The sequence below is a fragment of the Homo sapiens genome, chromosome 10, assembly GCF_000001405.40.
Source record: "Homo sapiens chromosome 10, GRCh38.p14 Primary Assembly".
NCBI classification, from domain to species: Eukaryota; Metazoa; Chordata; class Mammalia; order Primates; family Hominidae; genus Homo; species Homo sapiens.
The window spans coordinates 32,417,405-32,973,672 of record NC_000010.11 but is presented as its reverse complement, the minus strand read 5'-3'; the positions used below and the strand labels follow the sequence as shown (position 1 = coordinate 32,973,672).

At 37.5% G+C, this 556,268-nt stretch overlaps 2 protein-coding genes, 2 long non-coding RNA genes, 1 other non-coding gene and 2 pseudogenes across 56 annotated transcripts, besides 12 other annotated features; 5 read left to right on the top strand and 2 right to left on the bottom strand.

The window, feature by feature from the left end:
- Positions 9,157 to 9,967: an enhancer, noted in NCBI's record as "H3K27ac hESC enhancer chr10:33252634-33253444 (GRCh37/hg19 assembly coordinates)". NCBI's record gives its function as "activates a minimal SCP1, AML or CMV promoter by ChIP-STARR-seq in naive H9 embryonic stem cells {active_cell/tissue: H9 hESC(naive)}" and the evidence as "EXISTENCE:reporter gene assay evidence [ECO:0000049][PMID:30033119]".
- Positions 14,871 to 14,920: an enhancer, noted in NCBI's record as "active region_3250". NCBI's record gives its function as "activates an Ori minimal core promoter by ATAC-STARR-seq in GM12878 lymphoblastoid cells {active_cell/tissue: GM12878}" and the evidence as "EXISTENCE:reporter gene assay evidence [ECO:0000049][PMID:35858748]".
- Positions 15,091 to 15,670: a silencer, noted in NCBI's record as "silent region_2291". NCBI's record gives its function as "represses an Ori minimal core promoter by ATAC-STARR-seq in GM12878 lymphoblastoid cells {active_cell/tissue: GM12878}" and the evidence as "EXISTENCE:reporter gene assay evidence [ECO:0000049][PMID:35858748]".
- On the top strand, positions 15,443 to 73,355 carry ITGB1 (integrin subunit beta 1). 3 transcript variants are annotated; one of them, NM_002211.4, is made up of 16 exons: positions 15,443 to 15,528; positions 38,115 to 38,181; positions 41,073 to 41,158; positions 43,629 to 43,851; positions 45,409 to 45,579; positions 47,564 to 47,802; positions 49,933 to 50,088; positions 50,938 to 51,033; positions 51,327 to 51,416; positions 53,288 to 53,428; positions 53,589 to 53,788; positions 61,549 to 61,787; positions 62,003 to 62,225; positions 63,218 to 63,450; positions 65,139 to 65,305; positions 72,038 to 73,355. In NM_002211.4, exons 2-16 carry the CDS (start codon positions 38,115 to 38,117, stop codon positions 72,101 to 72,103), a joined length of 2,397 nt encoding a protein of 798 aa, NP_002202.2. In that variant the 5' UTR covers positions 15,443 to 15,528; the 3' UTR covers positions 72,104 to 73,355. The 3 variants fall into 3 exon arrangements, with proteins under 3 accessions (NP_002202.2, NP_596867.1, NP_391988.1); NM_133376.3 differs by lacking the exon at positions 15,443 to 15,528 and adding an exon at positions 15,712 to 15,914; NM_033668.2 differs by lacking the exon at positions 15,443 to 15,528 and adding an exon at positions 66,530 to 66,610.
- Positions 15,741 to 16,190: a silencer, noted in NCBI's record as "silent region_2290". NCBI's record gives its function as "represses an Ori minimal core promoter by ATAC-STARR-seq in GM12878 lymphoblastoid cells {active_cell/tissue: GM12878}" and the evidence as "EXISTENCE:reporter gene assay evidence [ECO:0000049][PMID:35858748]".
- Positions 16,584 to 16,745: a silencer, noted in NCBI's record as "fragment chr10:33245856-33246017 (GRCh37/hg19 assembly coordinates)". NCBI's record gives its function as "represses an EF-1alpha promoter that drives an FKBP-Casp9 reporter gene in an ReSE screen in HepG2 liver carcinoma cells {active_cell/tissue: HepG2}" and the evidence as "EXISTENCE:reporter gene assay evidence [ECO:0000049][PMID:32094911]".
- AK3P5 (AK3 pseudogene 5) lies at positions 28,472 to 29,391 on the bottom strand (annotated as a pseudogene).
- Positions 35,023 to 35,112: an enhancer, noted in NCBI's record as "active region_3249". NCBI's record gives its function as "activates an Ori minimal core promoter by ATAC-STARR-seq in GM12878 lymphoblastoid cells {active_cell/tissue: GM12878}" and the evidence as "EXISTENCE:reporter gene assay evidence [ECO:0000049][PMID:35858748]".
- Positions 72,201 to 72,339, top strand: SNORA86 (small nucleolar RNA, H/ACA box 86). Its single transcript, NR_132768.1, has one exon. It is a non-coding gene; the product is annotated as a small nucleolar RNA, H/ACA box 86 (small nucleolar RNA).
- Positions 85,461 to 85,960: an enhancer, noted in NCBI's record as "H3K4me1 hESC enhancer chr10:33176641-33177140 (GRCh37/hg19 assembly coordinates)". NCBI's record gives its function as "activates a minimal SCP1, AML or CMV promoter by ChIP-STARR-seq in primed H9 embryonic stem cells {active_cell/tissue: H9 hESC(primed)}" and the evidence as "EXISTENCE:reporter gene assay evidence [ECO:0000049][PMID:30033119]".
- Positions 85,961 to 86,462: an enhancer, noted in NCBI's record as "H3K4me1 hESC enhancer chr10:33176139-33176640 (GRCh37/hg19 assembly coordinates)". NCBI's record gives its function as "activates a minimal SCP1, AML or CMV promoter by ChIP-STARR-seq in primed H9 embryonic stem cells {active_cell/tissue: H9 hESC(primed)}" and the evidence as "EXISTENCE:reporter gene assay evidence [ECO:0000049][PMID:30033119]".
- On the bottom strand, positions 90,809 to 530,349 carry CCDC7 (coiled-coil domain containing 7). 50 transcript variants are annotated; one of them, XM_047425743.1, is made up of 44 exons: positions 530,231 to 530,349; positions 521,752 to 522,081; positions 520,237 to 520,329; positions 517,339 to 517,422; positions 510,970 to 510,990; positions 510,624 to 510,656; positions 502,443 to 502,609; positions 501,131 to 501,192; positions 499,650 to 499,706; positions 481,676 to 481,751; positions 455,698 to 455,728; positions 455,168 to 455,257; positions 430,288 to 430,373; positions 429,372 to 429,426; positions 408,053 to 408,115; positions 405,782 to 406,003; positions 401,780 to 401,814; positions 390,366 to 390,639; positions 389,369 to 389,441; positions 339,309 to 339,419; positions 338,515 to 338,616; positions 309,512 to 309,619; positions 287,593 to 287,703; positions 284,510 to 284,620; positions 278,681 to 278,794; positions 261,943 to 262,053; positions 246,841 to 246,939; positions 244,676 to 244,786; positions 244,216 to 244,341; positions 194,589 to 194,696; positions 168,575 to 168,658; positions 159,220 to 159,303; positions 149,069 to 149,155; positions 138,775 to 138,858; positions 128,347 to 128,430; positions 128,047 to 128,130; positions 127,714 to 127,797; positions 127,214 to 127,297; positions 125,757 to 125,840; positions 124,955 to 125,077; positions 121,741 to 121,866; positions 119,184 to 119,273; positions 97,093 to 97,326; positions 90,809 to 90,980 (listed from the first exon to the last, which is right to left on the bottom strand). In XM_047425743.1, the coding sequence occupies exons 2-43, from the start codon at positions 522,028 to 522,030 to the stop codon at positions 97,280 to 97,282; spliced, it is 4,158 nt and encodes a 1,385-aa protein (XP_047281699.1). In that variant the 5' UTR covers positions 522,031 to 522,081; positions 530,231 to 530,349; the 3' UTR covers positions 90,809 to 90,980; positions 97,093 to 97,279. The 50 variants fall into 50 exon arrangements, 48 of the variants coding, with proteins under 48 accessions (XP_047281699.1, XP_047281698.1, NP_001308044.1 ...); XM_047425742.1 differs by lacking the exon at positions 530,231 to 530,349 and adding an exon at positions 526,506 to 527,533; NM_001321115.2 differs by lacking the exon at positions 530,231 to 530,349 and adding an exon at positions 527,042 to 527,533.
- LOC124902406 (uncharacterized) lies at positions 211,656 to 223,363 on the top strand. Its single transcript, XR_007062106.1, has 2 exons — positions 211,656 to 211,843; positions 222,935 to 223,363. It is a non-coding gene; the product is annotated as an uncharacterized LOC124902406 (long non-coding RNA).
- Positions 457,006 to 457,241: a silencer, noted in NCBI's record as "fragment chr10:32805360-32805595 (GRCh37/hg19 assembly coordinates)". NCBI's record gives its function as "represses an EF-1alpha promoter that drives an FKBP-Casp9 reporter gene in an ReSE screen in HepG2 liver carcinoma cells {active_cell/tissue: HepG2}" and the evidence as "EXISTENCE:reporter gene assay evidence [ECO:0000049][PMID:32094911]".
- Positions 461,877 to 463,045, top strand: C1DP1 (C1D nuclear receptor corepressor pseudogene 1; annotated as a pseudogene).
- Positions 471,439 to 471,630: a silencer, noted in NCBI's record as "fragment chr10:32790971-32791162 (GRCh37/hg19 assembly coordinates)". NCBI's record gives its function as "represses an EF-1alpha promoter that drives an FKBP-Casp9 reporter gene in an ReSE screen in HepG2 liver carcinoma cells {active_cell/tissue: HepG2}" and the evidence as "EXISTENCE:reporter gene assay evidence [ECO:0000049][PMID:32094911]".
- Positions 527,363 to 527,592: a silencer, noted in NCBI's record as "silent region_2289". NCBI's record gives its function as "represses an Ori minimal core promoter by ATAC-STARR-seq in GM12878 lymphoblastoid cells {active_cell/tissue: GM12878}" and the evidence as "EXISTENCE:reporter gene assay evidence [ECO:0000049][PMID:35858748]".
- LOC101929431 (uncharacterized) lies at positions 527,617 to 539,319 on the top strand. The gene is made up of 3 exons (NR_120660.1): positions 527,617 to 528,060; positions 531,556 to 534,241; positions 537,585 to 539,319. It is a non-coding gene; the product is annotated as an uncharacterized LOC101929431 (long non-coding RNA).
- Positions 527,663 to 527,982: an enhancer, noted in NCBI's record as "active region_3248". NCBI's record gives its function as "activates an Ori minimal core promoter by ATAC-STARR-seq in GM12878 lymphoblastoid cells {active_cell/tissue: GM12878}" and the evidence as "EXISTENCE:reporter gene assay evidence [ECO:0000049][PMID:35858748]".
- Positions 539,320 to 556,268: the final 16,949 nt, after the last annotated feature.

Sequence of the window (556,268 nt, the reverse complement as noted above, 5' to 3'; positions counted from 1 at the left end):
GGGTCTCCCTCTGTCACCCAGGTTGGAGTGCAGTGGCGCCATCATAGCTCACTGCAGTCCAGAGCTCCTGGGCTCAAAGGATCACCTCAGTCTCCCGAGTAGCTGGGATTGATGGCATGCAGCACCACACCCAGCTAATACTTAAATTTTTTTGCAGAGACGAGGTCTCACTATGTTGCCCCAAGTGGTCTGAACTCCTAGGCTCAAGTGATCCTCCCAACTCAGCCTCCCGAAGTGTTGGGATTACAGGTGTGAGCCACTGCTCCTGGCCAATATTTTCTTATTATATAAATGACAGTAAGATTTAGATATGCAGAAAAAAAGGAAAAATAAATGTATTTTCAATGAGTTATAGTAAGTTCAAAATTTTAAAATGAAGGGCAAGTATTCAACCTGACACTGATAACATTAGAATCTAATCAAAATGGGATAACAGCAAAAGTTATTTCCTTCCCACCTATTTTTGCATATATCCTGATTGACCACCTGCAAGACTTTTACTATGCTTGAGGTGCTGCTACTAATTTACATTGTAGGCCTGTTTTAGATGAGTCATCCTGTGAAAAAAGCTGTGGCCTCAACTATATGTAATCTTTTATGCCAAGTAATATTATTAAATGTTTCTTGGAACATCTGACAAAAGGTACATTCTGCTCTGCCAGCCTAGTGCTAGCAAAAATATTTCTCCTTAATAACCCAAGGTAAAGAGCATATATATTTCTGAAAATCAAAAAGTCCTGGGCAGGATGAGAAATCATTTTACATGTTCCTCAGGCTTAAAGTTTGAATTAACTATTGAGTGGCAAATAAGACTCTAGCCTGTTTGTAAAGATCTCCAGAGATGATTATTCCAAAACTTCAGAGACTCATTGCTATTCAACAATTCTTTGTTTTCTTCAAACAGAATTCAAGGGTTGGGTTTATCCTCATTTCCTCCACTGTGAAGCGGAAGAACTGAACACTGGCCTCACCCTCGCTGCAGATACTTGACATTGACAAAGTGGTCTAAATGCATTTCATTTTCCTCAAGTGTCTGGTGTTTTCTGTACAGAGACATACAATCACCACCTGATGAACCATCCCTAAAGCTTTATCTCTCACTTGAATGATTTCACTCTCTGTTCCTTGCTTCCCTGCAGAACTACCTCTCTCCCTCGCACACACACTAACAATTTTACCTTTCGATATTTAATTTGTTGTAAACTTCCATTTTCTGTATCAGAACTATCATTTTTAAATTATTCTCATCACAGGCACCAAAATTCAACTTTTTTTCCTCTAGATGTGGGGGATTTTTCACAAAAATAATGCTTTTTGCCTTTTTTTCAAGTTGCTGTTTTCAGTGATTAAAGGAAAACATTCAGGCTGTTTTTAGATGTCTGCTTACTAACTCGATCCTGAGCACCCATCTGCAGAACTCCTGATCATGCCTCAGCAAAGATACCAATTACTCCAGTTTCTACTGCAGTTGCTTAAGACTAGTGAAAATTGTAGCTGCTAAACTGTGAATGTCAACCAGTGATTTCTAATTCCTCTGAAAATCAAATTTCCCTCACAACTTAGGCTGGTTTCAAACAGCAACAACTACTGTTAGACTCCTAATTTAATGTTTTCCTGTCTTCTATATTGCTCCTCTATCCTATTTTTAGCTTCTTGATGAAATTCAAGTGTAGTCTCTTTAAAGACCTGCTCCTCCCATGCCAATTTTAATCAGCAGGGTGTGGGTCCCCAGGTGCACCTTGGCAGATTGAATATTTTTCAGTGCCAAAGTGAAAACGGTTGAGTGGCTTTACTTTACATAGTAATAGCCCAGTAGAATGTGAAGGCTCTTATCAGCAACCAGCTCTCAACCGTCCTGGCTCAGTCAGTCCACTGGCTTTAGTTTTTTCTCTTAGCTTTTACTCTTTTGCCCTTTGATCTCTGTGGTTCTTCTCTGAACTCTCATCACCAAGTTAAACAGGTCTAACTGTTTTATAGGGGTTAGTGCTATAGAGAGCATTCTTAGAAGGCTCCAACCAGCCCGTCAGTAATGACACAACAGAGAAAATAACAACGTCTTGAGTGTTAAGGTTACTGACCAAGGCCCCGGGGTAATTGTCACTGCCCAATCAGGCCAGCGAGACTGACCCAAGGTGCTCAAGTTGGTGGTATCCCAAGGTATTTTAAAGGAAAGGAGTTAAAATATGTACTAGCACCATCATTTTATAACATCTAGTATTTCAGTTAATTTTTGCATTACAGATATTGTCTCATTTAATTTACTATCCATAAGAACCCTGAGAAAGAGGTTCTCACTATCTCCATTTAACAGATGAAAAAGCTAAGGCCCCGAGAGGAGGTGTTAAAAATCAGAAAGAGATTCCAGGCTTGCCTGACTTCAGAGTGCAAGCTTTTACACCAAATCATGCTGTTCTGCAAAATACGGTGGGTTGGGAAAGGGTTCTCAGCCCACCAGGGTGCTTTGGGGTCCTATTCAAATAGTCAAAATAGTAAATGAAAAAAGAAATGGTATATAGCTTGTGGCACAGACTATGAGGTGTGTTCACACTTACTAGAAAATTGTCCTCTATAAACATCGAAGTTTCTTCTTCAATGAGTGGTTCTGAGTCAACCAGAGAGATGTAAATGTTTTACAAATGTTTTACAATGGCATATGAGGCCTCATAACTTTGCAGAAACCAGCAGCTTCTATTTCACTTTCCTTACCCCAGTTTAATACTGCTTGGAAGGGTGGGAAAAGGTGACTAGGAATATAAGAAAAAATAGAGAGGAAATTGATATGGTACCAAAGATATAACATAGAAATATTTTTCTAAAATAGACTTTGGGATGCACAAACAGGATTTCTAGGAGGCTAGATCCAAGTTAGTGGTAAGTTGTCCATGCAGTTTTTGGGTCCGGGAATATTCTTGATTACTATAGAAAGCTTTGGCTGCAATTTCTATATTAATGGGGTCTACAAGCATGCCATTTTCAGACTAACATTTGTCAATGGCTCTATACTGTCAGCGTTCACTTGTCTCTATCAAATCTGTGGACAGATGGTCCCTATTTTGAGTTTATGTAAATTATTTTAGATTAATGTTATAGTTTATCATTTCTGGGTTTTCCATTCTGCCTTTTTTCCCCCCGATCCCCTTTCCAACATACCAAAATGATTTTGATACTAATTCTGTTTTCCACAATTAACTATCCATGCAGATTATCTGTAAATGAGTACGTCTCTCAGTACCACCTAGGACTTATTCCTGTAAAACACTTACACCTCTCTGGTTGACTCAGAGCCACTCATTCAGGAGGAAAATTCAACGTTTATAGAGGACAATTTTCTAGTGTGAACACACCTCATAGTCTATGCCACATACCGTATCATTTCTTTTTTCAAAAAAGTAGATTTTATAAAGATATAATTATAATCACCAAGTATTATTTAATGTCCATAAAAGTACTATTGATACTGTGTTATATTTGTTTCATACTAAAAGTCAGAGTTCTTGGTAAAATAAATCTTTTCCTCTGAAACTCAGAAATTGCCATATAGGATAATAATACATTGCATATAAACTTCTAATGATAAGCATAAGAATTTGCCTCCTCAAAAAGGGGAGTTATTTTGAGGTAGGTACATTTTTCAAATATAGCCCCTAATTCACTTTCTGCTACTAGAAGTTTATGTTTGGCAGGTGGAGAGATGAAGTGATGAATTTTTATTTTCTTTAATGTGTAATTTTGACAACTAAAGTGAGAGCATGTAAATTGCCCTTCATATTATTTTTATTAATGTTTGTATACTCCAATAATTGTTCAATTATAATTAAACTATGCAGTGTTTCCATCAATTTAAAGAAAAACAACAGAAAAGATTAAGTGGAGTGGGCAAATTTATTCAAAGCATAAAGTTAGAGTAAGATTAGAAGGAAATTCAGGAATATGAAGGGAATTTTATTTGTTGAAATGTTGACATTATGTAGTATGTGTTAATTTCTGTACATTTATTTTTATTCTTGAGACGGGGTCTGGCTCTGTCACCCAGGCTGGAGTGCAGTGTGACTCAATCTCGGCTCATTGCAACCTCCATCTCCCAGGTTCAAGCAATTCTCCTGCCTCAGCCTCCTGAGTAGCTGGGACTACAGGCGCCCACCACCACACCCGACTAATTTTTGTATTTTTAGTAGAGATGGGGTTTTGCTGTGTTGGCCAGGCTAGTCTCAAACTACCGACCTAAGGTGATCCGCCCCCCTTGGCCTCCCAAAGTGCTGGGATTACAGGTTTGAACCACTGCGCCCAGCCTAATTTCTGTTCATTTAAAATGCAGCATGTGTAATATATAATTTTAACTCCATATTATGAAAATGTATAAACACACACACAAGTAGAGTCACATGTAATGAACCATGATATGTCTATCACCCGAGATCAGCAATTATTAATGTTTTATCATGGTTACTTCATTCAACTATTTCTTCTTATCTCTCTGAGATTTCTGGTTATTTTATCATTTTTCATGTCATTTTATCCTTATTTCTCTAAAAAACTGTGACATTTTCTTACTCATAATACCAGCAAAAAAGTAATGATTTCTTAATATAATGTAAAACCCAGTCCATATTCAAAATTCCCCCAATTATCTCATAAATGTCTTTTTATACTTGGTTTGTTCAAATCAGGATCTAAATAAGTTCCACTTATTGCATTTAATAGTTATGTCTCTTAAATCCTTTTTTCTCTTCATATTTTCATTTATTCATTCTTTTTTTTTTTTTTGAGACAGAGTCTTGCTTTGTTGCCCAGGTTGGAGGGCAGTGGCGTGATCGCAGCTCACTACAACCTCCACCTCCTGGGGTCAGTGATTCTCCTGCCTCAGCCTCCCAAGTAGCTGGGATTACAGACATGTGCCACCATGCCCAGATAATTTTTGTATTTTTTCTAGAGATGGGGTTTTACCATGTTGGCCAGGCTGGTCTTGAATTCCTGGCCTCAAGTGATCCACCTACCTCAGCCTCTCAAAGTGTTGGGATTACAGGTGTGAGCCACCACACCTGGCCTGTTCACTGGTTTAATTTAAAAAATCTTTTCTATGTGTTTTTACTTTTTAAAAATAATGAACTCATGAGTTTTTATAAATTTAATGTGTTTGAATAAATTGCAGTCATTTTTCCTCTTAGATGTTCCATTTCTCATCTTGGACAGTGGAAGAGTCTTTTCAAGCTGGCCCCATGTTCTTCTAATATAACCAAACTAATCTTAAAGAGTCTCCTTGTTTACTGGTGTGTGTGTGTGCGCGCGCGCGCGCGCACACACACACACTCCATCTTATTCATTTCCTATTTCAAGTTTCAAATCCATGATATTCGAAGCACCTGGTTGGTATCTCCAATGGGCCACAATTTTGATACTAGATGTGCTCATTGCTTCTGAGTTATTAATGTTTTTAAGTCTTCTCAGTGTACCAAAGTAGGAAATAGGTATTTTTTTAAATTGTGGCAAAATACACATAACAAATTTATCAACTTAACCAGTTTTAAGTATACAATTCAGTAGTGTTAAGTACAGTCATGTTGTACAACCAATCTCCAGGATGCTTTGCATATTTCAAAGCTCTGTACCCATCAAATAACATTCTCTCAGTCCCTCAGTCCATGGCACTTCCAAGTGTGAGGAAGTCCCTCACACTTCCATTTTCTGCCTCTATGAATACTCTACTCTAGGTACCTCATGAGTGGAATCATAAAGTATTCGTCTTTTTTTGTGACTGGCTTATTTCACTTAGCATAATGTCCTCAGGTTCATCTATGTTGTAGCATGCGTCAGAATTCCATTCCTTTTTAAGACTGAATGATATTCCATTGAATGTGTGTGCCACATTTTGTTTATGGACAAACAAAATGGACACTTGGGTTGCTTCCACCCTTTGGCTGTTGTGTATAATGCTGCTATGAACATGGGTGAACAAATACCTCTTAGAGATCCAGCTTTCAATTTATTTATGTATATATGAGAAGTGGAATTGCTGGATCATATGGTAATTCTAGTTTCAATTATTCAAGGGACCACCATACTGTTTTCCATAGCAGCTGAGCCATTTTACACTCCCACCAACAGAGCACAAGGGTTCCAATTTCTCCACATCCTCACCAGTGCTGGTTATTTTCTGGGTTTTTGTTTTGTTTTATTTTGTTTTAATAACAGCCATCTTTATGGGTGTGAGGTGGTATCTCACTGTGGTTTCAATCTGCATTTCTCTAATGATTAGTGATATTGAGCATTTTTCATCTGTTTCTTGGCCATTTGTTTATCTTCTTTGGAGAAATGTTTATTCAAGTCCTTTGCCCATTTTTAAATTGAGTTGTTAATTTTTTTGTTGTTGAGTTCTATATCTTTGTATATTCTGAACATCATACCCTTATCAATGATATGATTTGCAAGTATTTTCTCCTATTCTGCATGTTGCACTTTCACTCTGATGATTGTCTTTTCAATGTACAGAATTTTCAAATTTTTATGAAGTCTAGGCCAGGTGTGGTGGCTCACGCCTGTAATCCCAGCACTTTGGGAGGCTGAGGCAGGAGGATCTCCTGAGGTCAGGAGTTCAAGACTAGCCTGGCCAACGTGGTAAAAACCCATCTCTACTAAAAATACAAAAATTAGCCAGGCCTGGTGGCAGGTACCTGTAATCCCAGCTACTTGGGAGGCTGAGGCAGGAGAATCACTTAAACCCAGGAGGTGGAGATTGCAGTGATCCGAGATTGTGCCATTTCACTCCAGCCTGGGTGACAAAAGCGAGACTCCATCGCAAAAAAAAAAAAGGATAAAATCTAATTTGTGTATTTTTCTTTTGGTGCCTGGTTTTTGTTTTTGTTTTTGGTGTCATATCTAGGAAATCCTTGCCAAATCCAATGCCATGAAGCTTTCTCCCTATGTTGTTTTCTAAGAGTTTCATAGTTTTTTAAGTTTAGGTCTTTGATCTGTTTTGAGTTGATGTTTATACATGACGTAAGGTAAGGATTCAATATCATTCTTTTGCATGTGAATATCCAATGTTCCCAGCACCATTTGTTGAGGGGACTAAAATGTCTTGGCACCCTTGTTGAAAACCATTTGACCACACCATATATATGAGGGTTTATTTTTTGGTTTGCTATTTTGTTCTATTGGTCTATATATCTATCTCTATTCCACTATCACACTGTTTTGATTACTATAGCTTTGTAACAAGTTTTGCAATCAGGAAGTGTTTCTTCTTTTTCAAGATTGTTTTGGCTATTCAGGGTCCCTTGAGATTCAATATGAATTGTAGAATAAATTTTTATATTTCTGCAAAAATGCCACTGGAATTTTGGTAAGGATTGCATTGAATCTGTAGATTAGTGTCAGATATATTGACATCTTAAGTCTTTCCATCCGTCAGGATATCTTTTCCTTACCTCTTCTTTAGTTTCTTTCAGTGATGTTTTATAGTTTTCCCTGTACAAGTTTTTCACCTCTTTGGCCTAAATATTTTATTCTTTTTGATGCTATTGCAAATGGAATTGATTTCTGAATTTCCTTTTGGGATTGTTTATTATTAGTGTATAAAAACACAACTGATTTTTGTGTGTGTTGTTTTTGTATCTTGCAACTTTGCTGAACTGATTTGTTAGTTCTGACAGCTTGTACAGGTGTATATGTGTAATGTTTAGGGTGTCCTACGCGTAAGTCATGTTGTCTTCCAGCAGACATAATTTTACTTTTTCCTTTCCAGTTTGCATACCTTTTATTTCTTCTTGCCTAATTGCTTTGCTTAGGAATTCTAGTACTATGTTGAATAAAATTGGTGAGAGTGGGCATCCCTGTCTTGTTCTTGATCTTAGAAAAAAAGCTTTTAGTCTTTTACCATTGAGTATGAGGTTAACTGTGGGTTTTTCATACATGGATTAAGTAACAGGAGTTCTACAGAGGTAATAGTCAAGTTGAGATCTGACTGACAAGAAGTAGTCATGTAAAGTGCATTTAAGACAGGGGAAATGGCAAGGACAGAAACTCCAACATAGGAATAAATTTAATGAGGTTATGGAATAGAAAGAAGGTCAGTGTGATTAAAATATAGTAGGCAAGGAGGAGATGTTTTTAGATGAGGTCAAAGAAGAAGAGGGGTGGTGATTTTATTTTAAGTGCAAAGAAGAACAACATAATTGTATACACAAAGCACTGTGTTAGGCATACAAACACGTAAGATATGGCCATTGCCCTTAGGAAAGATAGAATTTTTAAGGTCTCTGACAAAAAATAGGTAGTTGACAAATTTTGGAATGACAATTGAAAAATCTTAGCCATGCCTGTTTGTAATGACATATAACTCTGAAAATGTCATATCATCCTTTCCACGTATGTACATATAGTTGTTGAGCGATCAAGGGGGCCTAATAGCACTCCCACACCACCCAGTTCTGTGTCAATTAAGAGACAGACAAGGAGTAACACAGAGATGAAAACACTTTATTACTATTGAAAATATTGATATTGGAGATCATGGCTCACATATGCAGACAGATTGACTTCTCATTCTTTAAAAACAACTTTTTGGCCAGGCACGGTGGCTTATTCCCGTAATCCCAGCACTTTCGGAGGCCAAGGTGGGCAGATCACTTGAGGTCAGGAGTTCGAGACCAGCCTGGCCAACATGATGAAACCTCATTTCTACTAAAAATACAAAAATTAGCTGGGCATGGTGGTGGGCGCTTGTAGTCCCAGCTACTCGGGCGGCTGAGGTGAGAGAATCGCTTGAACCCGGGAGGTGGAGGTTGCAGTGAGCTGAGATCATGCCACTGCACTCCAGCCTGGGTGACAGAGCAAGACTCTATCTCAAAAAAATAAAAAATAATAAAAACAATCTTTCTCTTTAGAGATAGGATCTTATTCTGTCACCCAGACTGAAGTGCAGGGATGCATCACAGCCTTGAACTCCTGGGCTAAAGTGATCCCCCCATCTCGGCCTCCCTAGTAGCTGGGATTACAGGCACAAGCCACTGTGCCTGGTTTGACTTCTTATTCTTGAAACACCAGAATTACAGACTTGCTTGCCTAGTCACAATGGAGCTAGAACAGGGCAGACACTGTCTCTGCAAAATTATACAAGAGATCAGAGACAGTAAAGTGGAGAGAATAAATTCCAGACTCTGGAGCCAGACTGACAGGGTTCCAATCTTGGTTCTGTAACTTAACAGTTATGCAATTTAACATCTGTTGTCTCAGTTGCCTTGCTTATAAAATGTGGGTAACTTTTTTTTTTTTTTTTTTGAGACGGAGTCTCACTGTGTCACTCAGGCTGGAGTGCAGTGGCACAATGTTGTCTCACTGCAACCTCCGCCTCCCAGGTTCAAGCGATTCTTGTGCCTCACCCTCCTAAGTAGCTGGGACTACTGGCACGAGTCACCACGGCCAACTAATTTTTTGTATTTTTAGTAGAGACAGGGTTTCACCATGTTGACCAGGCTGGTCTCAAACTCCTGACCTCAGGTGATCCATCCGCCTCAGCCTCCCAAAGTGCTGGAATTACAAGCGTGAGCCACTGCGCCCGGTCAAATGTGGATACTATCAAAATTACTTTGTTGACCAGCCTGGCCAACATGGCAAAAACCCATCTCTACTAAAAATACGAAAAAAAGCCAGGCATGGTGGTGGGCGCCTGTAATCCCAGCTGTTCGGGAGGCCGAGGCAGGAGAATCGTTTGAATCTGGGAGGCAGAGTGAGCCAAGATCGCGCCATTACACTCCAGCCTGGATGACAAGAGCAAGAATTCGTCTTTAAAAAAAAAAAAAAAAAAACTTCACAAAAAGGATTATGTACTGCAACGCATTGGGCATCTTGTTAAACTTGTCTAACTAATTTTTATTTAAAACTGATAATTATTCTATTCCTTAGATGTATTTGAATTTATTTAATCAGAGGATAATTGTTTAAATGTAAGAATGCAGTTCCATCTATTCTGTAAGCTAGAGATCACACATCAACAACATTTACTGGTGAAATTTCGAATGAAGTGCTTCATTTCCACAAGCCAGTGTTCTGACTATAAGAGAAAAATTGTGTAGTTGACGTTTTTGGCATGTGGAAGCCACTGGAAAATTATAGATAATGAAGGATGTTATTTTTATCATAAAAGGAGAAGGGTAATTAAGGACTTCAGTGTAAACTTAGCTAAATGAAGAAAATAGTCAGGAATACAAAAATATTAAAGAGTTTAACCATCAAAACTTTTCAGATTAAGATTATTTCATTCTAGTACAATAACACAAAATGCAAAATTCTTTCAACTTGAAACGTTACCCAACGGGCACCCATATGCAGTTCTAAATAGGGAATTCTTGTGATCATAGAGGAACAGTCTATGACATCAGCCAACAACAATGCAGAAATCTTAAAGTAGAAGCGTCACAGGACTTGTTCTTCCAAATGCTGCATGGCAAATATTATTAGGAAATATACTTAACATTTATTTATTTTTATTCTCAATGTAAGTAAAAATTTACAATGGTTTGGTTATGGTGATTTTTAGATATGATTTGAAGTCATTTAAGTCCTAATATGTAAATTGGAATTTGAAATTAAAAGTTCATTTCTCTTTGAAGTTTATCTTACCTTGAAAAGTAGACATAAACAGCACACTCTTTAGTTGTGCGGTTTGATCACGAAAGATTCTGCTTTTTCTGTTCTACCTCTTGCAGGTTAAATAACATGCAGTGAAAATCATGTCATAAGAAAATATTTGGAAGCACTATCTGATGTTTTAAATATTGTTTTTGATTAAACTAATCAATATACGACTCACAGTTCCAAGGCAACCACAATGACATTTGTTTAGGCAGGTAGTCTATAAAAGAACTAATCGTGTAAGTGCTTAAAATAGTTATTCTTAATGTTTTGTGGTTAAGATCTCATTCAAACCACAACAATGCAGATATATATGTGTAAGTAAAATTCTGTCTAGAATTTTAGGGGTTTCATGACATCCCATTCATAGGCATGAGGCAAGAACTCTGCCTAAGATAATATGTTGTGGGGATTAATTTGAGTGTTGTGCGGGAGGGCGGGAGGGAGTTGCAGGGGAGGTGTTCTTACTTAGCCCAAATGCCTTTTTTTAAGTGAAAGGTATCCTTCCTACTCCCTAATGAATCTGGCCTGAAATTGAGAAGTTCCTAACTTAAAATTGCAACTGCTAACTTTCCTCGAGATGCAGTTAAATGAGAAAATAAATAATATTTTTTAAAGTCACTAGCTTTAACGCATTGGCAACACGATCATTTCCTGTAGTGAGTGACCCTGGTTCCTAAAAATAACTCCAGTGCTATTCAATTGCTTATATTGGGCATTTTTTTTAATTCTTATTTGGGAAGGACATTCTCTTCCACAGCTGAAGAAACTCAGTGTTTGAAAAGAGCTGCCTAAAACACTGTTTCCCGTAGGCTGTTAAAAATGTTCAGCATCTGAATGCTGGTAAGGAATGCTCACACCCATTGGAGGCAATGCTGTGTGGACTTGAAAAGGAAAAAATGGGGCCCCTATATATGGAAAACAGGAAGCAGAACCAGTTGAGGAAGGCTTACTCATCTGTGACCCATATTCAAAGCCATAGTCCAGCCACTGTTAGTTACCTAGAAAAGGAAAAGACTGAATGGCTAGCCTAAGCTCTAAGGGACACATTGCAAATCAGGTCAGGCTGTTGTGCCATTTTCCACCTTATTTTCAAATAAGCAAAGAAATGAAGCCTCAGTACCGCCTGGTGGATACACTGATACATGCCATACCTAGTCAATTGCTGGTTGCCTGATAGCAAACTTAATTTTTTACAGTTCCTCTGGCAATACTCTGCTGTGAGTACTGAGGAGTGCTCACTAAATGGAAGCCCTCAAGCAAAAAAAAAAAAAAAAAAAAAAAAAAAAAAAGTTGCAAATTCAATACACTTCCAGTTTCTCTGCGTTATATGACTATTTGCATGTTATTTATACATATGGAGACTGAAAAAGGAGGAACTGGCAGGACTGTCTCACCCCTTCTTGTTTTTCAAAATGTCAATAATTCCCAGGGTTGCTTTACACCAATACACACAGATTCACATTTTTAGAGATGGGTCTCACTGTGTTGCCCAGGCTGGACTATGGTGGCATGATCATAGCTCCTGGGCTCAAGTGATCCTCCTGCCTCAGCCTCCTGAGCAGCTGGGACTACACACATGCACCACCACACCTGGCTAATTTTAGTCCTTATTTTTTAGTTGGGGCTGGGGGTCGGGGGCGGGGGTGGTCTCACTACGTTGTTCAGTCTGGTCTCGAACTCCTGGTCTCCAGCACTTCTCCCGCCTCAGCCTCCTGAGTAGCAGATTCACATTTTAAAACAGTGATTTTAGTTTCTCAGGGAAAGGAATGGAGTTATTTATGATTCAGAAGCACTTCTATGTTAGTATTATAGGATGTTATCAGAGACCTCTATTCCTTCCATCCCTATCCCTTCATCTTTTTCTTTTTTAATGTTTACAGAAGGAGTTACATTCAAAGTAACTGGAAGTGACGGATGAGAAAAATATATCTAGGTTAGTCTATAGAAACAGTCCTTAGAAAAGTGGCTGAAGTCTTACCTAGCCATTGTCAATCAATTTGCTCCAAAGCCATCACATACATTTATTATCCAATGGTATTTAAAATCCAAGTCCCATTTATCAGCCAGGGTACTGTTATTAAGAAAAAAAATAAGATTTTTTTCTTAATAAAATCTCCTAGTAGGGCATTTTCATCACATAGCAACTGCCTAATTCTTCATACTCACCCCCACGCTGCAACTCATTTTCCCCTTATTATCACCAATGTTGAAATTAGTCTTCACCTATAAACCTGGAACCTGATTTGCAATATATCCTTATGAATCCCCTTTGAATTTCTAAAATTATTCTTCTTATTCCTTATTATCTGGACACTCTTATTTATAGAGTGATCATATAAATTATCATCTATACTAGGACATACTTTTGAGAGTTAAAAGGGGTGCTAATTAATAATAATATAAGTCAAACTAATACAAACCTGGGCATCCAATAATGTCTTTCTTGCTGAACAACTTTGAAACTTTACTTTGCAAAATGTTAGATGAATAAAGATACATTTTGAAGAGCAAGTAGTAGTATCACCAGTGACAAAACTAAAGGAAACACCGACTTTAATTATTTGACATAATAATGACTTAAGAGATGGCAGAAGACAATTGATAATAATTGGGAGACAGTGTAGGTAAGGTATGGATTTATCTTGAACTCAAGATACTTATGATGTTCTATTAGGTTGGTGCACACAGCCATCTGGTCGACCTTAGACACGGGAAGGCAAGCACCCCCTGGTTGACCTTAGACATGGAAAGGTGAGAGCTATCTGGTTGACCTTACACATGGGAAGGCAAGACACATCTGGTAGACCTTGCACCAACCTAATATGATAAAAGTTGCAGTGTGGCTTGCACTATTCCTACTTATCAGGATTTCCTGTTTAGCACGTATGCTGACCAACCTTTGCTTAGAGTATTCATAAATTTCATAGCTCACTGTCCACCCATTATTTGTATGAAATCACAAGTAGACTCGTATTCTTGACCAATGACTGCAGTTTTTAGAGAACATGTTTCTTTAATTTCTTTTTCCTCAAAACTCATGACTTCTGTACACAAATTGCTACCTCACACATCAGTTTAGTCAAGTGCTCTAGCCCAGTCCTGGGAGAGCAAAAGGACCCATTTATTCATTTATCAGATATTATCTGAGCCCCTATTATCTGTCCTTGCAACAGTGCTTGACGGTGGTGTTAAAAAGCTCAGTAAATTGTCCTGGAGGAACTAATTTAGTTTAGAGTTGTGCATATGTAAATCTCATAATGTTCTTGTAGCAAAGACTAGCTAGTGCCTCCACCAGTCACGTACAGGGAAAAAAATTCTGGAAATTGTAGTGCAAATCAGGCACGGACCAATTATGCTTTTGAACTATACAGTTTTCTGTGCTGAGACTGGGCCAATTCTGATGAATTCTGAACAATGGTAAAACCGATACCTTTAAAATTCAAGAATGTTGAGTTCTAATGGCAGTTTGACCATTGAGATATTAATATAGGAACATCATTTAGCCTCTTAAGCTTGAACATCCATTAAGTGGGAAAAATAGTGCTCATTTCCTAGAGGTCTTCAGATTGGCTAATCAAGTTTTGATTTTGCTGGTAAGTAATGAGCAAATTTTCTTAGATGTGATCGCTTCATTTTCTCTTATATTGATTGGCAGCAGCCAAATGGGCATTCCAGTCCCTAATCTCCTGCAAGAGAAACACTTCTATTTCATAAATCTGGTAATTTTTGAGCTCTTTTCCCAACAGGGTGCTGCAGCTCACCAAGCGGAACCCACAGCATTTTCTGCTACCAGGATAGCAGCTTGCCAGTAGCATATACTAAATTACTGGGTTTCAGTATGATTTTGGCTGGTACAGACTTCAATCATCGAATCGACATGCGTTCAGCCATTCTCATAATGAATGTTTCCTTCTCTTTCAAACGTTGTTTCCAGCCCCAATCTCCAAATTTTTTTTTTTTAAGAGGTGAAACAGAAACTGTACTCCTTAGGAAGAAACTTTTCCTTCTCATCCCTGTTCCCCATAAAGGTACCTCCAGATAAATCTATCAAAAGCAGGACGCAACTCACCAGGTTTTCTAAAACGTTCCCCAGTCTCACCACCCTTCGTGACACCCATGGGTTTCCCAATTCTTCACCTTTCTCTTAGACACAGGCAAGCACATTATCACTCCAGAAAAGCAGTCCTGGCTTAGCCAGTTCCCTTCCAGAAGGACCACGTGGTTTTTGGCCCCATGGAGCCCTGCAGGGTAGGGGGGCTCACGGTCCCGATTTGCCTCGGGACTCAGGGGGCTTCCGAGATGCAGGATCTCCCGGGCTCGAAACGGGACATCAGTGGACAAACGGGAGCGAGGGTCGAACGCGCGGCTCCGAGGAAGAGGAACTTAAAGAACACGGGCCCAGCAGGCTACACCAGGAACGCGCGGGGCTCTAGGGCGCGTCCGACTCCTCCCGCCCTTCGCAGAGGAGGAAACTGAGGCACGGCGACTGTCTCAACGCAGTCCCGGCCCTGCCCCCCGCGGCCTCCCTCAGGCGCGCTCCCGCGCAGCCGGTTCCTTTGTCCCGGTCGCACTTCCTGCCCCATCCTCCGCCTCCTCCTAGCCCCGGGCCGGGCTGACGCGGCGGGAGAGGAATGCGTTTCCGGAGGGAGAGGGCGGCGGCGGCCTCGGGAGCGGGATCAGACGCGCAGAGGAGGCGGGGCCGCGGCTGGTTTCCTGCCGGGGGGCGGCTCTGGGCCGCCGAGTCCCCTCCTCCCGCCCCTGAGGAGGAGGAGCCGCCGCCACCCGCCGCGCCCGACACCCGGGAGGCCCCGCCAGCCCGCGGGAGAGGCCCAGCGGGAGTCGCGGAACAGCAGGCCCGAGCCCACCGCGCCGGGCCCCGGACGCCGCGCGGAAAAGGTAGGGGCCGGCGGGCCTCGGGTGTGGGAGCGCGGGCCGCGGCCTCCGGTCTCCTGTGCGCGGCAGCACTTAAAGCCGCCGGCCGGGCCGCGCCGGGACCTTTGTGCCGGGCGTGGGGGTGGGGGCGGGGGCGGGGGCGGGGGCGGCCGCCAGCGGTTGGGGGCTGGGGCAGGATTCCAGGCTAGTCCAGGAGGAAGTCCGCACGCCGCCACCCGCCTCGGGTCCCCGGCGCTGGCAGCCCCCGGGCGCAGAGCCAGCCCAGCCGCGTTCCGAACGTGAGGGTCGCCGGCCTGGGCGCTGTCACGTCGGGGCTGCCGGAGCTGCGGGGGACCGGGCCCGAACGGCCCCTGACACCTGCGGTCTCCCGCCGGGCTGGGCAAGCGCAGGTGGGAGCCAGCGAGGCCACCCGGGGCTCGGCGTTTGGGACTCGGCGCTCCCCTGGACGGGTCCGGTGCCTTTGTCTCTCGCTCCCTCGCGAGCTGCTGTCCTTGGAGCAGCGTCGAGCCAGCCGTCGGCGCCCGCGACGGGGACTGGTCTCCTCCGGCTGCCAGGAGGCGGCCCTGGGGCCAGCGCCGCGGGCGGGGGCGGCGGGAGCCGGGTAGAAGTTGGCTTAGTGGAGCCGCTGGGGACCGGGGGTGCGGTGGCGGCAGTGCAGTCCACTTCCCCGTGTTTATAAACGTCAAGAGTCGCCGGTCCCTGCCGGGCACCCCGGGACCAGGACGCATGGCCATGGCCAGCTTGTGCTCAGACCCGGTCCGCGAGCCTGAGAGCCCGGCCTGTGTCTAGTATCATTTTACCGCGTGTCATTTCTTAGGCTTCATAAATTGGATTTATGAGACTCCTACTCTCTAAGTAACTTTTATTTAATCAAATTCGTGCTTTTGAGTCCAAAACTTTGCACTCATTGGTATGATCATTAGTAAGTTGCATTCTCTAAGCTTCCGTTTCCTCATCTGTGAAATAGGAACAGTAATATCTACATTAATAATTCATTTTTATAATAATGACAGTGAGGGCCAAGTTTAGCTCTAGGCATTTTACATGTATTATTTAATTCTGGAACCGCTCTAATGAGATTGGTACTGTTTCGATTCCCATTTTCCGAGTGAAGAAACTGAGGCACAGGGAGCAAAAGTAAGTTGCCTGTGGTCATCAGGAGCTCCTGGAGAAGGCATGGGGTCTAGTTCCAGAGTCCGCGTTTAAACCACAAGTAACCTTCCTAACTATAGTTCTGAAAATCAAATGCAAAATGTAAAAAACTTAGCTTGAGAGTAGATGCTCAATGAGTATTGACTCCTTTTCAGCCCTTCTTTTATAGTAAAAAGATGTTAAAAATATCTCGGAAGATAATTGGTAACATCATTGGTAAGGTTTCTTTGGGCCAACATGCCACATGGTTAACTTAGGTGGGTAGAATTACTAGGTTATTTCGTTTTGTTTTGAGACAGGGTCTCTGTTGCCCAGGCTGGAGTGCAGAAGAGCCATCACAGCTCACTGCAGCCTCAACCTCCGAGGCTTAAGTTACTTTTCCACCTCAGCCTCTTGAGTAGCTGGGACTACAGGCGCCTGCCACCGTGCCCGGCTAATTTTTTTATTTTTTGTAGAGACAGGATTTCACTATGCTGCCCAGGCTGGCCTCAAACTCCTGGGCTCAAGCTGTCCTCTCTCACCGAGCTCCCAAAGTGCTGGGATTACAGGCGTGAGCCCCTGAACCTGGCCCTTAGGTTTTTTTATTTTTTTTTTTTTAATTGTAGTTTTAATGCTACAAAAATAACATGCTAGAGGAATTTAGATTAGACACCTTTCTTAAACCACATACGTCCTTTACGATAGGTTATACAGTAGACCAATTTTAGAAATGATTAAGGAACTTCAGTTGGCAGTTACCTGTTCATTTGTGGACATCAAGGCCCAGAGGGGTTAGGACTTAGAGTCTCACTATAATTCTCATATTTTTAAATAATGTTGACTCATTGATCAATATTATATAAGTGACTGAAGATGGTGAAGTGTTAAATAAAAAACATTGGTATTTTCATTACAGGCATTTGGGGAGAAAGTCATTTTACTTATCCCAAAATTGAGTATGAAGGTGGAAGATGTTATTAGAATGCTAGTTAAAAGGACAAAGAATGTGGTTAATACTTTAATTCTGTAAACAGGAAGCAAATAGATTGTTTAACTCGTCTGTGTTGACTTCAGACCTAAACCTACAATTTTAAGTGTTTGTGATTTTCTTAATGTAAAGTTCTATATTAAAGTTATTTTTTAATACCCTCAACATTCTGCACATGAGAAGCATGGAATCAGCAATTCTGAAAGTCACTGGATTTAGTAATTTTAACAATTAGGCAGCTTTCTGGTCAGTATAATTTAATTTAAATCAGCCCCGAATTACCATCACGAATGAAAATGTAGCTCTACATTGGTGTTCTTCCTAACTCTGGGAGTGACACTGGGGACATCTGGTCATATTATAATAATGAAAAGTGGTCAAACAACTTAACATGGTGCCAGTTTTCCTAAGCGTGCTTGCCACTGATTGTAATGCTTTTATTGTTTGGCTTCTTGATAAGTAAGTTATGGCTTACAGCGGTGAGTAGTATAGTGTTCTGTCTGAAAACATATTCATTAATATTCTGTAGCTGCTCTGGTTTGCCCTTAACTATGCTGCTAGTGTGATAAGCTGAAACATCTTGTAACTGGTAAAAGTTTCAGAGAACTTAACTTTCTGAATATGTAACAAGCTGCATGTATCTGAAAGGGTTCATTTAGACTTCTGTTAGATATTAGCAGATTTTCTCACTCTGCCAGAGAGTTAGGATCTGTTAGGTTGTGGGTGGAATCCTGGAGATTATGCCGGGTAAATATGTAAGTACCTGTATTGTATTAGCAGTGTTTACTCTGACTTGGTTTTAGGTTCTGAGAGTTTGGCTGGTTATTTTTTCAGAGGTGGGAGGTATGGAGTAGAGACGTTAAGATACAGAAAGGTACATTCGTCTTCTGAATCCTGAAGTGTTATGCTAGAGGTATCTATAGCTGTGGAAAACTGAAAAGATATTATGGTATGTACCCAGCTTAAAGGGGGTACAGTCCGTAAAAGTCAGAATATTAGCAGCCTTCCAATATGTCTGTCGGTAGGTGAAAAAAAAAGTTTCTCTCTTTCAGGAGCTGTGTACAAAAGGATCCAAACTATACTTTGTACATTTGTTATTGTTTTAAAAGTGGCTGTGAGTTTTTAGAGGTCAGCTAACTTTAAACTTGCCGTTTGGTTTGTGACTTTAGAAGGTAGAGTTAACTATATTTAGCAATATGCTTAAGCGTGTGCATATCACCTCATGAAACGTGTGTGTGCATGAGAAAAGCTGCCTCCAGTACACATACATATGTATATACACACATACACACAAGCACATATATGTATGTATTTCTTATAGGACCAATCTCATTGTACATAATTTCAAAGCACAGGTTCCTATCTCCAGGGATGCATAAAAAGACTCACTGAAGTATAGGGAGAAAATTTTAGGTCTACTATTATGTTTGTTGATCTCATCACTTTAAAATTTAAAATTTTGATTATGATTGATAATCTTACTATATTGCTGTAGAAGTACATGTATCTGAATTTATAAATTGCATTTATTTTGGGTACAGGTATGCCTAGAATTTTTTTGCTGATAAAGGTGAGTGGTCAGAAAGCTTTGCAGATCCCTATATGGAGGATGATTTGAGTGGGGTTCAAGAACTACTGTATTTGGGAGGGAGAACTGATAAGACTTGATAAGAGAAATAAAAGAAACCCAGTGTGACACTGGTTTCTGGCTAGGAGGTGCTGTTCACTGAGGTGAGAGGGTGACCACAAGCTGGGGGTGCTGGTTGGCTGGAGCAGAGGGGAAATGATGACCTTATGAGGCCAAGTTTTTTTTTTTAAGGTGACCATGGGACATAGGTGGAGATGTCTAAATTGCAGTTGAATACACAGATTGAGAGCTTAAAAAAAGAAAAAACTCTGAGAGATTTCAATTTGACAATTCTTAGTCTATTGCTGGTTGAAGCTATAGGCTGTGCATGCAAACACCAAAGGAGGGTGTGGAGTGAAAAACGGGCTGAAGGAGGACCTGGGAACACTTTTAATAGTCAAGGGGGGGTGGAGGAAGAGGAATCTAGAAAAGCATTTACCTTCCCCAGTTTCTTCTCTGAACTTCTAATTCCTTTGAGTGGCATTTTTGTGAGTGACATAGGTATTTCTGGGTTTTTCCAGTGATTGGCATGTTTGAGTTAAAGACAGAAAGACTTCATTGGTCACATTTCTTTGTGGTAATTTATTTTCAGATACCTGATCAGAGAAGCAGTTTGATGTACTAAAGGCTTCTCGATTGGGAGACAGGAAACCTGGGTGTCAGTGCCGGGTCTGCCACTGAATTTCTGTGTGACCTTTGTCAGAGTACTGTACTTCCAGAGCGTTGGTTTCCACATCTACCCTATAAAGCAGCCTGCATGTTTCTCTCATTCTCTCGTTCGAGGAGTTGGAGGATAGCTGCTGCCTGATGTAAGTAGAGTGCAGTTCTCTCTCCATGAGCAACTTTTTTTTTTTTTGTATCACCAGAGAGTGTAGGCACTGTGCCACTTACTCTGTTAAGGATACCTGCCAGCGCTGACCAGCAACATCTGTCCCTGTCAGCTCTGCATCAGGATGTAGCTTGGCTGTACATTACATTTTATTCTATCAGTACATTGAGTACCAGTTACCTGAAAAATGCTTTACTCAGTGGACATGAATCAAGAAGTTGGCATGCTCTTTGATGTTGAGTCTGTTGTCTAATTGGAACAAGTTGTGTTCAGTTCAGGAAAACATAAATACCAAAGAGTGTTTTATACAATGTACTGTACCATAAAATACTGTACCATGTAATATTCCCTAACAATGTTAGAAAAATCTCAGCATTGGCTTGTGTGGTTTTGGAACACGTTGTGTAGGAGATGAGGCCTGAGCTTGGAATGGTATGAGCGAAGGTTGGATGACAGATGGTTGTCACATTCAAGGACAGCATGGGAAGAATCCAATCTAATTTCACAGATAGTACCTGGCCACTTTGTTACCTATTAGGAGTTATGTATAATATCATATATATCAGAAGGATATGTGAAGGCTATATAAAATGAAGGCCTGGGTTCTTGCCCTCCAATACTAGCCTGATGAGAGACACAGACATGAATACAATTAGTTACAATAGAAGTTTGAATAGAAATAACACTATATTATTAAGCATCACTGAAGATTTGTCATTCACTCTGCTGGGCACTATCAAAGCTGTTTTGGAACCACAGAGAAGGAGTAGTTAATTAAGTTGATTGTGGTTGGTGAGGAGATGAAGAGGCAATAAAGACAGAAAGGAAGAAGAAAAATCAGCATTCTATTTTGTGTAGGGAGTATAGTTTCAGTGGAGTGATGAGGAAAATATTTACATACGAAATTAGGTATGTACCATTTGGAGTATGGAAGTCACATTTTTCTGTATAAATGTTTATTGAATGAATATGTAAATAACTTAAGCTTTCGTAATCTATGAAATTAGCAATAGATTATTCTTCTCCATGTACAATATTTTATGGTTTATGTATGATTTTCTTCATATTATGATTTCAGTGCTTCTTTTAAAGGGGTGGTACAGGGTCATGTTTATTGGAGGAGGAAATTGGAGTTTGAAAAAGCACATTTGGTAGTATAATGTTATGTTAGAAAAATGTTACAAAAAAGTACAATAGGGAGTAAGATTTATGCTTATTAAAGAAGCATGGATTAAAAAGATTGAGAAACATTTATTAAAGAGTCACTGAGGTTCTTGTTTTAGAAGGCCATGATTAATGAGTTGGAGAACAAGAAGCAAATTTGGTAATCATGTAAATTATGAGCTGCTGACCACCTAGAAATATATTTGCTGATAAGAGCTTTCATATAATGATCATATTTTATCTTTCCAACAATTAGATACTGTTTACAGCTTACTGATGTGTAAAATGAGAAACTTTTTTTCCTATGTTTATCATGGTTTTAAAACATTTATCATGTATTTAAAATACTGTATGCACTCCACCACAGACAGGATGGAGAGGAAGATGTGACAAAAGATGTGGTCAAAATTAGTTTTAATCAAGGAAGCATTTTGGAATGATCTGCTTAAAAAGTGGATATAATTACGCAGTTTGAGAAGATAATTCTCCTTAATTGAAATTACGGGGAATAAGTCTTGCTCTCAGGTGCTTATTGATACCGTTGATCATGCTGGTTCTTTTGCTGGCTCCACTCACAATTATCTTTGACAACTTGCCCCAAAGTAAACTTTCTCAACCAAAACCGTTCCCAACTTCTTTCCTCCTCACAGGGAAAGGCAAAAAAGTCCGCAGGCATAGAGAGTGGAAAGAAGGAACAGCATACTAGGCTGGTTTGAAAAACAATCAATTGCTAGGTAATAATGTCTTACCTTTTGAGTGGAAGGAGGAGCTGGGAAGAATTAAGTTCGGGCAGGTTTTTTGCTCATTTTGGATCAGCCCTTCATATTATGGCTTAATAGCTTTGTTTATAGTGTATTTTTCTGCTTTTACGTTCATCCTCTGAAGTCTTGAGTTAATTTTGTGCCCCTTTACCCCCATTTGAATTAAATGCTTCATTTTTTTCCCGTTTCTCACATAAAGCTATTTTTTTTTCAGGACAGGGAGGGGCTGGTGGTGGTGGTGGTGCTGTACCAGTTGTCTGTTTATGAGATCACCATTAGACAACGTTTCTCATTGGCTTGAATTATTTGAATTTTGTGTGATTTTCCTGTTATGTTGATTCTGTTCTTGGTGTCTATGAGTTCTGTAGAGGATTCCAGCCTAAATTTTCTTCCTTAGTTCTGTTTACTTTTCCTCGACTTTTGTGGTTTTGCTCTTTGATCACTGTCAAGATCTATTTGAGATTTTCTGACTTTCTTGAAGAGCAGAATGAGATCTAGATTTTCTCTTATTTTTAAAGAAGATTCTTCACTGACTTCCTTTCACTTTTTGTTCTGTGGAAGTCTTTCCTAGGTGTTAAGTTTCCAGGCTTTACCTCCCCCTACCCCCAACGTATTATCTTTAGGCATTTTGTTTGCCAATGCGTACTATATCCATTATTTATCTTTCCCTTGCACTTGTAGATTGGGTGGTGATAAAAATCTTCCATATTTCATTTTCCTGGAGAAGGCGGGTAGAGTCACTAGTGATGAATTTTATCTTCAATCTGTTGTATAATTTTCTTAAAGTATCTCGCCGTGTTGTGAGCTGTTCTCAGATTTCAAATTGTTTTGTGAACCTATAGCTTTGGAGCAGCCAAACCTTTGTTGTTAGAGCTTCTTAGCCCAGGCTATCATTATCATTGTGTGAGAAGGGGTTAGTGCTCTTTAAAAAGCCATTTTTCTTCTGGGTGGGAGTGGTGAATTTTAGATGGTTTTCTAATTCAGACTACTTTTCTGTTTGTCAAGGAGAGGAGAAGAGGACTTCAAATGTGGTGTTACATCTTTGGGATCCCTTAGCCTCTTCTCTTTCATGTCTCCTTTTTTTTCTTCTCTATTCTTTCTGCGAAGTTTTGTTAATCATTAATGCTAGCTTATTAATATTTGGGCCATAAACACCTCTGTAGTGACCAACACACCTCTTCCTGCCAGATGGAAGGAAAAAAAGTGTTGAGTTTTAATTGTTCTTCCTGTAAGGGGAAAGGTTCCCTTTCCATGGGAGGAACTCATCTCCACATGTCACCCTCTCAGATGGTACAGAATTCAGAAAGATTTCTCAGTTTCTTCCATTCATGTTTTTCTCGTTTTTATTACTCTCTATGTGGGATAAGTGGGAGGAACCTCATGTCTTTCAATTTGGCTCTGTGTTCTTCTTCTGGAATATATTGATTTTTAAATACTAAAATCTGTTATTGGCCTATTTCTTCCCCTTTTAAAAGCAGATACAGAAAATAATGATGGTAGAACAGACTTGGGATGAATCCAAGTTTATTATAATTTTTAGGAGACATTTATGATATACCTCTATAGGTATCAGAATCTTTTCTACTATTAAGGTGAAAAGATTTGAGATTTTGTGAAATCTTTTGTGTATTCTTTTTATTTGAGTTGGCTTTTAGGTGGCTTATTTTTCAACTCTGAAATGAACATAACATGTTACATATGTTACATATGTTACAATTTTTTTCTAAAGTGTAGTTGTTTAATTTCTACAAAGATAGTCCATATAAAGTTTCTAAAGATTGTAAATTTAAAAGGAAATGCCAAATGAATTATTTGTAAAATTGTTTAAAAAAATTAATAAATAATGAGTGTGTATTTAAAAGTTTGAACATGATATAAAACCATACTTTTATGGATAAAGATTAGTTTACAGTGAAGATTAAAACAATTATGCACTATTTTTGACAGTGGAAACAATTGCACATATTTGGGTTAACCACTAAAATGAGATTATTTGTGGGTGGTGTTTAAGATTGTTTATTGTTCAGGGAATGAATTATGACCCCTTAGATAAAATTTCATATGGTAAAAAATGACCTTAAGGTGAAATGCTTTTATAGGAACAAGACACAAAACCTTTGTCTGTACTTATGAAATATGGCAATTAAAATAACTTTTCTTGGCCTCTATTAAGTTCAAATGCCCAAGAAATAAACTCATAGAACATTATAAGCCCTTTCCATTTCTGTGCCCTGAGTCAGTTCTAACACTAGAAGGATGTTCTTTGTTTTAAAATAGTGATTAAGTAGGCTTTGAAAAAATTACAGTTTAATGAAGTCAGGTCATAGCTTCTGGATACAGATGGTCAGGTTTCAATTCCACCTGTGCAACTTTTGATTCCACCATTGCAAGTTGTTTAGTCTCTCTGGTTTTGTTTCCTCATCTGTAAAACAAAGACACTATTATTCTTCACCTCATTGAGTTACCTGGAGGAGATAGATGCTATTATTTTATCATTATTATTATCATATCCATTTGAAGGTGCTGAAATAAAATTCTAATTTTTTAAAGTTCTAAATGAAATAACTTTTTGTTACAAATTACTTTAAATCATCAAAACTTAGTGTATTATACTCTTCTTCTTGCCTGTGCCTAGTCTGGCCCTCTCAATTGAGAAGTCAGTCTTTTTTTTTTTTTCAGTAATCCACAGTGAGCAGCAGTCCCTGAACGAAATCATATTGCTAGTTGGGTTTGATTAATAAAACACAGAATTGGTATTCTAGTCCTTTCAGGGGGGTTTGCTTCCTTGTGATGTAAGAACCTTGTCTTAGTCTTTGTGCTGCTATAACAGAATGCCACAGACTGGGTAATTTATGTCAGGGTTCTGGGGGCTGGGAAGTCCATTATCAAGGGGTTGGCATCTAATGTCTTTCTGTTGCATCATCCCATGGTAGAAGGTGGAAGGGCAAGAGAGTGAGAGAAGAGAAGGAGGCCAAACTCCGTCTTTTATCTGGAACCCATTCTCCACTCCTGTGGTAATAGCATTAATCCATTCATGTGGGCAGAGCCCTCATGACCTTATCACCTCTTAAAAGTCCCACCTCTCATCACTGTTGCTTTGGGGATTAAGTTTCCAACACGTGAACCTTGGGGACACGTTCAAAGCATAGCAAACCTCAAAGCTTCCTCCTTATTTCTGTTTGTATTAGGTATGTTATTCCCTCCCCTCAATCTTTTTTTAAGGGTTTCTGTGATATCAGTGTTCAGAGCATTTGTATTTTGTCTACTATGTTTTTATGATATTAGTGTTCAGAGCATTTGTATTTTGTCTAACATTTACTACCTTAAATATTTTGTCAGTATAAAATATTTAAGGTTTTGCTGCTTTTATTACTTTATGAACACATTTGTCAGGAATCTGATTGTTAGAAAGCACATTAAATAGAATTCTACTTGGATGTGGAATCTATAAAGAGTATAATAAGGTTTTGATATTGAGGATGTCAGTGTATGAACAGCTATAACAATCCACATTAATCTATTTTCTGTAGTTGTGTTACTTCTAACTTTCAGACTTTATCCTTTCTTTCATATCTTGTGTCTTCCCTAAAGTGGATCCAGTCAGTTTTCTGGTTATAATTACAATTGAAAAAAAAAAAAAATTCAACCATAGTTACTTCTTTATTCAATTACGTTGTTATTGAGCGCTTCCTGTAACATTTGGTAATGATCATAACAAGTAACACCCAGGTACTTACAATTGGCCAGACATTGTTTTAAATGTTTTATGTGTATCAACTTATTTAAACTTCACAAAACCCCTACAAGGTAAATACTGCTGTCCCCATTTTAAAGATGAGGAAACTGAGACAGATTAATTTGCCAGTGTAACTCTGCACTACACAATGTTGTACAACGGTAGATGCCACAAATATCTGCTGTCATGAAGCTCAGTGTTTTATTTTTTGATACCTCAGAGTATCTCCAGTTGTTTTTATCGTTAGTTTCTTCATTTATTCAATATAAAGACATTGCGCTAGATACAGAAAACATGGAGAAACTTCTAGAAGATGACAATTTATAAGGCAAGTCAACCATGTACATCATTAGTAGATGTATAAGAGCTACATATGCCCCAAACAGGAAACCTTTTAAATGAAGATTATTATATATGTTTTAACATACTGTGTGTATGTACGTACACACACACACACACACACACACACACACACACACGGCTATATGTGAATCACCTGGCTTTAGTCTTTCTTTCCTCCCCAGTTCTTGCCATAATTCGAGGGCTTCAAGAGTTCATGCAGATGATACTTCTCACACCTTGGTCTAGCAGTTTTCTTTCTTTCTTTTTTTTTTATTTAATGAAATTTCAGTTTATTCAGATAAAGACTAATGTATGCCTCATAACCTAGTGATAATCTATAAGTTTGGGAGTTCACAACATTTTTACAAAGCACATAATATTAACATTCAAGTGAGGCATTATAGAAAGTTTTATAAAGAATGAAGTAGGCCAGGTATGGTGCCTCATGACTGTAATCCCACCACTTTGGGAGGCAGAGGTGGGTGGATTGCTGGAGGTCAGGAGTTTGAGACCAGCCTGGCCAACATAGCAAAACCCTGTCTCTACTAAAATACAAAAATTAGCCAGCCGTGGTGGCACATGCCTGTAATCCCAGCTACTCAGAGGCTGAGGCAGGAGAATTGCTTGAACCCAGGAGGCGGAGGTTGCAGTGAGCCAAGATCATGCCACTGCACTCCAGCCTGGGTGATCAAGTGAAACTGTCTAAAAAAAAAAAAGAAGTCTTTACTATAATTCTTTTAAAAAACCTTGGTTCATCTTGAAAGACTGATGAATTTTTGAAATACCTGCAGAAAAGGAAAATAATCCCCCCCCCCCCCCCAGAAATACATACAAACCACTTATTGGCACTTGTGTTTTAAGTACCTGGAGAAAAACAGGACAGATTTTTAAAGGCAATTAATAACAGCTTATACAAGGCCTTGTTTCATTTGCTTTAGCACCAAGTAAAGTAAGAGTAAATATGCTGTGGAAGATGGTCAGGTTTTTCCTCCTTCTCTCATATGCCCCACTTCTCCTACCAGGTCACAGTACATCAGCAGCCATCCTTGTTGCCCCACTGAGGAATCACTTTAGATTCCAGTATTTAAATGGCTGCTCAGATGAAACCAGTAGAATTCTTTCCCCTTAAGATAAGGTGGCAGTGAATGCTAGCAGGTATCAATTTCTTTGATCAGGAACAAAGAACTCCTTCAGAAAACTCACTTTTTTGGTCTTTGTTAACCTATCCTGTGAATTCTTTTTATTGGCACACCTTGTTTACGAATCATGATTGATTGCTATTTATGCCAAGGGAACATTCCGCAGGCATGCCTGATCTATTTACTAATGACAAAGTATGCTTACTTTACATAATTCCATAGGTTTTCTCTTTTATTTTTGGGAGGAGGGGTATAATAACTTGTTATTTATCAGGGCAGATCATATATTTGGATCAAAAAGAGAAACTGGCAAGTAGATCCTAAAACACATTTCTTAACCCGAGTAACATCTGAAAACATAGATTTCAATTATATTTTGTTGAAAATTCATTCAACTTTGGTGCTTATCCAAGAACTTATAATGTCAATTTCTGACAAAAATTATAACCCTCAATACATATGTATTTTCAAAAGAAGAGTCATCTTAAAGTAATATTTTTCTGTATGTTAATTGATACATTTTTATAGCAAATTGAAAATTCTGAGTAAATTGAAAGTATGTTTAACAACAAAATAAATACAGCATATATGGTTAGCTTATATATTTATTAGTGTAAAGGCAGCAGTGAATTTGTATCTTACAACAAATCTGTGAATCCAGTTGCTTTTTTTTCTGGAATTTTATGTAGTATCACCATGCTCCACAATGCTAGAAATGTGGCATTAATCTGCAAAAATTTCTGATGAGATACTTTCCCCAAATGACATGTAACTTTTTAAAACTTTTCCAAAAAATATGGACATTTTATCAATCACTTAATCTTTTTTTTTTGAGACAGAGTCTCGGTCTGTCGCCCAGGCTGGAGTGCAGTGGCGTGATCTCAGCTCACTGCAAGCTCCACCTCCCAGGTTCACGCCATTCTCCTGCCTCAGCCTCCCGAGTAGCTGGGACTACAGGCGCCTGCCACCACGCCCGGCTAATTTTTTTGTGTTTTTAGTAGAGACGGGGTTTCACCATGTTAGCCAGGATGGTCTCGATCTCCTGACCTCGTGATGCACCATCTCGGCCTCCCAAAGTGCTGGGATTACAGGCATGAGCCACTGCACCCAGCCTATCAACCACTTAATGAACAAAAAGTTAGATTACTACCAATTGTTCATTTAATTTTGCTCTAACGTGTTTTAAAAGTTAAGACATCTCTGATGGTTTTGCAGGTGACTGGATAAAACACACTAGATGATTTCAAAAGATTAATCTTAGTATCTGACTCGTTTGGCACATCCTCAGTATCCAGAATAAAATCAGTAGAAATAAAAGTAATATAACTTTCAAAGAATTCATACATGCTGGAGGTCTTAGGAAAAGCAGTTTTTAAATTCAAGGAATAGGAGGTTTGCTCATCTTACTAGTTACACACATTTCTCCTCATGGAGTAATGGCAGCTTTCTGGCTTCTTTGTGGAACTTTAGTTTGTAGAAAAGCTTGGTAATATTCCAGGACTGGCTTTGTTTGGGCTTCATAAGCCTTTAGTCTTTTGATAACCGTCTCTGGTTTATCATCCTCATGCTGAATGAGAGGATCCCCAGTCAGATCATCAGTGCCCACAGTTTTGGGAGGGTTGAATTCAATGTTGTAGACTCAGCCACTGGCAGGATGAATCTAGCGAGCAGTAAGGCATTGTTTAATGACCTCAAAGGGCACATTCGGGCTAATCACTTTGTCTGTCTAAGAAGCTTAGTCTAGGGCTTCTGCCTGTGGAAGTGTCCATGGAAAACCACCCAACAGCTAGCTATACTAAGTGAGATTTTTCAGCTCATATAGGGCCAGCTGAGTCATGACATCATCTCGGATGAGTTTCCTTTGGTCAATGAAAGCGTTAGCTAACACATTAATTTCTGTGCCCCGCAGCATGTTGATCCTGGAGCAGGTCTCCGCTAGAGAGGTGCTTCACAGTGTTTGGTGACGCGCGACAACTAGTGCTGTTGCCTAGCCCAGGGCCCCCATGATCACGGCTGCTGCCGCGTAGACGCCCCTTTACAGACCAAGGCCCACGCCGCACCCGAACAAGGGCTTTGGCCCAGCCTGTGAACTTACCTTCTCTGCCGCCCAGGCCCAGCCAGCTGGCAGCGCTGCTAGTGGGCGGGGACTGTGGCTCCCAGGCCTTCCCTGAACTCTGGTCTAGCAGTTTTCTTGTCTCTCAACTTTAGTGGCCATTGGTCACTGTACTGGAAACCTCGTGTGTCTTTCTCACATCCTCTTGGCCTCTGATTCCAGCTGGTGCTGCTGGGAACAGTCGGTGGCTCACTCCTGGCTGACTGCATGCTGCCTCAGGTGCCTCTCTTTTGCTTTTTCCCCTGCGGCTCCTCTAACCAACTTTCTTGTCTGTTCCCTCTTGTCTGTCCCTGGGCACGTGCACTGTAGTTCTTAGAAGTGTTAGTGGAGTTAATGCCCTTTGAGGCGACTTTTTACCTATGCAACTGGAGTTGATCCATTTCCCCGTTGACTTTCACTGGACAGACTTTCTACGTACTTCTCAAAAGTTTTCCACAAGATCAAGCCCCCAGGTACTCAGTATGGTAAAGATAGTATCTTTGTATTGGCTTTTTCTCTTTTTCTTGGTTCACTGTCTTCAAAGTGTCTCTCTCTTTTCCTGGGGTCACCTTCCAATAAACTGCCTGCACACCAGTTCTGTTCCCAGGCTCTGCTTTGGACAGAACCCTAGCTAAAACAATGACCTGGTACTGTATTTTTAATACAGGCCTTTTCCCCCAAGACTGCCTGTCTCTGAAATTGTAAATTCTTAACTGTCGTAGGTTCCAGCTCTTTTCACTTCCTTGTTTCCGTGGTCCCCTCTCCTCTCACCTCCCTGTTGTGATGTCTGGTCTTTTGACTTTTTCCTCTTGTTAACTTTTTGGTAGCACTGCACCTTCTTTGCCCCCCACCCCCACCTTTCCTCTTGCACCTGCCCTGCACACCAGGGAATAGATTTAGTGATTCCAAATTGGAGTCTGAGGGACCATGGGAGGTATTCTCAGAGATTTGGGCATTTCTACAAAATTTAAAAAAAAATCATGCTTTCATGTTAATAATAAACATTTAGTTTATCTGGTTGACCATCTTATAACCCAGTAATATAACTTCAGAATCTATGTTTGTACTTGGAAGTTAATTTTGGTTTCATAATGTTTAAGAGCTATGAGCATGAGACATTTTATATCTATCTATAAGTTGGCTTATATACTTAAAGTAATTGAAAATTTAAGTTGTCACTTGGATGTCTATAGTAACACTTTTCTGTTTAGAGAAGTTCTGCACATTAAGTAATTCTGAGACATTCTTCTGAGTAATGTCAGAGAAAAATGTCATACAATTCAATATGGTTCAGTGAAAATATTTTTAATTTTTTAACTTTTTGAGGCAGGGTCTCACTCCATTGCCCAGCCTGGAATGCAGTGGTGTGATCATAGCTTACTGCAGCTTCCAACTCCTGGACTCATGGCCCCTTCCCCTGGCCCCCACTTCCACCAAGTTTTGCTATGTTGCCCAGGCTAATTTATTTTCTTGTAGAGCCAGGATCTCTAGGTGGGCATGATGGCTCATACCTGTAGTCCCAGTTACTTGGGAGGCTGAGATGGGAGGATTGCCTGAGCCCAGGAGGTTGAGGCTGCAGTGAGATGTGATCACACCACTGCATTCCAGCCTAGGCGACAGAGCAAGACCCTGTCTCCCCCCAAAAAAAAAAAAAAGAGAGAGAGAGAGACAGGGTCGAGGCTAGTCTTGAACTCTTTGCCTCAGGCAGTCCTCTTACCTCAGCCCCTCAAAGTGCTAAGATTGCAGGCATGAGCCTAACAGCAAAGAGTTTTGAGCATGGACTTTGTGCCAAGTATTTCTAGGTGCAATAGCTATAAATAAGATACACCCAGGCCCTATTTTCTTGGAGCCTAGAATCCATCAGGGAAGACATGTTAACAAATAGTTAGAAGTGAAATGAGTGTTACAAATATGCCTGTATAAATTAGGGTGTCCAATACCTGGTGGGCTCTCACCATTGCAGGCTCTCACTGTAATCCCATTGCATCTTCCTAATTTTCTGCAACCCCTAAGCCGTACCTCTTTTCCTAGGAGTTCTTCCTATTTCAGAAAAAAACAGTCATGCATGAATGAACTCTCTTTGCTTTCTCACCTCCTGCTCTGCCTTAGAAGAAAGGCACCATGTCTCTGTTTAGGGTGATCCACCCCCTTGGGCTGCACATGCCATCCCTCTTTGCTCCAAGGAGGCCTGGCTTCATCACTTTCCTTTTCTCTTTTCCTGTGTCTTCACCTCTTCAAGTTTGCCCCCAGTTCTCCTTTCTTCCTAAGTATTCTTTTCATCCCAATCACATCCATTTTCATAAGTTCGGTTAGCACCTAGATTATGACAACTCTCATGTCTGTGTCTCTAACTCTTGACTTATCTCCTGAGATCCATACTCATGTCCTAGCTTCCCAATAGGCATCTTCCCTAGATTTTGCAATAAAACAAACCTCATTTTTTCCCCTAACCCCATTCTCCCTCGTACATCTTCTTTATTTTAAAGTGATGATTATTCTAAATTCCTTTCTTTCTCCCATCCTTCCTTCTCCAAGTAAGCAGCAGATCCCTCATAGCTACCTTCTAATCATTGTTTGTTCGTCTTCTTGTTTGTTGCTGTTATCTGAATTTAGACATTTGTCACCTCTCACTTGAACCTTTGCAGTAAATTCTGTATTTGTCTTCCAGCTCCTGTCTTGCCCCCTGTCCTTTTCTCCACTGAGTTTCTGCCATGTATATGTAGAGGTATTACTAGCCTGCCCAAATTTTTTCAGTTCCCTTCCTATTTATAGAATGGAATCCAAACTCTTTTAGCATGGATGGTATTTGGCTCTCTGTAACGTAGCTCTTCCTGCTTGCTTGGTCTTCGTTCCTGTTATTTCCAACTCATAATTTAAGTCTCAGAAATACTTCAAGATTCCTTTTGGCCTTTCTGATATTTTAAGATTTTAAGATAATATAACTTATACTTACAATAGAAAATTATAAGGATAAAATAATCACTCATTCCACCAACAAGATATAGTTACAAAAACATACATTTTTCTAGTCTTTTTTTCTATAAAGAGAGAAAAAGTGAGACAGTTCCAATTTTGGGTTGCAGGGAGCTGCCCAAATGCATATGCTTAGAAATAAGATTAGGAAGGAGTTATTATAATTCGCCTCGGGACTTCATGGCTTTGTATATGCAGGCCTTTTGCTTGGAATATCTTCTCTCCACTTTTCTCCACACCCATCTCCTATGTGCCTTCAGGTCTAACTGAAACACTGCCATGTGCCTGATGCCTCTGAACTTGTCCAGGCAGATTTCAGTGTCCTCAGTGCACTGTGTCCTTGTTTATTACTGAAACCATCATATCATAATAATTTGTATTTTTGTCCTTGAACTGAAAGTTCCCTGAAGCAGTGACCCTTGTATTTCCTGATATGGCTCAAAACCTGACAGAGTTGTCTGAAGAGGAACCTCCAGAAAGGCAGGGGGAAACCAGTAGAGTTCAAGGGAGTAGAGTGTGTTAAAGAATGGTGAATAGTCTTACATGTTGCTTTGTGTAAATTCTTTGGTAGTAAACCGATGTACTTCTTCAAGTGCATATTGTAGTGAGTCAAAAAATTTGTGAATGAATGAGTGATGAACGAATGAATGCAGAGAGTAAGGTAAGGCCTAGAAAGGGTTCTTTTGCAAGAGTAATTTCACATATATGGTTGGGCATGGACATCAGTTACACAGTTATGTGCCACATAATGACTTTTCGGTCAGTGATGGACCACATACACGACAGTGGTCCCATAAGATTATAACGGAGCTGAAAAACACCTGTTGCCTAGTAATGTAGTGTCATAGTGCAACACATTACTCACATGTTTGTGGTGATGCTGGTGTAAACAAATCGACCATGCTGCCAGTCTTATAAACGCATAGCATCTAAATTACAGTGCATAATACTTGATAATAAACAACTATGTTACTGCTTTATATATTTACTGCACTATATTGTTAATTTTTTTTTTTTTTTTTGAGATGGAGTCTAGCTCTGTCGCCAGGCTGGAGTGCAGTGGCGCAATTTTGGCGCACTGTAACCTCCATCTCCTGGGTTCAAGTGATTCTCCTGCCTCAGCCTCCAGAGTAGCTGGGACTACAGATGCGCACCACCACGCCAAGCTAATTTTTGTATTTTTTTGTAGAGACGGGGTTTCACCATGTTGGCCAGGATGGTCTCCATTACTTGACCTTGTGATCTGCCCATCTTGGCCTCCCAAAGCGCTGGGATTACAGGCGTGAGCCACCGCCCCCAGCCTGTTGTTATTTGAGAGAGTATCTCTCCTTACAGAAAAAGTAAAACAGCCTCAGGCAGGTCCAGGTCCTTCAGGAAGTGGTCCCGAAGAAGGAGATCTTTTAGGAGATGACAGCTCCATGTGTCATTGGAGACAGGATATGCAGGCGCAAGACAGTGACATTGATGATCCTGACCCAGGGCAGCTGTGCAGGCTTTAGGCTAATGTAGTGTGTATTTGTGTCCACAGTACTGTGTATAGTAATGTCAGTAATGTCCTGTTCAGTGTGTGTTCTGTGCAGTGTACTCACTTGCCCCTCTCACTCACTCACTCACTCACTCACTCACTCACTCACTCACTCACTTACCCACCCAGCCATCCAGAGCAGCTTCCAGTCCTGCAAGCTATATTCATGGTAATAGAGGTGCATCAATTTTAAAATCTTTTGTACCATACTTTTACTGTGTAGTTTTTCTGTGTCTAACTGTGCGTAGATACACACATGCTTACTGCAGCATTCCAGTTGCCTGCAGTATTCAGGACAGTCTTGTGCTGGACAGGTGTGTAGCCTAGGGGCAATAGGCTGTACCGTAGAGCCTGGATGTGTAGGAGGCCACACCATCTCGGTTTGTGTAAGTGCACTGTGATGGTTGCACAAAGATGAGATTGCCTTCGCATTTCTCAGAGCTCTTTCTTTGTTAAATGACACATGAAGGTACTGGGTTGAGGAGAGGGAAGGTAGGTAGGAAATGGAGACCAGTGTAGACAACTGTTTCTAGGTCTTTGACCGTGAAGAGGAGACAAGCGTTAGAATTAGGACAGCAACTGAAAGGCATCTTTCCCTGTTATCCCCTCATACTCTGTTTTATATGGAATGCCATTGGGAGGAAACCCCTTCAGGTCCTTTTCTCAGCATAAGAATCACCTGGAGTCCAGGCCCCATGCTCAGGGATTGTGGATTTTAAGCCTAGGGCATCCAGGTAAACCCAATGCAGTTGTTCTCTAGGCCCACTTAGAGAAGTGCTGTCCTGGGAGCTTTGTGGCGTAGGACTTGGGCACCTGTTCCTTCCCCTTCCATGCGCATGTGCAGGGGGCACCCAGTACCGGTAGAAGGGAAGGCCAGCAGCATTGAAAGCGAGGCTCCCTGGCCCTCTGCCTCTCCTTTCCTGTCCGGGTCTCTGTGGCTTGCTTCCCTCAGGCCACTTCTAACTGTGGTCTCCTCTCCGCCCCCTGGTCCTGTAGCTCTTCTGTGTTCTTAATTGGAGTCATCCTCTAGCCTTTCCCTTTCCCTGAGAGAAAGCCTCGCCTTTTACAGATATCACTAGCCAATGGCAGTGCCTCTCTGTTTCTTGCCAGTGCCCCGCCAGTCGCCAGTCGCAGGATCGTTGACATCTGTCATTAAACTGTTTCCAGCTGCTGGCCTTGTTCTCTCAGCTGTTCTTCAACACTGAAGCCTTGTTTCGCCTGCTTCCGGGTTTGGAGCTCTTCCGGAGGCACAAGGGTTTCAGAAGGTTGACTTTTTGCCTTGTCAAGGTTTATAGAAGGAAAGGACAGTGACATTTAAAGTAGTGTGGCTCCGAATGTTAGGAATCATTTTCTGTTACCTAATAACTTCATCTTAGTGGTGATTGTCTAAATTGTATGATATGTTGACAGATTTCTCAAAGCAGTCTCTAGTGATCATTAAACAGCCTGAGTTGTATCCTGAAGAAACATGTATCTGTCCATATATGGAACAAATATTTGTTCCATTCCCTTTGTGTGGAAACTGCCTGCATGCTTCATTCATCACAGTAATGCATTTCCTCAGGAACTTTTAATGTTTCAGGTGTCTGTTGTCATAGCTTTGGAATCGTGATAACATTATTTGACTTGCTTAGAATTATAGTCTAATGGATTTACTACACACTAAACCTTTTAGACAGGCCTTGAAAGGTGAATTTGGTAGGCATTTCACACTTCTGTGACACTCAGATTTTGCTGGTCTCTTGGATACAGTCACAAGTGATATGTAAGCAAAACTGCAAGCTCAGGCATAACAGCCTGCTGGGCTGAGCACGATTGCAGAAGTGAATGACTTTTCACGTTACGCTTAACTCTTTTCTCTCGGGTGCTCAGAGCACAACTTAAAGCATTCTCTCTGAGCCAGGGGAATAGCATCCTGGAATGTAAGCCCTTGAAGATGGAGGTCTGTAAAAGAAATATTCAGTGTTAACTTGGAATTCAGTGAACTTTTTTCATATTAAAGGAAATTTGTCAAGAAAAATAATTGCACAGTTAAATTGTGCTACAGTTGTTTTCATTAAGAAAGTAGAAAGAAGACCCTAACAGTTTAAAAAACAAATGGCCCTCATTGTCTTTATATTGTGCATATAACTCTTTGTTATCTTCAGATTATATGAAACTATTAGTATTATTTTTATATTCTTCTCATCTTTTTTTCTTTTGCCTTGAGAAAGTCACGTTCTTCTCATTGTGTACTTTACATCCAAAATTATTTTGTAACTCTTTTTTTTTTTTTTTTTTTTTTTTGAGACGGAGTCTCGCTCTTTCGCCAGGCTAGAGTACAGTGGCGCGATCTTGGCTCACTGCAACCTCCGCCTCCCGGGTTCAAGCGATTCTCCTGCCTCAGCCTCCTGAGAAGCTGGGATTACAGGAGTATGCCACCACACCCAGCTAATTTTTGCATTTTTAGTAGAGACGGGGTTTCACTATGTTGTCCAGGATGGTCTCGATCTCCTGACCTCGTGATCCACCCGCCTTGGTCTCCCAAAGTGCTGGATTACAGGCGTGAGCCACTGCACTTGGCCCTCTATAACTCTAAATGTTGCTGCATTTTATTATTGCAATGACTAATAAGTCCCTAAACTTGATGCAGTTAGATTTCCCTGTTATTGGATATAGGATATTTACATTTTTGCTCTTGTGAATATACTAGAGTACTATACTGAATGTGTGTGTATATGTGTGTCACCTTTTATATATTTAAGTATTTCCTTAGGGTAAATTCCCAGTAGCTGGATTATTAGAGGGTAGAAATTTTTTTATGGTTTTTGATATAAATTGTCAAATTATTTCCCAAAAAGTTGTATCAGTTCACAGAGCTACCAGTTGGTTTCTCGCAGCCATCTGCTATAGTTTTGTTGGGTTAAAAAACTTTCTATTTTTGCTAGTTCATCTTATGTTGCTTTAATTTACATTTTCCAATAACGATTAAACCTAAACTTTTTTTGTATAAATTTGCTTTTTTGAGTATTTCTTCTTGTGGAGGGACAGATACTTATATATAATTATTAGATTGGCTGCTAGTCCAAGAGCAGTAAGTAGTTAAGGGATCAAGTCAGCAACCAGTGGCCGTAGCCATCTTTGACCAATCAAAGATATAGATTCATATCATCGTGAAAGCTTTGATTCAGAGAAAATAGTTATATATGTACCTAATGGTAGGAAATTGGGGTAGTTGTATTTAGTATATAGAATATTACCTAATTTTTTGGTTAGAGGTTCTAGAAGACAAGACTTTTTCAGTTTGTCTTATGCCCTCTTTTTTTTTGTTGGGGGAGAGGTGGGGGGTCTGGACACTCTAGGAAATTAAAACTGAGTATTTTACTTATTGCATGCATAGAAGTTGATTTTCTTTTCTTTTCTTTCTTTTTTTTTGAGATGGAGTCCTGCTCTGTTGCCCAGGCTGGAGTGCAGTGGCATAATCTTGGCTCAGTGAAACCTTTGCCTCCCAGGTTCAAGCAGTTCTCCTGCCTCAGCCTCCGGAGTAGCTGGGACTACAGGCACCCACGACGATGCCTGGCTAATTTTTAGTAGAGCTGGGGTTTCTCCATGTTGGCTGGGTTGGTCTCAAACTCCTGACCTCAGGTGATCTGCCTGCCTCAGCCTCCCAAAGTGCTGAGATTCCAGGCGTGAGCCAGCGCTCCTGGCAGAAGTTGATTTTCTTAAAAAAGAGAGATAATAGGAAAACAAGCTCAAAAATCTATTTGGGGCCTTATGCAGGATGTTGGCCTTAGCCTGAAGAAATAAAAACTGATGAAGCGCATTGTTAGCAGAGGGATGACTTGATCAGGTTTTTGAAAACGAATGTTCAGCATTGAGGTAACTGAGGCATCTGGATATGCTGGTCTGGGCCCCTGGGAGCCGCAGGAGATAATGGAGATAGAGATTCTATGGGCTGAGACCATTGGTAGGTTTTATGGTGTTGAGGAATACTTAACACTGATTTTTTTTTTGAGCGCTGTTAATTAAATGTTAAAATATAATCGGTTTGCTTTAGAGAAAGGCACGAATGGATTCTGGGGCTCTGGTATGGAAGTTATTTTCGCAGTGTAGGTGCAAGGTGAGGGAACCAGATAGGGAGGGGAGATGGGCGAGGGTCTGTGGAGAGGGGCTGGAGTGAAATGGTTTGAGAGCCATCATGTTTATAAAAGCAATAGAAGGTACGGTGGGGTAATACTTTCTATTTAATGCATTTTTCATTTTATTTCTTTATAACTAATATAAGGCACATTTTACATTTCAGATGAATTTACAACCAATTTTCTGGATTGGACTGATCAGTTCAGTTTGCTGTGTGTTTGCTCAAACAGGTAAAAACAAAAAATTTTCTTAGTTGTCTTTTCATTTCCGTATCTTGTATTGCGCTTTGACCAGTTAGGTTCATATGAGAACCTAAGTCATAATCATGCTGCTCCTTCTGGAAGCCCTGCAATTGTTCCTCTTACTCAGAGAAAGGTCAAGTTCCTTCATGGTCAGGCTCCCCTCACCCCTGCCACCTGGGATGATGGGAGGCAAGTTGGCTGGTGAAGTACTAAAATGCTAGGGATTGAACACACTGCAAGAAGATCTTTTGAGAACATGAGAGTGTGTAAGTGAACAGAAGGCAAAAGCAAGTATATTTAGAAGCAAATGAAATAAATGTGTAGAATGGAGGATTATGAACTGTCCATTATTATCTGCAAAGACTTTCTAGAAGACATTCTCACTCTTTGATAAAAAAGTCTCACAAAATGTTGGCATCATCTAGGAAAGCAGTGAAAATAAAGCTGAAAATGTATTTAACCCTTCTATAAAGATGTGGCTCCACATCTGGAATAATGGATACGCAGTTCTGTCCTCTGAATCTTGAAAAACTACACTGCATAGAGCAGTTCGATATCAGGATTGGAAGGACTTACTACAAGTAGTAAAAATGAAGCAGGAGACCGTAAAAGAAAGTATTGATAAGTTAGTTACATAAAATCAGTAATAACAAAAACATTCTGTGTCAGAACACCGTAAACAAGATGAGAAACTAAACAAAGGTTCCACTTCATTAATGTGTATAGAAATCCAATAAAAACTGAGGAACATAACAAAAAAATTTGCAAAAGACATAACAAAATTATAAAAGAAATGGTTAGTAAAAATATGAAACAATGTAAAACCTGAAATTGATAGGCTTCACCAATGAATTGATATTCTAATTTACACTTATGAAATGAGCAACAGTTTTTTAACATTAAAGCACTTCGGTTGGAAATGTGGTAAAATGGTATTTGTACACTGCCGTTTTGTGGGAGCTTATATTAGTAGTGTTGCCCTATGGTATCCATGGGGAATTGGTTCCAGGACCTCCTTCAGATACCAAAATCCACAAATACTCAAGTCCCTGATATAAAATGGCATGATATTTGCATATAACCTACACATATCCTCCTGTATACTTTAAATCTTCTCTAGATTACCTGTAATACTTAATACAATGTAAATGCTAGGTAAATAGCTTTTACACTGTATTGTTTAGGGAATAATGACAGGAAGAAAAGTATGTACATGTTCAGTACAGACACTTTTTTCCCCCATTTTTGATCCGTGGTTGCTTGAATCCACTGATTTGGAAACCACAGACACAGAGGGTCAACTGTATATTACTTTTGGATAGAAATTAGTGTGTATAGAGAATTTTAGAAATGTTAATATGCTCTTCAACTTAGTAGTTAATTATTCTTTTAGGTTTTATTATAAGGAAATAATCAGATGTGTACTAAGGTTTATATATAAGATCATCAGCATGTGTATGTGCATGTAGTACAGTATGTGTATATGTGTACTTGGGGTGTTTATATGTGCATGTGAGCAAGCATGTGTGAACTGTGCACACATACATTTGGAAACAATCTAAATTTGTCCAGCATTAAATAGAGTACACTTATATTGAAATACATAATCATTAAAAGCTTTTTAATTCTTTTTAAAAAGAATTTGTGATGATAAGAATAAAACACTTAGGATAAGGTATAAAAAACAGTATACAAAACTGTACAACTGTATATATAAAGTGCATCCTCAGTTTCATGTAAATAATACATGTATTAATATATATATGCTTGCTTCCCCTTGCTATTTATCTGCATAGGAAAAAGACTGGAAAGAAATAGGCAAAAATGTTAGCAACAGTCCTCTCTCAGTTAACAGATTCAGTGAGTTGGTTCTTTATGCTCTTGTGTGTTTTCCAGATTTTCTATAAGAAGCATATGCTGGTTTTATAATCTCAGAAAAGATACGTTGGAGACAGTCTGTATTAGCGCTTACCATGTAGAAGGCATACTCTTCCTTAGGTAGATGCAAAGAAACCTAAAACATACTTTGAACATAGAGCCTGAGAAATTCTGGGATTATGGATTAGATGAATATGGACTTTTCAGTTATTTAACATACTGAAAGCAAAGGGAAAGCCTTGAAGATTCTTGTGAGTATGGTAGGAGTTAAATGACAAGAAATAATACTTTGCCCAGTTTTAAGAGAACTCATGACATTTATGACAGTCAAGAATGATAAATTCTGAATTATGTCTTGTCTTTGATACAGAAGACAAGGAAGATAACTTATGTCTCTCTGTGGCTTTCAGTGTCAAGGTGATCCAAAATCACGGTCCCAAATTTTGCATTGTTCTCACCGGTTTGTGGGAGCTAAAAATTAAAACAATTGAACTCATGAAGATAGTAGAAGGATGGTTACCAGAGGCTGGGAAGGGTAGTGAGAAGGTGGGGAGGAAGTCGGGAGTGTTAATGGGTACAAAAAAATAGAAAGAATAAGTATGACCTAGTATTTGGTAGCACAACAGGGTGACTGTAGTCAATAATAATATAGTTGCATATTTTAAAATAACTAAAAGAGTATAATTGGATTCTTTGTAACACAAAGGATAAAGGCCTGAGGGGATGAATACCCCATTTACCATTATATGACTGTTATGCATTGTATGCCTGTATCAAAATATCTCATGTACCCCATACATGTATACACCTATTTACCCACAAAAATTAAAAATTAAATTAAAAAATCCTGCTCTCTTTGGGGAAGGTCTAGTTTAGATGGTAACTAGGTCATAGTATTAATATTTAACATATGTATTGCATTGTCATTGTGATTCTGATTTTTCATTATTTTCTCTCTGACACTTCACATAAAATGTTCTGTTCTTTCTTCTTTCTGACAGATGAAAATAGATGTTTAAAAGCAAATGCCAAATCATGTGGAGAATGTATACAAGCAGGGCCAAATTGTGGGTGGTGCACAAATTCAGTAAGTAAGGTTGCTCAAGTCCTTTCCATTTGTTCTCTGGTCATTTAGTGTGGCTCAGTGCTGTATCCTTCAGAAGCACATATTAATTTTTATGTAAATCATAAAATGAATAACCTAATGGTTTGGAGCTATGTGGTTCAACACAGTAGCCACTAGGCAGATGTGGCTATTGAGCACTTTTGTACAAATTAGAATTGCTCTAAGTTTCAAAGATATACAAGATTTCAAAGACTTAGTATTAAATAAATAATAATGGTGAAATGATAATTTTTGTATATTTAAAAATAATGTTATAACAGTGTTAAAATTTTCTCTTTTTCTTTTTTTAGTGTGGCTACTAAACAATTTTAAAATACATATATTTGTAGCTCATCTTTGTGGCACATATTAGATTTTTATGGGAGAACCTTCAAAAAAATCCTAGTCATTTAGTTTGACTGTTTCAGATTTCCCCTTTTTTGATGGGGAGGTATAAATTAACCTTCTTAATTATATTTGAGTTAAACTACTGGAATTGATTTGCATCCCAATATAAGCTTATTGAGGTTAATTAGGGTTTGGATTTTATTCACTTTTGTCATCTCTATACTTTTGCTAATATGGTACCTTCCACAAAGCCTACTAAATGTTCAGTGAGTCAATGAATGAATGAATGAATATATCAAAAGAGAAGGTAAGGAGAAGTCATTTTGAGGTTGTATAGTTTATTCACAGAATGAATAACTAATATCAGAAGATCAAGGGGTTACTGATTTTGTTTTCATGCAGGCATTTGGGCCCAAGTTTCAAGTGCCTATTTTTGTATGCCTAAGTGGTCAAGTGTCAGATATGTCGTATGGTTTGACCACATGAAAGAAAAAATGAGAGGTTTTGTTGTTTTTCAAAAATTTTCTAATGGTGTTTTCTAAAAGTGGTGTGTTGGGATTACATTGGCAACAGTGGAGGAAATATGGAGTGTTGTGAGTTTGTCTCAGGCAAGGCTTATGTAACTGAAGCTCTTGGTTTTCATATCTGAAAATGAGGATGATAATATCCGCTTTATCTATTGTTACAATAATTAGAATTGATGAACTTAAAGCAGTTTCACTTAAAAACTTCTAAATAAGTGGTAGCTGCTATTATTGTTAACATATCCATTTTATGGGGACTACAGTTTATCTGTAGTTAAGGATTATCTTAGCCTTTGAGCTTTGGAGCATAATCCTTAAAATTTTAAAGGCTTTCTGAATATATTCAGTGAAATTGTATTTGGGTGTCATGATTGTAAATTTCGTGGATTGATTAGTATTTAGAAATGTGTAATTCACTAGGATCTTGTGCTTTGGTAGGTAGTAGTTTAGGTTTAATAAATAGTGCAGCTTTGAATTATCTGATTCTTGGTATTCCCTTCCAGTTGTTGATTACATAAATACTCTCATTAGTATGATGTTTCTCTTAAAAAATCTTATGTAAAAACTATTGTGTATTCTTTAAATTTAAATATCTTCACTTACTGTTACTTTATACAGCACCGTTAAATTGATATTTGATAAATAAATACCATATATAATGTCACTGTTTCCCCCACATTTTCACATTTCTTGAAACACCTTTATTCACAGTCTTTATATAGATCTTTAACAGCAGTGTTTTTGAATTCACTAAGGCACTTTTCAGTTATATGATTAAATTTTTATTTCTAAGTTGTTTGATGTATACCACATTTAAAATCTCTGTCATTACTAGAAATTTTACTACTGCAAATATCCATTCACCTGCCATTAAGAACTTTTTTTCCTTTTTTGAAATTTACCTGCCATTAGGACCTTTTACCCTTGTCATATACTTACTCCTTTTACCCTTGTCATATACTTACTATTTTGCTTTTTAAAAGTTTTTTAAAAACTTATTTACAATAATAGCTAATACTTAAAGTTTTTTCAAACCTGTGGGAATACTTATTTAATCGGTGCTAAATTTCGTGTTGTCCTTTTAAAAAATGCAATAATTAATTGAGATGTTTTTAAGCTCGTCTGTTTTCCCTAAACATCGGGTTGTTCAGCATATTGCGATGGGGAGAGTGCCACATAATATGAGACGCTTTGTAAGGACTTTTCAAAGGGAAATTTTGGAGAAATGATCTGATATTTGGGTGTATGTATACATTATTAGTAGCCATTAACCATGCTCAATTAGTGATTTCACTAAAGAAATTGCTTTTGATTAGATACTCTGAATTACAAGATAGAGCATTTACTGTGTACACTTGGGTCAGTTCTGGGAAAGGTATTACTTTCTTGGAAATGATTGTTTTTTAACAAGAACACTTACCACAGTTTGGATGAAGGGAGCATTTTGTTTAAAAGCCAGAATTGGGGTACATTAGATGTGATTTGATGTTTTGCAATTTAATTGCTTATTTGCAATTATTATGTAAAAAGGTTTGACCATTACAATTTTCATTTATACCTATATTTTATATGTCATTTAGACATTTTTACAGGAAGGAATGCCTACTTCTGCACGATGTGATGATTTAGAAGCCTTAAAAAAGAAGGGTTGCCCTCCAGATGACATAGAAAATCCCAGAGGCTCCAAAGATATAAAGAAAAATAAAAATGTAACCAACCGTAGCAAAGGAACAGCAGAGAAGCTCAAGCCAGAGGATATTACTCAGATCCAACCACAGCAGTTGGTTTTGCGATTAAGATCAGGTATGGAAGCCCAACTCTGTGAATACCTGCGTGTTTACTTGAGGCATTCGACACCAGCTTTATGCAAACTCTGACCAGTTTCTGTTGAAGGCTCGTTTTTACATGTGGACTGGCACTCAAAAATGTGGAATTGTTTAAATTTTAGAAAATTTTTGCAGATATAACAATTGTAAGACATATTTACTTGGAATAATATTAAATGTTGCCTAATATTCAAAGTAAATTTTGTTAAAGATTCAGAAAGTATTAATTAGCTTTAGTGAGTTTTAAAAATGAAAGTGTTCATCCTCTGGTCTAATTACATAATATATTATAAAAGCAACATTTTAACCTGTTCTTTTCCTTTGTATTTGTTTAGTATTATTAAACTGTTAAGGTTTTTGTAATTATGTCTGTTAGTCCCACATCTAAACATGAAGGAAAAAACAAGCCCTCATCCTCGCTTTTCTGGTTTCCGACCTTTCTTGTCAGGAGAATGGTAGAGTGGCCCTGTCCCCTGACTTCCCTCCCGGCCCCTCCTCAACCAGGTCAGCCCTCTCCTCCTCATCCTGCTCTAGCAAAGCTCCACCATCGCCTTCAGCCCGCAGACCCAGGGGACCCTTGTCAGGATTTTTTTTAACTCTTCTGTACCAAGTAACACTTTGTACTTTTTGAAATGCTCTGTCCTTGATCAATGATACCACTCCTCGGTTTTTCTTTGTGTCTCTTACCATTGCCTTCCAGGCCTCTTTTTGTGTCTTTTTTCTTCCTCCCTTTTTGCAGTCCACCTAAATGTCAGTTTTCCTCTCGTGGCTTTAAAACCCAATTGTATGCTGCAGCAACACAGACTTTTCTTGAGCTCCAAACCCATTTCTCCAATTGCCTATTAGAAATCTATATAGAGAAAACTACAAGTTAAAATTTTAATTACATTTTCATCCAAACCTCTCTCCTGTATTTCCTAAGTAAATTACATTAACGTCTCTTGTATCTCTCTCTTCTCCTCCTTCATCATCTCTCTCTGGGTTTCTTTTGTAGATTAGCTAGTCTCTTTGCCTCATAATGATAATAAAAATAAAATAATAAATAATAAATAATAATAAATAAATAATTATTTTTAAAGCTGTCTGCCAGGCTTTCTAAAGTAAAGATCGGATCATGTTATTCACTTGCAGGGAGTGGCATCCCACTACACACAGAACAGAGTTCACAACTTCAGTGTCTAAAAAGTCAGTTGTACCCTATCACGTGTTCTGCCTTGCCCTCTCCAGACTAATTTATGGTGTTCTATTTGTTTTCTTCTCTTATAAACTGACTTTTTGTCTGTTTTGTCCACTGTGGATTGGGAATATCTTTTTTATCTTTGCATCCTGAAGGCCTGGTGTTTAAAGTATTTGTTGAATGAAACTGAATACATACCCATTGAGTTACTTATGGAATTCCCAGGTTTTTGTAAAAATTATGACAACATGTTTTATTTTATTGTGTTTACCGTGTAAACCACATTTATTTGGTTTTTCTCGTTTGCGTTTGATTGCCAACAGGCAAGTTTCATTTTCTAATCTCTTGTCTAATTAGGGGAGCCACAGACATTTACATTAAAATTCAAGAGAGCTGAAGACTATCCCATTGACCTCTACTACCTTATGGACCTGTCTTACTCAATGAAAGACGATTTGGAGAATGTAAAAAGTCTTGGAACAGATCTGATGAATGAAATGAGGAGGATTACTTCGGACTTCAGAATTGGTAGGAATGTTGGGAACATTGACCATTTTCATTATAAAGTCTTGGCAATTCTCAAATGTTGTTTTATATTTTATTCCTTTGTTACTCACAACATACTTGTGAGATAAACAAGCCAGTTTTTTAGCCTTTTCTGAGTGGAAGTTGATATTCCAGTCACACGTTTAATAATCTTTTCTGCCACCTTGTTCCTCTGTCACTGGATGCTACTGTTTGACACAGATTGTACCTCATAGATAATGACTTGCATGCTTATTTTCATACTAACTTGATCATTTATCTTATGACTTACTTTATTTTATTTTTAAGAGTTTCACTCTTGTCGCCCAGACTGGAGTGCAGTGGTGTGATCTCGGCTCACTGCAACCTCCGCTTCCCGGGTTCAAGTGATTTTCCTGCCACAGCCTCCCGAGTAGCTGGGATTACAGGCATCTGCCACCACCCCCAACTAATTTTTTGTATTTTTAGTAGAGATGGGGGTTTCACCATGTTGGCCAGGCTGGTCTCGAACTCCTGACCTCAGGTAATCCAGCTGCCTTGGCCTCCCAGAGTATTGGGACTACAGGCGTGAGCCACCATGCCTGGCCCTTATGACTTATTTTATAAACATGTGTTGAATACCCAGATTTTATCTAATTGCTAATTAGTATGTCTGCACCTGCCCGTACAGCCTGATCTCATCTTAGACCTGGATTTTTCATATGATGATGATCTGCTTTCCAAACCTTATTTTTCCCATTTCATGCATCCCCAGCTTAACCTCTTTTTTGCCTGCTTCTCTCCACTCCTGTTGCTCTAGAGGTTTAGCAACAGAATATTAGAAAGATTTGACAGTTATGAGGCCTAAGAGCTGCCTTTCAAAAATTAGCCCTATTTTAGTGGAAACATTTAAAAATAGCACTTGCTTAAAATGTTCTTTTATTCTGTAAGCATAATTCAAGGACCATGGCATTAGGGAGCTCCTATCAAATTAGTGTTTTTTAAAATGGCCAGAATTCTAGAATATTTGTTTATTCATTTGTTCAGCATGTCATTATTGAGAGCTGGTGTGCCAAGAAAATGAATGTGAGTTATTTTTAAAGTAGGGAGGCAAAATAAAAAGATTGTCTTAGGTCTTAGTCCATTTGTGCTGCTTTAAGAAAATACTATAAACTGGGTGGCTTATGAACAACAGAAATTTATTTCTCACAGCTCTGGAGGTGAGAAGTCCAAGATCCAGGCAGATTGAGCATCTGGTGAGGTCCCTCTTCTGGGTTCATAGATGATACCTTCTTGCGATGTACTCACATAGCAGCAGGGAGACAGCAGCTCTCTGGGGCTTCTTTGATGAGGTCACTGTAGGAGTCTATTCTTACGTTGCTATAAAGACATATCTGACACTGGGTAATTTATGAAGAAAAGAGGTTTAATTGGTTTACGGTCCTGCAAGCTCTACAGGAAGCATGGCGCTAGCATCAGCAAGGCCTCTGGGGAGGCCTCAGGAAGCTTCCAATCGTGGCAGAAGGCAAAGTGGGGAGCAGGCTTCTCACATGGTGGGAGCAGGAGCAAGAGTTGGGGAGAGATGCCACACAATTTTAAATAACAGATCTCATGAGAACTCACTCACTGTGGTCAGAATAGCACCAAGCCATGAGGGATTGATCTGCCCCCATGATCGAAATACCTTCCACCAGGCCGTACCTTCAACATTGGGGATCACATTTTAACATGAGACTTGGGCGGGGACAGATACCCAAACTGTATCAGTTACTAATCCCATTCATGAGGGCTCTGCCCTCATGATCTAATCACCTTCCAAAGGAACCACTTCCTAATACCATCATGTTGGGAATTAGGTTTTCAATGTAGGAATTTTGGGGTAACACAGACATTCAGTCCATAGTAACCTACATTTGGTAACATAGATGAATTTTTTAAACAATGCAAATCTCTGTCTTTCCATCTATCCATCCATTCATTCATTTATGTACCATTTTTTTCTTGGCAGGATTTGGCTCATTTGTGGAAAAGACTGTGATGCCTTACATTAGCACAACACCAGCTAAGCTCAGGAACCCTTGCACAAGTGAACAGAACTGCACCAGCCCATTTAGCTACAAAAATGTGCTCAGTCTTACTAATAAAGGAGAAGTATTTAATGAACTTGTTGGAAAACAGCGCATATCTGGAAATTTGGATTCTCCAGAAGGTGGTTTCGATGCCATCATGCAAGTTGCAGTTTGTGGAGTAAGCGCATTCATTTCCTATCAGGGGATATTGTTTCTATTATGTGTGTGAATTTTAAGTGTGATTTTACTATGATAATAGAAAAATTGACCTTAATTTTCATAGATTTGATTATCTTAGAGAAGTAATTTTAAGTAAACCCTTAAATTGCCTGTATACATAAAGTGCCTTTATAAAAGCATATTTAATCTTTATGCAAACCACACAGTTAGTTTATTCATGCGGGCTTTTAAAAGACAGAATGCTAACCATTTGAAACAGCGGGGCAACCTCTCTGTACTGTAGCTGGTGGTCTGGATTTTAGAAAAGCCCATGTGTCCTAACTTTCTGGCTTTGTACTAGAGATAGAATTGATGTTATTATCTGAGGCATCACCAGGAACCTTGAAATTGCTCAAAGGGAGAGTGTCTTGTATCATTTTCCTTTGGTCAGTTTTCTTCTCACTGTCTTTGAAAGACACATCTTTCTCCTGTGTCTTAGTAATTCAAAAAGAGAGAACTTTTTAAGCTCTAGTTTTTAACCTATATGAATAGATGTATTTTGAGAAGTGATACAATATTTGTAATTTTAATTGTAAGATTTTCAGTAGCAAGCCCATCCCTATTGGTTCAATAATTTGTATTTTATGATCCATGTAGCAGCTATGTATTTTGAGATGACACTTTAATGATGTGGCTGAGGCTGAAACTAGAAGACATTGTCATGTCAAGTTTGTCCTGCGTACCTACTCTTGTCTCATTTTTGTTCCCTCCAGTGCCCCCATTCTCTAGATGACCTTCTTTGATTTTAGAGGCCTCTTAGTGGTTATTTTTCAGTCAATTTTTGCTAAGGTGCTAATTGATGCCCAAAATAATAAGTGAAGGAATATGGATAGTAATTAAGAATTTTTCTATCACCACTGATGCTGGGCAATTTACTCAGCCTCTCCAGGGCTGTTTTCTTCTCTTTAAGAAGGGATCATGATAGTATCTACCTCATAGGGCTCTTGTGAAGTTAAAATGCATCAATCTCTATAAAGTACCAATGAGCATTCAGCAAATACTAATTCCTATATTGTTATTACTTTCGACTTTTCACTAGAGTGTTTGCAATTTAAGGTTAGTCCCTGCTGTTATAGCCGAAGCAAGTAGCATTCCAGGTAGTACCTAGCCTTACACCTCTTTTCTTACTAGCCATTGATGTGTGAGCCTGTTAGCAGCTCGTTGTGGGGAGGGCATTCTCTGGGCTGCCTCTAACTAGGCCTTAACCTGTGGTATTAAACAAGCCATAACACCCTTGATTGTGGCTGTTTTTCTGTGTTGGTCATGCTGATCCACTCCTCTAGATGCAAAAGAATCAGACATTCCACTTTTGAAAGATTGCCAGTATTAATAAATGTGATTCCCACCTTAAAGTATTTTACTGTCTTATGAAGATCTAAACAGACGTATTAAATAAATTAACGAAAGCAGGTAAATTCCTATAGTCCTATGATTTTATAATTATAAATTACCATAGTGACAAGAAGATTTTACAGTTACTTTAGATTCTTTATTGGAAAGGGCAAGGATAAAGTAAATGAGTGCATAAACAGTACTGATTGAGGAGTTAGAATGGGTGAAATTATCCTTAAACAAGATACTTATTTCTGTTATAAAAAAAGGAAGCCTCATATGGTGGGCTGATAAAGAAGGTGCATGGCATAGAACATAGAGCAGAGATGGGTGGATGGGGACAAGACAGCAGCAGTGGGGTAAAGTAAGGATAGGCTCAGACACTTTCATTTATTCAGCAAATGCTCATCAAGGGCTTACTGCTTGCCAAGCAGTGTGCTGGCTTGCTAGCTGCTGGAGATATGATGATAAGCAGAACTAAACCAAACCAAACAAAACAAAAAAACAGTTTTTAAAAAGAACTGAGAGATTGAGAGATACGGATGGTCAGGCAAGATATCGTTGTACATGGGATGGAAGAGCTTCATTCAGTGGGCTTTGTGTGTTTCTCAGCAAGATAATTACCATTGTATAAAGAGAAGACACAGAAAATACAGAATTAGGTTAAAAATACAATGGTGGCCTATATGAAAATTAAAGGATTTTTGTTGAATTACTGTGAATAGTGTTTTAAAATTGAAATCCTTTTCTTTTCAAGTCACTGATTGGCTGGAGGAATGTTACACGGCTGCTGGTGTTTTCCACAGATGCCGGGTTTCACTTTGCTGGAGATGGGAAACTTGGTGGCATTGTTTTACCAAATGATGGACAATGTCACCTGGAAAATAATATGTACACAATGAGCCATTATTATGTAAGTGCCTGGTTCCTTACATAGTGAATGTGTTTATGTTGGATTTTAATGTTTAATACTAAGAGCTTGTGGGTGACTGGCTTGGGGTTTCTCAGGGTTTGAGGTTTTGCTGTTTTGGTAAGTAGGGGTCCTGATTGAAAGTGCAGGAAAGCTAGTGTTGCTGTTTGTGAAGATGCAGCTTTGTATTTGCTTCCTTCTGCTCAGACAAGGGCCTCACTGGGGTGGGAAAGGGATGCCCAGATGCCACTTTCACTCTTTGCCTCAACTCCCCGCCCACAGCATTTGGTAGCACAGTCAGTACTCTTTCTAAATAAATAATTTATCTAGTCTCATACTCTTTGTTTTATACGATTTTTAAAAGCAGTCACTCTGCCTTTATTGAAAATAAATATTGGCAAAGCATTCAAGTTCTAGAAGAAATCCAAATGGTAAATCTTGGTCTTTTTCTTAAGTTGTAGATAATAGAATATTTAATTACTGACTATTCTTTAATTTCATTGTCCTTATATTTAATATACATAGATAAACTTACTATTTAAAACCTTTTGAATATGGAATTTTTTATTCATACATGAAAGTAAAGAGAAGAGGATTAGCAATTCATGTATACACACGACTCACTTCAGCAGTTTATATTTGATACTGTTATTTGAAAGCAGTCTTGTAATCTAGTTATATGTATGCAACTAGATGTAATCTAGCTATATATGGATTATATATGTAATCTAGTTATCTAAAGCAGTCTTGTAATCGAGTTATGTGTAATCTTGCATGTATAACTAGATTGAAAAATTAGAAGAGATTATAAGGGTGTATTTAAATACTAAATTATATTACTTGATTTCTTAGGATTATCCTTCTATTGCTCACCTTGTCCAGAAACTGAGTGAAAATAATATTCAGACAATTTTTGCAGTTACTGAAGAATTTCAGCCTGTTTACAAGGTAAATGTGTGAGATAAAAAGAACAAGATTCTAAACATTTTTGATTGTTAGAGGCAAATCATGTCTGAATTGAAATGTGGGAAAATGCCACCAGATAGGCAAACCGAATTTTACAAAAGTGGTTTATATTAATTTTTAATCACATATTATAAAACTGGTTTCTAGGTTTGACTCCTAAAGTTAGTTAGGAGGAAACATGGGAACTGGCATTTAAAGATAAAAGTTGCTCAGTGGATCCTAATTGGTTGAATGAATAGCAGTTGTATTTTACGTGTTTTATCTTTTAATTGCAGGAGCTGAAAAACTTGATCCCTAAGTCAGCAGTAGGAACATTATCTGCAAATTCTAGCAATGTAATTCAGTTGATCATTGATGCATACAATGTGAGTACATCTTAAATAAGATCAGTTTTGGACAATACCCTGTTGAGAATACTTTGTACAAAGAAAGTAAAACTTCCTTCATACACACTTTAGCGAGCCCAAAGTACTACAGAAAAACTTAAATTCTGTATGTATCTAGAGGAAAAACTTTATACATATTGTCTTACAAAAGCAAGATTCATGGCCTAAACAAAGTGAAAATGTGATAAAGGCATGTGGGGAGTATTTCCAAATAACTGTTTGTTTATCATTAAGGAATAGATCTCCTTGTTAGAAAGCAATTGTAAAACATAACTTACATTTAAACTTACAGGATTTCTCCAATCTTTTTCCTCCCCAAAATATCCTTTATAGAGTCATCTATTCTGATGAATTGTGCTAGAAAAGTTTTTTTTTTTGCCAATTCTTCTCTTCCCATATATTCAGAGGATATGGGTTTCTATTTCAGGAGGTACACACTCATATATACGTATACCATAAAATATATAAAAATGTAAATATACATGTGATTTGCCTATTTCAAAAAGATTTATAGTGTTGTTTTCCCCTCACAGATGGGAGGAAGTTGAATTGAAATTAAAGAGGAATTGGCTTATCCTTTTTGAGCATAATTCAGTGTACTTTAATCACACCGAGTTAGCCTTCATTAATAATCATTTAAATAATCTGAAGGCGGTTGTAATTTGGTAGGTAACCCTTGTGTGTCTCGTGCACCACTTTCAGCCCCCATCCCCCTAACCCTTTGGCAGCTTGAATTTTAGACATTTTTACTTCATGTCATGGGGGTACCATAACGCTTTGGAAAGGCCAGCCTACCATATGAGGCTTCCCTTTTTTATGGGGTACCATAATGGTTTGGAAAGGCCTGACTTGGAGGGGTTTTTATAAAGGTTTTTAATATTTTACTTGTTCCACAGCTTTTCCCATTCTCCCCTGTCTTAGATAATTTTCCTAACTCTTGTTCTTTCAGGGGTGTGAACAAGAGATAGCTTGCCATTGTACCCTTCTCCATTTGTCCTGAATAGTCTCATATGTTAAACAAGCCCTGGCTTGAATCCTTCCTTCTTGGGGGATTTTGTTTTTTTTTTTTTTTGGCTGGGCTACAATGGTTCCTTAAGCAAATTTGTTCCTAGACTGCATAGTTGATTGTTTACCCTAGTCCATAGTTAGCTGGAGAGGTAGGACTACAGAAATGCCATTTTGCCGATGGGGAAGACAGCATTTATTTCGTTTTTTTTTGGGGGGTTTCTGTTTTTGTTTTTGTTTTTGTTTTTTAGATGGAGTCGCACTCTGTTGCTCAGGCTGGAGTGCAGTGGTGTGATCTTGGCTCACTGCAACCCCTGCCTCCCGGGTTCAGGCGATTCTTCTGTCTCAGCCTCCCGAGTAGCTGGGATTACAGGTGCACACTGCCATGCTTGGATAAATTTTTTTTTTTTTTTGTATTTTAGCGGAGATGGGGTTTCACTGTGTTGGCCAGGCTGGTCTCCAACTCCTGAGCTCAGGCAGTCCACCTACCTTGGCCTCCCAAAGTGCTGGGATTACAGGTGTGAGCTACCACACCCGGCCTATTCCACATTTTTAAGACTCCTCCTAATTAGTAACAGCCCTCTGCACTGTGTGATCCTGAGTATTTTAACTCAGTGATTAAAACAGGAATACTCTTTTCAATTGTGTATTTTATTTTAAAGATTTGATCCTTATTAATTAAAACCTGTTTCTCTGGCCTCTGTGTTTTCTAGTTACTCAATTGGATTTGGCTTGTAGATACTTTATTGAAATATATTTTTTTCTGAGCAGTTTATCCATTGGTTTTATGCATTCAAGTAGCATTTTGTTTGACTTTTCCTGTGTATAATTAGGCATTCTTTTAGTCCCTTTCCTCAGAAGTCATTTTGGAAAACGGCAAATTGTCAGAAGGCGTAACAATAAGTTACAAATCTTACTGCAAGAACGGGGTGAATGGAACAGGGGAAAATGGAAGAAAATGTTCCAATATTTCCATTGGAGATGAGGTATGTTGTATAAAGCATTTTCTGTAGAAAACATTGGTTATTTATAAGCAAATTTAGTTTATAGTTTGAGAAACATTAAAATAAGTGAGCAACTTTTTGAAATATTTTTTAGTAGATTTAAATTGTTTAGTTGGTTGTTAATCTTTTTTTTCCCTTCAAGGTTCAATTTGAAATTAGCATAACTTCAAATAAGTGTCCAAAAAAGGATTCTGACAGCTTTAAAATTAGGCCTCTGGGCTTTACGGAGGAAGTAGAGGTTATTCTTCAGTACATCTGTGAATGTGAATGCCAAAGCGAAGGCATCCCTGAAAGTCCCAAGTGTCATGAAGGAAATGGGACATTTGAGTGTGGCGCGTGCAGGTAAGCTGGGTGTTGTCAGACAGTGACAGAGCTACATTGGTTTAGAGAGTATAGGCAGGTCATATTTTGGGACATCCAGAGAATATCTCTCTATTTGGAGCAAATTATTTTTTCCAACCACGGTTGCTCACCACAAGATCAGTTTGATGATCTTGTGTGTGATATTTATAGAAAGTTCCTTCCTGCCTTTTTTTCTTAAAGTGATTACTCTTTAAAATAAAAGATTTTATAGCCATGAAAGAAGTATATTCAACAAATTGTTAAGGTAGCGTTTCTCTCATGTGAGAGCAATCAATTTTCTAGAACAAAATAAGCTTGTGTAAAATAACGTTTATAGGAAAATGTTTTGGAAAAACATCAAACCGATGATGGCGATTTCGTCTGGGAAATGGAATTATGAAGCAGTAGAAGATGTTTGTCTTGTACTACATGTACTTCTGCATTGTTGGAATAATTTTTAAAAAATAAATATGTGTTGTAAAATACAAAAGAGAAAATGGTATTTTCAGTATGTAGAATCTAGTACTAAGAAAACTAACAAAATTACTTCAGATTTTATTTTCACACTGTGGTTACTTTTTGTAATTGAAAATGAAAAACTGAGTATACATTGAATACCGCTTTCTCTGTAAAAGAATAGGAAGAGGGAAGAGTGTTTAATCCAGTGTCAGCCCCAAAAGACTAGGCTTAGAAGGCTATTGACTATGAAAGAAATATATGGCTTTAGCTCACTATCAATTTTTAATTGTCTGTGCTAAGTAACAATTTAAATGTTAGAGTTTCTTTATCTTCCATGTTGTACATATCCTGTTTTAATCATGCAGGTCCATTTTTAGTAAAATGTCATTTAACCAAAAAGATTATCTTGAAAATACTTTGCCTTTCTTTCCTTTATATTTTTACCAGATACAGAATCAGTGCAGTCAGTGTCCATGAGCATTATGTGTTCTAAAAATACACAGGGAACCTGAAAAGTCTGCACATGTAGGATATATTTATTTTTAAATAGTATACTAGTTATATTTTAAGTGGTATACACAGTATGTTTTTTTTCAACTTCCATACACTTTTTTGCATGTGTTTATTGTATTTTTTTAGGTTAACAGACCATTGCTTTAAATTTAGACAGTTCACCTGGAATAGTAAATGTAATAGCATACCATTTGAAAATGTAACTAACGTGCTCTTTAAAATTAAGTTTATTCTGCCTTTCCACATGTGTCATTCACTATTCATTGCTAGATTACATTTTTGTCTTGACCAAAATGGTTACTTTCCTGAAGAAATTTTTTTCCTAGACTCTTGCATATATTCCATATGAACTTGAGTGGCTGGAATGTACATGTGCGCCTGTGTATGTTTGTCCCTGCTTGCACATGTGTGTACACTTTACTACACGACTGTGACTTGTGGCATGGACACTCCCACCTAACAGATTAGGAGCTTGAAGAGATTTTTTATAGTTTTATTTTCTTTCCCAGTTTTTCCCTTTTAAATTATTATTATTATTATTCCCTCCAAGATGATTCTTCTTCTTTTTTATTATACTTTAATTTCTAGGGTACATGTGCAAAACGTGCAGGTTTGTTCCATATGTATACATGTGACATGTTGGTGTGCTGCACCCATTAACTCGTCATTTACATTAGGTATATCTCCTAATGCTATCCCTGCCCCCTACCCCCACCTTATGACAGGCCCCAGTGTGTGATGTTCCCCACCCTGTGTCCAAGTGTTCTCATTGTTCAGTTCCCACCTATGAGTGAGAAGGTGCAGTGTTTGGTTTTCTGTCCTTGCGATAGTTTTCTCAGAATGATGGTTTCCAGCTTCATCCATGTCCCTACAAAGGACGTGAACTCATCATTTTTTATGGCTGCATAGTATTCCATGTTGTATATGTGCCACATTTTCTTAATCCAGTCTATCATTGATGGACATTTGGGTTGGTTCCAAGTCTTTGCTATTGTGAATAGTGCCGCAGTAAACATACGTGTGCACGTGTCTTTATAGCAGCATGATTTATAATTCTTTGGGTATATACCCAGTAATGGGATGGCTGGGTCAAATGGTATTTCTAGTCCTAGATCCTTGAGGAATCGCTACACTGTCTTCCACAATGGTTGAACTAGTTTACAGTCCCACCAGCAGTGTAAAAGTGTACCTATTTCTCCACATCCTCTCCAGCACCTGTTGTTTTCCTGACTTTTTAATGATCGCCATTCTAACTGGTGTGAGATGGTATCTCATTGTGGTTTTGATTTGCATTTCTCTGATGGCCAGTGATGATGAGCATTTTTTCATGTGTCTGTTGGCTGCATAAATGTCTCCTTTTGAGAAGTGTCTGTTCATATCCTTCTCCCACTTTTTGGTGGGGTTGTTTGATTTTTTCTTGTAAATTTGTTGGAGTTCTTTGTAGATTCTGGATATTAGCCCTTTGTCAGATGGGTAGATTGTAAAAATTGTGTCCCATTCTGTAGGTTGCCTGTTCACTCTGATGGCAGTTTCTTTTGCTGTGCAGAAGCTCTTTAGTTTAATTAGATCCCATTTGTCAATTTTGGCTTTTGTTGCCATTGCTTTTGGTGTTTTAGTCATGAAGTCCTTGCCTATGCCTATGTCCTGAATGGTATTGCCTAGATTTTCTTCTGAGGTTTTTATGGTTTTAGGTCTGACATCTAAGTCTTTAATCCATCTTGAATTAATTTTTGTATAAGGTGTAAGGAAGGGATCCAGTTTCAGCTTTCTCCATATGGCTAGCCAGTTTTCCCAGCACCATTTATTAAATAGGGAATCCTTTCCCCATTTCTTGTTTTTGTCAGGTTTGTCAAAGATCAGATGGTTGTAGATGTGTGGTATTATTTCTGAGGGCTCTGTTCTGTTCCATAGGTCTATATCTCTGTTTTGGTACCAGTACCATGCTGTTTTGGTTACTGTAGCCTTGTAGTATAGTTTGAAGTCAGGTAGCGTGATGCCTCCAGCTTTGTTCTTTTGGCTTAGGATTGTCTTGGCAATGCAGGCTCTTTTTTGGTTCCATATGAACTTTAAAGTAGTTTTTTCCAATTCTATGAAGAAAGTCATTGGTAGCTTGATGGGGATGGCATTGAATCTCTAAATTACCTTGGGCAGTATGGCCATTTTCACGATATTGATTCTTCCTATCCATGAGCATGGAATGTTCTTCCATTTGTTTGAGTCCTCTTTTATTTCGTTGAGCAGTGGTTTGTAGTTCTTCTTGAAGAGGTCCTTCACATCCCTTGTAGGTTGTATTCCTAGGTATTTTATTCTCTTTGAAGCAGTTATGAATGGGAGTTCACCCATAATTTGGCTCTCTGTTTGTCTGTTATTGGTGTACAGGAATGCCTGTGATTTTTGCACATTGATTTTTGTATCCTGAGACTTTGCTGAAGTTGCTTATCAGCTTAAGGAGATTTTGGGCTGAGACGATGGGGTTTTCTAAATATACAATCATGTCATCTGCAAACAGGGACAATTTGATTTCCTCTTTTCCTAATTAACTGATGGGCTTCCCTTTGTGGGAATATTGTTATGTGTTATTTCTTTCTCCTGCCTGATTGCCCTGGCCAGAACTTCCAACACTGTGTTGAATAGGAGTGGTGAGAGAGGGCATCCCTGTCTTGTGCCAGTTTTCAAAGGGAATGCTTCCAGTTTTTGCCCATTCAGTATGATATTGGCTGTGGGTTGATCATAAATAGCTCTTATTATTTTGAGACACATCCCATCAATACCTAGTTTATTGAGAGTTTTTAGCATGAAGGGCTGTTGAATTTTGTCGAACACCTTTTCTGCATTTATTGAGATAATCATGTGTTTTTTGTCTTAGGTTCTGTTTATATGATGGATTACGTTTATTGATTGCCTGTGTTGAACCAGTCTTGCCCAGGGATGAAGCCAACTTGATTGTGGTGGATAAGCTTTTTGATGTGCTGCTGGATTTGGTTTGCCAGTATTTTACTGAGGATTTTTGCATCGATGTTCATCAGGGATATTGGTCTAAAATTCTCTTTCTTTGTTGTGTCTCTGCCAGGCTTTGGTATCAGGATGATGCTGGCCTCATAACGTGAGTTAGGGAGGATTCCCTCTTTTTCTATTGATTGGAATAGTTTCAGAAGGAATGGTACCAGCTTCTGTTTGTACCTCTGGTAGAATTCGGCTGTGAATCCGTCTGGTCTTGGACTTTTTTTGGTTGGTAGGCTATTAATTATTGCCTCCATTTGAGAGCCTGTTATTGGTCTATTCAGTGATTCAACTTCTTCCTGGTTTAGTCTTGGGAGGGTGTATTTGTCCAGGAATTTATCCATTTCTTCTAGATTTTCCAGTTAATTTGCATAGTGGTGTTTATAGTATTCTCTGATGGTAGTTTGTATTTCTGTTGGATCGGTGGTGATATCCCCTTTATCATTTTTTATTGCATCTATTTGATTCTTCTCTTTTCTTCTTTATTAGTCTTGCTAGCGGTCTGTCAATTTTGTTGATCATTTCAAAAAACCAGCTCCTGGATTCATTGATTTTTTGAAGGGCTTTTTATGTCTCTATCTCCTTCAGTTCTGCTCTGATCTTAGTTATTTCTTGCCTTCTGCTAGCTTTTGAATGTGTTTGCTCTTGCTTCTCTAGTTCTTTTAATTGTGATGTTAGGGTGTCCATTTTAGATCTTTCCTGCTTTCTCTTGTGGGCATTTAGTGCTATAAATTTCCCTCTACACACTGCTTTAAATGTGTCCCAGAGATTCTGGTATGTTGTGTCTTTGTTCTCACTGGTTTCAAAGAACATCTTTATTTCTGCCTTCATTTTGTTATGTATCCAGTAGTCATTCAGGAGCAGGTCATTTAGTTTCCATGCAGTTGAGCAGTTTTGAGTGAGTTTCTTAATCTTGAGTTCTAGCTTGATTGCACTGTGGTCTGAGAGACAGTTTGTTATAATTTCTGTTATTTTACATTTGCTGAGGAGTGCTTTGCTTCCAATTATGTAGTCAGTTTTGCAATAAGTGCGGTGTGGGGCTGAGAAGAATGTATATTCTGTTGTTTTGGGATGGAGAGTTCTGTAGATGTCTATTAGGTCCACTTGGTGCAGAGCTGAGTTCAGTTCCTGGATATCCTTGTTAACTTTCTGTCTCGTTGGTCTGTCTAATGTTGACAATGTGGTGTTAAAGTCTCCCATTATTATTGTGTGGGAGTCTAAGTCTCTTTCTAGGTCTCTCAGGACCTGCTTTATGAATCTGGGTGCTCCTGCATTGGGTGCATATATATTTAGGATAGTCAGCTCTTCCTGTTGAATTGATCCCTTTACCATTATGTAATGGCGTTCTTTGTCCCTTTTGATCTTTGTTGGTTTAAAGTCTGTTTTTTCAGAGACTAGGTTTGCAACCACTGCCTTTTTTTGTTTTCCATTTGCTTGGTAGATCTTCCTTCATCCCTTTATTTTGAGCCTGTGTTTGTCTCTGCACGTGAGATGGGTCTCCTGAATACAGCACACTGATGGGTCTTGACTCTTTATCCAATTTGCCAGTCTGTGTCTTTTAATTGGAGCATTTTGCCCATTTACATTTAAGGTTAATATTGTTATGTGTGAATTTGATCCTGTCATTATGATGTTAGCTGGTTATTTTGCTCATTAGCTGATGCAGTTTCTTCCTAGCATCGATGGTCTTTACAATTTGGCATGTTTTTGCAGTGGCTGGTACCAGTTGTTCCTTTCCATGTTTAGTGCTTCCTTCAGGAGCTCTTGTAAGGCAGGCCTGGTGGTGACACAATCTCTCAGCATTTGCTTGTCTGTAAAGGATTTTATTTCTCTTTCACTTAAAGCTTAGTTTGGCTTAATATGAAATTCTGGGTTGAAAATTCTTTTCTTTAAGAATGTTAAATATTGGCCCCCACTCTCTTCTGGCTTGTAGAGTTTCTGCCGAGAGATCTGCTGCTAGTCTGATGGGCTTCCCTTTGTGGGTAACCCAACCTTTCTCTCTGGCTGCCCTTAACATTTTTTCCTTCATTTCAACTTTGGTGAATCTGACAATCATGTGTCTTGGAGTTGCTCTTCTCAAGGAGTATCTTTGTGGCTTTCTCTGTATTTCCTGAATTTGAATGTTGGCCTGCCTTGCTAGGTTGGGGAAGTTCTCCTGGATAATATCCTGAAAAATGTTTTCCAACTTGGTTCCATTCTCCCTGTCACTTTCTGGTACACCAATCAGACATCGATTTGGTCTTTTCACATAGTCCCATATTTCTTGGAGGCTTTGTTCGTTTCTTTTTACTCTTTTTTTTCTCTAAACTTCTCACTTCATTTCATTCATTTGATCTTCAATCACTGATATCCTTTCTTCCACTGGATCGAATCGGCTACTGAAGCTTGTGCATGCATCACATGGTTCTCATGCCATGGTTTTCCGCTCCATCAGGTCATTTAAGGTCTTCTCTACGCTCTTTATTCTAATTAGCCATTCGTCTAGTCTTTTTTCAAGGTTTTTAGCTTCTTTGCGATGGGTTTGAATATCCTCCTTTAGCTCGGACAAGTTTGTTATTACCGATTATCTGAAGCCTTCTTCTCTCAACTTGTCAAAGTCATTCTCCGTCCGGCTTTGTTCCGTTGCTGGTGAGGAGGTGCATTTCTTTGGAGGAGAAGAGGTGCTCAAATTTTAGAATTTTCAGCTTTTCTGCTCTGGTTTCTCCCCATCTTTGTGGTTTTATCTACCTTTGGTCTTCCATGATGGTGATGTACAGATGGGGTTTTGGTGTGGATGTCCTTTCTGTTTGTTAGTTTTCCTTCTAACAGTCAGGACCCTCAGCTGCAGGTCTGTTGGGAGTTTGCTGGAGGTCCACTCCAGACCCTGTTTGCCTGAGTATCACCAGCGGAGGCTGCAGAACAGCAAATATTGCAGAATGGCAAATGTTGCTGCCTGATCCTTCCTCTGGAAGCTTCGTCTCAGAGGGGCACCGGGCTGTATGAGGTGTCAGTCAGCCCCTACTAGGAGGTGTCTCCCAGTTAGGCTACTCGGGCTCAGGGACCCACTTGAGGAGGCAGTCTGTCCATTCTCAGATGTCAGACTCCGTGCTGGGAGAACCACTACTCTCTTCAAAGCTGTCAGACACGGATGTTTAAGTCTGCAGAAGTTTCTGCTGGATTTTGTTCAGCTATGCCCTGCCCCCAGAGGTGTTGTCTACAGAGGCAGGCAGGCCTCCTTGAGCTGCAATGGGCTTCACCCAGTTTTAGCTTTTTTTTGCTTTGTTTACCTACTCAAGCCTCAGCAATGGGGGATACCCCTCCCTCGGCCTCCCTGCTGCCTTGCAGTTCAATCTCAGACTGCTGTGCTAGCAGTGAGCGAGGCTCCATGGGTGTGGGACCCTCTGAGCTGGGCATGGGACCCTCTGAGCCAGGCGCGGGATATAATCTTCTGGTGTTCCGTTTTCTAAGAGCATTGGAAAAGCGCAGTATTAGTGTGGGAGTGTCCTGATTTTCCAGGTACCGTCTGTCACAGCTTCCCTTGGCTAGGAAAGGGAATTCCTTGACCCCTTGTGCTTCCCGGGTGAGGCGATGCCCCGCCCTGCTTCGGCTCACACTCCATGGGCTGCACCTACTGTCCAGCAAGCCCCAGTGAGATGAACCCAGTACCTCAGTTGGAAATGCAGAAACCACCTGTCTTCTGTGTCGCTCACGCTGGGAGCTGTAGACTAGAGCTGTTCCTGTTTGGCCATCTTGGAACCTCTTAAATTATTTTTGTTTTGTGTGATTGCAATTTTGGCATGTTTCTTCAGGTGCAATGAAGGGCGTGTTGGTAGACATTGTGAATGCAGCACAGATGAAGTTAACAGTGAAGACATGGATGCTTACTGCAGGAAAGAAAACAGTTCAGAAATCTGCAGTAACAATGGAGAGTGCGTCTGCGGACAGTGTGTTTGTAGGAAGAGGGATAATACAAATGAAATTTATTCTGGCAAATTCTGCGAGTGTGATAATTTCAACTGTGATAGATCCAATGGCTTAATTTGTGGAGGTAAGTAAAGGGCCTGAAGTGGTTGTAAGATGTGATCCCATCTAATGCCACGAAAAATCTTGAGTTTAGTTGGTGCATAAGTAGAAAAGGGGTAGCTTGAGGGTCAGTCTCGCCCCTAGGTATACTTTCTCACATGTTGTTGCTTATTTTACTTTTCAGTCAATACTGTGATTGTATATTTTTACCATTTTGAGAAATGATATGCTTAATTGCAGGAAATGGTGTTTGCAAGTGTCGTGTGTGTGAGTGCAACCCCAACTACACTGGCAGTGCATGTGACTGTTCTTTGGATACTAGTACTTGTGAAGCCAGCAACGGACAGATCTGCAATGGCCGGGGCATCTGCGAGTGTGGTGTCTGTAAGTGTACAGATCCGAAGTTTCAAGGGCAAACGTGTGAGATGTGTCAGACCTGCCTTGGTGTCTGTGCTGAGCATAAGTAAGTATTTCCTAATTGCTTGAAATAGTTGATACTTCCTCTTGGCTCTCCTAAGCCTGTATTGTTTCTAGAACCAGAACAGTGCCAATATTAAAATATACTGTAAATAAAATGCCTGCCATGTGGAAGCCTACTCTTTAATTCTTAAAAGTTCTTTCTCAACAGCTAGTATATATTACATGGTATGAAGTGTGTCATGTGAGAGTTGTACTATTATTTTGATCTGAATGTGCTAGATAATTGAATTTACATGGTAACCTTTATTTTGGCAATTAAGATTTAATTTAATTTAATTTGTCATTACCAATTTCTTAATTACTGTCTTTTGACAAAACTAAGCCAAATTAAAGATTTTTCCTCTTGAAGGATTATTATACTAGTAACATATTATTTAAATTATTATGATTTTGGCCGAGCACAGTGGCTCACACCTGTAATCCCAGCACTTTGGAAGGCCGAGACAGGTGGATCACTTAAGGTCAGGAGTTTGAGACCAGTCTGGCCAATGTGGTGAAACCCCATCTCTACTAAAAATACAAAAATTAGCCAGATATGGTGGTGTGTGCCTGTAATCTCAACTACTTGGGAGGTTGAGGCTTGCTTGAACCCGAGAGGCAGAGGTTACAGTGAGCCAAGGTCACACCACTGCACTGCCTGGATGACAGAACAAGACTCCATCGCAAAAAAAAAATTATTATGATTTTATGTTACATATTTAATATGTGATAGGGCTAATTTATTTTACTATCTTTTATTTCTTAATAGGGTTTTAATTTGAACTGTAATAAATCTTTAATTTTATTATGGAAATTAGCATCTTTTTACATAATTTTTCTATCCACAAATGTAATGTTCCTCTTCATTTATTGAAATCTTCCTTCATAGCTGTTTGTTCAATTTGGTCACAAGAGTTTAGCATGGGAAATATGTTTAAGCAAATATTTACTGAAATAATAAAATGTAAATATCATAATTTGTGTTTTTTGTAACAGAGAATGTGTTCAGTGCAGAGCCTTCAATAAAGGAGAAAAGAAAGACACATGCACACAGGAATGTTCCTATTTTAACATTACCAAGGTAGAAAGTCGGGACAAATTACCCCAGCCGGTCCAACCTGATCCTGTGTCCCATTGTAAGGAGAAGGATGTTGACGACTGTTGGTTCTATTTTACGTATTCAGTGAATGGGAACAACGAGGTCATGGTTCATGTTGTGGAGAATCCAGGTAGAAATGCGATGATTGCAGACATTCTTTTCATATCTTGTATGTCTTGTTTCTGCTTATTTAGGCCTAACATCCAGAAACAGCCTCCAGCTGGAATATTTTAGGTCAAGTTGGGAAATTTTTCATCTCTCAAAGCTTAAAATATTATCTAATTAACTGTATAAGAAATAAGGAAAAGAGAGTTCCACTTTTAAGTTTTCTGAGTGGAGAGTTTGAAGATTAAATACAGTGATTTATATAAGACGCTTAGTGATTTATATAAGACACTTAGAACGATGCCTGACACCAAGTGCATATTAAGAGTTTTTTGATGATTGATGATTTTAAAATTAGAGCTTGATTTAAGCTTGAATACTGGGAAAGATAATTTGTTAAAGGATATTAATATAAAGTGTTGAATTTGTTCAACTTCTCCGGAGGTGAAACTTTTTTTTTTTAATCTTAGTTTTCCTAGTAGCCTTTTTGTAGATTCTTTGGAATTTTCTACCATAGTGTACATGTTTTTGTGTGAACATAAGCTTTCATTTCTCTTGGGTAAATACTAAAAATGGCATTTTGGAGCATATGGTAAGCATATGTTTAACTTTGTTAAGAAGCTGCCAGACTCTTAGACTCCCATACTGTTTTGAATTATCAGCTAGGTGTTTTGCAAATATTGTCTCCCAGCCTGTGTCTCCTTATCATTTCATTTTTTTAAGTGTCTTCTGAACACCACAGGTTTTAATTTTGATTAAGTACAGTTTACCAAGTTTTTCTTCTGTGGCTCTTGCTTTTACATTGTCTTTAAGAACTCTGCCTAACCCAAGATTATAAGGATTTTTCTCCTCTGTTTTTTGGTAGAAGTTTTATAGTTTCTGGGGTTTCACATTTAGATCTGTAACTCATTTTGAGTTAGTGTGTGACAAAAGGCTCAGTTTTTTTCATGTCAGTGTCCACTTGTTCTAGGGGCATTTGTTGAAAAAAGACTGTCTTTTCTCCACCTTTGTTGAACATCAGGTGACCTTACATGTGTAGGCCTGTTTCTGACTCTGTATTCTGTTCCATGTATCTGAGTGTTAGCTATACCACATGGTCTTGTAGCTTTCTTTATAGCTAGGCCTGAAAGCAGGGTCTTCCAACTTTATTCTTTTACAAAAGTGTTTTTGAGACACTTCCTTAGTTCCCTGCCTTCCATGTAAATTTTAGAAGTGGCTTACTGATTGCTACAGAAGTTCTGCCAGGAGTTTGAGTGGGATACCATTGAGTTTATAGATCAAATTGGGAAGAATTGACGTCTTAACGGTATTAGGTTTTGTAACTCCTGCACATGGAATATCTCTCCATTTATTCAGTCTGAAAGATTTCTTTTTATCAGTATTTAGTAATTCTTAACATGCAAATCTTGCATATATTTTGTTAGACTTATATGTAAGTTTTTCATGCTTTTTCATTCTGTAGTAAATATTACTGTTTAAAAACTTATATTTTCAATATGTAGAAATAAATTATATATATAGAAAAATACATGATTTTTGTTCATTGATCATGTATCCTGCAACCTTGTAAACTCACTTGTTAGTTCTAAGAGCTATTTTATAGATTCTTTGGGATAGTGTGCGTTCACTCTCTTGGGTGTTTATTCCTGTATGTTTTTTATAAGACACTGCACAGCTCTTTGTGGTGCTCATTATTACCTTCTTATTTTCCAGAGTGTCCCACTGGTCCAGACATCATTCCAATTGTAGCTGGTGTGGTTGCTGGAATTGTTCTTATTGGCCTTGCATTACTGCTGATATGGAAGCTTTTAATGATAATTCATGACAGAAGGGAGTTTGCTAAATTTGAAAAGGAGAAAATGAATGCCAAATGGGACACGGTAAGTTACAAAACATCCAAAAAGCAAAGTGGCTTATAAAGTAAATGTAATACTCCTAAGACTTATGTATTAGCTGTCAGGCTGATTATTAAAGTCCTTTCTAAGTATTTTATTCCCCCAAAAGTTTCTTACTCAAGGAATTTGCATTTAGTGAAAAACAGAAAGCATCCTAAATATATCCCATTGAAACAAAACATTGATTATAAGCATGTATATTCTGGTTACTGTGGCCAGTATTTTTATTTCTTTAATAGTTTTGATCCTAAATCTGCCTTTTCATCTAATGTGAAGTAGAATCCTAAATAATGTTATCTGTGTAGCAAGCTATTCAATGGAAAGCTGCTTCTTTCTTTAAAACAAACAAACAAAAAAAACCTTCAGTGAAAGCCAGATTCAAAAGGTTATATACCAAGCTTGTCCAACTCGCAGCTCGTCGGCCAGGACATGCAGCCCAGAATAGCTTTGAATGTGGCCCCAACACAAATTTGTAAACTTTCTTAGAAATTGTAATTATTATTATTATTTTTTTTTGGTAACTTTTTTTTAAAGCTCATCAGCTATCGTTAGTGTATTTTATGTGTGGCCCAAGACAATTCTTCTTCTTCCAGTGTGGCCCAGGGAAGCCAAAAGATTGGACACCCCTGCTATATACTATATGATTCCATTTAGAGGACATTCTGGAAAAGCAAAACTGTAGGGGCAAAAATCAGTGGTTGCTAGGGGCTGGAATGGGGGAAAGTGTTGACCACAGAGGGGCGTAAGGGATCTTCCTTGGGATGATCTTGATTGTGGGTGGATTTATGTATTTGAAAACTCACAGAACTATGTACTTTAAAAAGATGTATGTTCCTCTATGAAAATTATATCTCAGTAAACTTTGGCTTATAAAAATCTTAAAAGCCCTAAGTGACCGAAAGGTTATGTTAGCATTGAGTGCTTTGAAATATGGAGTCAGAGGGTGGGGTAACCAAATGTTGGCCTTTGTGTATTCATCTTTTGATACAAGAAAGCAATGCCAATCTTCAGTATTTTTAAATTGTAAATGAATTTTGTAGTTAGTTGCACTTTACTACAATTTGCTTGGGTTTTTAAAAATTATCAATTTTTTAAATTACAAATTTCAGAAGGGTAGAAATAAAAAAAAAGACATTTATAGTGTTCAAACACTATAAAGGGATTTTTTTTTTCTGATGAAATCATTAGAAACTATTTCTTTTACTTTAGCAAGAAAATCCGATTTACAAGAGTCCTATTAATAATTTCAAGAATCCAAACTACGGACGTAAAGCTGGTCTCTAAATTGCCGTTCGTATTTTGTTTCACTTTCTGCCTTTGCATGTGAACTTCTATCTTTTTTACTGCACTGTGTGTCCTTTATCACTATTGCTGTTCTTTTTTTAAGTCTGGCTTTAAATATCGCTATTGTGGCTTTTCTTTTTGTATGTTAACTTCGCGTTTAGAAAGACCGTAAAATAAGTAATGTGATATAGAAACAGCAGCCATGTTGTAGTGAAAAGAGAATGTGCTTTGCAATCAGTTAGACCTCAGGTCAAATCCCACCTCTTCCACTTAGTAAGTAGAACAGCATTGAGTCACTTCACTTCTCTCAACTGTCACAGGGAGTCAGTACTCTGTTTTGTATGGGGTGGTTGTATTTGGCAAATGCACTCCAGTATATGAAATCAGCCTGTCAGCTCTAATCCTCATAACAGTCCTGTGCCTAGAATGATATTATCCTATTATCTTTTGTTCTTTTTCTGTTTATTTATTTATTTATTTTGAGACAGTCTCTCTCTGTCGCCCAGCCTGGAGTGCAGTGGTGTGATATCAGCTCACTGCAACCTCTGACTTCCAGATTCCAGCAATTCTCCTGCCTCAGCCTCCCGAGTACCTGGGATTACAGGTGCCTGCCACCATGCTAGGCTAATTTTTTTGTTTTTAGTAGAGATGGGGTTTCACCACATTGGCTGGGCTGGCCTTGAACTCCTGACCTCCAGTGCTCTGCCCACCTCGGTCTCCCAAAGTGCTGGGATTACAGGCGTGAGCCACTGTGCCCCACCAGTATTATCCTTAAATAACAAATTTGTTATGAGTAAATTTTAGGGTTGGATAGTGAAAATTGATCACGAAATCCAAATTGCAAAATAGAAAAATATAACCTACTATGATATTTGTATGGTATGCAACTACAATATCATTATTGGTTCTCAAAAGATTTGAGATCAATTTCTTGAATATAACTTGAAATTTCATTAAAAGCCAGAAGACCATATATATGTATGTATATTATATATATATGTGTGTGTGTCTGTGTGTGTATGTGAGAATGATTCTAATTTTCAAATGTAAGTTTGTAACTGTTCATATCTGAATTTTCATGAAATGCTTCCAGCATATTCTAATAAAATCATGCAAGCCCCTAAAACTCTGATAACAAAGGTTAATTGTGATTAGAACTAAATTCTCCTGACTGGTGGTTGAGAACTCTTCTTCTCTTTCCCAACTGACTGACTGTAATAGGGCCTGGAAGATTTCTGCTTTTCTCACTGCCTACCTTATTGTGCAGATAAAGATGGTATTGGGAACACTTACATAAAAATCACTGTGTCTCAGGCATGATTCTGACCACTTAATCTGTGTTTAATCTTCATAGTGAAAGTTGTAGGAATGTTTTACATATGAGAAAACTGAGACACATAAGGGTTATGTAACTTGACCGAGTTCCCACGGCTGGTTAGTCAGAGAGCTGAGATTTGAACCCAGGCAGTTGGGCTCCAGAGTCCATGTTCTTGTCTATGACATTGTACTTGGTAGCAGTTATGTATCTTCAGAAGTCCCGTTACCTGGTTAGGAAGAGGTAGATCACTCTTTATAGAGATTTACAGCCCTTTTACAATTTGTTGTTACTCTGTCAGAGTTAACACTGCTGCTGTTGGCAAACATCATGTTAGGGAAATCACTTTAATACATGGAACCCAGTGCTGTTGTTGTGTTTTTTGACTATTGAGAGTGTGCTTACAAACTGATCATGAATAAGAGCCTACAGTACAGGAATGTTTAATAGTTACAAGTGATATAGGAAGTGCTGATAACATTAGAAATCATTAACTTGTCAGATTTTTATTTCTAAGTAGACCGTAAGATTTTTAAAGTTAAATTTGATGGCAGAAAATTATATTCAAATTCACATATGGGCAGGTTGGTACATATTTGTATTAGTCTGAGACAATATATTTTTCTCGTTCTCACTTAGTACTTTACAGAAAGTCATTTTTAGAGGAAAACTGATTAGCCAATGACATTGCCAGGCTTTTTTTTTTTTTTAATACATATTTTTTTCTTTAGTTGTAGGTCAAAAATAGTCAAATGTTGACAATTTCATGTGGTTATTTCTCACAAGAGAAAAAATTTCTGTCCTACTGAGGTGAAATTTTCACCCTTGCTGTACCTTTCATTGTATTTTGAAGGAAATTATCAGTAAATGTTATTTAAACTTAATGTTTATAATGTATATATGGCTAAAATGTTGCTAAAATAAGCATTTTATGTAATTCAGGAAGCAGAAGTTTGGTAAAAATTTCTCTATGCATTATTGAAGTCCAGGCAATTTGATGGCTACAGATTATTTTAAGAGATGTTTTTCTCAAGAAAAAGTAGAAATTAACAATTGAAATAAATGAATGAGCATCAAGAAATTACATCATGGATTGTAAGAAACTTTTCTGATATGGACCAAGGTTTGCCAGTCAATTATGTCATTGAAATTTTTGAAATAATGGGCAGGCGCTAATTACTTTGGCAGAAGACTACCATGTAGGAACATTAAGAAGAACATGTCACATTATCAGCTTCTAACTGTTGGAGTGGGTTAAAAAAATGGTCTGTCCTCATCTGCTGCTATGCGGGTTTAAATGTGGCTCCCAAATCTCCCACACTTCTGCATTATGTATTTAATACATTGTAGAGATGGTTCTGCAGCTACCACTGTCAGCCATTCCAGAGTGAGCACAAAGATGACATTTTACTGAGCTTGAGGGCTTCCTTTCATAATATAACCCTGTTCTCTTGCTGCGGGTTTTTTTGGGGTGGGGTGGTGTTGCACTCTGAATGATGGAAACTAATTTGAATTATTTTAGTTTACCTTCATTTAAAATGATGCCTAATACAGATAGTGAGCTTAATTTTACCTCTAACCTTGCATGTTAAACTTTTGTTTGAGTGGACTTTGAAATAATAAATACAAATGTTTGTGTATACGACAAGACAGATTTTTCTCCAAAGGTAAGTTCTTCCATATAAATTACACTTTGGACTCATCTATATAGGGCTTTTTTTCTTTATTTTTTGTTTTCTTTTTTTTTTTTGTCCTTCCCTTATAATTCTTGAGTATTAAATACTAGATTTAGCAAATATATTGTATTAAAGAAATTTAATTAGATGCTAATTTATTTTCCCAACATATTTGAAGGAATGTGTAGCACTTAGCCTCAAATCAGATAGGATATAAATGTGGAGTGTAATTTATTTGCACTCTGGCTTTTTAAGATAGTAGTTGCCAAAATCCAGTTTCCTGACCCCCATTTTGAAATGTCTGCTCTCACAGCTGTATAATGTATTAGCTTCAGTTGGGACTAGAGCTGAGAGTTTGATGTACACAGTTTTGTCATCCACATTATATGCTGTTTGTCTCTGAGGGATCCTGAGTTTGTCCATGTTTCTGAAACAACCAGTCAAGGTGTATTTTGAGGAGAGGGGAGTGAGGGCTGAGGTATGTTGTCTGGTTCTGATTGGTATCACATGAGCTGCTGAGCTGAAATCACAGTGGTTTATTTGGTGTCTTGCAGGACCCAGCCTTTATATGTTAATGTTTTTCCCTCATTGGTATGGGATACCTACAGGATGAAGTTTCAGACTTCATAGCAAGGCCTCTAGGACTGTTCTTCCTTTGTCTCCTCACCTCCAATCATATGCCCCCTTAATTCTTTTTTTTCCTCTTTTTTTTTTTTTTTTTTTTTTGAGATGGAGTCTTGCTCTTTCGCCCAGTCTGGAGTGCAGTGGTGCGATCTCAGCTCACTACAATCTCCGCTTCCCGGGTTCAAGTGATTCCCCTATCCCAGCTTCATGAGTAGCTGGGATTACAGGCACCCGCCACCACACCCAGCTAATTTTTGTATTTTTAGTAGAGACGGGGTTTTACCGTGTTGGCCAGGCTGATCTCAAACTCCTCACCAAAAGTGATCCACCCACCTCGGCCTCTCAAAGTTCTGGGATTACAGGCATGAGCCACCGCGCCTGCCCTCCCCTAACTCTAGAAACTTCTGAACTGTATGTATTTCTACTTAAATGTCCCATTCTTTTCCCTACACCTTGACTTTGCATAGATTGCTATTTACCAACCAATAATTTTTCTAGTCAATTTCACAATGAAAATCTCCTTAATCTTCTTAAAGTTAATAACTTTTTTCTTATACTATTCCCAGATTATGTTCATAACTCTATTGTAAACTTCATCAGAGTGCCTTATTTTCATGTCTCTCACCCACCAAACTATACCTTCCTTGAGGGCAGAAATTGTGCCACCAAAAGGCAGATCCAAATACAGTCTGCAATGAAGTGTGAATAAAATTTAAAAACAAAAATTACTTTTAGATCAAAAAATGTTTTAGATGCTTTCTATAAATATTTTTTTAAAAATCACCTGCAGTTGGTTCTATAGTGAGATATAAAACTGAACAACATTCCAAAATCTTAATTTTTTCTTAAAAAAAATTTCCCTGGTAGTTAACAAGTATTTTTTATTTGTACTCACTGTAATTTTCTCTGATTAAGTGTTATTTGGTCACACTTCTCACTTGGCTTTCAAGCCTGCTTTCAATTTATAAGAACAGGAGAAAAAAGAATGCTATAGCAAGTATTTAAATGTAGCAGTTATAGTATAAGAGAATTTTTAAGGAAAAGGGTGATACAGTGATATGTTTTTTTCTGCTTAAAACATCACTGTCAGTATATTTTTGGATCTTGAAAGATCTCTTGTGTTTATGGCTTGGGGCCTGCTTGCTAGGCTTGACTTCAGTACTGTTTACTAAATTATAGCACTGCAATAAGACATTTCACCAATATGATATTGAAGCATAACAAGTTATTTCATAAGGAATGGTAATTATCTAACATTCTAAGCAAATTTGGCAGTGTGACTTGGTGGGGCGCAGTGCTGTCCCTGACACAATGACAGCCTTACTCTCTAAATTAGTAACTTCCGTAGGAGACCCCAGAAGCACACCTCCCTCCCAGCAGTGAAAGCCGAGGATTCCCGTTTTGATTAGCAGGCGCCTTCTGTTCACGATAAAGGGATAAGAATCAGGCAGTGATGGCAGCGGAGTTCATGCTTCATTAAGGCAGGCATTGCAAACTAGTTCAGAGGAGAGAATCCACGATGACAGCACATTCTGTGCCATGGAGAACATTCTTAAATCAAGCCTCCAGTGGAGGAAGGACTCAAGAATGAAATAGCACCAGATAACGGGGCATCATTAGACTTGTAAAGCAAAGCTTCCATTTTCTATTTTTATATAAACCATTATTAATGCCTTTAAAACAACTGTGATATCTGGACAAATAAAATAGAAATGACTTCTTAAGATGATTGCAACTTTTAGTCTTGATTTATAAAAATTATTCTACATAATTTTAGTAGGGTAACTGATAATTTTTCTCACTTTTTTTTTGTTGTAGGGTGAAAATCCTATTTATAAGAGTGCCGTAACAACTGTGGTCAATCCGAAGTATGAGGGAAAATGAGTACTGCCCGTGCAAATCCCACAACACTGAATGCAAAGTAGCAATTTCCATAGTCACAGTTAGGTAGCTTTAGGGCAATATTGCCATGGTTTTACTCATGTGCAGGTTTTGAAAATGTACAATATGTATAATTTTTAAAATGTTTTATTATTTTGAAAATAATGTTGTAATTCATGCCAGGGACTGACAAAAGACTTGAGACAGGATGGTTACTCTTGTCAGCTAAGGTCACATTGTGCCTTTTTGACCTTTTCTTCCTGGACTATTGAAATCAAGCTTATTGGATTAAGTGATATTTCTATAGCGATTGAAAGGGCAATAGTTAAAGTAATGAGCATGATGAGAGTTTCTGTTAATCATGTATTAAAACTGATTTTTAGCTTTACAAATATGTCAGTTTGCAGTTATGCAGAATCCAAAGTAAATGTCCTGCTAGCTAGTTAAGGATTGTTTTAAATCTGTTATTTTGCTATTTGCCTGTTAGACATGACTGATGACATATCTGAAAGACAAGTATGTTGAGAGTTGCTGGTGTAAAATACGTTTGAAATAGTTGATCTACAAAGGCCATGGGAAAAATTCAGAGAGTTAGGAAGGAAAAACCAATAGCTTTAAAACCTGTGTGCCATTTTAAGAGTTACTTAATGTTTGGTAACTTTTATGCCTTCACTTTACAAATTCAAGCCTTAGATAAAAGAACCGAGCAATTTTCTGCTAAAAAGTCCTTGATTTAGCACTATTTACATACAGGCCATACTTTACAAAGTATTTGCTGAATGGGGACCTTTTGAGTTGAATTTATTTTATTATTTTTATTTTGTTTAATGTCTGGTGCTTTCTGTCACCTCTTCTAATCTTTTAATGTATTTGTTTGCAATTTTGGGGTAAGACTTTTTTTATGAGTACTTTTTCTTTGAAGTTTTAGCGGTCAATTTGCCTTTTTAATGAACATGTGAAGTTATACTGTGGCTATGCAACAGCTCTCACCTACGCGAGTCTTACTTTGAGTTAGTGCCATAACAGACCACTGTATGTTTACTTCTCACCATTTGAGTTGCCCATCTTGTTTCACACTAGTCACATTCTTGTTTTAAGTGCCTTTAGTTTTAACAGTTCACTTTTTACAGTGCTATTTACTGAAGTTATTTATTAAATATGCCTAAAATACTTAAATCGGATGTCTTGACTCTGATGTATTTTATCAGGTTGTGTGCATGAAATTTTTATAGATTAAAGAAGTTGAGGAAAAGCATTTCTGGTTGGTGGGTAGTTCACTTATGAAGCTAAAACATAATTCTTTAAAAAAATGTACTAGGGACATAAGGAGAGTGGTATGGTGAAATACAGACTTGAAGACTGTCCTTGGGCTCTCTGAATCATGGTGGATAGATCCTTACTTATCCTGCTACGCTGGGAGAGAGGTTTCATCCCAATATTAAGCAGAATTAACTTTATGAACATCTTAGAGCCATTAGTAGGTGCTGGAAATTGTATCATTTTATTTAAGATATAGATAGGGGATTGTTAACTTTTCTGATAAGAAAAATTAGGAAAAATTTTACTTTTATTTGGCTTTGGTTTCTGTTTGAAAGGATATATCCATAAGTACTACTTGTGTAAAGCTTATTAGAAGAAATATATGCTGCTTTCTTAAGCATACAACAAATGTCAGAAATATTTGGAGGAGAAAAAGTTTCAGCCTTACTAGCCTTTCACATTTATACAATCCCTTCACATCCTGTTAATCTTCTTTTACTTACTCCATTTAAATGTGTTTCATAGCTTAGACTAAAGCATATTTGAGGTGAGAATTACACATTTTTAGTAGTTTGTAAGATCCATGAAAAAAATTATCTGTATTTATTACTCTCTGTCACCCTGTTTCATCTTGTTTTCCACCATCCATAATTCCACTTAGCTTAATTCATTTCCCTGTGCCTTAGGCATAATCAATAGTTGAATTGCATATTTCTGCTCCAGAACTCTGCTCTTATAATGATATTTTAAAAATATATTAGAACAAAGTAACAAAGTCTATCTTCTATATGTACATAATTTTTTTTTCCAAACACGTGTTTGAGGCTGGAATGTGGTGAATTTTTAGATTTTATATTACAATTTATAGCAGACAAAAAGATTTTCTATAGGAATCCCTTTGTTGGAAGTTGGAGGAATTGTATACAAGTTTATTTCTCATGCTGATTATAAGAGCCTAAAATACTTAAATCGGAAGACTCAATTTGACATTTGAGTAATTCTAGGCTTGAAACTGGCAATTTCAAAATATAGTCTGAGAAATTGATAATAGTATATCTATCTCTATGTAGATACACACACCACACATTGAGATGCTTTGACTGAAGCCACATAGAACTTGGTCACTAAAATACTTATTCTCCCAGCAGGAGTACATTTTGATCTCCAGTGAGACACTTTCCAAAAAGCAAGAGTCCAGGAAGCAAAACAACAATTAGAACTTTTTTTTCCATTTAAACTATACTATAGAAATTTACAAAATATTAAGTATCATGAGTACATTGTTTGGCTAATGCCAAATAGTGGCATATTTTACAGTGATTCCATGACATTTTAAAAGTTTTCTTACTCTTTTCCAGTCTTACTTTATGAATTTCCTTAAAACAGGCACCCAGGTAAGACCTTGAGCCACAAGAACAGTTCATAATACCACTTAAAAAGTCACCTGTGATCAGCTTTTTGTTTGAACCTGGAATTTTTCCTTTCTGTTTTTCACTACAGTTTGAGAGATAACCTTGAGTAGAGGCCATTTGTCTTTAGTTTATTCCTTGGAGGCTTAATGTTTACATTTTTAAATGTTCATTTTTGTAGATTCCAGGGGTACATGTGCAGGTGTGTTACATGGACATGTTGCATAATGGCTTCTAGTGTACCCATCACCTTAGTAGTGGCCATTATAGTCAATAGGTAATTTTCCACCTTTCACCCTCCTACTACCCTCTCCCTTTTGGAGTCCCGGGAGTCTGTTCTTTCCCTTTGTATGTCCATGTTTACCCACTGTTTAGCTTTCACTTATGAGTGAACATGTGATATTTGATTTTCTGTTTCTGAATTGTTTCACTTAGGGTGATCCATCCATGTCACTGCGAAAGACATGACTTCATTAAGGCCTAGATATTTCTGATCTGATATGCTCAAAGAAGTTCAGAAACAGAATGAGTATCTCCCCAGGACTCCTTTTGAGCCTATAAAGATCCTTCACTGGCTCTTTAGAATTTCTCTCATGACTCAGGATTCTTCTGAGAATTTAGGGATAGGTGGAAGTGGCTTCTGAGTGATGAGTGGGAGCAGATTTTCAAGGTGGATTAGGTCTAGATTAAGTAGCCCATCAAGTCTCCACTGCTCTGAGGGTGGTATGTCATCTAAGTGTGAACCTTTAGGGTACAAAAATGGTAGGAGAACCATGAGACAAATACTAAGTTCACTGATACGGCAATTCTTACCTTCATTTGCTTCTACAATTAAGTCTTCACTGTACTTTTAATTAAGATTTTAAATTTTTGAGGGTATAGAGTTTCCATAAAAAGTCATCAGTGATAATAAATTTTATTTGACTTTCTACTTATTCCGGATTCTAAAATAGACTGACATATAAACACGTTACTTATGGATCACTTTGAGAGAGGAAACACTATTCAGAAGATTTAAATCCCAGAATTTAATCCATTGCTTTATTGCAAGTTTACAGAAGACTTGTCTTCAGTTTTATCTGCAGTAGTTGATCTATTGACTTTAAATGTTGAAAACTTATACTAATGTTGCTTACTGTCCAAAATTATTCCTGGGAGATAAACATTCAGATTTTCTACAATAACCACTGACTGGCCCCTTAGCAGCCATTTTAAATGTAAATTTGATGATATTGCCCAAACATCCCCAGTCCAGTTCAACTTTCAGATCCTCAAGCCTACCATAGTCCTTTGTGTTTGATATTTCTTTCTTATCCTTAAATGTGGTAGCTCCATGAGCACAGGGACCTGTGTTTTGATTCACTGTCTGCATACTTCACTTTGCAGAACATTTTTAAGGTCCATGCATGTTGTAGCATGTATCAGAACTAGACTCCTTTTATGGCTAAATATTCCATTGCCTGCGTATAGCATATTTATCCATTCAGTTTTCAATGGACACTTGGGGTGTTTCCACCTTTTGGCTCTTACGAATAATGCTGCAATAAATATTGTCATATAAGTATCTGTTCAAGTTCATACCTTCAGTTCTTTTCATTATATGCCTAAAAGAAGAATTGCTGGATCATATAGTAATTGTGTTTTGCTCTTTGAGGAACTGCCAAACTGTTTTCCACAGTGGCTGCACCATTTTACATTCCCACCAGCAATGTATGAGGGTTCACCAGAGAACCCTCAGAACAGAACGGAACAGATACTTCATCAGAGAAGATGAATGGCAAAAAAGAAAAAAATGGAAATGCAAATTAAAATCACAATGAGATACCATTAGATACCCACTAGAATGGCTAAAGTTTAAATGGCTGAAAATACCAATTGTATCCTTAGAACAACATCTGGCACAAAGTAAGGTGTAGGTGACCAGTAAGTATTTGTTGAGTAGATGGATTCATTTCTGTAATTTGCTACCATGCCCACCTACCTGTTAGCATCTGCAGTGACATACTGGCCTTCCTGCCAGTTCTTATAGATAAACTCTCCAAGGGCAGACCTTCCACTTGTATTCGTCTTCCAAACTCCATCACCTCTTGCCTGCTAAGACAAGCAGTTCTCTCCTCTCCTGCATCATCAAGTTTTCCCCTCTTCTGGGTCATTCCCCTCAGTAACAAACATACCATAGTTACCATCTCTGTTTCTCTCTTTCCTTTTACAACTCAGGAGTTGTCTAAGCCATACACCTGTGACCAATTGATGTGTGACAAGGTTTCCAAGTTTGTTCAATGGGGAAAGAAAAATCTTTTCAACAGATGATGCTGGAATAACTGGATTTCCACAAGCAAAAGAGTGAAGCTGGACCCCTAACTCTCACCATATACAAAAATTTACTCAAAATGGATCAGTGACATATCTAAACATAAGAACTCAAACCATCAGACTTTTAGAAGAAACATAGGAGTGTACTTCATGACCTTTAATTTGGCAAAGGGTTCTTAGACAAGACACCAAAAGCATAAATAACAAAAGATAAAACATAAATTGGACTTCATCAAAATTAAAAATATTTGTGCATCAAAGGACATTATCAAAAAAGTAAGGCAACCTACAGAATGGGAGAAAATACTTGTAAATTATATATCTGATAAGGGATTAATATCCAGAATATATAAATAACTACAATTTAACAAAAAGTCGAATTAAAAATGGGCAGAGCAGTTACTAATTTCTCCAAAGAAGATACACGAGTGGCTAACATTTTGAAAAGAGGCTCAAAATCATTAGCCATCAGGGCAATGCAAATTAAAACCATGATGAGGTAACACTTCACACTTACTAGGATGGCTCTAATTTTTAAAAAGTGGAAAATAAGTGTTGGCAAGGATAGAAATCAGAAACCAGAATGCACTGCTGGTGGGAATGTAAAATGGTGCAGCCACTGTGGAAAACAGTTCAGCACCCCCTCAAAGAGCTAAACATAAAATTACCATATGACCCCTCAATTCTACTTTTAGATTTATAGTCAAAAGATTTGAAAGTAGGGACTTAAACAGATATTTACATGCTCATATTAATTGCAGCATTATTCACAGTAGCCAAAACTTGGAAACAACCCAAGAGTCCATTGACAAGTGAATGGATGAAGAAAATGCGTCATATATGGGACAGTGGCCATATATTGCCATAAAAGGAATGGAGTTTTGATACAACATGGTGAGACTTGCAGATGTTATGCTAAGTGAAATAAATAGACACAAAAGGACAAATATACAAATATATGTTCCACTTACATGAAATACTCAGGTAAGTTCCCTACAGAAAGAATAGCAGTTACTAGGTGCTGGGGGTGGTGGAAGTGGGAAGTTATTGCTAATGGCTATAGAGTTCTGTTTGGGATGGTGAAAAATTTTGGAAATAGTGGAGATGTGAAGGGGTGGCCTGCCCCTCCACACTTGTGGGTATTTCTAGTCGGGTGGGATGAGAGACGGAGAAAAGAAATAAGACACAGAGACAAAGTATAAAGAAACAACAGTGGGTCCAGGGGACCGGCACTCAGCACACCAAGGACTTGCACCGGCACCGGCCTCTGAGTTCCCTCAGTTTTTATTGATTATTATTTTCATTATTTCAGCAAAAAGGAATGTAGTAGGAGAGCAGGGTGATAATAAGGAGAAGGTCAACAAAAAACGTGAGCAAAAGAATCTATGTCATAATTAAGTTCAAGGGAAGGTACTATGCCTGGACGTGCACATAGGCCAGATATATGTTTCTCTCCACCCAAACATCTCAGCAGAGTAAAGAACAACAAGGCAGCATTACTGCAAACATGTCTCGCCTCCCGCCACAGGGCAGCTTTTCTGCTGTCTCAGAGTTGAACAAATGTACAATCGGGTTTTACACTGAGACATTCAGTTCCTAGGGGCAAGCAGGAGACAGTGGCCTTCCTCTATCTCAACTGCAAGAGGCTTTCCTCTTTTACTAATCCACCTCAGCACAGACCCTTTACGGGTGTCAGGCTGGGGGACAGTCAGGTCTTTCTCATCCCACGAGGCCATATTTCAGACTATCACATGGGGAGAAACCTTGAACAATACCCTGCTTTCAAGGGCAGAGGTCCCTGCAGCTTTCCGCAGTGCATTGTGCCCCTGGTTTATTGAGACTAGAGAATGGCAATGACTTTTACCAAGTATACTGCTTGTAAACATCTTGTTAACAAGGCACATCCTGCACAGCCCTAGATCCCTTAAACCTTGATTTCATACAACACATGTTTTTGTGAGCTCCAGGTTGGGTCAAAGTGGCTGGGGCAAAGTGGCTGGGGCAAAGCTACAAATTAACAACATCTCAGCAAAGCAACTGTTTAAAGTACAGGTCTTTTTCAAAATGGAGTCTCTTATGTCTTCCCTTTCTACATAGACACAGTGACAGTCTGATCTCTCTTTCTTTTCCCTACAGAGATGGTCACATAACATTGTGAATGTAATTAATGCCACTGAAACAAAGTGGCTTTAATTGCAAAAAAGAAAATGAAAAGGCAAGACATAGTGGGGAAAATATTAGCAAAGCGTATTGTCTGATAAAGGACTTTTATCTAGAACACATAAAGATCACTTAGAGTCTCAAGAATAAGAAGACCCCCCTAGAAGATTTAAACTGGACAAAATATTTGAACAGATGTTCCACCAGAGAAGATGAATGGCAAAAAAAACAAGCAAATGGAAAGACAAAATCATGAGATGCCATTAGACACCCACTAGAATGGCTGTAATTTAAATGGTTTCCAAGGATGTGGAACAACTGGCACTGTGATTTAGTGTTAGTGAGAATGTGAACTAGTGCAACCACTTTGGAAAACAAGTTGGCAGTTCTTAAAAAGTTAAAACATACGACTTAACATTTGAGTCAGCCATTCTACTTTTGAGCATTTACCCAAGTGAAGTGAAAACAAGTGTCCATACAAAGAATTGTTACACAAATGATCCTAGCAAGTCTGTTTATAATAGCCAATAATTGGAAACAACCCAATGTCCATCGACAAGTGAATGCACAAATTGTTGTATATTCAAACAATTTAATACGACTCAACACCAAAAACCAATAAACTGGATATATGCAACAGGCTCCAGGGGAGTCAAGATTTCCCCTTAGTTATGGTTGGAGAGGGTGTTACTGGGCTTCACTGTAGGGGTGACTTGGGAGCAGTGAAAGGATCAAATTGCCCAGCCCTGACTCCACATGTGAATCCTCATGGTGCCCTGGAGGAGGCAGTGCTGCTGAGGTAGGCACTTCCCTCGCTGCCACATTCCTTCTGCTCCTCTTCTCTCTGACCCTCAGAGGTCAAGTGGGACACCCTGGAAAGGGAAGCAGCTGCCCACAAGGCCAGTACCCTCCCCAGTTTTTTTAGGTAACAATCTGAAAGGACAAAGCCACAGGGCACTACTTGGTCCAGCAGGGGCTTGTCAGGTAAAACGTCCAAAGAGAGGAAAGGGAACAAAAGTTTTTTTCTTTAGTTACCTAGAATTACAATTTATTCTAAAGATTTTACTTAAAAGGAAAAAAAGGGACTGATTATCTTGGGGCGGAGCAGCCATACTAGAGAGTGCCCGCTTCCCGCCTCCCTCTGTTGCTCTTATCAACCAGAGACTAAGAAAACTTCAGCTTCAGGGGGCTGAAAACCTAAAACAAATGAAAGAAAAATAGGAAAAAAAATAGGAAAGAAAAAAAGACTGTCGCATTAGGCAGCTAGCTACAAGTCAAAAGTGGGAAAAAAAGAGGAACTTCAAGGACTAAGCTAATGCCAGTGTAGCAAACATAATGCTAGCCTCAGATCACCTATTGACTTATGAACAAACCTCTGGATACAGGAGAAAGTAAAAGATAAATAATATGTTTATAGATAATATTTTGATGTAAATATATAATTAAATATTAGGTATTTTCCATAATCAAATCCAGTTAGAAATTAAAACTTCATATATTTATATACTGAAGAATTTATGTAACAAAGGCTTTTATGCTTCTACAACATAGGTTCTAACTTTAACATTGGTTAATATGCACTAATTGAAAAAAATTCATGAACTTAATAAGCTGGCGCTCAAATTACAAGCCTGGGGATTCCACTAAATTCCACTGCTCCCATAAGCTTGAGAAGATAACTACATATGAAATTTTTTAAAATGAGTATGCCTCACTTTAACTGTAGCCTTGCCCAAGTTTCTCATAGTCATGTATCTGTTGCTGTAAAATATACTATATTGGGCCTAGATGGAAGCTCTGACACAATAAACAATTAAAGTAAGTCTTTGGCACTTAAAAACTTGGTAAAATGCAACCCCGTGAACCTCCAGTTAAGATAATTTATGTGATCCAATATAAGTTGAAACAAGACATTCAATGATTAAAACTAATTTTATAAAATAAATAAAGAGGTGATTATCCTCACTGCTGCTTTCAACAGCCCAATTTTTCTGTGTTTCCAAATCTGAAAAAAAAAAAATTTATAAATACATACACACACACACACACACACACACACACACACACACACACACACACACATATAGAAAGGGCACCTCATGATGATGGATTACTACAACCTTAATGCTGTGGTCCCATCCATTAGGGCTGACATAGTCAATACCTAATTCATTTAAATTGCTAATTTTATTCAGTTACCTGGTAAATCGTTTGCTCTTAAGGGTTTGGCTGAGGGTTCTGTTTAGTGCCTATTTCCATTGCCTCTCAGCTTCAGTTTACCTCCCCTTCTGCAGGGACCCAGTGCAGCCTTCCAGACAGCCTAGGAGGTCTCCCTGGCTCTGTTATTGCACATGACCTTTGCGGACAAGATCTTAGCAACATCCCCCTTCTCCAGGAGCGGGGGGAGGATGTCCTCCTCCAGGAGATTCATGTAATACTTTAAAGTACTTTAGTACTTTTGAGTACTGGTGGAAATGTATTCCTCATTTACAAATTTTACTTTAAAGTCATTAGACACTCCTGTGAATGGCGTCAAAAAACTCCCCTGGAGAAGCTTTGGCAGCCTTTTGCAATGCCTCCTGGAGGCTTTGGACCATTTAGGATGGCCATTAGTTGCCCAGAGCTGCTGATATAAGATATTACCCCCTTGGTCTCCTGGTATCCACCATTAAAACAACAAAGGATCGCTGCCTACTGGGCTGTCTTGGAAATGGGAGACTTTGAGAGTCCTTGAGCCTGTTACCCTCCAGACCCAGCTGCCCCTTATGCTTTGCGTCATGGAAACTGCAGCTTACAAGGTTGGCACAGCTACCTAGGCCTCCTTAAGGCAGGATGGATTAAAACCTGGGCCCCTGATACTTCCACCTGTCGGAGTGGGCAGCTTTCTCTGGCCCAAGTCCCTTGCCAAATGCCAGGAGCTCATTCGTCCCCCACACTCCCTGACTGCCTGGGAATCCCCTTGGGGTTAATGGAGTGAACAGTAATGGGAGTCGTAGACCATGCAAACGTCACTGCTAATCATCCCTGGTGAAGCTTACGGAAAGCTGTTGCTTTCCATCCCTTAGCCAGGATATCCCTAAAAAAGGACAGGACCCCAAAACCACCGCTGGCCAAAACTTAAGGCAGTCAGCACGGGATGTCCTGGTCAACAACTGGCTTCATCTTCATATTTATTGTAAATCTGAAAACTGTCCCCTTCACATCAAACAAACCCTCTAGGAATCTCTTGCATCACAGACACCCAAAGTATTAAAATCACTTATCTCCACACAGACTAAGGTCAAAATGTAGCGCCTTGCTAGGACATTCCTTGTTCCCTTCAGAGTTAACAGATTTTACTAATAACACCCAAGGCATGTGTTTTACTTCTTAGAATACACCACCCTTGGCTCTTGAAAAAGACATTGAATAGAACTTTCATGTCCCTGATAGGTCCCAAGTAACTAGTTTAATTGAAAGATGTAATGATGTCCTCAACTCCTTGAAATTCCAGTACCACAGATAAACTCCTGAAGTTTTCTAGTTTGTCCCGGGCTTTATCTATTATTGTGCTTTTTTTTTTCTTAAATCTTGTCCCCATCCGGTGAGGGCTGGAAGCCAGGTTGAGGAGGTGTCCTGTCCTGGGGCTCGTTAACCACAGATTGTCCTGCAGGCCAGGCAGCTGCTCATTGGATATGGAACACATTTTGGGTGATGGCAGAGCCCTCAGGAATGGGATTAATGCCCTTATTAAAGAGGACTGAGGGAGCTTGTTTGTCCCTTCCACCATCTGAGGACACAGCAAGGAAACAGAGGGTCACAGCGTCTGTGAACCTGGAAATGGGTCCTCGGCAGGCACCCAATGTGCCAGTGCCTTGATCTTGGACTTCTCAGCCTCCAGGACTGTGAGAAATACATTTCTGTTGTTTACAGGCCACCCACTTCATGGCATTTTGTTATAGCAGCCTGAATGGCCTAAGACAGGTGTTCAGGTCAAGGTTTGGTTTTTTAGCTTTTGTTTATTTTGCCTATGGATGTCCAGTTGCCCAATCACCATTTGATGGAGAGGCTGGCTTTCCTCTCATGAATTGCTTTTGCACGTTTTCAAAAATCAGTTGAGCATATTTGTTTGAGACTGTTCTGTCCCATTGATTAATAAGTCTATCCCTTTGCCAATACCATATGGAATTTATTAGGTATGCAGTAAGTGTTAGAGTTGGCATTCTTGTTTTTCAAAATTGCATTAGCTGTCCTAGTTCCCTTGCTGTCCATATACATTTTTATTACAAGATAAACATGCACTTCTTATTATTTCAAAGTACAGTAGTAAGAAAACCTCAGAGTAGCTTCATCACAAATACTGAGCTACAGTTACTGGGAAATCCAAACAGTCCTGCATCAGAACCTGTTTTCCTGATTAACCCAATAATAAAATAGAGCAAAGCCTTTCTTGCTAAACAGGTTTCACTTTCTTTTTATCATCCTAGTCTCTGTGGCTTGGTAACAAGAAAACTTAATGTGTTCACATTTATCTCTTCATAGCAAGTGTCTATGACATAGTTTGGTGGGGAAGAAATGAAAACCCAAGCACAGAAATAAGGGCTTGGTGAGGTTCAAAAACTCCAAAATTTTCATTCTAACTAAATGAGTTGGGTATATATTTCCATTGTCAATGAGAGGGGAAGGGATATTTTAAATGAATCATATATGGAGAAAGAATGAATGGACGCAAATGCACTTATGCTTGCCTAGTTCTTGGAAATAATATTTTTATATACAAAGAATCAGGATCATCAAATCACCATCTTCATCACTTCAATTTTCTTAAGCATGATGACAGCCTCGTCACTGTCCTTTAATTTGAAATTTGTTAACTGTCTTCTAATTTGAAATTTGTTAAGCATGAGCATATGCTTAAGTGCTGATATCTTTCATTTGAAATTTGTAAAATTATAACTGGGACGAGGAGGTCTTTAGAAAATACTGTAAGAATGTTAGATATTTTGTAGGAATGTGAGATTAAATTCTCTAACACAAGTTTTGAGTTAAAAAAAATCCTCATTTCTTACTGAAGAATTTAAAACTGGTTATGTATTTACATATATATTTTAAAATTACCTACACTATGAAAAGTTACCTTTAGTATTTATGCATTGTTTTATGAACATAAAACAAGCGAAACTGAGTATGTTGAATGAAAATTTAGAATTGAAACATCCCATTCCTGATGAATATGAATTACTAAAGTTTTAGTCTAAAATGACTAGATGATATAATGATATATAGCTTGAGAACTGATAATAGCAAGTAAATGAAAGTCAATTTATTCAGAGAATTGAATGGGAAACTAAAACCATTTAAGCCTTTTCTATAAAAAACCATCAGCTTTATGAATCACCAAATTAAAGAATAAATATACTAAGATAAAAGTTTCCCCATTATATTACAGAGAAAACCATGTTCTGAGCTATGGACTTTTATACCTGGATGTCTAATCTGAGGCCATCAAAAGAACTCACTCATAGATCAGTTTGCCTCATTTCATGGTCTGCCTTGGATTCCCCCACACCCACTGATCCAAAGTCTGTGGAATAGGGAGGCACCTTCCAGCAAAGAAGGCAGACATGAAAGTGTACATTGTGATCTCTCTGTTACGAAGTTGAAGAACTGGCCAAACTGATGTATGTTAATAGGAATCAAAACAGGGGCTGCGTGTGGAGGGGTGGACGATGTTATTTGAAAAGTTACAGGACAGATTTTCTGTGTTAATGGACATGAGCCATACATTGAGAGGGCTGCTGGCTACTGAAAGAAATATAAAATTTTAAAATTTCTGAAATCATGCAGTTAACATCTGCACACTTCACTATATTTTAAGTTTTTGTTAATATAAAAGAATAAGAAAACAGAAAAGTATTACTGTTAAACAATAATAGAGAAATGTATACTTTATTTACAAATTTCTCCCTCTAGCTGATCATACAGTTGACCAGTTCAGGGTGCCCGCTGCTGGTTGGATGCCAGGCGGAATGTCAGGGTGTTCTCTGGTGTCTGTTGTGGCTGTGGGATCCACGGTTACTGGGCGGAGCCCTGTGGTGGCTGTGGTGCCATGGAGGGGCTGCGATCTTCTGTGGAGCTGGACCCTGAGCTGACTCCAGGGAAGCTGGATGAGGAGATGGTGGGGCTGCCACCCCATGACGCGAGTCCTCAAGTCACTTTCCACAGCCTCGATGGGAAGACAGTGGTGTGTCCACACTTCATGGGCTTACTGCTGGGTCTCTTACTTTTATTGACTTTGTCTGTTAGGAACCAACTCTGTGTAAGAGGTGAAAGGCAGCTTGCAGAAACACTGCATTCACAGGTGAAGGAGAAATCCCAGCTCATTGGCAAGAAAACAGATTGTAGAGACTGAGGCATCTTTAAAAGATGTCAGGGTACAGAAAAAGTCTTTCAACACCCCCGGCTTTGTAGATGCCTACAAGAAGGTGAATAGCACCAACGAGATGCTGATGGAGAAATTTACCACCCTCGTTCAAGAACTGAAAGAAGAGACATCCTCCAGACTCTCCAGGCAACAAGAGGAGCTGGTAGAGATGCTAACAACGCTGGAGGCCCTGGGAGAGGCCATGAGAGCCACCCCGTCACAAGGAGCTTTTCCACACCTGCCATGCAGCTGAGAGCCAAGCCCTGCTGCTCTCTCCCCCACGAGGGGGCTGGGTCTTAGAGCAGCACTGTTCTTTTCCCCTCCACCCAGGCCTCCCGAGCTGCCAGGCTCTGTGCTCCCACACTGACTCCATCTGAGGGGTCCTTGAGGCCAGTGGATCTGGAGTACCCCGCCCCTGGCCTGGAGTTCCTCCTCCTTCTCACGCTGACACTGCAGCCAGCTCCTCAATGGGCGGTGCCTCCAAATCTAAAGAATATGGAGGTCCTGGAGCACACCAAGAAATGAGGGACTTTTTCTTTGCAGAAAGTTTGAATTCTGTCTTAATGAGACAGAATGCCATACTTGAGCACCTCATCTTTTGCTCAAATTGAAATGTCATCGAACTGTATTTCTCAAGTCAATGGTCTGTAAATATGATTTATGTATTAATCTCCTAAGTGAACAATTTATATTTTATCCTCTACATAATTATCGTATTATGCTTTAAATATATATTTAGTTTATCAATAAAGACATTCAGTACTCAATAGCAACTTTTTTCTGGAGTTTTATTCCCAACAGTTCTAAGTCGTAAGTTAAAGTGCCAGTTTTTGGCCTGAGTATTTGTTGAAAAATGTTATGCAAAGGGAGATTTATTGGGGGGATAAAGTGAAAGGAATGTTTAGAGAGAAGATTTTTTTTTTTTTTTTTTTTTTTTTGGAGATGGAGTCTCGCTCTGTTGCCTAGGCTGGAGTGCAGTGGCGTGATCTCGGCTCACTGCAACTTCTGCCTCCCGGGTTCAAGCAATTCTCCTGCCTCAACGTCCCAAGTAGCTGGGATTACAGGCACATGCCGCCACAGCCAGCTAATTTTTTGTATTTTAGTAGAGACGGGGTTTCACCATGTTGGCCAGGCTGGCCTCGAACTCCTGAGCTTAGGCAATCCACCTGTCTTGGCTTCCCAAAGTGCTAGGATTACAGCCGTGAGCCACCGCGCCCAGTGAAGAGATTTTTTTTTTAATGTTTATTTTAGGTTTGGGGGTACAGGTGAAGTTTTGTGACATAGGTAAACAGGTAACATGTGGGTTTGTTTCATCACCCAGGTATTAATCTTAGTACCCGATAGTTATTTTTTCTGCCCCTCTCCCTCCTCCCACCCTCCCCCCTCAAGTAGACCCCTAGAAATTGAAAGCCTTCTAATCGACTCCAAAGTTAAAAACAGTAACATCAGATACTTTCTTCCAGTACAATTGCTGTGTAGGTGGAGAGATGGATTTCTGGTATTTCCTACTTCTCCATCTTCACAGAATCTTTATTTCATTCTTTTAAATAATTTCTGTCTCATTGATGATGCATTTTGTTCATATGTCATTTTCCCAATTTTTGTCAGTTCTTTGTGTTTTACTTTAGGTCTTTGAGCATATTTCAGATAGTTCCTCTAATGTCTTCATCTAGTGAGCCAAATGCTGAAAGCCAGTAGGGATTTACTTCATTCCTTTGAAGGGATCATAGTTTTTTTGTTTGTTTGTTTTTGTTTTGTTTTGTGTTTTTAATCCTTTGTGGTATTCATTTGAAAACTGGGCATGTGAGAAAACAAACACCTCTCTCAGTCTTTGCAGATCGGTGTAAAAGATCTTCACTAATCAGCAGGCCCTTGAGTTTTAGGATCAGCTTGTCTTCATGGGTATTTTCTGGGAATGTGTCCTTCCAGGGCCTTAGTGTGCCTTTTCCTCCCCAATTTCTCTCATATAGACGGCTGCTTAGATGTCTTAATTTTCCAAAGAGTCTCACCCCAGCTGCTTTTTGGGCCTCACATGTTCTATTATATCCTTCTGCCCATAATTTCTGTGCCTAGACATACATATATCTGCTTTCCCCCTGCAGTTTCCATGTGGCATGGTGCCTACCACTGCCTTCCACTGTTTCTACAGCTTAAGATCCACACTGAGCCTTGAGTCTGGCAAGACAGAAACCAGTCCCTCTGGGTGCCCACAAATAGCTTTGAATGTGGCAAATATTCTCTATTCTGCTTCTTCTGGTTTGAGGGAGAAAACTGGGAATTGGGCTGCTTACTCCTAACTGCCTCATGCCTCACTGGTGGGGCAAGAGCAAGTGAAAATGCCATAAAATTTCCTATGTATATATTTAACGTTTCCATTAGGAACAAGGGCTGAAGCTTCCTAGTCGTCCATCTTTTTTATGTCATTCCTCAAAACTAATGTAAATCTTGTAACTGTGTATGAAGTGTTTATTATCAAATACTACCAGTTTTCCCTTAAATCTTATCAATGGAAGGTACCTCTATAAATTCCTTAGCTTTATTTCTTGCTTCTAAGTAAGACTGTACATGATAATGACACCTGTTAAGTTAAAATCTTGGAAATCTTTGAGCAAGGGTATACAAGCATGACCCTAGGCTCTCTGAAAATTTTCTCTCTTCTTTCCAGACCTATTTGAAACCTTGTTTCTCCATACTAGTGATGCTAACTCTAAAGGTAACCAGATACAAATAAGAGTTTACAACCCAGCTCATAATCCACATCCATTAATCAGGACCGTGCCCTATTTGGTGTTTTTCTCTATATATCTTTTAACCCCTTTAATTTCTGCTTTGAACAACTTTCTGAACTTACATCTGTGTGGTGCATTCTTCCTTTGCCAGTAAGCAGTAAATTCAGTTTTGTTTTAAAACTGCTGTTTGGCCACCCTTTTTATGTTGCTTCTTACATGCCTCATATCTTCATGGCACTTTTACAATTACTCTCCAATTGATCTTCTAACTGGTGGTTATAATAATGCTTTTTCCAAGACCTTTAAGCTTAATTTTCCTTCCCCGAGGAGACAAATACAGTATGTTCTACCCACTTTGGAAATAGAAAACCTAACCTGGCAGTACAATGGTTAAATTATAAAATCCAACATATAGCCTCAAAACAGAAGCTGTTCTTCTGTCCACATCTAAAATTTAGGGCTTCTTATTCATCTTCTCATTTTGCTCTGCAAATGCTCTGTGGTCGATTAGTTTAAATTTACAGACAAGTTGCTAAAATAGTTCAAAGACTTTCCATATGCCTATTACTTTGGGGCTCAATCCAGGCTTTCCATCTTGCTTATCTATACCTATTTCACACTCCAAACATGTAAAACCCAGCTCCCACTCTTCATCATACCTTTACTTATTAATTCAGCCTCAGTATATACATAAAGTGTTTTCAGAATTGTTAACCTGTACTCCTACAAGAAACAAATTTAATTACTAGAATTCAGTGTTTACATAGAGGGTTTTTGTCTTGAATATTAGTTTCTCATGTGATTTCAGTTTTGCAGTCAATATTATGTTGTTAAAACATTTGAGGATTATTCTTAATTAAGCAGAGTATTGATATAATATTAGGAATATATTCTATAATGGAATAAGATATAATGTATCCCTATTCTGTCTTTGAGTCTGAGTAGAACTTTCCTTAATGATCCCACTCAGCAACACCACTTTCAAATATACTATTTAATCTTCACAGCCATAGAGATCATTCTCATAAAGCATTTTCAATGGATCTGTTGAAAATAAACAGATAATGTTTTTGGTGCCAGGCTACACTTTTATTATCTCATTTAATCTCCTTTAAAATATTTTTAAAGTTTCATTCTAGCTTCATCAATGGGTATAACTTATACGATGGCAGAATTAACCCCAATGTTATGAACCATTTCTAACAGTGAGAGACTTCCTACAATTGAGAGAGTAAGATCTCTGTAACCAGATATATAATTAAGTAGAGGCTGAATGATCATCTTTCAAATATTAAGTTGTGACAAGAATCCTACAGGAAGTAGAAAATTACACATCATATATGATTTGTTATAATGTAAACTCTGAGCTCTAGAGTTGCTTAAAGAAATATACAGAACAGAGGTGGGTGAAATGGGATAAACTGTTATCCTTTACTTAAGTCTCAAATTAAAGCCTGTCATTTTTCAAGACTAACTTACTATCCTGATGGAGAATATATCTGTTTTTCTTTAAAATGTGTCTGTGTACTACTGAGAGGCACCACGGATATGACAAAGAACCCAATTCGAATCTATCTGTGGGATCCACAACTACTGTCTGAGCTCCTCTAATATACTGAGCTCCTCTAATAACATGTGAAACAGTTAAACTATTAAACACAAAAACTGAAATACTTACTGATTTTTTTTTCACTGAAGCAGTAGCCTACCAATATAAGCAGGCTTTGAAATGGTGTGATAATTTTTGGATTCTGAATAAGATCTAATATAAATATATAATACTATTCTTTCATTTTGTCGTATTCATTTGGGTTATCAAGTAAATAAGAAACCAAAATGTTAATGCTATTCAGAAATATTAGAAGCTGATACAAATTCCAAAAAGTAAGACAAATTGTCACATAAAAAGAGGCATATGATTAGAGATGATGGTGACTATAATGAAAATTCATCAGTCTCAGGGCCAAAAGAGAAAATAAGACAATATGAAGATACTGGATTCCTAACATTTAATATTTACAAGAAATTTTTCACATAATACTTTTCAATGTTCCTCTTAACTAGTGTCAGTGAAGTAATTATCATTTTAACTAGTATCAATTAAACTTAATTTTCAGGAAAACATTCCCACACAGCATAAGTTCTTTGAGTTTATAAACAATATCTTTCATAGTTCACCTAAATCTGGTAAATCGCTTTGTAGCCTCACTAGGTTTAATAAATGTTATATAAATAAATACTTTGTTCTGATCTCTTCCACACATTTCTAGTTTTAATATGAAAAAAGGTAAAGCAAGATACTCTCTTTTTTAAATTAAATTCCTTTAACTGGAAGTGTAAGAAATGTATGGAGGTGACTTTTCTCTATTAGAGGATCATACAGAATAGACTTGCAAATAATACGACACTTAAAGAACCATACATTTTCAAAACATGCAGAGCACAAGTTTTGTTTAATTGATTTTACATCACACCAGAAAGCATTACAGGGACACTGGCGAATAGAAGTAAGCTGGAACCTCATCACAGAGCTCCTTTCTTACCCTCAGCAACAAAAAGGCTTGATCTTAGAAGTTCAAAATTGTTCCATATGGTAAAGACACATTCTGAAAATAAATCAACAAGTAATTATAATTTTTTTATTTAATTCAACTTCTAATATACACACATACAAACCTTTCTGAAATGTTCAGTCTTGTGCATGTGTTGATGTTGAGGCGTATCTTCCACTAATTGAAAGGCATTTTTCAAAATATTATCTAGAGCTCTTTTCAAAAATCAATGATCTTTCAATCCTAAAATATTCTTTTTAGCTGAACATTGACAATGACTCCCTCCGTGTTCAAACTTTAGCTAGGCTTCTCTACGCCCTCTTCTCAACTAGGCCTCATCCTTGGCCTGCCTTAAGCAAAAATCCTACTAAGTCAGTTTAGCGAGAATCTCTCATGCTTGATATCTAACCAAGTTTCTCACCCCTCGCCGTTAATGTCTAAGTCCTTAATCTGCCTCTAAGAAGAATCTTGTTAGGCCGGTTAAGCAAGAATCCCTCTACACTTGATATCTCCTCTTAACAATTTTCCATCTGCTGACCCCTTCACTCTGCTCTTTGTCTATAAATTCTTAGCTTTCCTTGCTGTACTTGGAGTTGAATCTCCCTCTTCTATTGCAATGGTCTTTAATAAAGTCTTCCTTACCATGTTTATCAAGTGTCAAAAATTTTTCTTTAGCATTATGAGACTGGCTCTTATGGACTTTGTCCTTGTGATGGAGTATATGCTAGAGGTTAAACTCATTGTCTGTAGAGTCCAATCATCTAGTTACCCACCCTTTATCTGTTGCTTATGAGCTTTATGTCCTTAAGCAAGTTAGATGAACTTGTGTCGTGATCCTCGATGATGAATGTGTGCTCTGAACTGATAGACTTAACTATGAGAAGATGAGATCTCACAGGCGAGATTGTATCCACACATACATTTTACCACTGTGACCTCTGCCCAAACTGAAGGGTTTGAGAATTCTGTGCTCTTTGCAAGCAAAGTATGCCTGTAATTGTGGGGTGTGGGGGGCGGGTAAAGAAATGTTGACCATGAGCACCCAGCCTGTAAGCTTACCATCTGCAATTTGGGTACATGACTGGCTGGCTAGGAAGGTGATAAAAGGGTTAGGAAAAGACAGCAATCAAAAGGCCTTTTCTGAGTTTGAATCTGTGAATTCAGAGACTTCAGTCTTTGTCTCAGTGAAACTCTGAGTGGGAGTTCCTGCCTTTAGATTTAAACAATGATAAATGAAAGTTTCAGGCTTCATGCACCAAGATCTCACTCAGTTAAAAGTTATGAGTTCCCTGAATTTTAGTGATCAACACCACTTATTCCTTGGCCCAATGGCTCAATAATTTTGTTGAAAATTCATATCCTATATCCTTTAAGTTATAATTAATGCCCACAACCTATTAAAATTTAATTTTATTTGCCACCCCAGTGCTCATTGACATAGATAAGAACACAACACACTGAGAACCATTTTTAAAATCAGAAGTAGGCAGTTGCCCCTGCATCATAACAATAACTCTATAATCAACTGGTACCTAGGAACTCCCCAGTGAACATACCTTTTGTCTCTGCACCTGGAATCATGGCCCCTGTGCAAAATGTTAGCCACCAACTTATGAAGGGAGAAAAGAAGTTCCTCAAACCCTCCCCAAAAGTAATCACATGTTCTTCTTGAAAAAGAAAATGGGATTTTTGCCTCTAAAAAAGTACTGTGGCATCAAATGGTAACACTATCTTACTAGTCACTTCTGTTGATATCTGATCTCCTGAATGTTTAGGACACTAACAATTTGATTTAAATTACAGATAGTGTAGCCTTAACCAAAACAGTTGGTATTGGTACAAAAACAGACACATAGACCAATGGAACAGAATAGAGAGCTCAGAACTAAGACCACACATCTACAGCCATCTGATCTTCAACAAACCTGACAAAAACAAGCAATAGGGAAAGGATGCCCTGTCTAATAAATGGTGCTGTGATAACTGGCTAGCCATATGCAGAAGCTGGACTCCTTCCTTGCACCTTATACAAAAATTAACTCAAGATGGATTAAAGACTTAGATGTAAAACCCAAAACTATACAAATCCTAGAAGAAAATCTAGGTAATACCATTCAGGATATAGGCATGGGCAAAGATTTCATGATGAAAATGTCAAAAGCAATTGCAACAAAAGAAAAATTGACAAATGGGATCTAATTAAACTAAGGAGCTTCTGCACAGCAAAAGAAACTATTATCAGAGTGAACGGACAACCTACAGAATGGGAGAAAATTTTTGCCATCTATCCATCTGACAAAGGTCTAACATAAAGAATCTACAAGGAACTTAAACAAATTTAAAGAAAAAACCCCATTAAAAAGCAGGCAAAAGACATGAACAGACACTTCTCGAAAGAAGACATTTATGTGGCCAAGAAACACATGAAGAAAAGCTCCACATCACTAATCATTAGAGAAATGCAAATCAAAGCCACAATGAGATACCATCTCACACCAGTCAGAATGGCGATTATTAAAAAGTCAAGAAACAACAGATGCTGGCGATGCTATGGAGAAATAGGAACACTTTTACACTGCTGGTGGGAGTGTAAACTAGTTCAACCATTGTGGAAGACAGTGTGGCCATTCCTCAAAGATCTAGAACCAGAAATACCATTTGACCCAGCAATCCCATTACTGGGTATATACCCAAAGGAATGTAAATCATTCTATTATAAATATATATGCAAATGTATGTTCATTTCAGCATTATTTATAATAGCAAAGACATGGAATCAACCCAAATGCCCATCAGTGGTAGACTGGATAAAGAAAATGTACATATACACCATGGAATACTATGTAGCCATAAAAAGGAATGAGATCATGTCGTTTGCAGGGACATGGTTGGAGCTGGAAGTCATTATACTCAGCAAACTAATGCAGGAACAGAAAACCAATCACCACAGGTTCTCACTTATAAGTGAGAGCTGAACAATGAGAATGCATGGACACAGGGAGGGGAACAACACACAGTGGGGCCTATTGTGGGTTGGGGGAGGGAGAGCATCAGGAAAAATAGCTAATGCATGCGAGGCTTAATACCTAGGTATTAAGGTATTTTCCTCATTCCAAAATCTGTTAATGTACCTTCTACAGCAGTCCTTGCTGAGCCTCCATTCGGTCAAGAGGAACTCAAAGGAGACAATTGTTTGATGTTTGTGTGTTTGGTTGGTTGATTCATTGTTTGGGGTTTGGAAGTGTCTGCACTGGGGCCATGCACTGAGCCACCCCCAAGCCCTTCCTTAAGGCTGTAGGTCTAAGAACATGCACATCGCCCCGAGCAACGACCTCCAGCAGAAGAAAGCAAATGCTGTTTTACTTCAAATCATGGATGCTGCTATCATATAATCTTTGCTAAGCTGCGAAACATGTTTATTTAGCAGATACTGTATGGAATTTTCTGAACACCTCTTTAACGTATGAGGAAACTTGTCCTGCTATGGATGCAATTCAGTTCTTCCTTTTTTATTACTCTTTCAAACATATATATTTATATTAAACTTAGATGATAATCAAAATTTTTTTAAAAAAGGATAAGGATGAAGATAAGGTTGATGGGTGCAGCAAACCACGATGGCACACGTTTAACTATGTAACAAACCTGTACATCCTACACATGTATCTCAGAACTTAAATAAAAAAAAAATTAGAGATAGTGACAAGTAAAGAATGGTGTACTAGAAGGCCCCTTGCCAATTTGAATGGCCTGAACAGCATGAATGGCCCCATACATTTTATGAATAAAATATTATTCTTCCACTGCTTTCTTTCTGGACAGCATTTGTTGATGAATATCCTAATTTATATACCAAAACAGACTTCCCATTTATATTTGGCTTCAGCAGTTCAGATTTGTCTTTAGCAGCACCATCATTAGATCAATCAAAAGAAAAACACATTCAAAAGACTAGAGAAATACTCCCTGTTGTCATTCAGTTTATTTAAAGCATTCATATGATCTCCAGCAAGTTGTCAGCTATTGAGTTTCTCACAATAGAACCAAAGGAATTTTTGAATTTCCAGGGTTCACTGAGTATTCATTCTTAGATCTGACTACCTCATAATCTGGGAGTAGCCTTACCTTTGATGGCAGCCAAAGTCTTTCAAAGACCCTAGACCCTATTCACATTTGCCCTGATTCTGGCCTAATTTGAGCTAATTAGAGTCATTGGTTAAAACTGGCATCCCCTGCTCAATATTAAGGGTTATCCTGCTATCCTGAAAAAGTATTACATTTTACCCCAAAGCTCAGTTGAAAGACTATTCCTGGTCCTACTTCTCCAAGGAGCTATTTTTAGTTGAACCAGTCTAATGACTGGTTCATATTCAAGCAGAAATATTTTCTGTATATCCCTCTGAATAGCTCACTGCCTTCCCAGGTCCTGGTGGCTATTGGATCATTGGTAATTCTGGAGTTGCACAGTTCAATATGGGAGCCACAAGCCACATAGGATTATTCATGTTTAAACTAATCAAATGTATGTAAAATTAAAAATCTAGATTCCCAGTCACACTACCCACATATAAAGAGCCCAAGAGCCACATATGAGTCATACCTCCCATACTGTAGGGCACAGGTGTGGAATATTTTTATATCACAAAACATTCTACTGAAAAGTGCTGAGGAGTCATAATTGCCATGAAAAAGATGGTCTAGGAGGAGGACCATTTAAATGAAGCCAAGATAGCTTGAATCTATTAACTGGGTCTCCTCTGCCAGTAGCTACAGGACCTGGATTAAAAAAAAAAAAATCAACTGCAACCATTTGCATATGGGCTTGGGCATTAGTTTATTTCCCTTGTATCCTCTTCAAACAATAAGCTCCATGGTTCTCAACTCTGGCTGCGTATTAGAATCACACAGAGAATCTGGTTTAATTGGTCTGGGGATGCAAGGCAGAAAACTGGTAGGCTTTAAAAGCCCCAGGTGAGTTCTATTTTGTATTTAGGCTTGAAAAGTACTGATTTAGAAAATGCATTACCTCATTTAATCAAATAAGTATTCTATAAAGGCAGAGCTTCAGTGAAAATAAAACTTCCTCCATGTTTTATAGAAAAGCCTGCTGAATCCCAGACTTAACTAATGGGAATTAAGATAGAGCTGGCATTGTTATCCAGGTAGTTCATAGGGGCAAACTGAGAAGCTGGATTGGATCTAGTTTAGATAACCCTAACAATCACCACCCATTGCAGGTAGTCTTCCATACTACACTAAAACTATAAAAATAATTATAGAAAGAAACATAAAATCCACTTTATTCACAACCCAATTATCGGCAACTTGCAATAACAATTCTGCTATTCATTTCTGCATATATTCTCTCCAAAACCCTCACCAGAGTTATTAATATAGTTCACATTTATGTTACCTTTGGGATCTTTCACAGTTTTAGAGAATAATTGATCACTAGGGAATAATTTCTCCATTTATTTTCTCTTGACAGTTTCATTATGCTGAATTCATGAGTTTTTCTAACCATATAAATTGTTCATTTTTCATTACTATATAAAATGTAAATAATATCTTTACAATGGGAGATTATAAAGGATGGAAACTATTTCAGTCATTTTATTTCACTTTATTTTGTTTGAGTAGAAATCCAATTTTCTTTATTATTTTTTGGCAGAAACATAACTCCAGAATATTTAGATTAATATTACTGCTCATTCCTCTGATTCTTGCTGGGGAAAAATAGGAAAATTTAAGGCATAAAAGAATATTCTGCAAGTCTAAATATTTATGTCAGTGATAACCCAGATTGGGTTTAGGACAATTTTATAGCCAATAATATTTATGCTCTTCAGGGGACAGTAAAAACGCAGTTACAAATACTATTTCAGTGTTATAAAACATTTGATTGGTAAGAATCACATCTTTAAAATTATTAGCAGTTGTATTTTGTGCCATTACAAATTCTACAGAGTATGCTTAACACATATCAGGTTATTGTCATATATTTTTTACATCTTTTCCTTTTTCTAAGTTGGTTATGCATTGTTCAAAAAATTAATATTTTGAATAGGGTGAATATTTTTATTATTTGTGATTTAAAAGATAATTGCATAACTTCTTTAAAATTGAAAAGAAAAGTAATAAAGTAATTTGAAACTTTCAAACTCACCACTGCCTGGTCAGGCCTTCTGTGATCTGGGCCTACCCTGTTGATCCACTGTATTTCCAGCTGTTTTTCAATAAGCACCATCCACACGAGTCAGTATTATTTTCAAAAGGCTTCTATACTTGCAATTTCCTTTCCTGCATTTCTGAATTTGTCATGTTGCTTATCTTGCTCAGAATTTCCTTCATTCTCAAAAGTATGGGTGTGGTACAGATTTTCGGGCAGCAGCATGTAACACTTTAAAGAAAAGTTATGTGTTAATTGAAAAAAAGTTTAATTTTACTCCAGTTGATATAATTTTTATTGTATATGATATCATGGAAAACAGAATGTATGAATAATATAAACAATGAAAATGGAAAATAGTATATAAATCTACCTACCTATTGTTTTTATAGAATGATGCTGTGACATTCTCAACTTAGAGGAGTATAAATATAGATAATGGTTCTCCAACTTTAGCTAGCAACAGAATCGCTCAGACAACTTACTAAAACAGATTTCTGGACCTGAACCCAGAGCTTCTGATTCAGTAGTTCTGGGGTTGCGGCCTAAGAAACTGCATTTCTTAGAAGTTCCCAGGCGATGCCCATGCTGCTAGCCCAGAGACCACACTTTAAGAAGTCTTAATGGAGACATTCAAAAAGTTCCAGTTCACTGGAATTTTGTATTTTGGCATACAAAAAAAATGTATATACTTAATATGCCTATGGTTCTTCAAAAAATCAGTCAGTTTTAAATGAGAGGCCAATTTGTAAACCACAACAAAATTAACTTAGTATCATGGAGGAAATAACAGCAAGTCCATTTTAGGCAGAAGACTCATCTTTAAGCTAATGGAAACTAAGATGGAGTCATAAAATATCTCTTGATTTCAATAATCTTTGTTGCAACATTGTTTGTTACATAGAAAAAACGGGAAACAACCAAAGGGCCTATTTAACAGAGGCTCATAAGCTATGATAGATCTAAATATAAAGGACTTAAAAATAATTTGATTGATTTGGATGTGCTGATACGGAAAGACTTTCAAGATATGATACAAGGCTACAGTAACCAAAACAGCATGGTACTGGTACAAAAACAGACACACCGACCAATGAAACAGAACAGAGGGCCCAGAAATAAGGCTGCACATCTACAACCATCTGATCTTTGACAAACCTGACAAAAACAAGCAATAGGGAAAAGACTCCCTGTTCAATAAATGGTGCTGGGATAACTGGCTAGCCATATGCAGAAGATTGAAACTGGACCCCTTCCTTAAACCTTATACAAAAATTAACTCAAGATGGATTAAAGACTTAAATGTAAAATCCCAAAGTATAAAAACCCTGGAAGACAACCTAGGCAATGCCATTCTGGACATAGGATCAGGCAAAGATTTCATGACGAAGATGCCAAAAGCATGGTACTGGTATAAAAGTAAATACATAGACTAATGGAACAGAATAGAGAACCCAAAAATAAAGCCAAATACTTCAGCCAAATGATCTTTGATGAAACATACAAAAACATAAATTGGGAAAATGACATCCAATTCATTAAATGATGCTGGGAAAATTTGATAGCCACATGTAGAGAATGAAACTGGATCCCTATCTCTCACAATGTACAAAAATTGACTCAAGATGAATTAAAGACTTAAATCTAAGACCTGAAACCATAAAAATTCTAGAAGAAAACCTACATAAAATTCTTCTGGGCATTGGCCTAGGCAAAGAATTTATGACTAAGACCCCAAAAGCAATGATGAGTGGATAAAGAAAATGTGGTGAGTATATATATGTGTGTATATATGTGTGTGTGTGTGTGTGTGTGTGTGTGTGTAGATATGTTGGTGTGTGTGTATATATATAAAAGTTTTATTTATATATGCACATACATATGTGTGTATGTGTGTGTGTGTATGTATATATATATATACATACACACATGCATGGAATACTACTCAGCCATAAAAAGTAATGAAATAATGTCTTTTGCAGCAACTTGGATGGAACTGGAGGCCATTATTCTAAGTGAAGTAATTCGAATCGGAAACCAAATACCACATGTTCTCACTTATAAGTGGCAGCTAAGCTATGTGCACACAAAGGCATACAGAGTGGTATAATGGACACTGGAGGCTCAGAAGGGGAGAGGATGACAGGTGGGTGAGGGATGAAAAACTACCTATTGGGTATAATGCACACAACTCAGGTGATGGGTGCACTAAAATCCTAGATTTCACCACCATACAATTCAGCCAGGGGACAAAAGACCACTTGTACCCCCACAAAGCTATTGAAGTAAAAAAAGAGTTTAGTTGCAGAAAAGATGTGTGATTTCTTTTAATAAATAATAATAAATATACATTTTATATTAAATTATATACACATTTATGTTAATATATTTATATATCTTTATAATTGAATATAATTATATATGTACATATAAAAATATATATATATGACTTTCAGCATAGGATGCATATTACTCTAAACAGGTTTTCTCTTTATGTTATACAAAATGCTTGAGACTAGTTACTTTTTGAGACAGGATTTGGTGAAGGAAAAGTGATTTTAATTATTAATTGTATACTTTTCTATATCATTTGCATTTTAACCATATATATATGCATTATTTCTCATTTTAAAATATCAATAATTCATACCTGCTACAATGACTATCATAAGACAGACAGACAATAACAAATGATGGCAAGGACATAGATAAATGAGAACATTCACACAGTGCTGGTGGGATGGTAAAATGGTACAGCCACTTTAAAAAGTAGTGTGGCAGCTTCCTAAAAATTAAACATAAATTTCCTACACAACCCGGCAATTCCACTAATAGGTATATATCCAAGATAAATGAAAATATATATCCACAAAAAGAATGTCACATGAATGTTCATAGCAGCATCATTCAAAATAGTCTAAAAGTGAAAACAATCCAAATGTCCACCAACTGGTGAGCGGATAAACAAAATGTGGTACAGACTATTCCATTAAAAGAAAAGAATAAGGAATGGAACAAAGCTGGACAGAGAATGACTTTGACGAGTTGAGAGAAGAAGGCTTCAGACGATCAAACTACTGCAAGCTAAAGGAGGAAGTTCGAACCCACGGCAAAGAAGTTAAAAACCTTGAAAAAAAATTAGATGAATGGCTAACTAGAATAACCAATGCAGAGAAGTCCTTAAAGGACCTGATGGAGCTGAAAACCATGGCACGAGAACTATGTGATGAATGCACAAGCCTCAGTAGCCAATTCGATCAACTGGAAGAAAGGGTATCAATGATGGAAGATCAAATGAATAAAAAGAAGCGAGAAGAGTTTAGAGAAAAAAGAATAAAAAGAAATGAACAAAGACTCCAAGAAATATGGGACTATGTGAAAAGACCAAATCTATGTCTGATTGGTGTACCTGAAAGTGACAGGGAGAATGGAACCAAGTTGGAAAACACTCAGCAGGATATTATCCAGGAGAACTTCCCTAATCTAGCAAGGCAGGCCAACATTCAAATTCAGGAAATACAGAGAAAGCCAAAAAGATACTCCTCGAGAAGAGCAAATCCAAGACACATAATTGTCAGATTCACCAAAGTTGAAATGAAGGAAAAAATGTTAAGGGCAGCCAGAGAGAAACACCGGTTACCCACAAAGGGAAGCCCATCAGACTAACAGCCGATCTCTCAGCAGAAACTCTATAAGCCAGAAGAGAGTGGGGGCCAATATTCAACATTCTTAAAGAGAAGAATTTTCAACTCAGAATTTCATATCCAGCCAAACTAAGCTTCATAAGTGAAGGAGAAATAAAATCCTTTACAGACAAGCAAATGCTGAGAGATTTTGTCACCACCAGGCCTGCCCTAAAAGAGCTCCTGAAGGAAGCACTAAACATGGAAAGGAACAACCGGTACCAGCCACTGCAAAAACATGCCAAATTGTAAAGACCATCGATGCTAGGAAGAAACTGCATCAACTAACGAGCAAAATAACCAGCTAACATCATAATGACAGGATCAAATTCACACATAACAATATTAACCTTAAATGTAAATAGGCAAAATGCTCCAATTAAAAGACACAGACTGGCAAATTGGATAAAGAGTCAAGACCCATCAGTGTGCTGTATTCAGGAAACCCATCTCACGTGCAGAGACACACATAGGCTCAAAATAAAGGGATGGAGGAAGATCTACGAAGCAAATGGAAAACAAAAAAAGGCAGGGGTTGCAATCCTAGTCTCTGATAAACCAACAAAGATCAAAAGAGACAAAGAAGGCCATTACATAATGGTAAAGGGATCAATTCAACAGGAAGCAAGTCCTTAGAGACCTAAAAAGAGACTTAGACTCCCACACAATAACAATGGGAGACTTTAACACCCCACTGTCAACATTAGACAGATCAACGAGACAGAAAGTTAACAAGGATATCCAGGTCTTCAACTCAGCTCTGCACCAAGCGGAACTAATAGACATCTACAGAACTCTCCACCCCAAATCAACAGAATATACAATCTTTCCAGCACCACACCACACCACACCTATTCCAAAATTGACCACATATTTGGAAGTAAAGCACTCCTCAGCTAATGTAAAAGCACAGAAATTATAACAAACTGTCTCTCAGACCACAGTGCAATCAAACTAGAACTCAGGATTAAGGAACTCACTCAAAACCGCTCAAGGACATGGAAACTGAACAACCTGCTCCTGAATGACTACTGGGTACATAATGAAATGAAGGCAGAAATAAAGATGTTCTTTGAAACCAATGAGAACAAAGACACAACATACCAGAATCTCTGGGACATATTCAAAGCAGTGTGTAGAGGGAAATTTATAGCACTAAATGCCCACAAGAGAAAGCAGGAAAGATCTAAAATGGACACCCTAACATCACAATTAAAAGAACGAGAGAAGCAAGAGCAAACACATTCAAAAGCTAGCAGAAGGCAAGAAACAACTAAGATCAGAGCAGAATTGAAGGAAATAGAGACACAAAAAACCCTTCAAAAAATCAATGAATCCAGGAGCTGGTTTTTTGAAATGATCAACAAAATTGACAGACCGCTAGCAAGACTAATAAAGAAGAAAAAAGAGAAGAATCAAATAGACGCAATAAAAAATGATAAAGGGGATATCACCACTGATCCCACAGAAATACAAACTACCATCAGAGAATACTATAAACACCTCTACGCAAATAAACTAGAAAATCTAGAAGAAATGGATAAATTCCTCAACACATACATCCTCCCAAGACTAAACCAGGAAGAAGTTGAATCTCTGAATAGACCAATAACAGGCTCTGAAATTGAGGCAATAATTAATAGCTTACCAACCAAAAAAAGTCCAGGACCCGATGGATTCACAGCCGAATTCTACCAGAGGTACAAGGAGGAACTGGTACCATTCCTTCTGAAACTACTCCAATCAATAGAAAAAGAGAGAATCCTCCGTAACTCATTTTATGAGGCCAGCATCATCCTGATACCAAAGCCTGGCAGAGACACAACAAAACAAAAAAAGAGAATTTTAGACCAATATCCCTGATGAACATTCATGCAAAAATCCTCAATAAAATACTGGCAAACCGAATCCAGCAGCACATCAAAAAGCTTATCCACCATGATCAAGTGGGCTTCATCCCTGGGATGCAAGGCTGGTTCAACATACGCAAATCAGTAAATGTAATCCAGCATATAAACAGAACAAAAGACAAAAACCATATGATAATCTCAATAGATGCGGAAAAAGCCTTTGACAAAATTCAACAACTCGTCATGCTAAAAACTCAATAAATTAGGTATTGATGGGATGTATCTCAAAATAATCAGAGCTATCTATGACAAACCCACAGCCAATATCATACTGAATGGGCAAAAACTGGAAGCATTCCCTTTGAAAACTGGCACAAGACAGGGATGCCCTCTCTCATCACTCCTATTCAACATAGTGTTGGAAGTTCTGGCCAGGGCAATCAGGCAGGAGAAGGAAATAAAGGGTATTCAATTAGGAAAAGAGGAAGTCAAATTGTCCGTGTTTGGAGATGACATGATTGTATATCTAGAAAACCCCATCATCTCAGCCCAAAATCTCCTTAAGCTGATAGGCAACTTCAGTAAAGTCTCAGGATACAAAATCAATGTGCAAAAATCATAAGCATTCTTATACACCAATAACAGACAAACAGAGCCAAATCATGAGTGAACTCCCATTCACAATTGCTTCAAAGAGAATAAAATACCTAGGAATCCAACTTATAAGGGATGTGAAGGACCTCTTCAAGGAGAACTACAAACCACTGCTCAGTGAAATAAAAGAGGACACAAACAAATGGAAGAACATTCCATGCTCATGGGTAGGAAGAATCAATAGAATCGTGAAAATGGCCATACTGCCCAAGGTAATTTACAGATTCAATGCCATCCCCATTAAGCTACCAATGACTTTCTTCACAGAATTGGAAAAAACTACTTTAAAGTTCATATGGCACCAAAAAAGAGCCCGCATTGCCAAGTCAATCCTAAGCCAAAAGAACAAAGCTGGAGGCATCACGCTACCTGACTTCCAACTATACTACAAGGCTACAGTAAGCAAAGAGCATGGTACTGGTACCAAAACAGAGATATAGACCAATGGAACAGAACAGAGCCCTCAGAAATAATGCTACATATCTACAACCATCTGATCTTTGACAAACCTGACAAAAACAAGAAATGGGGAAAGGATTCCCTATTTAATAAATGGTGCTGGGAAATGGGGAAACGATTCCCTATTTAATAAATGGTGCTGGCTAGCTATATGTAGAAAGCTGAAACTGGATCCCTTCCTTACACCTTATACAAAAATTAATTCAAGATGGATTAAAGACCTAAATGTTAGACCTAAACCCATAAAAACCCTAGAAGGAAACCTAGGCAATACCATTCAGGACATAGACATGGGCAAGGACTTCATGTCTAAAACACCAAAAGCAATGGCAACAAAAGCCAAAATTGACAAATAGGATCCGATTAAACGAAAGAGCTTCTGCACAGAAAAGAAACTACCATCAGAGTGAACAGGCAACCTACAAAATGGGAGAAAATTTTTGCAATCTACTCATGTGACAAAGGGCTAATATCCAGAATCTACAATGAACTCAAACAAATTTACAAGAAAAAAACAACCCCATCAAAAAGTGGGTGAAGGATATGAACAGACACTTCTCAAAAGAAGACATTTATGCAGCCAACAGACACATGAAAAAATGCTCATTATCACTGGCCATCAGAGAAATGCAAGTCAAAACCACAATGAGATACCATCTCACACCAGTTAGAATGGCGATCATTGAAAAGTCAGGAAACAACAGGTGCTGGAGAGGATGTGGAGAAATAAGAACACTTTTACACTGCTGGTGGGAGTGTAAACTAGTTCAACCATTGTGGAAGTCAGTGTGGCAATTCCTCAGGGATCTAGAACTAGAAATACCATTTGACCCAGCAATCCCATTACTGGGTATATACCCAAAGGATTATAAATCATGCTGCTATAAAGACACATGCACGCGTATGTTTATTGTGGCACTATTCACAATAGCAAAGACTTTGAACCAACCCAAATGTCCAACAATGATAGACTGGATTAAGAAAATGTGGCACATATACACCATGGAATACTATGCAGCCATAAAAAAGAATGAATTCATGTCCTTTGTAGGGACATGGATGAAGCTGGAAACCATCATTCTCAGCAAAGTATCGGAAGGACAAAAAACCAAACACCACATGTTCTCACTCATAGGTGGGAATTGAACAGTGAGAACACGTGGACACAGGAAGGGGAACATCACACGCCAGGGCCTTTTGTGGGGTGGGGGGAGGGGGGATGGATAGCATTAGGAGATATACCTAATGTTAAATGATGAGTTAATGGGTGCAGCACACCAACATGGCACATGGATACATATGTAACTAACCTGCACGTTGTGCACATGTACCTTAGAACTTAAAGTATTAAAAAAAAAGAATAATGTGCTGATAAATGCTAAAACATAGATGAATCTTGAAAACACTACACTACAACTTCTTGTCTGGCACATAAAGAGCTTGGAAGTCATCTCTTCCATTCACATAGTAAGAAAAAAGCTGACCAAACTTAGATCCATATGAGAATTGAGGTCACAGAGCAAACCAGTGCCCCTAAAACTAAAGAAACAGATGAGTAGATACAGAGGAAAATGGCACAGCCTCTGTGGTAAACAGTATGGTGAGTTCTCAAAAAATTAACAATAGAATTACCACATGATCCAGTAATTCCACTTTCATTTATATACCCAAAAGAGTAGAACAGGAACAAATATTTGTACACCCGTTTTTATAGCAGCATTTGTCAAAATAGCCAAAAGGTAGAGGAAGCCCAAGTGTCAGCTGATGGATGAATAATTAAGCAAAATGTGGTATATACATACAATGTAATATGATTCAGTTAAATAAAGGAAGGAAATTCCAACACATACTACAACATGGATGAATCTTGAAGACATTATGCTAAGTGAAATAAGCCAGCCACAAAGAAATAAATAGGTATGATTACACCCACATAAGGTACTTATAGTAGCTAAATTTATAGAGACAAAAAGTAGAATGATGGTTGCCAGGAACTGGGGGTAGGAGATAAGGAATTAATGTTTAATGGGGAGAGTTTCAGTTTTGCAAGATAAAAAACGTTCTGGAGGTAGATGGTAGTGATAGTTGCATAGCAGTGTGAATGTATTTAATGCGACTAAACTGTACACTTAAAAATGGTTAAAATGGCAAACTTTATGTAATGTATGTTTACTAAAATTTTTAAAATAATTTTAAAAATAAACAATATAAACAGTTTTATCTTTAATGAGAATTATTTCTATTTAGTAACAATAGACTTACTATTATTTCTATTTTAATTTCTTCTGTGAATTGCCTACTTATATTCTTTGCCCATTTTCCCGTTAGTTGCCTTTTTTGTTTCATAGAAGCTTTTTGTATAATAGGGTTTTAAAAATCTTTTGATTTTTCTATCAATTCAAGTTTACAGAGAAACTGAAAGAATTCTAGAAGGGATTCCAATCCCTTCTAGAATTTATTCAGTTTTATTCTGTCCTTTTTGCTTTATAATGTTCTCTATGTTCATATGTAGATGTATGTGTTATAAACATTATGTACATATATTTATAAACATGATAAATATTTAATACATAAACTATTATTTTTTCTGAACTATAGAGGGGTAACTTGGAAACATAATGTCTCTTTACCCGTAAAACTTTAGTATTTCTTAAGAAATGATAATATATCATCACAACACAATTACCAAAAATAGGAAATTTAACATTGACTCAACTTACCATCTAATTCATAACCCATATTCAAGTTGCATTTGTCATAATAATGTCCTTTATAGATTTTTTTGGACTAAGATTGAATCTAGGACCATGCACTAAATTTGTGGGTTTTTTTAGTCTCTCTTAATCTGGAATAGTTAATTTATATTTCTTTTTGTGTCTTGACCTACATATTTTTAACACCAGTCTGTAGAATATTTTTCAATTTGGTTTTATCTGAAGTTTTCTCATGGTTACTTTCAGGTTATACATCTTCGGGAGGAGTATCCCAGATGTAATGTTGTGTCCTTCTCAATGGGTTATATTTTTTCAAAATATTGTGATGGCAATTTTGATCATTAGATTGTAATGGTGTCTATTATGTTTCTCTACTGTAAAGTACTTTTTTTACTTTTATAAGTAATAGGTAATTTGGGGCAGATACTTAGTTCCCATAAACTCACCCATTAATTTTTTTAAAAATCTATTGCAATTTTCTAACATGATCATTCTTTTTACCTTTATCAGCTGCCATTCTATTGAAAGAAATAGCTTTTCCTTTTTCCTCCCTCTGCTTCCTTCTCCCTTTTTCTCTCCTTTCCTCACCACCACCTCCTTTTCTTCCTTCTTTTAATTTCATATGAGCAGAGCTCATAGATTTTATTTTGTTCAACTATTTATAATCCATTGGTACTATTAATTACTTCGATGGCTAATCTCTTTAATCTCCTTTTATCTACATTTTCACAGCCTGTTTTGTCTTTTTTAATAAATTGTTCACATTAAAAAAACAGAGTACCCTCAACTATTTTTAAATTGATTTGTTCATTTTCTCAAATAATTAAGTTTTAAGAACACTTTGTATATATTGAATAACAGTTCTTTATCAGATATGTCTTTTGTAAAGATCTTCTCTGTGGCTTATTCTCTTTTAATGTTTTTACAGAGCAGACATTTTTCATTTTAATGAAGTCTAGCTTATCATTTATTTCTTTCATGATTGTGCCTTTGGTGTCATATCTAAACAGTCATTGACACACCCAAGGACACCTAGATTTGTCATCTAGAAGTTGTATGATTTTGCATTTTCTATTTATGTCAGCCATTGAATAATTCTCTTTTTAAAGAATCCCTGATTCATTTTAATGGAGAATAATATTTAGAAATGTAGATTTGGGTGCTAGGTGTGCTCATTCCTATCGATGTGTCATTGCTTTTAGGTTCTCTGAGCAGGAACAGCTAAAGGATGTGTGTGTTTGTATAAACCTGTGGGTTCATGCAGATATTTTCAACTCTAATTCAATATACTACAGGGTTAATCTACTCATTCCTCTCTCCATATTTAAACTTACCTTTTCCAATAATGGGAAAACATGGTGGCTGTTACCCTTAATGTGTTTGCTTGTTTGCTTGAACTTAAAATGCACAAAAAGGATCACCAAGCCATACAGTGATGAAAACCAAACATATGACTAGAGCTCAATATTTATTTGTAGTTCTCATTCTGGGAGTTGAATTTACATGGAGGAATGAATCTTAGTTATTATAACAGGTGAGTTTTGACAATGCCTACAGCTGTGTAACCCACAATTTGATTATGTAACAGAACATTGCCATCACTCTAAGAACGTTTCCTCATACTCCTTTCTAATCAAGTTCTATTAGTACACACTCCTTATAGTAAAAAACTGCTAAACAATTTTTCAAAGTAGTTGTACCATTTTACACCCTTACCAGCAATAAGAGTTACTGCACATTCTCATCAACATTTGGTATTGTCACTTTATAACTTTAGCCATTCTCGTGTGTGTGTGTGTGTGTGTGTGTGTGTGTATAATAGGAGTACCTCACTGTGGCTTTAACTTGCTATTCACTGATGACTAATGGTGAATACTGTTTACATGCATTTTCATCATTTGTGTGTCCTTTGTATACCTTCTTTTTGTGTATCTGCTTTTAGAAAAAATATACTCAATTTTTGAGTGTCATTTTAATATTAACATAAAAGTTCTTTACATATTCTGCAGAGAAGTCTATTATAAGCTATATGTATTATAAACACTTTTTCTCCATTCATAGCGTGCTTGTTTGCTTAATGCTGTCTTTTTATGTGTGAAGTTTTTAATTTTGATCAAGTCTAATTATCGAGCTTACTTTAATGGTTACTAATTTATTTCCCATCAGTAAGGTCGCAAACTTATTCTCCTATGTGTGCTTTAAGGTGCTTTATACTTTGGGATTTAAGATTTAGGTACATGATTCATCTTGATTTCTGTGCATGATTTGAGATAGAATTCAAGGTTTATTTGGTGGTTACACACAAAGCTGTGGAAGTCGTGCTGTATGTGAACTACTCTGCCGTTACTGCAAGTGCATTCCCTTCTTTACTTCTCTTTTGATATCATTTTTTACCTCTTTTCCCATTGACATCTATAAGAATGAGTAGTCTGACATGTTTTTCTTTTAAGTTTTAAGCTTCAGGATTTCCTATGTTTCTTTCTATCATTACGGTTAAACATATTTTCCTAATTATTCTTCTAATTTAAATTGTATTTTTTGGCCTTAACTCTTTAATCCAGAGTTTTGTATATATTGTACAACAGGAGTTCAGTTTCTTTTCATTTTAGTTCTTGAACACTTCATCTTTAATCTTTAGAATTTATTTATTAAATATAAATGTATTTAGCTATGAAAATTTCTGATTTTAATTGCATTATGTAATATATATGTGTGTGTATATATATATAAATATACTTTGGAATTTGATATTTTAATATAGTAAATGATATTGCTGTGTCTCAATACTTTTTTCAGGTCTTGTTATAAGTAGCCGACAATTATAATTACAATTTTTTTTGAAAAAGGCATTGTCCCTTCTTGTTATATTTCTTTCTAAATATTTTATAATTTTTACGGTTTTGAAAAAGGATTTGAATTTCTCCACATCCTTACCAACAGTTGTTATTCTCTTTCTTTCTCTCCTCTCCCCAACCCTCTCCTTTTTTCTTCTAATAATGGCCATCCTAATGACTATGAAGTGGTATCTCATTGTAGTTTTGATTTGCATTTCCCTAAGGATTACTGATGCCATTTTTGTGTCTTCTTCAGAGAAACGTCTGTTTAGATTTTTTGCCCATTTTAAAATCAAGTTATTTGTTTTTGTGCTGTTGAGTTGTAAGTATTCCTTATAAAATTAGGATATTAGCCCCTTATCAGTTATACGGTTTGCAAATTTTTTTTTTTTTTTTACCAGTCAGTAGGTTGCCTTTTCATTTTGTTAATTGTTTTCTTTGCAGTGTGGGAGGTTTTTTCTTGACACAGCCTTATTTATTTATTTATTTATTTATTTTGTTTTTTAGCCTGAGCTTTTGGTATAATATACAAAAAAATCCCTGCCAAAGTCAGCATCAAAGATCTTTTCTCCTATGTTCTCTTCTAGGAGTTTTATAGTTTCAGGTCTTACATGTAGGTCTCCTATCCATTTTGAGTTGATTTTTGTGTATGGTGTAAGATAAAAGTTCAATTATATTTTTTGCATATAGAAATCCAGTTTTCCCAGCACCATTTATTGAAGAGACTATTCTTTCCCCATTGCATACACCTGGAGTCCTGGAGTCCTTGTCAAAAATTAATTGATCATTGGGCCTGGTGTGGTGGGAGTTCAAGACCAGCCTTGGCAATGTAGCAAGATCCTGTCTCTACAAAAAATTAAAAAAATAGCTGAATGTGGTGGTGTGCACCTGTAGTCTTAGCAATTTGAAAGGCTGGGGCAGGAGGATTGTTTGAACCCAGGAGTTAAAGGTGACAGTGAGCTATGATCATGCCACTGCATTCTAGCCCAAGTGACAAAGTAGGTCTCTGTCTCAACAACAAAAAAATAGTCTACCATAAACATTTGGATTTCTGGTTTCTCTGTTCCATTGGTCTGTGTTTCTGTTTTTGTGCCATTACCATATGAGTTTGATTACTATAGCTTTGAAATATAATTTTAAATCAGGACATGTGATGCCTCCAATTGTTTTTACCTTTTATCTGTAACTGCTTTGTCTATTCATGGTTTTTTTTGTGGTTTCATACAAATTTTAGGATTGTTTTCTATTTATGTGAATAATACCATTGGAATTTTGATTGGTATTTTGTTAAGTCTGTATTATTGCTTTGAGTACTATGAACATAACAATGTTAATTATTCCCATCCATGAACACTGAATATTTTGCCATTTATTTGTGACTTCTTCAATTTCTTCCATCAATGTTTTCTAGTTGTCAGTGTGCAAATCTTTCACCTCCTTGGTTAAATTAATGCTTAGCTTTTTTATGCTATCATAAATGAAATTATTTCTTTTAAAGTTTCTTTTTCAGTTAGGTCATTATTTGTTTATAGAAATGTATCTGATTTTTGTATGTTGATTTTGTATCCTGCAAAGTTAGCACTTAAGTAATGTAGTCTTTAGGGTTTCCTATATATAAGATCATGTTGTCTTCAAACAGAGTATTTTTCTTTCTGATTTGGTTGCAATCCAAATTTGTTTGATTGTCCTTGATAGTACTTCTAGTACTGTGTTGAACAAATAGAACTGGTGAGAGTGGACATCCCTGCCTTGTAGCTGATCTTAGTGGAGAAGTTTTAAGGTGTTCTCTGTTGATTATGATGTTAGCTGTGGGTTTTTTTTTTATTATTATACCTTAAGTTCTGGGGTACATGTGCAGAACGTGCAGGTTTGTTACATAGGTATACATGTGGTTTGCTGCACCCATCAACCCATCATCTACATTAGGTATTTGTCCTAATGCTATCCCTCCCCTAGCCCCCCAACCCCCGACAAGCCCCAGTGTGTGATGTTCCCCTCCCTGTGTCCATGTGTTCTCACTGTTCAACTCCCACTTATAAGTGAGAACATGCAGTGTTTGGTTTTCTGTTCTTGTGTTAGTTTGCTGTGAATGATGGTTTCCAGCATCATCCATGTCCCTGCAAAGGACGTGAACTCATTCTTTTTTATGGCTGCATAGTATGCCATGGTGTATATGTGCCACATTTTCTTCATCCAGTCTATCACTGATGGGCATTTGGGTTGGTTCCAAGTCTTTGCTATTGTAAATAGTGCTGCAATAAACATACATGTGCATGTGTCTTTATAGCAGAATGATTTATAATCCTTGGGGTATATATCCAGTAGTGGGATTGCTGGGTCAAATGGTATTTATAGTTCTAGATTCTTGAGGAATCACCACAGTGTCTTCCACAATGTTTGAACTAATTTACAGTCCCACCAGCAGTGTAAAAGTGTTCCTGTTTCTCCACATCCCCTCCAGCATCTGTTGTTTCCTGACTTTTTAATGATCGCCATTCTAACTGGCATGAGATGTTATCTCATTGTGGTTTTGATTTGCATTTCTCTAATGACCAGTGATGATGATCTTTTTTTCATATGTTTGTTGGCTGCATAAACATCTTATTTTGAGAAGTGTCTGTTCATCTCCTTTGCCTACTTTTTGATGGGATTTTTTTTTCTTGTAAATTTGTTTAAGTTCTTGGTAGATTCTGGATGTTAGCCCTTTGTCAGATGGATAGATTGCAAAAATTTTCTCCCATTCTGTAGGTTGCCTGTTCACTATGATGATAGTTTCTTTTGCTGTGCAGAAGCTCTAGTTTAATTAGATCTCATTTGTCAATTTTGGCTTTTATTGCAATTGCTTTTGGTGTTTTAGTCATGAAGTCTTTACCCATGCCTATGTCCTGAATGGTATTGCCTAGGTTTTCTTCTAGGGTTTTTATGGTTTTAGGTCTTACGTTTAAGTCTTTAATCCATCTTTAGTTAATTTTTATATAAGGTGTAAGGGAGGGGTCCAGTTTCAGTTTTCTGCATATGACTAGCCAGTTTTCCCAACACCATTTATTAAATAGGGAATCCTTTCCCCATTGCTTGTTTTTGTCAGGTTCGTCAAAAATCAGATGGTTCTACATGTGTGGCATTATTTCTGAGGCCTTTGTTCTGTTCCATTGGTCTATATATCTGTTTTGGTACCAGTACCATGCTGTTTTGGTTACTGTGGCCTTGTAGTATAGTTTGAAGTCAGGTAGCATGATGCCTTCAGCTTTCTTTTTTTTTTTTTTTTTTTGCTTATGATTGTCTTGGCTATGCAGGCTCTTTTTTGGTTCCAAATGAAATTTAAAGTAGTTTTTTACAATTCTGTGAAGAAAGTCAATGGTAGCTTGATTGGGACAGCATTGAACCTATAAATTACTTTGGGCAGTATGGCCATTTTCACGATATTGATTCTTCCTATCCATGACCATGGAATGTTTTTCCATTTATTTATGTTCTCTCTTATTTCCTTGAGCAGTGGTTTGTAGTTCTCCTTGAAGAGGTCCTTCACATCCCTTGTAAGTTGGATTCCTAGGTATTTGATTCTCTTTGTAGCAATTGTGAATGGGAGTTCACTCATGATTTGGCTCTCTGTTTGTTATTGGTGTATAGGAATGCTTGTGATTTTTGCACATTGCTTTTTTATCCTGAGACTTTGCTGAAGTTGCTTATCAGCTTAAGGAGATTTGGGGCCTAGATGATGGGGTTTTCTAAATATACAATCATGTCATCTGCAAACAGAGACAATTTGACTTCCTCTTTTCCTAAGTGAATACGCTTTATTTCTTTCTCTTGCCTGATTGCCCTGGCCAGAACTTCCAACACTATGTTGAATAGGAGTGGTGAGAGAGGGCATCCTTGTCTTGTGCCGGTTTTAAAAGGGAATGCTTCCAGTTTTTGCCCATTCAGTGTGATACTGGCTGTAGCTTTGTCATAAATAGCTCTTATTATTTTGACATACATTCCATCAATGCCTAGTTTATTAAGAGTTTTTAGCATGAAGGGCTGTTAAATTTTGTCAAAGGCCTTTTCGGCATCTATTGAAATAATCATGTGGCTTTTGTCATTGGTTCTGTTTGTGTGATGGATTATGTTTATTCATTTGTGTATGCTGAACCAGCCTTGCATCCCAGGGATGAAGCCGGCTTAATCGTGGTGGATAAGCTTTTTGATGCGCTGCTGGATTCGGTTTGCCAGTATTTTATCGAGGATTTTTACATCGATGTTCATCAGTGATATTGGCCTGAAATTTTCTTTTTTTCTATTGTCTCTGCCAGGTTTTGGTATCAGGATGATGCTGGCCTCATAAAATAAGTTAGGGAGGATTCTCTCTTTTTCTATTGTTTGGAATAGTTTCAGAAGGAATGGTACCAGCTCCTCTTCGTACCTCTGGTAGAATTTGGCTGTGAATCCGTCTGGTCCTGGACTTTTTTTGGTTAATAGGCTATTAATTGCTGCCTCAATTTCAGAACTTGTTATTGGCCTATTCAGGGATTCGACCTCTTCCTGGTTTAGTCTTGGGAGGGTGTATGTGTACAGGAATTTATCCATTTCTTCTAGATTTTCTAGTTAATTTGCGTAGAGGCGTTTATAGTATTCTCTGATGGTAGTTTGTATTTCTGTGGGATCGGTGGTGATATTCCCTTTATCATTTTTTATTGCATCTATTTGATTCTTCTCTTTTCTTTTTTATTAGTCTGGCTAGTGGCCTATTTATTTTGTTGATCTTTTCAAGAAAACCAACTCTGGATTCACTGATTTTTTGAAGGGTTTTTTGTGTCTCTCCTTCAGTTCTGCTCTGATCTTAGTTATTTCTTGTCTTCTGCTAGCTTTTGGATTTGTTCGCTCTTGCTTCTCTAGTTCTTTTAATTGTGATGTTAGTGTGTCGATTTTAGATCTTCTCTGCCTTCTCTTGTGGGCATTTAGTGCTATAAATTTCCTTCTACACACTGCTTTAAATGTGTCCCAGAGGTTCTGATATGCTCTGTCTTTGTTCTCATTGGTTTCAAAGAACATCTTTATCTCTGCCTTCATTTCGTTATTTACCCAGTAGTCATTCAGGAGCAGGTTGTTCAGTTTCCATGTAGTTGTGTGGTTTTGAGTGAGTTTCTTAATCCTGAGTTCTAATTTGATTGCACTGTGGTCTGAGAGACTATTTGTTATGATTTCCCTTATTCTGCATTTGCTAAGGAGTGCTTTACTTCCAATTAAGTGGTCAGTTTTAGAATAAGTGCATTGTGGTGCTGAGAAAAGTGTATGTTTTGTTGATTTGGGGTGGAGAGTTCTGTAGATGTCTATTAGGTCTGCTTGGTCCAGAGCTGAGTTCAAGTCCTGGATATCCTTGTCAATTTTCTGTCTTATTGATCTGTCTAATATTGACACGGGGTTGTTAAAGTCTCCCACTATTATTGTGTGGGAGTCTAAGTCTCTTTGTAGGTCTCTAAGAACTTTTTTTATGAAACTGGGTGCTCCTGTATTGGATGCACATATATTTAGGATAGTTAGCTCTTTTTGTTGCTTTGATCCTTTTACCATTATGTAATGCCCTTGTCTCTTTTGATCTTTGTTGGTTTAAAGTCTGTTTTATCAGAGACTAAGATTGCAATCCCTGGTTTTTTTTTGCTTTCCATTTGCTTGGAAAATATTCCTCCATCAGCTGTAGATTTTTCATAAATGGCCTCTGTTATGTTGAGGAACTTTCCTTCTATACCTATACTATTAAAACTTTCAATAAAGAAAGAATGCTGAACTTTGTCAAACGCTTTTTCTTTGTCAACTGAGACCATCATGGGGGATCATCTGAGATTATGCTGTGAATATGAAGTATCACATTGACTAATTTACCCATGATCAACCAGCCCTACATGTCAGCAATAGATCCCACTTGCTCATGATGTTCAATTTTGTTGTTGTTTTCAATTAAGTTTGATAATGTTTAATTGTTGTTGTTGAATTCAGTTTGATAATGTTTAATTGAGCATTTTTGCATCAATGTTCATCAGAGATATTGCTCTGTAGTTTTCTTCTCCTATGGTGTCTTTCTTTGGCTTACGTCTTGAGGTGATGCTGGCCTCATAAAACGTGTTTGAAAATACTCCTTCTAGTGCGATTTTTTTGGAAGAGTTTAAGAAGCACTGATAATTCTTCTGTGAATGTTTCGTAGTATTCAAATGTGAAGGTGTGAAGCTGTGAAGCCACCTCGAAATGTTCTGACCTTTTTTGTTGAAACGCTTTTAATTACTTCTTCAACCTTTTTATTTGGTATTGGTTTGTCTAAGCTTTCTATTTCTTCCTGATTCAATCTTGGTAGCTTATATTTTTTGAGGAATTTATTCATTTCCTTTATTTTATCCAATTTGTTGGCATATAGTTTTTCATACTAGTCTCTTATGATCCTTTTAATTTCTTTGGTATCTACTATAATGTCTTCATTTTCATTTCTGATTTTATTTGAGTTTTTCTCTTCTTTTCTTAGTTTGCCTAGCAAGGATTTTGTCTATTTTATTTTATTTTTTTCAAAAAAAGCAACTCTTGGTTTTATTGATTTTTTTTTCTATAGTTTTTCTATTCTCTATTCGATTTAATTCTGGTCTAATCTTTATTATTTCTTTCCTTCTGCAAACTTTGGCTTGTTTTTCTTTTTCCAACTCCTTGAGGCATAACATTAGGCTATTTATTTGGAATCTTTCTTCTTTTATAATGTGGTCATTTATTGCTATAAGCTTCCCTCTTAGAATTACTTTTGCTGCTTCCCATAGATTTTGATACGTTGTGATTCTATTGTCATTTGTCAATATATTTTTAAGTATTGCTTTTGATTTCTTCTTTCACCTACTGGTTGGTTGTTCAGGAGCATGTTTTAAAACTTCTACATATTTGTACATTTTCAAGATTCCTTTTGTTTTTAATTTCTAATTTCATACCATTGTTTTCAGAAATAGTATTAGGTATATTCTTAATCTTCTTGAATTTGTTAAGACTTGTTTTATGGCCTAATATATGGTCTATCCTTAAGAATGTTCCATATGCACTAGAAAAAAATGTATGTTCTGCTGCTGTTGGATGGAAAGTGCTGAAGGTCTTTAGTTTAATTAAGTTCTATTTGCTAATTTTTGTTTTTATAGTGGCTTCCTTGGGGAGACTGTCACCTGCAGATATTGTCTGCAGGTATTAGTTGGGCAAAGTGCAGTGGCTCTCATTCTGGGTAGGCACAGTAGTGGAGTCCATTTCTCAGTGTAAAGGACTTTAAAGATCCTTCTGTTCTAGTTACCCCATAGTAGTAGATTTACCTGAGGGCATCTCTCTTGGTGTTGAGCCTGACACAGGCCAGAGGCAGCCAAGCAGTGCTGTGTTACAGGGAACAGGTGCTCAGAGTGGCTGTGGAGCTGGGGTCTGGGGCTCAGTGTCTTGTTGAACTGCCAGGACACCTGTGGTGTAGGTCCAGGTTTATTCTTTTAGGTATGGGTGATGCAGCTCTCCCACAAGGCCAAGTACTGTGATTCTGAGGCACTTCCCAGTATCTCAGGCCCAGGATCAGGCATGTTGCTGACTCATCCTGGGTGTTAGGGTGCAGCAATGGCATGGCTCTGGGAAGGAAGAGGTTTTCCAGAGGTTTAGGCCCCAATGAGCAGGGTACAATTGCAATTCAGGCTACAGAACCAATAGGACACAGTGGCAATTCATGCACCAAGAACTCTAAGCCCTGGAGTAATGGGACACAGCAGTGGCGCAGGCTCTGTGAGGTCAGGTGCAGTGACAGCAAGGTCCAGGAATGATGGGGGCACATCTGTGGCTTTGGCCCTGGGGGGTGTGCAGCAGTGCAATGTTGGCTTCACTCCTAGGGAGGTGGGGCACCTCAGCAACTCAGGCTGTAGAGGGCTTTCCCAATCCAGGGAGGCAGGGTGCTGTGCGTGTTCAGTCCAGAGGGCAGGGTGATCAGATCAGATTAGTGTTTCTCTAGGAGGCTGGCCTATGCCCATTTTAAAATTGAGTTCTGTTGTTGTGGTTGAGTTGTAGGAGGTCTCTATATATTCTGGATTATTAATACCTTATCAGATATGTGATTTAAAAATATTTTCTCCCATTCTGTGGTTTGCCTTTTTACTCTTGATATTTTCCATTGATGACTGAAAGTTTTTAATTTTGATAAATTCTAACATGTCTATTTTTTTGGACAGTGTGTTTGGTATCATCCAAGAAGTCATTGCCAAATCCAATATATGGTTTTCTCCTATGTTTTCTTCTAAGAGTTTTAAAGTACAGCTCTTAGTTTTAGGTTTTCGGTCTACTTTGAGTTAATTTTTGTCTGTGTAAGATAAAGGGCACAACGTCATTATTTTGCATGTGGATATCTAGTTTTCTCAGCATCATATGTTGTAAAGACTATTTTTTCCATACCGATTAGTCTTAGCACTCTTGTAAAAAATCATTTGACCATATATGTGAGGGTTTATTTCTCAGCTCTCTATCCTATTCCATCAGACTATGTGTTTGTCTTTAGGCCAGTACCATACTGTTTTGGTTATTGTAGTTTTGCAGTAAGCTTCGAAATTATGAAGTGTAAGTCTTTCAATTTTGTTCTTTGTCAAGATTATTTTGACTATCGGGTCCCTTATAGGGGCAGGGTCTCCAACTCCTGGTCTGTGGCCTATTAGGAACTGGGCCACACAGCAGGAGGTGAGCAGTGGGTGAGCAAGGGAAGCTTCATCTGTGTTTACAGCTGTTCCTCATTGCTGGCATTACCACTTGAGCTCTGCCTCCTGTCAGATCAGTGGCAGCATTAGATTCTCATAGGAGCACAAACCCTATTGTGAACTGCGCATGAGAGGGATCTAGGTTGTGTGCTCCTTATGAGAATCTAATGCCTGATAATCTATCACTGTCTCCCATCACCCCCAGATGGGACCACCTAGTTTCAGGAAAACAAGCTTAGGGCTACCACTGATCCTACATTATGGTGAATTGTATAATTATTTCATTATATATTACAGTGTAATAATAATAGAAATATAGTGCACAATAAATGTAATGCGCCTGAATCATCCTAAAATCATTCCCCCACCACCATTCCATGGAAAAATTGTCTTCCACGAAACCGGTCCCTGCTGTCAAAAAGGTTGAGGACTGCTGCCTTAAGATTCTGTATGAATTAAAAAAAAAAAAAACTTACATTTTTCTGTAAAAAAAGTATTTGGGATTTCAATAGAGATTGCACTGAATCCTTAGATCACTTTGAGTGGTACTGATATCTTAACAATATTATTTAATATTCTTAATATTTCCAATGCATGAAAAGTCTAGTTCTGGCTTAGGTGCTTGGAAATAGGCATTTCATGCATTTACTAGCAGAGCTATTAGCCATAGTAATTTGAAACGTTTGCTAATATCTATTAAAATTAAAATGATATATACCTTTAATGCACCAACCTCACTTACATGTTCTTTTTTATAGAAATGCAATCACTGTGACATAAATATATATGAACAATGGTATTTATTGCACCATTGCTTGTAGTGGCAAAAAACGATGATAAAATGTTATTCTGTAGAGGAATCGTTGAATAAATTAGGATGCATTCACATCATAGAATATCATGCAGTAGCTTAAAAATGTGACAGATGAAAGAAATTTCTATCAATTTACCTGGGTCAAAAGTGAGGAGGATATAAGCATATAAGCCTGTGGTTATTCAGAACCACAAACCACTGTTTACATATATATTTTTACTTGTTTGAAGAAAGGTTTGGGAAACCATGCCTCACCCATAAGGTTGGTTGTTTGAAGAAGGAAGCCCAGAGGTTTGAGGTTGGTAAATAGAGACGATGAGAATATAGCATAAAGTTTTATTTCATATGTCTGTATTGTAGTGATTCTTTTACCTTTATAGGTAGGTTTTCCAACTGTATTGGTCACAGTAGGCAGAGTAAATTCAATAGTTTTTTGGCTTAAGGTAACAACTTTCGAATGCCCTAAAAAAATGAGAACAGTGTTATTAAATTATGTGGTAAATTAAGTAATTTCAACTTTTAAAATGTTAAAATAAATCTTAGTATTCTAAAACACAGTTTCCTTACAACTTTTTTTCAGTAATTTAGATAAAGCAGCTTACCTGACACAAATATTTTCTCTCTGATTTTTTTCTTGCCTGGTATTTGATATTTATAAGAGTGCATTATAAGAGTACAAATCAAGAAAAAGAAAGACTAAAGCAAATTAACATAGGATCAGAAAACCAAATACCACATGTTCTTACTTACAAGAAGGAGTTAAACCTTGGGAAAGCATGGACATAAATATGGGAACAATAAAGTGGAGATCCCTAGTGAGGAGAGAGAGAGGGTCATGGGCTGAAAAACTGCCTATTGGGCACTGTGCTCACTGCCTGGGTGATGGGACCAGTCATATCCCAAACCTCAATGTCATGCAGTATACCCATGTAACAAACCTGCATATATACCCCATGAATCTGAAATAAAAGTAAAAAATATGAAAACAAATGAAGACTAGAAAGGTCATAGATAAAAATGTCAGAGAATGAGCCTTTTTGCAGGACAGTAAAAAATGTGAATAATTAAAATGCAAATTTTTAGATAAAGTTTTCATCTCTATATAAAACATTGTATCATTTTATTTAAAAAGAAGTTTATAGTCCCACAATGAGAAATCTAGTGCTATAATTAAGGAGGAGATACTAGAAATGCAATTGTAAAGATACATATTTTGAACACTGCTAAAAACAAAACTATATAATTAAAACTAGTTTCAACACCTGCTTATTTGGAGGAAAAATGCTGACATTAAAAGCAGAAGGTGAAACATTTGAATGGTACTTTCTCAAAGTTAGTAAAATTTTACATTAATATGTTGACTTTCCTCAGTATATTTTTTGCACAGAAATGAAACATTCAATTCTTCCATTCCTTAAGGCAAGTGTTTGCTTGAAAAATGTATATCTGCCATTATTTTTAGATTCAAAGGCCAAATGCTTTCGTGAAAAATTTTAAAATATTTTATGCTATTATAGTTTTCATTCAATCCATAAGAGAAGACCATTATTATTCCTCTGTAATCATAAAGCAAGAGTATAGATATTAGACTATTTAGACCATTTATTAATTTTATTCTCCTCTTTGTTTTCTTTAAGCATTATTATTACTGCTTATAATTAGTATATTCTTCAAATAAAAGTCTTGGGCTTAGAAAAAAAAACCCAAATTATAGGAAAAACCAGGAGCTACATTAATGAAAAGCAGTGTTGTAGGTGATATGAAGTAACAAGTGAACCCCAAATCAATTACATTTATCTAAAATATAATGAACAATGACTAACCCAGCTTGAGAAGCTATAAAAAGCTAGGAGTTCCAACCAACAAAACCCTCCTTTTGAGTCCTAGCCTATCTTGTCAACTTTATTTTGTATCCACTGAAGCCCAGGATTTTGCTTATTATTTTAAACTTTCCTCTTTTGTCATATATAATTTCTAACCATTTTTTCTTCTAGCTCACTGGGAAAGAACATGGATTTCACTTTCTTTGCTTACATTCATTTGCTTTTCCAGAAGCAAGCCCAAATATCTTTTTACTGTTTTCTTTTTCCTTTTATATTGCATGTAGTAAAAAAATAAGTAAAAGTAATAGTCAACTTTCTGCATTTCCTATTGATTTTTTACTTAGAACCTTTATGGATAGAAAGTGCCATGGATATTTATTTTAGAGCACAGAATAAATCAAAGAAAAATGATTTACATTTTTTAAAAGTTTCAAACTCTCAGGAGGCTAAGGCAGGAGAACCCAGAAGGTGGAGGTTGCAGTGAGCCAAGATCATGCCACTGCACTCCAGCCTGGGCGACAGAGCAAGACTCCGTTTATAAAAAAATAAAAAAAATTCAAACTCAATTAACTGTAGAAAATGTACCAGGGTGATAATTATATAATGATGCCTCTGGAGTGACAGATAAGAATCGAATCTTAGTTCTTAGATATTAATGGAGTTAAAAGCCTAGGTAGATGATAATGAAGGGAAGGGAAAAACTAAACATATGATTTATTTTTCTTCTCACCTATCCTTATGTTGTCTTTCTATTGTATGCTCTCCCTGGGGTTGCATAAAAGAGGGATACATAAATATAAGAAAGAGGTTATAAAATGAGTTTATCTCAGTCATCCACAAAATCTGCAGTAGTCAACAAGACAAGAAGGTGGAGAACAGAAATGGAGCTCCAATTTAGTCATAATGGAGAAGAGGAAGAGAAATGCCAGGGACAACTACTCATTGCTAAGAATGAACAAATGTTAGGTGCACTTAACTCACAATTTACTTTCATTTATATTTTGCCAAACTGTTATATGACTAAAGCTATTACAACTTGGTTATTTACATTTAGTTATAGCTTTATTTTAAAAATCACACTGTACACTAAAAATATTAAAAATTACCTGAAGGGAGTTGATTCAGTAAAGGAAGGTGGATGTCTTTAGAAAAGCTTGGACCAGCCCTATATGTTCTATAAATTGCTTTTGAAGGTGCAGTCACATAGGGTGAAGAGTACTCATAAGTTTCCTCTAGAAAAATTTGGAAAATATGTTAGCCATACAATAGATGACATTTGTAATTATTTTTAATACTCACACAGTATATATGCACACAACATCAAAGCATCTAAATATATAAAGCAAACATTTAAAAAAACTGAAAGGATACATAGACTGCAACAAAATTTCAATATCCCCTATTATTGAACAAGAGACAGGTCATCCAGATAGAAAATAAATAAACACTGGAATTGAACTACACATAAGATAAAGCATATTTATCAGACAATTACACAATGTTCTATCCAACAGTAACAGGATACACATTCTTCTCAAGTGCACAAAGAACATTCTCCAGAACAGATCGTATGTTAGGCCACAAAAGAGGTCTTAACAATGTAAGATCAAAATTACATCAAATATCAACTAGATATCAGTAACAGGAGAATAAAAAGAAACTTAATAAATCTTTGAAACATTAAACAATATGCTCCTGAAGAACTACTGTGTCAAGAAGGAAATTAAAAAGGGAAATTTAAATATATCTACAGACAAAAGAAAATAAAAACGTAACATACAAAAACTTAATGGGATGCGGCAAAAGTAGTCCTAAGAGGAAAGTTTATAGCATTAAATGTCTACATCATAAAAGAAGAATCAAATAAACAACCTAAAATTACACTTCACAGAAGTAGTAAAAGCAGAACTAAGCATAAATCTACCAGAAGAAAAAAAAATAAAGATCAAAGCAGAAATAAAGAACACAGAGACTAGAAACGATCAATTCCATTTGCCCCAGCCTGCATTCCATTCTGGTATCCTCCAATATCCTGGTTCATTTATTTTTTCATGTATGTTTTTACTGAGAAAATTATAATGCTATTGAAGGGTGAAATAGGTGACCTTACTGTATGGATTATTGACTGCCATATTTGCCTTCGTTTCTCCCTGCTGTTTGTTAATGGGAGTGTCTTCTGTGGTCTGTCCCTGTCTCACCACTGTTACATTGCATGTCTCTGTGTGTGTGTGTGTGTGTGTGTGTGTGTGTGTGTGTGTGTGTGTTGTCAGAGACAAGTGACATTTCAAAAAAAATCTCTGAATCAAAAGAAGTCATATCATAGAAGCTGCCTCTGAAAATGATTATATATCACAATATCGTGGTCTTTGGCACTGATGCCAAAATTGGATAAGAATTTGTGGGGTCCTGGGAAGAGCTGATTCTATTTTGCATGTGGGAGGGCCATGAATATTCTCAATCAGCAGGAACACTGTGGTGGATTGATTTCAGTGACGGTCTCTGTGTTCTTGCCTACTTGTATTGATGTTCTTCCATACTAACTCTGGTCTTAGTTATATGACTTTGGTGAATATGACAAAAGTAAATGAATGTGAGCAGAGACTTCAAAACTGCTCATACATTGAGGCTTGCCCGCATGCTGCTCTTAGAACTTGAAGACTCCTAGCTAGTTGGCTGGATGATGAGAAACATGCAGCCAAGTCACCTCCTGGGCCAGTTATTAAGTTTAGCCACCAAACCACCCTTCTACACTCTGCTTCATGATACTGGATCTGGGGATTCTGCAGACCACATTTTTGCTTTGCAAAGTAGCTCCAAGGTAGGCCGTGCAAGATAGGCTAGATAGAGGAAATCTGCAAATTTGGAGGAAAAAGGACAGACTTGTTCTTCTCATTTTGTTCCTGGTGGGCTTTGAGAGCTTCCTGTCTCTTTTCAGTTTCTGTGAAGAACATCCTGGTATTGTTTCCTTATCCCAAAAGTAGCAATTCCTCCCATGGCAACAAAGAGTTTGCATTTTTTTCCACCATTTGAAGAACCAGTTTTATTATTCCTCCCCACTTAGAAACTAGCAGTAGATGGCCAGTGCCCCCCGCCTTCAGAAGTAGGGATCCAAGTTCCCCCCTGCAGAATCAGGGACACTAGCATCATCCAATCTATACCCTATGCAGAGGTCTCCTTCAGTTCTGCGTATGGCAATTTCTTTCTGTAATTGCTTCCTCCATGTAACCTTAGACTTCTTTTAATACTTTCAGTTACCAAGTTAACAACTTTATACTTAGTCATCTACTTTTTACACTCTTGCTTTCTATTTTTCTTTTCTTTTTTTTTTTTTTTTTTTGAGACGGAGTCTTGCTCTTTCGCCATGCTGGAGTGCAGTGGCGTGATCTCGGCTCACTGCAACCTCCACCTCCTGGATTCAAGCGATTCTCCTGCCTCAGCCTCCCAAGTAGCTGGGACTACAGGCACGTGCCACCATGCCCAGCTAATTTTTGTATTTTTAGTAGAGACAGGGTTTCACCATGTTGGCCAGGATGGTCTCTATCTCTTGACCTCGTGATCTGCCTGCCTCGGCCTCCCAAAGTGCTGGGATTACATGTGTGAGCCACCGCGCCGGGCCCTCTTGCTTTCTTTTTGAACAACCAGTAAAGTTTCTATTTACTGAATGGGCCCACTCTACACCATTGTCTCAAACAACAGCCAGCCAACCGCCATACATATGGGTGAATTGATAATTTGACCAGAAATGCATAAGTTAGCCCAGCCAAGACAATCATCAGTTACCTAAGTGGTTACTGTTTTATGCTTTTTTAAGTTTTAGGGTAGATATGGAGTAGTAAAACACTAACAAATATGAAAATAAAAATTAAAATAAGAGTGAGATATAATTTAGTAACTTTCGGATGGGTATAAATGAAAAAAAAAAAACAAAACCCAGCAATCCATATTGCAGATACTTACACACAGAAGAGAATTTTCCCTAAAGATTGCTGATGAAAATGTTAATTTTAATAGCTCTTTAGGAAAGCAATCTGGAAATATCATTTAATGATAAAAATCCATGTATAATTTAATAAGAAATCTCAAGCCTAAAAAGTCAATGCTCTTTAGTAGAATGATTGAATAAAGTGTTCTTACTATGAAGTATCATGCTGCCAATAAAAAGGATGAATTAAAACCATTTTATTTTTACGCTTGTAAGAATTTTCCTAAGATATTTCTGAAAAAAAAGTAAGATGCAAAAAGAGTAAATGAAAAAGCATACTTTAAAACTATTCTAGGTAATTAGATACTGAATTCATATCTACATACATAATTCTTTACCTTTATTTTCAAAGGGTGATAAATTGATCACTTTTGTTGGGAATTTACTTGGTGTAATGCTCCTAGTAAAGATACCTTCTTGACGTTGTACGGACATATCTTTGTTTTTAAATAAGTTCACATCTAAAATAAAATTTTAAAAGAAAAAGTGCATGAATACTCTTGACTATTCACACACTAATCCCATCTCCACGTATTTGTCTTTATTTCTGCCTTGGTAATTTTTCTTCCCACATTTTATTAAATGGCCACTTGTTTATTACTTAAATTTCTGTGTAGTCTCTCATCATTTTCTCTTTCTTGTCTTTGTTCTGCATTCTGTGACAGTATCTTCCTTAATTTCAACCTTTATCCCAGCTTTATTTTACTTTGACCAAATGTTCATTTCTATAATTGATCCATAGTCTACATTTAAAAGGATACACTTAGAAAGATAGTTTTGGAGGTCAGAAGTCTATGTATAAGCTACTGGATCCCCCCTGCCCCAATTGAACCAATGTTTATTAGATTTATTTTTCATAAATTCTATTGCTATAAAAGTAACATGGATTATTGTAGAAAACATTTATTTAAACAGAGAATTATAAACCTCATATTTTTTAAAATCATTGTCTAGAGGTTTTAAAACTTTCTAGCTAATTTCCCATTGATAATACGAGAGTTTAACTAATTATATGAGAAAATTCATGAAGACATTTGCCCATGAAATATTAACATATAGGTACTGTTATCATTAAAGATTCATACTTAAACCCCAGAGAAGATAAACTGTAAATATTAGACTTAAAATTATTATTCTTACCATAGTGAGTCCTTAGTTGTGTCTTTATCTCACCAATTGTTTTACTTGAACCAATGGCATTTGTCAAGGGTTCTACATCAGTCTCTATAGACATAAAACACATTTCAAAACACTTTTTAAGGTAACCATTTATGTTACACATGTATTTTAGTTCTTTTTTCTTTTGAAATTTCTTTTTCTTTTCTTTTCCTTTTTTTTTTTAGAGACAGGATCTTGTTCTGTCACTCAGGCTGGAGTGCAGAGGTGTGAACATGGCTGACTGCAGTTTCAACCTCCTGGGCTCAAGTGGTCCCCCGCCTTGGCCTCTCCAAGTAGCTGGGACTACAGGTGTGCACCACCATGCCTGGCTAATTTTTGTATTTTTTGTAGAGATAGGGTTTTGCTGTGTTGTCTTTTGAAATTTCTATATTATTTGCTGATATCTCTGTTACCTTCCTTTTCTTCCTTAAGAATAATTTCCTTTAACTCTAAGAACACACTTATAATAAGTGCTTTGAGGTTTCGTTGGCTAGGTCCAACACCTGGAACTCTCACAAACAGTTATTGTGGCATGCCCTTTTCCTTGGTGTAGGTCACACTTCACTGTTTCTTTGCATGTTAATAATTTTTGCTCAAGTTTTGACAGTTTCCGTAGTATATTGTAGCATCTCCAGGTACTGATTTCCTCCTCCTCTATCTGGGGCTTGTCATTGTTCTCTCCTTATTTATTTGCATAGCGATGTGACTGGGCTATTGTACTAAAGTCTCTTGCCTGTAGTGTGAAGTGCTACTGCTGCTCTCCAAGGGGCAGAGCCTTGAACATGCATCCAGTACCTTGGATAACATTGGTTTTAGAGGGCCGGCTTCGAATGTGTCTCTTTACCTTATTTCTCTGTTAAGCTGTCTGCCTCTTTTTGTATCACACCAGAGATAAAGAAAATTGTATAACTACATAACACCCTTACACCAAGATGAAAGCCAGTAATGTAATCTCTGAATTATGTAACACAAATAAAGTACTGTATTGCAGGTGAGATTTTATAAATTTGCCTGACATTTTTATCAAATAGAAGGAATGGATAACCAGTGAAATAATTATGTGTTATACTCCTCTTGTCATCGCAGTCTTCAGCTAGCCTTTGTGCTTTTGCCTTTCTGCTTTTGCTAATTAAATATCACTTTTCAGAAACAAAAGTAAGTAGAATAGCTTTGGAAATGCCTACATTGAGACTACTCTAAGGTAACTGTAACACTGAATTTTTATGCATTACTTTTCAAATGGATGAGTTTTAAAACCAATAATATGCTAATGTTCCACTGATAGTAAATGCTAGAGCTTAATTAAAGGATATTCATGATGAATTTTACCTATGTAACACTAACATGTAGGCACTATTGTCATTAAATGTCTATACTTAATTTAACTCAGGGAACATAAATAGGTCACAAATATTAGACTCAAAAATTATTTTTCTTACCCTGGTGACTCTTTAATTGTGCACTGATTGGTCCCTTTATTATATCTCTTCCAATAGCATCTTTTAAGAGTTCTTTATCAGTCTCTATAGAATTAAACAGATTTCAAAATACTTTATAAGGTAAACATTACCATACATGTGTATACGTGTGTGTTTAACTAATTATAGAAGGATATTCATGAAGAATTTCACCAATGTAACACTATGATATAGGTACCTATGTAATAATAACATGTAGACACTGTTGTCATTAAAGGTCTATACTTAACTCAGGGAACATAAATAGGTCACAAATATTAGACTCAAAAATTCTTTTTCTTACCCTGGTGACTCTTTAATTGTGCATTGATAGTCCCTTTATTATATGTCTTCCAATAGCATCTTTTGCTATGGAAAGTACTATGATACAGGTACTGTTGTCATTAAAGGTCTATACTTCAATTTAACTCAGGGAATATAAATAAGCCTAAATATTAGACTTGAAAAATTCTTTCTCTTACCTCGGTGACTCTTCAGTTGTGTAGTGATTGGCCCTATTATTATACCTCTTCCAATAGCATCTGCCAAGAATTCCTTATCAGTCTCTATTGAAATAAAACAGATTTCAATATATTTTATAAGGTAAACATTACCATACCTCTGTGTGTATCTGTGTGTGTGTGTATGTGTGTGTGTGTGTGTGTGTGTGTGTAATTATGGAAGGGTATTCATGAAGAATTTTACCTGTGTAATACCAACATATAGGTACTATTGCCATTAAATGTCCACACTTAATTTAACTCCAGGAATATAAATAAACCATAAATATTAGTCTTGAAATTGTTTTCTCTTACCTGGGTGACTTTTTAATTGTGTCGTGGTTGACTCCTTCATTAGACCTCTTCCAGTAGCATAGGCAAAGAAGTTCTTATCAGTCTCTATAGAAATAAAACAGATTTCAGTATATTTTGTAAGATTATCATTACCATACTTGTGTGTGTTTTTGTGTTTAATTATAGGAGGATATTCATGAATAATTTTACTTATGTAACACTATAATATAGGTAGTTTTGTTATTAAAGGTCTATACTTAATTTAACTCAGGGAATATCAATCAGCCATAAATATTAGATGTGAAAAATTCTTTTTCTTACTTTGGTGACCCTTTAGTTGTGCATTGATTGATCCCTTTATTATACCTCTTCCAGTATCATCTGCTAAGTGTTCCTTATCAGTCTCTATATAAATAAAACAGATATCAATATATTTTGAAAGGTAAACATTACCAAATCTGAGTATGTGTATGTGTTTAATTATAGGAGGATATTCATTTAGAATTTCACCTATATAATACTAACATATTGGTACTATTGTCATTAAAGGTTCATACTTAATTTAACTCCGGGAATATGAATAAACCATAAATATTAGTCTTGAAAAAAATTTTTTTTACCTTGGTGACATTTAAATTGTGTTTTAATTGACCCCTTTATTATACCTCTTCCAATAGCATCTGCTAAGAGTTCCTTATTAGTCTCTATAGAAATAAAGCAGATTTCAATATATTTTATAAGGTAAACATTTTATGTGTGTGTGTGCATGTGTAGTGCACATGTGAGTTTTTATTATTATAGTAGAAGAGTCACAACATGTCTTATTGCAGTAAGCATCACAAAACAGAATTTGAAGGGCTATTAGAACTCATATAAGCCTATTATATTGAAGTTCAGAGATGCTTCATGATTTGAACAAGACCACATCAAGATAATGACAAAATTGATGTACAAACTGACACTTTATAATTCCTTAACCACTGACTTTACCATATAATGCATCTCTTATGCAAATTAAAATTATCCTAGAAAGTTTATGATGATAATATAACCTTAAATTTACACCAAGAGCACTATCTACTGTGGGATGTACCTGGTGAGATAAAACATAACATTTTTAAAAATAGGTCAATTTGCAAACCATGGTCTCCACAGTCACAGAGAGTTATGTGGGGCAAAGTACTTTGATTTGTTCATAAAGACTTCATGTCATTTCTAAGATTTGTAACTATAAATCAAGTATGTATCAATAATGTAGAAAAATAATTAGATATTTTGTGGAATATGAAAATGTGACTTTCATATCTTCTTGAGTTTGTAGACTTTGTACTTGGGGAGGACGAAGTAAGTAAACTTGTAGTAGCATAAGCATTGAGATTGCATTCCTTTCCACTGGAGTTTTTATGTGATTTGAATTTTTTGCTAGATTTGAAAATTACTGACTAGGTCATATAACAGGAAAAATACATGAAAGTTATGAAAGGAGAGTTCATATTGAACAGGGACAATTAGAATGGGTGACTTGGGTCAACTGGTGAACCTAATATTTTGTGAGAGAAAGTTGTTTATAGCAGACTATATAACTAAAGTTGGAAACCTATAATGACCCAGATACCATAGAATGGAAGTTTTGCTCTGAAGAAATGTCTGAGCTCTTGAATAAATGTTAAGTATTACAGTGTAACATTTGAAGCCCAAATATACCACCAGTGAAATCTAAACCAAAGTATGGACCAGCTGAGGCATCATTACCAAAATGAACCGAGACACATAAGAATATATTTTCCATAAGTACACAGCTATATTTTGTGAACATAAGCACATCTATAGAAACATAAAAATAGGGAATATGAGCAGTCATATAGCCTCTCCGATTATTACTCCAACTAGCACACATAAGAAGGAATGGTTCATTTCAAGTGAGTATGCAAAGATTCTTAGATAAGCAGAGAGGCAACAAGAAGAGCATTTTAGGGGAGATAAGGTTAAGCATTTAGGAAGAGAATCTATGTGCTAAAGTAATTTACAATCTAGTAACATTCATGTTTCCTCCCTCACAGTATCCTCTCATTGCTTTAATTCTTTTTAAATATGATCCTGCCTGGAATTCACTGAGGTATTTTTACAAAATAAATAACATACCATGCTATATGCCTATGTAAAGTGTTCGATTCAATGTTTTTTAAGATGTTCACATATTTGTGTAGCTCTGACCACAGTCAATTTTAGATTCTACTTGAGTTTATACTAATCAAATTCCAGTGAAGTACAGAAATATTACTCCCATATAGCATTATTCCTTCTTCAACATTTTTGCACTACTATTATGTGTATTACTACTATATATAAAAGACATTGTTATAATTGTTGTTATGATTAATTATTTATATAATACTGTGCCTTTTAATTAAGCTAAGAAAGAAGAGCAAGTACATATTTTTAGTGTTTACTATACTAACCTTCTTATTTATATATTTTTTTGCATTTGTTCCGGTGGATTTGAGTTACCGTCCAGTGTTATTTTATTTTTTAAATTTTTTAAAAAAATTTATTTTTTTATTTCAATAGGTTTTTGGGGAACAGGTGGTGTTTGGTTTCATGATTAAGTTCTTTAGTGGTGATTTGTGAGATTTTGGGGCACCCATCACCTGAGCAGTGTACACTGTACCCAATGCATAGTCTTTTGTCCCTTGCCCCCCCTACTCTTTCCCCAAGTCCCCAAAGTCCAACATACCATTCTTATGCCTTTGCATCCTCATAGCTTAGCTCCCACATGAGTGAGAACATACAACGTTTGGTTTTCCATTCCTGAGTTAGTTCACTTATAATAATAGTCTCCAATTCCATTCAGGTTGCTGCAAATGCCATTATTTTGTTCCTTTTTATGGCTGAGTAGTATTCCATAGTATATACACACCACATTTTCTTTATCCATTCATTGATTGATGGGCATTTGGGCTGATTCCATATTTTTGCAATGGCAAATAGTACTGCTATAAACATATGTGTGCAAGTATATTTTTGTATAATGATTTCCTTTCCTCTGGGTAGATACCTAGAAGTGGGATTGCTGGATCAAAGGGTAGATCTACTTTTAGTTCTTTAAGGACTTTCCACACTGTTTTCCACAGTGGTTGTACTAGTTTACATTCCCACCAACAGTGTAAAAATGTTTCCTTTTCGCTGCATCCATGCCAACATCTGTTATTTTTTTATTTTTTGATGATGGCCATTCTTGCAGGAATGAGATGGTATTGCATTATGGTTTTTATTTGCATATCCCTGATAATGAGTGATGTTGAGCATTTTTCCATATGCTTGTTGGCCATTTGTATATCTTCTTTTGAGAATTGTCTATTCATGTCCTTAGCCCACTTTTTGATGGGATTTTTTTTTTCTTGCTGATTTGAGTTCTTTGTAGATTCTGGATATTAGTCTTTTGTCGGATATATAGATTGTGAAGATTTTCTGCCACTCTGAGGGTTGTCTGTTAACTCTGCTGATAATTTCTTTTGCTGTGCAGAAGCTTTTTAATTTAATTAAGTCCCATCTATTTATCTTTGTTTTTGTTGCATTTGCTTTTGGGTTCTTTGTCATGAAGTCTTTGCTTAAGCTAATGTCTAGAAGGGTTTTTCCAATGTTATCTTCTAGAAGCTTATGATTTCAAGACTTAGATTTATCTTTGATCCATCTTGAGTTGATTTTTGCATAGAGAGATGAGGATCCAGTTTCATTCTTCTACATGTGGCTTGACAATTACTCCAGCAACATTCGTTGAATACGGTGTCCTTTCCCCACTTCGTGTTTTTGTTTGTTTTGTCGAAGATCTGTCGGCTGTAAGTATTTGGCTTTATTTCTGGGTTCTTTATTCTGTTCCATTGGTCTATGTGTGTATTTTTATACCAGTACCATGCTGTTTTGGTGACTATGGCCTTATAGTTTGAAGTTGGTAATGTGATCCCTTCAGATTTATTCTTTTTGCTTAGTCTTGCTTTGGCTATGTGGGCTTTTTTTGGTTCCATATGAATTTTAGGATTGTTTTTTCTAGTTCTGTGAAGAATGATGTTGGTATTTTGATGGGAATTGCATTGAATTTGTAGATTGCTTTTGGCAATATGGTCATTTGTTTGTGTCGTCTAGGATTTCCTTCAGCAGTGTTTTGTAGTTTTCCTTGTAGAGGTCTTTCACGTCCTTGGTTAAGTATATTCCTACCTTTTTTTGTTTTTTGTTTGTTTGTTTTGGCAGCTATTGTGAAAGGAGTTGAGTTCTTGATTTGATTCTCAGCTTGGTCACTGTTGGTGTACAGCAGCACTACTGATTTGTGTATATTAAGTTTGTATCCTGAAACTTTGCTGAATTCATTTACGAGTTCTGGGAGCTTTTTGGATGAGTCTTTAGTGCTTCCTAGGTATATGATCATATCATCAGCAAACAGTTACAGTTTGATTTCCTCTTTACCAATTTGGATGCCCTTTATTTCTTTTCCTTGTCTGATTGCTCTGGCTAGGACTTCCAGTACTATGTTGAATAGAAGTGGTGAGAGTAGGCATCCTTGTCTTGTTCCAGTTTTCAGGGGGAATGCTTTCAAAACCCGTTCAGTGTAATGTTGGCTGTTGGTTTGTCATAGATAGCTTTTATTACCTTATGTTATGTTCCTTTTATGCCGATTTTGCCGAGGGTTTTAATCATAAAGCGATGCTGGATTCTGTCAAGTGCTTCTTCTGCATCTATTGAGATATCATGTGATTGTTGTCTTTAATTCTGTTTATGTGGTGTATCACATTTACTGACTTGCATATGTTAAACCATCCCTGCATACCTGTTATGAAACCCACTAGATCATGGTGGATTATCTTTTTGATATGCTCTTGGATTTGGTTTGGTAGTATTTTGTTGAGGATTTTTTCATCTATGTTCATCAGGGATATTGGTCTGTAGTTTTCTTTTTTTGTTATGTCCTTCCCTGGTTTTGGTATTAGGGTGATACTGGCTTCATAGAATGATTTAGGGAGGATTCCCTCTTTCTGTATCTTTTGGAATCACCTCAGTAGGATTGGTACCAATTCTTCTTTGAATGTCAGATAGTACAGCCGTGAATCCCATTTGGTCCTGAACTTTTTTTGTTGTTGGCAATTTTTAAATTACCATTTCAATCTTGCTGCTTGTTATTGGTCTGTTCAGAGATTCTATACCTTCCTGGTTTAATCTAGGGGGATTGTATATTTCCAGGAATTTATTCATCTCCTCTAGGTTTTCTAGTTTATATGGGTAAATGTGTTCAGAGTAGCCTTGAATAATGTTTTATATTTCTGTGGTATAAGTTGTAATAACTCCTGTTTCATTTCTAATTGAGCTTATTTGGATCTTCTCTCTTCTTTCCTTGGTTAATCTTGCTAATGGTCTATCAATTTTATTTATCTTTTCAAATAACCAGCTTTTTGTTTCATTTATCTTTTGCATTTTTTTGTTTCATTCTTGTTTAGATCTGCTCTGATCTTTGTTATTTCTTTTCTTCTGCTGGGTTTGGGTTTGGATTGTTCTTGTTTCTCCAGTTCCGTGAGGTGTGATCTTAGATTGTCTATTTGTGCTCTTTCAGACTTTTTGATTTAGGCATTTAATGCTATGAACAGTTCCTCTTAGCAATGCTTTTGCTGTATCCCAGAGGTTTTGATAGGTTGTGTCACTATTATTGTTCAGTTCAAAGAATTTTTAAATTTCCATCTTGATTTCATTGTTGACCCAATGATCATTCTGGAGCAGGTTATTTAATTTCCATATATTTGCATGATTTTTAGGGTTCCTTTTGGAGTTGATTTCCAATTTTATTCCACTGTGGTCTGAGAGAGTACTTGATATAATTTCGATTTTCTTAAATTTACTGAGACTTGTTTTGTGGCCTGTCATATGGTCTATCTTGGAGAATGTTCCATGTGCTGATGAATAGAATGTATATTCTGCAGTTGTTGAGTAGAATGTTCTGTAGATATCTGTTAAGTCCATTTGTTGTAGGGTAGAGTTCAAGTTCATTGTTTCTTTGTTGACTTTCTGCCTTGATGATTTGTCTAGTGCTGTCAGTGGAGTATTAAAGTCCCCCACTATTATTGTGTCATCTCATTTCTTAGGTCTAGTAGTAATTGTTTTATAAGCTTGGCATTTCCAGTGTTAGGTGCATATACATTTAGAATTGTGATATTTTCCTGCTGGACTAGCCCTTTTATCATTCTATAATGTCCCTCTTTGTCATTTTTAACCGCTGTTGGTTTAAGGTTTGTTTTGTCTAATGTAAGAACAGCTACTTCTGCTTGCTTTTGATGTCCATTTGCACAGGACATCTTTTTCCACACCTTTACCTTAAGTTTATGTGAGTCTTTATGTGCTGAGTCTCCTGAAGACAGCAGAAACTAGGTTTTTCTTATCTATTCTGCAGTTCTGTATCTATTCTTATCTATTCTGCCATTCTGTATCTTTTAAGTGCAGCATTTAGGTCATTTACATTCAATGTTAGTATTGAGATGTGAGGTACTATTCCATTCATCTTACCATTTGTAGCCTGAATACCTTTTTTTCTCCCCACTGTGTTAATGTTATATGGGTCCTGTGAGATTTATGTTTTAAGGAGGTTCTATTTTGGTGTATTTTGAGGGTTTGTTTCAAGATTTAGAGCTCCTTTTAGCAGTTCTTATAGTACTGGCTAGGTAGTGGCAAATTATGTCAGCATTTGCTTGTCTGGAAAAGACTGTATCTTTCCTTCATTTATGAAGCTCAATTTCACTGGATACAAAATTTTTGGCTGATAATTGTTTTATTTAAGGAGGCTAAAAATAGGACCCCAATTCCTTCTAACATGTAGGGCTTCTGCTGAGAAGCCTGCTGTTAATCTGACAGGTTTTCCTTTATAGGTTACCTTATGCTTTTGCCTCGCAGCTCTTAAGATTCTTTACTTTATCTTGACTTTAGATAACCTGATTACTATAGGCCTACATGATGATCTTTTTGTGATGAATTTCCCAGGTGTTCTTTGAGCTTCTTGTGTTTGGATGTCTATATCTCTAGCAAGGTTGGAGAAGTTTTTCTTGATTATTCTCACAAATATGTTTTCCAAACTTTTAGATTTCTCTTCTTCTCAGGAACTCCAATTATTCTCAGGTTTGAACATTTAACATAGTCCCAAACTTCTTGGAGTCTTTGTTCATTTTTGAAAATTCTTGTTTCTTTGTGTTTGATGGATTAATTCAAAACCCTTGTCATCGAGCTCTGAAGTTCTTTCTTCTGCTGTTCGGTTCTATTATGGAGACTTCCCAGTGCACTTAGCATTTCTCTAAGTGTGTCCTTGAGCCAGGAAGAGAGGCATCACCAGAAATCAACCTTGGCAGCACTTTGATTTTGAAGTTTTAGTGTTCAGAACTGTGAGAAAATAAATTTCTGATGTTTAAGGCACCCAGTGCAGTATTTTGTTCTGGCAATCTGGGCAGTGAATACAGACATTGTCACTATACCCCCTTTATGCTTTAATTATGGTTTCCTTGAATTCTCTGAACCTATTTATTTTTATTATTTTTATATGCATATTTGTATTATATTTTAAGTTCTAAGGTACATGTGCACAACGTGCAAGTTTGTTACATATGTATACATGCGCCATGTTGGTGTGCTGCACCCATTAACTCATCATTTACATTAGGTATATGTCCTAATGCTATCCCTCCCCCCTCCCCCGACCCCACAACAAGCCCCGGTGTGTGATGTTCCCCTTCCTGTGTCCATGTGTTCTCATTGTTCAATTCCCACCTATGAGTGAGAACATGCGGTGTTTGGTACTTTGTCCTTGTGATAGTTTGCTGAGAATGATGGTTTCCAGCTTCATCCATGTCCCTACAAAGGACATTAGCTCATCATTTTTTATGGCTGCATGGTATTCCATGGTGTATATGTGCCACATTTTCTTAATCCAGTCTATCATTGTTGGACATTTGGGATGGTTCCAAGTCTTTGCTATTGTGAATAGTGCCGCAATAAACATACATGTGCATGTGTCTTTATAGCAGCTTGTTTTATAATCCTTTGGGTATATACCCAGTAATGGGATGGCTGGGTCAAATGGTATTTCTAGTTCTAGATCCCTGAGGAATCACCACACTGTCTTCCACAATGGTTGAACTAGTTTACGGTCCCACCAGCAGTGTAAAAGTGTTCCTATTTCTCCACATCCTCTCCAGTACCTGTTGTTTCCTGACTTTTTAATGATCGCCATTCTAACTGGTGTGAGATGGTATCTCATTGTGGTTTTGATTTGCATTTCTCTGATGGCCAGTGATGATGAGCATTTTTTCATGTGTCTTTTGGCTGCATAAATGTCTTCTTTTGAGAAGTGTCTGTTCACATCCTTCGCCCACTTTTCGATGGGGCTGTTTGTTTTTTTCTTGTAAATTTGTTTGCGTTCTTTGTAGATTCTGGACATTAGCCCTTCGTCAGATGAGTAGATTGCAAAAATTTTCTTCCATTCTGTAGGTTGCCTGTTCACTCTGATAGTAGTTTCTTTTGCTGTGCAGAAGCTCTTTAGTTTAATTAGATCCCGTTTGTCAATTTTGGCTTTTGTTGCCATTGCTTTTGGTGTTTTAGACATGAAGTCCTTACCCATGCCTATGTCCTGAATGGTATTGCCTAGGTTTTCTTCTAGGGTTTTTATGGTTTTAGGTCTACCATGTAAGTCTTTAATCCATCTTGAATTAATTTTTGTATAAGGTGTAAGGAAGGGATCCAGTTTCAGCTTTCTACATATGGCTAGCCAGTTTTCCCAGCACCATTTGTTAAATATCTGAACCTATTTATAATAACTGCTTTGTAGTCTTTGCCAAGTCTAACAGAGTAAACAGACAACCAACATACAATGAACTCAAACAAATTTACAAGAAAAAAACAACCCCATCAAAAAGTGGATGAAGGATATGAACAGACACTTCTCAAAAGAAGACATTTATGCAGCCAAAAGACACATGAAAAAATGCTCATCATCACTGGCCATTAGAGAAATGCAAATCAAAACCACAATGAGATACCATCTCACACCAGTTAGAATGGTAATCATTGAAAAGTCAGGAAACAACAGGTGCTGGAGAGGATGTGGAGAAATAGGAACACTTTTACACTGCTGGTGGGACCGTAAACTAGTTCAACCATTGTGGAAGTCAGTGTGGTGATTCCTCAAGGATCTAGAACTAGAATTTTAGAATAAAAACTGGATATTTTGGATATTTTGGATGATATTGTAGAAAAATCTAGATATTGATTTACTCATCATATTTTAAAACTTGCTGTTTGCTTTTTAGTGATTTCTTTTGACTATTTTACTACATTATCTTTCTCCACAACAAGAAGATTCTAATATTGTTCCTCTGGGAGCACTGCTTTTGGTATGCACACTGCCACTTTTGAATGACAGTGGTTTCAGGGGGCTCTCTTTAATGGCCTCTTTCCCGTATTTCTCTGTTAAGCTCCCTGCCTCTTTCAGTATCTCACCAAAGATCAAGGAAAAAGATGCCTAACACTGTTATTCCAGAACTAAATTTAGTTGTGTAATCACTGAATTGTGGAACACAACTGAATAACTTTACTGTAGCTGAGATATTGTAAATTTACCTGACATTTTTATCAAATAGAGAGAATGGGTAGCCAATAAAATGACTGTTATACTCCTCTTCTTATCACATTCACAAGTTAGTCTGTATGCTTTTACAAATTTAAGGCAACTTTCCTCTCTAAGCCAGAAATATAAAATGATAAGTACTGCATTTGTTTTCATTTTTTTCAACTTTTATTTTAAGTTCGGGGTACAAGTGTAAGTTTGTTACATAGGTAAACTTGTGTCATGGGGGTTTGTTGTACAGATTATTTCATCACCCAAGTATTAAGCCTAGTACCCATTAGTTATTTTTCCTGATCCTGTCCCTCTTTCATCCTCCACTCTGCAAAAGGCCCCAGTGTTCGTTGTTCCCCTCCATGTGTCCATATGCTCTCATCATTTAGCTCCCATTTATAGGTGAGGACATGCAGTATTTGGTTTACTATTCCTGTGTTAGTTTGCTAAGGATAATAGCCTCCAGCTCCATCCATGTCCCTGCAAAGGACATGATCTTGTTTCTTTTTTATGTCTGCATTGTATTCTATGGTGTATATGTACCAACTTTTCTTTATCTAGTCTATTACTGATGGGCATTTGGGTTGATTTCATGTCTTTGCTATTGTGAATAGTGCTGCATTACATAAGGGTAAAGGTTCAATTCAACCAGAAGATCTAACTATCCTAAATATAAGCATCTAACACATGAGCACACAGATTCATAAAGCAAGTTCTTAGAGACCTTCAAAGAGACTTAGGCTCCAACACAATAATAGTGGGAGACTTTTAGACAGATAATTGAGACAGAAAATTTTATCAGAGATATTCAGGACCTGAACTCAGCATTGAATTAAAGTATAGCATTTGAAATAATAGCATCAAGCACATATTTAGGTCACAACAGCCTTGCATTTTTATGGATTACTTTACCAGTAAATGAGTTCTAAAACTAATCATATCTAACTAATGTTCCATTGATAGCAAATACTAGAGTTCCACAAATTACAGGAGGAAATTCATGAAGATATTTTCGCATGTAATAACTTACAGCTACAGTTGTCATCAAAGATCCATATTTAACTTCAGAGCTAAATAAGCCATTAACAGGAGACTTGAAAAATTCTTGTTCTTACCTCCATGACTCTTTGACTGTATGTTGATTAGATGCTTTATTATATCTTTTCCATTAACACCTTTCAAGTGTTTTAAGACAGTCTCTATAAAAATAAAACAGGTTTTCAAAACGCTTTGAAAGGTAAATTGTAACATATGTCCGTGCTGTGTGTATGTGATAGTATATTTGTATGTATGAATAGTAATAACTTAATTAGCATCAGTCATTAAAGAAGATGAATTAGTAAAAAAAAAAAAGCACTGGACTGCAGAATTACAAAGCCTTAGAATTGGAAGCATTCTTAGCAATCATATAAGCCTAGAGAAGTTTAGTGATTTGAACAAAATCAGATATACAGTTAACTATAAAACTTATACAGAAATAGATGTTTGTTACTCCTTAACCAGTGCTTTCTTCCATACAATGCTGCCTCTTTTCCAAACTGAAATTATCCTAGAGAGTTTATGATAAGAATATAATTTTTAAACACATTCATACTTCATACAAGCATATCCATACACCAGGTATGGATATACCTGGTGAGGTGGAATATAATTTTATTCACAAGTCAACTTGTGAACTATGGTCTTTATAGTCACAGAAAGTTAACCATCAGGGAGAAATTCTCTGATTCTTCTAAGAATATTTTAGCCCCTTTTTATGTTATGTAACTACAAATTATGTGACAGCAGTGATTATTGTGGACTGGTAGAACGTGCCCTCTCAGGTCCATTTAGAATGTAGACTTTGTAGATGGTGAGGAAGAAATGGGTAATTTTGCATTCCTATCAGCACTGAGTTTGGATCCCTTTCCCTTTGAGTTTTGATATGATTTGAACTTTTGCTTGCTTTTGAAACAACTGCTAGGGTCAATGACAGAAAAATGAAATCAAAATTAATAAAGGGAATTCATATTAAAAATCAAATAATCTGGATTTATGAAGCTTTGCCATCTACCGGGCCTCAAGTTTTGTGGGTGAAATTGGGTCTTAGCAGAGCATGTGACTGTAGTGTGAAAACTGCAGTGACCCAGACATCATAGAGTAGAAGTTTTGCTCTGGAGAAATGGTTGAGTCCATGAATAAATTTTAAAGCTGCAAATGACCCATTGGTACATCCCATATGTACCACCATTACAATCTGTATAGAAATAGGAACAATTTAGGGCATTATCTCCAAAATGAAAAGATGCATCAGATTGACAGAATAAGTTATTAATTTGATTAAAATATTTCGTGAAAATGATGACCTACAGCAACAACAACAACAACAAAAACCTGGGGAACATTAGCAGACATATTTTAACCTCTTTAGTTATTTCCCTAACTGGTATAAGCAAGGAGTACTAATTCATTTGCGTTAGATAAGCAAAAGTTTCTTAGATCAGTAATGAGTATTTGAGGACAGATAGGTTTAAGCACTAAGAATACAAAATTATGTGCTAGAGAAATATAATTTAGTAAGATTCACAATTTTCCTTCTTCGTAACATCCTCCCAGTACTTTACATCTCTTTTTGAAACTGTTACACATGGATTTTATTGAGCTTTCTTTTTTTTTTTTTTAAAAAAAGGGTAATATATCATACAATTTGCCCTTGTAAAGCATCTAATTCAAATATTTTTAATATATTCACAGTTGTTAAACCATCATCACAGTCATTTTTAGAATCTACTTCAGATTTATTCTAATTAATTTCCAGTAAACTATACAAGGATTACTGCTATATTTTCTATTCCCTCTTCCTGACATTTGTACTGTTGTTACACCTATAAATATTAAAACCATTGTTATAATTATTTCTCTATATAACTTTATACCTTTTAAAGAACTGAGAAAAGAAAGAAGAACAAGTACATATTTATAATGTTTGTTATATGAACATTCTTGTTTATAGTTTCTGGTTCTTTTTATTATTTCCTGTGGATTTGAGTTACCATCTATTGTCATTTTCTTACTCCAGCATACTATTGCTCCCAGCCATTTCCTTTGTGCTGCTATTGTCAAATATATTGCATGCCTATTACATATCTATTATGTGATAGGCCCCAAAATACAGTTACATATCAAATTTATATATCTATATATGGTACCACACAATTACATTTTAAATCAATTAAGAGAAGAAAAGAACAAAATATGCATTTATATAATATTATGTAATAGAATTATTTCACTAATGCTTTTGTTGAAAAAATTATGATGTGAGGAAACTTGTTTTCAGCCTGAGGAACTTTCTTAAGTTTTTTTTAATAACACGGCCTGATACCAACTAATCCTGTAAATTTTTATTTATTTCAGATTCTTTTTGTTTGAGTTTCACTTTTAAAAATAATTTTGCCAAACATAAAATTATTGGTTGATATTTTTTTCTTGCAGCCCTTTGAAAATGCCATCCTACTGCCTTCTGGCCTCCATAATTTTTGGGTTTTTTTTCCCCCAAGATGGAGTCTTTCTCTGTCATCTTGGCTCACTGCAAACTCCACCTCCCGGGTTCAAGCGATTCTCCTGCCTCAGCCTCATGAGTAACTGGGATTACAGGCCCGCACCACCATGCCCAGCTAATTTTTGTATTTTAGTAGAGACAGGGCTTCACCAGGTTGGCCAGACTGGTCTTGAACCACTGACCTCAAGTGATCCACCCCCACCTTGGCCTCCCAAAGTGCTGGGATTACAAGCATGAGCCACTGCACCTGGCCTTGGCCTCCATAGTTTCTGATGCTATGTCACCTATTAATCTTACTAGAATTAACTTTTGTATGGTTACACTCATGTAACCATACAAACATGATGTTTAGACTACATATAAGATGGTGATTCCGTAAGATTGTAAAGGAGCTGGAAATTTCTATCATGTAGTGATGTTGTAACCATTGTAACATCTTAATGTAATGAATTATTCACAAACCTGTGATGATGCTGGTGTAAACAAACCTACTCTGCTGCCAGATATATAAAAGTATAGCACATAGAATTATGTACAGTACATAACACTTGATGATAATAATAAAAAGCTATGTTACTGTTTTATATATTTGCTATACATTTTTATTTTTATTTGAGTATGCATACTTCTACTTACAAAAAACATTAACTGTAGAACAGCCTCAGACAGGTCCCTCAGGACGTATTCCAGAAGAAGGCATCGTTATCATAGGAGATGAAAGCTTCACGTGTGTTACTTTCCCTGAAGACTTTCCACTGGGGCAAGACGTGGAGGTGGAAGACAGTGATGATACTGATGATCTTGATTCTGTGTAGGTCTAGGCTAATGTGTATGTTTGTGTCTCAGTTTTTAACAAAAATGTTTTAAAGGTAATAAAAAAATTAAATAGAAAGCAGCTTATTGAATAAGGATATAGAAAAAGAAAATATTTTTGTACAACTGTACAATGTGTGTTTTAAGTTAAATGTTATTATAAGAGTCCAAAAATTAAAAAAATAAAAGTTTATAGTTAAAAAGTTACAGTAAGCTAAGGTTATTTTTAAGGAAAGATTTTTAAAAATAAATTTCATGTAGCCTAAGTGTACATACAGTGTTTTATAAAGTCTACTGTAGTGTACAATAATGTCCTAGACCTTTGCATTCACTCACTGCTCACTCACTGATGCACCCAGAGCAACATTCAGTCTTGCAAGCTCTACTCATGGTAAGTGCTCTACACAGGTGTACCACTTTTTATCTTTTATCTGGTATTTTTACTGTATCTTTTCTATGTTTAGATACAGAATTGCTTACTCTTGTGTTACCATTGCCTGCAAAATTCAGTCCAGTAACATGCTGTACAAGTCTGTAGCCTAGGAGCAATAGGCTATACAATATAGCCTAGATATGTAGAAAGCTATACCACCTAGGTTTGTGTAAGTATACTCTATGATTTTTGCATGATGATGAAGTCACCCAACGATGCATTTGTCAGGACACATTTCCATCATTAGGCAACACATGACTGTAGTTGTTCTCTTGCTACTTCAAGGTTTTCACTTTGTCTCTCAATGTTTTTACTATGTTGGATCTGGTTGTGAATTTTATTGTGTTTATATAATTAGATTTAATTGAGCTTAGATTGGTGGACTAGTATTTTACATCAAACATTTTTCAAAATTTCAGCCATAATTTCTTTAAATTATTTTGTTCTTTCCCTCCTAGTAATCCTATTACTTTAAATTTACAGATTATTTCTTCTGTTAAAACTACTCTTGAGCCCCTCTAGTGAATTTTTCTTCAGTTATTGTACTATCAACGCTAGAATTTCCTTTTTACATGCACTAAAACATCACATTGTATCCCATAAATACGTTCAATCGTAAATCAAAATACTTTTAATCTTTTTGTTAATATTCTCTATTCGGTGAGACATTCTCATCATATCTTCCTTTCATGCTTAAGCATAGATTTTACGAATTCTTTTAAATATTTATAAGAATTATTTTGTAGTTGCTCCCTGCTATACCAAACATTTGGCATCCTCATAAAAAGTTTCTGTTGCTTTTTTCCTATGTATGGGACACATCTTCCTGTTTTTTTTTCTTTTTTGCATGTCTATCATATTTTGCTAAAATTGGGCTTTTTAGATAGCAAACCTCCATATGGATTTCTTGTTTACCTTTTGGAATCTTGTTGTGTACATGTTTCTTTATTTAGCTATTTGGGTGGACTATTTTCTATTTTACTGAAGTCTTCTCCTGCAACATGAAGCTTCTAATGTTATTCCTCTGTGGGCACAGATGTATATACACATGTATTAGGGTTCTCTAGAGGGAAAGAACTAATAGGATATATATATATATATATATCCTTATATATATAAGAACTAATAGGATATATATATTTATTAAGTATTAACTCACATGATCACAAGGTCCCACAATAGGTCAGCTCCTGCAAGCTGAGGAACAAGGAGAGCCAGTCAAGTCCCAAAACTGAAGAACCTGGAGTCCAATGTTTGAGGGCAGGAAGCATCCAGCACAGGATAAAGATGTAGGCTGGGAGGCCAGGCCAGTCTAGTATTTTCACGTTTTTCTGCCTGCTTTATATTCTAGCCACACTGGCAGCTGATTAGATGGTGCCCACCCAGATTAAGGGTGGGTCTGCCTTTCCAGTCTACTGACTCAAATGTTAATCCCCTTTGGCAACACCCTCACAGACACACCCATAATCAATACTTTGCATCCTTCACTCCAATCAAGTTAACACTCAGTATTAACCATCATAAGTCCATCCCTTGTCAATTTGAACCCGTACACATCTCCTGAGATCATACATAATCTTCAAATAAAGGCAATAATAAAGTCATAATTATGCCTAACGTGATACAACTATCCTTCATATAACCAGAAACGCACAAATCCCCAACCCAAATACTGTTACCTAAAGTTAACAATACTTAAATGCTGATATGAAGTCAATAAATCTTACATCACATGATAAAGGAAAAAGGAAATAAAATGAAGATATGTTCTTAGTACAAGTGTATACATGCACAAATGTGTTTTTAACAAAAGAAGGAGGAAATACTCATGACAATTACAGTCCTCATTTCTGCAGCTGGTCACATTGTTGTAGCTGGCATTGGTGACTGCCTTCTTCTACTTATGCATTCTGTATTCCCTTTGCCTTCAGCAAGCACCTCAGCAGGCTATGAAATTTTTTCCCGGTGGAGTGACCCAAACCTTCATTCCTGAAGGGTCTGTGCTATTTGTAGTCCTGCCTGGATTGGGCTGTTGTAGTTTCCCATTGACCTTAATCACAGGGCATGGTAATACTAAGAGATGCCCTAATGAATCTCCTGTATTCCATGCATACTCTTCCTGATCTCCACTGTGGAGTAGTAGACTGAATTCATCTTGATAGTCCGGGTCAATCACCCAAGTCAACAATGTAGCCCCCTTCTTAGCCTGTTGATTTAAAGGTAGGAGGAGCCCAAAGTGTCCATGTGGCACTCTTAACTTCCAGTTTAATTGAATTGTTGTTGTGTCTCCTGGTGGCAGCGTTCCTCCCTCTGGAACTAAGACCTCTAGGTGAGCAGAAAGTAATGTCACAGGAACAAGAAACAAAAGTTTTGCTAGTGGATCACTAGGGGTGATGGTGAGTGGTGCCACTTCCCACTTCCACCCCATGATTCCTGGACCTGTGAATCCTGGCTATGGGAGAAACAGTAACATATATTGGATGCTGATTCAGAGAATACATGGCCTTCTGGAGAATTTTGTCCCAGCCCTGCAAAGTATTGTCACCTAGTTGGCATTGTAATTGTGACTTCAAAAGGCCATTCCAGCTGCTTCAGGATGATGGGGAACATGGTAAGACCAGTGAATTCCAAGAGCATGAGTCCACTGCTGCTCTTCTTCTTCTTCTTTCTTCTTCTTCTTCTTCTTCTTCTTCTTCTTCTTCTTCTTCTTCTTCTTCTTCTTCTTCTTCTTCTTCTTCTTCCTCTTCCTCTTCCTCTTCCTCTTCTTCTTCTTCTTCTTCTTCTTCTCCTTCCTTCCTTCTTCTTCTTCTCCTTCTCCTTCTCCTTCTTCTTCTTTTTTAAACTATTTAAACAAATTTATTCTGAGCCAATATGAATGACCATGGCCCAGGGAACAGTCTCAAGAGTTCTTGAGAAAGTATGCACAAGGTAATTGAATTACAGTTTGGTTTTATACATTTTAGGGAGACAGGAGTTATAAGCAAAGACATAAATCAATACATGGAAGGTATACTTTGGTTCAGATAAAAAAAGGCAGGGCATCTTAAAGGGGCTTGGGCTTCCAGGTTGGAGGTAGATTCAAAGATTTTCTGATTTTGGCAATTGGTTGAAAGAGTTAAGCTTTGTCTAAAGACTTGAAGTCAGTGGAAAGAAATGCTTTAGTCAAGACAAGGGGGATTGTGGATGCCAAGGTCTTTGTTACATAGATGAAGCCTCACAGGTAGCAGCCTTTAGAGAGAATAGATGATAAATGTCTCTTTTCAGGACTTAAAAGATGGCAAGCACTTAGTTAATCTATCCTATATCTGGGAAATGCCTGGAAAGGGATTTCGTGGCTGCATTAATGGAGATTCTCTATAGATAGAAATTTCTCCCACAAAAAATATGGCTTTGCAGGGCCATTTTAAAACATGGTTTTTAGTTATTTATTTTTATTATACTTTAAGTTCCAAGGTACATGTGCACAACGTGCAGGTTTGTTACATAGGTATACATGTGCCATGCTGGTTTGCTGCACCCATTAACTCGTCATTTACCTTAGGTATTTCTCCCAACGCTATACCTCCCCCAGCCCCCCACCCCCAGACAGGCCCTGGTGTGTGATGTTCCCCACCCGGTGTCCATGTGTTCTCATTGTTCAACTCCCATCTATGAGTGAGAACACGCTACTGCCGCACTTCTTTAGCCGTAAATTGAGTGCCTTGGTCAGAGACAATGCCATGATGGTGTATAAGGCATTCTGTGAGTCCACGGATGGTAGTCTTGGCAGAAGCATTGCATGCAAGATAGGCAAACCCATATCCGGAGTAAGTGTCTATTCCAGTGAGGACAAACCTCTGCCCTTCCCATGATGGAAAAGGTCCCATATAATCAACCTGCCACCTGCCACCAGGTACCGAGGAATGGTGCCATATAGAGGGCTCAGTGTTAGTCTCTGCTGCTGGCAAATTAGGCACTCAGCAGTGGCCATAGCCAGATCAGCCTTGGTGAGTGGAAGTCCACATTGCTGAGCCCATGTATAACCTCCATCCCTGCCACCATGGCCACTTTGTTCATGGGCCCATTGGGCAATGACAGGCGTGGCTGGGGAAAGAGGCTGAGTGGTGTCCACAGAATGGGTCATCCTATCCACTTGATTATTAAAATCCTCCTCTGCTGAGGTCACCCATTGGTGAGCACTCACATGGGATACAAATATCTTCACAGTTTTTGACCATTCAGAGAGGTCCACCCACATACCTCTTCCCCAAATGTCTTTGTCACCAATTTTTCAATCATGCTTCTTTCAAGTCCCTGACCATCCAGACAAACTATTGGCTCCAACCCACGAATCAAATATATAATCACACATCTGGCCATTTCTCCTTCCATGAAGAGTGCACAACCAGGTGCACCACTCGAAGTTCTGTCCACTGAGAAGATTTCCCTTCACCGCTGTGTTTCAGGGATGTCCTAGAAATGGGCTGTAGTGCTGCAGCTGTCCACTTTCGAGTGGTGCCTGCATAACATGCAGAACCATCTGGGAACCAGGCCTTATTCTTCTCTTCCTCTGTCCACTGATCATAGGGAACTCCCCATGAGGCCATTGGTGCAGGCTTGGGGAGAGAAGGCAGGGTGGCAGGAGTGGGGACCACGGGCATTTGAGCCACTTCCTCATGTAACTTGCTTGTGCCTTCAGGACCTGCTCAAGCCCAATCATGTACATACCACTTCCATTTGATGATGGAATACTGCTGTGCATGCCCCACTCTATGGCTAGATGGGTCAGAAAGCACCCAGTTCATGATAGGCAGTTCAGGTCACATGGTGACTTGATGACCCATAGTCAAATGTTCAGTTTCTACCAAAGCCCAGTAATAGGACAAGAGGTGTCTCTCAAAAGGAGGGCATCTTTTTCCTGTGCTGGATGCTTCCTGCCCTTGCATATTGGACTCCAAGTTCTTCAAATTTCTGCTCATATAAATTAGAAAACTCAGTTTTCTTGGAGTATAGTGCACTTCCATGTGGGTTACACTTTGAACCTCACTTCTAGGGGACTGCTGGGACTTTAGTCTAGTTATAGGTCTAGAAGCAAACAGGGATGTTGGAGGTGGTTCCTGAGGAGAATAAACATTATCTTGCCTGGCAACTGCCTCAGGGAAGGCCATCACTGTTGCCTCAGGCAGCACAGAGTTTATCTCCTCAGACAAAGATGCAAAGGCTTGTGGCAGCATGGGTTGGGGAAAGGATGTTGTCACTACTGGGGATGGGGAAGCTGTTTCTTCTGGTAAAAAAGATTCATCAGAGTTTACAAATTCAGTGTCTCCAGCTTCATCAGGTCCTCCCACACATCCCCATTCCAAGTTGCAGGGTCCCATTCTTTTTCAATCAATGCCCTCACTTTAACAGTAGACACCTGGCGAGGCTGTGCATGCACCTTTCATTGCAGGTCAGCCACTTGCATGATAAGAGCTTGTGTATGTTTTTCCACAATTTCAGCTCTTTATCGGTGTTCTCCACACTATTAGAAGTAGAGTCCTTAACATTTTTGTGTTTAATCACATTAAGCAGCCAACTCCAGAAACCCCAAAACCAACAAAAGAACTCCATCCTTAATATTCTGTTCCTCTAGAACCACTCCTGGTACCAAAATCTGTATCAGTTAGGGTTCTCTAGAGGGAAAGAAGTAATAGAAGATATAGATATAGATATATAGATAGATACAGATGATATAGATGGGAGTTTATTAAGTATTAACTCACACGAGGGCAGGAAGCATCCAGCACAGGAGAAAGATGTAGGCTGGGAGGCTAGGCCAGTCTAGTCTTTTCACGTTTTTCTGTCTGCTTTATATTCTAGCCATGCTGGCAGCTGATTAGATGGTGCCCACCCAGATTAAGGATGTGTCTGCCTTTCCCAGCCACTGACTCAAATGTTAATCTCTTTTGGCAACACTCTCACAGACACACCAGGATCAATACTTCGAATCCTTCAATCCAATCAAATTGACAGTATTAACCATCATAACACACAATCACTTTTGGATGAGAGTTGTTTTAACAGGGCTCTCTTTATCTGTTTCTTCCCCTTATGTCTCTGTTAAGCTCTCTGCCTCTATGGGTATAACACGAAAAATTAAGGAGAAGTGTGTCATTGTTTCACCACTAAAAATGCAGTAGTATAATTTTTGAACTTTATAACAAAACTAAAGTGGCTGAAACATTGTCAATTTGCCTGATAACATAACGATATGAGAGGGAATGGGTAACCGATGAAATCATTATCAGTTATATTCATCTTGTTATCATGTTCATAAGCTAGCAATTCTGCTTTTGCAAATACAAAGCAACTTTCCTAATTAGCCATAAATAGCAAATTGAACAGCATTTGAAATACATCTGCAAGCATATTCTAAGGTCACTATAGCATTAGACTTTTATGGATAACTTTTTAAATAAATGAGCCCTAAAGCTAATTTTCTATTGAGAATAATACTAGAGTTCAACTAATTATAGGAGGAAATTCATGAAGACTTTTTCTCACGTGATAATTACATATAGGTACTGTTGTCATTAGAGATACATACTTAAACTCCAGAGAAGATAGGAAACCATAAGTAGATTTTAAAAATTCTTATTCTTACCAGGGTAACTCTTTCTCTTTAACTGCGTCTTAATTGCATCATTTATTGTACCTCTCTCAGTTGTACTATGCAATCGTTCATCAGTCTCTATAAAAAAGTAAACAGATTTCAAAACACTTTTTTAATGTAAATATTAACATGTGTGTGTGCATGTGTCTAATACTATCATAATTAATATTCTTCATTGGAGTAGAATTATAATAAAGTGTCCAGATTGCAGCAACATAGGAATTCAAATTGAAAGGAAAATTAACAATTAACAATCATATAAGCCTCATTATATTGAGGCTTAGTTATATTTAGTGATTTGACCAAGACCATATAGCAAGTAATAACAAAACTGAGGCACAGACTTATGCTACCTTATTTCTTAACTATTTTTTCCATATAATGCAATCTCATATGCAAATTTAAATCACACTAGATAGTTTGTGGTAATAACATAACTTTCAAGTATATATTAAGAACATATATATGTTGTAGGGGTATATCTGGTGAGGTGGAACATCAATTTTTTTTCATAGTTGACCTATCTGCACACAATGGTCATCACAACTCACAAAATATAATAAAACAGAAGTTCCTTGACTCATCCAGAAATATTTTAATAGTCTATTTTAGGTGGTGTAACTATAATTCAAATAGGCATCAGTGATAAAAAAGAATAATAAATAACGCATGTAATGTGAAAAAAGTCTCTTCTCTCTGGTTCTTTTAGCAGGCGGACTTTACAGCTGGGAAGAAGAAAACGGGAATATTTGTAGTGGTACTAGCCTTAGGATTGTATTCCTTTTCATTTGAGTTTTATGTGATTTATACATTTTGTTGGATTTAGAAACTAGTATCTAGGTATAATGATGGAAAAACTAAAAAATCTACTAAAGAGAATTTCATATTGAAAAACAGATAATTAGAACTGGTAAACCTGGTTTATTAAACCTGAAGTTTTTTGTGTCAAAGTTGGTTTTAGCAGAGCATGTAATGGTAGTTGGACACCTGTAATGATCCTGAACGACAGAGTGGAAGTCTTGCTTTGGAAAATTGGCTGAGCCCATTATTAATGTTAAAATTTGCACTATTATCATGGCAGCCCAAATATACCACCAATATAATTCAAATAGAGGCAGAAACCAGATTACACATCATTGTAAAAATGCATTATATTGGCCAGGTGCAGTGGCTCATGCCTGTAATCCCAGCACTTTGGGAGGCCGAGGTGGGCAGATCTCGAGGTCCCAAGTTCGAGACCAGCCTGGCCAACATAGTGAAACCTTGTCTCTACTAAAAACACAAAAATTAGCAGGGCGTGGTGGCGTGCGCCTTAGTCCCAGCTACTTAGGAGGCTGAGGCAGGATAATTGCTTGAACCTGGGAGGCGGAGGTTGTGGTGAGCCAAGATTGCATCACTGTACTCCAGCCTGGGCAACAGAGCAAGACACCATCTCAAAAAAAAAAAAGCATCATATTGGACAAAACGAGTTTTCAATAATTCAATAACAACATTTTGTAAAAGTAATAGCTATATGCAACAGAAAACTGAGGAACATTAACAGATGTATTTCAGCTCTTTTGTCTTTCTCTTACAGATATAAGTAAGAAAGGCTGATTCATTTGAACTAAGAAATCAGAGGATTTTTAGATAAGCAGGGAGTCAATGAGTAGAGCATTTTAGAGTTAAACACTACGAATACAAAGTTATGTGCTGGAGAAATTTATCAACTAGTAAAAGTCACAATTTTCCTCCCTTACATTATTATCCTGTTGCTTTAAATTTTACAAAATCTTATCCTGCTTAGAGTTCCTGAGCTTTTAAAAATGTGTATATTTTTAAACCATACTATTTTTCCATTTAAAGTGTCCAATTCAATGCTTATTACAGAAATGTGTATTACCTCAGTCAACTTTATAATCTTTTTCACATTTACACTAATTACATTCTACTGAGATACAGAAACATTACTCCTTTATATATACCTTTATTCTCTTTCCCCAGTTTTTGTGCTACTGTTATACATATTATACCTGTAAATATTAAGGACAATGTAATAATTATTGTTATAATTATTTCTTTGTATAACTTTATGCCTTTTAAATAAACTGAGAAAAGAAAGAAGATCAAGTACATGTTTATAGGATTTGTTACATGAACACACTTATTTACATTTTTTGGTTATTTTTATTCTTGCTCTGTATTTATCATCCAGTGTTATTTTCTTACAGTGTTACATCACTTCTCCCTCCAATCACCTTTGTGATGCTATCATGAATATATTACATGTTGATATGTTATATGCCCAATGATACAATTATATAAATTTTTTATACAGTTGTCTTTTAGATAAATTAAGAAAAGAAAGAAGGTGGAATATATATTTGTACATACTCTCTTTTGCAATTATAACATTTAACTCATACCTTTTTTAGGGGGCTTCAAATTACTGTCAGAGGTCAGCTTTAGCCTGAAGAAATTTCTTTAGAATTTCTTGGAAAACAGTTCTGCTAGAAATGAAATCTCTCAATTTTTATTTAGTAATTTCATATTTCACCTTTTCTGAAAAGCAGTTTTGCTAGCAATAAAATTATTGGTTGGTAGATTTTTTTTTTTCAGCACTTTTATTTATTGTTTTGTTTGTTTTTCTTTTTTTGTTATACTTTAAGTTTTAGGGTACATGTGCACAACGTGCAGGTTTGTTACATATGTATACATGTGCCATGTTGGTGTGCTGCACCCATTAACTCATCATTTAACATTAGGTATATCTCCTAATGCTATCCCTCCCCCTACCCCCACCCCACAACAGGCCCCAGTGTGTGATGTTCCCCTTCCTGTGTCCAAGTGTTCTCATTGTTCAATTCCCACCTATGAGAGAGAACATGTGGTGTTTGGTTTTTTGGCCTTGCGATAGTTTGCTGAGAATGATGATTTCCAGCTTCATCCATGTCCCTACAAAGGACATGAGCTCATCCTTTTTTATGGTTGCATAGTATTCCATGGTGTATATGTGTCACTTTTCTTAATCCAGTCTATCATTGTTGGACATTTGGGTTGGTTCCAAGTCTTTGCTATTGTGAATAGTGCCGCAATAAACATACGCGTGCATGTGTATTTATAGCAGCATGTTTTATAATCCTTTGGGTATATACCCAGTAATGGGATGGCTGGGTCAAATGGTACTTCTAGTTCTAGATCCCTGAAGAATCGCCACACTGACTTCCACAATGGTTGAACTAGTTTACAGTCCCACCAACAGTGTAAAAGTGTTCCTATTTCTCCACATCCTCTCCAGCACCTGTTGTTTCCTGACTTTTTAATGATCGCCATTCTAACTGGTGTGAGATGGTATCTCATTGTGGTTTTGATTTGCATTTCTCTGGTGGCCAGTGATGGTGAGCATTTTTTCATGTGTCCGTTGGCTGCATAAATGTCTTCTTTTGAGAAGTGTCTGTTCATATCCTTCGCCCACTTTTTGATGGGGTTGTTTTTTCTTGTAAATTTGTTTGAGTTCATTGTAGATTCTGGATATTAGCCCTTTGTCAGATGGGTAGATTGTAAAAATTTTCTCCCATTCTGTAGGTTGCCTGTTCACTCTGATGGTAGTTTCCTTTGCTGTGCAGAAGCTCTTCAGTTTAATTAGATCCCATTTGTCAATTTAGGCTTTTGTTGCCATTGCTTTTGGTGTTTTAGACATGAAGTCCTTACCCATGCCTATGTCCTGAATGGTATTGCCTAGGTTTTCTTCTAGGGTTTTTATGGTTTTAGGTCTAACATTTAAGTCTTTAATCCATCTTGAATTAATTTTTGTATAAGGTGTAAGGAAGCTATCTAGTTTCAGCTTTCTACATATGGCTAGCCAGTTTTCTCAGCACCATTTATTAAATAGGGAATCCTTTCCCCATTTCTTGTTTTTGTCAAGTTTGTCAAAGATCAGATAGTTGTAGATATGCAGCATTATTTCTGAGGGCTATGTCCTGTTCCATTGGTCTATATCTCTGTTTTGGTACCAGTACCATGCTCTTTTGGTTACTGTAGCCTTGTAGTATAGTTGGAAGTCAGGTAGCGTGATGCCTCCAGCTTTGTTCTTTTGGCTTAGGATTGACTTGGCAATGTGGGCTCTTTTTTGGTTCCATATGAACTTTAAAGTAGTTTTTTCCAATTCTGTGAAGAAAGTCATTGGTAGCTTAATGGGGATGGCATTGAATCTGTAAATTACCTTGGGCAGTATGGCCATTTTCACAATTCTATTGATTCTTCCTACCCATGAGCATGGAATGTTCTTCCATTTGTTTGTATCCTCTTTTATTTCACTGAGCAGTAGTTTGTAGTGCTCCTTGAAGAGGTCCTTCCTGTCCCTTGTAAGTTGGATTCCTAGGTATTTTATTCTCTTTGAAGCAATTGTGAATGGGAGTTCACTCATGATTTGGCTTTCTGTCTGTTATTGGTGTATAAGAATGCTTGTGATTTTTGCACATTGATTTTGTATCTGGAGACTTTGCTGAAGTTGCCTCTCAGCTTAAGGAGATTTTGGACTGAGACAGTGGGGTTTTCTAGATATACAATCATGTCATCTCCAAACACGGACAATGTGACTTCCTCTTTTCCTAATTGAATACCCTTTATTTCCTTCTCCTGCCTGATTGCCCTGGTCAGAACTTCCAACACTATGTTGAATAGGAGTGGTGAGAGAGGACATCCCTGTCTTGTGCCAGTTTTCAAAGGGAATGCTTCCAGTTTTTGCCCATTCAGTATGATATTGGCTGTGGGTTTGTCATAGATAGCTCTTATTATTTTGAGATATGTCCCATCAATAACTAATTTATTGAGAGTTTTTAGCATGAAGGTTGTTGAATTTTGTCAAAGGCCTTTTCTGCATCTATTGAGATAATCATGTGGTTTTTGTCATTGGTTCTGTTTATATGCTGGATCACGTTTATTGATTTGCATATTTTGAACCAGCTTTGCATCCCAGGGATGAAGCCCATTTGATCATGGTGGATAAGCTTTTTGATGTGCTGCTGGATTCAGTTTGTCAGTATTTTATTGAGGATTTTTGCATCGATGTTCATGAGGGATATTGGTCTAAAATTCTCTTTTTTTTGTTGTGTCTCTGTCAGGCTTTGGTATCAGGATGATGCTGACCTCATAAAATGAGTTAGGGAGGATTCCCTCTTTTTCTATTGGTTGGAATAGTTTCAGAAGGAATCATAACAGCTCCACCTTTTACCTCTGGGAGAATTCAGCTATGAATCCATCTGGTCCTGGACTTTTTTTGGTTGGTAAGCTATTAATTATTGCCTCAATTTCAGAGCCTGTTATTGGTCTATTCAGAGATTTAACTTCTTCCTGGTTTGGTCTTGGGAGGGTGTTTGTGTCAAGGAATGTATCCATTTCTTCTAGATTTTCTAGTTTATTTGTGTAGAGGTGTTTATAGTATTCTCTGATGGTAGTTTCTATTTCTGTGGGATCAATGGTGATATCCCCTTTATCATTTTTTATTGCGTCTATTTGATTCTTCTCTCCTTTCTTCTTTATTGGTCTTGCTAGTGGTCTATCAATTTTGTTGATCTTTTCAAAAAACCAGCTCCTGGATTCATTGATTTTTTTGAAGGGTTATTTATGTCTCTATTTCCTTCAGTTCTGCTCTGATCTTAGTTATTTCTGGCCTTCTGCTAGCTTTTCAATGTGTTTGCTCTTGCTTTTCTAGTTCTTTTAATTGTGACGTTAGGGTGTCAATTTTAGATCTTTCCTTTTTTCTCTTGTGGGTATTAGTGCTATAAATTTCCCTCTACACACTGCTTTGAATGTGTCCCAGAGATTCTGGTATGTTGTGTCTTTGTTCTCATTGGTTTCAAAGAACATCTTTATTTCTGCCTTCATTTCGTTATGTACCCAGTAGTCATTCAGGAGCAGGTTGTTAATCCTGAGTTACTTAATCCTGAGTTTTAGTTTGATTACACTGTGGTCTGAGAGACAGTTTGTTATAATTTCTGTGCTTTTACATTTGCTGAGGAGTGCTTTACTTCCAACTATGTGGTCAATTTTGGAATAGGTGTGGTGTGGTGCTGAAAAGAATGTATATTCTGTTGATTTGGGGTGGAGAGTTCTGTAGATGTCTATTAGGTCCACTTGGTGCAGAGCTGAGTTCAATTCCTGGATATCCTTGTTAACTTTCTGTCTCGTTGATCTGTCTAATGTTGACAGTGGGGTGTTAAAGTCTCCCATTATTATTGTGTGGGAGTCTAAGTCTCTTTCTAGGTCTCTAAGGACTTGCTTTATAAATCTGGGTGCTCCTGTATTGGGTGCATATATATTTAGGATAGTTAGCTCTTCTTGTTGAATTGATCTCTTTACCATTATGTAATGGCCTTCTTTATCTCTTTTGATCTTCATTGGTTTAAAGTCTGTTTTATCAGAAACTAGGATTGCAACCCTTGCCTTTTTTTGTTTTCCATTTGCTTGGTAGATCTTCCTCCATCCCTTTATTTTGAGCCTATGTGTGTCTCTGCACATGAGATGGGTTTCCTGAATACAGCACACTGATGGGTCTTGACTCTTTATCCAATTTGCCAGTCTGTGTCTTTTAATTAGAGCATTTAGCCTATTTACATTTAAGGTTAATATTGTTATGTGTGGATTTGATCATGTCATTATGATGTTAGCTGGTTATTTTGCTCGTTAGTTGATGCAGTTTCTTCCTAGCCTTGACAGTCTTTACCATTTGGCATGTTTTTGCCGTGGCTGGTACCGGTTGTTCCTTTCCATGTTTAGTGCTTCCTTCAGTAGCTCTTTTAGGGCAGGCCTGGTGGTGACAAAATCTCTCAACATTTGCTTGTCTGTAAAGGATTTTATTTCTCCTTCACTTATGAAGCTTAGTTTGGCTGGATATGAAATTCTGAGTTGAAAATTCTTTTCTTTAAGAATGTTGAATATTGGCCCCCACTCTCTTCTGGCTTGTAGAGTTTCTGCTGAGAGATCAGCTGTTAGTCTGATGGGCTTCCCTTTGTGGGTAACCTGACCTTTCTCTCTGGCTGCCCTTAACATTTTTTCCTTCATTTCAACTTTGGTGAATCTGACAATTATGTGTCTTGGAGTTGCTCTTCTCGAGGAGTATCTTTGTGGCTTTCTCTGTATTTCCTGAATTTGAATGTTGGCCTGCCTTGCTAGATTGGGGAAGTTCTCCTGGATAATATCCTACAGAGTGTTTTCCAACTTGGTTCCATTCTCCCTGTCACTTTCGGGTACACCAATCAGACGTAGATTTGGTCTTTTCATGTAGTCCCATATTTCTTGAAGGCTTTGTTTGTTTCTTTTTATTCTTTTTTCTCTAAACTTCTCTTCTTGCTTCATTTCATTCATTTGATCTTCCATCACTGATACCCCCTCTTCCAGTTGATCAAATCGGCTACTCAGGCTTGTGCATACGTCGCGTACTTCTCGTGCCATGGTTTTCAGCTCCATCAGGTCCTTTAAGGACTTCTCTGCATTGGTTATTCTAGTTAGCCATTTGTCTAATTTTTTTTTCAAGGTTTTTAACTTCTTCGCCATGGGTTCGAACTTCCTGCTTTAGCTCAGAGTAGTCTGATCATCTGAAGCCTTCTTCTCTCAACTCATCAAAGTCATTCTCCATCCAGCTTTGTTCCGTTGCTTGTGAGGAGCTGCTTTCCTTTGGAGGAGGAGAGGCACTCTGATTTTTAGAGTTTCTGTTTTTTCTGCTCTTTTTTTTCCCCATCTTTGTGGTTTTATCTACCTTTGGTCTTTGATGATGGTGATGCATAGATGGGGTTTTGGTGTGGATGTCCTTTGTGTTTGTTAGTTTTCCTTCTAATAGTCAGGACCCTCAGCTGCAGGTCTGTTGGAGTTTGCTGGAGGTCTACTCCAGACCCTGTTTGCCTGGGTATCAGCAGCGGAGGCTGCAGAACAGCGGATATTGGTGAACAGCAAATGTTGCTGCCTGATCGTTCCTCTGGAAGTTTTGTCTCAGAGGAGTACCTGGCCATGTGAGGTGTCAGTCTGCCCCTACTAGGGGTTGCCTCCCAGTTAGGCTACTCGAGGGTCAGGAACCCACTTGAGGAGGCAGTCTGTCCATTCTCAGATCTCCAGCTGCGTGCTAGGAGAACCACTACTCTCTTCAAAGCTGTCAGACAGGGACATTTAAGTCTGCAGAGGTTTCTGCTGCCTTTTGTTTGGCAATGCCCTGCCCCCAGAGGTGGAGTCTACAGAGGCAGGCAGGCCTCCTTGAGCTGCGGTGGGCTCCACCCAGTTTGAGCTTCCTGGCTGCTTTGTTTACCTACTCAAGCCTCAGCAATCGCAGGCACCCCTCCACCAGCCTCGCTGCCACCTTGCAGTTTGATCTCAGACTGCTGTGCTAGCAATGAGCGAGGCTCCATGGGCGCAGGACCCTCCGAGCCATGCGCAGGATATAATCTCCTGGTGTGCCATTTGCTAAGACCATTGGAAAAGTGCAGTATTAGGGTGGGAGTGACCCGGTTTTCCAGGTGCCATGTGTCACCCCTTTCTTTTACTAGGAAAGGGAATTCCCTGATCCCTTGCACTTCCCGGGTGAGGTGATGCCTCACCCTGCTTCAGCTCACACTTGGTGCACTGCACCCACTGTCCTGCCAACACTCCCAAGTGAGATGAACCCGGTACCTCAGTTGGAAATGCAGAAATCACCCATCTTCTGCGTTGCTCACACTGGGAGCTGTGGACTGGAGCTGTTCCTATTTGGCCATCTTGGCTCCACCGCTCTTTCAGCACTTTTAATATACAACACCACAGCCTTCTGGACTTCAAAAGTTTCTAATGCTGAGTCAGATGTTAATCTCACTGGGGTTCTCTTCTACGGGATGAATTGTTTTCCTCTTGATGCATTGTACATTTTCTCTTTCTTTTTCAACATTTTTACAGTGATTAGTCTGGTCATGGATTGATTTGTATTTATTCTACTTAGATTTAATAGAACTCAGATGTATAGATTAATATTACCTAGTAAATATTTTTCAAAGTATTCAGCCAATTTTCTTCAAATATTTTTTCTTATTCTCTCTCTACTTGGAAGACTCTCCTTCTGGTATTCCCATTATATTAAGTTTGCTTACTCCTTCTGACATTTCAAATCTTTTCTTGACCCTGTAATGAATTTTCCCTTGTAGTTATTTTACCTTTCAATTCCAAATATTAATTTGGTTCTTTAAAAATTTAATTTACATCACAATGTTGACATCTATTTGATAAAAGATTGTTATTGTACCTTCTTTTTCTTCTTTGAGAAATGTTTTAATTATTTGATGATATTATTATTATTATTAGACTACTTTGTAATCATTGTCTGCTAAATCTAACGTGTAGGACTCTCACAAGCAGTTTTCCTTGCCTTTTTCCTTGTGTTTGGGTTACAGAGTACTGTTTCTGTGCATGTCCTAAATTTTTTTGCTAAAATATGGACAATTTAGATAATGTATTATAGCAAATCTGTATGTTGATTGACTCTTCCTTTTTGTGGGGCTTGTTGTTTTTGTTTGTTTGCTGCTTGTTGTTGTTGTTGGTGGTGGGGTGTTTGTGTATGTGTGTGATTTGATAGAAGTATTTTCCTAAAGTCTCTTTCCTCTACAGTGTAAAGTCTCTTATGTTGCTTTTTGAGGGCATCTCCTTGGGCATGCAAACAGTTTCCCTCGGATGACAGTGGTTTTAGCAGGGCACTCTTTGAATGTCTCTTTCCATTATTTATTTGTTAAAATGTCTTCTTTTGGTATCACACCAACGGTCATAGAGAAGTGTGTCTAACACTGTAACCCCAGGACTAAATTCAGTTGTGTAATCTCTGAAAAATATAACTAAATAACTTTATTGCAGCTGAGATGTTACAAACTTGACTGATATTTTTACCATATAGAGTCAACTGGTAACCAATAAAATTACTATCTGTTATATTCATCTTCTTATCACATCCATCATCTAGCCCTTCTGCTTTTGAAAAGCTAATTTTACATTGCTAGTTGAAACTAGAGTTGAAATATTATAGAGGGGAATTCATAAAGACTTTTGCCTATGTAATAATTCATAGGCACTGTTCTCCTTAAAGATGCACACTTAGTTACACTCCAGAGAATATAAACTAACCAGAAATACTAAATGTGTAAAGTTTTTGTTCTTACCAGGGAGACTCTTTGATCGTGTCTTGAATTCATCCTTTAGTATATCTCTTCCAAATGCATCTGTCAATTGTTCTATATCAGGCCCTATAGAAATAAACAGGTATCAAAACACTGTAAGGTAATCATTTATACACAAATGTGACAGTGTGAGTGCATGTACATATATGTGTGTGTGTTACTAACTTAAAATATTTGTGGCTGGGCACGGTGGCTCACGCCTGTAATCCCAGCACTTTGGGAGGCCAAAGTGCAGGTGGATCATGAGGTCAAGAGATCGAGACCATCCTGGCCAACATGGTGAAACCCCGTCTCTACTAAAAATACAAAAATTAGCTGGGTGTGGTGGCGCATGCCTGTAGTCCCAGCTACTTGGGAGGCTGAGGCAGAAGAATCACTCAAACCCAGGAGTCGGAGGTTGCAGTGAGCTGAGATCATGCCACTGCACTCCAGCCCGGTGACACAGCGAGACTCTGTCGCAAAAAAGAAAAAAATAAATGAAAATAAAAATTGTATTTATAGAAGAATTAAAATGAAATGTCTGGATTGGAAAATAACAAAAACCTTAAAAAGGAAAGGATGTTAACAATTATATAAGCCAGACTATATTCAGGCTTAGATATGTTTAATGAATTGAAATATCATATAGCCAGGGAAAGGTAAAACTGATGCACAACCTGATGCTGCACAATTTCTTAACCAGTAATTGTTCTATACAATGCTATTTCTTATGCAAATTGAAATCATCCTAGGGACATTATGATGATAATGTATCTTTCAAGTTTACACTAAAAATATACCCAACCTGTAGGTATGTACTATGTGAGGTGGAACATTTTTTTCCATAGGTCAAGCTGCAAACCATGGCCTCATTAGTCACAGAAACTTCTCATGAGGCAGAAATTATTTGATTCATTGAGGAATATTTCTTTCCCCTTTTTACGTTATGTAATTGTAAATTCTTTAGATATTGGTTATGAAAAACATTACAAGATATTTGTAAAACTGAGAAAAACTGCCCTCTGAGGTCCCTTGAACATGAATCAAGGAGGTAATGGTCAGATTTGCAGCACTATCAGAATTGTTATTGGATCCGTTTCCATTTAAGTTTTTATGTGGTTTGATATTTTCCTGGAATTAGAAACTACTAAGTTCAATGAGATAAAAACGTATAAAAATTATTAAAAAGAAATTCATATTGAAAAGGGGATAATGAGGATTGGTGACATAAGGTCAACATTGGGCTTAAGATTCTGTGGGTAGAATTGGCTCTAGCAGAGTATATAACTATGGTTGGACACTTGTCATAATCCTTCCATTGTATTGTAGAGCGGTTTGTTGTTGTTGTTGTTGTTGTTGTTGCTGTTTTGGGAAAATTGGTGAATACATGAATAATGTAAATGGTTGCATTATGACACCAGCTGCTCAAATATGCCACAACTGCATTCTATACTGAGCACTGCCTCACTACCAAAGTAAAAAGTGATCCATAAGATTGAGCAGAACAAGTTTTCAGTAATCAAGTAACAATATAAGAGATATAGCGACTCAAAACTGGAAACATCGGCAGATGTATTTTAGCTTCCTTTGTTCTTTCTTCAACTGATATATCAAAGAAGGACGGGTTCATTTGAAATGAGCAAGCAAATGATCCTTACACAATCAGGGAAAAAAATGAGACCATCTGAGGAAATATTGGGTTAAATACTAGAAATTAAAAGGTATGTGCTGGAGACACTTATAATTTACTAAGAGTTACAATCTTTCTCCTTCACAATATCCTCCCTTTGCTTTAAATCTTTTAAAAATGTTTTTCTGCTTGAAGTTCACTGAGTATTTTAAATAAGCTATCTAAAATCTTAAATTCTATGGATTTTAATACATTCAGTAATGTCTGTCACCATCATCACAGTCAAGTTTAAAAAGTACTTTAAATTTATACTAAATTCCAGTGAAATATAGAAAAGTAACTCCCATATAGCTGTATTCCGTTCCCCATTTTTGTGCTATTGTTATACATAGCACATTTGTAAATAATAAAGACATGGTTATAGTTGTTGTTATAATTATTTCTTTATATAATTTTATGCTTTTTTAAAAAGCTGAGGCAAGAAAGAAAATATATATTTCCAATTTGTATTATATTAACCTTCTTATTTATAATTTCTGGTTCTATTAATTTGTTCCTGTGGTTTCAGATTATCATATCTTGTCATTTTCTTTTTTGTTAATACATAATATTTGTGCCTATTTATGGGGTACATGTGATATTTGGTTATATGTATAGTGTGCATAAAAATCAAGTCAGATTATTTAGAATATCACCTCAGCGATTTATCATCATTCAGTATGATGTTAGCTGTGGGTCTGTCATATATGGACTTTATTAGTTTGAGGTACATTCCTTTTATGCCTAAGTTGTTGAGAATTTTATCATGAAGGAATGTTGAATTTTATCAAATGTTTTTTCTGCATCTACTGAGGTGATTATATGGTTTTGTCCTTCTTTCTGTTGATCTACCTTGTTTATTGATTTGTATATGTTAAACCACCCTTACATCCGTGGGATAGATCCAACTTGATCACAGTGCATTATCTTCCTGATATGTTGTTGAATTTGGTTTGCTAGCATTTTGTTGGGGATTTTTATGTTGATGTTCATCAGAGATATTGACTTGTACTTTTATTTTTTTATGTCCTTGTCTGGTTTTGGTATCAGAGTAAATGCTGGCCTTGTAGACTGAGTTACAGAGAATTCCGTCCTCTTCAATTTTTTGGAATAGTTTGAGGGGAATTGGTGTTAGTTCTTTAAAGGTTTGGAAAAAATTGGCAGTGAGGCCATCTAGTCATGTGTTGGGAACATTTCTAGACCTCTCTCTAGCTATTCTGAAATACAAAATACATTGTTATTAACTATAATCAATCTCCTCTGCTACGGAACTTTATAACTTATTCTTTTTATCTAACAGCACGTTTGTAGTACCCATTAACCAGATTTTCTATTTCTTCTTAATTCAATCTTGGTAGGCTATATGTGTCCAGAAATCTATCAATTTCCTCTAGATTTTCCAGTTTATCAGCGTATAGTTGTTCATAATATTTTCTGATGATCTTTTGTAATTCTGTGGTATCAGTTCTATCTCCTTTTTCATTTCTGATTTTGTTAATTTGTATCTTCTATCTTTTTTTAAGTTAGTCTACCTAGTGGTTTATTAATTTCATCTTTTTAAAACACCAAGTTTTGATTTGGTTGATCCTTTGCTTAAGTATCTATTTCACTTAGTTCTGCTCTGATCCTTTTTGCTTTTCTTCTATTAATTTTTGTTGTGATTGGTTTGTTTTTGCTTTTCTAGTCTCTTGAGGTGCATTGTTAATTTATTTGAAATCTTTCTACTCTTTGATGGAGGTGTTTATTGCTATAAACTTCCATTTTTAGCATTGCTTTTGTTATATCCCATAGGTTTTGATATGTTGCATTTTCATTTTCATTTGTTTCAAGCATTTTTTGATTTCCTTTTTAATCTCTTCATTGATTCAGTGATCATTCATGAGCACTTTGCTTAATTTCCATGTGTTTGCACAGTTCCCAAAGTTCCTCTAGTTTTTGATTTCTAGTTTTAATCTGTCATGGTCTGAAAAAATACTTGATATGATTTTGATTTTTAAAAATTTGTTAAGACATCTTTTGTGGCCTAACATATGGTCTAACCTGGAGAATGTTCCATGTGCTGACGAGAAGAATGTGTGTTCTGCAGTTACTGAAGAAAATACTTTGTAATTATCTGTTAGGGCCATTTGGTTTAAACTGATGTTTAAACTCAATGTTTCTTCGTTGATTTTCTGTCTAGACAATCTGTCTAATGCTGAGAATGAGGTGTTGAAGTTTCTAGCTATTATTTTATTGGACTGTCTCTGTCCCTTTAGATTTAATATTTGCTTTATATATCTGGATGCTTCAATGTTGGGTGAATATAAGTTTAAAATTGGTATATCCTCTTTCTGAATTGATCCTTTTATCATTATATAATAATTATCCTTATCTCTTTTTATTGTTTTTGACTTAAAGTCTGTTTTATCTGAAATAAGTACAGCTACTCCTGCTCACTTTTGTTTTCTGTTTGCATGGAATATTTTTTCCATTCCTTCACTACCAGTCTATATGTTTCTTTACAGGTGAAGTGAGTTTCTTATAGGCAGTATACAGTTTGCTCATGTTTTTAAAATCCATTCAGCCATTTTCTGTTTACATTCAAGAATAATATTGATATGTGAGAACTTATTCCTATTGTTTTCTTATTTTCTGGTTGTTTTCTTTATCCTTTGTTTCTTTCTTTCTCTTGTGTTGTTTATCATTGTGGTTTGGTGATTTTCTGCCATAGTAACATTTGAGTTCTTTTTCTTCCTCATTTGTGTGTTTCCACATCCATGGTGTATATGTGCCACATTTTCTTAATCCAGTCTATCACTGATAGACATTTGAGTTCGTTCCCAGTTTTTGCTATTGTGAATAGTGCCGCAATAAACATATGCGTGCATGTGTCTTTATAGTAGCATGATTTATAATCCTTTGGGTATATACCAAGTAATGGGATGGCTGGGTCAAATGGTATTTCTAGTTCTAGATCCCTGAGGAATTGCCACACTGACTTCCACAATGGTTGAACTAGTTTACAGTCCCACTAACAGTGTAAAAGTGTTCCTATTTCTCCACATCCTCTCCAGCATCTGTTGTTTTCTGACTTTTTAATGATTGCCATTCTAACTGGTGTGAGATGGTATCTCATTGTGGTTTTGATTTGCATTTCTCTGATGACCAGTGATGATGAGCATTTTTTCTTGTGTCTGTTGGCTGCATAAATGTCTTCTTTTAAAAAGTGTCTGTTCATATCCTTTGCCCACTTTTTGATGGGGCTGTTTGTTTTTTTCTTGCAAATTTGTTTGAGTTCTTTGTAGATTCTGGATATTAGCCCTTTGTCAGATGGGTAGATTGCAAAAATTTTCTCCCACTGAATGTATTTTTTGTTTTATTAATTGAATTGAATTATGGGATTTCTGTTTGGTTCTTTTCTTAATGATATCTACCTCTTTAATAAATTTTTCATTCCTCTCAAAATTATTTTTCTGATTTCTTTGTATTGTTTATCTGTGTTCTCTTCTACCTCATTGAGCTTCTTTAATATCATTATTTTCAATTCTGTTTCAGGCGTTTCATTAATTTCTTTTTCACTGGAATCTGTTGCTGAAGAATTATTGTGTTCTTTTTGAGGTGTCACATTTCCTCGCTTTTTCATGTTTCTTGTGTACTTATGTGTCTGTCATCTCATGTAACACTCACTTCTCTCAATTTGTGGATTGGCTTTCACAGAGCAAAACTTTTTCCTGAAGATGCTATCTATGATGTTGGTTGGATAGGGCACTTTTCAAATTAAAAAAAGTTTTTTGGTAGAGACAGTGTCTCACTGGTCTTGAACCAAGGCTGGCCTCAAATGTCTGATCTCAAGTGATCCTGCCACCTTCACCTCCCAAAGTGCTGGGGTATAGGCATGAGTCACCATGCCTACCCTGGGTTGGGCATTTTAGCTTTGATTCTGGGTGTATGCAGTGGTATACGGCCTCTGTATAATTTTTTTTTTCAGCTATAACAGTGTCAGTGATGTCCATCATTTCTTCAATGACTTAGGCTGTAGTTGCTAGTGGATGCTGCCGTGAGGCTTTGCTGGGGACAGGGACCCCAGGTGAATCAGTCCTTGGCCTCATTAGTGATAGCAATGGCTGAGCATGCCTATCCTTGGGCCCCTAGGTGATATATGTGAGCATCAGGATTAGTGAGTCCAGGCAGGCTAATCCTTGGGCCTCTAGGTGGCTTGCTTGAGTGCTGGCCATGGTGCCAGCAGGTAGGTGGGTCCTTGAGCCTCCAGACAGTGTACATGATGTGGGCAATAAAAGTCACAGTGGTGAAACAACCCACAGGCTCCCAAGTAGCATGCACTGGTGTTAGTAGTGGCTACAACTGGCTAGCTGAGTTCATCCTCCAGGACCCAGGAAGAGTGCACAGATGCCTGTGGTGGTAAATGGGGCAGGATGAGCCCCCGGCCTTTGGGTGTCATGCTTTGGTGCTGCTGACAGGTTTCTGGGCCTATTGTGAGGTCCCCTGGTAATCAGGGCAACTGATGGGGCAAGGTAATCCCCTGGCCCCTGGGAGGCATTTTTGGGCACTGAAACACGGCTCTAGGCTGAGAGGGCTGGTTCTCAGATCCCCCAATGGTATGCATGGGCACATGCTTTGGCAGGCAGGGTGGGGAAATCCCCAGGACCCCAAGTGGTGTGCCTGGGTGGCATTAACAGCAATGGCAGTTGTCAGGGAGAGCCTGTTCTCAGGGTGCATCCAACTGTGTGGTGGTCCTGCCGCTGGGTAGGATTGAGTTGCTCTCAGTGGCAGTGTCTGCAGCCCACTGCATAGATGCAGGGGGATGTCAGTGGGGCTCTACGATGTAGGGATGTTGGGCCACACCAGCCTGGCCAACATGGAAAAACCCCATCACTACTGAAAATACAAAAATTAGCTGGGCATGGTGGTGCATGCCTGTAGTCCCAGCTACTTGGGAGGCTAAGACAGAAGAATCACTTGAACCCAGGAGGCAGAGGAAAAAAGGCACTATGCTGCATCTGCTTGGTTCTCACGGTGTGTGTGTGTGACTCACATGAGCTCCCTCTCTAGAGCAATGCCACTGGTCAGGGCCTGTAAGGGTGGCTCTCCCATGGCTAGGATTGGAGGAATCTATGGTGGGAATGTTGACTTCTAGGGACCTCTCACCCTTTTCCCACACTGGGGAGCCTCTCTGGACTTTATCGATCCTACTTAGGTCAGCTGCCTCCTTTCCCTTTCCTTCTATGCCTCAGGTGTTTCCTGTTAATTCTCTGCTGAATTCTAGTGTTCCTGATTAGACGATCTATTTGAAATATGATTATCAATTCCCAAATTTGTTTTTTTGTATGTGTTGAGAAGAGTGCCAGATATCTTTAAGACAGTCATCTTGGAGCCCCCTCTCTTGTCATTTTTTTTTAACTTCAATACATCATTTCTCTCAACCATCGCCTGTGTGCTAACATTCTGGAATATACTACATGTCTATATTTTAAAGTCCCAGCAATAAAATTCTGTAAATATTTTTTATACAATTGCATTTTATATCAATTAAGAGTTAAAATTAAGAGTAGAAAGAAGTGAAGTATATTTATATGGTCTTTCAGAGTTACAGAATTCCTTTAACCTATGTTCGTTTTATGGGTTCAAGTTAGTGTCAGAGGTCAATGGTTTTCAACCTGAAGAACTCTATATTTCTTGGAAAGCAGTTCTGATAGGAATAAATTTTCTAATTTAAAAAAGTCTATTTAGAAATATCTTCATTTCACCTTCATGTTCAATAAATAGTTTTGCTGGATATAAGATTTTTGGTTAACAGTCCTTCATTTAGCTTTTTGAATGTGCTGTCCCAATGCCTTCTGGCCCTAATAGTTCCTAATGATAAGTAGTCAGCTTTTAATCTTAGTGGGGTTCTCTTTTACATCATGCATTGTTTTTCTCTTGCTGCTTTTAAGCTTTTCTCTTTATCTTTCAACATTGTTACTATGAGTGTGATTATAGATTCCCTTGTGTTTATTCTACTTAGAATTAATTGAGCTTGGATGTGTAGACTCATTTATCATTAAATATTCTTCAAAAAGTTTTCATCCATATTTTTTCTGCTCCTTTCTCTCTCTGTTTTCTTTTTAGTGTTCCTAATACTTTAAGTTTTTTAATTCTTTCTTTGGACAGTTCAAATGTACTTGAACCCCTCTAGTAAATTTTTACTTCCAATTTTTGTACTTTTTAACACTGTAATTTCCATGTGGCCCTTTGCAAAATATTTTTTATCTCTTTGTAGATATCTTCTATTTGATGAAACATTGTCATAATATCTTCCTTTTCTTGTTAAAGAATGGTTTCCTTTAGTTCTTTCAATATATTTATACTAACTGCTTTGTAGTCATTGTCTGCTAAGTCTAACAGCTAGGATTCTCATAAGCTGTTTTTTTGCCTGCTCTTCTTCTGTGTATGGGTCATACTTTCTTCCTTATTAGAATAACTCATACTTTTATGCTGAAAACTGGACATTTTAGACATATAATGTAGCAATCTTAATTTTGATTCTTTTCCTCTTCTTTCTGGGTATGTTATTATTGTTTGCTTATTTATTTCTTCAGTGATTTGGCTTGATTATTTTACCGAAAACTCTTTCCCCTGTGATATGGTTTGTATGTTTTTCCTGTCCAAATCTCATGTTGAAATGTAATCCCCATTGTTGGAGGTGGGACGTGTTTGTGTCACAAGGGCAGATCCTTCTCCATGGAATGGTGCTGTTCTCACAATAGTATATGAGTTCTTGTGAGATCCAGTTGTTCAAAAGTATGTAGCACCTTCCCCCTTCTTTCTCTTGCTCCTGCTCTTGTCATGTAATGTGCCTGTTCTGCTTTACTTTCTGCCGTGAGTAAAAGCGCCCTGAGGCCTCCCCAGAAGCCAAGTAGATGCTGGCACTATGCTTGTACAGCCTCTTTTCTTTATAAATTACCCAGTCTCAGGTATTCCTTTATAGCAATGCAAGAATGGCTCAATACATCCTGCAATGTGAAGCCTCTAATGCCGTTCCTACAATAAAACAGCTTTGGGCATGTAACAACCACCTCTGGATGACAGTGGTTTTAGAGGGTCCCTCTTTGAGTATGTCTTTTACTTAATTCTCTATTAACCTGTCTGCCTTCCTTTGTATCACACCAGAGATCAAAGGGTGTTTTGCCTAACACTGCTACTCTTGTACCAAAGGCAGTAGTATAATATCTGAACTATTTTACACAACTGAAGGATTCTGCCATAGTTGAGAGATTATTACCATGCCTGACATTTTAAAGTATAGAGGGAATTTGTAAGAATAAAACAACTGTCTTTTTCCTTTACTTATTGCACTCATCAGATAGCCTTTCCGCTTTTGCAAATTTAAAGTAACTTTCTATCTAAACTGTAAATAGAAAGGGACTAAAATAATTTTGAACATACTTGTCCCAAGTATATTCTAAGCTCACTATACTATATTATTTTATGGATTACTTTCTAAATGGATGAGTCCTAAAAGTAATAATATCTAGCTAGCTTTACATTTCTAGTAAATATGTTCTAGAGTAAAACCAAATATGGGAGGGTATTCATGAGAACCTGTGCCCATGTCATAATAACAAATGGGCACCATTGCTATTAAGGATACACACTTAAACTTTGAAGGAGAAAAATAAATGAGAAATATTAGACTTAAAAATATTTTCTTACCAGGGAAACTCTTTGACTGTGTCTTGAATTCATCATTTAATAAGCGTCTTCCCAAAGCACCTCTCAAGCTTTCTATATCAGTCTCTATAGAAATAGATGGATTTAAAAATACTTTGCGAGGTAATCCTTACATAGGAATGTGAGGGGTGTGTGTGTGTGTGTGTGTGTATTAAATTAATCAGCCTTTGTTATTAATGAATAAAAGTTATAGCAAAATGTCTGAATTGCCAAATCACTAAACATTAGGAGTGGAAGGTCTGTTAGCAATCATATAAGCCTTAGTGTATTGAGGCATAGAAATGTTTAGTGATTCGACCAAGACCACATATCGAGGTGATAACAAAGTTGTTGCACAACCTGATGCCCCACAATACTTTGAACAGTGCTTATCTGTAACGCAAAATTAAAATATCCTACAGAATTTATGATAATAACATGACTTTAAAGTTTATATTGAATCACATTCATACCACATGGATATACCTGGTAAGACGAAACATAACTTTTTTTCCACCTAGCAACTTGAAAACAATGATCTTCATAATCACAGGAAATTATTATAGTGCAGAAATACTTTGACTCATCCAGAAATATTTTAATGTGATTTTTAGGTTAACTTTAAACCAAGTAAGCACCAGCGATGGAAAATAATAAGATATCTTGTAGATTGAGGAAAACATGCCCTCTTAGGTCCCTTTACCATGTGGACCTCGTAGCTTAGGATATGATTAAATTTGCAGAAATACAAGGAGTAAAATTGGGTACTTTTCCATTGGAGTTTTTACACAATTTGACTCTTTTGTTGGATTTAGTAGTCTAACCATGTTTAATAACAGGAAAAATACCTGAAATTTATTAAGGAGGAATTTATGTTAGAAAGGGGTGATTAGGATTGATGAACTAAAGTCAACTACTGGGACTAAAGTTTTGTCAGTGAAATCTAGTTCCAGCAGCACATGTGCCTACTAGAAACCTGTAAACACTGGAAACTAAAACCAGTTGTTACCTAGACATAATAGATGGATGTCTTTTTCTTTTTTGAGAAATAGTTAAATTCATGAATAAATGTTAAAATATCTGAAAGTTATTAGTGGGAAATTTATATTAGAAAGTAGTGATTAGGAGTGTATATCATACTATATAATTTACCCATTTAAAGTGTTCAATTAAATGGTAGTTTCAATGGTGGAGGCGACAAACATCCAAACCATATCAAAAACATACTGGAAGAGGGACACACAAATGAAAAGACGAATATAAAAAGCCACCAATTACAAAGCTAAGAAATAACATAAAAAATATACAAAACAATTAGAAGACAACAAAATGACAAGAACAAGTTCTTATCTATCAATAACAATCTTGAATGTAAGTGGTTTAAATTCCTGAATTAAAAGATATAGACAGACAGAATTGATAACAAAAAACCAAGAAGCAACTATATGATGCCTACAAGAAATTCATTTTACCTGTAAAGACACACATAGACTGACAGTGAATGAATCGAAAAAGATTATGCACACAAATGGAAAGTAAGAGTTAAGAAATAGCTATACTTACAACAGACAAATAGACTTTAAATTTTAAAAAAGAGACAAAAAGATTAGTATATAATGATATAGAAATCAATCCAGAGAGAGGATATAACAATTATAAATATATAAAAAGCTAACCCTAGAGAACCCAGTTCTAAACAGGAATTATTATTAGAGCTAAGGAGAGAAAGAGTCCCCAAGACAATAATAGTTGGAAACTTCAGCATCCCACTATCAGCACTGGATATCATCTAGACAGAAAATCAACAAAGAAACATTAAACTTAAACTGTGCTATATATCAAATGGACCTAACAGACATTTACAGAACATTTCCTCCAACAACTACTGAATACACATTCTCATCACTTCGCCTTTTGGCTAAGATCAAGTGCAGAATACACATGCTTCTCATTGGCACATGGAAGATCACATATCAGGCCACAAACAAGTCTAAACAAATATTAAAAAGTCAAAATCATATCAGTTATCTTCTCAAATTATGATGAAATAAAACAAGGTATCAATGTGATTGGATTGAAGGATGCAAAGTATTGTTCCTGGGTGTGTCTGTGAGGGTGTTGCCAAAGGAAATTAACATTTGAGTCAGTGGACTAGGAGAGGCAGATCCACTCTCAATCTGGGTGGGCACCACCTAATCAGCTGCCAGAATGGCCAGAATAAAAGCAGGCAGAAGAATGTGAAAGACTAAACTGGCTTAGTCTCCTAGCCTACATCTTTCACCTGTGCTGGATGCTTCCTGCCCTTCAACACCAGACTCGAAGTTCTTCAGCTTTTGGACTCTTGGACCTACACCAGTAGTTTTCCAGGGGCTCTCAGGCCTTCTGCTGCACTGTCAGCTTCCCTACTTTTGAGGTTTTGGAAATAGGACTGGATTCCTTGCTCCTCAGCTTGCAGATGGCCTACTGAGGAACCTCACCTTTTGATTGTGTGAGTCAATACTCCTTAATAAACTCCCTTTTGTCTATATATCTATCCTCTTAGTCCAGCCCTCAAGAGAACCCTAATACAGATTTTGGTACTGGGAGTGGTTCTAGAGGAACAGAATTTTAAGGATGGAGTATTTAGTTGCCTTTGGGGTTTCTGGAGTTGCCTGCTTAATATGATTAGACCCAAAAATGCTAAGGATTCTACTTCTAATAGTATGGAGAACACTGATAGTTCTTGGTGTGAACTGTTTAGAGAGTTATGCAAAATAAATGCATTTGATACTCCTGATTCACTGCTCAAGAGATGCAAGGAGTTTAGTAACTCTATACATAATACCTTTGACCATATGTGAAGAACTACGGAATGTAAAGAAGTTGGTTGGTTGCTCCTAAGTTCACTAGACAATGTGATAAAAGAAAATGAAGTCAGGGATTCTATCTCCCGGCTCTAGAAGCACATACTAAGCCTCAAATCTTCTAAGGTTGCCCTAAGTGAGAGTCTTATCTTCTGTAGAAAAAAAGCTGAAATTGTGGAAAATCAGACACAAGCTCTTATCCTGTGAGTGGCTGACCTGCAACAAAAGATGCATGCACAACCTCACCAGGTATCCACTATTAAAGTGAGGACATTGATTGGAAAAGAATGGGACCATGCAACTTAAAATGGGGACATGTGGGAGGACCCTGATGAGGCTGGAGGCACTGAGCTCCTAAATTCTGATGAGACTTTTTGGGCGGAGGAAACAGCCTCCCCACTCCAAGTGGTGGCAACATCCCCTTCCCAATCTATGACCCACGCTGCCATCAGCCCTTCCACATTTGCTGAGGAAATTAACCCTGCACTGCCTGAGGTAACAGTGATGGCCTCCCTTGGGGCAGGTGCCAGGCAAGACAATGCTGATTTTCCTCAGGACCCACTCCCAACACCCCTGTTTGCTTCTAGACCTATAATTAGGCTGAAGTCCTGGCAGACCCCTGGAGTTGAGGTTCAAAGTGTAACCCACATGGAGGTGCACTACACTCCAAAAGAACTGCTTGAGTTTTCTAATTTATTTAAGCAGAAATCTGGAGCACATGCATGAGAATGAATATTAAGGGTGTAGGATAATGGTGGAAGGAACACAAAGTTGGAACAGGCTTAATTTATTGATTTAGGCCCACTAAGCAGGGATTCTGCATTTAATGTTGCAGACTGGGGAGTTAAAAAAGATTCTAATAGTTTATTGGCTTTGTTAGCTGAAATATGGATTAAAAGATGGCCCACTGTGAGCGAGCTGGAAATGCCTGATCTCTCTTGGTTTAATGTAGAGAAAAAGATCCAAAGTCTTAGGAGATCAGGATGCTAGAGTGGATTAGTCACTTTAGACCTACTCATCCCAGCTGGGAGGGTCCAGAAGACATAATCTTGACCAATACTTCGAGAAATAGATTTGTGTGGGCAGCACCTGCATCCTTGAAGAGCTCTGTGATTGCTCTTCTCTGTATGCCGATCTTACAGTGGGAACCACAGTCACTTCAGCTATAAAATTTAAATGCAGTGGGAATAATTGGATCCCAAGATGGCAGAGGCCAAGCGGTGGCACTCAACCATCAAAGGCAAGGTGGGCATAGTTACTGCAATGGACAGCAGAGGCAAAGTAGCAATCAGAATAGTCTGACTCATGTAGAGCTCTGGCATTGGCTAATTAATCACGGTGTTTCTAGAAGTGAAATTGCTAGGAAGCCCACTGCATTTTTACTTAATTTATATAAGCAGAAAATTCCATGTCAAGTGGACAAAAGACTGATTTGAATTATAAAGACAGAATCATGGACCCTCAACCAATTTCCAGACTTGAACCAGTTTACAGTTTGTAAACTTGAACCACTTTACTTGAAGGAAAGGCTGGATCCCCTTGAGGAAGGATCCCACTACACTACCAACAGTTTATGCTGTTAATCTTTCTTCCATCTTTCCCCAAAGAGACCTCCAGCCTTTTACTAGGGTAACTGTGCATAGGGGAAAGGGAAATAATCAGACCTTTCAGGGACTACTGGTCACTGGCTCTGAGCTGACATTGATTCCGGGGGACTCAAAAATGTTATTGTGATCCTCCAGTTAAGGTAGGGGCTTATGGAGGTCAGGTAATTAATGGAGTTTTAGCTCAGATCCAACATAGAGTGGCTCCAGTGGGTCCTTGGACTCACCCTGTGGTCATTTCCCCAGTGCCAGAATGCATAATTGGGACAGACATACTTAGTAGCTGGCAGAACCTCCACATTGGCTCCCTGACTGGTAAAGTGAGGGCTGTTATGGTGGGAAAGGCCAAATGGAAGCCATTAGAACTGCCTCTACCTAGAAATATCATACATCAAAATAATATCGCATCCTTACAAAAATTGCAGAGATTACTGCCACCATCAAGGTCTTGAAAGATGCAGGGGTGGTGATTCCCACCACATCCCTGTTCAACTCTCCCATTTGGCCTGTGTAGAAGACAGGTGGATCTTGGAGAATGATAGTGGATTATCGTAAGCTTAACAAAGGGTTTACTCCAACTGCAGCTGCTGTATCAGATGTAGTTTCATTGCTTGAGCAAATTAACACATCTCCTGATACCTGGTATGTGGCCACTGACTTGGCAAATGCCTTTTGCTCCATTCCTGTCCATAAGGCCCACCAGAAGCAATTTGCCTTCAGTGGGCAAGGCCAGCAACATACCTTTACTGTACTACCTCAGGGATATATCAACTCTCCAGCTTTGTGTCATAATCTTGTTTGGAGAGATCTTGTTTGCTTTTCCCTTCCACAAGATATCACACTGGTCCATTATATTGATGACATTATGCTGATTGGATCCAGAGAGTGAGAAGTAGCAAACACACTGGACTTATTGGTGAGACATTTGCATGCCAGAGGATGGGAAATAAATCCAACTAAAATTCAGGGACCTTTTACCTCAGTAAAATTTCTAGGGATCCAGTGGTGTGGGGCCTGTCAAGATATTCCTTAGAATATCACCTTAGAAAGGTGAAGGATAAGTTGCTGCATTTGGCCCCTCCTACAACCAAGAAGGAGTCACAACACCTAGTGGGCCTATTTGGATTTTGGAGGCAACACATTCCTCATTTTGGTGTGTTATTTTGGCCCATTTATCCAGGGACCCAAAAGGCTGCCAATTTTTAGTGGGGTCCAGAACAGGAGAAGGCTCTGCAATAAGTCCAGGGTGCTATGCAAGCTGCTCTGCCATTTGGGTCATATGACCCAGCATACCCAATGGTGCGTGAAGTGTCAGTGGCAGATAGGGATGCTGTTTGGAGACATTGGCAGGCCCCCATAGGTGAATCACAGTGGAGCCCTCTCGGATTTTGGAGCAAGGCCCTGCCGTCTTCTGCAGATAATCATTCTCCTTTTGAGAGTCAGCTCTTGGCCTGTTACTGGGCTTTGGTAGAAACTAAACATTTGACTATGGGTCATCAAGTCACAATGCAACCTGAACTGCTTATCATGAACTGGGTGCTTTCTGACCCATCTAGCCATAAAGTAGGTGATACGCAGCAGCATTCCATCATCAAATGGAAGTGGTATATACATGATCGGGCTCGAGCAGCTCCTAAAGGCACAAGTAAGTTACATGAGGAAGTGGCTCAAATGCCCATGGTCCCCACTCCTGCCACCCTGCCTTCTCTCCCCTAGCCTGCACCAGTGGCCCCATGGGGAGTTCCCTATGATCAGTGGACAGAGGAAGAGAATAGTAGGGTCTGGTTCACAGATGATTCTGCATGATACACAGGCACCACCCAACAGTGGACAGCTACAGCACTACAGCCCCTTTCTAGGACATCCCTGAAGGACAGCAGTGAAGAGAAATTTTCCCAGTGGGCAGAACTTTGAGCAGTGCACCTGGTTGTGCACTCTGCATGGAAGGAGAAATGGCCAGATGTGCAATTATATGCTGATTCATGGGCTGTAGCCAATAGTTTGCCTGGATGGTCAGGGTCTTGGAAGAAGCATGAGTGAAAAATTGGTGACAAAGACATTTGGGGAAGAGGTATGTGGATGGACCTCTCTGAATGGTCAAAAACTGTGAAGATATTTGTATCCCAAGTGAGTGCTCACCAACGGGTGACCTCAGCAGAGGAGGACTTTAATAATCAAGTGGAGAGGATGACCCGTTCTGTGGACACCACTCAGCCTCTTTCCTCAGCCACGCCTGTCATTGCCCAATGGGCCCATGAACAAAGTGGCCATGGTGGCAGGGATGGAGGTTACGCATGGGCTCAGCAATGTGGACTTCCACTCACCAAGGCTGATCTGGCTACGGCCACTGCTGTGTGTCCAATTTGCCAGCAGCAAAGACCAACACTGAGCCCTCTATATGGCACCATTCCTCGGGGTGATCAGCCAGCTACTTGGTGGCAGGTTGATTATATTGGACCTCTGTTATCATGGAAAGGGCAGAGGTTTGTCCTCACCAGAATAGACACGTACTCCAGTTATGCGTTTGCCTATGATGCATACAATGATTCTGCCAAAACTACTATCCATGGACTCATGGAATGCTTTATCCACCATCATGGTATTCCACGTAGTATTGCCTCTGACCAAGGTATTCACTTTATAGATAAAGAAGTGCAGCAGTAGACTCATGCTCATGGAATTCACTGGTCTTACCATGTTCCCTATCATCCTGAAGCAGCTGGATTGATAGAAAGGTGGAATGGCCTTTTGAAGTCACAATTACAATGCCAATTAGGTGGCAATACTTTACAGGGCTGGGGCAAAGTTCTCCAGAAGGCTGTATATGCTCTGAATCAACACCCAGTTTGTGGTACTCGTTCCCCCATAGCCAGGATTCATGGGTCCAGTAATCAAGGGGTGGAAGTGGCACCACTCACCATCACCCCTAATGACCCACTAGCAAATTTTTTCCCTTTTGTTTTATTTTTTATTTATTTTTTAAACTATGTTTTTATTTCCATAATCATTGGGGAACAGGTGGTGTTGGTTATATAAGTTCTTTAGTGGTGATTTGTGAGATTTTGGTGCGCCCATCAGACGAGCAGTATACACTGCACCCAATTTGTAGCCTTTTATCCCTTACTCCCTCCCTACCCTTTGCTTTTGAGTCCCCAAAGTCCATTGTGTCATTCTTATGCCTTTGCATCCTCGTAGCTTAGCTCCCACTTATGAGTGAGAACATACAATGCTTGGTTTTCCATTCCTGAGTTACTTCACTTAGAATAATAGACTCCAATGTCACCCATGTCACTGATAATGCCATCAATTCATTCCTTTTTGTGGCTGAGTAGTATTCCATGATATATATTATATATGTATATATACACATATGTATATATATACGCATATATATACACACATATATATACGCATATATATACACATATATATGTGTGTGTGTATATGTGTGTATATATATACGTATATATATACACACACACACATATATACATACACATACCACAGTTTATCCACTCGTTGATTGATGGGCATTTAGGTTGGTTCCACATTTTTGCAATTGTGAATTATGCTGCTTATAAACATGCGTGTGCAAGTATCTTTTCATATAATGACTTCTTAGAACAATTCTGAGGTCACCTTGTTTCTTCCCCCGTCTTAAGTAGATTGTCTTTTAAATTTTGTGTGGAATTTTTGGAGGAGAGGGTAAAGTCTGATGCCCCTAGAATTCTGTATATTTAAAATAATTTTAAAAGGCCAGTAAATTTCACCAGGTTATTTTTATATGTTATTAATTCCCAATTTGTCCTGGGATGTCTTTTCGACTTATAAATTTGGGTCATCCATTATTGTAAAATTAATTCTTCAATTATGCCTTATAATATATTGTACATTTTATTTATTCTTCTTCAGGAATTCCAAATACTGAATTCTGGGAAATAGATATCTCATAAAGTGTGAAAAGCAAGTGCAAAGGTCCTCTGATGGAGTGAAATATAAAACATTTGAGAAACTGAAAGAAGCATTTTGGGCATGGCAAATAAGTATCATTGCTCCATGTTTCTAAGATCTATTCTCTGCACAGAAAGTTTAGGAAACTACATTGCTAAATCCATTTCTCTGTATTTTTCTAAGATAGAATTTACCAAAAAAAGATATCCATACTATATTTGGGAGATAGAAGATATGCCATTATCCTTTGCACATAGTTGCAGCCAGAAATGCAGGCAGATGTGAGGTTTGTAGCAGAATTATCTGTGAGCAAATGAGAACCCACAGACTTAAGACAGTTGGTGGGAGATTACTAAACAATAATTGAGTATTGAAAGCTTCTGATTTTAAAATGTTGGCATAGAAGCAATCTGGCTTTACTCCCTTTCCCCCACAGAAAGCCATAAAGAAATATACAGCATCAATATTATGACCAGCAATATCCAAGAACCCATTATGAGAATGAGACAATTTTTAGGACCACAGAGAAGCAACAAAAACTCAAAGCAGACAGCGACTTGTCCCTGCCTCAATCCCTGGGAAGAATAAGAGAGCCTGAAGTGAGAAATATCCCTGAGGACAGAGGAGACAGAGGGAGAAGTAAGCCTATCATCCTTAGCCCTCAAAACTGCTCTGTAACTTGGCCAAAGGGGATGTCAAATCAGTGGCTACTAAGAGTGGCTCTCAAAGGCCCAAAACAAATATAGGATCCAAACGCAGCAAGAGAAAATTTAATAACATATAAGAAGCACTATTGTGTAGGAGGTATATTCCACAGGTCCTCTGGGCACAAACTTCCAGCTACCCTTCCCACACCTTTGGGAACCCCCACTTTGAGAAGGGCATTGCTTTGTTTACTAAGGCCAAGGGAAACCTGGGTTTAAGGCTCCACCTAGTGCCAAAAATAAGGCAGTGAAAAAAATTTAATATGGAAATTGCAAAGAATCTCTAAGCAAATGTATCTAATAAAACCCAAAACAAGCCAGACAAAGAAGACAAATAAATAATTAATCCTTAAATGCAAAGATACAGGAATACATCCCCAATAAATAACAGCAAACAAGGAACCATGACTTCTTCAATTGGAAAAGCAAAAAAACAATGACTGATGCTAATGAGATGATGAGAGTTTTCCGACCAAAAATTCAAAATAGAAGTTTTAAGGAAACTCAGTAGTCTACAAGATTACAAATAAAAGCAATTCAGAAATCTATCACAGAAATTTAACAGAGATTGAAATAATTTTAAAAATCAAACAAATCTTGGCGCTGAGAAATACATTTGCTTAACTGAAAAATTTTTAGAGGCTCTCAACAGCAGAATAGATCAAGCAGAGGAAAAACCAGTGAGCCTGAAGAAAACCTAATTGAAAATACAGAGTGAAGGGGGGAAGAACAAAGAATGACATGGAACGAAGATTGCCTACAAAATATTTAAAAACCTCAAAAGACCAAATCTAAGAATTATTACTGTTCAAGAGGAAACTGAGCAAGAAAAAGGAATGCAAAGTTTATTTTTAAGAATAACAGAAAACTTTCCAAACCCTGAGAAAGATATAAATATTCAGGTATAGGAAAGTCAGAGAAAACCAAATAGATTCAACTGAAATATTGAATCTATTCAATATTGATTGATCCAGATGCCAAGACTAAATGGGGAGAAATCTGGGAACCCTACATGGGGTTGCCAAGCACTAGGATGCTTTCCAGACCCTGAACAGCTCCTAAGGAAGGGACGTCTCTAGCCTGAGTAGGCTGCCATACCTAGAGAGAACAGGGCTGACTTTCCTATGGAACTGGGGAAAGTCTGATCTGTTCACCCTCACTATGCATTTGACAAAAGTCTAATATCCATAATCTATAAGGAACATAAATCAGCAAGCAAAAGCAAATAACCCCATTAAAATATGGGCAAAGGACATGTATCAAAAGAAGACATACATGCACCAACAAATATATGAAAATATATATGAAAAATTGCTCATTATCACTAATATTAGAGAGATACAAATCAAAGCCATGAGATAACATATCACACTAGTCAGAACAGCTACTTTTAAGAAGTCAAAAAAACAACAGATGCTGGCAATGTTGAAAAATAAAAGGAAACACTTCTATAATAATGCTGGTGGGAATGTAACTTAGTTCAGCCACTGTGGAAAGCAGTGTGGAAATTTCCCAGAGAACTCAAAATAGAACTACCATTTGTCCTAACAATGCCACTGTTGGTTATATACACAAAGGAAAATAAATCATTCTACCAAAAAGACACATGCACTCAAAAGTTCATTACTGCACTATTCACAATAGCAAAGACATGGAATCAACCATGATTGTCATCAACTGTGGACTGGATAAAGAAAATATGGTACAATACACCACGGAAATGATGCAACTATAAAAAAGAATAAAATCATGTCCTTTGCAGCAACATAGATGCAACTAGAGGCCACTATCCTAAGACAATGCAGGGACAGAAAACCAAATACTGCAATGTGGACACAAGGATGGGAACAATAGATACTGGGGACTGCCTGATGTGGAGGAGAGTGGGAGAGGGACATGGGTGGGAAGGCTACCTATGGAGTACTATGCTCACCACCTTGGTGATGAGATCTTTCATACACCAAGCCTTAGCAATATGCAATTTACCCATGTAACAAACCTCCACATATACCCTGAACCTAATATAAAAGTAGAAAAACAGGAAACTTTGAAGTTAAACTACATACTAGACCAAACAGGCCTAACTGACATTTAGAAACTATTTCACACAACTGCTGTAGAATACTCAGTTTTTGTCAGCACATGGAATATTCTCCAGAATAGATCATAGTTATACCACAAAACAGTCTCGATAAATTCAAAAATAAAGAAATTCTACCAAGCATTTTTTGAAGCACAATGTAATAAATGCACTACAATCAATAATATGACAAACCTTGGAAATTGTATTAACACATGGAAATTAAACAACATTTTCTTGAATAACAAATGTATGAATAAAGAAATTAAGGAAATGTAAAATTTCTTGAAACAAATGAAAATGGGAATGCAACATACCAAATGTATGGGATACAGCAAAAGTGGTACTAATAAAGGTTATTCTGTCTTTCTGATCTCATTCAGATGTTTTTTGATTTATAAGTAAATTGTAAAGCTAATATCAAAACACATAAGACTAAGAGACAGAAAGGGAGAAAAAAACATGACTAATATATACATTAAAATATGTACAGGTACTACAGTAATGGATTTATAATCCATTACAAGGCTTCAATTTATATTTTTCACTTCTTTCCACCAATAATTCCATGTCCTCCCTTTCCCACAGCCAACTGCTTGGCTACCTAAGGGTCTTCCCTAGTTAAGATGGCTCAAAATTTTATTCTTGAAGGGAATAACCTTTTAGTTGTTCAGCCTTGATTATGTAATCTTCCAATGGACATATGTAATCTACTACCAGACATAAAAGTAGTAAAGAATCATGTCAGTAAATCCTTTGTATTCTAAAGTCTTCCCTGAATTGCATGACTAACACCAAATTTCACCTAAGTGAAAGTATTCAAGATTAATACACCCTAATAAGAAGAAGGTGTATTTTTAAAAATCTACTCAGCCAATCTATGTCCTGGATTGAAGAATTTATTCCATTTACATTCAAGGTTATTTATAGGTAAGAACTTACTATTATCATTTTGTTATTTGTTTCCTGGTTATTTTGTAGATCTTTTGCCCTTTTCCTTCTCTTTTGCTGCCTACCTTTGTGATTTAATATTTTTTGTAGTTCTAAGCTTTGATTCTTTTCTCTTTATTGTTTGTAAATCTGCTATAATTACCCTGTGGCTTACATAAAACATCTAGGTGAGACAGAGTCTTGCTCCATCACCCAGGCTGGAGTGCAATGGCGTGATCTCGGCTCACTGCCACCTCTGCCTCCTGGGTTCAAGTGATTCTCCTGCCTCAGCCTCCCGAGCAGCTGAGTTACAAGCGTATGCCACCACACACAGCGAATTTTTGTATTTTTAGTAGAGATGGGGTTTCACCATGTTGGCCAGGGTGGTCTTGAACTCCTGACCTCAGGTGATCTGCCCACCTCAGCCTCCCAAAGTGCTAGGATTACAGGCATGAGCCACCATGCCCAGCCAACATCTAGGTTTTAAGCAAGTAATTTAAGCTGATAACAACTTTATTTTTGTCGCATATCTAAACTGTAGATTTGTATCTTCCCCCATTTATGATTTTGATGTCACAATTTACATCTTTTTGAATTATGTAACTTATTGTAGCTTTAGTTATTTCTGACAATTTTGACTTTTAACCTTTATTCTAGAGATATATATGATCTACATACCACCATTACAGTATTCTGGATTTTTTTGTTTATCTCTACCCATGATGAGTTTATACTTCCATATGTATTCATGATAGTATTTATTGTCCTTTTATTTCCACTTGAAGAAATCCCTTGAGCATTTCTTGTAAGACAAATATAGTGGTAATAAATTCCCTCACGTTTTGTTTGTAAAAAGATTATTTTTCCTTTATTTCTCAGAACATCTTTGATGGGTATAGTATTCTTGACTAATTTTTTTTTTCTTTTAGCACTTTGAACATATCATTCAATTCTCTGCTGGCCCGCAAGATTTCTACAAAGAAATCTGATGGAAATGTCCTCGATGTCACTTGATGCTTTTCTCCTGCTGTTTTAAAAATTCTTTTGACTTTGACAGTTTGATTATAATGTGCCTTGAAAATGACTTTTTTGGACTGAATCTGTTTGAGAACTTTGAGCTTCATGGATCTAGACATCCATGTCTCCCTTCAGACTTGAAATAATTTTCATCATTTAATTCACTGAATAAGCTTTCCATCCCTTTCTCCACTGTTTCCTTCTTTAATACCTGTAATGTCAATGTTTGCTAACCTAATGATGTCTCATAAGTCCTTTAGTGTTCTTCATTCTTTTTCATTCTTTTTTTCTTCTCTGATAGAGTCATTTCAAAAGACCTATCTGAAAGGTCACAGATTTTTTTTCTTCTGCTTGATCTAGTCTGCTGTCAAAGCTCTCAATTGCAGTTTTTATTTCATTCACTGAGTTCAACTCCAAGATTTCTGTTTATCTCCTTTTTAAAATAATATCTTTGGCTTTATTGACTTTATCATTCAGATGATGAATTATTTTCTTGATCTCAGTGAACTGTCTATTTGTATTTTCTTATATCTTAGTGAGTTACCTTAAAATCATTATTTTGAATTCCTTTTCAGGAAATTTCTGTTTCTTTGGTGTCAGTTACTGTGTTCCTTTAGTGGTGGTGTCTTTCCTTGCTTTTTTATGATTCTTATGTACCTGTGTTGAGGTCTGCACACTGTTAGAGCAGTCTCCTTTCCAAACTTATAGAGTGGCTTTTTTTTTTGAAAAAGACTCACTTGCAGATGGACCAGAGGGTAGTGTTTTGGGTAGGTTGTGGTGGCTGCGGTTCCAGGTAAGCACAGTGGTGTGATCTCTGTGCAGCTTCCTTACCTGCGATCCATGTCAATGATGACTGTGGGTGCCTCAGTGGCCTAGGCAGCAGAAATTTGTGGCAGTGATAGTAGCTGTGTAGCTGTTAGGGTTCTCAGTGACAAAGGCTTCAGGAGTACCTCCTGCTCTCATTTTTCCCATAGTAATGAAACTTAGCTGAGAAATCCCTCTTGGTGTTGGGTCTGATATGACTTGCAGGCAGCATCAGCAGCACTATGTTCCAGGGCACAGGATTGAAGTGGCTGTAAAATTGGGGTCCTGTGCTTAGTGTCTTGCAAAACTACTGAAGTATCCAGTATGTGGGATCAGGTTTACTCTCTGAGGCACAGGTGGATGCAAATCTTCCACAAAACTGAGGACTCTGACTCTGAGGCACTCTTCAGTAGCTTGGCTCAGGGACAGGAATATGGCTGCAACTCTGACCCTGTGAATCAGAATGAAGCACTGACACAGCTGTGGAGAAAAAATGCATTCCAAAGGCTCAGGCCCTAGGGAGAAGGGCACAGCTGCAATTTGAGTTCTAGAGCCAACAGACCACAGTGGCAACTTGGGCATTGAGAGAGGAGGTAACCCAGAGTAGTGACTCTGGACCCTGGAAGGGCGGAACACAATAAAGCCCATGTTCTGCAAGGCTGAGTACAGCAGCCAGGACCCAGGAATGGCAAGGTGCTCCTTGGCTGCTCCAGCTGTGGTGCCAATGGCCCCAGGTGCAGTCTGGGCTAGCACTCCAGAGGACACAAGCAGTCGGCCTTGGTGGTGTTTATGTGGTGTTAGTTCCGCAGGCATGCAGAATGCAAGAGTGTGGGGGCATGTCTTCCTCCACCTAGATTTCAGAGAATGTCATGGACAGTCTGGGGTCCCGGACAGAAACATGTCACAGGGGCTGAGCCACCACAGACAGCCCCCAATAGAACAATGCTGAGCGGGCCGTGGAGTCAGAGTTACCACTAGGCATAGTGGAGCCTTGGGAGTGGGGCTGGCCATGAGATTTCAAAACTGTAGACCACTAAGGTGTAATGCCAGTCTGGGAAAGCTGCAGGCACAAGACTCCAACCCATGAGGGTTGCTGTCTGGGCTGAGGCCAGCAAAGGCATAGAGATGGGGCTGCCTGAGACTTTGAGGGCCCAACCCCCACCCAAGTGTGCTCAGAGGGTGGAACATGAAGTCAAAAAAATGTATTCTCTAGTTTTAAGATTTAACGTTGCTTTCCTTGTTGTATTTTGGACTTACTTGGAGCCAGTTATCTCCTTTTATCTTACCTATTTTGTCACTTTGGGATGGCAATGCCTATTCTATTCTTGTCCCACCAGTGTATTTTGGAAGCACAAAGGGGGCAAAAGAAAGACAGATGGAATCAAATTTCCCCTTTTATAATAAACCCACTCCTAAGATAACAAACCTACTCCTCTGTGATAATAGCATTAATCTATTCACTCTGCCTTCATGGCCTAATCACCACACATTAAGGCTCCACCTCTGAACACTGCTGCATTGGGAATTAAGTTTCCAATGCATGCTTTTGGGTGGACATATTCAAACTATAGCAGTGTCCCATAATTCTTGTAGGGTTTTTTTTTTTTTTACTTTTTTATTTTCTTTTTTTCTCTGGGTAATTTCAAATGATCTGTGTTCAAGTTTACTGATTCTTTCTTTTGCCTGATCTATTTTGCTATTGAAATGCAATATGGAATTTTCCAGTTCAATCATTGAGTTCTTTAGCTCTAGAATTTCTGTCTGGTTCTTTTGTATGATTTCTATCTCTTTATTGAGTTCATTTTGCTTATTTTCCTGATTTTTCTTAGTTGTCTGTTTTCTCTTGTAGTAAACTGAATTTCCTTAAGATTATTTTGAACTTTCTGTCAGACAGTTTATAAATCTCCATTTATGTAGGGTCAATTACTAGTGCTCTTTTTGTTCCTTTGGTGATGTTATGTTTCCTGATTGTTCATAATTCTTGTGCCCATGCATTGGTATTTTCACATTTGAAGAAGTAGGCACTTATTCCAGTCTTTACAAACTGGCCTTGGCAAAAAAAAAAAAAAAAAGCCCTTTACCGTTCAGCTCAACCAGAGACTATGGGTTGGTCATCTGGCTTAGTTCATGAGTAGTCTTGCTGCTGGAGTTCTCAGGCAGGCTGGCCTAGTGGCTGGATGAGAAGGCAGGTGGGTCTGGTGCCTGAGTCTACCAGGTTGGGCCTAGAGCCTGGGTCCACATTGGCTGGCTTTGCACTGGGATCCACTATGATTCTGTAAGCCATATCCACAAAATCAGGTCTGTAGCTAGGGTCCACTGGAGTGAACCAATTGACTGGGCCCACAGGGGCAGACCTGAATCTTGTTATTTGTGGGAACTGGTCTGATGTCTGGGTCCATGGAGAATGACTTGGTATAGGGGTGGACCTTTAGCCTGAGTCTGTAGGGACAGCTAGGTGCTTGGATGAGCCTGGAACTTTGCTCCATGGAGATGGATTGGTGCTGGGGTTTGTTGGTGCTGACCTGGCACTAGGGTGGAGCTAGAGGCTGGGTCCATGGGTGCTGGCCTAAAGCCTGGAGTTGTGAGAGCCAGCCTGACAGTGGGTAAATCTGAAGCAAACTTGGACCTTGAACCTGAGTTTGCAGAGGCAAGTCTGGGGCCACAGAAAATTACCTGACACTGGGCAGGCCTGTACCAGTATCTGCAGACTGGCCTGGTACTGAGGCAGGCCTAGAGGTTGGATACACATAAATAGGCCTGGAATCTGAGGCTGGATTTGATGGCCTGGGGTCTGAACTCAGGAATAAAGCTTAGTTGATTGCTACTGGTCTGGAGGATAGGGTCACAGAGGCTGGTATAGTGCTGGTGGCAGTCTGAAGCCTGGAGCTGCTAGGGCTGACCTGACAATGGGGCAGGCTTGGAGCCTCAGGTACATGTGAAGCCTGAGTTTTCAGGGGCCAGCTTAGGGCCTGGAGCTACTGGGGCTGACCTGGCTCTGGGATCGGTCTGGGGTGTGAAGCTCTGGGTCCAGCTTGGTGCTGGGGCAGCCCAGAAGACTGAGTCTATGGGGCAAGCTCAGTGTTGAGGCAGTGTTGGTTTGCAGGTGGTGGCCTGGACTCTAGGGCTGCAAATTCCAGCCTAGTGCTGAGGTGGGCCTGAAGGCTGGGATCACTGGAGCTTGCCTGGAAGTGGAGCAAGACTAGAGGCTGAATCTGTGGGAGCTGGACTGGTGCCAGAATGGGCCTGAAGGCTCCATCTGTAGGGTCAGCCTGGAGAGGCCTTCAGGGGCAGGCCTGAAGCTTGAGTCTGTGGAGATGTCCTGGAATAGGGGCGAGCCTGAAGCCTGGGGCCTCTGGGGCCAGCCTGGAGCTGGGACTGCTAGAGCTGGTCTGACGGTGGGACAAAACTGGAGACTGCATTTGCAGAGCTGGCCTGAAGAAGCCTAGAGCCACAGGAGCTGGCCTGGCATTGGGGTGGGCTTGGAGGCTGGGTCTGCAGATACTGGCCTAGAGTTTGTGGCTGTAGGGGCCTGGCTGGCATTGGATTTTACCCCAGTGGGCTGAATGTTGGGGTCCAAGGAAGTCCAGTGCTCATTTAACCTTTCTTTCCTCACATTAAGGATATCTCTCTCCACACTGTGCTGCCCGAAGTTAAGGAGGGAGTGATGCAGATTATGTAAAACTGTCCTTCCTCCCCTATTCAATGCATCTTTCTTACATCTGCGTTACATTCAAGTGCTGTAATCTCTCATCTGGTTTCTTTAGCTGTTGTGAAGGTATTTTCATGTGTAGATAGCTGTTCAAACTGATGTTTCTATAAGGGCAAAAGCACTAGGAAATCTTATTCTGCCATCTTGCTGATGTCATTCCATAGGGCTGTCTTTGCATTTTGACAGAATTTTTTGACAGAATTACAATGTGTCTCGGTGTGGATCTCTGAGTTTATTCTACTTGGAGTTTGGTTAGTTTTAAATGTGTAGATGCATGTCTTTCATCAAATTTGGGATATTTTTTACCCATCATTTCTTCACAAATTCCTTCTGCTCTTTTCTCTTTTCTCCTTCTGATACCCACATAATGTGTTGCTGATCCACTCGATGGTGTCCCACAGGTCCCTTCCCTTTCCTTCGTTTTTATTCCTGCTTCTCAGACTTAATAATCACAATTGTCCTATGTTCAGATTCACTGATTCTTCTTTCGTCTGCTCAGATCTGCTGTTGAATCTCTCTATAAATTATTTATTTCAACTATTATACTTTTCAACTAAGGATATTGTTTATTTTTTATCATCTTTATTTCACTTTTTTTACAAAGTTTTTCTGATTTCCTTTTGTTCTTTGTCCATGTTTTCCTTTAGCTCTTTGAGGATATTTAATATAGTAGGTGGTTTCTTTTTTTGTTTGTTTGTTTTGATGGAGTCTCACTCTGTTGCCCAGGCTGGAATGCAGTAGCATGATCTTGGCTCACTGTAATCTCTGCCCCCTGGGTTGAAACAATTCTCCTGCTTCAGCCTCCCTAATAGCTGGGATTACAGGTGTGCATTACCATGCCCGGCTAATTTTTGTATTTTTAGTAGAGATGAAGTTTCGCCATGTTGGCCAGGCTGGTCTCGAACTCCTGGCCTCAATTGATCCACCCGCCTTGGCCTCCCAAAGTGCTAGGATCACAGGCATAAGCCACCATACCCTGGCCTTATATAGTGGTTTTAAAGTCTCTCTAGTAAGTACATTGTATGAGCTTCCTCAGGAATGGTTTCTCTCAATTTATTTTGCTCCTTTGATTTGTCCATACTTACTTCTTTTTATTATGCCCTGTAATTTTTTTCTATTGAAAGTTGTTCATTTGGATATTAAAAGGGGTGATGCTAGAGATTATCTTTTCTCCCTTCCCCAGGTATTGCTCTTTTTGATTGCTGAAAGCTACAGTCAGACATTTGTTTAGGTATTCGCAAATCATTTTTACAAAAAATTTACTTTATTCTGTGTGTTACCACTGAAATCTGTTACTTAAAGCTCATGTTCAGTTACTGTTTTTATAGATATTTCTTCCAATGTCAGCATTTCTTTTTAAATTAAAAGAACTCCCCCCACACATCAAACACCTTTCACAGTATTTGCAGTTAATTCTATCCTAAGAGTCTCCCTTCAGCACTTAGCTAGGCTTGCATTGAGCCCAGAAATAAGGCTGAGTTGAAAGTTTAATGTCTTGTTAATCACAGGTATTAACAGCACTATATATCAAGCTGAGGAAGGAATCTCAGAGCTCGAAGACTAGCTCCCTGAAACAACTCAGACAAAAATAAAGAAACAAGAATAAAAAAGAATGAACAAAAACTTGGGGAAATATGGGATTATGGTAAGAGACCAAACTATGACTCATAAAGAGAGATGAAGAAAATTTAGAACTATGCCACTACAAATGCCACCTTTCCTAAATCCTCCCAATTAATGCCTTCTACTTTATTTGCTAAATATATTATATTTCCATGCATAAGTCTTTGTAAACTATCAACTTTTTATTCCACTGATATTATTTCTATGTCCTCTACTTTAAAAAAATAATTCTCTTATTTTAATCTTTTTTCTACTTTTAGTTTTCAGATTTTATCATCTTCTTTTTCTACCTTCTTGCTATGAACTTATAATCCTAACTTTTTAGTTTTCCTTATTTTCTATCATATGCAACCTTTAAATTTCCTTATAAAAACCTATTTAAGGACCTCTTGTAAGTGCTTATGTGTAGTGTTTTAAATTTAATTTAGTCTCAAATATATCCTAGTGTCCATTATGTTTTCTTCAGCTTATAAATAGGATTTTAAATTGTGCAGAAGAATTTTTATCTTTTTTATCATTTAGTTCTGTTTTATTGCATCATAGAAAATGTGATTTGTGGAAATCATTTTTTGGTATTCATTGAAACTTAATGTGTGGCCTAATATGTAGTCAATTTTTGCATGTGTACTCCATTTATTGAGTGAAGTGTTCTATAAGTATCTGTTTAATATGTCTAGCACAGAAGGATTTATGTCCTTCATAAACTAGTTTTTTTCTGCAATATTTGATAGAGATGAAAATAGTGTAGAGATGTTCAATTTTTGTAGATCCATAAATTCTGCACAGTTCTTCATACATTTTGAAAATTTCTTTTTTTTGTTTTGTTTTGCTTTTTAAGACAGAGTCTTGCTCTCTCTCCCAGGCTGGAGTGCAGTGGCGCAATCTCTGCTCACTGCAACCTCTGCCTCCCAGGTTCAAGCAAGCCTCTTGCCTCAGCCTCCTGAGTAACTGGGACCACACGCGTGTGCCACCAAGCCCAGCTAAATTTTGTACTTTTGGTAGAGATGGGGCTTCACCATGTGGGCCAGGCTGGTCTCGAACTCCTGACCTCGGGAGATCTACTCTCCTCAGCCTCCCAAAGTGCTGGGATTACAGGCACGAGTCACGGCGCCCAGCACGTGTCTGTAGTCCCAGCTACTCTGGAGGCTGAGGCAGGAGAATCGCTTGAATCCGGGAGGCGAAGGTTGCAGTGAGCCGAGATTGCGCCACTGCACTCCAGCCTGGCGACAGAGCGAGACTTCGTCTCAAAAAAAAGAACTTTGGCTTATAAAAAGAAATGAGATCATGTCCTTTGTAGGGACATGGATGAAGCTGGAAGCCATTATCCTTACCAAACTAACGCAGGAACAGAAAACCAAACACCGCATATTCCCACTTGGGAGTGGGAGCTGACCAATGAGAACACATGGACACAGGGAGGGGAACAACACACACTGGGGTCTGTCAGAGGGCCGTGGGGTGTGCGGTACAGCATTAGGAAAAAGAGCTAATGCATGCCAGGCTTAATACCTGGGTGATGGGTTGATAGGTTCAGCAAACCACCATAACACACATTTACCTATGTAACAAATCTGCACATCCTGCACATGTACCCTGGAACTTAAAAAATAAAATAAAATAAAATAAAATTTCTTTTGTAATTTTTGTATTTTTATCAGAATACCTTCATTTTTATTGTGGTAAATATACATAATATAAAATTTATTATTTTAACCATTTTAAATGTATGATTAATTGTATTAACCACAATCACTTTGTTGTGCAACCATCACCACCATCTATCTTCAGAAAGTCTTCACCTTTCTAAACTCAAACTCTACCCATTAAGCAATAACTCCCTATTAGCCTCTATTGCCAGGCCTTGGGAACCTTTGATCTACTTTCTGTCTACTTATTGTAGGTACCTCATATAAGTGGTACAATAAGATACAATATTTATCTTTTGTATTTGCCTTATTTCACTTACCATAATATTTCAAGATTCATTCACTTTGTAGCATGTTTCAGAACATGATTCATTTTTAAAGTGAAATAATATTTCATTGTATGTATATACCATATTTTGTTTCTGCATTCATTTGCTGATGGAGATTAGGTTGTTTACAACTTTTGGCTAATGTAAATAATGCTGTTATAAATGCTGGTGCACAAGTACCTGTTTTCAATTCTTTTGGGTCTACACCTACACCTTGAAGTAAATAGATCATATGAGAACTCCATGTTTAACTTTTTGATAAACAACCAAACTGTTTTCCACAGCAGTGACAGTTTTACATTCCCATGAACAATTTACAAAAGTTCCTATTTGTCTACATCCTTGCCAACATTCCTTATTTTCTGTTTTTATAATGAGAGTCATCTTAATGGCTATGAAGTGATATCTTATTGTGATTTTGGTTTGCATTTCTCTAATGGCCAATGATGCTAAGTATCTTTTTTAGGGCAAATTAGCAACTTGTATATCTCCTCTGGAAAAATGTCTATTCAAATCACTTGCCCATTTTTAAATGGAGTTGAGTTTTTTGTTAATTTATAAAACTTCCTTGTATATTCTAGACATTAAGCCCTTATCAGATATGTAATTTGCAAATATTTTCTCCCACTCTCTGGGTTGTGCTTTCACTCTCTGACACTGTCTTTTGATGACAAAAGTTTTTAATTTTGATGAAGTCCAACTTACCTATTTTTTTCTTTTGTTGTCTGTGCTTTGGGAGTCATACCCAAAAAATAATTGCTAACTTCAATGTCATGAAGGCTTTTCCCTGTTTTTCTCTCAGAGTTTTAATGGTTTTAGGTCTTATATGTAGGTATTTGGTCCATTTTAATTTTTGTATATAATGTAAGGTAAGGATTCAACTTCATTCTTTTGACGTGACTATCTGGTTTGTGGAAAAGACTGTCTTTTTGTGAAAGCACCGTTTGTGGAAAGACTGCCTTCTTACCAGTAAATGGTATTGGCAACTTTGCTGAAAGTTATTTGACCACATAGCAAGGATTTAATTCCAGTCTCTCAATTCTATCCCCATTGGTCTGTATGTCTGCTTTATGCCAGTATATCACTCTTTTGATTACTGTAGCTTTATAGTAAGTTTTGAAATCAGGAAGTGTGAGACTTCCAAATTTATTCTCCTTTTTCAAAATTGTTTTGGATATGTGTGGTCCCTTGTATTCCTATGATTTTTAAGATAGGGTTTTCTATTTTGCAACAATAACCTCATAAGTATTATGGGAATTTGATAAGAACTGCAGATTGCATTGAAGGTGTAGATCACTTTGGGTATTACTGTCATCTTAATAATATTGTCTTCTGGCCGGGCACGGTGGCTCATGCCTGTAATCCCAGCACTTTGGGAGGCCAAGGCAGACGAATCACTTGAGGTCAGGAGTTTGAGACCAGTCTGGACAACATAGTGAAACCCCGTTTCTTCTAAACATACAAAAATTAGCGGAGCATGGTGGCATGTGCCCGTAATTCCAGCTACTAGGGAGACTGAGTCAGGAGAATTGTTTGAACCTGGGAGGCGGAGGTTGCAGTGAGCTGAGATTGCGCCACTGCACAGCCTGGGTGACAGAGGAAGACTCAATCTCAAAAAAAAACCAAAAAAAACAAAAAAAAAACAAGTTATCTTCTAATCCATGAACATGAGATGTCTTTCCATTTATTTATGTCTTCTTAATTGTTTTCAGCATTATATGGTAGTTTTCAGTATACAAGTCTTTTGCCTTTTGCCTTCTTGGTTAAATTTATTCCTAAATATTTTGTTCTTTTGATGCCATTGTAAATGGAACTGTTTTCTTAATTCTTTTCAGATAGCTCACTACCAGTGCATAGATAATGTAACCAATTTTTGTGTGTTCATTTTGTATCCTGCAACTTTGCTAAATTTGTTTATTATATCTAACAGTTGTTTTGTGGAATCATTAGGGTTTTCTTCATATAAGATAATGTCACCTCTTGGCAGATAATTTTATTTCTTCCTTTCCAGTTTGGATGTTAACTATCTATCATCTACCTGTCTTCTATTCTAACTGGTCCAGATAGATTTTGAATACTATTTTGACTAGAAGTTATCTAAACAGGTGTCCTTGTATTGCTCCTGATCTTAAGGAAAACATTTTTAATCTTTTACCATTGAATATGATGTTAGTTGTGGATTTTTTGTATTTGGCTTTTTATCATGATGTGGAAGTGCTCTATTCCTAGCTTGTTTACTGTTTTTACGTGAAAGGGTATTGAATTTGGTCAAATGCTTTGTCTGCATCAACTGAGAGGATCCAGTGGGGTTTTTTGTTGTTGTTAATTATGCTAACATGGTATATCACACTGATTGACTTTTGTCTATTGAATTATCCTTGCATTTGAGAAATAAAACTCATAAATTCATGATGTATAATTTTTTGTATGCTACTAAATTTTATTTACTAATATTTTGTTGAGGATTTTGCATCATTATTCATAAGGGATATTGGTCTGTCATTTGCTTTCTTATAGCATTTCTGACTTTAGTATCAAGATAATGCTGTCCTCATAGAATGAGTTAGGAAGTATTCCCTCCTCTTCAGTTTTTTGAAAGAATTTGAGAAGGATTAGTTTTAATTCTTCTTTAAATATTTGGTAATATTCACCCATAAAGTCGTCTGGTCCTGGATTTTTCTTTGTTGGAAAATTTTAATTAGGATTCAGTATTCATCTTAATTAGGGGTCTATTTAGATATTTCTTCATAAGTCAGTTCTGGTAGATTGTATATTTCTAACAATTTGTTCATTTCCTCTAGGTTATCCAGTTTTTTTGGTGTACAGTTGTTCACAGTGTTCTCTTGCAATGCTTTTTATTCTTTTAAAATTGGTTGTAATGTTCCCACTTTCTGTTTTGATTTTTAGCAACTTTATTATTTTTCTCTAGTCAATCTAGCTAAAGTTTTGTCATTTTTGTTCATCTAAAGTGCATCTTTTGTAAGCAGCATGTAGTTGATCATTTTTTAAAAAAAATTCATTCTGCAAATTTCTGCCTTTTGTGTGAAGAGTTTTATCAATTTGCATTTAAAATAATTACTGATAAGGAAAGACATTTCTGCCATTTTGATACCTGTTTTTTGTATGTTATACCTTTTTGCTCTTCATTTCCTCTAATTCCATCTTTTTTGTGTTTAGTTGACTTTTTGTAGGCACATGTTTTGATTCCTTTCTCTTTTCTTCATGCATGCACCATAGATATTTTCTTTGTGATTACCAAGCAAATAATATATAACATCTTAAAGTTATAACAGTTTAATTTGAATTGACACCAACTCAACTTCAATCCATCCAAAAAGTATACTCTTATGCAGCACCCTCTAACTTATCCCTGTCATTAACATCACAAATCATGTCTTTATATATTGTGTGTCCATAACATAAATTTGTAATTATTTTTATATATTTGTCTTTTGAGTATTATAGATACAAAGAGCAGAGTTACAAACCAAAATTATAATAATAATGGCTTTTATATTTGCCCATGGACTTATCTTTGCCAGAGATCTTTATTTCCTCATATGGTTGAAGTTACTGTCTAGCATTCCTTCATTTTAACCTGGAGAATTCTGGGTTTTTTTGTTTGTTTGACGGTGTCTTGCTCTGTAGCCAGGCTGGAGTGCAGTGGCGTGATCTCGGCTCACTGAAACCTCCTCATCTTCGGTTTCAGTGATTCCCCTGCCTCAGCCTCCTGAGTAGCTGGGACTATAGGCGTGTACCACCATGCCTGTCTAATTTTTTGTATTTTTGTAGAGACGGGGTTTCACCATGTTGGCCAGGATGGTCTTGATTTCCTGACCTCGTGATCTACCTGCCTAGCCTCCCGAAGTGCTTGGATTACAGGCGTGAGCCACTGCGCCCAGCCTAGAAGTTTTAACAGGGCGGGCCTACTAGTAATGCTGTGATTGCCAGGAGTTTTTCATATTCTTTTCATACTGGCTTTTGCTGGAGCACTCCTTTGACAGTTTCACAAAACTTTCTTACCATTTGAAGAGAGACTTTTCCTAATTAGGTATTCTCTTGGTTTCTATAAATCTGTGACTATTTTCTGAAGCTCTCACAAAGTTGGTTCTGATAGATTATTCTAACTTTTTTCAACGTTTCTGTCAGGGAATGAGAGTTTGGATGTTTTCAGTTTGCCATTTTGTTCGTGTTTGCCTGATGCCTTTAAGGAGTGATTCAAAAGCTACCACAGAACACTTTGGTTTTATCTTATTAGAAAATAGTCACTTAACCACACTACCACTACCTTTCACACATATTCTAGCTTCTTCCACATTCTGATGATCTTTGTCACCATTTGACATTGCAAATTTAATAATAAGCACATCACAAGGCAGCCATATTGCCTATATGGTACTAGTTCCATTTGTCTTTCCATCTTGTTATACAAAAGATGGTATAAGAAATTACAACTATGTCCTCAAGGAACTGTTCACATATCATCTAGTTTATCTTATGAAAATTCACAGTAGTGGAAAGCCTATATGTATTTTGTTTCATGAGTAGGTAAAGGGAAATATATGAAACATTACAAAATTAATGTTGTCTGATGGAGTAAAAACACGAAATTTAAAGATACACTTAATTGACATGTAGATTGATTGAGTAGAATGAACTTAAGTTGAGAAAGACTACTCCTTCTTTGAATTTCCTGTTTTTTAACAGAACTATACAGTTGAAATATTTTAATTCTTAGATTGTGTTCTACTGTATCCAAACATAAATCTATACTTACCGACCACTTTGTTTAAATCAAATTGAATTATTAGGTCGCTAATTGACGGGTACATTGCTGGAAGATTTTCTGCTGTATCTGGAAGTTCTGAGGCTGCTTCATTTTTAACTGTAAGAATAACAGATTGTCAAAGTAGTTGATTTAAAAAACTAACATTTTGTGAAACACCTAGCAATGCATGTAACCAAGAAGGTGAAAGATCTCTACAACGAGAACTGCAAAAACACTGCAAAAGAAATCAGAAATGGCACAAATAAATGAAAAAACAGTCCATGCTAACGGATTGAGAGAATCTATGTCATTAAATGGCCATACTGCCCAAAGCAATTTACAGGTTCAGTGGAGTCCTATCAAACTACCAATGTCATTTTTAACAGAATTAGGAGAAGCTATTCTAAAATTCATATTAATCCAAAAAGAAGCCTAATAGCCAAAGCAATCCTAAGCAAAAAGAACAAAGTTGAAGGCATCATACTACCTGACTTGAAACTATATTACAGGGCTACAGTAACCAAAACAGCATTGTACTGGTACAAAAACAGACACATAGACCAACTGAACAGAGTAGAGAACCCAGAAATAAAGCCACATACCTACAATCATATGATCTTTGAGAATCCCAGAAAAAATAAGCAATAGGGACTCCTTACTCAATAAATGATGCTGGGATAGCTGGCAAGCCATATGCAGAAGAATGAAATTGGACCCCTGCTTTTTATCATATACAAAAATTTAGTCAAGAAGGATTAAAGATTTAAATGTAAGACTTCACACTATAACAATCCTAGAAGAAAGCCTAGTAAATACCCTTCTCAATATCAGCCTTGGCAAAGAATGTATGGCTATCTCTTCAAAAGCAATTGCAATAAAAACAGAAATTGACAAATGGGATCTAGTTAAACTAAAAATATTTTGCACAGCAAAAGGAACTATCAACGGATTAGACAGACAACCTATAGAATAAGAGAAAAATATCCATGAACTATGCATCTAACAAAGGTCTAGAATCTATAAGGAACTTAAACCAACAAGCAAAAAACAAATAACTCCATTATAAAGTGGGGCAAAGGACATAAACAGAATCGTCTCAAAAGAAGACATACAAGTGGCCAAGAAACATATGAAAAAATGCTCCACATCACTAATCATCAGAGAAATGCAATTTAAAACCACAATGAGATACCATCTCACACCAGTCAGAATGGCTATTATTATTATTTTGAGACGGAGTCTCACTCTGTCACCCAGGCTGGAGTGCAGTGGCACGATCTTGGCTTACTGCAACCTCCGCCTCCCAGGTTCAAGCGATTCTCCTGTTTCAGCCTCCAGAGTAGCTGGGATTACAGGCGCATGCCACCATACCTGGCTAATTTTTTTTTTTTGTATTTTTAGTAGAGATGGGGTTTCACCATGTTGGCCTGGTTGGTTTCGAACTCTTGATCTCAAGTGATCCACCCACCTTGGCCTCCCAAAGTGCTGGGATGACAGGCATGAGCCACCACACCCGGCCCAGAATAGCTATTATTAAAAAATAAAAGATAAAAACAGATGGCAAGTCTGTGGAGAAAAGGGGACATGTACACACTGTTGGTGGGAATGTAAATTAGTCTAAACACTTGGAGAGCAGTTTGGAGATTTCTCAAAGAACCAAGAGTTGAAATACCATTTGACTCGGCAATCCCATTCCTGGCTATATACCCAAAGGAAAATAAATTGTTCTACCAAATGGACACATGCATCCATACGTTCACCACAGTGCCATTCATAATAGCAAAGACACAGAATCAACGTAGGTGCTCATCAATGGTGAACTGGATATAGAAAATGTGGTACATATATACCACGGAATAATAAACAGCAATAAAAAAGAACAAAATCATGTCTTTTGCAGCAACATGGATGCAGCTGGAGGCCATTATCCTGAGGGAGCTAATGCAGAAACAGAAAACCAAATACTGCATCTCTTCCCTTATATGTGGGAGATAAACACTGGGTAAACACAGACATAGAGACTGTGGAATACTAAAAGGGGGAGGAAGAAGGGGTAAAATGACCTCTTGGGTATTATGCTATCTGGGTGATGCATTCAGTCATACCACAGACCTCAGCATCACACAACAGACTTTGTAACTAATCTGCATGTGTACCAGCTGCTTCTAAGATAGAAGCTGAAAAAGTAAAAAAAAAGTACACATAGTAAAAAACAACAAAAAAACCCTAACATTTTGTTTGAGGCAGAAGTATAGTACATAGTACTAATTACAGATATTTTACCTCCCAATCATCTAATCATCTAACCTTATTTACTTTGCAATTTAACATACTAATTATTCAATTGAATACAAATATGTTAAATAATTTCAAATTCATACAAAATAGCTACTATATGCCATCGATTATACTAAGTACTTTTGAAGTATTATCTCATTTAATCATTATAATAATTGAAGAAAATAAGTATTTTATCTCCATTTAACAGATGAGGGAAATAGAACTTATTGATATTATGCATATTGTGGAAGGCCACATAGTTATTAAGTATAAAAACCTGGAATGAATTGATTCTTCTAGTTTCCAAAATCTGTTCTCCAACTAATAAACCCAAATGTCTACTGAGACTGAGTATGTTATATGAGTGTAATGAGCCTGGTGATGATAGGGATAGCATAAAGAGCAAGGTAAAATAGAGAAGTACCTGTTCTATTAAAAAAAAAACCATTATTCTTACCACTACAAATGCATGACAGATATTCTCAGGTGTTCTAAATTCCCCAAAGAAGCTAGAAATCTAGATTTTTTTTTTATTATACTTCAAGTTTTAGGGTACATGTGCACATTGTGCAGGTTAGTTACATATGTATACATGTGCCATGCTGGTGCGCTGCACCCACTAACTCGTCATCTAGCATTAGGTATATCTCCCAGTGCTATCCCTCCCCCATTCCCCCACCCCACCACAGTCCCCAGAGTGTGATATTCCCCTTCCTGTGTCCATGTGATCTCATTGTTCAATTCCCACCTATGAGTGAGAATATGCGGTGTTTGGTTTTTTGTTCTTGCGATAGTTTACTGAGAATGATGATTTCCAATTTCATCCATGTCCCTACAAAGGACATGAACTCATCATTTTTTATGGCTGCATAGTATTCCATGGTGTATATGTGCCACATTTTCTTAATCCAGTCTATCATTGTTGGACATTTGGGTTGGTTCCAAGTCTTTGCTATTGTGAATAATGCCGCAATAAATATACGTGTGCATGTGTCTTTATAGCAGCATGATAATTTTCAAAATTTCAAAATATTTGCAGATAGTTTAAGACATATATTCATGTGTGAAGGACAAATCTTCAGCTAGTACTACAAAAAAATTATCTGTCTTTAGAAAGGGATTAATTCTAATATATGGGTGCAATTTAAGGGCCAATCACTGGTATATTTCCTTCGAAAATATGATAATTTACCCACCAATGTATCTCTCTATGATCTAGGACCATGGAAAAGCAATTTTGGATTATATAGTATATAGGTTTATTCCTCACCAAATCACTTTGGAGATCTAGAGCATTACGGTTTTTTTCTAAAAACAGATAGTTACTATAGGTATTTAAACTTGTGCTCTTAGTAATCTTCAAAGTACTCAACGTCAGAAAGTCATACAGTAATCTTGCAAAGTCTCTGGTTATTTTCTATTTTTATATCCTTAAGAAGATGGCAGAATAAAGCTCCCCTTTGCCCTCACTTTTCCTATAAAACTCCCAGAAACAAAAGAAAAAAAGTAAGAAAATTTCCATAGCCCTCTGATACTAAAAGTACTGTCATGAAATCTGGCACAAGGCTTTGGAGAATACTAAGAGATAATAGTCATGCTGTCTTGAACCTATAACAGTACACAGGTTTTCCTCCAAAGTGTCATCACTGAAAGGCATGCCTAATATGCCTTTATAGCAGTAATCATATTTAGGGTCCTAAGAAAGGAGAGTTGAAGAAGAAACCACACTGATGGACCATTTCTATTGCTTGAGACAGAGATTCCTAATAGAAGTTAGGAATGCTGACAGTAAAAATGGCTAAAAACAGAGGGAGGAAGATAGCGCAAAACTGCAACAGACAAAAGACACATATGTGAGTTGCAATAGCTTCTTTAACAACAACAACAAAAGATTTAATAATATGATACCAAACCTGGACAGAATCTATCCATTTCCCACAAAATCTCATCCTCCATCAATCTACCACACATATACATTCCACTAACCACTTTATTATTTAGAAGTTCCCATTCAAAAATTAATAATAATCCAACCAGCATGAGAAGCCAGCACAGAAACTGCAACAATCACAAATAAACCTAAAAGATAAATAACCAGGAAAATCACAGAGTGGTGTAAGCAAGATGGCAGACTAGAAGATCTCCCAGCATCACTTCCCCTAGAAAAAAAATACAACTAGAAATTATTCAAAGACAAGAATACCATCCTGAATTCACCAAAACTCAAGGGAGTAGTGGAGAAACTTCCTGGACACACAGAATCAAGAAAATCTGATGCTGGTAAGAGGAATAATCACTTTTAAGGGTGTCACCCCCTCCTGCAAGCAGGGCTAACACCACTCACAGAATTTCCCTAGACACATGGTTCCCAGTGTGGGAGGAGGAAATTGGAGGTGAATGTTCAGTCTCCCAGCTGGTTATAGAATCTTCACAGGAAGCTCACTCCAGTCCTGTCCCATGGAACATTTAAAGTGCAGGGAGGACTGAACCACCTGGGATGAACTGTGGTTAAAAAAAAAAAAAGGGGAAGGTTCTAATTGCATCGACTGGCATGTGAATTTTTGTAGGTGTTCTGTGCTCCAATCAGTGAAGATACCACATTGAGTAAAGTGGATGGCCCATAGTGCTGAAGAAGACACAATCCACAGGAAGGACCAAATTCCTGGCTGGATTTCCCACAAAATCCACATATTCATGTGAAGCCTCCTCTTGATCTGGAAACATCAACATGTTTGGCAATTAAGTTCTGGTGCTCACTTAAAAATAAAAACTATTTATATTAATAGTTTTTGTAATTGATTGAAGAACAATGGCAGGGCAGCAACATAGTTCTAGAGCAGTGTTTAAGTTACAGGGCTCACTATAAGTCTTCCACAGACTTGAAAACAACAGGGCAGTGATTTATTTCCAGTGCACCATTTAATTTCCAGTTCTCACTATAAGTCTTCCCCAGACTCAGAAGCAAGAGCAGACCAGTAATTAAGTTCTAGTATTAAGCAATAAAGACCTAACACTATCAAAAACACCTGCAAAAGCTCAATGTGCAGGCATCAACATAAAAATCAAGACTTGTAAAAACTCAGGAAAATATGACACCACCAAAAAAGAGCAAAAAAACCTTCAGTAATGGACTCAGAAAAATTGAAGATCTATAAAATGGCTGATAATTCAGAATAATCTACTTTTAAAAGTTAAAGGAATTACAAAAAAATACAGATAGAAAACTAAATGAAATTTGGAAAACAATTCAGGAACAAAATTAGAAATTTAACCAAGAAATAGAAACAATTTTTTAAGACCAAAGAGAAACTCTCAAAATAAAGAATATGTAAATTGAATAAAAAATTCAAAAAAAGCTTAACAGCAGACTTAAACAGGAAAAAAAATCAGTGAACTCAAAGACAGAACATATGAAATTATACAATTAGAGGAGCAAAAAGAAAAGTGAATAAAAAACAATGAAGAAGGCCTATCAGAATTACGAGACAACATCAAATAAGCTAACCTCAGCATAATAGGAGTTGCTAAATGATAGAAGAGAGAAAAAGGCCTAGCAAGCATATTTAAGGAAATAGTAACTGAAATTATCCCAAACATGGTGACAGAAAACAGCATCCAGGTATAGGAAGCTCAGGTCACCAGTCAAATTCAAGCCAAAATGTAATCACCAAGGCACATCATAATCAAATTAACAAGTTAAGGACAGAATATTAAAAGTAGCAAGAGAAAAGAAACATATCAAAATTAATGAAGTCTTAATACAACTTTCAGTTGATTTCTCAGCAGAAACCCTGGAGATCAGGAGAAGATGGGATAATGAGATTGACACTGTGAACTTTTTTTCAAGAAGTGATGCCGAACCTGAACAGGAAAACCAAAGGAATCTATGGACCCTTTGAAAGAAGCAAAAGGCTGCAGCCTACACTGCGAGTCAGGTGAAGGGCTCCCAGTCCCCAGAATGTGAGAGGTCGGAAGGTTGCCTCTGGCATACACACCCCCACCAGGGATCCTGAAAGTCCATATCACCAGGGAAGGCCCTAATCTCACCCAGTGCAGGAACTGACTTGGGGAGGATAATGGAATATAAAAGTAGGAGCAGCATGATCCTTGCATGCACTCCCAGATTCCAGTGTGGACCAAGGGCAGCCATTCCTTACTGATCTTAACAGGGGACCCTGCAGACGACAGTCAAAAAGTTCAGGTGTTGGTCACAGGTTGAAAGAAGCTCCCAACACGGTTTCACAATATAACACAAACTCTCTTGGCTAGGGCCATGGTTGGGGAGAGTGAAAAGCAGACTTTGAGTACAGGAGTCCTGAGTGTTGTAGCTGTGGATTCAAGAGCTGGGTGCCTAGCTTTGCAGTGAACAGGGAGGAGTGTGGCCTAAAAGCCATGGTTGCTATTTCCCTGGGGAAAGTTTATGACTCCCAGTAGCTGTGAGTTCTGATTACAGGCTGACTGGGACTCAGCTTTCTGCTGTCAGTGGAACACTGTGGGAGTGGATCTGCCTCACCAAATGAGTGGGAACTATGTGGGGCTTACCACTGCCTGCTACTCCCCACTCCCTGCACAAACTCTTCTGCATAGCAGAGGCAGCAATGCTCCCCTGTGGAACATCAACCCAGTGGTCTGAGACCACTCCCATTCCCCAACACCCACAGGGGTTGCTGCTTGCCCTGCACAGGGAGACTCAGAGTACAAACCCACCAGACCCAGTTCCCACCTGGCTTTGCCCTGCCACACATCCTGGCTTAACACAAAGGATAGAATCTCTTGAAAGCTACATGGCCCTGCCCATTGCCTATGAAATCAGAGTACCCCACCCTGGACAACATAAGGCAAGCAAAAATTCCACTACTACTCCCACAGTTGGAAGCACTGCCATCTGGCTGGAGGCCAGCCAAGACAATCCACTACAGTATCTCCTGGCAGAATAGCACTGCACCCAAGAAGAAGAAAATAGCTGCATGATCTCAGCTATCACTACTGCCTGCACCACTCTGCTAACCAGGAGGTCCTTAGTCTGCCTGTGGGACCAGTTCATTACTACTCTTAACTGGTGTTCAAAAAAGCCAACACACTGAGGCTATCAATAACCAAGTACTTTCACAGAGTCTATGTGACTCTCCTGCCACCCCCATTAAAGCTGGTGCTGGTACCCACTACTGGAAAACTTGAGGACAGGTCATATCACCTTGCAGACATGCCCCATCAGCAGCCTGGAATGTGGCAACTTCACTGGGCAGTTAGAAGAAATCTAAAAGCAGTAAGACAAAAGCATGAGGTAACCTAAAAAGAAAAAAACTATCAGACTAACAGCAGATTTCTCAGCAGAAACCATATTAGCCAGAAGGGATTGGGAAACTATCTTCAACATCCTTAAACAGAATAACTGTCAACCAAGAATACTGTATCCTGCAAAACTAAGTTTCAATCTCCTTAAACAGAATAACTGTCAGCCAAGAGTTTTGTATCCTGCAAAACTAAGTTTTATAAATGAAGAAGAAATAAAGTCATTTTCAGACAAATGCTGAGGAAATTTGTCACTACCAAATCAGCCCTATAAGAAATATTAAAGGAATTCTAAACCTTGAAACAAAAGCACAATATGCACTGAAATATAATTTCTTGAAAGCTGAAAACTCACAGGCCTATAAAATAAAAACACAATTTAAAAAATCAGGTAACAATTAACATGATGAAGAAAACAGTACCTCACATCTTAATATTAACATTGAATGTAAATGGCCTAAATGATCCACTTAAAATATTCAGAATGGATAAAAAATCACAACCCAAATCTCTGCTGTCTTCAATAGACTTACCTAACATAGAAGGATTCATATAAACTCAAGGAAAAGGGAATTAAAAAGGTATTGTACACAAATGGAAACCAAAAGTGAGCAAGAGTAGCTATTCTTGTATCAGACAAAATACTTCAAAGCAACAACAGTAAAAAGAAAAAAAGACAATGATGGTCAGTACATAATGATAAAAAGATCAATTCAACAAGCAGATATTACAATCCTAAATTTATATGTACCAAACACTGGAGCTCCTAGCATCATAAGATAGCAAAACAATAATAGTAGGACTTCAATAGACCACTGATAACACTCAAAAGATCTTTGAGACAAAAAGTCAACAGAGAAACAACGGACTTAAATGACATGCTAGAACAAATAAACTTAATGGGTATCTATAGTAAATTCTATTCAAGATCTTCAGAATAAACATTCTTCTCATCAGCACATGGAACATTCTCCAAGACAGACCATATAATAGGCCACAAAACAAATCCTGATAAATTTTATAAAATCAAAATCTTATCAAGTGTCTTCTCAGACCACAAAGAATAAAACTAGAAATCAATTCCAAGAGGAATTCTTGAAACTATACAAATACATGGAAATTAAACAACATGCTCCTGAATGATATTTGGGTCAATAACGAAATTAAGATGGAAATTTAAAAATTTTCTGAAACAAGTGAAAATGGAGATACAATATACCAAAACCTCTTGAATACAGCAAAAGCAGTGCTAAGAGAGAAGTTAACATTAAATGCCTACATCAAATAAATATAAATATCACAAGTTAACAACCCAACGTTGCTCCTGAAGGATCTAGAAACACAAGAACAAACCAAACCCAAAACTAGCAGAAGAAAAGAAATAACAAAGATAAGAGCAGAACTAAATGAAAATGAGACTTAAAAATAATACAATGTAAATTAGTTCAACCATTGTGGAAGACAGTGTGGTGACTCCTCAAGGATCTAGAACCAGAAATACCATTTGATCCAGCAATCCCATTACTGGGTATATACCTAAAGGATTATAAATCATTCTACTATAAAGACACATGCACATGTATGTTTATTGCGGCACTATTCACAATAGCAAAGACTAGGAACAAACCCAAATGCCCATCAATGATAGACTGGATAAAGAAAATGTGGCACATATACACCATGGAATACTATGCAGACATAAAAAGGATGAGTTCATGTCTTTTGCAGGGACATGGATAAAGCTGGAAACCACCATTCTCAGCAAACTAACACAGGAGCAGAAAACCAAACACTGCATGTTCTCACTCATAAGTGGGAGTTGAACAATGAGAAAACATGGACACTGGGAGGGGAACATCACACACTGGGGCCTGTTGAGGGGTGGGGGGCTTGGGGATGGATAGCATTAGCAGAAATACCTAATGTAGATGACGGGTTGATGGGTGCAGCAAACCACCATGGCACATGTATACCTACGTAACAAAACTGCACGTTCTGCACATGTATCCCAGAACTTAAAGTATAATTTCAAAAAGAAATAATAATAATAATACAATGGATCAACCAAATGAAAACTCAGTTCCCTGAAAAGATTTTTAAAAATTGATAAATCACTATCTAGACTAACCAAAAAAAAATCCAAGTAAACATAATCAGATATGAAAAAGGAGACATAAGAACTGATACCACAGAAATTTAAAAAGATTATCAGAGTACATGAATAACTATATGCTCACAAAGAGAAAAACCTAGAGGAAATGGATAAATTTCTGTAAACATACAACCTTCCACGACTGAACCAGGAAGAAACAGAAATCCTGAACAGACCAATAAGGAGTAGTAAGATTGAACTAGTAATAAAAATCTCCCAATAAAAAAAAAGCTCAGAACTGGATGGATTGACAGCCAAATTCTACCAAATGTGCAAAGAGGAACTGGTACCAATCCTGTTGAAACTGTTCCAAAAATTATAAAAAGAGAGAATCCTCTACAATTCATTATACGAAGCCACCCTGTTACCAAAGCTGAACAAGGACACACAAAAAAACTACAGACCAAAATCCTCTGCTGATTATAGTTGAAAAAATCTTCAACAAAATGCTAGCAAACCAAATCCAATAGCACATCAAAAATATAATATACCATGATTAAGTGGGGTTTATTCCAGGGATTCAAGGATGGTTCAATATATGCAAATAAATAAATGTTATTCAACACAAAAAGAGAATTAAAAACAAAACACTTTTGATAATCTCGACATATTTAAAAATGGCATTTGATAAAGTTCAGCATTTCTTCAGGATAAAAATCTTCAGTCAACTAGGTATAGAAGAAACATACCTCAAAATAATAAAGGCCATATATGACAAACCCACAGCCAACATCGTACTAAACACACAAAAGTTAAAAGCAATCTTCTAAGAAGTAGAACAAGGATGCCCACTTTCACCACTCCTATTCAACGTAATACTGGAAGTCCTACCCAGAGCTGTGAGGCAAGAGAAAAAAATAAAAGGCATCAAAATAGGACAATAGGAAGTCAAATCATCTTTGTTCACTGATAATATGATCTAATATCTAGAAAAACCTAAAGACTTCTCCAAATCTCTTAGATTTCATAAACAAATTCAGTAAAGTTTCAGGATACAAAATCAATGTACAAAAATTAGTGGCATTTCTGTATACCTTAACAAGCTGAGAATTAAATCAAGAAGGCAATCCCACTTACAATAGCTACAAATAAAATACTTAGGAATATATTTAACCAAGGAGGAGAAAGACCACTACAAGGAAAAATACAGAATACTGATGAAAGAAAGGAATTAATGTTATTTAAATAGCCATACTTGTAATGTTAAATACAAGTACTAAATACATACTTGTAATATTTAAATAATGTTATTTAAATAGCCATACAATCTTGTAAGCATACTGCATTCTTTTCCATTTTTTTCTTCTCTGTATTTTCAAAAGCCTGTCTTTGAGTCAGTAATCCTTTCTTCTACTTGATCACTTCTGCTGTTGAGATACTCTGATGCATTTTTGTATATGTCCATTGAATTTCTCAACTCCAGAATTTCTGGGTGTTTTTAAAGTTATTACTTCAATCTCTTTGTTAAATTTCTCTGATATATTTCTGGATTCCTTCTCTATGTTATCTGAAGATCATTCAGCTTCCTCATAACAGCTATTTTAAATTCTCTAAGAGGTCACATATCTCCATTTTGCCAGAACTGGTTACTGATGCCTTATTTAATCAGTTTGGTGAGGTTATATTTTCCTATATATTCTTGATGCCTGTGGACATTTGTTAATGTCTGGGCATTGAAAAGTTTAGGTCTTTATGCGTCTTTGCAGTCTGGACTTGCTCGTACCCATCCTTCTTCAGACAGCTGATTTTTTGGTTCCATGAAAGTGCTCTCTTGTATGGATAGTTGTTCAATTTGATGTTCCTGCAGGGAGGAGAGGAGGATGACTCCTGGAGCATTCTTTTCAGCCATCTTGCTCTGCCTCCACTTCACAAATAAATTTTTAAAGGAATAGATACTTGTTCTATTTTGGTTTTTTAATTGCTTCTAAAAGAAGCCAAAGCAGAAAATACAATCAATAGTTTAGAAAAACACATTTTATACCACTTGGCTCCCTGAAATATATCTCATTTGGACAAAGAATCACATTTAACATGACCAGTGTATAAAAATTAGGTAAAAGGCAAAACGTAGTATGAATATAACATATCTCTTACAATCCCCAGAACAGTGGCCAAACAAAAATTTAATGGAAAAGTAATATGGTGTGCATATGTGTCCCCTCCAAATCTCATGTTGACACTTGATCACCAATATTGGACACGTGCCCAGTGGGAGGTGTGTTGGCTATGGGATAAAATTTCTCATGAATGGCTTGGTGCCCTCTCCACAGTAATGAGTGAGTTGTTACTCTATTAGTATTAGTTCCTGCAAGATCTGGTTGTTGAAAAGAGCCTGGCAGAATTGGAGCAAGATGGCTGAATGGAAGTCTACACTATTCATCCCCCTTACAGAAACATCAAATTTTAACAACTAACAATATGGAAAAAGCACCATCACAAGAACCAGAAATCAAGCGAGTAATCACAGTACCTGGTTTTAACCTCATATTGCTGAAAGGGGTACTGAAGAGAGTAGGCTGGGAGAGAGAAGGTAATGTAGCAGAAGTGGAGACCATAGGTATTTGGCCACATCATATATTTTACTTGTGCTTTCAGGGCCTGCCTGAGCACTGTCTCATGTATACCACTTCTATTTGATGATGGAGTACTACCTGCATGCCAAACTATTTGGAGGGTCAGACAACATCCAGTTCATGATGGGCAGCTCAGATTGCTTGGCAACTTGGTGGTCCATGGTTAAGTGTTCAGTTTCTACTAACACCCAATAGCAGGCCAAGAACTGTTTTACAAAAAGGATAATTATTTGCAGAGAATGAGATGGCTTTGCTCCAAGGGGCCTGCACTGTGATTCACCTATAGGAACTTGCCGAAGGCTCTGAAGAGCATCCCTATCTGCTACTGTCACTTCCAGCACCATTGGATCTGTAAGATCATGTTTCCCAAGTGGAAGAGCACCCTGTACCTGTTGCAGAACCTTCTCTTGTTCTTGGTTCCACTCAAAACTAACAGATTTCCAGGTCACTCAGTAAGTGAGTGAGCCACAGTAGCATGCCCAAATGAGGAATACGTTGCCTTAATATACAGAGAAGTCAAATAGGCATTATACCTGTTTTTTTGGGTAGTAGGAGAGGCCAGATGCAACAATTTTTCCTTATTTCAGAAGGAATATCTTGACACGTCCCATTCCACTAGACTTCTAAACATTTCATGATGTAGAAGGCCCCTAAATTTTTTGGATTCATGTCCCACCTTCTGACATGCAAATATCTTACTAATATATCTAGAGTACTTTTTACTCAAGAGGTCCAGTCAGCATATCATCAATATAATAAACAAGTATGATATCTTGTAGAAAGGCTTTCAAGTTCCTTGCAAACTAAATTATGATAGAGAGTGGGAGAACTGATATACCCTTAAGGTAGGACAGTGAAGATGCATTGCTAGACTTTCCAGCTAAAAGAAAACTGCTTCTTCACTATAGGAAAGCAGAAAATAAAGCAATCTTCCAGATCAATATTTGCATGCCAGTTACCAGGGGATACGTTAATTTGCTCAAGCAATGAAATCATTATTTAGTACAGTATCTACAATTAGAATCACCATCTATTTAAATTTATGATAATCCACTGTTATTTTCTGAGATCCACCTGTTTTCTGAACAGGACAAATAGGTGAGTTGAAGGATGTGGTTGAAATCACAACCTCTACATTTTTCAAGTCCTTGATGAAGTCACTAATCTTCCAAATCTCTCTGAGAATGTAATATTGCTTTTGGTTTAAAATTTTCCTAGGTAGAATCAGTTCTAGTAGCTTCTAATTGGCCTCTTCTACCATAATGGTCCTTACTCCACAGGTCAGGAAACCAATGTGAAAATTCTGCCAGTTGATGAGTATATTTATTAAATTATACATTCACAAACTGGGGAAATGACAAGAGGATGAGTTCAGCTTCCACTGGATCCACTGTGAGACAGATCTGTGCTAAAGTCCCATTGATCACTTGCCCTCCATAGTTTCCTTTCCAGTGGACCATCATGACATTTTTGGCCTTTTGGAATTAGTGTCAGTTCAGAGGCACTGTCCATTAATCCCTAAAAAATCTTATTATTTCCTTTTATATGTTGCGTAGTAACCCAGCAAAAAGGCCATAGGTCCCTTTGAGGAAGGCTGGGAGAAAAATTAAAGGTATAAATTTTGGGCAGTATACTAGGTCCTTCCTCAAGGTACCCTTCCTTCAAGGGGTCCTGGGTCTGTAAACTTGATCAAGTCTGGGAATTGATTGAGAGGCCATGACTGTGCTTTTATTATTTAAATTAGACTTTGTCCACTTGATCTAGAACTCTTCTGCTTATACAGATTAAGTAAGAATTTAGTAGACTGACCATTTGTGTCACTTCAACAAACACAATTATCAACTAGCCAATGCCATAGATATCTCAAGTCAGACTATTCTGATTTCTACTTTGATTTCCATTATGGTAACCATGACACTGTTGTTTCTGATGTTTAAATGCCACCACTTGGCCTCTGAGACCCAATTATTCCTATTGCATTTAAGGTTCCCATTTCAGTAGCAGCAACATCCAGTGTGATTTCTGAGCTGTAGAGAAGAGCAACCACAGGGCTGTTTGAGAATGCTGGGGCTGTCTTCACATTTCTCACAGTTGTGGTGAAAGGTGTGTCCTCTGGACCCTCCTAAGATGGGTGAGCAGATCTTAAATGATAAATCCACATTAACACTCCAATTTTCCTAGGCCTTCGAATCCCTTCCTTTTCAGTAAACCACGGCAATTCTGCATTTCAACTTCACTTAGTATAGGCCATCTTTTGGTCCATTTTCAGCCAACCAAACTGACCGTTACAGTCCTTTCTAACCTCCATGCTGCAACATTAAACCATAATCTCTGCTTAGTGATAAATAAATTATACCATATCAATAAATTTGGTGTGATCTAACTTTGTTCTTTTCATCTTCATCCTATACATGCAATATTGATTCCCAAACATATTCCCCTGATTTCTGTCTAAATAAATTAGAAAAATTATGTAGTTTTTTTGGAATGCAGTGCACCTTCTCATGAGCCATACTTTGTACTTCATCTTTAGGGGGCTGGTGGGACTTGTGTCTAATTATAGGTCTACAAGCAAAAGAGGGTGGTGGGGGTGAGTCTTGGGGAGAATCAGAAGTGTTTTGCAAGGTAACTATCTCAAGGGAGGCAATTATAGTTTCTTCGGACAAAGCAAGATTAATTTCTTCTGACAGGAATGAAAAGGCTGCTTCTGTCTTTTTATTGTATATATTTATGGGGTATGAGTGGTGTTTTGATATATGTATACATTGCAGAATGATTAAATCAAGTTAATTAATATATCTATCACCTCACATATCCCTTTTTATAGTGAGAATAAAGTCTACTCTCTTAGCAATTTTCAAGTATACAGAATATTAACTATAATGACCATGCTATACAGTAGCTGTCCAGAAATTAATACTCCTATCTAACTGAAATTTTGTGCCCTTTTGTAACATCTCCCCATTTGTCCCCCTTCCCTCAGCCTCAGGTAACCACCATTTTACCTTCCACTTCTATGAATATGACTTTTTAGATTCAACATATATGTGAGATCATGTAGAATTTTTCTTTATGTGCCTGGCTTATTTCACTTAGCATGTCTTCCAGGTTCATTCATGTTGTTGAGAATGGTAGTATCTCCTTTTTAAAAGGAAGAATACTATTCCATTGTATGAGAACACCACAATTTCTTTATCGATACATCCACTGACAGACACGTTGTTTTCATATCTTGGTTATTGTGAGTACTGTTACATGGACACGGGGATGCAGATATCTTTACTAGGTATTTATTTCATTTCCTTTGCGTATGTACCCAGAAGGGGAATTGCTGGGTTATATGGTAATTCTATTTTTAATTTTTTAAAGAAACTCCCTATTGTTTTTCACCACCTGAACAGTATGTAAGGATTCTGTTTCTCCATAACCTCACCAACATATGTTATGTTTTTGATGATAGCCATCCTAATAGGTGTGTGATGATAACTCATGGTTTTTATTTGGATTTCCCTGATGATTAGTGATGTTGAGCATCTTTTCATATGCCTGTTGACCATTTGTATGTTTCATTTCAAAAAATGTCTATTTAGGTTCTTTGCCCATTTTTGTCAGACTTTTATTATTGTCATTTTGCTGTTAAGTTTGTGAGTTCCTTACATATTTTGAATATCAACTGCTTACCTAACAATATATGATTCACGAATGTTTTCTCTGAATCTGTTGGCTCTCTTTTCATTTTCTGCATTATTTCCTTTGTCCAGAAAATTTTTAGTTTTATTATACTTCCACTTGTATACTTTTGCTTTTGTGTCCTGTGCTCTTGGTGAGCTATCTAAAAATTATTGCCAAGATCAATATCAAGAAGTTTTTCCCTTATGTTTTCTTCAAGAGTTTTATAGTTAAAGGTATTATGTTTAGGTCTTCAATCCATTTTAAGTTTATTTTTGTGAATGTTATAAAATAAGTTCCAGTTTCATTATTTTGCGTTTGAGTATTCAAATTTCCCAACACTATTTGTTAAAGAGATGGTCATTCTCCCATTGTGTCTTCTTGATGCTCTTGTGAAAAATTAATTGACATAAATGCTTGGGTTTATTTCTGGGTCATCTATTCTCTTCCATCAGTTTGTACATCTGTTTTTATACCAGTACCATAGTTGTTTTTTAAAAATATTTTTAAAATATTTTTATATTTTAAAATCACTTTGTAATACAATTTGAAACCAGAAAGTGTGATGCCTGCAACTTTGTTTTTCTTTTTAAAGACTGTTTTGGCTACTTGATGTCTTTTGTGATTCCATAGAAGTTATAGAATTTTTGTTTTCTGTTTCTCTAAAAATGTAATTGGAATATTGATAAGCACTGTGTTGAATCTATGTGACTCTGGGTAGTATATATATATTTATTATATATATATCAGGCAGCTTCTGGAAGAGTGTGCCAACAAACCACTTCCAGGAATAAACTAGATTCTGGGGACCTATAGCTAGCCATGAGAAGTGCTCGCACACTCATTCAAAACCATCTGTTTGTTCTCTCTTCTCCAGGCAAACTCATGACTTCCAAGTTCCCTCCACTCCCTGAAGTAGGTGATTTAAGAGCCAAACCTTCTGACAGAAACTGTAAATGTTGCGGAACACTATATGTGGTCCAAACCCTTTATTCCTCAGGAAGAAGTTATCAGTTGTGGATTATTTCCCAATTGTATGACACTGTGCTTAGGATGCAGTTTGTGCATGAGTCTTTGCTTTCCCTACCCAATATGTGGATATTTTTTCAGTTTCCCAATGTGTAGGAGTCGCTCAACCACTTTCTGGCTCTCAGAGAGAATTGATCCATGTGGAAATGTTTATTCTCTGCATCTGTGGGAGAGAGAAAAGTAAGGAACCTCCTATTCCACCATGTTGCTGACATCAGTCTCTACAAATTCTGCTTCCAAAGGCAAGGAGGACCCAGCAGAGTTTAGAGGTAAACATCCCTAGCTTCATTAGGATCTTCCCATATTTCCTCATTCCAGTTTTTAGGATTTTGTTCTATCCTAATCGATGCTCTCATTTTAACAGAAGATATCCTATAAAATTGGGAATTCAACTTGCATTATAATTCAGCCACTCACAGGATGAGACTCTGGATATGGTTTTCAGCAATCTGAGCTAGTTTTCAGCAATTTGTAGCTATAGCAGACCAGGGTTTCTTTCAGGGTAGTCATAGAAAGTTTTAGGTCATTATGTGGCTCTTGGGCTGGAAATCTGAATTCCAAGCTCATACTTTTCTTTCCCCACTTTGTCTAACATAATAAGAGTAACCAGCTAATCTCATTACACTCATTACTTTGGCAAAAGTATGTTAAGGTATCAAAGACATGGTCACTCAGAAACCTGCTATTTTTAAGTATTTGATTAGGAGTATCCAGTGGTGATATTTTGTGTCCTATTGCCATATGATGCCACGGTATCAGTGCTCTCTTTGTTCTGTATCAAGTACCATATACCCTTTTATTCCTTTATTAGTAGCTGCACATGGTCAATATAGGTGAAAAGAACAAAAGAAACAAGGTATGTGGTAACTGCTGGGTGCCCCAGTGAGAGAGACACTGTGCTTTCTGTATTCCCTCTTCTGTATTATGTTAAGAAGCCAAATAAATGTAGTATTAGTTTAAAGTCTGTTTTGTCTAGTGAATTTATTATAGCCTGAAACTCACAATGATTGGGAGTGCCATAATAGTTACTTTTAGAGAATAAAATACAATTACTTCCATTTCTGAATTCATACGTTACATTATTAATATATTGCCATACCAGTTGTTAAATATACTGAATATCACCATGACTAGCACACAATTTGGGGTCTTCTCTCATAGTTCAGCTGAAAATATATGTTGAGGAAGTCAGAATTAAGGTGAAGGCATACTTCTATCTTCTATTTACTTTCCATTTCAATTTGTCTTGTGTGTGCAGGGTGGGGTGATAATTTTTATTTTGAACCTTCCGGAGCCATCTTGCTTTGGGTGTTCTTTTTTTTTGTAATATCTTTTTTTTTTAATTTTATTATTATTATACTTTAAGGTTTAGGGTACATGTGCACAACGTGCAGGTTTGTTACATATGTATACATGTGCCATGTTGGTGTGCTGCACCCATTAATTCATCATTTAGCATTAGGTACATCTCCTAATGCTATCCCTCCCTCATCCTCCCACCCCACAACAGGCCCCAGTGTGTGATGTTCCCCTTCCTGTGTCCAAGTGTTCTCATTGTTCAATTCCCACCTATGAGTGAGAATATGCGGTGTTTGGTTTTTTATCCTTGCGATAGTTTGCTGAGAATGATGGTTTCCAGCTTCATCCATGTCCCTACAAAGGACATGAACTCATCATTTTTTATGGCTGCATAGTATTCCATGGTGTATATGTGCCACATTTTCTTAATCCAGTCTATCATTGTTGGACATTTGGGTTGGTTCCAAGTCTTTGCTATTGTGAATAGTGCCACAATAAACATACATGTGCATGTGTCTTTATAGCAGTATCATTTATAATCCTTTGGGTATATACCCAGTAATGGGATGGCTGGGTCAAATGGTATTTCTAGTTCTAGATCCCTGAGGAATCGCCACACTGACTTCCACAATGGTTGAACTAGTTTACAGTCCCACCAACAGTGTAAAAGTGTTCCTATTTCTCCACATCCTCTCTAGCACCTGTTGTTTGCTGACTTTTTAGTGATAGCCATTCTAACTGGTGTGAGATGGTATCTCATTGTGGTTTTGATTTGCATTTCTCTGATGGCCAGTGATGATGAGCATTTTTTCATGTGTTTTTTGGCTGCATAAATGTCTTCTTTTGAGAAGTGTCTGTTCATATCCTTCGCCCACTTTTTGATGGGGTTGTTTGTTTTTTTCTTGCAAATTTGTTTGAGTTCATTGTAGATTCTGGATATTAGCCCTTTGTCAGAAGAGTAGGTTGCAAAAATTTTCTCCCATTCTGTAGGTTGCCTGTTCACTCTGATGGTAGTTTCTTTTGCTGTGCAGAAGCTCTTCAGTTTAATTAGATCCCATTTGTCAATTTTGCCTTTTGTTGCCATTGCTTTTGGTGTTTTAGACATGAAGTCCTTGCCCATGCCTATGTCCTGAAAGGTATTGCCTAGGTTTTCTTCTAGGGTTTTTATGGTATTAGGTCTACCATGTAAGTCTTTAATCCATCTTGAATTAATTTTTGTATAAGGTGTAAGGAAGGGATCCAGTTTCAGCTTTCTACATATGGCTAGCCAGTTTTCCCAGCACCATTTATTAAATAGGGAATCCTTTCCCCATTTCTTGTTTTTCTCAGGTTTGTCAAAGATCAGATAGTTGTAGATATGTGGCATTATTTCTGAGGGCTCTATTCTATTCCATTGGTCCATATCTCTGTTTTGGTACCAGTACCATGCTCTTTTGGTTACTGTAGCCTTGTAGTATAGTTGGAAGTCAGGTAGCGTGATGCCTCCAGCTTTGTTCTTTTGGCTTAGGATTGACTTGGCAATGCGGGCTCTTTTTTGGTTCCATATGAACTTTAAAGTAGTTTTCTCCAATTCTGTGAAGAAAGTCATTGGTAGCTTGATGGGGATGGCATTGAATCTATAAATTACCTTGGGCAGTATGGCCATTTTCACAATATTGATTCTTCCTATCCATGAGCATGGAATGTTCTTCCATTTGTTTGAGTCCTCTTTTATTTCATTGAGCAGTGGTTTGTAGTTCTCCTTGAAGAGGTCCTTCACATCCCTTGTAAGTTGGATTCCTAGGTATTTTATTCTCTTTGAAGCAATTGTGAATGGGAGTTCACTCATGATTTGGCTCTCTGTCTGCTATTGGTGTATAGGAATGTTTGTGATTTTTGCACACTGATTTTGTATCCTGAGATTTTGCTGAAGTTGCTTATCAGCTTAAGGAGATTTTGGGCTGAAATGACAGGGTTTTCTAAATATACAATCATGTCATCTGCAAACAGGGATAATTTGACTTCCTCTTTTCCTAATTGAATACCCTTTATTTCCTTCTCCTGCCTGATTTCTCTGGCCAGAACTTTCAACACTATGTTGAATAGGAGTGGTGAAAGAGGGCATCCCTGTCTTGTGCCAGTTTTCAAAGGGAATGCTTCCAGTTTTTGCCCATTCAGTATGATATTGGCTGTGGGTTTGTCATAAATATCTCATTATTTTGAGATATGTCCCATCAATACCTAGTTTATTGAGAGATTTTAGCAAGAAGGGGTGTTGAATTTTGTCAAAGGCCTTTTCCATATCTATTGAGATAATCATGTGGTTTTTGTCTTAGGTTCTATTTATATGATGGATTACTTTATTGATTTTTATATATTGAACCAGCCTTCCATCGCAGGGATGAAGCCAACTTGATCATGGTGGATAAGTTTTTGATGTGCTGCTGGATTCGGATTGCCAGTATTTCATTGAGGATTTTTGCATCAATGCTCATCAGGGATATTGGTCTAAAATTCTCTTTTTTTGTTGTGTCTCTGCCAGGTTTTGGTATCAGTATGCTGCTGGCCTCATAAAATGAGTTGGGGAGGATTCCCTCTTTTTCTATTCATTGGAATAGTTTCAGAAGGAATGGTCCCAGCCCCTTTTTGTACCTCTGGTAGAATTCGGTTGTGAATCCATCTGGTCCTGGACTTTTTTTGGTTGGTAGGCTATTAATTATTGCCTCCATTTCAGAGCCTGTTACTGGTCTATTCAGGGATTCAACTTCTTCCTGGTTTAGTCTTGGGCGGGTGTATGTGCCCAGGAATTTATTCATTTCTTCTAGATTTTCTAGTTTATTTGTGTAGAGATGTTTATAGTATTCTCTGATGGTACTTTGTATTTCTGTGGGATTGGTAGTGATATCCCGTTTATCATTTTTCATTGCACCTATTTGATTCTTCTCTTCTTCTTTATTAGTCTTGCTAGTGGTCTATCAATTTTGTTGATCTTTTCAAATAAAACAGCTCCTGGATTCATTGATTTTTTGAAGGGTTTTTTCTGTCTCTATCTCCTTCAGTTCTGCTCTGATCTTAGTTATTTTTGGCCTTCTGCTAGCTTTTGAATGTGTTTGCTCTTGCTTCTCTAGTTCTTTTAATTGTGATGTTAGAGTGTCAATTTTAGATCTTTCCTCCTTTCTCTTGTGGGCATTTAGTGCTATAAGTTTCCCTCTACACACTGCCTTAAATGTGTCCCACAGATTCTGGTATGTTGTATCTTTGTTTTCATTGGTTTCAAAGAACATCTTTATTTCTGCCTTCATTTTGTTATGTACCCAGTAGTCATTCAGAAGCAGATTGTTTAGCCTCCATGTAGCTGGGCGGTTTTGAGTGAGTTTCTTAATCCTGAGTTCTGGTTTGATTGCACTGTGGTCTGAGAGACAGTTTGTTATAATTTCTGTTTTTTTACATTTGCTGAGGAGTGCTTTGCTTCCAACTATGTGGTTAGTTTTGGAATAAGTGTGATGTGCTGCTGAGAAGAATGTGTATTCTGTTGATTTCGGGGGGAGATTTCTGCAGATGTCTATTAGGTCCACTTGGTGCAGAGCTGAATTCAATTCCTGGATATCCTTGTCAACTTTCTGTCTCATTGATCTGTCTAATGTTGACAGTGGGGTGTTAAAGTCTCCCATTATTATTGTGTGGGAGTCTAAGTCTCTTTGTAGGTCTCTAAGGACTTGCTTTATGAATCTGGGTGCTCCTGTATTGGGTGCATATATATTTAGGATAGTTAGCTCTTCTTGTTGAATTGATCCCTTTACCTTTATGTAACAGCCTTCTTTGTCTCTTTTGATCTTTGTTGGTTTAAAGTCTGTTTTATCAGAGACTAGGATTGCAACTCCTGCTTTTTCTTTGTTTTCCATTTGCTTGGCAGATCTTCCTCCATCCCTTTATTTTGAGCCTATGTGTGTCTCTGCACGTGAGATGGGACTCCTGAATACAGCACACTGATGGATCTTGACTCTATCCAATTTGCCAGTCTGTGTCTTTTAACTGGGGCATTTAGCCCATTTACATTTAAGGTTAATACTGTTATGTGTGAATTTGATCCTGTAATTATGATGTTAGCTGGTTACTTTGCTCTTTAATTGATGCAATTTCCTCCTAGCATCGATGGTCTTTACAATTTGGCATGTTTTTCCAGTGGCTGGTACCAGTTGTTCCTTTCCATGTTTAGTGCTTCCTTCAGTAGCTCTTGTAAGGCAGGCCTGGTGGTGACAAAATCTCTCAGCATTTGCTTGTCTGTAAAGGATTTTATTTCTCCTTCACTTATGAAGCTTAGTTTGGCTGGATATGAAATTCTGGGTTGAAAATTCTTTAAGAATGTTGAATATTGGCCCCCACTCTCTTCTGGCTTATAGAATTTCTGCGGAGAGATCCGCTGTTAGTCTGATGGCCTTCCCTTTGTGGGTAACGCGACCTTTCTCTCTGGCTGCCCTTAACTTTTTGTCCTTCATTTCAACTTTGGTGAATCTGTCAATTATGTGTCTTGGAGTTGCTCTTCTCGAGGAGTATCTTTGTGGTGTTCTCTGTATTTCCTGAATTTGAATGTTGGCCTGCCTTGCTAGGTTGGGGAAATTCTCCTGGATAATATCCAGAAGAGTGTTTTCCAACTTGGTTCCATTCTCCCTGTCACTTTCAGGTACAACAATCTGATGTAGATTTGGTCTTTTCCCATAGTCCCATATTTCTTGGAGGCTTTGTTCATTTCTTTTTATTCTTTTTTCTCTAAATTTCTCTTCTCGCTTCATTTCATTCATTTGATCTTCGATCACTGATACCCTTTCTTCCACTTGATTGAATTGGCTACTGAAGCTTGTGCATGTATCACATAGTTCTCGTGCCATGGTTTTCTGCTCCATCACGTCATTTAAGGTCTTCTCTACACTGTTTATTCTAGTTAGCCATTCGTCTCATCTTTTTTCAAGGTTTTTAGCTTCTTGTGATGGGTTTGAATATCCTCCTTTGACTCGGAGAAATTTGTTATTACTGATCGTCTGAAGCCTTCTTCTCTCAACTCGTCAAAGTCATTCTCCGTCCAGCTTTGTTCTGCTGCTTGCGAGGATCTGCATTCCTTTGGAGGAGAAGAGGCAGTCTGATTTTTAGAATTTTCAGCTCTTCTGCTCTGGTTTCTCCCCATCTTTGTGGTTTTATCTAACTTTGGTCTTTGATGTTGGTGACATACAGATGGGGTTTTGGTGTGGATGTCCTTTCTGTTTGTTAGTTTTCCTTCTAACAGTCAAGACCCTCAGCTGCAGGTCTGTTGGAGTTTGCTTGAGGTCCACTGCAGATCCTATTTGCCTGGGTATCACCAGCAGAGGCTGCAGAACAGCAAATGTTACTCCCTAATCCTTCCTCTGGAAGCTTCATCTCAGAGGGGCAACTGGCTGTATGAGGTGTCAGTCGGCCCCTACTGGGAGGTATCTCCCAGTTAGGCTACTTGAGTATCAGGGACCCACTTGAGGATGCAGTTTCTCCATTCTCAGATCTCAAACTCCATGCTGGGAGAAACACTACTCTCTTCAAAGCTGTCAGACAGGGACGTTTAAGTCTGCAGAAGTTTCTGCTGCCTTTTGTTCAGCTCTACCCTGCCCCCAGAGGTGGAGTCTACAGAGGCAGGCAAGCCTCCTTGAGCTGTGGTGGGCTCCACCCATTTCTAGCTTCCCAGGTGCTTTGTTTACCTACTCAAGCCTCAGCAATGGTGGATGCCCCTCCCCCAGTCTCACTGCTGCCTTGCAGTTCAATCTCAGACTGCCGTGCTAGCAGTGAGTGAGGCTTTGTGGGTGTGGGACCCTCCAAGCCAGCGCGGGATATAATCTCCTGGTGTGCTGTTTGCTAAGACCATTGGAAAAGCGCAGTATTAGGGTGGGAGTGTCCCAATTTTCCAGGTACCATCTGTCACGGCTTCCCTTTTCTAGGAAAGGGAATTCCCTAACCCCTTGCACTTCCTGGGTGAGGCAGTGCCCCGCCCTGCTTCAGCTCACACTCTGTGGGCTGTACCCACTGTCCTACAAGCCCCAGTGAGAGGAACCCGTTAACTTAGTTGAAAATGCACAAATCACCCATCTTCTGCGTTGCTCATGCTGGGAGCTGTAGACTGGAGCTGTTCCTAGTCAGCCCTCTTGGAACCTCCCTCATGTTTATTATTTTATAATGCAGCTTTTTAATATGCAGTTAGATCAAGTGCCACTGCCTTATCCTCTTTCTTTAATCAATTATTTTCATACTGAAATATGTTATTGTTGCCAAGTTTTAGAATCATATTTATAAAATTTCATCAACACCAAAAGCAATAATCAACCACTGGTATTTTGATTGGAAGTAAGTTATTTACCCATTACTTTTAAGAGTCTTTCACTCATGAGCATGAAATATCTCCCTATGTAGTCAACATTTCTTTAGTCATTAAAGTTCATTGTTTCCATCATATGAGGCCACATATTTCCTAGTGTTTATTTATCAGTTATTTTATTATTTTTGTGCTCTTTTCACTACTGGGATATATAGAAATGTTTTTGTTTTCCTTTGCCAAATTTGTGTTAGCCACATTGCTGAACATCATACTGATATTAAATTTTCTTTTATTTGATTCTTTTAAGCTTTAAAAGTCAAAATCTAATAATCTGTAAGTAATAATCGTGTTGTATCATTTCTTCTAATATTTATAATAACAGGTTTTCTTTTTTATTACATTGGTTATACATTTTACAACAATACTTACTTTAGCAGCAATAGGAATTTTATCTTATTTTTAACTTTAATTGAACATTTCATTTCATCATGAAACATGGTATTGGGATATTAGTAAGAGATTTTCTCCAACACGTTAAAAAAATCATTTGTTTCATTGTTTAAAAAAAATCAGGAACAGATGTATATCTACTCACAAAAAACGAAATTTATGAAAAAATAAACAATTAAGAAAACATGTAAATGTCATTTTTTCAATCAATTTTCAACATTTCTTGTCACTTAAAAATCTGAAATTGAGGAACATACCATAATTGTTAAGGTAACACAATTGCATGTTCTAAGAGTAATTTAAGAATTTCTGGTAGCCACAGAGAAATGGTAGCAAAAGAAATAGCAAGAGCGAAAGAAGAGTTTGCGTGAGAGGTTCAAGGAAACTATCTCATTATATACTTTAAAGCCAAATATAGTCAGATTCTTCTAAGATTTCCTATAGTTTTCCTGGAGTGATCACAACAGAATAAAGAGCTAGATTATCCGGGTTTGAAATCCATCTGTAATGATGTGACTTTAGGCAGTTACTCCATGTCTTACTCTCCTCATCTCCTAAATAGTAATAGTAGTAGTATTTCAGTATTTCCCTCATAGAAATTCTTTGTGGATTATTTATTAAATATTTGATAATAAAGGCTCAATAAATATTAATAAGAAAATGTTTGCTGTTATTATTGTAAGGGTCCAGATATAAAAATCAAAACTGGTTTGTTTAATATCTATTTATGACCACATTCCAAACTTATTCTTCTGAATATGAATATGACTATAACTTAAGGTTATTTGCTAATATTTTACACACTATGTGTTTCCACTTGGGCAATTTTATGTTTCTTAATTTGAAGCTCATCTTCTGATTTTGAGTCCATTGGCAAAAGACTTTTACCTATCATCTGAGCCACCTTCAGAGCTACAAAATAGATGTTTGAAATACATTGAAAAGAAAATACATCTACTCTAAAAACGTAAAACATATTGAGAAATGACATATTCCCTTCTTCATTTTATTAAGCTAGTAATTTCCCATATTAAATTGCATAGCTGAATAACCATCAATTAATCTCTTGTAAGTTGTAACAAAATTAGCACATGTGAACAAGTCAGTGGACTAAATACAAGTTGTCATCCCTCTCCTTTATTCAACTCAAAAACCTCAGGAAAAAAAATTACATAATAACAAATATGGAAAGTTAAGGACAGGGGTCTGAGACCAAGGTAAGTGAGAAGGTGCTAACTCTTAAGGAAAAATCTAGACATTGAAATACTTCAGAAATCTTATGGGTACAGATATGTAATATCATTGATATATTTTTAAATAATTAAGAGTATTTTAAATCATTATATACTCCCACTAATAACATTGAGAAGCAAACTTTTCACAGGCCTATTTCTATCTTTTCCCAATTTTTGTACTAGACTGCTTGTCCTATTTTATATATTAAGCCATTATTTGACACTGTATTGTAGTCACACAAAAGGGGGGACCTGAAAGACAATAGCAAGAAGAAATCCTTCTTGTGAACAGAAATTTGAGGAGTACAACTAAGACTCCACTATACGTGGGACTAGAGATGGTTTGAGATTTAGATTTACATTGATTTGTAGGCAGGAGCTAATGGAATTCGCCAGGTAATCAGTTGAAGACTTGGGGGAAAAAGGTTGAAAAAATGGTGACAGGCATGTCTTGGGGAGTTTTGTCTATGATTTTCCAGAATAGGATGATAGTGTATAAAGTTATCCATCCCCCATGTAAATGTGCATAGGAAGGCATTTACCATAGTGTTAGCTCTCAATTAGAGGGCTATAAATACTAGTCAACCTCATGCCTCAGCTACATTAGTGCTTATTCCATGGACTTAAGTACCAAGAGGCCACGGTGACACTGGCTTTTGAATAAACTTAATGGTATAGGGTTTTTCCTATCAAAAATAATATGGATATTGCCTCTGCTGAGTGCTGAAATTGTCAAAAGCGTAGGCCAAAGTTGAGCCTCCAAGTATAGCATCATTTTCCAGAAGAATTAGCAAAACATCTGGTTGCAGATGGACTACTGTAAATTTTCTATCATACAGAGGCAAGCGAACTGCCTTCAGTGAGTTAGGCATTTATTATAGGCACTGAATCACGTTCTCTGCCGATAGAACTTCTACCAATATTGTGGTTCATAAACTTGAAGAATATCTTTTCGACTGCCATAGTATCCTATACATCATCTCTAACCAGGGGCATGTTTTATGCAACTGATGTGTCATAATGAGTTCATGCCTATAAAATTCACTGGTATCAGCACAAGCCCCCATTACCCACAAGCAGCAAGTCTGATGGAACAGTGAAATGGCTAGGTGAAGTCTTGGTTACTATGACTTCTGATAGAAAACACCCTGAGAGGCTACAGTCTTGATTTACAGGATATCATATATGCTTTAAAATGAAAGCCAATATATGGCCCTATCTATGCCATAGCCTACCAATCTCATATCACATATGCCTTAATAACCCACTTAAAGAACTTTTACTTGATTTCCCAATGACTTTCATTAAGCAAGCTCCATGCAAAAGCATTCTTCCTGGTGCTCAAAGGAAGAATGCTCCCACCAAATATTCATGCTTCCAATAAACTAGAAGCTGAGACTGCCATCTTGGCATTTGGGATCCCATGCCATTAAATAAATCGACACAGAGAAAAAAGTTTCGGTACTGGCTTGATCTCAATAATTGGAAAGAAGTAAGTTTCTCCTAATTAATGGAGGCAAGAAGGACTAATTTTGATCCCTGGGGGTTCACTGGGCTACCTTTAAATACTCCCTTGCTCAAAATACTAGATAAATAGAGGACTGCAGAAATTTAACAAAACCACTAAGGTATCAGCTTTCATAACAATAAAGGTTTGGGTTACCTTACCAGATAAAAAAATATTGTGCAGCCAAGGTGGAGGCAAAGACTAGTGAGAACATGGAGGGGCAATGGAGGAAGGTAGCTATAATTAATTGCCTTCATAACTAGTTATAGAAATGGCAACTGTGGCAATGATTTCTGTCCATTAATTATTTCTTATACCACTACCCCCTTTTATCCTCTGCCACTTTATATAAAGAACATTGATGCTGAACAATGAATGTTGTAGGTTACAAATGGGAGTAAGACCCAGTTGAAATTACTCTGAAATATTATGGATTCTAATAGGGCTTAATGTTTCTTGGGTTGGAGACACATTTTCATCACCTGAATGATAAACAATGTGAGAATATTGAAGGCCAAACAAAGTAAACTGAGAAGACATCTCTTATTTTACCTTCCAGATTTACTCTCCAACTTTCTCCAGTTACTGTATGTTTCAAAGAGTGAACCTCCAAAGAGTGAATCAATGGGCTTGCTTGCTCTCTGGCTTCCAGGTGAATTCAGCCAGTGGAACCATGGCAGGAGATCAGAGGGAGGAAATACAATGAGATCAAGGAATGTATTTCCATGGTTTCTTCCCTGCAGCATCACAGCAGTGGGCATGTACCTTTCCCAGACCTCTTACCTCTTATTACACTACTCTCTCCATAGAGCTCTCTTTTACCTAGGTCTCCAATAACCATTCCTTCTCCTTTCCTCTTCAAGGTTAGGGGTAGTAACATTATCCCACTTTTTCTGCCTCGAGATTATTAAAGTTTTCCTTATGTTTTTGCTGGACACCCCTCCTTTGTAAAGAGTATGTCACTTTATTAAACTCAAATGAAACCCAATTTGTGCTATCTCTTTTCCAACAAGATCATGACTTATATACCCATAACTAGCAGACTGGATAAACAAACAGTAGTGCCTTCATACAGCAATGAAAATAAACAAAATATGGTTACATGTCTTACATTACATTAAATTTTAAAAAGCAAGATGAGAAAGGATATTTAGAGAATTATTTATTCTTAAAATCTTCAAAAATTATATTATAATTACATACTGAAATGGTAAAACTATTAGGTTGAACCACATGAATTTGTCATTTTCTTATAGGTCAAAAATAGTTGAATATTGGCAATTACATATGTTTTGACCAAAATAAGAGGAAACAAGAAAACTGTTATCTTAAAATCAATATAACTATTGCCACTGTGAGGATGGAGGAAATTGTGAGAGATACACTGAAGATTTTATGTGAGAGTAGAACTCTATTTCTTGACCTAAGTGGTGGTTATCCTAGTTTTGCTTCATGCTTATTTGTTAAAATTTACACGTAAGTCTTATGAAATTACCTGTAACATATTTTGTAGTAAACACTGTTTAAAAAGTAAACTTTAAAAAGAATACTTGCTCTCAAATATTTTCATTTTGGTATTTCATTCAATACATATTCAAGTTCTGAACAAGAGATACTTTTGTAGTTCACTATAAAAGAAAGACAAACTATATATTGTTTAACTGGACAAAAATATTTTCTCTAATTTTTGTAACAATCACATGTCCACAGTAAGTTGCACTGACATATTAAAATATAGTACATACTTAAAGCATAAAAATAAAGACAATAGTTCTCCTCAGTGTATACGTGAAAATCTGCTATTTCATAGATATACCTAGTTATTAAACAAATGAATTTATTACTTGATTCTCTTATGGTATACATATTTTAGAAAAAAGTTTAAATTATTAAAATAAGATAAATGACTGACACAAATGGAAGGATGCTATAAGTCACCAGTCCAAAAGAGAGCAATGAAGAGATAAATACCTTTTCTGAGGTAAGGAAGATAAAAAATTTTTTAAACGGACCTTCCAATTTCCAGTCTAACATGTAAAAATCTCAGAAACTGTCACTCCATCCTAACAACAAGTAAAAAGCTGAACAAGTTGAAAAATAACTCTTCTTAGATACTTCATAGAAAAGACGTCACAGGGCAAACTGCTGCCCCCAAAACTGGAGAAACAGGTAAAGATAGGGAATCACAACTTAATGAAGCAGAAACCTTTTTAACCAGGATAAGAAAACCTGAATTGCAATTAGTGAATTGCTGGAACCTCAGTGAGGACACGTCTGAAGGATAAAACCACCAAGGAGGCTCAGTTATAGGGAGTTTCCACACTTTTGTGAGTTTTGCCTCCAGGAGCTGTACCAGGTTCTCACAATGAATAGTGGAGAAAAAAATCCCTTTATGTTCCTAAGAGAGGGAAAGGAAAAAGGAACCACTTCAAAATATGCCAGAGCAGTCTGTTCTTCTTAACAAGGTCTGCTCTCAGGACACGTACTTTTTACCAGAGCCAAACCGACTAGGGTTTTATCAGAGCCTAACAAGCCTACATGAAGGGAAATACCCAACTCCAGCCCCGTCTAGCCATCCTGCCCCACATAAGAAGGGAAAAAACTGAGAAGCACTGGAGAAGTTCATAGTCCAGGGACACAGGATCACCAAAAGATTGAGATCTAACCATAAGATTATAGAAGACTTTTTTTCCCTCATACTTATTCGCCACAAAATTAGAGACCCATTTACTGGAGTTTCTTTTCCTAGTATATCATGTCTGGCTTTTAATAAAATATTACAATGCACACTAACAGACAAAAAAAAGTGAAGAGACAGAGCAAGCATTACAACTAAATTCAGATACAACAGGGATGTTGGAATTGTCAGACTAGCAGTTATGGCAAGGTTGCAGGATACAAGGTTAATGTACAAAAGTTACATGTTTTACTTTTTTTTTCTATTATTTTGGGTACATGTGGAGGTCTGTTAGATGGGTAAATTGTGTGTCATGGGAGTTAGGTGTACAAATTATTTTGTCACCCAGGTAGTGACAGCATATTACCTGATAGTTTTTTGATCCTCACCTCCACCCATTCTCCACCCTCAAGTAGGCCCCAGTGTCTATTGTTCCCTTCTTTGTGTTCATGTGAGCTCAATATTTAGCTCCCACTTATAAGTGAGAACATGTGGTATTTGGTTTTCTGTTCCTGCATTAATTTGCTTAGGATAATGGCTGCTAGCTCTGTCCATGTTGCTGCAAAGGACATGAGTTCATTCTTTTTATGGCTGCATAGTATTCTATGATATATATGTACCACATTTTCTTTATCCAGTCCACTGTTGATAGGCATCTTTGTTGACTCTATGTCTTTGCTATTGTCAATAGTGCTGTGATGAACATGCACATGCATGTGTCTTTATGGTAGGATGATTTATATTCCTTTGGCTATATAACCAGTAATGGGGTTCCTGGGTCAAATGGTAGCTCTGTTTTAAGTTCTTTGAGAACCAATCTCTAAACTGCTTCCCAGAGTGGCTGAACTAATTTACATTCCAACCAGCAGTGTATAAGCCTTCCCTTTTCTCTACAACCTCACTAGGATCTGTTATTTTTTACTTTTTAACAATGGCCATTCTGACTGGTATGAGATGGTATCTCATTGTGGTTTTGATTTGAATTTCTCTAATGATTAGAGATGTTAAGCATTTTTTTCATATGCTTGTTGGCCGCATGTATGTGTTCTTTTGAGAAGTGTCTGTTCATGTCTTTTGCTCATTTTTTAATGGGGTTGTTTTTTGCTTATTGATTTGAGTTCCATATAGATGCTGGATACTAGACCTTTGTTGGATGCATAGTTTGTGCATATTCTCTCCCATTCTATAGGTCGTCTCTTTACTCTGTTGATAGTTTCTTTTCTTGTGCAGAAGCTCCTTAATTTAATTAGATTCCACTTGTCAATTTTTGTTTCTGTTGCAATGCTTTTGGGGTCTTTGTTATGAAATCTTTGCCAGGGCATGTGTCCAGAAGGGTATTTCCTAGGTTTCCTTCTAGGGTTTTTATAGTTGTAGGTTTTACATTTAAGTCTTTGATCCATCTTGGGTTGATTTTTACATGTGGTGAAAGGAAGGGGGGTCCAGTTTCAATCTTCTTCCTATGGGGCCAGGCCTGTGGCTTTTCTCTCTGGCTCCTTGAGGTTAAACACCTGCTATGCTTGCAGGGGCCAAGGGTCTCCCAGTCTGCTGGCAACAACACTCAGTTGGGGGGGTCCCAGCAAAGTGCTTTGTCAGGGTGGTGGTGACAGCAGGGTCCCCGCATGTGCCAGTGGTGACTAGGCAGCAGCACTGTGGATTCTGCACATGTGCATGTGCTGGCTGTGACAAGGCAGCAGCGTAGTGCTGTCTGCAGATGCATGCCAGCAGTGGTGCTATGGGGTCCTTGTGTGCGCATGCCAGCTGTGGCCTGATGGCATCCATGTGCACATGCTGGCAAAGCATTGAGGGGAGGCTGAAAGTTAGTGCACAATGACAAAGTGGTGCGAGGAGGCTGCAGGTGGGTGCACATTGGTGGGGTCCCTCTGCAGAAGCTTTCTGATGGTTAGCCGAGGTCTGCTGGCAAAGGCACCATGGCAGTGGCCACCAGGAAGCACCACAATTGGGCATTGGAGACTGTGTTGCAAGTAGACATAGCCAGGCAGGGACCCCAGGAGAGGCTGGCAGACAGGGAGGTGTGCAGATAAGATTGGCCCGATGTCACTGACAGCTCTGCTTTGTCCAGGCCTGACAGTTAACAAAGGTCAAAGCCACCTAGAGAAGCATGGCAAGCCTTGAGGGATGGGCATCGCTGGCCATGCTCCACTGTAGTCATTGCAGCGCCAAACCCTCTGGAATCCACACAGCCTAGACCCCTGTCCCTGCCACCTCTTAAAGCAGCTCTCCCTGCCAGCTCAAATGTCTATCAGGACAATAGGGTCTTCTGCAGCTAGGATTCTGGAGGTGCATGGTGAGATAAGACCACTCCTCACCTATTTAACTCACCCTTTCCCCAAAAATTTCTGGGGACCAAGAATGAGTCCTGATGCTTGGCAGCCCTGTGCAGGCTTCCCAGCTTCCTACTCCTTCAGCCCAGGGTCTACATCCTCCCTCTGTCCACTCTCAATGCCGTCCTTCCAAAGACATGCTCAGAGTGTGTCCGTCTTCTTGATGGTCTGGTCTCTCAGTGGGAGATGCTCTTCCTGGCTGTGTCTGGTCAGCCATCTTGGGTCTTCTCCTCAAAAGTCAATTGTTTTCCTTTATGCCAACAATGAACAAGTGGAATTTGAAATGAAAAACACAACATCAATTACAACAGTGCCCCCCAAAATTGAATACTTAGGTATAAAGCTGACAAAATACATATAAAATCTATAGTAGAAACTACAAAACTCTGATAAAAGAAATCAAGGAAGAACTAAATAAATGGAGAGAGATTATATGCTTAGAGTTAGGATGACAATATTTTCAAGGTGTCAGTTCTTCCTTAGAGATTCAATGTAATCCCAGTCAAAACCCCAGCAAGTTATTTTGTGAATATTGACAAACTAATTCTAAAGTTTATATGAAGAGGCAAAATACCCAGAATGGCTGACATTATTTGGATATTTGTCCCCTCCAAAGGTCATGTAGAAACTGGATCACCAATATTGGAGGTCGTAGCTGGTGTTAGGTATTTAGGTCATGAGGGCAGGTCCCTCATGAATGTCTTGGTGCTGCCCTCATAGTAATAATCAGTGAGTTCTCATTCTACTAGTTTCCTATAGATCTGATTGTTAAAAAGAGCCTGACAACTCCTCCCATCTTTCTTTTGCTCCCTCACTTGTCATGTAATATGCTGGCTCTCCTTCCCCTTACATTGTGAGTTAAAGCTTCCTTAGACCCTAAGCAGATGCTGACACCATGCTTCTTGTATAGTCTGCAGAACTGTGAACCAAATAAACCTGTTTTCTTTATAAATTACCCATCCTCAGATATTCTTTTATAGCAATGCAAAGGAACTAAGACAAGAGACAACACAATGTTGAAGGAGAAGAACCAAGTTAGATGACTGACTTATTATTAGCTACAGTAGTCAAGACAGTGTGGTCTTATAAAAAGAATAGACAAATAGATCAATGGCACAGAACAGAGAGCCCAGAAGTGGATTCACACAAATATGGTCAACCAATTTTAATGAAGGAGCAAAGGCAATTTGATGACGAAAGGAATATCTTTTCAACAAATGATGCTGGAGTAACAAGTCATCCATATGCAATAAAATATAAATCTAGATACAGACCTTATACCCTTCACAAAAACTAACTCAAAATGTATCATAGGTCTAAATAGAAAATGGAAAACTATACAACTTCTAGAAGATAATATAAAAGATTCCTAGGTGACATTGGGCATGGAGATGACTTTATAGACAAAATATGAAAGACAATCAACAACAAAGAAGAAATTGATAAGCTGGACTTAATTAAAATTCAACAACTTCTGCTCTGTAAAAGACACTGTGAAAAGAATGAAAAGTCATGCCACAGGTTGGGAAATTACATTGCAAAAGACATATCTGATAAAAGACTGTTACCCAAAATATGCAAAGAACTCTTAAAACTCAATATTAAAACAAACATCCCATTTGAAAGATGGGCAAAATACCTTAACAGACATCTTACCAAAGAAGACATACAGATGATAAGTAAGCATATAAAGAGATGTGTAACATATATGTCATTAGGAAATTGTGCATTAGAACAACAATGAAACACAATTACACAGTTATTAGAATGGCCTAACTCCAAAAAACTGACATAAATGCAGAAAAGAACGTGTAGCAACAGGAATCTTCATTCATTGCTGGTGAGAATACAAAATGGCATAGCCACTCTGGAAGACACTTTGGCTGTTTCTTTTTTTTTTTTTTTCACCAGCAGGAAAATGTTTATTCATTTGCTTAATTTCTAACAGTATTTTCTGCTACGGTAATATTTTGTTAGTCTCTCTACATTTAATCTGGCATCTGATCAACTGGATTTATGCTTTTTAGCAAACAGTATAGGCTTTGAACATTTAGTATCTCATTCACATTATTTGTTCTTAGATTTAGTACCCATATAGCCTGTTGGCCATGTTATTTTCTTTTTTTTTTCTTTTTTTTTAAATTATACTTTAAGTTCTAGGATACATGTGCACAATGTGCAGGTTTGTTACATATGTATACATGTGCCATGTTGATGTGCTGCACCCATTAATTTGTCATTTACATTAGGTATATCTCCTAATGCTATCCCTCCCCCCTCCCCCCACCCCACAACAGGCCCCGGTGTGTGATGTTCCCCTTCCTGTGTCCAAGTGTTCTCATTATTGAATTCCCAGCTATGAGTGAGAATATGCGGTGTTTGGTTTTTTGTCCTTGCGATGGCTTGCTGAGAATGATGGTTTCCAGCTTCATCCATGTCCCTACAAAGGACATGAACTCATCCTTTTTATGGTTGCATAGTATTCCATGGTGTATATGTGCCACATTTTCTTAATCCAGTCTATCACTGATGGACATTTGGGTTGGTTCCAAGTCTTTGCTATTGTGAATAGTGCCGCAATAAACATACGTGTGCATGTGTCTTTATAGCAGTATCATTTATAATCCTTTGGGTATATACCCAGTAATGGGATGGCTGGGTCAAATGGTATTTCTAGTTCTAGATCCTTGAGGAATCACCACACTGTCTTCCACAATGGACTAAAGACTTAAATCTTAGACCTAAAACCATAAAAACCCTAGAAGAAAACCTAGGCAATACCGTTGAGGACATAGGCATGGGCAAGGACTTCATGTCTAAAACACCAAAGGCAATGGCAGCAAAAGCCAAAATTGACAAATGGGATCTAATTAAACTAAAGAGCTTCTGCACAGCAAAAGAAACTACCATCAGAGTGAACAGGTAACCTACAGAATGGGAGAACATTTTTGCAATCTACTCATCTGACAAAGGGCTAATATCCAGAATCTATAAATAACTCAAACAAATTTACAAGAAAAAAACAAACAACCCCATCAAAAAGTGGCTGTTTCTTAAAAACTAAACCTATTCTTGTCATATAATCCAGCAATTGCACTACTTGATATTTACCCAAATGAATTGAAAACATGTCCATATACAAACCTGCACATGGATGTTTACAGCAGCTTTATTCATAATTGCCACAACTTGGGGAAAAAACCCATAACATTCTTCAGTAGGTAAATAGATACATTAACTGTGGTATATCCAGAGTATTCAGCACTACTCAGGGCTAAAAGGAAATTAGCCACTAGGCCACTGAAGAAATGGAGGAACCTTAAAATGTATATTACTAAGTTGAAATAAGCCAATCTGAATTTTATCTCTCAACTTTATATGTCAAAACTCTAATCTCTAATGTGACTGTATTTGGACATATGCCCTCACGGAGATAATTAAGGTAAAATGAGATTGTAAGAGTGGACTCCTAATCTTACAGAATTGGTGGCCTTAAAAGAAAGACTACATGAAGGTACAGTGAGAAGGTGGCTATCTACAACTAAGGAGAGCCCTTCTTCACCAGTCAGCACATTGATCTTGGACTTCCCAACCTTCAGAACTGTGAGAAAATAAGTTCTGTTGTTTCAGCTACCTAGTCTATGGTATTTTGTTATGGCAGCCTGAGCAGACAAAGACTGCTACATACTGTATGATTCCAACTGTTAGACATTCTGAAAAAAGCAAAATCATGGACACAACAAAAAGGTCAGTGGTTGTGAGGAGTTAGGGGTAAGGGAGAAATAAATAGGGAGAGCACAAAAGATGTTTAGGGCAGTGAAACTATTCTGTACGATACTATAATGATCATATACATGTCATCACACATTTGTCAAAACCCAGAATACGAACACCAACAGTGAACCCTAAAGTAAACTATGGACTTTGGGTGATAATGTGGTGTCAGTGTAGGTTCATTGGTTATAACAAATGTTTTACTCTGGTGCAGGATGCTGACAGTGGGGAGTCTGTGTGGGGGGAATGGCAGAAGGCACAGAGGAAATCTGTACTTTCTGCTCAATTTTGCTGTGAACTGAACCTAAAACTGCTCTAAAAATAAATTTTATAAAAATGGAATATTTAATCTCAAAGATATTAGTATTTACAGTAAATATAAATGCATCTAAATTCTAGTTAAAAGGAAAAGATGTTCACATTGGAACAAAAAATTCTAACTATATGTTGTTCATGAGAACTGGCCTTATAAGAATACATCACATAAATACCAACATAAAGTAAGTTGGTGTAGATACATTAATATCAGATAAAATAGGCCTTTAGGCAAAAAACCTAACTAGAAATGAGAAGGAACCTTTCATAAATACAAAAGTTCAGTTCATAGGAAGATATAACAAATTTAAATGTGTAACGTGTATGTTGAAATAGGAGAACATCAAAAGAGGTAAAGCAAATATTGACAAAATCACACAGAGTAATAGAGAAATTCACACTCACAATGGGAGAATTGAACATATTCTTTCAATAATTGATGAAACAAACATTACCAGTTGTAAGAGAAATGGAAGATTTAAATAATACAATTAACGAATCTCACTAACACATTTTTTTCATGTTTGGGAGGAAATACAGTTGATACTTGAACAACATGAGTTTGAACTGTGTGGGTCCACTCATACGTGGCTTTTTTTCCAACCAAATATAGATTACAAATACAGTATTTGTGGGATGCAAAACCCAACATATACAGAGGACCCACTTTTCATATACAAGTTCCACAGGGCCAACTACAGGACTTGACTATGTGCAGATTTTGGCATATGTGTATGAAGGGGTGGTCCTGGAACTAATCCCTATGTATACCAAGGAATGACTGTATACAGACTCATGAACCAAAGAACAAACTTCTCCTAATTTTAATTGAAAAGATTCCAGCAATGTGCATAATTTTAATATGTACTGAAAAGACTATCTGTTTTGGTGGCTCCAAGTTCTTAGTTTGAGATTGAGTTTTAATAAAGGATTAAAACTTTATCTTTGAACAAAAGAGTTTCAGTAAGTAAAGCCATTCTGTAAGTTGCAAGAAGAGATGTTTTTAATCTACTACCTAGGAAAAAATAATTTATTGAGAAATCTCAGAATTTCAAAATAAATGTCAATATTAAGCAGTATCTCTCTCATTTTTACAACTTATTAGCAAATAATCACATTTATGTGCTATGAACTATTAAAGTAAGATTATATAGTATAAAATAATAATTAGGAGAATATTTTTCATTAATGCAGGTAGACACATTCTTATTACTTCTAGACATACACAAACATTTAAAACATTTAATATTATCTTCAGTTTTGTATGGAAAGCCATCATTCAAAAAAATTTAAAACTCATAAGCATTATAATTAAGAAAGAAAAAGAAATGATAAAAAAGGTTACTTTAAAAGAAACAATAAATGTGAGAGAAGTAAAAATAAGTAAGATAGGAAAAAATAGAAAACACAAAGATAAAGTTTTAATCCTTTATTAAAACTCAATCTCAAACTAAGAACTTGGAGCCACCAAAACAGATAGTCTTTTCAGTACATATTAAAATTATGCACACTGCTGGAATCTTTTCAATTAAAATTAGGAGAAGTTTGTTCTTTGGTTCATGAGTCTGTATACAGTCATTCCTTGGTATACATAGGGATTAGTTCCAGGACCACCCCTTCACACACATATGCCAAAATCTGCACATAGTCAAGTCCTGTAGTTGGCCCTGTGGAACTTGTATATGAAAAGTGGGTCCTCTGTATATGTTGGGTTTTGCATCTCACAAATACTGTATTTTTAATCTATATTTGGTTGGAAAAAAAGCCACATATGAGTGGACCCACACAGTTCAAACTCATGTTGTTCAAGTATCAACTGTATTTCCTCCCAAAAATGAAACATGTAAATCCAAATATATCATTAATTATATTAAAGAAATCATTTTAAATCACATTCAGACCTTTCTGTTCTTAACAAAAGACTACACTCAAGGGAAACTATTTTATCAGAGAGAATAACTAACACAGGCTTTATTATACAATATAGACCTGGGGGAAAGGAAATATCCAACTCCAGCTGCTTTCTACCCTTCAACACGGGGAAGGGAAATACCCAGTTTCAGCCCCCTATAAACCTCCTGTTCACCTAAGGGCCTGGGATGTTGGGGAGAAAAACATAGGAGTCTCCTGTGAAGTGTAGACTCCTGAGGCACAGGCTTACTAAAAGACTGAGACCTAATTAGAGGATTATAGATTGCTTCTCCTCCCATGACATCTTATCACCACATTAATCAGGCTCCTGCATAATAATAGCAGATTACAGCTAAAATATCTGCAAGCCTCAGACCCTATCTAAAAGGAAACCAGAAACAGCAGTTTGGTGGGGGGGGGCAAAAATAATGACAATATTTTAGAAAATTTTATCATTTGATACCTACAATTTCAGCAAACAGAAAACACAGCCTAACTGCTAGCTAGGTAACCATATTACACTAAATGCTTACATACCTCAGTTCCTATTGTCCAATACATTATGTCTAGATTTCAACAACAACAACAAAAATTTCAAGTCATGCTAAAAGTAAAAAAAAAAAACATAGTCTGAAGAGACAGTTTAAGCATGAGCATCAAACTCAGATATGGCAGAATTTTTCAAATTATCATACCAGAAATTTAAAATAATTATGTCTAAGATATTAAGACCACTGATAGAAAAAGTGGACAACACGTAATAAGAAATAGATAATGTAAGCAGGAAGCTAGAAAAACTAAGAAAAAAAGGAAATGTTAGAAATAAAAAACATTGTAACAGAAATTAAGAATGCCTTTGATGTTCTTATCAGTATACTGGACACAGTCAAAAAAGAATAAGTGAGCTTGAAAACGTGTCATTAGAAACTTCTAAAATTGAAAAGAGAAAAAATAATAAAATAAACAGAATACCGAGATCTTTGGGAAAATTACAAAAGGTATAATACGTACATAATGAGAGTAACAGAAGGAGAAAAAGCAAACAAGAAAAGAGAAATATTTGAAATAATAATGGCTAAGAATTTTCGAAAATTAATGGTAGACATCAAACCACAGATCCTAGATGCTCAGAGAACATAAAAAATGGTCAATAGCAAAAATGTCTAGACCTAATCATATGCTATACTCAAACTACAGAAAATCAAAGACAAAAAGAAAATCTTGAGAGATAAAAGAGGTGGGAAAAACTTAAAATATTTAAAATATTCAAGTGTTGAAGAAAAATACAACCAACTAGAACCTGTATCCAGACAAATAATCCTTCAAAACTTAAAGAGATATAAAAACATTCTCAGAAAAAAAATGACATAATTTGTTGCCAGTATCCTTGCATTGGAAGAAAATATTTTTAAACATTCTTCAGAGAGAAGGAATATAATACATGTCAGAAACACAGGTCTACATAAAGAGAGAAAAAATATTAGACAAGGAATAAAAGTAAAAAACTCCAGGAATGGTGGCTCTTGCCTGTAGTCCCAGCATTTTGGGAGGCTAAAGCAGATGGATTGCTTGAGCTCAGGAGTTCAAGATCAGCCTGGGCAACATGGCAAAGACCTAGCTCTACAAAAAATACAAAAATTAGCCAGGCATGGTGGCATGTGCCTGTAGTCCCAGGTACTTGGAGGCTGAGGTGGGAAGATCACTTGAGCCCAGGAGGTCGAGGCTGTAGTGAACTGTGATCACACCATGACACTCTAGACTAGGCAACAAAGCAAGGCCCTGTCAAAAAAAAAAAAAAAAAAAAAGTGAAAGAAACCATTTTATATTCTTTTCTCTTAATTGATCTAACAGATACAGACTATTCATAATAATAATGGTAACAATGTTCTCCATGATTATAGCTTATATATAAGTGAAATAAATGACAGGAATCTTATGAGTGACAAAAGGCAGGAAATGGGAATTCTCTGAAATCAGAATACCTGCATTATCCATGAAGCGATATAGTGATATTTAAAAGTGGACTTGGATATTCTATAAATGTACATTGTAAATTCTAAGGAAACCACTATACAAAATTTTAGGAAATGTAATTGATATCCTGAGAAAGGAGAAGATATAGGATCATATTAAATATGTAATTAAAGCCAGAGAAGGCAGGAAAGGTGTGGAAGGTGAAAAAGAAACAAAGAACTAGGACAATAAAGAGAAAATAGCTACAAATACGGTTGATATTGAAGCAAATATGTCAATAATCACTTTAAATGTGAATGGTCTAAATATATCAATTCAAAGACAGAGGCTGTCAGAGTAGGTGAATAAAAAAATCTGACTATATGGTGTCTACCAGAAATTGGCTTTAAATATATGAAAATGATAAGATTAAAAGTAAAGTAACAGAGTAAGATATACCATGCTAACTAATCAAAGCAAAGCTGGAGAAACTATATTAATTTGAGACAATGTGGACTTCAGAGCAAGAAAAATGATCAGAGACATGGAGGGACATTACACAGTGATAAAAAGGTCATTATTCAAGAAAACATAGTAATACTTAATAAGTATGCACCTAACAACAGAGCAATAAAATTCATGAGGCAAAAACAGATGGGACTGCAAAGAAAACAGACAAATTCATTATATTTGCAGCCTTCAGTACCATCTAACTGTAATTCACAGCTACAACAGGCTGAAAATCACTAAGAATATAGTTGAACTTAGCACATCACCAATCAACTGGATCTAATTGATGCTTATAGATTATTCCATTCAAAAACAGCAGAATACACATTCTTCTCAAGCTTCTGTGGAACACTCAGTAAGACAGATCTTATTCTGGGCTATAAGACAAACCTTAACAAATTTAAAAGAACAAAAGTCACACAAAGTACAGTGTCATTCCATAATACATTTAAACTATATTACCCTAATACCAAAAGTAGATAAAGGTACTATAAGAAAAAAACTACAAACCAACATCTCTCATGAATAAAGATGCAAAAATCCTCAACAAATTGTTAGCAAATTGAATTCAACAATGTATAAAAAGAATTATATGCCACAACCAAATGGGGTTTATCCCAGGTACGCAACATTCATGCAATATTCAAAAATCAATTAATGTAATCCACCACATCAACAGACTAAAGAAAAAATTATATGATCAATAAGAAATGAAGAAACATCATTTGGCAAAATCTAAAGCCCATTTATGATTTTTAAAAACTATCAGCAAACTAAGAATAGTAGGAAACTTCCTCAATTTCATAAAGAATATCTGCAAAAAACAAATACCTAATATCTTAATCATGAGAAAACAGATGCTTTTTTTTCTAAGATAAGGAATAAATCAAGGACATCATTTCTCACCACATGTATTCTACATTGTACTGGAAGTCCTAACTAATGCAGTAAGACAAGAAAAGAGAATAAAATAAATATAAAATGAGTAAAATTGTTTTTGCTCAACAACAGCAAAAATCTAATAGGTCATTATAGCAAGGTTGCTAGATACAAGGTTAATATACAAAAGTCAACTGCTTTCCTATATACCAGCAAAGAACAAGTGATATTTCAAATTAAACACACAATACTATTCACATTATCACCAAAAAAATGAGGTAATTATAAACCTAACAAAATATGTATAAGAGATATATAAAGAAAACTAAACAATGAGAACACATGGACACAGGAAGGGGAACATCACACTCTGGGGACTGTTGTGGGGTGGGGGGAGCGGGGAGGGATAGCATTGGGAGATATACCTAATGCTAGATGACGAGTTAGTGGGGGCAGCGCACCAGCATGTCACATGTATACATATGTAACTAACCTGCACATTGTGCACATGTACCCTAAAACTTAAAGTATAATAATAAACTAAAATTAAAAAAATATTAACCACAAAAAAAGGAAAACTAAAATACTCTGATTAAGGAAATCAAAGAATAAACAGATCTAAGATCTAAATGGAGCAATAGTCCATGTTAAAGAATAGGAAGTCTCAATATTGTTTGTTGTCAGTTCTTTTCAACTCAGTTCAATGCAATCGCAATCAAAATTCCCACAAGCCATTCTGTGGGAATCAAAATGGAATCAACAAACTGATTCTAATTTGAATGGAAAGGCAAAAGACCCAGAATAGTTAACACAATATTAAAGGAAAACAAAATCAAAGGATTGACACTACCCAACTTTAAAAATTCCTGTAGCCCTACAGAAATCAAGACAGTATGCTATTGATGAAACAATAGACAAATAGAGCAATTGGAACAGAAGAGAGATAAAAAGAATCACATAAATATAGTCAACAAATTTTTACAAAGAAGCAAAGGAAATTCAATAAAGGACTCTTTTCAACAAGTGATGTTGGAATAACTAGTCATCCACATGTAAACAAAAAATGAATATAACCAAAGACCTTACACCTTACCAAAAATGAACTCATAGTGGATCATAGATCTAAATATAAAATGCAAAAACTATAAAATTCCTAGAAGACACAAAGGAACAAGTGTAGGTGGCCTTAAATTTGGTGATGGCATTTTAGATACAACAAAAGCACAATCCATGAATAAAAAATTGATAAGTTGTACTTACTAAAATAAAAACATTCTGCTCTGTGAAAGACACTGTTAAGAAAATGAAAATAAAAGCCACCTGCAGGAAGAAAATATTTAGAAAACACATACCTGACACAATAAGAAAAAGAAATAAACCTATTACAACATGGGCAACAGAGCTGAAGAGATACCAAAAAAGATATATAGATGGCAAATAAACATAAAAAGATGTTCAACATATATGTCATTAAGGAATTGTAAATTAAATCAACAATGAGATGCCACTACATTGAGATGCCACTACATGCCACTACAAACCTATCAGAATGGCTAAAATCCAAAGCATTAAAAACACAAAAACTGGCAAGGAACATGGGAACTCTCACTCATTGCTGGTAGGAATGCAAAACACTACAGCAACTTTGAAGACAGTTTAACAATTTCTTACAAAGTTAAATATAGTATTACTATATGATACAGCAATCGTGCTCCTTGGTATTTACCTGTGTAAAAAATATATGTCCCTACAAAAGTTATGCAGTATCCAACAGGTACTAAGTTGTTTTGCACCTAATTAATGAAGAAATCGTTGGACTCTTTTTGTGGTTTAGGAGTATTGTGAAAAAATTACTGAAATCATATAGCACCAAGAGCCTCTGTCTAAACTGTTTACAAAAGACTGTGTAAATACTTATCACAAGAAAGCATATGTAGCTGTACAAATATCAGATAAACATTAAAACAAAATGCATTTTTTAAAATTTATTTTATTTTATTTTATTTTAACTTATTTTATTTAATTTTATTTGTTTTTTGGAGATGAAGCCTCACTCTGTCACCCAGGCTGGAGCGCAGTGGCACAATCTCAGCTCACTGCAACTTCCCACCTCCCTGGTTCAAGCAATTCTCCTGCCTCACCCTCCCAAGTAGCTGGGATTACAGGTGCATGCCACCACACCTGGCTAATTTTTTGTCTATTTTAATGGAGACGGGGTTTTACCATATTGCCCAGGCTGGTCTCGAACTCCTGAGCTCAGGCAATCTGCCCGCCTCAGCCTCCCAAAGTGCTAGGATTACAGGCATGAGCCACTGCGCCCAGCCTATTTATTTATTTTTAACTTTCATTTTAGGTTCGGGGGTATCTGTGAATGTTTGTTACATAGGTAAACTCATGTCATGGAGGTTTGTTGTACAGATTTTTCATCACCCAGGTATTAAGCCCAATACCCAATAGTTACCTTTTCTGCTCCTCTCCCTTCTCTCACCCTCCACCCTCAAGTAGACCCCAGTGTTTTTTGTTCCCTTTGTGTTCATGAGTTCTCATCATTTAACTCCTACTTATAAGTGAGAACATGCAGTATTTGGTTTTCTGTTCCTGCATTAGTTTGCTAAGTATAATGGCCTCCAGCTCCATCCATGTTCCTGCAAAGGACATGATCTTGTCCTGTTTTATGGCTGCATAGTAATCATAGTATTCCATGGTGTATATGTACCACATTTTCTTTATACAGATAATTTGTCATTGATGGGCATTTAGGCTGATTCCGTATCTTTGCTGTTGTGAATAGTGCTGCGATGAACATTCACATGCATGTATGTTTATGGTAGAATAATTTATATTCCTCTGGGTATATACCCAGTAATAGGATTGCTGTGTTGAATGGTAGTTCTGCTTTTAGCTCTCTGAAGAATCACCATACTGTTTTCCATAATGGTTGAACGAATTTACACTCCCACCAACAGTGTGTAAGTGTTCTCTTTTCTCCACAACTTCACCAACATGTGTTGTTTTTGACTTTTAAATAATAGCCATTCTGACTAGTGTGAGATGGTATCTCACTATGGTTTTGATTTGTATAAAACAAAATGCATTTTCAGAGATTAACAGACAGTCTCCATTTACCAGATAAAAAGTATAAATTTGCACACAATAAATAAATATTTTCCAAATATATAAACCAATTTGACAGAACTACCATAAGGCATAGAGAAATCCATAATCACAGTGGGAGAAATTAACATACTTATCTTAGTAATATAGAATAAACAGAAAAACCTCAATGAAAAAAGTAAGAACTGAACAGAATAAACATATTTGATCTAATAGATGTATACAAAAGACATATTGACTAAACAGTCACAAAGCTAAGAACAAAATTCTTCAGCTTACTCTAATTAAAAATACATCAATGATATTGAAAATTATCATACTACTTAGTGTTTCCATTTTGATAGCTCCAAATATCTTAGCTGGAGATTTGCTTTTTGAAAATGCAAATTTATCCTCAATTAAAAAAATCTCCATCTAATACCTCTTCCATTTTCTGAGCTACAAAAAAGATGCTTTTAATCCATTAAATAAACAAATTTATCAAAAAACCTCTGTAATTCAAAATACATATCAATTATCCAGCAATATTTTCTCTCATGTTTTGAAATAATATAACCAACTGCCACGTTGTTGAGACAGTGAGTTATAGACTGAGTATGTAAAGTGTAAAAATATAGGAGAACTTTTCAAGAAAATGGTTTCATAAGGTATTCATATTTTATAATCAAGTTAAATTTTTATAACAGATATGAGTAATAAAAAAGATAAAAACATATTAAAAATAAACTTTAAAAGGAGATTCAAAAACAGATCAGGCAAGAAATACAGAAAACATAAGTGATGGTATATTAACCCACAAAATATCAGTACTTACATTAAATATGAATGTGTTAAATGTTATGTTTTCAATTCAAAGTTTGCCACATTGGATTTAAAAAAGAACTATAATACATTTAACACATATAATACAGCTAAGCTATAATAATACAAAAAGGTTGAAAGTACAATGGTGAAAAATTGTGTTCTGCAAATACTAATATTAAAAAGATGCTATGTTAATATCTGACAGATTAATGGCAAAGAGAGTTGCTACAAAATGTCCATCATATCGTGGGTAATGCTACATGTAGGTGGGGGAAGGTGGTATATGAGAAATCTCTATCTTTCTTTCTACTGTGAACATAAGAATGCTCTAAAAATACAGTCTATTTTAAAAAATGTCCATCATAAAGACAAGAGTTTCAGCATTCTTAAGAAAATTTAACAATTTAAAATGTGTATGTATATAAAAAAAAGCTTTAGAAACATAGAACAAAAATTGGCAGAACTACAAAGAGATAGAGAAATAAGTAATCACAGTAGCAGAATTTAAAATACCTTTCTCATAAATGATAAAATAAACAGAACCTCAGTGAAGTTAAGAACACATGAAAAATATGATTAATCAACGACAATGGAGAATATACATGAATATACGCACATACATGTTTTCTTTATACACATGACATGTAAAAATCATATTTGTGATTGAACATATAAACTAAGGAGAGAACTTTAAAGTCATTACACAATATTCTTAATGATTATAATTACTTTGAAGTCTCACTTTTCTGCAAGTATTAAGTTTTGTAATATGAGATGGGCTTTTTAAAATTAAAACTTTATTTCATGTGAAAGATTTTCATCTGCTATTTCATCCATTTTCTCAGTTGCAAAAAGAAAGGCTTTTAACCCAATAAAAAGTGAAAAAAACTTTACTGTGAAGTCTCTGAATTATTAATATATAGAAAGGACCATTCAAAGTTTCCTATCAGTTTTGTTTTGTTTTTTTTGAGACGGAGTCTAACTCTGTTGCCCAGGCTGGAGTGCAGTGGCCGATTCAGCTCACTGCAACCTGCGCTTCACGGATTCAAGCAATTCTCCTGTCTCAGCCTCCCAAGTAGCCGGGACTACAGGCGCGTGCCACCATGCGCCGCTAATTTTTTGTATTTTTAGTAGATACGAGGTTTCATCGTGTTAGCCAGGATGGTCTCGATCTCCTGAACTTGTGATCAGCCCGCCTTGGCTTCCCAAAGTGCTGGGATTACAGGCTTGAGTCACCGTGCCCAGCCCTATCAGTTTTATAAGACTTTACACTAGACAATACAACTTAAATAAATGTCACACAATAAAACCTCTGACACATTTTCAAAATGAATCATGAAGGTAAATGCAAAAACCACCAGAGTACTTTTCCTGAAAGTATGTGGAGGCACTCTTATTACTTCATACATACACTTAGAAAGTTGAAATTAGACTTTATTTTACTAAGTGTATTCACATTTTAAAAAGTTTTTATAACATATGTGACACATTGAATAATTCAACTGATTAAAAGTAATTCCAAAATAAGGAAAGAAATAAAATAGAAAGTAATCTGAATCAGACAAAAAAAAACTGAAAAGCACCCTCACCCAAAATATTTAAATCCAAATATATCAGTAAGTACAATAATTGTAAATGGATTACATATTTTACATATTCTAGGAATAGACAAAGACAGACACATTGAACTGATAAACAATTCAACTATAAGTTCTTTATTAGAGATATGACTTAAAAAAATGCAAACACTAACCAAAATCACTCTGTAGTAATTATGTCAATGTCAGACAAAATAGACTTTTAGTCAAAAGACCTTACTAGAGACTGAGATGATCCCTTTCATAAAAATAAAAGGCAGAGTTCAAAGGAAAATCTAACTTTTTATTTGTATACATCTAATAACATAGACAGTATAAGGAAAATGGACAGTACTATAAGAAGAAATAGGTAAATCCACATAGTGGGATAATTTAATATACATCTCAATAATTGATAGAATAATCAAGATTCAAGGAAATCAAGAAATAAATGTAAATGACACAATAAAAAATGAGTTCAGTGGATGTCTGTAACATTGTAGCAGAATACATATCCATGAACAAAATTATGCTTAATTAAAATTTAACTAATGTAATTAAAAATAATTTAATAATATTATTTCCATATTTACTATGGAATCTCTTCTTTCTAGCAGCTCTAGTTGCAGGCAAAAGATTTTCATCTAATACCTCATCTTTTTCTGGACTACAAGAAGGAAGGCTCTTAAAAGCACTAGAGAACTGTATCTATGGTGGAACCTCCAGATTCACAATATATGTTAATTACTATATGTTAATGATATAAGCAAATCAGTGTCTAGTTAAAATATAAGCATATAAATACATCTTTTACTTGTGCATATAAAAGCTGTTCTGTTAATTTTTATATACATGGGTATTAAATATATTTTATTTGTAAACATTATTATTTTATTTACTACTATAAACATTATTACAAATACTTGTATATTTAAAATTTTTCCTTATTTTTTCTTATTATATTCACACTTTAGGTAAAGCTTAAAATTTTTGGTACCAAATATTGCTAAGGAAAAATGTATGATGATAAAAAATGGAGTAGACAGTGAAAGAAACATACCATGTAGGAGAAATAGGAGAAGCCAAGAAAAAAATGATATAATTGCACCTAAAAAATCAATAATTAGATTATATATGGTTATAAGAGATAATTAAAAGAAAAAATATCAGACTGAATATGAGCATATACCAAACATCACATGTTCTCTCTTATAAATGGGAGTTGAACAATGAGAACATATGGACATGTGGGGGACAACCTACACAGTGGCCTGTCTGGAGTGGGGGGCAAGAGGAGGGGCAGCATCAGGAAGAACAGCTAATGGGTGCTGGGCTTAATACCTGGATGATGGGTTGATCTGTGCAGCAAACCACAATGGCACACATTTACCTATGTAACAAACCTGCACACCCTGGACATGTACCCCAGAACTTAAAATTCAAGCTGATTTTAAAAAGAGTATATACAATTGTAAGTTTCTTACGATAGACATAGCAAAATCACAAAGAAACAAAGAAGTTAAACATAATATGATGAAAAAAACGTATCAAGCAAATACCAACTGGAAGAAAGTTTGTGGAGCCATAATAACAGATAAAGTAGTTATTAAGGAAAACAACAAAAATTATGAAAATGATGAAGTGAATCCTTTTATAAGGAAAAAACTGTTTTTTGAAGAATATAAAGTTTTGAAGAATATAAATTTAAAGTTTACTTGCACACACACACAAAAATAGAGCATTATAAGATATAAAGCAAAACCTGACACTAATACAAGAAGAAATAGAGAAATCCACAAAGTGGCAGATTTGACACATGCAACTGAGTAATTATAAAAGAAACAAGTTATCAATAAAGATCTGGTAGTGTGATGGAAATAATTAGCAGAAGAAGCATATGGTTGAAGGCATATTTATAAACCAAAAACAAATTTCTCCTGAATTTAATAAAAACAATTTATAAGATTTATAAATAATTACTTACTTTTTCTTGAAGTTACTTTAGCTTGAAGTTTCTTCGTTTGAGATTCGCTTCTTGATAATAAAACTTTCTCCTCAGGCAACAGATGTTCAAGTGATATATCCTTTTTTTTGATTTCTAAAGGAAACGCTAAATAGAAAAAAATAGATGTGCAATAGAACTTCTGGATATGCCAAGTAATCATCAGAATTTCAACCCATGGAAGTAAAATGAGAAAATCATGTGAATAGTTTTCATGAGCATGTGTGGAGGCAGTGATACTACTTATAATTAATGACCATTCAAATACCAACCAAAAAGTATCATTACTTTTGTTCTCTAGTTATCATAGGGTATTCACACTTTAGGTCAAAGTTAAAAGTTGATGAAATATAGTCTGAAGTACACACTGACGAATCAAAGGAAAAGATCTGATGAGTTCAACATAAAATAATTTAAAGTTATCGATAATTATTATACTCACTCTTGTGTCTTTCCACTCCAGAATTTATTTGTTTCTTTTCTTGCATTTGGAGTTTTGACTTTGAATCTTGATGAACAGAAATCACATTTTCATTTGGTACTACAATACGAGCTATATCAAGAGATGCATTTAGTCCATCAAATGGAAACATAAATCTATGAATGTATAATATGTACATTTCTCTTATTTTTATAAAGTTATAAGTAAATTACCATAATGCTAGATCTGACACAAAAATAGAATAATTTTAATGGCTGCTGTGGAAGCTAAGCCATTATTTCATAAATATTCTGAAGCATCAAATAAAGTTTATATTGGTCTCCAGGATTCATGAGTTTATACTTTAATACATAATCAAAATACTTACATAATACATGATAATTTATACTTTAGCTTAATATATAATCATAGGCCAAACAATGAAAATGCATATGCATAAGATCATTCGTTATAGCATTATTTGTAATTGCAAAATATTCAAAACCATTGAGATTTTCACACACAGGAGATTGGTCAAATGAACAGATATATATACCACAAACAATGGTATGATATTAATTACAGTATATAATTATGTGGAGATGGGGCTGAGAGTTGCCAGAGAATCTGAGAGCTAATTTGCACCCAATGACTGCTGTTACTTCTAAACAGCTACCAGGCAATGATAGACAGCCTATGTCCCAGCAAAGTATTGAGACTCATGGTTAAATTATAAGGGATTTTTTTAAAAAAAATGTAGAACCTTCTGAGATCACTTTACCTACCTACCAAAGGCACCTTAGAACATTATGTACTCTTCTTAAACTTAATGAGAAAAAGTGGTACCTTGTGGAATAAGTCACTACAGAACCCCTCCTTCAGAGTGTCATGACAGAGAAGCTTCACTCAAGGGGGAGAAAGAAAGGGGGTGTATGAGATGCCAACTTCAAGACCCTCTCATTCCTCAGCTTAGTGATTGCTTGGGCTCTGATCGCTTGGGCATACCCATGATGAACCTACCACTAAAATCATGTTTGGACCACCCTTGCAGAGGCAAGAGCAGCCCTATGAATCACAACGCTGGTTGTCCTTTGGTTCTACAATCAAGAGTAAGAACAATAGAGGAGATGGTTGACCAGACTCAGATTTCTAGGTTCTTTCATGCCACTCTTGCTGATTTTCCAATTCAATCAAACTTATGCATAAGGGCAGGTCATATGTTCTGTGACAAAATCCAGAACTTAACTGAAAAATTTTCAGGCATGGGAAAAGCAGCAGCTCCTGAGGTAGAAAAAGACTGACCAGCAGGAAAGCGATATATTAGGTTGGTACAAAAGCAATTTATGGCAAAAACTGCAATTGCTTTTGCACCAACCTAATAAAATGGCAATCAAGCGCCCTCTCCTGAATGATGCCTGTAGAGACAATCTCTAGGTCTGGTTACTAAACAGTGAAGTTGATGGGCCCTACTAGGGTCAGCACATTGAAGACCCTATGATTAATGAAGTGTTACTCCCTCCACCCTTCCCTGTGAATTTGGAGATGATGTGCAGTCGCCTATCTTTTCGTCCTCTCAATCCCCTAAAATGAAAAGGAAGCACAATCATTGTTGGCCATGGGCACTTTAACATTCCCCACCACACAAGAAACTTGATGGCACCCATCTATAAGGGTACCAAGAAGACCTTACTTTTGTGTGGCGCTCAACCAACAAAATGCCCTAGGGCTAACCAACAAGCCTTCAGGACTATCCTTCTCCTTGGCTCCTATAATTCCCACTTGCTATTTGAGTTACAGACCTCAACAACCTCTCAGTTTGTTGACTGAAGCCTAGGGAAGAACAACATCGCTACACGTGGTAAGTGATCATTGGGTATGATCTCCAGGAAACTAATCTCCCAGAGTCAGCTGAAAGGTACACTCTTCAAGATACTGTAGGCGAATTATTGGGCCTTGGTAGATATTGAGTGCATGTCCAATGGCTGTGAAATAATCTTATGACCAGAAACTCCAACATGAAGTTAACATTTTCATTTTTGCTCTCTACTTATCTTAAGACTTCAGGGCAAAGTCTACGATTTCCATAAAATACATGCTAAAATACACATTCAGGAATCAAAGGCAAAGATCTTCTGATAAGTTTAATTTTAAAATAATTTAAAGTCATCTATAATTACTACACTTACTATTACGCCTTTCCCTTCCAGGAGTTATTTTTTTCTTTTCTTGCATTTGGAGTTTTGACACTGAATCTTGATGAACAAACATAGAATTTTTATCTGGTACTACAAAATGAACCACATAAAGAGATACATTTAGTCCGCTAAATGAAAAAACAAATCTATTGTGAAATCTCTATATTTGAAGTTTATAACAAGTATATAGCAATATTTTTTCTCATTTTTATAAAATTATAAGTAAATCACCATAATTTAAATCTGACATGAAAATGATGAAAATAGTTTTAATGGGTGTTACAAAAGCTGTCTCATTATATCATAAATATTCTAAGGCATCAAATATATTTTCTATTGGTCTTCAGAATTCATTGATTATTTACACTGTAGGTTAATACACAGTAATAGACCAAACAATAAAAATTTGTATGCACATTATTCATTACCATATTATTCATAATTGCAAAATATTCAACACATCTAAATATTCAAGTATAATATATTGGCTCAATAAACAAAGATATATACTATAAATTATGATATGATATAAATACTCTACATATCACTATATATAATTCTATACATATTATGTAAAAATAATAAAGGTTTCTATAAACTAACATGGAGGGATTTCTAGAAGATAATGTTAAGTGAAAAATAATCTTAAAAACAGGATATCTAGTACGGTAACTTTTGAGTCAGAAATAACCAATCAGAAAAAAACAGAAATAGAGAAATATTAACCTTTTCAAAATGAGACACAGGTAAAATAAGCAAGAAAACACTGTAGTTTGTTATCTACAAGACAACAGGGCAGGAAAAAGGATGGGAATACAAAGAGAAGGAATGTGGCAGAAATTATATTCTTCTAAGGATATCTTTTGCATAATATTTACTTTTGGAAGTAGGTTAATGTTTTACATATTTGATATGGTTTGGACATGAGTCCCCTCCAAATCTCATGTTGAAATGTGATCCCTAAGGTTGGAGGTATTGCCTGGTGGGAGGTGTTTGGGTCATGGGGGCAGATCCTTCATGAATGGCTTGGTGCCCTCTCTATGGTAATGAGTTCACATAAAATCTGGTTGTTGACAAAGACATTGGGATGTCCCCCATCTCTCTCTTGCTTCTCTTGCCATGTGACATGCTGGTTCCCCTTCCCTTCCACCATAGCTAAAAACTCCCTGAGGCCTCATCAGAAGCTGAACAGATGTTGGTACCATATCTGTACAGCCTGCATAACCATGAGCCAAATAAGCCTCTTTTCTTCATAAATTACCCAGCCTCAGGTATTCCTTCACAGCAATACAAAATGCATGAACACAATATTCTAAAAATAAAATTAATTCAATAAGGATAAGAAGTGGGAACTAAAACTGAAAGGAAACTAACCTAATATATGGAACAAAAAAACAAGTACTAATCCATGTAACTAATAAATACAGTATTTGAAACATACCCTCAGTCTTGGGCAAGAGTGTTGGGGGCAGACTGCAAAGAAATCATGAAATTCTTTTAGTAGGTTTGTTTTTGTAGTAGTATATGCTAAGCAATTTTGTAAAAGTTTCAAAGTATTATAGGATAGAGCAACTGCATAAATCAGTTGGTGCTTCGAGAGAAAGGATTCAAAATACAAAAGAAAGGATATATACATACAAAATGAAGGAAATCAAGAACAAGCCCTTAGACACTAAAATTAAAGGTGTCCAAGAGATCTCATGATTTCTAAAATATGTGTATTCATGTACACATGCATGCATATGTGCTCATGCATGTGTATGTGTGTGTATGTATAAGTAGATATATACACATAAATATATACGTGTATTCTAAGGAGTATGGGTTCAAGTTAAAATGTTGTGTGTGATCTTTCAGGCACACCCATAGACAAGTACAAAGGTTTTATCTGGCAGTTATGGAAGACAGCTTTCCATCCCACACTGGATGTAACATACAGCCAGTGCACTGTGATCTCCGTAGGGATGTGCAGGTATGGGTTCAGATCTCTCCAGGCCAACCATGCTCTTACTCATATCTGCACACCTAGCTCAGGAACCCTCCATTTGGAGTCCTTCTTGTGAGGGAGTAGAGAGCTCGACTAAGGTACTGTATTATTAAGGGGACTCTGGTTAGATGACCTTGCTGGGGAGCCTTGAAGACAATTTTCTTTCTTCTGACAGTGTTCAGTACTTTTCCACTCCTGGTCCTCTCCACATGCCACATCTATATAATGGCAAGAGCTTTTCATTTGGGGTTCCCATGGCAGTGAAATGATCCCCCCATTTTTAAATGAAACATCTGCCACTCATCTGGTGCCTTTAATGGGGAAAAGTGGAATTCTGGTGAAGCTGGGCCCTTTCCTGTGTAGACTCTTGCTTATGTTATCACAGTATCTGAAAAAAGGCTTAATTATTCCTTTCAGTTTGACTTGTTATATTAATTGACCAACTCAACAACTGGCAGCTCTCTCTCTGACAAAGTGGTGCAGTGAGCAGAGTTGACCAGTAAATACACTGCCTTTCTAGAAAAGAAAAGAACCCCGAGGATCCCATGGAAATTTTTTGGGAGATGTTAGAGAAATGCATGGGACACTCACGGATGATGCCAATGAATCCTTTGCAAGAGTCTGGGAGTCCCATAGAGCACTTCACCAGCCATGACAATGTGTCTCAGGAAATATTTTGTGGGCCCTGGGAGTGCTTTTGGGGAATGCTAGTGATTGTATATATAAGCTTTTCAGGTCTCAGGGAGAACTAATAATCCTTCCTTTTAGCTTCCAATTCCCTAGCTGAGCTTGCTTGGTGGGTTAAATTATAAATCCAAAAGAGAGACTCTAGGAAAGCTGGGGAAGCAATCCCTACCTAGTAATACAATCTCGGAGGCAATGGCAACAAAAGTCATCAGAGACCCTGAGTTGCTGAGTTGCACCCAGTTACTAGTGTTAGCTCTAAGCATGTCTCTGACACTGAAAGATAGCCTGCGATGCAGCAAATTGTTGAGACTCATGCCTAAAATGGAAAAGAATGTAGAGCCCTTTGGAGTTACTTCACCCAGCTATCTAAAGTGATCTTAGAGACTTGGGTTTTTCACCTCCACGATGAAGAAGGAAATCTTGTTAAACTTAGTGAGAGTGTCATCTTGTGGGGTGTATCATTATAGACCCCCACTTTCAGAGTATACTATTAGCAGCCACTTTGCCTAAAGAGGAGGAGGAAGAGAGGACTGGGATGAAAGGCTGCAAGCATCCAAAACAATCTACATCCTCAGCTGGATATTATTTGGGCTTAGAAAGATTTGATCCAACATGATAAGTTCCTTGATATTAAAAAACATAGTTGGACTATTCTTCCAATGTATATAGCTTCCCTGTTAGCCACCCCGGTGGTAGATGAGACTGTTAACAAGACTCAGTTTTTTAGGTTCATTCGTTTTACTCCTACTGGTTACTGAACTCAATTAAACATCCTCATAAGGCCATGCTGATCAGTCTGTGGTACAATCCAGATATTAACTGATGACAAATCGGTATCAGAATTGAAAAAGTAGCTGCTGCACAGATAGCAACAACTGGCTGGCAGAAAGAGTGATGTAAAACTGGTAATCACGCACTCTCTCCAGGACCATCTGGGCAAGCACTTTCACAACAAGATCGCTGATTCCAGTTACTTAAGTGTGGGTTCTAAGGAAATTGATGGGCTCTCCCACCAAGGAACTCATGGCAAGGTAGTGAGCCATGGGGCCCTACAGGGTGGTCTGCTAGGGTCTACGAAGTAATGGATCCTGATTAATAAAGCGCTATTCCTTCTGCTCCTCCCAGTGAAGCTGGAGGTGAACTGGAGACTCCCATTCAACTCTTAACCGATGTCTCAGCTTTCAAAACTAAACAAGACTAAGGATCAGGCCAAGGTCCCTATGTGCCTATGAAGAACGGTGGTCATATAACAAGGTAAAAGTTCAATAGGGATATAGAGGAGCATTGCATTTCTTGGGCCTTTTGGATTTGGTGCACAACTATGATCTCCATAATCCCTAACACTATGATGGGAGGGTTACGGGTTGAATTGTGCCCCTCTAAAACAGGTAAGTTGAAGTCCTAACCCTCAGTATCTCAGAATGTGATCTTATTTGGAAATAGGAACTTTACAGAGATTAATGAAAATGAGGTCATTAGAGTGGGCCCTAATTCAATATAAATGATGTCCTTATAAAAACAGAAAATTGGAGCACCCACACACACTGGGAAAATGCCATGTGAAATTGAAGGCAGAGATTGGGGTGATGCATATAGAAGCCAAGGAATGTCAAAAATAGCAACCCACAAGGAGCTCAGGCAGAGGCATGGAATTGATTTTCCAAGAATGAACCAACCATGTCAACACCTTGATCCCAGACTTCTAGCCCACTGACGACAATTTTTGTTGTTGAAGCCACCCAATTTGTGGGTACTTTGTAATGGTAGCCCTACCACTGGGAAGTAGATCGCTGCTGTAACAAAGTATGCATGGGTCCCACTGGACCACTAAAACCTCCATTGTTATGGCCCCCAACTACTGAATGTATAACAGTATAGTTATATTGTTTTAGTATATTCCTGCTTGCATTCATTCCCAAGCCCCAAAGAAAATTGCTCTAGTTAGAGCCATTTGGTGGGATATATGGGGACCATGAATTTACCTGATTAATAGTACCTAATGCTATTGTCTACCAAAAAAAATCCATGAACTAGGGGAGAAAAGATATAACTATTTCATTTCTGAGCTTAATAAAGCCAGTTTTCTATGGGACTAATTTTCCATCCAATAACCCCATGGGGCCTGTGTACTGGCCTTGGGTACACACAGAGATTCGATTGATTATTGGTAGTTCATTCCATTAGTGTAGCCCTAAGCACTGGCAGTACTGACTTTGTGACTGTCACAGAGGCTACTGCCCAAGACAAAGGAACTTAATATACAACAACTGACATCTCGTATACTCTTTTCAATATCCATGTCCCTGTTCTAACCTTCTACTATATTGAAGACATCTTCCTGGTGGGTCCAGACACTACCAAACAAAAACTGTTGCCCTGTTGACCCACATGCAGCAACACAGCTAGCCCAAGAATACAGACAAGGTACAAAGACCTAAAACCCAAGTGAATTCCAGGGTATGATCTAGAAAGGGGCATAAGGTCTTATTCCAGAGGAGACAATTGCCAAGCCTTTGGCCCACTCTATCCCAACAAATATAAAGAAGTCCCAGGGACTATTGGGACTATTCAGCTACTAGTACATTCACATCACACAAGCAGAAATCTAGATGACACCCATATATTATGTTACCAGTAAGGCTGCCATTTTTGAGTGGTGTTCTGACCAACAGGATTGCCTGGAGGCTTTCCAATGGGCCATGCTGCTAACTTTACCCTGAGTCCTTGTGATCCACATTTGCCTTTGAGTTATAGGTCTCAGCAACTTCTTTGTGCACCAATTAGAGCCTACGGCAGAAAGACACTGACACAGGACTGAGGTGTCCATTGGGTTTCTGAATTCATAATCTCCCAAAATCAGCTGAAATCTACACATTCTTCATGAGACAAATTTTGGCCTGTTATTGGACATTGGTGGATACTGAGTCTATGACTCATAGCCATAAAATAGTGTTATAAAGTTCAACCAAAGTTCACCAATTCTGGGCTATTTTTTAAGTTATCTTGGGGTATTTACATATTAGTTCACAGTATAAAATATCTTTTTTTTTTCTTTTGGAGACAGGGTTTCACTTTGTCCCCCAGAATGGAGCACAGTTGTGTGAACACAGCTCACTATAGCCTCAACCTCCTGGGCTCAAGCTATCCTCCATTTCAGCACCCGCAAGTAGCTGGGACTATAGGCATGAGCCACTACGCATGGCTAATTTTTGCATTTTTTTGTAGACACAGGGTTTTGCCATGTTGCCCAGGCTGGTCTTGAACTCCTGAGCTCAAGCAATATACCCACTTCGGTCTCCCAAAGTGCTGGGATTATACAATCATAAACCAAAATTCCTGAAGCTACTACTGAGCATTTTGGGGAGATACTGAAAAGCCTCTGGGGCACTTTTAGGTAGTGCACACAGATAATCTGCAAGAGTCTGAGGGTCATCAACTATGCCAATGGGTCTCAGAAAGTGCACTGAATGCCACAAACAGCTCTGAGAGAGTTCTAAGGGATGTTTACATAAGATTCTATGTTCTTAGGGGAATCGTTATCCTTCCCTTAGCCCCCAGTTGTCTTTTTTAAATTATAATTATAGTTTAAGTTCTGGGATACATGTGCAGAACATGCAGGCTTGTTACATAGGTATACATGTGCCATGGTGGTTTGCTGCACCCATCAACCCATCATCTACGTTAGGTATTTCTCCTAATGCTATCCCTCCCCTTGACCCCCTACCCCCCAACAGGCCCCAGTGTGTGATGTTCCACTCCCTGTGCCCATATGTTCTCATTGTTCAACTCCCACTTATGAGAGAGAACATGCGGTGTTTGGTTAGTTGGCTGTGTATTAGTTGCTGTGTGTTGTTAGTTTGCTGTGTTAGTTTGCTGAGAATGATGGTTTCCAGCTTCATCCATGTCCCTGCAAAGGACATGAACTCATCCTTTTTTATGGCTGCATAGTATTCCATGGTGTATATGTGCCATGTTTTCTTTATCCAGTCTATCATTGATGGGCATTTGGGTTGGTTCCAAGTCTTTGCTATTGTGAATAGTGCTGCAATAAACATACGTGTGCATGTGTCTTTATAGTATAATAATTTATAATCGTTTGGGTATATAATTTATAATCGTTTGGGTATATACCAAGTAATGGGATTGCTGGGTCAAATGGTATTTCTAGTTCTAGATCCCTGAGGAATTGCCACACTGTCTTCCACAATGGTTGAACTAATTTACACTCCCATCAACAGTGTAAAACCATTCCTATTTCTCCACATCCTCTCCAGCATCTGATGTTTCCTGACTTTTTAATGATCACCATTCTAATTGATGTGAGATGGTATCTCATTGTGGTTTTGAATTGCATTTCTCTAATGACCAGTGATGATGAGCTTTTTTTCATGTTTGTTGGCTGCATAAATGTCTTCTTTTGAAAAGTGCCTGTTCATATCCTTCACCCACTTTTTGATTAGGTTGTTTGTTTTTTTCTTGTAAATTTGTTTAAGTTCCTTGTAGATTCTGGATATTAGTCCTTTGTCAGATGGATAGATTGCAAAAATTTTCTCCCATTCTATAGGTTGCCTGTTCATGCTGATGATATTTTTGCTGTGCAGAAGCTCTTTAGTTTAATTAGATCTCATTTGTCAATTTTGGCTTTTATTGCAATTGCCTTTGGTGTTTAGTCATGAAGTCTTTGCCCTTGCCTATGTCCTGAATGGTATTGCCTAGGTTTTCTTCTAGGGTTTTTATGGTTTTAGGTCTTAGGTTTAAGTCTTTAATCCATCTTGAGTTAATGTTTGTATAAGATGTAAGGAAGGGGTCCAGTTTCAGTTTTCTACATATGGCTAGCCACTTTTCCCAACACCATTTATTAAATAGGGAATCCTTTCTCCGTTGCTTGTTTTTGTCAGGTTTGTCAAAGATCAGTTGGTTCTACATGCGTAACATTATTTCTGAGTCCTCTGTTCTGTTCCATTGGTCTATATATCTGTTTTGGTACCAGTACCATGCTGTTTTGGTTACTGTAGCCTTGTAGTATAGTTTGGAGTCAGGTAGTGTGATGCCTCCAGCTTTGTTCTTTTTGCTTAGGATTGTCTTGACTATACGGGCTCTTTTTTTGGTTCCATATGAAACTTAAAGTAGTTTTTTCCAATTCTGTGAAGAAAGTCAATGATAGCTTGATGGGAATAGCATTGAATCTATAAATTATTTTGGGTAGTATGGCCATTTTCACGATCTTGATTATTCCTATCCATGAGCATGGAATGTTTATCCATTGGTTTATCTCTTCTCTTACTTCCTTGAGCAGTGGTTTGTAGCTTTCCTTGAAGAGGTCCTTTACATCCCTCATAAGCTGTATTCCTAGGTATTTTATTTTCTTTGTAGCAATTGTGAATGGGAGTTCACTCATGAGTTGGCTCTCTGTTTGTCTATTATTGGTGTATAGGAATGCTTGTGATTTTTGCACATTAATTTTGTATCCTGGGACTTTGCTGAAGTTGCTTATCAGCTTAAGGAGATTTTGGGCTGAGACAATGGGGTTTTCTAAATGTGCAATTATGTCATCTGCAAACAGAGACAATTTGACTTCCTCTCATCCTATTTGAATATCTTTTATTTTTTTCTCTTCCCTAATTGCCCTGGCCAGAACTTCCAATACTATGTTGAATAGGAGTGGTGAGAGAGGGCATCCTTGTCTTGTGCCGGTTTTCAAAGGGAATGCTTCCAGCTGTTGCCCACTCAGTATGATATTGGCTGTAGGTTTGTCATAAATAGCTCTTATTATTTTGAGATACATCCCATCATTACCTAGTTTATTGAGTGTTTTTACCATGAATTTTCTCAAAGGCCTTTTCTGCATCTATTGAGATAATCATGTGGTTTTTGTCATTGGTTCTGTTTATGTGACTGATGGCATTTATTGATTTGCATATGTTGAACCAGTCTTGCATCCCAGGGATGAAGCTGACCTGATCGTGGTGGATAAGCTTTTTAACGTGCAGCTGGATTCTGTTTGCCAGTATTTTATTTAAAATTTTCGCATCGATGTTCATCAGGGATATTGGCCTGAATTTTTGTTGTTGTTTTTGTGTCTCTGCCAGATTTTGGTATCAGGATGCTGCTGGTCTCATAAAATGAGTAGGGAAGATTCCCTCTTTCTCTATTGTTTGGAATAGTTTCAGAAGAAATGGTACCAGCTCCTGATTATACCTCTGGTAGAATTTAGCTGTGAATCTGTCTGGCCCTGGGCTTTTTTTTTTTTTTTTGGTAGGCTATTAATTACTGCTTCAATTTCAGAACTTCTTATTGGTCTATTCAGGGATTCAACTTCTTCCTGGTTTAGTCTTGGGAAAGCTGTATGTGTCCAGGAATTTAACCATTTCTTCTAGATTTTCTAGTTTATTTTCATAAAGGTGTTTACGGTATTCTCTGATGGTAGTTTGTATTTCTGTGGGATCAGGGGTGATATCCCCTTTATCATTTTTTATTGTGTCTATTTGATTCTTCTCTCGTTTCCTCTTTATTAGTCTGGCTCGTGGTCTATCTATTTTGTTAAATTTTTCAAAAAAACAGCTCCTGAATTCATTTATTTTTGAAGGGTTTTTCGTGTCTCTCTCTCCTTCAGTTCTGCTCTGATTTTAGTTATTTCTTGCCTTCTGCAAGCTTTTGAATTTGCTCATCCTTCTCTAGTTCTTTTAATTGTGATGTTAGGGTACGGATTTTAGGTCTTTCCCACTTTCTCATGTGGGCATTTAGTGCTATAAATTTATCTCTACACACTGCTTTAAATGTGTTCCAGAGATTCTTGTACATTGTGTCTTTGTTCTCATTGGTTTCAAAGAATTCACTTATTTCTGCCTTCATTTCGTTATTTACCCAGTAGTCATTCAGGAGCAGGTTGTTCAGTTTCCATGTAGTTGTCTGATTTTGAGTGAATTTCTTAATCCTGAGTTTTACTTTGATTGCACTGTGGTCTGAGAGATTGTTACGATTTCCATTCTTTTGCATTTGCTGAGGAGTTATAACTTGCTTCCAATTATGTGGTCAATTTTAGAATAAGTGCGACGTGGTGCTGAGAAGAGTGTATATTCTGTTGATTTGGGGTGGAGAGTTCTGTAGATGTCTATTAGGTCCACTTGGTGCAGAGCTGAGTTCAAGTCCTGAATATCCTTGTTAATTTTCTGTCTCATTGATCTAATATTGACAGTGGGATGTTAAAGTATCACACTATTATTGTGTGGGAGTCTAAGTCTCTAAGAACGTTCTTTATGAATCTGGGTGCTCCTGTATTGGGAGCATATATATTTAGGATAGTTAGCTCTTCTTGTTGCATTGATCCCTTTGCCATTATGTAATGCTCTTCGTTGTCTTTTTTGATCTTTGTTTGTTTAAAATCTGTTTTATTAGAGACTAGGATTGCAACCCCTGGGTTTTTCTGTTTTCCATTTGCTTGGTAAATATTCCTCCATCCCATTATTTTGAGGCTATGTGTGTCTCTGCATATGAATTGGATCTCCTGAATACAGCACACCAATGGGTATTCACTCTTTATCCAATTTGCCAGTCTGTGTCTTTTAATTGAGGCATTTTCTCATTTACATTTAAGGTTAAGATTGTTATGTGTGAATTTGATCCTGTCATCATGATGTTAACTGGCTATTTTGCACATTAGTTGATGCAGTTTCTTCACAATGTCACTGGTCTTCATATTTTGGTATGTTTTTGCAGTGGCTGCTACCAGTTTTTCCTTTCCATATTTAGTGCTTCCTTCAGGAGCTCTTGTAAGGCAGGCCTGTGGTGAAAATTCTCTCTCAGCATTTGCTTGTCTGTAATGGATTTTGTTTCTCCTTTGCTTATGAAGCTTAGTTTGGCTGGATATGAAATTCTGGGTTGAAAATTCTTTAAGAATGTTGAATATTGGCCCCCACTCCCTTCTGGTTTGTAGGGCTTCTGCAGAGAGATCTGCTGTTAGTCTGATGGGCTTCCCTTTGTGGGTAACCTGACCTTTCTCTCTGGCTGCCCTTAACATTTTTTCCTTCATTTCAACCTTGGTAAATCTGATAATTATGTGTCTTGGGGTTGCTCTACTCGGGGAGTATCTTTGTGGTGTTCTCTGTATTTCCTGAATTTGAATATTGGCCTGTCTTGCTATTTTGGGGAAGTTCTCCTGGATAATATCCTGCAGCATGTTTTCCAACTTGGTTTCATTCTCCCCGTCTCTTTCAGGTACACCAGTGAATCGTTAAGTTTGGTCTTTTCACATAGTCCCATATATCTTAGAGGCTTTCTTGGTTCCTTTTCATCCTGTTTTCTCTAATCTTGTCTTCATGCTTTATTTCATTAAGTTGATCTTCAATCTTGGATATCCTTTCTTCCACTTGATTGATTCATCTATTGATACTTGTGTATGCTTCACAAAGTTCTCGTGCTGTGTTTTTCAGCTCCATCGGGTCATTTATGTTCTTCTCTAAACTGGTTATTCTAGTTAGCAGTTCCTGTGACATTTTACCAAGGTTCTTAGCTTCCTTGCATTGGGTTAGAACATGCTCCTTTAGCTCAGAGGAGTTTGTTATTACCCACCTCCTGAAGCCTACTTCTGTCAGCTTGTCAAACTCATTCTCTCTCCTGTTTTATTCCCTTGCTGACGAGGAGTTGTGATCCTTTGGAGGAGAAGAGGCATTCTGGCATTTGGAATTTTCAGCCTTTTTGCACTGGTTTTTACTCATCTTCATGGATTTATCTACCTTTGGTCTTTGATGTTGGTGACCCTCAGATGGGGTTTTTGCGTGGGTTTCCTTTTTGTTGATGTTGATACTATTGCTTTCTGTTTGTTAGTTTTCCTTCTAACAGTCCGGCCCCTCTTCTGCAGGTCTGCTGGAATTTGCTGGAGGTCCACTCCATACCCTGTTTGCCTGGGTATCACCAGCGGAGGCTGCAGAACAGTAAAGATTGCTGCCTGCTCTTTCCTCTGGAAGCTTTGTCCCAGAGGGGCACCGGCCAGATGCCAGCTGGAGCTCTCCTGTATGAGGTGTCTGTTGACCCCTGCTGGGAGGTGTCTCCCAATCAGGAGGCACTGGGGTCAGGGACCCACTTGAGGAGGCAGTCTGTCCCTTAGCAGAGCTTGAGCACTGTGTGGGAGATCTGCTGCTCTCTTCAAAGCCAGCAGTCAGGAACATTTAAGTTTGCTGAAGCTGCGCCCACAGCCACCCCTTCCCCCAGATGCTCTGTCCCAGGGAGATGGGAGTTTTATCTATAAGCCCCTGGCTGGGGCTACTGCCTTTCTTTCAGAGATGCCCTGCCCAGAGAGGAGGAATCTAGAAAGACAGCCTGGTTACAGTGGCTTTGCTGCGCCGTGGTGGGTTCTGCACCGAATTCGAACTTCCCAGCAGCTTTGTTTACACTGTGAGGGGAAAACCACCTACTCAAGCCTCAGTAATGGCGACACCCCTCCCCCCACCAAGCTTGAGCATCCCAGGTTGACTTCAGACTGCTGTGCTGGCTGCGAGAATTTCAAGCCAGTGGATCTCAGTTGGGCTCTGTGAGGGTGGGATCCACTGAGGAAGACCACTCAGCTCCCTGGCTTCAGCCCCCTTTCCAGGGGAGCGAATGGTTCTGTCTCACTGGCATTCCATGTGCCACTGGGTTATGAAAAAAACTCCTGCAACTAGCTTGGTGTCTGCCCAAACAGCTGCCCAGTTTTGTGCTTGAAACCTAGGGCCCTGGTGGTGTAGGCACCCAAAGGAATCTCCTGGTCTGCGTGATGCGAAGACTGTGGGAAAAGCATAGTATCTGGGCCAGATGGCACTGTCCCTCATGGCACAGTCCCTCACGGCTTCCCTTGGCTAGGGGAAGGAGTTCCCTGACCCCTTGCACTTCCTGGGTGAGGCAATGCCCCACCCTGCTTCTGCTCGCCCTCCTTGAGCTGCACCCACTTTCTAACCAGTCCCAATGAGACGAACCGAGTACCTCAGTTAGAAATGCAGAAACCACCCACCTTCTGCATTGGTATCACTGGGAGCTGCAGACTGGAGCTGTTCCTATTTGGCCATCTTGCCTGGGAATATAGCCCCCAGTTTTCTAACCAAACTCCCACAGTGGTTCAAATTAGAGAACCAACAAAGGGCTTCTTACAGTATCCTGGCCAGCCACGCTGATAGTCCCTTGGTTGCACAGTGAGAGTGAAAAGAACAGATGATAAGATTGTTGACCAGACTCAGATTTCTAGATTCAGTTATTTCAATTCTGCTGGTTATCAAACCTCCTCCTAAGGTCATGTCAATCAGATATAGTCCAGATATTAACTGGCAAATCTTGAGCATGGAAAACGTGGCTGCTGCCCAGATAGCAAACACTGGCCAATGGAAAGAGTGGCAAAAAAATGGCAATCATGTGCCCTCTGCTGCTCAATCCAGGCAATGGCCTTCTAGAGGAGATCTATGAGATTGGTCACCAAACAACAGGGTCTCAAAGGAGTAGGATTGATGGGCCCCCCAATAGATAGTGAGCCATGGTGGTCCCACCAGGCACTAAGGTCCATATGGTGATGTCCACTATGAACAGTATGAGTGCTATTTTCTCTAACCCTCTCAGTGAATCTTGAGACTTGAGTAGTTTGCTTCCTTGATGAAGGAAGTAATCTTATGAAATTTAGAGTGATACATTGTGGGATCTAACATACAGACCCTTCCTACTTTTACCCAGATCTCTCATCTTTCACAAATAAGCATGACTAGGGGTTAGTACAAGGTCCCTAGGTCCCCAGTGGGGAACTGAGGACCTACACCTAGGACAAAGTTTGAAGTGGGGGTGGGAAAAAATGACATTTCTTGGGCCTTTTGGATACTGGTCAACAAATTACTGTGATCCTCACAATCCCTGACATGAGGACGAGGAGGAAACAAATAATTCTTTCTAGTTTTTAATCTGAGGTCACCACAAACAGGACCTCTTTCTAAACCAACTATGGGGTAGATCCCTTTGGGCCACTATAAACCCCTATTGTCATGGCCTCTACTACTGAATATATTACTAGTTAAATACATTTTCTATATGAACCAACACTAGCATTTACACCCACCTCCTGATGGGATTTGCTGCAGTCCAGGTATTTCGTGGGATATGTGGAAGATCATGACCTACCAAACTACTGGCACGTAGTACCAATGTCTACCAAAACCAGTATTAACACTCTGGGGATAAAAAAGGGAATAATTTCCCTCATTGCCAAGCTTTAAGAACCCAACTATCTGTACACTATTTCTGTATTCAATAGACTCATCTGGCCTATGTGAAAGACCTCAGGTGCCTAAACTCTGTACTGATAAGGGTTCTAAAAAGCATAAGTGCTACCTTTGGCACCAATGGTAACCTGACATTGTGACAGTTACAGAGGCTGTTGTCCAGGATGAAGGAACTTGGTATGTACCAATTGACATAGCAAATGTCCTTTCAGCATTCCTCTCCAAGAGGATGATCAGGATTAGTTAGAATTATGTAGGATAGGTTACAATAAACCACTAATATCTTTCCACAAGGCTTCCAAAATTCCCCAACTATCTGTATCAATGCATAGGTTATGACCTGGACAAAGTTCCACTCCTGGAAGAAGCATTAACTTTCTGAACTGTTTATGAAATCATCCTAGTGAGCTCAGACAAGGACACTACCCAAAAGGAACCAGATGCTCTGTTCACCCACGTGCAGCATGTACTGTGCCATTATCATTGGAAAAGGCACAAGGACCTAAAACCCAAGTGAAATTCCTGGGTGTAATCCGTAAAGGCTATGGTGTAATCTGTAAAGGCTATGGTGCTCCATTCCAGAGATGATGATTGTCGATGCTTTTGGCCAGCTCTGACTCGAAAAGTAAAAATAATGTGAGCAATAAATGGGACCATTCATCTGCTGCCATGCTCACATTCAAGCCACAGAGATCAGACAGCATCCTCTATCAGGTTACCATAAAGACCACTACCTTTGAATGGGGCCTTGACCAGCATGATACCCTGGAAATCCTTCTACTGGCCACCCTGGCTGCCCTTGTACCTCTCTGATTTCCATTTGTTGCTTCAGTTACAGATCTCGGCAATACTTCTGCCTACTGACTGGGACTACAACAGATCAGAGGTGCCCATAAATGGCCAGCAGCAGATGAGAGGTACCCATCTTTTGTGAGACAATTATTGGCCTATTATTGTCCTGAGATGGATACTGAGAGCATAAATTAAGTTGTGTAATAATATTACGACAAGAAATTCTAACCAAAACATATCATTATCTTTGTTTTCTTTCTTGAGTTATGTTAGAGTATTTACAGAGTATAAATTATCAATAAAATATATGTTCTCAAATACGTAAGTATGAACCAAAGAAAAAAGTTCTTTTGAGATTTACTTAAAATAATATAAAATAGCTATCATCATTATACTTACTGCTACGTCCTTCTCCTTCAGAAGTTTCTTGAATCTCTAATTGCACTTGGATTTTTGACACTGAATCTTGATGTTTAAGCATAGGATTTTCACCTGATTCTTCATCATGAGCTATGTTAAGAGAGAAATTTAGTCCCTTACTAGAAAAACAAATCTACTATGAAATCCTAGAGTTCAAATTTATAACAAGTGGAAGCAACATTTTCTTTCATCTTATAAAGTTATAAGTAAACTACCTTAATGCTAGCTCTGACATGAAAATGGTGAGAAAAGTTTCAATGTATGTTGAAGATGTATTATTATTTCATAAATATTCCTAGATATTAAATGTGTTTTATATTAGTCTCTACTTTCCTTAAGTTATTTATACTTTAGGTTAATACATAATCATAGACCAAACAATGAAAATGCATATGTTCAAGGTCATTCATTACAGCATTATTTGTAATTGCAAAGTATTCAAAACCATTGAGATTTTTAAGCACAGGAGACTGGCTGAATGAACATATATATATACACACACACACAGTTATATGTATATATATACACACATGCATATATACATGTATATGTGTGTATGTATATATATATTTATATATATATACACACACACACCAGAAACAATGGTATAATATCAATTATGGTATATAATTATGTGTATCTATGTGTGGATGAATATATATGGTTTATGATATGGTACACATGGCTGTACATACAGTGAGAAGTTACCCTCCCATCTATGCTGATACATCCTACCTTTGCCCAATGTCTTTTTGTGGGAAAATGTAACATTAATGGAGTCAGTGACCTTCCATGTTTACACTCTTGCTTATGTTGTTGCAGTAAGTGAATAAAGGCTTAATTGTTACCTTCAATCTCGCTTGCTATCTTAATTGACCACCTTCACACTTGGCAGCTCCCCTGGTAACAAATGACTGTGAGCAGGGTGGTCAATTAAGCACAATGCCTTTCTGGAAAAGCAAAAAGCATGCAGATCCCCAGGGCATTTGTGGGAGATGCTAGAGTTGAGACCTCTTGGGGGATACTAGTGGATCATTTGCAAGAGTCTGACTGTCCCATGGTGCACTCTGCCAGCCCTATCAGTGGGTCTTAGAAAGTGCTGTCCAACACCATGGGGCACTCTCAGAGAATGCTAGCGGATTGTTTACATAAGCTTTTTGGTTCTGAGGGACACCAGTGGTCCTCCTCTTTAGGCCTAGACTCTCAGGCAAAGATGCCTGGTGGGGCAAATTAGAGATCCAACAGACGGCCTCTGAGAAAGCTAGAGAAGCAATTCCTTGGCCACTGCTATTGTCCCCTGCAGATGAGACTGAAAGTTTTCAGAGAACCTGCGAGCTGATTTGCATCAATAACAGCTCTTAGTTCTAAAGAGGTACCAGGCAATGACAGACAGCTTATGACCCAGCAAGGGATTGAGACTCATGGTTTAAATAAAACGAATGGAGAGCCCTTTGGGATTGCTTTCCTGTGTGATCTAGGAGAATTTAGAGGCATGGATTATTTGCCTGCATGATGAATGAGGTAATCTTGGTAAACTAACTTAGTGGTACCTTGTGGGCTGTGTCACTATAAAACCCCTCCTTTAGAGTGTCATGACAGAATAGGTTTTGCTCAAGGAGGATAAGCAAAGTCAGAGAATGAGAAGGGAACACCCAAGCCCTTCTTTTTCAACTGGGTTCTATTTGGGTTCTGACAACTTTGGCAAACCCATGCTCTCTTCCCTATGACTAAAATACATTTTCAGATTTATCTGGCTATACAGACCCACAAACCATACTGGTGATCCCTTGGTCTCTTGCTTGAGAGTGAGAGCAGTCAATGACGAGAGTGAGAGCAGTCAATGATAAGATTTTTAACAAGTCTCAGATTTCTAGGGTTATAAGTGTCACTCCTACTGGTTATGGAGCCAAATTAAAATTAATCCTCCTCTAAGGTCAGGCAAATTGGTCAGTGAAATAATCTAGATTGGGGTCCCCAGCACCGAGGCCATGACCAGTACTGGTCTCTGGCCTGTTAGAAACCGGGTCACACAGCAGTAGGTGAGCAGTGGGTGAGTGAGCGAAGATTCATCTGTATTTTCAACTGCTCCCCATCATTCACATTACTGCCTGAGCTCTGCCTCCTGTCAGATCACCAGTGGCATTAGATTTCCATAGGAACACAAACCCTATTGTAAACTGCACATCTGAAAGATCTAGGTTTTATTTTTATGGTTAGTTTTCTTATTTATTTATTTTTTTATTATACTTTAAGTTCTAGGGTACATGTGCATAACGTGCAGGATTATTACATATGTATACATGTGCCATGTTGATGTGCTGCACCAATTGACTTGTCATTTACATTAGGTATATCTCTTAATGCTATCCCTCCCCCCTCCCCCCACCCACGATAGGCCTCGGTGTGTGATGTTCCCCTTCCTGTGTCCAAGTGTTCTCATTGTTCAATTCCCACCTATGAGTGAGAACATGTGGTGTTTGGTTTTTTATCCTTGCGATAGTTTGCTGAGAATGATGGTTTCCAGCTTCATCCATGTCCCTACAAAGGACATGAACTCATCCTTTTTTATGGCTGCATAGTACTCCATGGTGTATATGTGCCACATTTTCTTAATCCAGTCTATCACTGAGGGACATTTGGGTTGGTTCCAAGCTTTGCTACTGTGAATAATGCTGCAATAAACATACGTGTGCACGTTGTCTTTACAGTAGCATGATTTATAATCCTTTGGGTATATACCCAGTAATGGGAGTGCTGGGTCAAATGGTATTTCTAGTTCTAGATGCTTGAGGAATTGGCACACTGTCTTCCACAATGGTTGAACTAGTTTACAGTCCCATCAGCAGTGTAAAAGTGTTCCTATTTCTCCACATCCTCTCCAGCACCTGTTGTTTTCTGACTTTTTAATGATCAACATGCTAAGTGGTGTGAGATGGTATCTCATTGTGGTTTTGATTTGCATTTCTCTGACGGCCAGTGATGATGAGCATTTTTTCATGTGTTTTTTGGCTGCATAAATGTCTCCTTTTGAGAAGTGTCTGTTCATATGCTTCGCCCACTTTTTGATGGGGTTGTTTGATTTTTTCTTGTAAATTTGTTTAAGTTCTTATAGATTCTGGACATTAGCCCTTTGTCACATGGGTAGATTGCAAAAATTTTCTCCCATTCTGTAGGTTGCCTGTTCACTCTGATGGTAGTTTCTTTTGCTGTGCAGAAGCTCTTCAGTTTAATTAGATCCCATTTGTCTATTTTGGCTTTCGTTGCCATTGCTTTTGGTGTTCTAGTCATGAAGTTTTTGTCCATGCCTATGATCTGAAAGGTATTGCCTAGGTTTTCTTCTAGGGTTTTTATGGTTTTAGGTCTAACATTTAAGTCTTTAATCCATGTGAATTAATTTTTGTACAAGTTGTAAGGAAGGGATCCAGATTCAGCTTTCTCCATATGGCTAGCCAGTTTTCCTAGCACCATTTATTAAATAGGGAATCCTTTCCCCATTTCTTGTTTTTGTCAGGTTTGTCAAAGATCAGATGGGTGTAGATGTGTGGTATTATTTCTGAGGGCTCTATTCTTTTCCATTGGTCTATATCTCTGTTTTGGTACCAGTACTATGCTCTTTTGGTTACTGTAGCCTTGTAGTATAGTTTGAAGTCAGGTAGCGTGATGCCTCCAGCTTTGTTCTTTTGACTTAGGATTGTCTCGGCGATGCGGGCTCTTTTTTGGTTTCATATGAACTTTAAAGTAGTTTTTTCCAATTCTGTGAAGAAAGTCATTGGTAGCTTGATGGGGATGGCATTGAATCTATAAATTACCTTGGGCAGTATGGCCATTTTCACGATATTGATTCTTCCTGCCCATGAGTATGGGATGTTCTTCCATTTGTTTGTATCCTCTTTTATTTCATTGAGCAGTGGTTTGTAGTTCTCCTTGAAGAGGTCCTTCACGTCCCTTGTAAGTTGGATTCCCAGGTGTTTTATTCTCTTTGAAGCAATTGTGAATGGGAGTTCACTCATGATTTGGCTCTCTGTTTGTCTGTTATTGGTGTGTAGGAACGTTTGTGATTTTTGCACATTGATTTTGTATCCTGAGACTTTGCTGAAGTTGCTTATCAGCTTAAGGAGATTTTGGGCTGAGACGATGGGGTTTTATAAATATACAATCATGTCATCTGCAAACAGGGATAATTTGACTTCCTCTTTTCCTAATTGAATACCTTTTATTTCCTTCTCCTGCCTGATTGCCCGGGCCAGAACTTCCAATACTATGTTGAATAGGCGTGGTGAGAGAGGGCATCCCTGTCTTGTGCCAGTTTTCAAAGGGAATGCTTCCAGTTTTTGCCCACTCAGTATGATATTGGCTGTGGGTTTGTCATAGAGAGCTCTTACTATTTTGAGATACGTCCCATCAGTACCTAATTTATTGAGAGTCTTTAGCATGAACAACTGTTGAATTTTCTCAAAGACCTTTTCTGCATCTATTGACACAATCATGTGGTTCTTGACTTTGGTTCTGTTTATATGATGGATTACATTTATTGATTTGTGTATGTTGAACCAGCCTTGCATTCCAGGGATGAAGCCGGCTTAGCAATGGTGGATAAGCTTTATGATACCCTGCTGGATTCTGTTTGCTAGTATTTTATTGAGGATTTTTGCATCGATGTTCATCAGGGATATTGGTCTAAAATTCTCTTCTTTTGTTGTGTCTCTGCCAGGCTTTGGTATCAGGATGATGCTGGCCTCATAAAATGAGTTGGGGAGGATTCCCTCTTTTTCTACTGATTGGAATAATTTCACAAGGAATGGTATCAGCTCCTCTTTGTACCTCTGGTAGAATTCGGCTGTAAATCCATCAGGTCCTGGACCTTTTTTGGTTGCTAAGCTATTAATTATTGCCTCTATTTCAGAGCCTGTTATTGGACTATTCAGGGATTCAACTTCTTCCTGGTTTAGTCTTTGGAGGGCATATGTGTCCAGGAATTTATCCATTTCTTCTAGATTTTCTAGTTTAGTTGTGTAGAGGTGTTTACAGTATTCTCTGATGGTAGTTTGTATTTCTGTGGGATAATGGGTGGTATCCCCTTTATCATTTTTTATTGCGTCTATTTGATTCTTCTCTCTTTTCTTCTTTATTAGTCTTGCTAGCCATCTATCTATTCTGTTGACTGTTTCAAAAAACTATTTCCTGGATTAATTGATTGTTTGAAGGGTTTTTTGTGTCTCTATCTCCTTCAATTCTGCTCTGATCTTAGTTATTTCCTGGTTTCTGCTAGCTTTTGAATGTGTTTGCTCTTGCTTCTCTAGTTCTTTTAATTGTGATGTTAGGGTATCGATTTTAGATCTTTCCTGCTTTCTCTTGTGGGCATTTAGTGCTATAAATTTCCCTCTACATACTGCTTTAAATGTGTCCCAGAGATTCCAGTATGTTGTGTCTTTGTTCTCATTGGTTTCAAAGAACATATTTATTTCTGCCTTCATTTCATTATTTACCCAGTAGTCATTCAGGAGCAGGTTGTTCAGTTTCCCTATAGTTGAGCAGTTTTGAAAGAGTTTCTCAATCCTGAGTTCTAATTTGATTGCACTGTGGTCTGAGAGACAGTTTGTTATAATTTCTTTGCTTTTACATTTGCTGAGGAGTGCTTTACTTCCAACTATGTAGTCAATTTTGGAATAAGTGCGATGTGGTGCTGAGAAGAATACATATTCTGTTGATTTGTGGTGGAAAGTTCTGTAGATGTCCAGTAGGTCCGCTTGGTGCAGAGCTGAGTTGAAGACCTGGATATCCTTGTTAACTTTCTGTCTCGTTGATCTGTCTAATGTTGACAGTGGAGTGTTAAAGTCTCCCATTGTTATTGTGTGGGAGTCTAAGTCTCTTTGTAGGTCTCTAAGGGCTTTCTTTATGAATCTGGGTGCTCCTGTATTGGGTGCACACATATTTAGGATAGTTAGCTTTTCTTGTTGAATTGATCCCTTTACCATTATGTAATGCCCTTCTTTGTCTCTTTTGATCTTTGTTGGTTTAAAGTCTGTTTTAACAGAGACTAGGATGGCAACCTCTGCCTTTTTTTGTTTTCCATTTTCTTGGTAGATCTTCCTCCATCCCTTTATTTTGAGCCTATGTGTGCCTCTGCACGTGAGATGGGTCTCCTGAATATAGCACACTGATGGGTCTTGACTCTTTATCCAACTTGTCAGTCTGTGTCTTTTAATTGGGGCATTTAGCCCATTTACATTTAAGTTTAATATTGTTATGTGTGAATTTGATCCTGTCATTTTGATGTTAGCTGGTTCTTTTGCTCGTTAGTTGGTGCAGTTTCTTCCTAGCATCGATGGTCTTTACAATTTGGCATGTTTTTGCAGTGGATGGTACCAGTTGTTCCTTTCCATGTTTAGCGCTTCCTTCAGGAGCTTTTGTAAGGCAGGCCTGGTGGCGACAAAATCTCTCACTACTTGCTTGTCTGTAAAGGATTTTATTTCTCCTTCACTTATGAAGCTTAGTTTGGATGGATATGTAATTGTGGGTTGAAAATTCTTTTCTATAAGAATGTTTAATATTGGGGAGCCAAGATGGCCGAATAGGAACAGCTCCAGTCTACAGCTCCCAGCATGAGCAATGCAGAACACGAATGATTTCTGCATTTCCAACTGAGGTGCCGGGTTCATCTCACTGGGCATTGTCGGACAGTGGGTGCAGGACAGTGGGCGCAGCGCACTGAGCGGGACCCGAAGCAGGGCGAGGCATCGCCTCACCCGGGAAGTGCAAGGGGTCAGGGAATTCCCTTTCCTAGCCAAGGAAAGGTGTGACAGATGGCACCTGGAAAATCGAGTCACTCCCAACCTAATACTGCGCTTTTCCAACAGTCTTAGCAAATGGCACACCAGGAGAATATATCCCGCGCCTGGCTCGGAGAGTGCTACACTGACTGACGGAGCGTCACTCATTGCTAGCACAGCAGTCTGAGATCAAACTGCAAGGCAGCAGTGAGGCTGGAGGAAGGGCGCCTGCCATTGCTGAGGCTTGAGTAGCTAAAAAAAGCGGCTGGGATGTTCGAACTGGGTGGAGCCCACCACAGCTCAAGGAGGCCTGCCTGCCTCAGTAGAATCCACCTCTGGGGGCAGGGCATACCCAAACAAAAGGCAGTAGAAACCTCTGCAGACTTAAATGTCCCTGTCTGACAACTGTGAAGAGAGTAGTGGTTCTCCCAGCATGGAGTTTGAGATCTGAGAATGGACTGACTGCCTCCTCAAGTGGGTCCCTGACCCCTGAGTAGCCTAAATGGGAGGCACCCCCCAGTAGGGAAAAACTGACACCTCACACAGCTGGGTACTCCTCTAAGACAAAACTTCCAGAGGAACGATCAGGCAGCAACATTCGCTGATCACCAATATCCACTGTTCTGCAGCTTCCGCTGCTGACACCCAGGCAAACAGGGCCTGGAGTGGACCTCCGGCAAACTCCAACAGACCTGCAGCTGAGGGTCCTGACTGTGGAAGGAAAACTAACAAACAGAAAGGACATCCACACCAAAACCCCATCTGTACGTCGCCATCCTCAAATACCAAAGGTAGATAACAAAGATGGGGAAAAAACAAAGCAGAAAAATGGAAAATTCTAAAAATCAGAGCACCTCTCCTCCTCCAAAGGAACGCAGCTGCTCGCCAGCAATGGAACAAAGCTGGGTGGAGAATGACTTTGACGAGTTGAGAGAAGAAGGCTTCAGATGATCAAACTACTCAGAGCTAAAGGAGGAAGTTCTAACCCATGGCAAAGAAGTTAAAAACCTTGAAAAAAAATTAGACGAATGTCTAACTAGAATAACCAATGCAGAGAGGTCCTTAAAGGACATGATGGAGCTGAAAACCAAGGCACGAGAACTACGTGACGAATGCACAAGCCTCAGTAGCTGATTCGATCAACTGGAAGAAAGGGTATCAGTGATGGAAGATCAAATGAATGAAATGAAGTGAGAAGAGAAGTTTAGAGAAAAAAGAATAAAAAGAAATGAACAAAGACTCCAAGAAATATGGGTCTATGTAAAAAGACCAAATCTACGTCTGATTGGTGTACCTTAAAGTGAAGGGGTGAATGGAACCAAGTTGGAAAACAGTCTGCAGGATATTATGCAGGAGAACTTCCCCAATCTAGCAAGGCAGGCCAACATTCAAATTCAGGAAATACAGAGAATGCCACAAAGATACTCCTCGAGAACAGCAACTCCAAGACTCATAATTGTCAGATTCACCAAAGTAGAAATGAAGGAAAAAATATTAAGGGCAGCCAGAAAGAAATGTCGCGTTACCCACAAAGGGAAGCCCATCAGACTAATAGCGGATCTCTCGGCAGAAACTCTACAAGCCGGAAGAGAGTGGGGGCCAATATTCAACATTCATAAAGAAAAGAATTTTCAACTCAGAATTTCATATCCAGCCAAACTAAGCTTCATAAGTGAAGGAGAAATAAAATCCTTTACAAACAAGCAAGTGCTGAGAGATTTTGTCACCACCAGGCCTGCCCTAAAAGAGCTCCTGAAGGAAGCACTAAACATGAAAAGGAACAACCAGTACCAGCCACTGCGAAAACATGCCAAATTGTAAAGACCATCAATGCTAGGAAGAAACTGCATCAACTAACGAGCAAATAACCAGCTAACATCATAATGACAGGATCAAATTCACACATAACAATATTAACCTTAAATGTAAATAGGCTAAAAGCTCCAATTAAAAGACACAGACTGGCAAATTGGATAAAGAGTCAAGACCCATCAGTGTGCTGTATTCAGGAAACCCATCTCACGTGCAGAGACACACATAGGCTCAAAGTAAAGGGATGGAGGAAGATCTACCAAGAAAATGGAAAACAAAAAAAGGCAGAGGTTGCAATCCTAGTCTTGGATAAAACAGATTTTAAACCAATGAAGATCAAAAGAGACAAAGAAGGCCATTACATAATGGTAAAGGGATCAACAAGAAGAGCTAACTATCCTAAATATGTATGCACCCAATACAGGAGCACCCAGATTCATAAAGAAAGCCCTTAGAGACCTACAAAGAGACTTAGACTCCCACACAATAATAATGGGAGACTTTAACACCCCACTGTCAACATTAGACAGATCAACGAGACAGAGAGTCAACAAGGATATCCAGGAATTGAACTCAGCTCTGCACCAAGCGGACCTAATAGACATCTACGGAACTCTCCACCCCAAATCAACAGAATATACATTCTTCTCAGCATCACACCACACCTATTCGAAAATTGACCACATAGTTGGAAGTAAAGCACTCCTCAGCAAATGTAAAAGCAAAGAAATTATAACAAACTGTCTCTCAGACCACAGTGCAATCAAACTAGAACTCAGGATTAAGAAAGTCACTCAAAACCGCTCAACTACATGGAAACTGAACAACCCACTCCTGAATGACTACTAGGTACACAACGAAATGAAGGCAGAAATAAAGATGTTCTTTGAAACCAACGAGAACAAAGGCACAACATACCAGAATCTCTGGGACACATTCAAAGCAGTGTGTAGAGGGAAATTTATAGCACTAAATGCCCACAAGAGAAAGCAGGAAAAATCTAAAATGGACACCCTAACATCACAATTAAAAGAACTAGAAAAGCAAGAGCAAACACATTCAAAAGTTTGCAGAAGGCAAGAAATAACTAAGATCACAGCAAAACTGAAGGAAATAGAGACACAAAAAACCCTCAAAAAAATCAATGAATCCAGGAGCTGGTTTTTTGAAAAGACCAACAAAATTGACAGACCGCTAGAGCAAGACTAATAAAGAAGAAAAGAGAGAAGAATCAAATTGACGCAATAAAAAATGATAAAGGGGATATCACCACCGATCCCACAGAAATACAAACTACCATCAGAGAATACTATAAACACCTCTATGCAAATAAACTAGAAAATCTAGAAGAAATGGATAAATTCCTCAACACATACACCCTCCCAAGACTAAACCAGGAAGAAGTTGAATCTCTGAATAGACCAATAACAGGCTCTGAAATTGAGGCAATAATTAGTAGCCTACCAACCTAAAAAAGTCCAGGACCAGATGGATTCACAGCCGAATTCTACCAGAGGTACAAAGAGGAGCTGGTACCATTCCTTCTCAAACTATTCCAATCAATAGAAAAAGAGGGAATCCTCCCTAACTCATTTTATGAGGCCAGCATCATCCTGATACCAAAGCCTGGCAGACACACAACCAAAAAAGAGAATTTTAGACCAATATCCCTGATGAACATGGATGTAAAAATCCTCAATAAAATACTGGCAAACTGAATCCAGCAGCACATCAGAAAGCTTATCCACCATGATCAAATGGGCTTCATCCCTGGGATGCAAGGCTGGTTCAACATACGCAAATCAAACCACATGATTATCTCAATAGATGAAGAAAAGGCCTTTGACAAAATTCAACAGCCCTTCCTGCTAAAAACTCTCAATAAATTAGGTATTGATGGGACATATCTCAAAATAATAAGAGCTATCCAGGACAAATCCACAGCCAATATCATACTGAATGGACAAAAACTGGACGCATTCCCTTTGAAAACTGGCACAAGACAGGGATGCCCTCTCTTACCACTCCTATCCAACATAGTGTTGGAAGTTCTGACCAGGGCAATCAGGCAGGAGAAGGAAATAAAGGATATTCAATTAGGAAAAGAGGAAGTCATATTGTCCCTGTTTGCAGATGACATCCTTGTATGTCTAGAAAACCCCATTGTCTCAGCCCAAAATCTCCTTAAGCTGATAAGCAACTTCAGCAAAGTCTCAGGACACAAAATCAATGTGCAAAACTCACAAGTATTCTTATATACCAATAACAGACAAACAGAGAGCCAAATCGTGAGTGAATTCCCATTCACATTTGCTTCAAAGAAAATAAAATACCTAGGAATCCAACTTACAAGGGATGTGAAGGACCTCTTCAAGGAGAACTACAAACCACTGCTCAATGAAATAAAAGAGGACATAAACAAATGGAAGACCATTCCATGCTCATGGATAGGAAGAATCAATATCGTGAAAATGGCCATATTCCCCAAGGTAATTTATAGATTCAATGCCATCCCCATCTAGCTACCAACGACTTTCTTCAAAGAATTGGAGTAAACTACTTTAAAGTTCATATGAAACCAAAAAGGAGCCCGCATCGCCAAGTCAATCCTAAGCCAAAAGAACAAAGCTGGAGGCATCACGCTACCTGACTTCAAACTATACTACAAGGCTGCAGTAACCAAAAGAGCATAGTACTGGTACCAAAACAGAGATATAGACCAATGGAACACAATAGAGCCCTCAGAAATAATGCCACATATCCACAACCATCTGATCTTTGACAAACCTGACAAAAACAAGAAATGGGGAAAGGATTCCCTAGTTAATAAATGGTGCTAGGAAAACTGGCTAGCCATATGGAGAAAGCTGAATCTGGATCCCTTCCTTACACCTTATACAAAAATTAATTCAAGATCGATTAAAGACTTAAATGTTAGACCTAAAACCATAAAAACCCTAGAAGAAAACCTAGGCAATACCATTCAGGACATAGGCATGGGCAAGGACTTCATGTCTAAAACACCAAAAGCAATGGCAACAAAAGCCAAAATTGACAAATTGGATCTAATTAAACTGAAGAGCTTCTGCACAGCAAAAGAAACTACCATCAGAGTGAACAGGCAACCTACAGAATGGGAGAAAATTTTTGCAATCTACTCATCTGACAAAGGGCTAATATCCAGAATCTACGATGAACTCAAACAAATTTACAAGAAAAAAACAAACAACCCTATCAACAAGTGGGCATAGGATATGAACAGATACTTCTCAAAAGAAGACATTTATGCAGTCAACAGACAGATGAAAAAATGCTCATCATCACTGGCCATCAGAGAAATGCAAATCAAAACCACAATGAGATACCATCTCACACCAGTTAGAATGACGATCATTAAAAAGTCAGGAGACAACAGGTGCTGGAGAGGATGTATAGAAATAGGAAAGCTTTTACACTGTTGGTGGGACTGTAAACTAGTTCAACCATTGTGGAAGTCTGTGTGGCGATTCCTCAGGGATCTAGAACTAGAAATACCATTTGACCCAGCACTCCCATTACTGGGTATATACCCAAAGGATTATAAATCATGCTGCTATAAAGACACATGCACACGTATGTTTATTGTGGCACTATTCACAATAGCAAAGACTTGGAACCAACCCAGATGTCCAACAATGATAGACTGGGTTAAGAAAATGTGGCACATATACACCATGGAATACTATGCAGCCATAAAAATGGATGAGTTCATGTCCTTTGTAGGGACATAGATGAAGCTGGAAACCATCATTCTCAGCAAACTATGGCAAGGACAAAAAACCAAACACCACATGTTCTCACTCATAGGTGGGAATTGAACAATGAGAACACATGGACACAGGAAGGGGAACATCACACACAAGGCCTGTTGTGGGGTGGGGGGAGGGGGGAGGGCTAGCATTAAGAGATATACCTAATGTTAAATGATGAGTTAATGGGTGCAGAACACCAACATGGCACATGTATACATATGTAACAAACCTGCACGTTGTACACATGTACCCTAAAACTTAAAGTAAAATAAAAAAAAAGAATGTTTAATACTGGCCCCCACTCTCTTCTGGCTTGTACAGTTTCTGCTGAGAGATCAGCTGTTAGTCTGATGGGCTTCCCTTTGTGGTTAACCCGAACTTTCTCTCCAGCTGCCCTTAACATTTTTCCCTTCATTTCAACCTTGGTGAATCTGACAATTATGTGTCTTGGAGATGCTCTTCTCGAGGAGTAACTTTGTGGCGTTCTCTGTGTTTCCTGAATTTGAATGTTGGCCTGCCTTGCTAGGTTGGGGAAGTTCTCCTTCATAATATCCTGAATAGTGTTTTCCAACTTGGTTCCATTCTCCCTGTCACTTTCAGGTACACCAATCAAATGCAGATTTGGTCTTTTCACATAGTCCCATATTTCTTGGAGGATTTGTTCATTTCTTTTTACTCTTTTTTCTCTAAACTTCTCTTCTCACTTCATTTCATTCATTTGATCTTCAATCACTGATACCCTTTCTTCCACTTGACTGAATTGGCTACTGAAGCTTGTGCATGCATCACATAGTTCTCGTGCCATGGTTTTCAGCTCCACCAGGTTATTTAAGGTCTTCTCTATGCTGTTTATTCTAGTTAGCCAGTCTTCTAATCTTTTTTTCAAGGTTTTTAGCTTCCTTGCAATGGGTTCGAGCATCCTCCTTTAGCTCAGAGAAGTTTATTATTACCGATCTTCTGAAGTCTACTTCTCTCAACTCGTCAAAGTCATTCTCCGTCCAGCTTTCTTCTGATGCTGGCAAGGACCTGCGATCCTTTGGAGGAGAAGAGGCACTCTGGTGTTTAGAATTTTCAACTTTTCTGCTCTGGTTTCTCCCCATCTTTGTGGTTTTATCTACCTTTAGTCTTTGATGATGGTGACCTACAAATGGGTTTTGTTGTGGATGTTGTTTTTGTTGATATTGATGCCATTCCTTTCTGTTAGTTTTTCTTCTAACAGTCAGGACCCTTAGCTGTAGGTCTGCTGGAGCTTGCTGGAGGTCCACTCCAGACCCTGTTTGCCTGGGTATCACCAGCGGAGGCTGCAGAACAGCAAATATAATATTGCAGAAGAGCAAAGGTTGCTGCCTGATCCTTCCTCTGGAAGCTTTGTCTCAAAGGGGCTGCCAGCTGTTTGTGGTGTTAGTCAGCCCCTACTGGGAGATGTCTCCCAGTTAGCCTACTGGGGGGTCAGGGACCCACTTTAGGAAGCAGTCTGTCCATTCTCAGATCTCAAACTCCATGCACGGAGAACCACTGCTGTCTTCAAAGCTGTCAGACAGGGACGTTTAAGTCTGCAGAAGTTTCCGCTGCCTTTTGTTCAGCTATGCCCTGCCCCCAGAGGTGGAGTCTATACAGGCAGGCAGGCCTTGTTGAGCTGCGGTGGGCTCCACCTAGTTCGAGCTTCCCAGTTGCTTTGTTTACCTAGTCAAGCCTCAGCAATGGCAGATGCCCCTCCCCCATCCTCGCTGCCACCTCTCAGTTTGATCTCGGATTGCTGTGCTAGCAGTGAGCAAGGCTCCATGGGTGTGGGACCCGCCAAGCGAGGCGCAGGATATAATCTCCTGGTGCGCCTTTTGCTAAGACCATTGGAAAAGCGCTGTATTAAGGCGGGAGTGTCCTGATTTTCAGGTACCATCTGTCATGGCTTCCCTTGACTAAGAAAGGGATTCCCTGACCCCTAGTGCTTCCTGGGTGAGGCGATGTCCTGCCATTTTGGCTCACACTCTGTGGGCTGCACCCACTGTCCAACCAGTCCCAGTGAGATGAACTCGGTACCTCAGTTGGAAATGCAGAAATCACTCATCTTCTGGGTCGCTCATGCTAGGAGCTGTAGCCTGGAGCTGTTCCTATTCGGCCATCTTGGGTGGTTCCAGGTTGTGCGTTCTTTATGAGAATCTAATGCCTGATGATCTGTCACTGTCTTTCATGCCTCACATGGGACCATCTAATTGCAGGAAAACAAGCTCAGGGCTCCCACTCATTCTACATTATGGTGTATAATTATTTCATTACATATTACAATGTAATAATAATATAAATAAAGTGCACAATAAATGTAATGCACTTGAATCATCCCAAAACCATCCCCCACCTCAGCCCTGGTCCATGCAAAAAATGTTAATTTTGTTCACTTTCTCTGGTGCAAAAAGGTTGAGGACCACTGATCTAGATCATAATTTTTTTCATTTATTGTGATACTGTAAGCAATGGCCTGTACATGTCAAATTCCTCAGCATGGAAGAAGCAACTGCTACAAAAAAGCAAAAAGAGATTATCAGAGACAGCAACATAAAAATAGTCATTGGGCACACACTTCTCAATGATCTAGGTAAGGGCCTCACCAAAGAGATCTCTAGGTTTGGTTACCCAACAATAAGGACTCACAAAAGGAGATTAATGGGCTCTTCACCAGGGAACTCATGGTTTGGTGGTAGTGTGCCATTTTGGGCTCAATGGCAGCCTCCTAGGTTCTGCCCAGTGCTGGCCCCTATAACTAATACAAATGCTGCTCTCCTCTTCTACCATTGAATTTTGAAATGAATTAGAGAGCCCTGCCAATTTTTATGCAAATCTTTTGGCTTAAAAAAAAAAAACAGAAAACAAGACTATGACATGGCCAATGTCCCTATGTCCCCAGTGAGGAATGGAGGCCCTATATCAAAGTTAAAGTTCAAAGTGGACATGGAGAATTTCATTTCTTGGGCCTTTTGCATAATAGTGCACAGGCGACTGTGATCCCCAAAATCCCTGGCATGAGAATGAGGAGGAAATAGATAAGGTTCTCTGGTTTTCAGTTGGAGGCCACCACCACCAACATCCTGATCTGACTACAGGTAGGTCTCTTCAAGCCACTACATACTTCCATCATTATGGAACCCATTACTGAATGGGTTATTGTTATGACATATTGTCTATGTCTACCCCTGACTGTATTCACCCCCAGTCCCTGAGGCGAATTGTTGCAATTAGGACCATTTTTTTGGGGTATATGGAAGACTAAACCCACCAGACTACCAGAAGCTAGTGTCTTTGTCTCTTAAAAACACTATCAACTGTCTTGGGGATTAAAAAAAAAAAAAGTCTTCATTGCTGTGCTTAAGGAAGCCAAAGTTCACCATCTGGCCTTTTGCTTAAGGCATTGTGTGCCTGGAAAAGAATTGACTATTGGTGGCTCATGCCGTAGTTCTGTCTTTGGCACTGCTGTTACCTGATACTATGACTATCACAGAGGCTACTACCCAAGCTGAGGGAAATAGCTTTAAAGCAACTGACATTGTAAATGCCCTTTTCGGCATCCTTGTCCACAAAGATGATCAAGATCAGTCCGCCTTACATTAAATGGGCTGCATTACACCTTTAATGTCCTCCTCAAGGCTGTGACGTGAAAACAGCAACACTCCCAGATGAAGCACTGGCCTTCCACTATATTCATTTTGTCTGGGCCCAGACAAAAACACTACCCGGCAAGGGCTAGGTCACTCTCAGCTTTAGTCACTCTTAGCCCCAACAAGTAAAAGGAAAGCCCAGACTAGAGCTCTCAAATTCCCTTAACGGGCATCTTCATGACACCATCTATCAGGTTACCAATAAGACCTCTACCCTTAGGTGAAGCCTAAAGACAGGATGTTCTGGAGACCCTCCAGTGACCACATAGGTTGTTTTTCCCCTTGGCCTTCTCTGATACATTTTGTCATTTGAGTTACACATCTCACCAATCTCTCTGTTTGCCAATTAGAGTCTATGACAGAAGGATACTGCCACATGTCCCAAGGTTCCTGTTGAACACTTGGACTCATAATCTCCTACAGTTGGCTGAAAGCAAACACCCTTTGACAGACTAATGATTTTTATTGGATTTGGTGGACACCGAGCACATGAGCATGCCATAAAATAGTCTCAAGACCAGAAATTCCAACCAAATATTATATGGCTTTTGTTCTCTAGTTATTTTAAGGTATTCACACTGTAAAGTATAAAATTTCCATAAACTATATGCTCAACTACATAGTCATGAACCAAAGAAAAATGATCTAATGAGATTAACTTTAAAATTTTTAAGTTATCTATAATTATTATACTTACTACTATGTCTTTTCTCTCTAGGAAGTTTTTTGGTTTTTTCAATTTGCATTTCCAGTTTTGACACTGAATCTTGATGTTCAAGCACAAGATTTTTGCCTGGTTCTTCATCATGAGCTACATAAGGAGATGCATTTAGTCTCTTAATGGAAAAACAGACCTACTGTGAAATCTCTAGATTTCAAACTTGTAATTGTGTAGCAAAATTTTCTCATTTTGATAAATTTGTAAGTAAATTATCAGAAATCCAGATGTGACATGACTACTATAAGAACATTTTTAATGGGTGTGTGGTGAAGCTCATTATTTCATAACATTTCTAGGCATCTGATATATATTAGTCACTAGTTTCCTTATGTTATTTATACTTTAGGTTAATACATATTCACAGAAATAAAAATAAAAATGCATAGGTACAATGTTATTTATTATAGCATATATGTAATTGCAAAATAGTCAAAACTACATAAACTTTCAAGCAGAGGAGACTGGTTGAATAAACTGAGATATGTATATCCAGTAAGTCCTCACGTAATGTCATTGATAGAATCTTGGAAACTGTGACCTTAAGCAAAATGACACATAATGAAACCCATTTTGCCGTAGGCAAATTGACATAAACAAGAGTTAAGTTCTTACAGTATTTTTTTGGTAACAAAAACATCACAAACTTCTAAATAAAGACCCAAAACACTTCTAATAGTAAACACTAAAATAAATGTGAGCTATACACAGATTTAAGAAAAAATAATAAAAACAAGTGACAATTATTTACCCAATTTGTGGTTAATCAGTGAATGATGGTTGTCATAGTGGTGGTGAGTTAAGTCAAGGAATAAACTTCTTGATTTATTCAAAGGAATAAATCAAAAGCAAAGCAAAATTGTAAGGAGCATCTCCTCCCATCATATAATTTAAAAGCAATCACAAATATGGTGGCTTACAGAGTGCTTTTGTACTGCATTGTTTATTGTCTGCATTTGTATAATTATTGTATATGAATTTTTATTTTATAATAACTTGTATTCATTCATTCATTCACATGTTTTGCAGCCTACTTATCCCAGTTAAGGGTTGCAGCTGGTTGGAACATATCCTAGCAGCTCAGAGCACAAGGGGGGAGCCAGCCCTCGACAGAATGCTATGCCATATCAGGGCGCACTCAGACACATACCCACACTCACTCAGACAGGGACCATTTAGACACATCAATTTACCTAACATACATATCTTTGGAATGTGGGAGGAAATTGGAGCACCTGGAGAAAATTCATGCAGACACAGGGAGAATGTGCTAACTCCAGACCATGTGCCTGGCTAGGAATCAATTTTTTTTTCTTATTAACATTATAATCAAACAATGTTGAACAAAATGATGTTATTCAAGGACGTGCTGTATACCACACACTATGGTATAGTACATATGGTAAATAATGTGGTACAAACAACTGTAAGTGTAACTGTAAAACAAATTAAACATGTCTATAAATTGACCTGAAGGGATTTCAAAGAATAATGTGAAGGAAAAAAATACCTACGAAGGGGAAAACTTGAATGCCATCTTTGGGGAAGGAAGATGAAGAAATGAGAAAAAAAATAGAGAAGGAAATAGAGAGATAGTTATCTTTACAAAAAGAAGCAGAGGAGAGATATAAGAAACAATGTTATTGGTTACCTACAAAATGAGGGAGAGGACTGGGGAAGAAAATATACTCCTCTAAGTATAACTTTTTGCATATATATTGTTTTACTTTCAAAAGTAGTTTCATGTCCTACAATTTCAAAAACAAAATTAAATCAACAAGGAAAAGAAGGTGGGGTGAAAATTAAAAGGAAATAATGAAATGAAATCATTGAAGAAAAAATAAAAGCAGTAACTCATCAATATAGTATTTGACATAAACCCTCACTATTGGACATGAGAGGTGGAGGTGGAGTGTAAACAAATCATGAAATCTTTTTAGTTGTTGTTCTAGTATGTGTTAAGCAATCTGAACTCAATTTGAGAGGAATTAGAATAGGGAGCAAATAGCTAAAGGTATTCATGTGGTTCAGAGCTCCAGCTAACTCAGCCTCAGGGTCCATAAAATGGAAAACAGCTTCTTGTTTGGGACTCCTTCCACCATGAGACAACCCCATCCCATGCCCACTCACACAGTCTACACTGATGCATCTGACCCTTGCTAAGTGCTTTTCTGTGGGGTAAAATGGGACACTGGTAGAGCTGGGGACCTGCCTCTATCTAGGCTATGGCTTTTAATATGCTAGTAAGTGAATAAGGTTAATTGTTACTTTGAGTTTGGCATGTTATCTTAATAGACCAACTCAAAAACTGGCATTTCTGTTTCTAACAAACTACCACAAAGAGCAGGGTGGTCAATGAAGCACAAAGCCTTTCTGGAAGGAACACTTTGGTAGGTACTAGTGAGCCTGCAGGACACTCTCAGTGGAAGGGTGATGGGGAGGCTACTGGATCAATTGCAAGAGACTCAACATCCCACAGGGCACTCTGCCAGTCATGTCAATCAATCATCTCTTAGAAAGTGCCAGCAGACACCATGCGGTTTTCTAGAATGCTAATGTATTATTTACATGAGCTTTTCAATTCTGACATGGAACAATAGTCTCTTTATCCTCTGATTCACATACCAAGATATCCAGTGAGTCAATTGAAAAATCCAGCAGATGGGCTCTGAGAAAGCTAGGGAAGCAATTTTGTGGTTATTGCTCCTGGCCCTAAGTCAATGGGCTCAAAAAAGTTGGAGACTCTGCACACTGAGTTGTACCTAATGACTATTCTTAGCCCTAGGCACTCCCCTAAAAATGGTGGACAGCCTGTAATGCAGTCAGTTATTGAGACTCATGCTTTAATGAAAAACAATGCAGAGTCCTGATGATCATTTTGCCCAGCAACTAAGAGATGTGGGTAGTGTGCCTTCACAATAAAGCAATAATCTTGTTTAACTTAGGGAGTGAAAGGGGCATATTGTGGAGCTTATCACTACAGAATGCCTCCTTAAGAGAATCTTGACAGTGCCCATATTGCCTAAGGAAGTGGAGGAAAGGGGGACGAATGATGTAAACATCTGAAACCCTCTCCTTCCTCAGTTGGGAACTATTTTTGGCTCTGACAGGATTGCCCACCCATGACATGTTCCCTGCTACTGGAAAACATGTTTGGGCCATCATCTGCAGAGGCTACAATGGCCCCTTGAGGCACTCCGCTGTCTCTAAGGTCACTGATGGAGTGAGGACAGTTGTGTTCCCTGCTACTGGAAAACATGTTTGGGCCTTCATCTGCAGAGGCTGTAATGGCCCTTGAGCCATTCCGCTGTCTCTAAGATCACTGATGGAGTGAGGACAGTAATGACAAGATTTAACCAGATTTAGATGTCTAGTTTCATTTCATAGCCTTTACTAGCTCAATTAAACCTCCTTATAAGATAATGTCAATTAATTTGTGGCACAATTCAGATCTTAACTGACAAATTTCTGGGCATAGAAAAAGCATCTACCACCAAGATAGCAATGTGTGACCAGTGAACAGTGTGACCTAAAAATGGTAATTTGGCACCCATTCCTGGGTGATCTAGTTAAGGGCTCTCCCCAAGAAATATCTGAGTCTAGTTAATCAATGATGGAATCTGAAGTAGGACACTGATGGACTTTTCACCAAGAACCTCCTGGCCAGGTAGTGGGCCATGGGTACCAACACATAGCCCTACTAAATCCAGAATGCGATGACCCCATGACTAATAAAAGTGCTCTTCCCTTTGCACCTCCCAGTGATATTGAAATCAATCAGAGAACCCTCCACTACTTTTGCTCAAACTTCATGCTCTCGAAAATAAAGAAAATTAAGAGTTAGGCCAAGATCCCCATGTTACCAGTGGTAATCTGAGAATGTATCGTAAGGTCAGAATTTAAAGGGAAGGTGGGAAGAAATTGCATTTCTAGGGCCATTAGGATACTGGTGCACAGGTGGCTGTGATCCCCACAACCTCTGACACCAGGAACTGGGGAAAAGAAGTAATGCTCTCTGGTTTTGCATCTGAGGACACCACCAAAATGACCCTTGGTCAAACACTACCATGAGAGTATCCTTTCGGACAACTGCAAAACTCCATTTTATTCCCCTCCCCCACCAAATGTATTGTTGGTATAGATGTATTTTCTATGTGAACCCCCACTTGCATTCATCCCAGTCCCTGATGGAAACTGAGGCATTTAAGGTCATTTTAGTGGGGCATATGGAAGAATGTAAATATCCAGATTAACAGCACCTAGCACCTTTGTTTCCCAGAATAGCTTCCTAGGAAGAAACAGAAAGGCTGTTGTCATTTGTTGAGCTTAATGAAGCAAAAGTTCTCTATAAGACTATTTCTCCATTCAATAACTAAGTAGATCTTGTACACACCCTCAGGTGCATAATGACTCAATTGATTTTGCTGGTCCAATGCTATATTACAGCCCTGGCCACCAAAGACACAAGTGACTACAGTTGTCATACAGGATATTTTCCAAACTGAGGGAACTTGTTTGCAACAACTGACACCTCAAATGCCTGTCCATATCTTTTTTTCACTTAGATGTTCAGATTAACCTTATATAGAATAAGTTGGAAAACATAACTAATATCCTTCCACAAGGCTACCAAACTGCTCTAATATCTGTCATCAATGCATAATGACCTCTAAATGGCCTGCTCCCAAGGGGAGGACTAGCCTTTCATTATATTGATTATATCATTTAAGTGGACTCAAGCAAGGAAATCTCCCAAAAGGACTGGATGCTCTAATGACTCACCAGTGGCTCTTAACTGGGCCATTAGTTCAGACAAGATACAGTTACTTAGTACCTGGATAAAATGCCTAGGATTGATTTCTAAGGGGTGACATCTCATTCCAGAGGAGACTGCCAAGCTTTGATCCTTTCTGGTCTAACAAATAAAAATAAGCCCAGGCTAGGTGCAACGGCTCACACCTGCAATGCCAGCACTTTGGGAGGCCGAGGCGGGTGGATCATTTGAGGTCAGGAGTTCGAGACCAGCCTGGCCAACATGGTGAAACTCTGTCTCTACTAAAAATACAAAAATTAGGCAGACGTGGTGGTGTGTGCCTATAATCTCAGCTACTCAGGAGGCTGAGGCAGGAAAATCACTTGAGCCCGGGAGGCGGAGGTTGCAGTGAGCCAAGATCGGGCCACTGCACTCCAGTCTGGGCAAGAAAGTGAGACCGTGTCTCAAAAAAAAAACACAAGCCCAGCAGTTACTGGAACTGTTTCGATAAATACACTCTCATTTTCCCTATGTGGGATCCTTGATGACATTCATTCATCTATGGGGTTACCAGAAATTCTGTTTCATTTCAGTGGGGCCATGACCAAAAGGATGCCCTAGAGTCCCTTAAACAGGTGTCCTAGGTTACCTTTCCCTAGGTTATTATGATCCCCATTTGCTGTTTTGAGTTGCAGATCTTAGCAATATCTTTGCTGATTGGTGCCTATGGAAGAAGGCCACAGGTGAGAGGTGCCCATTAAGTTTTTGGGCCCATAATTACTTTCAGTTGGCTGAAAGGCACACTACTTTGGAAAGACAATTATACATTTGTTATAAAGCCTTGGGGGATACTGTGTGTCCTGTGGTCATGAAATAATCTAAGGGCCAGAAATCTCTCAACCAAAATGTATCAATATTTTTCACTTTTTTCTTTAATTATGGTAGGGTATTCACATTTTAGTCAAAGTGTAAAACTTTTGTGAATCAAAGCAAAAATACCTTCGGATGAACTTACTTTTAAATAATTTAAAGTTATCTTTACTTTTTATACTTACTAATAATTCTTTGCCCTTTGAGAGTTCTTTGTTCCTTCACTTGCATTTCTGATTTTGACATTGAGTCTTGATGCCTAAGTATAAGATTTTCATTTGGTTCTTTATCAGGAGCTACAGAAAAAGATGTGTTTAGTCCGCTAAATTACAAATAAATCCATTTGAAATCTGTAGATTTCAAATTTACGAATGTGCAGTGGCATTTTCTCTCATTTTTGTAAAGTTATGAATAAATTACCATAATGCTATATCTACTATGAAAATGGTGAGAAGAGTTTCAATGGGTGTGTGTTGAAACTATCTCACCATATCAATATTCCTGCACTTTGAATATGTTTTATCTTAGTCTCTGGCTTTCTTAGGTTTTTTATATTTTCAATTAATAAGTATACATAGACCAAACAATGAAAATGCATATGCACCAAGTTATTCATTACAGCATAATTGCAAATACTCAAAACCACCTAAATATACAAGCATAGATCTGTTGAGTAAAGCATATAAACTATGACAATATCAACTATGGGCTATAATGTGGTCCAAAAAACTGTACATACAGTTACAAAAGGAATGAAAAAGATCCCTACAAACTGACTTGGTGATATTTCTATGAAATAATGTTTAGTGGAAAAAAACCAAAAGGGAGAATATCTAGTATACTATCTTTTAGGTAAGACAGAAGAGGAAATAAGAAAAATATGGGGAGATATCTATCTTTATTAAATAAACACAGAAAGATAAACCAGAAAACAAAGTAGTTTGTTACCAAGTCACTGCAAACACTGCTTGCTGAGTGGCACCCAATAACTATTGTTAACTCTAAATATGTCCCTGGCATGAACAGACAGCCTATGATGACACATTGTTTGAGATTTATATTAAATTTGAAAGAATAAAGATCTCTCAGGTTCACCTCACCAGTGACCTGAGGAGTTTATAGGAACTTGAATAGTTTGCTTCTACCATAAAGGAGGTAAGCGTGTTAAGATAGTGTGCGACAGTGGCACCGTGTATAGTGTGTCACAACAGAGCCCCTCATTCTGAGTGCCCTAAAAGTGTCCAAGGAAGATGAGGAAGGGTGGCAGGGAAAAAAAAGAGATATGAACACTAGAGGCACTCTCCTTTCTCTATAGGCTATCATTTGTTCTCTGAAAGTTTGGCCCACTCATGATGAGTTCCCTGACACTGCAAGCATTGTCTAGTTACTCAACAATGAAGTCTCAAAGAAGAGCTTGATGGACTCCCCACTAAGGATCTTCTGGCCAGGCAGTAGGGCATAGGGCCAACATACAGCCCCACTAGAGTCAAAATGGTGACGATACCTATAACACATGTGCTATTTCCTCTACCCATCACAGTGATCTTAAGATGAATCAGAGAACATGGTCTGTGTTTACCCAGAAGTCTCAGCTTTCAAAACAAAACAAAATTAGGGGTTAGACCAACGTCCCTATTTCCACAGTGGCACCTGAGGATGTATACCAAGTCAGAGTTCAAAGAGGTCATAGTGTAGAATTACATAACTCACATCATTTGAATACTAGTTTACCAATGATTTATCTCCACAATCTCTGACACCAGGATGAGGGTGAAACAGATAATGCTATATGGTGTGAGGTCTGAAGCCACCAAAAACATGACCCTTACCCAAACACAACTATGGGTGGGTCCCACTGGGCCACTACAAACCTCCATTTTTATGACTCCCTCTACTGAATATATTATTGATATAGATGTATCTTCTGTGTGAATCCCCAATCACATCAGCCTCAAGCCCTAAGGGGAACTACTGTGGTTAAGGTCATTTTAGTGAAGCATGTGGAAGACTGTAAACTTACTAAACCACAAGTGTCTAGAGATTGGTCTCCAAAAATTGCCTGAGGGAGAAATAGAAATCACTGCCCTTATTGCTCAGCTCTTCATGATCATGAATCCAAAGATGTTCATGAGACTATTTCTCCATGCAATAATTAAGTTAGCTTGTGTGTATCACCTTGGGTGCCTATAAACTCCATTGATTATGGGAAGCTTAATGCTATGGTACTTCTTAGAACACTGATATGACCTGACATTGTGACTGTCCATAAAGGTAATTACCCAAGCTGAGGGAAGTAGGTATAAAGCAATTGACATAGCAAATGCCCTTTTCAGCATTCCTGTCCACACAGATGATCAGGAACAGTTTGTCTTATATGGAACAGGTTGCAACACATCTTTAAAATCCCTCCACAAAACCATGATCTGGAAACAGTTCTGTTCCTATTAACCTTCTACGACGTTGATGACTCCCTACTGGTAGGCCCAGGCAAGTCCACTATCCAGCAAGGACTGGATGTTGTATTGGCCCACATGCAGCAACATGGCTGGGCCATTAATACATAAAAAGTACAAAGACCTTGTTACCCAAGAGGAATTCCTGGGAGTAAACTAGAAAGGGGAAACATGTCTCACTCCTGAGGAGGTAACTGTCAAACTATGGTCCCTCTCTATTACAACAAATACACAAGAGGCCAAGCAACTTGTGAACCTATTCTGCTACTGGCAGTTCCCTTGATGGAATCCTGATTGCAATCATTTTAAAGTTACCAAAAAGGCCTCTACCCTGGAGCAGGCCCCAACCAACAGAATGCCCTCGAGTCCATCCAACAGGCCTCCTATGCTATTGTTCCCCTTAGCTCCTCTGATCTTTATTTGAGTTACAGGTCTTGGCAAACTTTCTGTTCACTGATTGATGCCAAATGGAAACAGCTTACTGAACAGGTCAGTGGAATAAATTGGGCTTTTGGACCTGTAACTTCCTAGAGTTGGATAAAAGGTACACACTCTTTGAAAGACAATTATTGGCCTGCTATTGTCCTTGGTGAATACTGAGCACATGATCATGGCTACAAAATACCGTTACAACAAGAAATACTAACTGCCAAGTGATAAATACTCTAGCTTTTGTTCTCTAGTTATCTTATGGTATTCATACTTTAGGTTCAAGGTAAAATTTCTGTAAATTCAAGATTCATGAACTGAAGAAAAATACCTTTGCTGTGACTAATTTAAAATAATGTAAAGTTATGTGTAATTTTTATACTTACTGGTGAGTGGTTGCTCTGTAGAAGTTTCTTGTTTCTTTATTTGTAATTTGGTTTTTGACAATGATTCTTGATGCTCAACTACAAGCCTTTCATTTGGTACTTCATTATGAGCTACATAAAGAAAATACATTTATTCCACTAAATAGAAAAATGGATCTTTTGTGAAATTTCTGTGTTTCAAATTTATAAAACATTTACATGAGCATTCTCAGTCACTTCTACAAAGTTATAACTAAATTACAATAATAATAGATTTGATGAGAAAATGCTGAAAAGAATTTTAATGGCTGTATGTTGATGCTTTCTCACTTTATAAACATTTCTAGGAATCATATATAGTTAGTCTATATTTTTCCTAGGTTCTTTATATTGTATAGATCATATAGATGTCATAAACCAAACAATAAAAATACATATGTACAAGTTTATCATTATGGCATTATTTGTAATTACAAAATACTCAAAACCACATAAATGTTCAAGCATTGGATATTGGTTGAATAAGCCAATGTATATACCATAAAGTTCTAGGGGTGTCCAAGGGAGAGAATACAGTCATGGATTCTTAGTTTCTGCTTCTGGTTGAGCCAGTAAAGCCCCTTTCTCATTCCTCTTTTCTGCTTATCACTAGAGACAGAAACTAAAAACCATGGCTTTGGGCTGCTAAAAGCCTAAAACAAAACAGACCAGAATGACAACAACAAAATAAGGCAGGTTGGACAAGCTTGCTATAAACTATAGTATAATGAAAGTTATGGTTAATAATGTGGTACAACAGCTATACATAGAGTTGTAAAAGCAATTTAAAAAATCTCTATAAACTGACCTGTAGGGATTTCCAGGAGATAATGTTAAGTGAAAAAAAAAAAATCCAAAAAAGAGAAAACTTGTATGCCACCGTTAGGTAAGGAAGAAGGATTAAAAAAAAGAAAGAAAGGAAATTAGAAAGATACTTAGCTTTACAAAATGAAACAGGTGAAATGTAAGAATACAATATAGTTGATTACCTACAAGATGAAGGAGGGTGAACTAGGGAAGGAATGGAACTTCTCTAAGTATACCTCGCATATTTTTTACTTTTGGAATCAGTTTCAGGTTTCGTATATTTCAAAAAAAAAAAAAATTAAATTAAATCACAAAGGATAAGAAGAAACTAAAACTGAAAGCAAACTTAGTGAACCTATTAAAGAGAAAAAACTCATACAGGTAAATCATCAATACGATATTTAACATATGCCCTAATACTTGGACAAGTGTGTGGAGAAGAGACGGTACACACATCACAAAATATTTTCAGTAGGTTTGTTTTTCTAGAAGTATGTGCTAAGCAATTCTAAAATAATTTTGGAACTGCAATACAATCCAGATTTTAAGACCAACATGGCTGACTAGAAGCAGCTAGTGTGAACTGCTTTCACAGGAGAGAAGACAGAGTGGCAAGTAAACTTACAAATTTATAAGTGGCAAGTGGCTCTTCAACTGGATCATCCAGGAGGCCACCTTGGGATTCATCAAGGAAATAGTGGTGACCCATGGAGAGCAGAGAGGAGTGAGACAGGACAGCAACCTGCCTGGGATTGGCACAGAGCCAGGGAAGGCTCCCCACCATGGGGAAAGAGTGAGTGCTTGAGAGCCCCTGGGGACACATACCTCTGCCATGAACCTTTGCAAACCTAGGCACAAGAGATCCTGCCCAACCCTACTCCCTGGGGCCCCCAGACTGACACAGAAAGCTGCATGGAGTCTCCGCAGAGCCGCTATTCAGGCCCATGTGGAGCTCCAAGGGCTTTGGATTCCTGAGCACCCTGGGACCAGCTGCCATAGCTCTGCCAAGAAGGGAGGCAGGGATCTCCCATGCGCCCCAGGATAAGGGCCCCATCTAGGATACTGAAATGTGGACAGACTGGAGGCCTCACCTCTGGGGCACCTTGCCAAGCAAAGCCAATCGGCCTAGGTCCCCAGCACAGCAACCCACCTCACCCCACCCCCCAACCTGATCACTTGGGCTGGCTGCAGCTCTGCATTTCTCTGAGGCAGAGATTCCAGAGGTAACACAATAGGCCCACAGCTTTTGCCACTGCCATAGTCTCCCCAGTCCCCATTGCCCTGAGGATAGAGAGACAGTATAGAGCTCAAAAGCTATCTCGTGCCTCCAACATGCAACACGTGCCATAAAGAAAAACAGCCACACTGCTTTTCATGCAGGTCCCAGGCCTTGCTACTCCTTACTAAGCAGGGCCTTCCGACCTTGGCCCTCAATGCAGCCACCCTACTTCTGCCTGATCACTTCCGTCTGTGGCAGCTCTGTGTTTCTCTGGGGTGGAATTCCCATTGGCAATTGGCAACAAGCCCCTCTGCCATTGCTGCTGCAGCAGTACTCACCAGCAGGGTGAAAGATCTCTACAGTGAGAATTACAAAGCACTGCTAAAAGAAATCAGAGATGACACAAAGAAGTGGAAAAACATTCCGTGCTCATAGACAGGAAGAATCAATATTGCTAAAATTGCCATACTACTCAAAGCAATTTACATATTCTATGCTATTCCTATCAAACTACAGAATAAGAAAAACCTATTCTAAAATTCATATGGAGCAATAAAGAGCCCAAATAGCCAAAGCAATCTTCAGCAAAAAGAACAAAGCCCAAGATAGCACACTACAGAATTTCAAACTACTCTACAAGGTTACAGTAACCAAAACAGCATGGTAGTGGTATAAAAACATACACATAGACCAAGGAAATGGGTTAGAGAACTCAGGAATAAAGCCACACACCTACAACCATCTGATCTTCGACAAAGCTGGCAAACCAAGCAACAGGGAAAGGACTTTCTATTCAGAAAGTTGTGCTAGGATAACAGGCTAGCCACATGCAGTAGACTGAAATTGGACTGCTTCCTTTCACCACATAAAAAAATAAACTCAAGATGAATTAAAGACTTAAATGTAAAATTCAAAAATATAAAACTCTGAAAATTAACCTAGGGAATATCATTCTGGATGTAGGACTTGGCAAAGATATCATGAGAAAGATGCCAAAAGCCACTGCAATAAAAACAAAAATTAACAAATAGGATCTAATTAAACTAAAGAGCTTCTGCAGAGCAAAAGAAACTATCAATAGAGCAAATAGACAACCTACAGAATAGGAGAAAATATTCTCAAACTATGCATCTAACAAAGGTGTAATATCCAGAATCTATAAGGAATTTAAACTAATCAACAAGCAAAAACCAAAGAACCCCATTAAAAATGGGCAAAGAACATGAACAGACACTTATCAAAAGAAGATATACATGCTGCCAACAAGCATAGGAAAAATGCTTAACATCACTAATCATTAGAGAAATGCAAATCAAAACCATAATGAGATACCATCTCACACCAGTCAGAATGGCTACTACTAAAAAGTCAGAAATAAGAGATGCTGGTGAGGTTGTAGAGAAAAAGGAAGGCTTTATACATTGCTGATGGGAATGTAAATAAGTTCAGCCACTGTGGAAAACAGTTTGGAAATTTCTCAAAGAACTTAGAACTACCATTTGATCCAGCAACCCCGTTACTGGGAATGACCCCAAAAGAATATAAATCATTTTACCATAAAGACACATGCATGTGCATGTTCATCACAGCACTATTCACAGTAGCAAAGACAGAATCAACCTAGATGCCTGCTCATCAACAGTGGACTGAATAAAGAAAATGTGGTACATGTACACCATAAATTGTATCCTTTGCAGCAACATTGATAAGGCTGGAAGGAAATTATCCTAAGGACATTAACACAGGCACAGAAAACCAAATGCCACATGTTCTCTCTTGTAAGTGGGTACACTTAAACATTGAGTACACATGGACACAAAGAGGGGAAAAATAGACACCAGGGCTTACTTGAGGGTGGAGGGTAGGCAGAGTGTGAGGACTGAAAAACTACCTATTGGGTACTATGCTCACTACCTTGGTGACAAAATCATTTGTACATCGAACTCCAGCAATACACAATATAGCCATGTAATAAACCTGCAAGTGTACCACTTGAACCTAAAATAAAAGTTGAAAAATAATAATGATGCTGATACAATTGGGTAATTGTGTTGTGGATTAGTCAGGATTCGCACAGTAGAAGAAAGAATATATATATATATGAAATGGAGAAAGACAAGAACAACCTCTGAGAAAATGAACTGGAATTTAAGGTGTCCAAGAGATTTGCCATGAATTCTAAATATGACTTTACAGGTCTATATCCATGTTTATATGCACATATATATGTATGCAGATGTGTGTATGAAGCTGTGTGTGTGTGTGTGTGTGTGTGTGTGTGTGTGTGTGTGTGTGTGTATACATATAAATACACTGAAGAATCCAACTTCAGGCCAACCCTGCTTTTGTGTGATCTTTCAGGTCCAATTATGGACAGTTACAAAGGCACTACCTGGCAATTATCATAGAGATTCCCAACACAAAAGAGACTTGAGGTAAGATTTGTGTACTGCAGGCATAGGAGGTAGTCGCAGTCTTGAATCAACTCCTCTCCCCTTGGCCAACCAGGCTCTTGGGCATATAACATTTTTAGTCTAATCGCCTTAAGTTGAAAACCTCTTTATAGGGGAAGGTGGGGGCTTGACTGTATTGTTCAGACAGTAGCTGTATTGTGACAAACAATGACTGTATTGTTCAGTCAGTGCGTCTGGCCAGACCACCTATGGTGTGAAGTAGTGGGGTAGAGGAAATCCTTAAAGAAACTTTTCTCAGTTCTGACTCAATATTCTGGACTTAACCAATCCTAGCCTTCCCCAGCACTACCTCCCACAGACACAGGTCCAGTCAATTGGCCCACCACAAAATTCAGATATTAACTGACAAATTACTAGGCTGAAATAGCAGCTACTTCCAGCACAGCAATTACTTACTAGCTGAGAGAGTGATGAAAAAAAGTAGTAACTGAGGACTAATTCCTGGAAAATCTGAGCAAAGGCTTTCTTGAAGAGATCTTTTGTTAATGAAAACGGAATCTCAAAGGTGGAGACTGATGGGGCTCTCCAGGAAAGCACTCAGGGACATGTAGTAACCAAGGGGTGCTCACTGACTAGCGTACACATTGTAATAGTTCCTATGACTAAAACAAGTGTTATCACTCAGCTTCTTCCAGTGAATCTTTAAATGAGTCAGAGAGCCTGGTGAAATTTTCCCCAAATTCTCTCAGTTTTCAAAAGTGAACAAAAATATGGAGTAGATCAGGTCCTTATGTCCCCATTACCCAAGGACCTCTGCTAAGAAAAGTAATGAATTGGGAGATGGGAAAGAAGTACATTTTTTAAGCATTTTGAATAGTGGTGTCAAGATGACTGTGATCTTGACAACCCTTGACGCCAAGATGACAGGCAAATAGATAATGCTGTCTGGTTTTGGGTCTGAGGCCAACATCAAGAGGACCTTTACCCAGATAAGAAAATATGTGTGTCCCCAGGGTGGGGAACATCATATAGTGGGGCCTGTCGGGGGAGGGACAGCATTAGGAGAAATAGCTAATGTAAATGACGAGTTGATGGGAGCAGCAAACCAACATGGCACATGTACAGCTATGTAACAAACTTGCATGTTGTGCACATGTACTCTAGAACTTAAAGTATAATAAATTAAAAAAAAAAAGAAAGAACATATGTGTGTCCCTATGGGCCAACATAAACTCTCATTGGTATGGCCCCAACTAATGAAGGTCTTATGAATATAGATATATTATCTATGTGCAACCCCACTGACTTATCCAAGGCCTCATGGAAGGCTTATTTCCTTATTATTCCTTAACTTATTGCTGCAGTTAGAACCATTTCAGCAGGGCACAGGAAGACTGCGAACCTGCCCAATGTCCTATACTTACCACCTCTGTCTCCCATAATCTGTCTAGGAATAAAAAAGAAACAACTGCCTTCTTTGCTGAAGTTAATATAGAGAAAGTCTCCTTGAGATTATATCCCCATTCAATAACTCAGTACATCTAAGTGTAGGGCCTTGGATCAATAAAAGATTTTCAATTGATTTTGGCTGTTCAATCCAAACAACAGCTCTTTGGCCTTTGTCAATGGTATCTGACATTGTAAACATAATAGAAGCTATTGTCTAGAGTGTGAAAACTTACGTAACAATTCACACTGCACATGCCCCATTCAGTATCTATCTACATAGAGATGATTAGGATCAGTTTACCCTTGTATGGAATGGATAAAATTGACCACTAATATACTTAATTCCCTATCTGTCATCCATGCATAAACCATAACATAGAAAATGTCTCACTACCAGAGGAAGGACTAGCCTTCTAATCCATTCATGACACCATCCCAAACATGCAACCCCCCAAATAGGACTGGATGCTCTGTTGATGCACAGATGATAATTCTCTAAAGCATTATTACAAAGTACAAGTACCTAGTACCCAAGTGTAATTCCTGAGCATTATCTGTAAGGGGAATGTTGTCTTATTCCATGTGATAATACTGGCTCTGGCTCTCTCTGATCAAACAATTAAAAAGAAGATTAATGAGACTATTCGACTACTTACACTCTTGTATTGCCCATGTGGCAATCTTAATGCCATCCAACTATGGGGTTACAAGAAAGTTGTTTCCTTTATATGTGCCACAATCAGGAGGATGGCCTGGAGGTCCTCCAACAAGCAACCCAAACAGCACTACCCCTGGGCCACTCTGATATCCATTTACTGTTTGAGTAAGAGGTCTTCTGTTTGCCAATTGGAGGTTATGGCAGAAGGACACTGCCACAGGTCAGAGGAATCTATTGGGCTTTTGAACCTGTCATTTTCAGAAATACCTGAAAAGTATATACCCTTTAAGAGACAATTATTGGCCTTTTATTGGGCTTTGGTGAATTCTGAGCACACAACCCATGCTTGTGAAATAGTCTCAAGACAAGAAATTCCAACCAAAAGTTATCAATACTTTTATTTTCTAATTATCTTAGAGTATACATGCTTTAGGTCAAAGTTAAAAATTTCTATGAAACATATGCCCAAATACATATTCATGAATCAAAAAAAATTTCTGATAAGTTGAACTTAAAATAAATTAAAATAGGGGGATTGATGTAAGTAAGATCATGGAATAGGAGGCCCAGCCCTCTTTCTTCCACAAAAATGAAGACTTAACAACCAGACAAGGATAAAATTACCTTTATGAGACCTCTGGAATTCAAATGAGAGGCTACAGCACAGCAGTGGAACACAGAAACAAGGCAAAAGTGCAATTAAAGGATAATAAGAACAGTTTCATCTCTACTCATGTCACACCTTCCCCAAGCTGTCACAGCACAGTGCCAAGAGAGATCTCCTGGGCTTTTCAGTTTTCCCGTGGGGAATAAAGTGAGCATTGGACTTTTCCCAGCCTGTTATGGTATAACCTGAGAGGCCTACTTATACTGCACCACAATCAAAACACTCAGGGAATCAGCATGGCTAGATCACCTGAAGGTAGCTAAAAACCAAAAAAAAGAGGCAGGAAGAGGGGTGGTCAGAAGCTCTCAAGAAACAGTATGGATCCAATAGCTGACACACAAATCACAGCAGTAGGCTTGCCCACAAACCCTGAGAGCCAACACTCCTGTGGACCCTGACAGCTGACCTGCCCATGAACCCTGCTAATGGACCCACACAAACTCTGGCTGGGCTGTCTAGTGAAGGGCCAAAGCTAGCATGTAAAGATGCTTCTTTAAATGCACGTACATCAATGAAAATACAAGGATCATGAAGAATCAGGGCAATACAACCCCACGGGATGCTCTGTTGATGCACAGGTGATAACTCAAATAACAAAATATAGCTCAAATAAGAGATTCTTAAAAATGCAGATCTATGACCTCCCTGAAAAAGACATAAAAATAATGGCCTTAAACAAGCTCAGTGAACTAAAATAGAATACAGCTAGACAACCAAATAAAATTAGGGAAACAACACATGAACAAAAAATGAGAGATTCAACAAAGACTTACCAACCATAAAAATGTAAACCAACAGAAAGTCTGGAACAGAGGAACACAATGGATAAACTGAAAAATTTCATAGATAGCCTCAAAAGCAGACTTTATCAAGCAGAAGAAAATAGCAAAGCAACAAACTCTAAGACAGGTCCTTTGAAATTTCTTATTATGAGAAACAAAAATAAAAATAATGAAAAAGAGTGAAGAAATCCTATAAGATGTATGGGATACCATCATGTGAACCAATATATGCATATGGAAGTCCAAGAAGAAAGAGAGGGAAAATGGCAGAAGGCTTATTTAAAGAAATAATGAATACAGTTTTTTCAAATCTGAGGAGGAAAATGGACTTCCAGATACACGAAACACAAAGGATCCTAAATAGGTTGAATCTTAAGAAATTTACACTGAGACACATTAAATTGTCAAAACTCAAAGAAAATTTTGAAAATGGAAAGAAAAAAATGACATCACATACAAGATAAACCCATAAAACTATCAATAAGCTTTTCAGCACAAACCCTGCAGGCCAGAAGAGAATGAAATAATATATTCAAAGTACTGAATGAAATAAATGTCAACCAAGAATACTACACCCAGAAAAATTGTGCTTTAAAAGTTAAGCATAGATACTTTTCCAGACAAACAAAAATTTAGGGAGTTAATCAACACTAGACCAGCCTTACAAGGAGTGATAAAGGGAATTCTTTTTTTTTATTATTATTATACTTTAAGTTTTAGGATACATGTGCACAATGTGCAGGTTAGTTACATATGTATACATGTGCCATGCTGGTGTGCTGCACCCATTAACTCGTCATTTAGCATTAGGTATATCTCCTAATGCTATCCTTCCCCCCTCCCCCCACCCCACAACAGTCCCCAGAGTGTGATGTTCCCCTTCCTGTGTCCATGTGTTCTCATTGTTCAATTCCCACCTATGAGTGAGAACATGCGGTGTTTGGTTTTTTGTCCTTGCAATAGTTTACTGAGAATGATGATTTCCAATTTCATCCATGTCCCTACAAAGGACATGAACTCATCATTTTTTATGGCTGCATAGTATTCCATGGTATGTGCCACATTTTCTTAATCCAGTCTATCGTTGTTGGACATTTGGGTTGGTTCCAAGTCTTTGTATTGTGAATAGTGCCGCAATAAATATATGTGTGCATGTGTCTTTATAGCAGCATGATTTACAGACCTTTGGGTATATACCCAGTAATGGGATGGCTAGGTCAAATGGTATTTCTAGTTCTAGATCCCTGAGGAATCGCCACACTGCCTTCCACAATGGGTGAACTAGTTTACAGTCCCACCAACAGTGTAAAAGTGTTCCTATTTCTCCACATCCTCTCCAGCACCTGTTGTTTCCTGACTTTTTAATGATTGCCATTCTAACTGGTGTGAGATGGTATCTCATTGTGGTTTTGATTTGCATTTCTCTGATGGCCAGTGATGGTGAGCATTTTTTCATGTGTTTTTTGGCTGCATAAATGTCTTCTTTTGAGAAGTGTTTGCTCATGTCCTTCGCCCACATTTTGATGGGGTTGTTTGTTTTTTTCTTGTAAATTTGTTTGAGTTCATTGTAGATTCTGGATATTAGCCCTTTGTCAGATGAGTAGGTTGCGAAAATTTTCTCCCATTTTGTAGGTTGCCTGTTCACTCTGATGGTAGTTTCTTTTGCTGTACAGAAGCTCTTCAGTTTAATTAGATCCCATTTGTCAATTTTGGCTTTGTTGCCATTGCTTTTGGTGTTTTAGACATGAAGTCCGTGCCCATGCCTATGTCCTGAATGGTATTGCCTAGGTTTTCTTCTAGGGTTTTTATGGTTTTAGGTCTAACATTTAAGTCTTTAATCCACGTGAATTAATTTTGTATAAGGTGTAAGGAAGGGATTCTACATATGGCTAGCCAGTTTTCCCAGCACCATTTATTAAACAGGGAATCCTTTCCCCATTGCTTGTTTTTCTCAGGTTTGACAAAGATCAGGTAGTTGTAGATATGTGGCGTTATTTCTGAGGGCTCTGTTCTGTTCCATTGATCTATATCTCTGTTTTGGTACCAGTACCATGCTCTTTTGGTTACTGTAGCCTTGTAGTATAGTTGGAAGTCAGGTAGCGTGATGCCTCCAGCTCTGTTCTTTTGGCTTAGGATTGACTTGGTGATGCGGGCTCTTTTTTGGTTCCATATGAACTTTAAAGTAGTTTTTTCCAATTCTGTGAAGAAAGTCATTGGTAGCTGGATGGGGATGGCATTAAATCTATAAATTACCTTGGGCAGTATGGCCATTTTCACGATATTGATTCTTCCTTCCCATGAGCATGGAATGTTCTTCCATTTCTTTGTATCCTCTTTTATTTCATTGAGCAGTGGTTTGTAGTTCTCCTTGAAGAGGTCCTTCACGTCCGATAAAGGGAATTCTTAAAGTTGAAATGAAAGGATGCTCAACAGTAACACCAAAGTATATGAAAGTATAAATATCACTAGCAAGTAAACATATTGATAATCAGAAAATAATGTAATACTGTAATAGTGGTACATGAATCATTTTAACTCTAGTATAAAAGTTAAAAGCAAAAGTATTAAGGATAACTATAATCACAAAAATTGGTTAATGGATACAGAATATAAAGTAATTTTTGACATCAATAACCTAAAATGGGGGTGGAATAAAAATGTAAAATTTTTGTATACAATTGAAGTTAAGTTGTTAACAATTTAAAATAGATAACAATTTAAAATAGACCATTTTAACTTTATGGTAATCGTAACTGTAATTTTAACTTTATGGTAATCAAACCTCATGGTAATCGTAAAGAAAAACCTGTATCAGACACAAAAAAGATGAAAAGGAAATAAAGTATATCATTATAAAAAGTAATCAAATCACAAAGTAAAGCAGAAAGAGAGGAAGATAGGGCACAGCTATAAAACAGAGAGAAAACAATATAATTGCAATAGTAAGTCTTCACCTAGCAATAATAATTTTAAATATAAATAGGTTAAAGTTAACATTCAAAAGATACAGAGAAGCTGAAAGGATGAGAAAAGCAAGATCCACTATATGCTATTTGCAAGAGACTTGCTTTAGAGTTAAGGACAAACTGAACTAAAAGTGACGGGCTTAAACACTAAAAGAGAAGGAGAGGAAAAGATATCCCATGCAAACGGTATCAAAAAGAGAGCAGAAGTGGCTGTACTTAGATAACTAAGATGTCAAGAGACAAAAAAAAGGTCACCACACAAAAATAAAAGGGTCAATTCACCATTAAAATGGGCGACAGAGCAAGACTCCATCTCAAAAATATATATATGTATATAACAATGATAAATATACCTGTGTCCAACGTCAGAGCACATAAATACATAAGAAAAGTAATAATAGGTATGAAGAGAGAGACTTCAATACTCCACTTTCAAAAATGGATAGATCATCCAAACAGAAAATCAATAAACAACAGATCTGAACAACACTGTAGACCAAATGGACCTAACAGCCATTTAAAGAACATTCCATCCAAAAGCAGCGGAATACACACAATTCTCCTACACACTGAGATATTTACAGGATAAATCACATGCTATATCACAAAACAAGTCTTAAACATTTAAGAAAATTAAAACCATTACAAGATTATTTTCCAGTCACAATGGTATGAAACTAGAAATCAGTAATGAAAGAAAAATGGAAAAAAATCACAAATACATGAAAATTAAACAACAAATTTTGAACAACCACTGGATCAAGGAAGAAATCAAAAGGGAAATTAGAAACTATCTTGAGATTTTAAAAAATCCACAAAACTAAAATATACCAAAACTTACAGCAGGATGCAGCAAAAGCAGTACCATAAGGAAAGTTGATAATCACTATAAAAAATATTTCAAATGAACAACCTAACTTTACACTTCAAGGAAAAAGAAAAATAAGAAACTAAAGCCAAAGTTCACAGAAAAAAAAACAAAATTAGAACAGAAATAAATAAAATAGGAAAAAAATATAGAAAAAATTGATGAAAATGTGAGTTCGGTTTTTGAAAAGATAAAGAAAATTGACACACTATTAGCTAGATTAATTATTAAAAAGAGAAGACTCAAATAAATAAAACTAGATGAAAGAGGAGACACTACAACTGATGCCATGGAAATGAGAAAAGATCACAAATGACTATTATGAACAATTTATGGACCAACAAACTGGACAACAAAGAAGAAATTGTTAAATTCCTAGAACCTACCAATAACCTACCAAGACTGAATCAAGAAAAAATGGAAAACTTGAAAAGGTCAATAGTAAATAATAAGACTGATTCATGGTTTTCATGTTCAGAGATTCTGGTTACTGGTTCAGTCTCACTATTTGTTATTGATTTTTTAATGTAGAAAACCCTAAACTACACACACACACACACACACACACACACACACACGTGCACAATGGTTAGAACTAATAAATTCAGTAAAGGTACAGAATATAAAATTAACATACACAAATTGGTTTTGTTTTAATATACTAACAACGAACTATCCAAAAAGGAATTCAAAATCAATCCTACTTACAATCACATCAAAAAGGAAAAAATACTAGCAATACACTTATTCGAAAGGCAAAAGGCTTGTACACTGAAAACGATAATATATTGCTGAAAGAAATTAAAATGGAAAGACATCTTTTGTTCAAAATGGAAAAATTAATATTGTTACAATGCCCATACTACCCAAAGTGATGTACAATTCCTATCAAAATACCAATGGCACACTTTTACAGAAATTGAAATAACAATTCTAAAATTCATATGGAACCAAAAAACCCAAATAGTCAAAGCAATCTGGAGCAAGAAAAAAAAACTGGAGGCATCATACTTCCTGATTTTAAAACACATTACAAAGCTTATATTATAGTAAGTCAAAAATATGTACTGCCATAAAAGACATATACACCAATGTAACAGGGAGTCCAGAATTAATCCCTATGCACATATTGTGAACTTATCTTCTGCAAGGGTGGTAAGAATACACAAAAGGGAAAGCATAGTCTCCTCAATAGCATTGGGGAAACAGAGTATCCACATGGAAAAGAATGAAATTAAACTCTTACACTATACACAAAAAAATCAACCTTAGTAAAGTGGTTTAAAAAATAAATAAGGTAGGAAAGCACCAAGATGGCAGAGGAGATAGCAACCTTCATCCCTCCTGCTATGAAACAAATATAGACACCTTTCACAAACTACAATAGCCCAGAGAGGTGTCATGGGCACATTAATGAAACTGTAGCAACACAGTGGAGCACAATGTCCAAGTAGAAAGGATCTCTGGTGAGGTCAGCATATCTTAGACACCAGGAGATAGCTAGGAGCAAAGAAGAAAGGTGGAGGCTATGGGCATCAGCCATGCTGCTGGAACCACCATGGTTCCCAACGGCCTGATCCACCCAGGACACTGCCATTTCTTTCTACTGAGGTAACCAAGAGCCATCCCCACCAGGAAACCCCAGAAAGGGTGATGTGTCTGTACACTCCTCCTCCAAACAAGAATCAGCACTGTTAAGCCACTACTGGGAAAGAAGTCACCACCTCCTCTAACCCCATGTGTGCCCTGACCCAAAACATAGCCACTCTGCAAGTAACCACATTCCAGACCTGGGTTTTGTGTCTACATTGAACCCACCCACACCTCAGACATTGGGAATCGTTGTCACAGCAAGGTAGTTTGCATTCCAAATCCCAGAGCCACACGTTCACTGTGTGTGCCCATGCTCCAGACACTGGTTTAGCCATCATAGAGAGCTGGACTGTGCCCCAACTCCAGAGCAGCTCAAACTGTGTGGATATCAATATTCTCATTCTTAGCTGCCCAGCTATTTCACAGGAATCTGCACCTTGATTCTGTTACCAAGGTGGCAGCAGAGGTGCATGTGCCCTGGGCATAAGTGCTGTTACTGCCCTGGGTCCCAGAACCATGCTCCCTCCACACATTCCTGTGCTTCACATCTCAGTTCTGCAGCCACTCCATTGGCACCACTAATCAAATACTCATGCCACTACCAATGCAAGCAAGCTGACAAGTCAGACCCGGAACCAAGAGGGATTTTATCAGCAAAACTTCCTCACTGAGAGAAAAAGAAATCAGAAGAACTTTAATAGTCATTGCCACTGAAGACCCCAATAACCTTTGCCACAATTGCAAACATTCACAGCATTGGCTGCTGAGGATCCTCGAAATCTTTGTCATCACCAACCTCAGTTCCCAGAGCTACACAAAGGTGACACAACTCTCAATCTCATGAGTGCCAGAACTGCAGCAGCCCACCCAGCAAGCGCCCTCACACCCCTGTAGGAGAAGGTCTTTCAACAGCTAAACTAGTCAGAAGAGGCTACAAGAGGTGACTGCTGCACCAGATTTGCAGACATCAATGTAAAGCAACAAGAAACATGAAAAACTAAAGATACGACATGACCAAAACACCACAATAATCTCCTGAAGCTGATCCCAAAGAAATGCAGATATAAGAACTGCCTCATAAAAAATTCAAAACATTTTTTAGGAGGATCAGACAAGTTAGAAAAAATAGTTATGTGTGTCACTTAATGACAGGGATATGTCTTGAAACGTGTCATTAGGCAATTTTATCATTGCATAAACCTACATGGTATAGCCTACTACACACCTAAGTTATATGATATAGTCTACTGCTCCTATGCTATAAAGCTGTACAGTATGTTACTATACTAAATACTGTATTCAATTTGAATAAAATGGTAAATATTTGTATATCTAAACAGGAAAATTAGAAAAACATAGCACAAATATGGTATAAAGGTTTTAAAACTGATATACCTGTATAGAATACTTACCATCAAGGTAGCTTGCAGAACTAAGAGTTACTCTGAGTGAGTGAGTAAGTGAGTGGTGAATGTCAAGGCCTAGGACATTACTGTGCACTACTGTAGACTTAATAAACACTGTACACTTGGGTTACACTAAATTTTGAATGAATTTTCTTTATTCAATAATAAATTAACCTGAGTTTACTGTAACTTTTTATTTAATAAACTTTTAATGTTTTTTACTTTTTTACTCTTTTGTAATGACACAGCTTAAAACACAAACACACTGTACAATTGTACCATTTATAGAACTAAAAGCCCACATTAAATAAAAGATCCCAAATAAACAACCTAATGTTACACCACAAGGAACTAAGGAAAATAGAACAAACTAAACCCAAAGTTTATAGAAGGAAGAAAATAATAAAGCTCATGGAAGAAATAAACAAAATAGATACTAGAAAAACAATAGAAGGGAGAAAAAAACAATAGAAAAGATCAACAAAACTAAGAGTTGGTATTTTGAAATGATGAGTTCACGTCCTTTGTAGGGACATGGATGAAATTGGAAATCATCATTCTCAGTAAACTATCGCAAGAACAAAAAACCAGACACCGCATATTCTCACTCATAGGTGGGAATTGAACAATGAGAACACATGGACACAGGAAGGGGAACATCACACTCTGGGGACTGTTGTGGGGTGGGGGGAGGGGGGAGGGATAGCACTGGGAGATATACCTAATGCTAGATGACGAGTTAGTGGGTGCAGCGCACCAGCATGGCACATGTATACATATGTAACTAACCTGCACATTGTGCACATGTACCCTAAAACTTAAAGTATAATAATAATAAATTTAAAAAAAAAAGAAAGTAAATAAAAGTATAGGAAATCAACAGGAAGCAACTTAGAATGGTTTTCTATAAAAAACAACGAAATCATCTACCCTTAAAAAATCCTATGAACTGTTGACTGGGGAGTTCGGTAATGTTTGGATTGTATTCATTAAGACACAGCCTCAACAGACAAGGACTATTAAAACATATAATCAAATAAATTGCATTGTCTTCATTATAAAGAAAGAATATATTAACGAAAAGGGAATGATCCAGAGGGAAGACAGTAAAGGGTCTCTAAGAGGAAAGAACCCAGGACAACCCAGGAAAGGACATGTCCCGACCCCAGAAATAAGTATCCAATCCCTCTTACAAACGTGCCCCAAGCGAAGATGGATGTAATAGACATTTGATCATCCAATTCATTCTCCCTGGATTGACTCCATGCTCACCAAGCAAACGTCTGATTATAATTTGTCCTTTTATGTAATTTTACTGAGAAGAAAGAGAATTCACGTATAACAATACAAACATTCTACTGTCCCTGAAAGTTAAATATTTAAAATGATGAGTTAATAAATTAGAATTATGGACAACAACAACAACAAAAAAAGAAAAGACAAAATCAATGAATCTTTAATGAAACTAACAAAGAGAAAAGACTCAAAACCAGGAATAAAAGAAGAACTGTCACAACTGATGACACAGAGATACAAAAGATCATGAGAGACTACTATGAATAACTATATGGCACCAATTTCAATAACCGTGAAGAAATGAATAATTCCTAGACACATGCAACCTACCATGACTAAATCATGAAGAAGAGAAATATGAATAAACTAATAATGAGTAAGGTGATTAAATCACTAATATAAACTATTCTATTAAAGAAAAGCTAAGACCTCATGGATACACTACTAAATTCTACCCAATGTTTTAAGAAGAATTAATGCTAATGCCCCTCAAATGTTTCAAAAAAATAGAAGAAGAGAGATCACTTCCAAACTCATTTTAGGAGGCCAGCATTACTGATACCAAAGCCAGACAAGGACACTACAAGAAAAGACAAAGGCCAATATCTCTGATGATCATGCAAAACCTCAACAAAATACTAACAAACTAAATTCGACAGCACATTCAAAGAAGAATTCACCATGATCAAGTGTGGTTTATCTCCTGGGTGCAAGGATGGTTCAACATAAAGCAATAAATGTGATACATCACATTAACAGAATGAAGGACAAAAACCACATGATAATCTCAATAGATGCAGAAAAAACATCCAGTAAAATTCCAAATCATTTCAAAATAAAAATTTTAAACCAGTTAGGTATAGGAGGATTGTACCTCACCACAATAAAAGCCATATACAACAAACAAGCCACAGCTAACATTATACTTAATGGTAGTAAGTTGAGAGCGTTTCTTCTAAGATAAGAAACAAGACAAGGATGCTTATTCTTACCACTTCTATTCTACAGAACACTGGCAGCCCCAGGCAAATAAATTATGAAAGAAAAAGAAACAGAAGGCATTCAAATTGGATGGGGGAAGTAAAATTATCTTGGTCAGATAACATAAACCAATATATAGAAAACTCTGACGAACATTGATGCAAAAATTCTCAATAAAATACTGTCAAACCGATTCCAGCAGCACATCAGGAAGCTTATCCACCATGATCAAGTGGGCTTCATCCCTGGGATGCAAGGCTGGTTCAACATACACAAATCAATAAATGTAATCCAGCATATAAACAGAACCAAAGACAAAAACCACATGATTATCTCAATAGATGCAGAAAAGGCCTTTGACAAAATTCAACAGCCCTTCATGCTAAAAAATTCTCAATAAATTAGGTATTGATGGGACATATCTCAAAATAATAAGAGCTATCTATGACAAATCCACAGCCAATATCATACTGAATGGGCAAAAACTGGAAGCATTCCCTTTGAAAACTGGCACAAGACAGGGATGCCCTCTCTCACCACTCCTATCCAACATAGTGTTGGAAGTTCTGGCCAGGGCAATCAGGCAGGAGAAAGAAATAAAGGGTATTCAATTAGGAAAAGAGGAAGTCAAATTGTTCCTGTTTGCAGATGACATGATTGTATATCTAGAAAACCCCATCATCTCTGCCCAAAATCTCCTTAAGCTGATAGGCAACTTCAGCAAAGTCTCAGGATACAAAATCAATGTGCAAAAATCACAAGCATTCTTATACACCAATAACAGACAAACAGAGAGCCAAATTATGAGTGAACTCCCATTCACAATTGCTTCAAAGAGAATAAAACACCTGGGAATCCAACTTACAAGGGACGTGAAGGACCTCTTCAAGGAGAACTACAAACCACTGCTCAATGAAATAAAAGAGGATACAAACAAATGGAAGAACATCCCATACTCATGGGCAGGAAGAATCAATATCGTGAAAATGGCCATACTGCCCAAGGTAATTTATAGATTCAATGCCATCCCCATCAAGCTACCAGTGACTTTCTTCACAGGATTGGAAAAAACTACTTTAAAGTTCATATGGAACCAAAAAAGAGCCTGCATTGCCAAGTCAATCCTAAGCCAAAAGAACAAAGCTGGAGGCATCACGCTACCTGACTTCAAACTATACTACAAGGCTGCAGTAACCAAAAGAGCATGGTGCTGGTACCAAAACAGAGATATGGACCAATGGGACAGAACAGAGCCCTCAGAAATAATACCACACATCTACAACCATCTGATCTTTGACAAACCTGAGAAAAACAAGAAATGGGGAAAGGATTCCCTATTTAATAAATGGTGCTGGGAAAACTGGCTAGCCATATGTAGAAAGCTGAAACTGGATCCCTTCCTTACACCTTATACAAAAATTAATTCACGTGGATTAAAGACTTAAATGTTAGACCTGAAACCATAAAAACCCTAGAAGAAAATCTAGGCGATACCATTCAGGACATAGGCATGGGTAAAGACTTCATGTCTAAAACACCAAAAGCAATGGCAACAAAAGCCAAAATTGACAAATGGGATCTAATTAAACTGAAGAGTTTCTGCACAGCAAAAGAAACTACCATCAGAGTGAACAGGCAGCCTACAGAATGGGAGATAATTTTTGCAATCTACTCATCTGACAAAGGGCTAATATCCAAAATCTACAAAGAACTTAAACAAATTTACAAGAAAAAATCAAACAAACCTATCAAAAAGTGGGCAAAGGATATGAACAGACACTTCTCAAAAGAAGACATTTATGCAGCCACATGACAAAATGCTCATCATCACTGGCCATCAGAGAAATGCAAATCAAAACCACAATGAGATACCATCTCACACCAGTTAGAATGGTGATCATTAAAAAGTCAGGAAACAACAGGTGCTGGAGAGGATGTGGAGAAATAGGAACGCTTTTACACTGTTGGTGGGACTGTAAACTAGTTCAACCATTGTGGAAGGCAGTGTGGCAATTCTTCAAGGATCTAGAACTAGAAATACCATTTGACCCAGCCATCCCATTACTGGGTATATACCCAAAGGATTATAAATCATGCTGCTATAAAGACACATGCACACGTATGTTTATTGTGGCACTATTCACAATAGCAAAGACTTGGAACCAACCCAAATGTCCAACAATGATAGACTGAATTAAGAAAATGTGGCACATATACACCATGGAATAATACGCAACCATAAAAAAGGATGAGTTCATGTCCTTTGTAGGACATGGATGAAGCTGGAAACCATCATTCTCAGCAAACTATCGCAAGGACAAAAAACCAAACACTACATGTTCTCACTCATAGGTAGGAATTGAACAATGAGAACACTTGGACACAGGAAGGGGAACATCACACACTGGGGCCTATCATGGGGTGGGGGGAGGGGGGACCGATAGCATTAGAAGTTATACCTAATGTAAATGACAAGTTAATGGGTGCAGCACACCAACACGGCACATGTATATATATGTAACAAACCTGCACGTTGTGTACATGTACCCTAGAACGTAAAGTATAAAAAAAACAAAAGAAATACTAAGTCCAACCTTGCAGGATTATTGTGTATGTTAGAAAAATATTATGTTCTTCCTACTGCCGTACCTGGTATTTATTAGTAATTCAGTAAATGATAGCTATTTATATTATTATCTTTGTAATCTACCTTCTCTTCATCATCTTTAGGTCTCAGTGTAAATCAAAGGGAATAACATTGCTTATTCCAAAGGACTACCACAAGGACTAAATAACACCGGTGAAACTTCTTTGTCAATGAAAAAAAAAAAAAAAAGAAAAAGAATACTCTAAAGACTCCACCAAAAAACTATTAGACCAAATGATTAAATTCATAAAATTTTCAGGGTAGAAAGTCAACACACAAACATTAGTAGTGTTCCTATACTCTAACAATGAACTGTCTGAAAAAGAAGTCAAAAAGTAATCTCATTTACAATATCTACAAAAAATTAAGTTCCTAGGAATAAATTTAAACAAGGAGGAAAAAAAGTTCTACAATGAAAACTATAAAACATTAGTAAAAGAAGTTTAAGAAAGCACAAATAAATAAAAAGATATCCCATGTTCCTGGATTGGAAGAATTAATATTGTTAAAATGCCCATCAGTTATGAATTTAATCCCTATCAAAATCCCAGCAACATTTTTTGACAGAAATAGAAAAAATCCAAAAATTCATATGTAACCATAAAAGACGCTGAATAGCCAAAGCAATCTTGAGCAAGAAAAACAAAGCTGGAGGCACTGTACATCCTAATTTTAAAACATATTATTTAGCTACAGCAAACAAGACAGCATGGTACTGGTACAAAAACAGACATGTAGATCACTGGAATAAAATATACAATGGTGTTGAAAAACTAGATATCCACATGCAGAAGAATAAAATTATACCTTCATCTCACACTATATACAAAAATCAACTCAAATTGGATTAAGGACACATAAATTTAGGATCTGAAACTAGAATTGCTAGAAGAAAATATGGGAAACACTCAATTATGTTGATCTGGGCAAAGATTTTTTTAATATGACCCCAAAAGCAAGGTAATAAAAGCAAAAATAAGTAAATGGTATTAAACCAAACTAAAAAGCTCTGCACAGCAAAGCAAACAATCAACAGTAGGAATAAATAGCCTATTGCATGAGAGAAAGTATTTCCAAATCATAAATCTGATAAGCAGTTAAGATCCAATTTATAGAAGCAGCTCAAACAACTCAATAGTTAGAAAACAATCAACGCAAATAAAAGATGAGTATGGGATCTGAATAGACATTTCTCTAATGAAGACATGCAAATAGCCAACAGGTATATGAACAAGTGTTCAACATCACTAATCATCAGGGACATGCAAATTAAAACCACAATGAAATATCACTTCCCACACACTAAAGTAACTATTATCAAAAAGATGGAAGAGAAGTGCTGGCAAAGATGTGAAGAGAAGGGAACACTTGTACACTGTTGGTGGGAATGTAAATTAGTAAAGCCATAATGGAAAACACTACAGGGATTCCTCAAAAAATTAAAAATAGAACTACAATATTATCCACAATTTCACCTCTGGATGTACCTCCAAAGGATATGAAATCAGTATATAAAAGAGATATTTGTACTCCCATGTTCACTGTAACATTACTCACAATAACCAAGATACGGAATCAAACTTAGTGTCCAGCCACAGATCAATAGATAACGAAAATCACCCTTAAAAAAAGGAAGTAAATTTTGTCTTTTGTGATAATATGGATGAATGTGGAGAACATAATGTTAAATAAAGTAAGCCAGTCACTAAAAACAAATACTGCATTATCTTACCTATATGAGGAGTTTTAAAAAGTCAAGTTCATAGGAACAGAGAGTAAAATGTTGGTTATAAGAGGCTGATGGTGGGAGGACTGAAGCAATGTTGGTCAAAGGACACACATTTCAGCTGGAAATGAGAAACGTTTAAGAGATCTACTGCACTTCATGAGTACTGTTAATAATAACATATTGCAAAATTGCTAAGAGAAATTTTAAGTCTTCTCAATATAAAAAAATAACAAGGTAATATACATGTTAAATAGCTTGATTTTATTTTCCACAATTTATATTTAAATTCCACAATTTATTATTCCACAATTTATATATTAAAACACTATGTAGTACATGATGAATGTATATAATTTTTACTTGCCAATTAAAAATAAATCTTAAATTATTTTAAGGTTATCTACAATTATTACACTTACTACTGAGTTGATTATCTTGGAAAGATTTTTGTTTCTTTACTTCTACTTCCGTTTTTGACTTTGTGTCTTGTTCAAGCATAAGATTTTCTTCTGGTACATCATTATGAGCTACACAAATTAATAAATTTAGTGCACTAAACATAAACTATAGTGAAATTTCTAGATTTCAGATTTATAACAAGTATACAGCCATATTCTGTCTCATTTTTATACATGTAAAATATAAGTAAATTACTATAATTCTAGATCTGACATGAAAATAGTGACAAGAACTTTAAAGGATCTGAGGTGAAGTAGTCTCATTATTTTGATATTTCTTGGCATCAAATATTTATATTAGCCTCTACTTGTTCTTAATTATTTATAATTTAGATTAATATATATTCATAGGCAAAGCAATGAAAATTCATATGTGCAAGTTTATTCATTACAGCATACTTTTAATTACAAAATACTCAAAATCACTTAAATGTACAAGCATATGAAATTGGTTAATAAAAAGGTATATATTATAATTTGTGGTATTATCAACTACAATATTTAATATGATACAAAGAGTTGTACAGGAAGCTCTAAAAGTAATAAAAAGATTGTTACAACCTGATTTAGAGGGATTTATAGAAGGTAATGTTAAGTGAGAAAAAATTGAAATAGAAGAAAGATATCAAGTATGCTATCCATTAGGAAATAAATGTAAAGAGATACTTACTTTTAGAAATTGAAACACAGGAAAGATAAACCAGAAAACAAAGTAGTTGGTGACCAAAATTTGCATAGACCCTACATGCAAAATTGCATCCAATGACCATTGTTAAATCTAAGCATGTTCCTAGCACTGAGTGTCTACAATGCATGTTTTCATGTTTTATTCATTTTTCCATGTGTGATGAAAAAGTATGTAGAGTCCTCATGATCATATTGCACACCAATCAAAAGAGACCATAGAAGAGATGTGAATAGTTCACCTTTACCTTAAATGAGTTACTCTCGTTAGATTTAATTAGGGACAGTGGCACTTATGAGGTGTGTCACTGCAGACCTCCTTATTCAGAATGTCCTTCCATGGCCACTTTGCCCAAGAAGGATGAAGAAGTGGGTAGGGGGAAAGTGTTACATACATATGAGAACCTCTCTTTTCTTAGCTGGCTGCTATTCGGCCTCTGACTAATTTGGTCCAACTGTGGTGAGTTCCCTGCCACTGAAAAACCTTTTCTGATCACTCTTCCAGTCACCTCCAAAGTGCCCTGAAAGCTACCTGATAGTCTCTTACTTCAGCAATAAGGAGTAAGAACAACAGAAGACAAATAAGATCATTTACCAAACTCAGACCTAGGTTCATTTGTGCTACTCTCATTGGTTATCTAGCTCAATTGAACTTGATGATGTGAAATAGTTAGCAGCACAATCCAGATCTTAACTGAAAAATTTCCATGCCAGACAAAAGAACCTACTGCCAAGACACCAGTATTTCATTAGCAGTCAGAGTGATGTAAAAATGTAACTGGGCACTCACTCCTGGACCATTTGTTTAAGTCCCTTCTCAAAGACATCTATGGCTCTAGTTGCTCAACAATAAGGTCTCAAGGAAGAGATTGAGGGGCTCTCCATTAGATGCTTATCATCATTTAATAGTCATGGGGGCACAACACAGAGCCCCACTACAGTCCAAATAGTGAGGTCTCCTGTAGCTAATAAAAGCGCTATCCTGGATACCCAAAGTGGTGGAGCAAGATGGTCAAATAGAAGGTTACACCAATTATCCCTCTTGCAGGAACAACAAATTTAAAACTATCTATACAGGAAAAAGCACCTTAGTAGGAACCAAAAATCTGCTGAACACTCACAGTATCTGGTTTTAACTTCATATTGTTGAAAGAGGCACTGAAGAGGGTAGAAAGGACAGTCTTGAATTGCTAATGCCATCCCTCCCCCATTGCTCAGCAGTGTCCGCCTGGTGCAGAGAGAAATTATTTGTGCTCTTTGAGAGAAACAGTGCAGTGATTGTGAGACTTTGCATTGAACTCAGTGCTACCCTGTCATGGCAGAAAGAAAAATCAAGCTAAACTCAGCTGATGCCCACCTATGGAGAGAGGCCAAAAGGGAATTGCATATCCCTGCTGTTGGAACTTGAGTTCTGGCAAGCCTTACCACCATGGGCTAAAAGTTCCCTGGAACTTAACTTCAAAGGCAATATAGGCCACAAGGACTGCAACTCCTAGGCAAGTCCTAGTGCTGAGCCGGATTCAGAGCCAGTGGACTTAGGGGGCATCTACTGAGACACCAGCCAGGACAGCTAAAGGAGTGCTGTGCCACCCCTACTCCAAACCCAGGCAGTGCAACTCACAGCTCCAAAAAAGACCTTCTTCTTGAGGAGAAGAGAGGGATGAATAAAAAAGATTTCATCTTGTATCTTGGATACCAGCTCAGCCACAGTAGGATAGGGCACTGGGCAGAATTTTGAGGCCTCCGTTCCAGGCCTTAGTTCCTGGATGACACTTCTAGACACATCCTGGGCCAAAAGGGAACTTGCCACCTTCAAGAGAAGAATTCAGTCCTGGCAAGATCTATCACCTGCTGACTAAAGAGCCCTTGGGCCCTGAATAATCAGCAGCAAGATCTCGGTAGTATGCTATGGGCATCAGGTGAGACTCTGAGATATGCTGGCTTCAGGTGAGACCCAGCACATTTCCAACTGTGGTGGCTATGGTAAGAAACTCCCTCTGCTTAAGAAAAACAGAGGAAAAATTGCCACACTGACTTCCACAATGGTTGAACTAGTTTACAGTCCCACCAACAGTGTAAAAGTGTTCCTATTTCTCCACATCCTCTCCAGCACCTGTTGTTTCCTGACTTTTTAATGATTGCCATTCTAACTGGTGTGAGATGGTATCTCATTGTGGTTTTGATTTGCATTTCTCTGATGGCCAGTGATGATGAGCATTTTTTCATGTGTTTTTTGGCTGCATAAATGTCTTCTTTTGAGAAGTGTCTGTTCATGTCCTTCGCCCACTTTTTGATGGGGTTGTTTTTTTCTTGTAAATTTGTTGGAGTTCATTGTAGATTCTGGATATTAGCCCTTTGTCAGATGAGTAGGTTGTGAAAATTTTCTCCCATTTTGTAGGTTGCCTGTTCACTCTGATGGTAGTTTCTTTTGCTGTGCAGAAGCTCTTTAGTTTAATTAGATCCCATTTGTCAATTTTGGCTTTTGTTGCCATTGCTTTTGGTGTTTTAGACATGAAGTCCTTGCCCATGCCTATGTCCTGAATGGTAATGCCTAGGTTTTCTTCTAGGGTTTTTATGGTTTTAGGTCTAACGTTTAAGTCTTTAATCCATCTTGAATTGATTTTTGTATAAGGTGTAAGGAAGGGATCCAGTTTCAGCTTTCTATATATGGCTAGCCAGTTTTCCCAGCACCATTTATTAAATAGGGAATCCTTTCCCCATTGCTTGTTTTTCTCAGGTTTGTCAAAGATCAGGGATCTAGAACTGGAAATACCATTTGACCCAGCCATCCCATTACTGGGTATATACCCAAAGGACTATAAATCATGCTGCTATAAAGACACATGCACACGTATGTTTATTGCGGCATTATTCACAATAGCAAAGACTTGGAACCAACCCAAATGTCCAATAATGATAGACTGGATTAAGAAAATGTGGCACATATACACCATGGAATACTATGCAGCCATAAAAAATGATGAGTTCATGTCCTTTGTAGGGACATGGATGAAATTGGAAATCATCATTCTCAGTAAACTATCGCAAGAACAAAAAACCAAACACCACATATTCTCACTCATAGGTGGGAATTGAACAATGAGAACACATGGACACAGGAAGGGGAACATCACACTCTGGGGACTGTTGTGGGGTGGGGGGAGGCGGGAGGGATAGCATTGGGAGATATACCTAATGCTAGATGACGAGTTAGTGGGTGCAGCGCACCAGCATGGCACATGTATACATATGTAACTAACCTGCACAATGTGCACATGTACCCTAAAACTTAAAGTATAATATTAAAAAAAAAGAAAAAAAAAAGAAAAACAGAGGAAAAAGTAAAGAGGACTTTGTCTTGTACCTTAGGTACCCACTCAGGCAAAAAGCAGTGAGCACCAAACAGGCACGTACATGTGCACACGTCTTTATAGGAGAATGATATCTATTCCTTTGGGTATATACCCAGTAACGGGATTGCTGGGCTAAATGCTATTTCTGTTTTTAGGTCTTTGATGAATCACCATACTGTCTTCCACAATGGTTGAACTAATTTACACTCCCACCAACTGTGTATAAGTGTTCCTTTTCCTTTGCAACTTTGCCAGCATCAGTTCTTTTTGGGCTTTTTAGTAATAGCCATTCTGATTGGTGTGAGACGGCATCTCATGGTTTTCATTTGCATTTCTCTAATGATCAGTGATGTTAAGCTTTTTTTATATGATTGTCGGCCACATGTATGTCTTCTTTGGAAGTGTCCATTCATGTCTTTTGCCCACTTTTTAATGGGGTTGTTTGTTGTTGTTGCTGTTTATTTTTTTGTAAATGTGTTTTAGTTTCGTATAGATGCTGGATATTAGACCTTAAACATAACTTTCATATGGACCATGAAACAAAAAATGTGTAACTTGCTTTATTGTGATATTTGCTTTATTGTGGTGTTCTAGAACTGAACCTGCAGTATCTCCAAGGTATGACTTTGGTCATATTTTAGGCCATAAAATAAGTCTTAACAAATTTTAGAAGGCTGAAATCATATCAATTATCTTTTCTTACCACAATGGTATAAAACTAGAAATCAATCACAGGAAATTTTTCAGAAAATTCAAAATGTGGGAAAATTTAGTGGCACACTCCTGGATAACCAATGAGTCAATGAGAAAATAAAAAGGAAAATCAAAAATATCTCAAGATAAACTAAAATGGAAACACAACATAACAAAACATGAAATGATGCAAAAGCAGTCCTAACAGGAGGTTTATAGCAATGAATGTCTACATTAAGAAAAAAAGAAAGACCTCAAATCCAAAAATCTAGTACATGTCATGGAACACTAAAAACAAAGAGCAAACTAAGTCCACAGTTAATAGGAGGAAGGAAATAATGAAGATCAGAGCAGAACTAAATGCAATAGAGACTAGAAAAACTCTAGAAATGGTCAACAAAACTAAGAGCTTATTCTTTGAAAGGATAAACAAAATTGGCAAAATTTTAGCTATACAAAAAAGAAAATTCAAATAAATACAATTATAAATGAGAGATGAGACATTACAACTGACCACAGAAATACAAAAAATTATGACTATTATGAACAATTATACACCAAAAATTGAATAATCTAGAACAAATGTATAAATTCATAGAAATATGTAACTTACCAAGACTGCAATATATGTCTTTATGGGCCTGGATTATTTCACTTAGCATAATATCCTCCAGGTTCATCGATGCCGTTGCAACTGACAGAACTTCTTTATTTAAGGCCACATAATATTTCGTTGTGTATATATACAGCACATTTTTATCTATTCATTTGTCAAAGGACACTGATATGGTTTGTGTGTGTCCCCACCCAAATCTCATATTGAATTGTAGTTTCCATAATCCCCATGTGTCATGGGAGGGACCCAGCAGGAGGTAATTGAATGATGAGGGCGCCAACCTCCATGCTATTCTCATGATAGTAAATGAGTTCTTACGAGATATGAATGGTTTTATAAGAGGTTTTTCCCCCTTTGCACAGCACTTCTCTCTCCTGCCACCTTGTGAAGGAGGATGTCTTTGCTTCTCCTTCCACCATAATTGTAAGTTTTCTGAGGCCATCCCAGCCATGTGGAACTGTGAGTAAATTAACTTCTTTTCTATAAATTACCTAGTCTCAGGTATTTCTTCATAGCAGTTTGAGAATGAACTAATATAGTAAATTGGTACCACAGTAGTGAGGCACTGCCATAAAGATAACCAAAAATGTAGAAGCAACTTTGGAACTAGGTAACAGGCAGAGGTTGGAGCAGTTTGGAGGACTTAGAAGGCAGGAAGATGTGGGAAAGTTTGGAACTTCCTGGAGACTTGTTAAATGGCTTTGGCCAAAATGCTGATAGTGATATGGACAATGAAGTCCAGCCTGAGGTGGTCTCAGATGGAGATGAAGAAGTTGTTCGGAACTGGAATAAAGGTGACTCTTGCAATACTTTAGCAAAGAGACTGGTAGCATTTTGCCCCTGCCCTACAGATCTGTGGAATTTTGAACTTGAGAGAGATGATTTATGGTATCTGGCAGAAGAAATTTCTAAGCAGCAAAGTGTTCAAGAGGAAGCAGAACATAAAAGTTTGAAAAATTTGCAGCCTGATGATGCAATACAAAAGAAAAACCCATTTTCTGGGGAGAAATTCAAGCCTGCTGCAGAAATTTCCATAAGTAACGAGGAGCTAATGTTAATCACCAAGACAATGGGGAAAATGTCTCCAAGTCATGTCAGAGACCTTCACAGCAGCCCCTCCCATCACAGGCCCAGAGGCCTAGGAGGAAAAAATGGTTTCCTGGATCAGGCCCAGGTTCCCCTGCTCTGTGCAGCCTCAGGACATGGTGCCCTACATCCCAGCTGCTTCACCTCCAGCCATTCCTGAAATAGACCAATGTACAGCTCAGACCATTGCTTCAGAGGGTGCAAGCCCCAAGCCTTGGCAGCTTCCACATGGTTTTGAGCCTGCAGGTATAAAGAAGTCAAGAATTGAGATTTGGGAACTTCTGCCTAGATTTCAGAGGATGTACGGAAATGTCTGGATGTCCAGGCAGAAGTTTGCTGCAGGTGGGGAGCATTCACGGAGAACCTCTGCTAGGGCAGTGTAGAAGGGAAATGTGGAGTTGGAGCCCCCACACAGAGTCCCCACTGGGGCACTGCCTAGTAGAGCTGTGAGAAGAGGGCCACTGTCCTCCAGACCCCAGAATGGAAGATCCACTGACAGCTTGCATCATGTGCCTGGAAAAGCTGGAGACACTCAAGGCCAGCTGTGAAGGCACCTGGGAATGGGGCTGTACCCCACAAAGCCACAAGGGTGGAGCTGCCTAAGGCCACGGAAGCCCACCTCTTGCACCAGTGTGCCCTGGATGTGAGACATGAAGTCAAAGAAGATCATTTTGGAACTTTAAAATTTAATGACTGCCCTATTGGATTTTGAACTTGATTGGGGCATGTAGCCTCTTTGTTGTGGCCAATTTCTCCTATTTGGAATGGGTGTATTTACCCAGTGCATGTTCCCCCATTGTATCTGGAAAGTAAGCCTTTGATTTCACAGGGTGATAGGCAGAAGGGACTTGCCTTGTCTCACAAGTACTTAGACTTTTGAGTTAATGCTGGAATAAGTTAAGACTTTGGGGGACTGTTGGAAGGGCATGATTGTGTTTTGAAATGTGAGGACATGAGATTTGGGAGGGGCCGGGTGGAATGATATGGTTTGGCTCGCCGCACCCAAATCTCATCTTGAATTGTAGCTCCCATAATCCCCACATGACATGGGAGGGACCCAGTGGGAGGTGACTGAATCACGGGGGCAGTTACCCCCATGCTATTCTCATGATTGTGAGTTATCACAAGATCTGATGGTTTTCTGAGGTGCTTTCCCCCTTTGATTGGCACTTCTCTCTCCTGCTGCCTTGTGAAGAAGGATGTGTTTGCTTCCCCTTCTGCCATGATTGTAAGTTTCCTGAGGCCACCCAGCCATGCAGAACTGTGAGTCAAGTAAATCTCTTTTCTTTATAAATTACCCAGTCTCAGGTATTTCTTCATAGCAACATAAGAATGGACTAACACAGACACTTAAGTTGATTCCACATCTTGTCTACTGTGAATAATGCTGCAATAAACATAGGATTGCTGATATCTCTTTGACATACTAATTTAATTTCTTTTGACTGTATGCCCAGAAATGGAACTGCTGGATCTGATGGTAATTCTGTTTTTAATTTTTTGAGGAACTGCCATAATAAATATAAAACAATAAAACTACTAGAAGAAAACGTAGGGAAAAATCTCCCTGACATTGGTCTTAGCAATGATTTTTTTAATACAACCCCAAAAGCAAAAATAGAATAAGATTGTATCAAACTAAACAGTTCCTGCACAGAAAACAAAACTATCAACAGTATGAAGAGACAACCTACAGAATGGGAGAAGATGTTTGCAAACTATAGATCTGATAAGGAGTTAATAGTCAAAATACGTAAGGAATGCAATCAATTCAATATTAAGAAGCAACCCAATTTAAAGATGTACAAAAAGCCTAATACATATTTCTCAAAAGAAGACATATAGGCCAGACATCGTGGCTAATGCCTGTAATCCCAGCACTTTGGGAGGCCAAGGTAGGTGGCTCACTTGAGATCAGGAGTTTGAGACCAGCCTGGCCAACATACAGTGAAACCCCATCTCTACTAAAAAATACAAAAATTAGCTGGACATGGTGGCACGCACTACTTGGGTGGCATCCCAAGTAGTTCCAGCTACTTGGGAAGTTGAGGTAGGAGAATCACTTGAACCCAGAATGTGGAGGTTGCAGTGAGCCAAGATCACACCACTGCACTCCAGCCCAGGCAACAGAGCAAGACTCTGTCTCTCAAAAACAAACAAACAAAAAAGACACATAAATAGTCAACAAGTATATGAAAAAATGCTCAACATTTTTAATCATCAGGGAAATGCAAATTAAAGCCACAATGAGATATCACCTCACACCTATTAGAACAACTATAATGAAAAACGCAAAAGATAACAAATGGTGAGAAACTGGAGAAAGAAAACCCTTGTATAATTGTTGGTGCAATTGAAAATATGTGTACAGTCATTATAGAACAAATACATTTTCTAATGGCTGACCTTGGTAACAGTTAGCATGTTAATATGCCCTAATTCCATTCCCCTCACTCTAGGTCCTTGGTAACCCAGTCAACCAACAGCCTCACAACTATAATAGCTGTGAAATCCAGCTGCCTAACAACCCCTAGAGAGGGCAAAATAAGTTTGAGGATCCCCAAAAGCACCATTCCTAGAGAATAACCACTATTTGATGATGTATCTGCCAGCTTCCTGAAAAGATGCACTGTCAAGGTATATATCTATTTGACCTGACTTAGAGCTTTCCTTGTCCAGAATATCCCTCACCCTAGGGCATTTGTCAAAAAATGATCAGTGGTAACTGCTTAACATAGTAGACATGTGATGAGCACTACCAGGTTGGGGCTGACCATCAAAATCTCAAAAAGAAAAATTGGGAAATTAGATGTCCATAAGGAGTGGCTCTATAAAGCTCTAACATGTATCAGGGAATCTAATAGACAAAACACATATGTAGGGCTGTGCACAGGTTTAGGAAAGACATGAATATTCCCAGATCTCTCACCTCTAACTGACCTTGAGGTTCTGAGCAAACAGGAAATGAAGGCTAAGGCAGAGTTACAAACTTCTTACCTCAGCATTGAAAGCATGCCTCAAGACACACAGAGACACACAGGGAGCCCCTCTACAAGGGTGGGAGACATCAATTCAATACATTTAAGGAAATCTCTGTCTAGTCATTAGCTGATCACTAAGCTAACTAAGCAGACTTCAGTAGTTACAAACAACAAAATATATAAACTTTACAAAACTAGTCCAAGAAATGCACTAATCAAACAAATAACAAAAACAGCAAAATAACAAACCCTGGGAAAGAAGAGTAATCTAATTTTCAGAATTTCACATCATATTATTTAGAATTTAAACAAAAAATTATCAGACACGCACAGAAACAAGAAAATAGCCAATACACAAAACAAAAATAGATCAGTTAATAAAAACTCTCCCTGAAGATGCCAAGATGTTGGACTTACTAGACAAAGATTCTAAATCAGCTATTATAAAACTATTCAAATAACTAAAGGGAATCATATCTAAAGAATTAAAGTGTAATAATATCTCACTGTGAAAGAAAATCAATAGCATGATATAAATTTCCCGAAGTAACCAAATAGAAATTCTGGAGTTGAAAACCACAATAACTGAAATGGAAAGATGGAATCAAAGGACTATTTTAAAAGACAAAAAAATTAGTGACATTAAAGACAAATAAGTTGAAATTACCTAGTCAGAGAAACATAAAGAAAAAGGAATGAAGCAAATTAACAGAGCCTCAGAAATTGGTACAACACCATCCAAGTGTACCAACATACACATAATGGGCATTCCAGAAGAAGAAAAGAGGAAGAGAAGAAAAAACTTTTTTAATAAATAGTGAATGAAAAGTTCCAAAATTTTGTTAAAGCATTAATCTTCACATCAAGAAGTTCCATAAATTCAAAAATAAACTCATAGAAATCCACACATACATGTATCATAGTCAAATTGTGATATGAAATTGTTTTCTAGAAATTGCAACATTTGTAATTTGAGATGGGCTTTTGAGTTTAAAATTTATATTCAGGTGTAAGATTTTTCCTTTGGCTGAAAAAACCTCACCCATTTTCTCAGCTATAAGAAGAAAGGCTTTGAGATAGAATCACCAGAGCAAGATGGAGGAAGAACCCTATCCATCCACAGGAACATCAAATTGAATGACTATCCATGCAAGAATACACCTTCACAAGAACTAAAGGAATCAGGTGAGAGGTCATGGTACCTGGTTTTAGCATAATAACTAGAAAATATTCATTGAAGAGAGCAGAAAGTACAGTCTCACACCCCTCCCCCAAACCGAAGTGGCACAGTGTGTAGAAAAATCTTTCTTCTTGAAGGAGAGGAAAGTATCAGGGGGTGGGGGCTGTATTGGAACTTAGTACCAGCTTTGCTACAGTAAAACACAGCACCAGGTTAGAACTCTGTGGTCCTTGATTCTAGGCCAGTGCTCACATAGGGAGCATTGAGACTCACCCCAGCCCCAAGGGAATCAGCTGCCCCAGCAAGAGGAACCTGAGTCCTATACCCCTTAAACACCAGCTGCCTAAAGTGACTTCAGGTCCCAAATATAAAAAATAATAATAATTTTACAGGTTAGGGGGAAGTAAGATGACATATTCAAAGTGCTGAAGGAAAAGAATTGACAACCTAAAATAGTGTATTCAACAAAGCTATCCTTCTAACATGAAGGGAAGATAACGACTTTCCTAGACAAACAAAAGGTGAGAAAACTTACCACATCCAAACCTGTTTTATAAGAAATACTAAAGGAAGTTACTCAATCTGATGGCAAAGGATTCTAATGTTTAACAACGAAACATCAGAAATTTTTTATAAAAATCTCTGCTAATAGAAACAATACAAATTCAGAATACTCTAATACTGTAACTGTGGTATATAAAGGACTCATATATTTAGTTTGAAGACAGACAAAACTATTAAAAAATAATAACTAGAAAAATTTATTATGCATTAGGCAGTACAAAAATATAGAAATTGAGATATCTAAAAGTCAAAATGTGAGGAGTAAAGTATAAAGTTTTTTTTAGTTTTGTTTCTCTTTTCTTTGTGACCAATGTTAACTTGTCATCAGGTTAAAATAATTAGTTACATAAGATGTTTTCTGTAAGCCTCACGGTAACCACAAAGTGAAAACCTATAATAGATATACTAAAAACAAAAAGCAATGAATTAAAACATACCATCAGAGAAAAACAACCACAAAAGAAGACAGAAAGTAAGAAAGAGAAGATTTACAAAACAACAGTAAAATTAGCAACAAAATATCAATAGTAAGACCTTAATTATGCATAATAACCATGAATGTTAAAGGACAGAATTCTCCAAATTAAAGACATAGAGTGGCTGAATGAAAAAAATAAGATCCAAGTATATGTGCCCTATAGAAAACCTACTTCACCTATAAAGACATGCATAAGCTGAAAAAAAGGGTTGGAAAAAGATCTTCCAACCAAAGGGAAACCAAAAAAGAGCAGGAGTAGCTACATTTATATGAGATAAAATACACTTTAAGTTAAAAATTATTTTAAAAATATAAATCAAGCCATTATATTATGATAAAGGGCTCAATACAACAGAAGGATGTAACAATTATAAATATATGTACACACAACACAGGAGCACCTAAACATATAAAGCAAATATTAACAGACTAAAAGCGATTGAACGTGATACAATAATAGGAGGGGAATTCAACACTACACTTTCAGATCATCCAGACAAAAAATCAACAAAGAAACTGGAAATTTTTCTGACAGAGCAGAAGCATTGCCATCTTGGACAAGCACTGCCACTTTAAAGTTCACCTTAATAAAAAACCGCCTAAATCTTCCCAAAGGGCATCAGCCTAATGGCTAATGTCAGCATGACCATAAACCACAGATAACATCTCTGACCAGAAACATTCTAACCCTAAGATAAAATTCTCCCCAACCAGAAACATGCCAGCCCCAAGAAAACCTCCCTTCCCGCCAGAGAGGTGTCAGCCCCAAGATGACCTCCCCTCCGACCAGGGACATTCCAACCCTGCAATAAACTTTTCCTCCACACAGAAACTTCCTACCCTGTGATAAGCTCTCTCACCCTGAACCCTTAAATACTCTTAGTCTGTAAGACAGAGTGCTCCTGCCCGAAATCCTCCAGAAACCGCTCTCCAGTTTATTCTCCAAAATAAACCTGTCTTTGACTGCTGAGCCATTTTTCATGTTTCTTTCCTTTTTCTTTAACTCTTACATTTTCCAAGACAACTGACTAGACGCAACCAGGAACTGCTGCTCTCATAGACAGAGCTCACAGTTTCGACTATACCAACATAATTTGAACCAATCTCTGGACAGAAAACACCAAATGTGGATGGAAAAAAGACTCACATGCTGAGGCTGAATAGGGAGGAAGCTGGGAACCCAAGTTGGAGCACCTGAGCACCCCAGCTGTTTCCCAGCACCAAATGGTGCCTGAGGAAGGGGTGAGTTAAGAGACTGGGAGACTGCTCAATCTTACTGCAAACCTCTGAGATCCTAGTTGCAGGGGAACTCACTCCCACATGGATGTGTGAGCTGGCAGGGGAGATCTCCCTGAAGATTAGATGGAGACAGAGCTGCAGCAGGTGCAAAGCTGAGGACCCTTGAGTGCAGGTCAGTCCCAGCAAAGCTCAGCCATAAGCATCCACTCCCAGGGCTACCTGTCTCCCTCTGAGAGGCTCTGAACCCACCAAGGAGAAAACAGGTTGTGCTTCTCTGTGGGACTGGGGCACATCTGACCCGCAGACCCACCTGCCTGCCAGCCCCTCCCAGGAACCTTCCCTAACTGTCCCGTAAGAGAATGTACATAATGCAGCCTCCACTGCCCAGACTGGGTGTTTTGCTCCACCTGAGTGCATTCTGGCATCCTGGGAGCCCTTCAGATCCCACACTGCACCCAGAACCCATCCCTGAGTGCCTGGAGGAGGGAGTTGCAAGCAGACCCTAGAGCCCTCAGGCTGTAGCCTGTGGCTCAGGAGGGTTGAGCTGAGATTTGTGCTTGGTACTTGAACAGGACAGGAGCCCACACTCTCAGAAAACTGAGAGTCCTGAGTGGTACAGGCTCACAAGCTGGTGTGAGACCTAGCCATGCCTCCCTGCACAAGGTTGATTCATAAAGGGTGTTGCCTGTTTCCCCATCAGACCTCTCCCTAAGGGAGCCCTGTGGCCCAAAAGATCTAACCACCATCACCACAACAAAATTGCAGGCACAGTGCCAGTGGTTGGCAGTGGTTCTCCCAAGGCTCATGGGCAAGCCTGGTGAGAGAGTTACATCTCTTCTCCTCACATGGCAGAACACAGTTGCAAATGTGAAGATGCACAAAGGAAATGTGTGGTTAAGAGCCTATCTACTGCTCATTGCTCTCAAGCACCATCTACCGTATGGCAACCCAAACTACAACACCAAAAATCACTTTAATAATTATCCCCACTGTGAAACCAAGAACAAGAATTTTACAACAAAGACCCTATACAGAGCCTTAGTCCTCTGAAACTTCCAGAAGCAAAGCCAATGGACTATGCTCAATTTATAACACAATGAAAAGAATACTAGTCCTCCCAGATGAGAACAAATCAGGACAAGGACCCTGGTAATTCAAAAAGCCAGAATGTCGCCTTGCCTCCAAATGAGCCCACTACTTCCCTAGTAATGGTTCATAACCAGTCTGGATTGTCTGAAATGACAGACATGGAATTCAGAATCTTGACGGCAAAGAAGCTCATTGAGATCACAGAGAAAGTTGAAAATCAATCCAAGAAAGCCAAGCAATCCACTAAAACAAAGAGCTGAACAACAAAATTCCCTTTTTAAGAAGAACCAAACTGAACTTCCTGAGCTGAAAAGCTCACTACAAGAATTTCATAATACAATCAGAAGTATTAACAGCAGAATAGACCAAGTTGAGGAAAGAATCTCAGAGTTTGAAGACTGGTTCTATGAATCAACTCAGTCAGACAAAAATAAAGAAAACAATTAAGAAAAATGAACAAAACATCCCAGAAATATGGGATTATGTAAGAAGGCAAAATTAACAATTCATTGGCATTCCTGAGAGAGGAGAATAAGCAACTTGTAAAATATATTTGAGGATATAGTCCACAAATATTTTCCTACTCTTGCTAGAGAGGTCAACATGCAAATCCAAGAAATACAGAGAACTTCAGCCAGATACGATATAAGATAATCATTCCTATGGCAATTAATCATCAGATTCATCAAAGGGATTGCAAAAGAAAAATCCTTAGAGGCAGCTAGAGAGAAGGTGCCAGTCACCTAGAGAAGGAATTCCATCAGCCTAGCAGCAGACCTCTCAGCAGAAACATTACAAGACAGAAAAGATTGGGGGCCAATTTTCTTTATTTTTCTTCATCTTTTATTTTAAGTTCAGGGATACATGTGCAGGATGTGCAGGTTTGTTACATAGCTAAATGTGTGCCATGGTGGTTTACTGCACAGATCATCCCATCACCCAGGTATTAAGCCCAGAATCCAGTGGCTATTCTTCCTGACACTCTCCCTCCCACCACAACTCCCACAGGTGCCCAGTGTGTGTTGATCCCCCCATGTATCCATGTATTCTCATCCATCAGCTCTCACTTAGAAGTAAGAATATGTGGTATTTAGTTTTCTGTTCCTGCATTAGTTTTCTGAGGATAATAGTTTCCAACTCCAACCATATTCCTACAAAAGGACATGATCTGGTTCCTTTTTATGACTGCATAGTATTCCATGGAATATATGTACCACATTTTCTTTATCCAATTTGTCATTGATAGGTATTTAGGTTAATTCCATGACTTTCCTATTGTAAATAGTGCTGTAACGACATAAAACACCATAAAAAAGTTGACAAAGGACATTAACAGACACTTCTCAAAGGAATATATACATGTGGCCAACAAACATGAAAAAAAATTCAGTATCTCTGATCGTTAGAGAAATACAAATCAAAACCAAAATGAGATACCATCTCAAGTTTGTCAGAATGGCTATTATTAAAATGTCAAAGAATAACAGATGCTGGCGAGGTTGTGGAGGAAAAGGAACACTTTTCCACTGTTGGTGGGAGTGTAAATTAGTTCAGCCACTGTGGAAGACAGTGTGGTGATTCTTCAAAGACCTAGAGGCAGAAATATCATTTGACCCAGCAATCCCAAATATATTACTGGGTATATGCCAAAGGAATATAAATCATTCTATTATAAAGATACATGCATGCATATGTTTGTTGCAGCACTATTTACTATCAATATAGTAAAAAAGGCCATACTGCCCAAAGTAATTTACAGATTCAATGCTATACCTATCAAACTAACACCACCATTCTTCCTAGAATTAGGAAAAACTATTCTAAAACTTATATGGAAGCAAAAAAGAGCCCAAATAACCAAAGCAATACTAAGCAAAAAGAAAAAAGCCAGAAGCATCACAGTAGCCAACTTCAAACTATACTATAAAGCCACAATAACCAAAACAGTTTGGTACTGGTACAAAAACAGACACACAATCCAATAAAATAGAATAGAAAACTCATAAATAAAGCCCCACACCTACAGCCATCTGATATTTGACAAGACCAACAAAAACAAGCAATGAGGAAAGGGCTCCCAATTCAATAAATGATGCTAGAATAACTGCCTAACCTTATGCAGAATATTGAAGTTGAACCCATATCTATCACCTTATATGAGTATCAACTCAAAATGGATTAAAGATTTAAATGTAAGACCTCAAACTATAAAAATCCTAGAAGACAACCTAGGAAATATTTTTCTTGGCATAGGCCTTGGCAAATAATTTTTGGCTAAGTCCCCAAAAGCAAATGCAACAAAAACAAAAATAGACAAGTAGGATTTAATTAAACTAAAGAACTTCTGCACAGTAAAAGAAACTGTCAACAGAGCAAACAGACAATCTATAGAATCAGAGAAAGTATTCATGAACTATGTCTCCAACAAAGGCCTAATATCCAGAACCTATAGGGAAATTAAACAAATCAACAAGAAAAAATCTCCATTGAAAATGGGCAACAGACATGAACAGACACTTATCAAAAAAAGACATATGCTGCCAACAAGCATATGAAAAAATGATCAGCATCACTAATTATTAGAGTAATGCAAGTCAAAAGCACAATGAGATACCATCTCACACCAGTCAGAATGGCTATTATTAAAAAGTCAAAAAACTACAGATGCTGGTAAGGCTGTGGAGAAAAGTGGCACGATCTCAGCTCACTGCAACCTCTACCCCCCAGGGCTCAACCTATTTTCCTGCCTGAGCCTCCCAGGTAGCTGGGATTACAGGTACGTGCTTCTACACCTGGCTGTTTTTTTTCTATTTTCAGTAGAGATAGGGCTTCACCATGTTGGCCAGGCTGGTCTCAAACTCCTGACCTCAAATGATCCACCCACCTCAGCCTCCCAAAGTGTTGGGATTAGTGGCGTGAGCCACTGTTCCCAGCCTATAAAAGGGAACATTTAAACACTGTTGGTAGGAATGTAAATTAGCTCAGCCACTATGGAAAGCAGTTTGGAGATGTCTCAAAGAAATTAAAACAGAACTACCATTCAGCCCAGCAGTCCCATTACTGGGTATATACTGAAAAGAATATAAGTCATTCTACCAAAAAAACACATGCACTCAAATATTCATTACTGTACTATTCACAATAGCAAGACATGGAATCAATCTCGTTGCCCAACTATGGCAGATTGGAGAAAGGAAATATGGGACATATATACCATGCAATACTATGTACCCATTAGAAAGAATGAGATCGTGTCCTTTGCAGCAACATGGATGGAGCTGGAGGGCATAATCCTAAACAAATTAATACAGGAACAGAAAACTGAATACTGCATGTTCTCATTTATAAGTGGGAGCTAAGTATTGACCACATGTGGATATAAATATGACAACAATAGGCACTGTGGCCTACTAGAGGTGGAAGGTGGTGGTGGGTTTAAAAACTACCTATGTAGTACTATGCTTACTACCAAAGTGATGGGATCCATACTCCAAACCTGAGTACTGTGTAACATTCCCATGTAACAATTCTGCACATGTAACCCCCCACACCTTTATCTGAAAGAAAAGTTGAAATAAAAAAATGAAAATATACACTTAATTTAAACTGCATTCTAGACAAAATGAACCTAACAGACATTTATAATACGTGTCACCCAACAGCTAGAGAATATACATTCTTCACCATAGCACATGGAAGATTCTCCAGACCATATATTAGGCGACAAAACAAGTTTTAACAATTTTTTTAATTGAAATCATATGAAGTATATTTTATGATTACAATGGAATAAAACTATGAATCAATAACAGAAGGAACTTTGGAAACTGTTCAAATACATGAAAATTAAACAACATGTTCATGAAAAAAACAATGCATCAAAGAAAAGAAAGTTTTTTAATTTAAAAATTCCTTGAGACAAATGAAAAATGAAAATACAACATACAAAAGCCTATATAATATAGGAAAAATGGCCCTAAAATAAAGTTTATAGCAATAAACACCTACATGAAAAAAAACTAGAAAGAACTCAAATAAACAACCTAACATTACTCCTCAAAGAACTAAAAAAAAAAGAACAATCCGAAAATAAGTAGAAGGAACAAACTAATAAAATCAGAGCAGAAATAAACAAAAAAGAGATTAAAAAATATAAAAGATGAACAAAACAAAAAGCTGTATTTTGAAAAGATAAACAAACTTGACAAACCTTTAGATAGACTAAAAATAAAAGTGAGGAAATTCAAATAACTAAAACAAGAGAAGAAAAGGGTAACATTGCAGCTGATGCCACAGAAATACAAAGGATCATAAGAGGCTACTACAAACAACTATATGCCAACAAATTGGAAAACCTAGAGGAAATGGATAAATTCTTGGACACACGCAAGTTACCAAGATTGCATCATGAAGAAATAGAAAATCTCAACACACCAATAATGAGAAACAAAATCAAAAGCAATAATTAGAAGCTTTCCATCAAAGAAAAGCCCAGGAACCTTGATGGGTTCACTGCTGACTGCTACCAAAATTTAAAGAAGAACTAATGCCAGTTCTATTCAAACTATCCCAAAAACTTGAAGAGGAAGGAATACTTCCAGCACATTCTACAAGGCCAGCATTACTCTGATTAAAAAAAAAAAAAAAAAAAAAAAAGACATGGACTCAACAGAAAATAAAACTACAGGTCAGTATCACTGATGAAAATTTATGCAGAATTTTTCAACAAAAGACTAACAAACCAAATTTAACAACACATTAAAAAGATCATTTACCATGATCGAGTGGGATTCATATCAGGGAAGTACAGATGGTTCAATATCCACAAACAAATAAATGTGACACATCACATTAACAGAATAAAGGACAAAAAACATACTGATTTCCATAGTGTTTACACTAATTTATATACCCACAAACAGTGTATGAGTTCCCTTTTCTCCATATCCTTGAAAGATTTTGTTATTTTTGTCATTTTTATAATAGCCATTCTGACATGGATAAAGTGATATCTCACTATGGTTTTCATTTGAATTTCTCTGATGATTAGTGATGTTGAACATTTTTTCATATATTTGTTGGCCATTTGTATGTCTTCTTTTGAGAAATATCTATTCACATCTTTAGCCCATTTTTAAAATAAGATTTGTATTAGTCTGGTTCCACATTGCTAATAAAGAAATACCTGAGACTGGGTAATTTGCAAAGAAAAGAGGTTTAATTGGCTCATGGTTCTGCAATGAATACTATCCAGTTGTATTCGTACACTTTCATGTTGCTGATAAAGACAGATCTGTAACTGGGCAATTTACAAAAGAAAGAGGTTTAATGGACTTACAGTTCCAGGTGACTGGGGAGGCCTTACAATCATGTCAGAAGGTGAAAGGCACGTCTCACATGGTGGCAGCCAAGAGAAGAGAATGAGGAAGAAGTGAAAGCAAAAACCCCTTATAAAACCATCAGAGCTCATGAGACTTATTCACTAGCAGCAGTATGGGGGAAATCGCCCTCGTGATTCATTATCTCCCACTGGGTCCCTCCCACAACATGTGGAAATTATAGGAGTACAATTCAAGAAGAGATTTGGGTGGGAACATAGCCAAACCATATCACCAGCCATAAAACAGAAATGGTGCCCTGTCATTTGCAACAACATGGATGAACCTAGAGGAATATTATGTCAAGTAAAACAAGCCAGGCAAGAAAGACAAACTCCATATGATCTCACTCATATGTGGAATCTAAAAAAGTTGATTTTATGGAAATAGTAGAATAGTGCTTATCAGAGGCTGTGGAGGGGTTGGGGGAGGAGGAACAGCAAGTGGCTTATTAATGCGTACACAGATACAGTTAGACATGAAGAAGAAGTTTTAGTGTTCTGTTCCACAGTAGGGTACTACAGCAAATAACATTGTAGTGTATAATTCAAGATAGCTAGACAAGAAGATTTTGAATGTTATTACCATAAAAATGACCAGTTCTTCTAGCGATATATATGGTAATTTCCCTGATTCAATCATTATACTATGTATACATGGACTAAAACACCATATTGTACCCCATGAATGTGTACCATTATGTCAATTATAAATTAAAATCTTAAATAAAAAGGAAGAGAGGCTTAGACTACAATAAAGAGTGACACCATTTAATTGTGAAGCCTCTGAATTGTTAAAAATATGCCAGAAATCAAAGTTTCCATTCATTTTTATAAAAATTTAAGTAAAAGACCACAATTCAATTAAATGAATTGAAAAGACCAATTAATTTTCAAAATAATTTTGAAAATTAATTTTCAAAATAATTTTGAAAATTAATTTTCAAAAAAAGACCAAATTAATTTTCAAAATAAACTATGAAGTTACATGTAAAAATCATGAAAGTGTTTCTACTGCAAGGATATGGAAACACTCTATTACTTCATATACTATATGCACTTAAAAAGTTGAAAGTCAATTTTATTTTTCCAAGAGTATTAATCTTTTTTAAAAAGTTTAAACATTTTAAAACAGAAATAATTGATTTAAAAATCAGAATGAATAAAAAAAGATTCCAACATAAAGAAATAAATTAAAGAGAAGTAAACATGGATTGGGTAGAAGAAACAAAAAGCAGCTCAAAATATTTAAATCCAAATGTGTCAATAATTACAATAATTTTAAATTAAAACATTGAAACGTTCTATGAATAAAAAAAGACAGTCACACTGGATTTGTAAACAAAAAAAAATCTAACTATAGGTGATTTACAAGCTATGTCAGTAAATTATAAAAATCCAGAAAGACAGAAAACAAGTAGATGAAAAGAGATACACCACACATACACTAACAAAAATCACCATAGTATGTCAATGTAAGACACAATAGGATTTAAGGCAAATAACCTTACCAGAGATTCAGAAGGTTCCTTTCATGAAATGAAAAAGTTGAGTTTGCCAGAAATATGGAATTTTTATACATATGCACCAATAACATAAGCAGCATTTAAAAAGAAGACAAAACTACAAGAAGAAATAGATAAATCCAAAATAATAGGAGGAGAATTCAACATGCCTCTCTTAGTAAATGTCAGAACTAACAAAAAATTAAAGGAAATCAAAAAATAAATACTACTTTAAATAGCACAATTTAATGCATGTTTCTACAGTCCTAACGTGATACACATCCATAAACCAAATTCTGCTTAATTTATTCAAAGTTAACTTTAATTTAAAATAATTTAATAATATTCATCATTACATTTACTGCTGAGTCTTTTTCTTCTAACAGTTCTAAGTGTCAGGCAAAATATTTTCATCTAATTCATCATCCATACTCTAGGATACAATAAGAAAATCTTTTTAAGAACTAAATGAGGTGCTGGAGCCAAGATGGCTGAACAGGAACAGCTCCAGTCTACAGATCCCAGTGTGAGTGACGCAGAAGACGGATGATTTCTGCATTTCCAACCGAGGTACTGGGTTCATCACACTGCGGAGTGTCAGACAGTGGTTGCAGGACAGTGGGTGCGGGGCACCGAGCCTAAGCTGAAGCAGGGTGAGGCATCACCTCACCTGGGAAGTGCAAAGGGTCAGGGAATTCCTTTTCCTAGTCAAAGAAAGGGTGGCACCCTTTTCCAGGTGGCACCTGGAAAATTGGGTCATTCCCAAACTAATACTGCGCTCTTCCAACGGTCAGCAAACAGCACACCAGGAGATTATATCCCGCACCTGGCTCGGAGGGTCCTACGCCCACGGAGCCTCGCTCATTGCTAGCACAGCAGTCTGAGATCAAACTGCAAGGCGGCAGCCAGGCTGGGGGAGGGGCGCCCGCCATTGCCAAGGCTTGAGTAGGTAAACAAAGCGGCTGGGAAACTCAAACTGGGTGGAGCCCACCACAGCTCAAGGAGGTCTCACTGCCTCTGTAGACTCCACCTCTGGGGGCAGGGCATTGCCAAACAAAAGGCAGCAGAAACCTCTGCAGACTTAAATGTCCCTGTCTGACAGCTTTGAAGAGAGTAGTGGTTCTCCCAGCATGGAGTTTGAGATCTGAGAACGGACAGACTGCCTCCTCAAGTGGGTCCCTGACCCGAGTAGCCTAACTGGGAGGCACCCCCCAGTAGGGGCAGACTGACACCTCACATGACCTAGTACTCCTCTGAGACAAAACTTCCAGAGAAACGATCAGGAAGCAACATTTGCTGTTCACCAATACCAGCTGTTCTGCAGCCTCTGCTGCTGATACCCAGGCAAACAGGGTCTGGAGTGGACCTCCAGCAAACTCCAACAGACCTGCAGCTGAGGGTCCTGACTGTTAGAAGGAAAACTAACAAACGGAAAGGACATCCACACCAAAACCCCATCTGTTCGTCACCATCATCAAAGACCAAAGGTAGATAAAACCACGAAGATGGGGAAAAAACAGAACAGAAAAACTGGAAACTCTAAAAATCAGAGCACCACTCCTCCTCCAAAGGAACGCAGCTCCTCACCAGCAACGGAACAAAGCTGGATGGAGAATGACTTTGACGAGTTGAGAGAAGAAGGCTTCAGACGATCAAACTACTCCAAGCTAAAGGAGGAAGTTCGAACCCATTGCAAAGGAGTTAAAAACTTTGAAAAACAATTAGATGAATGGCTAACTAGAATAACCAATGCAGAGAAGTCCTTAAAGGACCTGATGGAGCTGAAAACCAAGGCATGAGAACTACGTGACAAATGCACAAGCCTCAGTAGCCGATTCGATCAACTAGAAGAAAGGGTATCAGTGATGGAATATCAAATGAATGAAATGAAGTGAGAAGAGAAGTTTAGAGAAAAAACAATAAAAAGAAACGAACAAAGCCTCGGAGAAATATGGGACTATGTGAAAAGACCAAATCTACATCTGATTGGTGTATCTGAAAGTGACAGGGAGAATAGAACCAAGCTGGAAAACACTCTTCAGGATATTATCCAGGAGAACTTCCCCAATCTAGCAAGGCAGGCCAACATTCAAATTCAGGAAATACAGAGAACGCCACAAAGATGTGCTTTGAGAACAGCAACTCCAAGACACATAATTGTCAGATTCACCAAAGTTGAAATGAAGGAAAAATGTTAAGGGCAGCCAGACAGAAAGCTCAGGTTACCCACAAAGGGAAGACCATCAGAGTAACAGCGGATCTCTCGGCAGAAAATCCATACCTAATGCTAGATGACACATTAGTGGGTGCAGCGCACCAGCATGGCACATGTATACATATGTAACTAACCTGCACAATGTGCACATGTACCCTAAAACTTAGAGTATAATAAAAAAAAAAAGAAAAAAAAAAAGAAAATCTACAAGCCAGAAGAGACTGGGGGCCAATATTCAACATTCTTAAAGAAAAGAATTTTCAACCCAGAATTTCATATCCAGCCAAACTAAGCTTCATAAGTGAAGGAGAAATAAAATCCTTTACGGACAAGCAAATGCTGACAGATTTTGTCACCACCAGGCCTGCCCTAAAAGAGCTCCTGAAGGAAGCACTAAACATGGAAAGGAACAACCAGTACCAGCCACTGCAAAAACAGGCCAAATTGTAAAGACCATAGAGGCTAGGAAGAAACTGCATCAACTAACGAGCAAAATAACCAGCTAACATCATAATGACAGGATAAAATTCACACATAACAATACTAACCTTAAATGTAAATAGGCTAAAAGCTCCAATTAAAAGACACAGACTGGCAAATTGGATAAAGAGTCAAGACCCATCAGTGTGCTGTATTCAGGACACCCATCTCACGTGCAGAGACACACATAGGCTCAAAATAAAGGGATGGAGGAAGATCTACCAAGCAAATGCAAAACAAAAAAAGTACTTTAAACCAACAAAGATCAAAAGAGACAAAGAAAGCCATTACATAATGGTAAAGGGATCAATTTAACAAGAAGAGCTGACTATCCTAAATATGTATGCACCCAATACAGGAGCACCCAGATTCATAAAGCAAGTCCTTAGAGACCTAGAAAGAGACTTAGACTCCCACAAAATAATAATGGGAGACTTTAACACCCCACTGTCAACATTAGACAGATCGACGAGACAGAAAGTTAACAAGGATATCCAGGAACTGAACTCAGCTCTGCACCAAGAAGACCTAATAGACATCTACAGAACTCTCCACCCCAAATCAACAGAATATACATTCTTCTCAGCACCACACCACACTTATTCCAAAACTGACCACACAGTTGCAAGTAAAGCACTCCTTAGCAAATGTAAAACAACAGAAATTGGTCGGGTGCAGTGGCTCACGCTTGTAATCCCAGCAATTTGGGAGGCCGAGGCAGGCGGATCACGAGGTCAGGAGATCGAGACCATGGTGAAACCCCATCTCTACTAAAAATAACAAAAAATTAGCCGGCAGTGCTGGCGGGCACCTGTAGTCCCAGCTACTCGGAGAGGCTGAGGCAGGAGAATGGCGTGAAGCCAGGAGGCAGAACTTGAAGTGAGCCGAGATCGTGCCACTGCACTCCAGCCTGGACGACAAAGCTAGACTCCATCTCAAAAAAAAAAAAAAAACAGAACAGAAATTATAACAAACTGTCTCTCAGACCACAGTGCAATCAAACTAGAACTCAGGATTAAGAATCTCACTCAAAACCGCTCAACTACATGGAAACTGAACAACCTGCTCCTGAATGACTACTGGGTACATAACGAAATGAAGGCAAAAGCCAAAATTAAAGATGTTCTTTGAAACCAACGAGAACAAAGACACAACATACCAGAATCTCTGGGACACATTCAAAGCAGTGTGTAGAGGGAAATTTATAGCACTAAATGCCCACAAGAGAAAGCAGGAAAGATCTAAAATGGACACCCTAACATAACAATTAAAAGAACTAGAGAAGCAACAGCAAACACATTCAAAAGCTAGCAGAAGGCAAGAAATAACTAAGATCAGAGCAGAACTGAAGGAAATAGAGACCCAAAAAACCCTTCAAAAAAATCAATGAATCCAAGAGGTGGTTTTTTGAAAAGATCAACAAAATTGATAGACCGCTAGAGCAAGACTAATAAAGAAGAAAAGAGAGAAGAATGAAATAGAAGCAATAAAGAATAATAAAGAGGACATCACCAGCGATCCCACAGAAATACAAACTACCATCAGAGAATACTATACACATCTCTATGCAAATAAACTAGAAAATCTAGAAGAAATGGATAAATTCTTCAAAACAAACATCCTCCCAAAACTAAACCAGGAAGAAGTTGAATCTCTGAATAGACCAATAACAGGCTCTGAAATAGAGGCAATAATTAATAGCTTACCAACCAAAAAAAGTCCAGGACCAGATGGATTCACAGCCGAATTCTACCAGAGGTACAAGGAGAAGCTGGTACCATTCCTTCTGAAACTATTCCAATCAATAGAAAAAGAGGGAATCCACCCTAACTCATTTTATGAGGCCAGCATCATCCTGATACCAAAGCCTGACAGAGACACAACAAGAAAAGAGAATTTTAGACCAATATCCTTGATGAACATCAATGCAAAAATCCTCAATAAAATACTGGCAAACTGAATCCAGAAGCACATCAGAAAGCTTATCCACCATGATCAAGTGGACTTCATCCCTGGGATGCAAGGCTGGTTCAACATACACAAATCAATAAATGTAATCCAGCATATAAACAGAACCAAAGACAAAAACCACATGATTATCTCAATAGATGCAGAAGAGGCCTTTGACAAAATTCAACAACCTTCATGCTAAAAACTCTCAATACATTAGGTATTGATGGGACGTATCTCAAAATAATAAGAGCTATTTATGACAAACCCACAGCCAATATCATACTGAATGGGCAAAAACTGGAAGCATTCCCTTTGAAAACTGGCACAAGACAGGGATGTCCTCTCTCACGACTCCTATTCAACTTAGTTTTGGAAGTTCTGGCCAGGGCAATCAGGCAGGAGAAGGATATAAAGGGTATTGAATTAGAAAAAGAGGAAGTCAAATTGTCCCTGTTTGCAGATGACATGATTGTATATCTAGAAAACCCCATCGTCTCAGCCCAAAATCTCTTTAAGCTGTTAGGCAACTTCAGCAAAGTCTCAGGATACAAAATCAATGTGCAAAAATCACAAGCATTCTCATACACCAATAACAGACAAACAGAGAGCCAAATCATGAGTGAATTCCCATTCACAATTGCTTCAAAGAGAATAAAATACCTAGGAATACAACTTACAAGGGATGTGAAGGACCTCTTCAAGGAGAACTACAAACCACTGCTCGATGAAATAAAAGAGGATACAAATAAATGGAAGAACATTCCATGCTCATGGGAAGGAAGAATCAATATCGTGAAAATGACCATACTGCCCAAGGTAATTTATAGATTCAAGGCCATCCCCATCAAGCTACCAATGACTTTCTTCACAGAATTGGAAAAAACTACTTTAAAGTTCATATGGAACCAAAAAAGAGCCCACATCACCAAGTCAATTCTAAGCCAAAAGAACAAAGCTGGAGGTACCACGCTACCTGACTTCAAACTATACTACAAGGCTACAGTAACCAAAAGAGCATGGTACCGGTACCAAAACAGAGCTATAGACCAATGGAACAGAATAGAGTCCTCAGAAATAATGCCGCATATCTACAACTATCTGATCTTTGACAAACCTGACAAAAACAAGAAATGGGGAAAGGATTCCCTAGTTAATAAATGGTGCTGGGAAAACTGGCTAGCCATATGGAGAAAGCTGAAACTGGATCCCTTCTTTACACCTTATACAAAAATTAATTCAAGATGGATTAAATACTTAAACATTAGACCTAAAACCATAAAAACCCTAGAAGAAAACCTAGGCAATACCATTCAGGACATAGGCATGGGCAAGGACTTCATGTCTAAAACACCAAAAGCAATGGCAACAAAAGCCAAAATTGACAAATAGGATCTAATTAAACTAAAGAGCTTCTGCACAGCAAAAGAAACTACCATCAGAGTGAACAGGCAGCCTACAGAATGGGAGAAAACTTTTGCAATCTACTCATCTGACAAAGGGCTAATATCCAGAATCTACAATGAACTCAAACAAATTCACAAGAAAAAAACAAACAACCCCATCAAAAAGTGGGCGAAAGATATGAACAAACACTTCTCAAAAGAAGACATTTATGCAGCCAACAGACACATGAAAAAATGCTCATCATCACTGGCCATCAGAGAAATGCAAATCAAAACCACAGTGAGATACCATCTCACACCAGTTAGAATGGCGATCATTAAAAAGTCAGGAAACAACAGGTGCTGGAGAGGATGTGGAGAAATAGCAACACTTTTACACTGTTGGTGGGACTGTAAACTAGTTAAACCATTGTGGAAGTCTGTGTGGCGATTCTTCAGGGATCTGGAACTAGAAATACCATTTGACCCAGCCATCCCATTACTGGGTATATACCCAAAGGATTATAAAACATGCTCCTATAAAGACACATGCACACATATGTTTATTGCGGCACTATTCACAATAGCAAAGACTTGGAACCAACCCAAATGTCCAACAATGATAGACTGGGTTAAGAAAATGTGGCACATATACATCATGGAATACTATGCAGCCATAAAAAAGGATGAGTTCATGTCCTTTATAGGGACATGGATGAAGCTGGAAACCATCATTCTCAGCAAACTATCGCAAGGACAAAAAACCAAACACCGCATGTTCTCACTCATAGGTGGGAATTGAACAGTGAGAACACATGGACACAGGAAGGGGAACATCACACAATGGAGACTGTTGTGGTGTGGGGGTAGGGGGAGGGATAGCATTAGCAAATATACCTAATGTTAAATGAGGAGTTAATGGGTGCAGCACACAAACATGGCACATGTATACATATGTAACAAACCTGCACGTTGTGCACAGGTACCCTAAATCTTAAAGTATAATAAAAAATAAAAAATAAAAAAAAGAACTAAATGAAAACCAGATCTGTGGTGTTAAGTACTATACTTGCAATATATGCTAATGACTCAATAATACTGTCTCACTTCACATGATATAAGCAAATCACACTTTGTGGTAATAAACTATTAGTAGAGACCAACTAGTTGAAGTATAAGCTTTATGCTACTTTTTAGATACACAGAGGTGTCTTTAGAATAAAGTTTAAAATATTTGGTATCATTTGTCCAAGGAAAAAATATGTAATGATATTAAGTAATAGGGCATAAAGAAGAGTAAAAGAAACTTACCAGGCAGATAAAATAGGAAGGACAAAGAAATGGTATACTTAAACATAGAAATTATCAATAATAAGACTAAATGTGTTTAGGAGAGCTAATTAAAAGACAAAAATATTAGACTGAATTTGAAAAATATACAACTATGAGCTTCATGCAAGAGATACAGAAAAAAAAAACACAAAGAGGAATGTTAAGTTACCAGGATGAAATATAAAATGTATCATGCAAATACCAATCAGAAGAAAGTTGGTAGATTTACATTAATAGCAGATGTGATAGTTTTGTTTGTTTGTTTGTTTTGGGTTTTGTTTTGTTTTGTTTTTGTGGCAATGAGGGTCTCACTTCATTGCCCAGGCTGGTCTTGAATTCCTGGCTTCAAGAGATCCACTCACCTTTACCTCCCAAAGTGCTGGGATTATGGGGAGACATGATAGTTTTTAAGGCAAACAAACAAAAGCTATAAAAATGATAAAGCAGGTCCCTTCATTAGGAAAAAGTTTATTTCTTCCAGTAAGATTGTTAATTTTAAATTTATATGTACATTAATAATAAAATGTCATAAGATATAAAGTAAAACCTGACATTATTATAAAAAGGAACAAGGAAATTCACAATCATAGTGGAAAAATTAACACATCTAATTCAGTAATTATAGAGACACCAGTATAGATCTAGAAGTATACACAAAATAATTACAAAAAAAGTTGTAGATATATTCATGAACCATAAAAAAAGCTGTTTAATATAATTGAAAATAATTTTATAACATTTTAAACTTACTACTTACAATGAAAACTCTCATTTCTGGTAGCTTTAAGATTTTTAGTTTCAGATTGGATTCTTGAAACTAAAACCATGTCCTCAGGCAATTGTGGGGTTGTAAGAGTCTCTGAACAGAAAAACAGATCTATGATAAAACTTCTGTATATGTCAAGTAATCAGCAATACTTCCTCTCATTTGTGTAAAATTAATGGAATAGGACTAGGAAGTTACAGCAGTGAGGTATTCGTTAAAATAGACCGTGGATGCGAAGCAGAAAATTCTCATGTGTGGAGGCAATCTTGTTACATGGTAGTCACTGACTATGCAAATACCAATCAAAAGGTATTAAAGCTTTCACTTTAGTTCTCTAGTTATTTTGCAGTATTCACATTTAGGTCAAAGTATAAAATTTCTACAAATTATATGTTCAAATATTCATGATGCAAAGAAAAAAGACCTCTGATGAGTTAACTTAAAATAGTGTGAAGGGCCAAGTGCAGTGGCTCACACCTGTAATCCCAGCACTTTGGGAGGCCAAGGTGGGTGGATCACGAGGTCAGGAGTTCGAGACCAGCCTGATCAACATGGTGAAACCCCGTCTCTACTAAGGATACAAAAATTAGCCAGGCATGGTGACGTGCACCTGTAATCCCAGCTACTCGGGAGTCTGGGGCAGGAGAATCGCTTCAACCCGGAAGATGGAGGTTGCAGTGAGCCAAGATCATGCCACTGCACTCCAGCCTGGGTGACAGGGCGAGACTCCATCTCAAAAAATAAAAATAAAATAGTGTAAAGATATGTATAATTATTATACTTACCCTCATGTCTTTCCATACTAGAAGTTCTTTGTTTCATTTGTTCTATTTGGACTTTTGTTACTGAATCTTTATTTTCAACCATAAGATTTTCATCTGGAACTTCACTGTCAGCTACATAAAAAGATTCATTTAGTCTACCAAATAGAGAAAGAGCTCTATTGTGAAATCTCCAAATTTCACATTTTAAACATGTACACAGCAGCATTTTCTCTCATTCTCATAAAGTCATGAGTAAATTACCATTGAGATAGATCTCACATGAAAATTGTGAGAAGTTTTAATAGGTGTATGTTGCTGTTTCATTATTTCCAGGCATAATGTTAAGTAGGCAGAAAGCAAATAAACAAAAATAGAAAAAATGCATATCTAGAATGCTACCTTTTAGATAAGAATGAAGGAGAGATGAAGAAAAATATTGAAATAGACAGAAAATTAATTTCATGAAATGTAATACAAGAAAAACAAACCGGAAAACAATATACATGGTTACCTTTACTGGAGAAATACAAAGGGAAGAGATACAGGAGGAATGAAACTGCTCTAAGTATACCTTCTGCATATTTTTCACTTTGGGAAGTAAGTTAATGCACAATTCCAAAACATATATATATACACACACACACACATATATATACACACACACACACACACACACACACACACACACATATATATATATATACACAAAGCTAAATCAATAGAATTAGAAAGGGAAACTATAACTCAAAGAAATAAGTGAACCTACTGAGGAAAGAAACAAAGCATTAATTCAAGTAACTTGTGAATAAAAATTTGACAAATATTCTCAGTCTTGGTCAAGAGAGTGGGGTGCAAATAAAGTCACAAAATATTTTAGTAAATTTGTTTTTCTAGTGCTATGAGCTAAGCAATTCTAAAACAAATTGAGGAGCATTAGGGGATAAAGCAAATGAGTACATGTGTTGTTAATGTTCAGTCAGGTTTACACTGTGGAAAAGAAAACAAATACATACAAAATGAAGGAAGGCAAGAATAAGACCTGAGAGGATAAACTGGAATTGAAGATGTCCATGAGAATTCCTCATTTCTAAATATGTTTATTTGCATGTATATGCATGTTTGTGTACATAAGAACATGTGTGTATGAATGTGTGTGTGTGTGTGTGTGTGTGCGTGCACGCGCGCAAACTGAGGAGCCCTGTGTGTATGTGCAAACTGAGGAGCCCTGTGTGTACGTGCAAATTGAGGAGACCAGCTCCAGGTTAAAATCCTATGTGTGAACTTTCATGCCCAATCATTAGCAATTACAGATAGATACTACAACAATCATAGGTGGAGACTTTAACATCCCACTTTAAATAATAGACTGAACAACTAAGCATTAGATCAAGAAGAAAATAGAATTGAAGAATACAATAAATTAAGTAGAGCTCACTGGAAGTCTACAGATACCCATAGAAGGCTCCACCCAACAGACAAATACGTGTTGCTCTAAAATATACTTGGAAATCTCTAAGATATGCAATATGTTAGGCCATAAATCAAGCCTTGAGAAATTTAATAGTATTAAACTCATGCCAAAGTTGTTCTTCAATCTATATGAACTGACATTAGAAATCAATAACAGGAGGAGATTTGAGGAATTCACAAATAAGTGGAATTTAAACAACACACTCCTAAATGACCAATGGGTCAAGGAAAAAATCATAAGGGAGACTAGAAAATAGGTTGAGGTGAAGAAAAACAAAAACACATCACATGAAAACTATGGGATGCAGCTAAAGTGATGCTTAGAGGAATTTTACAGCTGCAAACTTACACTGAAAAAGAAAAGAGACCTCAGTCAACAAAACTTCTACCTTATAAGCTAGAAAAAGAAGAGGACATTAAAGTAAGCAGAAAGAATATATATATTTATTTATATAAATAAAAGAAAGAATAAGAAAAGAGCAAAAATCAACAATCCCATGCTGGCTTGGTTTAATAACTGAAAATCGATATACTAAACGATATTAATAAATGATTCCCTTTATAATCATCTCAATAGTTCGAAAAAAAGCAAACTCCAAATCCTTTTTTAGAAAAACACTCAACAAACTGAAAATGAAAGGGAATTTCATAGCTAGCATTATACTTAATGGTTAATGCTTTCCCACTAAAGTAAAAACAAGATAAGGATGTCTTATCACTTCTGTTTAACACTACAATGGAGTTTCTAGCCAGAGAAATTAGACCCCCCCCCCCCCAAAAAAAAGAAATAAAATGTATCTGGATTGAAAAGGAAGAAGTAAAACTCTCAACTTACAAATGTTTTATAAAGAAATTTAAGAAACACCTATACACACACAAATACATCCCAAAGAGGGAATAATAAACCTATTAGAAGAAATCAATTTAGCAAAGATTTCAAATTATAAGATCAATATACTAAACTCAATTGTATTTCTATATACTAGCAATTAGCAGTTTGAAAATTAATAATAGTATCAAAATGAAACAGTTAAAGAATGACTTTTAAAAAAATAAGTATAAAGTCCTGTATACTAAAAATACAAAGAATCATTGAAAGTAATTGAAGAATATATGATAAATGAGAAGACAACCTGTGGTTATGTATTGTTAGACAATATTGTTAAAAGGACAATACATTCCAACTGATTTACAGATTTGACTTAATCCCTATCGAAATACCAATTAGTGTTTTTTTTTTTTTGTAGAAATTGAGAAGGCAACACTAAAACTTATATGTAAATTTAAGGCATCCAGAACCACCAAAACATGAGAAAAAACTATTTGGAGGCCTGTCACTCCCAATTTAAAAACTTGGTACAAAATTTCAGTAATCAAGAGTGTGGCACTGGCATAAGCAAAGGCATATACATAAATGCAATAGAATTGAGAGTTCAGAAACAAACCCTTACATTTATGGCCAAGCAATTTTTTCTACAAGAGCACTAAGAAAATTCAGTGGGGAGAAAATAGTATTTTCAAAAACTAGTGCTGGGAACTGAATATACAGATGTAAAAGAATAAACATGAACTCTCATCTCACACTACAGGCAACTCAAAGTGGACTGCAGACCTAAATATTAAGAGTTAAAACTATAAAACCCTTTATAAAAAAATAGAGAAGTAAATTTTTGTGATTTTGCTTTAGGCAATGGTTTCTTGGATATGACACCAAAAGCACAAGTTAACAAAAGAAAATATAGATAAATTGAACTTCACAATTAAAATTTTTTTTGCTTCAAATGACACCATCATCTAGAGGTTTCATCATTCACTCACATGTCTGCCTCAGCTAAAGCTGTTAACCAGAGAACCTACATATGGCCTTCCTTTGCCTTGAGCTTCTCACAGAATGGCAGCTGGATTCTGAAAGAAAATATCTTAACATAAATCTTCCAGAGATTGTGTGCCAAGAGCCAGGCAGACACTGCATGGCATCACTTCTACCCATTCTATTAATGAAAATGAATATAAGCCAGCTAAACTCACAAGAGGTTGGGTAGACCCCATTTCCTGACTGGAAGAAGACTCAAAGAATTTGGGGCTATATTTTCTAACTGACACAGCATATAAATTATAAAAATTGATCTTAATTTACAATTATTTTGGATCAACCCAGTAATGAATATTATACAGATCAGAATGATCCATGTGCTGAGAAATATGTTTATTCTGCAACCAATAAATAAAATATTCTTTAAATATCTACTAGGCCAATTTATAGTGCAGATTAAGTTCGAAGTTCCTTTGTTGATTTTTTGTCTGGGAGATCTGTTCAATGCTATAAGTGGAGTGCTGAAATCTAGCTATTATTGTATCGGGGTCTGTCTGTCTCTTTAGCTCTAATATTTGCTTTATCTATCTAACAAAAATAAGCAATGGGAAAAGGACTCCCTGTACTAACCCCACTCCCTGCACTAACCTCACATTGAGAACAGCACCTTATATTAAGGAAGGAAGCCCCTATTACAAGCTTCTTCCCAAGAAGTAAGGGGCTTGTTTCATATATATATACACATACATATATATGCATATATATACATATATACACACACACATATATATGGTACCCATATATATATTTCCATATGTATATATGGTACCCAACTTTTACACTCTATGCCATAGGGCTTGGCACTTAAATCATGCTTGAGGAACAGCAGGGACAGGGGGATCAGAGGATTTCCCTCAAGGACAAAAAAAACAAAGGGGCAGTTTGAACCATGTGAACATTCCCAGCACTAATACCCCTGAGAACAGCTCAGATTTCTCCTAGAAAGGGCTTGGCCACATACTTTTCCAGCAGCTCCCTGCAGTTCTGGCTTCTAACAAGCCAATATCTGGGAGTCTACATAGTAGAAAAACAGGAAGCACAGCAATCCCTGTGCCTTTCTTCCTGGCTTGCTTCAGCAATAACTCCAAACTAGAAGACTCCCTCTCTACAAGGTGGGTTTGAAACTTCTGTTTCTTTGAACAGGAGATTAGGCACTCTAGCGCTTTCTTCCTGAGGATGCTCCTGCAATAATTCCAGCCTTACAATATCACTGTGAAAAGAGGTTGGAGTCCCCTGCCAGTGAGAATGGAAGGGATGGCACCCTCTGTGCCTTCTCTGGATTTCTACTCAGATAAATTCCTGAAATCTCTCACTGGAGAGAGGCTAGGGGACCTCTCCAAGCCAAAAAGGAAAAAGTGCCTACTCCCTGCACCTTCTTCTCTGGCTTGCTTCAAAGGCAACTCCAGACCCAAAGTCTCCCCCACTGCTAGGAGGGTGTGAGACTTCTGCTTGCTTGAACAAAATAGTGAGCACCCTCGCACATTCTTCCCTGGGTTCCTCTAGCAATAAATCCAAAGCTGAGGACTCTCTCTCTTGTAGTTTATATGCACATCAAGGAGACCGACTTTTGTAGCCTTCACCCAATAAACTGACTCTCAAATCACCTATCTGTGGGAGCTGACACAGCTCTGAACTCCTGAGTCTCCTAGACCACAAGAACAAAAAGGTGACTTTTAAACTTGCCAATATTCAGTAGTTATCTCCCCAGGAAACCAAAAGAGAGCAGAGGTCACTATACTTATATCAAAAAAATAAACTTCCAGTCAAAAACTGTAAAAAGGGACAAAGAAGCATACTATGTAATGATAAAGGGGTCAATTCATCAAAAGAATGTAACACTTGTAAATATATATGCTGTAAATACCGGAGAACCTAAAAACATAAAGCAAATATTAAATGTCTGAAGGGAAAAACAACTGTAATACAATAATAGTGGAGAACTTTAATACTCCACTTTCAACAATGGACAGATCATACAGATGGAACATTAATAACGAAACACTGGACTTGAACTATACTTTAGATCAAGCGAACCTAATAGATATATACAGAATATTCCATCCAACAGCACTAGAATGCACATTCTTCTCAAGCACATGCAGCCATTCTCTGGAAAAGATCACACATAAGGCACAAAAAAGCCTTTGCAAATTTAAGAAGATTGAAATCATATCAAATATCTTTACTCACCACAATGATATGAAACTAGCAATCAATAGCAGAATAAATTTTAGAAAATTCACAAATACATGGAAATGAAACATGGTCCTGGAAACCAATGTGTTAATAAAGAAATTAAAAGGAAAATTAAAACATACAATGAGACAAATGAAACTGAAAATACAACATACCACAACTTAGGGGATATGGAATATGGCAAAAGCAGTTCTAAGAGAAAAGTTTATATCAATAAATGTCTATATCAAAAAAGATGAAAGATCTCAAAAATTTAACATTATTCGTCAGGGAACTAGAAAAAGAAGAACAAACTAAGCCAAAGTTAGCAGAAAAAGGAAATAATAAAGATTAGAGCAGAAATAAATGAAATAGAGACTAAAAATCAATACAAAAGAACAATGAAACTAAGACTTGATTCTTTGAAATGGTAAAGTTTTAAAAACCTTTAGGTAGACTAAATTTCAAAAAGACTCAAATAAAATCAGAAAAGGAGGTATTACAACTGATGTAACATAAAGACCAAAAAAAAATCAAAATAGACTACTATAAACAATTACATGCCAATAACTGGATAACCTAGAAAAATGAATAAACTCCTAGAAACATACAACCAAGCAAGATTAAATCAGTAAAAAATCTGAACAGTAGAAAATCTGAACAGACCAATAATTAGTAACGAGATTAAGTCAGTAAGAAAAACTCTACCATGAAAGAAAAGTCCTGGATCTTGGAGTTTCTGTGCTCAATTCTACCAAGAATTTAAAAAAGAATTAATACCAATCTTTCTTAAACTGTTCTAAAAAATTGAAAATGAGGGAATACTTCCAATTTTGGTTTACTAGACCACTACTACCCTAATACCAAAACCAGATAAGGACATTACAAGAAAAAAAAATTACTGACCAATATCCTTGATGAACATAGATGCAAAGATACTCAACAAAATACTATCAAACCAAATTCAACAACACATTAACGGTATCACCTATCAAGGTCAAGTGAGATTTATCCTAGGGATGCATAAAAGGTTCAATACATACAAATCAATAAATGTGATATATCATATTAACAGACTAAAGGACAAAAAGCACATGATCATCTCAATAGATGCAGAAGAGGCATTTGACAAAATTCAACATACTTTCATGATTAAAAAAAAACTCTCACCAAATTACATATAGAAGGAATGTATGTAAACAATAAAGGCCATATATGACAAGCCTTCAGGTAACATTATAATCAATAGTTAAAAATTGAAAGCCTTTCCTCTAAGATCTGGACAAGACAAGAATGCCCACTCTCACCACTTCTATTCAGTATTAGTACTGGAAGTCCCAACCAAATAAATTAGGCTAGAGAAAGAAATAAAAGGCATACAAATAGACCAGAAAGAAATAAAATTATCATTGTTTGCTAACAATATAATATTATACATAAAAACCCTTATGACTCCATCAAAAAATGTTGAATTCTATAAAGTTGCGCAATACAAATTAACACACATAAATCAGTAGTGTTTCTATACATTAACAATGAACTATCCAAAACAGAAATGAAGAGAACAATCTGATTTACAACAGCTATTTAAAAAATAAATTAGGAATAAAGTTTGACCAAAGAGATAAAAGACCTGTACACTAAAAATGATAAAACAATTGATGAAAGAAATTGAAGACACAAATAAATGGAAAGATATCCCATGATTTTTAAAAATGTCCACACTACCCAAAGCAATCTATAGTGTCAACGCAATCCTATTAAAATTCCAATGTCACTTTTCACAGACATAGAAAAATTTTACATTCATATGGAACCACAAAAAAAAAAAAACCTGAATAGCCAAGGCAATCATGAACAAAAAGAACAATGCTGTAGGCATCTCGTTACCTGATTTCAAACTATACTACAAAACTATAGTAATTAAAACAGCATGGTACTGCCAAAAAAAGTAGACACACCAACCAATGGAACACGCCAGAAAATGCAGATATGAACCCAGCCTATATAGCCAATTGATTTTCAACAAAGGTGCTAAGAATACACAATGGGGAAAGGATAGTCTTCAATGAATAGTGTTAGGAAAATTGGATACTCACATGCAAAGAATTAAATTGGGCTCTTATCTCACACCATTTACAAAAATTAAACTCACATTAAAATCTAAAGGTAATACCAGAAACTATAAAGCTATTAGAAGAAAACAAAAGTAAAAGCTGCACAGCATTGGTGTAGGCAATTTTTTTTATTTGACCCCAAAAGCACAGGCAACAAAAGCAAAAATAGACAAGTGTGATTACATAAAATTGAAAAGTTTCTGCACAGCAAAGGAAATTATTAATAATTTGAAGAGACAACCTATGAATTAGGAGAAAACATGTACAAGCCATACATTCATCAAGGATTTAATACATAAAATATATAAGGAACTAAATTCAACAGCAAGAAAATAGAAAACCCAATTTAAAAAACAAGTAATGGGACTGAATGTACATTTTTCAAAAGAAGACACAAAAATGGAAAACATATATATTTTTAAAGCTCAACATCATTAATTATTAAGGAAATGAAAATTAAAACCACAATGATATGTCACCTCACATCGGTCAGAATGTCTATTATCAAAAATACCAAAGATAAGTGTTGGTCAGGATATGAAGAAAAGATAACTCTTGTACACTGTTAGCAGGAATGTAAACTAGTACATCAACTATTAAAAACAGTATGGAGGTTCCTCAAAACACTAAAAATAGAATCACCATATGATCTGGCAATTGCATTTCTGAGTATTTACCAAAAGTTTAAAACCCGTTTGTCAAAGAAATGTCTGCACTCCCTTGTTCACTGCAGGCAGCAGTATTCATGATAGCCAAGTAATGGAATCAACCTGTTTATCAATGGATGAATGGATAAAGAAAATGTAGTACATAGAGAGAGTAGAATACTATGTAGCCTTTAAAAATGGAATTCTGTCACTTGCAATGACATGGATAGAACTGTAGAACACTATGCTAAGTGAAATAAGCCAAGCACAGAAAGACAAATACCACATGTTTTCACTTACATGTGGAAGATAAAACAACTGAACTCATAGAAGCAGAGAGCAGAATGGGGGCTGCACAGGCTGCAGGTGGGGGTAATAAAGAGATGATGTCAAAAAGTATAAAATCTCAGTTATTCACGAGGAATAAAGGTTTTTTGATATCTACTGTACAGCATGGTGAATATAATAGCATATTGTACATTTCAAAATTGCTATGAGAGTAAATTTCAAATGTTCTCACTATAAAAAGTGATATTTGAGCTGATGGATGTGTTAATTAGCTTTAAGTACTCCACATTATATTCGTAAATCATAACATTGCTTTATACCCCATAATAAATACAGCTATAAATTTCAATGTATAATAAAATAAATAATAAATAAAATTTAAAAATTTAAACAGTATTGTAATGGTATATAAACAGACACATAAAATAAAAATAATAATAATAAAACAGACACATAGGTCAAACAAATAGGTTAGAGAGCCCAGTAATAAACCGAGGCATATATGGTCAATTAATCTTTGACAGGGGTGCCACCAATACACAATGAAGAAAACATAATTCCTTAAATTAGGTTGAGAAAATTGGATATCCACATGCAAAAAATAAAATTGGACACTTATTTGACACATACACAAAAATCAACTCAATGAATTAAAATTTTAAGCATAATACCATAAAACGTCCAGAAGGAAACATAGGGGAAAAGCTCCTTGCCATAATTCTTGATTTTCTGGGTAGGACACCAAAATCACTGGCAACAAAAGCAAAAATAAACAAGTAGAACCTCTGCAGATTAGTGAAGAACTAAAAAAAAAAAAAAAAAAAAAAAAAACTTGTGCAAAGCAAAGAAAAAAGTCAACGAAATGAAAAGGCAACCTATGGACTGGGAGAAACCATAAATTTGATAAGCAATTAATATAAAAACAAAATATAATGAACTCAAGCAATTCAACACTAAAACCCAAATAATCCAATTAAAAATGGGCAAATGACCAAAATAGACTTTTTCATAAAAGTAGACATACAAATGGCCAGTAAGTATATGAAAAAGTCATCAACACACACACACACCCAGTGCTGTCCTCTAAAACCTGCTGTACAAATTTTCATTCCACGTAGTTGGGAAGATGCAATGGAGGACTCCAAAGCCTTATGGAATGTAGCCACTAGATAGAAGGAGTCTAGGTAACCAGATGACTCTATGGATAAGAAACTTGTCCACTGACTCTCATTAAACTATTAGATGAGAGAGACATAAACAACAGTTATATTAAGGCATTGAGATTTTGACATTGCTTTTGAAGCACTGAGAATACCCTTACCTAAATCAATAAATTTAAAATTAGTGGCATTGGTTTAGCATCTGATTGTTAAAATGCAAAGGAACAGACAGAAACAGCATGCCATTTGGTAGAACTGTTGACTGCTACAACTTGGAAGGCAGACAATGTGTATGCTAAGCCTGCAGCTCTTTGGAAAGTGGTTGGAGAGAATGAGAATGTGATTTATATTTTAAGAAGATCACTCTGGCTGCTATGTGATCAAGATTAGAAATGGGGGAATCAAGCAACTATTGTAATAGTCCAGGGCAACAAAAAAGATAATGGAATAAACTAACATGGTAAATGTGAAAGTGGTGGAGGTGGTGAAAAGTGGTTGAATTTTTTATATATTTTGATAAAAGGAAGAAAAGAATGTTCTAGTGCATTGAATAAGGATTGTGAGAGAAAGTAAGCAGTCAAGAAAAACTCTCAAGGTTTTCAGACTGAATAACTGATATGGTTTGGATACTGGTCCCCGCCACATCTCATGTTGAAATGCAATCCTCAGTGTTGAAAGTGGGGCCCGGTGGGAGGTGTTTGGATTATACGGGAGGATCCCTCATGAACAGTTTAGCACCATCCCCTTGGGAAGAAGTGAGTTCTCACTCAGTTCAGGCGAAATCTGGTTGTTCACGTGTGTAGCACCTCTCCCATTACTCTCTCATTCCCACACTCACCGTGTGACATATCTGCTCCCACTTCACCTTCCTGCACGAGTAGAAGCTCCCTGAGGCCCTCGCCAGAAGCAGATGCCGGCACCATGTTTCTTGTACTGCCTACAGAACCATGAGACAAAATAAGACCTCTTTTCCTTATAAATAACCCAGCCTCAAGTATTTCCTTATGTCAACACAGATGGACTAAAGCAGTATCTGACAGAGTTCTTAATAGTATTTATTGAGGTAAGGCAACTAAGGGAGAAGCAGGTTGTAGAAGAGGGAAAATTAAGACATTAAAACTTACTAAAGTGTTAAAAACAAAGTATTTGTGCAATGATAGATAATTGTATCAATAAAACAGAATAGAAATCCAAAATAGAAATACATAAAAATGAAAATATATTAAAAAATGGCATTTATATTCATTATAGAAAATATGTTTTAATAAATGAAGCTCACATAATCAGGTTATATACCCTATCATATATCAAATACAAAAATAAAATCCAACTGCAATAAAGATCCAACTGTGAAACAAAATAAAATTTCAGAACATATAGGATAATTTTTATAAAACATTTGGAAGGACAAGGCCCTTTTAAATAAAAAAGGAATTCCTGAATTCACAAAAGAAATATAGGTACATTTAATAACACAATATTTTGTGTAACAAACAAAATGTAGTAAGAGTCTAGGAAAGACACTTGCAATCTATATGGCAGGAAAAAGTTAACAAAATCAACATTCCTGATATGTAGGGGACGCTGAAAACTTGATGAGAAAATAAAACAGAAGAACAACATGTTGTATGACACATTCAGAAGAGAGTTTGCGAATTGTCATCAACCATTTGAAAATATGCCAATTTCTGTTAATGTAGTGAATTACACTAATTAATTTTCAAGTGTTAAGCCAACCTTGCAATGCTCAGGCATAAAAACATTTTATTATTATTAATAATATCTATTTTTTAAACTTATTATCATAGAAATAATTATTGCTAACCCTGTAACAGTTTGCAATACAAAGCATATGCCATTTATTTAACACAGTAGTTCTCAACTGGAGGTGTTTTTCCCCCAGGGGACATTTAGCGGTGCTCAATTACATTTTTCTTTCTTACAACTGAGGGTCGCTACTAGCATCTAGTGGATGGAGAACAGGCATGCTGTTAAACATCCTGCAATACATAAGTAAGCCTCTCACAACAGGAATAATCTGGGCCAAAATGTCAACAGTGCAGAGGTTGAGAAACACTGATTAAACAGATCAGTTTAACCAAGACTTGTCAATTCTATATCCTAAAAAAAATTTCAATTCTGAACCACTCCCACCCCCATAGTACATCTTTACTATCACTGCAGTTATTCTTAACTACAAATTTGCCCCTTCAGTCTATTATCTAAATTGCTGCCCAAGCAGGAGAAGGCTCGAATGGAGTTAGGTGGGATGGGGTTAGTTTCATTAAAACACAAATCTATTTATACAATAATTCTTCATTAAATCTCATATTTCCTTTGTTTGAATTTACCTATTTGAGAAAAAAAAATCCAGACAGGGTAGCTAAAACTAGCCAGAGCAAGTAGATAGGACTCTATGGGTCCAATGTTAGAAAAAGGACACTGCCTTTTATCTAAAGCTGTAAGTGAAACTGAGATCATGAGAGTGAGAGTTAGCCAAGAGTCAAAAAGAATCTCAGAATACAGAATGAAGTACACACAGAAGACAGTACATTTGCAAACTGAATTCCGTAGAGAAAGGTGAGAGATAAAACACAGATAAATTGAGTGAACACTTGAATTTGTGAGATCTGAGATTGATAAGCTCTGTAAGTACAATGGTGCTTGTGATGGTTAATTTTATGTGTCAAGTTGATGGGGCTAAAAGATGCCCAGATAGCTAGTAAAACATTATTTCTCAGTGTGTCTGTAAGGGTGTTTCTAGAAAATATAAGCATCTGAATCAGTAGATGGGCTAAAGAAGATCCACCCTTACCAATGTGGACAGGTGTCATCCAAATCACTTAGGGCCTAAATAGAACAAAAACGCAGAGCAACAATAAGTTCTCCCTTTCTTCTTGGCTGGGATATCCATCTTCTCCTGCCCTTGGAATTGGAGCTCCTGGTTGTTGGGCCTTCAGATTCCAGGACTTAAACCAATGGCCTCCCAGATCTTAAGCTTTTGACCTTGGAGTGGAGGTTACACCATCAGCACCTCTGGTTCTCAGGCCTTCAGATTCAGACTGAATTACACTATGGCCTTTCCCAGATGGCATATCATGGGACTTCTCAGCATCCATTATCATGTGAGCCAATTCTCATAATAAATATCCTCATGTGTATCTATATATTGATAGAGATATAGACAGACAGACAGACAGATCCTATTGGTTCCGTTTCTGGGGGAAAGCCTGACTAATACAGTGGTGGCAGCAGACAGATAATGAAAACATGTAAGGCTTTGGAAATTGTCCTCAATATCTGGGACATGAATTGGGAATCCTAACAAAAAAGTCTTTGAAAACAGAAGTTTTCTTTGTGGTATAAAGAAGAGACAGCGGTATCTTCAAGAGATGGTAATGGAAGCATAAGGTAAGGAAGTATTTCATTCATGAAAGCATCTATATCACATGGGTAATATGATTATAAGAAGATCAGAAATAAAATCCTTCAAAGTAAAGTGACCATATAATTTATCACCTAAATCTTGACAATCTTGAAAACAACAGGGTTGCTATTAGTAATTACACTGAAACAATCAGACTAAACCAGCTTTGTCCCGGAAAACTAAAACACATTATTTCTTAATAATAAGAATAGTGCAGAGTAGGTTGGAGATGGGATTATATTCAGTAATTTATCAAAACTTCCAATGTCAAGATTAAATTCAGCTCAAATGTTTCTGTACTTAATGGTATTATTTTGGCTATGAAGACACTAAAACTCTGCATACCATATTTACAATCGTGAAGGAATACAGTATCCTCCTTAAGTTGCACTGCTGAAAGTAGTAACAATGACTGTAGACCTCTCCAGCTATATCATATGGTGATAAAATTCTCCCTTTAGTCAGTAACATCTGAGACAACCACTTAACAGTATCTAAACCTTAATCAGACACTGCTAAACACAGGATGGATTGGCTCAGTCAGCCATGGCTGGACAGTGGAAAAGTTCTTAAATATAAATACAAAATCAACAGTGTCTAGCAGTGTCTCTCCATACTTTTCACTAAAATATGTAGGAAGATTAAAACATTCACAAAAATACCAAAATTATAAATGGCAATCAAGTACCAGAATTACGGAGGAATTACCCACAAAAAAAAAATCCAATGTGAGGGTAACTATAAAACAGAAAAAAAAAATGTGATAAAGGAAGAAGACAATTATACCTCTAAAATTATGTAATATGAGAACTCTAAAAAATTATTTTCAAAACTGTCTGGCAACATCAGTAGAGTAGAAGATGATATTATCACGCTATAAAACAGGTGCAGGAAATTATATGAGAATACCAATTTGAGATGAAATCACAAATGTAAATAAAGATCACCAAAATAAAACAATGCAAGAAAACCTAAAATGCAATAACAGAATTAAAAGACACATTGGGGCTGGGCACAGTGGCTCATGCCTATAATCCCAGCATGTTGGGAGGTCAAGACGGGTGGATCATTTGAGGCCAGGAGATCGAGACCAGCCTGGCCAACATGGCAAAACTCCATCTCTACTAAAAATACAAAAATTAGCCGAGTGTGGTGGTGCATGTCTGTAGTCCCAGCTACTCAGGAGGCTGAGGCAGGAAAATTGCTTGAACCCAGGAAGCGGAGGTTGCAGTGAGCCAAGATCATGCCACTGAATTCCAGTCTGGGTGACAGGGCAAGACTCTGTCTCAAAAAAAAAAAAAAAAAAAAAAAAAAAAAAGGTACATTGAAGGGCTGGGAGCAGTGGCTCATGCCTGTAATATCAGCACTTTTGGAGACTGAGGTGGGAGGATCACTTGAGACCAAGAGTTTGAGACCAGGCTGGGCAACATAGCAAGACCTTGTCTCAACAAAAAAAATTTTTTTTAAAAATAGACTGGCATGGTGGTGCGAGCCTGTAGTCCTAGCTGCTCAGGAGGCTGAAGCAGGAAGAAGATTGCTTGAGCTCAGGATCAATTTCAAGGTTATTTATTTTGTTCATTTATCTGTCTATTTTTGCATCAATACCACACTGCTTTAATTATTCAAGTATAAGATTGTCTAAGATCTGGTAGGGCTAATTACTCCTCATTATTCTTGCCTTTAACATATATGCCTGTATGTGTGCATATGTATGTTATTCTATATGTTTTATTCTTCTAAATAAATTTTATATTAATTTGATCAAATATTGATCCCAGTGTGCTCCCTACCATTATTATATTTTCAATGCTATTTCCTTTTTCATCATAATTTTAATACATTATTGTTATTATACAGGCTAGCTATTGATTTTTGTATATTTATCTCATCCTACCATTTTGTTGAATTCTGTTTTTATCAATTCAAGTAGCTTTATAATGGAATCTCTTTCGTTTTACAGATGTACAAGTCATTTTCTCTTATATTGCTCAAAAGTTTTACTATGTTTTTCATGTTACTTGATGCTTTAGGATTTATTAACATTACATTTTTATTTTGAAATATACTTTTTATCAAAATAAGATTACTGTCTTTACTAAAAGGCTTTGGCCTTGAAAAATAAAATAAAATAAAACCAAGCAGAAATTCTAGAACAAAAAAAATCATTGAAGGAAATATTAAATACATTCAAAAGCTTCAATTATAGACTAAATAGAAGAAAAAAATCTCAGAACTTGAAGAAAGGTCTTTTGAAATAATCCAGTCAGATAAAAATAAAGATAAAAGAATAGAACAGAATGAACAAAGCTTTGAGATGTCTGGGACTACATAAAGCTATAGAACTTATGCATTGTTGGTATTCCTGAGGAAGGAAGAGCAATCAAAAAATTTAGAAAACAAATTAAGGAAACAATTGCTGAGAACTTCCTATCCCAAGGCAAATACATTGCAAAAAGAAGTCACCACAGCCTATATATTCAGAATGTCTACAGTCAGTGAAAGAAAGAATTTTAAAGTTAGAAAGAGAAAATCAGCTGGTGACCTACAAAGGAAACCACATCTGACTAACAGAAGACTTATGGGCCAGAAGAGAATAAGATGGCATTTTCAAAGTGCTGAGAGAAAAAAAAAGAAATCTGTCAGTCCAGAATGTTATATGCTGCCAGAAGAAGCTTCATAAATCAAGAAAAAATAAAGTCTTTCTCAGATAAGCAAATACTTAGAAAATTTTTGGTGACTGGACTGGTCTTGCCGAAAATGCTGAGAGTACTTAGACATGGGAATGAAAGGTTGATAATTACCATTATGAAAACATACAGAAATATAAAACTTAGTTTTTATAAAATAATCACAAAAAGGAGGAAAATAAAGGAATCAAATGGAATCACAATAGAATTTCATCAAACCACAAAGACAAAAAGAGAAGAAAATAAAAAAATTTAAAACAATTTAAAAATAAAAACATGACAAGAACAAAGCCTCATATATCAATATTAACCTTTAATAGGTTAAATGCTCCACTTAAAAGATAGAGATTGGCAGACTGCATTAAAAAATATGATCAAATTACATTCTTCCTATAAGAAACTCACCTTACCTATAAAGACACATATAGACTAAAAGTAAAGGGGTAGAAAATATATTCCATGCAAATAGAAACCAAAGGGGAACACAAGTAGCTATGGTTAAATCAGATAACACAGACTTTAGATCAAAAAAAGTAATACAAGACAAAGAAAGACATTATATAATGATAAAGAGATCAATTCAGCAAAGGATACAACAATCCTAAATACATGGGCACCCAACATCAAAACACCTAGCAATACAATAATAGAGGAGGACGTCAACATCACAGTCATAGCACTAGACAGATCATTTAACAAAGAAACACTGAACTTAAACTGGATTTTAGACCAAATGGACTTAATAGACATTTACAGAACACTCTACCAAGCAATTACAGAATATACATTAGTTTGATAAGCAGATAGAATATTCTCCAAGGTAGACCATGTTAAAGCAAAGCCATAAAACAAGTTTTAACAAATTTTCAAAAATCGAAATCATATCAAGTGTCTTCTCAGACTACAGTGGAATAAAACTAGAAATCAATACCAAGAGAAACTTCAGAAATGATAAAAATACATGGAAATTTAAACAGTAGGCTTCTGAATGATCACTGGGTCAATGAAAAAATAAGATATAAATTTAAAAATTTTATTAAATGAATGAAAATGAAAACACAACATACCAAAACCTGTTAGATACAGCAAAAGCGGGGCTAAGAGGGGTTTATAGCATTAAAGCCTACAACAAAAAAGTAGAAAGACCACAAATTAACAACTTAACATCACACTTCAAAAAGCTGGAGGAAAAAGAATAAACCAAACCCAAAGTTAACAGAAAAAAACAAATATCAAATATCAAAGAAGAACCAAATGAAATAGAAAACAAAATAAAACACAAATAATCAATGAAACAAAAAGTTAGTTCTTTGAAAGGGTAAAGAAAATTGACAAAAACTAAGTAGACTAATCAAGAAAAGAAGAGACAAGATCTCAATAAATGCAATCAGAAATGAAAAAAGATATTACAATTGATTCCACAGAAATACAAGATATCATCAGTGACTATTATCAACAACTCTACACTCACAAACTAGAAAACCTAGAGGAAATAAATAAATTTCTGGAAACATACAAACACCCAATATCGAACCAGAAAAAACTAAAACTCTCAAACAGACCAATAATAAGTATCAAATCAATAAATGAAATACATCACATAAACATTAAGGACAAAAACCACATAATCATTTCAACAGGCACAGAAAAAGCATTCCATAAAATTCAGCATCCCTTCATGATAAAAATCCTCAACAAACTAGGCATAAAAAAAGCATACTTCAACATAACAGGTAATATATGACAAATCCACAGCAAACATCTTAATGAGGAAAAGTTGAAAGCATTCCCTCTAAGAACTGGCAGAAGACAAGAATGCCCATTTTTACCACTCTTATTTAACATAATTCTAGAAGTCCTCACCAAAGCAATCATGCAAGAGAAAACAAAAAGCCACCGAAATTAGAAATGAGGAAGTCAAATTATCCCTGTTCACTGATGATAATATCTTATTCTAGAAAACCCTAAAGACTTCACCAAAAAAAAAAAACCTCTTAGATTTGATAAATCAATTCGGAAAAGTTTCAGGATGCAAAATTAATATACAGAAATCAGAAGCATTTTTACACACTGATAATGACTTAGTCAAGGACCAAATCAAGAAGGCATTCCCATTCACAATGGCTATAAAAATGAAATAAAATATCAAGGAATATTTGACCAAGGAGTAAAAAGATCTCTATAAGGAGAACTATAACACACTAATGAAAGAAATCACAGACTATGCAAACAAATAGAAAAACATCCCATGCTCATGGATTGAAGGAAACAATATTATTGAAATGACCATACTACCCAAAGTAATCAGCAGATTGAACACAACCTCTATCAAATTATCATCATTTTTCATAGAATTCGATAAAATAATCCTAAAATTCATATGGAATCAAAAAAGGAGTCCAAATAGCCAAAGCAATCTTAAGCAAAAAAGAACAAAGCTGGAGGCATCACATTACCTGACTTCAAATTATACTACAAGGCTAGAGTAAGCAAAACAACATGGTGCTGGTATAAAAATAGACACACAGATCAATGGAAGAGAATAAAGAACAATATACCTGCAATCAACTGATTTTTGACCAATTCAACAAAAATTTACACTGAGGAAAAGATATCCTAATTCAATAAACAGTGTTGGGAAAATTGGATTGTTATATACAAAAGAAATAAATTGGACCCATAATTCTCACCATATACAAAAATTAACTCAAGATGGATTAAAGACCTAAACTAACACCTGACATTATAAATATCCTAGAAGAAACCTAGGAAAAACTCTTCTGGACATTGACTTAAGCAGAGAATTTATGAACAAGTCCTCAAAGCAAATGCAACAAAAATGAAAATAGACATATGGGACTTAATTAAACCAAAAAGCTTCTGTACAGCAAAGGAAACAATCAATGGAGTAAACAGACAACCTACAGAATAAGAAAAAAATACTTGTAAATTATGCATCCAACAAAGGGCCAATATCCAGAATCACAAAGAACTCAAACAGCTTAACAAAGAAAAAAAACATTTAAAAGGTGAGCAAGGGAAATGTTGAACAAACATTTTTCAAAAGAAGACACAGAAGCAGCCAACAAACTATGAAAGACGGTCCAATCTTAGAAATCATCAGAGAAATGCAAATAAAAAACACAATGAGATATCATTTTACACCAGTCAGAATGGCTGTTATTAAAAAGTCAAAACACAACAGATGTTGGCAAGGATGCAGAGAAAAGGGAACACTATACACTGTTGGTGGGAATGTAAATTAGTACAACCTTTATGGAAAATCATATGGCAATTTCTCAGTGAAGTAAAAATAGAAATAACATTTGATCTAGCCATCCCACTATTGGATATATACCCAAAGGGAAAAATCATTATACAAAAAGATAACTGCACTTGTATGTTTACCCTAGAATTATTCATAATAGCAAAGATACGGAAACAACAACCTGTGTCCATCAACAGAGGAATGGATAAAGAGAATGTAGTGTATGTGGAGGTAGTGGTGGGTGGGTGTAGGTATGCATATACACACACACTATGGAATACTATTTAGCCATAAAAAATGAATTCATGTTTTTTGCAGCAACATGGATGATACTGGAGGCCATTATACTAAGTGAAATAACTCAGAAATGGAAATCAAAAACTGCATGTTCTCACTTATAAGTGGAGCTAAACTATAGGTACAATGGACACACAGAGTGGAAAAATAGAAAGCAGCAGTGGGTGGGATAGATCAAACTCCTTGGCCCCCAAAGGACATGTGCAGGTGCTAATGGCAGAAGGTGGGTGGTTCCACCCTGTTTCCCCAGTGGTGTGTGTGAGTACCAGCTGTGGAAAGCAGGGTAAGTCAATCCACAGGTTTTGATGGAGACTAAAATGTGGGAGGGTTGAAAAATTACCTATTTGGTACAATGTTCAGTATTTAGGTGAGAGGTACACTAAATGCCCATATTTCACCACTATGAAATATATGCATATAAGAAATATGCACATGTTGACACTATGAAGAAACTGAATCAACTAATGGGCAAAATAACCAGCTGGCTTCATAATGACAGGATCAAATTCACATATAACAATATTAACCTTAAATGTGAACAGGCTAAATGCCCCAATGAAAAGACACAGACTGGCAAGTTAGATAAGGAGTCAATACCCATTGCTGTGCTGTATTCAGGAGACGTATTAGCCTATGTGTGTCTACATGCAAAGACACACGTAGGCTAAAAATAAAGGGATGGAGGAAGATTTACCAAGCAAATGGAAAGCAAAGCAAAAAAAAAAAGAAAAGAAAAAAAAAACCAGGGGTTGCAATCCTAGTCTCTGATAAAACAGTCTTTAAATCAACAAAGATCAAAAGAAACAAAGAAGGGCATTACATAATGGTAAAGGGATCAATGCAACAAGAAGAGCTAACTATCCTAAATATATATTCACCCAATACAGGAACACCCAGATTCATAAAGAAACTTCTTAAAGGCCTACAAAGAGACTTAGACTCCCATACAATAATAGTGGGAGACGTTAACACCCTACTGTCAATATTAGATCAATGAGACAGAAAATTAACAAGGATATTCAGGACTTGAACTCAGCTCTGGACCTAATAAACATCTACAGAAGCAGACCTAATAAACATCTACAGAACTCTTCACCCAAAATCAACAGAATATACATTCTTCTCAGCACCATATTGCACTTATTCTAAAACTAACCACATAATTGGAAGTAAAACACTCCTCAGCAAATGCAAAAGAACAGAAATCACCACAATGCAATCAAATTAGAACTCAGGATTAAGAAACTCACTCAAAACTGAACAACTACATGGAAACTGAACAACCTGCTCTTGTATGACTACTGTGTAAATAACAAAATTAAGGCAGAAATAAATAAGTTCTTGGAAACAAATGAGAAGAAAGGCACAGCATACCAGAATCTCTGGGACACAGCTAAAGCAGTGTTTAGAGGGCAATTTATAGCACTAAATGCCCACATGAGAAAGCAGGAAAGATCTAAAATCAACACCCTAACATCACAATTAAAAGAACTAGAGAAGCAAGAGCAAACAAATTCAAAAGCTAGCAGAAGACAAGAAATTACTAACATCAGAGCAAAACTGAAGGAGATAGAGACACAAAAAATCCTTCAAAAAAATCAATGAATCCAGGAGCTAGTTTTTTGAAAAGAATAACAAAATAGACTGCTAGCCAGACTAATAAAGAAGAGAAAAGAATCAAATAGACACAATAAAATCGATAAAGGGGATATCACCACCAATCCCACAAAAATATAAACTACCCTCAGAGAATACTATAAACACCTCTAGGCAAATAAAATAGAAAATCTAGAATAAATGGATAAATTCCTGGACACATACACCCACCCAAGACTAAACCAGGAAAAAACAGAATCCCTGAATAGACCAATAAGAAGTTCTGAAATTGAGGCAGTAATTAATAGCCTACCAACCAAAAACGTTCAGGACCACATGTTTCACAGTCGAATTCTACCAGAGGTACAAAGAGGAGCTAGTACCATTACTTCTACAACTATTCCAAATAATAGAAAAAGAGGAACTCCCACCTAACTCATTTTATGAGGTCAGCATCATCCTGGTACCAAAACCTGGCAGAGACACAACAAAAAAAAAAACAAAGAAAATTTCAGGCCAATATCCCTGATGAACATCGATGCAAAAATTCTCAATAAAATACTGGCAAACTGAATCCAGCAGCACATTAAAAAGCTTATCCACCATGATCAAGTCGGCTTCACCCCGGGACACAAGGCTGGTTCAACATACGCAAATCAATAAATGTAATCCATCACATAAACAGAACCAGTGACAAAAACCACGATTATCTCAATAGATGTAGAAAAGGTCTTCAATAAAATTCAACACCACTTCATGCTAAAAACACTAATAAACTAGGTATGGATGGAATGTATCTTAAAATAATAAGAGCTATTTACGACAAACCCACAGCCCATATCATACTGAATGGGCAAAAACTGAAAGCATTCCCTTTGAAAACCAGCACGAGACAAGGATGCCCTCTCTCACCACTCCTATTCAACATAATATTGGAAGTTCTGGCCAGGGCAGTTAGGCAAGAGAAAAAAATTAAGGGTATTCGAATAGGATGAGAGGAAGTCAAATTCTCTCTGTTGCAGATGACATGATTGTATATTTAGAAAACCCCATTGTCTCAGCCCAAAAATTCCTTAAGGTGATAAGCAACTTCAGCAAAGTCTCAGGATACAAAATCAATGTGCAAAAATCACAAGCTTTCCTATACACCAAGAATAGACAAACAGAGAGCCAAATCATGAGTGAACTCCCATTCACAATTGCTACAAAGAGAATAAAATACCTAGGAATACAACTTACAAGGGATGTGACGGACCTCTTCAAGGAGAACTGCAAACCACTGCTCAACAAAATAAGAGTGGACACAAACAAATGGAAAAACATTCCATGCTCATGGATAGGAAGAATCAATATTGTGAAAATGGCCATATTGTCCCAAGTAATTTATAGATTCAATGCTATTCCCATCAAGATACCATTGACTTTCTTCAGAGAATTAGAAAAAACTACTTCAAATTTCATGTGAAACAAGAAAGAGCCTGTATAGCCAAGACAATCCTAAGCAAAAAGATCAGAGCTAGAGGCATCATGCTACCTGACTTCAAATTATACTACAAGGCTACAGTAGCCAAAACAGCATGGTACTGGTGCCAAAACAGATGTATAGATCAATGGTGCAGAACACAGGCCTCAGAAATAATGCCACACATGTAAACCATCCAATCTTTGACAAACCTGACAAAAACAAGCAATGGGGAAAGGATTCCCTATTTAATAAATGATGCTGAGAAAAGTGGCTAGCCATAGGCAGAAAACTGAAACTGGATCCCTTCCTTACACCTTATACAAAAATTAACTCAAGATGGATTAAAGACTTAAATGTAAGACCTAAAACCATAAAAACCCTAGAAGAAAACCTAGGCAATACCATTCAGGACATAGGCATGGGCAAAGACTTCATGACTAAAACACCAAAAGCAATGGCAACAAAAGCCAAAACTGACAAATAAGATCTAATTAAACTAAAGAGCTTCTGCATAGCAAAAGAAACTATCATCAGAGTGAACAGGCAATCTACAGAATGGGAGAACATTTTTGCAATTATCCATCTGACAAAGGACTAATACCCAGAATCTACAAGGAACTTAAACAAATTTACAAGAAAAAAACAAACAACCCCATCAAAAAGTGGGCAAAGGATATGAACAGACATTTTTCAAAAGAAGATATTTATGCGGCTAACAAAAGTGAAAAAAAGCTCATCATCATTGGTCATTAGAGAAATGCAAATCAAAACCACAATGAGATACCATCTCACACCAGTTAGAATGGTGATCATTAAAAAGTCAGGAAACAACAAATGCTGGAGAGGATGTAGATAAACAGGAAGGCTTTTACACCATTGGTGGGAGTGTCAATTAGTTCAACCATTGTGGAAGACAGTGTGGCAATTCCTCAATGATCTAGAACTAGAAATACCATTTGACCCAGCAATCCCATTACTGGGTATATACTCAAAGGATTGTAAGTTATTTTACAATAAAGACGCATGCACACATATGTTTATTGTGGCACTATTCACAATAGCAAAGACTTGGAACCAACCAAAATGCCCATCAATGATAGACTGGATAAAGAAAATGTGGCACATATACACCATGGAATACTATGCAGCCATAAAAAAGGATGAGTTCATGTCCTTTGCAGTTACATGGATGAAGATGGAAACCATTATTCTCAGCAACCTAACACAGGAACAGAAAACCAAACACCACATGTTCTCATTCATAAGTGGGAGTTGAACAATGAGAACATATGGGCTCCCGGAGGGGAACATCACAAACCAGGGCCTGTTGTGGGGGTAGAGGGCAAGGGGAGGAACAGTATTAGGAGAAATACCTAATGTAGATGACGCGTTGATGGGTGCAGCAAGCCACTATGGCACATGTATACCTGTGTAACAAACCTGCACATTCTGCACATGTATCCCAGAACTTTAAGTACAATAAAAAATAATAATAATAATAAAGAAATCTGGGGCCGGGTGCGTTGGCTCACGCCTGTAATCCCAGCACTTTGGGAGGCCGAGGCAGGCAGATCATGAGGTCAGGAGATTGAGACCATCCTGGCTAACATGGTGAAATCCCGTCTCTACTAAAAATACAAAAAATTAGCCGGGTGTGGTGGCGGGCGCCTGTAGCCCCAGCTACTCGGGAGGCTGAGGCAGGAGAATGGCATGAACCTGGGAGGCAGAGCTTGCAGTGAGCCGAGATCGTGCCACTGCACTCCAGCCTGGGTGACAGAGCAAGACTCCGTCTCAAAATAAACAAACAAACAAGAAATCTGCATATGTACCCCCTAAATATATTTAAAAAGTTTACAAATCACACACACACACACACACACACACACTCATACATACACATACGCAAAAAAAAATCATGCTATCTCACTCCATCTCACCCAGGACATGAAACATCTCTTTGTTCAGCATATCTGCACTATATACACTACTCAGCCATTGCTCACTTAGTAGCCACCTCATTTACCAGGTCAACTGCCTCAGAAAACTTACAATCATGGCAGAAGTTGAAGATGGAGCAGGCCCATCACATGCCAGAGTAGGAGTGAGAGATAGGGGATGGGAGGTGCCACACACTTTTAAATAACCAGATCTTGCGAGAACTCACTATCACAAGGACAGTACTAAGAGGATGGTGCTAAACCATTTATAGGAAATTTGCCCCATTATACAGTCACCTCCCACCATGCCCCACCTCCAACACTGGGGATTACAATTCAACATGAGATTTTGGTGGGGACACAGATCCAAACCATATTAGCCCTTGTGTATCAACAGTAACCTTGAATATAAATGAGTTCCCCACTTAAAAGCTATAGACCAACTGAATGGATTTTTTAAAAAATGACTCAAGTATATGTAGCCTATGGAAATTCAAAGTAAAAGGATAGAATTTAAAAATTCCATGCAAACAAAAACCAAAAGCAAGCAAGAACAGCTATATCTATATCAGATAAAAAAGACTCTAAGTCAAAACAGTAAAAAGTGACAAAGAAGATCATTACATAATAATAACAGGATCAACTCAGCCAGAGGATATAACAATTCTAAATATATATGCAAACAACATCAAAGAACCCAGATATTTATAGTAAATATTACTAGATCTAAAGGTAAAGATCGACTCTAATGCCATAATAGCAGGAAACATCAACACAGCAGCATTGGACAGGTCATCTAGACAGAAAATAAACAAAGAAACATCAGACTTAAATTGTAATGTAGACTTAAGTGGACATAACAGACCTCTAAAGACCATTTTACCCAACAGCTACAGAATATGCATCTTCTCACCAGGACACGGAACATTTTCCAGGATAGATCATATCTTAGGCTACAAAACCAGCCTCATCAAATTTTTAAAATACAAGATCATATCAAGTATCTTCTAAAACCACAATGGAAAACTAGAAACTAATAGCAAGAGGATCTTTGGAAACTACAAATACATAGAAATTAAACAACATGCTCCTGAACAACCACTGGATCAATGAAGAAATTAAGATGGGAATCAAGGCATGACAGGCATGGTGGCTCATGCCAGTAATCCCAGCACTTTGGAAGGTTGAGGCGGGAGGATCACTTGAGGCCAGGAGTTCGAGACCAGCCTGGGAAACATGGCAAAACCCCGTCTCTCTTAAAAATACAAAAATTAGCTGGGCATGGTGGCGCAGGCCTGTAGTCCCGGCTATTCAGGTGGCTGAGGCAAGAGAATTGCTTCAGCCTGGGAGGCGGAGGGTGCAGTGAGCCTAGATCGCACCACTGCACACCGCCTGGGCAACAGAGCAAGACTCTGTCTCAAAAACATAAAAAAATAAAAAAACATGGAAGTCAAAAAAAATCATAAAACAATAGAAATTGAAACACAACACATTAAAACTATGGAATGTAACAAAAGCAGTACTAAGAGGAAAGTTTATAGCAATAAATGCCTACATCAAAAAAGCAAAAAGATCTCAAATAAACAGCTCAAATAAAATACTACACCTCAAGGAACCAGAAAAGGAGGAACAAACCAAACCAAAAATTTGTAGAAGAAAAAAATAAAGATCAGAGCAGAACTAAAACACAGATACTAAAAACAGTATAAAGGACAAAAAAAGAGTTGGATTTTTTAAAGCTAATCAAAATTGATGAACTGTTAGCTGGACTAAGCAACAAAAAAAGAAAGAAGACCCAAATGAAATCAGAAATGAAAAAAGACACATTACAATAGTTACCAGAGAAATACAAAAGATCATCAGAGACGACTATGAAAAACTATATGCTAACAAATTGGAAAACGTGGAAGAGATGAATAAATGCCTGGACACATACAACCTACCAAATTGAACAGTGTCTGTTAAAAAGCCTTAACAGATCAATAATGAGTAATAAAATTAAATCAGTAATAAAAAGTCAACAACAACAAAAAAGCCCAGGACCAGATGGCTCTACTGCTGTATTCTACCAAACTCATAAAGAGAAACTAACACCAATTCTTCTCAAACTATTCCATAAAATTGAAGAGAAAATTCTTCCTAATTCACTTTATGAAGTCCTTGATATCAAATCCAAAGATACAACAAAAAAGAAAACTATAGGCCAAAACCCCTGATGAAAATTGATGCAAAAAGCCTCAACAAAATAGTAGCAAACCAAATTCAAAAAACATTTAAAAAGTTAATTCACCATGATCAAGTGGGATACACCTCAGGGACATAAAGATGATTCAATGTCCACAAATCAATAAACATGATACATCACATAAACAGAATCAAGGACAGAAACCACTGATTATCTCAATAGATACTGAAAAAACTTGATAAAATTTAACATTGTTTCATCATAAAAACTCTCAATACATTGTGTATAGAAGAAACATACCTTAACACAATAAATGCTACATATGACAAACCCACAGCTAACATTATACTGAATGGGGAAAAGTCGAAACCTTTTCCTCTAAGATTTAAAATAGGACAACGATGCCCACTTTCACAACTCTTATTAACACAGTATTAGAAGTCATAATGTGTTAGGCCATTCCTGCATTGCTATAAAGAAATACCTAAGACTGGATAATTTATAAGGAAAAGAAGTTTAATTGGCTCACAGTTCTGCAGGCTGTACAGGAAGCATGGTACCAGGTATCTGCTCAGCTTCTCATGAGGCCTTGGGCTGCTTACAATCATGGCAGAGGGCAAAGGGGGAGCCAGTGTCTCCCATGGAGAAAGCAGGAGCAAGATGGGTCAGGGGAGATGCCACATACTTTTAAACAACCAGATCTCATGAGAAGTCACTATTGTGAGAACGGCACCAAGCCACGGGGGATCTGCCCCCATAATCCAATCACCTCCCACCAGGCCCCATCTCCAACTTTGGGGTTTACGTTTCAACATGATGTTTGCGTGGAACAGATATCCAAACCATATCATTCTGCATCTGGCTCCCAAAATCTCATATCCTTCTCACATTTCAGAATACAATCATCTCTTCTCAATAGCCCCCAAACTCTTAACTCATTCCAGCATTAACTCAAAAGTCCCAAGTCCAAACTCTCATCTGAGACTCAAGCCAATTTCCTTCTATCTATAAACCTGTAAAATCAAAGCCAATTTATTTATTTCTAGATACAGTACAGGCATTGGGTAAAGACTTCTGTTCCTAAAGGGAGAAGTTGGCCTAAAGAGAAGGATGACAGGCCCCATACAAATCTGAAACCCATCAGGGCAGTTATTAAATCTTAAAGCTCCAAAATAATCTCCTTTGACTCCATGTCCCAAATCCAGGGCATACTGGTACAAGAGGTGGGCTCCCAAAACCCTGGGCAGCTCTGCCCCTGTGGCTGTGCAGGGTAAGCCCCAAAGCTGCTCTTACAGGTTGGAGTTGAGTGCCTACAGTTTTTCCAGGCACAGGGTGCAAGCTGCCAGTGGATCTACCATTTTGGGGGTCTGGAGGACAGTGCCCCTTCCCATAACTCCACTAGGCAGTACCCTGTTGGGGACTCTGTGTGGGGCCTCCAGTCCCTCTTTTCCCCTTGACACTGCTGTAGTAGAGGTTCTCTGTGAGGGCTCTGCCCTTGCATTCTGCCTCGGCACCCAAGATTTCTCATATATTCCCTGAAACCTAGGCAGAGGCTGCCAAGCCTCCTTTACTCTTGTACTTTTTTCAGCTACAGGCTTAACACCATGTAGAAACCACCAAAGCTTATGGCTTGTACCCTCTGAAGCAGTGGCCTGAGCTGTATCTGGGGCCCTTTGCACCCAAGGCTCTAGCTGAAGCAGCCCAGATACAAAGAGAAGTGTCCAAAGGCTGCACAGGGCAGCAGGGCCGTGAGCCTGGCATTCTTTCCTCTTAAGCTTCTGGGCATGTGATGGGATGGGCTGCTATGAATATCTCTGAAATGACTTCGAGGCCTTTTCCCCATTGTCTTGGCTATGAGCACCTGGCTCCCTTTTTGCTATGCAAATCTCTCTAGCAAGTGGTTACTCTGCCTGGATTCTTCTGAAAACAGGCTTTTCTTTTCTTTTCTTTTCTATATGGCCAGGTTATAAATTTTCCAAATTTTTATTCTCTGCTTCCCTTTTAAATATAACTTGGAATTTTAAGTCATTTCTTTGCTCCTGTATCTGACTTAGGTTGCTGGAAGCAGCCAGGCTATGTCTTAAATGCTTTCCTGCTTAGAAATTTCTTCTGCCAGATACCCTAAGTCTAAACTTCCACAAATCCCTAGGGTGTGACAAAATACAGCCAAATTCTTTGCTAAGGCATAATAAGGGTGATCTTTGCTCTAGTTTCCAATAAGTTCCTCATTTGCATCTTGAGACCTCCTCAGCCTGGACTTCACTGTCCATATCACCATCAGCATTTTCGTCACAATCATTTAACCAGTCTCTACGAAGTTCCAAACTCCCTCATCCTCTTGTTCTTCTTCGGAGCCCTCCAAATTTTTCCAACCTCTGCCTGTTACGCAGCTCCAAAGTTGCATCCACATTTTGAGGTATCTTTGTAGCAACGCCCCATTCCTCAGTACCAATTTCCTGTGTTAGGCTATTCCTGTCTTGGTATAAAGAAATATCTGAGACTGGGTAATTTATAAATAAAAGAGGTTTAATTGGCTCGTGGTTCTTCAGGTGTCCAGGAAGCATGGCACTGGGCATCTGCTTGGTGTCTGGTGAAGCCTTGGGCTGCTTACAATCATGATGAAAAGCAAAGAGGGAGACAGCTTTTCACATAGAGAGAGTGGAAGTAATGAGTGGGGGAGGTGTCACATACTTTTAACCAAACCTCAGGAGAACTCACTACCATGAGGATAGCACCAAGCCATGAGGGATCTGCCCCCACAACTCTAACACATCCTACCAGACCCCATCTCCAAAACTGGGGATTACAGTTTAACATGACATTTGGGTGGGACAAATATCTAAACCATATCACATAAACAGATCAGGCAAGAGAAAGAAATAAAAGGCATCCAAACAGGAAAGGAAGATGACAAATTGTCACTTTTTACAGATGACATGATCTTATATACAGAAATACCTAAAGATTCCACCAGAAAACTCGTAAAACTGCTCAATGAATTCAATAAATTTATGGCATACAAAGTCAACATAAAAAAAATCAGTTGCATTTCTATACAACATTAAAGAACTAGCTGAAAAAAAATCAAGAAAGCAATCCCATTTAAATAGCTATAAGAAAAAGTAATATACCTAAAAATAAATGTAATGATGAAGGTGAAAGACCTCTGTAAAGAAAGCTGTAAAACACTGATAAAATAAATTGAAGAGAATACAAAAACTTAAAGAACATCTCATGCTCACTGACTGGAAGAATTAATATTGTAAAAATAAAGATACTACCTAAAGCAAACTACAGTTTCAATGCAATCACTATCAAAATGCCAAAAACATAATTAAAAGAAATTTTTAAAATCTCTATAGAACCACAAAAGAACCCAAATAGTCAAGCTATTCTGGGCAAAAAGAGCCAAATTGAAGGCATCACACTACCTGACTTCAAAATATACTACAAGGCTATAGTAACTAAAATATAATATTATTGAACAAAAACAGACACATAGACCAATGGAACAGAATAGAGAACCCAGAAGTAAAGCTATGCACTTACAGTCAACTCACTTTTTACAAAGGTGCCATGAACATACACTGGGGATAGGAGAGACTCTAAAAATGGTGCTTGGAAAACTAAATCTTCATGTGCAAAGAAATGAAACTAGGCCCCAATCTCTCAAAAATCAATGCAAAATACATTAAAGGCTTAAATGTAAGACCTGAAACTATAAAACTACTAGAAGAAAACGCAGGAGAAATGCTCTAGGACATTGGTCTAGCCAAAAATTTTATGGCCGTGATCACAAAAGCACAGGCAACAACAACAAAAATAGACAAATGGAACTATATTAAATGAAAAAGCTTCTGCCCAGCAGAAGAAACAATCAATAAAAAGGCAGCTTGTTGAATGAGAGAAAATATTTGCAAACTATTCCTTCAACAAGAAACTAATATCCAAAATATACAAGAAACCCAAACAATTCAATAGCAAAGAAACAAATAATCCCATTAAAAGTTGGGCAAAAAATCTAAATAGACATTTCTTAAAGACAACATACAAGCAGGCAGCAAATATTTAAAAAATGCTCAACATCATTAATCATAACGAAATCTAAATCAAGACCAGAATGAGATATCATTTTATTCTAGATCGAATGCTTATTATCAAAAAGACAAAAAATAACAAACACTGTCAAAGATGTAAAAAAAAAAAAAGAACTATCACACATGGCTGGTGGGAATGTAAATTAGTACAATCATTATTAAAAAAAACATTATAGAGGTTTCTCAAAAAGCTAAAAATATAACTACAATATGATCCAGCAATCCCACTACTGGGTTTATCCAAAGGAAATGAAATCAGTATATCAAAGGAATACCTACACCATCCTGTGTACTGCAGCACTATTCACAATAGCTAAGAAATGAAATCAAGCTAAGTGTCCATCAATGGATGAATGGATAAAGAAAACATGGTACATATCCACAATGGAATACTATTCAGCCATAAAAAGAATAAAATCCTGTGATTTGTAACATGGAGGAAATTGGAGGTCATTATGTTAAGTGAAATAAGCCAGGCATAGAAAGATGAATATTGCATGTTCTCATTCTTATGTATGAGCTAAAAAAAAAAAAAGTGAATTTCATGGGGATATAGAGTACAATGATAGCTACAAGAGCCTGGGAAGGGGTGGGAGAATGAAGCGACATTAGCTAATGCGTTAAAACACACAATTAGGTAAAAGGAATAAGCTCTAGTGTGTGATAGCACAGTAGGATGACTATATTAACAAAATATTTTATATTTCAAAATAGCCCATAAAATAAGATTTAAAATGTTCCCACACAAAGAAATGATAAATGTTTGAGGTGATGAATATCCTAAAGACCCCGATTTTATCATTACACATTGTATGCATATATCCAAATGTCACATGTGCCTATAAGTATGTACAAATATTATGCATCAAAAACATTTACAAGCTAAAAAAAGAAATAGGAATGATGATGATATGGCAGACTCTGTTCTGAACACTTTAACTACATTAAGTTACTCAACTTATATTAACTTACTTGATCTTCATTTTAGATAAGGAATCTGAGGTAAAGAGAGTTTAAGAAACTTTCCCAAGGTCACATCATTAGTGAGTGGCAGAGCAGAATTCTAAGAAAAGAAAAAGTGTATGAGGCAAAATAAATAAATAAATAAAATTAAGCATAGGTGGAAAAATTAATATCAAAATAGAATCCAATTAAATATTAATAGGCATAGTGATGTCAGAAAAATGGTGGAATAGAAAGCTCCAAGCTCCCAAACTCCCCACAAAAACATAAAACACAAGCAAAAACTATGAGAACCAACTTTGTCAGAAGTCTGTGTCCGGAATTTATTCCTTCCAGTGGATCCTTGGTCTCGCTGACTTCAAGAATGAAGCGACAGACCCTCGCAGTGAGTGTTACAGCTCTTAAAGATGGTGTGTCCAGAATTTGTTCCTTCAGATGTTCAGATGTGTCCGGAGTTTCTTCTTTCTGGTGGGTTCGTGGTCTTGCTAACTTCAGGAGTGAAGCCGCAGACCTTCGCAGTGAGTGTTAACAGCTCTTAAAGGTGGCGCATCTGGAGTTGTTTGTTCCTTCCAGTGGGTTTGTGGTCTCGCTGACTTCAGGAATGAAGCCGCAAACCCTCACAGTGAGTGTTACAGCTTATAAAGGTAGTGCGGACCCAAAGAGTGAGCAGCAGCAAGATTTATTGTGAAGAGCAAAAAAACAAAGCTTCCACAGTGTGGAAGGGGACCCGATCAGGTTGCCGCTGCTGGCTCGGGTGGCCAGCTTTTATTCCCTTATTTGGCCCCGCCCACATCCTGTTGATTGATCCATTTCACAGAGTGCTGATTGGTCCATTTTACAGAGCACTGATTGGTCCATTTTACAGAGTGCTGACTGGTGCATTTACAATCCTTTAGCTACACACAGAGCGCTGATTGGTGTGTTTTTACAGAGTGCTGATTGGTGCATTTACAATCCTTTAGCTAGACACAGAGTGTTGATTGGTGTGTTTTTACAAAGTGCTGATTGGTGAGTTTACAATCCTTTAGCTAGACACAGAGTGCTGATTGGTGCATTTACAATCCTTTAGCTAGACACAGAGCACTGATTGGTACATTTTTACAGAGTGCTGATTGGTGCATTTACAATCCTTTAGCTAGACAGAAAAGTTCTCCAAGTCCCCACTCGACCCAGGAAGTCCAGCTGGCTTCACCTCTCAATGTCAGAAAAATGGTGGAATAGAAAGCTCCAAACTCCCAAACTCCCCACAAAAACGTAAAACACAAGCCAAAACTATCAGAACCAACTTTGTCAGAAGTCTGCAGAACAGTCAAAAGTTTACAGCAAACCAAAAGAAAGCTGAATTAAGAAAAACATAACTTAGGGCCGGGTGTGGTAGCTCATGCCTGTAATCCCAGCACTTTGGGAGGCTGAGGCAGGTGGTTTACTTGAGGTCAGGAGTTTGAGACCAGCCTGGTCAACATGGTGAAACCTCAACTTACTGAAAATACAAAATTAGCCAAGTGTGGTGGCACATGCCTGTAGTCCCAGCTACTCAGGAGGCTGAGGCAGGAGAATCACTTGAACCTCAGGGGCAGAGGTTGCAGTGAGCGGAGATCATGCTACTACATTCCAGAAAGTCTTGACTCATCACATACAAGCGAGCCTCAATAAGATAAACTACCAATTTCTCATCAGAAACTATGGAGGCCAGAGGCAGTGGGATGATCCACTTAAGGTACTAAAAGAAAAAAAAATCAAATAAGAATTCTATACCTGGCAAAGCTGTCCTTCAAAAAGGAAGAGAAAATTAAGATGTTCCCAGAAAAACATAGGGAGTTCATGATCATGAGACAGTTAATACAAAAGAGATCCTTCAGGTTGAAATCAAAGCACACCAAGTAGTAACTCAAAGCCATATGAAGAAATAAAGTTTCCTGGTAAAGATAACTATGTAGACAAATACAAAAGCCAATATTATTGTATCATTTATTTGTAACATCACTTTTTACTTCCTGCATTATTTAAAAGACAAATTAATAAGAAATAATTTTGCACCATTATTGGGTATGCAATATATAAAGATGTAATTTTGTCATTAGATACAGGGTGCAGGGAATTGAGCAGTCTCGAGCAGAGGTTCTCTAGGCTATTAAAATTAAGTTGGGGAAGTCCTAGCCAGAGCATTCAAGCAAGGGAAAGAAATAAAAGGCATCTGAATTGGAAAAGAGGAAGTCAAACTATTTTTGTTTGCCGATGATATGATCATATACCTAGAAAAGCCTAAAGACTCCTCCAAAAAGACTCCTATATTTGATAAATGAATTCAGTAAAGTCTCAGGTTACAAAATCAGTGTACACAAATCAGTAGCACTACTATACACCAACAATGACCAAGCTGAGACTCAAATCAAGAACTCAATCTTTTTTACAATAGCTGCAAAAAAAAAAAACTAGAAATATACGCAACAAATGAGGTAAAAGAGCTCTACATGGAGAACTATAAAATACTGCTAAAAGAAATCACATATGACACAAACAAATGAAAACACATCCCATGCTCATGGATTGGAAGAATATCATAAAAATGACCATACTGCCTATTGTACAGAATCAATGCAATTCCTATCAAAATACCAACATCATTTTTCACAGAATCAGAAAAAAATCCTAAAATTAATATGGAACCAAAAAAGAGTATACAAAGTTATAATAACCAAAACAGCATGGTACTGGCATAAAAGTAGATAGACCAATGGAACAGAAAAGAGAGCTCAGTAATAAAGCTAAATATCTAAAACAAACTAATCTTCAACAAACCACACAAAAACATAAATTGGTTAAAGGACACCCTATTCAATAAATGGTTCTGGGAAACCTCAATAGCCACATGTAGAAGAATGAAACTCTATCCCTATCTCTTACCATATACAAAAAGAAAGGTGGGAATGGGTGAGGTATTTAAGAACCTGCATATTGGATACAATGTATGCTACTCAGGTGACAGGTGCACTAAAATCTCACACTTCACCATTGTATAATTCATCCATGTAACCAAAACACACTGTACCCCTAATATTATTGAAATAAAAATTAAAAGTATCAACTCAAGTTGTTATAAGTTTAAAGTGTTAAATATAATCCCCATATTAACCACAAAAAATCTAAAAACATACACAAAAGAAAATGAGAGGAGAATAAAAAATGTTACACTATGAAAAAAATCAATGAAACACAATGAAGATGCTAAAGGAGGAAAATGCAGGGGAAATGGCTTAAAACATACTGAAAACAAATATAATAATGACAAAAGCAAGTTCCCCTTAACAGTAATTATATTAAGTATAAGTGGATTAAACCTCCAGTCTAAAGACAGAAACTGACAAAAGCTTTTAAACACATACATACATACATGACCCAATGACATGCTATGTATAAGAGACTCATTTTAGATGCAAAGACACAAAAATATTGAAAGTGAAGGGATGGATAAAGATATCCTATACAAAAAATAACAAAAAAAATCTGGCATGGCTACACTAATATCAAACAAAACAGACTTTAAGCCAAGAAATGTTACAACAAAGACGAGCAGTACACACTAATAAAAGGGTCAACGAATCAAGCAGATATAACAATTAAAAACATATATATAACAAACAGCAGAGTCCCAAAATATCTGAACCAAACACTGACACAATTGAAGGGAGAAACGGACAGATCTATTATACTTGGAGATATAGATACTCTTCTTTTAATAATGGACACAACAGGCAGAGAGAAGAGCAGTTAGTAAATATTTGACTTGAACAACATGATAGCCCAACTGGACCTAACACATATATGCAGAACCCTCCACCCAACATCAGCAAAATACACAATTTTTTTCTAGTGTACATAGAACACTCTGTAGGAAAGACCACATGTTAGGACACAAAACAAGTCTTAATAAATATAAAGAAATTAAAATGAATATGAAGTATCTTTTCTAATATAATTTTTAAAAACTAGAAATTAGAGATGGAAAATTTAAATTCACAAATATGTTGAATTTAAACAACATGCTCTTAAACTACCAATGGGTCCCACAATAAATCATAAGGTAAATTAGAAAATATCTTGAGACAGGGGTGGCACCAAGATGGCTGAATAGGAACAGCTCCAGTCTGCAGCTCCCAGTGTGAATGATGCAGAAGACAGGTGATTTCTGCATTTCCAACTGAGGTACCGGGTTCATCTCACTGGGGCTTCCCAGACACGTGGGTGCAGCCCACGGAGCAGGGCAGGGCATCGCCTCACCCTGGAAGCTCAAGGGATCAGGGAATTCCCTTTCCTAGCAAAGGGAAGCCATGACAGATGGTACCTGGAAAATCAGGACACTCCCACCCTGATACTGCACTTTTCCAATGGCCTTAGCAAATGGCATACCAGGAGATTATATCCCGTGCCTGACTCGGAGGGTCCCACATCTATAGAGCCTCACTCATTGCTAGCACAGCAGTCTGAGATCAAACTGCAAGGCGACAGTGAGGCTGGGGGTGGGGCATCCACCATTGCTGAGGCTTGAATAGGTAAACAAAGCCGCCAGGAAGCTCCAACTGGGTGGAGCCCACTGCAGCCCAAGGAGGTCTGCCTGCCTCTGTAGACTCCACCTCTCAGGGCAGGGCATAGCTGAACAAAAGGCAGCAGAAACTTCTGCAGACTTAAACGTCCCTGTCCAACAGCTTTGAAGAGAGTAGCGGTTCTCCCAGCATGGAGTTTGAGATCTGAGAACGGACAGACTGCCTCCTCAAGTGGGTCCCTGACCCCTGAGTAGCCTAATTGGGAGGCACCTCCCAGTAGGGGGGCGACTGACACCTCATAAGGCCGGGTGCCCCTCTGAGACGAAGCTTCCAGAGGAAGGATTACGCAGCAACATTTGCTGTTCTGCAGCCTCCGCTGGATACCCAGGCAAACAGGGTCTGGCGTGGACCGCCAGCACACCCCAAGAGACCGGCAGCTGACGGTCCTGACTGTTAGAAGGAAAACTAACAAACAGAAAGGACATGCACACCAAACCCCATCTGTGCGTCAGCATCATCAAAGACCAAACGTAGATAAAATCACAAAGATGGGGAGAAACCAGAGCAGAAAAGCTGAATATTCTAAAAATCAGACACCTCTTCTCCTCCAAAGAAACAGAGCTCCTCACCAGCAACCGAACAAAGCTGGATGGAGAATGACTTTGATGAGTCGAGACAAGACTTCAGATGATCAGTAATAACATACTTCTCCGAGCTAAAGGAGGATGTTCGAACCCATCGCAAGAAGCTAAAAACCTTGAAAAAAGAGTAGACGAATGGCTAACTAGAATAAACAGTGTAGAGAAGTCCTTAAATGACTTGATGGAGCTGAAAACCATGGCACGAGAACTGCATGACACATGCACAAACTTCAGTAGCCGATTTGATCAAATTGAAGAAACATTATCAGTGATTGAAGATCAAACGAATGAAATGAAGCAAGAAGTTTAGAGAAAAAAAGAGTCAAAAGAAATGAACAAAGCCTCCAAGAAATATGGGACTATGTGAAAAGCCAAATCTAAGTCTGATTGGTGTACCTGAAAGTAACAGGGAGAATGGAACCAAGTTGGAAAACACTCTTCAGGATACTATCCAGGAGAACTTCCCCAACCTAGTGAGGCAGGCCAACATTCAAATTCGGGAAATACAGAGAACGCCACAAAGATATTCCTTGAGAAGAGCAACCCCAAGACGCATAATTGTCAAATTCACCAACGTTGAAATGAAAAACAAAAAAATGTTAAGGGCAGCCAGAAAGGTCGGGTTACCCACAAAGGGAAGCCCATCAGACTAACAGCAGATGTCTCGGCAGAAACTCTACAAGCCAGAAGAGAGTGGGGGCCAATATTCAACATTCTTAAAGAAAAGAATTTTCAACCCAGAATTTCATATCCAGCCAAACTAAGCTTCATAAGTGATGGAGAAATAAAATACTTTACAGACAAACAAATGCGGAGAGATTTTGTTATCACAACGCCTGCCTTACAAGAGCTCCTGAAGGAAGCACTAAACATGGAAAGGAACAACCAGCCACTGCAAAAACATGCCAAATTGTAAAGATCGTCGAGGCTAGGAAGAAGCTGCATCAACTAATGAGCAAAATAACCAGCTAACATCATAATGACAGGATCAAATTCACACATAACAATATTAACCTTAAATGTAAATGGGCTAAATGCTCCAGTTAAAAGACACAAACAGGCAAATTGGATAGAGTCAACACCCTCAGTGTGCTGTATTCAGGAGAACCATCTCATGTGCAGAGACACACATAGGCTCAAAAAAAAGGGATGGAGGAAGATCTACCAAGCAAATGGAAAACAAAAAAAGGTAAGGGTTGCAATCCTAGTATCTGACAAAACAGACTTTAAACCAACAAAGATAAAAAGAGACAAAGAAGGCCGTTACATAATGGTAAAGGGATCAATGCAACAAGAAGAGCTAACTATTCTAAATATATATGCACCCAATACAGGAGCACCCAGATTCATAAAGCAAGTCCTGAGAGACCTAAAAAGAGACCACGCAATAATAATAGGAGATTTTAACACCCCACTGTCAACATTAGACAGATCGACCAGACAGAAAGTTAACAAGGATATCCAGGAAATGAACTCAGCTCTGCAACAAGTGGACCTAATAGACATCTACAGAACTCTCCACCCCAAATCAACAGAATATACATTCTTCTCAGCACCACATCACACGTATTCCAAAATTGACCACATAGTTGGAAGTAAAGCACTCCTCAGCAAATGTAAAAGAACAGAAATTATAACAAATTGTCTCTCAGACCACAGAGCAACCAAAATAGAACTCAGGATTAAGCAACTCACTCAAAACCACTCAACTACACGGAAACTGAACAACCTGCTTCTGAATGACTACTAGGTACATAACAAAATGAAGGCAGAAATAAAGATGTTCTTTAAAACCAATGAGAACAAAGACACAACATACCAGAATCTCTGGGACACATTCAAAGCAGTGTGTAGAGAAAAATTTATAGCACTAAATGCCGACAAGAGAAAGCAGCAGAGATCTAAAATGGACACCCTAACATCACAATTAAAAGAACTAGAGAAGCAAGAGCAAACACATTCAAAAGCTTGCAGAAGGCAAGAAATAACTAAGATCAGAGCAGAACTGAAGGAGATAGAGACAAAAAACTCTTCAAAAAATCAATGAATCCAGGAGATGGTTTTTTGAAAAGATCAACAAAATTGATAGACCACTCGCAAGACTAAAAAGAAAAGAGAGAAGAATCAAATAGACGCAATAAAAAATTATAAAGGGGATATCACCACCAATCCTACAGAAATACAAACTACCATCAGAGAATACTACAAACATCTCTACGCAAATAAACTAGAAAATCTAGAAGAAATGGATAAATTCCCCGACACATATACCCTCCCAAGACTAAACCAGGAAGAAGTTGAATCCCTGAATAGACCAATAACAGGCTCTGAAATTGAGGCAATAATTAATACCTTACCAACCAAAAAAGTCCAGGACCAGACAGATTCACAGCCAAATTCTGCCAGAGGTACAAAGAGGAGCTGGTTCCATTCCTTCTGAAACTATTCCAATCAATAGAAAAAGAGGGAATCCTCCCTAATTCATTTTATGAGGCCAACATCATCCTGATACCAAAGCCTAGCAGGGATACAACAAAAAAAGAGAATTTTAGACCAATATCCCTGATGAACGTTGATGCAAAAATACTCAATAAAATACTGGCAAACCAATTCAGCAGCACATCAAAAAGCTTATCCACCACGATCAAGTTGGCTTCATCCCTGGGATGCAAGGCTGGTTCAACATACACAAATCAATAAACGTAATCCATCATATAAACAGAACCAATGACAAAAACCACATGATTATCTCAACAGATGCAGAAAAGGCCTTTGACAAAATTCAACAGCGCTTCATGCTAAAAACTCTCAATAAATTAGGTATTGATGGGACATATCTCGAAACAATAAGAACTATCTATGACAAACCCACAGCCAATATCATACTGAATGGGCAAAAACTGGAAGTGTTCCCTTTGAAAACTGGCAAAAAACAGGGATGTCCTCTCTCACCACTCCTATTCAACTTAGTTTTGGAAGTTCTGGCCAGGGCAATCAGGCAAGAGAAAGAAATAAAGGGTATTCAATTAGGAAAAGAGGAAGTCAAATTGCCCCTGTTTGCAGATGACATGATTGTATATTTAGAAAACCCCATCGTCTCAGCCCAAAATCTCCTTAAGCTGATGAGCAACTTCAGCAAAGTCTCAGGATACAAAATCAATGTGCAAAAATCACAAGCATTCTTATACACCAATAACAGACAAACAGGGAGCCAAATCATGAGTGAACTCCCATTCACAATTGCTTCAAAGAGAATAAAATACCTAGGAATACAACTTACAGGGCCTGTGAAGGACCTCTTCAAAGAGAACTACAAACCACTGCTCAGTGAAATAAAAGAGGACACAAATAAATGGAAGAACATTCCATGCTCATGGATAAGAAGAATCAATATCGTGAAAATGGCCATACTGCCCAACGTAATTTATAGATTCACTGCCATCCCCTTCAAGCTACCAATGACTTTCTTCACAGAATTGGAAAAAACTACTTTAAAGTTCATATGGAACCAAAAAAGAGCCTGCATTGCCAAGACAATCCTAAGCCAAAAGAACAAAGCTGGAGGCATCATGCTACCTGACTTCAAACTATACTACAAGGCTACAGTAACCAAAACAGCATGGTACAGGTACCAAAAGAGAGAGATACACCAGTTGGACAGAATAGAGCCCTCGGAAATAATATCACACATTGAAAACCATCTGATCTTTGACAAACCTGACAACAACAAGTAATAGGGAAAGGATTCCCTATTTAATAAATGGTGCTCGGAAAACTGGCTAGCCATACGTAGAAAGCTGAAACTGGATCCCTTCCTTACACCTTATACAAAAATCAATTCAAGATGGATTAAAGACTTAAATGTTAGACCTGAAACCATAAAAACCCTTGAAGAAAACCTAGGCAATACCATTCAGGAAATAGGCATGGGCAAGGACTTCATGTGTAAAACACCAAAAGCAATGGCAACAAAAGCCAAAATTGACAAATGGGATCTAATTAAACTAAAGAGCTTCTCCACAGCAAAAGAAACTATCATCAGAGTGAACAGGCAACCTACAGAATGGGAGAAAATTTTTATAATCTACCCATCTGACAAAGGGCTAATATCCAGAATCTACAAAGAACTTAAACAAATTTACAGGAAAAAATCAAACAAACCCATCAAAAAGTGAGCAAAGGATATGAACAGACACTTCTCAAAAGAAGATATTTATGTAGCCAAAAAACACAGAAAAAATGCTCATCATCACTGGCCATCAGAGAAATGCAAATCAAAACCACAAGGAGATACCATCTCACACCAGTTAGAATGGCAATCATTAAAAAGTCAGGAAACAACAGGTGCTGGAGAGGATGTGGAGAAATAGGAATGCTTTTACACTGTTGGTGGGACTGTAAACTAGTTCAAGCATTGTGAAAGACAGTGTGGCGATTCTTCAAGGATCTAGAACTAGAAATACCATTTGATCCAGCCATCCCATTACTGGGTATATACCCAAAGGATTATAAATCATGCTGCTATAAAGACACATGCACACATATGTTTATTGTGGCACTAATCACAATAGCAAAGACTTGGAACCAACCAAATGTCCATCAATGACAGACTGGATTAAGAAAATGTGGCACATATACACCACGGAATACTATGCAGCCATAAAAAAGGATGAGTTCATGTCCTTTATAGGGACATGGATGAAGCTGGAAACCATCATTTTCAGCAAACTATTGCAAGGACAGAAATCCAAACACCACGTGTTCTCACTCACAGGTGGGAACTGAACAATGAGAACACATGGACACAGGGTGGGGAGCATCACACACTGGGGCTTGTCGGGGGGTGTGGGGAGCAGGGAGGGATAGCATTAGGAGATATACCTAATGTAAATGACGAGTTAACGGGTGCAGCACACCAATATGGCACATGTATACATATGTAACAAACTGGCACGTTATGCACATGTACCCTAGAACTTAAAGTAAAATTAAAAAATATATATCTTGAGATAAATGAAAACAAAAATAAAAATTTACCTAAAACTTATAAGATGCAGCGAAAGTTGTACAAAAAAATGAAATTTAGAGCTGTAGACACACATTAAAAAGAAAATCTCAAATAAACAACCTAACTTTATGCCTTAAAAAAACTAGAAAAAGGACAACCTAAATCCAAAGCTAGCAGAAAAATTAATAAAGGTAAGATCAGAGATAAATGAAGTAAACAGAAAAACAATAGGTAAAATCCATGAAATCAAGAATTGGTTCTTTGAAAAGGCTGACAAAATTGAGACATTTAGCTAGATTGAATAAAAGAGAGAGAAGACTCAACTAAAATGAGAAATGAAAAAGAAACATTATAATTTTATAAACTAAAAAGGATTATAAGAAAATACAATGCACAACTGTAAAACAAAAATTGGATTACCAAGGTGATATGAATAAATTCATAGAAACACCAACCTACCAAGACTAAATCATGAATAGAAAATCTGAACTATAGAGGAAGTGGAGCAAGATGGCTAAATAGAAGCTTCCACAAATAGTCCTCTCCACATGAGCACCAAATTTAACAACTATCTACACAAAAAAAGGACCTTCATAAGAACCAAAAAACAGCTTAGGTACCATGTCGCTCACAGTGAGAAAGAGCACCAAGTGCTTTCTTGAGGTCTCCAATTCCAGACCTTTGCTCTTAGATGGCATTTCTGGACCTACCCTGGGACAGATGGGAGCCCGCTGCCCTGAAGGGTGAATCCCAGGCCTGGCAGCATTCACCAAAAGCTAACTGAAGAGCCCTTGGTCCTTAAATAAACACAGGTAACACCCTGGCAGCACTCCCCATGGGCCTGTGGTGGTGCTGGTGAGACTCCTCTGCCTTTTAGTGAAGGTGATATTCTCTGGTGGCAATGTAGTAATTACTCACTTTTATTTTTTGTGTATCTATTAATATATTTTTAGATTTGAGGTTACCATGAGGCTTGCAAATCATATAACCCATTATTTTAAACTGATGATAACACTGATTGCACAAACAAACAAACAAAAAAACAAGCAAAAAGGAAACTAACAAAAACTCTTAAATTTGCCATTTTGATGCCAATAATCCTTAAATTTGCCCTTTTTGGCCTTTGCAGCTAATAACACTTAATTTTTCCTAATTCTAGAATTAAGTTTTCCCTAATTCTAGAATTGAAAAATGCAATAAACATGCTGAATAATGCATCAGAGTCCTTAATAGCAGAACTGATCAGGCAGAAGAAAAAATTAGAGAGTTTCAAGAGGGGCTATTTGAAAATACACAGAGGAGAAAAAAGAATAAAAAACAATGAAGCATGCCTACAAGATCTATAAATTAGGGAAAATTTAAGTGTTATTAGCTGCAAAGTCCAAAAAGGCAAAATTTAAGCATTATTGGCATCACAATGGCAAATTTAAGAGTTACTGGCCTCAGAGAGGAGGTAGAAAGAGGGAGATAGGGGTAAAAAGTTTATTCAAAGAGATAGTAACAGAGAACTTCCCAAACCTAGACAGAGAGATCAATATTCAAGAACAAGAATGTTATAGAAACAGATTTAACCCAAAGAAAACTACCTCAAGGCATTTAATAATCAAACTCCCAAAGGTCAAGGATAAAGAAAGAATCCTAAAAGCAGCAAGAGGGAAAAAAACAAGTAACATACAATGGAGCTCCAATACATCTGGCAGCAGACTTTTCAGTGAAAATCTTACAGGCCTGGAGAGAGTAGTAGGACATATTTAAAGAGCTGAAGGAAAAAGACTTTTACCCTAGAATATTATATCTGGCAAAATATGCTTTAAGCATAAAGGAAAAATAAAGACCTTCCCAGACAAACAAAAGCTGAGGGATTTTATCAACACCAGACCTGTCCTATAAGAAATGCTAAAGAGAGTTCTTCAATCTGAAAGAAAAGGACATTCATGAACAATAAGAAATCATTTGAAGGTATAAAACTCACAGGTAGTAGCAGATAGAAAAACAGAGAATAGTATAACACTATAATTGTGATGTGTAAAATACTCTTAAGTAGAAAGACTAAATAATGAACCAATTAAAAATAAATAGAACTACAACAACTTTCCAAGACATAGTTAACAATAAGACATAAAGAGAAAAATCAAAAAGTTAAAAAGCAGGGGGATGAAGTTAAAGTGTAGAGTTTTTGCTAGTTTCCTTTTTGCTTGTTTTTGCTGTTGTTGTTGTTGTTATTTGTGCAATCAGTGTTAAGTTATCATCAGTTTAAAATAATGGGTTATATGATTTGCAAGCCTCATGGTAACCTCAAATCTAAAAATATATACAATGGACACACAAAAAATAAAAAGCAAGTAATTACTACATGCCACCAGAGAAAATCACCTTCACTAAAAGGAAGACAAAAAGGGAAGAAAGAAGGAAGAGAAGACCACAAAACAACTGGAAAAGCAATAACAAAATGGCAAGAATAAGTCCTTAGAATCAATAACAACACTGAATGTAAATAGACTAAACTGTCCAATCAAAAGATACAGAGTAGCTGAATAGATTTGAAAAAATCAATATCCAATGATTGGTTGAGTATAATAAACACACTTCACCTATAAGGATATGCATAGACTGAAAGCATAGGGATGAAAAAAAGCATATTCCATGCAAATGGAAACCAAAAAAATCAGCAGGAGTAGCAACACTTATATCAGACACAATACATTTCAAGATAAAAACTATAAGAAGAGACAAAGAGGAGCATTATGTAATGATAAAGGGGTAAATTTAGCAAGATAATATAACAATTGTAAATATATATGCACCCAAAACTGGAGCACCACAGTTTATAAAGCAAATGTTATTAAAGCTAAAGAAAGACATAGACCCAAATACAGTAACAGTTGGAGACTTCAACACCCCACTTTCAGCATTAGACAGATCCTCCAGACAGAAAATCAACAAAGAAATCTCGTACTTAATCTACACTATAAACCAAATAGATATTTACAGAACATTTCTTTCAGTGGCACCAGAATACACATTTTTCTCCTCAGCACACGGAGTATTCTCAAGCATAGACCATTTGTTAGGCCACAAAACAAGTCTTAGAACATTCAAAATAATGAAATAGCCAAGATTTGGAAGCAGCCTAAGTGTCCAGCAACAGATGAATGAATAAAGAAAATTTGGTACATATACACAATGGAGGACTATTCAGCCATAAAAAGAATGAGATCCTGTTTATGTGCAACAACATAGATGGAACTGGAGGACATTATGTTAAGTGCAATAAGCCAGGCACAGAAAGACAAACTGCATGTTTTCACTTATTTGTGGGAGCTAAAAATTAAAACAATTGAACTCATGGATGGACATTGAGAGTAGAAGGATGGTTAACCAGAGGCTAGTAAGCATAGTGGGGGAAACGAGGATGAGTACACAAAACCAGAAAGAATGAATAAGATCTAGTATTTGATAGCACAATAGGGTGACTATAGTCAATAATAATTTAATTATACATTTTAAAATAACTAAGAAAGTATAATTGGATTATTTGTAACATAAAGGATAGATGCTTGAGATGATGGATACCCCATTCACCCTACTGTGATTATTACACATTATACGCCAGTATCAAAATATCTGATATTCCCCATAAATATATACACCAACTAGGTACCCAGAAAAAAATTATAAACTAAAAATTTAAAAAAGAAAATCTGAACAGACCTATAACTAGTAAGAAAATTGAACCGGTAATCATAACGCTTTCAACAAAGAAATGTCTAGGACCAGATGGCCTCACTGATGAATTCTATAAAACATTTAAAGATTTAACACCAATTCTCCTCACACTCTTCTAAAAAATAAAAGAATAGGGAAAACTTACAAAATAAGACCAACATTACCATGATACCAGAACCAGAAAAAGACATTATTTTTAAAAACATACAGAGCAGTATCCTTATGATACAGATGCAAAACTTCTCAAAAAATACTAGAAAAATGGACTAATGGCATATTAAAAGAATCATACACCAAGACCAAGTAGGATTTATCCCAGGAAAGAAAGTGTGGTTCAAACTAGGAAAATCACTCAGTATAATACACCACATTAATCGAACAATGGAAAAAGCCACATGATCATCTCATCTCAATTGATGCAAAAAAAATGCATGTGACAAAATCTGTTACCATTTCATGGTTTGAAAAACACTCTCACAAAATTATGAATAGAAGAAAACTTCCACAACATGATAAAGTACATTTATAAAAACCCACACCTAATATACCTGCCTTAGTCCATTTTCTATTGCTATAACTGAATACCTGAGACTTGGTAATTTGTAAAGAAAAGAAATTTATTTCTTACAGTTCTGAAAGCTGGGGATTTCAAAGTTGAGGAGCCACATCGGAGGAGTGCCTCCTTGCTGGTAGGAACTCTCTCTGCAGAGTGCTGAGGCTGTTCTGGGCATCACATGGCGAAGAAGCTCACAAGAGACAGACAAACTGGCTTTTAAAGAAGACCCATTCTCTTGATAACCCATTAATCTATGAATGGATTAATTTATTCATGTGGCAAGGCCTCCATGACCTAATCAACTCCCAAAGGTCCCACCTGTCAACACTGCTACAATGGGGACCAAGTTTCCAGCACATGAACTTTTAGGGTATACATTCAAACCATAACAATATCCAATTGTGAAAGACTGAAAATTTTCCTCTTAAGGAAAAAATGAGGATGTCCACTTTCATCACTGTTATTCAACATTGTACTAAAAGATCCAGTCAGAGAAATTAGAAAATAAAAAGAAACAAAGGCCATCCAAATTGGAAAGGAAGAAGTAAAACTATCTTTATTCACAGATGATTCATATATACATATAATTTCAAAGGTTCCACACAAAAACATTAGAGTTAACATATAAATTCAGCAGTCACAGAATACAAATCAGTGTGTGCTTTGATTTAAACGTGCCTCCTAAAGTTCATATACTAGAAACTTAATCCCTGGTGCAACAATGTTGAGAGTTAGGCTCTTTAAGACATAATTAGGTAATGAGGGCTTTGTCCTCATGAATAGATTAATGCCATTATTGTAGGAGGGGGTAAGTTATCACAAAGTAGGCTCCCGAGTTTGTCCCCCTTCCTCTCTCTGTTGCTCTCTCATGCTCTCTCACCCTTCCACCTTCTGCCATGGGATGATGCAGCAAGAAGGCTGTAGCCAGAGGCAGGTCCCTTGACCTTGGACTCCCCAGCCTTCAGAACTGTAAAAAATAAATTTTTCTTTATATTAGCCAGTCTGTGGTATTCTGTTACAGCAACCCCAAATGGAGGAAAATGCGGGGAATGAGAGTTATTGCTTAATGAGTTTCCTTTGGGAGTGATGAAAAGTTGTGGAAATAGATGTTAGTGATGGTTGCACAACACTGTGAATGTAATTAACGCCACTGAATTGTATACTTAAAGATGGTTAAAATGATATATTTTATGTTAGGTATACTTCATATTTTGAAAATTTTAACTAGATTAATTCAGTTCAACTTGACTGCTGGGATAAAAGAAAACGTCTTTAGATAATAATGAATATTTAGCTCAGACAATGGATCATCACAGGTCAAACAGAGGCATTCCCACTTCAAAACAAAATAGAAGAGTGTTGCTCCTGTATCCTCCACCACAGCCATTTAATTTTGTCTTAAAAGTTTAGGTCAATGCCAATCCTAAGCAAAAACAACAAAGCTGGAGGCATCACACTACCTGACTTCAAACTATACTACAAGGCTACAGTAGCCAAAACAGCTTGGTACTGGTACCAAAACAGATACATAGACCAATGGAACAGAACAGAGGCCTCAGAAATAAAACTACACATCTACAACCATCTGAACTTTGACAAACCTGACAAAAACAAGCAATAGGGAAAGGATTCCCTATTTAATAAATGGTGTTGGGAAAAGTGGCTAGCCATATGCAGAAAACTGAAACTGGATCCCTTCCTTACACCTTATACAAAAATTAACTCGAGATGGATTAAAGACTTAAACATAGGACCTAAAACCATAAAATCCCTAGAAGAAAACCTAGGCAATATCACTCAGGACATAGGCATGGCCAAAGTCTTTATGACTAAAACACCAAAAGCAATGGCAACAAAAGCCAAAATTGACAAATAAGATCTAATTAAACTAAAGAGTTTCTGCACAGCAAAAGAAACTATCATCAGAGTGAACAAGCAGCCTACAGAATGGGAGAACAATTTTGCAATCTATCCATCTGACAAAGGGTTGATATCCAGAACCTACAAGAAACTTAAACGAATTTACAAGAAAAAAACAAACAACCCCATCAAAAAGTGGGCGAAGGATATGAACAGACACTTTTCAAAAGAAGACATTTATGCGGCCAACAAACATATGAAAAAAGCTCATCACCACTGGTCATTAGAGAAATGCAAATCAAAACCACAATGAGATATCATCTCACATTTATTAGAATGGTGATCATTAAAAAGTCAGGAAGCGGCAGATGCTGGAAAGGATGTGGAGAAATAGGAATGCTTTTACACTGTTGGTGGGAGTGTAAACTAGTTCAACCATTGTGGAAGACAGTGTGGCGATTCCTCAAGGATCTAGAACTAGAAATACCATTTGACCCGGCAATCCCATTACTCGGTATATACCCAAAGCATTCTAAATCATTTTACTATAAAGACACATGCACATGTATGTTTACTGTGGCACTGTTCACAATAACAAAGGCTTGGAACCAACCCAAATGCCCATCAATGATAGACTGGATAAAGAAAATATGGCACATATACACCGTGGAATACTATGCAGCCATAAAAAGGATGAGTTCACATCCTTTGCAGGGACGTGGATGAAGCCAGAAACCATCATTCTCTACAAACTTAACACAAGAACAGAAAACCAAACACCACATGTTCTCAATCATAAGTGGGAGCTGAACAATGAGAACACATGGACACAGGGAGGGGAACATCACACACAGGGGCCTGTCAGGGGTGGGGGCCTAGGAGAGGGATAACATTAGGAGAAATACCTAATGTAGATGACGGGTTGATGGGTGCAGCAAACCACCATGGCACATGTATACCTATGTAACAAACCTGCACGTTCTGCACATGTATCCCAGAACTTAAAATATAATAATAATTAAAAAATTTGGCTGGGCGCGGTGGCTCACGCCTGTAATCCCAGCACTTTGGGAGGCCAAGGCGGGCGGATCATAAGGTCAGGAGATCGAGACCATCCTGTCTAACACGGTGAAACCCCATCTCTACTAAAAATATAAAAAATTAGCTGGGCATGGCGGCATGCGCCTGTAGTCCCAGCTACTCGGGAGGCTGAGGCAGGAGAATGGCGTGAACCCGGGAGGCGGAGCTTGCAGTGAGCCGAGATCATGCCACTGCACTACAGCCTGGGCGACAGAGCAAGACTCTGTCTCAAAAAAAAAAAAAATTTAAGTTTAGGTCAATGCAATAAAATATTGATTGAATACTAACATGATACATGTTGGAAAGGAAGAAAAAAATATCTTTGCTTTTAACCGTATATCAAACACCTAAATAACCTAGCAAAAATATTACATATACAGAAATCATCTTTTTTCCTGCTATGCTCAGATTAATTTCGGGTGTCATATTAAGAATTCATAATGCCACATACTATTATTTGCTTGAGATAAAGCTATTGCTTCCCCTTTACACAGATCTTAGTTAAAATAGACTCTCTAAGTAATATAATGATAACTCACCAATCTTTTTTTTTTTTTTTTTTTTTTTTTGAGATGAAGTGTCACTCTGTCGCCCAGGCTGGAGTGCAGTGGCGTGATCTCGGCTCACTGCAACCTCCACCTCCTGGGTTCAAGCGATTCTCCTGCCTCCGCCTCCTGAGTAGCTATTACAAGCATGCACCACCACACCCAGCTAATTTTTGTATTTTTAATAGAGACAGGGTTTCATCATGTTGGTTAGGCTGGGCTCGAACTCCTGACCTCGTGATCCACCCGCCTCGGCCTCCCAAAGTGCTGGGATTACAGGCATGAGCCACCACGCCTGGCCCACCGAGATAATTTTTATATAATTGTCGTTATATTTGTATGCTATCCAGTGACTCCCTAACAAGTTGTTTGTATATTTAATAATGTTTTCCCCTCATTTATTTATAATTATATCATGGAAACACATAATCATTCAATCACATTTTCATCTTCCAAAACAGAGTCTTTTTACCTTGAGATTTTTCTGCTGCTTGGTAAGTTTGTTCTTCAGTCATCTTTTGTAATTGTTCTTCTGAAACATCAGCCTTAATAACAAAAGTTGTAATAAGTAATTAGAAATTATATACATATATATATATATCAAGACTGGTATTTAATTACCTGCTTTGAGAAAAAGAGCTAGCTTTTTGCTCTCATCTACAATGTCATTGCAGAAACATTTTATTTTTCATTATTTCCTGAATGTATCAAATTAAAAAGTCAGAACAATTAATGGACCTGAGAGGCAATTGGGAACACTGAATAGCAAGGAGGGTGCCCAGGCAATATTGTGATTTTTCCCTCGCAAATAGTTCTAAGCAAATAGTGTTAATAATTATTAAGATTCTTGTTTAGATTTATATTTTAGTCTGTTTTAATCTTTAGAAGAACTCAAATGGCTTACAAAATTATTATTATAGGAATACTTTAATAAAATGTATGATAAAAATATATTGTGGATACATGTCAAATATGTACAGCCCTTTTATCTTTTCCCTTTTTCCCAGCATTTTTGCCCTGAGAATTTCCTAATTAAATGCTTTTTAACAAAAGCAATTCTAAAAATTTTCTAGGTCTTGTTTAGAGACCTATATAAAATTGTTTCAAAATTAGTTTGCTTTTACAATCATCTTATTGTATAAAAATTTTTTTTGTAGATGAAGCTGAAAACTATGAAAATTTCCCTTATCTCAGAATGACATATCTTTTATATTACCATTAAAACTAAAATGTAACCCACAACTTTTTAATCAATATTAAACAATTTTTATAAGTTAAGAATATTACTTAGATTCCCAAATATTACTTTCAGCATTCTAAATATAAAGTGGGTTGTGTTAAAAGGCAAACTTTTAATTCTCTTGAAATAAGAAAATATTGAATTTTTAACCCATTTAAATGGGTTAGCATTTATTTATTGAAGGAGCAATATGAAATAAACAGCTTTCAAGTTTCTATATATATCATACCTTTTTACTTTCTGTAAGAACAGGAGGTAAAATGAATGGTGATATCACTGTTTCGTTTTTTTGAGCCAATGTTCCAACAGACAGTGAATCTTGAACTTCTTTGCTGGATGATACTGTTGTAAGTGATTTATCATGGGTCTCTGATGGAGATTTATAGGATTGGTTTTCAGCAACTGAAACTTCATTTGAACTCTCTAAAAATGCTGATTCATCTTGAGACTTAAGGATCTGTGAAAGATCTGAAATAGCAGGGCTAGATCGTTTCTTCTCTGAGCTTTAGAATTATAAAACATCTGGTATTAGATTATGTGAAGACCATTTTATTTGCAACTGAAGAATCATTTTAATAATATATAAGGATATTAAATAAGTAAGTATAATTACTCATTAGTTTATGGTTATTCCAATATGAAATTGATGCTAGGTAACAAGTTGAAGATAGTAACATATGTCCTGTGATTTAAAGGGATACATAATACTAAGGAAATCATTTAAAATACTCCAATATAATCATTATTCAAGGTTGTAAGCCATAGAACAAGAAAAATTTACTCAGCCAAAGTAGAACATAGGATGGTTTGGAGATTTACCCTTTAGTCACATTTATTCCAAAATTATTTTTCCACAATTTTATTTCAGAATGAAAATTAAAATATCTCCACAGTCACTTTGACATTAAAAGATCACCATCTTTCACCAAAGTCAATTTCCCAAGCTCTGAGTTAGTTTTCTTTAAGATAAGGGGTATTTATTCTCTACCAGTTGCCAAAGGATCAGCTTTCTGGATTCCAGAACTAGGGTAACCAGGTGTCACAGTTTGCATGCACAATCCCAGTTTCTGCTTGTTGTCCCAACATTCTAGTTTAGATGATAATTTAAGTGATCAAACTATATAAAAATTTAACAAAGCTTTCCTAGTCCTATGAAATGCAACAGAATTTGATGCATTTTGTTTTGAACAGCTATTACCCCAGTTGACATAATTTGCCTAAGGTTTGTTGCAAAGTGTTTAAAATAATTTGAAGTTTGGTCTCACAGAAGAAAAATTTTTCAATGTACCTACTGCCACCTATCCTACGTTTGTTAGTTTAGAATGAATTTTGAACTGCAAAGTTTGGGTTATAAAAAAGGGGAGTGGGGTGGAGAGGACAGCTCTGAAAAAAAAAGTATATATATATATATATATATATATATATATATAGTGCTGACAGTTTAAAAAAACATAGAATTTATGACAAACAGACTTTTGTAGTGGCATTATAAAGCAAATTGCCATATTAAAAGTAAAGAGAATAGCTGGCTTCCTATCCTAAATTAAGGATAGCATCTCATTCTCAAACCTGATTTATTAGTTCTATTAGGTGTTTGAATTTAAGATGATTAGTTCTAAAATAAAGTCTAACACTCATCTGGACACTATTTGTTACAGTTATTCACAAACCACCACCCCAACACTAATATTATCACATAGCTAAAAATAGAAAGCAAATGTTTTTTAAGATTCTGAAATGGTTATTAGGGGACATCATTAATCACTTGATTCTACACAGGCAATTTTCTTATAACAATGAGAAAATATGTGGCAATACAAAGAACAATGCCTTAAATGCTAATATACTGTACATTTATAACCATATTCCCACGTTCAGGCTTTCCCCACTTCTGTTGTCTCTTGCATCCATAAGGAACCACAGCATAACAACCATGATACTTCCACTGAGGGGGTCAGGAATAAAAACTACTAGGAAGGTGTGCAAGCAATGCTGTATTCAAGCTTGTGCCAGTCAAAGAGATGTGGAAATACTTTCAAAGCCCTACTGATTAGATGGTGAAGGAGGAGGAGGAAGAGAAAGAGGAGAATGAGGAGAAGGAAGAGGAGGAGTTGAAGGAGGAGGAGGAGGAGAACAGCAATGATGACTATAGAAGGCAGCCTATAGCCACAAAGAAAATAATAATAAAGCAAGTTGTTTTCACCCTCCCAATTATTTGGTGAATTGCCAAAAACAACCAAAATATAGTTTATAAATCTTACTAAATTTGTGTCATTCACTGTCTGCTTTAGATTAAGACTCTCTAATAATCACTCCATGTCTAAATACTACCGTATAATAGTCTAATTATGAGCATGTATTTTAGCAGCTTTTATATAAGCATATTGACAGCACTCTACATGACAGTCTTCAACATCACTGAAGTGGTATAAAGAGTGTATCTCTTCCTGCTTGCAAAAGCATTTGTTAACTCTGAAGATCTGAGCATTGCATCCTTTTCTTACTAAGCAAATAGATGTACAAGGGCACTATTTATTATGCATATAATCATGGACACTTCATAATTCTTAAATCAGACAAAATGGAAAATGTCATTGAATGTTAACTGCCCAAACTGCCCTCTTTATTTTTTTTTCTTTCTAATACCTTCTTTTTCAAACTGCCCTCTTTATTTTTTTTTTCTTTCCAATACTTTCTTTTTCCGGAACTTTCCTTAACTCCATCCATTTTCTAAAATGTCAACACAACCCCCAATCCATATCCTCTCCCCTTAGGGAAAAAAACTCTCACAGGTATTTATGTTACACTGAATTTTTAATTATCAATGCAAATACGAGACAAATTATCAATAAAATACTAATAAAATATTATTGATATTCTTATCTGCAACAATACAACATGTGGAACTCATTCCTATATACAAGAAAAACAAAAATATCTAGGACCCGAAGTTTGTAATACAGTACAAACTAACATGATTCTAAAAATCAATTTTATAGAAAAATTTCAATATAGGTGTTATAAAAGTCAAAAGTTATAAATATTTTGATAGTTTTTACAATACAATACAATTAATGTTGATCAAAATATTCATAGTGACTAGTTTTAGGCTCCTCAACTGAAAAGAAAGTCAAAAAGTTTTAAAGGTTCAGTAAAAGTCCAAGATGACTAAGAGCCTGGAAAAGATAAAAGGTTAAAACACTTGAAATTATTAACTTAAAGAAAATTAGGGTGATGGACTGCTTAGAAATAGTTTGTAAATGTATAAATAATTCTTATGCTGACAATGTTGCCTAGCTACATCTAGCTCCACCAGCAATGCTATTACTGAAATAATCAGAAATGGAACTCAAACTATGGGGAAATTATATAGGATAAAAGAAAAACTATTCTCTTACTAGAAAAAAAAAGTCATCAGTTAATGAGAATGACAAACATGTTTCTGAATGGCCTCGGTTAATATCTCCCTTCCCTACTTGGTAGCTTGGCAGAGACTCTCAAGGTCCTTCATTGATAACTGCAATATTGCAATGTGCTCTGCTCGCTATTCTGCTTGTAAGTTTTTCTCAATAAACCTTGTTATGTGTAGCTAGTGGTATGTGACTCGTGTATGTTACAGCTTTTGAAAAACAGAGAGTTTGGGCTACCGCTGAAGTGGGAAATAACCCCATTGGAAGCCTTATACCAGACAAACTACTAAGTTGAAATGGCCAATATCTCAGTGTCCATATCGTATATAGTCTTAAAAACTCAAGAAAGAACAAATTGCTTGTTCTCAGTGAGAATGGCTATAGTGATCAGGTAGCTAAGGAATTACGGGACACCATAATCTCAGATTAAGTAGGATGTTTCTTTTGGATTTTTACCATGCACATTTTCCCTTTGCTCATTTTGCTTTGCATCCTTTTTATGTAATAAATCATGGTCATCGTAATGACTATTTGATGAGTGCTGTGAGCTCTCCTAGTGAGGGCAGTAGTCTTGGGGAACCCAAACACACAAGGCTACTATTTTTGTACTCTATATTAATACTGTTTGCTGTTTCTTTCTCAGATTATATAATTGATATAAGGACATTCTGAATTATTAAACCGAGAACAGGTACACAGCCATATTAGTTGGATAATTATCTATTGATAACCTCCATAATGGCTGGCCAAGCACATGGTGAAAACCTGTCTGAACTGGCAAGATCATTCCATAATATTTCATACAAGAAACATAAAAATAAAGTATTTTTCAAACAAAATGTAATCAATGCACTATGCAATGCTAGTCTGTTTGGTTAAGAAAAAAAAAACAAAAACTAGTACTTGACACTCCATAGTGGACTACTGAAACTTAAACAAGGAAAGAAACAGCTCTACTTACTCCAGTCTCTGTCCTTACACAAGCTATAGAATAAATTGCTGCCACTACTGACACACATATGTAGCTGAGGATTTGGCAAGATATGCCAAGATTAGTACATATACCTTTAATAATCCTTCTTGAGAATGTTTTAATTCCTGTTACACATTTTCAATGTGGGACAAAACCCAGTAAAATGTGCATTGCTAGAATCTCCAGATATTATATCACACTGATGACTGTGATCAACACCGAAGAAACATTACATGTTGTCTAGGCATACCTGATTAAAGATAACTTTAAATGATCCAGGGCCCTGTTATTCAGATAAATTTGGAGAAGGCAGTCATCATCTGGACAGCATCAAAAAGATACATTCTATATCACTTAAAGCAGGCATCCCCAACCCCTGGACCACAAACTGATACCAGTCCATGGCCTGTTAGGAACTGGGCAACACAACAGGAGGTGAGTGGCGAGTGAGCAAGCAAAGCTTCCTCTGTATTTACAGCCACTCTCCCATCGCTTGCATTACCACCTGAGCTCCACCTCCTGTCAGATCAGCAGCCGCATTAGTTTCTCATAGAAGCACAAATCCTATTGTTAACTTCACATGTGAGGGATCTAGTTTGCGTGCTCCTTACGAGAACCTAATGTCTGATGATCTGTCACTGTCTCCCATCACCCCCAGATGGGACCATCTAGTTGCAGGAAAACAAGCTCAGGGCTCCCACTGACTCTACATTAAGGTGAGTTGTATAATTATTTCATTATATATTATAATGAAATAATAATAATAATAAAGTGTACAATAAAGGTAATGTGCTTGAATCATCCTGAAACCACCCCCTCCATCCTGGTCTGTGGAGTCTTCCACGAAACTGGTCCCTGGTGCTAAAAAGGCAGGAAACTGCTGCTTTAAAGGAAAATTTATCGGGCCTCCAGTCCCAACCACAAACGATTTTCCTTGTTAGGTAGTGGTGATATCACATTTTACACCTGGTGATTCTTCAAAGCACTATATCAATGCAACTAATTTAAAATAGAAGCCCATATATTAACATGCCTTGGAAGAGGTCTAGGCATCCTAAAAACAAGTTCTAACTTTAGATTTTGCCGTATCTTTCAAACTCATGGGATTACACATACCTGTAAGAAACCATTTTCTGACGGAAGCTTTTGGCAAAAATACTTCAAGTTATTTGTCATTTCCTACATCTTTGGATGAAATGATTTTCTTCTCCTGCTGAGTGGCACATGCCAGTGACTGCTAGCCTATTACTGAGCCCTAATGGGGCAGACTTTTCTCACTCTTCAACCCGACATTCCTATCGCATTATGGGTCTTCTCTAATCCAAAATCTGATAAGGTGGTACATGCCCAGGAAAATTCTATTAAAAGGGGGATATAGCACATCCAATCAATTAGACCTTAGACAAATTCATAAAATATGGCCCTACACTCACAGGCACAGAGATCCCTCTGCTGTTTTAAACAAGCCATTGACTCAGTAAGGCACTTGCCTGAAAGATTTGCCACCTGACAAGAAAGCATGATTCACTAATGGAAAAGCCTCTCTCAAAGGTCATAAAATCTTATGGAGTGATACATTCCTTCACCATAATGATGGTGAGTTGTTGAGATCCCATGGTATTGGACATGCTTCAAAACTGGGTAAACTTCAGGCATTCTTCATGGCCATAGAGCACAATCTCCTCAGATTGACTGAATTGCACTATTATAAAGACTAATGAGCCATTAGTAATGAGCCTAGTTACACTGTCAGGCTATTGGGTTCCCTAGGACAGAACTCTTTATTTTATTTTATTTTATTTTTGAGATGGAGTCTCGCTCTGTCACCCAGTGGCACGATCTCAGCTCACTGCAACCTCCGCCTCCCAGGTTCAAGTGATTCCTCTGCCTCAGCCTCCTAAGTAGCTGGGACTACAGGCGCGCACGACCATGCCCAGCTAATTTTTGTATTTTTAGTAGAGATGGGGTTTCACCATATTGGCCAGGCTGGTCTTGAACTCTTGACCTCGTGATCTGCCTGCCTCAGCCTCCCCAAAATGCTGGGATTACAGGCGTGAGCCACCACACTTGGCCAACAGAACTCTTTACACATGCTTTTCTGAGGTAACATTTGCCCAAGGAAATAGTTACAACAACTTAGTCACAAGCTCAATTCTTATATTCTATGTTTATATGTCCATGAGAAAGAACTGAATCTAAAGGAAAACATGTGACATGAAAAAGCCAATTAAGAATGTGTAACCATCATCTCCAGTATAGTCTTGGGTGCCTGTTCAAATCCATCCCGCTATGAAGGAACACAATGGCCAATAAGGAATTTATTCAAAAGACATAGAAGTCTTTAGGAAGCTGAGGTGCGAAAAGTCCCTGAGTCCAGGAGTTCTAGACCAGCCTGGGCAACATAGGGAGACTGAGTCTCTATAAAAAATAAAACAATTGGCTGGGCATGGTGATGCATGCCTGTGGTCCCCGCCAATCAGACAGCTAAGGTGGGAGGATGGCTTCAGTGTGGGAGGTTGAAGAAGCAGTAAGCCATGATGGTGCCACTGCACTCCAGCCTAGGGGACAAAGTGATACCCTATCTCAAAAAAAAAAAAAAAAAAAAAGACACACAGGCCACTGTTGTCCATCAGGCTTATTCTACTTGCCATTTAAGGCAGCCTTTTTGAAAACAACCTCCACAAGGCTTGTCAGTCCAGTTTTCCCTAATTGTTTACAAGCTATAGGCTACCGTACCAAGCAAGGGCCCCTCTTACCATGGTTAAACTCCAAAGCACCTAGAAGTTAGGGAGTAGAGAAAAATATCATTTCAAGAGGAATAGTATACTCCTTTTCTTTTTTTTTTTTTTTTAACCCCCTTTGCTTTGACCTCAGTGCATGGGAACACACAACATATTGCTCATTTAAAAGCAACAGATGGTGCTGCAGACATCCTCTTTGAAACCTGCAGGTGACCTATGATGGCAAAATGGTAACTTTGGGGTCCCCACTGAACTATCATTCCAGACAAAGGACAATCTGGCTCATCTCCATGGAGAAAAACAGATCTGTTTGTCAGATGTGAACATATCTGACCCTGGGAAATGGTTGGAGATGGATGTTCAAGGGAGGTGATGAACGACTTTCTCTTTCCTATGGCAGATATGGAACAGACATTCCTAAACAAAGGTTTCTGTGCTTGGCCAGGAAAAAGAGTTCATAATGTGAACTTATTAGGATGTTGGTTCTACATCCTCATCTAACCCAGCTGGTGACCTTACTAATATTCTTCTCCCAGACAATACTAAGGAAATTGGTATGCTCAGAACCAGGTGTCAGCCAGGGCTGATGGAGAGATCTATAATAATGAGTCTCTAAGATCAAAGGATAGACAGCAGTGAGGCAAATCTTTATTTACGGATGGTCCCGGTGATTCTCTTTCTTCCCTCTTTTTGTGGTTTCACAGAGCTGGCTCACCAGGACTGTTTGACTCACTGATACCAGCTACATTGGTATACAAAGTACATACTCCCTTCTCCCTTTTTCCAACAAGGCCACTGCCCCAACCAGGAAGCTCTCAGTGATACATGGTTGACTAGGTGCTCTCTATGCCCTCCCAATTCCCCTATAATTTTGTGAAGTGATATGTGAGAAGGGGGTTCCTCTCAGGAGCATCTTCTATGGTGAATCCAGCTTTGCTTAATCTAAGTCTATTTCTCTACGGAATAATGACAGCTCAGGGGATATTATATCCTCTATTGCTTCCTGGATTGCAAGGTTTCCTCTATAAAATCTACCTTATGCGTACTATTTGGGTCACTAGTAATATGCCCCTTGTGTAACAGTTAACTGAGGATATTAAAAGCTCCTCTAGTCTAGATCTTTTAGTTATAACATACATTTTCATTTGCAGAAATTTATTTTGATAAAAATTGAAAAGAAACAAAATATTTTAACAGCCTTTATTTCACAATTAGATAATGCCTTTTCTTCATTGTTAATACCTTCCTTGACCACCCAATCTAAATTATCCTTCCCTGTGACTGTCAGATATGTAGTTTCATTATCTCCATGTATTAGTCTCTAAAATTATCTTGTTCATTTATTTTTACTTGTTTATTTTTTGTCTCTCCTGTTATAATGTAAGTACCACAAGAAAAGGCATCTTATCTGTCTGATTTTTCAGTAAAACACAATACCCAAAAGAGAACTGGACATATGAAGGTGACAAAAGTATCTCTTGAATGAGTTGGGTGAATAAATGAATGAGTAAATTTAACAGCTAATCATCTAATCTATGGAGAAAAAAAATGGACATGTTCCAACACTCTTCTCTTGTATGTTTTCGTGCTTGATAGCAAACCCAAGTAATAATGAAAGTCCTAATGAAAGTATTTAGAAAGAACTAGGTTGACTGTGTAACTCTTCAAAATAAAACACCATGAATTAGTTCACATTTTCATTTCTAAAAAGTGTGAATTTCAATGCCACAAAACATTTAAGAAAAGCTAACAACGCACATGATGTGAAACAATAAATTATTAAAATCTATTGTTTGATTAACTATTTACCACTAACTCATTCCCTAAGCCAAAATAAACTGATAAATGTTGTAAAGAGCAAAAATGTACTTTATTGTAAGCAATACCATGTATCTGCTCAGGTGGGGTCTCCTTACTTCGCTCCCATCCACTCTCTGAAGGTTTGGGAGACTTTTCCAAAGTATTTCAGAAACTCTATTAGCATCTAAGAAGTAACCCAAAATGAAGGTTGATGAATAATATTGTGCCATGTGCTTAATAGTTTGAATTTTTATTATATTTAGCAACATAATATAATATGTAATATATTATATTATTATATAATATATAATAATTAACCTAAAGCTATTAAGTGCAATTCTATAAAACCTATCAAGCTGAAACAACCTATTTCATCTCATATTTCCCATTATTGTCCTTAGTCTAGGATGCAAACAAAATGAATTTTTGGCCTCTTCCTGAGCACACTGTATAGATTCTAAACATCTTCATCTTTGCCTCAAAGCAAAGTTCTGTCCACTTGGCACACCCTTTCCTCACATTTCCCTGTTAAAATCCAACCCAACCATCTTTCTAAAATTAAATGGTATGTAATTCTTAATCCAGTCAGAAATAGCTTTTCCTCTTCTTTGATGTAGCTTCTTGGTAATGTTTTATAGAATGCAACGTCTGCATTATACTTCACTTATTTTTGTACATGTCTAGTCGGCCCTACTAGACTGTTAATGCATTGAGGGCAATGACCATATATTTGAAGCCCTTTATATCCCATAATACCCAGCACAGTGCCTTGCACAGCATAGATGCTCAGTCAGTGTTTCCTCATTAGAGCTAAACTGAATTGAAATGAATTAAAATAATCTTCCTCCTGAAGTTATTACATCAATCAACATTTCTAGGGGGAAAAAGGCATTTAAGAGGAATTATTTGATATATCCATTCTATGATTTTTTTAATCTTGATGTACTATATTCCCCATCATCCTCATTCTGTTGTTCTCCATTGAACCCTTCTTCCATTCTATCACTTCCCATTAAAATTCTAAAATGTGACTTATCAGAAAAGTAGAATGAGGGCTGCCAGGGGTAATAACTCACTAGGTAACATTATCATAACCCCTCTTTAAGATTTTTCCAAACACCCATGGAAAGTAACTGAAACTGCCTTACCATGTCTTCATAGAGACCAGAAACTCTCTTTAAAATGCTTTTTGTAAGCCAGTGTTTCTATTTTCTGAGATTTACCAATGTACAAAGAGCCTATCACATTTATCAGCAGCAACTAAATGTTCAATATTAAAACAACTTATATCAAAAGTTAACCACCTCATGTTCTTCAGGGTGATAAACTACTGGCTCTGTAGGATTTTCAAAGGCTATACGTCACCATGATTGCATGGAAAACTATAGTAGCATTCCATGCTCTACCATAATCTGAGTATGAATATAAGAGCACCAGCTGGGCATGGTGGCTCACGCCTGTAATCCCAGCACTTTGGGAGTCCGAGGTGGGTGGATCACTTGAGGACAGGAGTTTGAGACCAGCCTGGCCAACATGGCGAAACCCCGTCTCTACTAAAAATATAAAAATTAGCCGGGCATGGTGGTGGACGCCTGTAATCCCAGCTCCTGGGGAGGCTGAGGCAGGAGAATCACTTGAACCTGGGAGGCAGAGGTTGCAGTGAGCCGAGATCATGCCACTGCCCTCCAGCCTGGGCAATTAAAAGCGAGACTCCATCTGAAGAAAAAAAAAAAAAAAAAAAAAAAAGCACCATGCTTTTGCTTTATTCCTTCCTATTTCTACATGATACATAAGTTCCCATTACTGTTGAAGATAATTATTAATACTTTTTCTTATACATTCTCAAATGTTTATAATACTGACTATACATATTTAAAATATAAAGAAATCAATAATAAGAAACCAACCATTATAAGTTTGCAAAGCAACAAGTGGACCAACGTCTAATTTTCTCTTGGACATTGTATTTAAAACATATAGTTTTTAGTATATGTTTAGTTAGTATTTAAAACATATAAATATAAACATTCACTACAAACATTTAAAATGAACATTTTCAAAACTTCTGGCCATTAATCATTACACTTATTACCTAATTCTTGCTAATTCACCTGGGTCTATAATCCATAAATATTTAAAATGGCAATGAAGTACATAAATGCATACTTCTAGGTAATTCCTCTTTACTCCATGGTAATGTGAATCAAGAAAGTCTGTGAGTCGATCATAATATACTAATCAAAGAGACTCACTAGTGAAAACTATAAGATTTAATTGGATGAATCAATCAACTCAATTATTTATGTGTATGCATGTACATACATATGTGTGCATATAGTAACTGAGTTAAAATGGAAGGTAAAAATGATTTTTCACTAAGTTGTTTATGTATCTAGCTCATGCATCTTGATGATAACTAAGTTGAAAATAAGGGTTAGTTCCTCACTATCTGGAAATTTTAATTGCTGTTGTCAGGAAAAAAAAGTTTGTTTCTACATTGTCCTTAATTTAAATTTAAATTTAAATTTTTCATTTAATTTTGATTTTGACTGCATCAACTCTTCTAACTTTGATATCTAAAGTTTCTAACATTTTCTACTTAAAATTAGTTTCAAAGAGTTTTGTGACATTAAATTTAGAATGGTTATTTTCATTGCTTAGGTATGTGAACTGATAAAGATTAGAAAATGAGGGAACAAATTTTTAAAAAGTGTTTTACCTCTTTTCAATCAGTCTTCCGCTTTGGGCAGTGATCTGTGATAAAGATAATACTACATTTAAAAATATCAAGTATGCATATGAAATGTTTACAGTCATTTAGAAAAATATCATTTAAGGTAGTTTTTTAATATGACAATTTCGTAAGATTAAGGTATCAAAAAAGCAAAGAAATTATCATATTTTAGCATTGGAAGAGACATTATAGAAGGAGAGTAGGCCCTAAAATTACACTTATATTTCTAAATTAAGAGCAAATAAGGTTTTATACTTTTAGTAAACAAAAAAAAAATTTTTTGAGTTAAAGAAAAGCATGTTTATTAGAGCAACAGAGTACAAGAAAATAGCTGATCCATAGACAGAGCAGGCCTGCTCCACAGGCAGAGTAGCTCAAAATTTATTTTAAACTTATCTATTACATAATTATCTAATCCTTTTAAATATTCTTGTTGAAGTGTTTATAATGCTAATACTATATATAATAAACTGTGGAGGTACTTTTTGTAATTTATCAATTTTAAAATAAGTATACTGAGAATACATGTTCAAATATGTTTACAGAAGTATGTAACCAAAAGGTTAGGCCAGCCGGGCAAGGTGGCTCACACCTGTAATCCCAGCACTTTGGGAGGCCGAGGCAGGCAGATCACCTGAGGTCAGGAGTTCAAGACTACCATGGCCAACATGGTGAAACCCCCTCTCTACTAAACATACAAAAATTAGCTGGGCATGGTGGCGGGCGCCTGTAATCCCAGCTACTCGGGAGGCTGAGACAGAATTGTCTGAACCTGAACCAAGGAGGCAGAGGTTGCAGTGAGCCAAGATCTCACCACTGCACTCCAGTCTGGGCAACAGAGTGAGACTCTCTCTCAAAAAAAAAAAAAAAAAGGCCAGTGACCTTAAAAGTGTGATTTTTATTAATAAATTACCTCTTGTGAATATAATACATATTTTCCTATAGTATAAATGTTGATTCTAGGTTTTATTCTGGACCTGATTTTCATCTAATTCAGTTTCTTTTATGCAGAGATTAACTGGTTTTATCCTTATTCCCCTGTGGCAAAGACTCCTAAATGGTCAACAAACTAATTTTCTCTTCTTCTTAGACACATTGTTAGTCTACATTTGTTAATTCCCCCTGTAGTTAAATGTAGCAAATAGGACGTGAGAAAAAAGAATGTGCATCTCCTCCAGCCAGGTCAATGAAAATTACTCATGTTTGTCCTCCATATTCTTTTCTGATAGCTAGATAACTATGCCTAGTGTGGCTCAGGAAGCCACACATAAGATGGCAAACCTTCCATATGCTGGGATACCTTAACAACCCTGTGGAGCAGAACTCCCTACCACGAAGACTGACCTTGAACTTCCTTGGACTATTAACACCAGGAAAGAAGCTTCCATTGTGTTTGAGCCATCATACATTTTGTGTCTATATGTCATAATAGTCACAATAGTTATCCTATATACTAACTAATAAATAACCAAGGATTTTCAACTAGCCACCAACATGAGACTGGCCTGGAAAGAGAGAGACCAATTAGTCCTGGTGTGAGCCTGACTAACAGAACTGTCATTAATATTGAGAAAACTGGACAGAATTTGATGGATAATAATTGGATCAAGACAAAGGAAAAGAAGAAATAACAGTGATGCTGGGCTTTCTAGTTTCAGCAATTAGATGGATGAGGATGCCAGGAGACTGAATACTGAGAGATAAAGCAGGTCTGAGAAGAGCGCAATTGGTTCATTTGGGGACATGGTGAATTCTAGATGTTTGAAGCCCATTGAAACAGAAAAATTCAGTAAGTTAATGAATAACAGGTCTGGAAATTAGGTGTTATTCGAGTTAGAGATAAGAGATTTATATGGCCCTAGAAGCCATGAAGGTATATGAGCATGTTCAGAAAGAGTATATGGAATAAAAAGAAACTCTAGGACAAAACCCAGAGAACTACTAACATTTAAAGAATGAGCAGAGCAAGAGGAGACAAAAGAGGTGTCCCAAAAATATACAAGGAAAATCAAATAATTATGCTATTTCTCAAACTATAGACTATATATGTACCCCAGAACTTAAAGTATAATACAAAAGTATTAAAAAATAAATGATTAAACATATTAAATGCTGCTAAGAGGACAAATGAGATTAAACTATAAATCATCTGGCTGGGTGTGGTAGCTCATGCCTGTAATCCCAGCATTTTGGGAGGCTGAGGCAGGTGGATCACCTGAGGTCACGAGTTCGAGACCAGCCTGGCCAACATGGTGAAACTCCGTCTCTACTAAAAATATAAAAAATTAGCCAGGCATGGTGTCAGGCTCCTGTAATCTCAGCTACTTGGCAGGCTGAGGCAGGAGAATCACTTGAATCCAGGAGGCGGAGGTTGCAGTGAGCTGAGATCACACCATTGCACTCTGGCCTGGGCAATAAAAGAGAAACTCCATCTCAAAAAATGAAAAGAAAGAAAGAAAAAAACTATAAAGCATCCTTCAGAATAGCATCAAATAGATTTGCTATAACCTCAGCAAAAATAGTTTTAATACAGTGATTGAGAAAGAAGGTTACAGTTAAATTACTATAAGAACATGGACAATGAGTATAAACTTCTATTACATCAAAATCTCCAATAATGATATCTCCTGTTTCACTATTACCAGAACAAGCCAGCTGAATACATGACATTATATACATCATCTTTGCAAAGAACCTAGCATATAAGATGTTTTATTAATGAATGTTAAGCTAGATACATAAGAAGACAGGTGTGTATTGATGTATATATAAACCCACTAAAATGAGAATCACTTATGTGAAAGCAATGTGATGTTTTAGTTACTGTTCTGCTCAGGTTCATTTTACTATTTAACTTTTTCTGTCATATATGAAAACCTCTGTTTTGGATTAGGAGATAAATACTGGGAAATAGAAAACAATAAAGCTTTTAACAAAGCAAGTTTCAAATGCAGCCATATAGACAAGCAAAGAAGATATCTTCAGATGTGATTTTGGAGCGAGAAAGACCTGAATTTGAAATCTAACTCAATATTACTCACTGTAATGCGGCATGGCTAATTTTTTAAACCTTTGGTTTCATTCTCAGAATGGAGGTGCTAATAGCTAGCTTATGGTCTTGTGTAAATGACTAGCCCGTATACACAGATATAAAATAACTAGCAGATTTTATAATAATGGCAGATATAAAATGACTAGCAGATTTTAAGTTGTGCTGCTTCTTTTGTTCTTTGTCTTAAAGCAGCTGACAGACAATCCTATATTTCTTTAGATATTTGTTTTTATATTCAATTCGGTGTACCTTACTTCGTTTATATACATGATCTAACAACTTTAATAATTTTTATTGCCCTCGGAGAAACTATTTTTATTATTTATCTTTCCAGGAAGAAGTTGAGGTAGTTCACAATAAAAATTATACACAAAAAGAGAAGGTAAAAATAAAGGACTCAAATCTCAGATGCTTATGTGGTCATTCAAAATCAGTATATATTTAAGTCATAGTTTGGTATTCAAGATAATAATGAGTTGACATATACAGAAGGTAAAGGGCAAAAGTAAAAACAAATCCAAAGGCCGGGCGCGGTGGCTCATGCCTGTAATCCCAGCACTTTGGGAGGCCGAGGCAGGCAGATCACGAGGTCAGGAGATCAAGACCATCCTGGCCAACACAGTGAAACTCCATCTCTACTAAAAATACAAAAATTAGCCGGGCATGGTGGCGCATGCCTGTAATCCCAGCTACTCAGGAGGCGGAGGCAGGAGAATCCCTTGAACCAGGGAGTTGGAGGTTGCAGTGAGCCAAGATCGCACCATAGCACTCTAGCCTGGCGACAGAGCAAGACTCCATCTCAAAAAAAAAAAAAAAAAAACCCAAAAACAGAGGCATGAATTTTTAAATAACATATACAAATGAAGTAAATAATAATATAAAAGACAAATTTCTCACAACATATACTACTGTCTCCATTTTGGTTATTTCCTCACCTGTGGATATTCTTGGATTTTATCACTTGTCCTTTGTCCACCTGAATCTGAAACCAGTGATTTTCTTGTTTCTTTCTCCAATGGTATATTTTTTGAATCTTCACCTTTAACTTTTGTTTGACTATTACCCACTTGCATTGTTGTCTCAGTTTTCCCCTCACTTTTAAGTAACTTCTCTTGATTTAGGAAATAGTTAAGTTGATGCTTAGCTTTTTCAGCTTCCTGTTTTTAAAAAAGTACCAGTTTATTAAGCATTTTCTGATATTTTCCTGCCAATACTACCACATTCAGGAATCTACATATATTTACGCCTACATGATTTCTCAACTCATTTTTACTGAGTTGAAGGGAGCAAAGGTAAGCTATTGCTATAATTGATACTTTAACAATTCCACAGTTAAAATCAGAAGTTGTGAAGAAACCTCTTCCACCTTTGAGGGCTATTTTTATACCCAGGAGTTTTTCCTGGCTGTTATTTTTAAGGCTCTAATTATTATACAAGCAAAATAAAAATTCATATAAGGTATACATTATAAAAATTGATAGACTATAAGAAGGATAATTAGCACCTATAATATCAAAGAATGAAATAAAATGTGGAAAACAATTTATTTCTTCTGGAATAAAAGTCTCCTTAAAAATGTCACTTTTTATAATTTTTATTTAGTCATACAATTAACTTACTTATATAAAAGACTATATAAATAAAAAGAAAATTCATAAATAATCTCACCTCATAAAGAAAAATTACTATTAACATTTTGAGATATATCCTTTTTAAATTTTTCTAAATATAACTAATATATATATAATATATATTATATATTAGCTATATATATTATATATATATTAGCTATATTAGAAAGGTTAGAGGGAAATTACACAAAGATATTTTTTTATATATAAATATGTTATATATTTATATATAAAAAACCCTGCATATATATAGCTAATACATATTATAATATATATAATATATAATTATACATAGCTAATATATATATTAGCTATATATATATATATCTGCGGGGTTTTTTTGCAACCTCTAGTCTCCTGGGCTTAAGTTATCCCCCCACCTCAGCCTCCCAAGTAGCTGAGACTACAGGCCCACACCACCACACCCAGTCAGTTTTTGTATTTTTAATAGAGACAGGGTTTCACTATGTTGCCCAGGCTGTTCGCAAATTCTTGGGCTCAAAGTGATCCACCGGCCTTGGCCCCCTAAAGTGCTGGGATTACAGGCATGAACCATGATGCCCAGCCAAATTTTTTAAATGTTTATCTAAATTGGGTCCTACTATACACACTTACATCTTATGCTCTTTTCATTAAATAATGTCATAGATATGTTTCTATAACAATAAACATACATTTAAATCAGAATAGGTAATAGAAGTACATTTAATAATATACTATAATTGTCTTAGCAAACTCCTTAACAATGGACATTTAGATCATTTCAAAATTTTTGCTATTAAAACATATGACATTGTACATACTTGTACAAAATCTCTGTACACTTTTTTCTTCTTTAGGATAAACTTTTAAAAGCTTTTATTGAGTGAAAAGGCTACATCTTTCCAATTTTGCTATGTCTTTTCTGTCTCCCAGAAAGACATAACAAATATCTTTTATACTTCTATTAACAAAAACAGATGAATATATCAATTCATACTTTTTTGATAATAGAAGTACGTGAAAGGTTGCTCATTTCAGCATACAACCACAAATACTACATATTTCTGTCCTTTACATTTTTACCAAGATGGTAGGCAAAACAATTTTATAATACACAAATACACTTTTGTCTATTCATTTATGAAATGCTTATAGCTTTTTTTCATTTCTTGTTGTATTATTTAACTAAAATTTTAAAAAGAGTAGTAAGAGTCAACATCTTGGTTCAACTGAGTTTAATTGGAATGCCTGCAGTATTTTACCTTTAAGTATATTGCTTATCAGCTTGAAATACATTGTCTTTTTTTCTTTTCCTTTTCTTTTGTTCACACTGCAACCATGACAGATGAATAGATTGCCTTTATTAGCTTAAGAAAGTTTACTTTTCTTTATATCTCGCTATTTTTGATAAGAATGAATATTAAATTTTATTAATATACCCCTAATGCATAAAATGAATATAGTTTAAACCTAGCCAAATAGTAGAATATGTAGACCTCTTAGCTTACAAAGTAAAAATTATTCATTTGAAAAGTTCTTTGTGGATATTTTCTTTACTTGTTAACAATGTTAAAGAAACATGACATCCTTTACCTGTAAAGCCTGTTTCAATTGCTCCTGAAGGACTTTGTTCTCAATTTCCAGACGTGCTACTTTCTAGGAAGTAAGAAGGGGGAAAAAAGGTATTTACTTTGGTATTTTTAATTAATTTAGTTTTACCAGTATTACTTTTCCAAAACCCATAGATACCCAAGATAAGAATTGAGCATAGACATTGAACTGCACATCTCTCAAGTGTAATGGTGGATAATACCTGAAGCTAAAGCTTCCTATTGATTTTTCACAGGCAAATTGAGCATGAATCGGGGAAATTACAATTGCAGTAAATCAAACATTTCATTTCTCCTTTCCTCTAGGCCTGAAATATTTAAAAAGAAGAATTTCAAATTTTACTAAAAGAAGAACCTCTACTCTTAACACAAAATAAACATTGTTCTGGCTTTGTGCAAATGAGTAAATTCTATTACACATGATGTTCCAGGAATTCTCCATCAAATTAAAGACACTTTGAGGACCATATTTAGAGTTCCCAGTTTTGCTTCTGATATGACTGAGTTCCCACTAGACAAATGCTGCCACACATAACAACCATAAACTCTGGACTAAATACAAGTATCAACAATAGGAGAACAATCAAGAGTAGGCAGATTTGTTAACTTATTTTATTTTCTTTTTAAGAGACAGGGTCTTGCTCTGTTACCCAGGCTAGAGTGCAGCAGTGGGTTCCTAGCTCACTGCAGTCTCAAATTCATAGGCTCAAGCCATCCTCCTGCCTCAGCCTTCCAAAGCATGGGGATTATAGGCATGAGCCACCACACACCCAGCCAAGTGTAGGTAGATTCTTTTTTTTTTTTATACTTTAAGTTTTAGGGTACATGTACACAATGTGCAGGTTAGTTACATATGTATACATGTGCCATGCTGGTGTGCTGCACCCATTAACTCGTCATTATAGCATTAGGTATATCTCCTAATGTTATCCCTCCCCCGTCCCCCCACCCCACAACAGTCCCCAGAGTGTGATGTTCCCCTTCCTGTGTCCATGTGTTCTCATTGTTCAATTCCCACCTATGAGTGAGAATATGCGGTGTTTGGTTTTTTGTTCTTGCGATAGTTTACTGAGAATGATGATTTCCAATTTCATCCATGTCCCTACAAAGGACATGAACTCATCATTTTTTATGACTGCATAGTATTCCATGGTGTATATGTGCAACATTTTCTTAATCCAGTCTATCGTTGTTGGACATGTGGGTTGGTTCCAAGTCTCTGCTATTGTGAATAGTGCCACAATAAACATACGTGTGCATGTGTCTTTATAGCAGCATGATTTATAGTCCTTTGGATATATACCCAGTAATGGGATGGCTGGGTCAAATGGTATTTCTAGTTCTAGATCCCTGAGGAATCGCCACACTGCCTTCCACAATGGTTGAACTAGTTTACAGTCCCACCAACAGTGTAAAAGTGTTCCTATTTCTCCACATCCTCTCTAGCACCTGTTGTTTCCTGACTTCTTAATGATTGCCATTCTAACTGGTGTGAGATGGTATCTCATTGTGGTTTTGATTTGCATTTCTCTGATGGCCAGTGATGATGAGCATTTTTTCATGTGTTTTTTGGCTGCATAAATGTCTTCTTTTGAGAAGTGTCTGCTCATGTCCTTGGCCCACTTTTTGATGGGGTTGTTTGTTTTTTTCTTGTAAATTTGTTGGAGTTCTTTGTAGATTCTGGATATTAGCCCTTTGTCAGATAAGTAGGTTGCGAAAATTTTCTCCCATTTTGTAGGTTGCCTGTTCACTCTGATGGTAGTTTCTTTTGCTGTGCAGAAGCTCTTTAGTTTAATTAGATCCCATTTGTCAATTTTGGCTTTTGTTGCCATTGCTTTTGGTGTTTTATACATGAAGTCCGTGCCCATGCCTATGTCCTGAATGGTAATGCCTAGGTTTTCTTCTAGGGTTTTTATGGTTTTAGGTCTAACATTTAAGTCTTTAATCCATCTTGAATTAATTTTTGTATAAGGTGTAAGGAAGGGATCCAGTTTCAGCTTTCTACATATGGCTGGCCAGTATTCCCAGCACCATTTATTAAATAGGGAATCCTTTCCCCATTGCTTATTTTTCTCAGGTTTGTCAAAGATCAGATAGTTGTAGATATGTGGCATTATTTCTGAGGACTCTGTTCTGTTCCATTGATCTATATCTCTGTTTTGGTACCAGTACCATGCTGTTTTGGTTACTGTAGCCTTGTAGTATAGTTGGAAGTCACGTAGCATGATGCCTCCAGCTTTGTTCTTTTGGCTTAGGATTGACTTGGCAATGCGGGCTCTTTTTTGGTTCCATATGAACTTTAAAGTAGTTTTTTCCAATTCTGTGAAGAAAGTCATTGGTAGCTGGATGGGGATGGCATTGAATCTATAAATTACCTTGGGCAGTATGGCCATTTTCATGATATTGATTCTTCCTACCCATGAGCATGGAATGTTCTTCCATTTGTTTGTATCCTCTTTTATTTCATTGAGCAGTGGTTTGTAGCTCTCCTTGAAGAGGTCCTTCACATCCCTTGTAAGTTGGATTCCTAGGTATTTTATTCTCTTTGAAGCAATTGTGAATGGCAGTTCACTCATGATTTGCCTCTCTGTCTGTCATTGGTGTATAAGAATGCCTGTGATTTTTGCACATTGATTTTGTATACTGAGACTTTGCTGAAGTTGCTTATCAGCTTAAGCAGATTTTGGGCTAAGACAATGGGGTTTTCTAGCCCAGATGACAATCATGTCATCTGCAAACAGGGACAATTTGACTTCCTCTTTTCCTAACTGAATACCCTTTATTTCCTTCTCCTGCCTAATTGCCCTGGCCAGAACTTCCAACACTATGTTGAATAGGAGTGGTGAGAGAGGGCATCCCTGTCTTGTGCCAGTTTCAAAGGGAATGCTTCCAGTTTTTGCCCATTCAGTATGATATTGGCTGTGGGTTTGTCATAGATAGCTCTTATTATTTTGAGATACGTCCCATCAATACCTAATTTATTGAGTTTTTAGCATGAAGCGTTGTTGAATTTTGTCAAAGGCCTTTCCTGCATCTATTGAGATAATCATGTGGTTTTTGTCTTTGGTTCTGTTTATATGCTGGATTACATTTATTGATTTGCATATATTGAACCAGCCTTGCATCCCAGGGATGAAGCCAACTTGATCATGGTGGATAAGCTTTTTGATGTGCTGCTGGATTCGGTTTGCCAGTATTTTATTGAGGATTTTTACATCAATGTTCATCAAGGACATTGGTCTAAAATTCTCTTTTTTGGTTGTGTCTCTGCCCGGCTTTGATATCAGGATGATGCTGGCCTCATAAAATGAGTTAGGGAGGATTCCCTCTTTTTCTATTGATTGGAATAGTTTCAGAAGGAATGGCACCAATTCCTCCTTGTACCTCTGGTAGAATTCGGCTGTGAATCCATCTGGTCCTGGACTCTTTTTGGTTGGTAAGCTATTGATTATTGCCACAATTTCAGAGCCTGTTATTCGTCTATTCAGAGATTCAACTTCTTCCTGGTTTAGTCTTGGGAGGGTGTATGTGTCGAGGAACTTATCCATTTCTTCTAGATTTTCTAGTTTATTTGCGGAGAGGTGTTTGTAGTATTCTCTGATAGTAGTTTGTATTTCTGTGGGATCGGTGGTGATATCCCCTTTATCATTTTTTATTGCGTCTATTTGATTCTTCTCTCTTTTCTTCTTTATTAATATTGCTAGTGGTCTATCAATTTTGTTGATCCTTTCAAAAAACCAGCTCCTGGATTCACTAATTTTTTGAAGGGTTTTTTGTGTCTCTATTTCCTTCAGTTCTGCTCTGATTTTACTTATTTCTTGCCTTCTGCTAGCTTTTGAATGTGTTTGCTCTTGCTTTTCTAGTTCTTTTAATTGTGATGTTAGGGTGTCCATTTTAGATCTTTCCTGCTTTCTCTTGTGGGCATTTAGTGCTATAAATTTCCCTCTACACACTGCGTTGAATGTGTCCCAGAGATTCTGGTATGTTGTGTCTTTGTTCTCATTGGTTTCAAAGAACATCTTTATCTCTGCCTTCATTTCGTTATGTACCCAGTAGTCATTCAGGAGCAGGTTGTTCAGTTTCCATGTAGTTGAGCGGTTTTGAGTGAGTTTGTTAATCCTGAGTTCTAGTTTGATTGCACTGTGGTCTGAGAGACAGTTTGTTATAATTTCTGTTCTTTTACATTTGCTGAGGAGAGCTTTACTTCCAACTATGTGGTCAATTTTCAAATAGGTGTGGTGCGGTGCTGAAAAAAATGTATATCCTGTTGATTTGGGGTGGAGAGTTCTGTAGATGTCTATTAGGTCTGCTTGGTGCAGAGCTGAGTTCAATTCCTGGCTTGTCTCGTTGATCTGTCTAATGTTGACAGTGGGGTGTTAAAGTCTCCCATTACTATTGTGTGGGAGTCTAAGTCTCTTTCTAGGTCACTCAGGCCTTGCTTTATGAAACTGGGTGTTCCTGTATTGGATGCATATATATTTAGGATAGTTACCTCTTCTTGTTGAATTGATCCCTTTACCATTACGTAATGGCCTTGTCTCTTTTGATCTTTGTGGTTTAAAGTCTGTTTTATCAGAGACTAGGATTGCAATCCCTGCCTTTTTTTTTGTTTTGCATTTGCTTGGTAGATCTTCCTCCATCCTTTTATTTTGAGCCTGTGTGTCTCTGCATGTGAGATGGTTTCCTGAATACAGCATACTGATGGGTCTTGAGTCTTTATCCAGTTTGCCAGTCTGTGTCTTTTAATTGGAGCATTTAGCCCATTTACATTTAAAGTTAATATTGTTATGTGTGAATTTGATCCTGTCATTATGATGTTAGCTGGTTATTTTGCTCGTTAGTTGATGCAGTTTCTTCCTAGCATCGATGGTCTTTACAATTTGGCATGTTTTTGCAGTGGCTGGTACCAGTTGTTCCTTTCCATGTTTAGTGCTTCCTTCAGGAGCTCTTTTAGGGCAGGCCTGGTGGTGACAAAATCTCTCAGCATTTGCTTGTCTGTAAAGGATTTTATTTCTCCTTCACTTATGAAGCTTAGTTTGGCTGGATATGAAATTCTGGGTGAAAATTCTTTTCTTTAAGAATGTTGAATATTGGCCCCCACTCTCTTCTGGCTTGCAGAGTTTCTGCTGAGAGATCCGCTATTAGTCTGATGGGCTTCCCTTTGTGGGTAACCCGACCTTTCTCTCTGGCTGCCCTTAACATTTTTTCCTTCATTTCAACTTTGGTGAATCTGACAATTATGTGTCTTGGAGTTGCTCTTCTCGAGGAGTATCTTTGTGGCGTTCTCTGTATTTCCTGAATCTGAGTGTTGGCCTGCCTTGCTAGATTGGGGAAGTTCTCCTGGATAATATCTTGCAGAGTGTTTTCCAACTTGGTTCCATTCTCCCTGTCATTTTCAGGTACACCAATCAGACATAGATTTGGTCTTTTCACATAGTCCCATATTTCTTGGAGGCTTTGTTCGTTTCTTTTTATTCTTTTTCCTCTAAACTTCCCTTCTCGCTTCACTTCATTCATTTCATCTTCCATCACTGATACCCTTTCTTCCAGTTGATCACATCGGCTCCTGAGGCTTCTGCATTCTTCACGTAGTTCTCGAGCCTTGGTTTTCAGCTCCATCAGCTCCTTTAAGCACTTCACTGTATTGGTTATTCTAGTTATACATTCGTCTAAATTTTTTTCAAAGTTTTCAACTTCTTTGCCTTTGGTTTGAATTTCCTACTGTAGCTCAGAGTAGTTTGATCGTCTGAAGCCTTCTTCTCTCAACTCGTCAAAGTCATTCTCCATCCAGCTTTCTTCCATTGCTGGTGAGGAACTGCGTTCCTTTGGAGGAGGAGAGGTGCTCTGCTTTTTAGAGTTTCCAGTTTTTCTGCTCTGTTTTTTCCCCATCTTTGTGGTTTTATCTACTTTTGGTCTTTGATGATGGTGACATACAGATGGGTTTTTGGTGTGGATGTCCTTTGTGTTTGTTAGTTTTCCTTCTAACAGACAGGACCCTCAGCTGCAGGTCTGTTGGAGTTTGCTAGAGGTCCACTCCAGACCGTCTACCTGGATAACAGCAGCAGTGGCTGCACAACAGCGGATTTTCATGAACCGCAAATGCTGCTGTCTGATCGTTCCTCTGCAAGTTTTGTCTCAGAGGAGTACCCGGCCGTGTGAGGTGTCAGTCTGCCCCTACTGGGGGGTGCCTCCCAGTTAGGCTGCTCTGGGGTCAGGGGTCAGGCACCCACTTGAGGAGGCAGTCTGTCCGTTCTCAGATCTCCAGCTGCGTGCTGGGAGAACCACTGCTCTCTTCAAAGCTGTCAGACAGGGACATTTAAGTCTGCAGAGGTTACTGCTGTCTTTTTGTTTGTCTGTGCCCTGCCCCCAGAGGTGGAGCCTACAGAGGCAGGCAGGCAGGCCTCCTTGAGCTGTGGTGGGCTCCACCCAGTTCGAGCTTCCTGGCTGCTTTGTTTACCTAAGCAAGCCTGGGCAATGGCGGGCGCCCCTCCCCCAGCCTCGCTGCCGCCTTGCAGTTTGATCTCAGAGTGCTGTGCTAGCAATCAGCGAGACTCCGTGGGCGTACGACCCTCCAAGCCATGTGCGGGATATAATCTCCTGGTGCGCTGTTTTTTAAGCCTGTTGGAAAACCACAGTATTAGGGCGGGAGTGACCTGATTTCCAGGTGCTGTCTGTCACCCCTTTCTTTGACTAGGAAAGGGAACTCCCTGACCCCTTGCGCTTCCCGAGTGAGGCAATGCCTCGCCCTGCTTCGGCTCACGCATGGTGCACTGCACCCACTGTCCTGTGCCCACTGTCTGGCACTCCCTAGTGAGATGAACCCAGTACCTCAGATGGAAATGCAGAAATCACCCGTCTTCTGCGTCACTCACGCTGGGAGCTGTAGACCGGAGCTGTTCCTATTCGGCCATCTTGGCTGCTCCCTCATAGGTAAATTCTTGACGGAAGGTGACATTTGGAGGAAGGGAAGAACTCTAGGGAAGATTCTCATTTTTGTGGCTTTTAGTTTGAGGGCAATCCCTATCTGAGCCATTCAAGGTGCCTAGTAGCTGATTTAAAAACCACCAGAGGACAGAGTTCAGGACAATTCAAGCCACTGGAAAGGTTAGAGGGAAATTACACAAAGAAAAGAAGATAAGATAGGGAGCCCCAGATTCTTTGTATAAACTCTACCCAAATCTCCACCTGACCCCTGAACTACATATGCATAAAGAAGACTAAGCAGCCTAGCAAAAGCTAAAAAAACTAAAATGCAATGTGAGCTGCTACCTAAACATAGAATTTACATTTTAAATCGAATAGTGTTAATTATATATTAAAGAAAAAAATAATAATAATCAGAAGAATATAACACAATCTAGGGTTTCAAGAATATGATATTCATAATAGCCAGGATATAATTTAGAAATACTTGACATTTGAAGAAACAGAAAAGTGAAACTAATTCTTAAGATAAAAGACAATGAGCAAAAAGTGATCCCAAGCAAGACAATCCAGATTTTAAAATTCACATACAGATGTTTAAAGCAAGCATAATAAAAATGTCCAGCATAAAGGAAAATATGCTCATAATAAATAAAATTATGGAAATCTTAGCAGAGAAATATAAGCTATAAAAAATGCATGCCCACACCTATAATCCCAGCATTTCAGGAGGCCAAGGTGGGAGGATTGCTTGAGGCCAGGAATTCAAGACCAGCCTGGGCAACATAGCAAGACACTATGTCTATAAAACACATTTTGAATTAGCCATCCATGGTGGTACACACTTATAATCCTAGCTCCTTGGGAAGCTGAGGCAGGAGGATCATTTGAGCCCAGGAGCTCAAAGCTGCAGTGAGCTATGATCCTGCCACTGTACTCCAGCCTGGGTAATAAAAATAAGACAATGTCTCTTTAAAAAAAAAATAGTCAAATGGAAATTCTGGAACTGAAAATCATAATATCTGAATTTAAAAATTTAATGTATGAGCATAAGAACAGATGGGATCTGATGACAGTGGAAAAAGTCAAACCACTTGAAAATATATCGATACAAAATACCCAATCTAAATACAAACAACAAAGATTTTTTTTAACTAACAGATACTGAGGCAACTGTGGGATAAAATCATATGTCTAATATATAATTGTATCCCATAAGGAAAAGAGAGAGAGGAAGTGGTAGACAAAATATTTTTAAAATAATAATACATTGAAAATGTCCCAAACTTGGTGAAATTAACATACTCAACATGTTCAGTGCTGCCCAAGTTGATATTTACAAAGAAAATCATGCTCACGTAAAACAAAGCCAAACTGCTGAAAACCAAATAAAAGGAAAAAAAAAAAGCAATAAAAGTGGCCAAAGAAAAATGACATATTATACAAAAGGAAATGATGATTTTAATAATTGCTTCTCAGCAGAAAAAAATGAAAGCCAAGCAAAAATAGAAAAAATATCTTTACAGAATAAATGCCCCTTTTCTGTAACAAAGTTATTTTAAGAAACAAAAGAAATCCCTAAATCTACATTTTATTCTCATTGAAATTTGAGAGAACACAGCATCTATAAAACAAAAGCACGTGATAATGGGAACAAAAGTAAACCTTACAACAACTGCACAAGCGATTTCAACACATGACCAATGAGCTGCTGAGGAAACATGTCCATAAACAGGCACAGAAATGCAATAAACCATGGGATGGGACTAAGTAACTTCAGAGAGGAAGTTGAACAATCCAAAGACATAGCCCCTACTAAAGCAGAGCTAGAGGGATAAACAGAAAATAATTAGAAAGAAAACATTAAGACCCTGATAGTGTTCTCTGAATGATGGAATTAGAACCCTAAATTAGGATCTCCTGAGATTTTTAAAGAAAGCAAACATGACTTTTTTAACTTAAAAGTTCAAGAGGAAGTGAAAAGGAGAAAGGTTGCTTACTTTTGAGAATAAGTTTAGAAATCTTGTAAATTAAATGGAAGACATATCTCATACCACAGAACAAACATACACATAGAAGCCATGATGAAAAAGATAGAAGACTTAAAACAGTCAATGTAGAAATCATAATATTCAAATACGAGTCTCAGCGGGATAAAAGGAAGAAGAAAGTTAAATGATGACGAAAGAAATAAGAAAACTCCCTTGATATAGATAAAAAATTTGAGATATGATAAAAATTTCTATGTTTCAATGAGAAACAAGAGCAAGAAGTAAGGAGTCTAGGTACCAGACAACATCAAACTACTGTACTTGCTGGAACCATCAACTCAAACTTTACATGAGATAAAAATGATATTCTACCTTGTTTAAGCCATTGAATTATATGGCGTCTCTTTTTATAGCAGCCTAGTCTATATTCTAACGAATAAAGATGATAGAAAATTAAAATAATGAAACAAATCTAGACTTAATTGAATTTTATACACAGGGAGAGAGAAAATATATACCCCACTGTGGCAGACTACAAATGGCCATAAATTCTTCACAATAGCTCCCATAAAAAGGTACAATCTATTTCCTCACTTCTTGAAACTCAGTTGGCCTAATTCTTGTTGGGGCCAAGAGGATACAACACAAATGACACCATGAGTGATGTGAGCTGAGGCCTCCAGAGATCTTTCAGCTTTGTTTTAATCTCTTGCTACTAGGGATCCTTCTTTAAACTACCCAGAGCTATCATCCTGGAAGATAAGAGACTAGAAAGAAGTCCCACCTGTCCCAGATGTCCCAGCTGGAACGTCAGACATAGGAATAAAACTTATCTTGCACATCCAAACTAAGCTGAGCTGCCCAGCAACTATGAGAAATAATGATTCTACTGTTTTAAGTTACTACGTTTTGGAATAATTTGTTATTTAGGAAAAGCTAATTGGTATACCTAGCAGTAGAAAATGTGCATTATTTTATGTCATTAGAACACTTACAAAAATTGAATATTGTACTGGATTATTTCCATAAATGGCTACCAACAATTTTTTCCCACCCTATATATGCATGCTACTCTTACCTATGAATATGGACTGGCCTTATGACTTCCTTACAGAATGTGTCCTCTCCTTAAAAAGTTAAAAATAGGCCAAGCACAATGGCTCACACCTGTAATACCAGCACTTTGGGAGGCCAAGGCAGGCAGATCACGAGGTCAAGAGATCGAGACCATCCTGGCCAACATGGTGAAACCCCGCCTCTACTAAAAATACAAAAATTAGCTGGGTGTGGTGGCGCCCGCCCATAGTCCCAGCTACTCAGGAAGCTGAGGCAGGAGAATCACTTGAACCCAGGAGGCAGAGGTTGCAGTGAGCTGAGATCGCACCATTGCACTCTGGCCTGGCCACACAGCAAGACTCCATCTCAAAAAAAAAAAAAAATTAAAAATAGAACTAACATATAATCCAGTAATCTTACTGTTAGGTATGTACAAAAAAAGGAAATCAGTATATTAAAAAGATATCTGCACTCCCATGTTTATTGCACCACAATTCAAAAATAACTAAGATTTAGAAGCAATGTAAGTGTCCATCAACAGACAAATGAATAAAGAAAATGTAGTACACATACATAATGGAGTACTATTCAGCCATACAAAAAGAATGAGATCCTGTCATTTGCAACTGGAGGTCACTACATTAAGTGAAATAAGCCAGGCACAGAAAGACAAACTTCACATGTTCTCACTTATTTGTGGGAGCTAAAAATCAAAACAAACTCATGGAGATAGAGCGCAGAATGATGGTTATCAGAGGCTGCAAATAGTAGTAGGGGGTGGAGTGCAGTGGCAATGGTTAATGAGTACAAAAATATAATTAGAAAGAATGAGTAAGATCTAGTATTTGATAGCACAACAGGGCAACTACAGTCAACAATCATTTATTGTACATTTTAAAAAAACTTAAAAAGACCCACAGACCCTCTGAAGGAAGCAGACAGCTCCTGCAGGACCTGGGAGACACCCCAAATACTGTGAGTGCCCCAACTGCGGAAGCAGGAAAGGGAGACCCTCCTTTCCCGAAAACACACTCTCCACTGGAGAAACAGAAGGTCTGTTTGTTGGAAAAGTTTCTGACCTTACTTGGAACTGAGTCCATTTAGAGAGCCAAGTGAAATATAAGAGTAGAAGAAGCAGCAGAAAAGCCCTGGGAGCTCACTGGGTCCTGAAGCAGGCCATTCCTGCCTGGAAACACAGGGATCCATTGGGAGGACAGACAGAGGACCAGGGGGTAAAACTCCACAGGGAAAAGCAGTTCTAGCTGAACTTTGTAACAATTTGAACAGGGCAAGAAACCTCCTGGCCAGAACTCAGGGGAGGGCACAAATCTGGTGTGCAGACTCCATAGGTCTGGGAAGAACCAAGCCCTTTTCTTTCGCAGCTGTGAAGGCGGGTAGCTTGGAGCAAGTTTTCAAGCCCAACTCGCCCACCGTCTGGAAACAGACTTGGGGCTATTGCAGGGGAGGTTGGGAGCAACACGGGCCCTTCATTTTGGGTGGGAGCTGGGTGAGCCCTGTGACTGCCCACTTGGCCGGACAACTCTGACAACCTGCATGACTCAGCAGAGGCAGCCATAACCCTCCTAGGTACACAACTCCAGTGACCTGGGAATCTCACCCCATTCCCCACAGCAGCCACAGCAAGACTCACCCAAGGAGTCAGACCTCAGCCACACCTAGCCCTGCCCCCACCTTATGGTCCTTCCCTACCCACCCTGGTAGGGGAAGACAAAGGGCACATAATCTTGGGAGTTCTAGGGCCACAGCCACCGCCTCTTCCTCTCCATACTACCACAGCTGATGCTCTCTGGAAAGTGCCACCTCTCAGCAGGAGGCCAACCAGCACAAAAATAGAGCATTAAACCACCATATCACAGGACTCTGTGCAAACAACCCCCAATAGCAGCCCAGAGCCAGGTAGACTCACTGGGTAGCTAGACCCAGAAGAGAGACAACAATCACTGCAGTTTGGCTCACAGGAAGCCACATCCATAGGAAAAGGGGGAGAGTACTACATCAAGGGAACACCCCATGGGACAAAAGAATTTGAACAACAGCCTTCAGCCCTAGACCTTCCCTAAGACAGAGCCTATCCAAATGAGAAGGAACCAGAAAACCAACCCTGGAAATATGACAAAACAAGGCTCTTTAACATTCCCCACAAAAATCATAATACTTCATCAGCAATGGACCCAAACCAAGAAGAAATCCCGGCTTTACCTGAAAAAGAATTCCGGAGGTTAGTTATTAAGGGAGGCACCAGAGAAAGGTGAAGCTCAATGCAAGGAAATCCAAAAAATGATACAACAAGTGAAGGGAGAAATACTCAAGAAAATAGAAAGCTTAAAGAAAAAAACAATCAACAATTCAGGAAACTCTGGACACACTTTTAGAAATATGAAATGCTCTGGAAAGTCTCAGCAATAGAACTGAACAAGTAGAAGAAAGAAATTCAGAGCTCAAAGACACAGTCGTCAAATTAACCCAATTCAACAAAGATAAAAAAAAAGAATTAAAAAAAAAAAAAAAGACTCCAAGAAATCTGAGATTATGTTAAATGACCAAACCTAAGAATAAACGATTTTCCTGAGGAAGAAGAGAATTCTAAAATCTTAGAAAAAATATTTGGAGGAATCATCAAGGAAAACTTCCCCAGCCTTGCTAAAGATCTAGACATCTAAATACAAGAAGCACAAGGAACACCTGGGAAATTCATCACAAAAAGATCTTCACCTAGGCACATTGTCATCAGGTTATCCAAAGTTAAGATGAAGGAAAGAATCTTAAGAGCTGTGAGACAGAAGCGCCAAGTAACCTATAAAGGAAAACCTATCAGATTAACAGCAGATTTCTCAGCAGAAACTCTACAAGCTAGAAGGGATTGGGGCCCGATCTTCAGCCTCCTTAAACAAAACAATCATCAGCCAAGAATTTTGTATCTAGCGAAACTAAGCATTATATATGAAGGAGAGATACAGTCTTTTTCAGACAAACAAATGGTGAGAGAATTCGCCATTACCAAGCCACCACTACAAGAACTGCTAAAATGAGCTCTGAATCTTGAAACAAATCCTGGAAACACATCAAAACAGAACCTCTTTAAAGCATAAATTCACACAGGATCTATAAAACATAAATACAAGTTAAAAAGCAAAAGCAAAAAACAAATAAACAAGAACCCAAAGTACACAGGCAACAAAGAGCACGATGAATGCAACAGTACCTCACATTTCATTACTAACATTGGACTTAAATGCTCCACTTAAAGACACAGAACTGCAGAATGGATAAGAACTCACTAACCAACTATCTGATGCCTTCAGGAGACTCGCTAACACATAAGGACTCGCATAAACTTAAAGTAAATGGGTGGAAAAAGGCATTTCATGCAAATGGACACCAAAAGCAAGCAGGGATAGCTATTCTTACATCAGACAAACAAACTTTAAAGCAACAGCAGCCAAAGGAGACAAAGAAGGATATTTTGTAATGGTGAAAGGCCTTGTCCAACAGGAAAATATCACAATCCTAAACATTTATGCACCTAACACTGGAGGTCCCAAATTTATAAAACAATTACTAATAGACCTAAGACATGAGATAGACAGCAACACAGTAATAGTGGAGGACTTAAGTACTCCACTGACAGTACAAGACAGGCCATCAAGACAGAAAGTCAACAAAGAAACAGTGGATTTAAACTATACCTTAGAACAAATGGACTTAACAGATGTATACAGAACATTTCATCCAACAACCACAGAATACACATTCTATTCAACAGCGCATGGAACTTTCTCCAGGATAGACCATATGATAGGCCATAAAATGAGCCTCAATAAATTTAAGAAAATTGACAGTATATCAAGCACTCTCTCAGACCACAGTGGAATAAAATTGGATATCAACTCCAAAAGGAACCTTCAAAACCATGCAAATACATGGAAATTAAATAACCTGCTCCTGAATGAGCATTGGGTCAAAAACAAAATCAAGATGGAAATTTAAAAATTCTTCGAACTGAATGACAATAATGACACAACCTACCAAAACCTGTGGGATACAGCAAAGGCAGTGCTAACAGGAAAGTTCATAGCCCTAAAAGTGTACCTCAAAAACACTGAAAAAGCACAAACTGACACTCTAAGGTCACACCTCAAGGAACTAGAGAAACAAGAACAAACCAAACCCAAACCCAGCAGAAGAAAGGAAACAACCAAGATCAGAGCAGAACTAAATGAAATTGAAATAAAAACAATACAAAAGATAAATGAAACAAAAAGCTGGTTCTTTGAAAGATAAATAAAACTGATCGACCATTAACAAGACTAAATGAGAAAAGAAGAGAGAAAATCCAAAAAACCTCACTAAGAAATAAAACAGGAGATATTACAACTGACACCACTGAAATACAAAAGATAATTCAAGGCTACTATGAACACTTTTATGCACATAAACTAGAAAACCTAGAAGAGATGGATACATTCCTGGAAAAATACAACCCTCCTAGCTTAAATCAGGAAGAATTAGATGCTCTGAACAGACCAATAACAAGCAGTGAGGTTGAAATGGTAATTTAAAAATTACCAACAAAAAAAAGGGCCAGGACCAGATGGATTCACAGCAGAATTCTACCAGACGTTCAAAGAAGAATTGGTACCAATCCTTTTGACACTATTCCTTAAGATAGAGAAAGAAGGAACCCTCCCTAATTCATTCTATGAAGCCAGCATCACCCCAATACCAAAACCAGGTAAAGACATAACTAAAAAAGAAAACTACAGACCAATATCCCTGATGAACATAGATGCTAAAATCCTTAACAAAATACTAGCTAACTGAATCCAACAATATAACAAAAAGATAGTCCACCATGATCAACTGGGTTTCATACCAGGGATGCAGGGATGGTTTAATATACCCAAGTCAATAAATGTGATACACAACATAAAAAGAATTAAAAACAAAAATCACACAATCATCTCAGTAGATGCAGAAAAATCATTCAACAAAATCCAGCATCCCTTAAAACTCTCAGCAAAACGGCATACAAGGGACATACCATAATGTAATAAAAGCCATCTATGACAACCCAATGCCAACATAATACTGAATGGAGAAAAGGTGAAAGCATTCCCTCTGAGAACTGGAACAAGACAAGGATGCCCATTCTCACCACTCCTCCTCAACATAGTATTGAAAGTCCTAGCAAGAGCTATCAGACAAGAGAAAGAAATAAAAGACACCCAAATCAGTAAAGAAGTAGTCAAACTGTCACTGTTTGCTGACAATCATTTACCTTGAAAACCCTAAAGACACCTCCAGAAAGCTCCTAGAACTGATAAAAGAATTCAGCAAAGTTTCTGGATACAAGATTAATGTACACAAATCAGTAACTCTTCTATACACCAACAGCAACCAAGCGGAAAATCAAATCAAGTACTCAACTCCTTTTACAATAGCTGAAAAAAAAAAAAAACTTAAGAATATACCTAGCCAAGGAGTTGAAAGACATCTACAAGGAAAACTACAAAACATTGCTGAAATAAATCATAGATGACACAAACATATGGAAACACATCCCATGCTCATGGATGGGTGGAATCAATATTGTGAAAATGACCATACTGCCAAAAGCAATCTACAAATTCAATGCAATCCCCATTAAAATACCACCATAATTCTTCACAGAACTAGAAAAAACAATCCTAAAATTCATATGGAACCAAAACAGAGCCCCCATAGCCAAAGTAAGACTAAGCAAAAAGAAGAAATCTGAAGGCATCACACTACCTGATTTCAAACTATACTATAAGGCCATAGTCACCAAAACAGCATGGTACTGGTATAAAAACAGGCACACTGACAATGGAACAGAAAAGAGAACCCAGAAATAAACCCAAATACTTACAGCCAACTGATCTTCGACAAAGCAAACAAAAACATAAAGTGGGGAAAGGACACCCTATTCAACAAATGGTGCTGGGATAATTGGCTAAACACATGTAGGAGAATGAAACAGGATCCTCATCTCTCACCTTATACATAAATCAACTTAAGGTGGGTTAAGGACTTAAACCTAAGACATAAAACTATAAAAATTCTAGAAGATAACATTGGAAAACCCCTTCTAGACATTGGCTTAGGCAAGGATTTCATGACCAGGAACCCAAAAGCAAATGCAATAAAAATGAAAATAAATATCTGGGACCTAATTAAACTAAAAAGCTTTTGCACGGCAAAAGGAACAGTCAGCAGAGTAATCAGACAACCCACAGAGTGGAAGAAAATCTTCACAATCCATACATCTGACAAAGGACTAACACCTAATATCTATGACGAACTCAAACAAATCAATAAGAAAAAAACAAAGTATCCCATCAAAAAGTGGGCTAAGAACGTGAATAGACAATTCTCAAAAGAAGATATACAAATGGCTAACAAACATATGAAAAAATGCTCAACATCATGAATGATCAGGGAAATGCAAATCAAAACCACAATGCCATACCACCTTGCTCCTGCACGAATGCCCATAATCAAAAAATCAAAAAACAGTAGATGTTGGTGTGGATGCGGTGATCAGAGAACACTTCTACACTGCTGGTGGGAACACAAACTAGTACAGCCACTATGGAAAACGGTGTAGAGATTCCTTAAAGAACTAACAGTAGAACTACCATTTGATCCAGCAATCCCACTACTGGGTATCTACCCAGAGAAAATGAAGTCATTATTCAAAAAAGATACTTGCACATGCATGTTTATAGCAGCACAATTCACAACTGCAAAATCATGGAACCAACCCAAATGCCCATCAATCAACAAGTGGATAAAGAAACTGTGGTATATTTATATGATGGAATACTACTCAGCCATAAAAAGGAATGAATTAATAGCATTTGCAGTGACCTGGATGAGATTGGAGACTATTATTCTAAGTGATGTAACTCAGGAATGGAAAACCAAACATCGGATGTTCTCACTGTAGGATATAATAAATTCCTCTTCAAAGGTTTTAGCCTGTAAATTGTTAAGTACAATGATTTCTGAGATCCTCTCCAAAGAACCAATGTATCAGGATGTTCAGCTCCCGTGTTCTTTGTCCGCCATTTTAAAGTTTAACTTCTTCATTCTCCTCGCCCCTAGTTTCAGTAAACAACCTTTTCCACCAGTTCTAATCAGTAGTTCACATATGTTTCCCTGGTCACCTGCTACGTCTTGAGTCACCCCTGATCACCTGCTCCGTCCTGAGTCACCCTGGTCACCTGCTCTGACCTGAATTATCTGTTCTGTAGCTGCCCTTCCTGCCAAACTACTGACTCTGCCCCTCCAGTTCATACTCCTGCTCTCTTTAAAATAGCCAATCGGAATTAGCTTAGACTGTGCGGTCCAACCCTAGCCAATAGGGGAATAACACAGCAGTAGGGGCTACCTGCACCAGGAATAAGAACCCCTTCCCCTCCCTTGTTCAGGTGTGCTCCTGCCATTGCTCCATCCGCAAGTCACACCCTTCTATAGAAGTAAAATTACCTTGCTGAGAAAATTAAATTTATGTTCGAGTGCTGTTTCTTTGGCGGCACCAAATATTTATTTATAACATCAATGATATGTGGGAGGTAAGCTGTGAGGATGCAAAGACATAAGAATGATACAATAGACTTTGGGGACTTGAGGGCAAGAGTGGGAGGTGGGCGAGGGATAAAAGACTACAAATATGGTGCAGTGTATACTGCTTGGATGATGGGTGCACCAAAATCTCACAAATCACTGCTAAAGAACTTACTCATGTAACCAAATACCACCTGGACCCCAATAACTTATGGAAAAATAAATTTAAAAATAAATAAATGACAAAAACAACTAAGAAAGTATAATTGGATTATCTATAACACAAAGAAATGAAAAGTGCTTGAGGAGATGGATACTCATTTACCCTGATGTGATTATTATGCATTGTATGCTTGTATCAAAATATCTCATGTATCCCATAAATATATACACCTACTATGTACCCACAGAAATAAAAATAAATTTTTTTTTAATAAAATAAGACGGCAGGCAAAAATCTAAAATAATCCCATGACCTTCACCCTTAGGGTCATGTTATATATAATAATCCAGCCCCTCTGAGTGTGGGTGGGATCTGTGGCTTGCTTCTGGCCAATAGAATATGGCAAAGTGATGGGATGCCACTCCCTTTATTAGGTTCATTATATAGCAAGAGTGAGAGGATGTCACTCCTATGATCAAGTTACATTATATTAGAACTCTGTCTTAGCAGACAAGAGAGACTCTTGTGAGCTAGCCAGGCATGGTGGCTTATGCCTATAATCCCAAAAATTTGAGAGGCTGAGGCAGGAGGATCATTTGAGGCCAGGAATCCAAGACCAGCCTGGGCAACATAGCAAGAGCTTGGTGTTACAAAAAACTTAAAAAACATAAAACTTAGCAGGGTGTGATGGTGCATGCCTGTAGTCCTAGATACCTGGGAGGGTGAGGCGGGAGGATGGCTTGAGCCCAGGAGTTCAGGCTGTAGTGAGCTAGGGTCATGCCACTGCACTCCAACCTAGGTGACAGAGTGAGACCCTGTAGAAGAAGAAAGAAGGAAGAGGAGGAGGAGGAAGAGGAAGAAGAGGAGGAGGAGGAGGAAAGGTGCTATGATACGAACAATCTATGGAAAAGACCATGTGGCAGGAAACTGCAGACTGCCCCTAGAAGTTAAGTGCCTCAGCCCTAAACTGCAAGGAACTGAAGTTTATCACATCCACTTGAGCTTGGAAGAGGATTCTCAAGACATATAATGGAATGGAGCCCAGCCAACACTTTGATAATAGCCTGGTGAGCATAAGTTGATTACAGCATAGGACACAGCTAAGCCATGCTCAGATGCCGAACCCACTGAAACTATGAGATAATATAAATTGTTTAAGCTGCTAAATTTGTGGTAACTTGCTATGCAGCAATAGAAAACTAATGCTACAAAATAGTACATTTTATATTCACTATTTTATGTGGTACTCTTGTTTTTTACAAAATTTATGTTATCTAGTTCTTGGGTCATTCAGGTGTATACATACTTGTACGCTTGCACATACTTGTACACTTAACTCGAGCCATTCACTGAAATGGGTGATATAATGCTAGATGGTTGTTAAGAAATTAACATCTAGCTGTCTCTACCCCAATTTCCCAGTTTGGGAAATAATCGTTAGATAAAACAAAGGCTCTGCCTTTTCTGATACCACACTCCACAGATATTTTCTCACATCTTTTTAAACATTTTGCAATCACATGTTGTTTATAGGAAGTTTACAGGGTATGCAATGATTAAAATTTTTAAGTGACTTGATAAGTTGCAAAAGAAGGATAATATTTAAGGTCAGTGAGTAGCAAGACAATCTAAAGTTTCTATAATATCTGGTACTCTGTTAATTATAGAGCAAAGATTCCCTTACAGAATCCTTTCATAAACAGCATGCTAGAGTCTATCCCCAGTGGTTATAGCATTCGATATGTTTTTCAGGAGACAGTTATGCCAGGGTGATTTGAATGGATAGATGTGCTGTTTTGCCTGCTTGTAGAATTCAGCCCAGTCTTTGGTCTCTCCTTCTCTCCCTCCTCCACCTCTCCTTCTCTATTCTTCTGCACTAGAGCCTAAGGCTGCCTCACCAACATGCGTCATTTTTTCCAGAGGCTACATCTTTTTTTTTTTTTTTTTTTTTTTGAGACGGAGTTTTGCTCTGTTGCCCAGGCTGGCGTGCAGTGGTGTGGTCTCGGCTCACTGCAGCCTCCGCCTCCTGGGTTCACGCCAGTCTTCTGCCTCAGTCTCTGGAGTGGCTGGGACTGCAGGCACGTGCCACCATGCCCAGCTAATTTTTGTATTTTTGGTAGAGACAGGGTTTTGCCGTGTTGGCCAGGCTAGTCTCGAACTCCTGACCTCAAGTGATCTGTCCGCCTCAGCCTCCCGAAGTGCTGGTATTACAGGCGTAAGCCACCGCATCCTGCCCAGACATACGAAATTTGACAGGTATTGTGTACCCTTTGGATCTTTAGGAATTAATTTTTGCCTCTGTCACTCAGCTTTGCATATTTTGAAATGGAGATAAGTATAGGGAGGTCATGGAAGGAAAATTGCCAGAATTCCCAAACCATGTAACACTCATTGAGAATTCCAGATTCATTATATCTAAAGGGCAAGTGAAGGAAACAGTAGCGTGAACTGGGTATAACTCCTTGGTTCTTAACTAGTACATTCTTAATTTGTGAGACCAAAATGTTGATAAACAATAATTTAAGATTGTACAGTACTCTAAACATCTACAAAGGTCTAGATATTATCAGTATCACTAGTTTTTATTTCTGCCAGTAGCTCCCTTTTAGGTTACATTGTTGTCCTCTTTCCAGTGTGGCATCTGTCATTGGTTTTTTACCATGGCAAGTTCATTAAAAAGCTTGCTCCACTGTTGTCTTCAAGTAATGCCCATAAGGAGATGGAAGATATCTGAGACAATTAAGTCTTTAGCTTCTAGACAAGAGAAATAACGTTGCATTAAATTCCAAGTTTCTTTCTGCTAGACTTGAATGTGTCTAGCCACTCTAATTTATGGGGGCTTTTGGTTTTTTTCCTATTGTACTTTGTATGTAGAATTGTTTTGAAATATTAAGCATATTTGCTTTGAATTTGAAATCTTTCTTAATTTTGTATTTATCCTTTGAATAAAACGTAAATCCAAAAAAAAAGAAATTAACATGTAGCAAAAGAAAAAAGAATATTCAAAAGCCAAAATGTAATAACAGCTTACCTGTATTCCTCTAATTAGATCACACAAACCAGAGTCAGACACAGAGTTTACAATTTCTGAAGAAGTTTTTCGTTGCATCTTAAAATGTTTACACCTTTTTAAGACAAATAGAGTAGCTATTGTTTTACACATTTGGGTTATGAAAATTTTGAAAAATTTGAAATTCAAATAGGTTAAAGGGAATTATCCAAAGTCATATAATCAGTAAGTTGCTGTTCTGACTCCTGATATGATGCTCTTTCCTCCATGGTATTGCCTGTAGTTGTTTAAACCATGGTAATTTTCATAATATTGACATAAATATGCCTGGGTTTGACATTTCATTCTCTGAACTTTGATGAGAAGAGTCCATCAACAAGAAAGACATTATCTCAGGAAGAATTTTAGTACACACACACACAGAGACACATACACACACACAGACATATATACCCTATAATCACATACGTAATAATGTTTCTCTATATATGACTATCAGAGCAAGTATTAATCAAATATTGATGCATAGAGAGAGTGGGTGTGTTACCTGTACTTGATCCAAATCTTCTTTTATTTTAAACTCTTTTTCTGGAGACATCTTCCTGTAACATAAAATGTTTTAAAATGCATCATGATATTTTTAAATGCATCACTGCTTTGCTTTCTTGAGGAGGACTTTTTAAACGATTTTAAAATAATGAAGTTTTTTTAAAAAAATTCATATTTCTAAGAGACATAAAATTCATACAGGCTAAATTACAAACAACTGAATAACATTTCTCAAACTAACTTCTCACTGGTATGATTAAAATGTGAAAAGACTGATAGTCAAAGCATATTGGTCATTTTTTCTTCTCGGGTCATTTTTTGTTAAAGGTCAAAGCCATTTGTCCCATGAATTTCTTTTCAGGATTTGTGGAATTCTATAAAGTTTGACTTCATAGTTTCCTTTTAAAATTATTTTAATATTAGGGTTTAACCAGGCAAATTCAAATGCAATAATTATAATACTAAAGAAAATATTTACTTAATAATGTCACTTTATAATAATACACATACACAAAAAATAAATAACTTTTTATAAGAATAATACAATTAATAAGTACAGTAGAAAAGAACAGCCAACACTGTGGAGTTAACAAATTACAAAGCATGAGCTAGACCATCAAAGAAACAATGTAAATGCTTTTTTCCTAAAATTAAAGATTTAATTCTGTTCACCTATTTCTGAATGTATTGTGGTTCAATCTCCTCTTCCAGTCCATTTTTGGTTCTTTGTTCTTCCCTTTTTAGCTTTATCCCATAATCATATACTGGTATGCTTATAAAAACATGTATTTGCCAATTTTATGTTTTTAAAAGATTATTCATAAGTTATGTTTATTTGACTTTAAATTGTTTGTATAAAAAGAAAATATAAATTAACAAGGAAAAAAAGATTAACATGTATCTTTATGTCTTACTTTTCTGAATCCTCAGATTTTCCTTTGTCTTTTTTCTTCACTGTTTTCACAGCTTTCTTTGTTCGATTATTTGTAGGCTTAGTTTTCTGTATAATTTTACATAAGCCAGAAATAAAGGGTTAAAAACACAATAAGTTATAGAAAGATATGATAATATACATTATTAATGTACATTTTACTCTGAGAGTCACTATACAACGTTTCAGGAAAAATTATCTGCATAGAAGCAAAATAAAATGACACATCTGGTCTGTTTGTAATAGTGCTTTACGTGGTGTAAGTTGTATATAACCTAATACATATTAAAACATTTAAATTTTTCTGACAATATCAATCAATTATGTTATAATGTGGTATATGCCTTCCTGAAAATCACCTCACTATGCAAAAACATGCAATAAAACCTGTAGGATGTATGGGGGAAATGGGTTAGGTGCACATCTTGCAAAAACCTTGTTGGTGATATATTTTTAAAAATAAAAACCTAAGAAAAACAGTACTATAGTACACAGTCATTAAGAATACATAAATACCATGAGAAATATAGACTTTTATTTTGAGAAAGACCTGAAACTTGTTTGTGAAAGTGAGCATTGAATAGGTTGCAACTTGTGAGTTATTGCACAGTGGAAGGAAATTATCTGAAATTAAAATGTCATACCACCAGATGTGAGCTGGTGTGGCACACTATATACAGGTGAACCAAGGTAGATGGAGAAAGTTGCTTTCTGCTTTTTTTTTTTTTTTTTTTTGAGATGGGAGTCTCACTCTGTTGTCCAGGCTGGAATGCAGTGGCATGATCTCGGCTCACTGCAAGCTCTGCCTCCTGGGTTCAAGCAATTCTCCTGTCTCAGCCTCCTCAGTAGCTGGGACTACAGGGGCACGCCACCACGCCCGGCTAATTTTTGTATTTTTAGTAGAGACAGGATTTCACCATATTGATCAGGCTGGTCTTGAACTCCTGACCTCTGGTGATCCGCCCGCCTCGGCCTCCCAAAGTGCTGGGATTACAGGCACGAGACACTGCACCCGGCCTTTCTGCTTTCACTCATTGTTTTTGCAGATGAAATTGCTTAAGCATATGTGAAATTCAAACTATGCTCAAATCGTTCAATTATGTTGGAACAAGTTTGCATTTCAAAACAAATATTATAGCAGAACTAATCAGGTTTTAAAGTATTCTTGAGCTGCTGTGTAGTAGAAGATCATTTTATAAAAGAAAGTAAGGGAAAAATTAACAATTAGATTATTAAAAATTTTAGGACGTTTGGACAAGATAGCTGACTAGAAGCATCTCATATGCACCATTCTCACAGAGCAGAAACAAAAGGGGCTAGTGAACATTGACCCTGTAGGCCGATCATCTGAGAAACCACGTTACTATCCATCAAGGCAGCAGGGTAACAGAGAGCAGAGAGGAGTGAGGTGAGGCACCAGCATGTCTGGGCTCAGTGCAGAGCCAGGAGAACCTTTCAATATGGGAAAGGCTGAGTAAGTGAACCATTTTCCAACATGTGAAAGGGTGAGAGCCCCTAGGGGGATTCAGCTCTCCACAGGGACCTGTGCAAGACTGGGAGTGGGAGAATCCCCCTGGGCCCCCACCAACTCCACCACATTTCTAGACTGAGGTAGGAGCCACTGGGACATTTTGTGGGGGCAACTCTTGAGTCCACGGTGACCTCTACAAGCCTTGGGCCCAAGGGCAGACCAGCACCAATGTCACTGCCTCAGTAAAGACCACAGTTGCAGTGCCTGGGAGCTGTATGATTTATCCATGTATTCTTGCCAGATGAGGCTCAAGGCCAGCTTCTGGACTAGCAGGCCCACTTTGGGCCGAACTCAGCTGGCCATTCCACCCACCCTCACCACTGGTAGCCAGGCGGGTAAGGCTTGCTAGAGCTTCCAGCCCAGCAGTCCTGCTCTTGTGTGAACTCAGCTGGAGGGTGTAGCCACCTGTTTTCCCAGGAAATACCCAGAGAGCTGAGCAGGTGACCCCACCCACCCCTCCCATTGATACCCATATGGGCAACACCTCCTAGAGCTTCCAGCCCAGTGGCCATGTTTCTGTGTAAACTCAGTGAGAGGGTGCACCTTCATGTTGTTCCAGGAAGCATCTAGACTATAGAGCAGGCATCCTCGCCCACCCCCACTGCTGGTAGCCAGGTGAGCCATGCCTGCTAGAGCTTCTAGCTCAGTGGTCCTACTTCTGCCTGAATTTGCCTCCTGCTACCCTGGAAACACCCAGAAGGCAGGGCGAGCAACTCTATCCACCCCTGTGGCTCTCTAAAATAAATCAATCAGACAAAAACAAAGAAAAAAGAATGAAAAAAAAAAAACTCAGAAATTTGGGGTTAGGTAGAGGTCAAATCTATGACTGATTGGTTCCTGAAAGAGGCGGGGAAAAAGCAAGCAACCTGGAAAACATATTTTGCTATATCATTGATGAACACTTACCCAACCTCGCTAGAGAGGACAACATTCAAATCCGGGAAATATACAGAGCCCCTGAAAGGTATTACATAAGAAGATAATCCCCAAGACACATAATCGTCAGATTTTCAAAGGTCAACATGAAAGAAAAAATGATAAAGGCAACTAGAGAGAATGTGCAGGTCACCTACAAAAAGAACCCCACCCATCAGGCTAAAAGTGGGCCTTTCAGCAGAAACCCTACAAGCCAGAAGAGACTGGGTTGGGGGTAGCCTATATTCAGCATTCCTAAAGAAAAAAATTTCCAGCCACGAATTTCATATCCAGCCAAACTGAATGTCATAAGTGGAAGAGAAATAAGATCTTTTCAGGCAATCAAATGCTAACAACATGATAGCGAGATCAAACCCATACATATCAATATTAACAGAGAATGCAAATGGGCTAAATGCCCAAATTAAAAGGTACAGAGTGGCAAGCTGGAAAAGGAAGCAAGACCCAATGGGTATGCTATCTTCAAGAGATCCATCTCACAGGCAATGACAATCATAGGCTCAAAATTAAAAGACAGAGAAAAATTTACCATGCACATGGAAAACAGGAAAAAGCAGGAGTTGCAAACCTAATTTCAGGCAAAATGGGACTTTAAGCAAATAAAGATCAAAAAAGGTAAAGATGGGCAGTACATATTGGTAAAGGGTTCAATTCTGCAAGAAGATTTAACTATTCTAAACATATACACACCCAACATAGGACCGCCCAGATTGATACCCAGGGTAAGCAAGTTCTTAGGGACCTACAAAGAGACTTAGACCCACACACAATAATAGTGGGAGATTGCTATTAAACAGAAGTCCCCACTGACAGTATTAGACCATTGAGGCAGAAAATAAACAAAGATATTCAGCACCTAAACTCAACACTTGACTAGTGGACAAATAGACACTACACAAGTCTCCACCCAAAAACAACAGAATATACATTCTTCTCATCACGACATAGCACATACTCCAAAAAATCTAACTGGCAATAAAATAATCCTTAGCAAGTTAAAAAAAAATCAAAATCATACCAACCACACTCTCAGACTACAGCAAAATAAAAATAGAAACCAAGACTAAGAAAATCACTCAAAACCATACAATTATGCGGAAATTAAACAACCTCCTCCTGAATGACATTTGGGTAAACAATGAAATTAAGGCAGAAGTTAGGAAGTTCTTTGAAACTAATGAGAACAAAGATACAACATATCAGAAAATCTAGTACACAACTAAGGCAGTGTTAAGAGGGAAGTTTATAACACTAAATGCCCAACATGAAAAAGTTAGAAAGATCTAAAATTAACAACCTAACATCACAACTAGAAGAAGAAGAGTAAACCAACCTCAAGGCAAGCAAAAGGCAAGAAGTACCAAAATCAGAATTGAACTGAAGAAATTGAGATACAAAAAAAATACAAAAGATCAACAGATCCAGAAATTGGTTTTATAAAAAAAAATAATAAGATAGACCACTAGCTACACAAATAAAAACAGAGAGAAGATCCTGATAAACACAATTAGAGATGACAAAGCAGATGTTACCACTGACACCACAGAAATACAAATCACCATCAGAAACTACTATGATCGCCTCTATGCACACAAACCAGAAAATCTATACTAGAAATGAGTACATCAAACTAGAAATGGATAAATTCCTGGACACATACAACCACCCAAAAATGATCCAGGAAGAAACTGAATCCCTGAGCAGACCAATAACAATTTCCAAAATTGAATTAGTAACAAAAAGCTTACCAAAAAAAAAGCCCAGGACCAGAGAGATTCACAGCCAAATTCTACCAGATATATAAAGAAGCGCTGGTGCCATTCCTACTAAATGATTGCTACTAAATTCCTACTAAAATTATTCAAAAAAACTGAGGAGGAGGGACTCCTCCCTAACTCATTCTATGAGGCCAGCATCATCCTGATACCAAAACTTGGCAGAGACACAACAAATAAAGAAAACTTCAGGCCAATATCTTGATGAACATAGATGCAAAAATCTCCTCAACAAAATACTAGCAAACTGCTTCCAGAAGCACATCAAAAACGTAATCCGCCATGATCAAATAGGCTCTATCCCTGGGATGCAAAGTTGATTCAACATAGGCAAATCAATAAATCTGATTCACCAAATAAATAAAACTAAAAACCAAAACCATAGTATTATCTCAACAGAGGCAGAAAAGACTTTCAATAAAATTCAACTCTCTTCATGTTAAAAACCTTCAATAAACTAGGCATTGAAGGAACATGCATCAAAATAATAAAAGCTATCTATGACAAAACCACAGCCAACATCATATTGAATAGGCAAAAGCTGAAAGCATTTCCCTTGAAAACCAGCACAAGACAAAGATGCCCTCTCTCACCATTTCTATCCAACACAATATTAGAAGTCCTGGCAAGAGCAATCGGGCAAGGGAAAGCAATAAAGGGCATCCAGATAGGAAGAGAGGAAGTGAAACTACCCCTGTTTGATGGCATGATTCTATATCTAGAAAACTCCATAGGCTTGGCCCAAAATCTCCTTCAGCTGATGAACAACGTCAGCAAAGTTTCAGGGTACGAAGTCCATATACAAAATTAGTAGCACTCCTATACAACAACATCCAAGCCAAGAGCCAAATCAGGAATACAATCCCATTCTCAACTGCCACAAAAAGAATAAAATATCTAGGAATATAGCTAACTAGGGAGGTGAAAGATCTCCACAATGAGAACTTTAAAACACTGCTCAAAGAAATCAGATGACACAAAAAAATGGGAAAACATTCCATGCTCATGGATAGGGAGACTCAATATTGTTAAAATGGTCATACTGCCCAAAGTGATTTAAAGATTCAATGCTATTCCTATCAAACTACCAATGTCGTTCTTCACAGAAATAGAAAAAACTATTCTAAAATGCGTAAGGAACCAAAAAAGAGTTGGAATAGCCAAGGCAATCCTAAGCAAAAAGAATAAAGTTAGAGGCATCACATACCCAACTTAAAACTATACTAAAGGGCTACAGTAACCAAAACAGCATGGTACAGGTGCAAAAACAGACACCTAGGCCAATGGAACAGAATAGAGAAGCCAGAAATAAGGCTGCACACCTAAAACTATCTGATCTTCAATAAACCTGACAAAAACAAGCAATGAAGAAAGGACTCCCCATTCAAAAAATGAGGCTGGAATAACTGGCCAGCCATATGCAGAAGACTGAAACTGTACCCCTACCTTACACCACATTCAAAAATCAACTTAAAATCAATTAAAGACTTAAATGAAAACCCAAAACTATAAAAACTCTGGAAGATAACCTAGGAAATACCATTCTGGACATAGGACTTGGCAAAGATTTCATGATAAAGATGCCAAAAGCCATTTCGACAAAAACAAAAATTAACAAATGAGATCCAAACTAAAGAGCTTCTGCATAACAAAAGAAACTATCAACAGAGTAAACAGGCAACCTAGAGATTGGGAGAAAATATTTGTAAACTATGCATCTGACAAAGGTGTTATATCCAGAATCTATAAGGAACTTAAACAAATTTACAAGGAAAAAATGACTCCATTAAAAAGGGGACAAAGGACATGAATGGACACTTTTCAAAAGAAGACATACATGTAGCCAACAAACATACAAAAAATGCACAACATCAGTAATCATTAGAGAAGTGCAAACCAAAACTATAATAAAATACCATCTCATACCAGTCAGAATGCCAATTATTAAAAAGTCAAAAAGTAACAGATGCCAGTGAGGTTGAGGAGAAAAGGGAAGACTTATGCACTGCTGGTGGGAGTGTAAATTAGTTCAGCCATTGTAGAAAGCAGTGTAGTGATTCCTCAAAGAACTTAAAAAAGAATAACTATTTGACCCAGCAATCTCATTGTTGGGTATATACCCAAAGGAATATATAAATCATTCTACCATGAAGACACATGCACATATATGTTTATTGCAGCACTATTCACAATAGCAAATACAGGGAGTCAACCTAAATGCCCAACAACGGTGGGCTGGATAAAGAAAATGTGATATGTATACTCCATGGAATACTATGTAGCTATAAAAAATAATGAGATAATATCCTCTGCAGCAACACAGATGGAGCTGGAAGCCATTATCCAAATGGCTAGTGCCAAATACCCCATGATCTTACTTATAAGGGGGAGCTAAACAACAAGACCACATGGATTCTAGGAGAGGAACATCAGACATTGGGGCCTACTTGAGAGTGGAGAGTGGTAGGAGGAAGGGGATTAGAAAAAATACCTATCTGGTACTATGCTTATTACCCAGGTGATAAAATTATCTGTACACCAAACACCCATGACATGCAGTTTACCTATATAACAAACCTGCTCATGTACCCCTAAACCTAAAATAAAAGTTAACCGAAGTGTGAGGTTTGCTGGGAGAAAACAGGTATATTCAAGTGCTAGCAGCTTGTGAGACAGCAAGACTCAAGTCTCAAAAAGCCATCTCAAAATCTCAAGCTGCCTAGAGGATGTTTAAGGGGAAAGGTGGCATGGAAATGATGCACAGGAGAGGCATGGGGTGTAGGTCTGCTTGTTGTTTTCTGATGGCTAGCTGGGGTAACAGACCATCCACAGGCCTGGCTGGTGTAATTTCTGCAGGGGTCTGATCATAGACTAACTGCTCCAATTTCTTCCTGGAAGGGAGAAAATTGCAACCACCCTCTCTGCTTCCTGCCTGGATTGTTTCAAGATTAGCTTTTGGAATTCTCAAGCAAACGGGTAGTTAGATACATGTGCAGCAAGAAACAAAGTGAGGGAGGGGTTACTTCTAGAGTAAACTAGCAACCTGGCTATCCCAGCAAGGACTAAACTTTGACCTTTTCTCTCTCTTGCTGAAATTCCTATTTAAGGGGTCTGGGAAGACATGCCCTATAAACCATAAAATCTAAATAGATGCATTTTATTTAACCCTATATAACATTGCTTACTATCCAACCTGACTCTGGCATCACATCACATGACAGATAAAGAAGGAAATCCAAATATTTAACCCCAAAATATGTTTCTTTGCCATATTTTGAAACAGTCCTGCAAAGCCATCTTCTACCAGGGAAATCTGCATCTGCAAATAACTTCTATTAACGTAATTAACGTAATATCTTTCCCCTTTCCTCCCAACCTTGAAGAGATTAGCTGAGAGTCCAGCACCTCTTAAAGGTCTAAACAGGAAACATTTGCTATCTATTGTTTCTAAGGGCAGCCACCTATGAGATTTCGTATAATAAGAACCTTGGTCTCCAAGCCCCTTCTCTTTACCTAGACACTCCTTTCTATTGATTCCAGATCTTTGGATAATAATAACTTGACTCTTTCAATCAACTGCCAGTCAGAAAACCTTGAATCCATCTATGACCTGTAAGCACCCCACACACGCATCCTTCCTTCAAGTTGTCCCACCTTTCCTGACGAAACCAATGTATACTTCACATGTATTGATTGATGTCTTATGTCTCCCTAAAATGTATAAAACCAAACTGTAACCCAATTGCCTTGGTCACTCATATTTGGCTCAGGGTAAACTTCTTTAAATATTTTTAAAAATTAGATTAGCTTAATAATAATTACCTATTAAGGCATTAGGTGGTTATTTCTTGTTTTAAACCACAACTCCCAATGGATACCAAATTCACTATAGTGGCAATCTTCTCATAAGTTAAATACAGAGCACTGAGATTTTCACCAGCAACAACCCAGAACATAAATATAAGGATGGGACATATTTTCCTACCATCTGCCCGGAGTTTTTCACCCAGAGAAGTGAAAAAACTCCGGGCAGATGGTAGGAAAATCGGACTTCCACATCCATGATGCCCCTCCTCACATTCTGTCCTGCGACAAGCATGCAGAAGAAAATCTTCCCCCAACTCCAAGTTTCTACACTGCAAAAAGTGAGAATGAGGGGGTCAACCAGCTTTCCCACCAATGCTGGGTTCCTTGACAGGAGACCTGTACTTGCTTTAACCCTCAGGAAGCATTATGACTGCCTAAAGGGAGAAATATTACCAACAACAGACAAAGACAAAGAAGAAAAGTAAAACTACCATCCCCAGCCCTGGAAACTCTGTAACTTGACCAAAGGAGATGTCAAGTCAGAGTGGCTATTCAGCAGGACCACATCGTAGAAGGAATATTCATTCCCAAATCCTTTGGCCCAAATCCCTGGCCAGCCTTCCTACACTGCTGGGATAAACCTTTTGGGACCTCCCCAATTCCAGACAAGCAGCACTCTCATCATTTACTAGAGCTGAGGTCAACCAGGATTTAAGGAGCCACCAAGAGCACCCCCAAAAAAGCAGCAAACCAGTGATAAATACTTGCTAAGCAAATACATCCATTTTTTTCCAGAACGAGAAAATGGGAATAAATAAGTAATTCTTCAAAGCAAAGGCACAGGCATATACCCACAAGAAACAACAGCAAACAAGAAATCATAACCTCCCCAAAAGGACAAAGCAAAAACACCATGACTGACCATAACAAGATGTTAATTCATGAGTTCTCGGAACAAGAATTCAAAACAACAGTTTTAAGGAAACTCAGTGATCTCCAAGGTAGCACAAAAAAGAAATTCAGAAATATACCAGATAAATTTAACAACAAGTTTAAAATAATTTTTTAAAACTCAAACAAATCTTGGAACTGAGAAATACATTTGCTGAACTGAAGAACTCATTAGAGGCTCTCAACAGCAGAATGGACCAAGTAGAGGAGAAAAATTCAGTGAAATCTAAGATTGGCTATTTGAAAATACAAAAAGGAGAAAAAAGAAGAAAGAATGAAAAGGAATAAAAATTACCTTCAAGATATAGAAAATTATTTTAAAGAACCAAATCTAAAAATTATTGGTGTTCAAGAGAGAGCTGAGGAAAAGAAAGGGGTAGAAAACTTACCCAAAGAAATAATAACAGAAAACTTTCCAAAACTTCTGAAAGATGTCAATATCCAGGTAAAAGAAATTCTGAGAACACCAAAAAGATTCAACCCAAGTAAGACTACATAAGACATATAATAATGAAGCTCTCAAAGGTCAAGGACAAAGAGAATCCTAAAAGAAGCAAGAGAAAAGAAGCAAATAACATATTAAAAAGCTCCAATTTGCCTAGCAACAGACTTTTCAATGAAAATAATACAGGCCAGGAGGCAATAGAATGAGATTTTCAAAGTGTTGAAAGAAGACAACTTCCATTCAAGAATATTGTATCCATCAAAATTATCCTTCAAATATGAAGGAGATATAAAGTCTTCTCCAGACAAAATAAAGCTGAGAGAATTCACAACTACCAGACCCATCTTATAAAAAATGCTAAAGGGAGTTCTTCAATCTGAAAAAAAATAAAACACCAACGTGCAAAATAAAAAAAAACTTTTCCAGGTATAAAACGCCTTGGTAAAATTAAGTACATGAAGAAACCCAAAATACTCTATATTGCAACTGTGGTGTGCAATTTGCTCATAAATCTATTATGAAGTCCAAAGACAAGTCTATCAAAAATAAAAATATTACAGCAACCTGTTAAGAGATTGGTAATATAAAATACATAAATTGAGACAACTTAGTCAAAATGTGGGGGAGAAGTTAAAGTGTAGAATTGTGTGTGTGTGTGTGTGTGTGTGTGTGTGTGTTTCCTTTGTTTCTATTCTTTTATTTGGGATTAAAGATAAATTATCATCTCTTTAAAACAACTTGTTATATCTATACAATGTTCTTTGTAAGCCTAATAGTAACCACATCACAAAAACATGTAATAGATTCACTAAAAGTCAAAAGCAATAAATCAGAACATATTATCATAAAAAATTACTTAACCACAAAGGAAAACAGTAAGAAATAAAGAAAAGAAGGACTCAAAACAATCAGAAAACAGGCATCAAAATGGTCATAGTAAGATCTTACTTATAAACAATAACACTGAGTGTAAATGGTCTCAATTCTTCAATTAAAACCCATAGAGTGGCTGAATGAGTAAAGAAACAAGACTCAATGATACGCTGCTCCCAAGAAACCCTAAAGACACACACAGCCTGAAAGTGAATGGAGTGGAAAAATATATTCCATGTAACTGGAAGCCAAAAAAGAGCAGGAGTAGCTATACTTAGATAAAATAGACTATAAATCTAAGATTGCAAAAAGAGACAAAGTCACTATATAATAATAAAGAGGTCAATTCAGCAAGAGCATGTAGCAACTATAAATATCTGTGCATCCAACAACAGAACTCCCAGATATATAAAGCAAACATTAACTAAAGTATAGATCTCTAGGGAGAGATAAACTGTAATACAATAACAGTAAGGGACTTTAAACAACACACAAAATGTAATAGGCCTATCTGGCATTTACAGAACATGTTGCCCAACTGCCGCAGAATACACATTGTTTTCATCAATATTGGAGCATTCTCCAGGATAGACCATATCTTAGGCTACCAAACAAATCTTAACAAATGCAAAACATAGAAATCATATCAAGTATAATTTGTAACTTAAATAGAATAAAACTATAAATCAATTAACAAAAGGAAAACCTCAAAAAATACACAAACACATAGATGTTACCACGTTCCTAAACAACCAATGGGTCAATAAAGAAATTAAGAATGACACTTAAAAATTTCTTCAAACAAATGAAAATGGGAATACAACATACCAAAGTTTATGGAATATGGCAAAGGCATTAAGAAGAAAATTTATAGCAATAAACGCCAATGTTAAGGAAAAAAGTAGAAAGACTTCAAATAACCTAATGATGAACCTCAAGGAACTACAAAAGGAAAAAGAAATCAAACCCAAAATAAGTAGAAGAAAAGAAATAATGAAGATTAAAGCAGAAATACATGATATTGAGACTAAGAAATGTGCAGAAAATCAACAAAGAAAAAGTTGATGTTTTGAAAAGATAAACAACATTGATAAGCCTTTAGACTAAGAAAAAAGAGAAAAACCCAGATAAATAAAATCAGAAGCTAAAAAGCAGAAATAACAACTGAGACCTCAGAATACAAAGAATTACTAGAGACTACTATGAACAACAATAGTCAACAAATTGGAATACCTAGAAGAAATAGATAAATTCCTGGACACACTCAACCTACCAAGATTGAACCATGGAGAAATAGAAAACATCAGCAAACCAATAATAAGTAACAAGATCAAGGTGTAATAGAAAGTCTCCCAACAAAGTTAAACCCAGGACCTGATGGTTTCACTGCTGGATTTTACTGAACATTTAAAGATCTAATACCAATCCTACTCAAATCCTTCAAAAGTAGAAGAGAAGGGAGTGCTTCCAAATGCATTCTACAAGGCCAGCATTACCTTGATATCAAAACCAGACAGAGACACAGCAAAAAACGAAAACTACACACCCATATGACTGATGAACATAGATGTAAAAATCTGCAACAAAATACAAACCACATTCAACAACACCTTTAAAGATCATTCATGGCTAGGTGCAGTGGCTCACATATATAATTCCAACATTTTGGGAGGCTGAGGTAGGAGGATCACTTCCATCCAGGAGTTCAAGACAAGCCTGAGCAACATAGTGAGACCTCATCTCTGTAAAAGATAAAGAACAATAGCCAGGCATGGTGGCACACACCTGTGGTTCCAGCTACTAGGGAAGCTGAGGGGGAAGGATTGCTTGAGCCCAGGAGGCCAAAGCTGCAGTGAGCCAAAATCACACCATTGCACTCCAGCCTGGGTGACAGAATGAGACTCTGTCTCAAAAAAAAAGAATCAATCACCATAATCAAGTAAGATCCATCATCCCAGGAACATAAAGATGGTTCAATGTTTACAAATCAATAAACATGATATATCATATTAACAGAATCAGGAAGAAAAACCATGTTTATTTCAATAGCTGCTGAAAAAGCATTTGATAAACTTCAACATCCTTTACGATAAAAACCCTCATCAAAATAGGTATAGATGGAACATAACTCAAAATTATAAAGATCATCTATAACAAACCCAAGCTAACATTATACTGAATGGGGAAAAATTGAAGGTCTTTCCTCCAAGGACTGGAACAAGACAAGGATGTCAACTTTCACCACTTTTATTAAACATAACACTGGAAGTCCTGGCCAGAAAAATTAGGTAACAAAAAGAAATAAAGGGAATCCAAATTGTAAAGGAAGAAGTCTAATTAGCCTTGTTCACAGATAATATAACCTTATACCTAGAAAAACCTAGAGTCAACCCCCAAGAAAACTGTTAGAACTGATGAACAAATTCAATAAAGTTGCAGGATACAAAATCAATATACAAAAAACAGTACCAATTATATACCATTTCACTTAACTGAAAAAGAAATCAAGAAAACCATCCCATTTAAAACATAAACAGTGTTGTGTTTAATAAAAGTGGTGACAGTAGGCATCCTTGTCTTGTTCCATTCCTTGGACAAAAGGCCTTCAGTTTTTCCCCATTCAGTATAGTGTTAGCTGTGGGTTTGTTATAAATGACCTTTATTATTTTGAGGTATGTATGACCATACTGCCAAAAGCAATCTACAAACTCAATGCAATTCCCATAAAAATACTAACATCATTCTTCACAGAACTAGAAAAAACAATCCTAAAATTCATGTGGAATGAAAAAAGAGCCCACATAGCCAAAGCAAGACTAAGCAAAAAGAAGAAATCTGGAAGCATCACATCGCCTGACTTCCAACTATACTATAAGGCTATAGTCACCAAAATAGCGTGGTACTGGTATAAAAACAGGCATATAGACCACCAGTACAAAATGGAGAACCCAGAAATAAAGCCAAATACTTATAGTCAACTGATCTTTGACAAAGCAAAGAAAAACATAAAGTGGGGAAAGGACACCCTATTCAACAAATGGTGCTGGGATAATTGGCAAGCCTCATGTAAGAGAATGTAACTGGATCCTCATCTTTCACCTTATACAAAAATCAACTCAAGATGGATCAAAGACTTAAATCTAAGGCCTGAAACCGTAAAGATTCTAGAAGATAACATGGAAAAACCCTTCTAGACATTGGCTTAGGCAAAGACTTCATAACCAAGAACCCAAAAGCAAATGCAACAAAAACAAAGATAAATAGATGGGACTCAATTAAACTAAAAACCTTCTGCACAGGAAAAGAAACAATCAACAGAGTAAAGAGACAACCCACAGCATGGGAGAAAATTCTCACAATCTATACATCTGACAAAAGACTAATATCCAGAATCTACAAGGAACTGAAACAAATTAGCAGGAACAAAACAAGTAATCCCACTAAAAAGCAGGCTAAGGACATGAATAGACAATTTTCAAAAGAAGATATACAAATGGCCAATAAACATAAAAAAATGCTCAACATCACTAATGATCAGGGAAATATGATACAAAACCACAATGCAATACCACCTTACTCCTGCAAGAATGGCCATAATCAAAGAATCAAAAAATAATAGATGTTGGTGTGGATATAGTAAAAAGGGTACACTTTTACACTACTGGTGGGAATGTAAACTAGTACAACTGCTATGGAAAACAGTGTGGCAATTCCTTTAAAAATTACAAGTAGGCTGGGCGCAGTGGCTCATGCCTGTAGTCCCAGCACTTTGGGAGGCTGAGGCAGGCAGATCACAAGGTCAGGAGCTCAAGCCCAGCCTGGCCAACATGTGAAACCCCATCTCTACTAAAAATACAAAAATTAGCCAGGCGTGGTAGTGAGTTCCTGTAATCCCCAGTTACTTGGGAGGCCAAGGCAGGAGAATCATTTGAACCCAGGAGGCAGAGGTTGCAGTGAGCTGAGACCACACCATTGCTCTCCAGCCTGGGTGACAGGGCAAGACTCCATCTCAAAATAAAAAATAACATAAAATAAAATAAAATAAAAATAAACTACAAGTAGACAGTAGATCTACCATTTGATCCAGCAATCCCACGACTGGGTATCTACCCAGAGGAAAAGAAGTCATTATACAAAAAAGATATTTCCAAATGCATGTTTATAGCAGCATAATTTGCAACTGCAAAAATATGGAACCAGCCCAAATGCCCATCAATCGATGAGTGGATAAAGAAAATATAAATATATATATAAAAGTATTCCATGGAATAATGTGTGTGTATATGTAAATACGTATATATGTATATATACATATATACGTAAATACGTATATATGTATATATACATATATATGTGTGTGTATATATATGCATATATATATGTGTGTGTATATATATATACACACACACACACACATACATATACCATGGAATACCATGGAATACTACTCAGCCATAAAAAGGAATGAAATAATGTCATTCACAGCAACCTGGATAGATTTGGAGACCATTATTCTAAGTGAAGTAACTCAGGAATCGAAAACCAAACACCGTATGCTCTCACTCATAAGTGGGACCTAAGCTATGAGGATGCAAAGGCATAAGAATAATGCAATGGGTGTTGAGGACTCGGGGGAAAGGATAAGAGGGGGGTGAGGGATAAATATACATTGGGTACAGTGTACACTGCTTGGGTGATGGATGCGCCAAAATCTCAGAAATCACCACTAAAGAACCTATTCATGTAACCAAAAACCTGTTCCCCAAAAACCTATTACAATTTAAAAAAAAAAGAAACGTGCTACATATACACAGTGGAATATTATTCAGCCATTCAGCCATAAAAAGGATGGAATCCTGTCATTTGAAGCAACATGGATGAAACTGGAGGCCATTATATTAAGTGAAACAAGCCAGACATAGAAAGACAAATACCCCATATTCTAATTTACAAGTGGAAGCTAAACAATGTGTACACATGGACTTAGAGTGAGGAATGACTTGGAAGGGTCAGTGGGTAGGCAGGGAGGTAGATGATGAGAGATTATTTAATGGGTATGTTAACATACATTATTTGAGTGATGGAGAACTTAAAAGTCCTGACTTCACCACTATGCAGTCTATGCATATAACAATATTACACTTGTACCCCATAAATTTATAAAAATAAAAAAATTAAAAATAAAAATAAAAATTAGAAATCCTGTGTTCTACATATTCCATAACCATTATTCTCTACCCACCATCCTATTTCACCAATTGCCATGTTAAATTTCCTTCTCTGAAAACAGACTACTTCTCAGATTTCTTGGTCACTACCCTTGTGTGGATATAACAATTACTTCCACAGTTCTCCTTCGCACATCTGCATCATTATGAGAAATTCTTTAAGTAATTTATAACAAGAGAAGGTAAAGTCATTCATTGACTACATTTCACATTTATATAGTATTAGAAATGTGGTCCAGCAGACTTTAATATATTTTAGAATACTGAAAGCTTAAGTGAAGAGTGAAGCAGAAATGATGTGCACGGGCTGAGACAAAAATGGTGGTGGCAAGATGGCAAAATAGAAGTCTACACTGTTCGTCCCCTCTGTTGGAACACCAAATTTTAACAACTATCTACACACAGGAAAGCACCATCAGAAGAACCAAAAATCAGGTGAGCAATCGCAGTTCCTCGTTTTAACTTCATATTGCCAAAAGAGGCATTGAGGAGGGCAGAAGAGACAGTATTAAATGCTGATGCTATTCATCCGCTATCACAGTGCAGCAGCCATGTGGGGTGGAGAAAGAATCTGTGCACTTTGGGGAGGGAGAGCACAACAGTGGGGGGACTTTACAATGAACCCAGCGCTGCCCTGTCACAGCAGAGAATAAAGCCATGCTGGGCTCAGCCAGCACCCACACATGGAGGGAGCATTTGCACCAGCCCTTGCCAGAGGGGAAGTGACCATACTAGTGGCCGAGCTTGAGTTTCTTGGCAATCCTCAACATCATGGACTGAAGGGCTCTGGGGTCCCAGGTACACTTGAAAGGCAGTCTAGGACACATGGACTGCAATTTCTAGACTATTTGTAGGGCTAGGGTTGGGCTTAAAGCCAGTAAACTTGGGTGGCACGTGACCTACGAAGATACCACCTGGTATGGCAAAGGGAATGCTTGTGCCACCCTTCCCCCAACCCCAGGCAATGCAGCTCAGCAACGAAAGTGACTCCCTCCTGCTTAAGGAGAAGAGAGCAAAGAGTAAAGAGGACTTTGTCTTGCATCTTGGATACTAGCTCAGGTACAGTAGGATAGGGCACCAAGGAGAGTCATGAGGCCAACTATTCCAGGCCCTCACTCCTGGACATTTCTAATCACATCCTGGGCCAAAAGGGAGCATGCTGCCTTGAAGTGAAGGACCCAGTACTAGCAGGAGTCATCACCTCCTGAATAAAGAGCCCTGGGCCCTGAATAACCACCAGTGATATGCACAGAGTACACTGTGGGCCTGGGCTCTGAGACATGGGGGCTTCAAGGGTGACTCAGGACATTCCAAGCTATAGAGGTTATGGTGAAAGACTCCTTCTGTTTGAGAAAATAAGGGGGAAACGTAAAGGTGACTTTGTCCTGCACCCTAGGTATCAGCTCAACCACAGTGGGGTAGAACAACGAGCAGGCTCTTGGGGTCCCTGAGCCCAGGCTGAGACTTCTGGACAATATTTCTGGACCTTACCTGGGCCAGAGGGGAACCCACTGCCCTGAAGGGTGAGTCCCAGGCCTGGAAGCATTCACCACAAGCTGAAGGAAGAGACCATGAGCTTTAAGTCAGCATCAACGGTGTGTACAGGCAGAAGCCCTCATGACCCATTTGTGGTGGTGGCCACAGGGAGGGGCTTCTCTGCCTATGCAAGGCAGAGTGGGAAGAACTTTGTATCATGGGTTGAGTTCCAGCTTAGCCATAGCAGAAAACATCAGGTAAAATGCTAAGGTTTTTACTCTCATCCCTGCCTCCCAGCCAGCATCTCTGAACACACTTAGGGCTTGGGGGAACACACCACCCTGAAGGAAAGGGCCTTGGGAAAGGCCCAGTCCTGTGCTGGCTTCAAGTCTGACCTGGTGCAGTCTCAATGGTGGTGACCACAGGGGTGCTTGCACAACACACCCCCAGTTCCAGATGGCTCAGCAGAGAGAGAGAGACTCTGTTCCTTTGAGAGAAAGTAAGGGAAAAAAAGAAAAGTTCCTGCCTGGTAATCCAGAGAATCCTTCTGGATCTTATCCAAGACCATCAAGGTGATACCTCTAAGAGTCTGCAAAAAATACAGCATTATTGGGCTTGGGGCCCAAGTCCCTTCAAATACTTTAAAAGTCTTCACAAGAAGGACAGACACAAACAAGCTCAGACTGTGAAGACTACAATAAATATCTAACTCTTCAAAATCCAGACCCTTATAAACATCTACAAGCTTCAACACCATCTAAGAAAACATAACCTCACCAAATGAACCAAATAAGGCATGAAGAACCAATCCTGGAGAAACAGAGATATATGACTTTTCAGAAAGAGAACTCAAATAGCTGTTTTCAGAAAACTCAAATTCAAGATAATACAGAGAAGGAATTCAGAATTCTATCAGATAAATTTAACAAAGAGATTAAAATATTTTAAAAGAATCAAGCAGAAATTCTGGAATTGAAAAATGCAATTGACATGCTGAAGAATGCATCAGACTCTCTTAATAGCAGAATTGATCAAGCAAGAGAAACAATTATTGAGCTTAAAGACAGGCTATTTGGGTTTTTTTTTCTTTTCTTTTTTTTTTATTATGCTTTAAGTTCTAGGGTACATGTGCACAACATGCAGGTTTGTTACATATGTACACATGTGCCATGTTGATTTGCTGCACCCATTAACTCGTCATTTACATTAGGTATTTGTCCAATGCTATCCCTCCCCCATCCCCCTATTTGAAAATACACAGACAGAGGAGACAAAAGAAAAAAAAAACACACAATGAAGCACACGTACAAGATCTAGAAAACAGCCTCATGAGGGCACTTTAAGAGTTATTGGCCTTGAACAGGAGAAAGAGATGGGGTAGATAGTTTATTCAAAGGGATAATATCAAACAACTTCCCAAACCTAGAGAAATATATCAACATTCCAGTACAAGGTTATAGACCAGCAAGAAAATATAACCCAAAGAAGACTACCTCAAGGTACGTAACAATCAGACTCCCAAAGATAAAGGATAAGGAAAGGATCCTAAAAGCAGCAAGAGAAAAGAAACAAATAACATACAATAGACCTCAAATATGTCTGGCAGCAGACTTTCAGTGGAAAACTTACAGGCCAGGAGAAAGTGGCATACCATATTTAATGATCTGAAGGAAAAAACCTTTTACCCTAGAATAGTATAGCTGGCAAAAATATTCTTTAAGCATTGCAGAGAAATAAAGACCTTTCCATATAAACAAAAGTTGAGGGATTTTATCAACACCAGACCTGTCCCATAAGAGATGCTAAAGGAAATTCTTTTATCTGAAAGGAAAGGATGTTAGCGAGCAATGAGAAATCATCTGAAGGTACAAAACTCACTGGTAATAGTAAGCACACAAGAAAACACAGAATCATGTAACACCATAACTGTGGTGTGTAAACTACTCTTGACTTAAATAAAAAGACTCAGTGATAAAACAAACAAAAATAATAACTATACCAGCTTTTTCAAGACACAGTACAAAAAGAAAACAATTAACAAACAAGTGGATGAAATTAAAGCGTAGAGTTTTTATGAGTTTTCTTTCCACGTGTATTCTGTTCATGCAATCAGTGTTAAGTTGTCATTAGTTTAAAGTTGTGGGTTATAAGATAGTACTTGCAAGCCTCATGGTAACCTCAAATCAAAAAACAAGCAAGGAATACACAAAAAATAAAAAGCAAGAAATTAAAGCAAACCACCAGACAAAGTCACCTTCACTAAAAAAAAAAAAAAGACAGAAGGAAGAAAGATAAGGCTGTAAAACAACCAGAAAACAAATTTAAAAAATGGCAGGAGCAAGTCCCTACTTATGAATAATAACACTGAATGTAAATGGACTAAACTTTCTAATCAAAAGATATGTGATGGCTGAATGGATTAAAAAAAAAACAAGAACCAATAATTTGTTGCCTACAAGAAACATACTTTACCTATAAAGAGACACATAGACAGAAAATATAGGAATGGAAAAAGATATTCCATGCCAGTGGAAACCAAAAAAAAAGCAGGAGTAACTCTACTTATACCAGACAAAATAGATTTCAACACAAAAACTGTAAGAAGAGACAAAAAAGGTCATTATATAATGACAAAGAGGTCAATTCAGCAAGAGGATATAATGATTGTAAATATATATGCAGTCAACACTGGAACACCCAGATATGTAAAGCAAATATTATTAGAGCTAAAGAGAAAGATAGATATCAATACAATAATAGCTGGAGACTTAAACACCCTACGGTTTTTTTTTTTTTTGGAGACAGCGTCTTGCTCTGTCACCCAGGCTGGTGTGCAGTAGTGCAATCTCGGCTCACTGCAACCTCTGCCTCCCAGGTTCAAGCAATTCTCCTGTGTCAGCCTCCCGAGTAGCTGGGACTACGGGCGCCTGCCACCATGCCCAGCTAATTTTTTCGTATTTTTTAGTAGAGACAGGGTTTCACCGTGTTGTCCAGGCTGGTTTTGAACTCCTGAGCTCAGGCAATCTGCCTGCTTCAACCTCCCAAAGTGCTAGGATTACAGGCGTGAGCCACTGCCCCTGGCCAAACACCCTACTTTTAGCATTGGAAAGATCTCTGAGATAGAAAATCAACAAAGAAACATCAAACTTAATCTGTACTACAGAACAAATGGAACTAACAGATATTTATAGAACATTTCATCCAACGGTTGCAGAATACATATTTTTCTCTGCAGTGCATGAATCATTTTCAAGGATATACCATATGTTAGGTCACAAAACAAGTCTTAAAACATTCAAATAAAACTGAAATAATATCAAGCATCTTCCCTGACAACAATGAAATAAAACCACAAATCAATAACAAAAGGAATTTTGGAAACTATGCAAACACATGGAAATTAAAAAATATGCTCCTGAATGACCAATCAGTCAATGAAGAAATTAAGAAGGGAACTGAAAAAATTCATGAAAGAAATAATAATGAAAACACAATATACCAAAACCTATGGGATACAGCAAAAACAGTACTAAGAGGAAACTTCATAGCTACAAGTGCCTGCATCAAAAAAGAAGAAAAATTTCACATAAATAACCTAATGAAGCAACAAAAAAACTAGAAAAGTAACAGCAAACCAAACCCAAAATTAGTAGAAGAAATAATAAAGATCAGAGCAGACATAAATGAATTTCTGATGAAGAAAACAATACAAAAGATCAATGAAACAAAAAGTTGGTGTTTTGAAAAGATAAATAAAATTGACAAACCTTTAGTCAGACTATGAAAAGAAGAGAAAGACTGAAATAAATAAAAATCAGATATGAAAAAGGAGATATTACAACTGATACCACAGAAATTCAAAGAATCATTAGTGGCTACTATGAGCAACTATACATCAATGAATTGAAAAATCTAAAAGAAATAAATTTCTAGACCCATATAACCTACCAAAATTGAAACATGAAAAAATCCAAAACCTGAACTGACCAACAAAAAGTAACGAGATCAAAGCCATAATAAAAAGTCTCCCAGTAAGGAAAGCCCAGGACCCAGTGGCTTCACTGCTGAATTTTACCAAACATTTAAAGAAATAATACCAACCCTATTAAAACCATCCCAAAAATACTAGAGGAGGGAATACTTCCAAACTCATTCTACAAGACCAGCATTACCCTGATATCAAATCTAGACAAAAGCTCTTCAAAAGAAAGGCCTATATGCCACTATTTCTGGTGACTATTGATGCAAGAATTCTCAACAAAACTCTAACAAAACACATTCACCAATACATTAAAAGGATCATTCATCATGACCAAGTGGGATTCACAATATGCAAATCAATCAATGTGATACATCATATTAACAGACTGAAAGACAAAAACCATGTGATCATTTCAATTGACGCTGAAAAGGCATTTGATAAAGTTCAACATCCCTTCATGATAAAAATCCTCTAAAAACTGGCTACAGAAGAAACATACCTCAACGATAATAAAAGCCACATATGATAAACCCACAGCCAGTTTCACTCTGAATGGGAAAAAACTGAAAGCCTTTTCTCTAAGATCTGGAACATGGTAAGAATGCCCACTGTCATGACTGTTGTTCAGCATAGTACTGGAAGTTCTCACTAGAGCAATCAGATAAGAGAAAGAAATAAAGGGCATCCAAATTGGAAAGGAACAAGTCAAATTATCCTTGTTTGCAGATGGTATGGTATGATCTTATATTTGGAAAAATCTAAAGACTGGCCAAAAAAAAAAAAAACTCTTAGAACTGATAAATTCAGTAAAGTTACAGGATACAAATCAAAATACAAAAATCAGTAACATTTCTATATACCAACAGTGAATAATCTGAAAAAGAAATCAAACAAGTAATCCCATTTACAATAGCCACAAATTAAACACCTACGTATTAACCAAAGAAGTGAAAGATCTCTACAAGGATAACTATAAAACACTGATGAAAGAAATTGAAATGGAGAGATATTCCATGTTCATAGATGGAGGAGTCAATATTGTTAAAATGTCCATAGTACCCAAAGCAATGTACAGATTCAGTGTAATCCCTGTCAAAATATCAATGATATTCTTCACAGAAATATAAAACAAATCCTAACATTTATATGAAATCGCAAAAGCCCCAGAATAGCCAAAGCTATCCTGAGCAAAAGAAATAAAACTGAAGAAATTATATTATTTGACTTTAAATTATACTACAGAGCTACAGTAAACAAAACAGCATGGTAGTTGCAAAAAAGCCGACACATAGACCAATGGAACAGAAGAGAACCCAGAAAAAATTCCACACACCTACGATGAACTCATTTTCAAGAAAGGTGCCAAGAACATACAGTGGGGGAAAAGACAGTCTCTTCAATAAATGTTGCTGGGAAACTGGATAGCTATATGCAGATGAATGAATCTTGAACCCTCTCTCACCTTACACAAAAATCATATCAAAATGGATTAAAGACTTAAATCTACGACCTCAAATGATGACACTACTCCAAGAAAACATTGGAGAAACTCTCTAGCATATTGGTCTGTGCAAAAATTTCTTGAGTAATACTCCACAAGTATAGGTAACCAAAAAATAAATGGACCCATGGGATAACACCAAGTTAAAAAGCTTCTGCACAGCAAAGAAAACAATCTACAAAGTGAAGAGACAACCCACAAAATGAGAAAAAATATTTCCAAACTACCCATCTGATGAGGGATTAACAATCAGAATATATAAGGAGCTCAAACAACTCCACAGGAAAAAAAATCTAATAATCCAATTTAAAAATGGGTAAAAGATTCAAATAGACATTTCTCAAAACAAGACATACAAATGGCAAATAGGCATATAAAAAGGCCCTCAACATCACTGATCATCTGAGAAATGCAAATCAAAACTACAATGAAATATCATCTTGCCCCAGTTAAAATGACTTTTATTCAAGAGCCAGGCAATAACACATGCTGGGGATGATGTGGAGAAAAGGGAACCCTCATACACTGTTGGTGAGAATGTGAATTAGTAAAACCACTATGGAAAATAGTTTGAGGGTTGCTCAAAAAACTAAAAATAGAGCTACCATACAATCCAGCAATCCTATTGATATGTATATATCCCAAAAATAGGAAATCAGAATATCAAAGAGACATCTGCACTCCCATGTTAGTTGCAGGTCTGTTTTCAGTAGCCAAGATTTGGAAGCAACCTCTGTGTCCATCAGCGTATGACTGGAAAAAGAAAACGTAATACTCATACACGATGGAGTACTATTTAGTCATAAAAAAGGAGATTGTGTCATTTGCAACAACATAGATGGAACTGGAAGTCATTATGTTAAATGAAATAGGCCAGGCATAGAAAGACAAACATTGCATGTTTTCACTTATTCGTGGGGGTTAAAAATCAAAACAATTGAACTCATGGAGATAGAGAATAGAAGGATGGTTACCAGAGGCTTGGAGTGTGAGAAGGAGGTGGGGATGGTTAATGGGTACAAAAAATGTAGTTGGAAAGAATGAATAAGACTTAGTATTTGATAGCACAACAGGGGGACAATAGTCAATAGTGATTTAATTGTACATTTAAGAATAACTAAAAAAGTATAACTGGATTATTTGCAACACAAAGGATAAGTGCTTAAGGAGGATACCAAATTTTCCATGATATGATTATTACACATTGTATGCCTGTACCAAAATATCTCATGTACCCCATAAATATATACACCTACTATGTACCCACAAAAATAAAAATTTTTTTAAATGTTTTAAAGAATGGGTAAGAGTCTAACCTACCAAATGAGCACCAAAGTTTCTACGCATTAAACAAGAAAACCTTGTTGTATCCTAGATCATATATTGAAGTTCATGCAAAAACCATTGCTCTCTAGAGCAGAATTAGAGACAAAACACCTGAAGAAACACAAGGAAGCAAAACCAGAAACTGCTGCAACATCCTCAAGCCATCTAAGAAGCTCCAGCGTTTTTTCAATGTGGTTCTAACAGTGTGTGATTAGGATGCTGCAAAATTCTCACACTTGGTCAGACTACTCAGTTCTTCAACATGACAATTTACTATTTTTAGTTTTTTTGTACCAATGTTCTATTCCTATTTGGCATGATACCTAAAGGAAAACTATTCCTAAACTGAACATATATGACAGCCCTGATCTTATATTTGACACCTGTGTAAGACTACTCCTTCTCTAACTGATCAAACAGCAAATCTCCTGTATGATTTCTGCTTCCTCACCTAGTAAGGAAGAAATATCAAGCAACCAACATTATTGAAATTTAGTATTTTTCCTCAATCATATATCTTAATTTCTTAAGTGGTTAATAAAAGTTCACTTCTAATGTATTTGACTTTATTGTCTGTAGTTTGAATTTGTAAGCTCTCTAACAATGGCAAAGAGAATAATAAAATACAAGAGGAAACAAATTTTCCTTTATCCTTGCATTTCTATTTCTATTTACTCTATTTGGTATAATGAACTGGGACACACACATTACATAATTGTAGAAAATACCACAAAATGCATTTACAATATATTTGAAAACTAATTTACCGTTAGTTTAATAAAGTTAAATATTTGGCCTAGAAATGTCTTTTCAGATGTTTAAATTTTATGTTTTTTCATGGCATCCTTTTGGTTTTGACACCTAATATGATAATTTAGAATATGGCATAATTTTATTTTTAAAGCATAGCTGCTACGAATTATTAATAGTAAAAACATATTATATAACATTTAAATAGCTCTTTGATTTCTATCCTAACATAATAAGCCTTATTAGGTGTATGCCATTTTCAAACACTAAAATTTTTCCAACCTCTTTGTCCTTCAACTTTTGTAGTTCATTTTCCAGCACCAACTTCTCTTCTGATAACAACTGAAAATCACACTGCATCTGTTTGTATTCCTAAAAACAAATAATTTTAGTAATAATGAAGAGTAAAACTCTCAATGTAGAAAGGTTATTCAGATATTTAATTATTAAGGTAAGAAAGTCTTCATTAACTCATGAAAAGAATGAAACATTGATATCAGTCTGTAGAGTGACACAATAATTGGAGCTGAAAGGCATAAAAGATCTACACGTGTCAAGGACTGGAACTATTCAGATGACTGTAGGATATTATAGTTTAGTATTTCAGAAGTGAAGAGTTTCTGAGTGATAATGAGAGTAAAATGAACAAAATAGACAAGGCTTTCCAGAAAGTTCACATATGCATACAAATCTCTTAAATAAACTAAGTAAGGATTGGATCTTTATATAGGATTATGTATCCTGACAATTTCTAGAATCTGTTAAGAACTCAAGGACAAAGTGTAATTTCAAATTGAGAGTACTATACTTACAGCATCTAACAAAACTTGATCATTTACAGCTCTGAAAAATAAACCAAAAAAAGTGTGTTTATAATTGTACATTTATATTTTAATTTATGAAACACACACATTTTCTTTTTTTTTCTTTTGGTATTCAGTAATTAGTTGCTGCTGTTTTATTCTGCCCTCCCTTGCATCCCACTTTTTCTTTTTCTTTTTATTTATTTTATTATTATTATACTTTAAGTTTTAGGGTACATGTACACAACGTGCAGGTTTGTTACATATGTAACAAACATGTGCCATGTTGGTGTGCTGCACCCATTAACTCGTCATTTAGCATTAGGTATATCTCCTAATGCTATCCCTCCCCCCTCCCCCCACCCCATAACAGTCCCCGGTGTGTGATGTTCCCCTTCCTGTGTCCATGTGTTCTCATTGTTCAATTCCCACCTAACACACACATTTTCTTTGTAAAGATTTTAATACAGATGAAGTTTAACGGACACTTTGATTAGCACTTCAAAAATTTAATACTCTCCCTAGAAATATTGGATCACTGTTACCTTTCCAGGACTTGTTCTAGGCATTTACACAATACTGCATGTAACTTTTCCATTCTGTAATTTTTATTAGTGGGTTGGATTTCAGTTTTCTTTTTCACATAAATGACATCACTGTATATATTGTTCCAAACTTACTTTTTCACTTAACTTAATGTCTGAGATTTCTTCATGTCCATAAACATAGATCTTTCCCAGTTTTTTTAAGCGCTAATGATTATTCCATAGCAGGAGTTGTAAAGAACTAAATAGTAAGTATCTTAGATTCTGCAAGCCTGATGGTCTCTGTCACTATTCTTCAATGCGTATGGCTGTATTCCAATTAAACTTTATTTACAAAAATAAGTTTCAGGTTAGGTTTGACATTGTTCCACAGTTTGCTGACACAGTTTGGTGACATTGTTCCACAGTATGGATAGACCATAGATTATTTTCAACAAATAATCTATGTTTATCTATGTTACTGCCAAATAACATTCCATTATATGGATATCCCACATTTTATTTATCCAACACTTTAAGGACATTTTGTTTGTTTCCACTTTTCTGCCATTATGAATAATGCTATTATGAACATTTATGTACAAGTTTTTGTGTGAACATGTGTTTTCATTTATCTCATGTATAAACCTAGACACAGAATTTCTGAATCATATGCAGACTCTGTATTTAACATTTTGAGGAACCGGCAAACTTTTCCAAAGCAGATACATAATTTAAATTCCCATTATGAGGTTCCCAATCTCTCTACATACTTGCCAACAAATCATTGCGTTGTCTATTTGAATATAGCCATCCTAGTGGGTGTAAAGTGGTATCTCATTGTAGTTTTGATTTGCAATTAAAACTAGTGACAGCCAGGCCCAGTGGCTCATGCATGTAATCCCAGCACTTTGGGAGACCGAGGCAGGAAGATCAACTGAGGTCAGGAGTTTGAGACCAGCCTGGCCAACATGGTGAAACCCCATCTCTACGAAAAATACAAAAATTAGCCGGGTGTGGTGGCAGGTGCCTGTAGTCCCAGCAACTTGGGAGGCTGAGGCACAAGAATTGCTTGAACCCAGGAGGTGGAGGTTGCAGTGAGCTGAGATCATGTCACTGCACTCCAGCCTGGACAACAGAGCGAGACTCCATCTCAAAAAAAAAACAAAAAAAATCTAGTAACTAACAATGTTAAGTATCTTTTCATGTGCTTATTGGGCATTTCTATATCTTCTTTGGGGAAATATCTATTCAGATCCTTTGCCTATTTTTAATTGAATTATTTATCTTTTTATTATTGAGGTATAAGAGTTCTTTATATATTCTTCTAAGTACTTTAGCAGATATATGATTTGTGAATATTTTTCATATTCTATGAGTGGTTTTTTTTCATGTTTTTGATAGTATCATTTGCAGCACAAGAGTTTTTAATTTGGATAAAGTTGATCTAACTTTTTCTTTTGTTGATTGTACTTCTGATGTCATATTTAAGAAACCACTGCCTAACCCAATGTCACAAAGATTTACTCCTATGCTTCTTCTAAAATGCCTATAGTTTTAGCTCTTAAATTTAGTTCTTTGATAATTTTGACATTAGTGCATGGCAAAAATAAGTAATCCAAGGCCAGGCACGGTGGCTCACGCCTGTAATCCCAGCACTTTGGGAGGCGAGGTGGGCGGATCACGAGGTCAGGAGATCCAGACCATCCTGGCTAACACAGTGAAACCCCGCCTCTACAAAAAAAAAAAATTAGCCGGGTGTGGTGGCAGGCGCCTGTAGTCCCAGCTACTCGGAAGGCTGAGGCAGAAGAATGGCGTGAACCCGGGAGGCAGAGCTTGCAGTGAGCCAAGATTGTGCCACTGCACTCCAGCCTGAGCGACAGAGCGAGACTTCACCTCAAAAAAAAATAAAAATAAAAATAAGTAATCCAGCCTCGTTCTTTTGCATGGGGATAACCAGCTGCCCAAGTACCATTTATTAAAAAGACTTTTCTTTCCCCCATTGAATCATCTTACCTTGAAAATCAATTGTTCATAAATGTAAGGGTTTATTTGTGGACTTTCAACTCTATTCCATTGCTCTATATGTCTAGCCTTATGCCAGTAACACTTTGCCTTGGTTACTGTAGCTTTGTATTAAGTTTTAAAATCAGTTAAGTATGAGTCTTCTAACTTTGTTCTTAAGATTGCTTTGGCTATTCTAGCTTCCTTGCACTTCCACATGAGTTTTAGAATCAGCTTGTCAGTTTTTTAAAAATGTCAGCTGGAATTTTGAAAGTAATTACATTGAATCTGCAGGACAATTTGGGAAGTATTGCTATCTTAAGATTATTAAAGCCAGGTGTGGTGGCTCACACCTGTAATCACAGAACTTTGGGAGGCCAAGGCAGGAGGATCACTTGAAGCCTGGAGTTCAAGACGAGCCTAGGCAACACAGCAAGACCCTGTCCCTACAAAAAAAATTTTTTAATTGCCAGGCATGGTGGTTCATGCCTGTAGTCCTAGCTGCTTAGAAGGCTGAGGCAGGAAGATGCCTTGGGCCTAGGAGTTAGCAGCTGAAGTGAGCTATGATTACATCACTGCACACCAGCCTGGGTGACAGAGTGAGACCCTGTTTCTTAAAAAGAAAATAAAAAATATTAAGTTTAACAGTCTATGAAGATGAGATATCTATCCATTTCTGTAGGTGTTCTTTAAGTTCTTTCAATGATGTTTTGTAGTTTCAGTGCCCAAGTCTTGCATTTCTTTTAAATTCAGGTATGATCTCTTTGGTGCTATTATAAATGGAATTGTTTTCTTTATTTCACTTTTGAAATGTTCATAGTTAGTGTATTTGTTTCCTAGGGCTGTAGTAATAAAAGACCACATATGGGTGATTTAAAACAACAAGAATTTATTTTCTCACAGCCTGATGACTTGAAATCCAAAATTAAAGTGTTGGCACAGCCATGCTCCCTCTGAAATATCTGGGGAAGGAAACCACCATGCCTATTCTAGCCACTGTTAGTCCCTGGCATTCTTTGGATTGTGGCAGAATAAATCCAGTCTCTGTCTCTATCTTTACATTAGCAGTATTTCCTCCATGTTTATCTGTCTTTTCCAATTCCTATAAGGACATTAGTCACGTTGGATTAAGGGCCCATCCTACTCCAGTATGACCTCATCTCAACTAATAATATCGGGAATAACCCTGTTTCCAAATAAGGTCACCCTGAGGTAGCAGGGGGTGAGAACTTCAACATATCTTTTGAGGGGATACAATTCAACCCATAACAGCTAGTGTATAGAAATACAAATTGTTTTTGTTTATTGATCATGTATATTGCAGCCTTGATGAATTCATTCATTACTTCCAATAGGTTTTAGCAGAACTCAGGATGTTTTTATATCTAAAATCATGTCATTTGCAAATAGAGGTAGTTTTACTTCTTCCTCACCAATGCAGACACTTTTATTTCCTTTTCTTCCATAATTGCCCTTGCTAGAACCTCCACTATAATGATGAATAGAAGTGAATGTCTTGTCTTGTTCCTGATCATAGGGAGAAATTATTCATTCTCACCACTGAGTATGATGTTGACCATGGGGTTTGTAGATGGCCTTCATCAGGTTAAGGAAGTTTCCTTCTATTCCTGGTTTGTGGAACTTTGTATCATAAAAAGATGTTGAATTTTGTCAAGTGCATTTACTGAATCTAGCGAACTGATGTAATTTTTTCTCCTTTATTTAATCAATATTACACATTATGTAAATTGATACCTGCATTTTAAATCAACCTTGCATTCCTAAAATAAATCTCACATGTTCATCATAGATAATCTTTTTTATATGCTGTTGGATTCAGTTTGCTAGTATTTTGGTAAGGATTTTCATGTTCATATTCATAACATATATTTATCTTCTTAAAATAAATATCATATTTATGTTCTTGTGATTGTCTAATTTTGGTATCAGAGTAACACTAATCTCATAGAATGAATTGAGAAGTGTGAACTCTTTAATTTTTTAGAAGAGTTTGTACAGGCCTGGTATTAACTCTTCTTTAAATATTTGACAGGATTAAAAAGTGAAGTCATCTGGCCTAAGCATTTCTTGGTGGGAATATGTTAATTACTAATTAAATCTTTTACTACTTATAAGTTCAGTCACATGTTCTTGTTCTTCTTGATACAGTTTAGTTTGGGTTTTTCTAGAGATATATATCATCTAAGTTATCTAATTTGTGGTCACATAGTTATTCATAGTATTCCCTTATTATCCATTTACCATAGATTATTGAGCCATACTCCTACTAACAAAAACAGGTTCTTTCTAGTTCTGCTACCATCGCACTGATGCAAAAAAAATTCCTTTTATATGCTTTCTTGAGCACATTGTACTCCTTTCCCGAGGGTAGATAAAAAGAGATTTGCTATATAACATGGCATACACTTTTGTTATTACTAAACTGTGCTAAATTGTCCTCGAAAGGGGGAAATTTCTATTATATTAGCATGGTAAGAGTATTCATTCCACTACCTCTCTGCCAATAGTTGATATTAGAAAACTTCTAAATTTTGTAGACAAAAAAGTCATGGCTTTGTCTTATATCTTCCCTGATCACGGTGAGATTGAGCATCTCTTAAAATGTTTATTGGCCAATTTTTTTGTCTTTCCCTTAGTTACCTCCTCTTTATATACTTTGCCTATTTTTCTTATGTGTTTTTAGGGAGTTATAGATTCTTATTAGTACTCCTTTTTTCTACTGTATGAGCACAAATCTTTTCTCCCAGTCTACTGCTTACCTTGTAACTTTGCTTCAATTTTGAACGAGGTGTTTTCAGTTTTGGGAGTTGAATTCCCTCCCTTTTTATGGTTTTATTTTCTTACATTTAGGTCTGTAATCAATGTTACTTTTTTAAATGATGTGAATTCAGAATCTGTCATTACTTTTTAACCACATGGATGCCTTTGCCTTGCCTATGCCCTAGCTAATCACTGAAATTCATTCACGAATGTGAATTTGCCATGTTAGAATTATTATGATTCCAATTCTGACATAAGGTGACTATTTGTGATGCATGCACTTGGGCTAAAGACGCTTTGAAAGGCAAAACAGCCTATTACCTTCACTTGTAACATCTATGCCTCCCTAGAAAAATGTCATGAAGGAATTCTTAACAGGACTGCTTTCCTGTCCAGACCACATGATTCAGGTAATGTACATTGTTCTTATCTAACTTAACAACTTCATCTCTAAGACTGAACACTAGTTCTAAGCATTCTGTTCACCAAAAAGGAATCATATCTTCACAAACCATCCAACAAATCAATATCTAATTGAGATCTCAATTTGTCCCACAATTACAAAAGAATTTCAAGGCCCTCTAGATCTATGCCTATTTATTTATTTCTCAATATGCACAGGTGAACAGCTAGACAATGCACTGACAAGATCCTGAAGAATATGTCTATTAGCTCCCCCAAAGACCAACATGATTGTCCTATCCTGCTACTATATAAATTTATGCATAATAATTTAATAAAATCCTAGTTTCTATATTTTATCCTATACTTTTAAATCACTTTATTGGTATGTAATTTGTGTATAAAAAGCTATACATTGGTGAGATCATCGGAAAGCGCCGCTGGTGGCGCGGGCAGAGCTGGCGCGTCATTGTCGTCATCGTTGCCCGACCGCTTTCCGGGAGGCTGGAGTCGAAGGCCGTGAGTCAGCCATAACGGCAGGTGAAGAAATTAATGAAGACTATCCAGTAGAAATTCACGAGTATTTGTCAGCGTTTGAGAATTCCATTGGTGCTGTGGATGAGATGCTGAAGACCACGATGTCTGTTTCTAGAAATGAGTTGTTGCAGAAGTTGGATCCACTTGAACAAGCAAAAGTGGATTTGGTTTCTGCATACACATTAAATTCAATGTTTTGGGTTTATTTGGCAACCCAAGGAGTTAATCCTAAGGAACATCCAGTAAAACAGGAATTGGAAAGAATCAGAGTATATATGAACAGAGTCAAGGAAATAACAGACAAGAAAAAGGCTGGCAAGCTGGACAGAGGTGCAGCTTCAAGATTTGTAAAAAATGCCCTCTGGGAACCAAAACCGAAAAATGCATCAAAAGTTGCCAATAAAGGAAAAAGTAAAAGTTAACTTTTTGGTTTTGGTGTACACATATTCAAAAAGTACATTTCCCCGCCCCCCCCGCCCCCCACAGAATAATTCTGTGGCAGGACAAGGTTTAAATGTGTTTCTTATTAATATGTAAATTCACAGTAAATATGTAAAGCTAAATACTTTCCTCTCCAAAGATCATTATCTTTATTGATTTGCACTGAGGATTTTAACATTGTGATATATTATATATTTATAATTTACCATCTCTTTTGATGAGACTCTTATTTCTTTATATAGGTCAGTCTTGCAAGTACCATTTTATAAGCAGCTGTGAAATTTAAGTGAAATGTTCTTTGTAAACATTTGTACTATTTTAAATGAATAATGACCTTATGAAGTATGCTATCTGTAGGCTGAAATTATAGGCACATCTGTTTTCACTATATGATATTAAGAAAGCATGAAATGACTTAAATGTTCATTTTTTTCTGTATAGATACTTTATCATGTTTTCATGATTTTAGGAATTACTGCTTTGTTGATATTCAAAGTGTAAAACTAAAACTTTATGGTTGTACTTTAATTCTTGGCATGTTGCCTCTATGTCCCATTTAAAATAAAATACATTCTCATTAACTTTAGATGGGAAATAAGGTTGTATGTTGATGGATGAATTTTGGCATGATGACTGTACTCTCAATAAAGGCTGAAAATGTTGTATAAAAACAAAACAAAACAAAAAGCTATACATTTTTATTGTATCTATCCCAATGAATTGGGGATATGAATATACCCATGAAAATATCATCATCATCAAGGCCACAAAGAGATCCTCATTTCCAAATGTTTCCGTCTGCCCTCATTAATACCATAATTGTTTGTCATGGTTTCTGCTGCTGCTGTTGCTATTAAGAAAAATTAACAAAACACCTACCCTCTTAGAAAATTTTAAGTATACAATGCAGTATTGTTCACTATGGGAATTCTGCTGTATAATAGATCTACAAAGCTTATTTATCTTGGAAAACTGAAACTTTGTGCATTTTAGCCTACACCTTTTCAGCTCCTAAATTATTTTGCTTTCTGTGCCTGGATTCTTTCACTTAACATAATGCCTTCCAGGTCCATCCATGTTGTCACAAATGGAAGGATTTTCTAATTTCTTAAGGGTGAATAATATTCTGTTGTATGCATAGGCACATTATATCCATTCATCCATTATGGATACTTAAGTTGTTTCCATATTTTGGCTACTGCAATGAAAATGGGAGTGCAGATATCCCCCTGACATATTGATTTAAGTTCCTTTGGATACATACCCAGAAGTGGCACTTATGGGTCATATGGTAGTTCTATTTTAAATTTTTATGCACTTCCATACTGTTTTCCATAATGGCTCTACCAATTTACATTCCCACCAGTAGTGTTGAAGGGTTCCCTTTTCTCCAAATCCTTGCTAATAATTGTTACCATTTTTTCTTAATAACAGCCAACCTAACAAGTATGATGTATTATTTCATTGTGATTTTGATTTACATTTCTCTGATGATTGGTGATATAAAGTACCTTTTCCCATACCCATGTATATTTGTATGTCTTCTTTGGAAAAATATCTATTCAAGTCCTTTAATTACTTTTTATCTTCAATTCAGTTGTATGAGTCCCTTGTATATTTTTTATATTGACCCATTATCAGATGTACAGTTTGAAAATATTTTCTCCCATTCCATAGTTTTCCATTTCATTTTATTATTTCCTTTTTTAGGCAGGACTTTTAAGTTTGATGTAATCTCAGTTGTTTATTCTTGCTTTTTTTCCTGTTTTTTTTTTTTTTGGTGTAATGTCCAAAAAAATCATTGCCCAGACCAATGTCATGGAGCTTATTTCCTATGTTTTCATCGAGGAGTTTTACGGTTTCAGCTCATACAGGTAAGTTTTTAATGCATTTTGAATTTATTTTTATGCATGGCATGAAGGTCCAACATCATTCTTTTGCATATAGAGATCCACTTTTCCCAGTATCATTTGTTGGAGATACTATCCTTTCCCCATTGTTTATTTCTGACACTATTGCTGAAGATCACTTGTACCTATGCTTGGGTTTGTTTCTGCGCTTGCTAATCTGTTTCATGGGTCTATATGTCTGATTTTATGCCAGTACCATACTGTATTAATTACTGTAGCTTTAAAACATAATTTGAAATCAGAAAGTAAGGGCCAGGTGCAGTGGCTCAGGCCTGTAATCCCAACACTTTGGGAGGTTGAGGCAGGTGGATCATCTGAGGCTACTCAGGAGGCTGAGGCAGGAGAATCACTCAAACCCAGGAGGCAGAGGTTGCAGTGAGCCAAGATCATGGCACTGCACTCCAGCCTGGGTGACAGAACAAGACTCCATTTCAAAAAAAAAAAAAAAAAAAATGCCAGGCACAGTGGCTCATGCCTGTAATCCTAGCACTTTGGGAGGCCAAGGCGGGAAGATCACTTGAGGTCAGCAGTTCAAAACCAGCCTGGCCAACATGGTAAAACCCCGTCTCTACTAAAAATACAAAAAAATTAGCCAGGCATGGTGGCGGGCGCTTGTAATCCCAGCTACTTGGGAGGCTGAGGCAGGAGAATTGCTTGATTGCTTGAACCTGGGAGAAGGAGGTTGCAGTGAGCTGAGATGGTGCCATTGCACTCCAGCCTGGGCGACAGAGTGAGACTCCGTATCAAAAAAAAAAATAAGAAAGTAATGTGCTTCCAGCCTTACTACTCTTGCTAAAATTTGCTTTGGCTATTCAAGGCCTTTTGAAATTGCATATGAATTTTAGGATTTGTTTTATGTCTGTGAAAAATGTCATTGGTATTTTCATAGGATTCACACAGAATCTGTAGATCACTTTGGGTACATGGACTTATTTGCAACACTATTAACTCTTCTAATCCATGAACATACAATACTGTCCCGTTTCTTTGTGTCTTCTTCAATATATCTCATGTGTTTTATAGTTTTCTGTGTGCATATCTTTTACTTCCTTGGTTAAATTTATTATTAAATATTTCATTTCTTTTCATGCTACTCTAAATGTTTTCTTCTTCACAGTTATTGTTAGTGTGTAGAAACACAACTGATATGGGGATGCTGATTTTGTAACCTGCAACTTTACTGAATACATTTATTAGTTCTAAGAGTTTTGGGAGTGGCACCATTCTATATTTGATGGGGGTGGGGGAAGCATCCTTAGGGTTTTCTATATATGAACTCATGTCATCTATAAACACATGATTTTACTTCTTCTATTCTGATTTGGATACCTTTAATTTCTTTTTCTTGACTAATTGCTTGGCTACTGCATTTGACTTCTGGTACTACATTGAATAGAATTGGTAAGAGTAGGCATCCTTGTCTTTTTCCTGTTGTTAGAGAAAAAGTCTTCAACTATTCACCACTGAGTGTAATGTTAGCTGTAGGCTAATATGGCCTTTTTATGTGGGGAAAATTCCTTGTATACCTAATTTGTTGTAAGTTTTTACTATGAAAAGATTTTGAATGCTGCGAAATGCTGTTTCTGCATCTATTGAAATGATCATATGATTACTGTCCTTCAAAATGGTAACAGTGAGCCATGCACAGTGGCTCATGCCTGCAATCACAGCACTTTGGGAGGTCAAGGTGGTGGATCACCTGAGGTCAGGAGTTCAAGACCAGCCTGGTCAACATGGAGAAACTGCATCTCTACTAAAAATACAAAAATTAGCCAGGCATAGTGGCAGGTGCCTGTAATTCCAGCTACTCAGGAGGCTAAGGCAGGAGAATTGCTTGAACCCAGGAGGCAGAGGCTGCAGTAAGCCAAGATTGCACCACTGCACTCCAGCCTGGGCAACAGAGTGAGAATCCAACTCAAAAAACAAAATGGTAATAGTAAGTCCTTACATATAAATAATTACTTTGAATGTATATTTAAGTGTAAATTGATTAAATCTCCAACAAAAACATGTCAAGTGGCTGAATGGATTTTTTTTTTAAGAACCCAACTACATGCTGCCCACAAGAGACTCACAAAAACTTTAAGAACACACAGGCCAGGCGCGGTGGCTCATGCCTGTAATCCCAGCACTTTGGGAGGCCATGGTGGGCGGATCACAAGCTCAAGAGATCGAGACCATCTTGGCCAACATGGTGAAACCCCGTCTCTACTAAAAATACAAAAATTAGCTGGGTGTGGTGGCGCGCACTTGTAGTCCCAGCTACTCAGGAGGCTGACGCAGGAGAATCACTTGAACCCGGGAGGCAGAAGTTGCAGTGACCTGAGATCGCGCCACTGCACTCCAGCCTGGAACACACAAAAGCTAAAAGTGAAGGGATGGAAAAAGATACTCCATGCAAATCAAAACCAAAAGAAGGCATGAGTGGCTATACTTATATAAGAAGAGAGATTTTAAGTTATTAGCTGCCTCATGAGACAAAGGTCGTTATATAATTATAAAGGGGTCGCCTCTCCCTCTCCCTCTCCCCTTTCTTTCTACGGTCTCCCTCTCTTGCCAAGCCTGGACTGTACTGCCATGATCTCGGCTTGCTGCAACCTCCCTGCCTCGGGCTCCCGTGATTCTCCTGCCTTGGCCCGCCGAGTGCCTGGGATTCCAGGCACACACCGCCACTACTGACTGATTTTTGTATTTTTGGTGGAGATGGGGTTTCGCCGTGTTGACTGGGCTGGTCTCCAGCTCCTGGCCTTGAGTGATCTGCCCCCCTCGGCCTCCCGAGGTGCTGGGATTGCAGACGGAGTCTCACTCACTCAATGCTCAATGTTGCCCAGGCTGGAGTGCAGTGGCGTGATCTCGGCTCGCTACAACCTCCACCTCCCAGCCACCTGCCTTGGCCTCCCAAAGTGCTAAGATTACAGCTTCTGCCCGCCTGCCACCCCGTCTAGGAAGTGAGCAGCGTCTCTGCCTGGCTGCCCATCGTCTGGGATGTGAGGAGCCCCTCTGCCCGGCTGCCCCGTCTGGAAGTGAAGAGCGCCTCTGCCCGGCCACCACCCCATCTAGGAAGTGAGGAGCGTCTCTGCCTGGCCGCCCATCGTCTGGGATGTGAGGAGCGCCTCTGCCCGGCCGCCCCGTCTGGGAAGTGAGTAGCGCCTCTGCCCGGCCACCCCGTCTGGGAGGAAGTGAGGAGTGCCTCTGCCTGGCTGCCCCGAATGGGAAGTGAGGAGCGCCTCTGCCCGGCTGCCCCGAATGGGAAGTGAGCAGCGCCTCTGCCTGGCCGCCCTGTCTGGGAAGTGAGGAGCACCTCTGCCCGGCCGCCACCCCATCTAGGAACTGAGGAGCGTCTCTGCCCAGCCGCCCCAAATGGGAAGTGAGGAGCGCCTCTGCCTGGCCACCCCGTCTGGGAAGTGAGGAGCGCCTCTGCCCGGCCGCCCCGTCTGGGATGTGAGGAGCACCTCTGCCCGGCCGCCACCCTGTCTGGGAGGCAAGGAGCGCCTCTGACTGGCAGCCCCGTCTGGGAACTGAGGAGCACCTCTGCCCGCCCACCCATCATCTGGGAAGTGAGGAGAGCCTCTGCCCAGCCACCCATCATCTGGGATGTGAGGAGCGCCTCTGCCCGGCCGCCCCGTCTGGGAAGTGAGAAGCGCCTCTGCCCAGCCGCCCCATCTGGGAGGTGTACCCAACAGCTCCGAAGAGACAGCGACCATCGAGAACGGGCCATGATGACAGTGGCGGTTTTGTCGAAAAGAAAAGGGGGAAATGTGGGGAAAAGAAAGAGAGATCAGATTGTTACTGTGTCTGTGTAGAAAGAAGTAGACATAGGAGACTCCATTTTTGTTCTGTACTAAGAAAAATTCTTCTGCCTTGGGATGCTGTTAATCTATAACCTTACCCCCAACCCCGTGCTCTCTGAAACATGTGCTGTGTCAACTCAGGGTTAAATGGATTAAGGGTGGTGCAAGATGTGCTTTGTTAAACAGATGCTTGAAGGCAGCATGCTCGTTAAGAGTCATCACCACTCCCTAATCTCAAGTACCCAGGGACACTGTGGAAGGCCGCAGGGACCTCTGCCTAGGAAAACCAGAGACCTTTGTTCACGTGTTTATCTGGTGACCTTCTCTCCACTATTATCCTATGACCCTGCCACATCCCCCTCTCCGAGAAACACCCAAGAATGATCAATAAATACTAAAAAATAAATAAATAAATAAATAAATAAAAATTAGCTGGGCATAAAAAAAATTATAAAGGGGTCAATCCATCAAGAGGTTATAACAATTTTAAATAATATGCATCGAGATAAGACTACCTGAATACATACAGCAACTATTAATAGATCTGAATCGAGAGACAGACAGCAATATAATAATAGCCTATTTACAGTAATGCCTCATTTACAACAATAGACAGTTCATCCAGACAACAAATGAATACGGAAACATCGGACTTGAACGATACTTTAGGCCAAATGGACCTAACTGACACATACAAAACATTCCACCCAACAGCAGCAGAACATACGTTCTCCTTGAGTGAATATGAAATATTTCCCATGATACGTTATGTGTTAGACCACAAAACATGTCTTAATATACTTAAGAAGACTGAAGTCATATCAAGTATATTTTCCAATGACAATAATTTGAAACTAGAAATCAATGACAGGAGAAAAACTGGAAAAATTCACAAATATGTAGAAATTAACACACTCCTAAACAAATGATGAGTCAAAAAAGAAATCCAAAGGGAAATCAGAAAGTATCTTCAGACAAACAAAAATGGAAATACAACATACTAAAACTCATGAAATGCAGCAAAAGCAGTTCTAAGTGGGAAGTTTATTGCAATAGATGTCTACTTAAAAAAGAAATAATGATCTCAAATAAATAACCTAATGTGATACACCAAAGAACGAGAAAAATAACAAATTAAGCCAATAGTTCATAGAAGGAAGAAAATTACAAAGAGCAGAAATAGGCCGGGCATGGTGGCTCATGCCTGTAATCCCAGCACTTTGGGAGGCCGAGGCAGGCAGATCACATGGTCAGATCAAGACCATCCTGGCTAACACGGTGAAACCCCATCTCTACTAAAAATACAAAAAATTAGCCGGGCGTTGTGGCAGGCACCTGTAGTCTCAGCTACTCAGGAGGCTGAGGCAGGAGAATGGCATGACCTGGGAGGCAGAGCTTGCAGTGAGCCAAGATCGCGCCACTGCACTCCAGCCTGGGCGACAGAGCAAAACTCCATCTCAAAAAAAAAAAAAAAAAAAACCAGCAATAAATAATAGAGACTAGAAAAACAATAGAAAAGGTTAACAAAACTAAAAGTTTTCTGAAAAGATAAAATCAGCAAATCTTTAGCTGGACTAAGAAAAAAGAGAGAGAAGGCCCAAATAACCTCAGTAAAGAAAAATGAGACATTACAACTGATACCATAGAAATAAAAAAAAGATAATAAGAAACTACCACAAACAAATTACATTCTAACAAACTGAACAACCTAGAAGAAAATTAGGAAATTCCTGGAAACATACAACCTACCAAGACTGAAGAAATAGAAAATCTGAAAAGACCAATAATGACCAAGAAGTGTCAATCAATAATAAAAAAATCTCCTATCAAAGAAATGCCCAAGACTTCCTGGCTTCATGGCTGAATTCTACCAAATATTTAAAGAAGAACTAATACAATCCTTCTCAAACTCTTCAAAAATCTTGAAGAGGAAGAAATACTTCTAAACTATTTCACAAGTCTTCATTAATCACCCTGATAACAAAGTCAGACATGGACATCACAAGAAAAGAAAATTATCCCTGATGAATATAGATGTAAAAATCTTCAACACAATACTAGCAAAACAAATTTAACAGTACATTAAAGGGATCATTCACCATGATCAAGTGGAATTTATCCCTGGAGTGCAAGGATGATTCAGCAAATCAATAAATGTTGGGCATCATATTAGCAGAATGAAAGACAAAACCATATGATCATAAGATGCAGAAAAAGCATTTGACAAAATTCAACATCCTTTCATAATAAGACCCATCAATAAATAGGTATAGAAGGAATGTACCTTAATATAATAAAATCCATATATCAGAACCCCATAGCTAACATTATTATACTCAACAGTGAAAAGTTGAAAGCTTTTCTTCTAAGATCAAAAACAAGGATACCCACTCTCACCACTTCTATTCAACATAGTACTAGAAGTCCAAGCCAGGACAATTAGTCAAGAAAAACAAATAAAATGCATCAAAATAGAAAAAGAATAAGTAAAATCATATTTGTTTCCAGATGATATACTTTCCTATATAGAAAACTCTAAAGATGTCCCCAAAAACTTGCAGAACAAATGAATCCAACAAAGTTGCAGGATACAAAAACCAATACAAAAATCAGTTGTGTTTCTATAAATTAACAACAAACTATCTAAAAAAGAAGGCAAGAAAACAATCCCATTTATAATAGCATAAAAAGAAATAAAATACTTGGGAATACACTTAATCAAAGAAGTGAAAGATCTTTTGCACTGAAAACTATAAGATGTTGATGAAATAAATTGAAGAACACACAAAGAATTGAAAATACATCCCATATTCATGAGTTGAAACAATATCGTTAAAATGTTCATGCTACCCAAAATAACTTAGAGATTCAATGTAATCCCTAGGAAAATTTCAATGACATTTTTCACAGAAATAAAAATAGATCCTAAAATTCATATGGGACCACAAAAGACCCTGAGTAGCCAAAGCAATCACAAGCAAAAAGAACAAAGGTGGAGGCATCACATTATCTCAAAATCTAATACACAAAGCTGTAGTAATCAAAACTGCATGACCCTAGCATCAAAACAGATACAGCCAAAAAGATGGCCAAATAGGAACAGCTCCAGTCTGCAGCTCCCAGCGAGATCAACACAGAAGGTGGATGATTCCTACATTTCCAACTGAGGTACCCAGTACATCTCAATAGGACTGGTTGGACAGTGGATGCAGCCCATGGAGGGTGAGCTGAAGCAGGGTGGGGTGTTGTCTCACCTGGGAAGTGCAAGGGGTCAGGGGATTTCCCTTCCCTAGCCAAGGGAAGCCATGAGAGACTGTACTGGGAGAAATGGTGCATTCTGGCCCAGACACTGCACTTTTCCCATGGTCTTCACCACCGGCAGACCAGGAAATTCTCTTGGTGCCTGGCTTAATGGGTCCCACCCCCACAGAGTCCAGCAAACTAAGATCCGCTGGCTTGAAATTATCTCTGCTAGCACAGCAGTCTAAGGTCAACCTGGGATACTCGACCTTGGTAGGGGGAGGGGCATCCACCATTGCTGAGGCTTGAGTAGGTGGTTTTACCTTACAGTGTAAACAAAGCCGCCAGGAAGTTCGAACTGGTTGGAGCCCACCGCAGCTCCCTGGGACAGAGCACCTGGGGGAAGGGGCGACTGTGGGCACAGCTTCAGCAGACTTAAACATCCCTGCCTGACAGCTCCGAAGAGAGGAGCAGTTCTCCCAGCAAAGTGTTCAAGCTCTGACAACGGACAGACTGCCTTCTCAAGTGGGTCCCTGACCATCCACGTATCCAGACTGGGAGATACCTCCCAGTAGGGGCCGATAGACACCTCATACAGGAGAGCTCTGGCTGGCATCTGGCTGGTGCCCCTCTGAGATGAAGCTTCCAGAGGGAGGAACAGGCAGCAATCTTTGTTGTTCTACAGCCTCTGCTGGTGATACCCAGGCAAACAGGGTCTGGAGTGGACCTCCAGCAAACTCCAGCAGACCTGCAGCAGAGGGGTCTGTTAGAAAGAACACTAACAAACAGAAAGGAATAGTATCAACATCACCAACCTCACAGACCAAATGTAGATAAATCCACAAAGATGGGGAGAAACCAGCGCAAAAAGGCTGAAAATTCCAAAAACCAGAACATCTCTTCTACTGCAAAGGATCACAGCTGCTCACCAGCAAGGGAATAAAACTGGATGGAGAATGAGTTTGACGAATTGACAGAAGTATGCTTCAGAAGGTGGGTAATAACAAACTCCTCTGAGCTAAAGGAGCATGTTCTAACCCAATGCCAGGAAGCTAAGAACCTTGAAAAAAGGTTACAGGAATTGCTAACTAGAATACCCAGTTTAGAGAAGAACATAAATGACCTGATGGAGCTGAAAAACACAGGACGAGAACTTTGTGAAGCATACACAAGTATCAATAGCCAAATTGATCAAGCGGAAGAAAGGATATCAGAGATTGAAGATCAACTCAATGAAATAAAGCAAGAAGACAAGATTAGACAAAAAAAGAGTGAAAAGAAAGAAACACCTCTCCCTCTCCCTCTCCCTCTCCCCTTTGCATGGTCTCCCTCTGATGCCGAGCGGAGGCTGGACTGTACTGCCGCCATCTCGACTCACTGCAACCTCCCTGCCTGATTCTCCTGCCTCAGCCTGCCAAGTGCCTGGGATTGCAGGCACGCGCCGCCACGCCTGACTGGTTTTCGTATTTTTTGGTGGAGACGGGGTTTCGCCGTGTTGGCCGGGCTGGTCTCCAGCTCCTGACCGCGAGTGATCTGCCTGCCTCGGCCTCCCGAGGTGCCAGGATTGCAGACGGAGTCTCGCTCACTCAGGGCTCAATGTTGCCCAGGCTGGAGTGCAGTGGTGTGATCTTGGCTGGCTACAACCTCCACCTCCCAGCCGCCTGCCTTGGCCTCCCAAAGTGCCGAGATTGCAGCCTCTGCCCGGCCGCCACCCCATCTTGGAAGTGAGGAGCGTCTCTGCCTGGCCGCCCATCGTCTGGGATGTGAGGAGCCCCTCTGCCCGGCCGCCCAGTCTGGGAAGTGAGGAGCACCTCTTCCTAGCCATCACCCTGTCTAGGAAGTGAGGAGCGTCTCTGCCCCGCCGCCCATCGTCTGGGATGTGGGGAGCACCTCTGCCCCGCCGCCCCCTCCGAGATGTGAAGAGCGCCTCTGCCTGGCCGTGACCCCGTCTGGGATCTGAGGAGTGTCTCTGCCCCGCCACCACCCCATCTGGGAGGTGAGGAGCGTCTCTGACCGGCCGCCCCGTCCGAGAAGTGAGGAGCCCCTCCGCCCAGCAGCTGCCCCGTCTGGGAGGTGAGGAGCGTCTCCACCGGGCAGCCGCCCCGTCCAGGAGGTCGGGGGGCAGCCCCCGCCAGGCCGGCCGCCCCATCCGGGAGGTGGGGGGCGCCTCTGCCCAGCCGCCCCGTCTGGGAAGTGGGGAGCCCCTCTGCCCGGCCACCACCCCATCTGGGAGGTGTACCCAACAGCTCATGGAGAACGGGCCATGATGACAGTGGCGGTTTTGTTGAATAGAAAAGGGGGAAATGTGGGGAAAAGAAAGAGAGATCAGATTGTTACTGTGTCTGTGTAGAAAGAAGTAGACATAGGAGACTCCATTTTGTTCTGTACTAAGAAAGGTTCTTCTGCCTTGGGATGCTGTTAATCTATAACCTTACCCCCAACCCCATGCTCTCTGAAACATGTGCTGTGTCCACTAAGGGTTAAATGGATTAAAGGTGGTGCAAGATGTGCTTTGTTAAACAGATGCTTGAAGGCAGCATACTCGTTAAGAGTCATCACCACTCCCTAATCTCAAGTACCCAGGGACACAAACACTGCGGAAGGCGGCAGGGCCCTCTGCCTAGGAAAACCAGAGAACTTTGTTCACGTGTTTATCTGCTGACCTTCCCTCCACTATTGTCCTATGACCCTGCCAAATCCCCCTCTCAGAGAAACACCCAAGAATGATCAATAAACACTAAAAAAAAATAAAAAAATAAAAAAGAAAGATTCAACATTAGGGCTCCCTCTTTCCCAGCCCTTTCTCCCGTCACCCTCTCCCATAATGACCATGGTTGGGAAAACACAGGACAAAGAAGATTACATCAGGATGTCAAGTTTCTTCCCAATAAATTAACCAAACAATGATAGGAGATTTATTAGCAGAAGAGCAGAAGATAATTCTGGAATCACAATAATTTTAGAAAACAAAACTCCTTCTGATAAATTTATTTTGAAAGAATAATCAGATGTCTCCTAGAATTGCAAACATTGTCCAATCCATCAGAGACAGGGAAAAACTTCTAAAAGTTCCCAATTCCCTATGTATAAATGGAGAAATATGCAAATCTGGAAGAAAGATGAATAACACATGAGTAATAGAAGACAGGTAAAATAACAGCATGTATCATGGAAAAGGCCATATGTTCATTTTATGTTTCTTTTGTCTTCATTTTTTCTGAGTTCATTAAATAGGCTTTTTTTTCCTCCTGGAAAAAAAAAAAAAAAAAGAAACAAACAAAACCTCCAAGAAATATGGGACTATGTGAAAAGACTAAATCTACATTTGATTCATGTACCTGAAAGTGACAGGGAGAATTGAACCAAGTTGGAAAACACTCTTCAGGATATTATACAGGAGAACTACCCCAATCTAGCAAGGCAGGCCAACATTCAAATTCAGGAAATACAGAGAACACGACAAAGATATTCCTCAAGAAGAGCAACCCCAAGACACATAATTGTCAGATTCACCAAGGTAGAAATGAAAAAAAAAAAAATGTTAAGGGCAGCCAGAGAGAAAGGTCGGGTTACCCACAAAAGGAAGCCCATCAGACTAACAGCAGATCTCTCAGCAGAAAACATGCAAGCCAGAAGAGATTGGGGGCCGATATTCAACATTCTTAAAGAAAAGAATTTTCAACCCAGAATTTCATATCCAGCCAAACTAAGCTTCCTAAGCAAAGGAGAAATAAAATACTTTACAGACAAGCAAATGCTGAGAGATTTTGTCACCACCAGGCCTGCCTTTACATGAGCTCCTAAAGGAAACACTAAACATGGAAAGGAATAACCGGTACCAGCCACTGCAAAAACATACCAAATTGTAAAGACCATCGATGCTATGAAGAAACAGCATCAACTAACGGGCAAAATAACCAGCTAGCATCATAATGACAAGCTCAAATTCACACAGATCAATATTAACCTTAAATGTAAATTAGCTAAATGCCGCAATCAAAAGACACAGACTGGCAAATTGGACAAAGAGTAAAGACCCACTGGTGTGCAGGAGACCATCTCACATGCAAAGACACACATAGGCTCAAAATAAAGGGATGGAGGAAGATTTATCAAGCAAATGGAAAGCAAAAAAAAGCAGGGTTTGCAATCCTAGTCTCTGATGAAACAGACTTTAAAGCAGCAGAAATCAAAAGAGAAAAGGGCATTACATAATCATAAAGGGATCAATGCAGCAAGAAGAGCTAACTATCCTAAATATATATGCACCCAATACAGGAGCACCCAGATTCATAAAGCGAGTCCTTAAAGACCTACAAAGAGACTTAGACTCCCACACAATTATTGTGGGAGACTTTAACACCCCACTGTCAATATTAGACAAATCAACGAGACAGAAAATTAACAAGGATATCCAGGACTTGAACTCAGCTCCAGACCAAGCAGAACTAATAGACATCTACAGAACTTTCCACAACAAATCAACAGAATATACATTCTTCTCAACACCACATTGCACTTATTCTAAAATTGACCACAAAATTGGAAGTAAAATACTCCTCAGCAAATGCAAGAGAACAGAAATCATAACAAACAAGTCTCTCAGACCACAGTGCAATCAAACTAGAACTCAGGATTAAGAAACTTACTCAAAACCAAACAACTACATGAAAACTGAACAACTTACTCCTGAATGACTACTGGGTACATAATGAAATGAAGGCAGGAATAAAGATGTTCTTTGAAACCAATGAGAATAAAGACACAATGTACCAGAATCTTTGGGACACATTTAAAGCACTGTGTAGAGGGAAATGTATAGCACTAAATGCCCACAAGAGAAAGAAGGCAAGATCTAAAACCAACACCCTAACATCACAATTAAAAGAACAAGAGAAGCGAGAGCAAACAAATTCAAAAGCTAGAAGAAGACAAGAAATAACTAAGATCGGAGCAGAACTGAAGGAGATAGAGACACAAAAAGCCCTTCAAAAAATCAATGAATCCAGGAGCTGGTTTTTTGAAAAGATCAACAAAATAGATAGACTGCTACCCAGATTAATGAAGAAGAAAGGGGAGAAAGATCAAACAGACGCAATAAAAAATGATAAAGGGAATATCACCACAGATCCCACAGAAATACAAACTACCATCAGAGAATACTATAAACACCTCTACACAAATAAACTAGAAAATCTAGAAGAAATGGATAAATTCCAGGACACATACACCCTCCCAAGACTAAACCAGGAAGAAGTCAAATCCCTGAATAGACCAATTACAAGTTCTGAAATGGAGGCAGTAATTAATAGCCTGCCAACCAAAAAAAGTCCAGGACCAGACGGATTCACAGCCAAATTCTACCAAAGGTACAAAGAGGAGCTGGTACCATTCCTTCTGAAACTATTCCAAACAATAGAAAAAGAGAGAATCCTCCCTAACTCATTTTATGAGGCCAGCACCTTCCTGATACCAAGACCTGGCAGAGACACAACAAAAAAAGAAAATTTTAAGCAAATATCCCTGATGAACATCAATGAGAAAATCCTCAATAAAATACTGATAAACTGAATCCAGAAGCACATCAAAAAGCTTGTCCACCATGATCCAGTGGGCTTCATTCCTGGGATGCAAGGCTGGTTCAACATACACAAATCAATAAACGTAATCCATCACATAAACAGAACCAATGACAAAAACCACATGATTATGTAAATAGATGCAGAAAAGGCCTTCAACAAAATTCAACAGCCCTTCATGCTGAAAATTCTCAATGAACTAGGTATTGACTGAAAGTATCTCAAAATAATAAGAGCTATTTATGACAAACCCACAGCCAATATCAGTATATCATACTGAATGGGCAAAAACTGGAAGCATTCCTTTGAAAACTGGCACAAGACAAGGATGCCCTCTCTCACCACTCCTATTCAACATAGTATTGGAAGTTCTGGCCAGGGCAATCAGGCAAGAGAAAGAAATAAAGTGTATTCAATTAGGAAAAGAGGAAGTCAATTGTCTCTCTTTGCAGATGACATGATTGTTTATTTAGAAAACCCCATCGTCTCAGCCCAAAATCTCCTTAAGCTGAGCAATTTCAGCAAAGTCTCAGGATACAAAATCAATATGCAAAAATCACAAGTATTCCTATACACCAAGAACAGACAGAGAGCCAAATCATGAGTGAACTCCCATTCACAACTGCTACAAAGAATAAAATACCTAGGAATACAACTTACAAGGGATGTGAAGAACCTCTTCAAGGAGAACTACAAACCACAGCTCAAGGAAATAAGAGAGGAAACAAACAAATGGAAAAACATTCCATGCTCATAGATAGGAAGAATCAATACCATGAAAATGGCCATACTGCCCAAAGTAATTTATAGATTCAATGCCATCCCCATCAAGCTACTATTGACTTTCTTCACAGAATTAGAAAAAAAACTACTTTAAATTCATATGGAACCAAAAAAGAGCCCTCATAGCCAAGATAATCCTAAGCAAAAAGAATAAAGCTGGAGGCATCATGCTACCTGGCTTCAAACTATACTACAAGGCTACAGTAACCAAAACAGCATGGTACTGGTACCAAAACAGATATATAGACCAATGGAACAGAACAGAGGCCTCAGAAATAACACCACACATCTACAACCATATGATCTTTGACAAACCTGAGAAAAACAAGCAGTGGAGAAAGGATTTCCTATTTAATAAATGGTGTTGGGAAAACTGGCTAGCCATAGGCAGAAAACTAAAACTGGGATCCCTTCCTTACACCTTATACAAAAATTAACTCAAGATGGATTAGACACTTAAACGTAAGACCTAAAACCATAAAAACCCTAGAAGAAAACCTAGGCAATGCCATTCAGGACATAGGCATGGGTAAAGACTTCATGACTAAAACACCAAAAACAATGGCAACAGAAGCCAAAATTGACAAATGGGATCTAATTAAACTAAAGAACTTCTGCACAGCAAAAGAAACTATCATTAGGCTGAACAGGTAACCTACAGAATGGGAGAAGATTTTTGCAATCTATCCATCTTACAAAGGGCTAATATCCAGAATCTACAAAGAATTTAAACAAATTTACAAGAAAAAAACAAACAACCCCATCAAAAAGTGGGTGAAGAATATGAATAGACATTTCTCAAGACATTTATGCAGCCAACAAACTTATAAAAATATGCTCATCATCACTGGTCATTAGAGAAATGCAAATCAAAACCACAATGAGATATCATCTCATGCCAGTTAGAATGGCGATCATTAAAAAGTCAGGAAACAACAGATGCTGGAGATGATGTGGAGAAACAGGAACACTTTTACACTGTTGGTGGGAGTGTAAATTAGTTCAACCATTGTGGAAGACAGTGTGGTGATTCCTCAAGAATCTAGAACTAGAAATACCATTTGACCCAGCAATCCCATTACTGGGTATATACCCAAAGAATTATAAATTATTCTACTATAAAAACACATGCACACATATGTTATTGCAGCACTGTTCACAATGGCAAAGACTTGGAACCAACCCAAGTGCCCATCAATGATACACTGGATAAAGCAAATGTGGCACATATACACCATGGAATACTATGCAGCCATAAAAAAGGATGAGATCATGTCCTTTGCAGGGACATGGATGAAGCTGGAAACCATCATTCTCAGCAAACTAACACAGGAACAGAAAACCAAACACCGCATGTTCTCGCTCATAAGTGGGAGTGGAACAATAAGAACACATGGACACAGGGAGGGGAACATCACACACCAGGGCCTGTCAGCAGGTGGGGGCCTAGAGGAGGGATAGCATTAGGAGAAATACCTAATGTAGATGACAGGTTGATGGGTGCAGCAAACCAGCATGGCACATGTATACCTATGTAACAAACCTGCACATTCTGTACATGTACCCCAGAACTTAAAGTATAATTTAGAAAAAGGAAAAAAAAAAACAGACATAGCCAATGGAACAGAATAGAGAGCCCAGAAATAAATTTACATATATATGATCAACTGATCTTTGACAAATGTCCAAAAACACATAATTAGGAAAAGAATGTCTCTTCAATAAATTGTGTTGAAGAGACTACAGAAGAATGAAATAGGGTCCTTATCTCATCTCATATACAAAAATAGACCCAAAATGAATTAAAAACTTAAACGTAAAACCTGAAACTGTAAAACTACTTGAAGAAAACAGGGTGAAAACTTCTTGACATTGGTCTTGGAAAAGATTTTTTTGATATGACCCCAAAAGCACAGGTAACAAAAGCAAAAATAGACAAATGGGACTGCATCAAGCTAAATAGTTTCTGTAGAGCAAAGGAAACAATCAATGGAATAAAGATACAAACTATGGAATGGGAGAAAATATTTGCAAACCATACATCTGATAAGAGTTTAATATCCAAGATGTAAAAGGAGCTCAACTCAACTACAAGAAAACAAATAACACCATTTAAAAATGGGCAAATGGTTTGATATTTCTCAAAAAAAGACATGTGAATGGTCAACAGGGTATATGAAAAAAATGTTCAACATCACTAATCATCAAGGAAAAGTAAATTTAAACCACCATGTAATATTACCTCACATCTGTTATCAAAAAAAATGGCTATTATCAAAAAGAAAAAACATTTAAGTACTGGCAAGACTGTGGAGAAAAGGGAACTCTTATACACTGTTAGTGAGAATGTAAATTAGTTCAGCTTTATGGAAAACAGTATGGAGATTCTTCAAAAAAGATAAAAACAGAACTACCGAATGACCAAAAAATTCCATTTCTGAGTATACATCTAAAGGAAATGGGATAAATCATGTTGAGTAGATACCCATACTCCCATGTTCACTGCAGTATTATTCACAATAACTACAATATGGAATCAACCTAAGTGTCCATAAATGTAAAAATAGATAAAGAACATGTGGAAGATATATATATACAGATATATATATTAAATATAAATATAAATATAAAATATTATCCAGCCTTAAAAAGAAGGAAATCCTGTCATCTGCAACAACATGGATGAAACTGAAGGGCATTATGCTAAGAAGTCAGGTACAGAAAGACAATTACTGCATGATCTCACTTATATGTAGAACCCTAAAAAGTCAAACTCATGGAAATAGAGAACAGAATGCTGGTCACTAGAGGCTGGGGTTGGGGGAAAATGCGGAGATGTTGGTCAAAGGGTACAAAATTTCAGCTAGACAAAGGGAAAGTTTCTAGAGAGTAGTTTTTAAGTGTTTTCACCAGAAAAAAAAAGATATGTATGTGAGGATTTTGGGTCTGTTACATAGCTTGATTTAGCGATTCCACAAGGTATGTACATATAAAAACATCACATTTTATACCATAAATATATATAATTTTGTCAATAAAAAATAAAACATTTATTTTAAAAAGAAATTAAATGAGTTTACAGGTGAAAAAATATTCACAAACTACATTTTGTATCATCGCAACTTTTAACTTTTTTAACTATGGAAAAATACATATAACATAAAATTTACCATCTTAATCATTTTAAGTGTATAGTTCAGCAGTGTTACGTAACTTTACATTATTTTACAACCAATCTCCAGAACTCTTCTCCTCATGTAAAACTGAAGCTTTGTGTGCATCAAACAATAACTCCCCATTTCCCCCTCCTGTACCCCCTGGCAACCATCATTCTATCTTCTGTGTCTATGAAGTTGACACTACTCTAGATACCTCATGTAAGAGGAATAATTGCATTTGTCTTTTTTGTGGCTGGCTTATTATACTTAGCAGAATGTCCTCAGGGTTCATCCATGTTGTAGCATGTATTAGAATTTCCTTTAAGACTCAATAATAATTTCATTATATGTATATGCCACATTTTGTTTATCCATTTATTCATTGTTGCACATGTGGGTTGCTTCCATCTTTTGGCTATTGTGAATAATGCTGCAACAAACATGGATGTACAAATATCCCTTCAACACTCTGTTTTCAATTTTGGGGTATATATGCCCAGAAGTGGAATTGCTGGATCATATGGTAATTCTGTTTTTAATTTTTTTAGGAACCAATATACTATTTTCCCATAGCACATATTTTACATTTCATTTTACATTCTCTATGTTTATAACTTTCCATGTAAAAATTATACATACATAAAATCATAAAAATTGATATAAGAAATTCTAAATTTGTTGATAGAGGTGTTATTTTCTTCTTTATGTTTTCAATATTTCTGCAATAAACACGTACTAACTTTTTTCAATGAACATATTACATATGGAAAAATACAATTTTATCTGTCTTTTTTTAAAAATAGAAAAATAATAAAATGCAAAAACAAAAAAGCTTACCTCTCCAACATATTTGCCTGGTTTTCAAATACTTTCAACATGGCATTAAATCGATTAGTCATTGAATGAGCAGTTTCTATTATTTAAAAAGTCAAAAATGTTAAAGGTTTTATAAATAGCTTAAGTTATAGCTCTATGCTAAATATAACTGCTATAGATGTGAAAGCTAAACAAACATAAAGAGGGGCTAGCATGGGCTACATGACTATTAACAGAATGCTTATGAGGAGAATAGCTACCATTTTATTAAACACCTATTATGTGCAAATCACCATGTTATATTGCATTCTCTTATTCTTAATCTAAAAAATAAGATACTGTCATAATTTTCAAATAAAGAAGTTCAGGCTCAAAGAGGTTACATAACTTGATCAATACTATATATCTAGTAAAAGACAAAACTGGATTAATGTCCAACATATGTGACCTTCTTATGATATGGAATATCAGAGGGACTATAGCATACTAAAACAGAACTGCTTTAGTTGCTGTTGCTAAGTCAATAAGGTCTATGGGAAGGATCTAGCTAACCTGTTAAGCTTTACAACTGTATCAAAGAACCCAAAAGAGAACCTAAGATGCTACTTAAAAGAGAACCAACATAATAATGATCCATAATAATCAATGAACTATTGGGGTAATACCACAAGACTCTTCAATCTTGTGACATAAAAAGTATATGACAGAAGACAGTCCCTGCACTAAGTTTTCTGCTAGATAAACAAGACATGACACAAAGAAAATGTTAAATAATATAGAAGCATACAAGAGTTCCTAAACATTAATTATATTTTTTCTATCCCACGTGTCAAAAGAGTGGTATAGAAGAATAATAAATATTTAGGAGCTGAGAAGTTAAAGTAGAAAAACATAAAGAAGCTAAGCCTTAAAGAATGGACAGAGTTTCATTAGAGAGAAAAAAATGAAAAGTAAACACCCTAAGCAAAGGCAGAAAAAGTAGAAATGTGTAAAATATATTCAGGGTACCAAATATATCAAGTACAACCAAGAAACCAAGTCAAACAGAGGCTTTACTTTGAGAGAGTCAATATTCCTCAAAGATTCAAATAGGATACTGGGAGAAGCCAGCTTCGTAAGAATTAAATTTATAATTTTTTGTAGGTAAGAGAGAATAATTTAAAATGTTTACATAAAAAGTTACAGTAAATGATAAAATAAAACACCAACTTTTTTTTTTTTGAGGCGGAGTCTCGCTCTGTCGCCCAGGCTGGAGTGCAGTGGCGCGATCTCAGCTCACTGCAAGCTCTGCCTCCCGGGTTCACTGCCATTCTCCTGCCTCAGCCTCCCGAGTAGCTGGGACTACAGGAGCCCACCACCACACCCAGGTAATTTTTTTGTATTTTTAGTAGAGACAGGGTTTCACTGTGTTAGCCAGGATGGTCTCAATCTCCTGACCTCATGATCAGCCCGTCTGGGCCTCCCAAAGTGCTGGGATTACAGGCGTGAGCCACTGCACCCAGCCAAAATAAAACAATATTTTAAGAGTAATCTGATCATAGCATATGAGACGATTTTAAATTCTGCCCTAAATATGGTAAAGGACTACAAGGAACATCAACTATTATTTCAGCCACAATTTGAAAATTCAGTCCCCAGAAAGAAGAAAAAGCCATTACAAAACATTCCTGGGGGAAAAAAAGGAAGAACACAAAATGACATTAGCAAGATGAGAAAGTAGGAGATATCAGTCTTCATCTCCCCACAAAGAAACAACCACTAGACAGCTATCCATGGATGAAAGTGGCCTTGGTAGGGCTCAAAGTCTCAAAGAAGTTGCAGCAAGATAGTAAAGCAAAAAAATGGAGAATAACCACACAGACAGGATAGCTGAGGAGATCAGCATACCAGAGACAGCTGGAGACAGCAAGGAATGAGGAAGAGTGCAGGAACTATCACTATGAGCCATGCAACATGTCCCACCATGGTTCCTAGTAGCCTGCTCTACAGAGAACACTGACAGCTCTCACCACTGAGATAACTAATAACCACTGCCACCATTAAACCCCCAGATAAGAGAAATGTTGCTCCATCCACCACCAAGAAGGAACCACTGTTGTGCCAACCCAGGACCAGAGCCACCATGCCCCAATTCCATGTGTGACCCAGACCACAGAGTCACAATCTTTCCATATGTACCCAGGCTCCAGCACTGGCTTGAACGTTGGATCACGCACTTCCATGCCTCAGACACCACAGCCCCCTTCACTGAGGGCTAGCCCCACCCCAGGCCCTAGAGCCATGCTCACTCTGCACCAGCCTGCACAATGAACCCTAGCTCTGCCACTCCTCTAGGAATCCTATGCTTCAGGTATCTGAGCCACTGCCACAGTGAGCTAAGCCACAGCTCAATCCTGGAACCACTGTTGCTCTGCATGTGTTCACACTCCAGTCCACATCTCTAAGGCTGCACCATGCACATGTATAATATAGTCACCAGAGCCACTGGCTTTACATGCTAGCCTTGCCCAGGGCCCTGAAGCTGCAGTCTCTCAGTACACATGTGGGCTGCAACCTCAGCTCTGCTGCAACTCTTTGAGACTCTGACTGCACATGCATCAGACATCAGAGCTACCACCACAACAAGCTAGCCCACGCAACTGTTGCTCTCCAGGTGTGACCACATTCCAGAATGTGGCTCTGCAACCACTCAACAAGTGCCTGCATTCTAGACACCAGAACCATCAATGCAGCAGGGATATCCATATCACAGTCCTCAGAGCAGCAGTAGACTTGCACACACTAGCATCTGGACCCCAAAGCCACTGTCAATCCATACATGCCTGTGCTCCCAGATCCAAGCTCCTTGACCACTCCACAGGTATCATGCATCAGACATTAGTACCACTGTCACTAGAAGCACACCCACCAGCCAAATCCAGAACCAAGAGGTGTCACCTCTGCCACAGCTTCCCTTAGGGAAGTAAAAGAGATTAGAAGAATTCTGTCAGGCTTTCCCACTGTTGCAGATACCTACAGCCTTGGCCACTGTACACCACTGAAATTTTTACCCATATCAACCACAGCCGAAAAAGCTACATGAACACTAAACTGCCACAACCTCACTGGATCCTGAATTGCCACACCCCACCCAGCTAGTGTACTCACAACCACCCATAGGTGAAGATCTTTTCATATAAAACTAGTCCATAAAGTCTAGAAGAAGTGACTCTATCAATATCTGACGAAATATTCAAATAATAGTTTTAAGGAAGCTCAGTAAGCTATAAGAAAACACTGATGGACAACTTAACAAAAATCAGAAAAACAATACACGAACAAAATGAGAAGTTTAACAGAGTGATAGAAATCATACAGAAGAACCATACAGAAATTCTGATGCTGGGGGGTTGGAGCCAAGATGGCCAAATAGGAACAGCTCCAGTCTACAGCTCCCAGCGTGAGCGACGCAGAAGACGGGTGATTTCTGCATTTCCAACTGAGGTACCGGGTTCATCTCACTGGGGAGTGTCGGAAAGTGGGTGCAGGACACTGGGTGCAGCGCAACGAGCATCAGCCGAAGCACAGCAAGGCATTGCCTCACCTGGGAAGCACAAGGGATCAGGGAATTCCCTTTCCTAGTCAAAGAAAGGGGTGACAGACGGCACCTGGAAAAACAGGTCACTCCCACCCTAATACCGCGCTTTTCCAATGGTCTTAGCAAACAGCACACCAGGAGATTATATCCCGCGCCTGGCTTGGAGGGTCCTGCGCCCACGGAGCCTCACTCATTGCTAGCACAGCAGGCTGAGATCAAACTGCAAGGCCACAGCAAGGCTGAGGGAGGGGCGCCCGCCATTGCCGAGGCTTGAATAGGTAAATAAAGCAGCCAGGAAGCTCAAACTGGGTGGAGCCAACCACAGCTCAAGGAGGCCTGTCTGCCTCTGTAGACTCCACCTCTGAGGGCAGGCCATTGCCAAACAAAAGGCAGCAGAATCCTCTGAAGACTTAAATGTCCCTGTCTGACAGCTTTGAAGAGAGTAGTGGTTCTCCCAGCACGCAGCTGGAGATCTGAGAACGGACAGACTGCCTCCTCAAGTGGGTCCCTGACCCCTGAGTAGCCTAAATGGGAGGCACCCCCCAGAAAGGGCAGACTGACACTTCACATGGCCAGGTACTCCTCTGAGACAAAACTTCCAGAGGAACGATCAGGCAGCAATATTTGCTGTTCACCAATATCTGCTGTTCTGCAGCCTCCGCTGCTGATACCCAGGCAAACAGGGTCTGGAGTGGACCTCCAGCAAACTCCAACAGACCTGCAGCTGAGGGTCCTGACTGTTGGAAGGAAAATTAACAAACAGAAAGGACATCCACACCAAAACCCCATCTGTAAGTCACCATCATCAAAGACCAAAGGTAGATAAAACCACAAAGATGGGGAAAAAACAGAGCAGAAAAACTGGAAACTCTAAAAATCAGAGTGCCTCTCCTCCTCCAAAGGAACGCAGCTCCTCACCAGCAATGGAACAAAGCTGGACGGAGAATGACTTCGACGAGTTGAGAGAAGAAGGCTTCAGACAATCAAACTACTCTGAGCTAAAAAAGGAAGTTCAAACCCATGGCAAAGAAGTTAAAAACCTTGAAAAACAATTAGACGAATGGCTAACTAGAATAACCAATGCAGAGAAGTCCTTAAAGGACTGATGGAGCTGAAAACTAAGGCACGAGAACTACATGACGAATGCACAAGCCTCAGTAGCCGATTCGATCAACTGGAAGAAAGGGTATCAGTGATGGAAGATCAAATGAACGAAATGAAGTAAGAAGAGAAGTTTAGAGAAAAAAGAATAAAAAGAAACGAACAAAGCCTCCAAGAAATATGGGACTATGTGAAAAGACCAAATCTGATTAGTGTACCTGAAAGTGATGGGGAGAATGGAACCAAGTTGGAAAACACTCTTCAGGATATTATCCAGGAGAACTTCCCCAATCTAGCAAGGCAGGCCAACATTCAAATTCAGGAAACACAGAGAACACCACAAAGACATTCCTCGAGAACAGCAACTCCAAGACATATAATTGTCAGATTCACCAAAGTTGAAATGAAGGATAAAATGTTAAGGGCAGCCAGAGAGAAAGGTCCAGTTACCAACAAAGGGAAGCCCATCAGACTAACAGCTGATCTCTCGGCAGAAACTCTACAAGCCAGAAGAGAGTGGGGGCCAATATTCAACATTCTTAAAGAAAAGAATTTTCAACCCAGAATCTCATATCCAGCCAAACTAAGCTTCATAAGTGAAGGAGAAATAAAATCCTTTACAGACAAGCAAATGCTGAGAGATTTTGTCACCATCAGGCCTGCCCTAAAAGAGCTCCTGAAGGAAGCACTAAACATGGAAAGGAACAACCAGCCACTGCAAAAACATGCCAAATTGTAAAGATCGTCGAGGCTAGGAAGAAGCTGCATCAACTAATGAGCAAAATAACCAGCTAACATCATAATGACATGATCAAATTCACACATAACAATATTAACCTTAAATGTAAATGGGCTAAATGCTCCCATTAAAAGACACAGACTGGCAAATTGGATAAAGACTCAAGACCCATCAGTGTGCTGTATTCAGGAAACCCATCTCACGTGCAGAGACACACACAGGCTCAAAATAAAGGGATGGAGGAAGATCTACCAAGCAAATGCAAAACAAAAAAAGGCAGGGGTTGCAATCCTAGTCTCTGATAAAACAGACTTTAAACCAACAAAGATCAAAAGAGACAAAGAAGGCCATTACATAATGGTAAAGGGATCAATTCAACAAGAAGAGCTAACTAACCTAAATATATATGTACCCAATACAGGAGCACCCAGATTCATAAAGCAAGTCCTTGGAGACCTAGAAAGAGATGTAGACTCCCACACAATAATAATGGGAGACTTTAACAACCCACTGTCAACATTAGACAGATCAAAGAGACAGAAAGTTAACAAGGATATCCAGGAATTGAACTCAGCTCTGCACCAAGTGGACCTAATAGACATCTACAGAACTCTCCACCCCAAATCAACCGAATATACAATCTTCTCAGCACCACACAGCACTTATTCCAAAATTGACCACATAGTTGGAAGTAAAGCACTCCTCAGCAAATGTAAAAGAACAGAAATTATAACAAACTGTCTCTCAGACCACAGTGCAATCAAACTAGAACTCAGGATTAAGAAACTCACTCAAAACTGCTCAACTACATGGAAACTGAACAACCTGCTCCTGAATGACTACTGGGTAAATAATGAAATGAAGGCAGGAATAAAGATGTTCTTTGAAACCAACAAGAACAAAGACATAACATCCTAGAATCTCTGGGACACATTCAAAGCAGTGTGTAGAGGGAAATTTATAGCACTAAATGCCCACAAGAGAAAGCAGGAAAGATCTCTAAAATGGACACCCTAACATCACAATTAAAAGAACTAGAGAAGCAAGAGCAAACACATTCAAAAGCTAGCAGAAGGCAAGAAATAACTAAGATCAGAGCAGAACTGAAGGAAATAGAGACACAAAAAACCCTTCAAAAATTCAATGAATCCAGGAGCTGATTTTTTGAAAAGATCAACAAAATTGATAGACCACTAGCAAGACTAATAAAGAAGAAAAGAGAGAAGAATCAAATAGACGCAATAAAAAATGATAAAGGGGATATCACCACCAATCCTACAGAAATACAAACTGCTGTCAGAGAATACTATAAACACCTCTATGCAAATAAACTAGAAAATCTAGAAGAAATGGATAAATTCCTCGACACACCGTCCCAAGACTAAACCAGGAAGAAGTTGAATCTCTGAATAAACCAATAACAGGCTCTGAAATTGAGGCAATAATTAATAGCTTACCAACCAAAAAAAGTCCAGGACCAGATGGATTCACAGCCGAATTCTACCAGAGGTACAAGGAGGAGCTGGTACCACTCCTTCTGAAACTATTCCAATCAATAGAAAAAGACGGAATGCTCCCTAACTCATTTTATGAGGCCAGCATCATCCTGATACCAAAGCCTGGCAGAGACACAACAAAGAAAGAGAATTTTAGACCAATATCCCTGATGAACATCGATGCAAAAATCCTCAGTAAAATACTGGCAAACCAAATTCAGCAGCACATCAAAAAGCTTATCCACCACGATCAAGTGGGCTTCATCCCTGGGATGCAAGGCTGGTTCAACATGCACAAATGAATAAATGTAATCCATCATATAAACAGAACCAACAACAAAAACCACACAATTATCTCAATAGATGCAGAAAAGGCCTTTGACAAAATTCAACAGCGCTTCATGCTAAAAACTCTCAATAAACTAGGTAATTGATGGGACATATCTCAAAATAATAAGAGCTATTTATGACAAACCCACGGCCAATATCATACTGAATGGGCAAAAACTGGAAGCATTCCCTTTGAAAACTGGCACAAGACAGCAATGCCCTCCCTCACCACTCCTATTCAACATAGTATTGGAAGTTCTGGCCACGGCAATAAGGCAAGAGAAAGAAATAAAGGGTATTGAATTAGGAAAAGAGGCAGTCAAATTGTCCCTGTTTGCAGATGACATGACTGTATATTTAGAAAACCCCATCGTCTCAGCCCAAAATCTCCTTAAGCTGATGAGCAACTTCAGCAAAGTCTCAGGATACAAAATCAATGTGCAAAAATCACAAGCATTCCTATATACCAATAACAGACAAACAGGGAGCCAAATCATGAGGGAACTCCCATTCACAATTGCTTCAAAGAGAATAAAATGCCTAGCAATACAACTTACAGGGCATGTGAAGGACCTCTTCAAAGATAACTACAAACCACTGCTCAGTGAAATAAAAGAGGACACAAATAAATGGAAGAACGTTCCATGCTCATGGATAGGAAGAATCAATATTGTGAAAATGGCCATACTGCCCAAGGTAATTTATAGATTCAATGCCATCCGCATCAAGCTACCAATGACTTTCTTCATAGAATTCGAAAAAACTACTTTAAAGTTCATATGGAACCAAAAAAGAGCCCACATTGCCAAGTCAATCCTAAGTCAAAAGAACAAAGCTGGAGGCATCACGCTACCTGACTTCCAACTATACTACAAGGCTACAGTAACCAAAACAGCATGGTACTGGTATCAAAACAGAGATATAGACCAATGGAACAGAATAGAGCCCTTGGAAATAATACCACACATCGAAAACCATCTGATCTTTGACAAACCTGAGAAAAACAAGAAATGGGGAAAGGATTCCCTAGTTAATAAACGGTGCTGGAAAAACTGGCTGGCCATATGTAGAAAGCTGAAACTGGATCCCTTCCTTACACCTTATACAAAAATCAATTCAAGATGGATTAAAGACTTAAATGTTAGACCTGAAACCATAAAAACCCTAGAAGAAAACCTAGGCAATACCATTCAGGACATAGGCATGGGCAAGGACTTCATGTCTAAAACACCAAAAGCAATGGCAACAAAAGCCAAAATTGACAAATGGGATCGAATTAAACTACAGAGCTTCTTCACAGCAAAAGAAACTACCATCAGAGTGAACAGGCAACCTACAGAATGGGAGAAAATTTCTGCAATCTACTCATCTGACAAAGGGCTAATATCCAGAATCTACAATGAACTCAAACAAATTTAGAAGAAAAAAACAACCCCATCAAAAAGTGTGCAACAGGTATGAACAGACACTTCTCAAAAGAAGACTTTTATGCAGCCAAAAGACACATGAAAAAATGCTCATCATCACTGGCCATCAGAGAAATGCAAATCAAAACCACAATGACATACCATCTCACATCAGTTAGAATGGTGATCATTAAAAAGTCAGGAAACAACAGGTGCTGGAGAGGATGTGGAGAAATAGGAACACTTTTACACTGTTGGTGGGACTGTAAACTAGTTCAACCATTGTGGAAGGCAGTGTGGTGATTCCTCAAGGATCTAGAACTAGAAATACCATTTGACCCAGCAATCCCATTACTGGGTATATACCCAAAGGATTATAAATCATGCTGCTATAAAGACACATGCACACGTATGTTTATTGCGGCACTATTCACAATAGCAAAGACTTGGAACCAACCCAAATGTCCAACAATGATAGACTGGATTAAGAAAATGTGGCATGTATACACCATGGAATACTATGCAGCCATAAAAAAGGATGAGTTCATGTCCTTTGTAGGGACATGGATGAAGCTGGAAACCATCATTCTCAGCAAACTATCGCAAGGACAAAAAACCAAACACCGCATGTCCTCACTCATAGGTGGGAACTGAACAATGAGAACACATGGACACAGGAAAGGGAACATCACACACCGGGGCCTGTTGTGGGGTTGGGGGAGGTGGGAGGGATAGCATTTGGAGATATACCTAATGTTAAATGACGAGTCACTGGGTGCAGCACACCAACATGGCACATGTATACATATGTAACTAACCTGCACGTTGTGCACATGTACCCTAAAACTTAAAGTATAATAAAAAAAAGAAATTCTGATGCCAAAGAATATAATAAAATTAAAATTAGAAAAGATAAGTAAAAAATATGTCCACTGTATAATTCATCAAGGAGAAGAAAGAATCTGTAAACTTAAAGAAAGTTATTTGAAAATATACAGTTAGGAAAAAAAGAATAAAGAATAAAAAGGAATTTTAAAGGCTATTACCTATTGGATACAATGTTCACTATTCAGGTGATGGGTACACTAAAAGCCCAGACTTCACCACGACACAATATATACATGTAAGAAATCTGCAGTTATCTCCTCTAAATATGTAAAAATTTAAATTTTTTAATTCTGAAAAATAAAATAAATAAAGCCTACAGGATTTATGGGACAGCATCAAGAGTGTTATCATTTACATTATAGGAATTAAAAAAAAAGAAAAGAAAAAGGGGCAGAAAGCTTATTTGAAGAAATAATGGCTCAAAATGTCCCAAATATAGGGAAAGATATAAACATCAGAAAGATAAAACGTCTCCAAACAGGTACAACCCAAAGAATATTTCATCAAAATGTATTATAACCAAACTGTCAAAAATTAAAGACAAAAAGAGAATCTTGAAAGCAACAAAGAAAAGAGCTTCCTCACACAGAGAGAATCCCCATAGGGCTATCAGCAGTGAAAATTTTGCAGTCTAAGAGAGAGTAAGAAGATATTTTCAAAGTTCTGGAAGAAAAAAACTGCCAACCAAGAATACCTTACCCAGAAAAGTTGGTCTACAAAAATGAAGGAGTGATACTTTCTCTGACAAAAGCTCAGGGAGTTCATCATCATCAGGCTTGCCTTACAAAAATGATAAAGGGAGCTCTTCAATCTGAAATGAAAGGACACTAAGTAGTAACACAAATACATATGAAAGTATAAAACTCACTGGTGAAAGTGTGTATATAGTAAAATTACATACCATAATATTGTAACAGTAGTCTGTAAATCACTTATGTCTACAGAATAAAGGGTAAAAAACAAAATACCTATAGCTACAATAATTTCTTAATAAAATTCAATATAAAATATGTGAATTATAACATCAAAAACATAAAATGCTTAGAGGGGAGTAAAAGTATATCAACAAATCACAAAGGAAGATAGCAAACAGGGAATAAAAGAACAAAGGATCTACAAAACAGCTAAAAAGCAATTAACAGAATGGCAATAGTAAGTCCTTATTTATTAAAGGTAACTTGAGAGTAAATGGATCAAATTATTCAATTCAAAGACACAGAAGGGCTGAATGAATAAAAAAACAAGACTACCTGCTGCTTACTCACAGAATAAATGTGAAGGGATGTTAAGTAGATACTCCATGCAATTAGAAACCAATAAATGAGCAGCTGTGGCTATACTTGGACATCAGACCAGATACTTTAAATCAAAAACAGTCACAAGAGACAAAGAAGATTATTATATAATGAAAAAAGCTCAAGAGAATATAACAAATATATACACACCCAACATTGCAACACCTAAATATATAAAACAAATATTAATAGATCTGAAGAGAGAGATAGACAGCAATACAATAATAGCAGAGGCCTTCAGTACTCTACATTCAATAATGGACAAATCATCCAGACAGAAAACAAATAAGGAAACCTTACATTTTAACCACACTTTACACCAATGGACCTAACAGACATATACAAGATAGTCCATTCAACAGCAGGAGAATATAGAGCTTTCTCAAGTGCAAATGGAATGTTCTAAAGGACAGATCTTGTGTTAGGCCAGTAAGTCTTATAAAATTTAAGAAGGCTAAAATCATATCAAGTATTTCCCAATCACAGTGGCATGAAACTAGAAATCAATAACTGAAGAAAAATTGAAAGATTTACAAATATGTGGAAACTAACATACTCCTGAGCAATGGGTCAAAAAGAAAATCAAAAAGAAATCAAAAAATATCTTATGACACACAAAAATGGAAACATACCAAAATTTATGTGATGCAGCAAAAGCAGTTATTAAAAGGAAGATTATAGCAATAAAAACCTACATTCAAGCTGGGCACAGTGTCCCACACTTGCAATATCAGCTACTAAGGAGGCTAAGTGAGAGAATCACTTGAGGCCAGGAGTTTGAGGTTGGAGTGAGCTATGATCACATCACTCTACTCCAGCCTGGGCAACAGAGCAAGACCCTATCTCTAAATAAATAAGTAAATAAATAAAGTATACATTAAAAAAAGACAAAAGAGCTCAAATAACGTAATGTCACACCTCAAGGAACTAGAAAAAGAACAAACTGAGCCCAAAGTTAGTAAAAGGAAGGAAATAAGAGATTAGCGCAGAAGTACATAAAATAGAGACTAGAAAAATCATAGAAAAGTTCAACAAAACTAAGATTTGGTTTTTGAAAAGATAAACATAATTGACAAGACTTTAGCTGGACTAAGAAAAAACAGCAAGACTCAAGTAACATTGGAAAAGAAAGAAGAGACATAATAACTGATACCACAAAAATACAAAGGATAAAGACTACTGTGAACATTTATACACCCACAAATTAGATACCCTAAAATAACTGGATAATTCATAGACACATACAACCCACCAAGACTAAATCATGAAGAAACAGAAAGTCTGAACAGACTAGTAATTAATAAGAAGACTGACTCAGTGATAAAATCCCCCACTAAAAAAAAAAAAAGAAAAAACCAGGACCCAGTGGTTTTATGGCCTAATTCTACCCAACATTTAAAGAACTAGTAGAATCCTTCTCGAATTCTTCGAAAATCTTGAAGAGGAAGGAATACTTCTGAACTATTTTTCAAGGTTAGTATTACCCTAATACCAAAGCCAGACAAAGACGCTATGAGAAAAGAAAACACAGTCCAATATCTCTGATGAATATGGATACAAATATCTTTAACAAAATACTAGCAAACTGAATTGACAGCACATTAAAAGAATCATTCACTATGACCAAGTGGGACTGATCCCTGGGGTGCAAAGATGGTTCAAAATATGCAAATAAATGTGATATACTGTATTACTAGAATAAAATACAAAAATCATATGATAGCCTCAATATATGGGGAAAAACATTTGAAAAAATTCAACATTCTTTCATGACAAAAATAATAAATTAGATACAGAAGGAATGTACTTCAAAACAATAATGGCCAACTATCACAAGCCCACAGCTACACAGTCAACAGTGAAAAGTTGAAAGATTTTCCTCTAAGATGAAGAACAAGATAAAGATGCCCATTCTTGCCACTTCTATTCAACATAGTGCTGGAATTCCTAGCTAGAGCAATTAAGCAAGAAAAGAAATAAAAGGTGTCCAAATACGAATGCAAGAAATAAAATTATTTCTATTTGCAAAAAAAGAAAGAGGGACCATCCCTACCGACCACATGGACATAAAGGGACAATAAACAAATACTATAAATAACTTATGCTAACAAATTTGATAATTTAGATTATATGGACAAATTCTTGGAAACTCACAATCTACCAAAACTCACAAAGGAGAAATTGATATTATGAATAGGCCTATTTAAAAGAAATTGAATCAATAATTAATAACCTTCCAAAACAGCAGGTACTATGCTCAGATGGTTTCACTTGGCAAATTCTACCAAAATTTAACTAAGAAATTATGCCAATTCTTTATGATCTCTTCCAGAAGACAGAAACACAGAGAACATTTCCTGACTCATTCTATGAGGCCAGTATCACTCCAATACCAAAGCCGGACAAAGACATTACAAGAAAAGAAAACTACAGATGAATATCTTTCATGAATACATATGTGAAAATCCTCAACAAAACATTAGCAAATCACATACATAAATGTATAGAAAGAACTATACAACACAACCAAATGGGTTATTCCAGGTACGTAAGGCTAGTCCAATATTCAAAAATCAATTAATGTAATCTACATGCTAAAGAAGAAAAATCATATGATCATATCAATAAATGCAGAAAACGTATTTGACAAAATCTAACACCTACTCATAATTTTAAAAAACTCTTTGTAAATTATAAATAAAATAGAAGTAAGCTTCCTCAGTTTGATAAAGAAAATCTACAGAAAGTTTATAGCTAACATCATACTTACAGTGAAATCCTAAATGCTTCCTCCCTAAGATCAGGAAGAAGGCAAGCATGCCCATTTTTACCATGCTATTTAACATCATACTGGAAGTCCTAGCTAATGCAATAATATAAGAAAAGAAAATCAGAAGGAAGAAGTAACACTGTCTGTTAGATAATGTGACTGTCTCTATAGAATATCCCAAAGAATCACCAATATCTAGTAATAAACAATTATTGCAAATTTACAGGACACAAAAGTTAATTGCAATTGCTTTCCTATATACCAGCAATGAAGCATTTGTATTTGAATTTTAAATTATAGATATTAACACCATTTATAGTAGCACTGAAATTTCAACACTTCAGTGTAAATCTAAAAGAAAATATGTACGAGATCTATATGAGGAAAAGTTCATTACTCTGATGAAAGAAAGCAAATAAGATCTAAATAAATGGAGAGATATTTCAAGTTCATAGAATGAAAGATACAATATTGTTAAGATACAAGTTCTTGTCCATTTAATCCATAGATTCAATGCAATCTCAATCAAAATCCCAGCAAGGTATTTTTTGGATACCAACAAATTGTTTCTAAAGTTTATAAAGTTTAATAGACCCAGAGAAGTCAACACAATGTTGAAGAACAACAAAGTTGGAGGACTGACACTACCCAACTTCAATACTTACTAAAAGCTAAAGTAATCAAGACATGTAGCACTGCCAAAATAGACAGACAAGCAAACAGAATAAAGAGTCCAAAAACAGACTCACAAATATACGCAACTGATCTTTGGCAAAGGAACAAAGGCAACTCAATGAAGAAATAGTACTCTTCTCAACAAATGATGCTGAAACAACTGGACATCCAAATGCAAAAAAAAAAAAACAATGACTCTAGACATAGACTTTACAGTTCTCACAAAAATTAACTCAAAATGGGCTGGGCGCAGTGGCTCACGCCTGTAATCCCAGTACTTTGGGAGGCTGAGGCAGGCGGATCACGAGTTCAGGAGTTCGAGACCAGCCTGACCAACATGGTGAAACCCCATCTCTACTAAAAATGCAAAAATTAGCCGGGCGTGGTGGCGCACGCCTGTGGTCCCAGCTGCTAGGGAGGCTGAGGCAGGAGAATCACTTGAACAGGGAGGCGGAGGTTGCAGTGGGTCGAGATTGCACCATTGTACTCCAGCGACAGAGCGAGACTCCATCTCAAAAAAAAAAAAATTAACTCAAAATGGATCATAGTTATAAATGTAAAATGCAAAACTATAAAACTTTTACAAGGCAGTAGAAGAGACTATCTAGGTAACTTTGGGTTTGAAGATGAATTTTTACACACAACACCTAAAGCACAATTCGTGAAATAAAAAAAAAATGTTAAGTTTGACTTTATTCTGGCTCTGCAAAAGACACTGCTAAAAGAATGAAAAGATAAGCCACAGACTGAGAGAATATCTTTGCCAAATACATATCTGATACAAGGCTTGTATCCAAAATATAAAAAGAACTCTTAAAACTCAACAATAAGAAAACGAATAACCCAATTTTTAAAATGGGTAAAAGACCTGAATACCTCACCAAAGAAATGAAACAGATGGCAAATAAGCTTATGAAAACATGCTCAACATCATGTATAATCATGGAACTGCAAATGAAAACAATGAAAAATCACTACACAACTATTAGAATGGCTAAAAGCCCAAACACTGTCAATTCTAAATGCTGACAAAGATATGGAGCAACAAGAATTCTCCTCAATTGCAGGGGGGAATGCAAAATGGTACAGCCCCTTTGCACGCTTATTTGGCAGTTTCTTATAATGCTAAACAACTCTTATTATATGACTTAGCAGTCATGCTCCTTTGTGTTTACCCAATTGAGCTGAAAACTTACATCCACACAAAAACCTGAACAAAAGTGTTGATAGTAGCTTTATTTATAATTGCCAAAACGTGGAAACAACCAAGATGCCCTTTCATAGGTAAATGGATAAATTGTAGTAAATCCATAAATTGATTATTTATCAGCAATTAAAAAGAAATAAACTGTCAAACTATTGAAACTTTGACAAACTATTGAAACACAGAGGAACTTTAACTGTACATTGTTAGGTAAAAGAAAGACTAATAATATCAAATATACAACATTCTTGAAAAGGAAATACTACAGAAACAGTAAATAAACAGATTAGTGGTTTCCAGGGATTCAGGTGGATGGAGGAAGAGGTGAATAGGTGGGACACAGGGGATTTTGGGGGCAATTAAACTATTCTGTGACACTGTAATGGTGGATCCAAGACATGATACATTTGTCAAAACCCACTGAGCTGTACAAGGCAAAAAGCAAACCAGATGTAAACTATGGACTTTAGTTAATAATAATGTATCAAAATTGGTTCATCAACCATAACAAATGTATCACATTAATGCAAAATGTTAATAACAGGGGAAGCTTTATGCGGGAATGGGGGGACTGCACTAATGGGAGCTCTGTAATTTCTGTTCAATTTTTCTGTGAACCTAAAACTTCTCTAAAAAATAGTCTATTAATTATTAAATGAAGCAACATCAAGATGAAATTGTGACCTGAAAGCAAAACCAGAGTGCAATACAAAGGTAGCTTTTGTCTTGCTGGCCAGGCTATAAGATTTAATAGAATTTAGAAAACAGGAAGGGAAGAGAGGATTAAGTGTGGCCAGAGAAGAAGACAGGAGGTACTTTTAAAAGAAAATTATGGTAAACAAGTGAAATACAGCAACAGAGAAAGACAGTAGGTCAATACTAGTAAAGCTAAGAACCTGAAACAACTGCCACTGAAAAAAGATCTTACGAATTTGCAAAGCATTTTCTCCATATTGTACAATATAATTCTGTCCTCTGTTCCCCTTTAGAACCATGAGCAAAATCTCAACTATATTTTATCCTTTTGAAATGTGGTTTTATGATTGGAAGATGTATTCCATTAGACTATAAGTGGGTACAGGGATTTCTGCTTTCATCCATGATGGAGCATCAGGGACCAGAATTACTTTTCTACTTTAAACCACTTAAATACTGGACAAAAATACATGAAACAGTGGTATTCAGAAATTGGAAAACAGTGAATGCAGTACATATGGAAATAAAGTGGAAAGGCCCTGTGATGACCCCAGTTTGCTGTCTAGAATTGCCAGTCCACAGTGTAGGGAAGGGGAACTCAGAGCATACTGGTCACCTTGAGTTTAGGAAACAAAGTTCAGTGTTTGTGGAAGCCAAGGTACAATATTAGAAGGAAGGCAACCATACAGATTGAGAGAGAGAAAAAGAGAGAGCTCTTGAGAGGTCCATAGATGTACAAAGGATTCCCCTCGATGTATACAGAGGTTTTCACTATCTACTCCTAAGTTCTATATACCTTTCTACCCCACCTAGTCAGTCAGAGCTCTCTTCAACCAGAAATCTCTATAGAACTTGGGAGTGCTGTAAGATGTGCAGCTGTCCTTGGTTTAAACATGGCAACGTTTGGGTTTAAAGCTGAAGTTGAAAGAGGGCAGAATTCCCAGCAACCTGTTCCAAGCAAATATTATTTTCTACTTTTGAACTGTATTCCATAGTGTGCTTTACACTATTATTTCAAAATTCTCTCCAGCCCTAAGACACAAGTAAGTTAATTTCCTTTCTATTGACAAATAGTCATAAACTTAACATACAAGCTCTAGCAGTTCTTTATATTCCTGAACTGACAACTACTCATCTGCAGTCAAAGCATTTGTGGATATAATTCCTAGTAACAAAATCTACAAACTATTTAAATTTATCACTGCCACACCTCAAAGGCCTGCCAACATTTCAGTAGTACGTTCTAATCACAACTCAAAATTCTCCATTCCATGTACTAACATGCACTCCTCAAAAATTAATCTAGGCCGGGCGCAGTGGCTCACGCCTGTAATCCCAGCACTTTGGGAGGCCAAGGCAGGCAGATTACCTGAGGTCAGGAGTTCAAGACCAGCCTGGCCAACATGGTGAAACTCTCTCTACTAAAAAAAAAAGAAAAAAAAATACAAAAGTTAGCTGGGTGTGGTGGTGCATGCCTGTAATCCCAGCTACTTGGGAGGCTGAGGGACGAGAATCACTTGAACCCAGGAGGCAGAGGTTGCAGTGAGCTGAGATCATGCCACTGCACTCCAGCCTGGGCAACAGAGCAAGACTCTGTCTCCAAAAAAAAAAAAAAAAAAAAAAAAAAAAAAGAATCTAGTTTCAGTAACACGTATCCTTAACTAAGAATTTCAATACTTGCTTGACAACCAGCTCAACTATATGGCTCCAAACTCCAAGGCAAGGAGTCTGCACTGTTAACCTAATAATTATTACTTTATAGAAATTAATGTAACAGAGGTTATTATCACAATAATGCTTTAATGAGTGGAAACTTACGTGGTTCTGTTGCAGAAACATCTTTAAATTCATCAGTTGAGTGGGCTTCTAAGAATTCTGAAGTAAAAGTGTATTTGTCACTATAAACTTCAAACGGCAATTATATATACTAATTGAGTTTAAATTTTATTGTTTTAATTTTAGTAACTTATTCAGAAGAAAGAAAACTTTGAAAAAATAATAACTGCCAACACTGCAGATCTTCCTAATCAGGTAAGAAATGGTAATATTTAAAAGAATGTGTGTAACAGCTGATTATAAACATCACTTTCTCATCAAAACTTGTTTTTGCTCTTGTATTCTCTTATATTCATTGATGGTACCATCATTATCTAGTCTTCCTTCCTTCCATATCCAATCATCAACTTTCAAGTAAATATTTCTCAAACCTGACTCCCTTCTTCTTTTCACTAGTCTCTGAATATAGGTACTGATCACACATCTAAGGTATAATAACTTCCCTTTCCTACTCCTAGTCCCCAAATCTAGCTTCTACAGTGCAATCAGGAAAAAACTTCTCTAAAATTAAATCCTACAAAAAATCTTCAATGATTATTATTTTTGAAAAAAGTCTAAGCTCCTTAGCAGAGCATCCATTCCCACTATGACTAGGCCCTCTGTTACTTCATCCCTATATATTGCTTCTTACTCTAATACCAATCCAGTTGTAATTCTCTATGCATGTTGTTTGTTCATGCTATTGTCTTCTTAAAATACCAAATATTTCCCTTCTTTACTTGACTAAATCCTATTCACCCTTTAAAGTTGCATAAAGCCTTCTAACTCCTTAGGTTGAACAGATTGCTCCTTTCTGTGGACCCAATGCAAATTCCACATACCTTTATCATGCATGACACTGTACTAACATGCTAGATAATGTACTTGTATCCTTACTAAGCTGTAAATTTTATGGAAGTAACAACCACATTGTTGTCTGTATAGGGGATACACATTGTATTCATTTTGTATGTTCCCAGAATTTGGAACATAATAAAAACTTTTATTAAAATATCAAACTCACTATTAAGTATTATCTAAATTTACCATTGTATAATTTTATAACTGTAAATTTTTAACTTTAAGTCTCAAAATGTTCATACACTTAGGAAACCCCACAAAAGTCAAACATGCCGGGCATGGCGGCTCATGCCTGTAATCCCAACATTTTAGGAGCCCGAGGTGGGAGGATCACTTGAGGCCAGAAGTTCAAGACCAGCCTGGGCGACATAGTGAGACCTCCATCTGTACAAAAAAAAAAAAATCAGCTGGCCTCAGTGGCCTGTGCCTGTGGTCCTAGCTACCTCAAAAGGCTGAGCAGAGAGGATCACTTGAGCCCAAGAGTTTGAGGCTGCAGTGAGCGATATTCATGCCACTACACTCCAGCATGGGTGACAGAGTGAGACCCTCTCTTTAAAAGATAAAAATAATAACAAAATTTTTAATAAAATTTTTAAGGATAAACATATATAAAATATTATCACCTTCAATTTTCTGTGCCAGAGCTTCACAACTTTTCACTGCTTCTGGTCGATTTTCTTTATCCCTGTTAAAGTTCGATAAATGAAATATTTTTTAATATATCAAAGAGTAAGAGTTTAAATTACACTAAAATAACTAAAATGTGAAGTCCAGACATATGAAGTTTGTAGAATAAAAATTAAACATATCTTTAATCTTTACTCACAGACACTAAGGTAAACTTACAAGTTACAAGTTGAAAAGTCAAACTAAACTATGTAATTATATGAATTCCATGTAGGCCATGAATATAATTAAGTATACCAAAAACATTCACAACAAAAACAGCAAAAATAAATTGTTAGAAACATGAGGTATCTTTTTGTCGAAGTATTATTATCAATCGTATAATGATGAAGGACATAAGTTCCGGAGTGAGACTACCTGACCTTTGGGTCAAAACCTGTTTCATCCATTTACTAATTATATGACCTCAGCCAGGTATATTACTTAACCTCTATTGGCTTCAGTTTATTCTCATTAAAATTGGGGTATAATAGTACCTTTCTCATAAAGTAGTTATGAAAATCAAAGATTATACATGTAAAGTTACTACAAAAATCGCTAGTACACAGCAGACACTTAAATGTCAAGTATGAATATGGTCTAAACCTTAATCTTTGAACCAAGGATCTACTTATGCAACCCCCAGGAGCCAACTCAAGTACCACTCTCTTCATTATTTTCAGTTATTGACAGAGATATCACTAAAGTAACTGCATAACTAGTGGCCCCTCCCAACTATGGGTATGTATATTCTATTTTAACACAAAAAAAGAATGTTTTATCTGTCTAATGCAAAAACATGGTTGCTTATAAATGTAAAAATTTTACTTGATAAGCTGTTAATATAATTAATGAAGGTGTTCATGAACAATGAAGTATTTCATTAGATCTTAGTTTCCTATTTATTACTAGGAGTTTCCTAATCAAACTGAGAGAAGAGTTTATAAGCCAGATATTTCAAAGCTAGCAATGTCCAATATAACTTTCTAATAACAGCCACATGTAGGTACTAAGCACTTTAAATGCGGCTAGTGTGACTAAGAAACTGATTTTCTACATTGAATTTGCATAGCCACATGCAGCAAATGTCTCCTGTATTGTACATCTCAGATTATTTAAAATTGCAAATAGAAACAAGCTGACTAGACCTGATTTGACTAAGAAGCTCTGTGTATAGCCATCATATCTGACCCATTATCTTACATTCAGTGCTAATTATATACCCTTTCTTACTGTTTTTAATTCAATTAGTTCTTATATTTCACTTACATAGTTTTAGACAACATGACTTTCACGGAGGATTTAGACCTCTGTTTAAGGCGATTCTTCAGTTCTTCAAATCTTTGTACAAGCCTTACTATTTCTGCAATATTTAAAATGACTGTTTTGTCAGGTTTTGGAGGCTCTGCTTGTAAAAGAGTTTGATCTTTACTTATCTAAAATAATAAAATTAACCAGTTATTTAGTAAATACCCATTTTGTTCCCATACCTCAAATAAATTTCATTATCTCCTTTATTAAATCAAAGTAATTTTTATATTTTTCTTATCTATAGCTATAGCCAAGTAATGATACAATATTTTACAAATATATTTATATGAGCAATTATCTATGAATAGAACTATAGCTCAGTGATGGCTTTTACATGTAAAGCCTGAAATCTAACTGTCTGTTTATTGCTTTAATATATAGGAATTTTAAGCAAGTCCAATAACAATAAATGCAACTCAAAATATTTACAAGAGTCATTCTAAATTGTTTCCCATAAATTCTTTTTAAGAATACCCTTACTGTAGTAAATTATCTAAAGACAGTAATTTTCTCTCAAAGGCTAATACTGTCTATTACTAACTCCCAGAAGTTAAAATATAAAGATCTATGGAACTAGCATTTTTCCAGTCTGCATGGGGAAGACTGTGACATATTTGGCTGTCTTGAGACCTTTGGAATAGATCAAGCTAAAAAATAACAAGCCGTGGAAAGAAACAGCAAGATTCACAGAATAAGATGACCATAATTACTATTCTAGGTAATAAGTTTACTTAAAGAAAATTCAGCAAGAATGAGTGTCCAAAAACCACAGCAAAAGAAACCTACAAACAGCCAATGTGTGGAGACATAAACAAGCAGAATAGCAATTGGGGTCAGCAAGTTTTGATAGGAAAATGGCACAAGAGTAATGTTAAAATAATTGCTTGCCCTAAATTCAGAGATCCACCCATGTAGACATCTCCAATCCTTATGCTAGGAGGAAAAGTTGGGGAAAAAATGAAGTCAAGGACTTCGCAAAGATAAATTCTAGCACTGGGGATTTAGAACAGAGACTTCATTTTTGTAATGACTGGAATGAGAGTAGGATATAACAGCAGAAGTGAATGCTGGGCAATGCACTAGAAGTCTGAGCTTGGGTATAGGGAAGATATGGCAAGGAACACAGAATAGGTGGAAGAGAAGCAGGAGACCTAAGGAAATTCTATAGACAAAGAAAATATTCCAAATAAGAAGCCGCAAATCATAAATTGAGTCAAAAATAATGTCATCAATTTACTGCATCTCATCTCAAAAATCTATTCTTCATTGTCTTGTCTGTGATAGTGGAATATTTCTTCCCTGACAGGTGGCCTGATGTTAGCCTTTTTCAGTAGAGGGTCCTGAAGAGGCACTAGAAGAGGAAGAAGATTTTCTTCCTAGTTCTGTGTATCTCTCTCTGCTTCTTCCTCAGGTAGTGTGTAGTATATTTTATAGTACTCACCCCCAGAAAATTTCAACAGCATCACCTGATGGATGGCTTCCTGGTAAGGTCCCTGGCATGGCAGATTCCTATGGGCAGCTTCCCCCAGAACTTCGTAGCAAAATCCACCAGTGCAGAGCCTCCCTTAGGGAAGTTTTCCAACATATCACCCTTGTGAACAGCTTCCCAGCAGGAAGTACAACACCTCTCTGGAAGGTGGCTTTTCCTAGCATCACAGAGGGCAGATTCCTAAGTGTACCACCCTCATGGACACCTTCCCAGTGAGTTCGAGCTCCACCAGCCTTGCAGCCCAGCAGACTTCTCTGCCATGTAGTGATGAAAGCTGCTCCCTCTTCAGAAGTTCTGCATCTTAGCCCTGCGTTGCTGGGAGGGAATGATTGGGGATATTCATATTCTGATTCCATCCTAGGAGTTGAAGTTGTTCCCTCTATCTTCTACTCCTGTATTCATTAGAATTATCTTTACTCCTTTAGTAGAATGTCTATCAATATCCTTTAGTAGATATTCCTCTGTTACAATAATTCTTTATATTAAACTTTCCCTAACCAAATTACTGTGTGGTTTTTGTCCCTTGATTAGACTCTCGATACATCACATTTCCCAATACAGATTAAATTTTAACAGAAGTCCTTTCTGGGAAAAAAGATAAAGGCACAGAACTAAAAGAGTATGGAATAGATAGTGGGTTATCAGCTAAACGGTTTCTTCAGAAAGATCTTTGGGGCACAGATTCCAGCAAGACAATTCTGAAGTGTACAGGCTACTGTAGGTTCAGCCTACATTTCTCTGGTGTAGCTCACCATATTCTCTAATAGTTTCCACATGTATCTCTGTTAATGCAACATGTAATGCAAAATGATCACTGACATTAACCTTACCAGCATGTACTAACAATAAATTATGTCAGCAGTAAAAAGATTATCACAAGATTCTCAAATGTTAGTGTGCATAAGAATCCCTTGTTTCCTACCTGTTGAAGCAGTAGACTCCTAACTCAGAGACTCACAAAAGAAATCTAATCCAGTAATGTGCACTTATAACAGGTATCTTGGCTGACATTTAAACGTGTTCTATCAACTACACTTTAAGAAACATTCCTTGAGGTGCCCTCTCCCAGCACTCCTATTCAACACAGTATTGGAAGTCCTGGTCAGAGCTATCAGACAAGAGAAAGAAATAAAGGCATCCAAATAGGAAGAGTGGAAGTCAAACTATTCCCATTTATAGACAACATAATCCTATATCTAGAAAACCCCAAAGTCTTGGCCCAAAAGTTCCTTCAGCTGATAAACAGCCTCAGCGAAGTCTCAAGATACAAAGTCAATGTACAAAAATCACTAGCATTCCTATACATCAACAACAGTCGAGCCAAGAGCCAAATCAGGAATGCAATCCCATTCACAATTGCCACAAAAAGAATACCTAGGAATACAGCTAACCAGGGAGGTGAACAATCTCTACAAGGGGAACTACAAAACACTGCTCAAAGAAATCAGAAATGACACAAACAAATGGAAAAACATTCCATGTGCATGGATAGAAAGAATCAATATGGTTAAAATGGCAATACTTTCCAAAGCAATTTATAAATCCAATGATATTCCTATCAAACTAACAATGAAATTCTTCACAGACCTAGAAAAAATCTATTTTAAGCTCATATTGGAACCAAAAAAGAGCCCAAAGAGCCAAAGCAATCCAAAGCAAAAAGAACAAATCTGGAGGCATCACACTACCCGACTTCAAACTATACTACAGGGCTACAGTAACCAAAATAGCACGGTACTGGCACAAAACCAGACACATAGAGCAATGGAACAGAATAGAGAAGCCAGAAATAAGGCTGCACACCTACAACTATCTGATCTTCGACAAACCTGACAAAAGCAAACAATGAAGAAAGGACTCCCTATTCAATAAATGAGGCTGGGATAACTGGTTAACCAAGTGCCGAAGATTTAAACGGGACTCATTGCTTACACCATGTACAAAAATTAACTCAAGATGAATAAAAGACTTAAATGTAAAACCCAAAACTATAAAAATTCTGGAAGACAACCTAGGCAATACCATTCTGGACATAGGAATGGGCAAAGACTCCATGAAGATGCCAAAAGCAATTGCAACAAAAGCAAAAATTAACAAATAGGATCCAATTAAACTTAAGAGCTTCTGTGCAGCAAAAAAAACTACCAACAGAGTAAACAGGCAACCTAGAAATTGGGAGAAAACATTTGCAAACCATTCACCTGACAAAGGTCTAATATCCAACATCTATAAGAAACTTAAGCATATTTATAAGACACAAACAAACAACACCATTAAACAGTGGACAAGGCCGGGCGCAGTGGCTCACGCCTGTAATCCTAGCACTTTGGGAGGCTGAGGCGGGCAGATTGCCTGAGATCAGGAGTTCGAGACCAGCCTGGACAACATGGTGAAACCCCGTCTCTACTAAAATACAAAAAAAAAAAAAAAATTAGCCGGGCATGGTGGCATACACCTGTAGTCCCAGCTACTTGTGAGGCTGAGGCAGGACAATTGCTTGAACCCAGGAGGCAGAGGTTGCAGTGAGCGGAGATTGTGTCACTGCACTCCAGCCTGGCGAGGGAGCAAGACTCTGTCTCAAAAAAAAAAAAAAGTGGACAAAGGACATGAACGACGCTTTTCAAAAGAAGACATACACGGGGCCAACAATCATATGAAAAAAAGCTCAACATCACTGATCATTAGAGAAATGCAAATCAAACCACAATGAGATACCACCTCATACCAGTCAGAATGACTATTATTAAAATGTAAAAACAAAAAATAAAAGATGCTGGCAAAGTTGTGGAGAAAAAAATGCTTATACATTGTTGGTGGGAGTATAAATTAGTTGCCTGCTGTGGAAAACAGTGTGATGATTCCTCAAATATCTAAAAACAGAACTACCATTTGACCCAGCAATCCCATTACTGGGTATATACCCAAGGGAAAATAAATCATCCTATCATAAAGACACGTACATGTGTATGTTCACTGCAACACTATTCACAATAGCAAAGACATGGAATTGGCCTAAATGTCCATCAGTGGTTGACTGGATAAAGAAAACGTGGTACATATATACCATGGAATACTATTCAGCCATATAAATGAATGAGATCATGTCTTTTGCAGGAACATGGATGGAGCTGGAGGCCATTATCCTTATCAAACTAGCACAGGAACGTAAAACCAAATACTGCATGTTCTCACTTATAAGTGGGAGCTAAATGATGAGAACTCATGAACACAAAGAAGGAAACAATAGACACTGGGGTCTACATGAGGGTGGAGGTTGGGAGGAAGGAGAGGAGCAGAAAAGATAACTGTTGGGTACTGGGCTTAATATGTGGGTGATGAAATAATCTGTACAACAAATATCTGTGACATGAGTTTACGTAAATAACAAACCTATACATGTACCCCTGAACTTAAAATAAAAGTTTACAAAAAAAAAAAAAAAAGAGAGAGAAACACTCCTTGAAAAACAGTACATAATACAAACCTTTAGATCATATATCTGGTACACCAAATTAATAAAATATTAAAGATAAGTAATTATGGGTTTAAACATTGAAAAACTTGAAATTCCAGATCAGAAGTATACTGTGCAGTGGGGATTCCTCCTGGTGATTATGAATGCACTGGTTGGGATTTCAGGCAAAATGGATATGATAGTAACCAACAATAAGGTGTAGACACAGAGAAAAGTGGACACATCTGACAGTTATTTAGAAAGTAAAACCCAGAGGACTTGTGGATAGATTAAATATCAGGAATAGATGGAAGTGAGTTGTCAGGAATGGTTTCCACATTTCACATTTACCCAATTTGATAAATAGTACTCATTCACTAAGATAGGGAACACTAGAAGAGATATGAGTTTAGGAGTAAAAATTCATATTTCTGACCCATTGCATCTGAGGTGGAATAGTCTAGTAAGTAATTATATACAAAGCCTGGAGTTCAGGGAAACATTTTGAGCAAGAGGTTTATGTTTCTAAATTACATGCATAAAGGTAATACTTGAATGGAAAAACTGGATGAGACTGCCTAGGGAGAAAGTTTGGAGTAAAAAGAAAAAAGGCATAGGATAAAACTTTGAGGTACTCCAACATTTACTGGTTGGGTTTAGGAGGGGACTCTAAAAAGAAGACAGCCAAAGAGGTAAAACAATAGCCAGGAAAATGTAATTCACAGAAGCCAAAGGACTAGTGTTTCAAAAATGAGGGCACGATCAATAATATTAACTATAGCTGAGGCAAAAAAAAAAAAAAAAGTCTGTTTAATTTAACAACATACAACTTACTGGGAACCATATGGAGAGAATGTTTTACTTGTTAGGGAGACAGAATTCAGTCTGGATAGATTGAGAAATGTTTGGGAAGTAAGAGCATAGTGTATAGTAAATGAATATAAAAATAAATGTGGCTCTGAATGGGTGACACATGCTCCATGGCTAAACTCTTAAGGGTTATTATAGGAAATCCATTAACAACTCTAACTGTTTTACTTAATAACCTTAGTTGTCTCTTACAAGGAAAGAGTGCCCAGATTAATCTTTTCACTAGGTGCCAGTTTATTCGTTGAATACTTTAAAAAAAAAAAAAACTAGTTTCATTGTTCAAAGACTGTCTACTCTATTTTTCTCCTACTCACTTATAAACCAGTTTTGCCTTTACACCCTGATAATAATCTAATGATTGTTTCCCTAATATGAGTAAATTTGCATACAAAATAATTTTTTTAAAAACAGGCTAATAAAGGACATGGAAATAGGCCTTTAGAGAGGAATGTGGATCAAATAAGAGATAGAAGAGCATATTTAAAAACTGAAAAGAAGGATAAATTGAATGAGAGAAACTGAATATACAAGAGAGAATAATTAATCAAAGTTCTTGAGAGGGCACGGCAGGGCACAGTGGCTCACGCCTGTAATCCCAGCACTTTGGGAGGCGGAGGCAAGGGAATTGCATGAATCCAGGAGTTCAAGACTAGCCTGGGCAACATGGCAAAACCCCATCTCTACTAAAAAAAATACCAATTAGCCAGGCATGGTGGCTCATGCCCGTGGTCCCAGCTACTTGAGAGGCTAAGGTTGGAGAATCACCTGAGCCCGGGAGGTCAAGGCTTCAGTGAGCCGAGATCAAATCACTGCAGTCCAGCCAGGGCAACCAGAATGAGATCAAGTTCTCAAAAACACAAACAAACAAACAAACAAACACAAAGTCTTGAGAAGGCAAGAGGATATGAAATCCAAAACAGAAGTGAAATAATTAGTCATATGTATAAGAAAGAACAATATATCTGTCTTAACAGGAAAAAAGAAAGAGAAAATGAGTACAGACGTTAATATTGTGTTAGGTAGCAGGAATTGAAGGAGTTCCAACCAACAGCTTGTATTTAGAGCATTCCAAGTGTTTGGTGGCCAGAGCAGTATTTAAAGTAATAATTGGAAAAACAGAAATTTACAGTTCAAGAATAAGTTGCCTAAATTAGTAATTTTTAAAAAGTAATTTAGTTAATGACAAGTTCCAGAGTGTGACTGGAAGTGGAGGCCAAGAGATCTTTGGAGATGAGGAAGTCAAGAAAGTGAGAAGCCAGGGTTTTGGATAGGTCATGTACATTGACAGGACTGAGTGCAAAAGAAGAGTAAAAGTAAACCCATTAATAAAATAATAAAAAGAGGTTGATGGATGAAAAGAAGATGACAAGATGAATTTCCAAAGTTGCAAAGAAGAACACATTTTAAAAGAGGGTAGAGGAATAGTAGACTTCACTCTACCCCTACTTCTCTGGAAGGATAATGACCTCTATGCCATAATCAAAGAATGACTAACACTTTTCCAATGTCAGTCAAATGTATCCTAAAGCAAACAGCATATAGACCATGAAAGTCTTCTGTTCTGGGACCAGAGATAAAAACAATGAGAAGATGCTAGGATATAGTCACAGTTCATGCATTTAAGGTTCTATCTATATTTATCCTTTAAATACCCCCAAATAAACTGGCCTCTTTTCTTTGAAAAGCCTGGGCTTCAAGAGTGTTTAATTGGACTGAACCATAAGTGTGACCAAATGAGAACTAAAATAATACTGTAAATCAGTAAAGCTACCCTGGAAATCATTCTAATATACTGACAGCATATATAAAGTATTTTCCAAAGTAGAATTAAAAGCCCCTAAGGACAGAGACCAGTAGTTCTCAAACTAATGGCAAAGTGCCTGAATCAAAAGTGTAAAAGAACATCATTAAAATAACATATTTCATCTATAGAAAATCAATACATAATTTTATGTCTACACATACATAATCATTTAGCATGATTTTTTAAAATATGGTAGAAATATTTAAAGTGAAAGGTTCTCTCATCACCCTTTTATGTAAATTGGAAAAAATAATAACTTAGTTTCCATTATTCAATTTTAGGAAAAAAAATGTGTCAGTCAAACTTGGAGTATACCAGATATATGCAGGGATATAGGGTGTAGGTCACTGAGAAATATTTTATCCCATCCACTTATTCCTTGTCTACCCAAACCAAAAGGTTACTTTATAACCAACAGTTATTCAAAAATGACTTATACATACTTAACTTATACATAATCCAAATTGCTTTTCAAATGAGTTAAAAAATATTAACTTAACAATTTTAAAACGTTAGACTTACTTCTTCCATCTGATTGACCTGCCACTGAAACCACTTTAAGAAAACAAAAGAGGGACAAAAAAAGAAATAGTGACTACTTAAATTGCACTGATGAAATAAATATCTATATAAATGTGTGTCTGTGTCTCTGAATCTTCATCCATCAAATATCAGCCCTGACCGAAACATCACTTGGGATTCAGAATGGGGCTAATGCACTATACAAATGAACATAAAATTCTTAAATATATAGAGCAGCAAGTATGGAATTCCTTCTACTCCCTTAAAATTTAGAAACCTCTTCTTCATTGGCATGTATTTCTGTGTTAAGTTTTAGTAGGCTTAAGCTGTAATATATTGAACGTACCTTAAAAAGAGATTCCAAAATCTGAAAAATAAAGTTTTAATTAACACATTTAAAATTAGAATGCTTCACAATGTATAATATAATATTTAGTTCAGTCTTTTGCAATTTTCAATCACAAAAATGTACTAAGTATTAAAATATAACTTTATAAATCTGTAGTTGAAACTTAAAATTTTTTATTTACAGACAGTGCTTTTAGTTCACCTTGCATAGACAACTTCTTTCTAGAATTTAAAAATAATTTTTCTTTTTATATATAAAAAGGGAGAAAGAGGGAAAGAGAGACAGAATCTCACTGTCACCCAGGCTTGAGTGCAGCGGTGCACTCATAGCTCACTATAACGTTGAACTCCTGGGCTCAAGTGATCCTCTTGCCTCAGCCTCCTGAGTAGCTAGGACTACATGGGCACACCCCCATGCCTGGCTAATTTTTAATTTTGTTTTTAATAGGGATGGAGTTTGGCCATGTTGCCCAGGCTGGTCTCGAACTCCTGGCCACAAGCAATCCTCCCATGTCAGTCTCCCAAAACACTGAGCATGAGCCATCATGCCTGGCCCTAATATATCTATATTAGGTGGCCCCCAAACAATTCCCAAATTTATTTCATATATTTTCTTAATATAGGTAAGGAGGCTGGGTGGGGTGGCTCATGCCTGTAATCCCAGCACTTTGGGAGGCCAAGGCAGGTGGATCACCTGAAGTCGAGAGTTCAAGACCAGCCTGACCAACATGGAGAAACCCCGTCTCTACTAAAAATACAAAAATTAGCCAGGTGTGGTGGTGCATGCCTGTAATCCCAGCTATTCAGGAGGCTGAGGCAGAAGAATCACTTGAACCCGGGAGGCGGAGGTTGCGGTGAGCCGAGATCACGCCATTGCACTCCAGCCTGGGCAACAAGAGCGAAACTCCATCTTAAAAAAAAAAATGTACATATGTGCATATATATATATGTATATATATATATATATATACATATATATATATATATATATACACACACACACACACACATATATGTAAGGAATAAAATTTAAATTCCTTTCAGAGGAGCATTATATTTTTTTCATACAGCAGCAAGTACAATAACAAAAAGCATCACCTTCCCAACACTATCTTCTCAATACAACTCTGTTCCTGCTAAACGGTCTAGAAAATCAAGATATAAAATATAATACTACTTAATATTTTTAATGAAAAATGCAAATTACTTGTTTGAGAAATTACAAGAGAAACTGACTAAATATACAAAAACCAATAGAAACTGAACTCCACATACACCTACAACCATTCTGTTTTTCACTTTCAGTACAGTATTCAATAAGTTTCATGAGCTATTCAACACTTCCTTATAAAATAGGTTTTGTGTTAGATGATTTTGCCCAACTGCAGGCTAATGTCCAGTGTTCTCAGCACATTTAAGGTAGGGTAGGCTAAGTTACAATGTTTGGTAGGTCAGGTGTATTAAATGCACTTTCACCATATGAAAAATTCAACTTATGATGGGTTTATCAGTATGTAACTCCCTCATAAGTTGAGGAGCATCCATACACAGTTCAAAATATCAGTATTTACCATTTAAATATCTAATGTTAAAGTGATTACATTTGCTACAAAAACAAAAACCCCACCCTATCAAATTGGGTAAAAGTTTTCAATTACATTATTAAAGTAAAATGTTACTACGTGCATTCAGGGAGTAACATAAGATTGAACAAAAATTAAACTAGATAAATTAAATTTATCTTCCGCAACACTAACTCTAGATCTGTGGTTCAAAAAGTAAGGAGCCACAGCAACAGCATCAGCACCACCTACAAGCATACTTATTAGTACTGAAAATTCTCAGGCCCCACGCTACCCTACTAAATCAGAAATTCTAGAAGTGGGACTAACAATTTGTGTTGTAACTAGACCTGCAGGTGATTGCTTTGCATGCTAAAGTCTGAGAATCACTAAGCTAAATAAGAAAGCATAAATCTACGCAAAAAGTGCTGAGATCCTTCAGAAAATATACCAAAGCAAATTAATGTCTGTGTCAGAAGAAAAATATTTTCAGCTACGTAAGTGTTTAGAAATAATGTCCACTAAAGCACATTATACCTAGGAATAACTAATTCTTTCCACTGTCAAGAAAGATTCCGGGGTTCTCAAAACTTCCCTTCCTGCACTGGAACCTGATGGGAAACTTTAGCGTATATCAATTCAACCACTCATTGTAGCCATAGTTCTACAATAATTTAAACCACTCCTAGTTTAACGAGAACAGTGCCTTTCTCAATTACTGAGGAAACCCACAGCATCAATTACTGATACTGCTAAATCTAGATCATTGTTGATAAAAATGAGTGAAAAATAAAAACTGATCCACTGTGAAATGCCTTTTTATTTTGTAATGATTTGTTTAATCATTTACTTACTGATAAGTAGACATTATCTATATAATCTAGATAATCCTTCATGTGATTAAATACACATATACGTCAGGTATACATGATCCAAATTTTGCCCCTGTTTGAAATTTCTCTTGCCCCTCTCTTTATGAATTATTTATATACAGAGCTTATAAATTTAATATAGGTGAATTTATCAATATTGCCTTTTATGATTTGTATTTGTTTTGTGATTGTTTCTTGCTCCAGGTCATATACTTACATCATCAGTATCATATTTGATCATATATCAAATTAGTTTTTTCCTTTATAAATAACCAGTTGTCCCAAAGCCATTTATTATACTGCTGGCTCTGTCATCAACAAAATTTTCCATATATAAAAGGGTCAATATCTGAGACTTTGTTCAATTTCATCAGTTCATCCAGGCTTGCACCAAAAGCACATAATCATAATTGATATAGCTGCATAATGAATCTTGATATCTGTTAGGGTAGGTCCTTTGGCCTTGTTCATTTTCTTCAGGACTCACTTGGTTATTCTTGGTCTACTGAAATGCTATACATATAAAATTCAAAGTCAATTGTAAATTTGTATCAAGGAAAAAAACTATTAGGGTATTTGAAGAGTGCTAACAGCAAAAAAAAAAAAAAAAAAAAAAAAAAATGTGCAGCAGGGAAGTCCAAAGGCTTATGCTCCAATTTTGTTAGAACTCTGAAAAACAGTTAAAGATTTAAAGCAACCAAGCAATGCCACATCAATAAAATGTGGCTTGAACACCACAAGAGAACTGTGTGGTATTTTAACTCGGTCTTGCCCCACCCCTTCCTTGAGCACAGTAGCAGTCTTAAAAACAGCAACCCTCATTTTGAGTGGTTCTGGAGAGAGCATAGCAGACATATTCCCAAGAAATTGTGTTACTGTTTTGAGCTCTCTAGAGGTTCCCACTTTTGAGCTCTCTAGAGGTTCCCACTTTTGAGCTCTCTAGAGGTTCACACTAAACTGAGTTAGTTTCACCTAACTCAGAACTCTCCTAGGGAAGAAAAGCAACTAAGTGGAGGGCCTCAAAAGTGTCCCTGTTTGCAGACAACATGATTATATACATATCATATACATAGAAGACTCCACCCAAAAACTTCTTAGAATTAATGAATAAATTCAGTAAAGCTGCAAAATATAAAATCAACATATAAAAATCAGTGGCATGTTTATATACTAGCTGAAAAAAAGAAATCAAGAGACCAATCCCATTTATAATAGCTACAAAATAATATATAAGATACCTAGAAATAAATTTAACCAAGGAGGTGAAAGGTCTCTACAATGAAAATTATAAAATACTGATGAAAGAAATTAAAGAAGACACACACAAAAAAACAAAAGACATCCTATGTTTGTGGATTAGAAGAATTAATATTAATACTGGGCTTAAGCCCAGTATCATTTTGACAGGGATTTCACTGAATCTGCAGATAGCTTTGAGTAGTATGGTCATTTTAACAATATTAATTATTAATACCATGACATTCTTTACAGAAATAGAAAACAAATCCTAAAAATTCATGTGGAACCACAAAAGACCCTAAGTAGCCAAAGCAATCCTAAGCAAAAAGAAGAAAGCTGGAGGCAACACACTATCTGACTTCAAAATATACTACAAAGTTAGCCAGGCATCATGGTTCATGCCTGTAATCCCAGCAGCTTGGGAAGCTGAGGCAAGAGGATCCCTCAAGCCCAGGAGTTCGAGGCTGCAGTGAGCTATGATTGTGCCACTGCACTCCAGCCTGGCCAACAAAGTGAGACCTTGTCTCTTTAAAAAAAAAAAAAAAAGCACACACACACACACACACACATGCAAACACACACACAACATACTCTTCAAAGCTATAGTAGCCACAACAGCATGGTACTGGCACAAAAACAGACACACAGACCAATGGAACCCAATAGAGAACCCAAAAAATAAATCCACTTATTTATAGCCAACAAATTTTCAACAAAAGCACCAAGAACATTGGGAAAAAGACAGTCTTTTCAATAAATGGTGCTGGGAAAACTGGATATCCATAGGCAGAAGAATGAAACTAGACCCCAAAATCTCACCATATGCAAAAATCAGCTCAAAAACAGCTTAAAGCCTTTAATGTAAAACCCAAAACTATGAAACTACTGGAAGGAAACATAGAGGAAATGCTTCAGGACATTGGTCTGAGAAAATATTTTATGCATAGGACCTCAAAAGCATAGGCAACACAAGCAAAAACAGACAAGTGGTATTATATCAAACTAAAAAGCTTCTGCACAGCAAAGGAAACAACCAACAGAGTGAAAAGACAATCTTCAGAATGAAAAAAGATATTTGCAAAAAAAAATTCATCTAACAAGTGATTAATATTCAAAATATATAAGGAACTCAGACAACTCAATGGCAAAAAAAAACTGATTTTAAAATAGGTAAATGGCTTGAATATTTCTCAAAAGAAAGATACACAAATGGCTAAAAAGTATATGAAAAAAATGCTCATCATCACTAATCATCAGGGAAATGTAAATCAAAACCACAATGAGATATCATCTCACCTCAGTTAGAATGGCTATTATCAAAAAGAAAAAAGATAATAAATACTGACAAGGATGCAGAGAAAAGGGAACATATATACACTTTTGGTGGAAATTTAAACTAGTAGAATGATAATGAAAAATAGCATGGAGTCTCCTCAAAAAACTACCAATAGAACTACCATATGATCCAGCAATTCCACTACTGGGTGTATATCCACAGGAAAGGAAATCAGTACACTGAAGAGACATCTGTACTTCCATGTTTATTGCAGCACTAAACTGCAATCGCCAATATATATAATCAACCTAAATGTCCATCAATAGACAAATGAATAAAGAAAATGTGGCATATAGGGGGAATGGACTACTATTCAGCCACTTTCAGTTCCAAAAAAGATTTCACTCTTAATTCCAAAAAAGAATTAAATCCTGTCATTCACAGCAACATGGAAAGCCCTATAGGATATTATATGAAGAGAAATAAGTCAGGAACAGAAAGATAAATATTTCATGTTCTTGCCAATATGCAAATGCTAAAACAAGCTGATCTCATAGAAGCAGAGAGTAGAATCATGATTACTAGAGGTTGGAAAGGGTAGGGGTGAGGGAGGATAGGGAGAGGTTGGTTAAACGATAAAAAATTACAGCTAGATAGGAGAAATAAGTTATAGTGTTCTACAGCACTATAGGGTGACCACAGCTAACAACGGTTTATTATATATATATATATTTTATATATTTTGAATGTTCCCACCACAAGGAAATGCTAGGTGTTTGACGTGATGAATATGCTAATTACTCTGATTTGACCACTACCCATTGTATGTATCAAAATATCGCTATGTACCCCATAAATATGTATAATTATTACATGCCAATTTAAATACTATTGCCAGAAAAAGCAATAAATTAAGTGTATTCTATTATATGAAAAAAAAGACAATTGCAACAATTCCACTGTAGTCTTACATTTTACTCATAGCTAATTGATAAGGCTTATGGTACTAAACCATGATTGTGTGGTCATTCTCTGTAATGGCCAATCATTCTCTCTTTGATGCTGATTGCCACAACCTTACTATTTATTAACTACCTTGTAACTACTTACATGCTCTTAATGAGGGAATATGGCAGATTCATTAAGATTCACACAACTATTGAAGAATTAATTCAAAGTTCATGTCTTATTTGTGGTGGTTCAGTGGCATAATCTTTGCATTTGGGCATAGTAAAAACCCTTGATGATGATTAAAAAAAAAGAATAAAAAATAAATAAATAATGTTTTCCAATGCCATTTATAATTTCTTAAGACACTGAATCTAGATTAATGTTGGCTGACTGGATAGCAGATTCAATTTTCAACAACCAGTACAAGTTTGATATTTTATACTTGACAGTATATACAGAATACATACATTTTGTTCTTCTTTAAGTGCTTCTTCTAGCTGAGCTGCAAATTGCGAACAATATGTCAAGAATGAATTCATATCATCCCCAACCTTTTGAAAAGAATAATAAAACATAAAGTTACATTTAAGAATCCATATGCATGTCTGTCTTTTTCTAGCATATTTACTTTTTGAAAAATTTTAATTTTGTGTAATTTATGTCCCTTCAAACATTTACAGCAAGAAGCCATGCTTCAAATGCCATACTAGCAAATTCTCCCAAAGAAAAAATATGAAAGAAAGTACACTTTGGGAAGTGGCCCATCAGTGACATATACCCAGCCATGTCTCTCCTCTCATTCATCTCTACACAGTTCCAGAAAATCCAGCATCCCAGCCTCATAGTACTGAAATTTCTGGGTGGCCCAATAAAAGGTAATCATTACCATAAAAAAAAAAATCTCTTGGTGTTAGAAAATGACTACTACCTATGATACCTAACTGTATAATTGCCATGAACTGCAGTCTTCTGCTCTCACCTAATGGGCAATACACAACTTTGAGGAAAAAATAGTTACAGCTTAAATGTCATAACGATCAAATCCCTTCTAGTAAAGCAGTGATTCGTAAATCAGAGAATTGACTCATGATAAACAAATATTACAGGCTTATATACAGTTAGGATTTTCATAGAGTGGTTCTCCATGAAGAATATATTCCCTGAGCATTACATTTAAAGATACTGAGCCAGGCGCGGTGGCTCACACCTGTAATCCTAGCACTTTGGGAGGCTGAGGCAGTTGGATCACTTGAGGTCAGGAGTTCAAGACCAGCCTGGCCAGCATGGCAAAATCCCGTCTCTACTAAAAAGACAAAAAAATTAGCTGGGCGAGGCGCCGCACACCGGTAATCCCAGCTACGTGGGTGGCTGAGGCACGAAAAGCGCTTGAATCCAGGAGGCAGCAGTTCCAGTGAGCCAAGATCACACCACTGCACTCCAGCCTAGGTGACACAGCGAGACTCTGTCTCAAAAAAATAAAAATAAAATAAAATAAATAAATAAATAAATAAATAAATAAATATGCTGAGAGGCTCACATACTTCTTGTCACAATAAAGACCTATAATCATATAGGAGACGGGGAAAAAAAACTAAATCATCCAGCAGAGAGGAAAATGAACAGATTAGTGTTACTAATCACAAATATAAAGAGAAACTATTAGCCTACTTCTTCCACCCACATTCAGGTGCCACAAATATAGAGAAGATAGAGAAATACAGAGAAGATAGAAATTGATTTGACCAAGTTTATAATGTAACCAAATGAGACCAATAAAGCAGAACAGGGCAAGAGAGTTAAGTACGTGTGAAAGGGAGTGATGATAATAGTGGACCATGCTATTTAAGCTGGGTAAGTAAGGGCACAAGGAGGATTTCGGACACTAAAAAGGCAGCAAGACCAATGGATTATGTTTCCCTGTGAAATCAAAGGATTTTTGGAGACAGAATATTGGACAGACTGAGTGGGAAAGACAGGAGGTGGTGGCCACAGATTAGGATGACTGAAATTCAAATTATGAAACAGTTATGGTAAGGACTACAGGATATCACTTTGTCCATTAGTGGTTGATGTGAAATAAAATACAAGATCATTGGAGGAAAGAAATTCAGTAAAATAAAGGGGATATCCGAAGGGCTGATTTCTTCAATTTTGTCAGTATTGGAGACCACAGGAAAGTGAACTTAATTTCATTTTATTTTATTTTTTTGGTGGTTTTTTTTTTAACTTTTGTTTTAGATTTAGTGGGTACATGTGCAGGTTTGTTACCTGGATATACTGCGTGATGCTGAGGTTTGGGGTACCAATGATCCCGTCACCCAAGTACTGAGCACAGTACCCGATAGCTAGTTTTTCAACCCTTACCCCGCCTCCCTCCCACCTCTAGTCATCCCAGTTTCTATTGGACTTCAATTTCAGATTTTAGTTTTGGTTCTTTGATTCATTCCTGGCAGGGCTTCAAAACATAATAACCACAAGGTCATGCAGGATAAGGATTGTGATTACATAGTCCTTTTAATAGTTGGGTAATCACCACCACAATAAAAATATAAAACATTTCCATCATTTCAAAAAGCTTCACTGTACTCCTTTGCAGTCAATTCTCCCCTCCTACCTTAGCTCAAGACAAACACTGGTCCTTTACTACAGTTTTCCCTTTCCCAGAATTTCATATAAATAGAATCATATGATATGTAGCCTTATTTATTTAGCTTCCCCACATCCTAATGTTTTTGAGATTCATCTACATTGTTCTATGTGTCAGTAGTTTGTTCCCTTTATTGTGAAGAGTATTTCATTGTATGCTATACCACAATTTGCTTATCCATTCACCAGTTAGTAAATATTTGGGTTGCTGGATTCAGTAGCTATTCTGGCAGTTACGAACGAAACTTCTATAAACATTTATATACAAGACTTTGTGAGGATGTATGTGTTCATTAATCTTGGATAACCACTTAAGAGTGGAATTGGTGGTTATCTTTTAAGTATATGTTAAACTTTGTGAGCAGCTGTCAAACTGTTTCTCAACATAGCAGTACCATTTGTGTTCCCACCAGCTCTGTATGAGAGTTCCTGTGGCCCCATATCTTTACTAAAATGTGATTATTCTCTATCTTTAAAATGTTGGTCATTCCTAATGGGTATGTAGAACTCCTTTTCTGCAAACTTCTTGGCAAAATTCAGGTCAAGAGGGATTTGGTTGGGTTGAGTAATTTTCTAAGAGGATCATTTTCATGGATGGGAAATTCATTCTGAGGATATAATAAGTACTCCAAAAGAAAATATTTTAAATTTATATTTTTAAAAAGAAAATCGACCCTTTTCAGTGTTAATGTCTCTATATTAGGGTTGCATATACTTACAGATAAAGATAATTCTTCATGTTCATGCTTTACAAATGGTTCTTCTCCATTCTGATCGCAATGTCCATAGGTTTCTTCCAAAGTGGAAACAACCTGTAAAAAAAAAATAAAAGCCAATTAGATACTTTAATAGTTTAAAATTAATTATATTAAATGTAAATAATATTTAATCAATTATGCCAGGACCTTTTTACCAGTAAGACTTATTTCTTCCAGTGCCATAAACTTAAATTTTTCATCCCATACCCAATTTCATGTCATCATGAGGAGAAAGCAATATTCCTTAACCCTACTCCCTAGCAATAGAGAGATGCTCTATGACTCTACCATTTCTGTGTTGATAGCTATCTTAAAACGGAGAGGGCCTGTCCATGAGTGGTTGAAGCATTAAGTAGAGTTTTCCTCAAAGTCTGCCTTGACTTTCTCCTCTGAAGAGAGTTAGGGGAAATAGAAAGATGGAGACCAGAAAGCAATGAATTTTTAAAGAAAATTATCTGGCCTAACCCCTCAAACTTTCAACAAACTTGTACTGTACAAGTTTGATGTACTATATATTTTTTTATATTTGTGCTCTTCCTCATTGTTATTTGGTACATTTACAATTCAATTCTGGATTGCAGTGAAAAAAATAGAAACTCAGAGAAAGGAAATTTTTTCCCCACATCAAGAGCTAAAGTTTCAGCCAGGCATGGTGCTCATGCCTGTAATCCCAGCACTTTGGGAGGCCAAGGCGGGTGGATCACCTGAGGTCAAGAGTTTAAGACCAGCCTGACCAGTATGGTGAAACCCCATCTCTACTAAAAGTACAAAAATTAGCCAGGCATGGTGGCATGCTCCTGTAGTCCCAGCTACTCGGGAGACTGAGACAGGAAAATTGCTTGAAACCTGGAGGCAGAATTTGCAGTGAGCCAAGATCATGCCACGGCACTCCAGCCTGGGCGAAAGAGCGAGACTTCATCTCAAGAAACGAAAAAAGAGCTAAAGTTTCTGAAATGCAGAGTTTAACATAGTAGAAATGCAGGACTTAGGAAGGCCTGCTTGCAAGGTTGGCCTTAACCTGGCATCTGAGATCCTGGATTTCAGGAGGGTTCTCCCCATTCACTGATAGAAGCAGCTCACTGTCCCTAAACTGTTTGTATAACATTGTTTATACTGAACCTCCTTTCCTTGTGAGAGTCTGAAATTTTCGTACATGCTAAGCACAGAGTGAATAGTAAACAACCCCCAATAAATCCCAGGGCACTGAGTTTCTAATGATTTTCCCTGGCAGACATTTCATATGTGTTGTCACAATTCATTGCTAAAGAAATTAAGCATCTCCTGGGTGACTCTAAAGGGAAAAGACTCTTGCAAGCTTAGATCTGGTTTTCTCCTAATTTCACCTCATGTGCCTACTGTAATAAATCTTAGCCATCGGTATGACTATATGTGGAGTCATGTGAGTCCTCCTAGCACATCACTAAACCTGGGGTGATCATGGGGGCCCTGCAACACAGAAACTAACAAGCCTCTTACCATCTTCAGATGTTTGATAATTTTTCCGATCATTTCATCTTCTGGTAGTAAGTTCTTTGTCTTACTCGATGGAATGGGCAAAGCATACCGTAAAATGGATTCTCCTGTTGGTGGAGATCTTAGGACCATTGGTTCAATTTTATCATGAATTAATTTTGCATTATGTTTTTCCTTTAGCTCAGGTGATAATGGTAAATTATGTAGTCCTTTTTTAGTAGTTAATGCTGGAACATTTGCCGATTTGTTACTGGTGGTCAACAGATGCTTTACTGGTTTCATTTTGTTACTGACTTGGCTTCCAAATTACAGATGAAAAAAACTTATTCCTCCCTGTGAAAAAAAATAAGAGATTCAGAGAAAACACCAGGCTCTAATTAAATTCACATACTACATTTCTCTTTTTCTGATGGCTTTAGCAATTTGCTCAGAGTACATTAAGCAACTTCTGGAAGCTATGATTACACTTCAGGCTTTTTTGAGTCACAGTAACTTAAACAAAACGAAGAAATATAGAATGCAGTTATCACAATATCTAATTTATATCAATAAGTTATTTAAACTTAAGCATAATAACAGTAAAAGCTCCATAATTTTTAATCTAAGGTATGCCCTTTATATACATCATTATTCCATTTTACATGGGAGTAGAGTAAACTGAGCTCAGACAAGTTAAGTGACTAACCAAGAGTCACACAGCTAGTAAGTGTTAAATTTTTCAGAATTACAACATAGGTCAAATTGGCTACAAATCTTGCTTCTTTTCTATACCCTTTGCTCTCCATAAGGAAAATGTTGGATTATTTTACCTATAGGACTTATAGCATTTCCTGCAAGTAAGGAGGGTTGTAGATGAAAACATTTCAGATTTAAAATGATAAAAGGATTATCAATTGCTATGAAGATGGCAAATCCCAAAATCAACTCTGAAAAAATGAAAAATAGAAAGGAAAATATTCCTAACAACAGAAAACAACAAGAACAAAAAATTTTTTAACTTAAGAAACCCCTAAACAAAGGCTCATTTGTTTATGGGGCATTTAGAATGGGAATATACGGACTGAAGAAGCCAGAAGCAACGAGAGAATACATTCAGGAAAAAGAAAAATTACAATTTCTTCCTATCTTTCCCCCATATTTGAGCTAATATATGTCCTTAATATACATCTTTATTCCCACAGGAGCAGTAGCCTTGGCCCAAGGTATCATTAGTGTAATATTAAGGCAGCATCAAAGCTATGCTAAGATAAGGAAGTATAAACTAGATAGGTCTTGGGCTTTTATTCCTCTATTTTTCTCTCCCCTCAAAGCTAAGACTCAGGACAATGCCACCTCCCAAATAGTGTTAAGAGTATATGCCTAACCGTGGGAATTGTCAGGTACAATGGCAAAATTAAGATAGAGTAATGTAACACTGGTACTCTGTTATCTGAAGCTCTCTACACTTTGGCTTGTCCCATTGTTATGTGTTGAACTGTGTCCCTGAAAAAGATATGTTCAAGTCCTAAGCCCCCAGCACTTTGAATGTGACCTTACTTGAAAATAGGGTCTTTGCAGATATGACAAAGTTAAGATGTGGTCATACTGAATTAAGGTGGGTCCTAAATCCAATTACTGGTGTCACTATAAGAAGACCATATAGCGACAGGCAGAAATTAAAGTGATGCAGCTGCAAGCTAAGGAATATCAAGGATTGCTAGCATCCACCAGAAGCTTGTAAAAACCAATGAAAGATTCTTCCCTAGAGCCCTTAGCAGGGAACATGGTTTTGCTGAAACCTTGATTTCAGTTTTCTGGCCTCCAGAACCATGAAAGAATAAATTTCTGTTGTTCTAAGCCACCCACTTTGTGGTACTTTGTTACAGCAGCACTAGTGTCTTAGTCTGTTGAGGCTGCTATAACAAAACACTATAAATTGCATAGCTTATAAACAAGAAACATTTATTTCTCACAGTTCTGGAGATTGGAAAGTCCAACGACAAGGCACCAGCAGAGTTGGTGTCTGATGAAAGCCCAGACGCTAAATAAATGTTGCCTACTCTCTGTGTCCTCACATGATGGAAGGAGCAAGGGAGCTTTTTCAGACCTCTTTTATAAGGGCAGTAGTCCCATTTATGAGGGTGCTGCACTCATAACCTAATCACCTCCTAAAGGCCCCACCTCCTAATTCTACCATATGTTGAATTGGGTCCCAATTTCAACATGCGAATTTGGGGATGACACAAGCATTCAGACCACAGGAAATATTTAGCACTTCGAAAACAAATACACCCACATACTTTCCCTAACTTCCAGGAGGAACACAGGCTGAGAACTGGCTTTTGATCATTTCCTAATAATAGATTACCAGACAAACAGGGGACACCCCCAGGGGTATATGAGCTCACAGGCCAAAACAACTTGACAACGGAAAAAAAAACCATTAAAAAATAAAAAATAGGCCAGGCGCATTGGCTCACGCCTGTAATCCCAGTACTTTGGGAGGCAGAGGCGGGTGGATCCCAAGGTCAGGAGTTCGAGACCAGCCTGGCCAATATGGTAAAACCCTGTCTCTATTAAAAATACAAAAAATTATCCAGGCGTGGTGGTGGGCACCTGTAGTCTCAGCTACTCGGGAGGCTGAGGCAGGAGAATCGCTTGAACTCGGAGGTAGAGGTTGCAGTGAGCAGAGACTGCACCACTGCACTCCAGCCTGGGGGATGGAGTAAGACTCCATCTCAAATAAATAAATAAATATAAAAATAATAAACTAAAAAACATGTTTTAGTTGTAGAATCATTAAAACAGAGAGACTAAAAATACATAAACACACAGAAAGAGAATATCAGCCATATGAAACAGGTATAAGAGGAATTTTTAAGACCCAAGTGAAGATATTAAAAAATGAAAAATATAACAGATAAAACAACACGAGTAATCACAAAATAATACTGCTGAAGAATAAAAACTGATGCAAAGAATAAAATCAGTGGAGGAATAATCCAGCTGAAGAATAAAAAATAATGCAAAGATCAGCAGCATTTATCACATATTCCTGAACATTAATAAAATACACATCAATAGTGATAAGTATTAAAAGCTAGTATCAGGTTTGAAAAAAATATAAATAATTAGCAATTCTACTGAAAATGAGAAAATAAAGGCCTATATATTTGTTAATAACAATAAACATGATTCAATTTTTGGAGAAGCAGTATCTAATGTTCAGAAGATCATCCGATATATATGAAGAGACCAATAATAGGATTTTTTTTATTTGCCAGAAACCATGGCAAAAGTTGATGGTATCCTGTTAGCACATTTATGCAAAACATAAATATCAATACCAAATAGTATAACATACTATTTTAGAGAATAAAATATAAAAACAAATAATAAAACTTACAGATGTTATAAATAAAACCACTTTGAATAAAGTTTTAAAAACTAATAATTTCTCAATTATTTTGGACATATGGACAGCAGATAACAATTGTTGATGTAATTATGGATTTCCAAAATGCAGATATTTCAATATGTGAACATTTATTAGGATTTTAACAAGTAGATGACACCCCGCTGGAAAAGAATCATATATATGTGTAAGAGACTACTCATAAAAAATTAAAATTAAAAATATATAATATATATGGGGCCAGGGATACATGCCCTTAAATATGTCTGACAAGCACAAACAGAAAATTCTCAAAAATAAAAATTCTAAACTAGGTTGTGAACAATAGAACGAAAATATCTTAATAGCACTGAAAATGTTTATTTCATCCAAGAATTATACAACTGCTTTTTTGTTTCGATGAAACACTATAGTTAACACTATAGTTAACTGAATGCATAGTTGCCAAGCATAATTTTTAAATCATAATCAAATATGACTTTGCAAAAATAACTTGTCACTAAAAATCCATTTGAAGGAAGAACACAATGCTCTCTTGGAAATTACTGATGATAATAGTAAATAAACACATTATAGAACTTGAACCAAAGCCCCTGCAAAATATTCCCTTTTACATTTTTCGTTTTTTTGAGACAGAGTTTCGCTCTTGTCGCCCAGGCTGGAGTACAATGGCACAATCTTGCTCACTGCAAACTTTGCCTCCCAGGTTCAAGCGATTCTCCTGCCTCAGCCTCCCAAGTAGCTGGGATTACAGGTGCCCACTGCCACGTCCGGCTAATTTTTGTATTTTTAATAGTGACAGGGTTTCACCACGTTGGCCAAGCTGGTCTCGAACTTCTGACCTCAGGTGATCCTCCCACCTCAGCCTCCCAAAGTGCTGGGATTACACGCCTGAGCCACTGTGCGCCCTGCTCCCTTTTACATTTTTCTCATGCCGATTGTGACACGATGCTTTCAGTAAAAATTAATGATACAAGCAAAATGATGCAGAAACCAAGATTAAATTTACAAAATTGAAAAGCCTCAAAAGAATTCTGAATAAATTACATTGCCAAAGAAACTCCATCAAAACCTTCAGGTCCAAGCAAACATCAAAAATTCCATCAAAACCATCAGGACCAGGAAACAGGACGTAAGAAGAGTGGCCAATGAGCCAATAAGTAAAACCAAAAGGTTATATATACATAGAAAGCAAGGAAAAGAAAATATCACCAAGGACCGAGTGATGAACTACGTCAAATGCTGAGTCAAGTAAAATGAAGACTAAGCTGACACTGGATTTGGCAACATGGAGGTAGGTCATTTGTAACCTGAAGAACGGCAACAATTTCAGTAGAATGATCGAGGTAAATATCTGACTTACCGTTCAAAAGAGAGGAAGTAGGAACAATGAATTGAATATAAGCACTGTAGAGAAATTTTACTATAAAAGGGAGTAAAGAAATACAGTATTACTAGAAGAAAACATGGTCAAGAGGAAAGTTCGATGGAAAAAAGAACAAGTGTATATGCTGTTATGGATTGCATTGTGTCCTCTCTCCCCAAAAAAGTGTGAGGGAGGGAGGGAGGGAGGGAGGGAGGGAGGAAGGGAAGAGGGGAAGGAAGGAAGGGAGGGAGGGAGGGAGGCAGGCAGGCAGGCAGGCAGGCAACGCTCACTTGGTGCAAAAAAAAAGAACCTGACAAATGCTCCGATGAAGTTCACATAAATACAAAAATAGTCACACGCAATGAATACTCGTATTAGCAAGCAAATATTTAAGGACTTTACATATTTAATTCATTTATCCCTCCTAACAATGCTAGGAAGTGGATGTCAGCATTACTTCGCCCAAGTGCATCCGTCCCTTTCCGCCACCACGACAAATGTTTTCTGGTTTCATCCTTCAAGGATTAACTTACATTCATTTCAAATCCTTTAATGATAAAGTGTACAAAATAGAGGAGAGCGGCAGGGGTTGGCAGGGGACGTAGGGAAAGGATGATTTGCCTTCGATCCTACATCCTGCATAAAAAGCAGCACAACCGCCACGGAGGCAGCCAGGCAGCGGGAAAACTAAGTGCAAAGCCAGGACTCTCCCGAAACCCTCAGGTCCTGCTAAGGGAGCCGCTCCCGAGGCTCCCCGCCCTGTGTACCTGCTGAGACTGTGGGAAGTCGGGTGACTGGGCGGTTTGGCCTTGCTGGCTCTAAGGTGAAAAACTATTTGCCTGAGGAAGATGACAATTCCGAGCCTGCCAGACTTCCTTCGAGACGGAAGCCTGAAAACTCCTCAGACTCCAGCACCTCCCTTTTACAAACTGACGTTTGTGCTGAAAGAAAAGGCCCGGCCTCTGCGCCCCCGGGCGGCAGCAAAGACCGCCGGGCACCCGCCGCCGGCGCCGGATGGGGCCGTTGAAGCCACGTCCCAGGCGCCCGACGCCACGACGCCTTGGCGCCGCCGGCGTCGCTGACGCTGCGAGCGTGAGCTGCGCGCCGAGAGCGGAAGAGGAGACGCAGTTTGGCGGCTGTGGGGATTTGCCGGAAGGTTAATAATGTCCATGGGCACATCGGCCTCCTCCTTTCTTATTCTCTCCCAAGTGTAATTCCAGGACGCCCCCTGAGCGCAGATTCATCCAGGCATTTGGCCTAGAGGCCCGCGGAGGAGAAATAAAGTACAGGCCTGGTAGGACCTTTGAGAACCTGGGCTTCAGCTACAAAACCAGAGCCCCAGTCCTTCATCTGCTGTCTCCTCAAGCTCTTTTCAGTGTATTGTGGAGTTCATTACCACTCTAAGCTCGCACGGAAGTGTACACCAGCTTCGTGATCTTAAAAGCAAAACAAAATCAAATGGACTAGGAATTAACTTGAAGCAGAGTTGTGACACTTAAGTGGTTTCTTGCCATCAGTTTCCACGCACTGCTTTAAGATGCAATTTTACAAGGTAGAGTTTTTTAGATAATTTGACCTCAAGAAATATATTAATTTTGTCTTTAAGTTGAACGAAGTAAAATGTTTTTAATATTTTAAAATATTAATTGATACAATTTAACTGTTAATAATGCCTGTGTGTAAATGAAAGGAATAGGAAAGATGGAACTAAAACTAAAAACCAGGAGGTTTAAAGGAGACCTTAGATTTGACTTAGTAGATTTCAACTATTTTCTAAAACTCTGAAAATTCATTATATCTAATTATTTCTAATTTTCCAGTAAAATCTGAATGCCTCACAAGAGATTCCTGAAAATTTATCAGCTCCCAAGAGCTGGTGTAGGCTAGCTCCATCACACCACTAGGAGTTACCATTGGGGTTGCCTGGAAAGGGAAAACAACACATCTTCTGGTGTACCAGAAATGTTCTGTCTTCTGCTCTTTCTGGGTGTGTTCAAAAATTCATGAAGGCAGGCTGGGCGTGGTGGCTCGCACCTGTAATCCCAGCACTTTGGGAGCCTGAGGCAGTGCATCACTCGAGGTCAGGAGTTCGAGACTAGCCTGGCCAACATGGTGAAACCCCATCTCTACTAAAAATACAAAAATTAGCCGGGCGTGATGGCGGGTGCCTGTAATCCCAGCTACTTAGGAGGCTGAGGCAGGAGAATCACTTGAACCCAGGAGGTGGAGGTTGCAGTGAGCCGAGATTGTGCCATTGCGCTCCAGCCTGGGCAACAGAGCGAGACTCCATCTAAAAAAGAAAAAAAAAAAAAAACATGAAGGCATATGCTTATTTATGCACTTTTCAGTATGTGTGTTTTATGTCAGTAACAAAGAAAATGTACATATAAATGATCAGATTTATTAAGCTTTCCACCAACAATTTTTTATTTTTTAAAGTTGGCAATAAAATTAAGAAAGTAGTTTAGAAAGAATTGAATTGCTAAATTCCAAATCTCCCAAAACCGTTGTAAATGAAAGGGATAGGAAAGATAGAACTAAAAGTCAGGAGAGATTAAAGAAGACCTTAGATTTGACAAAGCCAATTTCAGTTATTTTCTAGAACCCTGAAAATAGATTACATCTAGTCATTTCTAATTTTGTTGGTAAAATCTTAACGGTCAAGTTGTCAAGTTAGCATACATTAGCAAAACTCTCAGCATGAGTCTAGCCAAAAGTTCACCATTCATATCTGTGGCCTTAATAGCACAGCTAAGAACCACAGAAAAGTTATCAGTGCTGACAATGTAAAGCAAAGAAGTTTAAAAAGTTAATAAATTTAAGCATGTAATATCAAATTTTGCAGTGGTTTGAGTCTGTGACATGAATCGATTATTCTTTGAAAACAAACAATACTTATGAATAGAGAGGAACTTTTTCATCTGATGAAGGACATCTGTGAACTATCTCCAGCTAACATCATTTTCAATAGTGAAAAATTGATTTTTCCTTAAGATTGGAAGGAGGCAAGGATATTTGCTCTCACTATGTCTATTCAGTATTATACTGGAGGTCTTAACAAGTGCAATAAGGCAAGAAAAAGAAATAAAGGCATAATGATTTCAATGAAAGAAATAAAGCTGTATTCCCAGACAACATACAATTTCCAGACATCTACAATGAAAACTATATAACATTACTGAGAGAAATTAAAGAAGATCCAAATTAATGGAGATTATGTACCATATTAATGGATTAGAAGACCCAATATTGCTAAAATGTCAACTTTTTAAGTCTATGTCTATCAATATTTATCTACACATTAAATGCGTTTATGATCAAAATCCAAGAAGATTATTTTCTAGAAATTGGGAAAATAATTTTGCAATTTATATGGAAATGAAAAAGGCTAGAGCCAAAACAATCTTGAAAAAAATAAGCAAATATTTAAATGACATATACTACAGGTTTTCAAGAGTTATAAAGTTATAGTAAAATAGTATATTACACGAAGTTAGACAAAAATGGAACAAATAGAGGGTTAAGAAATATATCCACATATATAAAGTCAATTGATTTTAAACAGTGCCAGTGCACTTCAATGGGGAAAGAAAAATCTTTCCAACAATGAAAATGAAAGCTGATATCATTGAGAGAAAAAAAATTATCCATGACCCCTGCCTCGTGCCATACCTGAAAGTTAATTTAAATTAAATCATAGACTTTGTGCCATGGACACATACCATACATATTATCCTTCAAGGGATAATGTGAAGGGTTCTGCTTCCAGCCAAGATGGAGTAACAGCAACTGGGTTTATGTGAAGGGTTCTGCTTCCAGCCAAGATGGAGTAACAGCAACTGGGTTTATCCTCCTGTCTGGAATAAGTAAAGAATCAGACAAAATATATGAAACAATGAATTTTTATACCTCGGTTATCAGATAATGATAATGACCCCTGCATAACAGGAAACAAATTTAAGATGATCCCTATTATTTCCTAAGCTTACTCCCTGAAGACAGGTGGTTCCAAGTCATGATACAAAGAACAGAAAACCCAGGCAGCTTCTAGCGGTCTCTGAGTTGAGGGAAGGAGGTGTCCAGGAAGGCCAAGGAAGCTAGAGTTCAAAGGAGAGAATCCGAGAGAAGAAATTAAAGAACAAAGAGAGCTCCATAAATCTTCAGGGGACCCCTTTAGTCTTCAACTGGGTAATGATCACTGTATACATGTATGAAAACTATCCATGGCCAGGGAAAGAACCACGTGGAAGCATGATAGGATATGACACTCAGTGCCATGATAGGATATGATACTCAGTGCTCAGAATATTTCATGTTACCACCAGCTAGAGTCAAAAGTTTTATAATTTAAGGGGCAGTGAGTAAAGTGCTCAAAAGGGTTTTGCCTCAGGAAGGGTTCAAAAACAGTCTTACACTAAACACTCCTCTGGACCTGTCAAACAAAGCTTAAAAGTAAGATCTGAAAGGATTGAATGTTTCCAGTAACTTAGCTGAGACCCAAAACACAGCTCAAGAATATTTATAGGCATACAAAACCTTCCAGCACTCAATAAGATAAAAAGTTACAGTGATAACTACAAAAAATTGCTGAGAGAAAATAAAAAGACCTAAATAAATGAAGATACACTGTGTTCATGAATCAGAAGATTTAATAATGTTAGGATGTCAGTTCTCCCCAAATTGATCTATAAATCCAATGCAATTCCATTGAAACTACCATCAGGCTTTTGTGAAGCAATTTGCAACCTGACGCTAAAGTTCATTTGGAAATAGGAAGGATCTGCAATAGCCAGAATGACTTTTTAAAAGAAAAACAAAATTGGAGGTATACATTACAAGAAGTATAGTCAGGGAGCATTGAGTGCCCTGGAAATAAAGTCTTGTTTGCATTTATTGGGTATCCCCTTTCCCCCTACCTCCACCAAAATGGCACTCATATTACTCATGAGGCACAGGTTGACCATGCCTCCAACATGGCCTCCCAATCAACAATACACCTTAGGATTCCCAGTTCAGTTTGAATAATTGAGCATCCTTGTTTTTGTAGGTACCACATGATGGAAGTCAGTCCAATCTTTCCTATCCTGTTTCATCCACCACCACAAAATACCTAAGTGACAGCTATGGGACTATCTACAGGCAATACATACAAGCTGTTGACAAGTTTTTGCATGGAAAATGAAGAAGCTGAGACCATTCACTGCTGTTTCTAATAGACTTCTCAGAAAGAATAAGAGAATAGTAATCAAATTGTGGTCAAAGCCATCTAACAGAGGATAACAGACCCAGGAATCAGTTAAATTCAAGGACTTGAAACAGTTTGCAAAAGCTGCAGCAGGGCATTTTCCTTTGTGAGGGAAAGCTCCAGGATCAGTTCTAAAAGACAAAAGAATATTAATACTAATGTCCCTTTATCCCCCAGTGCCTTTCCAAGTGCTTAGGTCTCAGTCTCTCTCTCTCTGTCTCTCTCTCTCTAACACTGCCACAAAATTAATGTGTCCCATTCTAGTAACTATAACCTCTTTCCAATCATGCTTCTAATCTCACCTAAAATTTTCATCTGGAACAGTCAGTCAAGAGCAAGAGTGACAAGGGAATTTTTATAAAACATATAAAAACCCATTATGTCCCTCACTTGTGGCTTTTATGGGTCAGTGTCAGGGGACTAGGTGGAGAGTATCAACCCAAAGCAGGATAGTAAGGGCCTGAATACTAGACATTGCTTCATCTCTGGTTTCCCGTGGCAGGTTCTCTGTCTCAGGAATCTCTTACTGAGAGGGCCAGGTACACTTACAGCAGCCAGCGCCTACTCCAAGAAAACTCGTACTGTCATCTTCAAAAAGATCTAATATTGGCCTGATAGAATTCAGGAGGAGTTGAGCTATAAGAGGTTGCCATTGCTGTTGCCATTCCTCCTTAACAAACATTGTGCACCTCTCTCCCTCATCTCCCAAGCTAACAAGCCAAAGTTCTTAAGATTTGCAAAATTTCTGTCCATAGCAGTCCCAAATCCTCTCCTTTTGCATTTAGAGGTGCATATCTCCGTAACTATTTTCTGAAAAGGATCAGAACCTTACTCTAACCCAGAATGGATCTTAGTTCTCGTTGTTACAATGGGATGGGAGTGACACTGACCATCAGATCGACCCTCCTGCCCCCACCTCAATGAACCTATTTTCCAGTACTCAGCCTGCAGCCATCTCCCTAGTTCCTCCTTGGTAGCAGAGAATGAAAGAGGGGAGGATCACTTATTGCTTGATTGACTAGACAGTTTGAATAATATGGCTGCTACTAAATCCTACAGACTTCCCTCAAATTATCACTGAACTATTGGAAGGCTCTTGTCTTTCTTATTCCAGAAAGCCATGTCTTGTCAGTATTCCATCTTTATTACCAAAAATGGTAAGAATAGTAAGAGTCTGTAATTTTACCTTGCTAGAAAACAAGTTAGCATGGCACAAATTCATAGACACTGGCAGGAGATATGAGATTCCTGGGCCAGGGATAAAGAACAATTTATTAATCAGAGCAATAGCAGTAATCAGAGTAACAACATTTGTGCTAGTTCTTCAAGCCCTGATTCCCACAGAGCACACTCAGTGAGTTGCATTACCCAAGAGCAACCCTATTTAGGAAACCCCAATATTTTCTAAAACCCTTGCTAGAAAACCTTTTCAACCTTTTTCCAGTGGAAGACATTGTCTTTATTATCATGAACAGCCAACAAACCTGCCTTCTTCCCCAAAGGGAGACACTATATTTTCCAAAGCTGTTTGCTATACAGACATTCTTGAAAAGACAGTCTAGAAAAAAGCTACGAATACAATTGCTCAGAAGATATGCAAAAACAGAAGATCTATGGAGAATTATCTCCCAACACCTCCATAAATATATTCACACATAGACCCAAATGTAAAACCTAAATCTATAAAGGTTCTAGAACAAAATATAGGAGTAACTTGAGTTACCTTAACAACCAACAAGGTCAGGGGTGGTCCAGAAAGCTTGACCCACAGGGACAGAGACAGGACTTTGGTGAGGCAAGCAGGGCATCTCCTATGAAAAATCTAAGCACTCACTGTTAGGTGCTGAGCCTGCACTTGCAAAACCTGAGAGTGAGCACCTCCTTAAATTTTTTATTTTCCTAGTTGGGCTTGCCATAATCTCCACACTGCATCCTTTTCCTTCACTGACACAAAATCACAGAGAATGGCAGCTTGTTTTGCTCAAAGCAGCAGTACAGCTTACTTACATCACAACCTGGACCTGCTACATTTTCTGTCCTAAGCCCCATTCAAACCTGGCAGCATTCCATGTCACATTTTATCTGCTGGATTAGCATTTGGAGATACAGAATGTATTGCTTCCACAACCCAAAGAGACCCATGACATTATACTTCCTTCTTTGTAGTAGGACATGGATTCTTACTAGGAATAATATCACCCCCAAGGGGGCAAAAATTGGTATTTAATGGTTTATGTGGTCCTGTAGTCTTCCAAAGGTCACACTACCTAAACAAATATACAGTACATCTGTGCTATCAATATTTCATGATGGAGAGGTAATTAGGGGTAAAATGTCTAAAAAACTTCCTTACCAGGGCATTAACAACAAAAAGGTTGAGAAACACTGTAGCAGGAGAAGATGCAACAACAACCAAAAAAGACATTTTTTAAAGAGGATGTCTCTACATGCCTTTGATCGTCAGATCTCTGAAGTATTTACTGAAGAGGTGAGTCCCAGAATCTTAGAAGAGTTTATTTGCCACCCTTTAGAATGTATTTGTCAAAAAGTGCCCATTATGGGCCAGGTGCCATGGCTCACGCCTGTAATCCCAGCACTTTGGGAGGCCGAGGCAGGCAGATCACGAGGTCAGGAGATCGAGACCATCCTGGCTAACACGGTGAAACCCCATCTCTACTAAAAATACGAAAAAATTAGCCAGGCGTGGTGGCACACGCCTTTAGTCCCAGCTACTTGGGAGGCTGATGCAGGAGAATGGCGTGAACCTGGGAGGCGGAGCTTGCAGTGAGCCAAGACAGCACCACTGCACTCCAGCCTGGGCAACAGAGCAAGACTCTGTCTCAAAAAAAAAAAAAAAGTGCCCATTATGAACTTGGTTCTGTCAGATCTATCAAGTTATAAAGATGAGTGAACGAAGCATCAGTTCATCATAAGATGTAAAAAGTGCATCTGGGATTAAACCTGAACAGGAGTAGAAGGTAGGCATAATCTACATGAGGAGGTAGCCTGTACCTCCATGTCACCCACCACAGTTGCGCCAGGGCCCCTCCCCTCAGCTCACATCTATGGCTTTATGGGAGTCCTGTACTACTAGTTGAAGAAAGGGGAAAATTAAGAGGTTAGTTTCCAGATAGGCTGTCTAGGTATAACAGCGCAAGGCAAAAATAGATGGTGGCTGCATTATAGACACAATGGGGGACAGTCTTGAACAAGTGTTGAGGGAAATTGTTCCTGAGAAGCTGTGAGCAATGTCTCTGCTCACTCACTTTGTGTGAAAGAAGTGGCTCAAGGTGAGACATATATGGACTATATATGGACTCATGGGTGGTGGCAAGTGGCTTGTCCTGCTAATCAAGGGCTTAGAAGGAAATGGACTGAAAGGTCAGAGACAAGGAGATCTTAGGTAGAGGCATGTGGTGCCTATGGCTAAACATATGAAATTTTTCATATCATATGTAATTTCCTATCAGATGGCATCCACCACAGAAGAAGCACAGAACAACTTTATGGACAAAATAATTCAGCCTGCTAATGTTAGCCAACCTTTGTCTTCAGCCACCCCAGACCACATAGCCACATGAAAGAAGTGGTCATAGTAACAGAGATAGAGGCTACACCTGAGACCAAAAGCATGGACTCCCTCTCACCAAGGTCAGTCTAGCTACTGTTGCCTCTGAATGTCCTCCATGGCAGCAGCAGAAACCAGTATTCTTGTATGACACTATTCCTTCAAGAGACCACTTGTCCATTTGATGGCAGGTTGATTATGTTGAGTCCCTTCCATCCTGGAAGAGCCAGTGAAATACACGGATCTGGAAACCAAAGGATGAAAGCAGGAAATATTTAGCTAGCATCACTCCCAATAACCACTAAGGAGATTTGTACATCTCTTCCTGCAATCCTGGACCTCAAAAACTTAGACATTTTGGTTCCCAAAAGAGGCATAACAAGCCTCCTACTGAACTACAAGCTACAGCTGCCACATGGGCACTCTGAACTTTTCGTTTCCAGGAACCACAAGGCTGTGAGAAGGAGTCACAGTCTTGGTAGTCTAGATGACACTGACGAGCAGGATGAGGTAGAGATAATGTTAGACAATGGTGGTGGAGAGGAATATGTGTGAAATTCAGGTGATCCACTTGAGTGCCTCTTGGTACTTCCTTGCCCAATGTGACTGTGAATAAGCAAGTACAGCAAACCTGGCCTGAAGTCGACAAAAGCTATAGAGGAGCTGCACTCCAAATGTGTAAGGACAAATACATGTAAAGCAAAGAGGGGACTGTAGCAGACACGAAAACATGCCACTTACAACTCTCTTCAAGAAGGAACCTGCAGCAAAGAATGTAGACTAGTGAAAACCAGCTATGGATGTCTTCAGGATTTGTCTTATTAATAACTTTTGAGCTGAGGCCACTTGCCTCCTGGGCATCCTCCAGCTGATGACTGAGCATGCAATGATGTAAAGATTTGCTGTTTCTGGCCAGTGTGAGACTCCTCTGTGAACAATATTTGTTTTTGAGATCACTGGGCTTTCTAATACATTCCCAGAGCTACCCCCACAGTTTGATGCTCTTTTATATAGTCCTCTTTCTTTTCCCCACTCTTTTCACAGGTATCAGACTGGTATCACAGCCTGAAAGCTTTCTCTGCCACTCCTACTCTCTTTCCTTTAACTTTCACAATTATAAATCTCCTTCACTTATAACTCCATTTGGCATATGCATCCTGGAGGACCCAAATCAACACAGACCTAGCCATAAAAACAAAAAAACATAAAGCTATGAAAGCAAAAAGTGTAAAGAAAACATAGGTGAATATATTAATGACCTCGGCATAGGCAACTTTTTTTTGACAAGACAAAAATTACTAACCATCTGAAAATTGATAAACTGGACAGCTTTCAAATTTTTAAAAATGTGCATCAACAGATGAATAAGTAAACTATGGTATATTATTACAATGGAATACTGTGCAATAAAAAAAGGAATGAATTTTTGATATGCAGAACAATTTGGATGAAACTCAAAGGCATTACACTGAGTGAAAGGACCCAGTCTCAAAAGGTTACATACTATATGATTGCATTGACATGACGTTCTCAAAAATACAAAACTGTGGTAATGAAGAACTAATCAGTATCTTCCAGGGATTGGAGGTGGGAGAGAGTGTGACTATAAAAGGATAGAACGAGGAAGTTTGGGGGGGTTATGGCACTGTTCTGTATCCAGATTCATGTTGGTTATATTTCATGCATGTGTTAAAATTCATATAACTGTACAGCAAAAAGTCCATTTTACTGCACGTTAATTTTTTAATTAAAAATACAAAAAATCTCCACATGATCATACTCTGCTTAAAATTATTCAGTGGGTGAATGCTTGGGACTCATTTGCTCAGGTGTATAGTAGGTATATATTTGACTTTTTGTAAAAAGCTGCCAGGCCATTTTCTAGGGTGTTTGTTTTATACAGGCATAGCTCATTTATTGCACTTGCTTTATTGCACTTTGAAGATACTGCACTTTTTTACAAGTGGAGGGTTTGTGGCAAGCTTGCATCAAGCAAGTTAATCAGCACCATTTTCCCAACAGCATGTGCACACTTCATGTCTCTGTGTCACATTTTGGCAACTCTTACAATATTTCAGTCTTGTTCATTATTATTATATCTGTTATGGTGACCTGTGATCATTGGTCTTTGATGTTACTATTGTAATTGTTTTGGGGCACTGCAAACCACACCCATGTAAGACAGTGAAGTTAATTGATCGATGTTCTGTGTTCTGACTGCTTCACTAACTGGCCATTACTCCATTTCTCTTCTATCCTTCAGGTCTTCCTATTCCCTGAGACACAACAATATTGAAATAGGGCCAATTAATAACCCTACAATGGTCTGTAATTGTGCAAGTGGAAGAAAGAATCGTGTGCCTCTCGCTTTAAATCAAAAGCTAGAAATGATTAAGCTGACTGAGGAAGGCATGTTTGAAGCTGAAACAGACTGAAAGCAAGTCCTCTTGCACCAAAAGGCCAAGTTGTTAAAGCAAAGGAAAAATTATTGAAGTAAATTAAGTGCTACTCTAGTAAACACAATTGATAAGAAAGCAAAACAGCCTTATTGCTGGTACAGAGAAAGTTTGAGTCGTTTGGGTAGAAGATCAAACCAGCCACAACATTCCCTTAAGCAAAAGCCTAATCCAGAGGGCCCTAACTCTCTTCAATTCTATGAAGACTAAGAGAGGTGAGAAAGCTGCAGAAGAAAAGTTGGAAGCTAGTAGAGTTTGGTTCATGAGGTTTAAGGAAAAAAGCCATCGCTATAACGTAACAGGTCAAGAAGGAAGTGTTGATGTAGAAGCTACAGCAAGTTATCTGAAAGATCTAGGTAAGAACTGATGAAGGCAATTACATAAAACAGAGGCTTTTCTTTTCTTTTTCTTTTTTACTTTCTTTTTTTCTTTTGAGACAGGGTCTTGCTCTGTCACCCAGGTTGGAGTACAGTGGTGTGATTATAGTACAATTGCAGCCTTGAACTCCCAGACTCAAGTGACCCCACTGCCTCATCCTCACAAGTAGGTGGGACTACAGGTACATGCCACCATGACTGGTGAATTTTTCTTTTTTTTATTTTTAATAGAGACAAGATCTCACTATGTTGCCCAGGCTGGTCTCAAACTCCTAGGCTCATGCAATCCTCCAGCCTCAGCCTCCCAAAGTGCAACAAATACAGGTGTGAGCCACCATGGTCAGCCAACAATAGCTTTCCAGTATAAACTAAACAGTCTTCTATTGAAAGAAAATGCCATCTGGGACTTTCATAGCTAGAGAGTAGAAGTCAATGCCTGGCTTCAAAGACTCAAAGCACAGACTGACTTTTCCGTTAGGGGCTCATGCAGCTGGTACTTTAAGTTGAAGCCATTGCTCACGTACCATTCTGAAAATGTTACGACACTTAAGAATTATTCTAAATGTATTCTGCCTATGCTCCAAAAATAGAACAACAAATTCTAGATGACAGCATTTCTGTTTGTAATATACCTCACTGAATATTTTAAGCCCACTGTTGAGACCTACTGCTCAGAAAAAAAAAGATTTCTTTCAAAATATTACTGCTATTGACAATGTACCTGGTCACCCAAGAGCTCTGGTGAGATATACAAGGAGATTAATATTTTTATGCCTGCTAACGCAGCATCCATTCTTCAGCCCATGGAACAAATAGTCATTTTGACTTTTAAGTCCTATTATTTAAGAAACACATTTTGGGCCAGGCGCAGTGGCTCACGCCTATAATCCCACCACTTTTGGAGGCCAAGGCAGGCAGATCACCTGAGGTCGGGAGTTCAAGACCAGCCTGACCAACATGGAGAAACCCTGTCTCTACTAAAAATACAAAATTAGCCAGGCATGGTGGCACATGCCTGTAATCCCAGCTACTTGGGAGGCTGAGGCAGGAGAATTGCTTGAACCTGGGAGGTGAGGTTGCAGTGAGCCAAGATCACACCATTGCACTCCAGCCTGGGCAGCAAGAGTGAAACTGTGAAACTCCATCTCAAAAAAAAAAAAAAAAACACATTTTGTAAGACTATCGCCTATCGCTGCCATAGATGGTGATTCTTCTCATGGATCAGGGAGAGCTATATTGAGCTATATTGAAAACCTTCTGGAAAGGATTCACCATTCTAGATGCCAGTAAGAATATTTGTGATTCATAGGTGGAGGCAAAATACCAACCCTGACAGGAGTTTGGAAATTGTTGATTCCAACCCTCATAGATGACTTGCAAGGGTTCAAAACTTCAGTGGAGGAGTAACTGTAGATGTGGTGGAAATAGCAAAAGAACCAGAATTAGAAATGGAGCCTGTAGATGACAATGAATTGCTGCAATGATCAAATTGGAACAAATGAGGAGTTACTTCTTATGGATAAGCAAAGAAAGTGGTTTCTTAACATGAAATCTACTCCTGGTGGAGATCCTATGCACATTGTTGAAATCAAAACCAAGGATTTAGAATATCACACAAATTTAGCTGATAAAGCAGCAGCAGAGTTTGAGAGGATTGACTCCAAACTTAAAAGAAGTTCTAGTGTGTGTAAAATGCTATCAAACAGCATCATGTGCTGCAGAAAAATCTTTCATGAAAGAAAGAGTCAATTGATGTGGCAAACTTCATTGTTATGGTGTTATCATAAGAAATTTCCACAGCCACCCCAACCTTCAGCTGCCACCACACTGATCAGTCAGTTGTCATTAATATTGAGAAAAGATCCTCCACGAGCAAAAAGATTACAACTCACTGAAGGTCAAAATGATCATTTGCATTTGTAGCAATAAAGTATTTTCTTTTCTTTTTTTTTTTTTTTTTGAGATGGGGTCTTGCTGTGTCACCCAGGCTGGAGTGCAGTGGGGCAATCTCTGCTCACTGCAACCTCTGAGAGCCTCCTGGGTTCAGGCAAGTCTCCTGCCTCAGCCTCCTGAGTAGCTGGGATTACAGGTGCTCACCACCACACCCAGCTAATTTTTGTATTTTTAGTAGAGACAGGGTTTCACCATGTTGACCAGGCTGGTCTTGAACTCCTAGCCTCAAGTGATCCACCCACCTCAGCCTCCCAAAGTTCTGGAATTACAGGCATGAGCCACCACACCTGGCCAAGTATTTTCAGTTAAGGTATGTAAAATGGTTTTTTAGACATAATGTGATTGCACACTTAATGACTAAAATATAGTTCAAACATAACTTTTATATGCAATGGAAAATCAAAAAATCATTGCAATGTTCACTTCTTTGCAGTGGTCTGGAACTAAACCTATAACATCTCTGAGGTATATCTGTATTTTAGTAGGGATGGTGGTTACATGGGTATATACAAGAAAAGAAAACGACAGGCCAATATCACTGATGAACATAGATGCAAAAATCCTCAACAAAATACTAGCTAACCATATTCAGCAGGACATTCAAAGTATCATTCACAATAATTCAGTGGGATTGATCTCTGGGATGCAAGATTGGTTCAACAAACACAAATCAATCAACATGATTCACTATATTAGCAGAATAAAGGGCAAAAACTATATGATCAGGCCGGGCATGGTGGCTCACACCTGTAATGTAAGCACAGCACTTTGGGAGGCCAAGGCAGGAGGATCGTTTGAACTCAGGAGTTCGAGACCAGCCTGGGCAACATGGCGAAACTCCATCTCTACAAAAAAATACAAAAATTAGCCAGGTGTGGTGGCACATGCCTGTAGCCCCAGCCACTCAGGAGGCTGAGACAGGAGGATCAATTGAGCCCAGGAGGTAGAGGTTGCAGTGAGCAGAGATTGTGCCATTGCATTCCAGCCTGGGCAGCAGAGTGAGACCTTGTCAAAAAAAAAAAAAAAAAAAAAAAAAAAAAAAAAAAAAAACATGATCAATTACATAGTTGCAGAAAAAAAAATTTGAAAAAAATTCAACATCTTTTTATAATAAAAGCTGTTAATCAATTTCATATAGAAAGAATGTTTCTCAACACCATAAAGGCCATATATGACAAACCTATAGCTAACATACTCAATATGAAAAAATGGAAAGCTTTTTCTCTAAGAGCAGGAACAAAATAAGGATGCCTGCTCTCATCCCTTCTGTTCAACATAGTACTGAAAGTCCTAGCCAGAGCAGTTAGGCGAGAGAAAGAAATAAAAAGTATCCAAATAGGAAAGGAAAAAGTAAAATTATCTGTTTGCTGATGACTTGATCTTATATGCAAAAAACCTTAAACATTCCACCAAAAAGCTGTTAGAACTAGTAAACAAATTCAGTAAAGCTGCAGGACACAAAATCAACTTTCAAAAATCAGTAGTGCTTCTATACACTAACAATGAGCTATCTGAAAAAGAAATTAATTAAACAATCCCATTTACAGTAGCATTAAAAAATAAGATAATCAGGAGTAAATTGAAACAAGGAAGTGAATGATATGTATACTGAAAATTATAAAACATTGATGAATAAAATTGAAAACGACATAAATAAATGGAAATATATCCTGTGTTAATGGATTGGAAGAATAAACATTGATAAAAGTCATAATACCCAAAGCAATCTACAGAGTCAATGCAATTCCTATCAAAAGTCCAATGTCACTCTTCACAGAAATGGAAAAATTAATCCTAAAATGTGTATGGAAACACAAATGATCCTGAATGGCTAAAACAATCTGGATCAAAAAGATCAATGACAAAGACATCACACTACCAAATTTCAAAATATATTACAAAGCTCTAGTAACAAAACAGTATGATGCTGGCATAAAAACAGAAATATCGATCAATGGTATAGGATTGAGCCCAGAGATAAACCCACACATCTATGGTCAATTGATTTTTAACAAAGATACCAAGAATCCACAATGGTAAGAGGACAGTTTCTTTAATAAACGGTGTTGGGAAACCTAAATAGGCACATATGGAAGAAGAATAAAGATGGACTCTTATTTCACCTCTTACACAATAATCAACTCAAAATAGATTAAAGACCTAAATGTGAGAACTGAAACTATAAAACTACTAGAAGAAAACATAGGGAGAAAGCTTTATGACATTGATCTAGGCAGTGATTTCTTGAGTATGACCCCAAAAGTACAGGCAATAAAAGCAAAAATAAACAAATGGGATTGCATCGAAATAAAAAGCTTCTGCACAGCAAAGGAAAAAATAAAGTAAGAAAACAGCTCACAGATCAGGAAAGAACATTTGAAAATTGCACATTGTTAAGGGGCTAATACCCAAAATATATAAGGGACTCAAACTACTCAATAAACAAGAAAATGAATAATCCTATTTAAAAATGGGAAAAGGACTTAAATAGACATTTATCAAAAGAAGACATACAAATGGCCAAAAGATTTATGAAAAATGCTAACATCTCTAATAATCAGAAAAATACAAATTGAAATCACAATGAGATATCACTTCATACCCACTAGATTGGCTGTTATCAAAATGATAAAACATAACAAGTATTGGCAATGATGAGAAAGGGGAACCTTTGTACACTATTGGTGAGTACATATCTTTTTTAAGACTGTAATATCCTCTTGATAAATTGACACCTTTAACTTTGTATAGCTATCTTGGAAAATAGTAAGGAGGTTCTTCAAAAAGCTAAAAATAGAATTACCATATGATCCATCAGTCTCACTTCTGGATATTTACCCAAAGGAACTGAAATTAATATGTCAAAGAGATGTCTACACTCCCATGTTCACTGCAGCATTATTCACAATCGCCAAGATATGGAAACAACTTAAGTGACTATCAACAAATAAATGGATTTTTATGTAATTATATAAAACCTATATACAGCAGGATGCTATTCAGCTTTAAAAAAGAAAAAACAGGAAATTCTGTCATTTTCAAAAATATAGATAAATCTGAGGACATACGTTAAATGAAATAAGCCAGGCACAGAGAAACTAATACTGTATGATTTCATCTATACGTGGACTCTAAAAAAGTCAACCTCATAGAAGTAGATGGTAGAATGGTGATTACCAGAGTCGGGGTGGGGGTGAATGGGAAAAGGGAAGATATTGGGCAATGGGTACTAAGTTTCAGCTGGAGAGGAGAAATTAGTTCTGGTGTTCTATTGTAAAGCATGGTGATTAAAGTTAATAATTTGTGTATACTTCAAGTTAGATAATAGAGAGGATTTTAAATATTCTTACCACAAAGAAATGATAAATATTTGAGGTGATGGATATGTTAGTTAGCCTTATTTGATTATTCCACAGTGTATGTAGTATCAAAACATCACATTGCAGCTCATAAGTATATATAATTTTTATTTTTGTCAAATAAAACTAAAAACTGTTTTAAAAAACATGAAATTTGGAAAAGGCATTAACAAATAAATCAGAAAATGGAATATAAAGCCCAAAACAGACCCATGTATATATAAGACTTTTTAGTTATAAAAATATAGCATTTGGAATCACTGATGAAAGAATGTACAATTCAATAAATGGCTAGGGAATGTGCAACTACCATTTGGGGAATAAATTAAGTTGTATTTCTACCACATAGCACATAAAAAGTTCTAAATGGATTAAAACATAAAATGCTAATTAACCATAAATTATTAGAAGAAAAATTAATATAATATTTTTATAACATTACTTGGGATAAAGATGCCTTCTAAAAACACTGTGAGCTCAAAAACCATCAAGAAAAATGTGAAAAGATCAAATTACATGACACTTTAAAAATTCTATTTGTTGCATGATATCCTTTAAAACATTAAAAGACAAGTAGAAGACATATTTGCAACATATGTAACTGGCAAAGAATATATAAAGAGCTTCTAAAAAGACAACTCAGTAAAAAAAATGAGCAATCAACAATTCACAGAAGAAATTCAAATACAGAATAAACATAAGATGTTCAAGTTCTCTAAAAATTGTAAAAATGCAAACTAAAACAAGAGTGATATATCACTTTATACCTATCAAACTGGCAAATTTTTATTTTATTTTATTTATTTTGCAAGAGCTTCTTAAGGAACCATTAGCGAAAATGTAAAGTCTTGATAATATCCAGTGTTAGCAAGAATTTCGGGAAAGGAAGACTTATGCATACTTCATGAGAGAACCAATTAGTAAAGCCCTTTTGGAAAGCAATTTAACAGTATCTTTTTTTTTTTTTTTTTTTAGACAGTGTCTCACTCTGTAGACCAGGCTGGAGTGCAGTGGCGTGATCTTGACTCACTGCAACCTCTGCCTCCTGGGTTCAAACGATTCTCATGCCTCAGCCTACCAAGTAGCTGGAATTACAGTCATGTGCCACCATGCCCAGCTAATTTTTGTATTTTTAGTAGAGACGGGGTTTCACCATGTTGGCCAGGCTGGTCTCAAACTCCTGACCTCAGGTGATCCACCTGCCTGGGCCTCCCAAAGTGCTGGGATTACAGGTGTGAGTCACCACACTTGGTCGTAATTGTATTTTTAAGGATTATTTTTTTCTCTGTAGTTTTGTTATATAGGCAATATAGGAATAAATTATTTTTATAAAATATTCAAATATATGGAAATACATAGGGTAATACTACAAGTTTATCTTTACCTCACACATTATAAATACACACATATATTAATGTGTATAACTTGAGTCCTTTTTCTCTGCATTAACATATATCAAATGTAGATTTAAAAACAAGTAAATTTGTGTTTTTAGTAGAGACAGGATTTTGCCTTTCGCCATATTGGCCAAGCTGATCTCAAACTCCTGACCTCAAGTTATCCTCCCACCTCAGCCTCCCAGAGTATTGGGGTTACAGGTGTGAGCCACAGGGCCCAGCCAATAGTATCTTTTAAAGTTAAAATTTTATATATTCTTTTATGTGATAATTTTGTATCAATCCAACCTATAGATTTAAAATATGGGCACAAAGATATTTGAACAAAGATGTTTATTGTAACATCATTTGTAATAATGAAAAATTTTAAATAGTCCAAATATTTGTAAATACAGAGACTAGTTTAATAACTTGTGGCATATCAAAAATACTAGGTAATGATACGCAACTATTAAGAATAAGATAGAACTTTGTGTATCACCATGGGACAGTCACTAAGACATATTCATTGAGTTTCATACACGTGAAGTACTATTTTACTTGTTTTTAAATCTACATTTGATATATGTTAATGCAGAGAAAAAGGACTCAAGTTATACACATTAATATATGTGTGTATTTATAATGTGTGAGGTAAAGATAAACTTGTATTACCCTATGTATTTCCATATATTTGAATATTTTATAAAAATAATTTATTCCTATATTGCCTATATAACAAAACTACAGAGAAAAAAAATAATCCTTAAAAATACAATTACGACCGAGTGTGGTGACTCACACCTGTAATCCCAGCACTTTGGGAGGCCCAGGCAGGTGGATCACCTGAGGTCAGGAGTTTGAGACCAGCCTGGCCAACATGGTGAAACCCCGTCTCTACTAAAAATACAAAAATTAGCTGGGCGTGGTGGTGCATGCCTGTAATCTCAGCTACTCGGGAGGCTACGGCAGGAGAATCGCTTGAACCTGGGAGGCGGAGGTTGCAGTGAGCCGAGATCGAGCCACTGCACTCCAGCCTGGGCAACAGAGTGAGACTGTCTCAAAAAAAAAAAAAAAAAATTACATATACTAAATACAATTTACAAAAAAAAAAATGACTCTATGAATCATTAAACAGTTGGTAATGTTGCCAACCTTTCTTAAATTTTACAAAATGCCCATTTTTACAGTTTATTCAACAAATATTGATTTAGGGTCACTAAGCAATGGGAATTGTGTTAGGCACTTAGACAAGGTGGTCAGAGAAAACAGCCAACTACCCTCTTCGAGTTGATAGTCTATTTGGAAAAAGAGAAAACTAAGTAAGTGATTAAATAAAATATGATGAATGTTAAAACTCGGAAAAGGTGGGGTGCAAGAAAAAGGAAATAGCAAGAAAACCTAATGTAATCTAATCTAAAGCTGAGTCAAATAACAGGAAAACCTAATCTAAGAAAAGAGATTTGGCCTCCCAGAAAAGATGGTTAGGTTACAACCAAAATGTTGACATAGAGTTTGCCACCAAGGAACTCTTGCTGGGGAAGCAGGTGCTGGGGAAGAAAAGGAAAAGGACCAAAATGAGAATGTCCGAGGCAGAAGGAATATCATGTACAAAATCGGTATGGTTGGACTGTAGTGTATGAGGGGCTGCATGGTAATGGATTAGTTCGGAGAGGGACCTTGGGCCTTCTTTGTGAAGGGTCATGGTAAGAAAGGAAGGACTTATCCAAAGGCCAAATGCAATCATTAACAGTAACAGGCTCAGATTTAGGTCAGGTTTTTGAAAGATTATGTTGGATGATTATAGAGAAAGAAGTCCAATGGCACAAAAATGGAGGCAGGGCCAGGCTAGGTGGCTCACGCCTATAATCCCAGCACTTTGGGAGGCCGAGGCAGGTGGATCACGAGGTCAGGAGATCCAGACCATCCTGGCTAACACGGTGAAACTCCGTCTCTACTAAAAATATAAAAAATTAGCCGGGTGTTGTGGCAGGCCCCTGTAGTCCCAGCTACTCGGGAGGCTGAGGCAGGAGAATGGTGTGAACCCGGGAAGCAGGGCTTGCAGAGAGCCGAGATCGTGGCACTGCACTCCAGCCTGGGCCACAGAGCGAGACTCCAACTCATCTCTCTCTCCCCCCCACCCCCCTCTCTCTCTACTCTCCAATGTCCTACCTATTTCCTCCAGGGTGCTTTTTCTGAAATGCAAATCAGATCACATTACTTTCCCTGTTTTAAGCCATTCTTGTCTTTCTGTTGCCAAGGTGGTCAAACAAATGTGTTGCATGTCAAAAAGAGACATTTGCTATCTATCCGTAAATGCATTTCACCTTAACTTCTAAGGTCTCTGCCTCAAAGCTTATATTTTAACCATTCTAAACATATGCAGTTCTTAAACCATGTTGTTTCATATCTCTTTCATATGCATGCCAGTCTGTCTGGCCAGCTTCCATTTCTATGGTCCTATATACAGATTGTTTAAAACTCAACATGTGTCATCTCCTCCTTTCTCCCCTCATCAAGTAAAACTGATTACCTCTCCACATTGTGATCTGTTATTTTACTTTGTATATTTATCTGCTCTGCTACTAAACACACTGCATTGCGATTATTTATTAATGTGTCTATATCTTCTTGTAGTATGTGAGTACCTCAAGGTCAGGGATCATGCTTGAATTCCCAGTTCTTGACTTCATATCTGGAACATGGTAGGAATACATAAATATTGAATGAATTAATTAATCAATAATACAATAACTGAATACAAGAATTACCCAAAAAATGAAGATTTGTTAAGGAGTGATAGATTTTAAAAATAGTCTCAAAGGGCCAGGTGCAGTGGCTCATGCCTGTAATCCTGGCACTTTGGGAAGATGAGGCAGAAGGATCACTTGAGGCCAGGAGTTCAAGACCAGCCTGGACAACATAGGAAGACCCTGTCTTTACAAAAATAATACAAAAATTAGCTGGATGCGGTGGTGTGCACCTGTAGTCCCCCAGCTACACAGAAGGCTGAGATGGGAGAATTGCTTGAGCCCAGGAATTGGAAGCTGCAGTAAGCTATGATTGTGCCAGTGTCCTCCAGCCTGGGTAAAAGTGACGAACTGTTTCTAAAAAAAATAAAAATAAAATAAAATTTAAAAAACAGTCTCAACGATAAATCTTTTAGGCTTTTGGAGACTTCTAATTATGACCAAGATGGTTTAACAGAACCAGTTTTACCATCTTTTCTAAAAAAATTAAGATACTGGAGAAAATACTCAAACACCAGTTCTCAAGACATTGAACATCAGACAACAAAAGACAATGATCCCTGAGACAGGAAATAAATGAGAGAAGCCCTGTGAATTGCCCTAGCATACTTCTTGGGGAAAATTTTCAGGTTGCATGCAAGGAGGAGGACAGGACGTCTCTTAGTCTCCCAGAGATGAGAAGATGAACTAGGCATCCAAGAATGCCAAAGTGGCTAGAGTTTGCAGGCAGAGTACCAGAGATGAGACAGCTTCAGAGGAAATGATACCAGAGACCAGTCTCCCTTGAGCAACCAATGAATATATAAGTATATATGTGGGTGTCAGGAAACTACTTGAGGCCAAATACAGAGCTATACAAAATGATTTCAGCAAATAATCCCACAGTTCACACAGGACTAGGAATTACGCCAGAGTGGAAAGCCTCAGACTTCATGGAGCACTGAGTACTGTATTCAAAAAGGTTTGCCTCAGTGTAGGGGCATATTTAGTCCTAGAGGAATACTGCTGCTCTGGTCTACCCCAACTACACACACACAACAAGCTCAAAGTAAGACCCAAAAGATCCTACAGTTTTCAAGTAACTACATTTAAGAACAAAGCTCAATAATATTTATAGGAATACAAAATATCCAACACCCAACATGAAAAAATTCACAACTGTGTGGATTTCAATCAAAAAATTACCCAGGTAGGCAAAGAAATAGAAAAATATGACATAAATTAGGAGAAAACAAATCAATTGAAGTTATCAAAACAAATGCAGATGATAGAATTAGTAGATAGACATTAAATAGTTATAGCTGTATCCCACATGTCCAAGAAGCTAGAGGAAAGACTGAACATGTTACATAAAGACATGGAAGATATAAGAAGAACCACATTAAAATTTTAAAGATAAAATCTATAATATCTGTGATGAAAAACACACTGGATGAATTTATGATAGATTAGACATTGTAAAATAATAGATTAGTGAACCTGAAGACCTAGCAATGAAAACTATCCAAAATAAATAGAGAGAGAAAAAAAAAAGTCCGGGTACGGTGGCTCACCCCTGTAATCCCAACACTTTGGAAGGCCAAGGTGGGTGGATCACTTGAAGTCAGGAGTTCAAGACCAGCCTGGCCGACATGGTGAAACTGTCTCTACTAAAGACACCAAAATTTAGCCTGGCATGGTGGCACACACCTGTAATCCCAGTTACTTGGGAGGCTGAGGCGGGAGAATCACTTGAACATAAGAGGCAGAGACTGCAGGGAGGTGAGATCATGCCTCTGCCCTACAGCTTGGGCCACAGCGCAAGACTCCGTCTCAAAAAATAAAAAACAAAACAAACAAAACAAAACAAAAAACGCAGAGAAAAAAAGCTAGCAGAGCATCATTGAGCTGGGGAACATTTCAAAAGGCCTAACTAATATTTATGGTATTGGCATCCCCAATAGTGGTTGAGAGAAGGGGAGGAATCTGAAGAAATAATGGCCAAAAAACCTTTCAAATTTGGTAAAAGCTATCAAAACCAAAGATGCAAGAAGCACAAGAAATAGAAGGAAAACTATACCAATATAGGTCATAATCGAATTGGCTACAACCAGGAAAAAAAGAGAAAACTCTGAAAGCAATCAGAAATAATACATTACTGACAGTAATAAAAATAAGAATAATGGAAGACTTTTTGTCAAAAACAAGGCAAGCCAGGAAACAGGGAACCAATGTCTTTAAAGTACTGAAAGGAAAAACTACCAACCTAGGACTTTCACTCAGTAAGAAAGTACAACATCTTCTCAGTGAAATTATTTTTCAAAAAGAAACGAAATAATTATTTTGTTCTGAGAACTAAAATAATTTACCTTATCACACCAGCTCTGTAAGAAATAAAAGAAATCCTTGAAGCAAAAGGAAAACAATACCAGATGGAAATCTAAGTCTACACAAAGGAGTGAAGAGCACCAGAATGGTAACTACATAGGAACATTTGAAGACATTTTTATACTCTTCAAATCATTTCAAAGATAATCAACTGTTTAAAGCACAAATAATAATGTATAGTGGGGCTTGAAACATATGTAGAGTAAACTGCATGAAAATAGCACAAAGACCAAGAAGGAAAAAATGGACTGATATTGTTCTAGATTTTTACTATTTATGTAGTGGTATCATATTATGGGAAAGTAGACTATGTTAAGTTAAATAGATATTCTATAAATTCTAATGCAATTACTGAAATAATACAACAAAGAGTTATAGCAAATAAGTCAACAAGGAAGATAAAATGGGTCATTAAAAAACTCAATCTCAGCCAGGCACGGTGTCTCACACCTGTAATCCCAGCACTTTGGGAGGCCAAGACATGTGGATCACCTGAGGTTAGGAGTTTGAGACCAGCCTGGCCAACTTGGCAAACTCCATCTCTACTAAAAATACAAAATTAGCAGGGTGTGGTGGCAGGTGCCTTTAATCCGAGCTGTTCGTGAGGCTGAGGCAGGAGAATCATTTGAATCTAATAGGTGGAGGCTGCAGTGAGCCGAGATCATGCTACTGCATTCCAGCCTGGATGACAGAGTGAGGCTTCATCTCAAAAAGAAAAAAAAAACTTAATCTAAAAGATGGTACAAAAAGAGGAAGAAAAGACCAAACAAAAAGTGGACAAATAGAAAACAAATAACAAGATGGTAGATAATCACACTAAATATAAATGGTCTAAACATACCTGTTAAAAAGCGGAAATAGGCAGATTTGATAATGTTATGACCAGGATGTTTGTATCTCCCCATAATTTATATGCTGAAACCTAATCACCAATGTGAAGCTAATAGGAGGCAGAGCCCTTAAGAGGTGATTAGGTCATGAGGACAGTGCCCCAATGAGTAGAATTAGTGACCTTTAAAAGAGGACCCAGAGAGTTAGAGCTGCCTCACTCCTCCCACCATGTAAGGAAACAACTAGAAGCCACCATCTATGAACCAGGAAGCAGGCCCTCACCAGACACTGAATTTGCCTTAATCTTGAGCTTCTCAGGCTCCAGAACTCTGAGAAATAAATTTCTTTTGTTTATAACCTATTTGAGTTTATTTTATTTTGTTATAGCAGCCCAAATGTACAAGACAGATGAGAAAGCAAAATCCAATACAATTCTGCCTAAAATAAACTCACTTTAAATAGAAAGGCACAAATAGAATAAAAGGATAGAAAGATAGACTGTACTAAAATAAAATCAAAAGAAAGATGCAGTGGTTATGTTAATATTAAATAAAGGAGACTTTAAAGAAAAGAATACTACCAGAGATAAAGAAGATTATTTTGTAATGATAAAGTTATCACTTCTTCAAGAGAACATAGTAATCTCAAATGTATATGAAGCTAATAACAGAGCTTCAAAATATATAATGCAAAAACTGATAGAATTGCAAATAATAGAGATTTCAACAACTCTCTCAATAATTGATAGAGGAAGTAGACAGAATACAAGTAAAGATACAGAAGACTTGGACAACACCATGAACCAATGTGACCTACATGACATTTGCAAAACACTGCATCCAACAATACAAGAATGCACATTTTTTTTTCGGTTCACATGGACTGTTTACCAGAATAGACCATATTTTGTGGCACATAACAAGTCTCAAAACATTTATAATGGTTCAAGTTACACAAAGTTGTTCTCAGACCTTAATGGAATTGTATTAGAAATCAAAAAGTAACAAAAAGATATCTAGAAAAGATCTAGAAATATCTGGAAATAAAATAATACAGATCTAGAAAAAATCAAAGGGAAAATGAATCAAAGGAGAAAGTATAAAGTATTTTGAGTTGAGTGAAAATACAACATACAAAAGCTTGTGAGATGCAAGTGAGGCAAGGAAATATAGCACTAAGTGCCTATATTAGAAAAAAAGAAGACTTCAAATCAATGTCCTCAGTTTCTACCTTTTAAAAAAGAATAGCAAATGAAAACCAAAATTAGACATTAATAGCAGAAGATAAAATTCAGACAGAAATCAATGAACTAACAAATCAACATGTAGAGAAAATTAATAAAACCAAAAGCTGGTTCTCTGATAGGATAATAAAAATTGACAAACGTTTAGCCATACTGATCAGGAAAGAGAGAAGGCACAAATCAATAATTCATGAATGAGAGAAGTGATATCACTACAGATTGTAGAGAAAATAAAAGAATCATAAGGGACTTATATATAATAGTTCTCTTTATGTCCATAAATTCAACAATTTAAATAAAATAGATAAGTTTCTTGGAAAAAAAACAAACTACCAAAGCTTATTTAAGGACATTTAGGCCAAGCATGGTGGCTCATGCCTGTAATCCCAGCACTTTGGGAGGCCAAGATGGATGAATCATTTGAGGTCAGGAGTTCCAGACCAGCCTGGCCAACATGGTGAAACTAAAAAAATACAAAAATTAGCCGGTCAGTAGTGGCACACACCTGTAATCCCAGCTACTCTGGAGGCTGAGGCAGGAGAATCACTTGAACCCGGGAGGCAGAGGTTGCAGTGAGCCGAGATTGTACCACTGCACTCCAGTCTGGGTGACAGAGTGAGACCCTGTCTCAAAAAAAAAAAAATTCATCTAATTAATTTTGAAAAAAATATATCCTAACTCATTCTTTCAGCCAGCATTGCTCTTTACTCTTTTACTAAAACCAGATAAAGACATTATAATAAAATAAATTCACAGAAGAATATCCCTCATGAATATATGTACAAAAAAACTAAATAAAACTTTAGCAAATAAAATCCAACAATATATCAAAAGGAAAATTCATCATGAACAAGTGGGGTTTATCCCAGGAATGCAAAGTTGATTTAACATTTAAAAATAAATGAATGTGATTTACTATATTTTTTAAAAGAGGGAAAAGAAAAGCCATATCACAATATCAATTAATGTACAAAAAGAATTTGACAAAATCCAACTTCCATTTCCAATCTTAAAAAAATCTCTTGGCAAGCTAGGAGTAGAATGGGACTTTCTTAACCTACTGAAAAACATTGATGAAAAGTCTGCACCTAATTTTTTAAATACCATTTACAATAACATCACAGATATGAAATATTTGATGATAAATCTGACAAGATGTATGCAAGACCTGTACACTAAAAGCTACAAACCATTGCTGAGATATATTAAAGATGATCTAAATAAATGGAGATATATACTATGCTCATGGATGAGACATTAAATATGGCTAAGATGTCCATAAGTAAGACTAAATTTTGCTAAAATCTTAGGCTAAGATTGACTAATAGGTCATCTGAAAATTTACTTATTAGTTCAAAGTAATCTCAATAAAAAATTCCAGCAGAATCTTTTGTAAAAATCAACAAGCCAATGCTAAAATTATATGAAAATATAAAAACTTGGAATAACCAGCAAAATTTTGAAAGAGAAGACCAATTTGAAAGAGAAAGAACTTTCATTACCTGACTTCAAGACTTATTATAAAGCTATAGTAATTATGACAGTGTGGTATTGATTTTTAAAATAGGCAAATAGATCAATAGAACAGAATGGGGTCTAAAATAAACCCACATATAAAGGGTCAATTGATTTTCAACAAAGTTGCAAAAGCAACTCAGTGGAGAAAGGGCAGTGTTTTAAACCAATTTTGCTGTAAAAATTGGATAGTCATAGGCAAAAAATGAACTTTGATTTATACCCCCACCGTATAAAAATAACTCTAAGTAGATCAAAGAACTAGATATAGGAACTAGAACTATAAACCTCTAGACCAAACATGAGAAAAAGTCTATATGTAAACTTGAGTTAGGCAAAGAATTTCATAGACACCACACCATAAACATGACTCATAAAATGAAAAAGATAAGTTGGACATCATCAGAATTTAGACTAAGAGAAAATATTTGCAAATTACATATCTGATAGGGAACTTACATACAGAATACATAAAAACTCTCAAAATTTAATAATAAAAAACAGGCAAGCCATAAAAAATGAGAAAAAGATTTTAACATACACCTTATTAAAGAAGGTATGTGGATGGCAAGTTGAGCACTTGCTTAACATCATCAGTCATTAAGAAAATGCAAATTAAAATCACAATGAGATACCACTATGTTTGTGATATCAAAAATTAAAAAGAGCAACTATACCGAGTGTTGATGTAGATGCAGAATAACAAACATTAACATATTTCCAGTGGAGAAGTAAAATGACATAATTGGTTTGGGGCAGTTTCCTAAAAGGTTACACATACATATCATATAATCCAGCCATTTTGCTTCTAGGTATATAGTTAAGAGAAATGAAATCATATGTCCATGCAAAGACTTGTGTATAAATATTCATAATTCATAAATATTTAATCAAACTATCTCTTGTGTGAATTAAAATTCACCTCCTTGTAAATAGGAAATCACTTTATAGAGTAGTACCTTTTAATCAGGGGAGGGTCCCTGAAGTTAAGTGAGTTATAGCTGACTTTTTTCTGCATCTAATCATCCACTAATAGGTGACTTTTAAAGAACATGAGGCTATGGGATGGTAGAAGGGGAACTTGGGGAAATTATTCCAGATGAGGAAAATATATCTTGTGGCTAGCCTAAAAGACAAATGAATTAAAAGTGAAAAAGTTGAAATACAGGAGACAGCCAGGCTTAAAAGTCATGCTATGGTGTGAATATGTCCCCCAATGTTCATGTGTTGAAAACTTAATCTCCAATGCAACAGTGCCGAGAAATGGGACCTTGAAGAGTGATTACATCATGAGGGATCTGCCCTCATGAATGCATTAACATCGTTATCACAGGACAGGGTTCATTATCACGAGACTGGATTTGTTATAAAAGTGAGTTCAGCCCTCTCTTGCTCTTTCCTTGTACTCTCTTCCCCTTCCACCTATTGCTATGGGATAAGGCAACATGAAGGCCCTCACAGGATGCTGGTCCCATGCACTTGGACTCCCCAGCTACCAGAATTGTGACCACATAAATTTCTGTTCATTATAAATAACCTGTTCTGTGGTTATAGCTGCACAAAACAGACTAAGATAGTCATTAATTTAAATTTTTAATAAATTAATTTTTAAAAACTATTGAACATTATTCAAGGAAACTGTGGTAACAGACATTGAGTGTATTTCTACAAGAAATGTTGACCCCATTTGACAACATTTGGGGATTTCTCCACAGCTGGATCACACTCCTCCCACCTTGTTATCCTCCCTCCTCCTAGAATCCTCTCCAACTCACCTCGCTCCATACTCCACCCTAACCACCAGGTCATTTCCCCATGAAGCAAAGGGAGAAAAGAAGTAGGTTCAACAGCCACAAAGAAGTGAAAAGTAGTTGCATATGTTGAATCTAAAAGAGTATTTTCTACTAACCACCAAGACTGCCTTCTGCCTGATTTCAAGGGGCCAGCTCTGGGAAAGTTAGCAGTGCATCTGAATTCAGTGAAGGTCTTGGAGGAGAACCAAATCACCACATTCGGAAGAGTTCCAGGAACTCTGGGAGGCTGTACATTCCAAACAGAGAGAAAGAACACAGAAAGCAAGACTTGAAGTGGAGCCCAGAAAGGAATCTAGTAACAGGAGGCATTGAGTGGGAAAATGAGCATTTTAAATTAAAGTTGCTCAGGAATTCTCAGAATCAATAGATAGTCTAAATAATGTTTGAAATATGCTTTTTACAGCATTCCTTTCTGTTCATTGGACTTCTTACTACAATTCTGAACTAGAGTGCTAACAGAGAATAGCCTATGGAGGAGAACACTGGCTGATTCAGAGTAATAAATATGACCCCATGTACATACACAAAACAAAGTGGGATATTCATAACAAGCATAGTGTTAGTGACTAGAGGCTGCTTCTAGGCACTATTTCACTTTTTACAGTTTCACAATAATAGTATATGGTATTGGGGGCATCATTATCTATCAATACGTGGAGAAATATAATATTAAAGGAAATCTGGAAATTTTAGCAAGCACATCATAGAAAGTTTATTTTTAAAATTAAGTTCACCAAGGATATTCTGACACATGCCGCAACATGGATGCACCTTGAGGACATTACACCAAGTGAAATAAGCCAGTCACAAAAAGACAAATACTATATGATTCTGCTTACATAAGGATCTAGAGTAATCAATTTCATAGAAAGAGAAAATAAAGCTGAGGGTAGGGAGGAATGGGGA

Excerpts from the sequence above, each read along its gene's own strand:
- ITGB1 (NM_033668.2), top strand. The coding sequence starts at position 38,115 with ATGAATTTACAACCAATTTTCTGGATTGGACTGATCAGTTCAGTTTGC. Across the intron at positions 43,852-45,408 it reads GGTTTTGCGATTAAGATCAG|GGGAGCCACAGACATTTACA; the intron begins GTATGGAAGCCC and ends TTGTCTAATTAG. Across the intron at positions 65,306-66,529 it reads TGAATGCCAAATGGGACACG|CAAGAAAATCCGATTTACAA; the intron begins GTAAGTTACAAA and ends CTTTTACTTTAG.
- CCDC7 (XM_047425743.1), bottom strand. The coding sequence starts at position 522,030 with ATGAAACCAGTAAAGCATCTGTTGACCACCAGTAACAAATCGGCAAAT. Across the intron at positions 168,659-194,588 it reads TGATTTAAACAAAGTGGTCG|AGACTGATATAGAAAGCTTG; the intron begins GTAAGTATAGAT and ends CTATTTCTATAG. Across the intron at positions 127,298-127,713 it reads ACAACTGAAGAGTCACCGAG|AGACTGATAAAGAACTCTTA; the intron begins GTAAGAGAAAGA and ends TTAATTCTATAG.